This window comes from Ixodes scapularis, unplaced genomic scaffold (genome assembly GCF_016920785.2).
Source record: "Ixodes scapularis isolate PalLabHiFi unplaced genomic scaffold, ASM1692078v2 PGA_scaffold1__304_contigs__length_218370807, whole genome shotgun sequence".
Taxonomy (NCBI): domain Eukaryota; kingdom Metazoa; phylum Arthropoda; class Arachnida; order Ixodida; family Ixodidae; genus Ixodes; species Ixodes scapularis.
In genome coordinates, this window is record NW_024609846.1 from 158,327,877 (window position 1) to 158,904,592 (window position 576,716).

Genomic DNA, 576,716 nt, shown 5'->3' on the forward strand with positions numbered 1-576,716 from the left:
AAAGGTTGGACCGGCATCACGTAGCTCCCACAAACTGATACAGCTCGACAGTTAAAAATGGCATACTAATAACAAAGTGTACATACCGTGTTGCGAAGGTTATCCATACGGCGTTTATTTGAGCTCTATATCACACAAAACAAGGAGATAGAATCGAGGAGTCCCTTTTCGACGACAGCGTTCATCACCGCTGCCTCGGAAAACAAGGTGATCGAGTTGATAAGAGGAATCGGTTGACCTCTGAAATTTAGTTCAGCTATCAAACTATTCATACGGGGAGGGTCTCCACAAGGGTCGCGCGGGCATATTCCATTCAGCAAGCCAGCCGGTCGTGGGCAGACGGTCTTGGCCAAGGACCGTCTGAGCAATGCTGCGCCGGAACGGGTCGGAGTGCCTGCTATGCCTATATAATCTGCCGAGCTCGCTTGGTCGGTGGAATCGTCGCCTTTGTTGCCTTTTCCGGGTGTCTGTGGTTCATGTTCGTCGTAGTCGGTTTCAAGTACTTCATTTTTTTCTTGCTGCTTGAAGTCGGGACGCGCAAGAAGAGCAGGTAGAAAAATAAATGTCCGTTGGGTCGTCGCGACCGAGCAACTGAGCGACGTTGTCGGCCATGTTAATTTGATCGTAGAAAGTGCGTAAGACAGCTTCGGAGCAGTCGTAGGATTTTGTCGTAACCTGCGCAAAAGGTACGACAATTTCGTTTCGAGAATACGGATTTTCTCTCAAATTTGTCGTACGCATTTTTTTCGTCGTAAGTTCGCTTTGAGAATCCGGCCTGTGTCCGCTTGTCCCCCGAGGGGTCGGCGGGGTCGGCGCGGCGCGCATCCATGATTGCAGCGGCTTCCTCTTCCGAAGGGAAGGTAATTGGGTGCGGGGCGCCCGACGGGAGGGGTCCACTTGGGAAGTGCGGGAAAGGATGCATTGACCTCGTGGGCCACTGTGGGATTCCTGGAAGGCCGAGTGGCTGGTCTTCTTCCCACGTCGGCGGGCCTCTTGAAAGGTCGCTGACCAGCACTTTCTTCTCGCCGCGGACGCATGTCCTTGGGCTTCCTGGAGCCCCATGGTTTCCAGGAACGTAGAAATGCCTGGACGCTTTGTCCATGTCTGCTGGCTTCCTGGAAGGTCGCTTGGACGCCTGTGGGCCTCCAGGACGGCGTTCATTACAGCTCCTCCACGGACGGGAAGATCTCTGAAAGGGAGGAATTTCCGCTGCTCTCCTGAAGAGATCAGCTTTGAGGTCGTCGAGAGTGGTCAACACCGCAAAGAAACACAGACAGCAACACACGAATCCAGCGAGCGACGCAACCCTCTCCCCAATCACCAGGCCCGCAATCACAAAAATTAACTTGTCAAAGTACAGTACGTCCTCGCGGACAGGAAAGGTGACGTTTTTTCGCGCCACGCCATCCTTGCAATTTTCCCAAAGCTTGGTCAGACTGGGATCGGCCCTCTGCTCTTCGATGAGCACTTCCTTTGTTTCGGAGACGAGCTGTTCGAAGCTTTTTGAGCTAGGTGCTAATAGCAGCCCATCTGTCTGCGTCAGCTGCTCGTCGGGGGTTTCCCTGTCTAACGCGGAGGTTTTCTCGCTTTCTACCCTTCCCTCGTCTCTTTAGGGCTACTCTGCTCTAAAACCCTTACTGGAGAGTCTTTTAGATTTCCCGGGCTAGCATCGTCATAAGCAAGCCGCGTGGACACCTCGTGAGCTTTAGCTCTTATGACTGCCTGAACGAGACCCTCCCTGGGGCTTTTGCCCTGCTCTCTTAGAATCTTCTCTGTTCGGTTAGAAAACAGGTAACGGTACTGCGGCGGCAGTTTGTCCGAAACCGCCGCCTCAGTGCGAACCTCTCCGAACGGACCAGAAATGAGGACATCCGCCACAGGAAAACACGCTACCTTCGCCTAACACCGACTTGATCCAACTACATTTTCCATTGTAGTTGGCTTCGGTGACATAAGTAGGGTGAACAAGGTCAATGGTGGCTCCACTGTCGCGCAACACGCGGCTTGCCTTCCCGTTTACCGTCATGTCGAACAGGTACGGGCTCAGGAGCTCATCATTCTTCGCGCACTGACTAGCGTAGGCGAAAACCACTCTTGGTTTAGTGCATCTTGCGGCCACGTGCCCCGTCTCATGGCAATTGAAGCACGTTATAGGCTTCCTTGCCTCGAATGCTTTTTTCTTTTGTCTACCGTCCGCCTCAGTGCCCTGAGATGCTTTCGTTTCCTCATCCCCCTGATTTTCCTCAGTGTTCCTTTCCGTAGGCTCTCGCCTTTTCCATCCCTTGCCGCGTCGCTCGTCCCAGTTTGTCTTTTCGAAGGTTTTCCCCGTTCCTTCTTTGTTGTTTCTGCGCGAGCTATACTCGTCCGCGAGATCCGCGGCTTTGTAGACGGAATCTACATCTGTTTTGTCTTGAATCCAAGTCCGCATGGGTTCACTTAGTGTCTTATAAAACTGTTCCAGTGCGAGCACCTCCAGAATCTTTGCTTTGTCGTCGTGCGACTTGGCTACCTTCAACCATTCGATAAGATACGACCTCAGTTCGTACGCGAACTCCGCGTAGCTAGCCTAGCTGTGGCTTTTTGCTCACGCTTCGGAACTTTTGTCGGAACGCTTCCGCCGACAAGCGGTACCTTTTGAGCAAACAGCCCTTCACACATTCGTAATCGTCCGCCTCTTCCGCAGTTAGCCTGGCGATTACCCCGGCTGCCTCGCAGGGCAGTACACCCAGCAACCTTCTGGGCCACGAGTTCCGGTTAAAACGTGCCCTTTCACATGCCCTCTCGAAGTTTACAAGGTAGAGACCTATGTCCTGTCCTACCTTAAATGGTTGTATCAGCTTCGACATGTCATAGAGATTTCGGCTGCCTGCTACCTCCATCTCTGGTCCTCCGTTCGTCTTCCTCAGTTCCACCTCTAGACGAAGTTTTTCAAGTACCAATTCTTTAAATTTTGCATCGTCTTCGTTTCGGTTTTTGATTCGTTTCCACAGTACCTCAATTTCATCGTTGTCAAGACCCTCCATTTTTTTCATTGATGTGCCCGCCTCAACCCCAAGCTCTTCACACAAGTCGAGCAACTCCGATTTCAGCAAGCGCTGCAGCTCCATGTCCGTGACCTATCTGGGCGGTAAAAACTCTGCTCCACTACCAAGAAGTACCAACTTTAAAACTTCCAAACTTTAAGGTAGTCCCCACGCCCCTGCAAAATTCTCAAATCTATTTTACAGGCCTGGCGAAAGAGAAAGGATGCCGTCACTCACCAGACTCGGATCACGGTTCATGAAATCTTTCGGCGCCGCCGCTGACTGGTCGTTGAACTCGATCCCACCGGCTGCCATCCAGTTGTAACAGCTCCGGGGTCGTCCTTGTTGTCGGGCTCCGCTGGAGCCAGGCGCCGACCAGGACATCAGGCAGAAGGAGCTCGGAAGCAGGGCCGCTTTTGACAACCGGTTTACTTTACATTTGTACAGGGTCGAAAAACAGCATCAGAAGACAGGAGCTCCGAAGAAGTCCGCTTCTTTTAACGGGACGCTCTTCCCTACATTCCCCACGTAGGGATTTCGGCTAGCTATGTCAGCTCCTCCCCCACACACAGCGCGCACACCCGTCACCGCCCACCCACAACACCGACACCTTGCAGATTAGCTGTCCCAAAGACGTGTCCGCTTGTCGCCCGAGGGGTCGGCGGGGTCGGCGCGGCGCGCATCCATGATTGCAGCGGCTTCCTCTTCCGAAGGGAAGGTAATTGGGTGCGGGGCGCCCGACGGGAGGGGTCCACCTGGGAAGTGCGGGAAAGGATGCATTGACCTCGTGGGCCACTGTGGGATTCCTGGAAGGCCGAGTGGCTGGTCTTCTTCCCACGTCGGCGGGCCTCTTCAAAGGTCGCTTACCAGCACTTTCTTCTCGCCGCTGACGCATGTCCTTGGGCTTCCTGGAGCCCCATGGTTTCCAGGAACGTAGAAATGCCTGGACGCTTTGTCCATGTCTGCTGGCTTCCTGGAAGGTCGCTTGGACGCCTGTGGGCCTCCAGGACGGCGTTCATTACAATAGATGCCATTCCTAAAGAAAGCTTTAAAAACTCTGGAATATCCACCGTATGCAATAGATGGCTCATATACTCTATTTCACCTTACGATGTACCGCAGGTTAGGCTACAAGCGCGAGCTCCTTGCTCTGGAGCACAACCTAGTGTAATCCGGACCTGCCGACAGAAGAGCCCCCTATGGGACCAGCTGTCGCCGGCGGAGTGTCTGGTTTCTCCGTTGAGGGCGCGCGGTAAAGGTTTTTATGGGACTTACACACAGCTCATAGCCTGCCTTCCCTGCGGTCTGCCACCCCTGCCACTAGCTGATTACCGCTCTTCCTTCCCTTCCGCAGGGGTCCACCTAGCCGCAGAGCGGCGCCAGCGGTGGAACCAACCGTTTTCGCTCGTAGCAGGACAATAAACGTTTTTCAATGTTATCAATCGCCTCTGTCTGTAGGGGGCGAGGGGGCGGTGCAGGAAGGTAGAACGAGATTGTACTACAGCACCGAAGTGTTTTTATGTTTTCGGGCTCTAACCATGCTAACCATGAAACCGCGGTTATCTTTTGTTGCATATTCATATTGAAGCTGTCTGATAAGTACGCGCGTAGCCGCCTCGGTGGCTCCGAGGCGTGAGCGCTGGCCTACGGATCCCCATGTGGCGGGTTCGAATCCCAGCCGAGGTGCCCGCAATCTGACGGAGGCTTATTGCGGAGGAGGCGCCGTGTAACCGAGCTTTCGGTTGCACGTCAAAAGATCCCAGGTGGTCCGAATTAATCCTCAGTCCTCCGCTGGGGCGTGCCAGATGCCCGTCGTTGGTTTGGCACGTAAAACCCTCAAATTTGAGTTTTGATAAGTACACGCGTGTTCCATAGAGAAATATAGTACTACGTAAAGAGCGGACACTTACATAGGCCCCAGCGGCCCAATTTAGTGTCAGCGAGCGCACCCAGCGGCCAGTATAGTCCCTAGTTGAGTGTTGAATGGATGGATATACTTTCGCGCTCTGGAGCACGAACCCACCCTAGTAGCACCATATGTTGCCATAACGTTACTGGAATGTCACAAATGTAATGTAACGTTGGGGCACATTTGGGTATATTATAGCAACGTTTTAAAACTAACGTAACAGGAACGTTCTCCTGTAACATTGTTTGACTGTCACTGAACGTCATGTAACGTTACATCACATAGGCAAACGTTCCAGGAATGTTAGAGAAGCAACATTGGAGCAACATTTAGAAATAACCTCTTGGTAACATTTCCATCCTGACATACGGGCAATGTTTTGCAGCGATGTTGGCCTAATGTGACGAAATGTGACACATCACCACATCACACAGAGACTGGTCAAGGATACACGAAGATACCAGACTTAGAATAGTTCAATGTTGATTTTCTTGTTCAAACATTTTTATTTTTATACAAGCAGAAAGACCGCTCTAATGCTTGTGACTGGCGTGTTTGAAACAAATGTTCAAAATGTACTCTGGAAAGATTGCAGAAAACTAAAAAAAAATCTGTCCAAAAGGTTTATAATAAAATTGAATTTATTTGTGTGTGTGGCATTTCCCTGCACAATTTTATAATCAAGTTTAACATCATAATGGCCTAAGTGGTAGTGCAAGGCTGGCAAACTGATAATGATCATGGCTTACATTTCGTTGCCATAGAATTGTCCAGTGAGCCTCAACTCGATAATTAAGGTGAACAAAATGGTTTGATGTCGCCACACTAAAGCAGACGCAAACACACTAAGGCACCCTACTGTGGTTTTCGTCATACTACGAACGAAAACACAAACCAGCAGATCTTGTCGAGAAGTCTGTTAAAACTTGCCTGTTTGAGCTGGTTTCCTTCCTGGCCCTTCACCCGTCTCGGATTGGCGAGTCTGCTCAATATTCACGAGCTAGCATGCACCCTCATTGTTGCTTTTAGGTTAGGGTCATTCGGATGCCCAGCTTTTTGAACGCATGCTAAAGATATCAAGAGGGTGAAGTCATGGGGTGTTATTGTGTTATCGAAGGTGGAAAACTCACGCTGGTGACATGACGACCCAAAGACCTCCCGAACATGTATAGGATGGCATGAGTGGTAGCCTGTAAATTAATTTGGAACACGTAGCTAGCTGAAATTATCACCAAAGGTGTATTTTAGTGGTGTGCTCTATTGCATTATATTCGAAGCGTAGCTCTGTTTCTGTGAAAAATATGAACATGATTACCATACGGCCAGGTCGCGGAGAGCTCTTGGGGTCGACCGACTACTCTATCCGACCCGAGCTTGCTGCAAAATGATTTCTACTATTTAAAATAGAAGCGAGGACTAATTTCACAACGGACTCAGGTCAAATCGAGCGATTGGGTGGTTCTTACTCTCGCCCTGTCTTGGTTGTCTGCGCCAGTGCTTGCCATAGAGATTTAGAGAAATCTTGGAGCGTGCAGTATAAAATACACCCTGGTTGAAAATTTTAAATAGTTAAATGCGGAAGCTCATATATCAGTCCAATTTACAGCTCACCACCATATTTATTCGGAAAACTCAAAAAGTGGCGGCTCATTGCAACATACTGCAAGTGAGACGACTGGCGGTAGCCATTGTCTCATAGACGGAGGAGGGGAAAAGGGAGACGGTTGAAGGGGAAGGTGAGCGAGGAGATGGGAAGGAGAATAGAGGCAGGAAGAAAGAGGTCAATTATGAAGGTCGAAGGCCGAAAACACACGCTCACACAAGGAAGATAGGAGACTGAAGGGAAAGGGGACTAAGCATGAAAAGCTGAGGGAGCATGAAGAGAAAGATGAAGAAAAGTGGGGCAGGGAGGAGCAAGAGCGGACGGAGGAGAGGAAAGAGGGGAGGAAGAGCACACAGAGGGAAGATGAGACCAATGGGGGAGAAGGAGTGGAGGGGAATGAGGAGATGAAGTGGGGTGGGGCCAGGTAAGACGTAAAACATCACAGGTATTGCTGTGATGTTTTACGTCACGGCCACGGTTGCACGAACGTCAAGATCATGTACACATCCCTGACCACTCAAAATGAAGAGCCATAAGCACCTGCCACCAAAAAGAAAAGGTCAAAGGCCATGAACAAAAAGTCACTCAAACGAGAGAGGAGGGGGAAGAGGGGAGGAAAGGTGAGGTGGATGGGTAGCGGGAAGGGGAAGGTGGACGGGAGAGTAGAGGAAGAGGGGTCGGGAGGAATGAGGAGACCGAGGAGATAGTAGGGGAGATGGCGAGGAGGTGCAGTCAAGGGTCCGAAGTCGAGATCAAAGCTTAAAGGCAACGAACATAAAATCCTATGGAGGTAGGGGAGGGGGAGCGAGGGGCCGCTGGCATTAAATCATGCGAGGAAATGAGGAGGGAAAGGTTAGGAAAGGCAACATAGGAGAGATGGGACGGGAATGGGGTGAGGTGAAAGAAAAGTGATTGAGGAGAGAGAGGGGGGGGGGGGGGGCAGGTAGGAAGGAGATCCAGCATCAAGGGCCACGGATACACGGACGCACTCCGCCGACCACTCAAAATGAATGGCCGAAAGGGCCATGCACGGCCATTACCGTAAAAGAAGAGAAGTGAAGCGCGCGGACGAGTGAGTGATGATGATAGCGCATACTATTGTTGATGAACAATATTTCCAGCGCACGGGCGGCTGTGCGTCACTCGTGTGCTTCTGCTTCGCTCGCAATTAAAATGAAACGAGTATAATCGCACACACATAGTTAGTCCTCGTTCACTTCTAGACAAAGAGCTGTCGACACAAGTGGTCAGAACAAAACCAAACCATCTCGGGACATAAAGCTCCAATATTTGAGTTTGAGGCTTCGAAGCTCGCTCTGCGTGGACCACTCTTTGCCTACATTTGTTATCTGGACACATCACAATGGCACAGCACAGTCGCATAGCTACGGTACTACCGTTTCGACGTTAACAGCTCACTATCATTACCGATATTACGGTCGAGGTCATCCACTGATTCACTCCAAGGCGTTGCAAGATCACCACATCACCACCGTCCACCATGATTGCACAGGTACGGCTTTACGGTTATGGCTGTACGGCTTATACTAATTTCCAATTTCTCCAACCAATCTTATGTTTTATAATTCTTAAAGAAAACTTAATTTAGAACTGTCAGATAAATTTCCAGAGTTTATTCCTACTTGACACTTCATGTTTAGTCGTTTTTGAGTCGTTTACTCACACTGTTGACAAGCCAAGACGCCAAGATGCAGCCAAGATGTGCAAGTAGCTCAAGCCAAGCAAGGTCGAAGCGAAATTTGGGATACGAGCAGTGAGGAGTCGGTGGACACTGAGGAAGCATTCCCTCTGCCACCTGGACAACAGGCCGTGGCATCACATGCAAGTTTTTCCGGAGAGTTTGAGTACCAACGAGCTTCCGAGTGCGAATCTGAGACGAGCGATACGGGTGGTGCACGAAATAACCTAATCTCAAAACACCTGTGTCAAAATCCCCGCTGCGAATTCCCCGCGTTACCTCCCCCGTCTTCAAAATCCCCTTTCCTTTATTCCCCGGGCCAGTGCTCCTCAGAAACCATTTGGAAAAGCGCTTTTATGCACACTTCATAAAGCTCAGCAGTGCTATGACGACCCAACTTCATAGAGATGCATAGAGATAGCAATGACAAGCCAAAGGCCATTATGGGTAGCATTTTTGGACATCAAAGGGGCATATGACAATGTGAATCAGGAATATCTTTGGGAACAGCTAAAAGGGTATGGCCTAGGGAGAACCACGGTTAAGTTCCTGAACGGGTTTATACGGAGAATAGGGTGATTATGAAATGGGAAGCCGAAACTACAAAACCAGCAGCAATAAAAAGAGGACTTAGACAGGGTTGCCCATTGTCTCCCCTGCTCTTTATGATATACCTCAGTGGGATGGAAAAAGGTTAGAACAGTGCAACCTAGGTTTTGACCTGAATTACATGGAGGAAGGACATAAGGTAAATCAACTATTGCCAGGGTTAATGTATGCAGATGACATTGTACTCGTATCAGAAAGCCGTGAGACAATACAGGAACTGATTAGGATTTGCAGCAGGGAAGGGGACAGTTTAGGACTAAAATTCAGTAGAGACAAGTCGGGTATAATAGTTTTCAACGATGAGAAGGGGGAACCCCTGGAGATACAGGACACAGTGATAGAACACGTAGAAAAGTACAAATATCTAGGGGTCCGGCTCAATGAGGGAAGGAAATATCTAGAGGAACACGAGGAGAATACAATTAGAAAAGGGAAAAGAAATTCATCTATTATGAAGCTCAAGGCACTATGGAACTATAACAGATATGAAGTGGTCAGAGGTATATGGAAGGGAGTGATGGTGCCAGGACTGTCTTTTGGCAATGCAGTGCTGTGCATGGAATCTGAGGTTCAATCAGGGCTAGAAATTCGACAAAGAAGCGTAGGCAGATTGGCGCTGGGAGCACATGGAAAAACACCAAATGAGGGAGTACAGGGGGACATGGGATGGTCGTCTTTTGAGAGCAGGGAGGCAATTAGTAAGTTGAAATTTGAACAAAGGTTGACTGAAATGGAGGATACGCGGTGGGCACGTAAGGTATTCAAGTATTTATACATGAAAAGTTTAAACACAAAATGGACGAACCGAACCCGAAAGCTTACATTTAAATATCTACACACTGGTGATGGGGCTGAACAGACTACGTCAGTGAAAAAGAAGGTAAAAGAGGCGGAGAGGAAAATGTGGGAGGGGAGAATGCAGGAGAAATCAGCTTTAGCAGTGTACAGGTCACGAAAGCAGGAGATAAGAAAGGAAAAGCTTTTTGACAATTCACTGGGAAGTGCTTTGCTGTTCGAGGCAAGAACGGGAGTTTTGAGGACGAGGACGTATAGGGCTAAATTTCAGAAGACCGACACATCATGTGCCGCCTGCCATAATGATAGCGAGACACTGGAGCACTTGGTTTTGAAGTGCACGGGGCTTCGTCCTGCCCTCCCTGAAGGGGTAACGGATTTGGCTGGGGCCCTGGGTTTCACTGGCGACGATGGAGGGATGGTAGAGAAAAAGATTACAGTGACAAAGAGACGATTAGAAGATTGGTGGAAATTATCTAGGGAAAATTAAATGATGGACAACTAACTAGCACAGCTGGGAACAGTTGGGACAGAGGAAAATTGGGACTCCCTCCCGCGTGGCTCCGGCCCAAAGTCTCAACCCTGTCTCCCAGTGGGTCGTGTGCTGGGGTAACGCCAAAAAGGTTTGACCAGAGGAAAATTGGCGACTCCCTCGCCGGGGGGAAGAGGCAGGGGGGTGATGTTTTTTAGTTTTTTTTGCCCGATCCCCCGAAGGTCATCCTGGTGATATCCCACACTGCCTGGTGATAGTTAGGGGGAGAAAAATTGGTCTTAAAAGGGCGGGAGGAATCACGTTTTTGTCTTTTTAGACTTGGGCTAGGTGGCGCAAGCTACCGCCCGTTACAAAGGCAATAGCCATTAACATCCATCCATCCATCCTTCATTGAGTCGGATGGGAACCGTAGCATCTGCGGACAGTTTTTCCGGAATCTCAGCAACCTTTATACTTCAAAGTTGCCATCGTCAGAGCTAGGAATTTTTAGAGCTACAGGGCTCTCCAAGTAGTATTCAGTGTGGAGTGTGCAGGACATCAGGTGGAAGTGCGTCTGCTTGCAATATAACCAGGGCTATGCAGTTTTTCTTCTACTTCACTTGCAAGTGGGATCAATGTTTGCAACCGTTGCACATTGGTTGTGCTTCATTCGAAAACTGTATTTTTCGTGGCTTATGAGTGGCCTTTGAGGTAATACAGGCTTGATTTGTTGATTTCAGGAAATGTACTCTGTTGTCCATTTATTTGTTGCTTTATTTGTTGATTTCAGGAAATGTACTCTGTGGTCCATTTTTTGGCGGAAAATGATGTTGCAGTTGTTCCTACCTGTTGGGTGTGCAATGGCCGCACGGCATGGCCACCCTACAGATCAAATCGGTTGATGATGGTAATTGAGAGCGTGAAGAGCCCTTTACTGACTGGGCCACATTCTCCTGTCAGGTGATGGCATCATGTTGTAAGTATAGCGGGTGTCTAGCAACCGGGAATAGTCAGGAATATTTTAATTACCGGGAAAAATCAGGGATATTGTCAAAAAGCGAGCCCAGTCAAGGAAAACGAGCCAGAAATGCCATTGAGTGCCCTGAGCAAGGAGTTGAGAGCCTTGGGGCAGAGAAATAGGCTCTGCTCACCTAATGTAGAGTGTGCTAGAGCACTGCACGAGCCAGAATTTCTAGGCCCGGCCCGAGCCCGATAGAATATTTCATTTCCAGGCCCGGCCAGACTTGGCCTTGAAGAGACACGGCTCGGGCCCGGCCCGGACCCGGCAAAATTTTAGACAGAAACTTGTGCCCGGCCCAAGCCCGACAAAATATTTGTTTTGTTTAATATAAGCCTGAGCTTGGCCCGATCCTGACCGATTATATACATGAGCCCGAAAAAGTTGGCAGGCTTTAACCTAAAAACTGTCTAAGCATAATGCGAACATATTTGATTTAATGAACAAAAGGTTAGGGCGCAAACGAGCTTGTGGTGGTTAAACATTTGACTGGTGTGCTCGGCTTTCTTGTTTCAGTGACATATGAAGATGCAAAGTTCAAAGAAAAAAAATCCGGAAGCGACGTCCGACCTATCAACGAATAATGAAGAGCGGGAGAAAAGAAAAAGGAAGAGACTGCTCCTTTTCCGTCAAGCTTGCCTCTTCTGCAGGAACGACCTAGCACTCAGCCAGCCCCTCAACTTCCAGAACGTGCACCAGTGCCCAAGCAAAAACGCACACGTGTATGTTTGCTTTTTGTTGCTACAATTTCTTAACGCTTTCTAGCTTTTAGATTTTTTATTTTATGTGATTAGCCTCAGCTTGGTTAGCCGCAATTGTGATAGTGAATGGTATCCATATTGTTTATTGAGCACCTGCTGTTTTGGTGTTTCTTTTACAGCGCAGCTCTTAGGCGCCCGTTTTCGGCTTGAGCGGTGTCGCCGTCGCCGTAACCGCGGCGACGTTCCGGCACCGTGCCGAAACGTCCCCGCGGGGTCACGTGACCTCCCGATGTCACATTACCCCCCTTCAGGAGGGTCACGTGACCTCACAGTTACGCCGACGGCGACGCCGCTCGGAGGGAGGGGGGAGAGGTACACCCTTCTGGACAGGGCCCCCAATTACTGCCTAAAAATCTTTCTAGCATGTTATCATTAGGTCCACGTTAGGCTTCAGCTAGCTAGAGAGTTTGTTTTGCTAGCAGGTAGCTTTTTATGCTTCAGTGTAAAAAAGTTGAAAAAGGCCTAGAAGGAGAGTGAGAATCAGACACATGGCATGGTTTTCTGTGGGACTGCCATATCAGGTTGTTGGCCGAACGTGTTGCCAGTGCTCAGCCATCAAAACATGCTTGAGCAGGCGCATCACTCCTTGTGGGTAGGTCACACTTTGCGGAAAAGGTCTAAACTGGATGAAAAGAATGGCTTGTGCATGCAAAGAAACTGAGGCGAAACTGTGTTAGGACAGAGGTAGGCATTTTTTTTTATCTTGATGACACTCTCTGCACTGAAATAGGCACCCATTATCTGAACGCAACCAACTTTTTTGTTTTATTTTTTTGCAGGAGCAGCGTGCCTCTTCCCAGGAGTGACTGAGGGGCTGCCACAAGGGGAGAAGGCAAGCATGTTTCTGATTACAAGAATGGACAGTTGGGCTGGGCTAGTTGGTAAGAATTGATGTTGAAAAACGGTGCAAAAACCAGACAAAGAGAAAAGAACACACAGCACCTTGTCCTGTGTGTTCTCTTATCCGTGCATTTTGCACTGTTTTTCAGCATGTTTCTGCCTTGATTTTTCTGTTATAGTTTTAAATGTCTGTAGTTGGTTACTTTGATCCCTGTTGGAAGCATGGAATTGGTTAACCGTGTTAAATTCATAACTTTTTTTTTACAACCATCCCATGAGTGAGTGCCTGTTGTTTGAATTTTTTATGGCAATTTTTAATATGCGTATGTTACCTTTTATTTCTATTCATGTATACATTTTAGCCCTAGCTAGTGGTTTCTTTTATTTAATTTATGTACACATTAGTATGGTATTTTTACAAGTTTTAAAATCTATGTTCTTTTTCTAGTCCTTTCTGGTTTATTGCCTCCATTATTTATTTATATGTCCTAGCCCAAGATCGGGTGTAGTTTGAGATATATTTAGAATTTTATTTCAAGCTGCTTGCTTTATGTTTCTGGGAATTTTAATATTTTGCATTTTTATTTCCATGCAGATCAGCCTTGTAATTTAGTGTGTTCTTTACAATTTTGTAGATCTAATAGCTTGTAAGAAACAGAAGAATACACTGGTACTTGTAACGTTTGTTTCGTTTTTGAAATAAATTTATTCCAATAACCTCTTGTTTTCTTCCGGAGTCTTGCTTCTAGGACTTCAAAATGCTGATTCATTAATGGCCTGTAATGCTCATCCATTTACTCATATCAGGCACCAGCTCAAAAAATGACTTCATGACAACCATATATGCAGTTTCCTGGCAACGCTTGTCAATGTTAGTAATTTTTGGGTAACATTGTTCAATAATGTCCAAGTAACACATGCAGTAATATCTGGCCAGTGCCAGCATTTTGTTAAAATGTTTACTGAAAGTTGACAGAATAAAAGCACTGAGGACAAACACAGATGACCGCTCTTCCATTTAGTTATGACGCTTGTTTTTTGGAAGCAAAGACTCGCACACAGGTCAAGATTAACTGCAAATGGAAGGCTGGATCGAGGGAACTTCAGGAAGATAAGGGTTGAGTCAGTGACACTCCATGTGTTTTAGTCAAGGTTCCCAGATTTTTCCAGTTCTGGCCCTTATCTCCCTATCCCCCTCTTCCCTCCCGCCTTCGGTATCTAGTTGATCTCGACCTGTGTGCGACTCTTTGCTCCTGAAAAAATAAATGTTGCGAAATGAAAGAGTGCTAGTTTGTGCATGTTCTTCGAGTTTTTATTCCTTCACTTTTAAGTAAGCCGTAATGTCAGTGCAACATTTTGGTGTAACATTACTGGATGGTAGAATTCGTGGCCATTAACAACAATTGGCAACGTTAGCTGACGACGTCCGAGTAACATCACTGATCTAACGTCCAGGTAACGTAGAGAGCTACGTTACTGCAACATTTTGATGCGACGTTACTGGGAGGTAGAACTGGTGGCCATTAGCAACGTTTGGCAACGTTATCTAACAACGTTCCAGTAACATTATTTGGGTAATGTCCAGGTAACGTATGCAGTTACGTTACTGTAACATTGTGGTGTAACGTTACTGGACGGTAGAATCCGCGGTCGTTAGCAACGTTCGGCAACGTTACCTGACAACATTCCAGTAACATTGTGGCTACGTTTAGTGCTACTTGGGCAGGCGCGTTAAACTCCGTGCTCCGGAGCGCGAAAGTTTGGTGCTCCTTTCACTAAACGGACAGGAGTGCCACCGGAGACTGACACTCGAGCGCGCTCTTCGTGCACCGAGAATTTTACGGAGCCCGACTGACTTCGCGCTCCGTGACGTCAAGTAAACAAACAAGATGGCTGCGCTGCTGTCGAGACCGTCGAGACGAAAAGGCGTAGCCGGACCGCTGCCCCTTTTCAGTTGATTAGTGCTTAATCCAGCGGATAAAAACGACTTGATTTGAAAGTCAAGACAGCAATTAGCGTTCCGAAAAAGGTTTGTTCGTGCATCTCGCATGAAAAAGGAATTCAACTATCAAACGGTAGCGGGCCGATTGCACAGCGACAGAAAAGTTATCAAGATGCGGAGACATTCGAACCGCTCTGTCCCTTTTAATGCTTAGCCCAGCGAATAGAGATACTTCGATTTGAAAGCCGAAACATCAGTGAGCGTTGAGGAAAAGGTTTGTTCGCGTGCCTATAGCTCGGCAACAGAAAAGTTGTGATGAAAAGACAGCCAGACCGCTGACGTGCTTAGAATGCCAGCGTCAGCGAATAGAGATACTGAGATTGGAAAGCCGAAACACCAGTTGGCGTGGCGGGAAAGGTTTGTTCATGCATACCGCCTAAAAACGAATTGACATGCAATCGAACGACGGTGTGCCGGTATCGCTAGCTTCCGTCTCGCTGCGAGACGGAACCTACGGAACCAGGGAATCTCTGACAAATTGGAGGGTTTTCTGCGTCGACGAGCCGGTTCAAGAATGTTGTCTTTAATTTAAATCGGCACAGCATGCATGGTCAATAAATAGATTGGACAGGTAACCTTCCACATATATGCACGAAGCGAGTCTTCAAACCTTTCAGGAATATTAAAACGTTTGTAGAAACTTCATAACGTCGCCGTCTCTTTTGCTTTTGACTTTGCCGATCCACACGTGCCTAACTATCTACCTTCGAAATATTTTCGGCTTCTGCCACCCGTATTTACGGTCGGAAGTAGGGGTGTCGCGAACCGGCCGCGGTTCGAGTTCGACCAGGTTCGACTTTTTCGAACTTTTAGTGAAAAGTTCGTCGACCTTGTATTATGGTGCCTGGAACGCGTCTCCGACTGGTGTGTTTACCGGGTTCAAAAAAGTGGTCCCTCGATTTCCGCCTGATGACGTCATAGAAGTGTCATGTTGTCGCCTGTTGCGACCCTGGCGGCGCCCCAACAGTTGTGGTATAAGTGGCAGACGCCTGTTCTGCTGCAGGTCGCTTTCCACTGTGACAGTCCACGGAAGCTGGAGCAGCCGGAAGTTGGGACGCCTAAAGGGACGCCATGGCGAAAGCGACACTCGCGTTCGCTCGTGCTTTTCGCCAGCATTTCTACGGCCAACCGCCAGGATCGCGACAGGCAACAGCATGACACTCGCGTCATTTGTTGCCACATTGGGACCACTTTTGATGTATGGGCGGGATAGGACGCTAAACACACCAGTCGAAGACGCGATCCAGGCACCATACTTGTATGGAGGTTCGACTCGTGTGCGCATGCGCGACAGGTTTGCCAGTTGGCTTCGGATTGGATGGTAATGGCTAAGAGATGAATTAAGTGCAGCGCTGATCAGTTAATTCAGTCAATACAGTACTAAATTTTAAGTTATTAACTTCTTCAGTGAATAGAATTAGTTTCTTTCAATTGCAGCTGTTCACAAAATAAAATAACTCTTTGCATAAAAAAACAATTCTCCAAACCTAGACATACTTGTATCAAGGTCTGGCCACACTGTCCACAACACAAAACAAAGTCGAACCCACTGATCTCTATGTCTATTTGCTGGATCGCGTTTGACCAGCTCCTCCTATGGACCGGAACACTGATCTCAATGACAATTGTTGGATCGCGCTTGCCGCTCCCGCAAGTGAAGCCACCGGGCTTCACTCGCTTGGGATACGATTTGCCGTTTTTGCTAGCCTTTGCTGCGGTTTTCCAGCGTGCTGACGACACGTTTTCTACTCGTTCGTCGTCATTCGCCGAAGAAGTTTTTTGAAGACTCTGTGTATTGTTGAGACTTGCCGTTGTGAACACGTGGAAAATTTTACGAAAGTGCAGTGTCGCAGGAAAAAGGCACAACGCGTCGAAAGGAAGGGCTGGCGGCGTGTTCAAAGCTTCCTTGGCACGCCGAAGTGCCGTGTCTCTGTGCCTTCGCGCGCTTGGATACCGACCAAGAACCGACGCCGTGTGAATGTGTTTAGCGAGTGCAATGTGCGTGAAGCCGTATCAAAAGGTACAACTCGTCGAAAACGTGTCGCCGGTGTCGCGGCGTGATCAAAGCTTCCTTGGCACGCCGAGTGATGCATCTTTGTGCCTTCGCACGCTTGGATACCGGTCAAGAATTGACGCCGCGCCAAAGTTCTGAACATGTGTCGCGCGTAGATGCCTTTAGATCATTTATATATATCGGCCACGGAGTTCTGGATCGTCCAGCTGTTCCGGTGAGTTGCAATCAATAAAAGGGGGAGATCTGTACGTGTTCTTATGTACTATATTAACCATGGCTATGTCCCAAATCTACTCTAATAGATTCCGTGGGAGCACGAATAGGGCAACGTTGTGGAGCCAGGGGGGTTTTCGAAAGCAGAAGTACAAGACGGCGAGAATGAAAATCTTTGAAGCGCGGCCGATATGGTCGTGTGCAATCTGTTGACCAATTACAATTAGGCGAGCCGCGCTCAAACGTCAAGTGCAATTAAGTAGGTTGATAATAAGCCAGCACTGAGCAGTGATGAGGAGCTGTTGTGTACGGTATTGTGTAAATCGTCTAAGGACGAAAAAAAGACGTACCTTCTCCCCATCTTCCGTCGCTAGTGGACGCTGGATTAAGCTCGTTCCTAAACCGCGAGGGGAAAAGACGCTGATCCAGAGGCACGAACAGCTTCACGCACATTGCACTCGCTGAGCACATACACACGGCGTCGGTTCTTGGTCGGTATCCAAGCGTGCGAAGGCACAGAGACACGGCACTTCGGCGTGCCAAGGAAGCTTTGAACACGCCGCCAGCCCTTCCTTTCGACGCGTTGTGCCTTTTTCCTGCGACACTGCACTTTCGTAAAATTTTCCACGTGTTCACAACGGCAAGTCTCAACAATACACAGAGTCTTCAAAAAACTTCCTCGGCGAATGACGACGAACGAGTAGAAAACGTGTCTACAGCACGCTGGAAAACCGCAGCAAAGGCTAGCAAAAACGGCAAATCGTATCCCAAGCGAGTGAAGTCCGGTGGCTTCACTTCCGCTGCAGCGAACAAGCGGGCAAGCGCGATCCAGCAATTGTCATAGAGATCAGTGGTCGCGCTGGTCGCGCTCGTCGCGCTCCTGTACGCTATGCGGCGTTTAGGTGCTGCGCTCGGAGTATGAAACTCGGAGCGTCGGAGTAGGAGTAAAGGAGCGTCGACTTAAAGGGGCCCTGCAATGACTTTTTGACTGGTTTTTAATTTGCACTGAACCTGAGCGTACTGAACGTAGTAACTTAATCCAACTTTTCTCAAATTTCGCTTTATTTTAAAAGTTATACACGAACTCAACTCTCCTACGTCACGCCGCGGTGGTGGCGCGCCGGACGCACTTCCGGCCTGGGGCGGTGGGCAGAAGTCGCCGTGCCAGACATGCATTCCTGTGGTCCCTTGGAAAAAACGAGACAAAAAAACCTGCCTTCTCGTCAAAATGCTGCGACGGGGCTTGTACCAAGAGAGTCTGGAAAGGTTTGAAGATCAGTTTTCATGTGTTTTTGCCCCCTCCGTTCGTCCGAGAATGTGGATAGTAGCCGTGAAAAGGGCAAACCAGACGCTGATGAACTACGATTGCGTGCGCGGGCAACACTTTGTGGTCGCCAGATGTATTTGCTTTGTTCCAACATAAACGAGAGAAAACCGCCAAGTTGTCCGAACCATCCACGGGTTCAGTGCGTCTTCAAATTCACACGGGCGCCTGATCGTTCAAACTTTCGTCTGCTCTTTCAAACGTCTGCTTTTTGTCGTCTGCTCGTTTAAACCAAAGCGGCCCGTAGACCAAACTTTGACCCGGTGATTGCAATAAGAAATAAGTGCAGGCCTCAAAAGACTTAAGTAGGCTCGGTGTAAGCAGTAGATACAAGATGTTGATCATTGGTACCGGTGGCCATCACCGACTTGTTACGCTTGGTCTGTTCCCGCTTCCGATTTTCAATATCGACGTCGATCATCGCCGCTACCTTCAACACTTTTGCAACACGAGCGATGTCGCTTCCGAAAATAGCTGGAAGAATCTCATCATGGTTTTAGCGTCCATTCTGCGGCGCTCATGCGAATGAATCGCCGCACGTCAAATTATTTACGGAAAGTTTAGCGGCGTAACGAGCCTTGATAATTTCGCTTAGGCGATCAAAGTGGTAAGACATTGCGATGAGGACGTAGAATCGTAATTCCAACGCGAAAAAGAGTATGCAGATTCACACAGACGCCGACAACGTGAAATTCGAGTGGCTTGTTGACGCGGGACGCGGTGCTTCTTGTCCGTACCCCATTACGCATGCGTTCGAACTGTCGTCTGCTCTTTCAAACTTGGCTGCTTTTTGTCGTCAGCTCGTTCAAACGACAGCGGCCCATAAACCAAACGTTGACCCGGTAATTGCGATAAGAACTAAGTGCAGGCCTCAAAACACTTTAGAAGGTTGGTTGGAGTAAGTAGGTTAAGTGTAAACAGGTACAAGAAGATGTTTATCATTATTGTTACGGGTGGCCGTCACCGACTTGTAATGCCCGATTCTACTTGCGGTTTTCAGTATCGACGTCCACCATCTCAGCTACGGTCCACGCTTTTGCAGTCCGAGCAATGTCGCGTCTGAAAACAGCGAGCAGAATCTCATCGTGGGAGTCAGGCTTTAGCGCCCATTCTGCGGCGTCCACGTGAAATGAATCGCCGTACGTCACATTATTCACGCAAAGTTTTGCCTCGTTAGTTCTGCTGAAGCCGCTCAAGTAGTCAGACATTGTTAGGAGGACGTAGCATCAACAATTCCAACGCGAAAAAGAGCACGGGGACTCCCACCGACGCCGACAACAACGCAATTCAATGGTTTGTTTATGGCAGGGACTCAAACCGTAACCGTAACTGAAACCGAAAACCGTTTAGGAACGAAATTTTTTCTGTAACCGTAACCGGAACGAAACCGTTATTTGATATTTATAAAAACCGTAACCGTAACCGGAACCGTAAATTATTCACCGGTAACCGGTTTTAACCAATATTAACCGAAAAATAAACTGTTAGTTTTTCTGAAGTATGACCTGGAGGAGAGATCTTAAATTGTTGTGGCCATTTGACAGAGTTACTGTCAGCGAGTGGTGCATCTGGTTACATATTTCCATTCAATCTGACTTTAGGATTAAGAATACTCAGATTGAATTAGTGGTCGAGCTTATAATTTAAAAAATTCCATATTTCTAAATCTGCCACACTCCTACATCGCTACATGTATTCAGTACGTGTCGCTTTCAGTGTATTAACTAATAAGTTCGAATTCTCAGATGTCCATCCAACTCGGTTCTATGAAAACCAGCGATGTTCCTGACATGCAGTAGCCAGTATAAAGAAACGAGGTAAATTGGCCATCATGCAGAGCTGGCGGAAAAGAAAACCTGGGCCCGTTTGCTCGAAGCGCTAACCGCGGCTAAAGTTAGCAGCAGTACCTAGGAGAGGGAGTTTGAAATCACGTGACTGGGGGCTGGGATGCCGGGAAGCATGGCGGCGCCCCGGTGCGTGAGCGTCGCTCGCTTTGTAACTAATATGTCGTTGTGGCTGCACTATCGGGCGCGTTAGTCAGCAACGAATGGCTCAGGAGGCTTTCGCTTTGCCTTACCTCGCTTAAATCGCAAAGCACGAGCAATGACTTCGCGGCATTTGTTGCATAGTCTTTCGATTCTGGCCTTTCTAAGCCTAAATGAACGCGATAAGTGTCGGCATGGCAACGTCTTTGGAAAGCGGATTGCCTTGACTCAATCGACCGGATATTAATAGTACACAAAAGAAGATCAGCGTCCCGCCCCGACAGACCTTTTTCTAAATTACCCAAGCATCGAGAAGAACGTTGGAAGTGTAATTCTATGGTCCGCGCTCGCTGTCCTTCCTCTTATAAAAGATTCGAAGTAAATAATCATTATAAGACTTGGACGAACGCGCGTGCAAGGCAAAATTTGTTTTAGACTTTTTCCTTTAGAACGATAGGCCCGTAGCTCACAAGTAAAGTTCCTTCATACACACGCGCGCTTTTGCTTGAGTGGTGACATCTCAGCCATTTTTCCGCCCAATCGTTTCTTTATGCATTTTGAAGTGCGCGCCATCCGGTGTCACTCAGCTCGAGCGCGTAGCTCTGGCTAATGCATAGACGCCATTTTACCGCCCAAGTCACGCACCGAGTGCGCGAGAGCGCCACGCGCTGGCACATTCGAGGCAACAATGGATGTCTTCACCCTGAGACAGACAGACATGTAGGCACCCTACTCACAAGTTTTGAGCAGCGCTGCAGGCGAGCAAATTAGAATATTTGGCTCGCGTTTCGAACGTGCATCAATACGCTTCCCCACTAGAGCTTTTTCTACTCAGTTCCATTCTAAGTTCCAGCGTAGCAGAGGCTACAAGAGCGAGCTGCGAGCTTTCCGCGTCCCTGCCAAGCACGCGCGCTCGTGCAGTGCGAGCATCGTTCAGGATGACGCGCTTTTCCGAGTAGCTTCGGCTTCACTATCACGTAAAGTGAAATATACGTGCTCGCGGAAGCTCTGAAAGAAAGCAAATATGAAAGGAATGTTTAATGGAACGCTGCGGCCGCAACCAGCATAATTCTGTTCTTTTTTTTAAACTTTTTTTAGACGTTTTGTTACCGCACATCTACAGATGCTGACAGCGGCTTGTATTCGAACGTGGCACGTGCAAAATCGAACGTTACAGCGCCACACGGATGATGCAGCCAGCAATACTTGGTCGCGTCTTGCGTAAGTCTTCCGGACGCGCTCGCGCCCCCTGCCCAGAGCAACGGGTATATTACTACTGCATACGCCAGCACGCGCAATGCCTGCAACTACACTCGTAGCATGCACCTCGGTGCTTGGGAAATTTGTGTGCTATCAATACAAGGCCGATTGAGTCAAGGCAATCCACTTTCCAAAGACGTTTCCATGCATGCCGACAATTATCGTGTTCATTTAGGCTTAAGAATGGCCAGAATCGAAATACTATCTAAAAAATGCGGCGAGGTCATTGCTCATGCTTTGCGATTTAAGTGAGGTAAGGCAAAGCGAAAGCCTCCTGCACCATTAGTTACTGACTAACGCGCGCGATATTGCAGCTACAACGACATATTAGTTCCGAAGCGAGCGGCGCTCACTTTGCGGGGCACCGCCATGTTTTCCGGCATCCCTACTGATCCCTGTCACATGATCTCAGAATCCCTCTCCTAGGTACTGCGGCTAACTTTAGCCGCGGTTAGCGCTTCGAGCAAACGGGCCCTAAAGCCCCTGTGTCCTGGGAAAAGTGGCGCCTTCATTGTTGTGGAAACGCGCGAGACACGTTCAGCGCGCCACTTCTGGAAAGAACATGGCGTCTGAAATCTAGCTCAGTGCTGCGCTGTGCCGCCATGACCTTCCCAAGGGATGCACGTTGCACGTGCCTCGTGCATCGACGCACTTTGCGCTACTTTTGAAACATGAAGGGGCTTTAATGGGCCCTGCTGTTCATTAATAATGTTTATGTTGTTTATTTAGTGTGAAACGTGTCGCGAGTGACGATTTTGAAACAACACAGAAAGAAAAAAAAAAGTCAAGGGTTTGACATTGGCGTTTTGTATTATATATACAATATATATATATATATATATATATATATGCTCGGGCTGAGAGTGGTGGAAGGAGCGAGGAAACGTCAGAAGGGTGTCCGAGTTTTTTTTCTTTTCCTTCCCGCGCCGAGACCCTTCTTCAAACCGAGTGGCACCCGCCGCCTAAAGCCCCTTCATGTTTCAAAAGTAGCGCAATGTTCGTCGATGCACAAGGCACGTGCAACGTGCAGCCCTTGGGAAGATCAAGGCGGCACAGCGCAACACTTAGCTATTTCAGACGGCATGAATTTCCCAGAAGTAGCGCGTCGCACGTGCCTCGAGCATTTAACAACAATGAACGGCGCCACTTTTCCCAGGATAGAGGGGCTTTACCGTCGCCGGCACTGCCACGCCTCTCAGCTTCTCAACATTACAAAAGAAAAAGCCAAGGAGAAGGATGCCTCCTCGTCAAACGCGCCAACGCGCCACCCTCGTCCAACAGACATGGGATGCAATTTCTGCCTCCTTCGCCTGAACCTTGGGAGCTGCCCTGCTTCCAATCGTCGATGGCCTGGCCAATCTCGCCCCACACGGTCAGCAGTCTCAACAGTCTCTCTCGCAAAACTGTGAACGCGAGCTATTCGAACGTCGGCACGGTGAGCTCGAACATCCACAGACGCGCCGAGAGATCGCTTCCAGCATCGCCGGAGGCCTCCCCCTGCCACCGCCGGAGGTATGGCTTCTACGAGAATCATTTCTACCAGAGCCACCAGCGCAATCCAACTACCTCTGATAGAGCCCCCACCACCCATGCCGGAGCGAGGGTCCGTCATGCCTACGACATTCTGAGCGACCTCGCCCAGGACACCATAAGTTTCTCCACGAGAGATGTCCATGAGATCAGGCATCTCCCCCGCCATCGGTTCTACTGTGATGACATGCTCCCCGAACACCAGCACCTCATTTTCGATAGACTGGAACTCTTCCACGTCGTCGCGAGAGGGAACTGTAGGACGGCAGTCCTATCCCAGACGTCGAGGATTCGAGTCTGAGGTTTTCAGAGAGCTCCCCGACCAGCTACCCAACCAGCCTCGACGCGGACGCCACACGCCTCGTGCTCCCGCGCACACCAGCTACCGCCCAGACACCAAGTCGAAGAGGCCCCCTAATCGTGAGTCCGGCAGCTACGCTGAGTCTTCGAAACCCACCAGTGCCGTCATCGACGGCACAGTCGTCTCCTCGACGCTCCTGTGCGTTTTTCCTGTCGAGGACATTCTCGCCCATGCTCTTTGCGAGGCTGGCGTCTCGGCCGACCGTGCCCGAGCTTGATCTTGGATCGAAAAAAACGACCCAATGGATCCCGACTCGACAACCACCGCCACCGAGCGAATCCTGGAGTGGCTCAGCAGGACCGACAGTCATTGAGCCCCACGCCGATGACGGCTCATTCGACACGTAGGATGGCAAGGAGGAAAACCACACCAACACAAAGGAACACACTACAGACAAACAAAGCGTCGTCGAAGACTCTCAGTCGGACCTGGGTAGCACTGCCTACAAGTCAAAAGCGACGAGACCTACACCGCCAGTCCACTCGACCCAGCAGGCACCTGAAGTCGACTGGGCAGTGTTTAGTGAGGCAAGTAGTTTTCACGGGCCGCCCGACTACGGCGGACTTTCCATTCGCTGCACGAAGGCTTCTTGCCTCACGGCCCGCCCAGCCCAGCTCTCAATTTTATTACTTCATTCCACTTAGCAGTATTTTACTAGTGGATGGCTGTAGTTCTGTTCCTTCCTTCAGTGAAGCGAAGACTCGCCTGCATGTATGAGGTTGAAATCAACTGTAGCGACGAGAAAGTGCGAATGGTTCTTCCAGCATCAAGTGGGAACTTTCTTAGGGTAATTGTTTATAAATGGTGCCAAACAACAGAGTAGCGGTGTTTATTTTAATTTTTATTATATAGAACGCGATGATCCCCGAGTACTAGAAGTAACATGTATGCTCGGGCATCAAACTAAATAATGTAATTAGATGTAGTGAACACGAGTTGGAGCTAGGAACGTGTGCAACTTCTGACCAATTAGAAGTATTAAGACGTTTCTAGGTTCCTTGTATTTCACGTTATTGGATATCTGAGACTGCTTTAAACAGTTTTTTCTAAAATGTCTGTCTAGCATTTCAATTAGACAAATTATTGGAAAAACCGAAATAAACCGGTTTTTATGAACGTGTAACCGGTAACCGAAACCGTAAAAATTAAAACCGTAAAAAACCGAAACGAAACCGTTATCAACAGGAAGCGGTAACCGTAACCGTAACCGAAACGTTATATTTTTCGGTTTGAGTCCCTGGTTTATGGGCGACGGCGGGCTTCTTGCCCACCATCCACCGCGCATGCGCGGCGCCGGTGGCGTCCGCTAGGGGCGCTCCGGTTTGTTTGTAAACATGAGTTGGTGTATTGGCAAATTAGAATTACAAAAACAAGCAAAAAATAACCTCTTTCATGACGTCGTAGGTTCTGGCTTAAGTGGCCTTGAACTAGAGGAGGAGTGGGAGGAGTAGTGAGCTCATCGAGCGCACACGGCTGCCGCACTCCGTGTCGACGGCTCGAGAGGGCGCCACTAAAGCACGTGTTGGATACCACTGATCTCTATGACAATTGCTGGATCGCGCTTCCCCGCTTGTTCGCTGCAGCGCAAGTGAAGCCACCGGGCTTCACTCGCTTGGGATACGATTTGCTGTTTTTGCTAGCCTTTGCTGCGGTTTTCCAGCGTGCTGACGACACGTTTTCTACTCGTTCGTCGTCATTCGCCGAAGAAGTTTTTTGAAGACTCTGTGTATTGTTGAGACTTTCCGTTGTGAACACGTGGAAAATTTTACGAAAGTGCAGTGTCGCAGGAAAAAGGCACAACGCGTCGAAAGGAAGGGCTGGCGGCGTGTTCAAAGCATCCTTGGCACGCCGAAGTGCCGTGTCTCTGTGCCTTTGCACGCTTGGATACCGACCAAGAACCGACGCCGTGTGTATGTGTTCAGCGAGTGCAATGTGCGTGAAGCTGTTCGTGCCTCTGGATCAGCGTCTTTTCCCCTCGCGGTTTAGGAACGAGGTTAATCCAGCGTCCACTAGCGACGGAAGATGGGGAGAAGGTACGTCTTTTTTTCGTCCTTAGACGATTTACACAATACCGTGCACAACAGCTCCTCATCACTGATCAGTGCTGGCTTATTATCAACCTACGCGACTCGCCTAATTGTAATTGGTCAACAGATTGCACACGACCATATCGGCCGCGCTTCAAAGATTTTCATTCTCGCCGTCTTGTACTTTTGCTTTCGAAAACCCCCCTGGCTCCACGTACAACGTTGCCCTATTCGTGCTCCCACGGAATCTATTAGAGTAGATTTGGGACATAGCCATGCTTAATATAGTACATAAGAACACGTACAGATCTCCCCCTTTTATTGATAGCAACTCACCGGAACAGCTGGACGATCCAGAACTCCGTGGCCGATATATATAAATGATCTAAAGGCATCTACGCGCGACACACGTTCAGAACTTTGGCGCGGCGTCAATTCTTGACCGGTATCCAAGCGTGCGAAGGCACAAAGATGCATCACTCGGCGTGCCAAGGAAGCTTTGATCACGCCGCGACACCGGCGACACGTTTTCGACGAGTTGTACCTTTTGATACGGCTTCACGCACATTGCACTCGCTAAACACATTCACTCGGCGTCGGTTCTTGGTCGGTATCCAAGCGCGCGAAGGCACAGAGACACGGCACTTCGGCGTGCCAAGGATGCTTTGAACACGCCGCCAGCCCTTCCTTTCGACGCGTTGTGCCTTTTTCCTGCGACACTGCACTTTCGTAAAATTTTCCACGTGTTCACAACGGCAAGTCTCAACAATACACAGAATCTTCAAAAAACTTCTTCGGCGAATGACGACGAACGAGTAGAAAACGTGTCGTCAGCACGCTGGAAAACCGCAGCAAAGGCTAGCAAAAACGGCAAATCGTATCCCAAGCGAGTGACGCCCGGTGGCTTCACTTGCGGGAGCGGCAAGCGCGATCCAGCAATTGTCATTGAGATCAGTGTTGGATACGCTGTATGAAGCGGGCGGCCAGGGCAGCTCGCATTGCATTTGCTGTGCGACTAATCACTAATTCGGCATAACACTTCATTGGCCACAAAGGACAGCAAATACGGGGTAAAGATCAGTTCAGAACGGGAGCCACTTCGCGCTGACGCACCGCCAAATAGCCAAATCGCCAGCAGGGTCCGCGCCGAAGGCCTTCGGAACGCTCGGAACCGGTCGGATTCTTGAGCCGGTATACGACCACAGCGCCGCCGCGTACATCCGGTACCCTTCTCCGCTCCTCGTTCGTCGTAGCCTCATCCCACTAGCCTTTTCTAGTATGCGCCGTTTTTTTGCGCCGCTTGTTGGCGGGCATGTCGACGGGTCATTTCTCGTTTCCGTACTTTCTAAACTGCATTTGTTTCTTTTCTGATCTAAAATAGTGAACAAAAACTACTTTCATACATAATTGAAACTGTTCGCGACACTTTTATTTTGTATCTCGGCTAAAAAAAAAGGCCGGCGTTGGGTCGACCCGGTCGACGCAACGCTAAACGTTGCGTCGACCCAAAACGTCATATCCGGTTTTTTACAACGCATGGGTCGCAAAGCTTTTACATACTATATTGCTAATAAACTATTTTAATGTCAATATGTTATTAACTCATTACAAACCCATTAGTTTTTCAACAAAACGATATTGTTACTCTGATGTCATATCCGGCTTTAGATTAATTTAAAATACAAATGGGTGGCTTGTGTTATATACTTGCACTTGTTTGAAATTTGTTTTAATTATTATCTATTAAGTTAGTAAGGCAAACCCATGCCATCAATGACCAGGACCAAAAATCGCTGCCACCTCGCGCTCCGGTTCAAGACTACGCACACATGTTTACAAATGGCGGCGCTATGGCAAGTCAGCTGTCGGGACTATTCGGTTATTTAGAGAATTTCATGTAGTTCTTAACAAATTAATGTATCAGTCAGCCCATGTATGCATCTTGATAATATAGCCAAGCCTGCATAACCTTCGCGATCCTAACTATCGCTGCTCACCAGAGCAGCACTGACCCCAGCGCGTCCTCCCCGCTCGCCGAAAACCGCTGAGCCACAAGCATGCAAGATCACGCTGGACGCTCACGCGATGCCAGAAAATCACTGAAGGTGGAAGCCTCGCCGGCCTCGCGCCGAAAGCAATGTGTTCCCCATGCCTGCGAGCGAGCTGAGAAACACAAGTACGAGAATATTGTCTTGAGCAGCGTTTACACTGCACGAGAGCGCTTGCACACCAGGCCACCTGGGAGTGTAGAGCTTTTCGTTGCTTTGGCCTCTCCCTCCGTCGTCCTTGCATATCTCACGACGATAACAATGTCTTGCCTAAGCGTACCAGTGGTACGATCTCGGGAAGAACAGACCACTTTACCGAAGCCGAGCTACACGAGCATCCCAGCGGTTTCTGGGAAGAAGAGGCAGGGGGACATTCCCCTGCCTCCTCATCCCAGAAATATATATGCACTACATTAATAAGAGTGAATACAGGGTTACTTCTCTTGTGTTCCCCTTGTCCTCTTTTTTTTTTTTTTCTTCTTCTTTTGTGTGTTGTGTTTTTTAATGGGAGAATGTGAAAGTGTAAAATGCTTGGCATTGATTTTCCGAAGCAAATGTAGATGTGATGGATGCCTCGGGAAGAACTAAGGATTAATTTGAACCACTTCACTTCGGTTTTCTTTTCACATGCATGAAAGACCTCTATTACACAGTAAGTAAAGCTACTGGTAGATTAATCTGCACATTTTGCCTCTTTAGTTAGCTATCTATGATGCTGGCCTTGAAGGTGCACTTATGTAAGCATTGACAATATTTTCATCTGTGTTGTACCCTGGAACCCAGCATGCTTACACTGAGCTCACAAAAAAAAAAAAAATGGGAGGGCAGCTATTATACTGTTAGCAACAACTGTAATCAGCCTTACTGAGAGCAACATGGTTGTTTATTTCTTTATTCTGTATTACCCTGTCAAGGTATTACAGTTGGAAAAGTAAAAGTTTGAAGAAAAAAAACAAAAAAAATTCTTTTACCTGCACCAGAAAACTTAAAATGCAAATTTGCAGGAATAATTTATTCGAGGCACCAAACATGATAACCACTGGGGGACCAGTCAGGCAATACGCATGCACGACCAAATGTCTGACTGGTCCTACGACATACCAGAAAGATTGTCGAACCTCATCAGGTGCCACCCACTCGCTGCATCGTGTGTATTCACGCATAGGCGTAGACTACGGGGGGTCATCGGGGCTCGGTCCTCCCTAATGAGATCCGGGGGGCTCCATCCCCCCCGGGCCCGGGCCATGATCCTTACCGAGACGCTGTTTCTAGTAGTGGCATGTAAACATAATAATGCCCACGTTGCCTTTATTGACAAAATGCATGAAACATAGAATCCCTGCGTGCTTCCGGGGGGGGGGGGGGGGGGGGGGGGGGGTGCTTTTCCACTTGAGCGGAAAACGCCTCCCCCCCCCAAGAAGATGGAAAGTTTACGCCGCTGCATTCATGTGAGTCTGTGATTGTTGGTGTCTGATCGGGTTCAGCAGTCTTTTTGGCATGTCAAACAACCAGTCGGATGTTGAGCCGTGTATGGCCTGCCCGGGCCCCCAGTGTTTACCACATAAAATGTGGCGTTTCGCAGTCATTAATACGCGGGAAGCAGCTGTCCAAGCGTAAATGTAAAACTCAAAAAATAAAAAAAGAAGTAATTGTTTTTTTGTTGTTTTTTTTTTTTTAGTAAAGGACTCTGACAACCGATATGACTGCAATATGCAAAAGTGGACAAATGACGAGAAAAAAACTTTCAGCCTCTCCACTGTGGTGAAGAAGGAAAACCAGCGGAGCTGAACAATGAAAAGTAACGGCTGGCCGCAAGTCAGCAAGCCAAAGTGGAAAGGCTGCCGCCACCCATGAACGACGGCGGCAACCAGATAGGTGGCTTGCCGCCGTCGCTCATAGATGGTGGCAGGTGTCCAGAGTTCGGTGTCTTCATTTCTTTGTGAGGGACACGATCCTGGGGAAACTAGCCCTTTACAGCTCGGCTGTAAAAGTGGTTCCAGCAGGGCATAGAGAAGCTGCCACACAAGTGATGCAAGGGCATTCAGCTCCTGTGGGAGTCTGTCAAGGTGGACATGTGTGCCTACATCTAGGTGACCGGTATCTGCAGCAGAAAACAAAATTGTGAATCCAAATAGTATGCTTCTGGTAATTGGCTCTAGACCATGTGGCCACTTGTTCTGTCTGTGGGTTGGGGTGAACGCTGCTAGTTTTTCTGAAACATTTTCCGCGACTGCCATTACATGAAGAGAAAAAAAGTGGAACTGGGCGTCGATTAAAAATTTTAACCCGATTGACACCCTTCATTCAATTAATTAATTGGTCTCGTTCATAACTCAAAATTACATATATATATATATATTTTTTTTTTTTGCCTTTGCTTAATATGTGACAAACGGTGCAATATACAATTTTAATTACAAATCATCGTCGATATGTTGTTCTGTACAGTTCAGAGACACTCACACTCGCAGGTTATTACTTCAGCTGCTTGAGGCAAGGAAGTTTGTTGGTATTCTCCGGCAACAGCGGCCACCTTTGATTGTTCACAATAGTCTCTGCTGCACCAAAAGGACACTTGCATGGCATTGAAGTGGCCGGGACACGTGTAAACTTCTGCACTTGTCTGGATTTACAAGTCTCGTCTTCACAGTTTACTTTAGGTTAAAATGTCACTGAAAATATGCCCTTCATATAGGTGTACTCATCCACATCTGCGTGGTGAAAGCATTTAATTTTTACTTTTGGTCTGTCAAAATTTTACCAATCAACCGGTTAAAAAAATTAATCGTGATTAAAGCATTAGGTGGTAGGTTAATCGACCAATTGCCCAGCCCTAGAAAGAACCAATGTGTGTTTCATATAGGTTATGAACATTAAATAATAAGTTACAAACATACAAAGAGGAGGGAAAAGAGTGTAAAGGTATGTCACTGGGGACAGTGCCTCTTCTGACCAAGACATGTGCCCCCCCATGCAAGGCTCCATTTCCCAACAATTCCTTCACAGCAGAGTTTTAGTTTATTCGCACGTAACAGTCTAACCGACTACCTCCCGAAATAAGGGAAATCTGACAATAATTCGCAGTTGGGCTGCAACTCTGTACACTGAAGCCACCTGAGCAGGTTTCATCATAGGCCAGCATGTTATCTCAATGTCACCAGGGCAGTAAGTAAACAGGAACTGAAGACAGACTCAGATATGCAAAAAAAAGAGTAGTCGAGAAGATTTTGACGAGCGTGTTGGAACAGATGGAACAGTAAGAAAGCACAAAACGAACAGAAGGACGAAACAGACCTGTACAAGCCTTCAGTTTACAACAACATATATTTGTTGCCAGCAAACTCTGTACCAACAAACGTTGGTGGGGAAGGGGGGAAGGAGCGAGAGGGAGAAGAAAAGGAGAAGGGTGCACGAGGGGAGAGAAGGAGAAGGGAAGATAGCATTTTCGCATACGGAACATTGTAAAATCGGTATACTGGTTTTACGAGGCAGAACATGTACTAATCTCTGCAATGGAAATAAAAATATTGCACCACAATATCATGACGATTGTGCAAAGCCAAAGTGACTGTTTATTTTGTCTTCTACATCCACAGCCATTTCTTTCCACTAAAGGGTCTCGACAACTGAGGTCTTCCTGCATCTTGCACATGTTCTCAGTAGACTACAGCTTAAAATGCTGCAGTCTACCGACAAAAATTGTATTCATGCTATCAATCAATCATGGTTTTATTGCGTGTTTCCAGGCAACTCTTAGACCTAAACAGGGGTGCACTCACTCCATCCAATAAAAAGAAAACCAACATTGTCACATCCTAATTAGCATACATAAGACTTCTTTTTTTTTTTTTTTACATTGAAAAAGGAGCAGAGAAGTCAAGGTATGTATTGTCACATTTATTATATGCCTGCTGAATCCTAGACAAAGGAGTTTCACAATGCAAATTACAAGAATGAAAAGGTGCCCTAAGCCTGGTTTGACATTAAGGAACATTGAATAAAATCTTACTACCGTCAAATACCGGGCAAGCGCCCACTCAAAATTTAGAGATAAACGCGAAAAAATGGGGGATGGGCACTTGTCCGATCATCAATTTTACATATAAATGTACTGCGCATATTTTTTCTATCTTAAAAATTTGGATATGGGCGCTTAATATGGAACGGGCGGATGCACGGTATTCTATGGTAAGTAGAAATAAGAGATTTACAGCATTAATCAATTTGTAAAGAAACACCATATCACAAAGTAGTCACCTTATGGAAAGAGGTGAAAGTTGCCAAAAGATATGAATAACCATAATAAAATTGTTGTCCAATATGGCAATCATACATAGGCCTGACAAATCGTCACTGGGCATATTCCAACTTAAAGGGGCCCTGCAATCATATTCAAGCGTCTACCTTTTTTGCGGTTTCCACGTCTCTTGGGGTTCGGGCAAGCCAGCGGGCACGGAGAGAGTAACTAAATATCAGTGCATCATATTTTAACCGGACGACGCGAAAACCTCCATCTACGGAGGCGACCCGCAGTGCCGAAAGCGCTCGATATGTGACGACATCAAGACGTTTTTGGTTCTGGCCTTACTACTGGTCAGAGCTGCTAAAAGCTTTTTTACTAGTCGAAATACAAAATATAAGTGGCGCAAACCATTTCAATTATTTATGAAAGTAGTTTTTGTTCAGTATTTTAGATCAGAAAAGAAACGAATGCAGTTTATAAAGTATGGAAACAAGGAATGACCCGTCGACATACCCACCACCCAGCGGTGGAAAAGGCGGCACATACTAGAAAGGGGTAGTGGGATCAGGCACCAACGGGCGGCGAGCGTAGAAACTTCCCTGATGTATGCAGCAGCGCTGCGGTCGCATGGGCTCGAAGATCCGACCGGTTCCGAGCATTCCGAAGGCCTTCGGTGAGCAGGTGTGGCTTGCGGTTTGGCAGTTTGGTAGCGTGCGGGCGCTCAGCAGCCGTGAGCGCCCGCTGAGCTCACTACCCCTCCTCTAGTTCACGGCCACTCAAGCCAGGACCAAGGACGTCATGAGGAAGGCTATTTTTTGCTTGTTTTTGTAATTTTAATTTGCCTATAACTTTTTAAAATAAAGAAAAATCTGAGAAAAGTTTTATTAAGTAACTACATTCAGTGCGCTCAGGTTCGGTGCAAATTAAAAACCAGTTAAAAAGTTGTTGCAGGGCCCCTTTAAGCACTTGACTTACACTTATTGAATTCCAAACAATTTATGCAAATTCCATCCTTGGCCGAACTAACAAGCAAAGAAGCTGAATTGTCATGTGAAATGAGATTACGCCCAACAGAGTAGGGAATCGTAGAAGATTTTTTCAATGTGAGCAATGAAAAACGGGCAGGAATTAACGAACATTCTAAGATCATTTTTGCAGCAGGGGCCGCAAAAGCAGGGGTCACAAAAGGCCCCGCTGGGCCTTCTGCGGCCCCCGCCGCTTCCTGTTTGGGCTAACCGCATGAATGGGCAAGCCCTAGTCTACCGTGCCTCGGCACGCTTCGCCTCTTGGCTGTTAACCATGGGTGCTGTTCCACTTTCTTAGGCATTGAGCCGTCTTAGCCTCAATCAAGACGTATGTACTCGGTCATCTAAAATTGCTATACTACCTCCTTGATTTAGGAAGCTCTTTGACCAAGTCGCACCTGCCTGTCCAAGGCAGGTTTTTCTTTTTTGAATATGGTAAGTTTTTTCGCTTATATTTTCACTCCAAACTTGCACCACCTATACTCCGTTTCACCTTATGTTGTACCCCAGAGAAGGCAAGAAGCGTGAGCTCATAGCGTTGGGAGCTGCTCTTAACGCACGAGAGCTTGTGCCGCCGAGATGTGCCCTAGAGCACGGAGCTCGCGCTTGTAGCCTTTCCTGCGGTACATCATAAGGTGAAACAAAGGCCGTGTTTCAAAATTTACTCGATCTTACTCCAGGGTAAGGGTTTCGTACCCTTGGCGTTCTAAAACCTACCGGCGTCCAGCGTTTTTCAATCTGTGCTGTCACGTGATACGATCTGCCAGAGTAACTCGAATCCATTTTGGTGAGATTTGAAACAGCCCCAGTCTCGTTTTTTTTCTTCTTAAATTATGTTAAAGAAGTAAAGGGTGAGCGACAGGGTTATCACAGATGACTTTTTGCCAAAGTCAAGTGGAAGAGAAGTCCTGTTTCGCGATATTTTCTTATATTATTTATGATCAACATGCCACACCTGCTTTCGCAAGTTTATATTTTTTTTCTTGAGCAACGTGACCTAGTGGTTTCATTCAGTAGCAATAAACCTAGTCATTACAATACACTGTTGCTGCGTTGCACGTGATCATGATGAAGTGACTTAATGCCCCTCTGTAGCAAATCGCAGCACACAACGTTGGGAAACTTATTTTTTCGGACAGTCTAAAATAGGTTAGACGCATCAGGGTTTATACTGTACACTCAAAGACCATATTCTAACGGGCTGACTGCTACTATTTTAATTACCTTTTTCTCCTAAGCACTTTTCCGCTGCGGTGCTCTAAGTCGCACTTGTTAACTTAGTCAAACCTGAGACACACAAGGAGGAAGGCGGCACGTAAAAAGGACACGCACATATACACACACCGTCTCTGCCCTTCTGTGGACGTTACGAGCGGGGTGCAGCAAAGATCTGTGGGCAAAACCACGAGAAATAGGGTGTGCGAATAGTGGTTCAAAGCTCATAGTGCTGCGTAATTCCTAACCTTCACAGTACGAAGGAAACACACGAGATACCAGTTCTGTTTGCCGTGTTGAAGCTATGAATTACGCTGCGCTATTCGGTGCTAACTTCACAAGTACTCGCACCTCACGACGAAGTCTTCGAACGAGATGGTTGCTGCATGCCGGCAGCATTTTCAAATCATGATAGCGGTGATGAAACCGACCTGCCTGTCCCACAATGTCCCGCTCTCGCTGATCCCGTCGAGGCTGTGCTAGAGTGACATTGTAACACCGGTAAGCACCACTTTGAAACGTTGCATCGACTATCCCGCGATCCCGCGACTCAGTTTCGGCCATCTTGAAATCGCTTCAAGCAACAAACACAACCAACGCCTCCTAGCAACGCATAGTTGCTTCAGACTACCGCTAGAGCTCAAGTGGGCGCTGGAAGTGTCAGCGTGCCACGCCCGCCACGCTATCAAGGCGAACGTAGCGGCGTAGCCAGCGTAGCTTCCCCAGGGACAGGAAACCAAACAAATTAGTTGTTAGTTGTTTATAGTGGACGAGTTTAGCCTGCCAGAACATGGCGACATTGTAACCCACAGTAGATAAGCAATTTAGCCAGTGCAGTACGTTTGCTAGCCTGGGGTCTTTAACGTGCACCACACAGTAGTGATACACGACCGCACGCCGGTACGATGCTCATCCCGCTCGAAACGGGCAGGGGTGGGGATTGAACCAAGGATCCCTGGGTTCTGCAGCGCGAGCTTTCGCTCCACGTGCTCCGAGCTGGTGTGCGCTAGCCCACTCGGTCTCAGATCCCCCCCCACTCCCCGGGGGCACACCATGCCCTGACCGTTCCCCGACTGCGCCAGCAAGGGAAAAGAAGAGGACGGAAAAACACAAACCTTCAAACAAAGCTGTCAAAGCTACTTGCGCGAGCAAGTGGCTGAGACGTGCAACAAACGTAGCAACACTCTACTTGTGCGAGCAAATAGAGTGTTGCTACGGCGCCTCCTTTGCACAAGAGCGCGTGCAAATAAGACGCAAGACGAAGCCACGTGGCCACATATATTTCTTGCAACAGTGCTATACTCCGTTTCATACTTAGCGTGCAACACTGTCAAAGCTACTAGCGCGAGCGCGTGGCTTCATCTATGGTTTTGTTTGCGCGAGAACACGTGCAAATGATCAACGAGGTCAAGCCCCATGCTCGCGCCAGTAGCTTTGAGAGCGTTGCACACTAAGTATGAAACAGAGTATAGCAGGGCGGGACTGCAGCGTCTCCTTTGTGCTATGTTGTCAAAGCTAGCTTAGCCTCCACAGTGCTCCAACTCCATCACAGATAGTTGCGCGAACGCATGCGAATGAAAGCCACGTGCTCTCGATCGCAGCAGTGCGGGGCTGCTGCACATTGAAGCTACGCTAGTTTTGACAATATACCACAAGAACAGATAACATAGAACCAAAAAGTTTATGCCACAAGTGCATGAGGCTAGTTCAGCCTGTCCAGTGACTTCAGCTCATCCGAATTATTTTGTTTACACGAGAAATCGCGCACAAAAGACACTTTTCAAAACCACACTCGCACCCGCGCTGATTTGTCAGCACTGGAGATGTTATCTACAAATTCCCAACCCAGCAAACACGTGTTTTTTGCCTTGGTAAGCATGGACACGAACAGAGAGAATGGCACCACCTCAGCACGTGCATGTTCGCCGCGTTGGAAAGTGCAAAGCACCTGCCATGGGCGCGAACGCTAAAATGGGGATGGCGCGTCCCTTGATCGCATACCGGGGCAACGAATACGCACATGCTATAGTGTAAAGCTGCGCGTTGGGTGATACAGCGTGACAGCACAATTCCGATTTAGGCAAGGACAGGTCCCGCTGTACCGTATAAACGAAAGGATGCATCAGGAGAGGGTGCTGACGCTGAAGGTTTTAGTTTGCCTGTGACGGGTAAGCGGTACTATAAACATAGTATCTACAATAATATATACATTATAAATATAGAAATATTCTAAACAAATATATTACATGTGCATGCCAAACGGTGTGCGAACTGCAAGGAAAAGAAATGTTCACGGTCTATACAAAATAATAAAAAATGAGTGATCTGTTATCTAAATCTAAAGTTGTCAAAACTCAAAAAAAGTTGGGGCCAGAGGATTATGGTCACTACCCTACTCCGTCTCACAAATGTCTGCAGTAAAGACGGCACACGCGTGTGACCATAGCCCAGCAGAATCTCGTGCGTCAAAGACACTTCAAAACCACGCGCTGGTGATCGCAAAGATCAGCACTGCAGATCTTTTTGGGATGGAGTACAGGCTGTGTAGTCTGTAAATACATCTGACCGCCGCCGTCATGTATACCTATGTACATTACGTATTTTACTACAACACTGTAATGTACAAATTCTTTCATGATGAAGCACGTGCCAAATTACTCCAGCATCAAGTAGCATGGCAACGTATACGGTACACACGCTGAACGCACTCGCCTTATCAGTATAGGCAGTATAGGGTATTCACTGGACGCCATATTTGTGGGTGCTGTCTAGAGCGCATGCTCAGAAAGAGCTCACATTAATAGGCTGATAAGACCGGCAATCTTGATGGTGCGGAGTGCACGTATTAAAATAACTGTGGAAGCTCGCCGTCAGCACGCGCTCAGCAGTCGCGCACATAGCTATGGCCGCCAGTGATTACTCCCCATAACACGTTCCAGATAGTAAATAATCATAATAAAACGTTGATGAGTTCTTGTCCAAAGTGCCATTTGTATTAGGTTTCTGCTTTAGCTGAAGTGTGTGTGATTCGTGACGGCCTTGCATATCTTCACCTAATCTCAAATGTTTTACCAAAAAAAAAAAAATTCTTTTTACGCAAGACAGGGTAAGGGGTAGAATGGGAGGAGAGGGAGTGGAATTCGGGGCGCCTTGGCACGGCCCAAAAGTGGTGTATGGCCGTGTGAAAACCATATAAATGCATTCCATCAAAGTATAGCAAACAACAAATATTGTTTTCATTGGAGACTCCTGTTTTTCCCCGAAGAACTATTTAGACAATTTTCCTGTTTTGAAAAATGAGTCACGCAAGCGTATTTTAAATTTTTGTTACAGACGAAAGCTTATGTAATACTGCAGAATCGATTATATTTACCGGAGAGGTGCACCTTTAGCCCATGGCCCCGCGTATAAGCCGCAAAAAATTGCTGGCACTGCGTTGTGATATTGTATAATATATATATATATATATATATATATACGTATATCTATATACGTGTGCTGCATTGTATAGTAAAATTTGTGCCAACTTCCTCAGATAACAAAAGCAAATATTTCTTAATTGACTGAAATTTATGTCATCTTCACGTTTCTAGAAAGCGTGGAAGGGTTGTAAGTTCTCTTTAGACGCGTTGGTTTTCGGTGAAAATAAGTGCATGCTGTTGACATAGAGCATAGCATACGCTACGAGTGATCCCAGTCAATCCAGCTGCGGCCCATCGTAAGGTCAAACGGAGTAGACTAATTTTGGGACGACGGACATGTCGCTTTGTTCAGCTAGCCGGCGATTGGACAAGAGTCAGAAATGGGCATGTATATATATAAAGTCGATGCAGCCGTTAGCCACTCCGGTCTCAATAAGTTAAGGGCGCGCGGAGGGTAACAACATACCCTACAACTACAACAAAAAAAATTATATACAAGGAAAGATTACCTAAATAATTGGTGAATTTGGGCCTATCTTAAAAACACGGACGAGAAATATTTTCTAACTGGTTAGTTTAAAACGTTTGTTCTATATGAATGTATATTTCAGCTCGAAAAATATACGAGGGCCCTTTTTCGACACCCAAAGTATACTTAACAATTACCGCGATATCGGATGATTGATGCACTGAAAATAAAATCCGACATGCAATTTCAGTTTTTTGTGCACTTTTTTCAGCGTTTGGATTCTGCAAGAATGATAAAGTTAGAAACAAAAGCGTCTTATGCATTATCCACACCAGCGATTACGTCGAGTCTGCATTATTTAAAACGAAGAAAAACGTTCCATGGTTCCCTTGGGCGTACTTTCCCCGTCGCGCCGGAGAGAAGCCCGACTACGCGGTGCACGGCCGCTGTATGGGAGCTTTCTGATTTTCCTAAATACTAAACTCACCAACTCATGCAAGAAACATAAAAAAAAAAAAAAAGAATTGCAGTTACACGCACACATTTTTTTTTTTTTTATTTAGCAGCGGGATTGGGACAACGGAGGAGCCCCTCTCCCTGCTACTTTCCCGCAGTGCTTGCCTGCTAAGGGAGAAGCTCCTTTGTAATTATGCAGGCACGTAGGGTTGGCAATCGGGTCAGCTGAACACGAAAAAAACGGGACACAAAGGAAATGACTGGACAAATGGACCGCTGTTTGTCCAGTTCTTTCCTTCGTGTCCCGTTTTTCCGTGTTCAGATGATCCGATTGCCAACAGTATGTACCAACTAAAACCCATAGCACGAAGGGTGTTCGGTTTTATTTTCCTCCCCGACTTAGGTCAGTGTTAATTTCATTGAGGGCGACAAGTGTGTAAAATCAGCGAAATATGATTACCTAATTAAGCAACGAAGTAGGAAACGGTGCAAAACTGCATAACTAAATTTGGAAAATGTTTTGATCGCTTTAGCCTTTGCACACTATCAAAGAGGCAGCATTGTGAGAACTTGTATCTTGCCTAGTACTTGCCGATAGAGAAATAAAGGCTGAATTAACACTGGTGGAAAGCCATACTTAAAAAAAAAAAAAAGGAAAAGTGCAATATTTGTATCCAATTTTTTTTAAAACTTGATCTTGAGTTGGCCATTTCACCTTTTCTATTTTCATTCTTGTTTTCCTTTTAAGTACCTAATAGCCTAGGCATGTGCTGTGAAGCCTAAGCTATATGTATTTTTATTTTTTTAAACATACATCTGCTAATAAAAGCTGCAGGTACTCTAACCAACTGTGTTTATATAGCCCAACGTTTTGTGGCCTGCTTGTTCACGGGCAACTTATTTGGCTGGGAGTTTGTATTTCTACCCTCCTTGTCGCTGCCATTTAAATCATTCTCCTCGTTTTGTTGCACCCTAAAGCCCGTGGATATAACTGCTTGGGATGGTACCGATCGACCTGTTCTGGTTGTTCTTTGTATGCTGAATAAGCTACAACTATAAAAAGTTGTTTTTTCAGTTCATCTCGAACCTGGAAAAAATTACTCGAGTCATGGCATATTCAGCATACAAAGAACCCGAACCTTCCCAAGCAGTTATATTCACGGGCTTCTAAGTGTCACAAAAAGGAGAGATTTAAAGGCAGCGACAAGGAGAAGAGAAAGACAAACTCCCAGCCAAATAAGTCACCCGTGAACAAGTAGGCCGCGAAATGTTGGGCTATTTGAACACAGCTGGTTAGCGTACCTGCAGCTTTTTATTAATACTCACCTAGCCAGGCACAATTCTGCCAAAATGTTTACTTTTCAAACATACATCTGTTGAACATAACTATTGTTATTATACTGGAACATGAAAACCTTAGTCCTCCCAGTCCCATGCGACGAATAACTGAAGAATGTCGCCCTACAACATACTCACTTTGCGCGGGACGTAGCAGCCACTGTGCCAATTCCATGCGCAGAACAAAAGCCGCCGGGCAAAATTAGATTTTTCACAGCATATTCGTCCCATGGAGTTCAGCCTCTATGGGTCATAATGCATATGCAAGTACAAAAGTTTCCTTGTAAATAAAAATAGGCTATCCCCCTTCGACTTAAAACTGACCTCCCAAGTTCTCAGGTACACAAGGGAGTTGGAGGAGGTTCACAAAACAATACATGCAGTTTACAGGCGTGAGCCCTCACAATTTTCCAGGCCAGCGGCAGCTGCCAGACTGTCAAATTTTACTTTGGGAATAGTACATAATTTATGGCATGAAGGATCATAGATGGATGGATGGATGGGATCTTTCAAAGTAAATAATTCTCATTACCTACAAAAACAAAAATACTGTCACAACTTCAACAGTTTATTTACACAAACACACTGCACCATTCCAACCTTCATTCAAGTGGTGACTAGCAGGCAGGACCAATGCTTTGGTTCAGAGATGACGATGAACTGGGTGACAGAAACTTTGTGCTACAAGTCACAACTGAAGCAGCTTATTCAGAGTGGTGCCCAGGACGCCAATGGTGGGGTTCAAGCTGGGCTGCAAGAGAAAAGAATTGTCACAGTACAAGCACCGTAACCATCAATTTTAGACCACATAGAACAGACATACACCACTTCAGTGCACTAAGGAGTGTGTTACTACTTTTAAAAACAAGAACTCTTGGATAATGATCCCCTAAACAAAGCGAATTTACAAGTTAGTTTGAACATTCAACAAGTAATCAAAACTGTTGAGAGTAAAAACATATTCGAATATAGGTCATCCCTAATTTTGAAGTGGAAGGAAAGGAAATTCATACAAATATTTAACTCGTCGCATCATTTGTAACCCAGGTTTAAACTCATGTGTTGATCATGCTGGCAACGTCATCTTATGAACATTAAGAATAGCAACTGCATGCTTTCGTACCGAGCGAAAGCATTAAGTATTGAACAAAATAGCACATTAGTTCACATAAAAATAGTGCTCGAAGCATTTTTGATCATAATCACAAACCACTGTTGTAGATTTTTTTGTATTAGAAATGTCACTGAAAACCTGTTCATTTTTGTTATAAATATTCACTCTACTATAAAAAGGTAAACTGGCACTGCAATTGACCCTTTAGAAGTGGTATGCCAGAGTAGTTTATAACATTACTAGTCAGGAAACAGTGCTTTGCACTAATACATTTTGCTTCACATATACTATCTTGCAGATATTAGACACAAAGGCGCACAAGCTGAAGTTGACACAAAAATAACATAAAACTACCTCATGTAAAAAAACAACAACAACATGGATTATTGACGTCTTTCACGATTGCAGCCAGTGCATTGATAGTAGGGGATAGATGTATTTTTGGATTTCGCCAAGCATTTGATTGATTGTCCTGTCATCTAGCTGTTATGTAAAATTGCAGGTATCATTAAAGGGGCCCTGCAATCATATTTAAGCATCTACCTTTTTTGCGGTTTCCACATCTCTTGGTGTTCGGGCAAGCCAGCGGGCACGGAGAGAATGACCAAATATCAATGCGTTATATTTTAACCGGACGACGTGGACACCTTCTCTACCTACAAAGGCGACCCGCAGTGCTGAAAGTGTTGTGTTTGGTCCTCGCCTTAATACTGGTCAGAGCCGCTAAAAGCTTCTTTTTAAAAGCGCAAGCTCATAGCGTTGGCAGCCACTCTTAATTAAGTCACGAGAGCTTGTGCCGCCGAGATGTGCTCCAGAGCAAAGAGCTCGTGCTTGTAGCCTTTCCTGCGGTACATCATAAGGTGAAACAGAGTATAGCGGTGAGCGTAGAAAGGTCTCGAATGTACCCGGCGCCGCTGCGGTCGAGGATCCGACCGGTTCCGAAGGCCTTCGGAGCAGGTTTGGAAGTATGGCAGCGTGAAGTGGCTGCTGTACTGAACTGATCTTTATCCCGTGTTTGCTGTCGTTCGTGGCCAATGAAGTGTCATACCAAATTAGTGTTTAATCCCGCAGCAAATGCAATGCGAGCCGCCCTGGCTGCCCGCTTCATACAGCCTATCCAGAACATGCTTTAGTGGTGTCCTCTCGAGCCGTTGACGCGGAGTGCAGCAGCGGTGAGCGCTCGCTGAGCTCGCTACCCCTCCTCTAGTTCACGGCCACTCAAGCGACGAAAGACGTCATGAAGGAGGTGTTTTTTTGCTTGTTTTTGTAATTTGAATTTGCCTATAACTTTTAGAATAAAGCGAGATTCAAATAAAAGAAAAGTTTCATTAAGTTACTACGTTCAGTGCGCTCAGGTTCGGTGCGAATTTAAAACTTTCAGCCTTTCCACTCTGATGAAGAAGGAAAGTCAGCGGCCGCCCATTACAAAATGCTGTATGAGGGGGAGGGGAGACCCCAGCAAAATGGAAGATTTCGGGGAGGGGGGGGCCCAGGCCCCATGGGCCCCCTTCCCCCTGGCTACGTGCCTGGTGTATCACTACTGGGTGGTGCACGTTACCCCAAGCTAGCGGTTGTACTGCACTCGCTAAATTGCTCATCTACAGCTGGGAGGCTCGTCGCCCTTTGAGGCATACCAAGTTCTAGGCTGTATAAACATACACACAACCGAATTTCGGATCTTGATGATGCAAGTCCGTTCCCGGCTGAGCTGAGCCCTCCTCATTCAACGCTTGTTGTTATTGCTGTCGTTTCTTCCTACTAAAGGCTATGGTTAGGGTTCCGCATTTTCTGTGTTTTTTTCTTCTCGAAATCGGGGGTATTTTATTTCGGGGTTTAATGTTTTCCTGCAGATTCCGTGGTTTTTGTTTAAATTGGTTATGACTACACCAATTCACACAAAAAACAGTGAATCTGTAAAAGAAATGGAACCCCCCCCCCCCCCTCCAAAATTCCCCCAATTTCTAGAAAAAAAAAAAAAAAAACAAAAAAAAAAAACAAACAAACAACAACAACAACAACAACACCGACACCGAAAACGCAGAACCCTAGTTATGGAGCATCATTTCACATGCACGGAAATTCAGCAAAGCGATTATTATTAAGTCTGATGCTTCCATAATCTTAGTGTTGTGGTTTGTATACGACAGCTGGTCCCATATATTTTTGGCATCTCACACAAACCATAGGTTTCATAAAACATTGAATGTTGATTGGGGCTGTGGTTTGATTAAAAATTAATCCTACTGATCGCTACCGTTTAATACACAAATCAATTGATAAATTTGTTAGTCGATTTTTCACTGGTCATTATGCATGAAAGACAATAAAACTACACCTTTTTTAGTATTTTTAGTATGTCAGAAATGGCATATTGCATTCTCATCTTAAACTTCACGTTGTGACGCCTACAGAAATATAAACACGGGAAGCCTTTTAATGTGCAGTAATTTTTAAGTTATTATTTAAACAGTATAATCACCCTCTATGACAATCACATGCATGCTGAAGTGGTTTACCGTGCAAGCCTGTGTCATAAAAGAAATAAAATGTCAGAAATATAGACCATTCCATTTAGTGCTCTCTGGGCGGCACCATTTCGTTCGACAGCGGTGCCCTCTCCATACATCCGGAAAATTCAGCGGGTTTGGTGGGGTAAAACGAGAGAGGGCACGCGCCCGACTCCACTAGCAGACGACAAACCGGGAGGTTGTTATTCTCCATCTTTGGGCTGTACCGGCGGGCTGTATGGAACATCGAACTCTCGCTCGTGGCTGCCGTTGTGGAGTGGTCCGCGTTCTTAGAATAGTTATGGCTGCTCCAAAATCAGCCTATAGCTCTCTGTTGTTCTATTTTAATAAGTGATCAACTAGCATATCTTTTTTTCCGTTACTTAAATAGCAGTTGAGTCAGCCGGCAGTACTACCCTCAGCTACTGCGTTTATTGCGGCACGAGAGCATGTTTCTATTTATTATTTCGGACCTCACTCATGATCGCTAAAGGCCTACACCAGTATGAACTTTGAATAGTAAAAAAGGTACAGCCACCGGATTCACTTTTCGCCGTAGAGACCGGCAAATCTGACACAGTTTTCACTATTTCTTTTTATTTGCACACAGGTAACACAGTTGGACCCTGTTAGTCTTTTTATCTAGCATAGTATTACACGAGATCTGGCATACCAAAATCTGCGCATCTGCGCTTGAAATTCCCAAAATGACGCGATTTTAAACAGAGTTTGTACGCCAGCCGGATGCTAGGTACAGCCCACTCGGCGCAGCAGATGACAGAGGGTGAGGGCATTTTTTTCTCTCTATTACCCTCTTTGCTATGACCCTAATGGAACGGTCTATAGAGTAGGCATTTTTAACTTTTTCATGACTTCCTTTAGCACAAGATTCCAATTAAAAGGCAAAACAAAATATCACAATTAAAGCATCACTCGAATAATCTGAAGGTTAATCAATGTACTGCCCAGTCCCAATATGTGTTAGGTGAGGGCAGAGGGTGATCGCAAAGTCTCGTGGGTCCCTAGCCCTCATCAGTAAAAGACTGTCGCTGCGGCCGATGCCGGCGATGTCGTGGTGCGGGTCATTTAATGAAGTTGCAGTGTCTACTATGTTTAAATAGAAGATTATTTAGTCAGAAATTTATATTGGCTTTTTGACATCCACAACCCTCACCGAGAAAATTGAAGCGGGTGAACCCACACTACCGAGAAAAGCATCTAATAGCACGCATGCTACTGCCTTGCTTGGTTACACCCGTTTGTTCCTATCGCGGCAGATATATTAGAATAGTTTGTTTCACTTGCTTCAGTTGTCCTGCCAACGATCAGTTTCCGGATCGTTAACTAGAAGAGGCACTCTCTCCTTATTGCAACATAGTAAAATTGTTCTGACTCCGAAAAGCTTACCCACACCATGGCACAGAAAAGGACAACAGGCTGCAGCAGAACTCAATAGCACGGTAATTTCTGATACAGCACTAGCTTCTCTTCATCCTAAATATTTATATTAATGAAAAAGCTCAAAATTGCAAAAACAAAAATGCATAGAACCTGCCATTTCACAGTCCACAGTACCCATATTATGTTATCCGGGTCACAATTAATTATTTTGTTAAATTCCCACGCTCGTGAACCGATAGAACTATTTTAAAAGAAATAAATTTTTAACATAAATAGTGCAGTTTACCCAAAGACAGGCATCCGTCGTAGTGAGCCATGCTTCCCAACGTCTGCCTAGGGCGGACGACTCATCCACACACATGGTTATTTATACTTAAGCCGCACGCTGGTAAGACAATTCAATCTTTACTGACGCACCGAACGGTACCGCACCACTTTCCGCTAAAACTGTTTTCCCACCGATACTGTGCAACAAAATATATGCAAGAATTTACACCGTTTCGCACGCGAACGTGGAGAGCCTATGGAACAGCAATGCTTCCATCCTCGCTTTGATAATGATGATAGCACGACAGCAGCGCCACCTCTAGGTCGATCCCGAGGCCAATAGCTTACTACTGCATGTGAGCAGGCTCACGGGAGATCCTTGCTGCACAGGCTTCGAGCTGGATGTATGTATACTTCCAAACGCCTTCACATGTACGATCGCAAGTCAGACCCATACTGTCCATCTTGCAGTGACCCTGAAGACACAGCGCACGCTCTTCTATGCCCAAGCCACGACCAGCATCGGAAGCTTCTGATTCAGCGGTATGCGACGGCCGGCCTCTCCCACTCCAATCTTGAAGACCTTCTAAATCCAAACGGGACTCAAGGAGTAGCCGAGAAGGCCTTTCGTGCTCTCCTGGCTTATCTGCGTGAAAGTGGACTTGCAAGCCGGCTCTAGCGTATTTACGCACTAATCAATTGTGCCAGATCTGCTTTCTCCACAAAGTATGGATGCCCGTTTAAATGGGGCTATTCAGAGTCACGCTACTCGTCTGTCAGCTAACGATTCAACGCCCCGTTCAAACGCCTCAATCGTTCTTTCTTTTCTTTTTCTCTCCCTCTTTCCTCTCTATTCCTCCCATTCCCCAAAAGCTAGGCAGCGACTTGCCCCTGTACGGAGGCCCACATTTCTCCTAGCTTCCCCCCCCCCCCCCCTTCCCGACACCCCACAATAAACAAACAAACAAGCTCACGGGAGAAAGCTAGATGATTAAATGCACTTTAACGGAAAAATAAAACATTAAACATCTTTGCACGTTGCCGGTTTCCTAAAGACAATACTTTGCATGCTGCGAGGGAGCATGCTGTTCGGCGGGGGGATGGTTGGTTGCACAAGAATACTGACGTCCCTTGTTCGGCGCACTTCGAAGATGACTGCTTTGACACAAGCGGTCAAGCGAGAAAACTTCGACTGGGTAGCATTCCAACTATGTTCGTTTCCTCTCGTTTCCGTAAAGCCGACCCGCATGTAAACGATTTAGCGTGCGACGAGACGAGTGACGGAGATTTCTCACGGTTGCCCGTTGCATCGCTCGGTTTTCGGGATTTCTAGAAAACGTCGCTCACCGTCTTGGTCGCTTCGCCGTCGCTTCCATGCGGTTTGCCTCGTCGTGCGACTGACCGAGCGACAGCGAAGCGGGTCGCTGTTGCTCGCCAAAGCGCTTACATGTGGTTTATACTCAATTAATTTACAAGCACACGGTGAGCGACGTTTTCTAGAAACCCAAAAACCGAATAACACGACAAGCGACAGTAAGAAATCTCCGTCGCTCGCCGCTGACTCTTGTCGTTGTCGCCACCGCTCGTCTCGTCGCAAGCTAAATCGCTTACATGCTGGTCATCTTTACAGAAACAAGTGTGCACATGCAGCGGGAAGCACGACTGGATAGCCTTACTGCGTCAGTTTAAATTTGCATACGTCGCAATGGTGTAGACTGCCCTTTATTAGCGAGAAAAACGCCAGAACGGGATGAACTTATATGGTCTCTGAAATCATAATCTTTTATCGTCGATCCATTCGCTGTCCGATTCCATTTCATAAATACGAAAATACAAGAGCTGTGTTGAAATATAGATATCAAAAGATTAAACAAAAGCCCGAAATATCGAAAAGACACACAATTTCAATGTTGAAAAGACACACAATTTCAACACGGAACATGAAAGAACACGAAAACAAAGCTCCGGTAGTGGCCTGTGCAGCACACAACGCGGGGGAACGGTGAGAAACTGAAGGTCGGCTATGGCGGCAGGGTCACGTGTAAAGCCCCTCTATCCTGGGAAAAGCGGCACCATTCATTGTTGTGGAAATGCTCGAGACTTGTGCCGCGCACCACCTTCTGGGAAGAACATGGCGGCTGAAATTTAGCTCAGTGCTGCGCTGTGCTGCCATGATCTTCCCAAGGGCTACACGTAGCACGTACCTCGTGCATCGGCGCACCTTGCGCTACTTTTGAAACATAAAGGGGCTTTAAGGTGGTGCAGTTGGCAACGGTTGCCCCGTGGCCGCTGTTGCAAGAGCAAACTGTAGTTCGAGCACAAAATTGTGAAGGTAGGCTTGTTAGTCATTAGATTAAGGGCTTGGGGAAAGTGATCTATGTGACTTCGCCCATTACCTGGCCCACCCTTCTGTTGGGGCTTTCGTAGGGATGGCACAAAGAGTATGTTAAGCAAAATAGCTGTCAACATAAGAAAGATATATAACAACAATGTCAGCATGCAGAGCATGTTATGGTCTTAACTGGACAAGAGGCTAAACCTATGAGCATACCACTGCAAATAATTCATGTTGATCTATATAGCACACAAACTGCCTCTGCTTGCCAAACGTTTACCCCTGCATCCTTATTTTCAGAACGAGGCTGGTGTGCTGCAGTAATCAAAGGACAGATGAAGAAATAAACTTCAACATATCGACTGACCACACTGAAGTGAGCGCCGCTATCCTTCAGCATCCCACTCCACTCCCGGCCGACTGACCTCACTGAAGTGAGCGCCGCTATCCTTCAGCATCCCGCTCCACTCCCGGCTGTTCGATGAAACCATGGCCTACCTTGTGGCTCCTGCAGAAAGTGTTGGTCTCCCGGTCGGCTGTCCCTATTCGCACCCCGAGTGCGGATAGTGGTCGATTCTAATCCGCACTCCGAGTGCGGATAATTTTGGATTCTTATCCGCACTCCGAGTGCGGATTACGTTGGATTCTTATCCGCACTCCAAGTGCGTGCGGCACGGTGTAGTGATGGTGTAGTGCGGCGAAGAACTTGGCGTGTGGCTGGCGCGACTTGGACGCGGGAAACTTTGAACATAGTTACTTACGATGTTTGTGGTGTGACATTGGCATGTTGGCAGCACCAATTCCATAGACATGTTAATGGTTGTGCGGTGTTTAATTGGGACGAGACCTGTGTCTCGGAATTAATTCAATTTCAAACAAATGCATAATCGTAAACATATAATTAAAACAGCGCGAACGAACACACCACTTAACCGTTTTTTCACAAGGACAAGGAGAAAGGGGACACAGACACAGCGCTGACTCACGATTTACTCTCTTTTTCGTCTTCTTAAAACACATCAACATAAGAAGACGCGAGTCATCGCTGTGTTTGTGTCCCTTCTTCTACTTGTCCTTGTGTTCGTTTGCGCTGTTTTGATTATATGTTCACTGTGCACCACCGACTAGCTCACCTGCAAACATCACTACAAATGCATAATCGCATCTTCTTTTTTTTTTTTTTTTTCGAGATTGATTAGCGTTAGGTGGTGCATTTGGGTAGAGATTGAACTGTACTCGCGCCTCGGGGGCATGAAAAAAAGCATGAAAGCAAGACGTAAGCAATCCTATTGTTCCTTCAGTATCTTTCTTTTTTTTCTTTTTGTTAAACAAAATATTATTATTTGCAAAAAAAAAAAAAAAAAAAAACGGAAGCTGGTTTAAGATTTGTATTATAACGCGCCTTCGCCATAGTCAGCACATTAACATTGTGTGGTGCAGCTGGTGCTTAGCTGATGGGGGCAGTAATGTGAGAACGGCGGGCGGCTAGCAAACAATTTTCAATACAGAATTGCCCCCGCTCGCCCCACCACACACACACACACACACACACACACACACAGATGTTCCAAACTTCCGCTGCCGCCACGCCCAAAACCCGCAAGCTCAGTGTTTGGCACCCTCGGCATGTTTAACATCTTCGATCACACAACCATGCAAAAACATATTTTAACAGACATCACATCTATCGTCGTCTACTTACAAAGGTGCAAATCATTCTATTAAAAAAATTACAGTAACAAAGGGCCGGGGACTTATCAGGCATTCCCCCATCTAGTAGTATTGAAAGTGTTCAGAAGATTGAGCCGGAGGGGGGGGGGGGGGGGGGGGGGCGTCCTTATTTTTAATAATATTGCTTACTGGAAAGGACTGATTTTCCTACACCCCTTCCCCCCCGCGTCCTTTTTTAATTATATTGTTTACTGGAAAGGACTGATTTTCCTACACCCCCCCACCCTTTTTTTTCCTAAGCCACTGCCCCCACCACCTAAGCACAAGACAATACACGTCACAAATTGTACACTGTTCTAGTTTCTTTCTTTTTTTTTTCTTTCGTCAATAAAAATATTTAACCCTACAAAAAAAATTTATCGCCAGATTTTTTTTTTTTTTTTTTTTTTTTTTTGGGGGGGGGGGGGGAGGTGGGGAGTGCTGATGTGTTTGGGATGTGAGGTGGGTAAAGGAAGAGTCCAACCTCCCCCGCACCTCCGGCCCCACGCACGCACGCACGCACGCACGCACGCACGCACATTGATAGCCTCTATCCGATCCCAGAGGCGTGAGTACCGTCTAGTCTGAAGCGCACCACCCAATGTTAATTTTTTTTTTTTATAAAAAAAAAAAAAAAAAAAAAAAAAACATTTGCTTGAAATTATTCTAATTCTGAAACCAGAACCACCATTCCCATAGACTCGTCGAGGCTGCCAACACGCCAGTGAATCAACGAAATCACTTCTAAACCACTGTGTTCATAGCTTCCCGCGACAAAATCGCGCCACACGCGGAGTGCAGGTAAATAAGATCTAACGGCTTCGTGCCAACGTCTTCGTACCCCCGGTGCTACGCGGTGCTACGCGTGCGCTGCCCCCGGTACAGCGTCCGCACCTCCGCACGCAATCCGCACTCACGCACTCGGACTCGGAGGCTCGGAGTGTGGATAAGAATCCAACACAATCCGCACTCGGAGTGCGGATAAGAATCCAAAATTATTCGCACTCGGAGTGCGGATAAGAATCCACCACTATCCGCACTCGGAGTGCGAATAGGGACAGCCCTCCCGGTCATCCTTGCTCTTTCCAATCCTCGGGGACCATGTAAAAAACGCCGGAGTGCCCGTTCCTGGCAACATAGTACTGGAAACGAAATCGAAACCAAGTAACCCCTGCTGTAATTTTTTTGTTTATTTTACTTTCAAGCGCATGAATACATCGTTTATTTAAATTAAATTATTATGAGGTTTGAGCAGACCAAACAAAATGCGGTCAAGGCCACTCAAGTCGGACAGTTTTTCGCGTTGGTTTGTTTCCAGCAATCCAAACAACCCCAACAGAAAATAAAATCCAAATCCAGTATCGAAGTCCATCCGCTCGTGCACATGTGTGGATTGTCTCGTAGGTTCTTCACGGAATTTGTTGCCATTTAGCTGATTGAGCTTCTCTTTATAGGCGCTATCCGTCTTCACGAGACAAGACGGCCTATTCGTTCTGGACACCGGTGCATTCGTAACTAGTCTTAACAGCAACAACGGGCAAACATGGGCAAAAAGAAGTGAGTCACCGGAGCTGCCCACCCGTCGGCGCTCATTAAAATTATATACGGGCGTCTCTATTTACTCAAGAACCCGTGCCGTTTGCAGGGGAGGCCGAGTCAAAGGCAAGAAAAACGACGCGGGAACAGTCCTCGGCTCTGACGACGAGGCCCTATACTCCGATCTGGAGCAGCCGGACGAGAAATCGAACGACTTCGTCCAAGATGCCGTCGACATCTTCCATTCCAATCGAGATCGGGTCTCCGCTCTTTTGTCCTATATTCCTATATCTCGTGCATCGTCATTTTGTCGCTTTTTTACTTTTACAGAAAAAAAAGTGCGTTAAAACGCAAACATGTCTCTTTATTTTTAATACAGGTGCTTCTGGAAGACTCTGATGACGTCGCCAGCTCCGATCAGGTAGACGCTTATGTAGAACTTTCTGTTCTCAGCAGTTCCAAGGCCGAGATACGAGCCTTTGAAAAGATACATGTTTAAAGTGCATTGGTCGTCGTCTCAATTTTGGTCGTGTACTTTTAGGAAGAGGTCCTTTCCCTGAACGGCGACGATAGTGACAGCGACATTGATGTCGAGGAGTCTGACGACGAGCTCGATCCGCTCAGCGATGTGCATTCGCGAAAGCTTCAAAAAGATGAAATGGCAAGCGACATTGAAGACGAGGAGGACGGTGGGTGAACTATTATAAGTGATATTTAATAGTTGCCTGATAGTCATCCTTAAATGCGCGTGATCAACTCGTGCTTATTTGTTCATATCTGTTACCTTAATGACTGTTGAAGTGGGGTGCTGCTCCTTTTCTGGTCTTTAAGGTCTTCCCGACGTAAAGGCTTGGGGCAAGAGGAAATCCACATATTACAGCACTGACTTTGTGGATGAAGATTATGAAGGTAAGCCTAAGTATGTTGCCATGCGAGAGCACTCAACTTGGGTCAGTGCAGCAAGTATGCCACGCATGGGAAGAATTACCCTGCATGCTACCAAGGTGTTATAATTCAGCTTAGCAAGCTTCAAACTTGTTTTCAGTGTATGTTCACTGGTTCCCAATAGAAATAAATGCAAGGCATTTGAATTGTAGCACTGGGACAGGCGTTACCAGAAAGATTAATAATGTATTAGAGGCGTTAGTCGGTTGTTTTGTTTCACAAAAAGGTCTATTATATCCGTGCAAGACATTGATAGCTCTAAGTTACATTACATGAGTCGTTGTTGCTTTCTAAATGGACATGGGGCTCCCTTGGCACTGCACTGGGTGGAGGGTACCGTATTTTATGGCATGCCCTTTTATGACATGCCAATATTGCAAATGTCTAGCAGTTTGTATATCAAGCAGGTGTCTTTGACTGCAACAGACAGGTACCTCTTGCAAAAGTCTTCAAGTCTTCATAAATGAATGTTTCCAGGCATTGCGGGTGACGCCGCAGAATTGGCTGAACTTGAAGAGCAAGAAGCTCGTGCCCTCCAGAAGCGTCTAGTGGAGCAACTGGACGACGAAGACTTTGGCCTCGATCTCTTCCAGGTATGAGTATTTTTTAAAATTAGTTCCTAATTTGCTTTTTTTTTTAAGCTTGCGACTTTCAAAGTTAATTTTAGAAAGATGCAAAGTCATGCAAGATCAAACATAGAAAAATTTATTCTTTCACACATGTCTAGAATATCAGACATAGAAAAAAATTGCGCCTGCTCTGTTCGAAACTTCAAAAATAAAACCTCTGCTGCTGCTCACAATTTTTTATATGTCTGATACTCTCTTGGTGAAGAATTGGTTATTAGCATAATGGCTAGGGTAGATGGAGTCTGTAGCTACTGCATGCAGGGCATAATTATGTTATCAAGGTATATATGTCAAATTTGTTGCAAGTTTAACGGCACGTCGATAGTTTAGCCCCATATTCCAGTACAAGAAACTTTGTCTGAATTGCGAACTAAAAACATACTTTTTGTGTTCACAATCCGCCCATTGAAAGGTATACGCCTGATCTTGCCACCCCGCCATCTCTTTCCACACAATAAAGTCCGTCGGCTACGATCTGCGTCACCATGGCAACGGAGCCATTATGGAGGAAAGCGCAAACGGAAAATCTGAAGCCAGCAACGAGAGATGCCATCTTCCGATAGTCCTTTGCTAATGTGAACGTGGCAACGCTAGCCAAAGCCTGAAATTATCGTAAGGGTCTCCCAAGCAAAGGAAAGGGTTACCGCGGGGCGACGCAGTCTGTTCGCAAGCCTAGCTTGGAGCCTAAGCTCACGTTGGTAGCAAATGGCATTCGGAAGATGGCACGGCTGTAGCTAGCTTTAGACACTGCATTTTTGTGTGTGCGTCCATTGACATTTGGTGACCATAGCAGACGGACTTTATTGTGCGGAAGGAGACGGTGGTGTGGGGAGATCAGGTGCATGATTGCGCTATTTTGTCGTGCTTTTCAGTGGACGGGACGTGAACAAAAAGAGTTCAAATAAGGACTTGACGCAGATAGCTGATTTTCTTCAGCGCCTAATTTTTTGACGGGAATTACACAAAAGGCGTGCCTTTTTTGGCCATACGACGACTAGGTTTTTTCTCCTGGAACATGAGGCTAAAGTATCAAATGCGTTTATTCATATGTTTCGGGGGGATAAAAAAAATTATCTGCACAAACGTTTCAGTACCTATCTTACACAAACTTTTTGAAACCCAAGTCTCTTAGATTATTGCATAGGCAGACCCTTGACTGATTCGAAAATGATTTGTCACATCATCCACTTTCACTCGTGTATCCGACAAAGGCCATTCAGGTGCACGCTCAATGTTGCCATCAGTCGTGGGCACAGACGGGCGTCTGGCTTTTCTTCAGGACTGGCACTTGTGCATCTTTCCTCAAACTTCTGCACACTTTTTCATGACAAAGCACTTTTTTCATACTGTGCACAAAATATCGGCACCAGACGCTCTCTCGGACCACAAATAATTAATCACAGTACGCTCCTCTTCTGTGCAAATCACAAGTGGGGCAGCCATTGTTTCTTGCACCGCATTTGCAATTGTACTGGTGTAACACATTCAAACCTGCACAGCAGTGACTGGAAAGGCAGCAACCTTGTATGAAAAGCACTGTTAGACAGTGCAGCCAACAGATGTTAAGAAAACCAAAGTGCGTAAAATTTTTTAATCACCCTCGTACTTGATCAATCTGATACGACATGGTGTATGACATAGTAACTCGAGCTTTCCATAAAAGGACCTTTGCAAAGCACTAAAGATATATCTGGATATGTTAATGTATCTATCACCTTGTATCAAAAACAGCTGTGTATTTCTTGTTTTTGCTTGCAGCTTCCCAAGGAAGAGACAGCTGAGGTGTCCCAGAAAATTGCGAAGGATTTGTCCAAGCTTTCTAAACGAGAGAAGCTAAAGGTGAGTCTGCACTATTTCAGAAAGTAAGTGTATCTCTGCTAGCAAAAAATTATGATTTTATTTCTTCTGCTTGTTTCTGTCATTCCTAGATCCTTTCCAAAGAAGCTTCAGAGTTATTGGAGCTCATTGAGGACTTCAAATCAAAGGTTTGGAACTGGACAGGTAAATACTAGTTTTTGAGAATTCAACTGACATGAAATGTTTTCTTTGACAGATGATTGAGTTGCGTGACACCATCATTCCCCTTGCACAATTGGCTGAGAGTGACAAGATCACGTCTGTACCAGCCATCGAGTACATCCATCTCAAGAGACAACTTATCTTACAGTAAGTTTGCCATCTCTTCATCCCATCCGTGTTGTCACTAATTTGGGCGGCACAATTGTATGCGTTATATGTGGGAGTTCTTGCATGTGTTTTTTTGTTTGTTTCTGGGCTTGCTGTATCTCATCTGCTTTGTGTCTTGCATGTTAGTTCCCAAGCCACACAAGTGCTCTGATATTAGTTCAAAAGAAAGGTAACAACAAGGGCACGAGCATGTTGATTACTTTTAGGGATCACCAACACCAAGGAGACGAGACAGGGCATATATTACTTCTTGTTGCTTATGTTTTTTTTTAATTCTTTCCTAATCCACTAAAACTAACATTCTTGCTCTTTACAGCTTGCAGACATATATTTTATAGGTTTGATTGAATTTTGCCTCACTTAGTTGACTATAAGGGTGCTAGTCATGTGTAGGTATAAATTCTGAGCAGTCGCGCTGCTCGGCAGCCCCTTTTCAAGAAATAGCATGACATTACAGAAAAGTACCCACATTGAGATGGAGCAGTTAGTGGGATTGGTACTTTTGTGAATGTAAGATTTTAGACAAGAAATCAGTGCTCAAGTGATCCTAGCAGGATTGTGGTTGACAAGCAGTTCTCATTTTGTTCTCTGCTTTGGTGTGACGGAGTGTTGGAGATGTTTTCGGGAGCACTTAAAAAGTACTGACACAGAAGTGATTTTCCAAGTTGTCAGTACTGCAAACTTGTAATTCACAAATTTCTTCTCCCGCAAATCAACTAAACACGTAGCTACTGGTGAATTGTACTAGCTGCAGCGTGCACGTAGCAGAAAGGAACAGAAATGTGTGCAACATTTAATTCTCCCTTTGCCGCTTAGTATTTTTGCGTGCTTTCTTTTGTGTAAAAAAATGAGTCCAAAATAAAAAATAAAAAATTAGGCAATATAAAAAAAAAAATGCTTTTGGAAAGTTTATGGAATTGTCCTCAATGTCCTTTTAAATTCTGTGTTGAGCCACTTGTGCACCTCCTCCTTTTCAATGACTACGAGAAACTGACATTGTGCTTTAGTGCATGGCTCTCGTTTAGTTTCCCGAGAGAGAGTTCTCGCTCATGGGGTGCCTTCTTTTTCAGGTACTGCACCAATATTACATTCTACATGATCCTGAAAGCAAAGCGTGTGTCTGTAGCAAACCACCCAGTTATCAGAAGACTGGTTTCTTTTAGAAATGTAAGTTTACTTGTTACATATCACCCCAGAGCTGCTTTTGCTTGGCATAATGGTTTGATACTATAATATAACCTCTCATAATAGCTGTGTAACTGGCAAGGGCATTGGCAAGACTTTTCGCTAGGAAGACTTCACTTAGCATCCACATGTGTCTTATTTATACTGTAATATCCCGAGAGGTAGCCACCTAAAATTTAAAAAAAAACTCAGTAAAAAAAAAAATTGTTTTAGGTTTTTTACTTCCACCATGGTACAGCGAAGCTGTAAAATGGTGGGAATGAAGTAATGGCCGGCCGCAAGTCAACAAGCCAGAGTGGAAAGGCTTGAAAGGTTGCCACCATCTATGAGCGACGGCGCTAAACAGACCATCGGCAAGCGGGTTGTCAGGTTGCCGCCTTCGCTTATAGATGTCGGTTGCTGTCATGTGTCTCTGCCAAACTTGTTGTCGCGGCGAGGGGCAATGAAGCAAAAATATGTGTACTTTGCAGTCAGCAATGTTCGATTATATTCCGCCATAGCTAACTAGATGCATCTACACCAAGGTCATCATTTATCCTAACAATATGATTACTAGGAATAGACTATCTTTTGGTGTTTAAAATAAAATAGCAAACCAAGCCAAAAATAGGGTTGGGTTTCAGAGGTGGGGCATCGGGATTTCACGGTAATTCTTTGGTTGCTTTTGTGTTCTTTCCTTCGCCATAGGTTTATGTCAACAACTTAAGCATAAAATTATACATACTTTTTTTTCTTGCAAATTTTGGGAGAAAAGGTTATCTGCAATAGATATAGACACACTCAGCAGAACAAGTCACCACCTGTTATATGTATGTAATAACTCGGGCCTGAAGGAACGTGAATTTCACAAGTGGTGCAAGATATGACGACGATGGGAGAGTTTCAGGCTAATGATCAGCTTCTCTGAAGGAAGAAGGAAAAGCCTTCAAAAAGATTACGGAGTGGCTTATATAAAGTTCTTACACAGTATCTAATTGTCTCGTGTGCATAGATGACCATATTTCGTGGATGTTTTTTTTTAAACATGCACATTTAGACATTTGTTAGAAATTGTATACTTTGGGCAATCTTTTATTTATGCTTATTTGTTTATGAACATTTCCATTTACGTAATGAACCAAAATATTTCTGATGCAAAAGATGATGATATCTTAACATTGGCATCATTACCATTGTGATAGGCATTGATTGTTGGAAAATTAGTCAGGTTATGTGCAGCAACATATTTTATTATTGTAGGCTCTGTTTTTAGCTTCTGTCTCTTGAATGTTTTATAAATTACACTATTTTTAGCATTTCCATGAAAACTGGGGCAGATGGGATTGCTTTGATTAAGGTATAGTGAGTGCTATGCAGCATATCTGGAACCCTTGCAATGCCTGTTCTGTATGCTTAACAAACTGCGGTCACTTTAGGTACTGAAAGGAAAGTTTTGTTTATATATATTGTGGGCTGTTCCTTTTCGTTTTCTTTCTTAAGTGCTTCATCAGACCTTTCTCATGTCGAAATGCACAAAGTACTTTTAAAGTCTGGTTGAGTTGAGTGTAATAACGAGCGTGTTGGCAGAAATTGTAGATACAGGAAGAGCAATACATAGTAAAGTATGTTTCAAGTTGCGTGTTGTGTGGTTGGTCTTGTTTGTTGTCTTCCATTCTCATCAAATGTGGGAGGTGAGACTGTGAACCTACAAAGCTTGTCTCTAAATTTTTCTTGTAGCTTTTGAAGCAGCTGGAGCCGGTTGACAAGAAACTGGCAGACGAGATGAACATGTTGCTGGAGAAGCTGTCCAGGGGCGAAGACATTGTGCCTCTGACAACAACTCCTCAGAAGGCTGGAACTAAGCCAAAGCTAAGGTAGGCATGAGAATAAAAAGAAAAGGAAAAAATGCATGCTTTCTTTTTTTTTTTGGCATTTTGGCTGAGATGTTCCTTTTTCTGATGAATACAGAGTGACCCAAAATATTCAAGAACAGACTGCAGTTATCTCGAAAGACAATGCTGAAGAGGTCCAAACCAAGGCTAAAGAGGTGAGAGCATTGCAGTAGCCTTACTGCCACTGAAATTTATAATTGATAATGCAAGGCCACACAATAACTGATGTCATTGACTCATGTCTTCCTTTTACTGGATGAACCAAGTTATACGCTGTTTATAATTTGTTTTATTACGTGACAGTGCATCTCTGATGGCATGTGGTTCTAGATTGTGGATGCTTTGCTTTTTGTTACGTGTAGAAAAAACTGAAGACGAAGAGGAAGCTCACAAAGGACGAAGAAACCATTTTGGATTTGTATGCAGCATCCAGGAAGAAGGTTCGCTTTGAAAACAGTTCCGACAGGTAACTTTCTGCATAGTTCTCAAAAATTTTGATTAGTGCCAGTACATTGTGCATTCAAAATTATCAGATAGGGAGTTATCTGTGATAGTTTGATTATTGTATCTACCTGTATCATTTATGCTTTGAATGCTGGAAAGTATTCCCCAAGGAAAGATGTTAAAGAAAAAATTGACAGAAACCTTTATTTTCAGTTCTATAATGCATGAAATGCAGTATTTGAGGAGCAATCGTTTAAATTTGCTTAAAAGGCATTACATACATGGTCATTTTGGGGATTGAGGAACCTTTATTTTTATAAATTTCCTTGCCAATTTCAACGGAGAAACTGACTTGGTACAGAGGTTATGTGACATCAATTTTTCCACTACATTTAGCGGGCAATAATAAGTCAGGTTATGTGAAATCAATGTTAGCGCTAAACTTAGCGGAGAAACTGAATCTATAGGTCTCGTGATGGCAGGTCACATGACATCAATTTGTGTGCCAAATTTAAGGGGGGACATAGGCCTAAGTTTCAAAATGTTTTTAAAAAATTCATTTTTCAATTTTGAGGATTTTGGTTTTAGAAATTAATTATACACCCTTACACTAAATTTCATAACCATGTGCCAAATAGTTACATTGATATAAAATATTTTCAGCACATTGTGAGGCACTAACAAAGTAAAGGAGTTCAATGTTTGAATACATTTTTCTCAGTTCCGCTTTTTGCTGCAAATTTCATATGAAGAAATGTTTTGTTCAAAGGTAAAATTATTCTGATACCACAATCAAGATGTTTCTAAACTGACATTTACTGGGGAATCGGGCTATCTACTTTATTTTGTTTTAAGTTAAAGTCCTCATTGAGAAAAGGCAATTTTTTCAAAAATTGACATAGGACAGTTATGCATCTCATATTTCGAGGTAATCACTCTTCCTGAAATATTTACAATTGAGTTATAAGAACTAGATAGCCCAAAGGCCCACATCCCCCACTTTATATACAAGCAGTTAAAATGATGCTTAATAGCTTCATTTGCATATCATAGATTTCTTAACGAGGAGTGACACATCTTATGCAGGTATGCAGAGTTGTCCTAAAGACTTGAAAGTTTGCGTGGTACACCTTCATCTGAAGTTAAATCTCCCCTGAAAATTTCATTCTGATGACTTAAGTAGTTCAGCAGTTCAACCTCTAGCCAGTGTTCCCCCAAGGGGATACTGGCTAAGACAAAGGTTCAAAAGTTGACCCCCTAGGGGGGTCAACTTTTGAACCTTTGTCTTAAAATTAATGAAATTTACAGGGTAGGCTGGTGGTCATGCTATAGGGTGTATAACAAAATTTCAGGTCTGTCGGTTAAATGAAAAGGAAATTAGAGCAGCTTCTATCAGCAACACGCCTACATTGTTTAGTTAATATTTCGTCACAAAATTATCACCATATTCAAGATTTTTATTTGCTAGATATGTAGCAGAATGTCTAGAGGGTGCGGCTATGGAAAGTCTTTTCTAAAAAGTCATTTATTTTTATAAATTTTTTCTTCTGCAAAAGTGGTCAACTTTTTGGGCTTCTGTGTCTTCAACAAAATGTCATTATTTTTTTATAAAAGACATCCGTAAAGTGACAAAAAGGTTTCATAGCTGCATTCCTCATTAAATTTCAGTCAAGAAAATGGAAGAATGAGCCGTGCCTGTTTTGCCATTATCAAACGATAGATTGACTAAAATGGAATTTATACCAAAAAGTTGAACGGAGAAAAATGTGTTCAAAGTGCTCCAAACCCTACCTTTTCGTTAGCTCTGGTAGGCAGAAAATAGTTTATAAAAAATTAACTATGCAGTGTAAATCAATTAAACTTTTTGGGAATACTCTCTAGATGTTGGTGGATGTAATTATATCATTTTTCAAAATCTTTTTTTGCAAAAACATTTTTTTCTGGGCAGTGTCTCCCCTTAACAGAGAAACTGAATTGGTGTATACACGTTTGCAAGTCCGGTCTCAGTGCGCCGCCATCTTGCTCAGTGGGGTGCGCTTGTGCGCGGCCATAATCCGATTATGACGCCTAAGCAATGCTTTGTAACCGGATTATGACGCGTTTAAGCGCACCCTAGCCGAGCAAGATGGCAGCCCCCTGAAGCTGGACTTGCAAACGTGTATAGGTCAAGTAACGACAATTTCCCGGCTAAATTTAGCAGGAAATGCGCAGACGGACCGAAACAAATTTTGAGGTTGGGGGTTTCGTTAGAAAGCATTTCATGCTTCAATAATACCCTTACCTTGGACCTAGGAGAACGCAAAACAAGCGTAGTGATTGTTCATGCCCACACATTTCTATTGAAAATGGTGGCAGGACAGCATGTAGAATAGTATTTAAGGGGGGACACTACCCGGAGAAAAAAAGATTCTTCAACAAACATTGATTTTGAAAAATTACATATTTACATCCATTTACATCCAGAGAGTATTCCCAGAAATTTTCACTAGTTTACACTGCATAGTTCATTTTTTATAAATTATTTTCTGTCCACCAAAGCTAAAGAAAAGGTAGGGTCTGGAGCACTTTGAACACATTTTTCTCTGTTCCACTTTTTTGTATAAATTCCATTCTAGTCAATCAATCGTTTGAGAATGGAAATACAGGCAAGGCTCGTTCTTCACTTTTCCTGACCAAAATTTAATAAGGAATGCGCCTATGGAGTTTGTTTGTCACTTTACGGATGTCTTTTATAAAAAATGTTGACATTTTGTCGGAGACACAGAAGACCAAAAAGTTGACCAATTTCGCAGAAGAGAAAATTGATAGAAATCAATCACTTTTTACAAAAACCTTTCCATAGGCGCACCTCCTAGGCATTCTGCTACATATCTAGCGAATAAAAATCTTTAATATTGTGATAGTTTTCTGACGATAGATTAACTAAACAGTGTAGGGGTGTTGCTGATAGAAGCTGCCCTAATTTCCTTCTTACTAAACCGACAGACCTAAAATTTTGTTATGCACCCTCTAGCATGACCACCAGCCTACCCTGTAAATTTAATTAATTTTAAGCCAAGGGTTCAAAAGTTGACCCTCCCAGGGGGTGTCTCCCCTTAAGGCCCTGAGTCACGCCGAAGCATGCTCACTCACTTGTAGAAAGATTACCATGACGTATGCCCTGTTGCAGTGGCGAAGATGCCGAGAACAGCGAAAGGGAGGAAGGCCTGGGCAACGAGGAAGACGACAACGACGTGGATGAGAATCAGGAGGGAGTGGAGGAGGCTGCAGAGGTTGATGAGAGACGTGGCATCACCTACCAGGTGAGTTGCGGAGACCAGCACTGCACTACTCTGTGCTCTACAGTCAAATCTGTGAACCTGGACATCAGTGCGCCATGCTGGGACAGTCTTCCAACTCTTGATCATGTTCAAATGCGGCATTGGATTATAAACATACCTAGGTGCTTAAAAAAAAAAAAAAAAAAAAAAAAAAAAAAAAAAGGTTCCTGAAAAAAAAAAAAAGAGTTAGAAGTGAATTCTAGAGTATTTTTATCTCATAAATCTGAATGTCACGTTTGTCTTCCCCGAAGGTGTAACTAAACGGCGGGAAAACGTGAAAAGCTTTAGACTGGTCATTGTGTCATACTCGTATCTTCCGGTCGCCAAGTGCGTGTCGCTCTTGTGGGCAGCGCGTGCAATGGACCTCTTGGCGAATATGTGCTGCCACCTAGACACGCGACTGCGTTCGAGGCTAAGTGGCGAGAAAACAACGCGCGCGCAAGGCCTCTCCCACCCGTTCCACACCCAAGACGTCAGCTACATCCTGTTCACCCATTGAGGCGCTGTGACCTAGATACGGCTCCCCCCAACTCGCCTTTGTCCCCATCGTGCGTAATCTTCCGCCCCGAAGTCGACACAACAAAACCAAATACTTTACGTATTTGACGAAACCATCTTCCCTCTTTGCTCTGCCAGAAGGAAGAGAGTGAGGGTACTGGAACCATTTACTCTCGAACCGATGTTTCTACAAAAGGTCCATTGTAACTTGCCAGGTACATTGCCCCGCACTGACACCACTCGCAATGTCTTTTTCTGACCTTTCCAAAAAGGGCAAGAGTGTGCGTGCTAGCCTTGTTAGGCACTGAAGATGCGTGAGAGCGGAGATTCTGATAAGTCTGGATACAATGTCACACTCCAGGGGGGAGGGGCTTCGGCAGTACTTTGAAAATTATTTCCTGCAGCCTCCGTGCACCAAATAAAAAAAATCTCGATATTCGTGATCTTGGAGGCCAAATGAAGATGATTTAAGTGTTTTTCCTCAAATACAGAACCGCTTCAGTTTCCCTTTAAGAAGGACTTGGCATCACCGACCAAGTTAGATAGACCAGCACTGCACTTCTCAAACTGTGTGCACAAAAGTCAAATCCGCGAGTCTTTGAATGCTGCACATTAGTGCACCATGCTGGGACAGCCTTCCGAGTCTTAAACATGTTTTAAATGCACTATTAGAGTTTAAACACATAGGTGCTGAAGAGCTGAGAATCGATATGCTATATATTCTTTAGCAGGGCTGAAATTCTTTCCTTTTCCCTCTTTGTATTATGCCATCTGGAAAGGGGTAAAGCCTTTTTTTGCAGAAATTATGGGGGTGCAAGCTAATCGGCAATCGGCATGTATCCTATGTTTAGAGGGACTCGGTGGAAAGTCCTTAGATATTGCTTGCTTGCCTATGGCTATCAGCTAAAAGGCAGGAATCCTTAGTTTACCCCTTTCCAACTGCTGGCAAGCCATTAGCTGCCTCTGTGTCTAGGACATTTTACTGATGTACTTTGAAGTGTGCATCAGTCACATCTCTGCATTTCCTGACTATGAACTAGCGTAGGCATTCTCAATCCTTGTGATCCCAGGTAACACTAATGTGCCTTCAATGACAGCCGAGGAATGCCACTTGGTCTTGGCAGTGACGCAATGAAGCACTGCAGAAGCCTACAAACATTGTAAACAGTAATGCAAATATTATAGTGTAAGGCACAGTTGTGAATAAAGGATGGCTTAGATTTGCTAAACTAATACTTAAACCAGGAAAGCCCTTTAAATTTGGAAGCTCGAAAAACCCTGGGTACATGCCGGCAGAAAGATGCTTATGACGTCTTCTGGACTGGAGGTCAACTCACATTTGAAGTGTACATGTTCTTTGAGCTATGTCTGCAAACAGTGTCATGGATGCCAGCAATATGAGAGTAGTATATCTCTAGCCAATAGTACAGCCCATAAACCCTGCATGCGCCAACTCCAGATTGCCAAGAACAAGGGCCTGACCCCCAAGCGCAAGAAGGAGTACCGCAACCCCCGTGTGAGGCACAAGATGAAGTACAGGAAGGCCAAGATCAGCAGGAGGGGCCAGGTAAGACGCCAGCAATGCCGATGGCACCCTGCCCGTGGTGCCCGTTTACGTTTTCTAACAAATAGATTTTCGTGGAGCATAGCGCTCGTCTTCACTTTCATTTTTGGTTTGAAACCGTCGACCACCGACAGTTTGCTGTCATTGAGTTTTGAATAGCGTTGCATTGTGTGCCACCATCCATTCCACTATCCACTGTGATTATCATAAGAGTCGGTTGTGGTTGTGTATATACCGGTTTTATCTCTAGCTGGAGGGCAAGCGAGTATACACACTTTTATGTTGAGGATAGCCAGCACAGCTAGTTCGGCAACAACAGTTTCAGAAAGTTATTCACTTCTCGTCTCCATACTGATTGCTACGCAACTGTCATGCATGAATAACTGCACCATACATATAAATGGAGTTGACCCAAATCAGAGGAAACAAGAGATTTAGCAGTGCTTTTGATTTGTAACAAATACTTAGGAATATCCAAATTTCAGTATTTGGACCGAGGTGAATAGTAGCGTGCAAATGGTAGCATACTATTCAAACAAATATACATGCTTGCCTAATGTTTACCCAACAAATGCGATTTTCTTGACCCCCTGAAGCTAAAGATAACTGAATACTGCATACGTTCAGTGCCAGTTTTCTGTCACCTATCCATAGTCTCAGTCCATTTATTGGTAAACGTCCAAAACTGAAACCACAGCAGCTATCTTGCCAACAGTGGAAGTGCAAGCAAAAATGAATGAGAGGTATCCAGATTTCTTAGCTTGTGTGTCTTGTAATTGGGCTTGACATAATGAACACCAACATTTGTTTCTGCATTGACTAACATTTACCAACTCATCAAGCATTGTACAAAATTCTAAGGCATCATGTTGCTGGACTACCCAAGAGCAACAGACCAATCTCGCTGAGCATTCTATGCACGCGTGACGACGCCATAACTGCAGTCCACAGAAGGCAGACTCCAGTGCACGAGACAGCTTGTGCCATCTCATGTAGACCTGCACCGGGGTAGTCGTGTGTGCAGAGACTACAGTTCCTACAATGCGTGTCATACCAGCAGCTTATTGAAACCCTTTTTAAGGGCCCATAATGTGGTGCAAATACTTGCAGTGTTTTGAATCCCTTCCGTTATGGCGACAAGCATTGTGGAACTCTTTGTGCTAACTTACTGCTTCTTCAACGAAGGAATTACAATTAATTAAAAATGTATATTGTCTTCCTGCCTTCCTCCTTTGAACTGATACGTCTTCTAAGCAATAGTTCCATCAAATATATCTTGAAAGATTACTCGGAAACTATTGCATGTAGCAAGCGTCGGAAGATGACGAGCCTTTTCTTCTGGTTCTAGGTCCGAGAGGCAAGGACCGAGCTGCAGAAATACGGAGGAGAGGTGTCTGGTATCCGTGCCGGTGTCACTCGCAGCATCAAGATGAAATAGACTAGCACCCCCGACGACTACGTTAAGTTGCGTGCAAGAGACCGTATTAATGCTAAAAAGAAATATATATCTAGGTTATTTTGGTTTTTCTTGATGGGCACGCTGTGATAGAGCAGCCTTGTGCTTGTTTATGCAGGGTTACAGGTTGGACCCAGACATAATGTGATCCTCAACAAAGAACTTCTGCAGAACTAGCACAACAGTTTTGCTGATAAAATGAGAAGAAGAAAAAAAAAAGATTGTTGACCATCTAGTTTTGTTTTGCAGAAAGTAAGGTTCTGGTGAGACACTTGCAAGGTGCAGTCAGTAAGAAAATTGATTTCTCCTTTATTATTTTTTTTTCTCTCAATACTGGGCTTATTATATTTGGGATTTTATTGTTACACAAAAATTGCTGCCGGCTTGTTTGTTTTCTCAGCGAGAGATTGGAAAGATGTCTGTTGATGGATGTTGTAATTCTTACAATTCACATGAGCACCCTTTTTTGTTTTTGTAAAATAAAAAATGCTTGCCTTTTATTGTTTCCGTGCACCATTCCTGGATTCTTCTTCCAGAGTAATTCGGCGATAGCTTCCTAATGCTGTACTGGTACACTCTTCATCACATTAAAGAGTGATTTGGTTTTGTTTACAAACTGGACGATCAGAACACAGCAACTGATTACAATGAACCATACAGTTGAACGTCGATTTAATGAAGTCACCGAGACCCACTAATTATTTCGTTAAGTCGGGAACTTCGTAAAACGTAGGAAGGGAGACCTCGCGCATAGGCTTCGCGTGGAATCCGATTTTGCACATTAAATCAGGAAATTCGTACAATCTGGTTTCGTTAATTCGAGGTTCAACTGTATTTGAATGTGGAAATGGCCACATGAATAGTACTTCAATGAGTATGCATTATATATTGGTGACACAAGGTCACTTAGTGGCATAATGTTTCCTCCTTTCTCTGGAACCTGCCAAATAGTGTTTCCTGGCTCAAATTTGTAGCTTCAGCCAGCGCTTTGTCACCATTTGGGATTACACTGTATTTGCATTTCTACTGCGATTTCATTCTGGGAGCATGGGTACTACAGATTGGCAACACTGACACTGTGACAGAGTTTGACATATTGTTCAACTGTTAATGAGAGCATTGTCAGTTATGTCAGCCTTCACAATTTCTGTATAGACCAACACACGGCCCTGATGTCGCGCAGCTGCAGAGGCGCTGTCGACGGCACTGCGCATGCGCAGACGCTTCACATCACGCGAATTTGGTTTCTGCGCACGCGCAGTGCCCACACCTAGTGTGGGCAAACACCCAGCTTGTTTGGAAACAGCCTGTCGGTCTATAAGGATAATGGAGCAAAAATTTAATTAGCTTTGCCATATAGTATGGGAACTAGTACAAAGAAATGATGTACCATTTTAATAAAATTGCTCGTTACAGGTGGGTAAAAGCAGGCTTGTTTCTTTCTAGGCCAAGTTTGACTTCGGCAATGCTGCAAATCCAGTGCTTGCTTGGACATTACTCGTACAATTGCGACCAGGCAACAAGCTTTACCATGTATGTTGAGCACATGCAGATTCCACCATTATAGCTTTGATGTTAGCAGTTTAGGAAGAGTGGGAAAACAGTCAAGCAATCGTGACAATTGGTGCCGACGGCTGACCACTTATCACCCAAGTGCACACCATTAACGATTCCCCAACTTGATATTCTGCAAATTGTATGTTAAGCGCCCGATTTGACTGGACAAGTATCCATGTCTAGAATAATCCAGTTTTCAGTGAAAGTGGGGTGGACATTCTCCCACTATTTTATGGTACACATAGTTCATGCACTACAGTAGTTTAAACTTTTACAGCAAAGCTGTTATGGGCTAGGGTCTGGGGAAAAATTGCAGTGGCTTGGCTCGGCTATGCCAGGATATACGTAGCGTGAGCTTAGTTTTAGCTGGTTACTCTTAGCTTTCCTGGTTGCCTAGGGTTAGCTTATCATGCTTACTGCTTCTTTAATGACACACACAGTATACGCATTATGTGACACATGTATTTTTTTTGCTCAACGTCTGGTTGCTTCTCTATTGCCACAAAGACGGCTCGGTGGTCACTTTAGTAACACGCTGCCGTCTCTATGGCCCCAACGCTATAGAGGGCGTTGGGGTATACGCAATATACCCCCACTGATACCTCTGCGCATGCACACAAAATGAGAGGCGCTATCAAGCGGCTCCGGTGCAGCGTCAGACTTGGCTACTACGCAACGGAGGCGCACAGCTGGGCACGCGGCGGTGCCAGTGCGTCTGCCACGGCTATGACGTCACTCCTTTGAATTGTGCAGACCGGCAAGGCGCGTGCGGTGGCGGTGGCTCTGGCGTGCCAGCTATGCGCCGTGCGAAGTCGCTGCTCCTCGCGCATGCGCAGCACGGCTCTCTAGAAGCCACGCGAAACTGCTCAACCTCGGCCAGTGTAGCTCACGCTACAAAATACGTCCTCACATGTCAACAGAAATCTTCCCATTGGTTGTGGCAAGCATGAATAAATAAAGAGGGGGCAACCAGCTCCCCATTGATCATGGCAAATATGAATAAATAAAAATAAAAACTGTCAGCCTTTCCACTCTGGTGAAGGAAGACCAGCGAAGCTGTGCTATGGTGGGAATGAAGTATTTATAAATGTAAAGATTAAGGTGTGATTGGGTAATTGGTTATTTGAACGATTAAAGAATCGGACATGTATATAATGATCCGGGGTTGTTATTTTTTTCGTAACCACAGTGACCATGGCCCTGTGATCGCTGTGGTACCCGCCATAGGGTGTACGCTGACAACAGGCACATTCTTCGTGAAGACGAGGTCTATACAACGTCCGATACCTGGTCGTGGGCACCGTAGGTTCGTTCACACATGCAAGCCCGAAGCGCTTGAGCATAAACGAAGTGAACCACTTTCCCTCCTGGCGTGCAATGTCAACGTTAAAGTCACTTGTCACTATGGCAGACGTCCTTGCCGTAGTGACCCAGTCGAAGACGTTTACCCAGTCCAAGACGTCCATCATGAATGCATCAATGCCTCTCTTAGGAGTCGCGGAGGGGATGTATGACGGCGACCACCAGACCGTCGCACACCTTGACGGAAAGGTTGCCGTTATCTAAGAGCGACGGCAGCAACCAGATTTGTTGTCTGGTTGCCGCCGTCGCTCATAGATGGCGGCAGGTGTCCAGAATTTTGTGTCGACATTTGTTTGGTATCGGACACGAAACTGGGGAAACTAGCCCTTAACAGCAGGGGTGGAACGGCTGCGCAATTTGCGCCATTTTGCGCCAGACGCATTTGTTTGCGCCGTCCTGTGCCATGTTGCAGAAACTGCGCCACAGCCAATACCTTGCACCATTATGCACCAAATCGCAAAGCGTGTGCCAAAACAAATTGTATTTTGTCTTGGTTTCGGTTTTTATTGACTCGATCGGCAACAATGAGCGCGTCTTGCTTGGTCGTCCTTGCAATCCTTTGTTTTTTTTATTCTCCCTGTGTATCCCGAGTCCGAAGCGGGAGAAAAAACGCGGGGGTTGGATTCCATGCGCTACACCACCTGCGAGTGGATTGTGATTCTTCAACCACAAGCGGTTAAGCAAGTCCGCCGAGGTGAAGTCGAGTCGTTAAGCGTCAGATTGCCTGAGGCTCTGCGGCCCGGGATCCGGACATGAGCCGGTTGAAAACAAATGAGCAAAAGATTCCTTTTAGTACTTCATCGTTAGAAGTTGTAACTGCATTCCTGCAAGATAAATCGTGATTTGATAGAACTGAAACGCAGTTCGATCCGAAACCTTGCCGGCCAGCAGCTCTCAGGCGAGCGATATATCTGTTCGGCATACTTTTAACCTTGCTCCTGCTTATCGCATTCAATACGATAACTCCGTTAATCATAGTCTGCTACTTCGATATTGAGTTGCACAATAGGATAAACTCCAAATTTGTTGCCCTGTTCCTCCGCGCTACTGCACGTCCGTTGCTTACGCACGTCACGTGGTTCGCACATATAATTACTACGTCGAGCACATGTGGGTTGCGCGATAAGCAGTGCTGGTTTTCATTTTGACCAGCTGAAAGCCACTCAGAAAATGTCAAGGACACTATCTTCAGAAACATATGGTACCTGCTTTTTGGTTCTCATTAAGGCTCACAAAGTTTCAAGTTTTTGCATCTGTTACACTCTTATCCCATCTACCTAAGGCCCCTAACCACATCTGTGCTGTTAAGCACAATTGAAATTGCTCCCGTGCTTGTCTAAGACACAAGCTGAAGTGCAATGAAAACTGATCTGGGCTGCTCCTAGCCTGCTCCAGAATGTAGTTTTAGCTGCTCCCAATCTGTTCCAAAACAGCTGTTTTAGCCGCTCCCGTGGCTGCCCCCATGGCTGCTCCCAAGTACATTTCATGAGTTCCACCCTTGATTATTAGATAGTGAGGTCCTGATTGTTTGTTAAAATCTCTAGGCATCGTCCTTGAAGCTGTCTTAGAAGTCCTCCTTGACGTCGTCCTCGAGGTCGTCTAGACGTCGTCCTCTAGGAATCATACTCGAGGTTCACGTGAAGTGGATGGCTCTACAATTTTTTTTTCTATTGTTTTGTCAGTCGGAGATTGAAGAAACATTCAGTTCGTCTCCAACACAGCATGGTACTTTTATTACGTACATCAGACTGAAGCAGCACCTGTCACTTGTCTGGCTCGTTATAAATATTGCTTTAAATAAAAATGATCACAGCTTGGAAGTTGTCAGTTCGTAAAAAGGCATGTACAATTTAGGTGTCGTCGTCACTGTCACTCAGGTGGGCAGTGTAGCTCCTCTCCTCGTATGCACTCCTTGCATAATTTATCTGTTGCACCACCTGCACAATGCATAAAAGAAATATCAGTCCTCACATCCAGCTAACAATCCAAGAATGAATACCAGTCTAGCTAGTAACGACACAACACTAAACTTTGGGCTGATGTAGCAAGCTATCTGGTAATAAAAGCGTGCTTGGATATCCTAGGAATTCTATGAATCCATGGTTCAAGGAGAGTGGCAAAGATGACAACAGCACTAAACCATCCAAACACACAACAGACCTTGGGAGCCAAAATTAAGCACTAATGTTGAGACCAGTTATGAATAAGTCAACGGGAATCTGAAATCATTTCACCATATTCGCTTCTTCATTATATCTAAAATCCATAAAAGGTAACACAAAATAAAAAAAGAAACAATAACACGGGCCGTTACGAGCACATACATGTTCATTGTGCCTGCAGAGAGTGGTCCAGGCTTCCCTGCACACACTTTCTGCTAGATCGGAGCCACTTCTCGCGAAGTGCGAGAAGCTCCGATAAAGGGAAGATCGAGCTACCTACGTACGGATCGTGTAGACAGCTGCGACGGTGAAGGAGGACACTGACGGTGAACGGCACTCAGTGGCGTACCAACTTGTTTTTGAGTGGAGGGGCAAACCAAAACACCTCCCCCCCCCCCTCCCCCCCCCCCCCCAGGGCCAGGGGGCGGTGCCCTTGGTATCCCTCGGGTGCCGCCGGCCAGTATTTGCCCTGCCCAGCGGCGGCTGTTTCGGGGGAGGGGGGGGGGGGGGGGGGGGGGGCAAAACACATGCCTTGCCCCCCACTCTGAGAACTGGGGGGGGCAAGCGCCCCCCTTGTCCCCCCGGTTCGTACGCCCATGACTGCACTCTTTACATTTATGGAAACTTCGCCGAGGATGGCATATTTTCGTTTCAAGGAGATTGCCTTACTCCTCATCGAGGTGCCGGCGATGCCGGGAATCGCAATTGAGGCCATGTGGTTTGTGGGCTGCCTCTGCAAAACGAGCTGCAGCCTACAAGGAGTCGAAAGCATTCACCGTCAGCAAACGACTCTGCCTCTCTGCCCGGTTTTCTTGCCATGCTTGCCACGCGACAACCAACGCAGATGTACTTGTGCCAATCTGCCCACTAGGTGTCCGCCATCAAATTGCAAGTGCTCTCCATGGTTGGAGTTGCTTCCTCTTTTAAATCTAGGCTCTTTTCGTCAGCACGTTGTCGCTAGCGCTCTGCACAACCCTATTGGCATGCCACGTGTCTTCGTGTGCAAAGCAGAAAAGTCGCTTCCCAGATAAGAAGCAGGGAGCAGACGACAGTGCAGAGGTCGCTGCCAGCAGCCTTTGCAGCATCGTCTGCTGCCTGTTCTGGGTGGCTGCTCGGCCACAGCGGCAAGGTGTGGCGGTCAACGACTCGGTACAATTTCTGAATTTGATTGTTTTTAAATATTATCAGAAAATTTCTCTTTGCTATATCTGCAGGGGCTGCTCAATGTCCTTTGCTAAACACGGACACAAATATATTCAACAACAAGAAGCACAAACGGGAATGGGAAATCGTGATCGCTTTACTATAGCCACGATTTCATTATAACCGACTTTGCTACAAGCGAACGCGACAGTATGCCTTTGTTAAAAAAATACACGACATACTTCCTGTCATGGTGGTGTTCTCCAAAAAAAGTAGATAAAAATTTGTCCTCATAGACTGAGTCGACGAAAGATCCCAGATTTATCTGGTTAAAATAGACATAGCGCGAGCACATAGCACAGTCAGTTTTCCATCGCGTCTTTGTCGGTTCAAACTTGACTAGGGCAATTCTAGCCATCTTAAGACAGAAGACGCTTACGACAAAGGAACAAGCCGGCAAACCAGTGCCACCTGTCGGGCGGCACTGGAAACCCTTCCGATCCACGCGTCGCTAGACCAAAGGTTTGCGGCATTCCCGAGATCAAATCTATGCACCACGAAAAATGGTTACTAATAACGTTGTCAGAATTATTCCGAACCCATGATGAAAGAGTGGCCAGTAAAAAAAATTAGGACATGTGTCTAGATTGGAAGTGTCCCAGCGCCACCCGTTAGACGGTGCCAGCATGCCCTCCGGTCTGGTTGCAGCTAGAGCCACTAAATGAGCTACACACAGTATCGGCACTCCGTTCCCCGATCTACTAATGGGCGCTGCCATCTTGGTGCTTAGTGCAGAGCAGACGCAACTGTCGATCGTCACAGTTAAAAAATGCGACTTCCTCGGCTTTATGTATGACACGAGAAAGCTCGGGTGACGTTGTTTTGCTCTGTTGCAAACTGTTTTAATGTTTCTGGAGGATGGAAAAGAGTTTCCTGCAATGTAAGATGAAGCTTCAGATGAATGGCAACCATGAATTTAAGCACCTAGAAGACTGAAGTGTCGTTACTCTGAAACAAAGTTTATTTAGTGGCTCTAGTTGCAGCCAATCCCTCCTCGTCGCCGACTATAATGTTTACCGCGCTTCGAGTAAACCCAGCATTTCGCCAGACTGTACCTTCCGTGCGGTGGCTTCGTTGTCGCATCCAACCCGCAGAGATCCGTGCTGCGGCTCGAGCAGGGAACCCAGCCTCTCTGGCTTGAGCAGGAACTCGATGCAAAAGGGGGCCTCAGTGGACGGACTTCCCCCGCGGGTCGGAAGCCAGCGGCAGTGGCTGAGGCTCCCGTAAGGGACGGCGTGCAACACATTTTCCTCGCACGAGGCCTCCCTCTTCAGGATGAAGGCTCGCTCCGTCGAGATGAGCAGCCGCAGACCATCGGCACGCCCTTCCAGCTGCTCCATGGCAACGAACCTGTGCAACGTAAACAACCATTTATAGGCATATCGAGATGTTAAAAGAGTGCCGTAATTACCATCCGCTTTATCGTTAAAGCAGCACTTGCAAATGCATCTCGTGTTATACTGTGGAAAGGCAAGCGTGAAATTTATTTGCAATTACTAGGCAAAGGTAGAAAAACTTCCTTGCAAACATACCCTTTTTTTTCCTTTTTTTTAAATGCAACTTTGTGAACATGCAGCATGGCTTTAAGGGCATTTCAATGGTCTGTATTTTTACAGAAAAAAAAAATGTAGGTGTAAAATAGCCTTAGCTAGGTATACGGCCTTAGCTGGGCTAATGACGAGACAGCCATTCGAAGCATACAAAAACGGTCGGGTTTTTTTTTATATCCTCACGAGAGGACATAAAAAGCCGGCTGGTAGCGCTCGCAGACTTCCCTGCCGGCCGTCTGCCGGTATACATCACAGTAGGGAGTAATATAACTTCTAGAATATTCAAAACTATTTAAATAAATATTCAAATAATGAGGTATTAATCGTCGTTCTTCTGCTCCCCTAGTTCGTCTGCGGTGTACTAGCGTGGACGGCCGCGTTTCGCTTCTGCCGAGGTAGCGGGCATCGACGATATAAAAGCCTCAGGTGCCGCCATGTTCCTCGGCGCCGAGAAAAGCAGAAGCGGCCGCAGCCTGCACCCACCCACCCACCCACCCACCCATCTGAGCTACTCCGGCAGGTCATGTCACGTGATAACAGAAATAGAGCGACGCTGGACGCAGGTAGGTTTTCAAACGCAAAGGTACCAAACCCCCATCCTGGAGTAAAATCAAGTCAATTTTGGAACACATCCTATAGGTTTAATTTTATGTTTAATGCATCATTTACTTGCATCCCAGTGTAGGCATTAGGTTTAAACTTAGCTTAGAAACGGACAAGCGGAAGCTTCGGAAAAACTTTCCTTCGCACTTCAACCTTCCTCCTGCACGTGCCTACCCGTAAGCATTTTTAAAATTGTTTAAATTTGTTAAACCTCTAATTGCAACTGCCACGAATGCTGAAATTGACACATCACCCATAAAACCAAAAATTGTGTAGCAAATTGCTGGGCAATTGTGTTACACGTGAAACTTTCCGGTATTGTTCCGAAATGTTACCGAGCCCAGAGCCTACACTCACAATGCTTTTCATCAGATAACTTAACACGTGGCATATACACTTAATAGCAGTTGCTGGAATGAAGATACTGGCACAAGTCTGGCTATAAAGCCTGGCAGTTTTCCAGAACCTCCCGTATTCACTAGAATCGGCAAATCAGAGGTGATCACGTGAGCTTTCCACCAGCCAATCAGCATCTAGCATAACGGTAGATTTTTCTGGGTTTCACTAAATCTGGCAACCCCCCTGACGAGCCAAAGAATGTCTCACGTTAAAATTAAGAAGTTGAGTAGCAAATTTGAGTTAATCAGCCAATTTCCTGCCACGATTATTGCCTCACCTAATGTCCGCCGAGCCTGATAAATATATGGTGAAGACTAGTCTTGTGCGAATAGTGGATTTTGAGTTCGAAGCAAATTCGAAGCAAATAGTGGTTTTGGCCGAATATTTTCGAATCGAATATCAAATAGTTTTCCCACGCCTTTCACTACCATTGCATAATACTTAGAAGAAAACCCAGCTAAACTTGTGAAGGTTGTTCCACTTGTTCATCTATAAGGTAAGTTTAATCTATCTATACTTAAAAACTGTGACCTTAGAAGGCCTGATGTCTTGGGATGGCAATTGGTAAATGACAGATTTGACATAACATGAATCCTATAGAAATGGTCAAATATACCCAATTGAGTGAATTTCCAAATCTTGCTGCATAAAATATTTTTTCTTTAATCTTGAGTTAAAAAAGAATAAATCACGCATGATGAACGCAGGTTATAAGGGCATCCCTGCCAACATAATATACTCTTGCATAACGGTAAGTTTAATTTTGAAACTTTTACTACAACGTAGATATACACATTCAGTTTTCATTTATTTTCAAATACAGCCGGCACTTTTCTTCCAAACGCGCAATTGCAATATTCATACTTTTCCATGTGTTTATCGCGGCGGGTTATCCCGTTCAGTGTGCTTCTTACCGAGCACCAGTGTAACGCAGGAAAGCAACATCTGCAGAGCTCGCTTCCACAGGTATTGCTTCTCCGCAGTGCACCGGTGCTCGGTAAGAAGCGCACTGAACGGGGCTAACCTGCCGCAATCAATACTTCGAAAAACGCGAATAGTGCAGTTCTTCTCGAAGCGATTATTGAATACTGTGTTATTCGAAACTACTATTCGAAATTTCGAATATTTGCACAACCCCAGTGAAGACGTCACCCGTGTAACCCTCACCTCCCTTTTTTAATTTTTTTTTTTAAACATTCTGTTCGAATTAAAATCAGACATTTCGTGTGACGTGACTGCATCTCAGTGTGCCGGTCTCCTTCGGCCGTCCCGACTCACAGGTCACGATGTCCGTCGTTGAGGTTGCAGAGGAACTGCTGCCCCAGGGCCTGGGAGGTCGAGTAGCAGGGGAGAAGTCCCCCAGGACCCGTGCAGAGGCGGGGAGCCCGGCAACGCTTGGGGTGCACGTGCGAGGGCGGCTTGCTTGTGTCCCGCACCGCACTGGCTGCCTCCGACACAAAGTCCAACAAACCCACCGCAGGCATGGCCACCGTGCCGATCAGGCCCTTGCCTAGCCCTGTGATCAGGCCCTGCACACGACGAGGCTTATCACCCCTGATGCTAGGACACTTCCCAATAGCATTTCTCTCTTCAAGGAGCCAATACCACTTCTGCAGAGAGTTTCCCCATCTTTAAATCACCAGTTCCTAGGATTCACAAAAATATTTTAACTCAACGGCATTAAGGAGCTTGTGCCGCAGAAACTCCGGCATCGGTGGCGTGTCGCAAAAATCGCGATTGGTTGATAGTGTCATGACATCAGAGCCACATGACCTTGGGTGGAAATTTCAAAGAACCCACAATGCTCATCTGAAATGTGACGTCACACGTGGAATAAAAGTGATTAAAAAACATGACAAGTAATGCGAATTAAAGGTCGCCGCATGTCTCAAATGATTTCGCCCTATGAAGTAATTCATTTGCCTTTAAGAAAAATTGAAGAATTTTAGGCGGCATTTGAACCCACGGCCCTTCAGTGTCGAACCAGACATGCCATTGACTAGGCCAGGCATGGCTTGGGAACAAGCTGGAGTTTAGATGTTTCTATGCTTCGCTATCGTGTTCCACTCTTAAAAGCAAACCTTAAGCGTCCTCCAAGTTTTTTTCTTACATCTCCTATAATTTTCCTAAAGCCAACTTTAGATTTGGGACATGTGCAAGGCACGGATAACAATAATTTCTCTAAAAAGGTGTAATTTAAATAATAAAAATATATTTTCATTCCACACTCCAGGCAGAGCATCTACAGTGGACTTGCGATAATTCAAACTCGGATATTTCATGCATCCGGTTAAGTCAAATGAATTTAAAAAATTTTGGTTGTCCCACTGTTTTTAATGCTTTATAAGCTGCTTAAGTCAAATAGCATTTTCGCTTAAAGGGGCACTGACACCCCAAAGGTTGTATATTTTATTGCCTAAAACGATGCACATTGTAGTCATAGACATGCAAAAAAAAACATTATTTTACCACGCGTGCGCGCCCTTTTTATTTTTGGCATTTTCCTCTGCCGCTTTTCGCCTCCTCGCTTCTTTTGATTCGTGACGTCAAGAATCATGAAATTTAGAAGCTTTGTAGGCGACATTTCTATAACATTTAATAACGGCAAACGTGAAACATGATTTTTAACGCAACTGCGAACGCACTACGGCCCGTCTTTTTGAAATACCAGAAATCGGAGTCCATTGTGATGTCGCCTTCTGGATTTTTATCCTTCCTCGGAAAACAGGGCGGCGCTCGACGCATGTAGCAGAGGATGATCGGTGGGTTGGGAAATCTGACTAAGTGGTCTTTTTTAGCTGCCCGACGACCCCTCATACTTTGAAAAGGAAATCGTCAAACGGTCAAAACAACTGGGTTTGGTGTCTGTGTATCGTAGTTTCGGTTGCGACACCACCGGGGCACCGTCGTCTGCTCGAAGCTATAGGCAGCACGGCACTCACGCAGGAAACCGGTTTCCTGGTACGGTGGTTCCCGCGACGCTGGCACCCTTCTCCCGCTCTCACCTTCTCACTTTGGGTCGCGGAGACATGTTTCGGAGCGGAGGCGCAAAAGAAACTCGACTCTCAGGAGCCCTCAAAATTTGACGTCACACCACTGGCGCAGATCGCGCGGGAACTTCAAATTCGGCATTTGAAAATTGTTTTTTTACTTCACAAATACTAAATTCCCAAGTTTCAAATGTTGAGGGTAATGTCCAAGCATTGTTTTCAATCCTTTCAAACAATAAAAAAAAAAGATTTTGATGTGTCAGTGCCCTTTTAATTCATACTATATTTGTTCATCACGGCGGATTAGCACCGTTGAGTGCACTTCTCACTGAACACCTGTGTAACGAGGGAAAGCAATATCCACAAAGTGCGCGGACATTGCTTTTCTCCAGTATGCGTATGCCTGGTGAGAAGCTCACTCGATGGGACTAACCCACTGCGATTAAGCAAGCAGAACTGTACTCACAATCTGCTTTCATTATACGTGCTTGTTTTTTTTTAAATTTTTTTTGAGTTGGTTAAATTCAAGGTTAAAGAGAGAATATTGGCATATAGGTAGCAGATTATAAATTCCCTTGATTAGGATAGCTGGGTGTCTCTTTAGGTTTAATTTTTAGTCTTGTGCGAATAGTGGATTTTGAGTTTGAAGCTAATTCAAAGCAAACAGTGGTTCTGGCCAAATATTTTTGATTCGAACATCGAATAGTTTTTCGACGCCTTTCACTACCATTGCATCATGGTTAGACGAAAACCCAGCTAAACCTGTGAAGGTTATTTCACTTGTTCATTTATAAGCTAAGTTCAATCTATCTATATTTAGGAACTGTGACCTCAGAAGGTATGGTGTCTTGGGATGGCAAGTAAACAACGGATTTGATATCAAATGAATCCTATAGAGATGACCAACTATACCAATTGAGTGAATTTACAAATCTTGCTATATGAAATATTCTTTCTTTAATCTCGAGTTAAAAAAGAATGAATTGCGCATGATGAACACAGGTTGTAAAAGCATCTCTGCCTAACATAGTATACTCGTGCATAAAAGTTTAATTTTGAAACTTTTACTACAATGTAGATATACATATTCACAAAGTTTCCATTTATTTTCAAATACAGTCGGCATGGGTGCACCATCCCGCTTTGAATGTATGCTTTTCTTCCCAGCAAGCAATTACGATATTGTTCATCGCGGCGGGTTACCCCGTTAAGTGCGCTTCTTACCGAGCACCGAAGTAATGCAGAAAAACAACACCCGCGGAGCTCACTTTCGCGGGTTTGGCTTCTCCGCAGCGCACCGGTGCTTGGTAAGAAGCGCACTCAATGGGGCTAACCCGCTGCAATCAACACTTCGAAAAAACACAAATAGTGTAGTTCTTTTCGAAGCGAATATCGAATAGCGTATTATTCGGAACTACCATTCAAAATTTCGAATATTTGCACAACCCTATTAATTTTATGTCAAATCTGTCATTCACATGCCACCCTAATGTTGGCATTGGGCATTCCGGGGCCTCGGTTCATAGATATAGTTATATTAAAACTAACTGAAGTGAACAAGTGGAAGGCTAAGAACAAGCTTTAGCATGGTACAACAGTAGTAAAAAGCCTGGAGAAACTATTCAATATTCAATTAGAAAAAAAATGACCGCATCTCCACGTGGTGATTGATGTTGATTGGGGTGAAGCTCTCGTGGTGCTTGTCTGCGTAGACGCCGAGCCGCAGCATGCCCAGCCTTTCGTTCGTTTTCATCCATGTCAGAAAGAGAATGTGTGGTATGGAACGTGGTTATATATGCATTTGAGCATTTGACCGCAGCGCCCTCTCCTGTATAGACGTTGAGCGGCTACATGCAACGTTTCATCCATGACATCCCCAGCTCCTGAGTTACTACCACATCTCAGAGCCCCCTACTCGTTCCACAGTCGTGGCCGAGTGGTTAAGGCGACGGACTAGAAATCCACTCCGCACAGGCTCAAATCCTGTCGACTGCGCAAACATTTTTTTTTTTTTTTTCATCATTTTTGTTTTTTGCTCTACACAAACACGTGAGCATGTGAGCTCACGGGCACGATCATGAGCACGAGCACCAGCAAGATCGATGTGAGCACGGACGCCGGACGGACAAGGCTAGACCCTAAGGAGCTTTGCCCCTAATATTTGACCAAAACCACAATTTGTTTTGAACATCACCAATGTTTTATGTGTGTGCCTGCTTATAAATAGGCCTGTGTAGAGGAAAGCAAAAGTTTGCTTGGTATGTGTAGCTATTCCTATAGCAAATCGCTACTGTGCCTCACCTCATATTTAGATGAATTTTTGATAATTCCAACTTCTGATATTTCAAACTGAAGTCCTAGGCTTCCTCAAGTTAGACTTAATGAGAGTCGACCATACTGGGTTATTAAGCTGTAGCTGAATATAAAGTGTCATGTGTAACGACACCTATGATCCCAAGGCCAGTTGTTTTTACGAAAGACTGTCCCTCGGCGGCTTCCTCATCGCAAAATGCGAGACTCCTTACCTGCACCCCCTCCTTGGTGGCCCCTTCGTAGGATTGCCGTGCGATGCTGGTCATCCCCCCCAGCACTCCGCTACCCAGCCGCTTGAAACCCGTCACCACGTGGCCCACCGAGGCGTGCTGGGCGTTGTCCTGCATGTTGCGGCTGCGTGCCACCTGCTGGCGGTCCGTCATGGCCACCGTCGTCAGGCTGTCCGACAGGGAACCCACCACCTGAAAAAGCGCGGAGGAAAAACTTTCAGCCTTTCCACTCTGGTAAAGAAGGAAGACCAGCGAAGCTGTGCTATGGTGGCACGACCTCAAGGACGACTTCTTGGACGACCTCAAGGACAACACCTCGAGGACGATGTCTAGGATGACCTCAGGGACGACTTCTAACGACCTCGAAAACAACGCTTAGAGGATGACGCCTAGGACGACCTCCAGGACGGCGTCTAGGACGACCTCAAGGGCGACGTCTAGGACGACCTCGAGGACAACACCTAGGACGACCTCGAGGACGACTTCTAGGACGACTTCGAGGATGACTTCTACGACGACCTCAAGGACAATTTCTCAGACAACCTCAAGGACGACCTCAAGGACGACCTCAAGGGCGACGTCTAGGACGACCTCAAGGACGACTTCTAGGACGACCTCGAGGACGACTTCTAGGATGACGCCTAGAGAAATTCAGCCTTTCCACTCACTCTGGTGAGAACCAGAGTGGAAAAAAGGCTGGAAAGGTTGCCGCCATCCATGAGCGACGGCAGCAACCAGACAACTGGCAAGCCAGTTGTCGGGTTGCGCCGTCGCTCATAAATGGCGGTAGCTGTCCAGACTTTTGTGTCAACATTTATTTGGTGACGGACACAAAACTGGGGAAACTAGCCCTTAAAAGCTCCGCTGTAAAAAGAAAAACGAGTTCAAGACGAGGAAGAGCATCATAGAGTACTTCGGGACCTGGACAACCCTCGGACAGCAAAGAAGACACAACAGACAATGTGCTCACAATGGATGCAAGAGTTGGTCTAATCAATTAATCTATGTTTACTGTGCCCCCGAACAGCTGGCAGGGCTTACGAGGGGTGCATGTACGTGAGACAAAAGATAAAAATATGAATGGCGCCAGAGTGCCAGTGTGTTTTCTCGTCCTAAAAAATTTTAAGAGGTTTCAACAGCTCCCGTCTCTCTCAGTCATACTCGGTTGCAAGAGTGTGAACGGGCCTTAATGCATACCATGTGTATACTTGATAGCTGTTCCTAAAATGAAGCGATACTACCGCTAATCGGGCTTATAAACCTGGCGATCTTCCAGAGCCTTCCATAATCCTGAGCTCGTCTCCCTCAGTGTGCACAGGTAGTCGAGCCCCTTCTCACCCACCCCTCTGGTCACATGACCTCCCCGTTAAACAATCGGCGTCGAGCACTTCACTCCTCCTCTCCCATCCGTCAACCAATCAGTGTCGAGCCTTGTGGCCACGCTTTTATACAGGCTTCGCTTTTGGCCTTAACGAAATGCCAAACACCTAGTCAAAGAATGTTTCACGTTAAAAGATTGTGATTCTCTTTTGTCGTCGGTTAATATAAATTGAGGTTCTACTTAGTAACAGGAGGACTCTCCGTCTAATGTGACGATTGTACACAACTCTTACAAGGCGTCGTTGCACAGACTCTATCCTTTTGGAGGCATATGAATGACATGAGGATTCACATCAGATTCACCTCAAAACAATTATGTAAAGTAGCAGCATGAAAAGAAAAATCTAGGTACCTGCATTATTGCAATGCAGTCCTGCACAACACAAAATCTATTCATACCTTGACTGTCGAGTTGGAAAGGCCATGGGTAACTCCCTTGATAAGACTTATGGCATTTCCGTCGTTGATGAACTCGGACCAGCCTGTGGAGACGTCGTTGAAGAGCCCCACCGGGTCGCCGAGAAAATCTACAGCCCCCAGGATCTTAGCTGCATGGCTCTGGAATTCCTGCACGTCAAGTAGTAAAGCTGTGAAGAACCTCATGCTACAGTTTGATCCTCACCATGTGATGCCACAAATAGCCTATAACAAACAGCATGGTTTATCAAACAGGTTTCCTAGGATCACAGGGGTTCTCCAAAACACCCTCAAAAGTTCCCCAAGCTCCCAATTCCCTCCACTGTCTCTGCCACAAAGTAAGGTGTTCCTCCAGTTCCAGCACCATTTTAGCAGATCTGAGCCACTCGGTGACTCACAGCCACAAGTTAAACTGTTCCTAGTAATGTGCACAACTCTTGACTTCTGCACTGCTTTATTGCCTCAATGCCGAGAAAGGGAGCAGTTACTTGGCCACCAGTCAAAGAAGATGAGCGTTCCTTAAGATTGAAAAGTTTGAGAATCTCTGCAGTGAAAAGATTTCAGAGCTCAAAGCAGACCATTCTAGAAGCAGGTACCGTACCCGCCTTCATCTCGGTAAAAAGAAGGCAGAAAGTAGATTGGCTTTAAGTTGTGCTCCAAACATACTGCTACTGCATTTAGCAGTCACAGTTTTCTGCTGACACAGATATGTGTCTAACAGACAGATTCTGCTGGACATAACCATTTCGAAGATACTTTGAGATCTAATGCATTTCTCAGGACACATTTCTATTTACCGAAAGCTATCCATGGCAGCAGTCGCCAGACCTGAGGTGAACTGCCTCAAGACTTCAGAGCAGATTATATATACCGTAAAATTCCGTAAGAACACCCTCCCCCAAAAGATCATCCATCCCATTCCTTTGGCTAAATATTTGCAATATAAAAACGTTCAGCCTTTCCACTCTTGTGAAAAAGGAAGACCAGCGGAGCTGTACTCGATACTCTGCCGCAACGCGCACACGCCCGATTCCCGCTTCTTCTTGTCCGACACGCCGCCGATCGTGGATACGTCTCCGGTGAACCAGAGTCAATTGCACACGGCGCACGTGACGCCAAACGGGTAATTCACAAACTTCCTCCGGAACCTCGCCGTCGCACCCGGGAACTGTTCAGCCGGCGTGGAATGCAGTCGTCGCCGGGCCTTGCACTAGCGATTGGCCTCCGTGACACGATCGTCGTCCGTGGCATTGGCCCGCCGGCGCCCTTTACATCGCTGGTTCTGCTTTCGGCGGAGGCTTTTCAGGCGAGCGAGGTGCTCTTCTTTGGCAAGGGAATCTGAAGCGCTCGACGCAGTGGAAGTCGAGGCGACAGCGGCTCTGCAATGGTTGTGGACCCATTCGCGCTGCTGCGTACGTCGCCGCTCCTTCCCCCGAAAGGGTGCGCGGCCAACCCATCCTAAGTGCAAACCGAAACTGATAAGAACGTAGAAAACAGCGCGCAAAACAGATGAGGACGAAGTAACACTCGTGATGAGTGCTGCGCTCGTTACGTGTGCTTCTTCTTTGCCGTCGTCTGTTTTTCGCGCTGTTTCCTACAATGATTCTATCCATTCTTCTATGATAGCTGGAAAGGTTGGCGCCATCTACGAGCGACGGCGGCAACCAGACTGGTTGTGTGCTTGCCGCCGTCGCTTATAGATGGCGGTAGGTGTCCAGGTAGCTTTATGTCGACATACCGGACACAATCCTGGGGAACCTAGCCCTTAACAGCTCCGCTGTAAATATCCCGCCCACCTCCCGATTCCCGTTGGATGTCACGCGATGTCTGAGAGGAATTGCATCAACTGCGCGTCTGACAAGCGAGTTCAGAGGTTCCCGCATTTCTGCTTGCGATCTGCGTTATTCCAGCACGTATGTTGCGTCGTTAATGCGAATCTGCTGCGTCCGTGTTCTGTGGTATCCGTTCCTGTGACATGCAAGTTTGTAGCCGATTCCTGCGGTTTTGTCCGCTATCTGCGCGTGCAATATCGATTCCCATAACACACGAGTTGCTCCAACCAGTATATTGCATCATGAAATGCGGGTCTGTTGTCAACACAACCTGCGGTATTTGTTCCCGTGACATGGAAGTTTGTGCCAGATTCCCATGTTTTTGTCCACAATCTGCACTTGCGATATTGGTTCCCAGGACAGGAAAGTTTGTAGCGGGTTCCCGCATGTTTACTGCACCATAAAACTTAAATCTGCTGCGTCCATGATTTGCGGTATCCGTTCCCGTGAGATGCAAGTTCTTGGCAGGTTTCCGCGAGTCTTTCGCACAATGAAACGCGAATCTGCTACGTCCGCAACCCGCGGAATTCTTTTCCATGACACAGGAGTTAGTAGCGAATTCCCGCACCTTTATTGCATTGTGAAACACGAATTTGCCTTGTCTGCGGTATCAGTTCCCGCATCATGTGGTTATAGCCGGTGCACCTGAGTTTATCATTAATTTTTTATAAAGTTCTGCTGTGGTATTCCCAAAGATAGCCCACCCCATGTTTTTTACCATTTCTCTCTTCATTTTGAGTGGGCATTCTTACAGAATTTTACGGTAACAGAAGTTTAGTAGATTATGATGATGCAGACATACCCCCTTGTAGTGCTCAACAATATTGTTCACCAGGAACTCGAGAGACTCGAAAGGATGGGACTTCACAAATGAATCTGAAAAAAAAAAAAAAAAGAAAAAAGAAGTGATTCATTTAGGTACAAAGCAATCCTGAGCACTATCTGTTCACACTCCGAAGTTCACAACTTTTTTAAATGCACCCCCACCCCTTAACAGGCGTCCAAAAAATTTATCTGTTAGGAAAGCAAAACAATTGATTGGAAAAGTTATGCTTAAAAAAAGTTCACATTCGGTAGAGGATAAAAAAACTTTCAGCCTTTCCACTCTGCTGAAGAAGGAAGAGCAGCGAAGCTGTACTATGGTGGGAATAAAGTAATGGTCGGCCGCAAGTCGGCAAGCCAGAGTGGAAAGGCCTGGAAAGGTGGCTGCCATCTGTAAGCAACGGTGGCAACAAGACAACGGGCAAGCCGGTCGTCTGGTTGCCGCCGTCGTTAATAGATGGCGGTAGCTGTCCAAAGTTTTGTGTCGAGATTTGTTTGCCCACGGACACAATACTGGGGAAACTAACCCTTAAAGGAGCTGTGCAACAATTTCAGTGCTTTGCTTAAATAATTTAAAGGTCAGCGTCTTGATCTTTCTGAAGAAGAAAAAACGTTCAGCCTTTCCACTCTCGTGAAGAAGGAAGACCAGCGGAGCTGTACTCAATACACTGCCGCAACGCGCACGTGCTCGATTCCCACTTCTTCTCGTCCGACACGCTGCCGATCGTGAATACGTCTCCGGCGAACCAGAGTCGGTCGCACACGGCGCACGTGACGCCAAACGGGTTCTCCACGAACTCCCTCCGCAACCTCGCCGTCGCACCCGGGAACTATTCAGCCAGCGTGGAGTGCAGTCGTAGCCGGGCCTCGCGCTTGCGCTTGGCCTCCGTGGCTTGATCGTTGTCCGTGACTTTGGCCCGCCGGCGCCCTTTACATCGCTGATTCTGTTCTCGGCGGCGGCTTTTCAGGCGAGCCATGTGCTCTTTGGCAAGGGAATCTGAAGTGCTGGACGCAGGGGAAGTTAAGGCGACAGCGGCTTTGCGGTGGTTGCGGACCCAGTCGTGGTGCTGCGTATGTCGCCACTCCTTCAGCAGTTTGTCTCCTTTCTCCGAAAGGGCGCGCGGCCGACAGATCGTGAGTCTAAACCAAAACTGATAAGAGCGTAGGAGCGTAGGAAACAGCGCGCAAAACAGACAAGGACGAAGAAACAAACGTGACGAGCGCTGCGCTTGTTAAGTGTGCTTTTTCTTCGTCGTCGTCGGTTTTTCGCGCTGTTTCCTTCAATGAATTCCCACCAACGCGCCCAACTATCAATTCTTCTACGATAGCTGGAAAGGTTACCGCCACCTGCAAGCGACAGTGAAAACCAGACTGGTTGTGTGCTTGCCGCCGTTACTTATAGATGGTGGTAGCTGTCCAGGTAGGTTTGTGTCGACATACCGGACACGATCCTGGGGAACCTAGCCCTTAACAGCTCCGCTGTAAAAAAAAATGCTTTTGCCTGCATGTCCTACTTTTTACAGTGAAGCTGTTAAGGGCTAGGTTCCCCAGGATCGTGTCCGGTATGTCAACAGAAACCTACCTGGACAGCTACCGCCATCTATAAGCGACGGCGGCAAGCACACAACCAGTCTGGTCTCCGTCGTCGCTCGTAGATGGCGGCAACCTTTCCAGCTATCATAGAAGAATTTATAGTTGGGCGCGTCGGTGGGGATTCATCGTAGGAAACAGCGCGAAAAACGGACGACAACGAAGAAGCAGCACACGTAACGAGCGCAGCACTCGTGACGTTTGTTTCTTCGTCCTCGTCTGTTTTGCACGCTGTTTCCTACGCTCCTATCAGTTTCGATTTGGACTCACAATGGGTCGGCCGCGCGCAGTTGCGGAAGGAGCGGCAACGTACGCAGCAGCGCGAATGGGTCCACAACCACCGCAAAGCCCCTGTCGCCTCGACTTCCACTGCGTCCAGCGCTTCAGATTCCCTTGCCAAAGAGCACATCGCTCGCCTCAAAAGCCGCCGCCGAGAACAGAATCAGAGATGTAAAGGGCGCCGGCGGGCCAACGCCACGGGCGACGATCAAGCCACGGAGGCCAAGCGCAAGCACGAGGCCCAGCTATGACTGCACTCCATGCTGGCTGAACAGTTCCCGGGTGCGACGGCAAGGTTGCGGAGGGAGTTTGTGCAGAACCCGTTTGGCGTCACGTGCGCCGTGTGCGACCGACTCTGGTTCACCGGAGACATATTCACGATCGGCGGCGTGTCGGACAAGAAGTGGGAATCGAGCACGTGCGCGTTGCGGCAGTGTATCGAGTAGAGCTCCGCTGGTCTTCCTTCTTCACGAGAGTGGAAAGGCTGAACGTTTTTCATTTTAAGAATTGACAAAGAGTGAGGTTTTTGGCACCTCTAAACTCCTTCACCATCTTCCGAGTCACGTGCGCTGCGACGTGAATGGGGAACGCGCGAGGTTCCGGTGAAGCTCAACTCGCAAGAAAACGTCTACCAGTTCGATATGGCGGATAATTCAATATAAAAGTTTTAATGAATTAGACTCTCAAAAATCCACTTTCTGCAGAAATATTACACAATGAAGTAGTCTTGCATCTTCTGCTGCTTTTTCTTCATTGCATCCTCGATAATGATATTTTTCTATGCTATCGACGGACTCCAAAAATCCTGAGGCCGCAGCCTTCTATAATCGCTCATTAGTGCCGAACTATGCCGAGAGCACTGAGCACGTCCGAGCAGAAGCACCTTCTCCTGCAGAGTCCCGACTTGCTCAGCAAGTTGGCTTCCCCCTAAGACAGGTGGCTGCGTTGGGGGAAGCCAGCTAGCAAAGCAAGCTGGCTTTTTAGGGGCAAAGTTCCTTAGGGTCTAGCCTTGTCCGGCGTTCATGCTCACATCGATAGCCATCCAATCTGTCTTCTTAAAAAAAGAAAATATGTTTGCGCAGTTGACAGGATTCAAACTTGTGCGGGGAGACCCCAATGGATTTCTAGTCCATCGCCTTAACCACTCGGCCACGACTGCGGGACGAGTAGGGGGCTCTGAGATGTGGTAGTAACTCAAGAGCTGGGGATGTCATGGATGAAACGTTGCATGCAGCCGCTCAACGTCTATACAGGAGAGGGCGCTGCGGTCAAATGCGTATATAATTGCGTTAAACTTTGCATGCATTGGCTCAACATTTATAGACGAGAGGGCGCTGCGGTCAAATGCTCAAATGCGTATATAAAGTCGAAACGCAACCCGGAACTCAGCACTACCTATGAGCAATAAAAAAAGATCAGCACCATCAGCACTACTTATAAACAAAATCAGTATCATCAGCACCACCAGAGCTTCGCCCCAATCAACATCATTCACCACGTGGAGATGCGGTCATTTTTTTAAATTTCTTTTTTCTAGGCGGTTGCGTTAACCGCTTGGAAGAAAAAATAATATTATCTTTTGCGGATGGAGTGGGGAGAGGGAGCACGGAGCACCCTATCTCCGCTCCCTCCGCAAAAGATATTTTTTTATTTTCTTCTGGGCAATCACACGGCCGCCCGGAAAAAAAATAAGCCAGCGTGCTCTGCAAGCTGGCTTTCCCCCAATGCGGCCGCTCGCATTGGCGGAAAGCCAGCTTGCAGTGCAAAACGGCGCTCTTGGCAGTTTGATGTATCGGTAGCAGCTGCTATTTTTGTTTGATGTAACCATAGTTTTTGCTATATATTATCACTGTAACATTATTACTGTGCACAAAAATTGTTCGATATAAGGAATAATTAAATGTGAACGGGTTCGATATAGCCAGGTTTGACTGTGTTTGGAAAGATAGAATAATTCTATATTGTCGAATAATTCAATATTGTAGAATACTTAAATTTGATTCGAAGCGAATAGAACAGACATCGATTGGCTATTTGCAATAACCGAATATTCGCCCATCCCTAGAACTATTTACAAAACCAGCTCAACTATATGCTCTTATGACATTTAGGAAAACAAGCAGCAGGTGCAGAGCTCGAACTTGCCTAGCTCGACAACGACGTCCTCGAAGCGCATCAGGCTCCAGCCAACTTTCTTCTTGATTGCGTCCAGCTCGGGAGGCCGTTGACTCAATGTGAGCACGCTTAGCTTGACTTGATCAAGCCTCAATTTCAGCGTGTTGAAGTAAAACCGCCTTGCATTGGCCGACGCTGCTGCATGTGCTCTGGGCGAGGAAGTGAAAAAGCAACACCATTATCCTACAAAGAAAGCCAGCGAGAGCAACAAAACCTTAAACAGGATATGAAGGACCTGTTTGGAAAAAAATCCCCTAAGGCACCCGATATTCGCTCAAAATGTGCGGAAGGTTCTGCAGAACAAAGAAGCTTTTTTAGACCAAAACATTATGAGTTACTTAGCAAGACACACGCTCATTCTGAGGGTTTCCAATGATTCCTTCTCAAAGTGTTATAGTGTCTGCAAGATTCTAATGTACCCCTGATTCTAACACACCAGTTTACTTCAGTCCCAACATCCAATATAAAAGCCATGCACTTGTGCAAGTGACACATCCTCAAATTTTAATAAAAAAGTTGGAACAAAAAAATTAAATGTTGTAATGACTGCATTGGTAGCCCAGCTCAAAAATAATGCAACCACTACCTCTGCCACATAACAAAACTGACGTTCTGGCACCTCCTGAAATGTGCTCTACGGACAATACACCCCACGTATTGTTGAGCCACATGGTGTTCGTTCCACTGACACCATGTTAAATGTATCCAGATATAGAATGGTTAGAGTAGACACATTGTGCCTAGAATGTTGAAAACCAAAGCAATTAGAGGAAGGGGCCCATCTTTGTCAATAGACATGCTCAAAGTAGAGCTACTATTAGTGGAACATTCAAAGGGTGTGCTGGTTATGTCACAGGCCCACATAGCTTTGGGAAAAGGCCTCAGTCTGAAAAATAACACTGCGAGAGCACGGGCACGAATGTGGAACGAGAGCACTAAGTAGGGCAACCCATCTTTTCTGATAGCGAAATGCAGAATATGCAGACCAGAATAAGTGGGGGGAGGGGGGGGGGGGAGACAAAGACAATATTATTGTGACTGAGGCAACCAAACAAACTATTAGAGTAAATTTACCAACACGCACGACACTGAATGTGGCTCTGCTAACACATTTATTTATCCCGTGCTGTCCGAAAGCATACTATACACCTGCAAAGTGTACGCTGGTAATTAAGTTCAAATAATTTTCACTTCTATCTTTTTCATTTTAATGCGGAATATGTTATACATGTGTCCCAGTTGAAAACAAAAAAATCGACTGCAGTAGAACTCAATGCATCAAAAGAAAAGAAGAAATGGAGAATCTTTTTCGGCAATTATCGTTTCCTGTCGATGCTTACTTTTACCAACATGCTAATACACAAATTTCGAACTTTATGTTGTTGTTTATTCGATCCAATGCGAGTTGCAGGCTTTTTGCCCTTGCCTTGTGTGGCCGTCTTTACTAAAAAAAATTTTTATAGACAGCAACCCTTTCGCATTGACGCAGCATGATTTGAAAATAATTACAATAATTTGTTTTCAACTATTAGCAAGCAATTTTCACTCGCACTATTTTGCCACCGTCGGGAAAGGCACAACGGCGCATGCGTGTCGGTTCTCCCACAAGAACGACAGTCGCTTCTTGCGATGCTTGGAAAGAAAAATGCATACCATCGCGATTCGCACCGATTACCAGCGACCTCTGCGCTTCCCCGTTGTTCGGTAGCGCCAAGAATTGCATAAGAAATTTTAAGACAGTGTGAAATGCGGGACATTTTGAAGATTTCGCTATTCCTTGCGGGACGCGGGGCACCAGCGCTCAATGTCGGACAGACCCGCGAGTTACGGGACGGCTAGTCCCCCTAGCGCTAAGGTGCTAGGCAGGGCACTGTCCCATGTAGTGCCATAGCATGTCACAGCATTAGGGTCAATAAGACATTAGAGCTGAAGACAATAGAAGTCGAAAAAGATCAGAGTAGGTTACCAGCAAGGATGAGGCTGAACACACTTGCACAGTTTTTCTACGATATTTTTACTGGCTTTGTAACTGTGGATTTGACTCAAACAACTTTAACCGACACTTACAGAAAAAAAAATGTATGCATTAGAATTATGCAAATGTGGTATTAGATCACACAGTAGACTCAAAACTAGCCACCATACCTCTGCACTTGGTTGTCAATGATTACTTCCTCAATGAACTCGTCAGTCCCCTGGTGCAAGAACTGAACTATCTTCAGCATCAGTACTTCCTCCAGTGCCAGAGTGATGTTTTTGATTTGCATTATGAAGTGCTGCAGAGAGAAAAAATATTTGCACGTGACAATTATAGCAGGCAAAAAACAAAAGCAAAAAAAAAAAAAAGAAATGTTAACGAGACAGTATTTGAGAAATGTACGCCAGGGACTTGATCCTTTTTTTATTCCTCGGTCTCAGATCTCCTCGATGTTGAAAGCTTGCCAACTTGCCAATATCTTTTCTGTTTCTAACAAAGGCAGTCATATGAATGCTCGAATATTCCCATGATACCCATGCTTCAAGCTGTACAAAAGAGATTTTCTAGCCTTGCTTCGTTAATGCGTAACCTTGACATAGTTTTCTTCGAGAGTTCTAAAAAGCCACAAATTTTAGTGTGTCACATCTGTGAGAGCTTAAAACACCTGTCCCTCGCAATTGTCTCTAGGCCCAAACCAAATACTGTAAAGTTTAAACAAATTAATTTTCACAAGGACCTAATTTTTGCGAATTTCACGAATCGCCTGCAATCCACGAAAAATAGGTCCCGCAAACAATTCTGGTAAAATGTAAACAGATTGTAATCTATATTGAGAACCCACCGCGTCACGAAAATTAGAACCAGCGAATTATTCCAAGACTTGACCTAAATCACGAAATATTGAGCCCACGAAAAATAAGTCGTTTACAGTATGTTATGACGTTGCACAAATCCTTTCCTTCCACTTCTTTTCTAGCTTCACATTTTCTATCAAAATGCAAAGTTAGATTAAAACAAAATATGTTGTTCTTTATTATGTCAACAATAAGCGCACTTCAATAAAATAACTGCTACCATACCAAATTAGAAATTTGTATGAAAAGGTGCTCACAAAGGAAAGATAGTCAAAGTTCGTAATAATAAAACATGCTTTGAGTGCACTGCCAGAAGAATTGACAGGAATGTCGTGTTTTAATAATATGCACTAAACTCCACGGATATGTGGAAAATAAATCGGGCTTGGCATTAAATAAATTAGGAACAAATAATGATTTCATTCAGAAACCACTTTGTTATATGTGCATTCAGTAAATCTACCGGAAAGTCCCAAGAGGACGCCCGCCTCCGAGAGATCGCCTATCCCGTTCTTTGGGCTCAATATTATTCACAGCATAAAAATCCTGCTGTATCTGTTCCCATGACTTGCAAAATCGTAGTGGGTTCCCGCACTTGTGTCCGTGACCTGCACACGCGATATCGGTTTTCGTGACACCCCAGTTTGTACCACATTCTGCACTATCTGTTCCTATGACAGGGGAGTTTGTAGCAAATTTCCATATACTTATTGCACTGTGGGATGCAAACCCCCCAATTTGTGCTTATCACCAAGTTTTGTTAAAATTTTGCTGTTGCATCCCCAAACATCATCCACCCCATATTTTTCACCATTTATCTCTTCATTTTGGATGGATACTCTTTCGGGACTTTATGGTAGACATTAGAAAAGTTAATTGTAACTTATTACGCCCACATTACAACAGGGTAAAGCAGCATGTCCAATTCACTTACATAATAAATGCAATTTTTGCGTTCTTAAAGCAATATAGCATTAAACCTACACATAAGCAAAGATAATCTTTTTTTTTTAATAAATGATGCAATAGTCAGGACGCTCGTGGAAAGTTCTTTTCTCCCTTGTATGCTGGTGCAGCAAAAAAGTGGCGCTCATTGTGCCGCCTTTAAAGCTGCTGTTTTGCCACAGCCCAACTCAACATGTTTACAAAACGTCCCAAAAAATTTTGAAAATACTACGAACACTACCAAACATTAAGAATTAAACTAAAACACTACCGTTCATCTCAGTGGTTGAATCAAGGTGGGATCAGTGGCTGAGTGGGCTAGTCCACACCAGCTTGAAGGACATGAAGCGAAAGCTCGTGTTGCAGAACCCAGGGGTCTTGGGTTCAATCCCCGCCCCTGCCCGTTTCGATCTGGACGAGCATCGTACCGGCGTGCAGTCGTGTATCACTACTGCGTAGTGCACGTTAAAGATCCCAGGCTAGCAGCTGTACCACACTGGCTAAATTGATCATCTACCGCTCACGGACAAGTCACCCGTTGCGACATACTAAGTTCAGGCTGTATAAACATACACACACCATTTTTTTAGGTTGAATTAAGTACACTGTTATTTTAAACGATACAAGGAAGTTTCGAATATTTGTATGCACGTAAAAATGTCCAACGATAGCAGCTCCAAAACTAGAGAAATAAAAATAACAGGAAAAAAGAAGGAATAGGATAGTCAGTGCTAGTCAGACCCAGTAACCCGAAAAAGATTCAACAAGGAACCTTTCAGTTTCTTTTCCTTGCAAGAGCATTATCATCTTCGCCATGGCCATAGCCTGCTCGAGCACAAGTGCTGTGGCTTTCAAAGTTCTGCCGTGTTCGCACAGCTGACGCACGGTAAGAGCTGCCACACTCCCGTTGGGGTCACGGCAAACTAAAGAGACTGCTTGAAGCTCTTGTCCGGTCAGTAACTACATACTCCGTTCAGCCCCAAGCCGAGACTGCAGTGGTAGCTACGAGCTCGTTGGACCAGTCCTACGTTGGTCCTTTGCCACATCCTCGCGTAGTGAGCGGGGTCAGTTGATTAAGAGGAGGCGGTCGATTTGTCCGGCGAGAGCTTAGCACCCACTGCAGTGTAAGCTTAGAGGTGAGCCCAGGCACGTAGCCAGGATTTTGTTTCGGGGAGAGCCCGTCCATAACAAAATGCTGTATGAGGGGGAGGGGGAGAGGAGGTCCCAGCAAAATGGAAGATTTCGGGGAAGGGGGCCCGGACCCCATAGCCAGCCCGCCCCCCCCCCCCCCCCCCCCCCCCTGGCTACGTGCCTGGGTAAACCGAATATATAGCTCACTCCATCACTACTTTTCTTCTTTTTGCATTTTGATACTTTGCATAAAGTCGACAAACGCAGAATGCGTTGCGTGTTTGTCGACTCGTTTGTTTGTGTTGACCTACTTTGCACGTTAGGCTTTTGATATAATTTGTTAGAGAATGAGACGTGAACACTTGGCGCATCCTGAATCAGATGGCTTTATGCAAAGTATTGAGAAAAGTTATAACTTTTTCTTCTCTCCCGTATCCTTTTCTCTCGTCTCGTTCTCCGTCTTACATTTCATCATCTTTTCCCTGGTCTTCCTCTTCGTCGTCAACCTTTTCTTCCTCACTCGTGGTAAGCTTTGATATGTGTATTCGTAACCCATGTAATGTTCCTAGGCACAGAGTGCTGAACATTTCGCTGCAGTCGACCCCCTGCCAGGGCTCATGACACATAGCATGTGAAATGATTCATGCTACAATTTGTTTTGCAGCCACTCGAGTACATATATGGTACTAGCTAAAATAACACTTTTCCTAGCCGCTCAGACGGCGCAGTGATGGAGCATGAGACTACTTGCCGAAAGTTTGGTTGTTCGATCCCGCAAGAGACGAGGTGATTTTTGCAAAGGAACCAGGCCGTGTTATTGTGTTTTATCGCGGATTGTGTTTTACGAGTAGTTTTCTATGAAAAAATTGTTGTAAACAAGCGTTTTGACCGAGTGACATGCTAGGAGCGTTACAGACGTTAAGGTTATGTATAGACCTTTCCAGCGGCAGTCTCGAACGAAGCGATTTGCAGCGGGCGTCCCTGGTTTTGAGAGGGTACGTCAGTGTTGCCCGACTGCGCTGAGCTGTGGGTTTTGTAGTCAGGGGGCTGTGGCAGCCTGCGTAGGCGCACTTCCGGGCGCTGGTGGAGGCTAAATTGCCGTGTTATATTTTTTATTTTGTGTTCTATGGCGAATAGAATTTCTCGGGGTTTTTAAGAATGCATTGTACTATTTTTTGGGAACAAAAATTAAGAAATAAAAGCTGCTTTGGTGAGTCCGTGCGCGACAGAACAAATGCAACCGGAAATTTTGTTTCATTTTATGTTGATTTTTTTACGGCACCGTACACTCAGCTGTGTCAATTTACAAAGGTCTTAGCCGTCAAAAATATTTAACCACACAGGATATCGGAACTGCATGGATATTCCCCGCCCACACCATGAAATTCAACGAGTATCATCAATCGAACAAAATATAGATATATTGTATGTACCCCACGGTGCCGCCTTATCCGAACAGGACTTGAGAAAGGTCTCGAATAACACAGCATGTCCAATATACAGTGCCGACGATCGCCAATAGTTACTTCACGACAACCGGACAGAATCCGGTGTGTTTTGGGGAACATCTAGAAGAGAGCTGCTTTTTCGCACAGCTTCAAAGCAAATGAACGAACGTGTGTATTTCGTCGCCACAACTCGGACCCGACCCTATCAACTATTTTTCGCGAAGACCCGGAACATAGCCGGGAAGGCTTTTTGGAGATTATCTCAACATGAATAATCCTCCAAGAACGTCGAACTGCCTGCGTCGCGGGCAGCTTGACGTTCGCTCTCTTCGTTCGTTTCCTGCGAAGGCCGAGTCCCTGGACTATTCCCTGGTTCTCACAGTGGAAGATAACACACAAAGGGTAAATATCCGAAACAGGAAAATAAAGCAAAAACTTCCAAGAAAAGTCGGCGAACTCCGAATGCACAATGCAGGTGGGGAGTCACGCTGGCCGGGCTTCCACAGCTCAGGCGGGTGCCAGAAATTTCTGGCTGATAGGGGTCGCTCGATTCGCAAAAGGGCGGCGGCCAGAGCGCTCTTTTTGGAAAGGTCTATACCTAGTATATACATAAAGCTCGAACCCTGGTGGGCCTCGAACCTGGGTCAGTTCGATGGCAATCGAAGACTATGCACAAACTCATGTTTACAAAAAAACCGGAGCGCCCCTAGAGGACGCCGCGATGGAGTGTGGGCAAGAAGCTCGCCGTCACCCATAAAAAAACAATCGAAATGCAATGTTGTCAGCATTGGTGTGAGTCCCAGTGCTCTTTTTCGTGTTGAAATTGTTGATTTTATGTCTTCCTGGCAATGTCTGACTACCTGAGCGGCCTCAGAGAAATTACCGAGGCTCGTTACATCGCAAAACGTCGTGTGGATAATGCGACATGCGGCGATTCATACCGCGTGGACGCCGCAGAATAGGCGCTAAAGCCTGATTCGCATGACGAGATTCTCCTCGCTATTTTCAGTTACAATGTCGCTTGGGCTGCGAAAACGTAGACCACAGCTGAGGTGATCGAAGTCGAAACTGAAAATTACAGGCAGAATCGGACCAAGTGAAACAGGCATAACAAGTCCGCTTACCCCAACCAACCTTCAAACTTAGAAGTCTTTTGAGGCCTTATAAATTAAAATAAATCAATAAAAATAAATAAATAAGGAATGAAATGAAAAAAATCAAAACAAAACAATAAATAAAACACAAAGTAAAGAATACAAAAAATTAATGAAAATAAAAATTGTAGAGCCCTTCCCCTTCACGTGAAGATGGAGGACCAGCGAAGCTGTTATCTTTACAACGTCTAGGACGATGCCTAGAGGAAGATGTCCAGGAAGACCTCAAAGATGACTTGTAGAACGACCTTGAGGACAACGTCTAGGACGACCTCTCGGACGACTTCTAGCTAGGACGAACTCGAGGGCGACTTCTAGGATGACGTCTAGGATGACCTCAAGGACGACTTTTAGGACAACGCCTAAAGGACAACCTCTCGGACGACCTCAAGGATGGCTTCTAAGGCAACCTCGAGGACAACTTCTAGGACGACGCCCATTCCCAAATTTGTAAGATCTGAGAAAATACACACAGTACATTTATACGTAAAATTGATGACTAGAAAGTGCCCATACCCCATTTTTTTGCAATAGTCTCCAAAGTTAGAGCGGGCGGTTGCCTGGTATTTTACGGAATATCTAATAAAGCCAATGAAGGCTGACTCAAGCTGGTTGCCCCCTCTTTTTGTTTTTAATAATTCATACTTACCACGACCAATGGGGAGTTTTCTGTCGACATGTGAGGATGCATTACTTCCCGAACCAGCGCATAAGAGCTTCGCTCCTTGGTCTTCGTCAGCACGCTCGAATCCTAAATTTTGTGTCACAGCCTTTCACGATGCTAAAGACTCAGAAGTCAGCCCTAAAACATGTTCTGTATTATGAGTGATGACCCGTACGTCAACAACCTCCCCCTCTGAGTGGCACAAGCCACTGACCTGAAAGATGACAGCGTCCGTGTCCCTCTCGGGCAGCCGCTCGGCGGTGACCAGGATGGCCGGCAGGTGGCGCTGCTTGTTTCTCTCGTGCAGGGGCGTCACATACAGGGCCACAGGGCGCTCTGCCCCATGCAGCTGGTTGTCCACCTGCACGTTCTCCACGCTCGCGTCCAGCAGCTGAGAGGCCGGCCCCTGCTGGAAGTTCACCCGCACGTTGTGCAGGTGGCCATATAGCAGCTCCTCGCTCAGGTGGTTGATCACCGAGACGCCCAGACCACCGGCCAGGTGGACTTTCAGCTGCAATGCATTGGCAGAGAAGTTCAAGTTGTCCCGCCTCCTGCGATCACTTCCTACCTTCGATAACAATTCAGCATCTCCTAAGCTGAGCGTGCACGCACAGCCAATGCATGCCGGAAGGCAACGAACGGGTGCATTCAAATAGATACACCCTGCCGTTTTCGTCAGGTCGGTGACTGTAGTAGCCTTCGCCAAATTCCATCTTGTCGTCCGAACTATGTGCTTCAATCTACTGCTGTGACAAAGCCAGGAAAATACTGGCACCTCAGAAGCTCTAAACTGCATTATAGGCGTAATAGGGCGTTCTGAAGTCACAATGTCTTACTTGAAGGTGTATGTACGGAAACGTTGCGCACAATAACAGCCCACTGCTCTGCGACAATAAAAACAAAGGAAGACCAGCGAAGCTGTACTATGGTGGGACGACCTCAAGGATGACACCTAGAGGATGACATCTAGGACGACCTCAAGGACGACGCCTAGGACGACCTTAGGGACGATGTCTAGGACGACCTCAAGGTCGACGCCTAGGAAGACCTCAGGGACGATGTCTAGGACGACTGCAAGGTCGACGTCTAAGATGACTTCGAGGACAACATCTAGGATGACCTCAAGGACGACTTCAAGAACGACCTCAAGGATGACTTCTACAACGACCTCAAGGATGACTTCTAGGACAACCTCGAGGACAACCTCGAGGACACCTCTAGGACGACATCAAGGACGTTCTCGAGGACAATGCCTAGAGAAATTCATCCTTTCCACTCTGATGAAAACCAGAGAGGAAAGGCTGGAAAGGTGGCCGCCGTCGCTCAGAGATGGCGGTAGCTGTCCAGAGTTTTGTGTTGACATTGATTTGGTGACGGACACAAAACTGGGGAAACTAGCCCTCAACAGCTCCGCTGTAAAAACCAAAAAGCAATTGTTCTCACGTAATGTAGCCCTTGATTCAAAGCCTCGCTCGTTCGAAACGCACCTGTTCACTCCCCTCCTGCGCATGGCGCAGAGCGGTGCAGCGAGGTGCAAGCTACGTCCAAGGTTGAGAGCGTCCGGTAACAGCCGTCTCCTAGAACGTAACTTGATCTGTGAGAGCGGGCCTCGGCGGTCAGCGGTTGGACTTCGTACGAGTTCTTATACGTGTAGTCACAATATATACAGGGTGTCTAGCAAATTATTATTTTGAAATTCCCTGACTTTTCCAGGTCTCCCTGACAATTTCAGGTGAAATTCCCTGACCACTGTAGAGGTGGTTAAATATATAAGACCGTTACAACACAAGGCATCGAGCACTGTGAGGATTATTTTGCATGGGCTTAATCCAACTCGCATATTCCGAAATATTCGGGTTCGTCCAGTCCGAATTAAACGAGCACTCTCTTGCTGCCGAAATAGTCAGTGAAAAGGCCACTTCCGAAAACACAATGAAAACACAACGCTCAGCTACACACGTCAATAACCGATTGGCAGCACGGCCACCAGATGCACACTTTCGGGTACTTTCGGCTTAAGGCTTGGATTGGATTGGGGTCAGGGGCGGATTCAGAGGGGGGTCCGGATGTCCTGACCCCCTCTTGATTTCTGCATGTGTAAAATATAGGGTGTAAAACGAAGGAAAGGGGGAGGGGGTTCCTAAACATATGGTACGCTGACCAACACCTGACCCCCCCATCAGGAAATTCCTGCATCTGCCCCTGATTGGGGTCTACGGCTTTTCCATTTGTTACTAAATCTAGTAGCTCTAATTGGATCTAGCCTAGTGTCGCGCCCTCAATCCAGTCTAATCCAAGGCTTGAACTGGATTTGTCGGCTGTTCCCTCTGCATCAGGTAGGCATACTCTACATCGGGTGAGCAGAGCCTGCACTCCACTCTAAGCCGAATTTATTGCCATTTTTTTCTGTCCCCAAGTCCTCAAGTCTTTGCTCAGGGCACTCGATGGCGTTTCTGGCTCATTTTCCCTGACTGGGCTCGTTTTTTGACAATATCCATGACAATTCCCCGATTTTTCCCGGTAATTAAAATTTCTCCGTCAATTCCCGGTTTTCCCGGTTGCTAGACAGCCTGATATACCTGAGCACGCCGCCGGATACTAGCAATATATATAACCTAAGAACGGTCTCGCGTTGCTTTCCATACTGAATGAGCTTCATAGGGTGCCCTTCCTTCCGCAAAAGGCAAGCCCGAAAGTGGCCTAAAAAGGTTTGCAATTTATAAAGCATGGTTACTGTGGCGCGCCCCCAACCAGCTGTGGGTGCGCCTTTATCAATGGCGATGTGCCACAGTACCTTGCCATGTCATATTGGCACCTAATATGAATTTTGCAGGAAGTGTATAAATGCAAACATTTTACCCCGCATAATAAACACCCCCCCAAACATGCGTCAATTTCTCGAAAAAAAAAAAATTGCGTGCATTATGCGAGTAAATACGGTAATCTTGGTTTAGCACTTGTGGGATAGATGCATTTCTTCTAGGCTCTTTTTTGATGCGAAAGTATTAACTGTCCCATGGAGCGAGCCGACGTCATCAGTTTGAAGAGCGAAAACGGCACCTAGTTTCCCTGATCCCAAAGGTCCCATTGGCTGGTGCGCGGCGACAAGGCTCCCATTGGCCGCTGTGCGAGTCAGTTTCAACGACTGCCGCCAGATGGCGCTGAGTGTCCGTGCTGTCAGCGCGCCGATAAAACTAACTGCGCAACCCCATGCCACTACGGGCCCTGCGGCAATTAAAACAGACACGTTGGCACGCGCTCGGAGGATTTTGCTTGTCTCACCGCCGACCAACATGCCGTGGCCTTCATCATCCACATCATCGATGGTGCTTCTGCTCGTCTCGACTTTGACGAACATGGTTCCGCCTCTAGCATCCACATCGTTGGACATTCATGCTTTCGCATTCACAACTCATAAGAAGTGCTTAGGTGTCTTCCGACTATTTTTGTTGTTGGAACATATTTTGGGTTTATGTTTAATGTTCGGAGTCATTATTTTAGTCGTTTGCCAAAGCTCAAGAGGTTGTCACCCCCTGGGGTCCCTTTCCTTTACTCTCTTCTCTCTCCCTTCTTCTGAGTGCTAGCCAATTTCACTTGTTTGGCCTTCTGTACTCGAGTGTAGGACGACCCCTTCAATAGTGCCTTACATTTTCGGGGAAAAAGTTGCCTCTGATTTGGATATATAAAGTACCTTAGTTGGAAAACAGTTAACCTCAATTTTCTTATTAGTTTGCATCCATTTCTTTGATAACATCCAGTTTGTGTCTTGCACAGCAGCCAATATTTGCTACCAAAAAGCATGGCAGTCACACGAAAAGATGTTTTCACAAACCTCCAGTTCCAAGCCAAACGCACCCTCGGGTTGAGTTCCTTGGTCATCGTTTTTTGTGTCCTTGCTTTTCTCTCCTGTCACGTTTGTACTTGTGCAAATCAGTTGCTGTAAAAACCAACAAAAGGCACATTGCTAAAACTGTAGCCACCAAGCCAATTGATTGATTGGTTAATTAATGAATCAATAAATAAATCATGTTTAGTGGTTTCTCAAATAAAGATGGCAGAGTGAATGTACAGCAAGGTGGCAAGTAAGGTGCAATACATGGGCTATGTAGCTTCCACAACTTAGTAACCACAGACAGTCGCTGACCAACTTTTCGGAGATCGCAGGGACTGAAAAGGCGTCCGAACAATAGAGCAGTCCGAAAAATCGGCAGATAAAAAAAACTTGCTTTTATGTATTACGTCCAAGCGGGCTTAGAAAAGCCGTAAATAGTGCCTTGCTTCAGGATACGCCTCTGCTAAGGTTCGGCCACTTTCTATTAACTTGAGAATCGCTGCCTTCTTTTCTAGCGTTATGGTCGAGTACTTTCCGCACTTCTTAGCGACACTTCGCGGCGGCGGAAGAACAGATAGGGCCATGACATCCAAGCCAGCATAGTCCGAAAACATGATTCACCGAGAGTAAGTGAGAGGCGCAAGTTTACGACTGCAGAATGGTGAATGAACAAAACAAAATAATAAAAATGATGATGATAATGACGTAGCATAGTGTCACCTAGCGGTAGAACTTAGCAGTACTCTAGTAGCACTGCCAAACCAAGCCAATCCATGTGCAGTCAACATAAAATCTAAAATGGAGGCTCCTCGGTGGCATTTCCCGAAACATTGGTAGTGAATATGCACTATTTCTATCGGGCAGGTTACGGTTCATCCTTTAGGTCCAAAATATCGAACAAGTTAGAATTATGAGCTTCCGAAATATCGGTCGGCAACTGTAATATGAAATTCGAATCAAAGTGTGCGAGTATAAGACTTATTGTGAACTGGATATAAATATTAAAATTTTTGTTTGGAGTCTAATTTTAATATTTATATCCAATTCACAATAAATAGTTCATCGTTTATTAAGATTAGACTTTGAACAAAAATTTTAATATTATTCATATTGTGACATTTGGTGGAGGTGCGGGGTACCGCATGCCCCTGCCGCGTACCCCTCCGAGGGCCCACAGTGCAAGTCCGACGCCTAGCCCACGAAGAACCGACGAAAGCACTTCCGAGATCCGGTTCAGTCGTCGCACCCAAGGTCTACACCCGGAATTCGGACCTCTACCGCCCAAGACTAAGCAGCCAACGAGGCCAACGATGGACAGCCAGTCGTCCCAGAACCCGTCCACCGCCAGCGTCGTATACCTGCCCGTCGCACCCAAAACTCCGACGCCTTTCCACGGAGACACCCACGAGGACATCGAGGACTGGCTGCAACATTATGAACGTGTGGCCCGACATAACGGGTGGTCAGCTGAGCACTGCTTGCAGAACCTTTACTTCTCGCTGGAAGGTACTGCAAGGTACTGGCTGGAGAACCACGAGGCTTCTTTAACCTCGTGGGAGGTGTGCAAGCAAGAGCTAGTGAAGACGTTTACCAGCCAACACCGACGCGAGAGGGCCGAAGACATCCTTCGAACAAGGACCCAAGGTCTGAATGAAAGCATCACCAGCTTCGTTGAGGATGTTCTTCGCCTGAGCGCCCGCGCCGATCCTCAGGCTACAGAGGAGAAGAAGCTGCGACACCTGATGAGGGGTGTCAAAAGCGAGATATTCGGAGGTCTCATTCGCAATCCTCCGACAACTGTCGACGGGTTCGTCACGGAGGCGACGAATATGGAGCGAGCGCTACTAGCACGCGCCAGACACTACGAGCGGCACCCTGGCGTGACTACTCTGGCGACATCCGGATACGACCTTGGTACCGACCTCCCAGGCATCCGTGACATCATCCGTGAAGTCGTCCGGGAAGAAATCCTCAAGATGCTCCCCGCTACGGATCGCTCGTCCTCCCTGTCGCTCGCCGAGGTCGTCCGAGAGGAAGTCCACCGAGCCTTCCAACCTGAGATTCCGATCAAAACGACGACGCCAGAGGAGCCTACTCTGAGCTACGCCGCCATGGCCCGAAGATCGCCGCAAGCTAACCGCCAGACCACGGCGCCACCCCGACGAGACCCTCCGATGCCACAGTATCCTCGACGCCAGGAAGGACAAGTCCACGACGTTCGCCCGGAGCAACCCTCGTCGAGGAAGACCGACGTGTGGCGAACGGCCGACCGACGCCCGCTCTGCTACCACTGCGGGGAAGCCGACCATGTGTACCGCCGATGCCCATACCGACGACTCGGGCTGCGCGGATTCCACCCAAACGACCCGCGCCCCCGGTGTGGTGAACGCCCTCGGGAGATCGACGAGTACCTGCGACGACCCCAGTCCCCCGAGCCTGCGTCCCGCCGAGAGTTCCGGTCGCCATCGCCACGACGTCCAGCTTCGCCGATGCACCGACCCCGACGTGAAAGCCTGTCCCCCCTATCTCGTCGGGAAAACTAAGTGCGGCAACGCCTGGAGGTGCCGTTGCCGAAGACGACCCGAGTAAAGAGCCTCCAAGAACGCCGGAGCGCTCCCACTCTCCCGACGCCACGCATCGCTACGACGCGCCTGCAACGGTGTCCAACAACCTAAACGTCGTCATCGACGGCCACGACGCATCGGCACTCGTAGACACCGGAGCAGACTACTCAGTCTTGAGTGGGAGGCTCTCCCGCCGCCTTCGAAAAGTCATGACACCGTGGGAAGGACCCCAAATACGAACCGCCAGAGGACATCTCATCACACCAGTCGGGAGATGCACCGCTCGCGTCGAGATCCACAGTGAAACGTGCCCTGTCAAGTTCGTCGTTCTGCAAGACTGTTCGAGGGACGTTATCCTCGGAATGGACTTTCTCTGCGAGTATGGCGCCGCCATCGACCTCGGAACAAACCGGCTGACGCTACGAAAACCTGCTCCACCAGCGGAGGAACCCCAAGCGACGTCACCCACGGTCCGAGTCCTCGCAAATCACGTAAACCTACCACCGCGGTCAAGTGTTTTCGTACTTGTCGGGATCGATGAAGCTTCCTGTGGCGAAGTTCTTCTCGAGGGAAGCCTCCAATTGCTCCTGGGAAGAGGCATAGGCGTCGCAAGGGGAGTAGCTGAACTTCAGGATGGGCGGACTGTGGCCCTCGTGACGAACTTCCGAAACGAAACGCAACACCTCACGAAATGTGCAGCCGTGGGCCACGTCGAGAAACTCCGAAACCCCGCCGAAATCACCGCGATTACTGACGAATCCTCGCCGCCCCAGCAAGACAGTACGTCGCCAGCGCAGCTCGACATCGACCCTAAGCTTCCGGACCCGAAACGACGGCAGCTGGTTAACCTCCTCGCCGAATACCGCGACTGCTTTGCGACGTCGTCGAAGGTGCGCCAGACCGCGGTTGCCAAGCACCGCATCGTTACCGAGGACGACGCGCGCCCTACAGAGTCTCCGCTAAGGAAAGGGAGGTGATCCATCAGCAAGTTCAAGAGATGCTGAATGACGACATAATTCAACCTTCAAACAGTCCATGGGCCTCTCCAGTCGTGCTGGTTAAGAAAAAGGACGGAACTCTTCGGTTCTGCGTGGACTACCGGCAGCTCAACACGGTTACGAAGAAAGACGTCTACCCACTCCCCCGCATCGACGACACTCTAGACCGGCTGCGCCACTCTCGATACTGTTCATCGATGGACCTGAAGAGCGGCTACTGGCAAATTGAGGTCGACGAACGGGACCGAGAGAAGACAGCCTTCGTCACGCCGGATGGACTGTACGAGTTCAACGTGATGCCCTTCGGACTATGCACGGCGCCAGCAACTTTCCAGCGTGTCATGGACACCGTACTGGCAGGGCTGAAGTGGCAGAGTTGTCTCGCCTACCTTGACGACGTCGTAGTATTTTCAGCTGACTTCGACGAGCACTTGAGACGACTCCGAGCTGTTCTTCAAGCCATTCAGACCGCCGGACTCACACTCAAGCCGTCAAAGTGCCGGTTCGCCTATGACGAACTGAAGTTCCTTGGCCACGTGGTTAGTAACGAAGGCGTCCGCCCAGACCCCGAGAAGACTCGCGCCGTCGCGGCATTTCCAGCGCCGACAGATAAGAAGGCCGTGCGAAGATTCCTTGGACTTTGTGCCTATTATCGACGCTTCGTTCGGGATTTCGCAAGGATTTCCGCACCACTTACGAATCTCACGAAGGACGCCAAGAAGTTCGAATGGGCCGAGGAGCAACAGCAGGCATTCGACGAACTGAAACGACGACTCCAGACTCCTCCTGTGCTTGGACATTTCGACCAGGATGCGGAAACAGAAATTCACACGGACGCAAGTAACGCGGGACTGGGCGCAGTACTAGTCCAAGTGCAAGAAGGCATCGAGCGAGTCATCGCCTACGCAAGTCGGACATTGTCCAAGGCAGAGAAAAATTACTCCACAACTGAGAAAGAATGCCTTGCGGTCGTCTGGGCAATAACGAAGTTTCGTCCGTACTTGTACGGCAGCCCGTTCCGTGTAGTCACGGACCACCACTCGCTCTGCTGGCTTGCGAAGCTGAAGGACCCGTCAGGACGCCTCGCTCGATGGAGTCTTCGACTACAAGAGTTCAACATGACAGTGGTCTATAAGTCAGGCCGCAAGCACAGCGACGCCGACTGCCTGTCCAGAGCCCCCGTCGAAACCCCTTCCGGCTGCAGCGACGACAATGACGACGAGTGCTTTCTAGGAGCAGTGAACACCGACGATATGGCACGACGTCAACGGGACGATCCTGAGCTGCGCGCATTAATCGAGCACCTGGAAGGGGGCAGGAGTACCGTGCCACGTGTCTTCTCACGAGTACTGCCGACCTTCGCCATCCGACAAGGTGTACTCTACAAAGAGAACTTCGGCAACAACAACACACCTTGGTTGCTGGTAATCCCGAGTGACCTTCGAGAGGAGATCTTCCAAGCCTGCCACGACGACCCGACATCCGGACACCTTGGTTACAGCCGGACACTGGCCCGTATTCGTGAAAAGTATTACTGGCCGAAGCTCCCCAAGACCGTCCACCTATACACACGATCATGCCACGAGTGCCAGCGACGCAAGAAACCGCCGACGAGGCCGGCCGGACTTCTGCAGCCCATTTCTCCTCCAACTACACCCTTCCAGCAGATCGGAATGGATCTACTTGGTCCTTTTCCGCCTTCGACGTCCGGGAACCGCTGGATCATCGTCGCCACAGATTATCTCACGCGGTACGCCGAAACGAAAGCTCTTCCTTCAGGGACTGCTGTGGAAGTCGCCAAGTTTTTCATCGAGTCCATCGTCCTCCGGCACGGCGCTCCCGAGGTTCTGATTACAGATCGCGGATCTTCGTTCATGGCCCAGCTGACGCAAGAGATCCTTCGTCTCAGTGGCACCGGCCATCGTCGAACCACTGCATACCACCCGCAGACCAACGGACTGACCGAGCGACTCAACAAGACAATCGCCGATATGATCTCTATGTACGTCGACGTAGAGCACAAGACGTGGGACGAGGTGCTGCCCTACGTCACGTTCGCCTACAATACGGCGGTTCAAGAGACCACTGGATTCACCCCTTTCCAGCTGGTACATGGTCGGAAGGTAACGACCATGCTGGACGCCATGCTGCCCCATGAGCCATCTGACAACGAGAGCGACGACGCCCAGGCGGTTGCTCAACGCGCCGAAGAAGTTCGCCAGCTCGCCCGACTCCTGATTCAAGACCAGCAACGCGTCGACGCCGGCCGCTACAACCTTCGTCGCAGGGACGTCCACTTCCAGCCCGGAGACAGGGTGTGGGTGTGGACGCCCATCCGTCGCCGCGGCCTCAGTGAGAAACTGCTGAAACGGTACTTTGGACCATACAAGGTACTTCGTCGCCTCGGCGAGCTGAACTACGAGGTGATGCCCGACGGAACACGAACATCGTCACGCCGCCCACCACGACCTGAGGTCGTCCACGTCGTGCGCCTGAAGCCGTACTACGCTCGATAGGACTGTGGACCTTTTGTGCTCCAAAAGACTCTTTAGTTTATCGTTTGTTTTTTATTTTGATTTGTTTTACACTGCATCGGGGCGATGCACTTTTAAAGGGGGGAGTAATGCCGCGCGCAAGGCTGAGAAAGCAACGCTCGGTCACGGTCCTCCAGAAAGTTCCCGTTTATTCATGTACCGCACGTAACTTCTATCATTTATCCCTGCTTTTGTTTTCTAGAAAGTGCGTGTTCATTCTCGCCCCGATCACGCGACGCTCGAACCGCTTTCGCCGAATCTTCGAGATAGCGGCGCACTCTAGATAAGAGGCCGCCCGCAACCTTGTCGAGTCAGTCTCGCCCTAGCGCTCGATTCTGCTGACACGCCGACTTCGACGCCCGCGACGCTCTGCTTTCTTCTGTTTCCTTCTTTATTTTTTTTGGCACAAGTTCGCCACATTAAACGTTTATTTCTTTCTGTTTATTTCCTGTTTTTTTGTTTGGTCACCACCTGTGACAATATGAATATACGTATTACATTCAATGAGAATTGAGTATGAATAATTTAAAAATCAAGGCTGAAAATATTTTCTAGAAGGCATACCCACAAAAAGGAACAATTTTATACATGAGAAACATTTCATGTACCGTATAAACCGAAATATAGGTCAAACTTATTTTTGAAAAAGGACCTGAAAAGTCTACTTTCGTCTTATATAACGGTCATTAGCGGAAAAACAAAAATAATCTCACAACACTGGGTGGCTGAAGCTGCCATTTTGTTTTTCTTTGCAATCACCTAGCACTCGTCCACTTGTCAAGATGGTCACGATTCATTTTCACTTGTGCTCCTTGTTTTGTTACATCTACCGTTGCCACTCCCGCAGTTCACGGTAGCCTTCAAGAAGAAGCCAATCGCCTATGCAGAAATTCACGGGAATCTTGCAGCGCAGCGAGAGTTCAGTGTATTGGAGAAGAGCATATGCTACTGGCGAGGCCACAGACAAAAACTGGCAGAGAGCAGCAAGGCGAAGAAAACTTCATTTCGTGAAAGGACTGCGGTGTACCCCGAATTGGAAATAAAGGTGGCAGATTTCATTCGGGATCTGCGCGTAAGATCGCTACCTGTGACGTTGGAGCGAATCCATATGAAAGCTGTTGAGGTCGCTCGTGCCTCTGGGTTCTTGATGGCGCAATTCAAAGGGACGGCATTGTCCCTTTCAATTGCGTTAGTAAACTCGTCGTTGGACGAAGGTTCTGAAGAATCTGATTAGTAACGCTCGCGCACTTCCCGTTTTATTACTTGCGAAGCAATTAAATAAATGTGCCGTGTTTTCTCGTCCTTCCATATGCTTGGCCAAATTTGTTACCAAGGCAAGGTTGCATTTTCTCGCCATAAAAATATTTTTCTCGCTTTTTGCAACTTCAGGGGTGGAACTCATGAAATGCACTTGGGAGCAGCCACGGGAGCAGCTGAAGCAGCTGTTTTGGAGCAGGTTGGGAGCAGCTAAAACCACGTTCTGGAGCAGGCTAGGAGCAGCTCAGATCAGTTTTCATTGCACTTCAGCTTGTGTCTTCGACAAGCACGGGAGCAATTTCAATCGTGCTTAGCAGCACAGATGAACATGAGTGGTTAGGGACCTAGGTAGATGGGATAACAGTGTAACATATGCGAAAACTTGAAACTTTGTGAGCCTTAATGAGAATCAAAAAGCAAGTACCCTATGTTTCTGTAGATAGCGTCCTTGATATTTTCTCAGTGGCTTTCAGCCGCTCAAAATGCAAACCAGCACTGCTTATCGCACAATCCACACGTGCTCGACATAGCAATTATATGTGCGAACCACGTGACGAGCGTAAGCAACGAACGTGCAGTTGCACGGAGGAACAGGGCAACAAATTTCGGGTTTATCCTATTCTGCAACTCGATATCGAAGCAGCAGACTACGATTAACAAAGTTATCGTATGTGAAGTGATAAGCAGGAGCAATGTTAATGTACGCCGAGTAGATCTACCACTCGCGTAAGAGCTGCTGGCCGGCAAGGTTTCGGATCAAACCGCCTTTCAGTTCTATCTAATCACAATTTATCTTGCGAGAATGCGGTTCCAACCTCTAACGATGAAGTACTAAAATTAATATTTTGTTCATTTGTTTTCAACTGGCTGATGTCTGGATTCCGGATCCCGGGCCGCTGAGCCTCAGGCAATCTGACGCTTAACGACTCGATCTCACCTAAGCCGACTTGCTTAATCGCTTATGGTTGAAAAATAACAATCCAGTCGAAGGTGGTGTAGCGCTTAGAATCCAAGTTTTTTCGTGCGCTTCCGACTCTGGATACACAGGGAGAATAAACAGAACAAAGGATTGCAAGGCCGACCAGGCTAAACGCGCTCATTGTTGCCGATCGAGTTAATAAAACCGAAACCAAGACAAAATACTTTCAGCAACATGGCGCAGTATGGCGCAGACACATGCGTCTAGCGCAAAATCGCGCAAATGGCACCGCCGTTCCACCCCTGAACTTGTAAATTAGGGGGTCAACTTATATTCCAATTTGACCTATATTCCAGTTTATACGGTACTTATATTAAAAAAAGAAAGGCCCCGGTAGGATGAGTTGGGAAAACGGTGATATGACATGAAAAGCAAAGCTATTACTACCCTATTTATTTGAATATAGCTTGAGGTGTTCTTTTCCAGCACTTTAATTTGAATTCACGTATCTCTGCCATACCTTTTGCCTGAAGTCTGTGACACAGAGGACGATGGTGGGGCCCTTGGGAACGACTCGCACGGAGAGAATGCCCGACCCCCCCCTCATCTTTTGGTTGGTCACCGCCTGCTCCAGGGGCACCCCGTTGTCCATGCACACAAAGCTCACCGGCATGGGAGGGCCCAGCACCACGTCATTGCCTGGGGCAGTCAATGCACAAGACTCAGGTTGGCTTTGCCACGTGCTACGACACACAAAAACCAACAACAAAATCCTGCATTTAAAGCAAAATATGTTTGTTTGATTTCTATATATCACGAGTGGATTGACATCATAATATTATAAGGTGGAACGAGCGAATTACCCGCCGTAAAACGAGCTGAAAAAATTGGCACCTGCAGATGGAATGCTCGAACTTTCACTGAATGTGCACTGAGCAGGCCAGTTTCACATTGTTCAATTTCAAGGTGTAGTTCTCTTCCAGTCCATGTTGGGCGCGTTCACAGTCGACCGATTTAGCGACGCTATTAACTTGTGGCGCCATTTCCCAATAGGTGCAGCGAGCAGAGGATGCAATGTTGTCTGCTCACTGCGTCTATTGAAACATGGCGCCACAAGTTAATAGCGTCGCTAGCTCGGTCATCTGCGAATGCGCGTGACATTGACTTCGGCAAGTTTGTTGCTCTAATTTTTTACAGGAAGAGAACCACGTCTTGAAATTTCATAAGGTAAAACTGGTCAGCTCAAGGCACATTCGGTGGAAGTTTAAACTTTCTATGTGCAGGCGCTGATTTTTCCGATTCCTTTTACAGCTGAAGTTCCACTTGTGCCACCCCATACAGTGTAGACCGCATATAACGTATGTCGCGGGAGTCGCGAAAATCCGCACTATAAGCGGTACCGCGTTATAACCGAAACATCAATTTTTCAGGCCAAAATACATGCCATGTGACAACTTACCTTTGTAAAAGAATTTATTTTATGTTAGATGAAAAGTAAAGCTTAGTTTGAGGAAAATCTTTATTTCACCAGACTAGTACACTTCTCTCTCAAGTGTGTCACACATTTTGAAAGAAATGAGCGGCTTTTGCCTGGCGTAGCCTTTTAGCGGCGTCGCGGGTTGCGGACGGATGTTGCGAGCGTTCAGGATTGCTAACCCTAATCACTTTTCTCCGGAGATGAAAACGCGTGAAAATTCGCATCCTTCCTACGGTACGCGCCAGTAATACCTTGAACTTGAGCACACGCATGAATTGCGGCAAGTAAGAAATCCGGGCGATGTTCGAGGACACAAATGCTTAGAAATCACCACTGTAGTCAAAGTAAACAAACATGACGACACGGGCGTTTCTGCCGTCTTGAGAGCGCCGCCACGACATCGCCGCTCGAGTAGGTGGATCTTCCCTTCTAATACGTGCTGGGTTATCATAGCTACACACAACGAAAATTCACAGTCAAGGATAGCGCTTTTACGCGGAACGATGAGATGAACGCCGTCTACGACGACGATCACAACATTGATCACGACCGACGCCATGTTTGCGGATAGAAGCAGCCGGCCCAGCCGGCCCGCGACCGGCATGCAACGCGCGCGAACACTTCTCGACCTGCGACCTGCAATTGGTCTGTCGTTACGGTTGTTGGTTTCCAACGCAGCGGAGGGACGCACGCACGTGAACGACACGTGCGTGCGTCCCTCCCTCGCTAGGGCAACTGAAGCCTCTCTCTTCGCTCCTCCCGCTTCTTCGAGCAACCTCCTTGCCCCGCGAGTGCCGCTTGCGCAACGCTTGCGGCTCGCGCCGTCAGCGCCGTTATCTAGTGTCGCACAGGGAAGCGTGCTCGCTGCTCCGGTCGTCGGCGCGGTCGGCGGACTGTGCCAGAAACCGCACTATAACCGGTATTTCCCTTTGCGCGCCTGCGTTTTAAGCGGTATGTAATTACATGGAGTTCTATGGGAGGCGAACCGGTGGTTTAAAAAACCGCGTTATACCCGGTCCTGCACTATAAGCGGTTACGTTGTAAGTGGTCTATACTGTAGCTTATTAGTGGTATGCACTTTACAAAAGTAGACCAACCAATCACTATTACAATCATGTCACATTAATAATATGGACCAGGGTATCGAACCAGAACCGAACCATTTTTTATAGCTGAAGCGGAACTGAACCGAACCGAAATCTTTGCCGCCATCTTGGAACTGAACCGGAACCGAACCGGAAAAAAATGTAACGGTAATCAGTTCAAAACGGTTCATGGTAATTTCTTCTCAATTTTTTTTGTTAGTAACACAAAATGGATATTTGGGAATAAAAGATTTGTAGTTGTATTTCTCTAAAACTTTAGTGCGCACCAAACTCGAATATGCAAGCTCTATCTGGAACCCTGGCGTATCCCTAGCATCATCCATTGAATCCATTCAAAATCGCTCCGCACGTTTTATACTTTCTAACTATCACCGTACAGCCAGCGTCACCTCCATGAAAGCGTCTCTACATTTGCCCAATCTCTCCTTTCGTAGAAAAATAGCTCGCCTCTGCTTATTTCACAAAATTTATCACTCTAACCCATCTAACCCAGCACTTTATTTTCAGAACCATCATACATATCGCCGCGCACCGATCATCCACTAAAAGTAGGAATCCCCTACTGCATCACTTCCACCTTTTATGCCTCCTTCCTACCTCTGACCTCCGTCGACTGGAAACGCCTTCCCGCATCCGTAGTCTCACTTACTGACGCTGCTTAAAACCGCCATAACTGATGTTCTTAACAATGTTCCATAGCGATTCTGTACCTTGTGTTTTGTTTTTATTGTTCACCTTATATTGATGTATATAATTCCACTCCTCTCTGTAATGCCTTCGAACCCTGAGAGTATAATAAATGAATGAATGTATTGATCAAATCGTCATATACAGAATTGCAATGTATGAGAAATTGTGAGTTTTCATGGCACTTTTGTATTGGCACTATGATTAAACATGCGTCACATGGTCACGTGACGTCGTGGTATCAAGACATGCTGTCAAGTAATGTTACGTCACGTGACCCCGTGACGTCAAGATACTCACTGCGTCAAGTGGATTTAAACTGAAATGTCACTAGATTTATTAACGCAGCTGACACCGTGACGTAACATATGACAACACGATTTGCACTGAGTCATGTGACACCGTGAAGGTACGCAATTTTTATGACCCCGAGTCGAGTGCTCGGGATCATGACAATCAGCATCACCAAACATTCAGGCAATGGCTCGTGTTCAGTTAAGGATTATAATAGCCCGGCTCTCAGAATATCTAAAGCTCAAGCCATGCTCCATACTTCGGACGCTTCTTGCTCATTATTTGTGATCTTGGCCTTGATTCGCTATCATGAACAATTTTTCTGGGAAATGGATGTGTCCATGTTAGTGAGACATGACTGTATTGAAACAAGAGTAATTGCGCAGGCAAGGAGATGAACGAACATGGTAAGAACCTTTTAAACCTTGTCGTATTTGCCCCTGTTTTTTGGTTTCCTTGTCTCAAGGGTTTTCTCTATGACTGTATTGACGACCGCAAACTATTCACTTTGCTTCAAAATTACTCGATTTGATTCAAAATTATTCGTGCGAAGCAACTATTCACTTCGAACTAAAACATCACTATTCGCACATCTCTAACTTAACCAGTTCATCCCCCAAAAACTCTGTCCGTATGGCAGAGCATTCATATTAATGGAGTTCATATTAACAAGATATGACTGTAGTACTCTCACTCTGCTTCCAACAAATCGGCTCTTTCCCACCTCTCAAAACAAACAGGACTATGAATGCATCCTTGTTGTGCGTGTTTGTACATAAGTATGAGCGTGCTAGTGTGCAAGCAGTTTGTGCGCAACCAGATGTGTGTGTTTGGACGTGCTCTTTCTGTAACTTGTCTGGGAGCTAGCCGATCGGTGCCAGGGGCACTTGTCCCGCATGGATGCGATGCCCTTCCCCGTTCACCCGCACACCGAGCGGTGCCGAAAACTAAGCACAATAAACACTCTCGCTATCACGTCTCAAAAAGCAATAGATTGAGTAACGCGTGAGCAACATTACAGAGTCGGAGCCAGAGTCAGTCGAGTGGCAGAGAGGAGCCTTGCTCACCCCTACGCAGCCCGACAAAGCCGTCCCGCGGCTGGACGAACATGCCGGGCAGCTGGCAGCACAGCCGACCATCGTCCAGGAACTGCCAGGTCTGGGTGAGCCTGCGGCGACCGTCAGGCTTGCGCAGCATCAGCTCCGTCTGCTTCTTGGGCTCAGGCCCCAGGCCCGCAATGTCCAGCACCAGCATGCGGCCAGACTCAGACCCGTGCCTCGGGTCCAGGGGGGTGCTCGAGCCTTCGTGCTGAAGCATGCCCGTGGATGTCATGCGCCACAGCTGGGAACGCTTGCCCAGCTCCTGTAGCACGGGGCAAACGAATGACGTGGTCTTGTAGCGATGGGGGTGATGGTTGGATACCAAATTTAAGTGAACCACGGATGACCCTCTAAAGCTAGAGCTTTTGAACTGGGCTTCTAGGAACACTGCAGGCTTCTTGGGGTACCCTCAAAAGTTTGCACGAGCTCCCAATTCTTCCCGGTCATTCCTCTCCCCAATTTTAGAAAATCTATCTAATTTATTGATGCATGCTTACCCTAGTCTGTGCACTACCCTTTGAGGTCTGTACGTACGTGCACTACTCTATAGCATCTATGCCGAGATAGGGAGGGATTTCTTAACCATCAGTTAGGTGTTCCTCAAGTTTGGGAAGTTAGAGAACCGCTACTCTAAGGCTAGGGCTCTCAAACTCGGAGATACGGGATCCTACCAATGAAACCAATTACACCGACGACTTCCCAAGCCAAGAAATTTCATACAACTAGACAAGGTCCAAGGATGTGGTAAGGACCAAATACAGGTCAGACAAAAGAGGGCTGCAGTGCTAGTGGCGAAAAGCTGAGCAAGAGCTCAGCCACTGTCCAATCTTTGTCGTCACTTTGGATGAGTTGCTAATAGGAAGTACTACAAAAAAAAAAACTAACTTCACTAGGTATACATTGACATAAAATAAAAAAGCATACCAGGCCAAACTGCATTCTATAAGAAGTGCAGCCGACGCTCAGATTCGATACAATCCGTCTTCCTGCCATGGGCTGCCGCCAAGCCTTTCCAGAACATACCCACATTGTCCTTCCTTTCCTTTTCTTTGTTGCAACGCCACCGAGAATGCACCGGAGGATTCCGCCAGTGCATTCTTTGTGGCATGTGACGCATGAGAACATGAGCAGTTGGTTTACAATGCAGGTGTTTGGCACCTGCATAGTGTCGAGTAACATGCTATTGGATATTCACTTTGACAGGAACTGTGATAATAATTTTTTTGAAGTGTTGATCGCGGTGGGTTAGCGCCGTTGAGTGCGCTTCTTACCGAGCATCGGTGCACTGCAGAGAAGCAGCACCCGTGAAGCTCACTTTCGCGGATGTTGCTTTTCCGCAATGCACCGATGCTTGGCAAGAAGTGCACTCAATAGGGTTAACCCACAGAGATAATCACTTCAAAAAGGACAAATATTGCAGTTCATACTCAGGAGGAAAGCACACTCTCAAAGCGGGATGGTGCACGTGTGTGTCTGGTATATTTAAAAAGAAACAGGAACTTCGTGAATGTTGGTATCTACGCTACAGTAAAAGTTACAAAATTAAACTGGCTATTAGGCAGAGATGTCCTGACAATCTGCATTCATCATTCATGATTACCCTTTTTTCCTTTTCTCAAATTCTAGGTATAAGGAAGGATATTTAGAGATAACAAGATTTATAAATCTCGATAATAAGGTATAGCTGAGCATCTCTAGGTTTATGTCAAATGCGTAATCTACTTGCTATTCCAATGTAGGCACTGGACTTTCTTAAGCTACAGTGCATAAATATAGTTCGATTAAAGTTAATTTAGCTTTAGGGGTGTGCGAATATTTGAGTTCCGAATTCGAATTAAATAGTTAAATTTATTTAATTTTTCGATTCAAATTTGATTCAGACTGAAATTTCACTTTTCGCGCACCCCTACTTAGCTTAGAAATGGACAAGTGAGAACTTGGGAACAACCTTCGCAAGTTTGTCGGCCAAAATCACAATTTGCGAATTTGCTTTCGAACTAAAAGTCCACTATTCTCACATGACTACTTATGACGCTATGAAAAATTCAGGTGGAGCTCACCACCAGATAATGCCCCGTCCAGAAAACGATTGCCTTGACTATTACTACTGGGTTGGCTTGGCTGCTTGGCTGCTCGGCTGAACACGTTCGCAAGCTTAATGTCTCCCCGTCACGACGTCCGCTGCATTTAGTCTGTCGTCTGAAAGCATCTACTAGTCGTGCAGACAAACACGCAGCAGCATACAAGTTATTTGATATTAGGACATACTCTACTACCATTGGAATGCCCGTAAGATGCAACCATGAAAGTGGGTCGTCCGCATCTGCCACCGCTTGCGTCTGTCTGCTATTCCACCCCCCCATTTAAAACAGTCTGCAATGCTCGCAAAAAGCGGCATTCTAGCGTTCAATAGTGCACGGGCCACAGTTCAATATGCAAGCGTCTGTCAGCATGTGTCGATGTGTGGAAAAAACCAACAAAAAGGACACAAAAAAATGAACAAAATAAATACTGTAAACAACTTAATTTTTGCGGGCTCAATATTTCGCGAATTCCGCGAGGTGTGGTATTTAAGAACATTTGCGGGTTCAAAATTCCACAAATCAGGGTGGTATGCTATGTATTCGCTACATTAGGAAAACATATTTGCAAGACCTTAAGTTTCAAGATTAAGTTCTTGCAAAAATTAAGTCATTTACAGTATACTAGTCCTTTCAGCTTTTCTGTTCTTGATGTTTTCTTGTATAGCACCTCGAGCAAGATGCGTAAGCATCATAATGGCACAATTAAAACGCAACTAAAAAAATGAAAGCCGTTTACAATTCCCTGTAACACCGGTTAGAGCGCAGCTCTTGAGGAGGAAGATGGAAGCGTACTGAGGGATAGATGACTCCTTGAGGTCACGTGACCTCAAGGGGGTCACGTGACTTCAGGGGGTCACGTGACCTCAGGGGGTCACGTGACCTCAGGGGCTCACGTGACCTTTGGGGGTCACGTGACCTTAGGGGATCACGTGCTATTCCAATGTAGGCACTGGACTTTCTTAAGCTACAGTGCATAAATATAGTTCGATTAAAGTTAATTTAGCTTTAGGGGTGTGCGAATATTTGAGTTCCGAATTCGAATTAAATAGTTAAATTTATTTAATTTTTCGATTCAAATTTGATTCAGACTGAAATTTCACTTTTCGCGCACCCCTACTTAGCTTAGAAATGGACAAGTGAGAACTTGGGAACAACCCCTAAGGTCACGTGACCTTAGGGGGTCACGTGACCTCAAGGCGGTCACGTGACTTCTGGGGGTCACGTGACCTCAGGGGGTCAGGTGACCTCAGGGGGTCACGTGACCTCAAGGGGGTCACGTGACCTCAAGGGGGTTACGTGACTTCTGGGGGTCACGTGACCTAAGGGGGTCACGTGACCTAAGGGGGTCACGTGACCTAGGGGTGTCACGTGACCTGGGTGGGTCACGTGACCTCGGGGGGTCACGTGACCTCGGGGGGTCACGTGACCTCGCGGTTACGCCGACGGCGACGCCGCTCAAGCCGGAAACGGGCCCCTAAGAGCTGCGCTCTAAAAATATTTGCTCTAGCACGCCAGGCACACTGCTGAAATCTTGAGCTGCAGGCCTTCCCGAAGCTAAATGATGAAAATATGCCTGGACAAATCTGATGTGAGGCAAACACCCGACTGCTGGGGTCCTGCCAAATGTCTCTCTCAGTACTCAAACCATAGTTACCTCTCAGTACTCAAACCATAGTCGCAATCACTACAGTTGCACGATAGAGTAGCAGGGCCACTTTCATGGTAGCTGACACATCAATTCAGCATCAAAACGTGCAAATGAACAAATTAAGCCAGATCAAGCCAAATAGTGAATGTGGGACGCCAGTCTCACTACAAGAACAAGCAGCCGCACGGCGCTTCCGTGGGCGTGTATTTGCTTCAGTTGCTTGCTGCAAACTATGTTGGTTGAGCAGATCTTCCTCTGAACATCTCACTGAGTGCAAAAAGACTCAAACTCAAAAATGAACAGACTCAACGAGTTACGCCGCGTATAAACCACTTGCCGCAAACACCTGCAGCCATGCCTATTATCGTTGAAACCATAATGGAAAAGGCGATCTCGCTATGTTTTCCAAAGCAACAATGCTCAATGTCGTTTGTTTCTCAAACATAAAAATAAGTCGTATAAAAGACTACCACGGCAGGGAGGCACAATTTTACAACAAACATTCCACACATCAATCATCTCTCCAACCAATGAGAGCTGAGACGAACCTCAGCTAGCTAAGCACTTTTCGTTATCGGCTAGGCCTAGAGCAGTGCTACCTCCACCTAAATTGCATCTGGCAGCATAAATATTGCAACATAAAAAATCTTTAATGAAAATTTTAGGGGCAAAGCTCCTTAGGGCCTAGCCTTGTCTGTCCGGCGTCTGTGCTCACATCGATCTTGCTGGTGCTCGTGCTCATGCTCACGTGCTCGTGTAGGGAAAAAAAAAGATGAAAAAACAAATGTTTGGGCAGTCGACAGGATTCGAACCTGTGCGAGGAGACCCCAATGGATTTCTAGTCCATCGCCTTAACCCCTCGGCCACGACTGCGGGACGAGCAGGGGGCTCTGAGATGTGGTAGTATTTCAAGAGCTGGAGATGTCATGGATGAAACATTGCATGTAGCCGCTCAACGTCTATACAGGAGAGGGCGCTGCGGTCAAATGCGTATATAATCACGTTAAACGTTGCATGCATTGGCTCAACGTTTATAGACGAGAGGGCGCTGCGGTCAAATGCTCAAATGCGTATATAACCACATTCCATACCACACATTCTCTTTCTGGCATGAATGAAAACGAACAAACAAAAAGCTCGGCATGCTGCGGCTCAGCGTCTACGCAGACAGGCACCACCAGAGCTTCGCCCCAATCAACATCATTCACCACAAGGAGATGCGGTATATTTTTTTTTTATAAACTACAGTCGAACGCGGATATATTGAGTTCAAAGGGAATCGTAAATAGTTCAATATATTGATAATTTGATATACAAAAATATGTTAACATAAGCTCCAGTTGAAACTTCCGCGCATCTCTGCTAATACTGAAGGTCGCGACAAACGAAACCTTACCAAATAGAGCTTCTAAGAACCGCTAAAAACAATAGAGCTTAGTTGGTAAGGTCACAAACACCGACTTGTTTATGTGAAGGTGTTTGCAATCGTTTAAACCTTGCCACGACCTCCACACAGCGCCATTAGCAAATCACAAAAATAATTAAAAAAAAAAAAGAAAAAAAAGGGAAAAGCGAGTTGCATAAAAAAAAAACAACTTTTGATCCATTGAACAAAGTTAAGCAAGCAACAAGAAAGAAACCTCACTAAATTCAGGCAGCAAGAAAAGAAAGGCAAAAAAATAAAAAGAAAATGGCAAAGCAAATACGGCGGGGAAAAAAAAGGGTAAACAAAGATAATGCGTTCAAAGCGATTGCTCAACCGTTGATGTCGGTACACTGAACTTGACGAAGACTTTTTTTTTCTCTTTGTTTACTTTATTTTGGGGCTAAGGAGTCGTGCAGCGACAGTGGTGTTCGGGGAAAGAGTGCACGGTACCATTCTAACAGCGGGCACTCCCTGCCCTCCCTACGTGCGCCAGGCCCTTCCCCTTGCTTTTGCCATCCCCCACTTTTTTTTTTACAATTGTTTTTTTTTGCTGGAAATTTCTGTGTGTGTATGCTGGCTTGGCGGTTTGCCAGCCCCACAACGCGAGCCAAGTGCTCGCCGCTGGCGCAATCCAACCACAGGAGAAGCGACGGGTGGCCGTTCGTCGTTCGCTATTTCCAGTGTCCCTGCCATGGGAGTTCGATACAGAAAAAAAATGCTCCTATACTATTATATGTGATTTTCAAGGGGATGTCTGGACTGTTCAATATAAACAATAATTCGAAATACCCGGGTGTGATATAACCGGGCTCGACCGTATGTGTTCTATCTAACCCTATTAACTTTTTTTTTTTTAATTTTTTTTTTGTACATGTTTTTCATTACTTTTGATAAGTACTTGCCTTTTTGTTGATGACAACCCGAGTGCCTTGAGGGACGTCCAGAACGAGTTCCTGGCACTTTACATCCTTCGGGGTGGACTGGAGCTTCAGAACCCCGCGAGGCCTGCATCCGTCGCATTAAAAAATAATATCCGTTTCGCAAATCCTCAAAAAAAAAAAAAAAAAAAGAGCATCTGAGAATTTGTTGCGAAATACTCACTCCTGGAAAGTGCCCGAGAAGGCGATGTAGAAAAAGTTCTCGTAGTACAGCTTTTTCCCTTCCCGAAAGATGGTCATGTCGTAGGTCTCGCTCATTCCCCCGGGTGCCGTCACGGTCAAGTAGGGAGGCAGGGTGGGCTCGTCCCACGCATATGGCACTGCGTCAGAAAGACGAGTCGGTCGCCAGGAACGACGCTTGCCGTTCTGCCCCCTACCCCGTGGCTACAGTCATGGACAGCTGAAGAAACGCGGGAAGTGACTTGTTAAGTTCACACTTCTTACTTTGTTCTTCAGCATTCTTATCGGCTTATGCCTCAATCTGGTTGGCTGCGGAGCGACGATAAAATGCATGGGACGTGCCACGCCCTGCATTTCTCGAGCTGTCGGTGGCCATGAGAGCAAACAGTTGACGCAGCAAATTCTGTTCCCGGAAGGAGTGGGCATTACCGGAAGTGTGTGCCTTGACGACGGGCTTGAGCAGTTCGCTCGCCACGCCCGTCTGGTGAAAGGTGACGGGAACCTCCGACTGGTTGTCGACGCGCATGGGGGGCGGGATCTTGGAGCAGTCCATGAAGATGATGAAGAAGGTGGCCCCTTTCAGGATCACCTCCACGCGCACAAAATAGGAGCGGCCCAGTTCGTCTCTGGAAAAAGAGGAAATTGCGAGCTTAATAAAACGGCCGTCACAACCTCTCACTTTCTTTTCTGAGTGGTGCGGTTTCAAAAGAAGCTAAAAAAACTATAGTAGGAGTCTAAAAGCAATTCTTACATCGACCATATTCTTTCTTCTTCTCTTTTTCGGAACATTAATTGACGGCGACCAGCAGGAACTGTCTGCTTTAGAACAAAACTTCAGGGTGCTTGTGTGTCTTGGCAGCATAGACACACTTCAAGTGCGAGGGACCAAAAAGTTCAGCCTCGCTACTTTCTTCCATCACTGTAGTAATCTGATTTTGTGTGTTCTTCCGAGATGGTGCCACTGTATGGTCGTGCACGCAGCTCGTGCATATCACATTGTGATGTAAATAAAGAAACAGCTGAGTGCGCGCTTTGTTGTCACCTTAGCTTTCGGCTTAATCGGCAGTCTCATTACTACTTTGCTCTGCTCGGTCTTCTACGGGCCCTCACCAGTTCCTGTCTGGGCCAATGCCGTGGCTGGGTGAGCCCTAGTCTGCTGTGCCCAGGTACACTGTGCCCATGGACGGTTAGTGACGAGTGCCGTTCCCACTTTCTTAGTTTAGTCATTTGCCATTTATGTTGTAGTCTACTCCCGTTTGAACCATCTTGAATCACTGCATAACAAATAAAAAAATTGAAAAAAATGAAATAATTTTACATTTTGTTGCAGGAATGATTTCAGGCATTCGAGACCACTGCTTGAAGAGCTGATCACAAAATCACCAATGAGTTTTCTAGCATGTTTGGTTACGCAACCTTCAATGAGGGTTTTTAATTAAAGATAAGAACCACGGGTGTGCAGTCAAAGAAACAAACATGAATCTTTACGTATATGGAACCAAGGCCCAGCTTTTCTACACATTCTCCAAACGAGTGGGCAGGGAAGACCTCGGAAAGAAAGGTGCCTGCCTCATGTGCACGTGGAAGGAGTCCAGCTCGTCAATCTTGAACCCGCCCGACCAGAGGCAGCCCGAGATGTCTACCAGGCGCACGCAGAGGAGGTTGTCCAGGTCCACTCGCGGCCAGTGGAAAGGCAGACTCGACTTGGGCTTGGCCAGGGAGATGTGATGACGATGCTGGTGCTGCCATTTAAGAATGCAAATGATCTATCATAGTTAGTCCACTGTCAGTAAAAGAGAAAAATGTGAGTGAAAGAAAAAAAAACACATTCGCTCATGTCTATACCAGAAACCACGATTCGTTGCACACATCAAACGCCGCACTGAATGAACAGACCTACCTCGCCAAGCGTTCGGCACATGCGTGACGCTGTCATAACTTTAGTTCAAGGAGGCAGTGCACGAGACCGCTTGGCTTGAGGGTCACTGCACGTGCAAAAAGACTACTGGATGCATTGCCGCAGTGGCGGCATAGAGAAACTGGCTGGTGAAATTGGCCTAGTATCCGTGGACCGACGCTTGAACTGCTTGTCGGCCGCATGTAATGGCAACTTGCTTCCTATCACGGTTGAGCGGTGTGACCGCCTGCACCCACTGAGCTATTGCTACCACTTCTTCGCATGCTCTGCCGAAAAGCTGCCGATTTTGCCGACTCGAGTTCCTACAGCGGAAAGCTGGGCACCGATGCCACTACTCCGTCTGCCTGCCCGTGGGCTCACCTGCTCCTTGGTGGCAAACCTCTGGGCGATCTGGACCACCGAGCTGCTCTGGTTGTCCACCAAGAACCTCGGGGAAAGCACCACATAGTTGGTGTGTGTGTAGTTGCCACGACCCTGCCTAACATCCACTCCGATTGTGTACACCCTGCGAGGAATGATGTGAAGCACCCGTGCATCTATGAACTCGATCGTGTCATACTAGATTGGGCAAACTGAGAGGGCCCCAACAATGTTCTATCGAAACATCTATAATAACAAGAAACTTTCTTGAATTAGACTAATTCACAAAGTGTCTACCTACTGAACAGAAATGGCTCCGATTCAACTTAGAGTCACTTCTGCATGTAGTTAACATAGTAACTGACAAGGTGAAAACAGCAGTGATCCTGCCTCTCGTGCGAGCCAGGGCGCACTGTTTATTTCCGTTTCCTATCTTCAAAAACGTTTCGGTATCCCATGCAGTTCGAGCCCTGGCATGCAGCCAAAGCACGAAGAAAGGCACAGAGCGCATGTCGGAGGCCAGGCGTTCGAAAGTCGTGCCCTGCCGTTCTTACTCTGTCAGTGACTATAAAGGTATCCATAATGTTTCAACAAAGTGTCGTGAACACTGCGTAGATACTTAGATATGTAGAGCTATGTATTACTAACGTATCCAAGGTTTTACTTTTTTTTTTTTTTTTTTTCAATAAGGCTATAGGGGAGTATATTTATATTTGTCTTTTCTTAACCCCCCCCCCCCCCCCCCCCCCCGTTTTATTATTAATGGTTAGTTTATGTTTCCAGCTCACACAGAAGTAGTAGTGAAAAGTATGTCGATTTTTCAAGATAAAATAAAGTAGGGCATGCAACTCTTTCAAAGTAAAATAGAGTAAGGTATCCAAACATTTCAAGATTAAATAGAATACTGCAAAATTTGAATTAAATCAATCGAACGGGAGTTTGTACCAGTTTGCAGTTATTCTTCAATAATTTTCCCATTTTCTGCACCGACGATAGAATTCGATGTTATCGCGGTCAAGCCACATCCTTATATACAACTTTGCGGCTTCTACAGGCGACGTTAATTGACACAGTTTTCCAAACAGAAAACGTAACAACCAAGGCAAAGCTAGCCAAACGCACAAACTCGGCCACGGCTACGGCTCGAATGACTGCGTGCAGAGCCTGACTCTATCAAACCGTATAAATAAAATGCACAGGGCAAGATGTCAAACCTAGCTCGGCTTTCTTCCAGATGTGTAAGCTCGGCGACAGGACACGAATGACAGGAAAGTCCTTCGGCTCTCCCGTCTCAGGCGCAAGCTTCCCAACTTCGACAATGCTTCAACCTCTCATGGGCCTCGAGCGTGCACGCACAGACAAAGCACAATGAAAGACAATGAGCACGTGGTGAAGGTTGGACATGCGAAAGAAACGTTCTGCCATCCTCCTCCTGCCGGTCACTATGGCGCAAAGACGACGCCGCTCGAGCGGGAGGCCAGCCTAGCTCACCAGTCCGGCCGTGCATCCTTGGGAGACACCATGAGCCGACGCACCCTGGTTCCCTTCTCCAGGGAGAAGCTGGTGCACCACTGAGGAAAGCTCCTGGGGTGCAGCTCTGTGCCAAGCCTCATGCTGCACCTGACAGAAGGACACAGGCACGCGAGTCAAACAAGCTTTTTTAGGGGACAAGAGCGAATTTGTTAATGGGATCACGAGATTATTTTTACCCGAAGGTGTACGAATGGCACACGGCGATTTCTCTATAATGCGCAATCGATTTAATCAAAATGAAGGGCGACGAGACGTTCTACTTTTGAGATGACAGTCCTGCTACGTCACTAGCGTGGTTACGAGATGTAAGGTCTGCAGGCTACTGTCTCAACTGGGTCCTCCGATAAGGAAGTATTCAGGGTTATTGAGCCTATGCAGGAACTCTGTTTTGCGTGAATGGAAAAGCCCAAAAATTTTTGAGTCGAATGCAAACAAAGCAAGTCTCTGTGGCAATGCGTTGGAAGTAGATTGCAAGTTTCTGAATTCTAATAAAAGAGCTAATCAAAGTATTATAATAGTGCAATGATCACAATATGTATACAACAATATATCAATCCCCTTTTAGTAAGGTATTTGTAGGTTTCTCTGGAAGCCAAGTTCAGAACCAATGTGCGCAGAACACATGGGATGAACAAACCTCCAGTTAAGTCTTGTGCCACATACAGTATAGCATGCTTATAATGAACACACTGAGAGCTGGAGATCAGTTCGTTACACTTGTTTTTTGCTATATCTGGATAAAAAAACAAAAACAACAAAATAATGTTTTAGAGCAAAGGTTTACTGCTTACCGAAGAAGCTGTCGATACATGACTGCACACTGCGATTCACAGATGTGCTCACAATTACTGCCTCTAATGCGTTAACTTGCGCAAAAATGTTCTCTCCAAGCCCAGCAACGAAGTACGTACAACCAGAGCACATCAACTGCAGCGATCGCCGTTCCAGTAGGCACTGATGGTTTCACATGGCAGTCGTCACTGTCGCTTTTGTTAGCTCGCACATCTACAAGGTTCACAAGGTCTTCGTCCGTCATCACCTCCGCGGCAACGAAGTCGTCCTCTGTCGTGACGAACTTGACAAGGTTTAATATGAATGAACTTTACAGTACATACTAGCAGTTGCGAGGCAGAATGCAGTGCAGTTTCACCTATGTACATGAATTGTGAAAGAAATTACGTAGTCGTTTTTATCAGGAGCATGCTTACATTGCTTAGGAAAACTACCGTTAGAGAATTAACTACTGTAATACCAAACAATTTTCTTCGCCGGATACGCAGAATTCCTGGAGAGTGCAACTGTGTAAACAAAATTTCCAAAAAGGTAGTTCATTTTCTCCTAACATTGAGCTGGAAAATCAAATAAATGTTTTGACTTTTATGTCGTGCAGAATTCCTGGAGAGTGCAACTGTGTAAACAAATTTTTCAAAAAGGTAGTTCATTTTCTGCTAACATTGAGCTGGAAAATCAAATAAATGTTTTGACTTTTATGTCGTCAACAAAATCTTAACAACTTTTACAAAAGATATCCACAAAGTAAAAAAAAAGTGCCACATTTGAATTACCCATTAAATTCCAGCTAGGAAAAACAATGAGTGAGCCTTTCCTTTTATCCCGTTACCAAATGATAGTTTTCCTAAAGTGAAATTTATGCCAAAAAGTGGAACGAAGAAAAATGTGTTCAAAGAGACCTTTTCTTTAGCATTGGTAGACTGAAAGTAATTTATAAAAAAAATAATGATGCTGCGTAAACAAATGAACCTTTCTGGGAATGCTCCCAGATGTTGGTGGATGTAAATATGACATTTTTCCCAAATCAACTTTTGTTGCTGAAATATTTTTTTGTGTGTATTTCCCCCTCTTCACGCCGGACGGGAAGAGCTGGACCTGTGCCGGGCTCTCCCACATCTACTCCAGCAGTGAGCAAATCTCGTTGATGGCAGGTACTCTGTCATCCGCAATCACTTTGTCGCTTGCAACAGGAGTCTCCAAAACCCTAGTCCGGGAAAAGCTGCCGCTCTTGAAGCAGTGGGCAATGGTTTCGGGCTTTACGTCTCTTCACACTTTGCTGGCCATAAACACTGCTCTGGCCACGTAACCTAGCGTTCCTTGGGTGGCACCGCGGTGCGAATAAGCAGACGCTCAATCACTGGGCGACATTAGTGCACCTTCAGGTTCGCTACGACTCCCTGGTTTATTGGCTGAAGTTTGGCCGTGGTGTTTGGAGGCAGAAAGAGCACCTTTATGGCGCTGAACAGTGGGTTGATGAGATGGGCACTGCAGTTGTCCAGTAGCAGCAGCACCTTCCGATTTTGCGAAGCCATGCCTGCGTCAAAATCAGTGAGCCACTTGCGGAAGCGGTCCCCCGTCATCCACGCTTTGCCATTCTGGACGTACGTCACGGGAGGGATTTGATGGTCGCAAAGCCCCATGGTTTGTGGGACTTTCCAATCCACGAGATCCATGTTGGCGCAAGCTAAAAGTGTGATGCACTCCTTGCTTGTCTTGGCTCCGACGCATTTGTCATCCTTGGATGCCAGTGTCTTGGCAGGCAGAAGTTGATAAAAGAGGACAGTCTCATCCGCATTGTAGATGCATCAGCATAAGAGGCAAAAATCCGATCCGATCAAAGTGCTTGTTGAGCCAAGCCGGGAGCAACATGTCGTTAATGGATGCAGCCTTGCCAATGATGTGTTTGCAAGTGATGCTGTGATGATCCTTAAAGTGTTGAAGCTAGCAGCTTCTAGGCTTGAAGTTATCGTGCTTTAGCAAAAACCCCAAGTTCCGAGCCTTTTCCAGAAGGATCTGACCGCTTATTGGAACTGCCTTTGCGCGGGCATCGACAAACCACTTGTACAGCGCCTCTTCCACATAATTGTACAAAGGCTTGCGGAGCTTCTTCCGGTTTACCCTGCCAGCATCGTCGTTTAGGGCTGCATTGATCTTGACTACGTTCTTGATGATTGCCGACAGCGCCGATGGAGCTATCTCGTATTTGTGGGCGATATCGGACTTTATGACATTACGCCGAACTTCCTCAAGAATCGCCCGTTTCACCTTTAGGGACAGAAGCTTTCTTTTCGGGGTGGAAATGCCGGTGCTTGACATGATCAAGTAAATCCGTGGGCGGTCCGGTCAGTCGCAATTAGGTGCGTTCAGTCAAGTTCGCAGTCAGTCTTTGCCAAGGGAGAAGCGGTTGGTGTAGGGTTCGTAGTCAAAGCGAAATCAGAAAGGCAGTCTGGGTCACAAGATGGCGGGCCAACGGAGAAGCAGAAGAGGAACACTATCCAAATGGAGATCGGGAGGAGAGTGAACCAGAACCTTGCAGGAAACGAGAACATGGTGACGCGCGGCACGGCAACGCGATAAGCGAATGGGTTCTTCTAGATTTTTCCACGCTGCCTACGTCCTGTGTTTTGCAGATAAGCATCCCATTCCTGCGCAGGGTGATTAAGCGAGCAGCGCAAAGTTATCCAAGGTATGCGCCCTCAAGACGCACAGTCCGGGCGCTGCTGGTCAGCAGCTACATTTTATATTTTGTTCATTTTAGCTCAGTTTAAATTATGTGGTACCTTTTACATTAAATTTTAGGAATTTTGGAGAATTTTTGTACGTAATGTCAGCACAGGCTTTCCGAGGTTTTTCGCTAAAAGTGGACTCAATCATATTGCAGGAATACATACGGGAGCGGGAAATCAAAATTCCTTTGTTATATCACCTATTTTGTTATTTCCGGGTTCGTTATAAGCAGGCTGTACTGTATCGGGGACTTGACAAATTTATGGTAGATAAATCAGCTGCACCCCATCCTTCGTTCCTTGAGTGCTTTACATCCAGCCAACGTTACTGAAACACTCAGTTGGGGAACTCCCATAGAGACAGCTTTGAAAAAGTGACCCCAATCTGTCTCCGAGCACCGAGCTAATGACGAACACAACGCCACCATTTCTCCCGAAGCGGCCACTTGAGGAACTGCACGTGACTTCTATTTTGGCTTTAAGAACAGATACAGCGGTAGAGGTTACAGGGGTGCCACCCCCGTCTCCCCGGCGGACGCGCCGCGTTCAACATCCGAAGTTAAAATGCACCTAGGTCTGGACGCGCTACCTGAAAGGCCCGCTGAGGCATAGTTGTATAAAAACAATATTAATTGTTCCGCAAAACCCTGCGAGCTAAATATTTTAAAAACATAACGCGCCCCTCTTTTTGTACTAAACTCCAATAAATTTCATACAAAAAGAGTCTTTTCCGTTTGTTTTTACGCAAAAACAGGCTTTCAAAAAGCTCAAGGTGACCATAGTACAGACAAACGAAAAAGAGTAACGCTGTTGTCGCATTTAGCTCGGTCTGGGTGGACGCCAGCGGCCCAGGTTTCGACAGCGAGTTTCCCAACTGAGTGTTTTAGTAACGTTGCATCCAGCTAAAGAGAATCACATTGTTCAGATTACCTTCTGTTTGAATAAAACTGAAAGGAAATAAAGTACTGTACAGAATGCTTACATCATAGATGCTTCCGAGTCTGCAAATGAAAAGAGTAGGGGTGCCACGCTGCGGGCTTGTTCGTGTTCGGGGAACTGCCCAGCAGACTCTGAATTTGTTCCTTCTTGCTTGAAGATAAGGGGCAGACCAGAACGGTTGATGATCCAGTAAGGCGCCGAGATAAACACCTGCAGCAGGTGTTTACCATCTGAACATTGCCGATAAAGGGTTTGTGTCCAAGCAACAACCAAAATACTACTTCGATAACTGCCGATCACAGGAGGCAAACACTTGTAACGTGTGTTTATCCCAGTAGGTACTTTGCAGTGTCATAAAAAAACAAAGTCTGATGCCGCGTGTTTCTGCAAATACTTTTGAAAAATTTTCAACCTAGGGTGGTTGAGAAGAAAGGAACTCTTTTCGGGAACAAACTTCCAGCTACAGCAGGCGTAAGGAATTGCAAGAACCATGATAACATCACACTAATTGCCCAAAATGTACTAACTGACTATTTAATTAGTGGAAATAAACACATGGTTCAAATTAAAGACTTGCTGAGCGCCATCAGAAACCCTTAAATCAGTCAAATTTACGACAACTTGAAGCACGTGGGAAGCACGAGGATGCTCTAAAGTTAACACCTGTGAAGCAGGCACAGACCAGCGATGCAAAAATGCAGACGATAAGAATATCATCCCAATTTTCGCACCGTCAGCCTTGCCCCCGCTGCACGACTGATAACTTTGGTCATCATCCTAAAATTCACTAATTTAGAGGTTTCTGATGATGCTCGGCAAGTCTCTAATTTGAACCATATATTTATTTTCACTAATTAAGAAGTAAATTAGTAAATTTTGGGTCATCAGTTTGTCAATTAGTATGTTTTATGGCGATTCCTGCCGTCCACTGTAGCTTGCAGTTTGTTCCCAAAAAGAGTTCCTTTTTCTCCACCCCCCTAGGTTTAGAAATCCTTGAAATATTTGCAGAAACACCCGGTATGAATTATTTACACCGCTGTCATTGAAGATTTTCCTTAGTCAAATTCATTTAAATTACTTTAAAGGGAGCTTAGTGAATAAAATTTTAGCACATTTTAGCACAAAAAAGTATATGTCAACAGCCTGTCCCTGCCTCTCAGTCATAGAGTGTGTAAAACAAAGGAGACTGTGTAAAAACAACAAAACCAGATACAGCAAAGTCAGGCTCACAGGACCCATAAATGACAGAAACGTAAGGTAGAACATTAGGTAAAAGAGGAAACTTTAAAACTAGGAACATCAGCAGGGATGCATAGGCTAAGGAGAGACTGACGATCCAACCTTGAGTGACCTTCCTCGAAGCACGGCGACGCGTGCGTGAAGCAGCAGCAGTCGCCCCTCCGTATCACGGGTTTCGAGCCTTGTGGTGAAGCTGCCAGATTCAGGAGGGATCACCAGGCTGGTGCATTGCCGGAAGTACTCCAGAGAAAAGTTGATGATGACGTACTGCTCTGTGTTCACCTGCCACACAAAGCAAGACCATTCAGGCCACTTCAAAATGCTTGCAGTCTGTTCAAACTGAAGGTGTTCAAACTAATGTCCGAAAAAATCTTATCACGAGGCATGCAAAAAAAATGAGTCAAAACAAGCATTGTTTTTACCCTCATTTCAATTATAAATAACACTTGGTGAAATCAGGAGGAACCACCTAGTCAACTTATTAAGAGACACAAGCACTACAAATTGCTATACTCTTAACTGTTTAACTGCTATACTATACTATCACCTAAAGCAATGTTCAGCTCTTGTACAATAGCAGAAACATAAAACATTACTGTGAAAGTCTGTAGCAAGAAAAATTAGTTGAAGTCTTTTCAAAAGGCACTTTCGCTGAAATGCATAAAAAAGAAAATGTTTCTACAATACCAAAGCATTTAGCATTGATCTTCCATAAGAAACCCAACCTTACACAGACTTCTACTTTTACAAGATCCAGTTCTTTCTGAAAGTATCCAGAGAGCAAAGCAAGAAGTATTTAACTACCCAAGCCTTGTTGTAACAACTACAATGTTTACAAAAAAAAAGAAATGCTCTGTACTGTTGCAGGTTAAGAAAAGCAGGACAAGTTCCTCTCGTGAAGCCCTCCACTCTTTCCACTTTAGCAGGCGAACGCTGGAGAGGAGGCGAGAGAAGGCGAGTTCACTCGCCCCCTCCCAGTGTTTGCTCTGCTAAAGTGGAGGAGTAGAGGGCTTTGGGGGTGGAGCCTGCCCCGCTCTTCCCTGCAACAGGGTACAGAACATCACGCTGGACAGAGACAAAACTGAGCTGTGCTGTTCACCTCATGGAGCGAGCAGTTCTTCCGAGGCGAAATGACCCCCTTGCACTGGTTCTCGTTGATCGCATAAGCCAGGTCGTACGGCAGAAGATTGTGGACAGAGATTGGAGGCAGAAGCGTGATGGTGTGCGCAGGAACAGTGCTTGGAACATTCTCTTTGTCAGGGTAGTTTTCCCGCTTCACTGCTACGGAGAACCTGTGAATTTGCAGGTTAGAGTTAAAACCCTTAAAATGCTGAAGCAAAAAGATGTTTTCAAAGAAGTTATCAGTCCCAGAAACCTGCTGGCTGCCTTCTATCACTGTTCTGTTACTTTGTTAAAACACATACATAGTACCTAGTACACCATCATATCACCATTTTGAGAAATAGACTGCACTAGATTAAAAAAATCGGCTGCATGTTTGGTCGTATTGTAAAACGCATTTAAATGTGGTAGCTTTATTGGGTGGGTGGCGCCTAGGACAAGATGACCCTTAGTTTTTCAGTGCCTGGGCGAGTGGTGCGCAGGTCAGGTTTTCGTAAAGGAACAGGATAGTGCCACCTGGATACAAAGCCTTTGCGCTGAATTTTCTGGATCACCAAGAGAGGAGAAGAACACTTTCCAGCCCTTTCCACTCCTCATTCCACGTGCTCTTTTTACACCACCTGTTTCTGCTCCTCTTTCTGGCCCTTTCCACCCCTCTCCGCTTTGTGCAGTTTCTCCCACCACCTGCATGTGCTCCTCCCGTTCCTACATGCGAGGTTCGTAGCTCAGTCGACAGTACGCTTGGCCTCCACACGTGTGACTGGGGGTTCAGTCCCTAGCACCAGTTCCCGCTTCTACAGCGGCAGCTGTTACGGGCTCTTCCTACCACTGGCAATGATGTCTGTTGTTGCTGGAATTGATATTGTAGTTATTGTCGTTGTTGATGTTGTAGTTGGCGTAGTAGGGCAAAGCATGATCGTCAATGTAGCCAAATCCTTAAAAAAGATTGCCCCCTGCCCGCAGGAATTAAACTGGAGACTGCTGCATGCGAAACAGAGGCGTTACAACAGAGCTACGCCACAGCGTTAGCAAACAAATTTATAGTTAGGGTTTCTGTAGTACCCAATGCTCACCACACACTTTCTCTGGAAGAAAAAAAACAAAAAAACAGTCGATAACAATATGTTGTTGTAGCACGAGCTCGTGCCGGGAGACTCGCTTTCATGTGCTCTGGAACATAATGGTCAGATGTCTATTTTGTTCCAAACGCTTTTGTTCAGGTGTGTGAACACGAAGCCGATGTCCAATGACCTCGCCGTGATGTGTTCCAGCTATCGCTATAACTGTACCATGGATTACCACACGACTGCTCAATTTTGTTTTTCAATATTGTTTAGCGGTCTTGGGTCACCAAGATGGAAGTGGGCTTTCCTGCCCTTTCCACTCCTCCTCGTTCCGCATATTGTTTCTACACCACCTGTTTTTTCTGGTCCTCTCTTTTTTGCCCTTCTTACCTTTCTCCGTGCTGCATGCTTTCTCACACCACCTGTTTCTGCTCCTCTTGTACTTGCATGCTGGGTCTGTAGCTCAGTCAGCAGCGCACTCGGCATTTACGCCGGTGATCGGAGTTCAATCTCAAACACCAATTTCCGATTTTTAGCAGTTATGGATTGACCTATCTACACATTTCATGCTTACGTGGCTCCTGAGGTTGGTTGGCCCCATAAAGTTACTGCTTTAAAACATGTCCACAAGGGAGTGTTGCTTGTTCAAAATGAATTGCAGCGTTATTGTCCCATAATGAAAATACATGTTAAAACTGCTACATTGATATTATCCACTTCACCCTGCCAGTTACAATGCCAGTCAAGTATTTTAATGAAAAACCGCACGAGGGCACTGCAAACCCACAAGCTGGAAATGACCCCAAAGAGTGCTGCTTCACCACACAGCATACCACTCAATGTTATGATCATATACCGGAAAGACCATAGCATAAAAATTGGCAGTCTTCTTGACATTTTCCCAAGACATTCTAAAAGCACAACGTTAGAATGCCTTTGCTTACATCTGACCAAAACCTCTGCCTGTGGCACACATTACAAACTGCACTAAACGGTTTGTCCGTGAACTGGTGCACAAAGTGCCGGTCGGCTCCTTAAAATGGCAACTGGCTTCCCATCGCTGCTTGGCCTGGCACTCCCGTTTTGCAGCTGCATCCCTCTTTACTTCACTGCGGCCACAGTTGCTACTCCCGCGCCGCTCTGATGGCGCACAAAGCCCGCAAGCAAGAGCCTTCATAACATGTAAAGGCTGCCTCCGGGGAAAACACACCGAGGAAAATCCCGGCTCCAAGAGCAGTCGCCGATTGCACACAACTCGTGCAATCGGTGATTCCAGGCTCCACACTACACAGTCTATCAAGGCCACACCCAAGACACACAAATGCTAAGAGCTGGCCCAGTAAATGCTAGGCATTAAAATTTTGGTTTCAAACTCTGGGGACTCACCTGAAGAGGGGCAGGTCGCTTCTGATTGGGCAGCAGCTAGCAGAGTAGCTGCCGCTCCCCTGGGTCAGGGGCAGGCACTGGAGAGACGAGTAGGACATCATGCCGAGGGCGGGACGCACCCAGACCTCCGAGTAGACGAAGGGCAGGGGCAGGGCGGCCGTCGACTTTGGCAGCAGGTGCATCTGATGGGGCTTCACTGAATCCAAGTAAAGCGGTGCATAAACGTTATGCCTGGATCTCTGCATAATGACTAGAACTAAAAAGTGAATTCAAAATGAGGAGCTTCTAATCAAGAGGTGTTTCGGTCAAAAACTAATTTTTCTTCTTTTTTGCGCAATTTTATGGAGTTACAAAACTGATGTTGCAATGCAATTGCAATGCAACATCAGTTTCTGCAATGTAGCACAACTGGAGCCAAAGTCAGCCATTATTTCCTCCATAAAGCATTGCAGCAGCTACCCTAATAAGAAAAATAAAGATTGGCAGTCTCTGGCATTTTCCAAAGGCGTTCTAATACCAGCATTTATAGGGCCTCAACAAGGCATGTAGTTGGGCTAATTGGTAGTACATACTGCTTGGTGGAAACAGCGCAAAAAAGACGTAGGACCAGGATGAAGAAACACAGACAGGGCCTCTTCACACTCCTTTTGCAGGCATGATGAGGATACCACTGAAGCACATTTTGAGTGTTTTCTGTGTTTATATATTCACATTTCTATGAATATATAAAGCTGTCAGTGTCCCATGACATCATAATGTGCCTTGTAGGTCAGTGTCACATGTCATTGTGCCATGTGACATCATCATGTCACATGATGCGAGTGTTACATGTCATAATGTCGCATCATAGTGTCACCTGACATTATGTGACCATGTGACATGATGTCAGGTCACGTGACCTCAGTGTTGCGTGATGTCATGGTGTCATGCGATGTTAGAGAGGTCCTATAAATGCTACGCAGTGTCACAGTGTCACGAACACTGTGATGTCATCGAGCCTACATCTGCAGACACAAAAACCCTAATAGCTGGCCCTATAAACGCTATGCATTTAATAACAAACAACAGGTTAACCATTACCTCCAGGAATTTCAAGCTTGAGGTCAACAGGGACCTCAACCCTGTTCTTTATCACCAGGGCAGAGCGGACAGTGATCAGCTTGCGGGCATTTCCATCCAGGGTCACGCTGAACACCACTCGTGTGATCGCAGAACTGCGCAGCTATTTTTGAAAGAGAAGAAAACGGGTTATTAAAGCTATATTTCGGTCATAAATATTGCCCCTGTTAAAAAACTGTCACCAACCTGATGCTCCTTTGGCATGGCATACTTGAAGTAAACCCCAACTCTGTCTACTGAGACAGGGTCAAGCTGTTGGTAACCGTCGACTCTGAGGATAAGCTGGTGCATCCGCAGTTCGTGAGAATCCTATCATAAAAAAAACAAGAAAAGAAAAAGAAAAAAAAAACAAGCAAGATGTGGTCAACCATATCAAGATGTGATGTCAACCATACCATTTCAACTTTAATTGCATCATCAACTTTCGTTTCTAAAATGCTCGGCTCCATAACTTTTGGAACCAATTCAACAGCATGTACATGCTGTTTAACAGAGTTAACATGGCAATAGAGATTGACAAATTATAAACTCTGGAAAAAGCAAAATAACATCTAGACACAGTCACATTTCTGCTGAAACTAATCTTTCTAAATACAGAGCCCCAATTATGATGCGTTAGTGTAAGCATCCTGATGAAACATTTCTGGAACGGCAGAACCACTCGACCTCATTTTTAACTTTTTCTACGCCTAAACTCACAGGAACCAGTTTTTATGGCTCCTTCAATGCTTGCATAGAAGGAAACTCTATGGCTACAACATGTAACCTACAAGGTTCAGGCAGCCTCACCTGATGTCTGAGCTTTTCTCGTCCCTGGAAAGTGAATGGAACCACCTGGCCCGGTCCCACACCAGTCCAGTCCAGTCTTGGAGGTACGGGCTCTTCTTTGCCGCTGTGAAGTACAGTGCATAAAGGCCTAACTCACAGGAACACTAAAAACGCTAAAGTGATTGGGCCTCAGTTTACGAACTAATCCTCCAAGAGAAGATTCAGATTCAAAGAGAGAGAGGATTGAGGTCTTGGCCTTGAAGCAACAAGGCTTTTACAGGGTGTGTTCAGATAAGGTCGAACATGCAAGTCCGGTTCGCATTTCTGTCTTACAGCGAAGCCATTTATGGCCAGGGTTCCATGAATTTTTCATCCCCGTCAACAAAAACTCGCACCACCCTCTCCTTGTCATCGTTTTAAGCACTTGCGTGCCTAGTTTCCTTCCACTCTCCCAGGCAGGCAGTACGTCCCACCGTGTGTGTCTACTTTCCACCAAGTGGCGGTCCCATTGTGTGTGTCTAGTTTCCCTCCGCTTCCCAGGGCGGCGAGAGTCGTCCACGTGAATGTATACAAAAAATTGGAAAGACAAGTTGCCATTCTCCATTTTCAATTTCATTTCTCTTCTCTCGTCACAATGGGGAGGCCGCATATAGTCCGGACTCCCGAAGAGCAACGCACCTACGAAGAGCAACGGTGGGAATGGCAACGAAAATGTCAGCAGCGGCGGTGGGCAGCAAACACCACCGATGGAGATCGTGCACAAAACGCCAAGAGCATGCGGCAAACCAGACAAGACGACGAACGTCGCGGGGCGGAGAACGCATCCCAGTGACGGCTAAATTGAACAACTTTAATGGAGCATACGCTAAATTTAAAAGGGACTTTCTGGACAGACAGTTTGGGTGTAGATGTAGGGTGTGTGATCGGCTGTGGTTCGACAATAACTTGACCAACATCTGCAATGTGCGGGATCCTGCAAAGCGGACTCGTGCGCTGCAAGTGTTGTTGGTGACCACTTCCACTTGATCGATGACCACCGATCAAGGCAATAAATGTGTTCGTACCACTGTTCAAAATTCTGAGTCCCGTCTGTGTCGTGTGCTAAACAGCTTCACTTGTCATCCACCTCCACAGAGTGGAACGGCTCATGACTTTTTCTTTATAGTTTTATATGTTACTCCCCAATATGTGGAGGGAACGAAATCACAAATGTATTTAAAAAAAACAAAACAAATATCTTTAAAGAAAATAAAAACATGACTGCCCCAAGACGGCAACACAGTTTTTGGGCTTTGTCGGTTCTGTCAAGTCTGACTGCATCTGTTAGGCAAACTAAAAATACCAAAAAACGTAATATTTTTCAAAGAGCAGTGAGTTATAGTTATTATATTCTTGAATGTTTACAGAATTCTAAAAATTAAATATTGCGCGTAAAAAATGCACAAATTCGACTGCTTTAACATTTTGACCCAATTTTTGTGACTCATTATCTCGTTATGTGTTAAGGATATTAAACTGAAACTTTTTTCATATGTCTTTTATAGAAGTAGCTCTTGTCAAAAAATAAATTGTTGCTCTACATTATAATTCAAATTATTTATGGCACTTCAAACATATCTGAAATTGAAAAGTTTCACAACTTCAACATCCAATTAAAAAGAATACCCATCTTCAATCTATCCAAAATTTGGAAGAATCACTCTCCTTCACACCCTCGTAATATTCCATTAAAGACATGTAGCATCATTTTTAGAGGTGTGCGAATACCAAATCTTTCAAAGCGAATTGAATCGAATAATAAAGGTTATGAATCAAATAGAATAGAATATTTTCAAATACGAATAGTAGTTTCAAATAAGAACACTTTTCAAAAACAAATATTTTCTATCTGATGTGAATTAAACAAGAATGCTCAATCAACACCAACTCGAAATTTTTTTTTTTCAACAAACATTTATGAAAAGGTTAATTCGTTTGCAATAAGAAAAATGTCACAAATGTGACTGATAAAAAAAAAATGAATTAAAAGATCAGTCAGTAAAACACCATTCAAGAAGTGAGGCTACAGAACGTAAACGAAAGTACACAAGCGGTAGCGGGTAAGCAAGCCACAATACGAAGTCGAAGATTGCGTCGCGCAGCTGCAGCGACCTCATGCAAAATCTTTTCACGCAGGTCGACGCAACCAGGTGGATGTGAATGGAAGTACAGTATAGACCACTTACAACGTAACCCCTTATAGTGCAGGACCGGGTATAACGTGGCTTTTTTAAACCACCGGTTCGCCTCCCATAGAACTCCACGTAATTACATACCGCCTAAAATGCAGGCGCGCGAAGGGAAATACCGGTTATAGTGCAGTTTCTGGAACAGCCCGCTGACCGCACGCTTCTCTGCGCGACACTAGATAACGACGCTAGCTGCGAGCTGCACTCGGCGGGGCAAGGAGGTTGCTCGAAGAAGCGGGGAGAAGCGAAGAGGGAGGCTTCAGTTGCCATAGCGACTGAGGGAGGCATGGACGTGTCGTAAACGCGCGTGCGTCCCTCCGCTGCATTGGAAACAACCGCAACGATAGACCAATCGCAGGTCGAGGAGAAGTGTTCGCGCGCATTGCATGCCGGTCACGGGCCGGCTGCTTCTATCCGCAAACATGGCGTCGGTTGTGATCGTCGCTCATCGTTCCGCGTAAAAGCGCTATCCTTGACCGTAAATTTTAGTTGTGTGTCGCTATGATAACCTAGCACGTACTAGAAGGGAATATCCACCTACTCGTGCGGCGATGTTGTGGCGGCACTCTCAAAACGGCAGAAACGCCCGTGTCGTCGTGTTTGTTACTTCGACTACAGTGGTCCTTTCTAAGCATTTGTGTTTTCAAACATCGCCCGGATTTCTTATTTGGAGCATTTCGTGCCTGTGCTCAAGTTGAAGGTATTACTGGCGCGTACCGTATAAAGGATGCGAATTTTCACGTGTTTTCATCGCCGGAGAAAAGTGATTAGGGTTAGCAATTCTGACGTTAGCAACGTCCGTCCGCAACCCGCGACGCCGTTAAAAGGCTGTGCCAGGCGAAAGTCGCTCATTTCTTTCAAAATGTGTGACACACTTGAGAGAGAAGTATGGTGAAATAAAGACTTTCCTCAAACTAAGCTTTATTTTTCATCTAACATAAAATAAATTGTTTTACAAAGGTAAGTTGTCTGATGGCATGTATTTTGGCCTGAAAAATTGATGTTTTGGTTATAGCGCGGTACCGCTTATAGTGCAGATTTTCGCGACTCCCGCGACATACGTTATATGCGGTCTACACTGTACGTGCACGAGCGAAGGCGGGTTGGCAAGCCCCAGCAGAGTTGGAGATCGTGCGATTGCACCGAGGTAGGATCGCACCGGGCAGCTGCACCGACTGCGCATTCACTTTTTGTGTGCAATAGTTCTGCTGATAAAGCGCGTCACAAAGGAGCAATAATTTAAGAATACGTTTTTGTTTTTTTGGCAGAGGGAGCAAGTCTCACTTTTATCAGTGAAAACGGGTAGAAAAAAACAACGAAAGGAATACTGGCAAACTGATGAACCGGAAAATCAAGCGGAAAATAACACGAGCCAGATATTGCCGATAGCCGAGGTCAGCCATAAATCCATATCCGAATCCATAGCTGCTCACTTCGATGTATGTGCCATTGCAAATCCTAATCCTTCATCAAATCTATCCCAGCGTTTGCACACCGACCACTTCGCCAACTCCACAATACGGACATCATGGCAAGCAAAGGACAGAGCGCTTACCACGTGCAAATACCTTTTTAGTGCTTCATACAAAAAAAAAAAGGAACTTAGGTTAGCTTTTTAGGTTGGCCAAGCTCGAAACCATACTGCGGAGTCCAAAAAAACAAAGTGATGAACTCTAACGCGAGTTGCCACTGATCAGTGAGTTCCGCATTTTTCATAGTTTTCGAAGTATTCGAAAAACTCGAATACAGTCAAACCTCGATGCAACGAAGTCGGTCAAATTCGGAATTTACTTTGTTACATTGTAATTTCGCTACATAGAAATTCGGGGAAAAAGTTAAAGGAAGTTTCCACAAATGTTTTTCGGGTGCACAAAACTCACCGAGGACACCTTTATTTCGGTTGAAAGTAGTCCGTCATCATCTTCTGGGCCACTCTTCACATCATTATTTGCATCCCACTACGTTCGCATAGCCAGACGGCCTGCATCGCGTCTTCGTCTTACCGTGTGCTCGCAAACCGCCTCAAGACATTGATTGCGTCCACCACTTCACAGTTACTGGGCACATCAGGCTCGCTGTCATCCCCGTCTTGCGAGTTACAACAAACATCGCTAGCTATCGCTTCATCAGTCCCCTCCTCAAATGCAATGACAGCAGAGTCGGCGTATAGAAAGTCGTCAAGGTCGACGTTGTTAGGGACGGATCCATCGCCTTGAAGGCTTTATCGCACAGGACAACAAAAAGTTAGGCCTTGAAACAAACTACGCAGCGCGAACGAAGCCGACGGACAAAACGGTGGCGGCTCTCGTGTACTCTAGTGGCTGTTCTGTGCACCACACTCACCAGATCCGGCCCGTTTCACCCTTTGCGCTTCATCGGTGGCCCGTTTCAGCGTGTGCTTCCCAAAATCTCCTGCCGAATTGTCCATGAAACTTTGTTACATAGAAATTTCGGCAAACGGGACTTCGTTCCATAGAGGTAAAAAATACACGGTGTGCATACACTTGTGGTTAGAATAAGTTATGCACTTCGTTACATCGGGTGTTTCGTTACGTAGAAGTTACATAGATGTAGTAAGACTTAACAGAACCGACAAAGCCAGAAAACGGCAACGCCGTTTTCGGGTTTTGCTTCGCTGTTCGGGTTCGTTACGCTCTTTTTTGAGAAAACATTTGCGATTTCGTTCCCTCCACAAATTGGGGATTAACATATAAAAATATAAAGAAAAACTTTCGGCCTTTCCACTCTGGTGAAGAAGGAAGACCAGCAAAGCACTACTCGGGTCAGACGACCTCAAGGACGACTTCTTGGATGGCTTAAGGGACGATGCTTAAGGATAACGTGAAGGACGACGTCTAGGACCACCTCAAGAACAACCTCAAGGACGACTTCTAAGACGACCTCGAACACGCCGCCTAGAGGACGACCTCAGGGATGACATCAAGGACGACGCCTAGGACGACGTCTAGGACGACCTCAAGGACGACTTCTAGGACGATTTCGAAGACGTCTAGGACGACCTCAAGGACGACCTTGAGAACGTCTGGGACGACCTAGAAAATGTGTAGGGCAACTTCAAGAATGACTTCCAGGACGACCTCTCGGACGACATCAAGAACAACCTCAAAGACGACGTCTAGGACGACCTCAAGAACAACTTCTAGGACGACCTTGAGGGCAACCTCTCGGACATCCTCAAGGACGACTTCTAGGACGACCTCAAAGACGACATCTAGGACGACGCCTAGAGAAATTCAGCCTTTCCACTCTGGTGAAAACCAAAGTGGTTTGGCTGGAAAGGTTGTCGCCATCTATGAGCAAGGCCGGCAAGCCGATTGTCTGGTTGCCGCCGTCGCTCATTGATGGCGTTAGCTGTCCAGAGTTTTGTGTCGACATTTCTTCGCGGGGGCCACGATCCTGGGGAAACTAGCCCCTAACAGCTCGGCTGTAAAAACTGTCGACCTTTCCACTCTGGTGAAGAAGGAACATTAGCGAAGCTGTACGATGGTGGGACGACGTCAAGAACGACTTCTTGGACGACCTCGAGGACGACGGCTAGAGGACGACGTCTAGGACGACCTCAAGGACGACGCGTAGGACCACCTCAGGGACGACGTCTAGGACGACCTCAAGGACGACGTCTAGGACGACCTCGAGGACACCTTCTAGGACAACCTCTAGGACGACCTCAAGGATGACTTCTAGGACGACCTCAAGGACAACCTCTCGGACGAACTCAAGGACGACTTCTAGGACGATGCCTAGAGAAATTCAGCCTTTCCACTCTGGTGAAAGGCAGAGTGAAAAGGCTGAAAAGTTTGCCGCCATCTATGAGCGACGGCGACAACCAGACAACTGGTTTACCACCGTCGCTCATTGATGGCGGTAGCTGTCTAGGGTTTTGTGTTGACATTTATTTGGTGACGGACATGAAACTGGGGAAACTAGACCTTAAAGGGCAACTCCGCTCAATTCTGAAAAATTTAGGCTTACACGTGATTCAAATTCACAAAGCACTACTAAACAACTCTACGTCTTCGGATTTGCCAAATGTGGAATATTATTTGTGTAATCCTAATTTAAACATCAGCTGATACCGAAACCGAAACTTTGGTTGCGTCAGGCAACTTTGGTCTCGTGCCGTCTGAGTTGTGGCCACGTCACGTCGAACCACGTGGTCTTGTGACATTCGTGTGGACAAGGTACAGGACACGCGACGCGGCAAGACGCGGGCAGGTCGCTTCGCATGGCGTGGACGGTGATGGCCCGGGGGAGGGGGGAAGGGGAGAAGACTAAAGAGGAGATTGGGAGCGGAGAAACAGACCGATAAGTGCTGGGCAGCGCAAACTAGCACATCCGCGTTACGGTGATGACGTGTACGCCTTTGAGCCAGCACCGGGAGGAGAAACTCATGACGTCATTGTTCAATTTCGCTCTGAGAAGTAAAAACAAACAAAACGTGAGAATGACAGTCATGCCTCTGACGTAGTGGCTCAACGTTTGCTGCTCCAACTCTGTCGCATTGAATGCGCTGACGATTGCGCCTCACGTCGCACGCTAGAGTTGGCAGATTTCGGCGACTTGGATCACTTGAAGGTTTGCTGACCAGTTTATTAAATATATAGATGGAATTCGATCGTAATATTTGACATGGGGTGTTCCTATATGATACTGAAGAGGGCTACATAGTTTTCTAAATATCGAAAATGAAGCGGAGTTTCCCTTTAACAGATCCGCTGTAAAAAGAAATGCAAACTGGACTCGAGTGTTCCATCTTATTTGAACACATCCTGCAGAGACTTGCAGACCTTGTAAACAATAATGCACACTACTACTAGGGGGAGTTTCCGGCTCATGGTCATGCATCTATCAGTGACTCAGATCTGCAGAAATAATTAGGGGTGTGCAAATACCGAATAGTAGTTATCAAAGCGAATACCGAATTGAATTAAGAAAAAAGAGCCGAACATCAAATTGAATATCAAATAGTAATTTTATTTGTAGGAATTTTTTCAAAGTGTCCTGTGAATGAGATTATTTTATGTGCAGAGTATGCGCCTGGTGCAGAATATGCATCTCGTACAAAACAAAAAATCAAATGTATAAAAATTCCGGTAAAAAAAAAACAGCTGCTGGTGGACGTTGGGCACTAAAGATCCTATTTTATGGCGCAAACATAATCTATCTGCCCTAAGCGTCACAAAAAATCCAATAGCTGCAGCCACGCGTGGCTTTTTTACTCGTTAAAAGCACGACCTAACACAGCGACATGTTTTCTTTTTTTATTTGCATATCTCAGAAAAGGGGCATTTTGCAATATGTGGTCTCAATTTTAAGGAAGAAAAAGGGCACCTGGAATTTCATTTCAATAAATAAACAGATAGGGGTTAAATCTGAGTAAACAGGCTTAAACAATATAATCTGAAGTAAAAAAAAAACATGTGGTTAGGTGGCGCAAGTCACCGTCCAACAACAGCTATGCATCCATTCCTCCGTCCATCTATCCTGTTTTAGAGAGCCTAGATTTAAAAAAGGGAGCAAGCGAAACTGAAACCACGGAGACGGCTCCTGCGCAGATTGATCGTAAGTGTGCATGTGTTGTGCTGTCGCGTGGAAAGAAGGCCAGCAAACGGAAGAGCGACGACGCCTGCCCGATCGATGCATTCGTCTTTTCGTCCCCTTCTCGCAGTTTGTAATTCAAGCGCGGCTATCGAACGGTTGGAAACCCTCTCAAATCTAGACACATTTTGTTTCGTTGCGAACCAGAATTTGCAGCTTGCGGTTCCAAAAAAATGACTATGATATCTTAGCTGGTTTCATCGGCGTGGTTAATGTGGTTTTCTTATTGCGATCTTGCAGTTGCCAATTTCTGTGAGTGTGGCAAGTGTGTTCTACATCGGCGCTTCAATTTGAAAAGAGGGGCTTTACTCGTGAAAAGAATTAGGCATGGCGCGGAATTCCAGCCTCCCAATAATTCCTCTCTGGAAGCGGCGCAAACGGGATGTTTCGGTTGTGATTCAAGGTTAGACTGCCGTCACGATCATGAGTGAATCTGCGTGCTATGAAGTTTGCGGCGTTCGTTACTTTTCTTTTTTCTAACCTATGCGTTAAATATTTGTGGAATGGTAAGACCAAGAGCTGTTTCTCGCATGTTCTGTCCAACATCACGGCGCTAACATTGGGAAAAAAAACGGCTCTCTTGTCAGCTCTGCGCCGACCATGCGCCTTTGGCCGAATATATCGAATATTCGAGTGACCAAATACTAGGGATTTGATTCGCGAATCGAATTATTCAGGAACTTGCTATTCGATTCGAATTCATATATTCGAGTATTCGCACACCCCTAGAAATAGTAGTGCTTCAAAACTGGAAAAACAATTTTGCTAAGGGGTAGGGACATTTGAGGAAATTTGGGAGGGGGACCAAGCAAAGATGCTCAGTGGAACCCCCGAGTCCTTGGGGACCCAGTTAAAGCTCCCATATAGGCTTCAGGTAACTGACTGTGTCAGAAAAATACACACCAGTATGTTGCTGACACAAGGGTGGCAAAGGTGAAGGAGAGTCCAAGGTCGTTCTTGATGGCAAACGGCACAAACGGCGAACGGCGTCTGACAGCCACCTCCCCATGAACATTTGGGTCCCTGCCATCCGGGCTCCTATTTTGGAAAGACAAATGTGCATATGCACAGGTGCAACCATCAGAAAATGTATGCATTCAAATGCAAAGGCAAAAGACTTAATACTATAAGACACTAATGCTAAAAAGTACAATGAGCAATACAGTTAGAATGGTTCAAAGCATGTACATCATTGCAAGAAGTGAAAGAAAATGTAGGCAAACTGGCTTGGAAACATGAATACAGTTGCCAACCGATTTTTCGGACACTGATAATTCAGACTACTTCGATATTTCAGACCCAAAGAAGGAACCGTGACCTATCCAATAGAAATAGTGCATATTCACGCCTGATGTTTCAGACAGCTTGAAGTCCGAAAGTTTGATTTTTCGGACAAAATCGTCGCGACCGACCAGTAGGAAACACCACTTAGAAGTGGCCATTTTGGATTCTATGGTAGCTGCACATGGATTGGCTTGGTTTGGCAGCACTACTTGTGTACTGCTAAGTCGTACCGCTAGGTGACGCTGTACGGCTTTTTCTTCTCTAGCTGCGTGTGTTGTTACCATTTTGCTTCGTTCATTCGCCATTGCAGACGTGGACTTGCACCTCTCATCTCGATCTCGTCTCAATTAATCGTGTTTTCGGACTATGCTGGCTTGGGACATCATTGCCCCATCTGTTCTTCCGCCGCCACGATATGTTGCTAAGAAGTGCAAAAAGTACTCAAACATAACGCTAGAAAAGAAGGCAGCAATTCTCAAGCTAACAGAAACTCGCCAAACACAAACGGAGGCGTAACCTGAAACAAGGTGTGCAGGCATAACCTGAAGCAAGGCACTACTGACGGCTTTTTTAAGCCCGCTTATATGTAATAAAGGCAAGTTTTTTTATTCTGCTGATTTTTCAGACTGCTCTACTAGTCTGACGTTTTTTTCGGTCCCTGCGAAGTCCATAAAAAAGGTTGGCAACTGAAACCCTGAAACAAGGACAAAAGAAAAACAACTGCTGTCTCTGTGTTTGTGTTGTCAGTTTTCTGTTCCTCCTTGTCTAAGGTGTTCTAACTATGTACACAACAAATGTTAAAAAAATTTTGGGCCACGAGTCACGAGAAAAAACAAATGGCGTCTAGCAAATGGTGTGACCAATGCACTTTAGACTTCGTAGCAAGTAAGCTGAAAAATATTTACTCACTTTTCTTTTGAGAAAAGTTCATACAGATCAGCAGTCCAGGACTGTTTCACTCTTTGGTACAAATCCAGAAGTGCTGTCGTGATGTTCACCTTCAAGACATCTTCAGCTGCAAAGTGGCAATGAAAACAGTATAATAAAAGGCATACTTATATAATAAGTAATTAACCCAAAACTGTGAATTTCAGGGTTAATTTCATTACGGTTCAAATGAAATGAATAACCTTGAATTTACCATTCACTCTGAAGCTAAACTTCGTCAGGCCTTGCTTGTCGAACGCTGCGTCCCACTGGCTGTTGCATCTGGAAGAGGCACAGCAATGCGAGAAAGCAACTATAAGACACGAAAGAACTGAAGATTCAATTATAAGAAAACAAAAGGACAATTGAAGGCAATCACACTACTATGCTTAGTATTGTCTTACGATGGACCCCAGAGGATGCTACGAGCCACCCAAGCCAATTCCGTGCTGTGAACGTTTCACGTGACTATGAATGCTGTGCATTGCTGCACTTCTCCCTAAGACTGTGCGACACTCACATGGCAGTGAGTTGGCTTTGATGACTTATAACTGCTGCAGTGCATTGCAAGGTGAAACAGATTACAGTAGAATTGTTAGAGGTACGCCACTAAGTCTCCATGCCCCAGAAACCAGCTTGTGACTCCACACTTCCGCATGAGTCTCATAACAAATAAACAGAAAAATGGAAACAGACAAGAAAAGCTTCAACTCACCTCCATGGCTCAATGATCGGCTCCCAACCCGACAGAGCCCTGTTGTAGTAGCCTGTGCTGAAGAAAAACTTGGACTCTCCACCGAATGTTGATGCCAGTTCCTGAGAAATGTATGTTTCTGCACAACGAAGAGAAGAAAACGATAATCACAAAGATCATATGAATTCCCTGCTCGAAGTCATCTCACAAAAATAGAACAAAACAGGAGCTTTATAAAAACCCAACGTCCTAAAACATCTTTTTTTTTTTTTTTTTTTGCGAATTTGAGTTGTGTCAAGATTACCACAGAATTAACTTTTTTTACTATAGTCATGCAACTTTTAGAACAAGAACAAATTAAACCAAAATCAAAGAGACAGCATACAAGAGTTCAGGGCAGTTGGTAGTGTCCTACCAGCAACCATGCATAAGCTATTTATTGTTTATTCTCCACATCATGCACAGTAAAATATAACATTCTTGTCTCTCTTAATAAAAAAAAGACCAAACAAAAATGCTCGAGGTACACCTAAGCACTTCTTATGAATTGTGAATGCGAAAGCGTGCACCATCATTCTTCCGCTCCCTTATTTCGTCTGCAGCGTACTTGCGTCGACGGACACGCACAGCGCCATGGGGTGGCCGGTCGTTGAGACTGATGCGCAGCGTCAGTTTCAACGACCGGCCACCCCATGGCGCTGCGTGTCAGGCCAGTGGGAGCCTCATCAACGCACACCAGCCAATGGGACTGAAGCCGAAAATCCATCAGCTTTACTTCGCTTTTTTGGGATCAGGGAATTTTGGTGCCGTTGGCTAGCTTTTCGCGTGGTTTCATAGCTGGGCTTCACTTGGAAAAAGGGTTTAAGGTGCCGTTTGGTGCGATTTCAAAGCTGATGATGTCGGCTCGCTCCATGAGACAGTTAATGCTTTCGCATTAAAAACATTGCCTCTGTGTGGCAACCAGTCATTACCACCTACCATACTTCAACATCATAGATCTTACACAGCATACATTAAAACTTAAAAAGCAAAATAAAAAAAGAAAAATCACTGCCTTATTCAACAAATTAACATACTCTTTCATGATGCTCAACACAGCAGCCCAGAATCAAAAACACTGCCTGCCTCTTTGGTAGGGTTGTGTGAATATTCGAAATTTCGAATAGTGGTTTCAAATAATACACTATTCGATATTCGCTTCAAGAACTGCACTATTCGCTTTTTTCGAAGTATTGATTGCGGCGAGTCAGCCCCGTTGAGTGCGCGCTTCTTACCAAGCACAGGTGCACTCAGGAAAAGCAATACCCACGAAAGCAAGCTCCACGGGTGATGCTTTTCTGCATTACACCGGTGCTCGGTAACAAGCGCACTCAACGCGGTAACCCGCCACGATAAACACTTGGAAAAGCATGAATATCGCAATTGCGTGTTTGGAAGAAAAGCATACATTCAAAGCAAGACGGTGCATGCGTGCCAGCTGTATTTGAAAATAAATGGAAACTTTGTGAATGTGTTTATCTACGTTGTAGTAAAAGTTTCAAAATTAAACTGACTGTTATGAAAGAGTATATTATGTTGGCAGAGATGCTCTTACAACCCGAGTTCATCATGCGCGATTCATTCTTTTTTAACTCAAGATTAAAGAAAGAATATTTTATGCAGCAAGATTTGTAAATTCACTCAATTGGGCATAGTTGGCCATCTCTATAGGACTCATGTTATGTCAAATCCGCCGTTTACTTCCCAAGCAGCACAAAGTTGGCCAATCATTGGCCAATGGCTGGCAATGGTCATTTGGCCAGTGGCCAGACAGTGGCCAGAGATTGGCCAATGACTGGCCTCTCTCCAGCCATTAGCCAATGGCCACCACCATCTGCCAAGCATTGACCAATGAATGACCACTCTTTGGCCATTGGCCAAAAGACTATCGCCAGCCATTGGCCATTGCTTGGCCAAAATCCGTGCTGCTTGGGTTGCCATCCCAAGACATCAGACCTTCTAAGGTCACAGTTCATAAATATAGATAGATTAAACTTAGCTTATAAATGAACAAATGAAACAACTTTCACAAGTTTAGCTGGGTTTTCATCTCAGCATTATGCAATGGTAGTGAAAGGCGTGAAAAAACTGTTCGATATTCGAATAGAAAATATTCGGCAAAACCACTATTCACTTGGAATTCACTCAAACTCAAAATCCACTTTTTGCACAAGTCTACTTTTTCGTATATTCCAAAGGCATTCAAAACGTATGAAATTTATGTGCCCTCTTTGTCTTGTGCCTGTTGCTCTCGCTACGCCGCCGCTTCTCCAACGTGTCACATTGTGACACGGTGATGTGACATTTGACGTAACATTGTGATGTCATGATGTCACCTGATGTGACATCATGACAGGGTGTCACCCGATGCCATGGTGCCCCATGTGCACGAGGGTCACATCGAGTGACGTCCCATTCTATCTAGGTTACATGTGAGCACGAACACGAAAACCCTGTAAATGCTGCGCATTTAAAATGGGCACGCATCGAGAACGGCCTCGCTCACCCCTAAGGTTGATCTCGAGCAGGGGGACATCCGCATCCATGCAGTCGTCAATGATGCACAGACAGAAGTAGGAGACCTTCAGCTCAACGGCCGAGACGTCCACGGATCTCTTGGTCGGGTTCTGCTCGGCAGGGCCGGCAAGGAGGTCAATGGCGGCGTTCTGTGTGAGCCAGATGGCCGCCTCGTCCACGTTTCCCTTGCACTCCTCCAGCCCACGAACGCAGTCTTCGTACGTGAAGCCCATTTCCCGAAGGCTGTCCACTTGGACTGTTTCTAACAAAGCAAAGATAAAAACACCTCCATAATACTGCCTCAATATCACCACCAAGGAGAAGATCACTGTGGTTGCTCTGGGTACCCAAAAATAAAGATTAATATTATTAGTAGTAGTAGTAATATTGTACAAGCTCCATTCTTTTTCAAAATGGATTTGATACACCAATAGTTTGTGGCAAGTGGACTCGCATTTTAAAGAGTAACTCTTACTAAAACTAAAACTTTGTTTTTGCTGCTACTATTATAACAGTTGTTTCCTAGGTAAATGAAGCTGATACTGCTATTAGAGAAAATATTTTAGTGATTAACTAAATCACTAGAGACTCAACTAATGATGCAGTAATCTGATCATTGCAACGTCAAACAATCAGCATGGCTAACTCAACTAAAAATTGAACACATATGAGGGTCAATAGAAAAGAAAAGACAGACTGTAGTGGCGTCCTGTTTGGTCGGATACAACTGGATTGCCTCAAGTCCAAACCACAACATGTCTAGAGACTAGGCCCATTCCTCTGCCCCATAGGCTCTGGGAGGGTTCCAGAGAGCGTAATCATCGGCTGATCAACAGTGCCACCGTGGTCAAATGAGGCAACACTGGGACGGCTAAAATCGGCAGCGCCGCCGGCGTACCCTCGATAGATTACGTTATTACCAACTCCAAGCGTCGTATTGTCACGCTCTACACTACCGACTGCTTTAAAAATGTGTCAAACGTTAAAAATATTCATGTGCATGCGTGTGTGGTTGTGTGGTTCTAGCATTAAAGAGTTTTAGTAGGTGCCCTCCTCGATAGGTTGAGACAACCCAAAACGGGAACTAGCAGAACAAAATTGAACGTCCTGATATTATGGCCAAACATAACTGAAAGCAAGTAGAGAAGAGTTTTTTATTTTTTACGTTTGGGAACACCTCAAAATTAGAAAAGCAAGGACTTCACCGAGCTTCCCTCCTCTACAAAAGCGAAACTAAAAGCACCCCCCCCCCCCCCCCCTTTACCCTCACACACTTTTTTTTTTCAAGTAAGCTCTTCCCAAATGAATAGCTGACCTCATTTTGCTGATCACCTTATTTCCAGTCCCCTCGTCGTCGTGTTGAAGACGATTGTGGTGTCCGAGGAATGTGTTTTTTGTGCAAGCTGGCAGTAGTTTGGACAGTGTCGCAAGCTGTCACTCGTCGCAAGCTGATGCTCGTTTTCATTGATTGACTATGCTGTTCTCTTTTACACAAACACCGTATGGATAACCTTTTCTCGTAAAGTACATATATATTTTTTTTTTTTTCATTTTTTGAGTTGTTTGTGCGGCGAGGACGAAGTTAGAACTTCACAGACATGGGTCGAAATAGAGCAAGCATCTTGGGCAGCTCCACGATCACGCTAAAGGCGCAAACGACAGTCCGCTCTATAACCGGTGAAGCAGAGAAAACACTCACTTCGGTTTTTGGTAACAACAATCAAACGTCTACAAAACGTCTTTCGATCAAGATGTGTTCGCGGAGCAGAGAGCAATGAGTGTCAAAGGACTAATCTGACTCTAGAGTCATCAGATCGAATACAAAGACAACGCCGGGCTTTGAGCACATTAATTTCAAATATAAAGTCAAATAGTGCCTTTAGAAATTCATCTGGTCAGGCAATTTGAACGTAATGCTTAATTTACACGTTTTACGGCATTTATTCATCTCCGTTGGCATTCTATTTTCCATGGCCTCGACGGGAACCTGTGAAGCTTCATGCCTGCTAAGCTTCCGGGGTCGCGACAGTCCGGTACTCAACGGTGCCTACCGCTTCAATGTTTAGTTTTCTGCGACATCCGATAATAGTGTTACGAATAAAAGACCGAAAACGCACGAATCAACACCTTCAAAGTGATGCCCCACGAGCAACCAGGCTGGCGAAAGGGCCTTCCCAGTGTTGCGAATATTTTGAGCTAAGTGGCGCAACGTGTCACACAAAACTTGATTGCCCTGAGGCTATAGCCCACACAGGGTTATCTATATTCTCTTTGAAGACTGCTAAAGAAAACACTAAACACTAAAGGGACCAACAAGGGTTCAACAAAAGAGCTAAAGTGTGTTTACAGCATGCTTTCTAGTTTAATTGACTTTTGAAATGTCAGCTGCATTGCCAATCATGACATGGACTACTATGGTGTATACACTTGACTACAATAGATGGGTGAAACATGTTGCTGGTTGCTCACTGGATTGCACAGGAATGGGGTCACAATTGCTATATGAATTTTAATCAGTTAAATATATGCTTAAAAGCACCAACAGCTATGAAGTGAAAAAAAAAGTGTCACACAAAATGTGAAAGTCCAGAACCACTAAGAAAGAGCGGTATTATTGAACATCAAGCAGGTGCAGGAAGTGATCCTTAAAAAAAGTGAGTTTTCGGTTTAAACGTTAAATCCCCTTGAACAGAACATAAAAAAAAGCATTCACACAACAAACGAAAGACAAACAACAGCAGATACTTACGCTGACCCTTGATGCCACCGAAAAAAGACTGCTTCGGAATAGAATCCAAGATTTTTAGAAACAACTTCACGTCATGGTAAGAAAGCCTCAGGTTCATGTTCATTGTCCCCACCTGAAACAAGATTTTTCCAGTTCATGGCAGAGGCCCTTCGGGCAGCGAATGGATAGTGTTGAAGACAAAAATGTTTCATCACTTTTTTTATACAAAACAACCACAGTAAAAATGCAGAGCCTCCAGAGCTATGCCAAGGCATAAAAGAAAGCGCCAACGTTCCAGCGCAAACATAGAACACGTCAGAAAGTTGCCAGATGTCAATGCAATTCCATCAAAATGCAATAAACCTATTTTTCAGAAAGACCATCTCCATTCTCTCCTTGCGACGTCACGGCAGCACAAAAGTCCCGGCTCAATCACTGATACGCAGTTTTCAACAAATGCAGAGAGCGTCCCTTTTGCAGTATGTGTCTACCTCCACCCCCAGGAACGACCAATTTTTGAGTAGACACCTTTAGAATTTCCTGCTCGGGCACACTTTGGCACTACGTCGAGACTACTTTTACAACTGCATAAGGATACTAGCCTATATTATTTGAAGCAGACAGAATCTCGTCCATCTCTTTCTGACAGGCTGCAAGTTACGAATGTCCAACAAAAATTCAACAAGCTTGCCCAAAGGTAACAATGAAATTAACTGAACATATTAATGTACATGTTATTTGCAACACCAACTCGCCTGCAAGATGTGAGAGGGCCCGGGAGCATGGGAAGTGGAAGGCCTCTCTACGAGGTCAATGTACACGCTGATGGGGTCCACGATGGACAATGCCGTGTCCTCTTCGATGCCCAGGATGCACGAGAACACTTCCAGGTTCTGGAGGTTGCACGACAGGGGACGCTCCACATGCTCCCAGTGGTACGTGAGCACTGCAGTGGACTGCAAAGAGGATGAGATGCAGAGACTGGTGCGTACTGCCACAAAAGAGTATGTAGGAACACTGCACTGCTTCCCCAACTGGCGACAAAAATGTGTAAAAATAAGCACGTGCTTTGGCATAAAAAGCATACTGGAAACGTAGCGCTGCCTACATATAACTGGAGGGTATGGTTTCTTGCAGTTAGTTTGTGTCAGCATAATGGTGCACTTGGTAATACACATACTAACACAGCTCAGTGTTGCTCTCATACTAATACAAACGTAGCATGTTTTAGAAGGTTCAAAGCACTAGTTTTCTACACCGAAGCCGTGCGCTTGTTCATTATAAATTTGGGATTACTATCGATCAGAAACAGGGGAAAAATAAGACCTATGGATGGAAATTGCTTTGGGTAACATGGAGTACATGTTTATCCGACATATTTCTCAATCTTGCAAAACAAAATTTCTTCACCGAGTTAAAATTTTTAAAAATTAAAGAAGCTGTAGCCAAGCTCTAATTCCTAAAACAACATAAAAAAAATTATCACTTCAAATCACCTTTAAAGGAAACGTTAAAGGGACACTGACAGGGTATTTATGCTCGCCGAGGTTTTTAGTTGTACGTGACATATGGGAGCTCAACTACCCAGAACAGAATTTGCGGCTCGAAATTCGGTTTCTTTCCGCCCGAAAACCGCCGATCAAGAACTGGCCGGTTCGAGTCTCGCTCACTCTCTTTTCCGCGGTCACGGGCCGTTTTCTAAGGTATCGATGCGACCACCAAATTTATTCAAAGTCGTGGGTCACTGAAGGCACACACCCAATAGTAAAAATAGAAAAAAATATGAAACCCATTTTTTGTGGCTTCTAAAAAGCTGTAAATACGTTGATTGAAAAAAAAAAGTTCCACAGACAACCGGAAGCATTCTGTGCGTTCGTCGTTTCGCGTATCGTGGGACTCGCGGGGACGGCGATGGCAGCGGACGACGGGCGTGGGACCTCTATTTCAGAACTGTCGTTTGCGGTACCGGCGAATTCTGTCTACCTTTAAAAGAGAAATTTGGGACCGATCAAAAGAATTGGTATTCATCCCGTACGACACGCCCGGCCACCAAGTCGATTTGCTCGAAGACGTCGCCGAGCCGTCGCTCCCTTCTCGTGGCTGATGAAGACAACGCTCGCGCAAACGTCAAGCACGACGTGTCTACTTCGAGTTGAATATGCACGCGTACGATTTCTTTACTAGGTGCGAATGTCCCCAAAGCGTGGTGCTTCCCGACTTCGACCCGGGAGTGCTTTTGCTAGAGAAAAATCGACACCAAACTTTCCAACTTACAGTTTACGGGCTGAATTATTACTAAGGGAAGAAATCCGCCGTAATTGTAATGCCCCAGTAGCTCAATGGGAAAGACGTTCGGTTCACACGCGGTAGGACCGGGTTCGATCCCCCGCGAAACTTTTTTTTTTTTTTTTTTTCAAACATTTTTTTATGTGTACATATCTTTTTTTTTTTTTTTTACAATCATCACTGAAGAAGCAAAAAAAAAAAAAAAAATGTTGTGGACGATACTTCGCTGAATTAAATGGTATGGGATTTCCGTTTTGACACTTGCGAACTCAATGTAATCACTTTCCACAAAATGCAAGGAGCATATAAATCAGGTAGCGTCCGCTTTCCGAGGTGCCCGTATATGTTCTACAGGAATTGCAGCCAGCCATTGGTCTCGATCCCGTTGATCTTTCGGAAACTCTGTCGCACAATGCCACTTTTTTTCGGATGCAGGACATGTGCCAGCCCTTCAAGCAACATCTTGGGTGTATTCTTTTCGGAGCCGATCATGGAAATTCACCACGGGCACTCACTACTCGTCTCCAACTCCTCAATGTACAAAACAACTAATCTTGGAGTACAGAACAACGAGCGGAACAAACATAACTGCAAAATAATCGCACGGCGAGCAGTTCCCGCACGCCGCATCGCACGCCGCATGTCATGTCGTCTGCTACCGGAGAGGAGAAAAACAAAAACATAAAAACGCACGGTCGGGTGTAGCCACGTGACTTCCGCCACTCACTCTCTTCTCTCCACTTCTCCGACCTCCGTCGGGTTTCGGTTTCGGTTTCGAGCAATTGCGTCTTTTGGCTTTATTAAAAAAATACGCTACTCTGTTGCAAAATATTAATTGGGTAGTCCTCTGACACCATAATGAAGCGCCTGGCAAAAAATAAAAAAAAATTTTTGGGGGGTGTCAGTGTCCCTTCAAGATAATATATATAGCAGGTAAAGACTGCTGGGTGGTTTCATCTGAAATCAAACACACTTGTCGGGGTGGGTCCTTCGATTTTTATTTAAAAAATATATGTAATTGTCCCATGTCTGGAAAGAACAAAACCGCTTTTCAAAATATTTTAAAAAAATATTTTGTTTCACAAAAAAATATTGAGTGGAGCAGGGGGAAAATATGTTTTTTACTCCGTGATTTTTCTACCCAGTTCTGTACGCTGGTATGAATACGGAAAGCATACAAAACTCAGTAATTTTTTGTGCTGATGTATGTTAATCCGACTATTTTTTAGTTCAAAGGAAAATACTTCTGTACTTTTGTTTATTGCAGTAAAAAATGTCAAACATCGCCTCTTTGACAATCCGGTGAATTTACCCGCTGCATTTGAACACAAAGTACTGTAAAATTCCGAGAGATGCCCCACCCCCGAAAGATAGCCCACCCCTATTTTCGGCTTGATTTGCTATTTTTTTTTAAACACCGAAAGATACCCGACTCCTAGTAATAGTAGTATTGGGGTCAATGATGACCTCGGCATAAATGCGCCTAGTTAGCTATGGCGGAATATAAGCGAACGTTGCTAGCTGGGAAGTACAGTCATCTTTGCTTCGTTGCCCCTCGCCACCGTAACAATCTTGAAAGGAACATGACCTAAAAATAGTAATGTTTTAAAATTTTCTTCGTTGTACACCGAAAGTTACGTCACTCCATATTTTCACCTGATTTGCTCTTGATGTTAGGTGGGTTATCTCTCGGGATTTTACGGTAGTATAGTCTTTGCAGTGAAGCCGACCTGCGGAAACTGCGTTTGGCCGTTCCGAGAAAGTGGGAGAGATTTCAATCACTTTTAGAGAAGATACAACAAAAAAAGGGAAAATTCGCATCAAGACAATTGAAAGTTCATATGATCGGCAGCAATAATAAAAATATTGAACGAAATAAAAAATGGCCTTTTTTGATAAAGTGGGTTCAAAATATAGGTTAATCTCATTTTCAACGATATTTCAAATTTTATATAGAAAATTCCGAGAAAATAAAATAAACTAAACTTACGCCCGTCGATAGCCCATGTATAGGACTACACCTGAATAGTATTTGGTAAGCGACAAACATAATAACTCATGAGTTACAAGGCTCTGAAGATGTCACCGGATTGTCAAAGAGACGATGTTTGACATCTTTTACTGCAATAAACTAAAATACAAAAGTATTTTCCTTTAAACTACAAAATAGTCGGAATAACATACAAGAGCAGAAAAAATTGCTGAGAGTTTAGTACGCTTTCTGTATTGATACCAGCGTACAGAACAGGGTAGAAAAATTACGGAGTAAAAAACAGATTTTCACCCTGCCCCCCTCAATATTTTTTTGTGAAACGAAATATTTTTTTTAAGATTTCTGAAAAGCAGTTTTGTTCTTTCCAGAAATGGGGCAATTACATATATTTTTTAAATAAAATCGAAAGACTCACCCCGACAAGCGTGTTCGATTTCAAATGACACCACCCAGCTATAAACAGGACTCCTTCGGAGAAATGTAATTTAAATGTAGTAGACAACATGAATTACTCCGAACCAACGTGACAATAAAATGCTACCTTCAGAATGACTGCGTTTGTGTCCCACGCAGCAGTGTCTTCAACGACAACTATTTCTGTGTCAGTCATGTTCAGTTTCAGCTCCAGTGGAACCTCCACCGCTGCCGCTGCCGATGCGTGGCGTTGCCGCTAGTGAAAATGAATCTTTATTAGTTTCAAAAACTACCAATATGCATGCAACAACAGTGTCACTCCTAAATGGCAGCTTGACTGTAGCGGAAAAGTACTTGACGCAACACAAGAGGAATGAAGAAACCTGCGTATCACCTTGGGAGCTACGCTGTTTCTCGCAAGTGAGCTCTGGCGCTGAAAAACAGCAGAGCTGGTGGTGGCTGGGCCTGCTGCAACGATTAAAGCACATACAAACAAAACATTTAAAAAAATGAGACGTTTACAACTCCCTGTAATGCCGAAGCAGAGCACAGCCGTTTAGGAGGAGGAGGGGAGGGTACAGAGGAGGGTATGCCCCTCCTCCTCCTCCTCCTCCTCCTCCTCCCCCTCCTCCTCCTCCCTCCCTCCCTCGTGAAATTACTCGTGAAGGCCTCGTGAAGGTCATGACCTTTACGAGTGAAGGTCACGTGAAGGTCATGACCTTCACTGTGAAGGTGGTGACGTTCGTCGTGACATCATTATGGAAGACGTCCCATAATGCAACACGCAATTACACTGACAGCGACACCGCTCAAGCCAGAAATGGCCGCCTAAGAGCTGCGCTCTAAAAACAAGTAAAAGGGCCAATACTGTAAACCTTTTTATTATTGAGACCCCAATTTTTTTTTGCAGATAGGTCAGTTTTTTTATTTGCGACTATTAAGTTTTGCTAATTCTAAAGTCAGAAATTTGACTGTCTGGACCAAACTTTTCTTTCTCAGAAGCCCCACCGCTCTTGGTTAATGGCAGAGGAAGCCCTCGTGATCCCGACATTCATGCAATAAAGCGATGGCGAAAGCTACGGAGCTTGTAAAGAATAATGCAGATATACTTAGGGAGTGCTCAGCACCTAGTAATGCATTAGGAGGTGGCTTAGATCTGCTAAGATTGTGCTTAACTCCTTAATTGCCACATTTTTTTCCCCAAAAGTACCATAAAAGAGCCAATTTTTTTTATTTTAAATTTTTATTCCTCTAGTATTACACGTATATTTTGAAAAGTTTATTACAAAAAAATCAGCGGAGGCGAAAAAAATATTTGCCAACTAATACGAGTGCTGCCCATCTATGATCAGCGCCGTGAAACTACACGAACGAGCCTTGTTCATCCGTGGAATTGAAGAATACCGAAAAAACCACTGGACGAGCTGAGCTCGTCCATGGCATTTTTAGCCCAAAAATGGCCGACGAGCTCAGCTTGTCCAAGGCATTTAAGGGGTTAAGGGGGGACATGGGCCTAAATTTCAAACTACAGTAAAACCTCGTTATAACAAAGTTGAAGGAGCGATCATAATTATTTCGTTATAACCATTAGTTTGTTATAGCCAATGTCCATTTCTTCCCTATTAGCAAGCAAGGGGAATTAGGATTGCTTTGTTATATCCATTAGTTTGTTATATCCCATTTTGTTATAACGAGGTTTTACTGTATTGGGAAAAGATTCAATTTTCATTTTTGAGATTTTCGGTTTTAGAAACTAATTATACATCCTTACACTAAATTTGATAACCATATGCCAAATAGTTAAGTTTATATAAAATATTTTCAATACATTATGAGGCAGTAACAAAGTAAAGGAGTTCAATGTTTGCATTTTTCTCAGTTCCACTTTTTGCTGTGCAAATTTTATAACAAGGAATCTTTTGTTCAAAGGTAAAAGTATTCCGATACCACAATCAAGATGTTCCTGAACTGAAATTTACTGGGGAATTGGGCTTTTTACTTTATTTTGTTTTAAGTTGAAGTCCACATTGAGAAAACACTGTTTTCAAAAATTGACATAGGACAGATATGCATATCTCATATTTTTAGGTAATAACTCTTCCTGAAATATTTACATTTCAGTTATAAAAACTAGATAGCCCGAAGTCCCACATCCCCCACTTTATATTCAAGCAGTCAAAATGGTGCTTAATAGCTTCGTTTGCATATCATAGATTTCTTAATGAAGAGTGGCACATCTTCTTATGCGGGTGTATTAAATTGTCCTAGAGAGCTGAAAGTTTGCACCATACACATGGATCTGATGTTAAATCTCCCCTGTAAATGTTATTCCAATCAGATGAGTAGTTCAAAAGTTAAGCCAGTGTCCCCCTTAAACTAGGAAAACGTTTGACTCTGCAGAAGGGATGGTCAAAAAAACTTGGAAGCTCGGGGTACCTATGGGGGTACTTTGGGGAACCCCTGGGTTCCTAGAAACCCAACCTGAAAACCTGTGCTTTTGACAATAAAGCTATTTAGCATGCCATTAAAGTTTGCAAATTTTCCACGCTTTCATTAAAATGTGCTGCAAAAAATTACAAATAATGACAGTAAGACTAGAAAGATGACGCGACACGACGGGGTTGTCCGCATAGTCTCAGTGTCATTATTTGTGATCCTTTGCACCGGAATTGTAATCCTTTCCAGTGCAAAACTAACTAGTAGCCCAATCCCAAGCACTGTTAAATTTTATAATTAGTGAAATTTGAAAAAATTGGGGGCTCGCAAGCATTAAGGGTTTTAAAGAATGTTTCTCTTACTGGCAGCGTCCTGGGAGCTTGTGTCAACAGACAGGAAGTCGGAGAGCTCGGTGATCCAGCTGAAGACGGCCATCACCCGCATGTTGTTGAGCAGCACCGTGAAGCGGCCCAGGTTGTGCGTCACCCTGTAGTGGACCTCTGCCTGGAGCACCTTGCCCTGGGCAACATTCTTGGTGGGCTGGAGGATGTTGGTGAACACGTTGGGACGGTTGTTCACAGGGGCGTCTGGAACACAAAGGAAAAGTAGCGAAAGGTTGTCGATTCCAGCGTTGAGACACATTATAATACTACCCATGTCCAACTATGCATCTTGATAAAATTAGCACAAAGACAAGGGAGCAAGAATGTAGAGAGAGGATAGAGCGCTCTTCCTCCTTGTCTTTGCACTAATTTTACCAAGATGTATGGTCAACTAGCCCAACAGATGATTTTGATAATATCCTACTATGCCTAGAGCTCCCCTTTAATAATTAGGGGAAGACACTACCCAGAAGGGTCGACTTTTGAATGCCTGGCTAAAAATGACTGAAGTTACTCGAGTAAATGCGGTGGTCATTAAACCAGATGACCAATCCACGCCAGGAAAGTTAAAATCTCCAGATATATGTACTTTAAACTTTGAAAAATCAACTTGCTCTTGAAGTACTTTCAAATGGTTGGCAAACACAATGAGATCTGATAACCGAGGGAAATAATTCTCAATAAGGTATTTAAAACCGTCACCGGACATTAGTTTGACCCACACACATTCCACGTAGGATTCCATATCCCACCTTCTGATCGAGTTGAGCGATTCGCGCACCGCAATTAATACACCACCACCAAACTTCTGTCCCGTGGCACTGTAATCTCGATCTTTACTATACACGTTATAAAAAGATTGAAAATAACTTGCACATAAAACATCTTCTAAAAGCCAAGTTTCAGTTAAACATATAACATCTAAATTTATAGAGACAATACTGGTCATACATTCATCTGCTTTCGTCTGCAGACCGCGAGTGTTTTGATAGCGGCACTTAAGGTTCCTGGCCATTTTTATTTGTACTAGGGTTATTCTGCTTCCTGAAAAACCGGTGAAATATGCATCCCTATGGCCACACGTTTGGGTTATTAATCGCTTCAAATAGGTCTTTGGATACAGAGACGTGAAAAGATAAGTAGAAGGGGAATTTTGTTTTCAGCTTCGTGCAGCACACAGATTTTCCAGATAGAAAGGCTCAACAAGAGAAGTAACATCCACTATTGTTGTTTTGGGGTCGAATTGGGATAGAAATAGGGCTTTTTGAGCCGGCGGACGAGGTACAATGGTCACTTTTTATGATTTTGATGTCCCAACCGATGGCTTTTGTCGTCGTCGAGGGCCCATGAAAGTAAATCCATCTTCCATGATCGCACTTGAACCTTCAGCCCCTTGAAGCTTGCCGGCGCTTCGTGTGGCACGGTCTTTCGAATTGTAGTTGTATTGGTTTCCGTTGTGTGGTACTGTCGACACGGGACCAGTTCTTGCACTGACGGAAGTTTGGGCCTCCGTGCTTACACTTTCTGCCCTCTGTCGCAGATCATAATTTTGTCGCAATGATGCAGCCGCCGAGTAGCTCAGATTCTGCTGTTTTGAATCCGGCACTTGCTGGGTCAGTAGCTTGCGCAAGTCACAAACTTCGGAACGCAGATGACTGTTATCTGCTCGTAGGCACTTGATTTCAGTGGTTAGCACATCCAGCTTGATATTCAGCCGTTCCAATGAGAATTCCAGGTTACACGTAGCGCGCTTGGGCTTGGCTGTGTTGGTTAATTCACAAACCATATTGCCATCCGTGTCTGACTCAGACAAGTCCGATATACCTTCAGAGTTAGGCTTATCCCTGCAAGCCTTTCGGTGCTGCCGAGTACAAGCGCTACACTTCTACACACTTTTTCACAACGCCATCACAACGTTATAGTCTTCAAGGCCGACGACAATACGGCTACATTTAATGCGCTAGGATCTGAGAAAAAATGCGTCCAATGTTGACAGAAAACTCCCCATTGGTTGTGGCAAATATGATTGAATAAAAATAAAAAGAGGGGGCAACCAGCGTGAGTCAGCCTTCCTTGGCATTATTAGATAGTGAGGTCCTTATCCCTTGTTATCATTTCTATGCATCGTCCTCGAGGTTGTCCTAGAAGTCTTCCTTGAGGTCATCCGAGAGGTGGTCTTAGGCGCCATCCTAGAAGTTGTCCTTGAGGTCATCCTAGACTTTGTCCTCGAGGCCGTCCTTGAGGTCATCCTAGAGGTCGTCCTCCAGGCATCGTCATGGAGGTCGTCCTAGGCATTCTCCTAGACGATGTTCTCTACGCGTCATCCTCGAGGTCGTCCTAGAAGTCGTCCTTGAGGTCATCCTTGAGGTCGTCCTAGACGTCGTCCTCTAGGTGGCGTCCTCGAGGTTGTCCAGAAGTCGTTCTTGAGGTCGTCCTAGACGTCGTCTTCTAAGCATAATCCTAGACGTAAAAAAAAAAAAAAAAAAAACAGCTTCGCTGGTCTTCTATTTTTACGTGAAGTGGAAGGGCTCTTAAATTTTTTTTTGTCTTGAGACAAGTTGAGTTTGATTTATTCCCAAGTGGATTGACCAACAAGGCCAGGACTGTGTGCTTGCTCTTTTGTTACAGCAATCCCTCGTTACGACGAAGTCAACGAAACAGCAAAAAAATTAAATAAAAAAAAAATTCAACAAAATTCACTTCAATAAACGCGATTGAGCCAGAAAAACAGTGCCAGCAGCCTTGAAGGTGGACGGGAACACTGTGGAACACTCTGACCGTACATTTAATCAAACAAACCTTAGTTATGAACATCCCGCGGAAGCTTTACCGAGTAGAAAAATAATTACGTGGTGTTTGACGATAATTTCATCCAGGCATCAGTCCTCCTTGAACTGCTCCAGGCATTGCATAAACAGTGCCACCGTCGCTGCGCTCCACTTTGTTTCGAAGCAGCTGTAGGATGTTTCGTGTCTGCAGTCGTCTCCCGAGGTGCCTCTCCGACATCGCTTCATGTTTACCCTGGCGGCACGCAAGGTCTACAGTCGCAGCCTCCATGGCGGGAGCAACAATGGAAACGACCGCATCAACAAGTGCGAAAGAATCAAAGTTGTCCTCGGTGGCTTTGCCAACATTTTTTCACATTCCTGCAGAGATCGTTGTGGCTATGAAAATCATGCAGTGGCTCGGCAAGCATGCTAGCGAGAGAAAATCATCCAATGTGCACAAAGCACTTGGCAATCTTTTTCATCTTCGGGTCGTGGCCGCGCTTTCTCCTGCATGAGAAACTTTCTGAACCTGTCCGATGTGCCTTGCTTGTTCTGCAAGACGGTGAACAGTGGTGAACAGCCGATGCCGGAATGTAGAATTCTTTGGCGATTTCGGATTTTGGCCGGCCACTCTTTTGGGCCTCGCAGATCTCAGCGACTTCGGTAAATGCTCCCAATCTCCCGTACGATGCACGTGTGCATGTAGCATGCCGCAGGTGCGTGCACACTCCTTGATCCGATTCCGACAAGAGTCGGGCAGCATTGACTGCGGGCGCAGTGAGCAGCATCAGAATGGTGACGCTGCACCCGCTGCTTCCTGCCCACGTCGGCGCATCAGCATCGGAAGTGGCGCTCGGCCAGCTCTGCGCGCTCTGCCCTCCGTCACCCATTTACTTTGTTTTCCCAGACTGCCATCTGCCTCGGGAATGTAAGGGCCTCCCGTGCACCTCCACGTCGACTTGCATGCTTTCGGCACCGTGGCCTTTGTAATAAGCGTGGTCGGCCGCCGATACACTTCGAATAATCTGGTTAAAAATGTGTGCATTTCAGTTGGGACCACGTGTAACTTCGATAAAAGTGATAATTCGAAAAAAGCGATTTCATTACAACGAGGGATTACTGTACACTGAAAAGTGCCAGCATGTTGGAGGCGCAGTGCCATCTTAAATTGTCTTCTTACATCAAGTAGAGGCCCAAAGATAAAAAAAAAAGTCAATTAAAGCTGAAAATGTATTTGGCAAAGAGACGACCTTACAAAAAAAAAAGCGGAAGGCTCGAGGACCCTTCTCTAGGAAGCCTCTGGGGTGTCACAGAAAGGTTCAGCTGCTTTGCCATTGCTGGTTTCTTCTTTTCTTTTTAATGCAAAAGCATTAACTGTCCCATGGAGCGAAGCCGGCATTGTCTGTAACCGTCTGAAGCAGAAAAACGGCACCCACAAGCGGAATTCCCATTGGCTGCGACACATCATATCAGATGCTTTGTCATGGACGCCGGTGGGCCACTCAAGGTCAAAGCGGACGCGCCTCAGAAATAAAACACAAAGTAAAGCATAGCAACACAGTAGCATTGTCACGGAAGCCGTGGAAATGGCGGGTGCACCGCGCCTGCGCAGAGGGGGAGAGTGATGTCAGCGCCGGCACACCGTGTGAAAAAGAAAAACGTGGCGCGCTGCTTGTAGGAATGCGCTGCGTGTAGGAATGCTTTCACATTCCTACACGTAAGCAATATTGCATGTCTCTGCCAATTTCTTTTTTTTGCCCCAAAACTTTTTTTTTTTTCATTTCAGTCTATGATGGCCCTCGGCATTTGGGGAGTGGGCTATCTGGCCTCTTTACTGGAATGAGCTTCAGATCCCTGCTATAAGGGATACACCAACATTGTTTAGTTAATCTACCTTTAAAAAACTGATGTACTGCCCACCATTTTTCTTCACTACATAAGAAACAGAACAAATGCATGAAAACAGCAGCCAAAGAAAATATTGTGAACTAATTTGTATATCTATAATAACATAGTTGTGCGAAATCAAACTTTCTGGTATTCTATATCTTTCGTGAAACTTCAAATTTTCATTAGACATCCGTAAAGTAGTACCAAAAATATTTCACAGGTACATTACTCATTAAATCTCAGTGAGAAAAAAATGAAGATTGAGCTTTAGCCCCATCAACAAAACGTTTCCAGACCACTACCGTTTATTTAGCACTGGAGTGCTCCCCCAGAGAATCGATCACGTCTGGTGCTCACCTTTGAAGCGGGTGTCAGACACGCGTATCTCGTGCGACACCAGGTCGATGTCATGGCTTTGGTCCGAGTAGCACTCGAGGGTGAGCCGCGACCGGATCAGGTCGATCTTGGCCAGGGCAGCCTCTGAGTTGGCGCAGTTGGGCCTCGGGTGTGAGCGCACCAGCTCCAGCGTTACATTCTTCAGGTCCATGTAGATTGCCAGGTAGGTCCAGCTCTTTTCAGACTGACCTCCCTGAAGGAGCAAGTTTTAAACAATTGAAGCACGTCTCGATCGTATTCAATAAACTCTGAAATTCTTAGAATATGTTGCAAATGAGCTGGGCACATGCTGTGCGTGTGACGTCATGTGACGCCACGAGTTCACGTGACTCCACAAAGTCGCGCGACACTGATGACACACTGTCACGTAACACACTGGTGAAGGTGATATAATCAACGTAGCCCCTATGTAGCTATTATGATGGTCAAAGTGGTATATGGTTGATGGTTAAAGGGCAACTCCGCTTCATTTTTGATATTTAGAAAACTATGTAGCCCTCTTCAGTATCATATAGGAAGACCCCATGTCAAATATTACGATCGAATTCCGTCTATATATTTAATAAACTGGCCAGCAAACCTTCAAGTGATCCAAGTCGCCGGAATCTGCCAACTCTAGCGTGCTACGTGAGGCGCAATCGTCAGCTCAGTCAATGCGACGGAGTTGGAGTGGCAAACGTTGAGCCACTATGTCAGAGGCATGACTACGTCATTCTCACGTTTTGTTTGTTTTTACTTCTCAGAGCAAAATTGAACGATGACGTCATGAGTTTCTCCTCCCGGTGCTGGCTCAAAGGCGTTCACGTGATCACCGTAACGCGGATGTGCTATTTTTTGCTGCCCTGCGCGCTTATCGGTCTGTTTCTCCACTCCCAATCTCCTCTTTAGTCTTCTCCCCTCCCCCCTCCCCCAGGCCATCACCGTCCACGCCATGCGAAGCGACCTGCCCGCGTCTTGCCGCGTCGCGTGTCCTGTACCTCGCCCACACAAATGTCACAAGACCACGTGGTTCGACGTGACGTGGCCACAACTCTGACAACACGAGACCAAAGTTGCCTGACGCAACCGAAGTTTCGGTTTGGTATCAGCTGATGTTTAAATTAAGATTACACAAATAATATTCCACATTTTGCGAATCGAAAGACGTAGAGCTGTTTAGTAGTGCTTCGTGAAATGGATTCACATGAAAGCCTAAATTTTTTCGGAATTGAGCGGAGTTGCCCTTTAAGGTGCACACTGGTGAAAATGATGTAATCAATATAGTCCCGGTGGGGCCATATTGATTATATCACCTTGACTAGCGTGTCACATGACACTGACATCGCGATGCGCATCTGTGGCATCAGTGTTGCGCGACTTTGTAAAGTCACGTGACCTCGTGGCGTCACATGACGTCACGCGCACAGCATGTAACCCTGACAAACCTGTCGGTAGAACGTAGCGCCCTAGTGAAACGTGTCACATCTCTTACGAAACCCAGCCCCGTCGCGCATTTTGTGTTAACACATTCTGTCGTGACATGCCCCCTTCACGAGTGCCCGAAGAGATTGGTCCACGGTGCTCCATTCCGATGAGCAATGCGTTCCTGGAATTTCTCTCGGGGAAGGAACTGACCTGTTCGGGAAAGAGCTCGACCAGCAGGGAACCGGAAGCGGAGGTGCGCTCCACCCTCTCCCCGAGGTTGTGGTTCAAGATTCCGTGCACGAGCCTGTACTGACTGCGATCCAGCGTGAAGTGCACCGAGGAGAAGCTGCCTTGCACCGTCCAGTCGGGCACTGAGTGAAAAGAGAGAGATCCCAACTGCTTGACAGGGAAGAGTATGATCGCGAGAACAATCGCAAAGAAAGAAAGCCGACTTCGGACGGAAGCCCCCAAACAAAAAGCGTCACTTCAATCGTGAAAGCTAAATTCAATATACTACCAAAATAAGATTGAAACAAGAGACGTAACAGAGGTAAACTAAGTTGATGCATCACAGTTACAGTCGCCGACCAATTTATCGAACTCTATGGGGATTGCGCAAAAGTTTAAATAACCAGGCAGTTCAAGCAGGATGAAAGATTACATTCCATGCAACTTCAGGTAGTTTGGACTACTGTCCACTTTCAATGCAGAATGTGTTTTATGAGTTGTTTTCATGAGAAAATTGTCGTGAAAGAGCGTCGTAGCGAGCAAAACGTTGGGAGCGTCACAGGCGTTGAAGTTACATAGAAAGTGTATACATAAAGCTCAAACTCCGGTGAAGGTCGAACCTGGGCCAGTTTGGTGCAGTCGCATACTATAGTCACTGAGCTACTAGCAAAGCTGGTCTGGAAAGGTAAACAATTTTATTTGAATGCAAAAGTGCCAGCAAGAGTGGCAAGTTTTGAATGAAAGTAATAAAAAATAACAATAAATAACGAAACATCTACATGAAAAATGAAAATAAAATAAAGCAAATATAAATAATATATAATAAAATTATAATAAAATAACGAAAATAAATAAGATTAAAAGTCAAATAAAAACAAAATAATAAGTAACAAAATACAATCAACAAAATACAATCAAACAAAATACAATCAACAAAAAAGTGAAAGCCGTTTACAATTCCCTGTAATGCCAAATTACAGCACAGCTCTAGAGGAGGGGGAGGGAAGGGTACGAGAAGAGGGTATGCCCCTCCTCATCTTCCGTACCCTCCTCCTCCTCCTCTCGTTCTCCTCCCCTCCCTTCCCCCTTCCTCGCTCCATCCTCGTGACATCACTCGCAACCCTCGTGACGTCACTTGTGAAGGCCTCGTGAAGGTCGTGACCTTCATGAGGCCTTTATACGAGACCTTCATGGCCTCACTCATGACGTCACTCGTATCTCTCGTGACCGTCAGGACATCACGTGTGATGTCATTATGGGAAACGTTCCATAATGCAAAGCGTAGGTCATGAGTGACGTCACTGGTAACCCTCGTGACCCACGCGTTGCATTATGGGATGTTTCCCACAATGACGTTACTCGTCGCCGTTGTGACGTCAATCGCAATTCTCGTGACCATCGTGACATCACTCGTGACCCTTGTGACGTCACACAGGATGTCACGTTTGACGTCATTACCGGAAATGTCCCATAATGCAACACGCGGGTCACGAGTGAGACCCGTGCGTTGCTTTATGGGACGTGTCCCATTATGCAACGTGCAGTTATGTGGACACCGACAGTGACGCCGCTCAAGCCGGAATCGGGCGCTTAAGAGCTGCACTCTAATGAAATTAAAATAAGTAGAAAGAAAAAAGGTAAAATCTAGCACAAACGACACACTCAGTGGGGTTTGTGCGGGACACGTTCCGCGCTCCCCGGTCTTTGTTAGCATCCTCGAGTCTGTACAATTTATTTGATAATCAAAGCTTTCTTCTTCACAGTTAACTTGCTGTATTTGGCGCACTGTATCATGCTTTCCTGAAGAGAATGTTCTGCCGACCGAGATTGTTCACTACTACTATATGCCTATTGGAAGGGAACTGTACTCTAGCTCAACGAACACGAACGGCAATGTGGCATGCCCTGCGGAGGACGGCTGGTGGCCGTAGCACAATGTAGCCACACTGACGAGGCAGGCGGTTGGCAGTTGCAGCAATGACGACTAGCGAAGGGCAGTAGAACTGGAACTTGACTCACAGCCTCAATCTACCATCCCTACTGAGTGGGACGTGGTACCTGAAGTCTACACCGTATCGCTCACAATGCACCAGCTTATTGTTGCCTCCTGTTATCTGGACACATGAGTATATAAGTGACGGCTTCTTCCGCAGAACTGCATCTGTGAAAGTTGTTCCTTCGCCGCTCATTTTGATGCAACTTTACTGAGGCTACAAGTTAAAGTCAAATCGCAGAGACTTGGTTCCAGTCGTGGTCTGGTGGATACAAACGGTGCAAACAAAGTCCAGAAGATCAAGCAACAGGTTGAACAGTGTGCGAAATTTCAGTCACTGTGGTACGCAAACTTGTCGGGTAAGTGACAATATCGCCGAGACGTCCAAATAATCTATCATGGCCGAAATTTTGGTGTCCCAAAAATTGGTTGGTGACTGAATGCCATTTCACTCCGCAACTAACTTTGTAGGCTGCACCTTCTATTTCGTGAGGCACAAACAAATTCCTTCATTCTTTAAAAGAAAAAGAAGTTCTATTGCAAAAGCCTCCTACTCACCCGAATGGTTGAATGCAGAATCAAGATTTTTTTCCACTTGCAGGTGGAGCATGAAAGTTTGTTTCAGAAGGGAACCACCCTAGAACAAAAATAATCAAAGAGCAGATGCATAATGCAAGACAGTGGATAGGCATTTGCTGGCTCAAAGAAAAGCTGAACAATAGAGGATTGTAGGGACCAATATGCACACTCCGCGACACTCTTAGCACAAACAAGACATCGGCACTTTATCACATTTTACCTCGAAAAAGCATTGGTGGGCTTCAAGATTTTCTGCTTAGGTTATTGCCCCAATGATCACTTTCCACAATACTACAGTATAGACCACTTACAACGTAACCGCTTATAGTGCAGGACCGGGTATAAAGCAGCTTTTTTAAACCACCGGTTCGCCTCCCATAGAACTCCATGTAATTACATACCGCTTAAAATGCAGGCGCGTGAAGGGAAATACCGGTTATAGTACGGTTTTCGGAAGAGCCCGGCGACCGCGCCGACTGACCGACGCAGAGAGCAAGCTTCCCTGTGCGACACTAGATAACGGCGCGAGCCGCAAGCGGCACTTGCAGGGCAAGGAGGCTGCTCGAAGAAGCAGGGAAAAGCGAAGAGAGAGGCTTCAGTTGCCATAGCGACGGAGAGAGCACTTGTCGTTCACGTGCGTGCGTCCCTCCGCTGCGTTGGAAAACAACCGCCACGACAGACCAATCACAGGTCAAGGAAAAGTGTTCGCACGCGTTGCATGCCAGTCACAGGCCGGCCGGCCGGCTGCTTCTATCCGCAAACATGGCGTCGGTTTTGATCGTCAACGTAGACGGCGTAGAAGCTCATCGTTCCTAGTAAAAGCGCTATCCTTGACTGAGAATTTTCATTGTGTGTCACTATGATAACCCAGCACGTACTAGAAGGGAAGATCTACCTACTCGTGCAGCAATGTTGTGGCGGCACTCTCAAGACGGCAGAAACGCCCGTGTCGTCGTGTTTGTTTACTTCGACTACAGTGGTGCTTTCTAAGCATTTGTGTTTTCGAACATCGCCCGGATTTCTTATTTGGAGCATTTCATGCCTGTGCTGAAGTTGAAGGTATTACTGGCGCGTACCGTATACAGGATGCGAATTTTCACACACTTTTATCGCCGGAGAAAAGTGATTAGGGTTAGCAATCCTGAACGCTCGCAACGTCCGTCCGCAACCCGCGACGCCGTTAAAAGGCTGCGCCAGGCAAAAGTCGCTCATTTCTTTCAAAATGTGTGACACACTTGAGAGAGAAGTGTACTACCGTAAAATCCTGAATTAACGCCCCCCTTTTCGCCGTAGATAATTGGCAAAAAAAGTGGGGTGGGCGATCTTTCAGTATTGAATAACCAAAATCACAAACAAAAATCGAGTAACGCGTGCGCCAAAGCAGCGTGGGTTTTTATTTCCCTAGCTCTCATCGCTGAAACCGTCAAACGACACATCGCTTTCGCTATCGAAGATTAAATCTAACGCCTCGTCAATGAGGCTCTCGGGATCCTCGGGTCCATTGGTTACCGAAGCCAAACGGTCGTTGAGCTCGCCGTCCTCGGAACCATCGAGCCTTGTGGATATTCCGCACCGTTTGAACGAACTCCGCACGGTATCCTCGGAGACGGAGGCCCACGCCTGAGCCACGAAGTCCACAACCTCTTGACGCGACGGCTTGCGAAGGTTGCCCTTTGGAGTCACCGAACCTTTCCGGAAGAACGATGCCCAAATTCCACGCAGCGCGTCCTTGAAGGGCTTCATCCATGAGACGTCCGCGGGTTGCAAAATGGACGTGCAACCGCCCGGTATCAAGACGACGTCGGTGTCTTTTGCGTCGAGCGCTTCTCGGGCCGCCTCTGTCTTGTGTATCGGTGCTTGGTCCAGTATGAGCAGTCTCCTCACGTCGTCGGCGTTCGGGCCCCAAACTCTCCTAGTCCACTCCAGTAGGACGGGAGAGGTCATCCAACCGTTCTTGGAAGAAGTAACTCGCACATTTGCTGCAAGTACAACAAGTATAACATGAAATAACAGTTCGGGCCCCAAACGCACATTACACATGCTACGCCGATGAATGAAGATATGCGAACTGCCCGATTTTATGGCCGAGCGCCGAAGCACGCGCAAGTGAGTAAGCTTCGGAAAGCCAGCAAGTCACGCGCGAACTGCTCGTGCGCTCAAGATAGCGCCGGCCAGAACGGCTACGCCATCTTTCGGAAATGGGGCGATACAAAACAAAACGGGCTGTGGCGTTTTGTCAATGGACGACGCAACAGTCGCTCTATTTAAAAAAAAAATGCTGTCAGCCTTATTTTTACGTATTTCTAAGGCTTTGTTTCGACATTTATACCCTGAATGGTGATTAATTACAACATACCTGGAATCCTTAGAGAAAAGAGTACCCTGGGGGGAATCCGGCCGGTTGGCTCCTTCAGTACGATCAAAGCAGGTAGCTTGATGCCCGCTGCCGTCGCGCACAAGGCCACCGTCATCCCTCGCCGAGCACAGCCGGTGTTGGCGATGCGAATACTCGACTCGCCGACAGCATTGTTGGTTCTCGCAGCAGGGCAATCCATCCGGACCATAGTCTGATCCATGTTGGCTATGTTGTAGTCCGAGTAGTTGTGCTCCAGGCGCAGAGTTGACACAGCCTTTCGGAACACCGTAATTGCTTCAACGTAGTCGGCAGGCAGCTTCTGACTTTCGTTGGTCCCCACCCGCATAGACACATTAAATCGCTTCTTCCAGTTAGCTATGTACTGGCATGACGCTTGGAAGTTTCCTAGGCCCATCTGTTCTGCCAGTTTCCGCGCATGCTCTTGAAGCAGGCGATTGCTGACTGCTCGACCGGCGGATCTCTCAGTCTCCAGGAAGTCCATCAGTGCGTCGTCGATTTCTTCACTAAAAACGGGCCGTCCCCTACCTATTGCTCTCTTCAACTTGTTCGTTCCATGGCATTGTTGTAGAAGTACTTGGTAGCTCGTATTCCATTCCCGTACACGCTTCCGGTCAACTTCGAAATGGCGCGCAGTCTTGCTCACGTTAGCTCCGTTCTTGCGGTGCCATTCCACGACTTTCACTTTCTTCTGGATGGTATAGCTGGACCTCATCCCGAGTATACACAAGAAACGTCTTCACAGTTTGCTGGTCGAAAGATTTTCTGGGGTTCTCGGACGATCTGACGACAACCACTAAGCGACCTTCAACGCTTTCCTGATGTCATTCAATAAGTGACCTTGACCGCTTTCCGGGTTCCTTCCGTTATCTTATCTCCCTTATTGTGTGTGGCCTCTTCTTTTTGTGAAGGGAATCCTAGGCTTTCCAAACCTTCTCCCCTACCCTCCGGTACCTTTCTCAACCTTCGGGCATCGCTATTTTTGGAAGGTGGGCGACCTATCAGTATTCGAGGGAAACACGTGTTCGAACATAAAAGCGGAGTGGGCGATCTATCGACTGTGGGCGCTATTTCAGGATTTTACGGAAGTCTGGTGAAACAAAGACTTTCCTCAAACTAAAGCTTTATTTTTCATCTAACATAAAAAAATTTTTTTTACAAAGGTAAGTTGTCTCATGGCATGCATTTTGGCCTGTAAAATTGATGTTTTGGTTATAGTGCGGTACCGCTTATAGTGCGGATTTTAGCGACTCCCGCGACCTACGTTATATGCGGTCTACACTGTAATAGGTTTGATTACAGTCATTCTAGTCTAACAGCATTGCACTGTGTATACCTTCCCCTCTTTCTACAGTCTATACATACATTCTTTCAAGAGGAGAGACAAGGTATGCACCTTTCACTTACACTTTTCTTGATGAGAAAAGAGGGAAACTGGATGCCAAGCGACCTTGCAGAATGTCCAAGGGCTGCTGCCTCCGATGCCGAGAGGCGTACTCCGGAGTAGAGGTCCATGTCTGCTAGTTCCATGTGCATCACTTGCAGGAGGCAGGGGGAGCCTGAGTAAGTGTGAAATTATTCAGAACATAGAACAAAGAAGTACTGGAAGCATCACGCAGCTGCAGCGAAAGATGCCACGCTGTGTGGCATGTTACGACATAGGGATAGAAAAGGTCAAAACCAGCGATTCATATTCTTGAAGATGTGGAGCTTTCCTTACACTAACACTGAAACAGATCAAACGGTACTTGCCTATTGCATCATTTGAAGAACTGCTGCAGACACTACCTATGTTGTAGGTGTCAATTTGCCATCTGCCATGATGTGGTGGGCTGTGGAGTAAAAAAAATAAAGAACCATTTAGTCTGCCTTTGCTTTCCCAACAGTATGCCTACAAAACTATGTAACTACCTTTTTCAACAATGTCAAATGAAAACCGGCCTTTAATTAGGATTTAATGCCCCATAATGTAATACTGAGAGCTTAGCATATTACAAACCACAATATGGTAATAAAATCCAATATGCAAATATAAAAGTGAAGGTGGTAACTGAGCATTGGTAAGTACTGCTTGTGACTTTAAAACAGGTGTTTATTGAATCTAGAATGGCTTCAGATCCCCTAGTAACATTCGCTATCAGTAGAGAATAGTAATACTATCCTGTCCCATATTTGGGCTCATCTAAGACAATGAACAACAAGTCATGCCACATTTGCTTCCTCCAAACACAAAGTACTGATACTCTGCCCCTAACTGCAATGTCTTGAAACACTAAATTTGCTAAAATCATCACCAAAATCCTCTAATCATCTATTAAAAACAACAATGAAAAACCTTTTCTACCTTAAAAGCTAATCAACAAGGCAAAAGACAAAGCTCCAACATACACACCTGTCACTGGACGAAGCGCTCGAAGAAAGAGTGATGTCCTCGTCCCCGACAAATCGGAAGTGAGTGGACACAGTGAGATTCCCAAGGTTGGCCACCAGCACGTCAGGCCTGCTATGTGATTGGGGGATCACAATCACGGGGGAACCGGCGGTGACCTCCACTTGAACCCTCGGAGCATGGCAGGCCTCCAGGTTCGCCTAGAAAGGGTAGGACCAGCATTTGGGGCAAATACGTGTATTTGTCTGTTTTCAAGGCTATATTTACGGTGCAAAACAAATTCGTAGTTGGCGCTTGCGGGAGCTCACGGAAAGGTGGCCGCTATGGTCACGTAGTGCTTGTGCTCTTTCGGGAGCTTCATATGGGAACTAAAGTTACTTATTAATCTTCGTTTGAAGTGCAACAAAAAAATGACCGCATCTCCACGTGGTAAATGATGTCGATTGGGGCGAAGCTCTGGTGGTGCTGATGATACTGTTTTTGTTCATAGGTAGTGCTGATGGTGCCGATTTTTTTTTATTGCTCATAGATAGTGCTAAGTTCCGGGTTCCATTTCGACTTCATTATTACTGCTTTATGGACGGTGAAATGTAGAGCCAGTGGTTCTTCTAGCGGATCAGCTTGGATCCGCTAGAAGCCGTGGCAACGCATCTCCACCGCTTAAGTCAATGGTCCATGTCAGAAAGAGAATGTGTGGAATGGAACGTGGTTATAGATGCATTTGAGCATTTGACCGCAGCGCCCTCTCGTCTATAAACGTTGAGCCAATGCATGCAAAGTTTAACGTGATTATATACGCATTTGACCGCAGCGCCCTCTCCTGTATAGACGTTGAGCGGCTACATGCAACGTTTCATCCATGACATCCCCAGCTCTTGAGTTACTACCACATCTCAAAGCCCCCTACTCGTCCCGCAGTCGTGGCCGAGTGGTTAAGGCGATGGACTAAAAATTTATTGGGGTCTCCCCGCACAGGTTCAAATCCTGTCGACTGTGCAAACATTTTTTCTTTTTTTTAAGAAGACAGATGGGATGGCAATCGATGTAAGCACGGACGCCGGACGGACAAGGCTATACCCTAAGGAGCTTCACCCCTAAAAAATGAAGATTAATAAGTAACTTTTAGAGCCCAAAGGAAGCTCCTGAACAAGTGCAAGCATTAGGGGTGTGCGAATACCGAATAGCAGCTTTCGAATCGAATACCGAATCGAATCAAGAAAAAAAAGCCGAATATTGAATTGAATATCGAATAGTGATTTGATTTGTATGAATTTTTCAGTGTGCTGCGAATGAGATTATTCTATGTGCCGAGTATGCGCCTGTTGTTGTAGAATATGCATCTTGTACGGAACAAAAGCTAAAATGTAAAAACATTCTGGTGAAAAAAAAAAAAAATAAAAGCAGTCGCTGTTGGATGTTGGGCACTAAAGATCCAATTTTATGGCACAAATATAATCTATATACCCTAAACGTCACAAAAAAAACCAAAGTTACAGCCACGCATGCCTTTCTTTATTGTTAAAAACACAACCTAACACTGCAACTTTTTTTTTTTTTATAAATATTTGTATATTTCAGAAAAGGGGGATTTTGCGATATTTGTTTCCATTTTAAAGAACAAAAAGGGAACCCAATATTTTATTTCACATAAATACATAAACAGGTAGGTGTTAAATCTGAGTAAACAGGCTTAAACAATATAACCTGCAGTAAGAAAAGAAACGTGGTTAGGTGGCGCAAGACACCGTCCAACTGCCACTAGGCATCCATTTTTCCGTCTATCTATCCAGTTTAAGAGAGCCTTGGTTTAAAAGAGAGAGCAAGCGAAACTGGAACCACGGAGACGGCTCCAGCTCAGATTGGTCGTAAGTGCGCATGTGTTGTGTTGTTGCGTGGAAAGAAGGCGAGCAAACAGAAGGACGACGACGCCTGCCCTGTCCTGCCCGATCCCAATCGACGTTTTTGTCTTTTCGTCTCCTTCTCGCAGTTCGTAATTCAAACGCGGCTATCGAACTGTTGGAAACCCTCTCAAATCTAGGCACACTATTTTTCCGTTCCGTTTCGTTCCAAAAGAATGACGACGATAACTCGGCTGGTTTCATCGGCGTGGTTAACGTGGTTTTCTTTCTGTGATCGTGCATCGCCGATTTCTGAGAGTGCGGCAAGTGTGTTTTACATCGATGCTTCAATTTGAAACGAGGGGTTTTATCGTGAAAAGACTTAGGCATAGCGCGGGATTCTGGCCTCCCAACAATCCCTCCCTGGAAGCGGCGCAAACGGGATGTTTCGGTTGTAATTGAAGAGTAGGTTGTGTCACAATCGTGAGTAAATCTGCGTGCTATAAAGTTCGTGACGTTCAATACTTTTCTTTTTTCTAAGCTGTGCGTTAGATTTTTGTGGAATGGTAGGACCAAGAGCTGTTTTTCGCGAGGTCTGTCTAACAACACGGCGCTTACATCGGGAGAAAAAACGGCTTTTCTTGTCAGCTCCGCGCCGACCGAGCATCTTTGGCCGAATATATTGAATATTCAAGTGACCGAATACTAGGAATTCGATTCGCAAATCGAATTATTCGGGAACTTTCTATTCGATTCGAATTCATATATTCGAGTATTCGCACACCCCTAGCAAGCATCACATGACAGACCTGTGCGCCGGTCAAAAATTGACATTGGCAGAGCGCTGGAGTGTTCCCTTCTGGCAATGACGGCGGCAGTGTGGAGAAACGCATTCAACCGGCGGTAGCGTGTGACGGCGGCGTGACTTTATGGCGGCGACGGCACAGTGCTGTGGTGCACAGGTCTAACATATGAGTGGTGGCGGCTCCCGCGAGCACCAACTACAAATTCATTTCACACCAGCTTTAAAGACTCTTTTTTTATTTTAAGTTTGTTTTGACATTCTTTTTCCAGTTAGCGGTTTAAAAAACTTCTTTTTTTCTTTGCATTCGTCTCTTAATGTTATTAAAAATCTAGCGTGATTGTAAGGTTCATTTACACAGTAAAGAATAGACACATAGGACGGTGCAAAAAGCACAACTAAAAAAGATGTCGCATTCCGTGCTCCGTCCTGTGTGTTCATTCTTTTGTCTGTAAGTAAATCATTAATGTAGAGATAGTAATTTACTCATTTACCCATTACAACAAACTGACAGGGGAATCATCTAGGGTATACTTAACTGAATGATAAAAAGTATAATGCTAAGAACATCTTTTTTTGCTTTGAACGTTCAGAGCATGGCAATCTTGTACAAGTATTCTGCTTGAATGTACACGGCATGACACTGCTAGCACAAACTAGTTACGGCCAGTTTCTCTAGTTTTTTTTTTTGTTTTTTTTTCCTAGAATTGAATCAATGTCATCAAAGCTTAGTGTGGGGAAGGCTGCTTTTTCGAGACTCCACTAAGCAGTTAGATTTCATACTTGTCAATATCTTGTTCCAGTATAAACTGTGAAAAAGAGTCAATTTCATGTTAATGCTGCTAACAAGGTTGTGCAGTTTACCTGTGTCATGCAGGGAAAGCTAATGCAACCAGTGTAACATGCTATGTTGAAAAAAAGCATAGCAAAGCAAAAGATATGAAATGCCTCTCCACTCACTTTTTATTTTTATGTACTTTATCTAACAGCTTTAGAGGAGCTATTTCTGCCTTTCTATATGTTAAATAAAAACTTTATGCAGAGGGTGATGGGATTGAACTTGCTGACCTTGCTTCCAGCAGTGGCAGCTCTAAGCAGCATCTGCAGCTCGCTGAAGTCAGCAAAGAAGTCGGTCACTTCGATGAAAAACCGGTGCGTGTGAACCATTTGAACTGAGGACATCTCGCATTTGACCTTGATGTCAAATTCTCGAGTCAAGTCAGGGTCTGGTGCACCGTACCTGCCAATGAAAGCACCAACAACCATGCAAAGGCTTAACTGAGAGCTGATTCATATGCTAAACAGAAACAAAAATCAGTTCCATTACTAATTAGATGCAGTTCAAAACTTTGCAGAAAGCAAAATATATGTAAATAATGTAAGATCTCAATGAGAAGTTGTGACTGACACTTGGGTCACAACTCAGGACAAAGATCATGATTCTTTAGGTGCCCTCTTAGACAGAATGCCAGTCTCTAGCCATTCTGCTCTGATAGGTACCATGTGCACAGCATATGCAGATATGTACAAATACATAAGACAGCAAGTATTAAAAAAAAATTGACCGCATCTCCACGTGGTGAATGATGTTGATTAGGACGAAGCTCTGGTGGTGCTTGTCTGCGTAGACGCTGAGCCGCAGCATGCCGAGCCTTTCATTTGTTTTCATCTATGTCAGAAAGAGAATGTGTGGTATGGAACATGGTTATATATGCATTTGAGCATTCGACCGCAGTGCCCTCTCGTCTATAAACGTTGAGCCAATGCATGCAAAGTTTAACGCGATTATATACGCATTTGACCGCAGCGCCCTCTCCTGTATAGACATTGAGCGGCTACATGCAACGTTTTATCCATGACATCCCCAGCTCTTGAGTTACTACCACATTTCAGAGCCCCTACTCGGCGCGCAGGGCGGAGTGGTTAAGGCGATGGACTAGAAATCCATTGGGGGTCTCCCTACACAGGTTCAAATCCTGTCAACTGCGCAAACATTTTTTTTTAAAATTTTTTTCCTTACACAAGCACGTGAGCTCACAAGCATGAGCACGAGCACCAGCAAGTTCGATGTGAGCACGGATGCCGGATGGACAAGGCTAGACCCTAAGGAGCTTTGCCCCTAAAAAATGCGAAGCAAATTGCTGGGCCATTGTGTTGCACATGAAACGTGTAGTTTCAGTCCGATTCCTTTGGGATTGACGTCTACCCTCTTGGCACTCTTCATCAATTTGTTTAGCAACTGGCTTAACGTATGGCATGTACACTCGATAGCAATTCCTGGAATGGAGATACCAACACTAACCCGGGCACGCCTGGCACTCTTCCAGAACCCTCCATAGCCGAAGACGTTTCTCCGACGACATTCAACCACCGTCAGGTGGGCGAGCAATGGCGTGCGAGTGATTGCGCAATCACTCACCGTGACGTCATACTTGTGCATGACGTCGTACCTGAGCCAGCTAATCAGTGTAGAGCTAAGGGGTATGATCTCATCACCTGACTCAGCCAATCACATCGAGTTAATCATCGGCTTCTTTTTTTGGCTTCACAAATTTCTAAATCCCCTCTGACAAGACAAAGGATGTTTCATGTGAATAAAGTGCCAATACAGGTAAGTCCAAGGCGGTAAGACGACAGAGATACTCTACAAAGAAACAAAAACCAAGCCGATAGTTTGTGAGCTCCCCGTTTTTTCTGCATTCATACTTTTGATTTTGTCATTCATTCATTCATCAAATTATCGATTTATCAAACTATTTTATGATCCCCTTTGAATTCAATATATCCGGGTTCTCCTGTAATTCGCTCGTTCTAATTTTTGCAATGCGGTGGGATCTTAATATAGATTTTAATGTGTTTACATTTTGCCGGAATTGTTTGCGGGACCTATTTCTCGCAAATTCTAGGCAACTCGCAAAATTCGCGAAAATTAGGTCCTTGCGAAAATTAGGTAGTTTATTAGAGTATATGAAACATACTCTAATTTGAATTGAGCAAGCACCCATCTACAATTTTTCTTATAATTATCTTATGCATCTGAGGGGACACCTATTTGGTATTTGATAGTAGATACGAGGAAGAAAACATGATACAAACCCACTATTTGTTTATCATCAAACAATGTGTTGTTTAGTGTTGTGAGCATCACCTATACTTTTCTTTACACCTCTTCTATGTACTTCTCCTTCTGTCCTGTATTTATCTGACTACCGCATATACGCGTGTAATGGCTGCACTCGTGTAATAGCCGCACCCATAACTTTAAACAAAGAAGAAGCTGAAAAAATATATGAAAAAATTACTCGTATATAAGCCGCACCTACGATTTTAGAATGGCTGGAAGCGACATCTAGTTTGTAGCACAAAAACTAAAAAATTTTGGGTTTTTTTCTTAAGTAATGCCGGCAGGTGGCACCCACCCGGCTGTGGCAGCAAACAACATTGAGACACTCTATTCTGTCTGTTTGCGCCTTTCGCTTTCTCTCGAATAATCTCGAACCAGACGTAGTGCATCTCTTTGTGTTTGTGGGTACCCCCTGTTTCCCGCTGTCATCCACTTCAGGCTTCAGGATGGGCATGTACCCGAATCACACGGCCGGCCTTAAACTCAAAGCTGTTGCCTTTGCTCAAGACAACAGCAAAAAAGCGGCCGGGCGAAAGTTTGGTGTCGACCAAACTCTCACCTCTACAAGGGCGTCCCTTGTAGAGGTCTGTGACTGGATTCTCGAAGCATGGGGCACGGTTTCCTTCAATATCGTGGAAAAAAGCTTCAAAGTAACTAGAATTTCCTAAAAGCTGTATGGCACGAAAGATGACCTTATCTGGGGCAGAGACGCCGAGACGAGTTTTGAAGATGAGTGCTCTACTACGGACGAGTGAAAAGTAGTTTGCACGCCTGTCTATGCAATACCGATAAATGTTTTCTTGTTCTACCAAGACGTCCGAGTACTTCCATTTAATGAAGGCAAGTAGTGAAACTTTTGGCAAAACAAAAAAGATTTCCAACAATTTTTTTTTGTTTTTCTCCGTGTAATGGCTGCACCCCTAGTTCTCGCACGAAATCATTAAAGGGTACCTGCGGCCATTACATGCGTATATACGGTATGTATGTGTCTAAAGATGTGCTTCCTTGCTTTCGATTGTAAAGCCCATGTATATATGTCAATTAGGTCAGTCACCTTGCTGCTCTTCCTTCGAGCATTTTCTATTTGCTTCAGTACAAGAAGCAGAAAAGGATCCTAGGTATTCTCGAACGATCTAACAACAGAGGGTAGGTAAAATTATAATTCCAAGAGCAAAGTGCTTCTACTTGAGTGCAACAAACATTTGGAGCCAGTTCCGGATATTTCTGCTGAACCACATTAAGCATGGAAAATCAATGCTATACTTTGTTCAACACAATACAGTGGAAGCTACATGTTTGTTGGATCAGTCGAACGTCCATCTTGCACCATGTGAACACGCTCTCCCCCCCTCCGTGCAGGAAGCAGGGTCAGGTGATAAAAGAAAGGCGACTGATTGGTCCGGCGAGAGCGTAGCTCCCATTGCACTGTCGGCTTAGGTGTGAACAGAAAACAGAGAATTCTTTCCATACTTGAATATGTCGAAGTGGAGTGCCTCTCGTCCAGCCGTGACGAATCGTTCCGGGTAGAGCTGTCCGTGAGGGGTGAGGTCAAGGACCGAGATCTTGGCCAGGCTGGCCCGGAGCACAATGTCCTGGTCCTTGAGCGACATGTGGCTCGAGAACCCACTGATGCTGGCCCTCGCCAGCTCGTGCGTCGGCTTGTTCAGGGTCACCGTGAAGTTGTGGATGTTCACCTCCAGCTCAGTGTTGATGGCCTCGTGCTCCAGTTCTAAGAGATGAAAGAATGAGTCTGGCAATGTAGAAATCAGTGTTGCCAAAAGAGGAACTAAGCACAAAACAGCAAAATATACTCCCTTTTTGCGTCGGAAAATTTTTCATCCTATCAAAACAAAAATAATGGCCAATAAAAAACATTTTATGCCCTTCATAAAATATGCAAGCCATTTTGGGGGTTCTTATAACCCGAGTTACGTTGAAAAACCAACCACAGCACTGTAGACCACTAGCATGTGAAAAAAACCAACCATTTGACCCTGATCAAGAAGTTAAATGCACTACAATTCTAGATGTCACAAGATATAGACCATAACATTTAGGGTTCTTTGAGTAGCACCATTTTGTTTGACTGTTGTGCCACCCACGCACATTCGGGCATTTCAACAAATTTGGCGGAGTAAAAAAAAACAGGGTCTTTTATGTTATCCTTAAGACGACTTAAAGGTGAAAGCCCAAGCGCCGACATAAACGTGACAGTGAATTGCGAAAAAGCGCGCTCTCTGACGACGCACTTTTGGCACAATTTCATTGGCTCACTTGGATCGTGGTATCGGCTATGGTCCCGGTGATAGCGAACCTTAGAAGACTCTCAGACGACGCACTTTTGGCGCCCTTTCATTGGCTCGCTCGGAACAAGGCGTCGGCTGTGGTCCCGGTGATACTGAACCTCCGAAGACAGCGCGCTCCCTGACGACGCCCTTTTGGCGCCGTTTCATTGGTACCTTTCGTGTTGCCTACGTGTTTTCATACTTTCCGTGTCGCCGACGTGTTTTCACTCAAGGACTTTGAAGACATACTGAACGATAAGACATGTAAGGCTTTTGCCTTAAAAAAAGGGGCACACACCCAATCCCGGCAGCAGATGACAAACGAGCTATTCTCAAAGTTTGGACAGTTGCAATGGGCTGTACTGCCAGAACCGTCCAAATGTCGTGGCTCCATTTCCCTCTCCCTTGTCACCCTAGTGGAATTGTCTACTGTATTATCCCGAGACATCACCCACCCCTAAGACACCGCCCACCCCACTTTTTGGGCGAATATCAATTTCCAAAATAACATTGAGTGATCGCCCACAGCTACAAATACCCTAAAGCGGACTCCGCGATCCGCGAACATTCATCCGACGCGGCCGTGGACCTTACGGCTGCAGAACGTCCGTGACAAAATAAAATGAAGGAGGGAAAGACACCTTACTTTGTTCACACATTTTTTCCCTGATTTCCGTGACCCTGAGGTCGGTGTACATGCGTGCGAAAGGAATACGATAGAGATAACAAAATGAAACTTCGCCTTGCTTATAAAAATGTCATTCGGACAAAAAAAAAATCGTGAAGGTAACAAAAGCATTAACCCAATCAGGGATCGCGAAGTCAGCGAATGCCCCATATCCTGGAATGTTACGCAAAGTGTAAGGTCCATCTCCGCTGAAATCATTGCGAACCGCTCCTTCCCCCGAAACATCACGACCGTGGTTGGTGAGGTTGTGCAATGTTTGAGACAAAGCCAATGGGTAAATAAAGATTTGCTGGCAAGCTGCACAGGCGCCGGAGGTGTCCCATTTCGAGCTCTGTGTTTGTGGTGTTGTCAACGCCACGCAGCAACACCACCCCAACCTGCACTGATAGCACGTCGTGCATGGATGCACGCATGTATGCGTGGAAAAAAAAAAATTGGGGCTCCAATTTACGCTGTGAGGGTGGTTGGTCAGCAAATGTCACCTGCAACGATTGACTACTGCACTATACGAAATGTCGCTGCCAGTCGCAGCACGCCGCCGTTGGTCGTATTGCCGTTTCTTTTCCCTTTGCCGCTCCTAGTATTCACGCTGCTCCTCGGGAGTCCTATCTATGGGAGGCCTATTCATCGCGGTGCTGCAGCAACAATGAAATCAGTTGCTATACTCCGTTTTATCTTACAATTAAGCGCAGCGGATGTTAGAAGTCATCGAAGCCAATTGGAGGCCTTGTGAGTGTCATGTGACCTTAGAGGGGGGGCACAGCGACGCACGGAAAGCGTATCACAGGCCACGTCCACAGAACGGGATTGGCTAAGATAACTCGTAACATCCGCCGAGTCCGGACGTAAGGTGAAACCGAGTATAGGTGGGTTCTTCTTTTATATATGAAAGGCTAGTGACGTCTATCCCCACGTTGCAAGCTGCCGTCGCCGTGGCAGCTTCGGCAACAGTAAACTTCAACGGGAATGTATGCGGTGAGCGCTACGTGCTTCGCACCGTTTTCAGGAGCTCCTTATCATTCATTGTATGGTTAGGATGCTTGTTTTGCGCTTATTCTTTATTGGGACGAATGTTGTTCTGCATGTTGTATGCGTGGTGTTTGTACTTTTCTTAAGTCTTTTTTTCCGTAAGAACACCGACACGAAAACACACGCGGGGAGAAGGAACGTGCTTCGCACTGTTCGCAGGCGCCGTTATCATCCATTATGTGGTTGGCACTTCACACGAGGGCTTCGAATGACGTCAACCCCTTTCGAAGCAGCTGCAGACCTAATCTTTACAGGAACGCATAAAGGGGTGTTCCTATTGTTCACACGCGCCTTATCATCCATCATGTGGTTTTGATGCTTGTCTTGTTGATGCTTGTTTTGTGGTTTCCTTTATTGAAACGGATACTGGGCTGTACGCTGTATGCCTGATTTCAAAGGAGATATGCTGTTTTGCCTTCAATTGTTTGTCGGGAGTTTTTTGCTTACAATGCCAACGACACAAAAATTTCCTAGGCTGGTAGAGGTATACAGCTTCGCTGTAAAAGAAAGTTGCACTAGAGCCTGCCTGCTTCTTGTGATTGACAAGGCGCCCAACTTGGCCCGACCCCAAAGTACTTGCCAAAGCGATCGCCAACTTCCCGCTTCCCCAGCATCGCTCTTCATCGCTTCTTTCATCTGCCCGCTTTTCCGTTCCGCGTGGTTGGTTTCTCTATTTTATTGTTTTACTTTTTTTTTCTTCGATTTTTTTTTTTCTAACGGAGAGGACATAGCATAGTAAGAAACATGCTTTCACAGAACAAGCGTTCGCACTGTGTACCGATCAACGGTGTTCATTGCACATATTGAAGTAACGGACCTTGCTATAGTCAAACATTCTTTCCTGAGCATTTCTTACATTAAAAGAATGAAACCAATACAAGTTTTGAGTTTAATGTATCTCTTGTGCAGCCGTGCTAGATATGTACAAAAAAATTGGCGTTTTGTTAAGGTTGTTCTCAACTTTTTCTACTTACCCACCGAGACATGGCCCACCCTACCTTTTTTGATGAACGTCAGGCGGCAGGAGGGTGGGCGATGATTTGGGATATTACGGTATATACAAAGCAATGTTGCACGTTGCCACACAAATTCTGACATTTCTTTTGCTACAGAAGAAACGTTTGGTCTTCAATAACTTGACACTAACCAAAACTAGTTTAAACTTCCGTGAAAAATGTGTTCTTTCTATCCACAATGTGTGCTGCCTTAAGAACCAAAGTAAGACATTCCATTTACAACTATAAGTACTGTCCTACGTCTTGACTTCAGAAGTAAAGACATGCATGGTTCACCTTGCGCCAGCTCGGTGTCCTCCTTTGCCGCTACATCCCACTTGCAGGACGCGTCTGGCTCATCAGAAGGGCTGGCAGAAATTCCCAAGAAGTCCAGAACCATTACCCAGGTCTGGGAGTTGATGACAGTTTCTAGGCTGTTCAGGTCGACAGTGATCGTCTTGTTCACCTAAATCAATCAATATCAAAAATTTTAAAAAAAATATTTTTCTTTTAGAAAAGGCAGTTGAAAATATCTACATCCATATAACCTTGTCCATCTTTACTGTTGCCCGTCTTTAGTGCTGGTTTCCTCTTTTAACTACATAGAAAGCATTGCAACTAAAAAAAAAGAAAAAAAAGTAGGTCTTTTGTACATGGTGTTAAGTCCTGATAGCCTGAAAGAACCTGGAGGCTCTATCAAAAAACATTGGAATCAGCTGAGCATAGAATCAAAGACACAAATTTCGTTTGTGTCAAAATAGCTCTTTAGCCCAAACTCTCAACGATCAAACTTTTCTCTGCACAAAGCTAAAGGATATGCAGACTAATGATTCTGTCGAAGCAGATCAGGGAAATAAAGTATAAGATCTAACTGCTACTAGGTAAGTGAACACAGTTGAATAAACTATCCGTACAAAAATACAAAATACCATACTTTCCAATGTATAAGTCATAGTTTTTTTTTGTTTTTTTTTAAACATTTTTTATGGTGTTTCATACAACAATGAGACTTATATGCATTTTTTTTTTATTTGCGCCGTGATGCTATTTTTTTATGCATCGTGCGCTATCTTTCGTAGAGCATCGTAACTATGTAGCCATAGGTTTTAATTCACAGTGTGATGTCATCTTTTTATGTGCCCTATTCCATCTTTTGAAGAGCACCGTAACTACGTAGCCATAGGTTTTAATTCAAAGTGTGATGTCATTTTTTATGCGCCGTGCGCCATCTTTGGTAGAGCACCGTAACTATGTAGTCATAGGTGGTGTAGCCCCTTTCAGGAGGCACTGCTGTCACCACACTCTTCTAAACTTTTCATAACTGAAAACGAGAAATTTTATGATTTTCCCAAAGCGGCTCAATGTGGATAGGCGAGACAGTGAGAATAAAGCTTTTACAGCATGTGATCGACATTGCCTAATTCAGCCATGATTCTGTATTTTTTTGCTTCAGTCCAGTAAGAATGAAAGGTTAGTGGGCTGGTATACACATATTGCAGGATACTTTCTCACGTCTTTCTTAGTTTCCGTTTGATGAGCAGTTTTTTCTGCCATGCTCCAGCCGTGTTGCTACATGTAAAAGAAAAGATTGTGGCTTGCCGATTTTTAAGAAGTCCCGAAAGAAGTATGTCAAGATTTATCTATCTGCCTGTGCATCGATACCCATGTCGTCTTCGGCACTTGGCCTAGGCTAGGCCTACTGGGTCAAAGCTTGGTCCATGAGTGTCAGGCACGTTAAATTTTCGTTCGCTCGGCATGTGTTCGCTTGAATAAAGCCAAGTACCTTTTCATTTTGTGCATTTTACGTTCTTTTGCTGCAAAACACTCAATTGCCCCCACCAGACAGCGCCGTGCTATGGGCATTTCTTGCGAGTTGAAACGTCTAAGTTGCGCGTCCAACGGTATGTGCGATCTAGCCGATTGTGCAAAACTCAGATTTTGCGATACCAATGCGCGTAAACAAAAAGCTCATTGTGTAAACCGTGAAAAGAGGTGCGACTTATATACCAACTTTTACACAAAAACGGCTCAATATACGGATGTGCAACTTATACAACGGTGCAACTTATAGTCCGGAAAATATGGTATGCATAGTGTAATGATAGAATCACCTAAAAACAAAAAATTTAGAGCCCTTCCACTTCACGTGAAGGTGGAGGACCAGCGAAGCTGTTATCTTTAAAACGTCTAGGACAATACCCAGAAGATGCTGTCTAGGACGACCTCAAGGACCTCTTGGACAACCTCCAAAACCACGCCTAGAGGACGACCTCAGGGAAGACTTCTAGGACGACCTCTCGGATGAGATCAAGGACGACTTTTAGGATGACCTCAAAGATGACCTCAAGGATGACTTCTAGGATAACCTCAAGGATGACTTCTAGGATGACTTTAAGAGCAACACCTAGAGGACGATGCCTAGGAGGACCTCAGAGACGACATCTAGGACGACCTCAAGGACGGCGTCTAGGACGATGTCTAGAACAACCTCTAGGACGACCTCGAGGACGACTTCTAAGACGACACCTGAAGAAATTCAGCCTTTGCACTCTGGTGAAAACCAGAGTGGGAAAGCTGGAAAGGTTGCTGGCTTCATGAGCGACAGCAGCAACCAGCCAACCGGCAAGTGGGTTGTCTGGTTGCCGCTATCGCATACAGATGGCGGTAGCCGTTTGGAGTTCTGTGTCAACATTTGTTTGCCCGCAAACACCATACTAGGAAAAGTAGCCCTTAAGAGCTCCGATGTAAAAACTGTGCCACCGCAATAATTAAATATATCTTAATCCTACTGACAAAGCCGGGAGACAGAAAATGAGCAGCATGATTTGAGCTCCACCTACCACTGGGATGACAAAGATTTCACAGCAACACAGGCACATACATACACACAACTATAACCATGGTAACCATAACCTCTATGCTAGCGTGGGAGATGCAGTATCAGATTATTGAATTAGAAATTAGTGGTTCGATTCCCGCAGGGGGTACAGCCTTTTGTAAAGGCAACTGGCAGTGTTGTATTTTCGTTAGACTCTGTGACATTCTAGTCTTGGAGCCCAGTCCTAAAACACATTTTGTGTTAAAAGCGTCAAAATCGGAGAAGCAGTAAACATTTCAATTTTCTGCACAAAGGATTTGAAAGGGCAGAATGGCACCCACCCTGTTGTGCCTGGAGACAAAATGTGGCGAGCGCCTGTCGATGAGGCAGACATTGATGTGCATCAAGGAGTCCTCCTGGGCCAATTGTGGGGACGAGATGCAGCCAGAGGGAGATGGAGGGGGGGTGAAGGGATAGGCAGACACACTGCCACGATCCCCTCTCAGGTTCTTCTTTCTCTCCTCTGGAAGATGCAAGAAGTGACGCTTAATAGGATGGAAATTGGCTCCAGTGACAGGAGGTCAATCCCTGGCACCCTGGCACTGGGTGCCGTTTTTTCCAGATCGTTAAACGGTTAGAGGTTGTCCGACCTACACCTTTTGTGCTCGAGTGGCTCCCAACGTGTGTTGGCTCTATAAAGCTACTGCTTTAAAAAAAGAATGAAAGACGAAGAGCATGAACTGACAAGGCAGAGTGCTTGGTCTTGTCAGTTCTCATACTTTGTCCGTCATATTTTTCCGTGCTGTTTTCCGCATAGACGTCATGAAATGAAGTCGCCCAACTGAGCTGTTTACTTTATTTTTTTTGTGAAGAGCCACAGTTTGTCTTGTAATAACACCTGTTTTGTTTTGTTTAGGGGATTTCTGTCTTGGTTTGCTTCTTTGTTGTTCCAGAAAGGCGAATACATGTCACTCAACCTCGTGCTTTATAGTAAACAATGAGATCTAGAAATTAGTAATGAACTAATTTAGTAATAAAATAAATAAGAGAGTCTCATTCCCAAATGAAAAAATTGTAGAGTCCTTCCACTTCACGTGAAGATGGAGGACCAGCGAAGCTGTTATTTTTAAGACGTCTAGGACGATGCCTAGAGGACGACGTCTAGGAGGACCTCAAGGACGACGCTTAGAGGACGACGTCTAGGACAACCTCAAGGACGGCTTCTAGGACGACCTCGAGGAGGACGTCTAGGATAACCTCAAGGACGACTTCTAGGACGACCTCGAGGACGATGTCTAGGACGACCTCAAGGACGACGCCAAGGACGACCTCTCGGATGACCTCAAGGACGACTTTTAGGACGACCTCGAGGATGACTTCTAGGACGACCTCAAGGATGACTCCTAGGACGACCTCAAGGACGCCTAGGACGACCTCGAAGACGATTTCAAGGACGACTTCTAGGGCGAACTCGAGGACAGTGCCTAGAGATGATAACAAGGGATCAGGACCTCACTACCTAATAATGCCAAGGAAGGCTGACTCACACTGGCTGCCCTCTCCTTTTATTTTTATTTATTCATACTTGCTGTGACCAATAGAAAGTTTTCTGTCAACATCCGCAGATTCGTTTTTTCCCAGATTTTAGCGCATAACAGCTTCACCAAGGTCACTCAAGAGTGACCCCAAGGTACGAGGTCGGAGTGCCACTTTGTATAGTACCATGTCGAAAAGTATAATTCGAGAAAAATATCCTAGGTTAGAGGCATGCAGATATCAATTATCTTTGAGCCGAAAGATCACAGTGTCTTCCATAAATAGGCAAATATGCTTCATAAAGTGTGCTACAGTTTTTCTGCATGGGACCAAAATATGTGTTCGATATGCGGGAAAAAAGCCCAGAACTCAAAGGGTAAAGTGGAGACACTGGTCGTACAGTTCTCACACCCACTTCTGTAAATTATGATTATTTGTCACTTAGAATACCCCAAAAAAAAAAAAAAAGGATTTCTTCATTTAGGTTTGTTATAGCTTTCAGAATTCACAGGCACTGCAAATGATGTTTCGGTGCAAATGTATACCTCAAATTACGGCTGCTGTCCCACACAGCAAAGGACGGTCGCCGTCCTACGTGCCCTAACCGGTTGTTGTCCTATCGAAGAAAACATCACGTCTTTAATTCTCCATTTGGGGATGCACTTCCTCGACGCTCAGCATTTTCAAGCAAAATGCGACTACACTCACTGCCAGGACAAGAATGAAAGACAACCTCCTTCGGATGCATGGCCCCCAGCATGCATCTGTCGCCTTTCGCCGTGCCTTGGCTACGCGTGCAACCTTGAGGCTCACGATATGCTGAAACGTTATCAAAGGTAGAAAGCTCACGCTCAATGCGGAACGTCTGAAAGACCTCCCTGCCGTTTTCATCCTGTCAGTAACTATGGTAAAACATACTTCTGGGTGAAACGTATGAGCACCAAACCCACCGGCGCCCCTGCTCCTCTTGAGGTGTGCCTGGAAGACGTTCTCGGTGCAGAGTCGGTCCGGCAGGGACGGATGTGCCGCCAGGGTGGGCATGTGGTACGTCATGTCAGGACAGGACACCGAAATGAAGTCAGACTTGGGAGGGGCGGTCCTAGAGCTTTCCAGCTGGCTCTCGGGAACGGTGGACCGGATCAGGCACCGGTGGCTAGACTCCGGATGTTCCATGAGATCCTCCATCAAAACTCCCTTCAGAGCCATCTGAGGGGGCCAGAAATAAATTAAAGACAAAACCTCAAATTACCAATTTTTTGCAAAAAAAAAATTTCTTTTTAAAATTGCGCAGTTTCAATGTGTACAACTAATAGTAAACACCCTCACAAAGTTTTATCAATGAGCATTGACAAACAATGGGAGGAATAATCATTATTGACTCCTCACTAATGCGCACGAGGAGTGCCGTGCTTGGCTGGGCACGAGAGTTATGATAAGCATAAGTTGCAAACCCCAATCACTCCGCGGCTGCTAAACCTAGCGTGGCGCAGGTAGTCTCGTTCGAAGCGTCATTTCGTGGGCTTTTTATTTCACATTTTTATTTCTTTACCTGTCCGTGCAAGGGGAGAGCCCTGTAGAAAGCGCCCCTTCTGGGGCAAGAATGGTGGTAAAAAACCAACGGGCACTGCTATTGGCTGATGTAATGAAACCCAGGCGGCGAGTGGCTGTCCTCGATCCCATGATTCCCCACGCATGGGGTGCATTTAGAACACGTTTCTTCGCTGATCTGACCATTTTGCCCAGTTTCTCTTTGAACTTCCCTGCTCCTGTTTTCACCAAAAAATGCCCGCAGTTAACGCTAATACAGTGTAGACCGCATATAACGTATGTCTCGGGAGTCGCAAAAATCCGCACTATAAGCGGTACCGCACTATAACCAAAACATCAATTTTTCAGGCCAAAATACATGCCATGAGACAACTTACCTTTGTAAAAGAATTTATTTTATGTTAGATGAAAAAATAAGCTTAGTTTGAGGAAAGTTTTTATTTCAATAGACTAGTATAGTTATGTCTCAAGTGTGTCACACATTTTAAAAGAAATTAGAGGCTTTTGCCTGGCGCAGCCTTTTAACGGCGTCGCGGGTTGCGGACGGATGTCGCGAGCGTTCAGGATTGCTAACCCTAATCACTTTTCTCCGGAGATGAAAACGCGTGAAAATTCGCATCCTTCATACGGTACGCGCCAGTAATACCTTGAACTTGAGCACACGCATGAAATGCGCCAAATAAGAAATCCGGGCGCTGTTCGAGGACACAAATGCTTAGAAATCACCATTGTAGTCGAAGTAAACAAACACGACGACACGGGCGTTTCTGCCGTCTTGAGAGCGCCGCCACGACATCGCCGCACGAGTAGGTGGATCTCTCCTTCTAGTACGTGCTGGGTTATAGCGACACACAACGAAAATTCAGAGTCAAGGATAGCGCTTTTACGCAGAACGATGAGATGCACGCCGTCTACGACGACGGTCACAACCGACGCCCGCGACCGGCATGCAACGCGCGCAAACACTTCTCCTCGACCTGGGATTGGTCTGTCGTTGCGGTTGTTTGTTTCTTTGTTTCCAACGCAGCGGAGGGATGCACGCACGTGAACGACTCGTGCGTGCGTCCCTCCGTCGCTATGGCAACTGAAACCTCTCTCTTCGCTTCTCCCCGCGTTTTCGAGCAACCTCCTTGCCCCGCGAGTGCAGTTTGCGGCTCGCGCCGTCAGCGCCGTTATCTAGTGTCGCACAGGGAAGCAAGCTCGCTGCTCCGGTCGTCGGCGCGGTCGGCGGGCTGTGTCAAGAACCGTACTTTAACCGGTATTTCCCTTCGCGCGCCTGCATTTTAAGCGGTATGTAATTACATGGAGTTCTATGGGAGGTGAACCGGTGGTTTAAAAAAAACGCGTTATACCCGGTCCTACACTATAAGCGGTTACGTTGTAAGTGGTCTATACTGTACCTCTTTATAACAGACCTTGATTTTGACCAAGGTTTTGGTCAGTTGTAAGAGGAGTGTGTTGTATGCAGATATGAAGTTGAGTCAATGGCATGTAGAAGAAAACCAACCAAACTTCACAAATCGGTATGTTTTATCCAAATGTCTGTTGTAACTAGGTCTGTTGTAATGAGCGTAGAGTGTAGAAGCTTTGGTAGGTGCTCTCGCTTCATGAGGTGAGAGGTTTCGAATCCAATAAGGGCTCAAAAGCTCCGGTGCCGCCTGCGCTGCCAGCGCAGTCAAGTTCCGACGGAGGATTCTGCTTTCGGAACGCAGCGAGGCCGAGCGTGAACCAATGGACGACAGCGATCAACCTCTATCCCTCAACGGACATTGCTTTGTGCATGCTTCAGCCGTGTGGACAGGGGCGAGCGCCTTGTTGTGTCCCACTTGTTTGGGAAGTGGAATGAAGTTGACAGAAGATGGAACTGAAGAAAATTGGCAGTTCGTGGTCGCTTGCAGTCTTGTGAAGAGATAAAGAAGCCACCGCACTCCGCACCCAGGAGAACGACTCGGCAAAACTAACTCTCTGCGCGCCTCTGTGTAGTCGGTCAGGACTGTGGAACTAGCTTCACATAACTAAAAAAAACTTTTTAGGAGGCACAAGTGCACCAATGCTGATACATCTTAAGACCTACCAGAACATAGCAGCAAAAATGCACAACGCGAAAATAGAAGTGGCAAGCGACGCGATGAAAGAGGCCGCAAAAGCTGTAAGAAAGCTGCAAGCAGAGGAGGCTCGAGGTGAAGTTACAGGATGATGGAAAGGATCTTTTTGATGTCTGCGTCAGTTACGATGGTACATGGCAAAAGCGAGGCCACACGTCGCACTTTGGGGCCGGTGCAGTCATCGAACCAAAACTGACTTGGTCCTTAAGTTCTCAGTGCAGAGCGACTATTGCCATGGCTGCAACCTCCGTTACAAGAAAGATTCGGATGAATACCAAGCTTGGGCAGAGTCGCACGAGGAAGTCTGCCAAAAGAACTTTGAGGGCAATTGAAGTGGAAGCGACTGGTGACATCTTCAGCCGCTCAGTGGAACAGCACAACATGCAGTATGTGACTGTGCTCAGTGACGAGGACAGTAAGGCTTTCAACCATGTTGCAAGCCTAGGCCTCTACAACAAAGATGTAGAGAAAGATGATAACCATGTGGCAAAGCGTATGTAAGGCAAAACGGAAAAGTTGAAAAAAAAAAAATTAAAGACGTTTAAAATTCTCTGTAAGACCGAATTGGGGCGCAGCTCTTGAGGAGGAAGGGAGAATACAAAGGGGAGGGTGTGCCCCCCTCCTCCTCCTCCGTACCCTCCCATCCTCCTCTCCTGTTGCCCTCCCATTTAGCGGAAAAGCTTCGCTAAATTCCCCGCTAAAGTTTGCGAGGAAATTTTCCCACTAAATTGACGTGTGAGGTCACACGTCACTTATGACATCACTTTTCACTTGTGACATCACGTGACACGTAACATGAAAATTCACGTGTGACGTCACGTGGCACGTGACGTGCAACCTCACGTGCGACGATGTGACGTCATTATGGGAGACGCCTGCTAAATTTAGCAGAAAAATTTCCTGCCAAATTGTGCGAAAATTTTTCCCGTTAAATTTAGCACGAAAATTTTACCCTCGTGACGTCACGTGCGACGTCATTATGGGAAACGTCTCATAATGCAATGCGCAATTACGTCGACGCCGACACCAACGCCGCCGCTGCCGCCGCTCAAACCGGAAACGGGCACCTAAGAGCTGCGCTCTAACAGCCAAGAAGGGGCTTGGAGGAAAAGGCAAGCTCACCAACATTGTGATGAAGAGGCTTACAAGCTTCTATGCGACTGTGCTGAAGGACAATGCTCCAGATGTCGCCAAGATGCAGAAGAGAGCCTTCGCAAGCTTGCTCCACAGCTACTCTAGTTATGCCGTGCACTCGGCATTAGGCATATACTCAGGGTGAAGACTTCTGGTGTCATTTCAGTCACCACAAAGCTCTGCTAGCAGATGGCAAGCCAAATGCACCTCATGTACATCGGCCAGCCTTCTTGAAGGATATAGCAAAAGAGCTGGTGCCGCTGTACAACCGTCTATCGGACAAGACCCTGCTGGCAAGGTGCTGCAGGATGAAGACTCAAAATGCCAACGAGTTCTACAACGCGCTCATCTGGAAGAGGTGCCCCAAAACCGAGTTTGCGTCCCTGCGTACTGAAGAAACCACCGCCGCAATAGCGGTTCTGGAGTTTAACTTGGGTCCGCAGGGCTCCGAGGGGGTGCTCGAGAAGATGGGCATGGAGCCTGGAAGCCACCATGTGGAGCACACCAGGAAAGCAACTGAGCTGAAGATCACGCAGGCCAAGGCAAAGGTACTGGACACCTTCAAGATTGCCCACAAGCGAAGGAAGCTAGAGGCAGTAGCAGCGGAGCAGAAGAGGGTTGAGGAAGAAGGTGTCACCTATGCTGCTGGCGGGTTCTTATAAAAAGTTCAAAGTGCCAAAAAATAAAAAAGCGATCTCGAAACTTCAAGCACATTTATCTCAGCTTCACTTTTTGGTGTCGAATCTCGGTTCAGGGAAGCTATCATTTCATAATGAAATTATATATGTAGCTATACCCGTTTCACCTCAAGAACCGTAGTAAAAAAAGTCCGGCTGCAGGCGGAGCATTACTGATTTTTCCCTTTATGTTGATAATTAAGATATATGTACATGAATTTCAGATTACATATATGCTATCTTACCAAGACGTAAGCGTTTCAAACGCTAAAAGCATCACTTTTCCCCGACAACCAAATCTGGTAAGAACTACTTCGCGCCGCGTATGAACAATGCGCAAAATTTGCTTTTTTCTTGAGGTGAAAACGGGTATAGATTTGGGTTTTTCTATATTTAAGTTTTGTGGGGAATGCGACTGTGAACTTACTTTCAGCATTTTTATCCTCTTTTGTTATGAAAAGTCAATATATCTTTAATCAAATGCACACCAAAAAAATATTTTTTTTAATTGAAAATTTTATAATTTTTTTTATAGTCTGAAGCAAATATTCTACTGCATGTTTCACCAGAAAAACTGGCCATTTTCTTTACCGTTTCTAAAAAATAGCTTCCTCAGTGGATTCATTTCTTGCATAATGTATTTCTATGTAACTCATCCTGGGATATATTTATAAGGTTGAAAATCTGCATAACATTATTTCACAGTGCAATGAGCACACCCTGCAAATTTCATACAAATAAGACAAACGGTTCAGAAGTTAGCCTTTCGGAGTAGTGGTCCCCTTAAGGTTAAACCGCTGAATTTACAAACCTCACTCTGATTGAGGGGCACCTCCACTTCCACAAGCAAGCCGCAAGGGACGGCGCTGGCCAATCGCGATGGCAGATAGGCGGCCTAGGCTCTTTGCGATAGGCGAGCACCGGCCCTGGCGCCTTCCTCGAGGAAGGGGAGGGGCCCTTCCGTTGGTGTGAGGTTTGCGAATTCGGCAGTAAAACAAGAAAAATAGCAAGTAAAGGGCGACGTAAAAGACAAGAATGAAAATTAACTGTGTTTATATGCGGTAATCGAGAAGACGGCAGAAATAAATTTAGACGCCTCTTACTCCTATGGATAGTCTGGAGGCCCAGGATGTGTAGCGCGTTTCAAGCTTCTCCCGCCATTAGAGAACAAAGTTTTTGTGGCAACGTGAGTAAGGAAACTGTGATCGTGCTAATCAAAACCACGCAGGGGGATAGGGTATTGGATTAGTGAACAACAGGTCTGTAGTTTGATTCTCGCTGGGGGACACCGTCTTCTGTGAAGACAGTTGGCCACGTTATCAAAATTTTGTCACAACATTTTGTTACAATCTGGACTCAGAAACCCGCTCTAAAACAGATTTTGCATTAAAATGTAGCAGGATCACGGTGCACAGAACATCCTCATGGACAACCCACACCCACTTATGAAAAAGACTCGTATGTCTAGCACTTTCCTGCAGAGCACACAGGGGATCCAGTCACAGCAATCTACAAAACAAGGTCAGCGATTGGTGATGCAAAGATAACATTTTGGGTCCTTGACTTGAAAGTCAGTCCTAATCTCTCCATGCTACACAATATTCAGTCTACACAATGCATGCAAAGTGTTCCGTAGGTAGTATCCTATTTTTTTAAACTTTTCTATCCTATGCCCACCACTAGCATCATATTCTCACGAAGTTTCAGCTTTCTGCAATGCATAGTTTATTTATGCGGGCCAAAAAAATCGGGTTTCGTTTTCTCTCTCGGACCCGGTATTTAGCGAAAATTAACAGCCGCCCAGTAACTAAAATCAAAAGCCAGAAAAGAACCCACCTGAATGTTGGTTTCAAATAGGCTGTCCTTCTCATAGTTGACAACAAACTCCTGGAAGGAGAGGGCCACCAAGTCCTGCCTGTCTTCACACAAATCGGAGCAGAGGTTGATGACAAACTCTGGCAGCACAAAGCTGACATGGCAGCAGACAAACTTCGAGCTTCCTTGTGCCATCTCCTCAGCTGCATTCTTCGAGACCTGCTGGGACCGCTCGGGCAAAGACAGGATGTCCTTTGACACCAGGTCCTCCTAGGTAGTCAAAACAGGATAAGCAATTACAAAAATTCAAACTATGCTTTAAGTTATTTCATATATATTGCCGTTGCTAGAGGGAGTAAAATGTGTTAGTGGAAGAAGGGGCACTACTGTAAACCCTCTCTAACTCCGAGTCATAAAAACTAGAAAAAAATTCAAGATAAGCGAGGTACCGAAGTTTCTGCACTGATCGCACACTGTGCGAATGAAACACCGCCAACAATCATGCCAGTTGACTTTACACTCACAGGTTGTGTGGCACTGTGGGGAGAACAAAACGACCACAACAAAATTATCAACAAGCAACACTCATTAGATGAGACAACAAAACCAAGAAACAACACACACAAAAAAAAGGAAGAACTCATTAACAAAAAAAAGAATGAAAGAACAAGATGAAGACCAGAAAATAACGTTGAGCGAGCGAGAGAGAGAGAGAAACAACAGCACCAAATGCCAAGTGAGGAGAGGGGGGCGGGGGGGGGGGCAGAACATGTAAGACAACAAACGTCCTCAAAACACAAGCTGCTCCGCTCGTTGCCGCGCTCATGACTGCTCTCTAATGGCGCATTCACACTGCAAGCGGATCCGCGTTCGCGAAGCGGTTGCGGATGCGGTTCGCGAGCGACCCCGTTCAGACACACCGAGAGGCGGTTGGCGGTTTCTCGGCGATCACACGTGATCTTTTGAGACTTGCGTTTGGCAACCCTGTTTTACAATCCAAAATACACTTCAATCCACGATCCAAAGCCGAACTTTTGCTGTTTTATTTTGCCACTCTGAAGATTTTTTCCGGGATGTTCGCTCGCATCACAAGTTCAGGCGGCGAAAAAAGAAGCATGGACCCGCCAAACTCGCCTGTCATTCCCTCGACTTCACCCACAAGCAAAGCCCAGCTAGGCGCACCTTGCCGACTCGGAACAGGATGCCCCCGACCTTTTCTTCGAAGTGGACCTTTCCCGCTTGCTTCCCGCACGAATAGCTGACCTTTTTTTCAAGATAGAGGGCCAGTTTTCCCCCCTCGTTGTTTGCTCTTATCATTTTCGAAGTTGTGACTGAGCGGTGGGGTGGACCGTACTGCGGGGGAATGTGTTCGGTGCTAGCCGGTCGTGGCTTCGTTGGTGGCGGACTGCCCTCTCGCCACTCGCACGTCGATCGAGTCTACTGTTTGTTTGACAATAATAAACGCCGTATGGATTACCTCTGCATCGTCTGGTACGTACACTTTATTCCTCGATTAGGTTCCCGTTATTTATTTTGTTAGTAGTAAACGTTACAGGTCGAATAGCGCAGGTACCCTGCCCGCTCTGCGGTAGTACGCTGGCTACGCAATCAAGCTCACGACGTCTCTATCGACCATCGTGGTGGTCACGGACGGTGTCGAAAGCTTGCAATAGTTCACGCGACTATCTTAGTGGGTAGAAAAACTGACATTTCGGTCGATCAGGGGCGGGTTCCGACATTCTACGGGCAGAGACTAACGAGGCAGCGAGCTTGGGCTGTGGCACTCCAAATAATAAACAAAATCTTACCCGAACCAAATCACCAGTGCGAAGCCCGTTAAAATTACGACTGAAATCTTTTCGCGGCGGAGCCAAGTGACTGACGTAAACATCACGTTTCTCCGTTGATTTGTCGAAAGCTAGGACTACCGTGCTAGGACTACAGCGCCTTGGACGCCTCACCAGCGGCAGGTGCCATCTTGTTTCGAAAGTCACTGGCGTCACGTCAGCGTCGCGTTGTGATTGGCTGCCGCTTTGCGGTTCGTGAATGCGGCTGGGAGAAATCGGTCCCGAAGCGGTTGGCAAAAATCCGCTCCAACCGCTCGATCCTAGCCGCTTTGCGGCTGAGAACGCGCGGATCCGCTTCGCGTTTGCATATCCGCTTCGCGTTTGCATATCCGCTTCCAGTGTGAACGCGCCATTAGAATTTTTTTTGCGTGTAGTTCCACATGCAATGATGCAGAACTTTGTTTTCTTTCTTTCACGTTTTTTTGTGTTCGTTTTCGGATCATGGTTTCTTCATCCAACAATGTTTGGGCCACCAGTTCATTGTTTGCTGTGCCCTGCTGTTTTTTTTTTTTTTTTTTTTTTAATTTTTGTTAGGGAGATTTTGAGATATCCGAGGTCCGTCCTGAAAACATTTCGAGGCAGCCGAGTTTGAGTTAACGAGAGATTGCAGCATATACTGCAGATGACCTACCCACGGAGAAGAAAAATGTGTCGGTTCTCCAGAAGTGTCCTCATTGATGTGCAAGTCATCACAGTAGGCAATGTTGTTGATAGACTGGAGCATCAATTCATACTGGTGCTTGGTCAGGGCAAACTTGAGGGAATTGATCACTGTCCCCGAAACCTGAAAGAAAAAGAACGTTGCTCAAGCTCTCCAAATGATACACAATTCTGCAGTAAACTAGCTTTGACAGCTTAGCAAACATGAGAGGCTACACAAAAATTAAAAGCTATTGTAGTTTATGATAAACAAGCCAGGTCACTCGTTCAGATCCTTCTCGCAGCATTTTTTCACAGGTCACCTCCTACAAGATCAAATCTTCATAAAAGTGTGATGCCTTGGCAATCTAGAATGTAACTTTTAATAGGGGTGTGCGAATATTCTAGTTTCGAATTCAAATGGAATAATGATCCGAATGACTCAATTAGACTATAGGATTCCTGGTATTCGAGTTTTCGAATAATCCGATATATTGAATATTAGTACAGTTGAAAATAATTCGGGTTTATTGAGGAACGCTGTTCATGCGCTGCAATTGTCCTCACAGGTCAGTGTCGGATCTAAATCAAGCCTGAATTCAGCAGCCTTGACTAACAAACCTTTTCCAACAGAAGTTAGTTCGATTTTTTGTGTTCCTCAATTGAAGCACTTGTGGTCTCGGCTTCTTGCAAGCGCTCGACAAAGAAACAAAAACCACGCAGGTCGCCATTTTGAGTTTAAGGGCTTAGCTGCACTTGCAGTCAGCTGGTGCACTCTAAGCCTAACCTTGGTTATTGTGTCCAGAATATAATAAATTATTATCAAAATACAAACGACAGCTATATTGAACCTGCCATCTCTTTCTTGGTGTTGAGCAAGGAGACAGGGCTAGGTGATGCTAGACATCACCCAATTCAAATGATCATATATATCCACTCATCCAGTATGCAGCGTGTCCACTCCTGGATGAGTGGACACATTCTTCAGCTATGTCTTAAGTTCGTCATTTAACTGCAGTCATTAACAACATTTCTATTTGTGCCACCCTCTCTTCTTTCCACATGCCCTTAAGAAAAAAAAAGAACACACACGTAAGGTTGTTTTTTTTTAAATCTATTTAGTTTTTGGTTTAGTCTAGTCAATATTGTGAATACTTTTTTTTTTATGTATACAATTCGACATTTGACCTTTCAGACATAAGACGTAACGAGGTAAGATTGCCCGTTTAAAGTTTTTACACAGACTTGTCCATTCTAAGGTTTCTCAAAATTCCTGTTCTCACGTTCGTCCACTTTCAAGCAGGCAAACAAAACACAATCACTGCTACTCTTCAACGCCTTATTTCGCACATACTAATACATTTAAGTTTTCATATTTCTCAGGGAGAATAAATGAGTGGAATTCATTGCCCCTGGAGCTGTTTTCATCATCTGATTTTTGCATCATCATTGGAATCTTTTTATCTATCCCAGTGACCATCGCAGCTTTGTAGTTTCACTGTAATCTTTGTCGGTGTATACTTTGATGGGTTAATGTTATAACTTTGTGATTTACTAAATTTTGATAAATGTATATTTTGTATGTCTTGTGTTTCTGTGCAGCAGTTTTTCCCCCTTTGTTTTCTTGTTTTACGTGCAACCATTGTTTTGTGTAGCGTTATTTATTTTATCGCCCACCCTGCTTGGACCTTGAAAGGTCCGCAGTATGTACTAAATAAATAAAAGACATTATTTGACACTATTCAATTCGAATTGGGTTCTAGCTTAAATCTAACTACCTATTTGCAAACCTCTAGTTTTTAATGCAATAACCAGCCTGTACAGTTCATTTAACCCATCAAATGTATCCTCCATTTGCCCTTCTTCTTCTTCCTTAATTTTACTGTTAACCACTTTTGAGGTTGTTACAGGAGTGGAATCAAACAGTACCACACAGGCTTTACTTGCCACGATAACATAGAACAAAAGACTTGAAAATTAGCAGTATTCATAACATTGGATGGTAATTCATTCATATCAATAATTTTTAGAGGAAAAAAGGAGAACTTGAATGTGTCATTTTTATAATTACAGTCACCGACCAACTTTTCAGACTTGGCAGGGACCTAAAAAAGGTCCGAAAAATCGAGCAGTCCAAAAAATCAGCAGATTAAAAACCTTGCCTTTATTACGACCAAGCGGGCTTAAAAAAGCCGTAAAGAGTGCCTTTCTTCAGGTTACGCCTCTGTTTGCGTTCAGCCACTTTTTATTAGCTTGAGAAGCGCTGCCTTCTTTTCTAGCATTATGGTAGAGTACTTTCCGTGCTTCTTGGCGACACTTCGCAGCGGCGGAAAAACAGATGGAGTCATGACGTCCAAGCCAGCATAGTCGGAAAACATGACTCACCAAGACAAGGTGAGAGGCGCAAGTTTACGACTGCAATGGCGATTGAACAAAGCAAAATGGTAAAAATGATGATGATAATGACGTGCAGCTAGAGAAAAAAAAGCGATACAGCGTCACCTATCTGTAGGACTTAGCAGTACTCAAGTAGCACTGCCAAACCAAGCCAACCCATTAGCAGCCAACATAGAATCTAAAACGACAGATTCTCGGTAGTGTTTCCCGCACGTCGATCACGACGATTTCATCCGAAAAATCGAACTTTCGGAGTTACAGCTGTCCAAAACACTGGTTGTGAATATGCACTGTTTCTATCGGGCAGGTCACGGTTCCTCCTTTATGTCCGAACATCAAACAAGCCAGAATCATCGGCATCCCGAGAATCGGTCAGCGACGGCATATGGTCTTATTGCTCTGCTGTGAGAATGTCTAATAGACCTAGAACAAAAAAAAATGCAACTATCTTTCTCTATTCTTATTGACAATGAAATAAAAAAATTTAAAACGATTAATTCTCCTTTGCTCCTGTAAGGTGCGCACGCCCGCATCAATACAAAGTTAAGTAGTTGACACCTAAGAGTACATGTTGCACATAAAGTGCACTGCTAGTCTTCGAATCTTCGAAGTTCTGAAATGCAACACGACGTATGTGGATCCAAAATGACGCTTCCTTAAAACTCCAATTACAGGCTCGTACCCTTCCAAGGTAAACACACACACGGGACATTCTTGCAGAGTGAGTACTGCCAGATTCCATAAATTGCCGAGCAAGATACACGCAAAGCTCACTTTCGTGGCAAAAAGAAAAAGGTTAAACTTAATACAGGTACTAACAGAAAACTTCACATTAAACGAAAAGTCGACGACTCTCTACGAACGCCTCCGCAAGTTTCAAGATTAAAACGGCCGCAGAAGACGTCACCTCCAATGTCGGCTTGCCCCGGCGTTGCTTCGACGCCGCAGTCCGTTCACCCCGGTCCCCCAGCCAGGTGAAACCGTCGTTGAACCACCCGAGGTCCCGATCCTCGACGCCGCGCCTGTACTCCACCGTAAACTCGATGACCGTGTCGTGCAGGATGGGGCGCCCGTGCGCCCTGCAGCTGTACAGGTCCACGACCGGAAGCAGGTCGGGAGAGGCGCCTGGGGCCGCCTTCACCGAGGCCCCGAGGTTGTCGTCGATGTTGAGCGAGTAGAGGTTGACGTCCCTGAACTGGACGAAGAACACGTCCGCCTTGTAGGGGTCGCAGGAGTTGAAGGCAAACTGCGGGGACTGCAGCAGCGACGAGTCGGTGTTCTGCACCGAGATGCGGCCAAGGTGGGCCACCAGCACGTTGCGGCTTGAGGCGCTGCAGGGCAGCACGATCACCGGCGTCTGGAGCAAGATGTCCAGCCTGGGCGAGACAGGCAGAAAAGAATCTCGGTTAGGTAGATTCATCAACTGCCCGTGTATGTCGCCCGCATTGACGTTGCGTCAGAGGCCATTGTGGAGGTCCTGCCGCTGAGCGCATACCTTCAGCAGCACATATTCGGCACTGTCAAATTTGTTTATCTCAGTAAGAACAAGTAGGAATGACCAAGGCCACGAACAAGGGGCAATGACATCCCGTGCGAGTCATGTATCGCTAAGCGTCCCCCGAGGTAGGCAATAGGCGTGGACAGATGCCGGGGTTCACTAGATTACTGAACTAGATCTCACGGTAACTACTCTCACTTCCATAGCTGAGCGGAACAGCATCAGGTGTGCCTGCAACACCCTAATTTTTTTCTTTTTTAATGTCAAGGAATTTATTTAACAAATTGGACTTGACAAATCTATGACACTTTTTCACAATGCAATAAAACTATATGGGAGCGCACTTAAAAGGGCCTAGGAAATTTTCTTACCCTATCTTACTATCTACCCTACCTTACTCCACAAACCACTCGACTTCATTAGAAACCTCGACGGCAAATTTTTTAACAGTGCAAAATCTGTCTCTAAGATGAGATTTCTTTGAGCACTTCTACATCTTAAATGTGGAACAAGATCAGATGTCAACCATGAGTGCTTGCTCTGCTCAGTGTCTCATCACCACTAGTAGCAGTACTTCTGTCACCATTGTTAGCCAATAATATGATAGTGTTTGTAATATGTACTTGTGCCTCTATTTACTTTTTGTCTTCTTTGAACTGTAATCTTTTTGTATTTTTCACTAGTGTGGCACCATCATAATGACTCAATAAGAAGTTATAGCCTCGATTGATTAAAAGCATGATCTTCCATCACAGTGTCATGCGATGTTACATCACAATCTCGCATCATGGTATCCCCCGATGTCATTGTGTCGTACAAATTCCCGGCGTCATGCGACATCACAATGTCACATGATGCCTTTCGGGCTGATGACATAATGACATGACACACGAGGACGTCACAGTGAATCTTTTAAAGTGCCGACAACCTCACACGAACACCATGACACCAAAAGCATGATGTTACCGTAGGACAGCATCCTGTGCACACAAAAGTGCTCAGAGCTAGCCCCACGAATGCTACGTGAATTAGTAATATTTTCACGCTCCCCACGAGAGCCCGAATCACCTCACGTCTAGCGGCAGCACAGCCAGTGAATCTGCCACAGTTTCATCCACCAAGACATCCTGCACCGCCGGAGCCGGTGAGTCCTCTGCAGACTCCACGTGGAGGGACACGCCCAGTGGCTGGGACGGCATGTTGACGATGCCAAGGGCCACCTCAGTGGCCGCATCCCTGATTGACTTGGCCAGCACTGCCATGCAGTGCTTGAACTCCACCGCGCATGAGGTAAGCTCGTGCAGCAGCTGGGGCGAGTGGATGTAGCACACCGACGCCGTGCGCACCAGCACGTCCAGGCACTCCGGGGAGCCTCCCGTCCCGGGCGCTCCGGTCGGGTCCATAACAGATCTCCTCGGCTGCATAGGCACATCACGTCGACTAATTGCAAACAAAGTAAAATCAAATAAACAAACGAGTCTGCACATTGCATGCAGTGAAAGCCCGAGTGCGAGGCAAAGACAGAAAAAAGCAAATGACGAGATCATGACAGGGTCTTGTCTCGAGTTTCTGACTTGGTTGTCCTGCAACCAAGTCAGAACTGACTTGGTTGCTGTCTCAAGAGCCGACTTGGTTGTCCTGCAAGTCGCAAAGGAAGGGAGACACAAAGAGGAAGTGAAGACCTCCTCTGCCCAAGTGTGGGGATGCCGGACAATGCCTTGGTCAGACGGGCTAATTTAGTGCGCTGCAACGGGGTGCAATGTCATTTGTGTAGTGTGCCACACGGCTTCTTCCTGAAGAACAAACTCGGCTTCAAGTGGGTTTGCTTCTTCTTCTTTATCATCTTTATCTTTATCTTGGCTCGTGATGATTGATCAGAATCATCCAATTGGCATAAATATTGTCAATTAATGTAATGCTGTGTTAAATTGTGTCTAAACAAATAACAATCAGCACCCAAATGAAACAAAAAAATCATTGCAAAGTGACTTTAAAAAAAAAAATTGGAGAATGAATTTCATCGACCCTGTACTTTCTTCGCTATACCAAAACTGAAAAACAGTCAACCCAAAAAAAACCTGGACCTATGGCAGCTGTCTCTCCAAGAGACTTCCTTACCCTTACAAAACTTTGTAAAATTCTGGCCACCATTATAAGACTTCCAAGAGATTGTTTTAACGCAAAATGTGTTATAGAGCTTGGTTTTCGTGAAAAAAAAATGACCGCATCTCCACGTGGTGAATGATGTTGATGGGGGCGAAGCTCTGGTGATGCTGATGATACTGAATTTATTGTTCATAAGTCATGCTAATGGTGCTGATTTTTTTTTATTGCTCATAGGTGGTGCCGAGTTCCGGGTTGCGTTTCAACTTCATTATTACTGCTTTATGGTCGGAGAAATGCGGAGCCAGTGGTTCTTCTAGCGGATCAGCTTGGATCCGCTAGAAGCCGTGGGAACGCATCTCCACCGCTTAAGTCAACGGTCCATGTCGGAAAGAAAATGTGTGGTATGGAACGTGGTTATATACATATTTTAGCATTTGAATGCAGCGCCCTCTTGTCTATAAACGTTGAGCCAATGCATGCAAAGTTTAACGTGATTATATACGCATTTGACCGCAGCGCCCTCTAATGTATAGACGTTGAGCGGCTACATGCAATGTTTCATCCATGACGGAAACCCCAGCTCTTGAGTTACAGTAAAACCTCGTTATAACAAAATGGGATATAACAAACAAATGGATATAACAAAGCAATCATAATTCCCCTTGCTTGAATAGTTAGAAGAAATGGACATTGGCTATAACAAACTAATGGTTATAACAAAGTAATTATGACCGCTCCTTCAACTTCTTTATAACGAGGTTTTACTGTACTACCACATCTCAGAGCCCCCACTCGTCCCGCAGTCGTGGCCGAGTGGTCACGGCGATGGACTGGAAATCCATTGGGGTCCCACCGCACAGGTTCGAATCCTGTTGACTGCGCAAACATTTTTTCTTTTCATGTGAGCATGGACGCCGGCCGAACGGACGGACGGACAAGGCTAGACCCTAAGGGACTTCGCCCCTAAAAATAAACAAAAAGCACTCTCCTGACACACAACCAACACACCTCGATGTCAGGGTGTCATTTGACACTTTGGCACACACAAACGGCACACACACAGCTCATTTGCAATGCATTCTGCTTGTCTGCGAGTTTATCAAACATAATGAAGACGCGATTAAATTTTTTTAGTATCGATTCAATCATTGCATTAAATTCTCGTCCCTTTTGCGTAAAGCAAATAAACGAGCAAACGGCCAGTCCATCGAATGAAACGGGGAAAGCAAGACACACCTCTGGGCTGGCTTTGAGACCGGAGCGTTTGATGGTGAACTCGAATGCCTTCTGCGAGTCGCTACTGTCGCTGCTGGGCATGGTGGCACGGTAGAGCCGTCTGCTCAGGAGGTCGTGGGTCTCTTGGATCAGGTGAGGGTCACTGCCCATGCTAACAATCCTTCTGTGCAGAGTCTTCTCGGAGATGAGGTCGCAGACCTGCAGGCCCCCTAGAGTGCCCTGGATCTCCAAGGAAGAGCCTGACAAGAAAAAAAAAATAGTTCTTTCTTCAACTGGGACAGAAAGTATGCACAACAATTAACACTAAAGACCACAGAAATGTAGTACTAGTAACTTGCCACTTGTTTTTGTAATCTCTGAGACAACAAGAAAAACAATGACTGAACCGGGCAGGAAACCTGGAAAACCAGTTTTTATTCCATTGGGTTTCAATGCATGTGCTCTAAAACTCTTTATTTGCGAGGCCACCATTTTTTTTTCTTTTTTTGCATATCAGGCATAGAAATTTATTTATAGCTCTCAAAATAGGAGAACTGTGAAACTGGAATTAGAGACCAAAACTGAGAGACTGTGCAGAAAGCGAGGCTAGCTCCAATTATCTTCTTGTACCTATTGTCGATCCATGGTCAAATTGGTTCTTCCATTTATGTGGATCCAGTGAAGGATTCCTACGCATATGCTGGTAAGCTTTTTATCTCTGTGGTCACTATATTCCTTGTTTGCAAATCAGGCATAGTAAGCTCATCCAGTCTCCAAAATGGGAGAACTGTGAAAATGGAATTATAGACCAAAACTGAAATAGTCTGTGCAGCCAGTGAGGTTAGCTTAAAAAAGTTGGTTCCATTTCAAGCTATGCATATCAAGAATCATTGTGTTTTCTTTTAGCAATTGTCCCAATTTTTAGGGGTCGAAGCTCCTTTGCGTCTAGCCTTGTCCGTCCGGCGTTCGTGTCCACATCGATTGCCATCCCATCTGTCTTCTTAAAAAAAGAAAAAATGTTTGCGCAGTTGACAGGATTCGAACCTGTGCGGGGAGACTCCAATGAATTTCTAATCCATCGCATAAACCACTCGGCCACGACTGCGGGACGAGTAGGGGGCTTTGAGATATGGTAGTAACTCAAGAGCTGGGGATGTCATGGATGAAACGTTGCATGTAGCCGCTCAACGTCTATGCAGGAGAGGGCGCTGCGGTCAAATGCGTATATAATCACGCTACACTTTGCATGCATTGGCTCAACATTTATAGACGAGAGGGCACTGCGGTCAAATGCTCAAATGCGTATATAACCACGTTCCATACCACACATTCTCTTTCTGACATGGATTGTCGACTTAAGCGGTGGGGATGCGTTCCCACAGCTTCTAGTGGATCCAAGCTGATCCGCTAGAAGAACCACTGGCTCTGCATTTCGCTGACCATAAAGCAGTAATAATGAAGTCGAAACGCAACCCGGAACTCAGCACTACCTATGAGCAATAAAAAAAAATCTGCACCATCAGCACCTATGAACAAAGTCAGTATCATCAGCACCACCAGAGCTTCGCCCCAATCAACATCATTCACCACGTGAAGATGCGGTAATTTTTTGAAGCACAGTTATGCTTGAAACATGTCGTCACAATAACATTTATAATCACCAAAATACATTCAGGGAAAAGTGTATTAAAAACGGCCGCCGCAACGCAGCGCAGAGGTCCCAAGTGTGATAGACCCCTACGAAGCGAGTGCCAGGGAGATTCCAATGCACGGAACACTTCGACATGCCCTACTATGTCTTGTGCCCCGTAACATTACACTCTTCAGCTTACGTGCAATGGGGCAGATATAAATTATGAAGCAAATTGCAAAACAATTCGAAAAACACTTTTTTTTCTGCCGCTCTGTTTGGCTCTGTTTACCTTTCTTAGCCACTCTTTTCGGAGACTGCTTTCTTTCGGGAAGACATAATATTCTATGCCTTTTTGCCTGCTGCTGTTATTGTAGCACCCTTGCACACAACAGGTGAAGCCACACATTGAAAACTGCGAGTAAACACCCGATTAAAAGTCTCGTGCTAACCGGAGAATTTCCAAATGCCGGCCATACAACATTGTGGCCGGAAAACTGGAGAGAACTACAGTTACCAGAATGCACCGCGGCAGTGGTGGCGTAGCGCAACTCCTGGCGAGATCGGTCTATTCGTCCCCATAGTTTTACTAGCACAACCAAAAATATATTATCAGAAGTGTTGGTCTAGTGAAGTGTGCGATGCGTGGCAGCAACTTAGATTCCATTGCTAAATTGCTCAAAAAAGTCCTAAAGGCACCAAATTTGCGCTCCGGATAACTTTGTCGCACACTGCACACACATCTCGTAAATGTTCGAGGCCGACACCCGCACAAGTTAGAGGTGGCTCACGGATACTTTGAACAATTGAGAATCTCACAAGGCGGCAAGAAAACAAGATCTCACCAATGGACGCCTGGATTTTGGCGCCACTGATTGTGGCGGTGGCCACTTTCTGCCCCGAGACGCTGCCCTTTCGGCTCACCGACCGCAGGAGGAGCACGTTGAAGCGGTGGAAGTCGAAGGTCAGCTGCATGCTGCTGATCTGGCTCTGACTGGCCTGCACGGAGGTGCCAGAACATCCCGTAGAACACCGAGTCCAATCTCGAAAAAATAAAACCCAGTTTCTCGGCCTTATATAAATAAACTGTGCGTCGCAGAAAGCCAAACATCCGTGCGAATGTGACGCTAGCAGCATGGTGCCCGGGACGTGTCTCCGACAGTTGTATTTACTGTGTCCTAAAATTCGTTTGCTCGGCTTTTGCCCAATGACGTCGTAGAACTGTCACGTTGACACTGGCCTGGCGGGGTGACGGTAGTGGAGGCAGATGTGGCAGATGCCTGTTCTGCTGCACGTTGTTCTCGGCTACAGCTGGTCAAGCAGGGGAGAGCCGACAAAAATTAAAAAGCTACTGAAGCCTTGACAGTCGTTGGGCTCTCTTCCGATATATAGCACCGCAGGTCTTGTAAGCCATGCGCCCGCCGGGACTTTTTCATATTGTGCACAACTGTACATATAGTTTGTAAACAGGAAATTCCAACATGCATGTGCCACAACTGATTGTTAACAACAGCCCCATCAAACCCCGGAGTTAAAAACTTTACTCGGTTACAAATAATTACCCTAAAAAGCATATTTCCTCCCATTTAACAAATTTACCTGTGTGCTTGGTGTATCCAAATCTAGCTGAGAGGGTGACGTGGAGAGTGTGCCATCTTCCATGGCCGTGCCAGAGAGGGGCCTCGAGGTGTCGCTGGCTTTCAAGCAATGTGCAAAGCTCACCAACTCCACAATCGTCTCTTGGTTTGCTGGAAGGTAACATGAATGACAGTAACTAGGCTGGTAGTATACACTTTATACAGCTACCGACTTTCCTACGCCTACATGTAACGAAGCGAAATGTTAATGGACCGAATAAGGTTTACATGGACTATAAGGACTCGGTTTAGAGAGGTATAGGGCCCAGATTTCACAAAAGTACAGTTAGGGCATGCCTATCTAGTCGAAAAGACTGGAGATTGATCTCAACTCAATTGAATATCCTAAATAGAAACAAAAATGTTTGCTATGAATGTGGACTGCTGCAACATACTGTTTTTAGCAAAAGGCAGTAAAAGTGAAGATAGTTGGGTACCGTCTTCAAATGAGACAAAATAGCAACACCATTTGAGTCCTGATACTATTAGGGAAGCTTTCCAATTTATTATGTGTCAATGAGCACCCTAATCTGGGACAGAGAAGCTAAGTGACTTCAATGTACTTTTAACATCTTGAAACAATTTCAGTTACTATTATAAACTGTGTTTTGCAAACATAAATGAAAATGCATAAACACTTTCTGAAAAAAAAAAGTTCAAGCCCTCTGCCACCACATGAAGCACATACATGACTGAGAAAGCGAATTCCGAGATTGAAAAGAGCAGGTTACATTCTGAAAGCCGTACCAATCACATCCAGGTTGTTGAACTGCACAGCTGCAATGAAAACCTGTTCACCACTGCTGTTTCCATCGGAACTGGGGATATTGACCATGGTGACTTCGACGGTGATCAGAGCATCCAACTCGTGGCTGTCGAGAACACTGATTGGTGAAGTGCAGTGCCTGTCCAAAAGCACTGCCAAAAACAAAGAAATCACTAATTTACTGAGTGCAGTGATGATCAGTGGCTTAAAGGGAGTCAGTGCCTTCCTATGTTTACAAAATATATCTCCAAAACCACTTGCCAAATTATTTGCTGGAACTCAAATGACCAAATACACCACATTATTACAACCGCACACACTAAACAAATTTTAAACTTACCTTTTTTTCAGAAACTGTATCTCAATGTCAAGCACAAAAAAAAAAAGATACCGTAAAATACCGGGCAAGCGCCCACTCAAACTTTGGAGATAATCGCAAAAAAATGGGGGATAGGCGCTTGTCCGGTCATCAATCTTACATATAAATGTACTGTGCATATTTTCTCAGATCTCACAAATTTGGTAATGGGCGCTTAATGTGGAATGGGCGGTTGCACGGTATTCTACGGTGTATGTATGTATGTATGTATGTATGTATGTATATATATATATATATATATATATATATATATATATATATATATATATATATATATATATATATATATATATATATATTTCAACATAAAATTAAAAACGTGTTCCTCCAATCTTCAATGTGAGGGTTTCAAAACCTGATCTAAAAAAAATTAAAAAAACAACACCTATCCTAGAAGAGAGCTGGAAACCATCTCTTGGCATTATCACAAGAAATCCATGTGCAATCTTCCAAATATTGTAAACAATGCTACAAGCACCATAAAGTAAGCTAGACATTTGGCTCAGGTGTTATGCCATCCCCATGTCTCAGTCGCGAAGGCACGCTTCTTGGGGGCAGGGATGATAAAGAAAATTTGAGGTCAGGAGTACTTGGGAAATTTTAAGGTTCCAGAGACCGGAGACCACATTAAACTCTCAATTACTAGGAGCTAAAGTTTGGTCAGATGATCTCCTTGCCTTTGGGAGGCGCAGTCTGTAGGGTGGAAAGAATGGCCGAGAGAATCTTGGGGACGGCTATCGTTTGTAGGGGTGGAGAGCACAGCACTGGCACGGGAGGACTGGACGGAGACGTGGGCGAGTTGGGGTCGCTGTCTCTGATGCTCCCGCTCCGGCTGTCCATGCTGCACGGATAGACACGCTAAAGACATTACACCGTATATGGCATTCTGCAATTTTATGAGAACACCCATCTCCCTGGCCTAGTACCTGTGGGGTGGCTATTTAGCCGTCCTGCCCCAGAAGCGATCAAATGGTCGCCTCCCCACAGGGCAGTTCACGAAATCGAAGCGGACTTTCGACCTTAGTTTTCTTCCTAGCCAAGGCACTCTGCAACCCCTGGAGGGGCTTGGAGAGACCTCCTTTCCCATCAGATGCAAAGGAACAAACGAGGGGAAGGAAGCCCTCTTTCTCACTGGACTTTGGCTGTGGAACCAACTGGCAAGTGTTTGGGGCAACCGAACATTGGGCGGGCACGGGGTCTAGGCCTACGTTGTAAATAATCTCGGTGAGTATATACTTAGTGTTTAATTATAGTGTTTGTAATTTATGTACAGTGTTTTGCGGCACCTAATAAATGAGAGCAGAAGTTCGCTCCCTCAAATGAACTGGCGTCGGTGTTTGTTTCCGTCTGTGTCGGTGTTTCGACGAATGCAGGACGGACCACATGGGGCCGGTGGCGGCACACCGAGTCCCACGGGTACCATCGAGTTCCAAAAGAATGCCAGCAGCAAAGATAAACTGCTCAAGATCAGGTCCGCGATCCTTCCAAGTTGCAACGGAAAACTCGAATTAAATGTGCGGGTCAACACTACGAACTTGCGTGATGCAGAAGCCCATACCGCAGATACCAGACGTGGCAAATTCCCGTCCCACGACAATACTGTTTTTTGCTCCTAAGAATGCCATTGTGTGTAACTTTACCCATCAATGCAAAAACACCACTCCTGCTCTGTCTAAAAGCAACTGATACAGCCACTGACAAGATAAGAATGGCAGGGCGTCTCTTTTAGACGGCTCCAGCACACGGTCCTCGTCTTTCAGTGTGCTCTGGCTGCACGAGCGCGCTCGAGGATCACAGGGTGCCGAGGAATTATCGAAGGTAGCAAGCTTGTGCAGCAGGCAATACAATCAAAGGACCTTCCTGCCGTTCTAATCTTTTCAGTGACTATAGACCTTTACGGGTGACCTTTTGGGTCAGCAGGCCAGATATCTTGCTACCATCGCAGTCAGCTAGGTGGCTCAACCTGCTGCAAGAGTCAACAGCAGGTGCAATTGCATGCTTGAGATTGAAAATGTCAGTACAAAAAGATACCAACATGTGCTTCGATGATCACGTGCTCGTTTCTTTTACATGCATCCTAAAGTTCTGACTTTTCCGTCTAAAAACAATGGGCAAATGCATAAAGTGGTAGATATAAAATCTTGGGTTTGTAGGAACTGGCCATGATCGTGGCAACTACTACGACCGAGTTGCAACTATGCTTGTATAGCAGCCAAGGTACCGTATTTACTGGGATATAAGTCGACCACGAATATAGGTCCAGGTCTTTACATTAAACTCGCCGAGAATAAATAATAATTCGAATATAGGTAGGTCGACCTTTTCTTTTTTTTAAGGGGGACACTGGCGGTCAAGCCCACTCTGATGATGCCTGCTCACAAAATAGCCCAGCATCATCCACTAATCTAATCACTTAGGGATTGCGGTGTTGTCTTTACGCGAGTATAGGCAGGAAAAACAAGAAAGGCTGAAGGCCAAAAAAAGCCTTCTAAAGCACCTCTGTGTTGCCCCTTCTTGTACCCGTGTTCTTTCGAACTTGCGAGTTCAGGAAAGCCCGGTGGCAGCTCCTAACCTGACATGCTTATGGGAGGCCACCAGGAGCTCAAAGTCTGGGCCGTAGGTCTGCAATGCATCCACCAGCAGCAGGCCGTGGACGGACATGGTGAAGGAAGAGTCCACGGGCCGCTTGGAGAAGGTGGCCTGCACCCCCGTCACCTGCAGCTCTGCTATGCACCTGCCTGGATGATGCAGGCTTCCAGTTATTTCCATTGACTGGGTATGTGCCAATTTTAGCAGGCTGCACAATATCCTGGCCATTTTTGTTTCATAAAGTGCCATATGGTTATTACACTACTCAGCAGGGGTTCTCAAACTGGGTTCCAAGGAACACAGGGGTTCCACGAGCTGGTCTCATGGGTTCCGCGAACACCCAAATTGCAACCCCCCCCCCCCCCCATGCCGCAGGCTGCGCGGCAGGACCATGCAAAGCACCTTCAGCTCACTTTCTACTGATATTGCGATTGATATGGTGGGGATATATGGGAAGCAAACACAAGCAAAATTGCCCACAATTGTGCATCAGTTGCTTCTCGGTCGGCAAATGTGGAGGGAGGGGGGGTGAGGTTCCGCGGCAGTTTTCGAGGCTTCCTGGGGTCTGTGAGGCCAAAAAGTTTGAGAACCCCTGCACTACTGGACCGCGAGATTGTTTAAGAAAGTTGAACGAATTATGTTAGAATTGAGACACCTAAATGCCTAGATCCTTAACAATCACAGGCTGCATTTGATTAAAAAAAACTGCTTTTTATTCACAGTCACTTTTGAAGCCATACATATACCAATATCTGAAGCCTGCTTATCACACGACTTGTGTTCTATTCATAGCTGAAAATTATAATACTGTAAAGATCTTTATCTTTGTGCCACCAATTTTTATTAATTTTATGAACGATTAAACAAGTGAAATTGAAGGGCACATTAAAAATAATTGCTTCAAATTATAACTTATAAATCCTGGTAAAACCTGCATAATTTAAGAGCCACAAATATGTAAATGGATGCATCTGGGAAGTTCAAAAGAAAAAGGTTACTTACCTCTGCTCTGTACTTCCAGACACATCTGTTCAATAGAGCACTGTGCCAGCAGCAAAAGCGAAAGCTCATGAGGTTCCTTTTCTTTGCTCGCAAAAGTCCTAGAAACCGAAAGAGAAGCTGTCACAATTTAATATGAATATAAAGGATACCCTCTTGGGCCTACGAGGCCTTCATCACAATGATTGAAACTAAATCTCATTTGACACGATACAACAAAACGAAGTACAGTTGAAACTCGATTTTTCGAAATTCTCTATTAAACGAACAAATTACAATTCCCGCATAAATTTCCATAGGGTTCCATGATTTTATGAACTCAAAAAATCAAAATATATTTTATCATTAACCAAATCTAATAAAATATTCCACATTAAACGTCGGAAATGCGAGCTTAAAAACATACTTTTCACGTAAGGCTCGGCAAAATATTAGGAGCTGGAGAAAATCGGCCGCCTGCATTAAGTCCTCATTTCAAACTCTTGTTTTTCACATCCATCCATTGAAAAGTGTGGAAAAAGAGCCCAAGTATGCATCTGATCTCGCTGCCCCGTTCCTTTCTTCAACACAAAAAAGTCTGTCCGCTATGGTCATCAAATGTCAATAGATGCGCTCGCGAACGCAGCGTCTGAAGCCAGCTTGTGGGGATTCCTGTGGTCTCCCTTCCCCGATGGCTGTGATAACGGCCGCGGGTCAAAACGCTTGGCCGCCTTTGCCGCCCCACGCTCCGACCTGTTCGTGAAGCGGACGGTACCCTGTCTCGGAGCGCCCTCCTCTCACTCTCTCCCGGGGGGACCTCTTTTTATCCCCCCGCTCGGATGCGGATCACTGCCGACAGGCGAGGAGGTTTCGCCTCTTGTTTTCCTGCTTTCGGGAGGGGGACTCGTCCGGTGACCGCGAAAGAGATAGGACGTGTGTCGGCGACTTCTCCGACGCTTCCCCCGTCTTGGCTCTCTGGAACCCCGCGTCTGGCAGGTAAGGACCTTTTCTTACCATGCCGGCGCAGGGGGCATTTTGGATGGAGACATTATAGTTCTTTTAAAAAAGTGTTATAATAAATGCTCTTGGGCTCTGTCCTTACTCTGGTATGTGTGTCTTCTCTTCCGCTATATTCGAGAAAGTGAGACAAGGTAGCCTATCATTGGCACCGACGGAGGTAATTAATCTAACCGACCCACGGTAATGTAGCCCTAAACGTCGTCTATATTGCCGCGGAGATGTGGAGACCGCGCTACTAGGTTTGACGTCTCCTTTGAGATCACCACCACTGTTGAGACAACCCTTTGGTTACTCTATCGGTACCTGTGTTGGTAGCGAAATCCCACATAAAATGGGATGGTCACGGGTGGTGGTAACTAAATCGGGAGACGCCAAGCCTACTCCCACACCCAGGGTGGCCATATACGGCTGAGCGAATAAGCAAATAGTCGTCCCCAACCAAGCCCAAAAAAAGCGGCGTGACCTTCGTGAAGAGGCCCAAAACAAGCGGAAGTTCAATAAATGTCCACATTCTTGAAAATAGTTCATTAATAATAAAATGAGAAAGAGAACTGGCTCAAATACATAGGCGAACTCGCTCAAATACGAAGTCAGCGTGGCATGCCACTATCTACCGGATAGTGGCACGGAACGCTGAGTAACATGCCAGCTTGAGCTCCAGTTCTGGTATCGTTCTTGGAGGCGATGACTTAGTGAAGCCCATGGTAGTCAAACGTGCACTGGAAAGTGGCCGAGAGTTCCTTACGTGTTTTCCTGTTGCCATGTGCTGAACGAGGTCAGCATGATGAGCGCAGATCTCGCACTTGCATGCTGCTTTTTTATCGTTTCCGGTGATTGCTGCTTTTTTATCGTCTCTAGACTCAACTAAGTAATTCGCAGCTCCCTTCGGATTCATTAGATCGAGTTCCAACTGTAGATCAAATTTGATGTACAAATTCACCCCTTTCCCAAACCACTGTGACAAAGGCAATAGTAACACAGAATGCACCGTGCAGTGCTTCGCGGAGATATTGTGCAGACTAAGACGGTACGTATTTTGTACCTAGACGGGACAAGCGTTGTCATGTGTGGCATCTCTGAAAGAAAGCCCTTTCAGAGCTAATGCTCCAGTGGGAGTGGAACGCGAAGATTACGTCTCGTGCAGTCACACACTCATTTTCTCTGAAGCATGTGCATGTTCTCTTCCCCCTCGCCTCCTGCACGCATTCCCACCATGTGTGCCACTGCAATCGCTCAAAACCTCGTAGATAACAAGGCTCTAGTTCTTGAATTTCTATGTCGCATAGCAAAGGCCAGCACTGGCACAGACTGAACACGAGTGCCGCGTATAGGCGTTTGGCTGGGACTCACGTACAATAGGCGAGGACACGGGTTCTGGCCAAACACCGAGACAGCACTCGTGCGTCACCCTTCCGTTACAGAAAGTGTGTCATAAAAAGCTACAAGGAGCCAGCCATATAGCTTATTCTGTGTTTAAGAAAAAGGACATATATACTTTATTTTGATGGAGCTTTCATTAACACTCTCTACCCCTCTTGTAGCTAGAGCTGATAATTTTACAAAATCAAAAGCCAAGTGCAGGCTACCCAGAAAAAAAAGATGGAAAGGTAAGAGAACCTATCAGTTAAAAGCAAACCGACCAAATGTCATCCAAATCTGGTGTAATTCTCACCCGCCGCCGGTGCCCGACGGGTCATTTTTGGCCGTGTCGTCCAATGACAATAATGGAGTGCCGACTCCCTGGGAGGACCAGCTTTTGGGACGGGCCGAGGTACTCTCTTTCAGCCTGGACAGGCACATCTGGACCGCATGAACCTGGATCATGTTTAAGTAATGTCTATAGATGTGCGAAGGTCATCCTGGTCATCACAGACATCTTGAGTTAAATTCTTATTCCTGGAAGTTTAATATTCACAATGGACAGGGTTGCACCGACATGCATTCATATTACTGCTGCATCACATCCATTTCGTTCAAATCAATGAGTCAGCAGACATACTGCACTGGCTCAATTACCTTTCTGCAGGAGACAGACTTCAGAAGAAACTAACTGAAGCGGCGTCCCTCTGCAAACCAAGAAGGCGCTATTGCTTCACAAAAATTGAATGCCGGCTCTTTGCATGACGTCACAGGAGAAATAAAACAGACCCCTTTCACCTTAGCTCGAAGTCAGTCGCAACATTCATTTCCTTCGTCGCAACATGAACACCATATGAACCTACAAAATGGTGACCCGAACACAATACAAAACACCGGCATTCGACTCTTGCACTGCACTAACCTCTCCTGTATATATACATACATAAAACTAACATTTGATTTTATTAGCCAACGCTTCGTTTCAACCACAAAACCAGCTAGAACAATGCAACTAAACGAATTCCTTCCAATTTCTCCGAAATTACATTTTGCAAAGTGCATGTTCGAAGTGGAAACGCACGCTTGTGGAGATGGAGATTTGGGCAAGTTGTGTGTTCCCTGTCGTGTTCTGATCCTTATGTGCTCTTTCCTCCTACTATGAAACCCAAGCTATTCAGAGAAGGTTTAGCCCAGAGCTTTTGCTAGGAGTATGCACAACCTGAATCCAAAAGTGTCTGAACAAAGTAGTTTGCTTGCCTTTTGCTCATTCACATGAGCCGTAAGCCTCGGCAGCTTCATACTGAGAATCACACTCGGCCAGTGAGGGTCATCCGTGGCTAGCAGACGCCTGCAGGAAGCCGAAATGGGCTTTACAGTTCATTTGAATATGTTGGAGAGCCAATGAACACACTTATAAAAATAAACAAAAATGAAGAGATATAGACTACAATAAGGTAGTGATTTGGGCCAATTGGTTCATAGCTAAGGTAAACAGTGCCAAAAAAAAAAACACAAGGACCCAGGTGTGAGGGCCTTGTCGTGTCTTGTCCCTCTTGCCTTGGTACTCGTGTTTTGTTTTTTTTTGGCGCCGTTTTCCTTGGCAAAGTGTATAATATAGCAACTGCGGTCTATTGGACTGAATATTGGAAGTATTAAATCGGGAGCATAAACCTCTTAATTTAATTTGTTCAATATAATTTGAGCTCACTTTCCACAAAGAAGCTTAAAGCAGTGCCAAAGATGCAAAAAATTTTCTTTGTTAAAGAGAACACGATTAAAATTTTTGCAAAAATTATAACAGATTGGGGATCCTTGCACGACAAATAAATTGCGGCATCAAAATGGCTTTCTGTTTCATCTATTGGAGAGGAGATCAGACCGCGGCACCCCAAGCGACTAACTTTAGAGCTATACACGGATGGGGACAACTGGGACCCAGCGCTGGGCTGGCGTAACTGAATGCTGCATCAGCGTTCAGATGGAGTTTGTGTTCTCCTGCCACCCGAGGGGGAGGAGGGGCTTTTTTGTTACCCCTCCGGCTTACATGAACAATGCAGCATGCATGGTGCACATGCCCATCTCAGCACAAAAGTCGAAGTGGGTCAAGCTTGCATTCACTGACGACTGCTTTCGGGAGAGATCCGACACTAACGATAAACGTCACTTTGTTTATTGTTAGTATTTTTACGTTACACTGTGCCCCGCGCTCTATTGAAGATGGTGATGTGAACATGCCCCCCAGGCCTGTGGGCGTGTCCACAGGCCTTGTGTTGGGTAAACACCGAAACAAGGAGACAACAAACGGGTCAAAGCGCCCCCTATAATTCGATCTCCTCGCCAATAGGCACCTTAAAAATGTTATCAGATGATATGTTCCCGGATTTTACTGCGATCCCCTAAAATGAAATACAAAAATAACCAATAAATGCCTGATTTTTGTCGATTCTGTTACAAATGGGTTCAACAGTACTCCAGCTTTTAAGACAAGCTCACAAAGTCTACAAGTGTAAGTACTATGTTGCGAGTGTACCTGTCACATCTGCACAGCAGGCCCACTCGAAGCGTTGCCTGCCATGCAACCGAGTTTTATTCGAGGCGCAATGCCTGCACCTGTAGGTTTGGCTTTGCTCCTTCTTTATGATGAAACGAGGCATAGACAAAACGCCCATCTAAAATAAAGTTGATGATGAATGAAAAGTTGCGATTAAGGACTTGAGAAATGATGCTACCTCTCCACCTGGATGCAGATGGAGAACCTGTCCAGGACGTGCATCCTGCTGGTTCCCTTGGACTGGGCAAACATCCAGCTCTCCTTGCTCGTGCCCACTAGCACCTGCATGTCTTGCAGGTTCAGGGAGTACCTGAAAGCATGTTCACTAGCCATCAGCATCCCCTGTTCCCAACAGTAGAACAAAATTTAAATAATGTTAAGTAAAGATTATTATTTTACTATTATAGAACTGTAGATCCATAAATGACCTGCACGCCCTTTAAAAGGGGGTACGGAAACGAAATTCCAGCGTTCATTTTCTGGCTTAAATGTGCTGCACGTTGCAGCATAACCTCAAAAACAACAGTCTTTCGTTGAAAGACATAAGAAAACTAAATTTAAAGGTAATTAAACAATCTTTCAATGTGCGCCTGTGAACCTTAGCTGGGAGGTGATCTAGCAACGTTGGGGATCTGGCTACGTAGGTCATGATGTAGCAAGAACCGTTATGTAGCCGCACTAAACATCGGACCAGCGCCGCTCTTTGGAAATCCGCTCGACTGTTTAAAGCAGTCATGAAACGATTTTTCTACATACTTTTGTCGCTCAAAACTCAAACAGAAGTTGCTTTCCCCGCCTCATTCATCCCTAAGCTGACAGTGCTATGAAAGCTATGTGCTCCTTTGGCCAGCCACAAGCTTGTCACTTCACGGGCACTTCGAACAACTTGGTTGTAACGCGTTGGCTCTATTGACTCCACCACAACGCTGACAACACCACCAACGGCAAAGCTCATAATCACGTCAGCCTTGCTATGTCAAAATGAGGGAAATCTGTTTTCTCTGTTTTTGTTTGCGCCGAATATCCCATGACGCATCGCGCTCTCCGTTCGCTACTGTGCGAGCGCTTGCTCGAGTGCACCATTTGGAACGAAAAATATAGCCAGCCGTTCCAAATACAAACGTGCAATTATCATTTAAGGCTATTATCCATCATGCTTGACTCATTTCCAAACAAAACTTGTATACTATTTCAATTTTCATTACCGTACCCCTTTAAAAGCGAAAGCATTTAAAAATCTGTGCAGACCAACTGAAACCGATCTGCACATAATTTTTGATGTGCAGACCAGGCCCTACCAATTGAAACATGGCCAACGCCTTTCAATCACCCTCGAAAGCATTGCAATCAGAGTAAGTGCATGTCTGAGATGTTCCACAAGCTTCCCTTTCCCACTGAAAGAGCAGGAACATTTTTCAGTTATTAAAACCATGGCACATATGTGCACTTTCCTGGTGCAAGCAGCATTGCCATAAGCTGGTAATTGATACAGTAGAATCTCAATGATACGATGACGGTTCATCTAAATTTTGGGATGATACGAATTTTTCGAAATCCCCGGCCAATGTCCCTTAAGACTAATGTTTTTTGTTTCGGGACAGTTCGAATGCTTTCTCGGTCCGCGATGGATCATACGAACAATGATCCATGTTTACACATTCTTTACCGCTCATTCAAACTAGAAGCAAATCCGTGTTCGCAAAGCGGTTGCAAACGCGGTTGTACAAAGATCCAGTACAATTGCACGCACGCTCGATGACATCAATTGCGCATGACATTGTACTAAATCTTTATAAAACCGCGTTCGCAACCACTTCGCAAACGCGGATCTGCTTCCAGTGCGAATGAGCGGTTAGGGTGGTATCACTATGGGCTCCAATTGTAGCAGGAGTTTTTGTGTAATTTCTTTCGCCATTGTTTCTACATATGCGCCGTGCAATCACAATAACCATGGCAGCGTTCGAAAATTCGTAAACATACCCATGTCCAGCGTTGCTGCACTATCTGCATTGTCACGTTATTCAAATTTGACTTGCCGGAGTAACTCTAGGGTTGCCGATTTAGTATTGTTGTCACATGATAAACGAGTTTCAGTACCTATCAATCACTCAAGTGAACATGAGAAATGACATTCGGAATCAGCATTGGTCATGTGGTCGTCAACGACCAAGCATCCGCAGAACTGTTTCTGTTTGCACATGCACGTCTGTTGAACTCCGTGCACAGCAAGGAGAGTCAAGTAGCAGAGATGATGACGGCAACGTAATTAATGACGAGCAACCACTGAAGACTGCTGAAGCACTGCATGCCCTCGACGTGCTGTGGCGCATAGCGAGCTCGATCAAGATGAGCAACGACACGTGTGCATGTTTTTACACGTTCCAAAGTATCTCCTGGGAGGCATTGAAAAAAAAAAAGACTCGGAAGAACATTATTGACATTTTTTGGCTGGGAGTGTGGCCAATAAATTGCAAGTAGCTCCCCCTTCGCTTTCATGTACTTTCATGTAAAAGTACATGAAAGTACATGTGAACCACGAGATTCGTATTATCGGGATTCTGCTATAACTGCTTTTGGTTAATGTGATAAATAAATTCTTTTTTTTTTCTTAAATAATAATGAAAAAAAAGAAAAGAAAGACCTTGCTATGTTACAGTTAGGTAGTACAATGTTAACACAGAGACGAGCAGTATCCACTAGCAAATTTTATTAACGCTGTCCCAAATACTTTTGGTGCTGGAATTTATCCAGCAAAGCTCGGATAGGTTCCAGTTCTTACCTCTTGTACATGCGGTCCAGGATGTCCGACTCTGTGAAGGCAGAGCCCTGCCCAGAGCTGATGACGAAGTTGTCGTTGATAACGCTGCACTCCTTCCTTAGAAATGAGCTGTCAGGCTTTTTTGGTGAAGTTTCTTCGAGCTGAACAAGCTCGGGTGGTGATGAACACGGGGTTTTGAAGTCTCCACGGTAAAATGAAAACATGCCAAACTTATGAGGATACTAGAATACAACCTGTTTACAAGATCATGTTTAACTTTACAATAACAAATTGAGAAAGTTTACATTTTGAAGATAATACAGCCAAATCGCGTTAATTCCAACTTGAGGGGGACCGAAAATTTGTTTGAATAAAGCAAAGTTTGAATTACCGGGAGTTTCCTCCCATAGAGACACATAGGATGGGACCTGCATGTTAGTTTGAATTATCCATAAGTTTGAATTAAGAGAGTTTGAATTAACGAGATTTGACTGTATACAGCAATTCCTGGATACATGCTAAAGCATTCTAAACATTTACATTTTGTTATCCCGAAAATATAGATGCATACATGTTGTACCTGTTAAAAGAATTGTGACCTTAAAAAAAACTAAAAAGAAGGATCCAATGGTGGATTCTTTGGGAATGTGTTAGCACGACCCTTGGGAAATGCCACACATGTCCCCCTATGGGAAATGCTAATGCAGACCCCTTCACTTTTCTGTTTTGGCTTTCTCTTTTGCTGCCACTTTTTGGCCTCGTTACAGGGTCAGTGTTAGCGTTTCCCAAGGGGGGATGAGTGTGGCGTTTCCCAAGGGTCATGCTAACACATTCCCCAAGGATCCACCAATGGATCTTTCTTTACTCTTTTCTGGCGAAGCGGATTCGCGGAGCCCGCTTCGCCCCAAACTCTGTCGCACGGGACTCGCGTCGGCTCAAGGCTTCTTGCCCCACATTTCGGCCATCCGAGCTCGGCGCTGCTTCCGCTCCTCTATCTTGTTCGCTCGCCTAGCACGCTTAGTAGCAGCAGCATTCGCTGCCTGATGCTGCTTTCGCTGTTCACCGGTTTCCCGCGCACGCATTGGTTTCCACTCCGCGACGTCGCCTCCCCCTCGCCTTTGCCCTTCACTGCTCTTCTCCTCCCTACGTGGAGTGCTTCCCTTTCCACTGTTTTGTCTGCAGACGGAGGGCATCGATTCTTCCCTGTCGTGTGGCTACTAACGCATTAAAATTAAAACGCAGCACCCCAACCATTATGCAAATGCACCAGACTAGCCCAGGGCCTCCCATGTTCCACCACAGTAGGATATCAAAATTTGTTTTTTCAAACGCAGGGTATTAAAAATATTGGAACATTACGAAGTTCTACCATGATATCGCGAGAGATAACCCACCTTAAATTGAAAGCAAATCAGGAGAAACTAAGAAGTAGGCTAACTTTCGGTGTGTGATAAAAAAAAAAAAGAAAGTGGAATGTTAGTTTTAGATTTTGTGACCTGTGAATGTTGTGATTGCAGGGAGGAGCAGTGCACCCAGGACGACGGTCCTTCCCAGTCAGCAACGTCCACGTATCTCCCGCCGGGGCTGAGTAACACCATTTCTACCGGGGTCGCCATTGACTGGGGGCCTTTAATTACTAGAAGTGGGCTGCCTTTCGGTGCTTTTGAAAGAATAGCAAATCAAGTCAAAAATAGGGGTGGGTTACCCTTCGGGGGATGGGGCATCTCTCGGGATATTACGGTAGTCGTATATAAAATTTAGATGTTACCGATTTTTTCAAGTCTTGTTAATTTATTTTTAGTAATATGCAGACATAAAAATTCACTTGGCTTTAGGGGAAGTCATTTTATTAGAAACAACTTTTTTTGCTGAGGAAGAGCCTTAACTATTCCGTTTGCATATTTCATCCAGAAAAATATTTATATACCAATAGCTGATCTAATATTGAAACCTCATTTACATGCAATTATTTATGTATTAGGTGAGAAAAAAAATGAAAGCCGCTTACAACTCCCTGTAACGCCGAATTAGAGCGCAGCTCTTGAGGAGGAGGAGGGAAGGGCACTGGGGGTGGGTTAAACTAACCAGGGGGGGGTCACGTTACCTTGGGGGTCACGTGACCCCCAATGCCGATGATGTCATCACTGACGTCACTGATGACGTCATCAGTGACGATGACGATGCGGGTACCGATGACGTCATTAGTGACGTCACTGATGACTTCACCAGTGATGATGACGATGACGATGCGAATGTCGGTGACGTCATCAGTGACGTCGCTGATGACGTCATCAGTGATGATGACGATGCGGATGCCGGTGACGACATCAGTGACGTCACTGATGACGTCATCAGTGATGATGACGATGACAATGCGGATGTTGGTGACGTCATCAGTGATGATGACGATGACGATGTGGATGCCGGTGACGTCATCAGTGATGATGACGATGACGATGTGGATGCCGGTGACGTCATCAGTGATGATGACGATGACGATGTGGATGCCGGTGACGTCATCAGTGATGATGACGATGACGATGCGGATGCCGGTGACGTCATCAGTGATGATGACGATGACGATGTGGATGCCGGTGACGTCATCAGTGATGATGACGATGACGATGTGGATGCCGGTGACGTCATCAGTGATGATGACGATGACGATGCGGATGCCGGTGACGTCATCAGTGATGACGATGACGATGTGGATGCCGGTGACGTCATCAGTGATGATGACGATGACGATGTGGATGCCGGTGACGTCATCAGTGATGATGACGATGACGATGTGGATGCCGGTGACGTCATCAGTGACGATGACGTCATCACCGCGCGAGCCCCCACCAAGGTCACGTGACCTCGTGGGGGGTCACGTGACCTCGAGGAGGGGGCCACGTGACCTCAGGGGAGTCACGTGACTTCGGGGGGTCACGTGACCCCCCACGAGGTCACGTGACCTTGGTGGGGGCTCGCGCGGTGCATTATGGGACATTTCCCATGATGCACCGCGCGGTTACGCCGACGCCGACGGCGACGGCGACGCCCCTCAAGCCGGAAACGGGCCCCTAAGAGCTGCGCTCTAAAACTTGTTATGAAGCCTAATTATCAGGGTCTAGGGAAAATGCGCCCCAAACCATCCAAACTATGCATGCTCCCATGTCATTTTTTAAAGATGCTCAAAAATAGTATAAAACCTCTTTGACTGAGAAGCTTATATGTTCAATTATTGCCTGAAGTATAATAAATGGATAAAAAAAAAGGCCTCAAAATAACTGGAAATTGAAGGCTGTTGAGGAAGTGTTAGGAACCAGGTGCAGAAACAAGTTATGTTCAGAATATGGTGGCCCTACAGTCAACAAATAAAAATTAATGCCTAATACATATTTAATACATAAGAAAAAAAATTTCTTGAGGTATCTACAGGATCAGTCTCAATAACAAGTTACAATCACACAGGAGTGTTTTAATTAGCTGAGATTGTATTATCAATGACAGAGTCGAATTTCAAGCGATCAGCATTGAATCTAAAGATGAATCAAGGGAAACCTTGAACGAAAGGGTATGAAGTGATAAGCTTAAAGGGAAACTGAAGCGGTTCTCTATTTGAGAAAAAACATTTCAATGGCCTTCATTCTACCTTCAGGATCAGGAATATCAAGATTATTTTTCAATTTGGTGCACGGAGGCTTCAGAAATTAATTTTTAAAGTACCGCCGAAGCCCCTCCTTCCCGGGGCGTGACGTCACACTAGGAGCGTTTGGAATATCTGCTCTCGCGCATCTTCAGCGCCTGTCAAAGCTATGCACGCGCACTCTTGCTATTTTCAGAAAGGTCAGAAAGAGACGTCACGACTGGTGTCAGTGCGGGGAAATATATCTGGCAAGCTTGCCGTTGCACGCGCTGAACACACGAGCGACACGCGCTTGGCGGCCCGAAGATCCTAGTATGACGTCACGACTGGTCGAATGTTTTTTCGCTTTTTCTCGCTTTTAGTTGCATCTTCAGGGAAAACAAAAGTGATATTCAGATTCACGGGATAAAAATACGCCAGAATTCACCTCTAACTCGTTTTTTTCAAGAAGTGTTTCAGCTTCCCTTTAAATTACATTTTTGCGTGGGTACTAGGAAGATGAAATTAAGTTCATATTATTGATGTCCTTTACCATAATGCTTACATTTGAAGACATCCAGATTGCAAGCTTTAATCTTTTTGACGTTATATTTTGTGTGATATTAGACGTGCAGATCCCACTAAACATTTTCTGTAAAAAAATTAATTTATTAATAAATATGCATGATGTCCCAGTGATAAGTAATTATGCCCAAGTAACTATTTAATGCAATAGACATATGCTGCAAGATGAGTAAGTGTCATGGAACTCCAGTACTTTGAACAAATACAAGTTTTGCACTCTATTAATGTTGTAAGAGTGAATATACCCAAGGCACGAAGACCCCAAGCAGCTCCGAAGGGAGGACAACTCACCTTCATCATCAGAGATGTCTTCCATCTTGTCAGGAGGTGTTTTATGAAGCATTGCAGAGTTTGAGAACTGCACGTGTCCCAGGTCTATGAGAACCTGCATTTCGCCACAATTTTTAAACGAGCTCGCTAGGAGCTTCAAAGGGATCAAACTATACACAGGGTGCCAGAAACTTTTATTTTTTTTCTCAGCCGTTGTAAAAGTGGTCTTATGTGCCACATCCATGAATAATGTGACTTTACTCATGGATGGTACAACTAGGTATAACAGCATGTAACCTAACTATAGTTCACTCATAGCAATTCACTCATTATACCCTTTCACCATCATTTGAATTAAAAATAAACAAACACACCCTCCAGGATTGTAATGGTTGCAGCTAAAAGCTGTCACTTGTTTTTTCTTAATGAAAAAGGAACAAAAAACAGCAAGCTAAATATAAACACAATATAAAATCAGCAAAAATAAATTACAGTGATGATAGAAGACACACAAGCAGTATAAAAGTAAGAAAGATGCAAACTTTTATAAGGCGATCTTAGGAAAACCCTTTAATTGTAGCACCAGCTTCAAATCAATCTGTCATGCCGAAATATCAAAACCTTATTTGAGAAGACACTGCCATTCAAAAATGCCCAGAAAGGTGAGCGCAAGAGACCGGTATAAGGTGGTGGAAGTCCTTACCACAGTGGAAGAGCCTTCTGAGAAGCTCTCCGGAACAATGATTTGTGGAGCACAGATGTCCATTTGGACGTCCCACCGAGCAATCTGAAGCTGCAACCAAACCAAAAGTACAAACAATCTACAAAAAAACTCTCAATAAATCGAAATCGCCTTCTGCAAATTTCCGGCTAATTCGAAGTATGGGTGCTGTCCCAGTGACTGCAAGTATGATGCTACGAAAATTCACAACAGTGTGCGAGGAAGTGACAGCGATAGCTCTAATTACACGTGGTAACACTCACTCTTATGTATATGCACTCTTCATTTACTCAATCACACACAACGCGCCCTTGTGGTCACTGAAGTATCTAGGAAAGGTAACACAACGCACATGCGAGTCAACGCCTCTGCCCAAAACCAAATTGAAACAAGTGCCGTTACGAGTAGCGGGTTTCTCAACATTTGACAGTACACGCAAATCTAGTTCTATGGCGTGAAATGAGTAGCGGCGTCCCCTGCCAATCGCAGAAGTAGAAGACACTACCACCCGGTGCACCTTGCCTGGCGTTACGGGGCAATAAACATGCCAGTGAACGTGACACGATGTTTTCTGCATGGCACCTTGCCAACGCCAGAAATGCAGCTGGGAAGTCCCTATAACAACTATCGCCGTAAAAATTGTGCATTCATTTAAAGGCTACATTCTTGGACTTCATTAATTATGTGTTTTCCGTTTGCATGTCCCAAAATTATAGGCCTACAGAATGCCTTAAGGTACCGTCCCTGCAATGCGGTTCAAAGTGCAAGGAAGGCAAGGAAGGGAGGAGTCGCTCACACTGCTCTCCTTCCCCTCGAGCATCAGGTCCCAGCGATGGCGGAGTTCGTCTTTGGTGTGCTTCTTGAACATCTCGTAGCGGGAGCGTGCAGCCGCAGAGAGGTTCAGGGCCTCCCCTGACCGGGGACTGCCCTCGTAGTTCCACAGTGTCAGGAACCGCTTCACCGTCCGGATGGTCGAAGGGTTGTACACCACGTCCAGGGACTGGGTGTTAACCACCAGGCTGCAACCGGCAGTAGATGTTCAAATGACCCATTTACTCGGGTGCATGATGCATTTACAAAGATCAGAAAGCAACCCCGATGCTAAGGTAGCCCTAAAATAGAAGTAGACATCTCAAGCTAATAACAATCATGCATTGCAGCAAGTAACAAAAAGAAAGGACAAACAGTTACAAGCTCCTAGCCAGCAACATGGAATAATCCCTCGCTATAATGAAGTCCACAAGACGACAGAATTCAATAGAAGCGATAGAGCAAAAAAGAAAAACAGCGCCATCAGCCTTGAAGGTTATTGGGAACACTGCGGAACACTCTGACCGTGTATTTCACTGTCTCTTCTCATGAGTGTTGCTCGCTGATCATTTTGTTGCAGTCGTTTTGTTCTCCTTTTGTCACCCCCATGGCACCGTGTGAGCAAGTGTCAAGTCTATTAGCGCAATCGTTGGAAGGGTTCTATATTTGCAAAATGCGTGATTGGTGCAATGAAAATTTGGTACATTGCTTACCTCAAATCTCCGCTTATCTCAAATCTTTTCCCCAGTTTTTACGACTTCGAGTTAACGAGGGTTTACAGGAAACGTGGTCATTACCTGTGGTCTGCACTGGACCCAAGTGGATTCCTCTCGTACGTCAGCTCAAACAGAGGTGTGGAGGGGCAGTCTACTTTGTCCCCAAGGGGCAGTGGAATGCCGAAGGGGGAACTTGATGTCGAGAAGGGCAGGAACTTGAAGATGGAAGACTGTGGCTTGGTCCCATCGCCCACGCTGACCTTGGGGAAGACATGCAACGATTCCTGCATAGAAGTAGCCCACGCACACTCAAGTTTGTCCCTAAATAGTAGGGATAAGCGAAGATTCAGTTGTTACGAATAGCCCATCGAATTCTGTTCTATTCGGCATTCGCTTTCAATCGAATTCAAGTACATTCGACAATATTGAATTATTCAACCTTTCCGAATACTCTGGCTTGGATTTCCAGCCAGGTGGCGCAGGCTTCAGACCCTTTCGACCATTTCGTGCCCTGACCTCAGTACGTTCAATCATCTCGTGCCCCTGACCTCAGTACACTTGAAAATTATAATTACAGTACTTCTAATACCGAATAAGGGCAAATATAAAACTATAGTTTAAACATATCTAATGGTATTTGTTGCTTAGACTATTCAAACTATTCGATTCGAAATTATTCGGCCAAAATCACTTTTCGCTTCAAATTCGATTCGGACCCAAAATCCTCTATTCGCCCATACATATACAAGAATCTTAGAGATTTTCGCACGTCCAGTGACAAGTTGCGCCTTCGAGTTTCAATGAAAACACACACTATCAAATGATAAACAAAGAAACAGCATAATCCCTTCCGATTTCGTTGCATGTAGCCTGCCCAAGACCTCACCAAAGAGCCCAGGCTTGCAGGTAAAAGTTTCTACGTCGAATCTTCACATTTGAATCCGCAATAAACTTTCTTCGCCCGACTCGCGCAACCAATCTAGCAAACTCACTTTCTCTCATGAAAAAAGCACTTCAAACTTTGTCAGGTCAGACTGCTGACAACATAAAGTTGATATACTAACATGAAGAGAAACTAAAGGTTGGGGAGATGAGAGCGCACGGGGACATCTCAGTGCTTCGACGTCCCTCCTGCACGCTCTCCTCTCCTCCTCTTCCTCAGTTTCTATCTGTACAACCTAAAGAAAAAAGACCAGTCTTCCCATGCATTTTGGTCACCATGAACTGCGGAGCATACATGCAGACGTCGGGGGACCCAGTGGGCCCATATTGCCGGTGACGGTTTAATACTTGCAGAGAAGCAACAGAAACATCACTAGCAAGGTCTGTGCCTACCCTAACAGGGGTGGAACTTATGAAATGTACTTGGGAGCAGCCACGGGAGCAGCTGACACAGCTACTTTGGAGCAGGTTGGGAGCAGCTAAAACTACATTCTGGAGCAGGCTAGGAGCAGCTCAAATCAGTTTTCATTGCACTTCAGCTTGTGTCTTAGACAAGCACGGGAGGCATTTCAATTGTGCTTAACAGCACAGATGTGGTTAGGAACCTAGGTAGATGGGATAACAGTGCAACATATGCAAAAACTTGAAACTTTGTGAGCCTTAATGAGAACCCAAAAGCAAGTACCACATGTTTCTGAAGATAGTGTCCTTGACATTTTCTGAGTGGCTTTAAGCTGCTCAAAATGCAAACCAGCACTGCTTATAGCACAACCCACACGTGCTGGACATACTAATTACATGCGCAAACTAAGTGACGTGCATAAGCAACGGATGTGCAGTTGCGCGGAGGAACAGGGCAACAAATTTCTAGTTTTTCCTTTTGAACAACTCAATATCGAAGCACTGCAGACTACGATTAACGGAGTTATCGTACTCTAAGCGATAAGCAGGAGTAAGGCTAAAGTACGCCGAATAGATCTACCCCTCGCGTGAGAGTTGCCGGCCGGCAAGTTTCGGATCGGACAGCGTTTCAGTTCTATCAAATCACGATTTATCTTCCAGGAATGTGGTTCCAACTTCTAACGATGAAGTCCTAAAAGGAATCTTTTGCTAATTTGTTCTCAACTGGCTGACGTCAGATCCAGGGCCACAGAGCCTCAGGTAATCTTGCGCTTAACGACTCGACCTCACCTCGGCCGACTTGCTTAGCAGCTTACAGTTGAAGGATAACAATCCAGTCGCAGGTGGTCTAGCGCTTAGAATCCGACCCCCGAGTTTTTTCACACGCTTTCGACTCGAGATACACCAGGAAAATAAACAGAACAAAGGATTGCAAGGCCGACCAAGCTAAACGCGCTCATTGTTGTCAATTGAGTCGATAAAAAATGAAACCAAGACAAAATACAATTTTTTCTGGCGCACGTTGTGCGATTTGGAGCATAATGACGCGAGGTATTGGCTGTGGCGCAGTTTCCGCGAAATGGCGCAGGATGGCGCAGACAAATGCGCCTGGAGCAAAATGGCGCAAATGGCGCAGCCGTTCCACCCCTGCGTAATATACCGGGCAAGTGCCCACTCAAAACTTAGAGATAATCGCGAAAAAATGGGGGATGGGTGCTTGTCTGGTTATCAATTTTACTGTTCATATTTTCTCAGATCTCACAAATTTGGGAACGGGCGCTTAGTGTGGACTGGGCGGATGCAAGGTATTCTCTGGTAATTATTTCTTGGTTTTATCTTGCACGAAAATGCTGGCACTGAGCATTCTTTAAAAAAAAATGCAGTCTACAAGTGCTGGAACCACTTCAACTCATCACGACAAAACGAACATAGCCTAACTTTCTGTCCACTTTCTTTCTCCACTTTTCTTTCACTCTCTCATTCTATCTCTCAAGACCACCGATGCCGGCGCTTACGATTCCCTGCGTTCTGCTCCTGCCTTTGCCCTGCTGGATTTCCCTTTTTGCTTCCCCCCTCAAAGAATGACACGACGCGCTGGTTCGACAACGCAGTCTTTTGTTGGCTTTCGTCGCCACGCGCCGCAACCGAAAGACCACTCCACAACGTGACATCCCAACTCCACGCACACCTCCCGCCGTAAGAAATTTAAATTTGTCAAAAAGTTCTTGGGTTTTCTTCTTGGGTTTCCACCCCCCTCAATTTTTTTTACAATCATTCTTCAGTTTTGGGGTTTGTGGTTGATAACCTTGGAACCACGAACTGACCTCGAGATATGCAGTTGGAGCTTCCCACGCAGAGACTATCTTTTTTATTCGTAAATTAAAGCAAGGTTCGTTCTTTTATCTCAGTCCCTTTTTTATCCACGAACGTTCTCCTCTGAACTCAGGGTTTGGGGTCGCGACATTCTGGAGGAATGAGCAGTCGCTACATTGACCTTGCAATCTGCGGTTGGGGCTTGCGGGGAGAGATGAACTTGCTTGTATTTTGCGAACAAAGCAAGCTCGGCGTTTTCATATAAGATTAAACAACCATGTCCAGTGACCATTTTTAATTTTGATGGAAAAAAAAAAATTTTACTATAGTCAGTTACAGGTTAAGAAGGTAGTGGCAAATGCCCCTCAAAGGGAATCAGATACCCCTCCGCCACCTCCGCATCCAATAGCGTCCCACCGTTTCCGTGACGTCACGGCCAACACGCGAGGAGGGTCTTGCCTTTCTGTACATATTTGCTTTATCTTTCGACTTTGACTTAGCATTGTGGAAGACACGAGAGGGAGATTAGAGTTCTCCCCCACCGACGGAAACAAATACGACTTTCGGGGATTAGCTTCCCCCCCGATGGATACAAAGGCTGCTTTCAGGGGCTCGGTTCCCTCTCCGATGAATACAAAGGTCGCTTTCTTAAAAAGTGGGATCGGAGACAACTGGGAATTCATTGAAGCGGAACAAGGAGCGTTTCCAGTAGACTCTTCTTTCGACTGCGGAGAGATTTGAAACGGGCGCTTCACGCTTGTGGGAGGAGCTTCTCCTACCTTCTTGACTTGTAACCGACTATAGCTTCATACCCAAAAAAATTAAACCAATCCTTGCTAACAAAAAAAAAAAAAAAATCTCTTTGAAAAAAATTTGTAAACACCCTCTCAGTCACGTGCGCGTTTTGCGTATCGCGCAATGTTGACAATTCGGGCGGCTTTCCCTGAAAAACTGTTCTGGCTGCGGGTCTAGAAATATTCACTGACGAATTAGGCATAGGAAGGATTGACAAAAAATATTAATCACCGAGTATTAGGGTCGTTATTTTAAGAAAAAAAAATCGCAAACACGGCACATTGCGCACTAACGCCCTGGATTAAAGATTTGTTTTCTCCATAACTATAAAAGCTAAGGTCTTCAAACTTTGCCACTGTGTTGCCCTGTATATAGTTCATCTTCGCATGAAATATTGTTGTCCTGGTTAGCGGGAGAAATTTACAAGAATTGCTCAGACAGGGGCCTTTAACTAAATATGCATTATTTTGAAAATCATTTAAAAAAAAAAGGCCATCTTTAATATTCTTTAAACTCTCTGAAATTAATGTTTATAATATGTACTACCAGAGTCTGCAAAAACATAATGCAATATTTGTGTGGCTTCTAAGTTATAAAGCGAGAAATATGGCCAAATTCACGCTCACGCGGTTGCCACATATGGGGCGTGCACATTTTCATTATTATTAAAAAGCGCAAAAATGCTACGGGGTAGCCAGGAAAAGACTAATTGACAGCACAGAGGTGGACGGTAGTTTCAAAGGGGAAAATTCCTGATCCATTTTCGTACAACCGACCCAAAAATGCCCATGGGCCGGAGCGATCGAGGTGCGCCACAAAGTAACATGCTTCGCGGTGCCTGTTTCAACAGCCCGCATTACTGTCGAGACCGGTTATAACAAAGGAAGTTATAACAAAATAGCGGCTATAGCAAAGCGATCACAATTTCCCATTCCCTTTTGAACTTTGTTATAACCAAAGTCGGTTATAACGAAATAGCGGATATAGCGACGTGATTTCCGATTCCCGTTCACTTCGTTATAACCGGTCTCGACAGTACAGCGTCTCCGTCTACGCGACGTAATGAAGCAACCTTTGCAAACAAATCAGCCTACAACCGTGGCGGTAACATGATATAGGAGGTAGGGCGCGGCAGAACCTGAACGTGCGCCGCCTGTGAGCACCAATAGATCCGCCGCCGTGGAGGGCCGCACAACGCGTAAAAAATAAAGATACTTAAAAAAAAAGAATTCCGATCGACTGAAATTGTCTGTAACTTAATTTATCATACAACGGTCTGGAGAATTGTGAAATCCAATTTGGGTATGCTCATGTGACCTACGTAAGTGATGGTGCATCAAGCCACTTTAAGACTAAGTACAAACTACACGAGCTGCAGAGCCACAAGTACAAGTCAATAAGGTGTATTTTTTCCGGAAATTGACATGGCAAGAGTGCCTGTGATTGAATCGGGGGTCGTGTCAAGCACCAGGCAACGTTGTACAACCTCCGACGGCCCACCACGTTGGCGATCAAGTCGGCGTCAGAGATGGTCGCCCCACTGAACACTAAACTGCCGAACGCAAAAATAATCCACCTCCAGAGAGATGACGTCAAAGCGTTCAGGGACATGAAAGCAGATGAGGGGGACTCCGTTCCTGTCGTGAGTGGCATTCAGTTCTGTCACTTGTGGCAGTGTACGAGGTCTGACACTTCGCAAGCACAGCTGTATTAGCAAGAACGGTAGACGCAGAAAAAATATATCTTAAAAAAGTAAAGTCTCCTATGGCTGCGAAAAGCAGATCGAGGTCGCGAGCTTGCGGTGCCACTGAGAAGAAACAAACAGTAATCGCTACAGGCAAAACAGGGAAAAGATGTTCCTCCTCGGAGTGCTAGGAGAGCGCAGTGATCGACTCAGGTCAGCGTCCGGCAGAAAGAAAGCACGTGACAAGCTCCGAATGGTGCGCACAGGATTTTGATTAATTAAACTAGTTTTAATTGTACAACTTTAAACATCTCTTCTTCCTTATCACTATTTAAACCTGGTAGCCAGCAGCCCAGCCTCTCCACAAAGGGTAGGCTCTGAAATTCACTGATCCGAGAAATCTCTATTTAAATTGCTGACTTGTGCTTCAAACTCACCTGCAATCTTTTGTATGAATTCTTATTTTTCACAAACTCCTGTTACAGTGCCTTCTCTTCACAGGCTTCCTACATTTTTTTTACCCCTTGCTTGCCCTTGTTTGAAATCGGCAACGTCCTATCTTCCTCTACTCCCCCGTTATGGCAATTCTGTATATTTAACGCCCTGTAAAATAAAAAAATAAAAATAAAAATATTGCAAAGCATTTTTGAAGGGCCTGCTGGGACAGATTATGAGCCTTGATCTGCGAAAAGTACAAGAAAAATCAAAATGGCCTTCATTTTAAACTGATTTTCCAATTATTGCAAAATCGGTAACCTGTCTACATTTCAGTGTATTTTTTGTTTTTAGAAAGGTTATAATTTTTCAATATTAATGACAATTTATGAGAATATAGAACAGACGCATCCAAATCATGTTAAAAATGTTGAATTTCCAGTCTTTTAAGATCCAGATTCATAAACCTCTGAATTGCTTCGTAATCAATAATACATGATAACCTCCTTTTATTTTATGTACAGTCTCTGCACAAAATATATTAAACCTAAGACGACAACAGTTTTTCTTTTATAAATATCCAAAAGGACGGTTTACGCAAGTCGCAAAAACGTCCGCATATACCGACAGCAACCTTGTGATTTCCTGACTACCCCGTAGCATTTTTACGCTTTTTAATAATAATGAAATTGTGAAGAACGGGTATGTGCACGCCCCATATACGGCCACCGGGTTAGCGTCAATTTGGCCATATTCCTCGCCTTATAACTTAAAAGCCACTTAAATATTGCATTATGTTTTTGCACTCTGTTAGTACATATTATAAAAGTCAATTTCAGAGAGTTTAAAGAATATTAAAGATGGCCTTTTTATTAAAATGATTTTCAAAATAATGCTTTTTTAGTTAAAGGCCCCTGTGTGAGAAATTCTTGTAAATTTCTCCCGCTAACCAGGAAAACAATATTTTACGCAAAGATGAACAATATACAGGGCAACACACTGGCAAAGTTTGAAGACCTTAGCTTTTATAGATATGAAGAAAACAAATCTTTAATCCAGATCGTTATTGCGCAATGTGCCGTGTTCGTGATTTTTTTTCTCAAAATACAGACCCTAATACTCGGTTATCAATACTTTTTGTCAATCCTTCCTATGCCTAATTCGTCAGTGAATATTTCTAGACTCATAGCCAGAACAGGTTTTTGGGGAAAGCTACCCGAACATCGCGCGATACACATAACGGGCACATGACTGAGAGGGTGCTTACAAATTTTTTTTCGCAAAGATGTTTTTTTTTTTGAAAACAAGGTTGTTGTTTTTTTTCTTCTGGACATGAGGCCAGCAAAATATTTTTTTTTTTTTTCATTGAAATTAAAAATGGTCATTGGACATGGTCGTTTGATCTTATCTGAAAACGCCCAGCTTCCCTCTGTTATCTTCTTCGTTTTTTGCACTGTCATGAACGTTCTCCGACCGAAAGGCTTGCAGTCAGATACGAAGTTCGGGGAGGGAGGGTGTTCACACATTTCGCGGCCCGTGGGTTGGGTTTTCGTAGAGATGGGCGATGAAACAGTGTCTTTTAATAAACTCTTCATTTTGCCCTAAAAGTGAAATTTGGAAAACAACGGTATAGTTCTGCGCCAGCCCTTTATCAATGGCCGAGTGTCGCTCGTGTGGCCGGTTATACTTGGCCGCATCGCGGTGTATATGGCCAGTGAATATGTAATATCGTAATATCCTGAGATAGCCCACCTACAATCAAAAGCAAATTGGGAGAAAATAAGAAGTGGGCTAACTTTTGGTGTGCATTTAAGGAAAGTTTAAAAAATTCTGGTTTTAGATTTTGTGACCTGCAAAGCTTGACTGCAGGGAAGGGCTACGAACCAAAGACGACTGTCCTTTCCAGTCAGCAATATTCGCTCCTCTCCCGTCTTGGCTAAGTAACAGCATTTCCGCCGAGGTCACCATTGGCCAGTGTCTTGCAATAACTAAAAAAAAAAAAACCTTTTGGTGTTTTTTTTTTTTTTTTTTTTTTTTTTTTTTTTTGAAGTAGTAAATTGTGCTAAAAAGAGGGGTGGCTTATCTTTCAGCGGTGGGTCATCTCTCGGGATTTTACGGCATGTGGGAAACCTGGTATAACGCCTCGTGCCACTGTCATAGAGTGAATATATAAATCTAGAGGGAAAGGCCCCACTTTCACACCTGAAAAGTTCAAAGAAACCAAATAGGCTGAAGGGGATAGCAGTTCTTTAAAGAGAAATATTTACAAAGAGAAATATTTACAATAAACTCAAGCTAGCGAGACACAGCTGGTCCTTGCTTTCAATGCAGTTGTCTCTTTCGACGGCAAAAACCCCTTGTCTAAGTGTGGCAAGCAAAAGGGGGGTTAATTTGTGTTTTGCGGGAGATTTTTCTGTTAACGGTACAACCGTACGAAATGGTCAAAAAGCGGGTCTCCCGGGTAATATGGGAGACTTGGCAGGTATGCATGCAGCTTGGCCACTTCGAAATGGTGGGGCATAGCTGAAATCCTTGGTGGTCCCAACTGGACCATATTGCTGGCGACGCTTTAGTATACACAAAGAAGAGGCAAAACACCACTTGCAAGCTCTGTACCTAGTTGTTTTCTATCTTTATTTTGTGCACAAACACTGGTGTCGCACGAAGTACAAAAAAGATAAAATATGTTGACAGGCACCCAAACAACTTGACTCGTTGCAGCAAAACAAACAAGCCTAACCTTTTGACCGTTTTGTTTCTCCGCTTTTCTGTCGCCCTCTTTTTATTCTTTCTCTTGGGACCATCGATGTCGGCACTTACGATTTGCCGCATTTTGCTCTCGCCTTCATCCCCCATCCCCCCCCTTCCCCCCCCTTCACCCCCGACCACCACGGTGCCCAGAAGGTTCCCCGACTGACAAGGCACTCACCACACTGTGTGGAGCCAGCACGTAAGGGTACAGCGGGTTATCGGCCGTCCGGTCCAGGAAGTGCAGCGAGCCGAGGCGGGCGGCGAAGAGGAAAGAGCCCAGCCGGGGACGGCTTTCGACGTCCAGGGTGACGTCCGCAAAACGCAGCTCCACCAGCGGCTGCATGGCAGAAGGGTCCTTGGATTCGCCGGCCGGCCTCAGTCCAACCAGGGTGAAGCTGCACTGGCTCAGGGAGAAGCCCACGCGTGCCAGCACCGTGTCCCTCATCAGGAAGGTGTCCCGATCTACGCTGTCCAGCACGTCCAGGATCTCTTCCTCTGCGGCAAGATGTTCTCGTCAAAACTCGAAACGATAGAGGTGCCAATGCAGCTATGGGATGGCAAGATATGTAGGCCCTGTGGGGACTGTTGTCACTTCATGCTGGTGCTCTACAGACACCAGCGTAAGTATGGGCCAGGGGAACCTCGAGGAGCCCCTATCTGCCTTGACATTGGTGTAGTAAGGCAGAACAGGAGCCTACAGGTCTTGTAAACAATAATGCCCATACTAGGGTGTGGTTGGCTCGTAGTTATGCATTGTTAAGTGGCTCAAATCTATTAAAATAGTGCCCAAACTGTAAAGGTACTTTACTGAAGGGCAGGGACGGTCAAGAAAATGTAAGAGCTCAGGAAACTCATAAGGGCGCTCTGGGGAACCCCGGGGTTCCTATAAACCCAGCTTGAGAAACCGTGGTCATAGACCGTTTCAATATTCCCCTTCTGCATGCTGCCACCTTAGTTTACCGGGCTGTGTAATGCGTTTCGAGCATGCGCAGAAGCTCTCGCCTGCAGAATATGACGTGCCGCGCATGCGTCCACAGCCAAGTGACGGAGCGCATTTTTGCGCGGGTGACAATCACCGGAAAGGTGCCTATATGAGCACTAGTTCACCAGCATGATGAACTAGTATAGCACAAATTTGTTTTCTATAACTAAAAACAAGTTTTTAGTTATAAGTATTAAAATTAACTAACAGGTCGGAAGTGCACCGGTTACTAAAGAGTGCGGACGAGTTGAGACCGTTCAAAGCAAATCAAAGTAACCTCCAATTTTCGCCAACTTTCCATCAACTCTTTCTCACCCTCGAAGAAAAGAGGAAATAATGCAAAGGTGCACGAAGGGAATGAGAATAATGATGATATGATGTCATTGTGTCACGTTACATTAGTGTGTCACGTGACATCAGAATGTCATGTGCATAAAAGTGTCATTTGACATCATGGTGTCACATGCCGTCACGGTGTTACATGACGGATACTAATCTTTACTTTTGTGTGTCACTGAAACTTGTTTTGTGTCTTTCTTGCCTTACCGCTCATTCACACTGGAAGCGGATCCGCGTTCGCAAAGCGGTTGCGAACGCAGTTGTATAAAGATCCAGTACAATTGCACGCGCACTCGATGACATCAAGTGCGCGTGACATTGTACTGGATCTTTATACAACCGTGTTCGCAACCACTTTGCGAACGTGGATCCGCTTCCACTGTGAATGAGCGGTAAGGCAAGAAAGACACAAAACAAGTTTCAGTGACACACAAAAGTAAAGATTAGTATCCGTCATGTAACACCGTGACGGCATGTGACACCATGATGTCAAATGACACTCTGATGCACATGACATTCTGATGTCACGTGACACACTAATGTAACGTGACACAATGACATCACAGCTTTACATGATGGTGCCACCTGAAATGCCAAAGAAGCAGCAAAGAAACGATCAATGCAGTGGGGAGAAGGGGACATATAAATGCTATGTGCTTCGAGTGCCTCTGGGATGTACCAAAGAGATGGGCAGTTTTTAATTGCTACTACGCATACACAGCAAAGTCAAAGCGGTTGCACGGCCTACCTATCTGACTAGTTAAGGTCGTGCTGATGGATGACGCGTCGTCAAAGTCTGAGGCATCATCCTCCGCTGCGGCGTCTTTGGAAGTCTCCTCGGCCGTGCCCCCAGAGTACCAGCCGGTCCAGCCGGGAAACCAGTACTGCAGCAGGCCTTGGCCCCGAGAGCCTGGCACCCAGCTAGACTGCTCCCAGGGAGGAACCTTCGTTATTCTCTCCTGACCATACTTAGCCAAGGGTCCTAAGGAACCGAGGGGGACTAGAATGGTTCATAGTATAGCAGAATTACAACTTGAAAGAGGAATGCTTTTCTGTGCCAACTGAAAGCCAACACAAACAGCAAAGCCTACAACGAATTGAAAGTCTACGACAACAATTTGGATTAACGAAACATGTTTCTAATTCCTTTATCCCGGATTCGGGTAGTTTTACCACATGACTAACTTCCATCAGTGTGCCTGCACACTTATAGACTTTTTGTAAAATCTATTGTAAGTTTTGTGATATATACTATGAGATGCCCGCTCCTGCTCAATGTTGGGCAACTTAAACTAATATCTAGAAATAATCGAGAACATGCAGGCGAGCTTGTGAACTTTCAACAGCTTAAAAGCCCAAGACCGAGGAACAAAAATTGAGTTTAAACACCCAATTTTTTTCTAGGTGTAAAATCATTCTCAGCTCAGCTGGTGTAAAACTCAGCTGAGTTTGGGACCTGTCTATGTTTCATTCCCCGTTTTAACGCAAAAGTATCAACTGTCCTAAGGAGCGAGCTGCGCCAAACGGCACCATCCTTTCTCCAAGTGAAGCCAGCTCCCAGCTATGGATTTTGGCCTCGGTCCCATTGGCTGGCACGCTAAAACGATGCTCCCATTGGCCGCTGCGCATCAGTTTCAACAACCGCTCACCCCATGGCGTTGCGTGTCCGTCAGTGCGCCGTTAACACAGAGCGTCCAAGGTAAGTGCGCCGAGAAGAGCGCGCACGCTGACCGGCGACGAAAAGTATGCAGCAGATGAAATAAGGAAGCGGACGAGCGACTTGCATGCTTTCGCATTCACAAGTCATAAGAAGTGCTTAGGTGTACCTCAAGCCTTTTTGTTCCTCGGTCTCAGGTTTTCAAGACGTTCAAACTATATGTGCAAGACAAGCTCACGCTAAGGAAAAGCGGCAAACAACAAATAAGACAAAAGAATTCAAATAATTTAATGGGACACTTTAATAAAAATTTATTCTAACCTAGGAAACAAAAATATTTAACAATGTAGGTCGTCTTATGACCAAAGTTCCTTTTAAATTAAGTCTGCACTCCTGAACAGGAAATGAAGTATCTGCTTTGCTCTGCTGGCACTTTGAACTTCTCCTAGGGAAAGCTCGACAGCTGTTGAAAATCAAACTTTACAAGTGTATAACCTAGAAAACAATTCATTTTTTAAGTTTAGCAAAGCCACAAAAAAAAAAAAATATGGGACAGTTGTTTTACTGTTTAAGCGTAAAGGTCAATTACCTGTTCCCTGCGTACTTTCTGGATGACAAGCTCCCTTAGAGAGAGCAGAGTTTCAAACTCAAGCTGCTGCTCCAAGAAGTTCTTTTCTTTCTGGAATGAACAAAATGTGGGTTCACCAACAAGCAGCTTACAAACTGCCAAGCTCTTCATTAATATTTTAGAAACAAGCTTCAACAAACTGTGGTTTCAGCATAAGTAAGAAACCATGAGGAGCTATTGTCAGCAAGTGCAATGTTGCCTTCTTTACTGCCTTAAAATTACCATATTTTCCAGTTTATAAGTCACACCACCCTAAACGGTAATTTTCTTGAAGAAGCTAGTAAGCTTGCGATAATTCAAACTCGGATAATATAAATAAAGGGCAAACGCCAACCAATCCCTAAAAGAAGGTAGGGTTCCACTGTTTCGATGCTGGCTCGGCACCTTCCTCAGCGGGGCTATTTAAAAGAGAAGCTGCTTCTTTCTTTCCTTCTGCGGTGAATGTAGAGCAGTATCTTCATTTTTTTTATGGCGGTTGGTCTTCAAACCAGGTGCAGTACCTTCGTTTTCTTCAGAGTTGGTTATTTACAAACGAGGATCAGCATCTTTGTTTTCCTCTATATTAGGGGCCTGTTTCTTTGGTGTTTCTTCCAAGTGTCGTAGTCCACTGACGTATGCCGAGGGCAAGGTGACGGTGGATCGGATAATATTTCCTGGTGTGGTCTGTATGCGCCACGATTCAATTAAGAGTTGTTGGCGCCAGTTAGTTTCTACATCCAGGATTCGGGTATTTTTAAAGTCGATGTGGTGGTCATTGTCGTCGCAGTGTTCCACAACAGCGCTACGCTCTCGGTCAAATTTGCGTAAATCATTCGGCGGACCCTTTTCTTGAAATTTTTCGTTTCGTTGACGTATGAGGAGGAACACTCAGCACAGGTAATTTGATACACAACGCCTTGTGCTTTCTCTCTTGGTGGTGGATGGTCTTTCGGACGAGGCATTAGGCACCTAAGTGTCGAAACAGGTTTGTGAGCCACCTGAATACCTCCTTTGGCCAGCGTACGGGCCAGAGTTTCGCTAGGTCCTTTTTAATAAGGTACACAGATACGGATGCTAGGGCAGGACTGCATACTACCATATTTACTCGCGTATAGGTCGACCTGTTTTTCAAAAATCGCCTCATCAAAACTGGGGGGTCGACCAATACGCGAATCCCGGTCCGTTCTCATCGCGCGCGTCGGCACTCAGCTGACTCAGCGACAGCTCGCCTGTACTATCACTCTTTCTTCTAGCGCGTAAAGTCCCTTGATACTTCTTATACAAGTAACGACAACCCATACATATGACAAAGCAGATTCCACTGGAAGCGAATGGCGGCATTCAGTTCAAACCTCTGCTGTGCGCCGCCATTCGCTTCCTAAAACCTGCACCGTCACGCAGTCGGCGCTTCAAAGAATGTCGCTACTTGTAGGAAGGTCTTATCTAGGGACTTTACTAGCGCGGTGCTTGCAGCGCCCCCTACCGGGAACATTAAAGCGGCCCCACGGCAAACAGAAGATGAAAAGACGATGACTACCCAGTCACATGATCCCCACGCTTGGAGCCAGTCACGCAATGCCTCCCGAACGTCGGCGACCGTTCTCGGCAGCTTTCAAGAAAAAAGTGATTTTACGTGCGGAAGCGTCAAACAACTGCGTGGCTGCACGGGAGTTCGACGTTGCAGAAAAGTGCGTCAGTTTAAAGACCGTGTGCGAAAGCTGTACACGGAGTGGATGGGGAAGACCGACAACCCACTCACTCCAACGGGCCGAGTTAAGCGGGCATCCCTCGCCGAGGTTGCATCATGGGTCGCGGCCGCCTGGTACAATCTTCAAGACGCGCTTGTCGCAAGATCTTTCAAGAAGTGCGGTCTTTCAAATGCCATGGATGGCACCGAGGACGACGCCGTATACGAGGACAGTGACAAAGAGGACAGTGATTCATGCGCATCGTCGTCCGATGAGTGATTGCGAAAGTGCAAAATAAACATTTCTTTTAGCCCTGTACGATCATTGCTTCCGTGCTTGATATGTTCGCGTAACACATCGGCGATACTGCGGGCGTTCGAGTGGCCGATTAGTCACGCGGTGCCAGGCACCGCGTAACGGCGGCTCAGAGCTTGCGGGGGTCAACCTATACGCCGTTCCAACTTTTTTTTTTTTTTCGGGGGTCCCGAAGTTAGGGGGTCGACCTATACGACGTATCGACCAATATGCGAGTAAATACGGTAGTCTGTGGTTGCTCAAAACTACGACCAAGACGACGGGCAACATGGCTGATGAAGCTGTTGGTGTAGCCATTCTTTCCGAGGTCGGCAATGACAGCCTGTTCTTCACTTTCATCTTTCTCTAAGGAACAGATATTCTGAGCTTTGGACAGCAGGGTCGCAACCACTGACGCCTTGTGACTAATAGGGTGGTATGAGTCAAACCAAAGGTAACGTCTAGAGTGGGTTGGCTTCCTGTATACAATAAACTTCATGTCTTCACCTACTTGCTTGACAAGCATGTCAAGAAACAGCAAGGTGCCGTGTTTCTCACATTCTAATGTAAACTGGATGGCCGGCTCAATGAAGCTTAGGTGTGTTAGAAACTTGTCTAGCTCTGATGTTTTTAGGACACAAAAGTAATCATCGACGTAGTGTAGAAACACATTGGGGCTAGCTGAGAATGACTGCAGCGCCCTTCGTTCGATTGCTTTCATCGTCAGGTTTGCCGTAGTAACTGAAATAGAAGCACCTATTGCGGTTCCGTTGGTCTGGCTGAAGAACTCTCCTTGGAAGCTGAAGTAGGTGCTGTGAAGGCAGAATTCAAGGAGGCAGCATATTTCATCCACGCTAAGGCAGGTTCTTTCGTTCACGTCTTTCTCCTTTTCGAGAGTGTTTCTGGCAGTGGCTACTGCCAGGGGCACTGGAACGCTTGTGAACAGTGAAATTACATTGAATGACACTAAACTGTCCCCGGTGGTGACCTTGAGTTCCGAAACGAGCTCCACGAAATGATTGGCGTTTCACACGTTGGTTGTCGTTCTTCCGACAAGAGGGGAAAGGGTACCATAAAGGTAGTTGGATAGTGACCGAAGCAGTGACGTTGTAAAGTGTACGATAGGCCAGAGGGGAACATTTGGCTTATGGGCCTTAGAGAGTCCAAAGAAACCAGAAGCAGAGCCATTTCGGCATACGAGCCGTAGATAAAGGTTCTTTGATTCTGGATGTTTCATGAAAATTTATGCCAGGAGTTTGTTCAAATTTGTCTGAACTTGTGTCGTGACGTCCTTTTACAGCAGAGCTGTTAAGGGCTAGTTTCTCCAGTATCGTGTCCCCCCCAAAGAAATGTCGACACAAAACTCTGGACAGCTGCCGCCATCTATGAGCGACGGCAGCAAGCATGCCGGTTGTCTGGTTGCCGCCGTCAATCATAGATGGCGGCAACCTTTCCAGCCTTTCCACTCTGGTTTTCACCAAAGTGGGGGGAAAACTGTGAGGGCACTTATGCATAGCACTCTGGTTTTCACCAGAGTGAAAAGGCTGAATTTCACTACGTGTCGTCCTAGAAGTCATCCTTGAGGTCGTCCGAGAGGTTGTCCTAGAAGTCATCCTTAAGGTCGTCCTAGACGTCGTCCTTGAGGTCGTCCTAGATGTCGGTCCTGAGGTCGTCCTAGGCATCATCCTTGCATGCAGTATCGCTACGTTCAGGACTCTCCTCGATTTTACAAAAGCCTGTCGAGATGCGCACGTAGCCCACAGAGCCTTCTTCTCAAGCGCCTCGTCCATACATGTGAAGGTCACAAAATCCTCGACCAGGCAGAGCACCATCTGGTTAAAGCCCGTATTCAAAAGTGTTAAGCAACCCTCAAGAAGAAAGAACTAGACTTGTTCTTCATTCGTTGGCAGCTTGAACACCCTATCCCAGATATCTCTCCAACCCTTCAGTCTTTCATTGAAGACATTGCTTCCACTTCTGCACAAAACAACACGATTCTCAGAAGGAGAAGCTCTTGACGCTGAAAATTAATATGTGAATCAAGACACGGAGCCGACACTGCCAGGTTAGTTGCAAACCTCTCCTCTAGGGAACTCTCTGCAATCAAGACTGTTGTTTTGGCAACAGGCCACGGCTTCAACGTGACCACGACAAAGCCGCCCATACCAAAGGTTATTATTAATAATGGGCATTATTAATAATTTAACATTATTAATAATGGGCAAACGCCAACCAATCTCTAAAAAAAGGTAGGGTCCCAACGTTTCGGTGCCAGCTTGGCATCTTCTTCAGGGGGGGTTTATAGGGGAGAAGCAGCTTCTTTCTTCAGCAGGTACCTCTTCAACAGGTACCTTTTTAACAGGTATGAATCTAAATTAAGTTCATCAAAATCTTGCAGAGTACAAATTCTAAGCCCGTTACTGTTACCTCAGCTTCGATTCTATATGCTGCAATACAAACTTTTCCTACAATGCAAAATTTTAACTTGGTTTAGATACAAGTTTTTCTCATTAAAAATGGCCCTTCGTAATGGGGATTTGCATGTAAACAATGTTACAGTATGAAACATGAAGATAGCCAAGGGAGGGAAAACTTGTAAAATTCAGTACCCCCCCCCCCCCCCGCCCTTCCACACACAAAATGTAGTCGACCCTATATGCATATGCACAGAGGCAATCCCTCCACTTCCCACAAGTCATGGAGATCCACACTGTTCATGACTGTACCTCGTAATTACTAACTCTAAAAATAAAACTGTTCTGGATCCTCAATTTTCATATAGGTAGAGCAATCAGATGGAGTGTTCAGAATTCACCAAAATTCGAATAAATATTTTAAAGTTTTAAATATTTGCACGTGTACAATAGTCGGCAATTTTCTGTCGAATAGACGTGTTGCAAAACGTGCAGCGCCGTCTGCGGTGCCCAAAGGAGAGACAAGAACGGTAGATATGCAGTGCAATGCCGTTAGTGCAGACAAGCGACCGACAATTTTTGCCGTCTGTTTCTTAGAATCGTAGGGATGTCGAAAATCTACTTGCGCAGTAAAAAGTGCTAATTTGGAGTATTAACCTAAGCAGTAAATTTTTGGGCCCACCAATACCCCTTGAAACTAATATGTAAAAAAGCACCGATGTTGTCCCCACACTAACAGTGTTGCTCTGTGCACAGAACCGGTCGTAGCGGACGACAGAGGTGAAGGAGGACAGAGGTGAAGGAGGAAAAGCGATCAAGTGTGCTACCCTCTCCAATCTCTCACTCTTTTTTGTGTCACATGGTAGACGGTACAAGGGCAAGGTACAGGCATCCCCTGTAGAGGACATTGCGGATTTTCGCAAAAGGTTTATTTTAGAAGTGAAAGACTCCTCTATGGCTCTGATTGGTACCTGGGATGTGTGAGCATACGGGCAGCCATTGCTTTCACTGTATGAACGGGACTCAGGGTACAAGTATAAAGGGCGGTATAAAGGGTACAAGTATAAAGGGACTACTCTGCCAAAGAAAGTTGCCCCTGGCTATAGTAGGCACCCGAAGCAACACAGATTCAAAGCCCGGTCGGTGGCTCGAGATGATCCTCACCTGTTTCTCCGTGCCGAGCGTCTCGGGCTTTGTGAGATGGCTGTAGTAGATGTCGACGTACGTCTTGACCTGTTTCGCCCTGAGGCACGCAAAATCCCACGTGGCCTGGCTGTGGCACTTGGTGATGTGACTCACATGAGCTTGCATCGCAAACCTCCACCATTCCCTTGCGCTGTATATATTGAAGAAATGCAGAACGTTAAATGCTGCAAAACTATATATGGCTGTCTTGTCTGTAGAGCCAAAAGGAGAGTGAAGAGATAATTTTGCTTGATAGAAACTTTGCTGAAGAACTCTTTTCTGTACACTTCCTTGAATTGAGCCTAAAGATTGCGCAAAGCCTGTATCAAACTGTGCCAGGCTACACGGCACCTTTCCCTTGCAGGTTCATCTGCTTATGTTGCTTTAAAAAGAGGCTAGTAAAGCTTCAGAGGACTGGACATGCTGAAACATTAAAACAAGTATGTAACATATCCAGGTCACATTACATAACCTCGAATTTATGTATGAAAGTCACTACGAAAAATAGCAACAAGTAGGAAGAGTGGAGGACATTGAAAAAGCACACAAGAGCAGTTGAGTCTTATTTGGTGCCGCAAACATTGTGACAGACCCAAGAAAGGTTTCTAAAATCAACACCTATTTTTTAATTATTGTCATAGCACAAAAGGCAGAGCAAAAAAAAAATTCTGTTTTTATATTTAAATAAAGACATAGTACCAAAAAAATGAGACAGCAAAAGAAAAAAAACTACCTATGATAAGCTAGAGGTGGCACATGATCTAGAAAAGTGGCAGAACAGATTGTTCCAATTGTGCCAAACAATGGAGGCAAGCCAGTGCACTCACTTTCCTTGAACGGAAACAGTTGGTCTCCACCTCCTGTATTTCCATGACAGGTCTATCCGCTCAAGCTCCCTCAGGCTGAACACCATCTGCCGGTATTGTTCCTAAAATAAATGAAACAACGGCCAGACGCTTATTCCCAGCAATGCTTCATATGCGGACATACTATTCACTGCAGAACACAAGAGCAAGACACAAAACATTGGAGCATACTAAAAGCAGTGTACATATATCTAAACTTAAGCAATACACCGTATAAGCTTGACATACATTATATCCACAAGTACACCACAAAAACAAAATAGTACTTGTGTTTTAAATTGTCTAAATTAACTGGAAAAAATAATGACAACCCATTTGACACAAAATCTAAGGCAACAGCATTTTTAGAATTGGAAATGTAACCTAAAAGCAGCATGCATAACATTCGGCAGCATATGTTATGCTGTCAACAAATCTGGGTCCATAAATGAAAAGAAGTATTCTCAAGCTCATTAGTGCTGATGCAAAGTAGACTTGAATTCTCTTCTGTCATTAAAGTGGGACAAATGATCAGAAATATAAAGTGAACATGCCATATTTCCTATTAAGAGCAGTGTTGGGAAGTACTTTAAGTACACTGAACTTATACTATTTCAAGTAGGTTTAGAAAACTAGTACTTTATTTGAAGTACATTGTCTGAATATGTACTTGTATTTTACTCAAGATATATTTTCTGGTACTTTCCAAGAAACTACAACTCCAGACCTAACGGTACATTTTCTAGCTTTGGTCTTGATAAATTTGTATGACAAAATGATGCTCTGTCAGCAAAAAGGTGCCTTATAAGTTGGATTCCGTGTTTTCTGAGTTTATTTTTAATCAAATTCGGAGGGTGTTTGTCTAAGTTTATTTTTTTGTCGAAAATTTGGATTTTATTGGAGTTAATTTTTGTTTGATTCCCAATTCTCCAAAACTTGGACTTTAATTTCACAGTGTTTCTTATTAAAAATAAATAAATATTATTCGTGTGTAAACGTATACTAGACAAAAAAAAAAAAGTGATTGCATCAATTAATATTTTCTGCAGTTGGATTTGACATTGATGCCATTACTACTGGCAATATGTACTAATTCGTCATACGACAAAAGTTGCATGCAAATGTTACTTCAATAAATTTCGATACCTTTAAATCAATAAACTCCTGGAGGTAATCACTGGGAAGCTTGTATTCATTCAATACTACTCCATCAACCTACCGCATGAGCTAGAGTGGTGAAGGATATAATAGAGAAGTTTCAACTGTCCCTCTTTACCACTTTATGCAATCCTACGGTCCATAGCTTTCACTGTTACAAAAACACATCCTCTCCTTCCTCTAAAGCACAAATAGTATGACCCAAACCGGAAACATAAACAGTGACTTTTGTCGTAACCCGAAAGTACAATGACCTGTTGTCCTGACCGAAATTTGAAAGATAAGTGTGATGGCATTTTCCCAGGACCATTGCGCTGATCAAACCATTAATTGTAAAATACTTTTGTGTGTGTGTGAGGGGGGGGAAACTGGCACATCCAAATTCGGAGTTTATAGGATAAATCCAAATTGACCCAAATTTTTCCGGCGGGTGTTTTTTTTGGAGTTTTTCAGATTTATCCGAAAACGCGAAACCCTACTTATAAGTTGTTTGTGTTAAATAGTTTGTGAGTGAAGAAAATAACTGATGAACCCCCATTTCCCCTAAAACAATGTGTATCAATTTATCAAAAAAAAAAAGGGTTACTCTACTATAGGGAAATGAAAAGACATTATCAAAGATTGTGTTAAAAAGTAATTGTACTTTACTTTGAAAGTACATTGTATTTATAATTCAGGGAGTTTCCGAGAAACGAGAGCTGTGTTTTTCAGCCCGGGTAAATAAACTCTGCACAGCAAAAAGCTCTAACACCGTGAGAATGTGACGCTGGAGATTGGGACAGAATGAAAAAGTTTGAGAACATGATGTTACCTTGATCAAAATATAATTGAGAAAAACAAAATTTCTCTACATGCCGACATTCACCTAAGCCTCATATCGTTAAAACAAGAAATAACACTGTGTGAGCATCTGGCATCTATTTCAGTGAAGAAAAAAAAACTTCTCAGCAAGACAGGATATTGGAGACTCCAGCAAAATTGACGGCACCAAGCGGCTAGAACAGAAAGTTGTGGCGGCAGGTTCACTCTCCAACCTTCCAGAGCAAATCAGATAAGCACAGCACCTGGTGGTCAAAACACGAAACCGTGAAAGTTGGTTAAAAAAACGTGATAAAAATCGCCACTTGTTTTTTTTTCTTGCTGACAAGTTGTTGTTTTTTTCCACCGATAGGATACTACAGGCTACCACAGTGTCATTTCTTGTTTTGACGATATTAGACTTAGCTGGACGTCAGCTCTTCGAGATTTTCCTCAATAATCTTTTGATCCAGGCAACGTCATGTTTTCAAACTTTCGCGTTCTATCCCAACCGCTACTGCCACATTCTCATGAAGTTCGAGCTTTCTGCAATGCTTAGTTTATTTACCCAAGCCGAAAAACACGGTACTCGTTTCTCGGGAGCTGTGCAGCAAACATAGAATCTAAGATGGCGGCTTCTCGGCGGTGTTTCCCACTGATTGCTCGAGACGATTTAGTCTGAAAAATCGAACTTTCAAACTTCGAGCTGTCCGAAACATCGGTCATGAATAGTATGCACTATTTCTATCGGGTAGGTCACGGTTCCTCCTTTAGGTCCGAAATATCAAACAGGTCCAAATCATCGGCTTCCGAAACATCAGTCAGCGACTGCATTTGGGAAGCAATAAACACACCAGTCCGGGATGCGTTGCAAGCAACACAGCGTCACAAAGAAAGTTGCCCACCTCGTTGAGAGTGATGGAGAACTTGTCCAGCTGGAGGTCGCAGACGAGCCGGGGCTTGGAGCGCGACCTGAGGGGCTGGGCGGAGCAGTTCCTCGAGATCTGGGCCTGGGCGCTGGTGGTGGCCAGCAGGTACGAGTGCGGACGCAGCAGCTTGGTCGTTGTCATCCCGTGGGTCTGCTGCTTCTTCATGGCATCCTAGAACCAGCCAAAAACAGTGCTGAGAAATGTTGTGTCAGCATTTCTTTGCTGCTCTCTTTCGTACACCGGTAAACCGACCGTAGTTGAGCCAGGAAGGAGAAGGCATCACCAAAGCCCTACTACTAGAAGGGAGCGAAAGACTTTCAACCCCCGTCGCATTCGGCGGTCGGGTAGTTCAGGTTTGCTCGTAACTCTCCCGTCCACGAACATACCGCCAGTCATCGACAAGCCCCTCTAGTGAAAAGTGGCGAATGGACTTGAACCACAAATCGTGTACTGTGGTTTAGAGTGTGTGGTAGTCTCCCCCCCGGCTCTGCCCCTTTTGCCATCATGATGGCGCCAACGGACAAGGTGGCCGACAGGGGTGCATGTACCGAGCTTGAACAAAACGCCGAAGAATGGTCAATTGAAAATAAAAAAACAGCCCCTATGCGTTTCGTAATTACCTTCACTTGAAATGCATAAAATAAGAGCTCTCCTAAAAAGCTATGACAGAGATTGGAGGTAATGAAAATAAAAAAATTGCTGGCAGAAAACTAGGCATCCATAGCAGGAGATGCATTCATGTTGAGAAAGGGGCAGGCTGAATTCGTTGGTGCTGGAAAAAAAAGAGGAAAGTAAACAGCGAAAAGGTGTGGTTGTCCCTACCTATTCAATACAGAGGACTCAAGTGTCCCTACTTCAGATACAAACTTTATATCAAGTGGAAGTCAGTTGCCTTCAGTGGTTTTCCGACATACCCTGAACCAGGGGCGGATGCAGGAATTTCCTGAGGGGGGGGTCAGGTGTTGGTCAGCATACCATATGTTTAGGAACCCCCTCCCCCTCTCCTTCGTTTTACGCCCTAAAATTTACACAAGCAGAAATCAAGAGGGGGGTCAGGACATCCGGACCCCCCCTCTAAATTTGCCCCTGCCCTGAATACTATAGATGTTTCTGCCAGCCCAATCTATCGACCCTGAATTGAACAGACCTTTTCATCCTCCTCCGCATGGGCGCTGCCATCTTGGAATCACGTGACGCGGCAGCCATTAGGTTGCTTCAACTTGCTGCTCTGCTCTCCCCTCCATGCCTTGGCGGATGCGTTGTATTCGTGTTTTTCGTCACGTTTCACCGCGCTATCTTGTCTTACTTCGGAAACTACTCGAAGACTAAGACATCACGAGGGTTCAAAGGTCCTTATGAAACCGAGGTTTGTTTACTAATAGTGATGGAACATTTTCAGTAAGAAGCGCTTATATTAATATCGCGCATTTAGGATCGGAAGGCGTCAAGAATAGTAAGCGCAAGGAGCCTATCTGTATTTCCTGAAAGAAGAGTTCTTTGTATTAAAAATAAATCGAAAACAGATTATTTTAATTATGTGAGGAAACTCGCGGAGGCGATAGACAACGAACGTTTAATTTGTATCTCTTCTGAGGCTGAAAGTAATGGTACGTCAACATCAGGCGATTTGTTTGTTAATAATATCACACATTCTTGTGTTTGAGCATAGAAAAAATCGTAAGGGTGCAGGCGAGCTGGTGAATATTAACCATGTTGAATTAACCTGAGACTGGGGTAGAGAAGAAACATCAAAACGTAGAAAGGACAGAAAATAGACATGACGACGTCTCAACTCTTAAGACGTCGTCCTGTCTATTTTCTGTCCCTTCTACGTTTTGATGTTTCTTCTCTATCCCAGTCTCAGGTTAATTCAACATGGTTGTGTTTGAGGTTCTCAATCTTTTTTTTTTTTGTGACGTAAACATTTGGTTGGTCGGTTTATTTATGAAGCTTAAAAAAATTGTATACCGCGCTCGCTCCCATTTCGACAGTCATTTAAGTGATTGATTGATTATGTTTGGATAACCAGGGCCATTTACTTAATTAATCTTAGCACAAAGGTTGAGTCTTCCCGCGTAAGAAACTACCACAGACACTTAACAGTAGCGAGTTTTAGAATAGCGTGCACAAAGAAATAACGTCTTTTCTATTTGCAAATCCAAAACGCGGTTTGGGTTCGGCGCTTGCGCAATAATAACAATACTTGCTCTGTCTTTTTGTTTTTTTTTGCATACGTTGTTTTATTCTTTGCCTGTATCTGAAGTGCGCAATAATTGACGCCGAAAAAAAAAAAAAAAAGAGCCGTCTGCTTAGCAATGACCTGTGTCCAGGATTGTCGATGGCGAATAGAGGTTTACTTTTGGTGGCTGGCGACGCCGAAATTCACAGAGCAAATCTGTTCAAACAAATAAATATTTGTTCACACAGGTCCGTGAAGTGGTGCCCAGCGCTAGAATTCAGCCAAACTTTCCGAGGTATTCCTCCTCTTGCGCCCTTTAATTTTATGTGGCCAATTTTATGGAACGCAAATGCCAGATTTCATTTGACGGGACTGTCACTTATATCTTGAGTAAGCAAATGTTCATATAAAAATAATTTATTTCCTAAGGCCAATATCGCGAAATGCTGCTTATGATTACTTTAGAAGGGTCGATAATTAAGAAATTTCCTACACGGCCGGTCAAAACATAGTCAAGTACTGAGTTAAAAAAAAGGCCGAGATGGTACTGCTTGGTTATATTAATTATCTGCGTCCCGACACAATACGTTTTTTAGTCTGCGAAGTTCACTATATGTTAGGTGCCCCGAAAACCAAAGAGTGAGTAGTAAACTCGCGAGTTCATCTGTTCTGGCCGATTCAGCACATTGCTAATCAAACTGTCAATATGCTTCTTTACACTCACGTGTTAGTCTCTTCATTAGTTTGTTTTTCTAGAAACTGGTGTCATCGGGCACGGCCGCAGACGATAGTACTCTTCCCTGTACATCAGTTAGGCGTTTCGCAACCGACCATAATCAGATACGCCAAAGGAGTTGGTCAAAAAGCCCGCAGTTTAGGCTAAAATAAAATACACCTTGTAGTCCTCAGAGTGGTTGAATACCATTGTTTCATTGGTTGTGTGCTACAAAAAAAAAAATAATAATAATCGTATCACAAAATTAAGCAAAAACAATGTAAAACAGCAACATAGCCGAGTTCATGTTGAAACCGAAACCAACCAAATTGAAGCAACCTAATGGCGCCAAGTGCGTCAGCGCCCTCTATCCGCCGGTGAGGCAACTATTACAATGAAAAGGTCTGTACATTCAGGAACCCAGGTTGTAGACAAACCAAAATGAAGCCAAAAATTGGAACAAAAAAAACTGGAACCAAGCATTTTGCCCAAAATAAGCTTTTGTAAAAAACTAAACTTGCTGCCAAAATATTAGGTTTACCAAAAACATTCCTGACATCTCTTAAAAAAAGATAAAAAATATCCGAAATGTAAACTTACAGCCATTGCCATGATGTCCAAGCCCCCGAGCATGGTGACATCAGTGTCCCAGTAGACGGCACACCCATTGAGCTGCAGCGACTGGTGGGCAATTTCTTCTGCCGCCTCTTGGGGTGCGTCGTGCTGGTCAGGAAATTTCACGCAACCAGACATCAAACTCCATGCATCAACCTCATAATCTGTCACAATGTGATTTTATCCAGGTCAATCCTAATATTAAGGTGCACCTCCCAAGTACATTATCCAAAAAGTGATATCTTGATTGAAAAATATCAAGCCCTTACACTATGCCATCAATTACAATATCCAAAATATGCATACACATCAACTATGCGGAAGAAAAATTTCAAACTTTCAGGCTTATTATTGATTTATCTGCTTATTAATCCAAATACTGTAAACAAGTGACAAAATTATGCGCAAGCATTTACAGAAACAAAAGATAACCTCCTGTAGTATGCGAGCTTGAGCTCATTATATGGGGGAGCGGTTAAGCAGATTCGCAAATGCACCAACACTACAGTGACTTGCACCAAAAGCTCTTTCTTCAAAGCCGTAAACAGCAACTCAGATTTGAGAATGTTCAATAAAAATTTGCAACTTACTTCCTTTCCAGAAGCACCTTGGGAAGACAAGGCTTGGATTGTGATTCCACATGCGAAGGGATTCTGCGCATCCGTGAAGTCATCCTCATACCTGAGGTGCACATCTTTGATCTTGAACTGCAAGAAAAAAACAAAAGTAATATGTGAAAAATTAAAGCAGAAAAATGTTACATTTGAGGTTCATTAAATAAGGCAATCAGATGAACCTACTATGTTACATCAACAATGGCACATTATCGGGTGCCCTCCTAAAAATGGCGACAGCAGAAAGCAAGGTCGGGGAAAGGGGGGATGCATGCAGAGGCTTGCTGCAAAAAGGTCCATTACTCTTTTCTAACTTCAGGAATAGGAACATTACCAAAGAAAGAAGCTAGTTTGGTCACTTTACTGTCCATACATGCTTGTATTCCGAGTGGAGCTGACTTTAATGCGAGACTGTCCCATGGAGTGAGCTGACGTCATACTCTTTGAAGCCGCGCCAAACGGCACCTTAAATCCTTTCTCCAAGTGAAGCCAGCTCCCAGCTATGAAAACATATGAAAAACCTAGACAGCGGTAACTAGTTTCCCCGATCCCAAAGGTGCAGAGGGAAGCTGATGGATTTCGGCTTCGGTCCCATTGGCTGGCGCGCGTCGTAGTTTCAAGGAACAAGGCTCCCATTGACCGCTGCGCGTCAGTTTCAACGACCGCCACCCCATGGCGTTGAATGTCCATCAGCGCGCCAGTAACACAAAGAATCCAAGGTCAGAGCAGCGAGGAGAGGGCTCACTCTGCCGTCGACGCAAATACGCCACACATGAAACAAGGGAGCGGAAGAATGACGTGCATGCTTTTGCATACACAGCTCATAAGAAGTGCTTAGATGTACCTCGAGCCTTTTTTAATGCGAAAGCGTTAACTGTCCCATGGAGCAAACCGACATCATCAGCTTTGAAGCGGCGTTAAATGGGCCCTTCCCTTGTCTCAATGTCGTCTGTAGCAGAAATCTGATGGATAGGCTCCTATTGGCTGGCGCGTCATCAAGGAGCAAGGCTCCCATTGGCTCTCGTGCGGTGTAGTTCCAAAAAATGCCACCAGCAGTGATGGAAGTGGCATCTGACATTTTTTAGTAGCTTTTGTAGCAGGCAAAATATTGGTTTGGAGCAGCCACTGACGCTTTAGGAGCAGATGGCAACATCTGTTACCATGTCACATGAAAATTAAAATGTGATCACATAGCTAAATGAGTTCATCTTTGATAATGACTGAGGGTTCCTCCTTAATACTGAAGCATATTATTATATTTTGTAGTTAGAATAGACTGGACACAAAAGGAACAGACAGCCTTCTTTTTAGAAATATGACTGAGGTCGGAGTAAGTTCCATTTACAATAGCTGTTAAAACTAGTTGACAAATGAAGCACAGTGCAACACTTTAGCTGAGCTAAAACCTCTCTCTCTCCGTCCCCCTTTTACGCTCAGTTGTTAGTTTAGCCTGTAAACATAATTCCTGTAATATGACAGCAAAAAATCGGCATATCCGCTAAAAAATTCTTGAATCAAAAAACATCTCCCCAAGTTTTATGAACACAGAACTCAAGGTTCTAATGCCATAAACTGCAAAACCAACTACCCACAAATACTACGAGAACCTACACTTGTGCTTTAAAAGTGATACTGAGCTTTAGCAGCGTCGAACCAGAGTTGAGTCAAAGTTCGCTGCAGCCCTTTCGATTGACTGCTGCACGGGAACTACCTCGGCAACCGTATTTATTCAAATAGAGACTCCCATTTTTTCTCCTTTCTTGACACAGCTGTTATGAAAGTTTAGAGGTCAACCTACGTCCAAGACCAAGGAAGGTCGACCTATAATAGTGCCGAGTACAATTTCCGAGCAAATCGCGCTAACCCACGCACTCCCTCATGTCAGCCGCTGCTCCTAGTGCTCCGGTGTAAAGCGGCGAAGCTCGACGCGCACACGCTGGTGTAGGATAGTGAGGGTTGATGCGAGCGGCACAAGTACCGCGGCGCATTGTAGCCACGATATGGAGGCATGTGGCAGACGTAATAATCGAGTGATCTCACCAGGATTAAAAGGGCCTAGTTCAGTTTTATGACAGTAGCCGCCCTCCCACTAATTTGCAAATTTCTCGCGCGACTTTGAGCTGCCGACATCGTCTGCAAATTCAGACGATGACGAGGCCAGCGTGGTTGAAGAGCAATCTCTACACTTTGTTTCATCTTGAGTCGAAGCGCAGGCGACGCTATGAGTCAACATCACCAATCAAGCAGCATCAAAAGTGTGACATTGTGGCATTCTTCATCTATCCGTACGTGTTCTTTCATTGGTTAGACCAATCAAGTGCTGCAAACTCCCCTAGACTTGCGCTTTTACTAGGTTTGTTCATGACTAATTGTGTTTTTAAGCCTTCGACTCTGCTCTGACCTAAGCTGAAACAAAACTATAGACCAACTCAACATTCTGACGTCACGCCATTGCAGCGGCGCTGCTGTCGGCACTGCGCATGCGCAGGTGCTTCTCCTCAAGCAAGTCTCGTTTCTGCGCACATGCAATGCCCACACCAAGTGTGGGCAAATATCTGCTTGTTTGTAAACAGTGTGTTGGTCGATACGGTGGTTAGACTCAGTGAATCCATATTTGTACCATTTTTACTTCCCTCTGCTCCTCTAAATATTAAAATCGACCAATAATAAAATATTTTTATCTTCTTTGCTTCGTTCGAGCCCGCCTCGGTGCAGGCGTGGCGCAATTCTTAGCAGAAATGGCGCTTTGGCACAATATGTAGCAGACATTCATTGATGGCGCAATTTGGTGCAAATGGAGCAGCACTTCCATCACTGCATTAGAGAAGCCCTCTCCATGGCAGGGCAGTGCATGCAGCGGCCCGATCCCCGGTAAAGGTGCGGCGAAGCGGGCCTGCCCGCAGAGCCCACCCTGGCAAACTCCCGAGAGGGTGCACGGCCAAGCTCAGCACGGCGCAGCCACTTCACGAGAGCGCGCGCTCGGCTGTCGGCCGGCGAAACATGGCTCTCCACGCCACTACGCCGCAGACGAACGAAGGGAGCAGAAGAACAAGATTCATGCTTTCGCATTCACAACTCATAAAAAGTGCTTGGGTGTCCTCGGACTTTTGTTTAAAGCTGCTGTGTACTACCATATTTTTTCAGTCAAGAGCACTGAATAGTCGAGTTTGATAGAAATCTAGATGAAATGAAATGTTCCATTTGCCTGTAGGTTTTTGATGATGTTCGACATCACGGAGGTGCCACATGTCAACCAGGCGGCGTATGAGTAAGCATAGTAGGACGGTTCCTGCTTGGACTCATTGCTGGCCTGAAAATAAATTGTGCGAGACTTTAGATATGCATCCCCAAAAAGCATATTAAACATTTGATGTAAAACTGATGAAGACTCTAGCCATGAAAAGGGCTGCCTAAGTAGAAACAGTATTATGCCACTCACCTTCCACTTGGCCTCCATGGCATCCAGCTTGGAAAGCTTGGCATTTTGGAGCACCTGGTCTTCACGTTCTTCATCATACTTGGTGAAGATTAACAACAAAAAGATTATGTTAATGTCAATTCAAATGAAAAAAACTGTAACTTGTCATTATTATAGTGGCCATGCTCTCTGCCTGAAAGACAAGTGTCTCATAAAGATAAAAAGTTACCACATAACTAGGGTTCGGAGTTTTCGGTTTAAACCGATAAAAACCGATAAAAGTACGCCGAATCCATTTTTGGAAATTCGGTTTTAACCGAAAAAGGTCAGTTTTTACGTTCGTAATTTTCGGTTTAAACCGATAAAAGTACATCGAATTCATTTTCTAAAATTCAGTTTTAACCGGAAAAGGTCACTTTGACCTTCCAGTCGTACCGCAGAGCCGTGGCAAAAAAAAGTGGAACGACAGCGTCTATCGAAACGTGTCCGAATGTATAGGATACACTTATGCCATCACGACGTTTTGGTTTAATGTGCGCATCATCGATCGGAACGTGAAGCCTGAAATGCGTAATGACTTCGCCATGTACGAGCGTGTTTTCGAACTCGTTGTAAGGAAGACTGACTTCGTGGAAGCTCTGCATATTGTGTTGCGCTTCAAAACGTCGCAGCATGTCTCTTTTGGCGGTCACAATTGGTTGATTGGGCGATTTGGGCTCAGGCAGTGCTTCATCTCATCAGCCTGCCAGTGGCCAGTGTTAGCGTTGAGTGAGCATTTTCAAAGCTCAGGTTCATATTAACAGGAAACAAGAGTCCGGATCAACGAGGAGAACCTGGAAAAGCTAAGGTACACGTGTGTGCACTATAAGAAGATCACATAATCCTGATGCACAGAAGGTGAAGTTCCATGTTGTTGTTTTTTAGCATAGGCTTTGTATCTGACTTGTATGTACTTCTGAGTTTTTTGTGTTTTTTTTGTTTTTTTCTTGTTTCTTTTACAGTTGCACGCATTTGCCAAATAAAGTGTCCATTTATTCTTCAGTGTATCGGTGCCGTTATTCTTTGAGTGATCACAAATATCAGAGCTAGAAGGATAATCTGATCCAGGGTCGGTTGGTGTTTATTTTATATTCACAGAAAAAAGCCGATAAACTTTTGTGGGCATAAATATACGCCGAAAAAAACCGAAAATTCGTTTTTCAAATAAACACCGAAAAAAGTACGCCGAATTTCGGAAAAATAGAAACCGAAAACGCGGAACCCTACACATAACATAATAAAAAGCATAGTGAATATTTATTTTCATATCAAAACATGCATTAACAAAGATTGCCATTATAGAAGACGCCATGAAATTTTTTAACAATTTGAAATCCACATATGCGTGTGAACTAGGCATACAATCTGAGACATAGAGTATGGGCTTAGTGTCAAGAACAGTGTCGAAATTCTTTCTACACCCCTTTACAAGGTTAACAACAACAAACAACATGGCAGCTTCTTGTTTCCATATCCACTTTCGGCTTCCAGCTGTCGAGCGTTTTCTTATGGGCCTCGCATAACGACGAGTGCATATTATTGTAGTTGACGACCCCTGAACATTATAGCTCGTTAAGAGAAAAAATTTATTTGTCGACACACATCAACCCGTTTGGTCCGTTCAACCCAACAGATTCAGGAATGTTTATGAGGAGCGACATTTGTATCCGTAAGTGAACTGGCCCAAGACAACGTAGCATGTTGTGAGGAATTGCGTCTGGATACGACCACGAGTAAATATCATGAGCCATTCCACCCCGTGAAGTTGGATGACCAGGAAAGCTGTTTAGCGCATGACACAGACCCGCCCCAAGGAGCCGAAAGAAACTAGACAAGCGTGAAGGGACCGCCACCCCAGGAGAGCGAAAGGAAACTAGGCACGCAAGCAGCTTGGAACGACGACAAAGAGAGGGCGGTGCGAGCGTAAACATGGCCGACGCGGGTCGCACAGCGGCAAATCTTTGAGAAACCTTTATTATCTACCCGACAGTCTACTGATCTTGAAAATGGTGCCTATTAATAACTGTAATCTTCTGAATCTACTGCTAAATTACCCAAGCATCAAGGGGAATGCAGGGAATGGTGTTCCACGCGCCACACGTGCCGGCGTCTGCAGCAGTAACTGTTCTAAAGCAAGAGCCTAAAACAAAAGGCATCTTGCACATGCGTTCGTAAACGCTTTATTTTGGTTACTTACTTTGAATCTTTGATATGGGGAAGGCGTGCACGTGCAGCGGTGCGAGCATAGAGTTTTAATCTGAAAGCATTAACTGTCCCATGGAGCGAACCAATAACATCAGCTCCGAAACCCCGCCAAACGTTGGACAAACGGCACCTAAAATCCCCTTTCCCAATGGAGCAAAGTGAAGCTGATTTCTAACGGATTATGATCATCAAGGAACGAGACTCCCATTGACTCTCGTGCGGCGTAGTTCCAAAAAAAGCCACCAGAGAAGCCCTCCCTATGGTGCCGCAGCACACGCAGCGGCCGCCGGTAGGAGCGATGCGGGCCTGGTGGCAGAGCCCGCTTCGGCAAGCTCCAGGGAAGGTGCATAGCCGAGCTCAGCGCGGTGCGGCCACTTCACGAGAGCACGCGCTCAACCGTCGGCCAGGAAAACGTGGCCGTCCACGCCACTACGCCGGAGACGAACTAAGGGAGCGGAAGAATGACATTCATGCTTCCGCATTCGCAACTCATAAGAAGTGTTCAGGTGTCCTCAGACTTTTAAGTCACTGCACATGAATAATCCATGGAACCCTAGCAATAAACAGCTTCGCTGTAAAAACCCATTCACGCAGTTGCACTCAACTACGGTACGAACGCGTGTTGCGGGGACATGCATGCTTTTCATGCTGCGTCCAAGGCTGCTCCTTGAATTAAGTGCCGCACCTCATACCAAGCAGGAATGGCCTGATGACTTGCGGTCATAACTCAACATGAGCTGGACTTAAGTTATCAAGACATAGGCGAGCGCTACTGGAATGGGCCTTTATACATGCTCAGTGTGAAACACGACAACCAATTCAAGCGTTAGCTTAGCATGCAGCATACGAAGCACGGACGCCCTGGCAATATCTCAATGCAACGTCATCAAACATACTGCTGTGTGAATTTAGGCGCACCAGCCAAGAAGCGCGTCAAGCGTGCTAATGCTCATAGAACACGTAACTGCAGGACAAAAGATGGCAAGATGTAGGAAGTATGGATTCTTGTGGAACACTGACCAGTCTGACCCCATACCTTCTGGGCACTGCTGCAGTGTGTTACTTTCAGACAGTATATTTTTTTGTTACATTTTACAATTGCCTATTGTTACAAAGTGTACATTTTCCTGCATTAATAAATTCAATTAGAAATAAAAACTCTGTCCTTTATTGATAACTTCAAATGTTAGAGAAGTAAATACCTTGGACACGCTAATAAAAAAAACCTTGGCCCGCCAGACTAGGCGTCCCATTTCGTCAATGAAATGCTCATTTACACATTTTTCACACTTTACGCCCCGCTATGCCTCATTTTCACAGCTATGTTTCAACAGCAAGACAAGTTCGCGCTGCCGTCCACGTGCTACGACCACGATGGCGAGGTTCATCATACAAAAAAACAAAACAAAATGACTTTCGAGATTTTTTTAGTAGCTGCTTGCATGATGTAGCCATATGCACGGTACAGGGCATTTTAGCACAATTTACTTATGCACAGCAACACCAAAAACAATCTGACAGATGGATAAAAATCCTTTGAACAGGAGAGCATTCATTCCGAAACCGGATATTGTTTTGGCAACGAGGTCTCCAGACCAGAGAAAACCAGAAGTTGCCAAAAATGGTTGCCTAGGGAGGGGGCTACAGGGGGTACAGAACTAATTTAGACAGTGTTTCCTGCACATGTTATGATCACATTGAAATCACTATATAATGTGAAATTATTCTATTTCACACAGAAAGGACCCTTAGAAGTAGCAAAAAAAAAAAAAAAAAACAATCCCTGGATGCAAAAGTTTATCTTGCAGGCTAATATGCCCCCTTTAATTTGAGGAACAAAGCCAGGTTATAAGTCGCCCAGACCGCACAATGAGAGAGTCAACAATGACGACATCTGGGCTCTATAGTTACCTCGTTCAAAGACACCGGTCCCACCACAATATACAGCTGCTCGATGGTAATCAACCATGGCTCACTGCGCAGCCTTGTTACTGGGATCTTCAGGCTCAGCTTTCCAATGAAGCCTGCATTTTTTTTATAAGGCAGGAGTAACGTTTAAATAAAAACAAACAATGCAACAGGGAGCCAAACTGTCTCCTGAATAGCATACAAAATTAAACTTTTTATGACAACCAACGAAATTTGTAGTTGCACATTGTTCAGATCTAAATTAAATTTGGGGGTTTTGCATGCCAAACCAACGAAAAGCACCTGGAACGCACCAGTGGGGAACTATGGATTCATTTCGACCACTTGAGGATTTGTTGAGTTCGAACCGAAATCTTGGTTGCTTGTCTTCTCCGCAACAAGCCTCCATCAGACTGAGGGCACCTCAGCCAAGAGTTGAACCCGTGAACTGGGGATCCACAGGGCCATCGCTTTGCCTGAGCATTCGAGCCGGCTCCTTGTGCACATCTTAGATCTAGATTGCATGAATACTAAGATAGCGTTGTGGAAGGAACTATCTTAATGAAGGACCTTTACTAGGAAGTGTAGAGTTCCGTCCAGACGGAACAATATCATGCAGTGGAGTTCCTTCTAGACGGAACGATTGCAGGCCTAGCAGAGTTCCGTCCAGATGGGAAGGTACCAGGTGCAGTAGGGATGGCACTGTAGCTGTAGCGTAGCTCAGTGGAAAGATTTCTGCTTCACACAGAGCGGAAGTTGTTTTTTTTTTTTGCGAAATATTTGTTGATATTTAGACATTTTTGTTTTTTTTACAATTATCACTGAAAAAAGCAAATGTTGTGGACGAAACGTCACTAAACTAAATGGTATGGGACTCCCTTTCTGGGGCTTTGGCCACCGGCGGGCCATTGCGAAGCGGCATGTACAGGGGGACAAAGTGGGTTGATATTTCTGTAATGAGCAGCCGCAGACTGTCGCCGCGAAGCAGCGTTAACGCAGGCGGGGAGGTGGTTTAACAAGCTCTCCAGTGATACACACATAGTCAGAAACTGCCGGCAATTCAGCAGTGACTATCGATTTTGCCTGGACGGAACTGTAGTGGTGACTATGGTTCCATCTGAACGGAACCCCATTCACAGCCCTTTCACTAATGTCACCGGCTAATAAAGGTGATCTGTTCGTCTTACCTGCTTTGATTTCCAACGGAAGTAACAACTGCCGGAATGCATCTTTCTTCAAAGGCAAATTTTCTAGCTCGACTTCACCTAAAGAAAATTATATAAAATGCACACGTGGTCAATTGTGCTACATAAGCAACAAACGAAATGTAAGCAGAACAGCTTACCTCGCAGCAAACCTATCGACAGTTGATGTGTGTTGAGGTTTTCCACGTAGCCTCCGACGTAGGTATTGAGAACCCAGGCTGCTAAACCTTCCAACATAATCGGTCCTGTGGAGGTACCATAACGTCAAGCTTAGCTTCAAACTCCCACAAATGTTGAAAGCTCCCCTCCAACACTCCGATATCTTCTCAACGACTGATGTAACTTCCAGATATGTGTTACGACCCCAATTTCCGTGCTCATAGTGAGCGAATTTGAAAGAAAATGTAACGTTTTAAACGTTCAACTGACCGCCGCACTCGTAGAGGTGACATAACAGCGGGCGTTCGTCGGCCTTCGTAAGTGGATTTCATCATTCTAAGTCACGGATGGCCAGTGCGCACTGCACCGCCTTACATTCACTCAATCCCACTACAGCCCTAGGTTTAGACCACAGTAATTCGAGCCGAAATCTTTGAAGAATGCCATCTGCAGTCTTTACTGGCCTCATTGACCCAGTGTACTGTTTTCATGTTCCTCGATCGGCCATGTGAGCCGCGAGCATTTACGAGTGCACTTCGTCCATACAGTCATTTACACAGAAAGCGGAACTCTCGTTGGACTCTCTCACCTTAGTACGCTGCCTTGCAGCTCTCAGGACTCTCTTAAGAATTTTCCGGGTGTCATTGCTCCGGCTAAGTTAAATTTTCAAACATCATTTTGACTAAGTGAAACATTACTTCCCAGTGCCTCTCCTCAGAATGATAACAAACCGCTCGACGCGACGCCTAGTGACTCGTGAATTTCTCATTCATTCGAAACTGGAGGAGTGCTGGGTTTGAGGATGACCTCGCATAACCGAAACCGACCATAGTGAAACCGACCAACCGACGGAACATAATGCATAAAACGCCACCGAAAGAAACTGACAATTGTTTTGAATTAAAATCTTGGAAATGAGAAGTGTGCACATGACGTATGCGCCGTGTGTGCTACGTCCTTGGCTACGTCGCATTAATTCGGGTCGATGTGTAGACACTGGACAGCCATTACCCACGCGTAATAGTGAGCAATTTCGGTTTCGATTTGAGAAGCGCGCCCATCGCAGAGTAACGACGCACATACTAATATTTATTATATTGCGTGTTAAAATTAAAAATCTTTAGCAACTTAGCATCGATAGGGTGTGTTAGTAACGCTCCATTAAAAAACGGTAATGCGAAGAATTAATAAATACTAAGTACTTAAATACCAGGTGTTTGTGAGATATCCGAACCCGGCTTTTCGCACCGCAAAAATAAACCAGACATCGCAGAGAGCTCAAACTTCGTCAGAACGTAGCCCCAGCCGAGTTCGAGCAAGATGCCAAAGTTTCATCACTACCGATTACCTTATTCTAAAGTTATATATATATATATATATATATATTTTTTTTTTTTTTTTTATGGGAAAATGGGGTTTATTTTTGCCCGTTTTCGGTTTTTGTCGAGAGCTCCATCGGCCGCCATTTTTTCATTAAAATTTTCAGAAAATCGCTTATAACTTTTAAATAAGATAACAATTTGTGCTGAAACTTTGGCATTATGCTCGAACGGCTGGGCTTACGTTTAGACGGAGTTTGAGTCCCCCGCAATGTCTATTTTTGCGGTGCGAAAAGCCGGGTTCGGATTTCTCACGAACACCCGGTATTTCAGGAGTATAATAATTGTATCCTCGTGAATTAACTACTTCCATAAAGCCCTGCATGCAACACGGCGCGCGTTGCACTCTGGGAACTAGTTGGCCAGGGAGGAGAGTGGCATGGTTTCGGTTTCGGTCGACAAGAGATCACGCACAGAGCCTGGACTATAAACGGCCGTTATCTCATGTTTTCTGGTCCCGAGAGCGTCATTTGTGGTCTATAGACTAACTTAAATGGCCAGACCTCGAAGCTTTAGCACAAGCCCGAGACGTATATAGCTTGTCTTAACACATGCTTGTTCTATTTTTGTACTTGAGCCTTTCTGTTAGCGTTTCGAGGTATCTGGACGAGCCAGTGCTGGGAATCTCGACGCTGCGAAGCTCGGGTATCTTGCTTATGTACGAATCAACAAGCTGTAGCAACCAATAAGTATGCATACATCGAGCTGGCGCCTTTACATTATGTTGTTGATCAGGAAGTTTGTTTGTTTCTTGCGTCCATAGAAGAAATATTACTTTTTGCCAATTACTGTTTTCTTAATACGCCTGTGTACGCGAGGTAAAACTCGGAGGTGCCATTGAAAAGCTCAATTATAACACACTTCTTTTCTCTTATCTTTACTGACCCGCAGCGCTGCACGAAGCGAAGTCCCCACCCACTTGCATTTTACTAATATTCAACATTGCGTATGCGTGTAAAGTTATCCTGCAATCGATAGGCACATTCGCACATACAAATCGTTTTAAGAAAGCAAAAGTCGAGCACTTGTGTGAAAAATGTTGCACCATTCGCCAGAAGTACGCCGGACGGGTATCAACCGCTATGCGGTGCGCCAAACGAACGAAATTATTCAAAGTGCATTTGACGGTTGCTAATGGCCATACTATTTGTCATGTGTTTGCTTTCTTCCTGCCTGAGTATGCCGAGATAATTTCGGACACACCGTTCAGGCACAGATCCTGGGCGTCAGTAAAAGCTCGTCCAAAAAGGCTTAGCGAGGAGTAGGGGACGCTTGTTAGGGCCTCCGTCGTAGCTAGCCCATCTCAGCGTTTGCGAAAACTTAATCTTCTATCAGCATAAAATTTGAGTGGGAGATATATGATGACACGAGGAAGACATCATAGTAACTTTGGTGCAGTAGTGAGGTCGAATTTATTGCGTTTCCTTAAAAGTTTATGCGTCAACGCTGGGCTCAACTTTGATACTCCTGTGAGGATGCGGCTTGCTTTTCGCCCAATGATGTAACAAGAAGCGGACGTTTGGCAAACAAAATATGTGTAATGCTCCAGGTGACCGAATTTCACTTGTAGTTCACTGGTACTAGACGGGATTATTGAAATTAAACTCAAAGATGAGGTGACTAAGCCACGTCCTACTACGTTTGCATACGCACTCAAATATCCGGTGTTTCGGGAACCAAGGAAAGTGCCCCGGCCTTCGTTTTGTATCGCTCGAGAATGAGTATATCGTACATTCGTAAAAAAGTCAGATAATCGAAAACGCAAGCAGCGCGTTCGGTCGTGGCGTGATAGCACGAGATGAATCTGCTCAGTCGAAACCGAAACTGAGTGGCCAACTAGTTCCCAGAATGCACTGCGTGGTATTTCGCCGCAATGGGGCGCGTCGGTTTTGGAAGAAGTCCATTATCAATGCAAGCTGGTAAGAATTTATTCCCGCTACACCTGACAGACAGTTAATTTCCAGAGCTATATAATATCTTACCCAAATTGTCCACACGTCTTGCACATCAGTCGATCTGTCTTCTCATTTCGATGCATTTTATGGCATTTTACGTTGCCTTCTAAGCGTCAATATTGTTTCGCTCAGCCAAGGACATCTGCGTCTCCAGCGTCTCCAGCTCGACGCTCGCCCTCCCGCGGCAGAAACGGGAATTAAGCGCTCTAGTGAGGGTCCCCCGATTCTCCTGCTCAGTGGGCACGGCGGAACTGCTCGCGATCATGGCTCGCGAAACGTCGTTTCCGAATGCAAACAACACTCTTCATTAGACAGTTTTAGTATAGCGTTGCTGGCTCTTATGTACGCAATACGCAATAGTATAGCGTACGCTAAAAATGACCTGATCGGACCGAATTTAGTTGTGCGTTACGTTTTCGAGTGAACACCGCGCATGATCTTGGTTAGATTTGCTAGAGCTGCAGAATTCCGCGTGCTTATAGCGCAACCATGCTCCTGGAAAGAAATATTGAAAATGAAAACGTGTCCAATCATTTTATTTCAAATTAAACCAAGCCGCAGCTGCCTCGTCAAGCGCGCTTTCCTGCGGGGTATACAGAGGCTTCGAGTAAAGGCCGGTTCAGACACTTGCGTTTGAGTGCGTTTGACTGCGTTGCGTCGAGAACCGAAAGCGAGTCACCGGCACATTTGTGCTTCGTATGAAGCGTGCAATCCAATTCAAAGAATCATCTTAGCGCGCGATATAAGTAGCAGGGATGTCCTGAGAACAATCTTTTAGCTCCACCCACAAGCGCATTGCGCCCATCTGAAGTGCCTCCGCCGTCGAGAAAGTAGTTCGCTAGCAACGTTGCTTTTTCTTCCTCCAGGAAACATGTCTTAAACTACTACAATAATTATTTAATTCATTCAGGACATTTAAATAAGTTAGAATACGTTTTTGTCAACGAAATAGCTGTTTAGTAAAGAAAGAAAGTCATGTCCAATGTACCGTTCTGTCCAAGATACTGTCTAACATTAACATACCTCTCAGCAGTGCTAAGCCTCGCTCCCGCTTCGAAATTTTGCTTGGCGATAGCGCCGTTGGATTCTCACGTTGTCGCGCAAAAACTGCTGCAAACGCAAGCCGATACCATTAAGATTTCGTGGCGTAACCTCGGGCACGTAACACACGGTGCAAAAAAGCTGAATAATTGTCACGAGGAACTAGCGTCGCGTTGCTAAGGCCAGCAGCCATGTTGAGCTTTTTTTTTTTTTTTTTTTCAAAAGGATTGCGATTGGTCCACGGAATCGTGACGTCATGAAAACGATTGGCTGGCGTTTCTCGGCGTAGGATTACATTTTCCTCTGAGAGGTATTTCCGGTTTTTTCTTAATGCAGTCAAACGCAGTCAAACGCAACTGTCTGAACCAGGCTTAAAGGGCAACTCCGGCCAAAACTCAAAATGAATTAAATTACTGGTATAGCTTTAGTGACACAAAATACGACCCCAGCCAAAATTTCACGTCCGTGGGACGCCGCATTCTCAACTAATGCCGATAATAAAAACGCGACCCGCCGCGAGCCGCTGCTCCTTAGCGGGCGGCCAGCGGGTTGCCGATCGCTAAAGCAACATTGGGCCGTGATGTCAACGTCGTCCTCTTTTTTTTCCTCCGTTCCGGACGGGCGCACGGCGCAGCCGTCGCGCGCGCCTCTTTGTGCCGCTACCACCGCAACTTCGGCTTGTAATTGAGTGTTTAGCCGTTGCTTTTACCTGTAGCCCGTGTAGCTTCGGTATAGCTTATTGTTTATTTGCTTGTGAGGACTCCTAGACCCGTTTTAGCGAGCAACTCGGTGCGCCCAAGACTGCGCAGCTGTTCCTCGAAAGATGCCGAGTACAACTTAAAGCGCTGTGGGCTGCTAAACAAGCCGCTGCGCAACCCGGAGGTGCTTTTTCACAAGTCTCCAACGGATCGGAAATTGGAGAAGGTGTGAATGAACGCTGTTCGACGAGTGGACTTTGGAAAGCCTTGGACGTCGACCCCAGATCGAAGCTTTGCTCTGATCATATTTCGCCGGAGAGTTACGAACGAAACCTACAGGTGTTGGTTGCTTGTGGCTTGTCAGCGAAGGCGTCGAGGCTTAAAAAGGATGCCGTGCCGTCGCTCTTTGCCCATCGTACATGTACAGAAAAGGTAAACATCATAAAAGTATCCTGATCAATAAATAAAACAGTCATTGTCAAGTGCAGTGTTGAAGATTGAGCATTCACGCTCCATTGAATGTCTGTTGAATGGGGAATGGTGGGCATGTAGAGTACAACCACTAACTAGCTCCAAACACTGAAGTTTGTAATGAAAACGAAAACAATGCTCTGCTTTGCGTCACTGCTTGTTTACTACGCAATCTCGTGCGTAGTATTCAGGCCCGTAACGACTACTAGCGAACAGCCGGCGCGTGAAGCTCATCCGATATAAGCATTCGCCTCCCAATCGTTCGAACCCGTTACGCAGCAGTATTAATTAACATTGCGCTTGTGAATACCACAAGGGACTTTAAAGAAATCGCGAAAGTTCGGATTTGTAAGTTAGGACTCCTAATTTGCCCGAGTTCGGCTGGAGGTAAATATAATATTTAAAAATGCAAAAAAAAAAAAAAAAAAAAAAAAAAACCAAAAAAAAAAAAAACACTTGCCTTAGTTAGAAGTTACGAAGGAAAACTTAAAATCCTATGTATTCTAATAAAAAAAAATTGTGGGTGGGGGTGGGAATGCGGAAGGGAAAGAAAGTGTTCTCACCTTGCTAACGTTCTCTGTTTTCCGTTATCACCCACAAACACTTTTGCTAGCTTTGAGAAGAAAATGACTGCCCAAAAAACTTTTTTTTTTAGTGCGGCAAGTTTTTTTTTTTTTTTTTTATTATTTGTACAAAGATTCACTACTTGGACGAACTTATGTGGTGAATTAGTGTCGTAGCTTACAAATTCGGCCTTTACGCGCCTGAGGAAAAAATAACGAAAAAACAGACGTCTACAGCTTGACACACGTCTGTGCGGTTGTCGCGGAAAGCGCCGGAGAGCCTCAAAGCTTCGTATCTGGGACTGACGCGCCGCGCGAAAGCGCCAGCACTGTACGTCACTGGCAGCGCGGCGTAGAGCAACGCCGCTCCATCCACGGAGCCCCGATGACAATTTAGGCCTAGCGACGAGTGCGGGAGACCGCACGCACGCCGCCGACAGCTGCCGAGTACGGCACCGAACAAGTTCACTCGTTTTCCAGTTGCTAGCTTTTGGGTATACAAGCAACGAGTACGGCACGGCATAGCGCACGCGCGGCGGCGGCCGCCGAGTACGCCACCGAACGAGTTGACGGGTTTTCCAGTCGCTAGCTTTTGGGTATACGCACTAACTCTTGCTACATATGCTGGATAACTATCACGTATACAGAATTAAAAAAAAAAAAATCAGCTTACCTTCTATCTTTAGACGGCTAGCGCAACAGAGGTTGGTGCCGCTTGGACTGCGTACTCGCTGAACGAGAACGATCTTGGCGTCACGTCCACATAACGGCTGATTTCCAGTGTTGCCGGAACCTCGAGCGGCTAGTTTCGGTTTCGTCGGCCGCGCCCCAAATGAAACTTTGAGACGTCGATATTTTTAAAACTACGCACAATAACGAGAAAAAAATTACACCTTGCAATTCAGGGGCGCTAACTGCACTAAAAACAGCCATAATCCCAAAATCGAGAGTATGGACCGGAGTTGCCCTTTAAAGGGATACTACAACGAAATTTCAGCGCTCATTTTTTGGTCTATATGTGTTGAAAAAAGCAGCACCACATCGAACATACCAATATCTTGTTAAAAAAGTCACGAAAAGGAATTTTAAAACGAATTAAACGATTAGCAACGAGCACCTGGTGGATGTCGCTAACGCCTCGCTTGTAATGCCCGTCTAGGAACCTTGACAGCTAGTGACGGAGGTTGTCTCGCCTCCAGCCACGACGAGAGAAGAGGGGCAGGGGGAACTCCCCTCTTCCCGAGAATGCCTTTTGTGTGTCGCAGAAGTCGCTATTATCCCCCTACAAGATTATAGAAGATTAACCTGTCACTCAAAATTCGTACAAAAGCAGCCGCTTCGGTGGCTGGAACGACTAGGCCATCCTCTCGACGTCAGCCTCGCCGTAGCTTTGCTCGTCTTGAGACGACCTACGTCAAGATTGCGTTGGATGTCACGTGGTCTCCGCTGGGCCTTCTCCGAGCGCTTGCCAGAGTGGGCCGTTTATAACGAAAAATACAGCCATCAGGCTCAAAATACAAACGTGCGATTGTCATTTACGGATATTGTGGATCATATTTAACCTATTTTTGAACACAACGGGAATATTTCAAATTTCGTTGAAGTATCCCTTTAAGAGTGCGTAGCCAAACTCGATCACGGAGCCTCCGTCAATCTTCCCTTTGAAACGGCACCTTTTATCAATGCTATCGCGGAATGAAATTCACGACCTACTGATATCCAGTACATAGTGAGAACTTCGGCGATTTCTTTTAGAGTCGCTCGTCCGTCGGCGATGAACTGTGCGAATAGGCTTAGCGTTGAGCAGATCGCAGCGTTGACGCACATTCCAGGCGGCGTTCACAGTGCACTCCTTCAGCTGCACGGCGATCTGATTCGACCGCCGTAGGTCCCGGAAAGAATTGCCGAGCTGAACACCACGCAATTTCAGTTAACACAGAACTTCAAAACCACCACGTCGCCTTTGCTGCGCCAGTCGAGGTAACCGCCATCTTGAAACTGGCGCTCTCGTTGGGTCCGAGATCTCTCGAGAACGTCCCGCACAGCCCGCTAGCCCGCCACGCAAAATCCCCAGCGTTGCGTGCGTACGCAATACGCTAGCTCTTCTATTGCGTTCTGTGCACGCGCACTCCCGACCCGCAATTTTATTGCGTACGCAAGGCTTTAGCGTACGATCCACTAAAACTGTCTATTGTCCCAACATAGTGCTAGAGTTACGTGCCCCACATTGTGCCTGCGCCCCATCGCCATGCGCCATCAAAGACCGCAATTTTGGACTCCACGCACGCGCAGTGTAGAACACGCATAGCTAACGTAAACCCATAGCTGGCTACTGTTTCACCGGCTTCCAAAGGCGTTCCTTCGAACTGGAAAGGCTGAGATTGGCAAAACGACAGAGCGTAAAAATAAAAGTAACTAAATGTTATATAAAAAAACTGATAATTAAAAGAAAGTTTTTTTTTTGTTTTTTTTTTTACTTTTGGGCATTTGGTCTGGAAGAATATTGGCGGCGACTTTGGACGTTTTGCCGGTTGTTAAAAGCTGCGACTTTGATAGCAAAATATACTCTACCCGCAATTAATGTAATTTTACACGGATTTCTCACATTAGATAAAATGTTTTTATTGATTTTAGACTTTTTATTTTATTACTTGGTAATTAAAAATGCTGCAATTGGCACCAGTGATGATAATTAGCACACTTTTGATTGTCATATTTGTTTGCGCATTTGAAATTAGGTAATAAGCAACAATTTATATTAGAGCTTGAAAAATTATGTATTAAGATATCTGAAAAATAACAGCTTCAATGGTCCTCCATCTTCAAGGTGAAGTGGAAAAGCTACAATTTTTTTCTTTACTCATTACATCTCACCAAATGTTTATTCGCTCGAAAGAACTTCCTCATAATAATCTGTCTCTCCCAAAATTTGCTGTATATTTATTTAGAGCACATCATTAACTTGATTAGGATAGCCTTTGAGCCTGTCCACATGGGGACGTTCCATCTTATCCCATTACCTCTGTCTGATGGCCAAAAGAAAGGGGGGGGGGGGGGGCTATTTTTCTGGTTGTTCCTTTTTGCTTTATTAAATATATGTGTCAGCACACTTTTTCCATAATTAAATATTTCTACTCTTTCGCATACTACTGTTTCTCATACTACAATGAAGAAAAGCTGGCCACTGAGGAACATTTATTTTTTAAAGACATTGATCAATACAACATTGTTTGGAGTCATGAATGCAGGTTTAAAGAAATGGGACAAAAATAAACTCAGAGGAACATCAATAAGTCTAAACAAGTACAATGAACATATGATCACAGTAACTGTACTATAGATATACATTGCATTCAGAACCTGACCAAAACTATGTAGCTACAATTCGGATAACTGTTTTGGGGCCATGCCCAATAACCAATAAAACAGTCTGTTTTTTTTTCTTGTTTTCTTTTGTTGACAGACATTTGTAGAAAAAATTGGGAATTTATAAAGCCTCCAGAATCGTCTCGATCATGACTTAACACAACCAAAACTAAATCATAACAATCCAAGTGACAACTTCGAAAAAATTTGTTTACCCTGTAATAAGCACTGATGCCATAAATACAAGTTTTATTTGTGCTGGGGGAAGCAGAAGTGGAATGTAGGCAGCCTGGTGATGGTTGCGCTTGATACAATTTAACATGGAGCCAAAGAAAACAACAAAGGAGGAATCCATCATACCAGAGGCCCATCAAGTTTGTGCAAGGCCTGCAACAAACGGTGGCAAACCTGTCGAGTTCAAAAGCATCCCATATGATTGTTATCCGTGGCCTCTAATTGAATACAGATATAATTTATGTTACTGTTTGGATGGAGGTTCTTTTAACAGATATATATTTGTACTGGACAGTTGATAACAGCTAGGCAGATTTTTCGATCACCATAAAGGATGGGTTTTATTTCTACTGTAATTGCACATCATCTCTGCAATCAAAACATGTGTATACATTGCCAGCATTGTTAAAACACATTATGCAATAAAGTGTTGATGTTTTTTGTTTGTTTTTTAGTTATCTTTGGTGTGATTGCAGTATGTCATGAAATGGAAACACCCTCATCACTTCCTTAACATCCTACAGCATTTGATTATTTCTGCAGATGACAATGGTAGCTCAGTCGAAGGGAGCTTAGTTTTACTTACATGAAATATGAAGGCTTTGGCAACCTCAAGCTTCAACACTGGCACCCTTTGCCTGTAGCCAATATGGACCGCAAGTTTGTCGGCTTCTTTTGCAGGGGTTGTGGTGTTGTCAGAATGCCGAGCTCTGCCTGGTTCTGAATGAAAGATAGTGAGTAGACCTCGAGGCAGCTTGCCTTGAGGCCTACCCACTATCCTTCAACCAGAGCCAATCAGAGCTCGGCATCTTTCTGACATCACCGCAACTCTTGCACAAGAAGCAGACGACTTGCTCTCCCCATAGACAAGTCTCTTAAAGTCATTTAGAGAATAAAAATGGACAGTAACGCGGAACATCAGCTGACCCAATTTCTCAAAATGTGTAGGACTCGAGTCTCAAAGCAAAATCTAATGTATACCATAAAAGCGTGGTGGTTGCTAAGTGATGGTAATAAATAAGCATTTCTTTGCACTGGCACTGCCAAATACCACAAAGCTCACCATCACTGAGAAGTAGTATGTAATAGCCCTGGGTAAATTTCTATAGATAACCAACTAAAACTTGCAAAAATATAGGTCACTTTCCCTCAAAATAACTTCTGTGCTCAATAAATGTTCAATCACTACAAACACAAACTATCATGGCAAATATATTACTTTGAGAACACTCATGGTGAGTTCCACATGCACCTGTCAGTAGTGGAATGGTTGAACTGCCCCACATTGTTTTGTAAGGGTACAAAGACAAAGCACTCAATATGCTACACCAAACATACATAACGATCCCACATCCATTTGTACAATATCACAAAAGACGAAAACATTAGCAAAGGAAAAGAAGTTTATGTGAACTTATTTTGTCTTTGTGTTCATAAGCCTATAAACTTTAATTAGTTATTACTCTATGGTTCATATAATATGCTTGATTCTAATAAATACATACCTTAGTAAAGCCCACTAGAGGGCACATTATGAATAAATATATATGACTCTGTTATCAACTTTGTTATTGCTATCAAACGGTGCTACGGTGACTTGTATGTACACACATCTAGATCTGTATGCTCTGATGCAGAGCTCACATAAAAGCTCTAGCTACTTGTTGCAAGTAGCAACTAACTATAGTGGAAACTCACAATGACTCATTCATTTCAAAATGTGATTCTTTCACACATAGTAAAACACAAGCATATGACACTTTTTTTGCCCGTAGATGCATGCACACATATTTTTACCTTATTGCATGTCATTTATTCAAAGGGTAAGAGATAAATAGTGCTACTTCTCAAGAACTCAGAAATTAAAGTATAGTGTAAAATACCGGGCAAGCGCCCACTCAAAATTTAGAGATAATTGCGAAAAAATGGGGGATGGGCACTTGTCCGGTCATCAATGTTACACATGAACGTACTGTGCATATTTTTTTATATCTTAGAAATTTGGATATGGACACTTAATGTGGAATGGGCGGATATGCGGTATTCTACGGTATGTCATCTTGTGGCCATAACACAACAACAAAACATAGTAATATTTTGTAGATTTGGTATTAATATTGTTACACCCAACAAACAAAGGTGCAGAATTCTTTGGGAAAGAGCATTTTTTTAGAATGAACCTTTTTGTGAATTAGCACTATTTGGTCCCGACCGCTTTCTCACGAAATTAAATGAATTGACTACTCACAAGAAATGCCCAAGAAAGCACCGTGTGAACCGTGCATAAAACACTGAAAACTAAAAGCTAAGAAAAAAAAGCAACAGAATCAGTATTCAAAAATAAAGTGTGTCATCGAAGAGTTACCTAAACAACATTTATGACAGTAACACTACACTGGCACTCATGACAGAGGCACAAAATAGAGCCTTGAGTCACTCTAGGAGCTAACGCCCTGAGTAGAATGTGACACAATGACACAAAATGAAGGGTTGGGGATTGGCCAAAGACTCCGAGGGGACAGGACACTGAGCATAACCTTCGCAAAATGCCAACGTGTGGTATCTTAAGCTCCAAAAGTCACATTGAACGTTGCCAGTTCCATGGGAGACACCTTGATGCCATGCCAGTCTGTCACTCTCTCCAAGTTCCTGGTCCCGGTAAGGGTAGTCCTGTGGACAGACTGCACTTTCACAAACTTGAAGTCCACCGGCGAGGAACCGCCCAGGGAGAGCGGCACGAGTGGAGCAACCTTGCACGAAGCTGCCTTCTGGTGCAAGATTAGCAAGCTGCTTTGTGACGGATTGTCAAAGTTTCCGTCCACAGGCGTGGTCCTGAGATTCAACAACCAGAGGTCATCAGGGTAGCTGCTATTGAGAAAACTTAAGTTGGGCCTCAGCTCCTTGTTCTGGTTGCCCTCCGTAGCCAAGATAACTGGCGGGTAAAGCATCTTTGCGGAGAGTGTGTGAGCCAGCAGAGACAAGTTTGGGAGTTCTGCCGTCGTGGTGCTCCCTGGCTGCGACCTTCGTTCTTCCAACATGAGCCAGAACCTTGCCACAGTCTTCCGGTTGTCCATGACTCCCTCTCCAAGTCCGCGGCTGTCGTCGTAGCGCAATTTTCGGTCCAGCATCACTTCCAAGGAGCCTGGCTGAATGCTGGCTGCTCCGTGAGCGTGAGACACTACTAGAGTCATTCGGGAGGTCTTGTCTTCAAGGTAAGCAGCGGACGTAATGGGATAGTAGTTGGCCTCAATGGGGAGTTCCACATTGGTTACCCGTCGCATCATCTGGAAGCCGGAAGCATCCGTAAAAAATGTTCTGTCGCTGTTTATGTTGGTGTCAAGCTTCAGAAACAGCTCCACATTCATCTCTTCGTGACGTTGCAAATCGAACAGAGTGATCATTTCAAGACCACCACCCAGAGCACCGCTGACGTGATACACTCTGAACGTATGAACAACAATTTGAGGGTAGGCCACCATAACCTCAGATGCGACTGGACCGCGGATGACTCTGACAATGGGGAAGCGTCCTGTGACATTTATGAAAGGGTTACTAGCATCTGGCTGAAAAAGGTATGCACCACTGTGAAATTCTAACGAGCGGTAAGCAGAAAAGGTGAGGTTCAGCTGGTTTTCTATTCCACTCTCGGTCAACCTGATTGAAGTCAAGAGCCCCGTTTGATGGGAAAACGATGCTTTGAGGAAGGCAGTTTCCAACTCAATGGTTTCAGAAGCTGGGCTCTCAAAAGCAAAGATGCTCTCTGCATCAGAACCAGCCCAGGCGTCGGCCACAAACAGGGAAACCCTCGTCTTTGCTGGCCTGTTTCGTGCGCCCACGTCTGAATACAGTGTATAAGCAGTCAAAGACAGGGGTTGAAGTTCGGCAATAAAAACCACCTCAAAAACTTCGGTGGACATCATGGCAGCATCGTCCCAGACGGGATTGATTTGAAAAGGAATGTCGCTGTTGGAAGGGCTAGTAACTTTTGTCACGAGCGTCTTGACATGCACGCGAACAACTTCCTGCACATGCTGCGCATGCGAGTTGTAGAGCACGACCTTTCGGCCGATCACACCTGGCACCGTCAGCGGAACCTTCGACGGCAGAACTTCGAAAGACTGCCTGTCGATGTCAGGGAACAGGTAGGAGATCATGGAGTGTGGGGCATTGTAGCCGCCTTCGAACGTTGGCTGTGGGTTCTCAAGAAGGAGAAGGAACTGAGCAGCGTGCGCAACGACCCCCATAGCTTCCTTCATTCCATTAAACATTCTGGAGCCATAGTCAGTCATGACACCTTCCTTAGATGTGCCAGTAATGGCATCATGATGCATAAACAACCCCAGGCTGTCCCGTGACTGCACCAGAAAAACATACTCAGCGTCCATCCGCTCGGCCAGCTCTTTCATGTGGGTTTGATGCAGGTAGCTCCTGGCCAAGCTGTAGATTATCTCGGCCGCTCGTAACCAGTGCTCAAGCTCCCTGCAGAAATGCTTCAGATAGGGGCGCGTCGTGTAGTAGCCCGTCCAATAAGAGGGCGTCCCCTCCGCGTACACATCGCCGTACGGGTGAAAGTCTCCTTCCAGCGTCGGGACGAGGGAGGAGCCCCGAACAGCGGCGGACGACACCATCTTCTCCATCCTCCGGTGCACCTCTTGGAAGTAGTCCTGGAGGGTTCCGAAACGCACATTGGCATGCAACTTCTTGGAGTTTGTGTTGATGTAGTCAAAGAGCCTCCTATAGTTCTTGTGCTGCTGGATCCACTCGGCATCACGGTCAAAGCGGAAGTCATCACCAAGCGGCACAAGGGCCACGTTGTGTGGGAAGAGGGATCCGATGCGTCCATACTGACCCAGTAACTCTTTGGCCAGTTCCGCCACATTGTTGGGGTTGATGATGGATGCCCGGCTCTCTGTGTACTCCCCGGCCATGCGCCGGAAGTCAAACTTGAGGCACACCTCCGGGTCCGGCCCGCAGGTGTGCTTGATGCTATACAGCTCGAAGGGCGCCATGTGACAAAGCACGCCGGAAGAATTGTTGCGGCGAGACGACATGCGCTGCGATGAGGTCAGGAACGGGGGCTGCCAGAGAAACTCGAGTTGCCTGCGGGCAGCCAGGAACTGCTTCCAGGCGTAGTGAGTGCGCTGGACAAAGGTGCTGCGGATGCCCGACGCCTGCAGAATGTAGGGCATGGTAGCACCGTGGCCGAAGGGGTCGATGGACCAGCCATTGCGTGGCACCACACCCAGGTTGGTGCGCAGCCACTGGTGGCCCTCCACCAGCTGGTCGACCATGGCAAAGTAGTGGGCGGCTGCCTCGTCCGTCATCACCCAGCCGCCGGTCACCATCTCCAACTGGCCGCGGTGAACGAGCCGGCGTACCGCATCCCGCAGGTGGGGTCGGTTCTGCAGGCTGCAACACAGGCGGCAGGGAATAGTGTCAAGGGTGACCAAAGTAAAAGGAACTGTGCTCGAGAGAGACATTAAAACGACAATGACACCCCCAAAACAATTTGCTAATTTTTTGCCAGGCGATTTATTATGGTGTCCGAAGACTACCCAATCAATATTTTGCTACAGCGTTACATATATTTTTAATAAAGTAAAAGAATGCAACTGCTTGAAACCGAAACTGGACTAGGGAGAAAGAAGAAATATAGAGGAGTGGAAAGTTGCCAAAAGTCACGTGGCAGTGCAACTTCCTTTTTTTCTTCAATCAACATCTCTGCAGTTTTTTAGAAGCCACAAAATATGGGTATCATATTTTCTGTCTAATTTTAATATTTAGTGCGTGCCTCCGATGACCAACGACTTTGATTATCTTTGGTGGTTGTGTCTAAACCAAAGAAAACGGCACGTGACCACAAAGAAGAGTGTGCGCGCGACTCAAACTGGCTGGTTATCGACCGGCGGTTTCTGGGCGGAAAGAAAAAAAATTCTGAGCTGCAAATTGGGTTCTGGATAGTTGGGCTCTCATATGTCATGTACAAATAAAAATCTTAACGAGCTTAAATACCCTGTCAGTGTCCCTTTAAGGCATTGGCGTTTGATTCTGCTCAAGTATGTTGCATTTCCATGTAACCGCACGCTACGAGAGGACAGCATGCATCTGTTAGGTAACTCCGGAACACTTTCGACCTGCGTAAATATTTTGATCATTTTTTACGCATCACTTCTTTACTGACAGCTTGAAATAAATCTGACCATTTTTTGTAAATAGTCTGTAGATTTGACCTTGCAAATACTGCAGGACCTTCAGTCTCGTTATACGCAGTCCCAGAACTATACCTAATTTGTGGCGCCAGTGTGCCAGTGTATTCCCTCGTCGTAAGCAATTACAAGGGAACGGAGCACATCAAGATGCCATTCAGACGCAGGGCTTTGATGAGCCTTTCAAATCCCATCTCAGGGCCTTTTTGAGCCAGTCCATGTACCAACTTGCATTATAGGGTTATTCAAGCTGGCTGTCTGATTTGTTTACAAAATGGTGCTTTCTAATTTAGTACACTCCTTTCTCTTTACAGCAATGAATTGGAAATAATTTTTTCTGCTAAGGTTTATGGTCAAAATATGACATGTCATAGTAAAGAACTTGGTTTCTATGTAAGAGTATGGCATTTCTCAAGCAGAATCTTAAATCTAAAAAAATAATCATTTCTAAGATTTACCATTTTCAGTGTCGATAGCAGGGGTGGCCAGGGTGACCTGGCCTAAGGGCCACAAAGAAAACCACGAAACTTCCAAGAGCCGCGGGGGGGAGGGGGCGAACTTTTGTTCAGAGAAATAAACATAACTCTAACTACTTTCAATCTATCCGAGTGAAAAGCAGTTCAACTGTACGTAAGGTAGCAGAATAGCGCGAGACTACCAATCCGCAACCTGTCTTTCTATCTAAAACGCATTCCATTTTTCTTTTTGGGGAAGTGCTCGTATGACCGGGAGAAAGGCGGGGAAGTGTGTGTGTGTGTGTGGGGGGGGGGGTAGGGGAGGGAGCTGTGAGCCGCACTTTTAACACGCAAAGAGCCGCATGCGGCTCGGGAGCCGCAGCTTGGCCACCCCTGGTCTATAGTCTCAATGCTGCAAGGGTGTGTGTTGGTACTTGTCTTCATACCCAAATTCAACATCTTTCTTTTAATTTGTTTTTAAAAAGTTCAACTTCTTGACTTCTGGCACATAATATTTTAAAAGATGCGAAATTTTGACATATATGAGGCCAAAAAATTGTTTTATTGAAGGTCGACGGTCAGCCAGAAAGGAGTAAACTCCCTCTCAATGCCTCCTTTCCATTCGAAAAATGGGGAGACCCTCATCCTTTCTGCGGGGAGTAGCTCAGAGACACACTCATGGGGAAGAGGAGAATGAAAAGTGTGAGAGGGGATGGAGAGGAGAAAACTGGCAACTGGTTTTCTTCCCGGCAGAAGACGATTCTGTAGTCGACTTTTAAAAGGCAATGCCGCTCCATTTTTGTTTAAAAAAACAATGCAGTCCTCTTCAGTATCACCTAGGAAGACCACACGTCAAATATTACGACGTAGTTCTGTCCAAATGTTTCTTAAGCAGTACAGCAAAATTTGCAACTCGCCAAGCTGCCGAAATTGGCTGACTCAAGCGGGTAAATAGAGGCGCAACCAACAGCACAGTCAAGGCTACGGCGTGGGTGTAACCAACATTAAGCTAAACGTCATCATCATTGCTCTCTTTTGCTGAGTTATTATTTAGCGTGTCTTTTTAAAGGCAAAATTTTATTAAAAACTTTTTTAAAGAACATTTTGAGATATTTTTTTAAAAATACCAAACCCTATTAAAATCGAAAAAAAAAGAAACGCCCAAACACCGGAGAAATAAAGAGGCATTATCAGGTGGGCAATGTTTCAGAATATGAGAAAACATATTTCTGTGCAAAATCGAGTGCTAGACAGGCCTGCATCCGCTACGGACTCATGATACAGGAATCGACATCGCGGACATGGCAAACTCGCAATCCACGGAGCTATGTCTTGACTTTCAAGATGTTATCAGAATGTGTTCTGAATTCTACATCTTCAAGGAACAGATTTTGTTTTTTTCATTATTATTATTATTATTATTATTTGTAATGGGACCCTGATATGAAGAAAGAATGAAGGTCTTACCTCCTCCACCAGCGTGAAAAGAAGCACACCTCGGCCCAGAGAAAGGAGAAGTCCCTGTTCTTCGTCAGGAAGTCGACCATATTGTTCAGAATGTGTGCAGTGTTGCTCAAGAAGTAGCCCTCGAAGGTCTTCAGCCAGCCAGGGTCATTGTGCGAGTGTGGGATTACAATCACCTGCAGAACACAAGCAGAGCAATGAGATGCCGCAGATGAAAACTCGAGCCACAAGACTTTTCATTACAAAGCATGTAGCATATTAAACAAATACTCGAATTATTGTCAGTCTGTTCCCAAGTTTACGAAATTTACCTTAATATTGTGGAGTGAGAGACTGTACAGCGCTTCTTTCCCACTTAACCGTCAACTTGCGGAGAAGAGGTAACTCACCGAGTGTCATGCGGAACATATTTTTCACTTGGCGTTTGCGAATTAAAGATCTTAAGGCAAATTCTCTTGGTGAATTTGGAGCGCTTTTGGAGCGATTTTCTGTTGGCATCCTCTTGGGCGTACATTAAAGGCGAGAGCATTGAGCGCTTTCGGATCGCTCCAAATCCACCAAGGGAGCTCCACATCATACTGAAGTTCGACGAGCTTGAAGCTTCTTCAACCTTCGAATATCGTGTGTACCAGCTGAGGAGTGTGTAATTGTTTATACAACGCGAGCAATGTTTTAAAAATACCAGCGCGAAGTTCCGGCAGCGCCGACGCGGATCACTGCGCGCCGCGCGAACTGTGTTGATGTAGAAGTGCGTACACGCTTTAGGGGAAGACACACAAATGACAGTGACAGGACGTTCATAGGACTTCCCCAGAACGTTAAGACATTCTAAGGACATTCACAGTACAGAGTGCTACTAGGGATACAATACAATATAATTTATTATGTTTCTATTTTAACTAAGGTGACCACCTTCCTGCTAGCGAAATGCGGGACAGGCGGGGCAGAGGGGGGGGGGGGGGGGGGGATTATTTTAAGAAGCACACAACGAACCAAGGCGCAGTTAACACATTTAGTGTCCCGTACTGTTTATACACCTGCTAAATTTATTGCGGCAATTAGGCTCAAATAATGTTCACTACCAGTTATACATTATTTTGAATGCCAAAGATGGTATTACATCTGCCGAAGTTGAAAACATAAAAATCGACTGTACCAGAACTCAACGCATCAAATGGAAATAAGAAACAGTAAATATTTTTCTGGTTATTGTTTCTTGTCCACGCTTACTTCTATCAACATGGTCCTACACCAATTTTTAACATTATGGTCTTTTTTGACCTTCGCATCTGTGCCTTCACTGCCTTCACTAAAAAAAAAAAAAAAAAGAAGAAATTTACAGCAAATCTTTCGCATTGGCATGGTGCTACACAAATTTTTAACATTATGTTCTTTTTCGACCGTTGCATGTGTGGCTGCCTTCACTAAAAAAAAAAAAAAGAAAAAGAAATCCACAGCAAACCTTTCGCATTGTCATGGTGCTACACAAATTTTTAACATTAAAGGCTCGTTCACACTCTTGCAACCGAGCACGACCGAGAAAGACTTCTTGGGACCGGATGCGCTGAGCGGAGCTGGTCCTAAGAGATCGCAAGAGGCTTAAAAACCGGTTTGGTCTCTCTCGGTTGTACTCGGTTGCAAGAGTGTGAACGGGCCTTAAGGCCCGTTCACACTCTTGCGACCTCTTAAACCTAGGTTCCTTAAAACTTCTTAAACCAGAGAACACACTGGCGCCATCTATTGGGAAGCAGTGTAAACTCGGCGGTCCGGCATATTTTTTTTTTATTTCTCGTGCATTATTCTTTCTTTCTTGACTCGAAAAACTTTTGTCAATGTTATAAACGAGCCTTTCTATGGTTATTACGCACATTTGACCTCGGAAATCCCGCAAAACCTTCGCTCTTGTGAAATACAGTTCCAGGGTCACCGCATAGATGGCGCCACAATACCAGTGTGTTCCCTCATTCTAAAAACATTTAAGAAGTTGTAAGAGATCCTCGTCTCTCTCAGTCGTACTCGGTCGCAAGAGTGTGAACGGGCCTTTATGTTCTGTTTCGACCGTTGCATGTTGCCTTCACTAAAAAAAAAAAAAAAAAAAAAAAAAATTTACAGCACATCTTTTACATTGGCACGGCAATTTGAAAATAATTACAATATTTTATATTTAAACTTTTGGCGAGAACTTTTTCGTACAGTATTTTCCCACCAAAGGGAGAGGCACAACGGCGCATGCGCGTCGGTCCTCTCGCAAGAACAACGGTCGCTTCCCGCAATGCTTGGATAGATCATAGATCATGGCGTACCATTTCGATTCACACAATTACTAGCGACCTCCGCACTTCCCCGTGCCCCATTTTTCGGCAGCACCGTGAGTTGCGGAGTGAATCTAACGACAGTGTGAAATGCGGGACATTTTCTAGATTTGGGACCTTCTCGCGGGACGCGGGACACGAGCCCTCAATGTGGGAAAGTCCCTTTAGTCGCGGGACGGGTGGTCACCCTAATTTTAACGTGCGATGAAGAAAAAGAACCGCACTTTTGCCGCGGGCGCATTGCCTCACCCTGCCGAACCTCCTGCAAGAACGGCGGTCGTTTCCCGCAATAAAATAGCGGGAATCACTCTGGAGGCACCGCCGGAAAGCCTGCCCAAAGGCACGTATCTGAGCACGCGTGCCGATTCAGGCTTGTTCCCATGGATATCCCCTCCAGCGGCACCGTGTTTTCGTGTTCGGTTTGTAGAGTTAGTAACGTCATTAGGGGCGCTGTCAGCATCGGTATGATGGCAGGTTTGTGTCTCATGGAAATCATTGTACTTTTTTTTTTTTTTGTGAAACTAGAAATTAAGGAGAAAAAAAAAAAAAAGAGAGAGAGAGAACTTGCGTTAGGGGCTAAGTTGGGGGAGCTCCCATAATGCCTCCTAGGGTGACCACTTTAATTGAAATGCAGGACAAAGCGGGGCAAAGGGGGGGGGGGGGGGGGGAGAGAGAGAGAGATTTATTAACACGCACACCATGAATCAAGGCAATTTTCCAACTTTTTCCTGTTTAGCTTTCCTCCTCAACTCATAAATCGCGCATTCTACCAAACAGTTCAAGAAGACGGAAAGGGGGGAGTCCCCTCTTGCTCAGACTCTCGGACACAGCCATTGTCCTCCTAGAAGGTTAGCCCGTCGTTCAAAATTCAGACAAAAATCGCTTTCCCCACCCCAATCACCCCGAAGCTGACAGTGCTGTGGAAGCTACGTGCTCGTTGGGCCAGACACACTTTTGCCACGTGATCACGCTCTCTCGCGCATACCCACACGCACAGAATGAGGTCAGGTGATGAAAGGGAGGCGGCTGATTGGCCCGGCAAGCGCGTAGCTTCCGTTGCAGTGTTAGCTTAGGGATGAAGGGATCAAGTGAGGTCCGGTGTTGTGTGACGTGCGTTTGGACCCGGTGACGCGCTTCGGGGACCCGGTGACGAAGCTTCGGGGTCCGCGGATGTATCACAGTGAAAAGGCAGAGAGCTTACGAAGGGAAGGAGGTACAAAATAGTCCGAAGTGTTTTTAAATTTTCGTACCGAAAGTCAGGCTTTTGACTTTCTACCTTTCTTCTTTCTTTTGGCCCACTGAACGATGTGCTATTAGTAAAATCCCAATCTAAATTGATTTATACCAGCCCAAAATTCGTTTCATGGAGCCTTTAATATCCTGTGCTGTTTATACACCCGCAAATTGTATTGCAGCAATTTAGCTTAAATCTTTTCACTCCCAGCGATATATTTTTTTTTCTATGCCAAGTATGTTATGATATGTGTCGAAGTTGAAAACACAGAAATCGACTGCAGCAGAACTCAATGCATCAAATGGAAATAAGAAGCAGTAAACCTTTTTCCGGTGATTGTTTCCTGTCAACGCTTACTTTTGTCAACATGGTCCGACACAAATTTTTAACACTGCGTCATTTTTCGACCGTTGTGAGTTGAGGCTTTTTGCCTTGTGCCACTAAAACCAATTTCCGCAGAATTGCCCTTTCGCATTAACACAGCAATATGAAAATAACTACAATAATTTCTATTTAAACTTTTGGCGAGCAACTTCCTCTTACAATATTTTGCTATCAAGGGGAGAGGCACAATGGCGCATGCGCGTCCTATCTCCTGCAAGAACGACGGTCGCTTCCCGCAATGCTCGGATAGAAAATGGCATACCATTGCGATTCACACGTTCACCAGCGACCTCCACGCTTCCCCGTGCCCCGTTGTTCGGCACCACCATGAGTTGCGGAGTGAATTTCACGACAGTGTGAAATGCGGGACATTTGAAGATTCGGGAATTTCTCGCGGGACACGGGAAACACGGGCCCTCAATGCGGGGCAGTCCCGCGAGTCGCGGGGACGGGTGGTCCACCCTAATGCCTCCACTCTTTCCACATGAGCAGATCTTTGTGGGGGAGGTTGTCCTAGGGTAATTAGTAATTAGTTAGCTAACTAACTAAAAAGCATTGATTGATTTCTTTTCATTTTTTCTGTTTTTGGGACATAATTAGGATTCCGTGATCTTGGAGTTCATTTTTCGTCAAATTCAAAAAACGTTTTTCGAAGTTTTTTTTTTCTTTTTTTTTTTAAGAACATTGGGAGTTTATTGAACTTTATTTTCGTTTGATTCCCGATTCTCCGAAATTCGGTGTCTAATTTCACAGTGTTTCTTAATAAAAAGAAATAAATAAAATACGTATGCTAGATAAAAACAAATATTGAAAGACGTTTACAACACCCTGTAACACCGAATTAGAGCGCAGCTCTTGAGGGGGAGGAGGGAAGGGTATACCCCTCCTCCCTCCTCCCCCTCATCCCTCAAGCTGCTCACCTCCTCTCCTCCTCCTTTCCTCCCCCCTCCCCTTCGTCCTCCTCTCCCTCCTCCTCCCCGCGCAGTGCATTATGGAACATTTCTCATAATGCACCACGCGGTTACGCCGACGGCGACGCCGCTCAAGCCGGAAACGGGAGCCTAAAAGCTGCGTTCTAAAAAATAAAGCGTGCTTGTATCAATTAACATTTCTTCAGCTGGATTTGGCATTGGTGGCACTGCTATTGGCAATACTAATTTATCCAACGACAAAAGTTGCACACAAGTGTTGCTTCGATAAACGTCGATACCTTAAAATCAATAAACCGTGGAGGTATAATTATAATGCAATTAAATGCAAAGGTGCAAGCGAGGTGGACAATAATGACGAAAATCATTTTCGTCATTCGTGGAGGTAGTCGATAGAAAGCTCGTATTCATTCCATTCTATTCCACCAACTTACCCCGCGGCCGCGCGAGGTGGAGCAAGGGTGGACGTGGTAAAGGATGCAATAGACAAGTTTCAACTGCCCTTCTTCCCCGTTTTATGCTATGGTCTATGGTCCATAGCTTTCACTGTTACAAAAATACAACCTCTCCTTCCCCTAAAGCAGATATAGTATGGTCCAAACTGGAAACCAAAACAGTGACCTTTGTCGCGACCCGAAAGTACAATGACCTGTCGTCCTAGATTAACCTTGACGAGATAAGCGCCAAGATCCCCTTTGACAATGGTCTAAGATTTCAAAGATAACTGTGGTGGAATTCTCACAGGATCACTGACCCTGTGCGCTCGTCAAAAATGTTAAATAATGTATTTTTTCTTTTTTTTATTGGTGGTGGTGGTGGTGGTGGTGGTGGTGGTGGTGGTGGTGGTGGTGGGGGGGGGGGGGGGGGGGTGGGGGGAGGGCTTTGGCACATTAAAGTTTGACCAAAATTTTACGGCCAAGTGTTTTTCGAGTTTTTCGGATTTATCCGAACAGACTGGAACCCTAGGCATAATGTAGTCTGAATCGCGGAAATGGCAGAAGGGGTAGCGCAACTTTCTTCTGGAACATCAGCCATAGTTCCAGCCTCCGCCACTGCGTGAAAAGGGCATGTGCATGAGCAGAACTCTTAAAACAAAGTTCGCTCCTTGATTAATGGGTTATGTTGCAATTTCAGTTTTAAAGACGGGCATTTTGAAGCTGAATCAATTTAAAATTTCAATAACCTAGGAAAAGGCAAAGGGTATTAATTAACTCAAATATCAATCGATAAATTTCTTTTTCGTCACATAATTCCGAAATTGAGCGGAGATACAGCGCCAGAAATGTTGTCCAGAGGCGTCAGAGTGAGGTAGGTAGGTGCACCTCGTGGTTTATTTTGGAAACATGGACTTGTTGAATTAACGAACAAAAAGTTAGGGTGCAGACGAGCTGGTGGAGCTAGGGAAGCTCCACCTGTTGGATGCGCCGACGTCACGCCGCCAAGAGGGTTGGAAGATGCCCGACCCGACCCGAGTACGTCACTCTTCTGCGCATCATTGTGGGCAGTTCTTGCGAAACTTGTTGTGCAACGACTTTCGGAATCGAGCGACAAAAGCGCGAGAATTGATGGACCAACATGAATACCTCGAAGCCAGTTGTTTCTGTTTGTTTTTCTTGTGAAATGTATAAATTGGTTCATCTTCTAATAGTAATTTCAGTCAGTACTGAAACTGGGACCTGAAGCAAAGACCACTAATAAAAGACACAATTAATATAATTAAACATATATTAGATAATTGGTGTACTAATCATGACGGTTACCCCCCCCCCCCCTCCCCCACGCACACACACATTAGATATCGCGAAGTTCAATCAACACGTCCCCCCCCCCCCCCCTTTTTTTTTAGGATTGTTTGAATTTTATGAAAAAGACTCATTTCCTAAAATATTTACGCAAGCACTTACTTTGGTGTGACGAAAATAAAACTTTGTAAAGGAGGAACTATTGAATAAAAAAAAAACTAAATTCTTGAAACCGTTAGACGAGCAAATTTAATGTTTTTCAGACATCTCTAGGGAGTGCACCGACAAAATCCCCAAAAGTATCGTGACAGTGAAACTGGCCGGAAGTGACGAATCAGTAAAGCGGTCATTTGCGCTGTGACGATAGTAATTCGTAACTGCTTATAAGTAGCCTAGCGAACGAAGCAACGGGCATAAAGCCTGCGTGGGAATCACGACACGCGGTGGCGCGAACGGCCTTGGAAACTCCACCTGCCGCGCGTATTGCGCCATTTTTGTCGCTTTCGACGCTCTCCAGCCCCTCCGCCGGTTTGGCCGACTGTAGCACGGCTCGCTTTGGCTCCTCCGTGTCCGATACGGTACTTTATTTTTATATAACTTTTTTAGGCCACCCTCCCGGAAAATCTTTGGTCGTGGCATTAAAACGCATGTGTGAGTCTCGTGGGAGAGTGATGGACGGGGTGGGATGGGATGGGATTGGATGGATGGAGGGGAGGTGGACGGATGCTAACGGCCAAGCACGTAGCCAGGATTTTAATTTGGGGGAAGCCCGCCCATGACAAAGTGCTGTATGACGGGGAGGGGTAATGGAGGCCCCAGCTAAATAGAAGATTTCGGGGGCCGGGGGGGGGGGGGGGGGGGGGTTGAGGAGGCCCCAGCAAAATAGAAAATTTCGGTGGGGGGGGGGGGGGCGGGCTCCCCCCCCCCTCCGCCCTGGCTACGTGCCTGCTAATGGCTACACACTGTGTTCTGCATGTTGTGTTCCAAACCTCACAGTTCACTCCGGCGGGTCGTGTCACGTGACAAGAAAGATAGAGCCACGCTAGACGCAGGTAGGTATTCGAACGCCAATGTACAGAAGCCTTACTCTGGAGCGTGCCCCTGGAGTAAGATCGGGTAAATGTTGGAACAAGGCCCAGGGGCGGATTTAGGAGGGGAGGAATGGGGGGAGGGGGGGGGGGAGGGGAACTTTCCCCCAAGGCCAATTTTTTTTCTTTTTAAGACACACATCCACAAAGGCGGACCTAGCATTTTGCAGCCCCGGGCAGTCTTTCAAACAAAATACGAGTAGCTTTCTGATAACTGATCAGTCGATGCCGGGGAGTCGAGAGATGGCAAGTAAGGACGAAATGGAACACCCCCCATCAAAAATGGAGGCTCCCTACACACCTTTTTCGTTTTTTCTGTGCGCGTATCGCGTAGCGCCTATCGTCACCGAGGTCGAAAAGCGGCACCCATCGACAAAGGCCGATGCGCTCGCAGCCCGTCCAGGGCCGCACATTGTGATACCCCGGACTGGCCGCTACAGGGACAGCGCGCATTCGTTTCAAATGCCGCCCCGGCAGGCTCGCCATTGTGCACGACGGAACGCAACCTCAGCCCCATTAAAAAGAAAGAAACGGCGTTTTTTTTAAAAAAGGGCTCTGTGGTGCGTCTCGCTGTGATCACGCGCACGCGTTCCAGAACTGGGTCAGAGCCGCGTACGGATAGTACCACACGGTCCTCTCCTTCAGGCGCCTACCAGATGCACGCATATTCAACGACCGGTTTAGCCAAACTAGCCAGAGGCAGAGAGCCCGCTCTTGCTCTACGGCCGTTCATCGACTGTAGATCCTTGTAGCGCGAGAAAGCGTGTGCACGCTAGTATTTGAAGAAACAGAAAATATAGTCAAGGAAACATAGCTCACTGATCCCTTGGTGGTACCGCGGTACTCACAATGAATGTTAAACGTAGCGCAATTTTGAGGACTTGCGTGCCAAACCAACGAAAGGCATCTTGCACGCCCCGGTGGAGGACTGGGGACTAATTTAGACCTCCCACATATAAAAAAAAAAAAAAAAGGAAAAAAGTGACCTTTTTTTGCCGCATGGGACCACCTGAGAACGTCACCGACACTTTCGCGTTGCTTGTACGTGACGTGACGTGACCATGCTGATGGTCATTCTTGCAATTGTTTATGACGGGGACAACAAATTCGGCGGTGTGAACTGAATATTGTAGAAGGTAGGCGCTTTACAGCAAGACCACCACAACGGTAGCTGATCATGTATCATCAATGCAAGATTTTTAAATTTTTTAAGCTCTAGAGATTTGTTTTAAAAAAAGCCGTGAAAGTTATCCTTAAGCGGTTTGTGCAGCTGAGTTATACGGCCAGGGGGACATTATGTGGATGGATAATGTTTGCGATAAGTCGGCTAATGAATTAAAATTCGTTAACTTTTTATTTTGTGAAAATAGACATACGGTTTCAATGAGAAACTTAGAGAGCGTCGTCTAAAACCACTAAATCAACTCTTTTAGAACGATTGGAAGATCGTGGGAAACTCGGGGGCGCGCCAAAGCTACCAGTCGGGCACCAGGCGCAAATCTAGCTGTGGCGAAACGCCATGATGATCTAACCATCCGCGTTTTGCCACTGGCAGCTTTCCGCTTCACACGTGCACCTAAAACGACTTTCACGCCAAAGACCTTTAAGATTTTCAAATGACCTTTACGTTCTGCCGTGTCAGACAGCGCAGGTAGATGTCATTTAGACGATGTTTACAGCGATTCAAGTCTCGTAGTTAGTTCAAAGGCATAAAGCACGTTCACGCTATAAAAATAATAATAGTAATAATACTTTGCCCATATAAATAATTTTTTTTAAATTTTTCTTGAGCAAACAAAATATTTAAAAGAAAATGACGAGTTCAGTTGAGTTATTACAACAAAGTCCACTTTAAGCGCAAGCTGGCTGTTCACAGACCAATGCTCCCCCTCCTTTCCGTGCTTCTGCTTCGTTTCTGCCCTGTTCGGTTCGGCGTCGTGCTCGAGTTTCATCGCACGCGTCCACGTTTCTTCCCTCGGTGGTTCTTCCTCCCGATGTTGGTCCGGCTACGATGGACCCTGCGTCTCGTGTGGCGTTCCTGGTGTGCCTGCGCGTCCGCCATGAAGGTGCTTTGGCGTCGATCACGAATGCTTTGACGACGATCAGCACCGCTGTAACGTTCAATCTGCCCGACGAGGGGCTAACTGCCTCGAGGAAAGGCATCTCGCAAAGTCGCATCAGCGCCCAGGTAGCCTCAACGCTCCAATGGAAGCGCGGCGACTCCTTCTTATCTCGTGGACGCTCCTCCGCCGTTCGACATATTGCACGACGTGAGAGCGAGATAAAGATATTGTTAAGGCAGAAGGCAATTCGAAGCCTTTGTTTCGTCAGGTTCGCCGTCAGCCTTTAATGGCGTCCGTTCTCTCACTGGCACACTCTCATCTTCTTTTTCCTGTGGAGGGAGTAGTATATCAGATCCCCTTATCATGCGGAAACAAGTATATAGGTCAGACAGGTAGGTGTGTTAATGATAGGCTGAGGGAGCACAAACTTAAAGTAGGAAATTATCGGGACGGTCATCTGTCTGATCATTGTGAAAGGTGCAAGTGTATGCCGTTGTTTTCCGAGAGCAAGATTCTGGCACGGCACAAGGAAAAAACTGTGAGGGAGATAATCGAGGCAGATGAGATTAGGAAGGGTGGTGCAGCATGTGTCAGCGTGGCCTCAATTGATTTACTGGACAAGGAGCGTGCGTTCCTCAATGACGCGGTCTGGCACCGGGTTGGCTAGTGATGGAGCAGAATCAGAAACCCGGATGGTATAAAAGTGTCGTTTCACGTAATAAAATCAGTTGTTAGTAGCGCACTGTGCTGTCTGTTTCTCGCCTCTTTGTCCCTGTTTTTTGAGCGCTAAAATGTATTCCAAATTCTTTTTCCTTCCTGTATTTGCAAGTCTTCGTCTTGCACAACACTCTTTACGGTGTGAGTCTTCGTCTTCCACAACAATATGTAAAACAAAACAAAAATTTAAATATATACCGTACAGTTAGTAATACACTATTAAGGGATGATCAAATATAAAGTAGAGAACTGAAAGCCAGATAACCAAATACTTTACTAGGGGGAATACATTCCACTCCTCTCAAATACAATAGCCTCGGCGCGGACAGGTTTTCTGGGCTTGGCGAGAGCCATCTATCGTCGGGAAGGTCTCGGCTATCGATGATATTGATGTTCTACATACCAAATTCATTGTTGTGGAAATGCGCGAGACACGTGCCGCGCGCCACTTCTAAGAATAACATGGCGTCTCAACTCTAGCTCAGTGGTGCTAGAGTGTACTAGAAGGAACGATTGGAACCAGAGCCGTATATGTAGAGAGTTTGGCCATTCGTCGGGAAGTATAGGAGACAAATGAAGCGGCGCCATTGGCCGAAAGCGGGCTGGGCGTGTTCCAGGGCGTCTTCAGAAATTCGAATGTGACCAACCAGAAGCCGGAAATAATACCCTGGCGGTGGTCGCAAGAAACAAACCTGATAACTGCATTAAAGTAACTCTCGATGGCTGAAAGTATGGTACACGTGATGTTTCAATCACACTCATCTGAAATGATGGTGGAAGAGTGCAACTAGCGGAAAGATCGACATAATCCTTACGCCAAACGCCGAGAGCCGGGAATCTGCCGTCAGAGCGGTCACACTCTGTCCGCGCAAAACAGAGTTGAGCGGCGCATTCGTTTCTTACATCTTTCTGCATGATCATGATGAAACAACACGTGCACCCTATTTTCAACCAAAAAGAGTTACTACACTTTACTCTTACGCACTTATTAAAACCATATACGAACATAGACCTTCGATGATCGATCGGCTCAGAATTGTTTCTCGCTACCACCGCTAGGGGATTCTTTTCGGCCTCTGGTTGGTCAAGAGAGCATGCCAAGCCCTCTTTCCGAGTCTGTCGCACGCCCTGGCTCTGCCCGCGCCTCCCATTGACCAAACTCTCTACATATACGGCTCTGATTGGAACGAGCTACAGGCTCCGCGGATGCTTTCAGTTGCACCTCAAAATGTGGAAAGCGATCAGGTGGACCCAAGCCAGTTAGATCGCAGCGCCACCTTCGTAGAGTGTACTAGAAAAGACTGAGTGAGACGACCGAAGCGTTTTTTCGGCACCGCCAGTTGTGGAACGATCTTGGCGTTGGAACGCAACGCGTTTTTCATAAAAACCGGCTAATCCGAACCGCTTCGCTCGTAGTGTCCGAGAGGCCGCTACGAGCGAAGTGGCTTGGATTAGCCGGTTTATTCCACATGCGGAGGTACCTAAATAGCACTCCGGTCGCCCCACTCGGTCCTTCTAGTGCACTCTAGTGGTGCGCTAAATACTTTGCTGCACTGTGCCGCCATGATCTTCCTAAGGATCGCACGTTCCACGTGCCTCGTGCATCGACGCACCTTGCGCTAGTTTTGAAACATGAAGGGGCTTGTGGAATCGGAGACGACACCGCCGCGGCCGCCGCGAACATCCACGTGCACTTGCGCGTGGACTGACGCGGACCTCTACTCCGTCAGCGGCGCTCTAGGCGTTCTGTCTAATGCAAATGAGCAGAGTGGAATGTATTCCCCCTAGTAAAGTATTTGAGATAACTACGGTTTAAAGGAAGATTGAGAGGAGGAAAACCGAAGTGCCGAAACGGACGATGCGAGCAGGCGAGGCGAGCAGTGCGACGACAACGAGGCCTACTAAATAGCTGGGGCCGTGAGTACAGAAAACTATTAGGAGAGCGAGGCCTGTACATAATACAGTACACGTGAAACACGCTCTTTTTAATAATAAAAATACAAAAAAACATTGATTTTAGATATCAGTCCGATCTTTTATCTCAATTCGCGTCCGCTGCTGACGCGAGTATGCCTTTAGCAGCCGTAAAGCAGTTGTGGGAACTCAGGTTCACAAAAGGACCTTTCCGCTACAATGCCGTGTGGCACTTGAAATGACATTTATGCGAAAGGTCCTTTAGCGTAAAGATCATTTGAGGTGACCTCACAAAAGAAACAGTTACGTGACGTGGAATGTCCTTACGTGGCAAGTAGCCTCCGGTCGCTCTCGTTTTGTTTCTTCTTCTTTTTCCCCTTTCTCTTGTGTATCTTGGCGCTCTCAATGGAAAAAAAAAAATCGTTTCGTTCGTGGAAGATAATGGGGGCTTCGACGCTTCACCAATTATTTGGAAGCAACGCAACGTACAGCGCCTCCGGGCAGTGAGTGAACGTAGCCCGCCGGCACTCACGGCAGCCGAAGGTGCGAGGTGTGCTCTCGGCACAGACACACAGGCCCCAATCTGACTACGAAAGTGGTCTTGATTGCGTCTCTTGGCCGGCCGTCCTTGGCGCAGCCACGCGAAGCGAAAGAGCGCTTGTGACGTGCACACACTGCCTCGAGAGATAACCGGACTGTCAGGCAGAATTTACTCCGGTCTTTCTCCTACCAAGGAAGCAAGGTCGTCTGTAACATTACGCGTCCGGTGCTCCATATTTCTTTATCGTCAAATTCGGAACAACCGTTCGATCTGCACACCGAGTGTTTTTTTCATTTGTGTGTGTGTGTGTGTGTCTGTGTGCGTGTGTGTGCGCGTGCGTGCGTGCCTGCGTTCGTGTGTGTTTTACAGGGTGTTTTTGGAAACACGGGTCAAAGCGTTCCAACGAAAACTACGCATCACACACACACAAAAAAAGGGGAGATGCTGTGGTCTGTTTCAAAGAACCCACACCATGGAAACAACAACAAAAAATGTAAAACTTTTGAAGTCTTTATACATGGCTCCTTAAAGGCGTAACGGTATTCGGTGTCGGTTTTTCGTTACGACCAAACGTTACAGATCCTTGAAAATCGGCTGATAAAACATATTCTGTGTTAAAAAAACACACCGTCACGGGGCTGTTAACGTATGCGCGGTGTTTGATATTCCGCAGAATAGCCACTGCGCATGTTCAGAACGCTTTTCACGGTCCAGTTAGACAAGGATATTGGTAGCGCGCAGGAGGCCCCCAAACCCAAAGGCCCCTTTTACCGAGTTATCAACGACACAGAGGCTTCGTGGCAAACGGGACATCATTACTCGGCGCTGCTTTAATTTTCACTTTCGTCGGCGTGCGGACGAGAAGCGGTCGCGCGGGGCTGCTCCGTCATTCCGGTCACGCGTGGCTGCGGAAGCGAACAAAATAAATCTCCGGCGTGCACGCGTGCAGTGACGCAGAGCACAGCGCGTCACTAAACAGTCTCTCCCTGGGATTTTGAAGAATCGGGAAGCCGCTCTTCCAAAACAGCCACTGTTCCGCGGGCGCTGTATATAAGAGGTTTGGAAGTATGGCCCCCGGGCGCCGCCATCTTGCTCTTGACAGTCAAGCACTGCTGAGGCCATGGGTACGCCCCAGCAATGCTTGACTATCAGACGATCAACCCACACCAGCAGCAACATGGCGGCTCCCGGAGGCCGTACTTGCAAACGTCTCACAAGCATTATCACTGGAGTATACGTGGTTCTTCCAAGTTCCAAGGACTGCACGCGCCTCGTGAACCTGGCTCACCACTACTTGTAAGAGGAACGCACTCAGAAGCGTCTCTGGGTCGCCGCCCTTGTTACAATCGGCTAACATCTTTTCGTGCAATAAAAAAAAAGGGGGGGGGGGGGGCTATATTACAGTCGTTGCTGCGGATAGAAAGCGCTCCGCTTTTTGTATTGATCTTTAGATTATGTAAAACCGTAAAACTCCTCTTTTTGAAATCCAAAGCACAATTTGAGAGTGACAATTCTTTTTTTTTTTTTTTTCATCTCGTCAGAAACTAAAGCCCCTTCATCGAATTCAAGTTTCACGTTTCTTACACAAGTATACCGTCAACCACTGCTGTCGCGATACACGAGCCGAATTCTGTGCGGGCCGGGAGCGCACGGGGCGGGATGCAGCAGAAATCAGAGAAATACGAGCAGCGTTATCCACTGCCCGTCATAATAGGGAGTTTTCGTAGATCGTTTTTGAAGTCCCGCAATGGGGCCCTCCGCAACCCGCTACCATTCCCGGAACTCTACAGTCAAGGCCACGGGCGCGCAGGCGCAGTAGCGGCTTCTTCGTTACGGAGGGCTTAGCGGAGGCGGAAACGCGGTCTCCGGAAACCCTACTAAAATATATTAATTGTGATGACCGGTCTCCTCCGCTCGCCACCTGGACAAGCGGTCACGCTATCCGCTATCGGTTCGTCGTTGATGCTCTTTTCACGCTGGGTCGGGATAGACGCCTGGATGAGATCAGGGGCCCTAATCTGGACACTTGGCGAGAAAGACGGCGAGAAATCTGACGGCTATGATTGGTCGGCGCCAAGGTCAAGTGCGGCGTCGGCCAATCACAGCCGCCAGATTTCTCGCCGACTTTTTCGCTGAGTGTCCAGATTAGGGCCCCTGTCCGTCCCGTGTGTCGGGGTGGAGGCTTTACCTGTTGACTGGAGTACCACCAGGCGCCCATGCCGAAATATACGACGCATTATAACTCATATGTCGTAAAATTTCTCACACGATATAAGTAATTTTTAGGCGGTAAAATATGGACCGAGATGTCGTCACTCGACATGCGCGTAATCGGCGATGCAAAAAGCACGCGTTGTGCCTGCGACATTGCCAGTGGTTCGAGACGTATTGCGCTTACCCCAACGATGTGGCATTGCAACTCTGCAGAATTTTAATGCAATAGTCCAGGGGTGGCCAAACCGCGGCTCGCGAGCCGCATGCGGCTCTTTGCTGGTCCAAGTGCGGCTCGCGGATCCCTCGTAAGGCAGCCCCCCCCCCTTCCCCCCCCTCCCCCTCCCCCCGCCCCTTTCTGCGTTTCCCCAGGAAAAAAAGAAGGAATTTCAGGCAGAATTAAGTACGGCTCGCGGTTTGGCTACTTTATTACGTATTACTTTATTACGTATAAGTGCACAAGGCTGTACTGTCGTACAGCCTTGTGCAGTCATATGTACAGACAGACTCTGAACAAAATTTAAATTTGCCCCCCCCCCCCCCCCCCCCCCCCCCCCACGGCTCTTGGAAGTATCGTGGTTTCGTTTGCGACTCTTAGGCCGGGTCAGCCTCGCCACCCCTGCAATAGTCGTATATCGTACAACACGCGAGCTTCGGCAACACCTCCTAGATCAGAAAGCCTAATTGCTTAAATTTCCTGCGTCACTAAAGAATAGGGAGTTTACGTAGACCGCGCTGTTCCCTCCGCTAAGCCTTCCGCAACGAAGATGTTGCTACTGCGCCTGCGCGCCCATAGCCTTAACTGAGGAGTTCCCGCTATCGTAGCGGGCTGCGGAGGGCCTTGCGGGATGGCGAAAACGATCTACGAAAACTCTCTAATGCAAGCGTATAGGCCAGAGGTTGGACACGACTACGGCGTCGGCGTTCGGCTGGGAGTCGCGTTCTCACTGATTGGAGGCGACTCCAAGCCGAGCGCTAATGCCGTAGTCGTGTTTAATCTCTGGCCTACTGTGTCCTTCTTGAGTGACGCAGGAAAAATCAGAACTTAGGCTTTCTTATCTAGGAGGTGTTGACTTCGGTGAGGTTGAACACCTATACACGAACTCATCTCTGTGACGTCACGGCGCGGTGGTGGCGCGTCGGTCGCACTTCCGGTCTGGGGCTGTGGGCAGAAGTCCCCATGCGAGACATGTATTCCTGTGTTGTTTTGAAAGGAACCAGACAAAAACCTGCCTTCTCGTCAAAACGCCGCGACTGGGGCCGTACCAAAAGTGTCGAGAAAGGTTTGAAGGTCAGTTTTCACGTGCTCCGTTTGTCCGAGAATATGGATATGTGCCGTGAAAAGAAAAAAACAGACGCCACCGGACAACGATTGCTTGGGCGGGAAGCACTTTGGGCTGAATTCACGGATACTTGTGGTCATCAGATTTATTTGTTTTGTTCCAACATGAACGCCAGAAAACTCAAGTTGTGCGGACCACCTGTCTAGTTTCAGTGCGTCTTCAAGTTCAAACGGCCGCCTGATCGTTCGAATTGTCGTCTGCTCTTTCAAACGTTTCTGCTTGTCGTCTGCTCTCTTAGACGACGCCGGTCCGTAGACCAAATGTTGGCCCGGTACTTGCGATAAGAAGTTAGTGCAGGCCTCAAAAGACTTAAATTTGAAGGTTGGTTAGCAGGCTCGATGTAAACAGAAGATACAAGGAGAAGTTGGTCATTGTTACCAGTGACCAAGACCGACTTGTTATGCCTAATTCAGTTGGTCCGATTCTGCTTGCGATTTTCAGTATCGTCGTCGACCATCTCAGCTACGGTTCACACTTTTGCAGCCCGAGCGGCGTCGCGACTGAAAATTCCGAGCAAAATCTCATCGTGCGAATCAGGCTTTAGCGTACAATCTGCGGCGTCCACGCGGAATGAATCGCCACATGTCACATTATTCACGCGAAGTTTTACGGTGTAACGAGCCTCGGTAATTTCGCTGACGCCGCTCAAGATAGTTAGACATCGCCAGGAAGACGTAGAACCAACAATTCGAACACGAAAACGGGCAGGGGGACTCACACCGACGCCAACAACATGGCATTTCAATGGTTTGTTTATGGGCGACGGCGAGATTCTTGCCCACACCCCCATCGCGCATGCGCGGCGCCGGTGGCGTCCGCTAGGGGCGCTCCGGGCGCTCGGGTTTGTTTGTAAACATGAGTTGGTGTATAGACCGTTTTACTGAAAGAGGGCGAGAGAGAAAAGGGAAAAGGGCTACCGGCGCTTTCCCCCTTTCTGATTGTGTAGAAAGAGTGAAAGTCCCGGATGAGAGGCTTCGCCGGTGTTGGGTGTCTGCTGTGCCCCAACTTTGTTCGCGCTTTCTTTTCTGTTTTGAACTCGCAAACTTAATTAAAGCCAGAGGCTTCGATGGCAACAGTCCCCCGGTCATCGGGACACCATTGCTGGGTCATAGGGTGCACGAATAAAAACAGAAAGCATAGAATACTGTCCGAGGACATGAAGCTTGCAAGGAACCCGGCAAGACGGGAGCGGCTCCAATGTATTTGAGCTCCATCGCTTTCCACATGACCCCTGTCTCCGGGGGCAGTGGATTACGTCCGTGAACCGAAAAGGCGTTTCCTCAACGCCATCCTCTCGACTTCGCTCGGAACATTTCGTGGACGGAGCGCGCACCGAACGCTGTACCGCCGATGAACATGGGGTACGCTCGCAATGTGCGTGCGAGTTTTTTCATGATAACTGCTGTTTCAGCTTGTAAAATTTCGTAACTGAATTTATCTTAATAGATAATCAGTGCTGACTGACTCGATTTTATCATCTACAACACTTTGTTGAAGGCTCATTTCCGCCGCCGGGTGAGGCTGGAAATTGTTGAAAACGTAGTTCTATTGTTTTTTTTTGTTGTTTTTTTTTTTTTAATCGCGATCTCCTGCGCGATACCAGAGAGCCGGCAAAAGCGCTCCTTGAAGTGCCGCTGGTGAGTTGTTTCCGTTGACTAAGGCGCTTTGAGGCGCTTGATAGTCGCTGCAGAGAAAGTCTCGTGTGTTGCGATCTGCGTTTTCGACCCCAATGTGCACGTTTCTTTGTTTGAGTCATGGCATCCGCCAGTGTGGCGACGGGGGGAACAGCGGCAGCGAACGTGCTAGCGATAGAAATTGGAGGTGAGTACTCAAAATATTGCATCAAATAGTAAAATAATTCGTGGCTGCTTCGAGGCTTTCTGCGGTTCGATAAAAGTACATCTAGAGCGTCTTCGTTGTTCATTCACAAGGAGATATAAGAACAGGGACACGAAGATAAAAACAGCATAGCAAGGCGATATTTAGCAGCTCCGGGCGTTTACAAAGTTAATTGAGGTTCCCGTTTCGTGTATCGCTTGTTAATTACAACTAAAAGCGGCTACGTTGAAATAGGCTTATTGCAAGCAAAAATGTATAAATGGTTCATCATTTCCAGTCATGTGGAAAGCAATGGAGCTTAAAAACATTCCAGCCGTACTTGCCTTGCCGGATTCCATGCAAGCTACATAGGTCCTCGGACAGTATTCGACGCTTTCTGTCGTTATTCGTGCACCCTATCACCCAGCAATGGTGTCCCGATGACCGGGGGACTGTCGCCATCGCAAACCGTGGCTCTAATTAAGTTTGGGAGTTTGAAACGTAGAAGAAAGCGCGAACAAAATTGGGGCACTGCAGACGCCCAACACCGGCCAAAGCCTCTCATCCGGGACTTTTACTCTTTCTACACAATCAGAAAGGGGGAAAGCGCCGGTAGCCCTTTCCCCTTTTCTCTCTCGCTCTCAAAATGGCGCTACCCACGATAAAACGGTCTATATAGCGCCGTGGTCCTGTTAAGCTTCCAAGACTATACATAGGTCAAGAAGCTTTTCGAAGGGGGAAAAACATAAATTCCGCAACAAAGATGAAGTTACTGGCTCAGTTTATGCTCGAGTCACGCTCGTGATAATATCCTAATATACAGACAAAGTTGGAACGCAACATCGTACTTTCTAACGATAACTACAAAATGCGACTTCTTTTGTAACCTTTTTCCGACACGAAACGAAACGTTAGCTCGCTAGGTCATGAACGTTGTGTGGCAGTACAAGGAAGGCGATCGTTTCACAACGATTCTGGGGTCATTATATGCCCCCCGCGCCGCTAACATCGTCCGCCTGACATGCTCTATTTTCATCGCACAGAAATGCCGTTCGCCGCGTACCTCCACGGTATTTTATATACAACTTTAAATGGTGCCTCCCATTTGGAGCCCATTGTTGGAGAGAGTCACAAAGACGACTGAAAGGGAAGCTAAAATCCATTCGGCATTCCAGGCGGACATTTCAGACGTTTTCGGTCATATACGTACATATATGCATTCAGGCGGTTTGACACGAGTTCTACATGCGAAAAAGATCAGTGAGAGAAAGAGAGAGAGAGAAAGAAAGCAGCCCGCTTTCGACGGAGAGAGTGAAAATGTGTATTGTTGAAAAGATACCCTGCCCGGTTCTCAAGCTTTCGTCGGTGGTGTAATGTTAAAAAAAGAAAAAAAAAAAAAAAAACAATAATAATAATCATTGCTACGGCAGGAAAATTATGTCGGGTTTCGGAAGGTATGTGTAGGTCTCCCGGATCACAAACTAGACGGCACAACAACAGAAATAAAGATGTTCCGTTGCAAGTATACATGTCTACATGTGCGTTTTATAGCTTTTAACAATCTGCTTTCCCTGCGCTTTCTTCGACTGTACATTTTGCTCGTTAATGACCCGGAACTTACAAGTTACACCAACAATAAATTCGACTCTGATGCGACAGCTTCGTTCGTGCAACGTATACGCGCAAGTATGCATTTATTCATTTTTGTTTTGCTCGCTTGTTGTCGTGATCACGTGTATCGTGACTCAAGGGCCGGCAGCTGTACCAAGAGACGTGCCACAAGAAAGTCAAGACTCATGCGCGGTTAATTTAACTACGCAAAAAAAAAAAAAAAAATACTTTTCGCGCGAAGCGGTAACATCTGATGTACAACAACAACCCAATGTTATACAAGCCCGCGGACCTTGTCCCAAATATTATCATCCGTGTCTGCGTTTCACAGTTCCGGTCGTGAACACCTTTCGCTTCCGAGTCGCCGTACTTATGCAAAGGGTTCCGTGCGCATTTTTCTATACATTTTTGTTTTCTTCCTTTCGGAATAAAGTGGCAGCTGTGACTCGTAAACCTCCCTTGGTCCCGTGTCTCTCTGTTTGGTACCCGTGCCCCCTGTGTATCCTAAATTTGTAAAATGTATTTTTTTAAAGTAAAACAATTTTTATTGTGCGGCGCACGTTTAGCGTGAGATGGCCCTCTTCTTGTCGAGCTTTGGCTATAGGTGGCGCAAGCTACCTCCTGATTAAAAAGACTCAGCCGCATTCCTAAATCCATCCATGCGAATACAAATACAATACAAAAACAAATTTAAAAATCTCCTAAATTGTATAACTGGAAAAAGGACCTAAAAAATACGTGGACACGAGAAAGAAGCGACAGGATCAAGCGCTATACTTCCAAGTGAACGTTTATTGAAAACATACTCACTATCGGCATACCTTCACGCAATCAGGCTCACGACACAAAAAGCAAGCTTCTCATGCGCTCTCGCAGCTTGCGCTGAAAAGATTTAAATTTGCGAGAAAGAGTTTTTTTTTTTTTTTTCTGTGTGTGTGTGTGAGTGTGTCAGGAGCCTGATTGCGTGTACAAATAGTGAGTGTGTTTTCAATAAACGTTCAGTTGTAAGTAGCGCTTGGTCCTGTCCCGTCTTTCTCGTGTCCACGTATTTTTGAGGCGCTTTTGCAGTTAAACATGTACCAACTAACTCACTTAGCCCTTTTCTGTCAAAATGTTATATATTTCCGTTTTATTTTTGGTCGGGTCCTTTACGTAAAGCAATCGTAAATACGCGCGAACAAACGGTCTCCGCAGTTCTCTCCAGATTTACGGTGGAGGTAAAGCAATTACATACCGCGTAAAAAAAAAAAGAAGAAGAAAAAAAAAAGATGTTTGCACGCTTGAAAGTTTTATGTACTCAAAATGAACCCTTCAGGCATATTTGGAAGACGCAAACTACGCCATGACCATCTTTACAGACGACTGCACTCACTCTGCAGTCCCCGTCCTGCAGTCGCGCATATGCGAAACGATGCGTACGGCCCAAAACGAAGTGGGGCCAGAGAGACAGTCGGAGGAGCAGCGATGCATCCCATCGGCGCGGCCCCGTGACGACCGAGAAGACAATGGCAAGACGCGACAACAACAGACCTCGGCTGGCGGAGATGCCGCAGCGTTGCAGCGGCAGTATACAGGGCCACAGCAATAGCTATATCTATGGCGTCTTGCGCTGTCTGCATCAGCGGGGATACTGTTTGCGACGTTACCAAGCCATTTTTCGGTTGCCTGCAGCGTTTTCACTTCAGTTACTTTTGCCAAAGGTCAGAGCCGTATATCAGGCTCTGCCAAAGGTACCATGGTGCTCTGCAATCGCGGATAACTCACTGCGCGTGCACAGCTTTGACGGGCAACAAGCGCACGTACGCCCACACACAAACTTGTCCACGAGTATAGGTCATCAGACAGCAGAAGACATACGAGCATTTAAGTTTCCTTTTAGCGCGAGATCGAGGCTGCGAAATGATGGAAGGAACCAGCGATGAACCAAAGTTCGTCCGCATAAAACCAATGTCGTAACTCCAAATTCGGTAGAAATGAGGGTCCCTTTCGCTTCGCCGAAACTCGTTTCGTGGAATTACGATCATTCGTGGACAACTTTTCATGGACACACGTTTTATGGACACACGTTTCGTCGACACGTAATCGACACTCGTTATGCGAATTGCACGCTGTATGGACCGTTTCGTCACGCGTGTATCACTGGGGTGCGCGACAGTCTGCGGTGGCTCATTATACAAAAACGTTAACCCACCTAAGCGACCCGTACACGCCGCTTCGCGGCGACTGTTTAATGCAGCTTATTACAGCAGTAATAAAGCTAATCTGAGCTGTCGACGAAACGATTTGTTGATGAAACAATCTATCGATGAAACATCGCGTGTCGATGAAACGATCTGTGGATGAAACGTCGTTCGATGAACTGATTGCCACCGCTCGATGTCGCGAGTATGAAGGTGTTCACCACTATGTGAACTTCCTCGATATGTTTCAAAGAACATGGCCAACTTTCTGGGACATTCCGAGGAATAAAGAAGTTCTAAAGGAAATATAAAAATTCTAATTAATTCGCGTTTTATATCATACAATTACAGCCCTCGGGAACATTCCGATATTTTGTCCAAAGAAAGCAGAAATTGATCATTTTGTGAATGTGGCCCATAAAATTTGTATAGCCGTGGAATAGGAAACCATACGCGACCAAAAGTTTAATTACCGCTTATTGATATCTTATGAGACTCGCCTACAATATTACCGGCGACCGTTGAGATGCGCGTTGTTCAGTTTTAATTCTCGTTTTAGTGCATGTGCCGATGCGTTGACGTCCAAGAGAGTTGGGGATGGGTGAAAAACGGGAGCTTCTTTAGGGTTTCCTTTTGGAGAAGGGGATCCAACTGTCGTGCCCCTAGCGGCTAACTTGAGGACTAAACTAATGAGGACAACAACATGAATTACTTGTTTGGTTTCTGAGGCAACGCTCGGCCGACGTAGCCGAACGCTGCATAGGCGTTCGGCTGGAGCTCATGTTCAGTTCCAGAGGTGGCACCCTCCCCCCTCCCCCACGTGACTGGGACGCGTGGTAGCCGGTACCCAAGGCCTCCCAGCACCCCCCCCCGCCCCCCCCCCCCCCCCCCCCATTGCTACGCCATTGCTCGTGTTCAATCGGCTAAGCACCAACTGAAGAGGAGTCGAACACTCAGGCTTCACTCGTGTCTAGCCTGCGCCCGTGACGTAAGGAATCCAGTGCACGGGCCTTGTGTTCTGTGGAAAGCAAGCTGAACAAAGCGCCCCAAAAAGTTCGATCTCCTACTCGGCCTTGCCAGTTGAATACTTCGCGTAACAACTGAAGGACATGGTGCGCTGATGCCCGATGCATCCCATGCGCGGCCCAGGGTAACTGGACAACTATCAAAACGGTAGAGGGGCATGCATGCCCTGTGTCTCGGCAGTACTTCTGCTTGTGCCCTGGGTGTCCCAGTGAGACACACCCGTCGCCGAATCTAAGGTACATCCGGAGCTCAATAACGCTGCTTGGCGGTTCAACAATGGAGAGCGGAGAGCGTCACACGTATCCGCTTGCGGCGCGTGACACCCTAGAATGCCACGAGCGCGGTAGTCATCACAGAGGCCAAAGGGAGAGTGGCGACGTCGTGACGTCCCGAGAAAAAGCGAAAAACGAGATGGAAGCACCTAACATTCAACAAAAACAATACCGGCAGCGAGGAAAAAAAAAAAAAAAAATCGAGAGTCCGTCGATGCACCGGGAGCTCGAGTTGCTACTGCGGCCAGTCAAACACTCGGCGCAATGCGCACGGCATAGCTGCGGATGTTGGTGCACAAAGAAGTATGGATAACACTGGGGCATATTTATGCGAACCGGAACGCAGGCGAATAACTCGTCATTAGCGCAAGCTAATGTATAGTTATTCGCCTGCGTTCCGGTTCGCATATGTGTATCTTGTTTTACGATGTTCGTAAGAATTTGTGAAGTTTAAAAACGCCACAAAAGGTTTATACGCTCTAAAAATTTCCCCGTTATTTCTCTTACTTGTACCGAGGTAAGGCGGGTTCTCATTTGGAGCCTTTTTTTTTTTTTTAATTCTAAACTAGCGGTGCTTGTTTATCGATGTCTTTCGGTGACAAGAAAGTAACATCAATTGAATTTGCTACAGCGCAGCTTTCAACGTATGAGAAAAAGATAAATAAATAAGTGCTTTAATTCGAAATATCGAGAAAAATATCGAGAAAACAAAAGTTATATGCTAATAACGCGAAGGTGTTATTCCGCCGTAAGCTGGTTGGTGGCTACCTCGCTCCTGGGGAGAAATAACAACAAAAACGTCCGTATAAAATTAAAGATGATAGAACATGCAAATATATATAAAAAAGCGATTAAAAAAATAATGAAGTCAGTCAATGAATTGTACATGTTGAGCGCAAACACTTTCCATACATAAACGTTAACAGTCCTTGATAATAATACAAAAAAGAGATTGCATAAAATTTTAAGAATAAATAGGTAATGTTTGACGAAAAAAAAAATCCTGTCCAATGTTTAATGGTAAAGGTTTCATATATAATCAAAAGAACCGCGGCATTTCTGTATACATTCACGGCTTCTGGTTGCAGCGAGTGAAACACACTTTGTACGCAGGAGGTTTCACGTACGAATCTCTCAAGCGTGAAAAGCCGAGTCCCCTCGAAAAGGACTTTCTGATTGACTTCCGCAAACCTAACATGCACGATTTGCGCGTGTATACGGACTTCAAAAGATATGCAAACCGAACGACTAAACCAGCGATTAAAAAGTGTACGTCATCAGATATCTGAGCGTTTTCTTGGGCATGCCCGCACGTGACGTGAAGGGAGTGCGGGGGCCACCGACATTCGCGAGGTCATTGAGAAATGTTCGACTGACAGGTGATGCGTCCCGGCACCCAATCAGCGAGGAATCCGGATGCCGAGCTGCGCTAAAACCACCGTCCGCTATTATAAAAAAACAACAACAAAAAAAGGTTTTTGCACAGACCCGACGTGTTTATACGACTCATCAGTATGCAAATCTCGATTGGGTCCCCCGCGAGGGTATATACTGCTGCAAGCTTGAGAGTGCAATAATTCTACTGGCAGAAGAATCAGCTCTTTCTGCTTTATATCAAGGTCTTCTGCGACAAATCCAAATAAAACGGTGCCTTGTTCCTCCTGCAGCATGCATATACGAAAACCCGGCGTGAAGCATCATCGCCCCACCTCTCCGTCGCGATCACCTCCACCACTGGGAAGGAACTCCGATTCCGAAAAGAGTCGTTCTCAAGCTGCCGCAACATTCCCCATTCGGGACCGAACCCGGGGCCTCAACCTTTGCTTCAGTTTCCTCCCCATCGATCAACCATGATGGCCCTGTATAGGGGCCATGGCAGGCTGACCCGAACAGGACCAAACACTTTCAGGGGGACGAACCATTGTGCGACGGGTCGCCCCCGTGACGAATCATGATCAACGTTCAGCTGCGACAAAAGGGCCTCTTACCACTCGCCCTGTGACAAATCATTAAGTTACGAATGGACCGTTTTCCAATGAAATTAAAGAAAGATATATTGTGTGGATTCTTAGGGAATGCGTTAGCATGACCCTTAGGAAACGCCACGCACGTCCCTCTTTAGGAAACGCTAACGATGACCCCTTCACTTTTCGGTTTTGCTTTCTCTTTTGCTACCTCTATTTATTTTTCTTTTTGCTTCCTCTTTTTGGCTTCGTTACGGAATCAGTGTTACCGTTTGCCAAAGGGGGCGTGTGTGGCGTTTCCCAAGGCTCATGCTAACGCATTCCCAAAAATCCACCGATGAATCTTCCTTTAATTTTTTTTTTCCGGCTTTGGGGTTTTCTTTTTGCTAGGTGCTGCTTCCGCTCCTCTGCCTCGCTCGCCCGCCTTGCACGCGTAGCAGCAGCAGCATCCGCTGCCCGACGCTGCTTTCGCTGTTCACCGGTTTCGACAGCCCGTCTCCTTCGTTCAGAGTCCGATCTTCTTTTGCCGCCTAGTTTGACCAGCGCTAGTGCTTGGTTCACACTCCATTTGGTAGCACAAACCAAGACATACGCGCTCCGCACACCTGCAAGTTAAGGCTCGCCCCAGCATCCGCGCGCGGATTGGCTTCCGCCCCGTGACGTCGCTTCGCTCTCGCCGCGCCGCGCGCGCATTGGCTTCCGCCTTGTGACGTCGCCTCCTTTTCGCCTTCGTCGTTCACTACTCTCCTCCTCTCTATGCAGCGCGCTTCCTTTTCCACTGTTTTGTTCACAAACGGACGCCGTCGCCTTTTCCGTCATATGGGTACTAAGGAAATAAGGGGCCAAGGAAATAAGGCGCTACATTCGTTGCTACTTTGGGCAAAATATTCCATGTGAACAGAGCTTTCGGTCTCAAAGTGGCCTCGAGCTAATCCAAACAATTCGACGCCATGAACATATAACGCCGCGCAGCTCCCAAAAGTCACGTGAACGTTGAAACTAACGCAGCAATGATTTAGCTCAGATGACTCGTAGCGCCTTCCACCGTTCATCGCAAGGTAGCAGGACGGCTATCATTTCTGGATGCGCTTATTGGCAGCAATGTTTTCAATGGGAAAGATAAAAACATGAAACTTGTATACTTTTATTAGATGTTTCTCTCGCTTGTTACCATGCACCATAAACAAATTAAAAAGAGATTTGTGCGAGATTTTGTCACTTGAAGTTCACAGTAGCGGCTTTGCGCGCGCGCACGCACACACACACACACACACACACGCACACACACACGCACACGCACACGCACACACACACACGCACATGCACACACACACACACACAAACACACGCACACGCACACGCACACACACGCACACACACACACACACACGCACACACACGCACGCACACACACACACGCACACGCACACGCACACGCACGCACACACACACACACACACACACACACACAAAGGAGCAAAGCAGCGGTATGTAAGGCCGTAGCCTCATAAGGTAAAACTCGACGTTCACAATTAACTGAATGTCCAACAGGTGCAGTACGAAGTTATGCGAAGCGGGTAGCGAAGTCTGTCTCTCCTTGGTGCATTCAACTCGAAAAGGTCAACCTCCGAGAAGATACGGCCAGTCTCTTTCAGCCGCCCGTACGGTTCAATGCGCACGCTATCGTGAAAAGAAGCCTCCAAAGTTTGGCCTTCCAAAGCACCAACGTGAAACCAGAATTCAGCTTATTACAGTCTACGTACATGTGTTCAACATATATATATATAAATTAAAAAAAAGAAATCAACCAATTACTTATCATTCTAGAAAAAATAACTTGACCATAAAAATAGATTTGCTGAAAGCGAAAAACGATGTTCCGGCTGAATGAACTGCATCCGGTCAAAGAGAAAACATAATAAACGCTAAAAAGTAAGAATAACAAAAAAAGGCTACGAGTGCCGCTATCTTCTGATCTCAGTTTTCACTCAGAAAGATGTTTCAGGGGAGCACAGTTCCGTTTAGAAAAGAAAAACAAAATGTACGCTGCACTCTTCCGATTTAAAGTAAGTTTGGAGCTATGAATAAAGATTACAACTATCGCGTAGAAGGAGTGAGGGATCCTTCTGGAAGCTTTAGGAAGCTTCTGGGGTTTCCCTTCCGTGTTTTAATTCCGACCAGCTTCCCGCGCGCTTGTTTGGTATTCGTACGTATAGGACTGCACGTCCTCACGCACAAGCACGAAAGTGCTTATTTATACAAGGCAGAATTGAATGTAAGTCGAGGGGAAAAAAAAAAAAAACGCGTACAAAACATTACTATAGTAGCCTATTACTATTAATAGTATATGTTTAGGAGTATAGTACCGCACGATCCGTGGCTATACGTTTTCTAGTTTGCCGCCGTTACCAATACTTCGCAAAGAGAAAAAAATATTGGCTCATACGAGACAGTCTCATGTGAGCTAACTTTATGGAAATTACAAGGAGTTCAGCACAAACAAATAGACTGTTTCTATTTCTCACTGTAGGTAATTTTCATTTCCCCGATAAGGGGCGCATCTATTGAATTCTCAACCCGTTAACGGCTACTGAAGACGAGTTGTTTCGGTGGCTCGATCCCTCTTAGGGTTTTATGCGACGAATATGCCACCAATTATGCAACGAATAACTGACAAACTTCGCTAATTATAATGCAATTAAGTGCAAAGGTGTCGAAGGCACGCTCGCCTTGCGCGCAGCAACTGTGCTGATGCCACGCGCAGAGCAAAAGCGGGCCGGACAAAATTCGTCCATTTTTCGCAGAATGATTCGCCCCATGGAGTCTAGCCTTTATGGTTCCTATCTGGGACATCGTGACCAGGATTGTCGATTGCCAGCGACAATTTCGATGTTGTTTGTTAAAACACGGTGGACGCTGATCATCGCGTCCTTAAACCAACACCGTCGAAGCTGGGAGCTAGTCTGATATTCCTCTTATTTTTATTAACGAAAGTAGAAAATTCATCATATTCAAAAGTCACAGTGAGCGTTTGACCAATCCCGGAAGGCCGACCACAGCGAAGCGTTTGATCGCATATGTCGCCAGTATAGTATATTCAGGGTGTCTAGAACATTATTTTTGTGAAGTTCCCTGACCTTCCCAGGTTTTCCCTGACAATTTTAGGTGAAATTCCTTGACCACTGTAGAATCGATTAAATATATAAGATCAATTACCTACCACACAAGGCACTGAACATTGAGTATTGTGAGGATAATTTTGTCCGGGCTTAATCCAACTAGCATAATCCGAAATATTCGGGTTCGCGTCCAGTCCGGATTAAACGAGCACTTTCTTGCCGAGACCACTCTCGGAAACACGACGCTGAACCACATACGTCACCCAAATAGCATAGCACACTTCCTCGGCCCAGGCTTGGGCCCGACTGGAGCGAGATAGAGCCAACTTGGCTCAAGCCTGGCACAAGCTTGCGCCAAACTGACCCAAGTATGAGCCGGGGAGGTGCGATAGGGCAATAACCGAATGGCAGCATGGCCGCCAGATGCACACTTTCGGATAGGCTTAATGGACTGGATTGAGATCTGCGGCCTTTTCATTTGTTGCTAAATCTAGTAGATCTAACTAGATCTAGCCTAGTGTCGCGCCCTCAATCCAATCCAAGGCTTGGACTGGATTTGTCGGCTGTTCCCTTTACATCGGGTAGCACACTCTACATCAGGTGAGCAGAGCCCGCGCTCTGCTCTAAGCAGAATTTATCGTCTATTTTTCTGCCCCCAAGTCCTCAAGTCTTTGATCAGGGCACTCAATGGCGTTTCCGGCTCATTTTCCCTGATTGCACGCTCGCTTTCTGACAATATCCCTCACAATTCCCCGATTTTTTTTCCGGTGATTGAAATTACCCAGACAATGCCCGGTTTTCCCGGTCACTAGACACTCTGTATAATATTGATTCGAGCAAGGTCTGCTTGGATCAGGCCTTTGAACAGGAAGGATCTCTCGCAAACACACGAAGAACGATTGCGCATTAATGTGACTGCTGGTCCGGGGGCCACCTTCATCCAGCTTGGAACACCGCCAGGCGACGCGGACGCACCGCTCTTCAGCGCGCATGCGCCTACGCCCTCCTAATGACCGTTCACGCACGCAAACGACACCCTCGACCGACAACAGCAATCACGGCGAAAAAAAAAAAAAAAACGCACCGACGTGTTTTTTTTTTGTTTTTTTGCGTTATAGTTTTTGTGTTTCATGGACATATGCGTGTTTTCCTGCATGCAGCCCGCCGTGCGTGCCTATTCCGCGAGTCTGAGCGATCAAAATGGTGGCTGCGCACCCAAGCAATTGTGGTGTGTGTATGTTTAGACAGTGGGAGGCTGGTCAGCAGCCGTCTCGTGCCTCCGCTGTACATAATGAAAACAAAATTACACAGTGCAGTGCCTGTGACAACCTGCAGGGTGCCTCACGTGCGCCACACAGGTGCGATGCTCACCCAGATCGACAGGAGTACATGGGGTGTGGTCCGCGGCACATCGAAGAAGGTTCGCGCTCGGCAATGTGTTTTCGTTGCACAAAAAGCACGTGCAGCTCGTTCTGCTAGGCGTTGAACGTACGCACACATAATTCCAAGACAATGACAGATACACTTCATCTCATAAACATCTGCAGTGCAGACAAAAACGTGGGAACAAGAGCGTGGCTTTGGAAAGTGCCTCCTATGCACGAGTTCTTGTACAAACAAAAGCATATACTGCTGAGCGAAGCTCACGCGCCCGTGCCGTTGTCTTACTGTCGGCATTTGTAAAATTAGTATTATTATTATTTAACTTTAACGAGCAGAGTAGAGCAGTGATTTATTTGGAACGGAAACGCGAGACGGCGTTGAGGTATGCACAGACCGATCTCATCGGCCAGTTTGACTAGGTCACTAGGCCACCGCCGCCGAGATGCATGGAGGGAACTTTAGTCTTTCTGCACGTGCGACAACCTCGCTGGAGCTCTGCGAGTGTAGAGCACGAGACGGACCGAGCCCTCTGGTTTACTGCCGTCTGCCTCCTGTAAACTAAAGTAATGGCGGTGTTACGCATGCGCCGAACGTTTAGTGAGATTGGTCGGCACTTTTATGTATTTTTTTATTCGAGCGTGTAAAGTCGCATTTTTGGAGTTGAAAAAAAATTCAGAAAGCAATTAGTCAAACTAACGCAAGAATTCATGTTCAGATTAAGAAACAAACGTAGTACTAAAAAAAAAATAAAAAGGGAAAGAAACGGGAGTTCATTAAGGACGCTATCAAGCCGCCATCCGTTTCCTGCCTTCCAGATATACCCCCCCCCCCCCCCCCCCCCCCTACACCGCTGAGCACGAATAAACGACCTCAAGCCTGAGGGGTGATGATAATACATATGATAAGCATAATAAAAATAATAAAGTAAAGAAGAAAAAAAAAACCGATAAGGTCCTCGCGCAGCGTCGTTTCGGCAATCTCCGTTTCACGACGAGAAAATGCTCCGGAAAAAATGTGACATACATACCGCGTTGCAGATGGTGGGACGTATACGCGACTTGGCATGCATGCGGAACGCGCGCTCAGGGGGCGAAATAGCATTGGCGAAACGCCAATTCCTTCGAAATAGGGTCGTGATCTTTTTTCTCTTTGCCTCGGTTTTTCAAATATATTTTGCGATCGTTGCCGGTAGTCCTGCAAAGTATGTAGGCACTTTGTACGTTTATTTAAATCGCTAAATTCTCTGCTTTCTTTTTTTCTCGTTGCAGAGGGAGAAAGCACTGTCGGCGAACGCGCTTGCTTGTTTATTTGTTTAGAAAATATTGCAGGGTTGGGGTACAAACTATATTAGAAACGATATCTAAAAAAAAAGAGAAAGATATTATACAGTATGTTTTATACGCTTAGTTTTATATGAGCATGATACGCAATCGAAAATAGAACGAAACGGCACAGAGCCCTTTAAAAAAAGGTGGCGCCCCTCGTCGAAGCACTCAAAACCCTGCATTATACATTGGCCTCCACGTGACGCCTTGACGCCATCACGTCATGCTGGTAGTCATCCTACTTGTTTTTGCCGAGATAGCCAAATTCGGGTGGTGAGAAATGCGTGCTCCAAAAGTTGTGCGCTCAGCGGCAAGGCCTCCAGAATTCGCGGCGAGAAGTTCGCTAGGGCGCTTCTGTTTTCCTCACTACGGGTAGTGCACGTGCTACCCACGCGGTTAGGCTTTAATCCGCATAGCGCGTAAAACGCTTGGCATTGCACGTGCTTGCAGCAGCAGAAGTTGAAGTACCCCCACTCTGGGTTGCGAACAAACTCCACCAGGCGGCAATACCCGAACTTCTCGCCGCGAATAGAACCTTATGTGGGTTTCTGTAACCCTCGTATATATTCCAGTCCTGTCAGTTCGATGGTGCCATTCATACACTTCCTATAATATTCTAGAGAAAAAAATAAATTCCACTAGCTTCCCACGGATTTCGGTCGCTCCGAAACGGCGGCGCAAAATATCGGTGGTCCCACGCGCGCGTGCGCAAGGGCAATAAATTTCGCGAGAGGTGTCCGTCGCTAAATTGCAAACACTCTCCATTGTTTGAAGTGTTTTACACTCTTTGCCCATAATGGTTAAATCTGATCAAGCGACCGCAGTGTGAGAAGTTCGGACAACGGACGGACGTTCGTGCACGCACACTCGCTTAGCCCCCGAGACGTTGTCCCAAGAGGCGTCGGTCAAGGACGAGGCCGTCTTCCTCTATCAGTTTCCTCATTCCGAACAAGATACGACACCGATAGACGCGTCGGGGGGCGTACCTCGCGATCTCGGAGGCCTTGAGACCGAAAGCGTGAGCAATCGCCTCTCTTTCGCTAGAGCTGACGTCATCATGAATCAAGTTCGGCCAAGTTCAAGGCAGCGAGCGGCTGCTGCAAGCTGGCCGAGTCGAAGGACTCACTCGAGATCTTCCGTCGACTCCGCTCAAGTTCCGCTGCTGGGCGTTTTGCCCTTCGCCTCTTCCGTGAGGATCGGCAGCGCAGGGACCCTAAGCTAGACGACAGGAACGGCGACATGGCCGCCTGCTTCGATTGGTCAGCGCCATATGCCGCTGACCAACCTGCGCTACGTTTCCATTCGCGAAGGACGCATGAGGGGTTAGCGCAACTGTCCTTCCGGACGCCTATCGCACTTCAAGCGTTCGCCACTTGGTGTCGTTCTTTAGTAAGGAGTGGTAGAAACTGCACGCAGCGAGGCCGGTGGAGTGGTAGGAGAGGGAATCAAACAAAGGGGAATGGAAAGAGAGGAAGGGAAGGAAGTTAATAGTTCCACGCAACCATGTGGTCTTTTTATTTTCCTTTTTACGGTAGTTCGCCTAGAGGAATCTTTCAAAATTATTCACGTGTCAGAAGCTTTGGCACATTAAAGCGAACAATCGATACGTCCATGATAAGAAGCGATCGGAGTTGCTTGTAGCTTACGATCTAATGTAACAACTCGGAAACGAAAAAAAAAAAAAGAAAACGAGTTGTGACATTTTATTGCTCTCAGCCCTTCTGATTCCGAATGGACCAAAGTTACCAAACCGAAAGATTGCGAGTTTTTTTGTTTTTGTTTTATTTTTAGCTACTATACTTCATTTCACTTTAAAACGGAATAATAAAAACGGATCAATAAAATATCGTTAGAGTGATGGGGTAGTTATTTTTGCTGACTTTCCAAAACATTTTTGTCATCGACCATAACTCTTGCGACGCTATGCGGAGCGCAAGTTGATCTGCTTTTTGGGCAGGGGTTGCGGTGACGTCGGAAGGTCGAGCTCTTGATTGCCTCCGATTGGAAGGATGGTGGGTAGACATTAAGGCAGCTAGCATAGAAGTCTACCCACTATCTTCAATCACAGGCAATATCAGAGCTCGGCGTTATCCCTGCAGGAAGCAAACGAACCTTGCGCTTCGCATTAATATATATTAACGCGGCAAACATTCAAACATGCTTTGAGGTAGTTTGGGCGTCAATCCATGAATTCTTTTTCCAAGCCTGCCAGATGACATGGGCTCAGCAAACTGTGCACAACAATTCAGGAAAAAAAGAAAAAATCGAAATGGGGGCTACAGGATTCTCAATTTTGAGACTGGTTACTGGAACTTCCAAGAGGAACTTAAGACGAGTCAGATACCGCTACTGTGGAAGGTAAGCTTTGAACTGCCACCAGATATTGCACGAAAGCTAGGAACTATGAAGACGTACGTCGGCAGGAATGGCTAAGCAACGTACCTGGTGTCACCAGCTAACAGCTAGATCATGCAGTGGACATTGTTCTGTGCACGAAAGCACTCCGAGACAAACGATAGAGCACCCTTCTATTTTTTTTAATATATTTGTTGTGTTGTTTTAGATTAATTATAGCACCAAATAGTGTGTAAAAAAATTATTCTTACACGGCCCCTTAAATTTAACGTGTTTTTTTTTGTTTGTTTTTGTTTTCTGAGTTGGCAACACTACATGTCAGTGCCTTTGTTTACGCAGTAAACATTCGTGGGACGGAAACACGGAGTACAGAGGTACAAGGTCAACTCAGGCGTCGCGTATCACGCGAGCTCTCGCGCATAATGGGAGGACGCGAAAACAAACTCCATTCCTCTCCCACAACCGTTCTTCCTTTCGTTAGAAAGATTTAGTAGACCGTACGCTGCGGAGTGCGGGCGCGTGCTCAAACCAAGTTTCCGGAGGGACGGCACGCGCTCGCGCTATAGCAACGAGAAGCTCTAGCGTATACGGTCTACTATTGGCAGCGAGAAGCTCGCTAGGGGCGCTTCTGTACTCCTCACTACACCTCACTATAGGGTGCCTACATGTCTGTCTGTCTGAGGGCAGAGCCGTATATGTAGAGAGTTTGGCCATTCGTTGGGAAGTATAGGAGACAAATGAAGAGGCGTCATTGGCCGAAAGCGGGCTGGGCGTGTTCCGGGGCGTCTTTAGGAATTCGAATGTGGCCAACCAGAAGCCGGAAATAATACCCTGGCGGTGGTCGCGAGAAACAAACTTGATAAGTGTGTCGGAGTAACTCTCGGTGACTGAAAATATAATGCACGTGATGGTTCAATCGTGGTCATCCAAAATCATGGTGGAAGAGTGTGACTAGCGAAACGATCGACAGAATCCGTACGCCAAGCGCCGAGGGCCGGGAATCTGCCGTCCGAGCGGTCACACTCTGTCCGAGCAAAACAGAGTAGAGTGGCGCATTCGTTTCTTACATCTTTCTGCGTGATCATGATCGAAACATCACGTGCACCCTATTTTCAACCCTGAAGGGTTACTACACTTCACTCTTCCGCGATTATTAAAACCATATACCAACATATACCTTTGACCGAAAACGCTTCTCGCTACCACCGCTAGGGGATTCTTTTAGGCTTCTGGGTGGCCAAGGGAGCATGTCAAGCACACTTTCTGCGTCTGCATCTCTATGGCGTCTGGTGCACGCCCTGGCTCTGCCCGCGGTTCCCATTGACCAAACTCTTTGTATACACGGCTCTGTCTCAGGGTGAAGACATCCATTGTTGCCCTGAATGTGCCAGCGCGTGACGCTCTCGCGCACTCGGTGCGTGACTAGGACGGTAAAATGGCGTCTATGCATTAGCCAAAGCTACGCGCTCGAGCTGAGTGACACCGGAGTGCGCGCACTCTAAAATACCCCCCCCCCCCCCCCCCCAAAAAAAAAAAAAAAAAAAAAAAAAGTTTGGGCGGAAAACAGGTTGAGATGTCACCACTCAAGCAAAAGTGAGCGTGTGTACGAAGGCATTCTACCTCACTATGGGTGTATTGCCCGTGCCACCCACGCGGTTATGTTTTCATCTGCGTAGTGCACAGAAGCTTGGCATTGCACGTGCTTGCATTAACAGAGGAAGTTGAAGCATCCTCACTTTGGGTTGTGAAAAAATTCCACCAGACGGTGATACCCTAACGTATCGCCGCGATTAATGGCGAATTCGGGTGGCCAATCACCGGCGAGTCCTTGTCGGCGGCACCGAAACCCAAAATGCGCCAGCGGCGTACCACATGACCCTCTCCAGTGAAACGCAAAGCGCCGCCAGCTGGCGCGTCTGCTTGCTTGGGTGGCGTGTGAGCTTTGTTATCCTCGTCCTCGATAATTTCTAGGGTACAATGGGTACGTTGTATCCGTCCAGGATATAAATTCGGACTCTCTAATATGTGAGCAAACACAAGTGGCTTCACGTAGTTTCCCAAATACTGCCATTCATTTGCCCAGCTTACAAAATCTTAAATTAAAAAAAAAACAATTAATGGGAAGGGAGCTTAATAAATTTACCTAGTGTTGTCCGCGCGCATCTTCAAACTTCAATATATTTTGTATGGATCTCCGAAGAACTATAGTCATTTTACGAGGCTCCTAAGAAGGCATGCCGGTGTCGCTTTTCATATTCTATTTTCTTGTTATTATATATATATATATCATTTTAATCAAGCTGCATCACTATTCATTGAGTTTTTTTTTCTTTCTTTTTCTTTTTAGCAGCAGTGTTTGCTTTGGGACACGCCGTCTCCCAAAGCAAATTAACCTTGCACAAACTAAACGAATTCATACAAAAGAAAAGTGTCTCTTTTTAAAACGTTAATTTTGTATCTCGGAGCAGAAGAGCGTGTGTGTCTCGATGGCTATGTTTACGATTCGAACCTTCCATCGGCGAGCGTTACCGGAGACAGTCTGGCAGGCAAGCTGCCCGGCGCCAACTGAACGGCTCGAACTTGCCAACGCCCTTGCCGAAGATGTGGCAAAATGTTTTGTGGGCAAATGACCACCTGAATTCGCCCTCAAAGTCTTTCAAGTCGCGTGCCGTTTAAAAAAAGACTCGCGGCGCCCAAGCATGCAACCGGACCGAAGCCAAGTAAAACATCAAACGAAACATTAGATGCGAAAAAATTCCAAAATAAAAATCAATGCACACACACACACAAAAAAAAAAAAGAAAAGAAAACAAGAACAAAATAAAGCGCATTGTGAACGCGAGAAACAAGCAAAAACAGCGATTTCAAGTCGTGTTGCTTTTTCAAGGGAGGAAGAGAGCATTATGCGGCCACGCAAGACGACGCCGGTGGCAACACCACAGGGCACGCACACCGGTCGGTCGGTCGTATGCAAAAGCACGTACGAACCAACGAAGCGTAAAAAGAAACCGATGCCCGTTGCTCGAGTCGAGGGAGGAACGCCCCAATATCGAATGTCCTGCTGCGAAGGCTGGCGGCGGCATTTCTCGGCGCTTCTGCATGCAAGGCATACGGAGCGCGCGGCTTCCCCGCCCAGAGCCAGACTCAAATTATGCATTTCTATTGTAATTTATTTGCATGTAAATTGCAAGTATTGTAAAGACAAGAAAATTACTTCAAAATGGAGTAGCATTATAAAACAGAGCAGAAAAAAAAAAGAACGGACAAAAATAGACACGTTTGACAGACGAGAGCGCATGTCTGTCGCATAAAAATCCTCTTTTGTGTTTTTTATTTTTTTTTAGCTCCGGGTTTTAGTAAATTAGTACAACTGGTCCAGTTTTCAAAACTCCTATAGTGTCATTACTTCGCAATTGCTTAAATGAAAGACTGCAGATACCGACGTGTCCGTGTCTAAAATGGCGTGGAAGCCATTTTAGACACGGACAAAGATGCGAATTTGGAGTTACACGCCTTTACAGCGCTTATCACTCGGGCGAAAAATGCGCAGTCACTGGGCTCTGGACGGATGCGTGGCGTCCGCTATTTCGCGGGACAGAGATACTTACCGCGCATGCTCAGAACGCGTGCTCCAGAGTGCAGTGGACAAAGACGGCCACCGTGTACGACGCGATTCGTGGGAAATCAAGGTCAGAATATCGAAGGTTGAAGGTGTTCAAATGGATTTAGAACCTCATACTCGTATACACCTCAAGAACCATAGTAAGAAAAAAACTCCGGTATCTCGCGGAACGTTACCCCTTTCCCCCTTCATGTGTCGAATTAAGATATCAGTAGTTGTATCTTCGATCAGCTTTGTGTTATTTTATTAAGACTGCGCTATAGGCAGCTGGCAACGGCCAGGCGGCGCCAGCAGGGTGAGAGCGCACGGTTATACCCTATCTCGTTGTAACTTGGCAAACGGCGAACGATAAGCCCCACATTGCGCCCAATGCTTCCGAAATGCGCTACGTATACGAGCGCAACGCACACATATTGGAGCATGACGCAGCGAAAAGCCTGATACTTCTCCGGAGTTGAGGCGCGCTCCGGTGATAGGCAGTCACGTACCGATTGGCCCGCAAGGGCCGTAGCTTCCGCTCTACTGGCACGCTACGCGATCACGGCTTCCTGGGATACCCAGTATTTCTTGCTTCAGACACTAGGCTAAGGTAGGGTGCCTATGAAGGCTCCCTAGGCTCAGCGGCGCCACCAGAGTAATAGCTCACGTTTGAACAATGCAGCCGCCACTCCCAGGGGTACCCAATATTTCTTGCTTCAGTCGCTATAGACCTTTTCCACAAGGGCGCCGCCATTTTGAATTGTCGTCACTTCCAGTATGGGCGACGAAAAAAAAGTAAAACGTTTCAACCTGTAACTAGTAAAAAAATAGAGGCGAGCCAAAACGAGAATGTGTGACGGTTAGGCTTATATCCTAAATGTCTTCTATTGGCGTGGCAACGGCAAAGTTACGTTTTCGCCCATACTGGAAGTGACGTCAATTCAAGATGGCGGCGCCCTTGTGGAAAAGGTCTATAGATGACGCCAAACCAAACAGCATTGCAGGTTGCCTATTGGCGCAGTCGAAACGTACGCTAAAAAATAGTGTACGTTTCGAACGCCAAAGGTATCGTTTGTTCCTGCGAAAACCAAATCTTGTAAGAGCTACTTCGCGCAGCGCATGAATAACTGCGGTACGAGGCCGGGTCTGCGACGCGTTAAGTAGTTCAAGTTTTAATATACATACGAGCCGCATTAGAGCCTTCATTTTTTCGCGTCTGAAGGTGTAGGCAAGCAGCAACTTATTCTGAAGTCAATCATCCAGGAGCTGGGAGCGTGATTCTCACACCGCAGTACCACCAACGCTGAAAATTGCGAATTCCGCAGAACTTTCTTTCTTTTTTTTTTTCTTTTTTTTCACTCGCCTCCTGCGGGTTGCCATCTTTGTTTACTGGGTTGTGGAGGGCGTTCTGAGCGTGCGCAGGAGTTCGCTTCCACAAACTATGACACATCGCGCCGGCGTCCACAGCCCAGCGGCTGAGCATTTTTTTTTTTTTTTTTGTCTGTGTGTGGCGGTCTCTTCACCGCCAGTCACATCGAGAAGCAAAAAGTGGGGTCCGCGCGGCAAGACCAGCTCCTGGCGTGTGAGTTGTATAGCCGGGAGACGATGCGAAAAAAAAAAAAAGAAACTCAAAGCTGCGGAAGGGTCCATGTCACTGTCCGGACTTTGCGCTGGAGTGAAGGGCCGGGTCCGGTATGCGAGGGGGAGGAGGTGACTGAAGATGCAGCTGGGGGGACATCGAGAAAGGCGGGTTTGATACGGTCGATTGTAATAACTTCCTGCTTGCCTTTAACATCCAAAGTCATTGTCTTCGCTGCGCGTGCCGATACCTTAAAAGGGCCATCGTACGCCGGTGTTAGCGTCTTCTTGACCAAATCGCGGCGCACGAAAGCATGCGTACATGTCTCAAGGTCCTGGGGCATGAACACTTTGCGGGAGGCAGGATTTCTTAGGGGCGTTGGCTGCAGTTGGCGGAACGCTTCTCGCAAGCGGTTCAAATAGGCACACGGTGATGGCAAGGCTTGCTCGTTCAGGGGGGTGAAAAACTCTCCTGGTAGCCGTGGTGCTGTGCCGTACACGAGTTCCGCCTACGTGCATTCCAAATCGGGTTTGAAGGCACATCTGATGCCGAGAAGTACGAGTGGTAGGTGTTGGAGCCAGTGCGTGCGGTCGTCCTGTGCTGTGAGAGCGGCTTTCAGCTGCCGGTGAAGTCGTTCCACCATTCCGTTAGCCGAAGGGTGGTAGGCTGTCGTGCGGATGTGCCGTGCCCCGAGGAGCTGAGCTAATGCCGTAAACAGCGCACACTCGAACTGTCGTCCTCGATCTGGTACCGGGAAATCCAGTGCATGACGAAGTTCTCCGCGACGGTCTCAGCTGTGATGTTGGAAATCGGTATGGCCTCAGGCCACCGTGTGTACCTATCCACGCAGGTGAGGATATAGGTAAATCCCTGGCACGGTGGCAGGGGTCCAACCAGGTCCAAATGAATGTGGTCGAAGCGAGCCTCGGGGAGTGGGAAACGTACCAACGGATTGATGTTGTGTCTCGTAACCTTGGAACGCTGGCAGTGTAGACAGCCTCTGCTCCAGCGACGCACGTCAGCATTGATACTTGGCCATACGTAACGAGCTGTGACCAGTCGCTGCGTGTTGCGAATCCCGGGATGGTGGGTGTTGTGCAAGGCGTCGAAGACCGCCTTCCGAAACGAAAGAGGTACGAAGGGCCGTGCGTTGCCAGTTGACACATCGCAGGTGATCGTCGATGAGCCCAGGGGCAAGGGAATGTCATCAAGCTGCAGCGACGATTCTTTCTGACGCTCGGCTAGAAGGTCAGGGTCCTCACGCTGTGCTTCGGCCATTGCTTGAAAATCCACTGTCACGGGTAGGGGCGAAAGTGCCGCCACCCGCGAGAGGGCGTCGGAAGCGGAATTGTCGGATCCCTGCACGTGTCGGATGTCGACTGTGAATTCGGAGATGAATCCCAGATGTCGTATCTCGCGGGCAGAGTAGTTAGTATGATTCCCAATGAACGCGAAGGTGAGAGGCTTATGATCCGTCAGGACGTGAAATGTGTTGCCTTCCAAGATGTGACGGAAGTGTTTTACGCTGAGGAAAATGGCCAACAGCTCACGTCCAAAGGTGCTATACCTTGTCTCTGCCGGCTTCATCTTCTGAGAGAAGAACGCGAGAGGGTGCCAGTCACCTCCGACGTATTGTTGCAGCACAGCTCCGACAGCGACGCTCGAGGCGTCTGTCATCAAACGAAGGGGGGCATCGGCGCGTGGGTGAACGAGGACGGTGGCGTCGACCAGGGCTTTCTTCGCGAGGGAGAAAGCAGACGTCGCTGCGTCCGACCATTCGACCGGCGAGTTAGGGCCTTTCTTCGTGCGGAGCAGATCAGTAAGAGGTTGCAGGATACGGGCACAGTCGGGTATGAAGCGTCGGTGAAAGTTTAGAAGGCCAAGAAATTCACGTAACTTGCGCAATGATGTAGGTTGGGGAAAGTCACGTACCGCTTGCACCTTGTCGTCCAGTGGCGTGATGCCGTCTGGCGTGATGTGATGGCCAAGAAAATCGATGGTTGGGACACCAAATACGCACTTCCCTGTGTTGACAACGAGGCCGAAGGATCGGAGGCGATCGAAAAGGAGCCGGAGATGTTCTTCGTGTTCCTCAGTGGATGAGCTGGCGACGAGCAAGTCGTCGAGATAGGCAAACACGAAGTCCAGGCCTCGGGTCACCTCGTTGATGAACCGTTGGAATGTTTGGGCGGCGTTTCGCAGCCCAAACGGCATGCGCACGTATTCGAAGAGCCCGAAAGGTGTGGTGATGGCTGTCTTGGCGACATCCGAGGGTTCGACTGGTATCTGGTGATACGCTTTAACCAAGTCTATTCTGGTGAAGACGGACTTGCCTGCGAGGTTCGCTGTGAAGTCCTGGATATGCGGAAGTGGATACCGGTCCGGGACGGTGTGGGCGTTCAGCGCGCGGTAATCGCCACATGGTCGCCAATCACCAGCTACCGCTTTGGGGACCAGGTGCAGAGGCGATGACCAGTTGCTCGCCGATGGCCGTACGATGCCCAGTTGCAGCATGTGATCAAACTCGCGGCGGGCAACGTTGAGTCGCTCACCCGTGAGACGACGCGGTCGCGCGAACGTGGGAGGGCCAGTAGTCACGATGTGGTGGGTGACTGAGTGCCGCACAGGGTGATCCAGGCTATTGGTCCTTGTGAGTTCGGGAAACTGGAGGGGGCCTCTGTGGCGGTCTCCTCACCGCCAGTCACATCGAGAAGCAAAAAGTGGGGTCCGCGCGGCAAGACCAGCGCGGCCCCTTCCCTCGCGGGGTGAAAATAATGAGAACGCGGCAGCCCCAGCGGAGGGTCATAAAACAGGGCCCCCGCGGGGCTCGCCGCTCGGTCCCTTCCGCACTGCCGCCTGAGAGGACAATAAACAGAACCGTTTTGTACAAACACGGAGTCAGACGTTTTTCCTTCGAATCCGCAAAAATCTCGCAACACTGCCCCACATGTGTGATAAGCGCTGTCAGCGATCTGCACCTCTCTTGCTCCTTGGTAATTTCTCCGATAGCCAGTCCAAGCTCGGTAATCAGTCAGCCGCCTGAACGATTCCACTATCTGCCCCCGACCCCGTTACGGAGTGAGATGAAATCCCGTCACACGACCGATAATCGAAACGACAGCCACTGATAAGAAGACCTCGCGCCAAACGGTTCGGCGGTTTTTGAGCGGCTCTTAAAATTTTTTTTTTTTTTTTTATTATATATCTTTTTTTTTTTTTTGGTGAAGTCATTGCCAGTTTGAATTGTGAAAGTTCCGGTATGGAGGAAAACATGGTTTTGCCCACCCCACGCAACTAGAAGGTTTTCACGCCTTTATCGCGATGATCAATCCTTCTTTTAGTTCGAATTGGAATGTCTTCCTTTTTTTAGAGCGCAGCTCTTAGGGGCCCGTTTCCGGCTTGAGCGGCGTCGGCGTCGGCGTAACCGCGAGGTCACGTGACCCCCCCGAGATCACGTGACCCACCCAGGTTACGTGACACCCCCAGGTCACGTGCCCCCCCCCCCCCCCGAGGTCACGTGACCCACCCAGGTCACGTGACACCCCTAGGTCACGTGACCCCCCGAGGTCACGTGACCCACTGAAATCACGTGACCCCCCTAGGTCACGTGACCCCCTGAAATCACGTGACCCCCTAAGGTCACGTCAGCCCCTGAGGTCACGTGAGCCCCTGAGGTCACGTGACCCCCTGAAGTCAGGTGACCTCAAGGAGTCACCTATCCCTCAGTACGCTTCCATCCTCCTCCTCAAGAGCTGCGCTCTAACCGGCGTTACAGGGAATTGTAAACGGCTTTCATTTTTTAACCTACGTGACTGGGCACGAGGGTAGACAGGAAATGACTATAGCGATTAACGCATTTTTTTCTGAGTTGCAATTATATATGCCAAACACAGTACAAACAATTCCCGCGCTCAAGGCGGAACCAGAGCCGTTTATACTGAGAGAGTTTGGCCGATGGGCGGAGCTTGTTGGCCGCTAGAACCAGCGGATTTCGCGATAACACAATATGGCGTTACTTCTTTGTCTTGTTCATTCCTGTGAAATCGCGTAGAGTTCCTATGAGTCAGATCCACAATATGGCGGACGGAAGTAGTCATCCCCCGGTTGTCAGACTACGCTGCTGTGGTTGTCAGACTGCCAAAATCTCCTTAAGAAGGCCAAACTCTCTCAGTATAAACGGCTCTGGGCGGAACATTTTGTCAAAAAAGAAACGAGAGTACGAGCAGATCTCGTGGGGTATTATCAACGAGGTAGAGGATCTTCCATCGATAAACTGGCAGCTGAAAGTGACCCCCAATCGGCCGCCGCCATGTTGCTCATTCTTGACCACTACACACGTGACCTTACAGGTTTACGCCTAGATTTTAACGAAGTACCGCGGATAAATAATTGTTTGTTGATCTTTAGTAACAGAACAGTACCGAGGAGGAAAGCTAACTGCCGAATTCAGAAACCTCACTCCAACTACACTCAAACTGAAGGGCCCCTCCAGTTCCTCGAGGAAGGCGCGAGGGCCGGCGCTGGCCAATCGCGACGGCGGATCCGTCCTCGCGATTGGCCACCGCCGGCCCTCGCGCCTTCCTCGAGGAAGTGGAGGGGCCCTTCAGTTTGAGTGTAGTTGGAGTGAGGTTTCTGAATTCGGCGGTAAGTCTCGTTGTTTGAAGTTAGTGATGTGCTTTAACGACAAAAACTCGGGCAGCTTCGCAATGCTTCCCCTAGATGCCGTCAACCCAATGCCGTTATTATCACTTTTTTTTTTTTTTTTTTTTTTTTTTTTTTTTTTTTTTTTTACAGCGATCGCATTAGATTGTTTTCAGGACCGCGCCAAAAGCAGAGGTCCTGGGAGCCGCCATTTCTCACTGCGCTGTCTTGTAGCCACCTTCACGCACATCACGATTTCTCGTTGGAGGAGCGCAGATACTCTTTGCGTACGCACGCAATTTCCGAAAAAATAGCTTATGCTAAAATAGCGCACGCCAAACGCAAAACGCAGTAGCGTTCGGCGCATGCGCGGTGGCGACGACGCTATTCTAAAACTCCCTGATAGCAGCTCGTGTCTAGCATTTCTTTATGCGGGTAGTGAAATAACGCACCAGCAGAACCAATTCCTCGATAAGAAAAACAAAACATCAGGAAAAAAAGAAATTATTCAAATGATACTTTTCTAATGTTCACATTGCATTCTTTCGAAGAACGGGCATTTTTTTGCCAACCAGTGCGTCAAAACAGTTCACAGATGACCGGGAAAGAACGTAGCTTTCGAATCAGCATTCACGTCGACTCTTTCAGGTTTTTATTTCCAGCTTTTTTTCCCCCTCCAGCTACCATCTTTCTCTAGGAAAGAAAAATAAGATTGATTGATTGACCGAATTATTAAAGTCACCAAGAGAATGAAAACGGCGGCCGCCATTTTTTCAACGTTCGGCTTCCAACACGTGCTTGGTGCCTTTCGTAGTGCTGCACGTGCACGCGCAAGGCTGACGAGCGCACACGTATTATGGAAGAGGAAGCTCGCACTGGGGGCGGCACAACTGAAAGACCTCCCTGTCGTTCTCACCCTGACTGTGCGCCGGGAAACGGAGGGAGAGGAGGAGGCGAGAAGGGACGTCAGAACGCCGAGCTCTGATTAAAAGGCTTAGTGGGTAGGCCTAAAGCTGTATCTGCCTTTGACTCCACTGCACTCGTTGAATGTGTTCCAATACGAGAGCCGGACGCAGGTGTTCCGCGTTCCAACGCGTTCGACGAGTGTTGCTACAGGCGCGAGTCAGGGGGCGCGGCAGGCAAGCTCTATGCGCGAAACTCGCCCTTGTGGTTTTGACTTCGCTGAGCCAAAGCCTGCGTCGGTGACACCAAGTTTGCGTCTGACCGCGGTGATGAAGTAAAGCCAGTGATTTCACTACCCACCCCCTAGTTTGTCTAATGGCACCCCCTGAAAAAAAAATCTTCCGCTGAAAACAATAAAAAAAAAAAACACACACACCAAAAATTAATATTTTGCGCGAAACCATTGTTTGCTCGAGCACGCTGGCTCCAAAAATGGTTCCTATGTGAAGCTAACGTCACGGTGGCATCAGAGCACGAGCCCTTTCGTCGCGTCTCCTCCACGTTGGTTACCTCCTTGGCTCCTCCTTCCACTGACGTGAAGGAGAACAGAAGAGAGATATGCCCGTTGGATATATATATTCGTTATTGACATTCATTGCTGTACCCAACCATTGATACCGCGACTGATATTTTCTGACGTTGCTTTTTGCTCTACTTCGTGCTTGTATGAAAATTATGCATTCCTCAATGAACGCGTCGGCTCCCCGCAACTTGGAGATGTCATATTTATTTATTTATTTATTTATTTTATTAGCAATTCACAATAGAAAACGAAAACGAGCCGAGTCCGTATGCTTGGACCGATCGCTTTACGAGCCTACATTTATATCACGGCCAACGTAACAAAACAATTTTTGTTTGTTTGTTTTTTGTTTGCCATTTGGGGCGTCATTGTCATCAGTCCCGGTGTGATTTTTGCTGGATCCGTTAAATTCATTTGTTCGGTGCACGCGAGCGCAACTTCGAGCTAGATCTTCGTCAACATTACCTGAAAGACGCACACAACATCTATTTTAATCGTTATACTCAACTTCCAAATCGTCCTCGTGGTCAATTTAAGCGTAAGGGCGAGTAAAAAGGCGACATTCTCCCGCTTGCTCCAGCTTTGCTAGCACTTACGAGGAAACAAAGTAATTGCATAGTGTGTACTGATACGTTTAGACCGCGGGGGCCAGTGGAGTACAACTGCCAGCCTGATACGTCTTTAAAGGGGCACGAAAACGAAATTCCAGGGCTCATTGTTTAGCTTTGATGTGTTGCATGTTGCAGCATAACCTGAAACATACCAGTCTTTCGTTGAAAGGTACAAGCAAACTAATTTTAAAGATAAGTAAACGACCTTTAAATGCATGTGGAGCCTATTGAAAAGGTGATCTAACAACGTTGGGGAACTTGCTACGTAGTCATGACGTAGCAAGTTCCTTCGGAGCAGTCCCGCTCTTTTGAATTCAACATTTTCCTTCATAGCTTTCCTCCTCACAGTTCAAGAAGACGGAAAGGAGGGACTCCCCTCTTGCTCGGACCCTCGTTTCTGTACCCGGACTTAGCCATCCTCCCCCCTCGAAGTTTAGCCTGTCGCTCAATATTTGGACAAAAGTTGCTTTCCCCACCCCCTTCACCCCTAAGCTGACAGTGTTGTGAAAGCTACGTGCTCCTTGGGCCAGCCACACAGTCGTCACTACGGGTACTTCGAACGGCTCGGTTGTGACCACAACGCTGACGACGCCACCAACGGCAAAGCTCATAACCACGCCAGCCTTGCTACGTCACGAATGCGGGGAATCTTTTTTTTTTCTTCTGTGTTTGTTTGCGCCGGATATCCCATGACGCATCGCGGTCTCCGTTCGCTTCTCTTCGAGTGCTTGCTCGAGTGCACCGTTTGGAACGAAAAATATAGCCAATCGTTCAAACTTTACAAACGTGCGATTATCATTTCCGGTTATTATCCGCCATGCTTGACTCATTTCCGAAAGATATTTGAATATTTCAATTTTTGTTTCCGTACCCCTTTAATGTGCATCGCGTAGAGTGACACACGACCGCGCATTGGTACGACGCTCATCCATGGATCGAAACGGGCAGGCTGTGGGGTCCAGGATCCCTGGACCGGCTTGCTAGATCAGCGCCTCAGCTGAGACATGGGTCCAAGAAAGCACCGCAAATTAGGCCGGGGCGCGCGAGCGTCTTGAGACACGGGTTGAGTCCCGCTCAGGTCGTGCGCTGGTTTTGCGAGTGCTTACTTTCCCCCAGTCTCAGCTGAGACGCTGTTTCTAGCAAGCCGGCTCAGGGTTCTGCAGCGCGAGCTCTCGTTCCGCGTGCTCCGAGCTGCTGCGCGCTAACACACTCGGACACCGATCCCCATGAAACAGAGTACGAAGCGTTTTACTGCTCACACCATGCGAGATAAAGAGTATAGCGGCAGCGGTGTCATTCATCCCGCTCGTCTGCCGGCAAACTGGCTGACAGATTATCTGGACATCTCGGCAATGCTGTAAACTTAACGTCTTCTTGTAGCCATACCACGCAATGATTTGCTCAGACGCCTTTCCGGCACGAAGGTATTGAAGTTTTGCTGCGTCGCAAATTGTTTATCATGCGATGGCGCGCTGTTGGATCACGCGTGGCCACAGAAGCGTAATACGGCCTGTTAGCTTCACTTCAATTGAGAGCCCTTCCAACCCGTGAAGAGACGAGTTGTCCAGCGAAGGCTGGCGCTATGGTAGAGACATAAGAGTTATTACAATAAACGCTAGAGGCTCAGCTGGCGCTAGCGTCTACGGGACTCCCGGTTGCAAATTGAAGCAGACAGCAAGCAATCTACTTTTGCAGCCTTCCTGTGTATTCCTATGGGAAAACGGACGTGATATTTTTCTTTTCGCCAGGGAATAATAGAAATCAGCGTAGTTTCTTTAATCGTAACGCGGGTATCATGTAGCTTTATTCACATTATAAAAGTGTAATTTATTTACTTAATGTTTTTTCTTTTATTACTGAGCTATGTTTAAGTTAGCGAAAATGGAGGCCCAGTTCTATGTTGTACAGCCTATGTCAAGACAAGCTATCAATTCAAGCAAAAAAACATGAGACGTTTACAATTCTCTGTAACGACGAATTGGATTGCAGCTCTTGAGGAGGAGGAGGGAGGGTACGGAAGGAAAGATATGTACCTCCTCCTTCCCCGCTAAATTTAGTGGAAATATTGGCAATGTTAGATCCGCTGACGTCATGCGTCACGTGACGTCCCGTGTTTCCCATACTGACGACACATGTGGCGTCACGAGGGTAACGTTTTGACGTTACCCTCGTGACCCTCACGGGGTTAACTCTCACAAAGGTTACCCTCATGGGGGTTACGCTCACGTGGGTAACCCTCACGGATAATACTTTCGTGGGGGTTACCCTCGTAAGGATAATCCTCGTGAGGGTTACCCCCGTGAGGGTAATCCCCTTGAGTGTTACCCCGTGAGGGTAACCCCCGTGAGGGCTACAGGGGTTACCCTCGTGAGGGTTACCATCGTAAGGGTTATCTTCGTGAGGGTTACCTCCTAAGGGTTACCCTCGTGAGGGTTACCCTAGTAAGGGTGACCATAGTGGAGGTTACCTCCGTGATGGTTACCCTCACCCCCATGAGGTTAACGTAACCCCCGTGAGGGTAACCCTTATGAGGGTAACCTTTACGGGGGTTACCCTCACGGGGTTTGCCCTCGCAGGAGTAACCCTCAGGGGGGTTACCCTCGCGGGAGTAACGCTCACGAGGGTTACCCTACCCTCACTCCCGTGAGGGTAATGTGACCCCCGCGAGGGTAACCCTCACGAGGGTCATCCTCACGATGGTAACCCCGTGAGATTTACTCTCGCGAGGATAACCCTCTTGAGGGTTTCCCTCGTAAGGGCGCCCTCATGCGGATAACCCTCGTGTTTCCCTCGTAAGGGTAACCCTCGTGACGTAACGTGTGTGACGTCACACGCCCCAAGATGCAACGCTCGGTTATGCCGGCACCGAAGGCGACGCCGCTCAACCCGCAAACGGGCGCCTAAGCGTTGCGCTCTAAAAGAACAATTAAAAGTGCGTTGGGTTTATTCAAGCTATAATTGCATTCAGATGACGGAAACGCAGATCCTTACTAATGCACAATTAGTTACTAATCCAGTACGTGTTCTTCGTTCCATAACTCCATGCTTCGTTCTTGTTGTCTGTATTGATTGTTTGATTTGGCATATATTAGCACCCTTTTGGTGTTTTGCCAAGCTGGTTCACCCTGCCTGTTTCATCGACACACGGGCTTGACGTCACGGAGCTGCGGCGGCGCTGCGATCGCGCCGGAGCCGGGTGGTGTGGGCAAAAGCGCGCATGTTTCGCATGGGCGTCATAGCATTTCAGCATGCCGCGAAGCTGCGTTGCCGTTAATTGCACCCACAATGTACAAGAAAAGCAGCGGAGTGAGTTTCCACAAGTTCCCGGCAGACTCTGAAAGGCATAGAAGGTGGATAATATCCGTGGATCGAAAAGTATGGTCGCCTCGCGCGAACGACCGCTTGTGCGGCAAACACTTTCTTGAAGGCAAGTGCGGATTCCATTTCAATATCCGTCCCGAGGCTTGCTTATGTGCAGGGAAACCATTGTCTGGTCGAGGCCACCCGGATTTTGTCCCCATGGTGTTCGCGCACAAAGCATCGGCCAAGGGTTCGTCGGAGGCTCGCTACGCCCATGCTACCAAGCGGAAGGGGATCGGCGACAGAACGGCAGTGTTGTAGGCGTTACCGAAAAAAAGTAACGAAATACGTTACTCGTTACTTGCAAATAAAAGGTACGCGTTACCGCTACCGATAAAAAGTAGCGCACGTTACTTCTGCGTTATTTTTTTAAATTATGATTTAACACATTTTACGGTTTTGACGATACAGTCATATATCAAGAAACATTATGTTCATGCAGAAACTGAACATAAGTTACTTTATCTCTTTACGGTTTCACCTAAGTACTCACGAGAGAAAACGCAAAGAAAAACATGGCTTGACGCCTAAAACACGGAGAAAAATGAAGTGTAATTTCTTTAAGACTTGGGAAATAGTAACGTAAGGACGTTACTTCTTAGTGTGTCAAAAACGTAAAGAGTAGGTAACTACGTTACTGAAAAAGTAACGCGTTACCGGCAACGCCGTTACTTGTAACGTGTTACCGCCAAGACTGCAGAACGGACAAAGCGTTACTGCTTGTCATGCCTTCTGGTCATGAGGGTAGGAAAAATATTATACCTTGCCTCGAAGACGCTGTGTGTATTTAATCAATTAATGAATACACTTCCGCAGACCCACAGACTGCGGATCCCGCCGGCAGTGCGGAAACCGACTCGAAGTAATGGTAGGCCTCGAGAGACTTGTACGCCTGCACCGTGTCGGCCGTGAACTGGCTCGGCGAAAAAACTAAATAAACGTCGACGTGAGCCGTCGACTTCGGTGGCAGCAACTTTACGTCGGAAGTCCAGCAGGCCTTGTTTACGGCGTACGGATCCTCGTAGGCAACGCCGTCCACGCACAGTTTGTTTCGATACCGCTGCCGTTCAGGCTCGGGCAGCGAGCTCAAATAGTCGGGCATAGCATACGACATACGTTGTCAGAAAATACGACGCACAAATAGGGATACAAGCGTCCCTACAACGTCAACAACGAGCGCACGCCATAGAACGCAATGGCGAAAACACGGTGAGCCGGGCTGCTTTTGCCCACATAGCTACAGCGCATGCGCGGCCTCCCGGCCGTGTTGGTAAACATAATAGCAGTATGTAACGTAAACGCGTATTATACATGTGCAGTGGACTATTTTAACAGTTTTCAACGCCACGAATTTCAAAGAAAAACGCTTTAACGGACACATATTTTTGTACATCCGACTGTAAAACGCCCCAAACTTCTTATTCTGTCACAACACTAAGCAGAATTTGCTCTTACAATCGTGCGCGAACAGAAAACACATTTGTGTTTTCCCGTAGGAATGCATTACCGGAAGTCAAATTTAGACTGCATGCTGTCTGCTTCAAAATGCAGCTAGGGAGCAGCTACATACTCGCCGACGGCGAGTATGAAGGCTCTCTAAATGCACACTAGCGCCACCTGAACCCTGTAGTGTTTATCGTAACAACTCTATGGGTAGACACAATGACGGTTCATTATAGCACGGCTACACCAATCACGGCGCAGGCTCTAGTGCGCTGCAAGGATGGCCACCGAAGAGCGCACGGCATTGCGCAATGTAAGGGGGGAGAGAGACGCCTCGGGAAAGAGGCGGCAGCGGTGGAGAGGAGTATCAATGGGGTATACATCGTTGTGTTTGAAAATTGTTGGTCGACGCTCGGTCTGTTGCCGGTCACGATCCGCCAGAACATAGCCATAGACAGCTTCACTGTAATATATATATATATATATATATATATATATATATATATATATATATATATATATATATATATATATATATATATATATATATAAACGAACATATGCAGATGAATGAACCGTACTTAATCCAATGAATCAAAGAATTAAAGTTTTCAGGAACCCACCGAAAGCCAAAATAACGGCGAAGCCAGGATCCTGGCTCCGCCGTTATTTTGGCTTTCGGTGGGTTCCTGAATCAAAGAATTAAAGTTTTCAGGAACCCACCGAAAACCAAAATAACGGCGAAGCCATGGGATCCTGGCTTCGCCGTTATTTTGGCTTTCGGTGGGTTCCTGAAAACTTTAATTCTTTGATTCATTGGATTAAGTACGGTTCATTCATCTGCATATGTTCGTTTATATCCTCCTCGGAGACCACGTACGATGGTGTGAAGTGCACGTGTGATATATATATATATAAAGACGACGAGCACGGTGAAGATGCACTTGTGTCTCTGTTTTGATTGATTCCATATAGATCGATGCGTTGGCTGCGGTTGTACCACTGATCTCTATGTCTATTTGCTGGATCGCGTTTGACCAGCTCCCACGGTCGGCCATCTTTTTGGTACAGTTTTATTATCTCTAGCCATCATAGTAGTATGGCGGACAGCGCTATGGCGGCAGGCTGCCATAAAAATAGCCGTGGTTCTAGTACAGTGTACCGTGGGTGATATTTCGTGCTTGATTGAAGTTGTTCGACGAAGCAGATACTTGAACCCCGGCGTAAACGGTAAAAAGTAACCGATTACAATTACAATTGCAGCCTCAAAAAGTATTCGAAAAATTACTCTAAAGTAATCGATTACTTCCCAAGTTACTTTTCATTCAAGTTTTTTATTACGGTAGCATAATTCTTAAGGTCTCGCGCCGAGTTGTTCCGAAAAAACGAAAGTTTTATTGTTGTTTAGATCTGAGTGAGTGACGGCAACACACCCAATCCCTCTCGCGAAAAAATAAATAAATAAATAAAAAGAGTATTGTTTAAATACATTACTCACAAGAGGCTGGATAAGATAATTTTTCATACCCGGACATAATCTCTCCCCGGTGTACAAAAAAAAAAAAAAAAAAAAAAAGTACTCAGGAAACGAAGCATGGTGAAGTGGTTTACTAATCCTCCAGGTCCCGTGCTTAGTAATTTCAAACAAGAAAAAAAAAAAAAAAAAAATTATAATGGGTAATTTTGCAATCGATTACAACAAAAAGTAATTCAATTACAAGGAACGTTGCTCCTTAAAATAAGTAATTAAAGCGTTATAAAATTAAAGTAAAATGTAACCGATTACAAGTACTCCATCACTTGTAACGCGTTACGTACAGGTCTGGATGATAGTGCCTGCACCAGCTGTACGTTAGCTAGAGGTAATATAACTATACCAAAATGATGGCCGCCAGTAGTCACATTCGCGGAGCAGGCAAACGCGATCCAGCAAATACACATAGAGATCAGTGGGTTGTGCTTATATGAAAGGGAGCATAGACGCTTCGAACACACGTCCCGTTACAGTCGCCCATTGCTGATCTTCTCTTCCCTTATACCCATGATGCCGAGCCAGTGAAGCGAGCGTTGATGAGCTTCCACAAAGGCCAATGCTGGGGTGAAGGACGCAGTAGAACCTAAAGTGACAATAACCTGCCCCGCTATATGTGGTAATGATGAAGTGATGAAAATAAGAGGGAACAAAAATCGAAGGTCGGTTATATACAGCGCCCGTGCACAGCTGCTGCAAAGCGTTTCAGCGTAACCTGGCAAAGAGCGAACGTTACGGCCTTCTTGAGCCAATCAGAGCAACGGAGGCGAAGCACGTGACAACCAAAGGAACAGGGGTAACTGGGATAACTCAAGCAGTTGGAGAAGGGAGAAAGGGGGAACTCTTAGCTCCACCCTCTTTTGTGTGTCCCAGACAGACGCGGCCGACGCTACGGGCTGGGGACCGATCGGACAGTGTCAAAAGCGCACCATCATGGTGCTCGTTCTTGTTCCATCATCGCTGAACCAATCGTAAACAGAAAAGGACCACTGACTTGCGCTCTTGACGCTGCTCGATTGGTCTTATTGTAGCTCGTAGCGTCGGCTGCGTCTGGTAGATTAGCCCGTCACCCAAAATTCGTAAGAAAGCGGCTCTCCTCTTTCTCCCGCCCATGCTGCTTCCGATTTAGCAGAGCGAACGCTGGAGAGCAGGTCGCCTCCTCTCCAGAGTTCGCTCTGCTAAATTGGAAAGAGGTGGAAGGAGCGTCTGGATGGTTCACTGGGACCGTAACCTTCGAAACTTTTTCCGAGGTACGGCCTCGATCTTGCCAGTAAATAACTAACAAGGTGCCTGCCAGGTCCAATCAGCACGGAGACTTAACGAGCGGCCATCGTGCGCGAGTGACGTCACCGTCTGCTTCGGTGGCGCGGAACCGAGTCCGCGGTTCGGAAGCCCCACGCGCCGCCCGCATCGATTCGTCCTCCCGACGTGGGTCACCAGAAGGGGTGGGACTCGCGCATTGACCCGCCGGCCGCAAACTCACAAGCAGCGTCGCTCACAAGCGCGTCGAGGAGTGCTGTCTCCTGCGGTGTGCGCCTGCGCGTGTCTGGGCACATGAAGGAGAGGTTCTTCCGGTTATATATTAGAAAGTCGCGCAGGCAGCTTATAAACTGACCGCGCGATCGAAAGCACGGGCAGTTTATACGCTGCCTGCGCGACTTTCGAATTTCCTTATTTTCATCGCTTCCTTCACGAACGCACTCGACGAGTGCAGATGAGACAAAGGACGCTAGCCTTAGGTCTCCACTAATCATTCCAACCAGAGTTCTGCGTTCTGACGTCCCAGCAGGCTCTCTGGTCTCCTCCTCCTCCGTCAGTTTCTCGACGCATTTGAAGCAGTTTTGAGGCAAATCAGCTGTCATCAAAATGCCGCCGGATATCGCCTTCGAACAGAGCCAAAGCCGTGTTCTCACAGCGACGTTTTCTTGCTTGGTCAGAACAGAGCGACACGTGCTTCTCGATTACAGCGCGGCCACCCGATCGAACGGCAGCTGGACGCAGCTTTCGTTCAAACGAGCCAGTGGCGTGCGCCCACCGCAGCGTGTCTCTGCCTCCCAGGCGCACGCGAGGGGGCGGGAGGAAGGCTTGCCGCTGGGCAACGTTACTAGAACCACTCAGTTGGGAACCTCCCATAGAGACTGCTCTGAAAAAGTGGCCCCGATCTGTCCTCCAGAACCGAGCTAATGGCGAACACAACGCCGCCATTTCTCCCGCAGCGGCCACTCGAGGAACTGCACGTTACTTCTATTTTGGCTTTAATCGGCCATTTTGGCGCCGAAACAGATACAGCGGAAGAGGTTACAGGGGTGCCACCCCCGTCTCCCCAGCGGACGCGCCGCGAATTACTACCGAAGTTAAAATGCACCTAGATCGGGACGCGCTACCTGAAAGCAGCGCTGTGAGGCATGGTTGCATAAAAACAATATTAATTGTGCCGCAAAACTTTGCAAACTCAAAATTATAAAAACATCACGCGCCCTTCCTTTTGTACTAAACTCCAAAAAATTTCATACAAAAAGAGTCTTTTCCGTTTCTTTTTACGCTAAAACATGCTTTCTAAAAGCTCAAGGTGACCACAGTACAGACAAATGATAAAGAGTGGCGCTGTTGTCGTATTTAGCTCGGTTTCGGTGGACGCCAGCGGCCCAGGTTTCGACGGCGAGTTTCCCAACTGAGTGTTCTAGTAACGCTGCCGCTGGGTAACGTTGGCCGGTACAGTATACATGCGACGCTAAGCCGGGATCAGCAGTCATGCACGAGCGCTCGCGGTAGGACAACTCATGATGTCAGCGCTCATGGTACGACAACCCGTATTATGATGACTCATGATGTCGCCGCGCAACCACCCACTAGTACAGCGTACTAGAACTACTAGCGCCGAGATGTTTCCCAGGTTTCTTCCTATGACACCCGCCCGTGACGTCACGACCCGAATTTGCCTCGCCGTGACGTCATGAGTTTTAGGCCTAGATACGTATCATCAGTGGCGAACGGCGAGTTTGATGGTGTGAGTAAAAAGCACGATGGAGGCTTGGAGTCATCGCATCCTTAAACTTACACCATCAAAGTTGACCGCCTGTTATTACTGTTATTTCGGTGAACGAAGGCAGAATTAATTCCACTAAACGCGCCACGGTAAGTGGTCGGCCAATCGTGGAAAGCCGACCAGAACGACGCTTTCGGTCGCGCACATCGCCATTACATGGGTTCTACCTGAGGTTACCGCATCATCTGGTGGCAACGTTGTCTGGTGGTCATCCCTACTTATTCTTGCCGAGAAAAAAACATTCGGTGGTGCGAAATCTAATCACGAGGATGACCTTCGGGGAATTGAGCAAAAAAACTAAAAACATGACCCCCTTTCTTTTCCCCCCCGGCGAGAGAGTCGTCAATTTTCCTCTGCACCGGGCCCACTGGGAGACAGGGTGGAGACTTTGGGCCGGAGCCACGCAGGAGAGAGTCCCAATTTTCCTCTATCCAGCCTGTCCCCAGCTGTGCCAGCTAGTTGTACGTCCTTCAATTCTCCCTAGATAATTTCCACCAGTCTTCCAACCTATAAGGTGCCGTTTCAACCTATAAGGTGCCGTTAATAAGATGCACTTATCACCCATTCTTCCATTCTCGTCTGCAAACCCCAGTGTTCTGGCTAAATCCGTTACCCCCTCCGGAAGAGCGGGAGCAAGCCCGGTGCACCTTAAACCACAGGCTCTATACTAGTCTCATCTTCCACTTGGCATACGGCACAGCGTGTATGACCCAGTCCTCAATACTCCTGGGCTCGCCTCGAATAACAACGAGCTCCCCCGTGAATCGTCATACCAATATTCCTTCCTTATTTCCTGTTTTCGTCCCTTATACATGGTTAAAGCTGATTTTCCCTGCATCCTTTTCTCACACATCTTTCTCTCCGCTTGTTTTACTTCCCTTTTAATATAAATAGTCTGCTCTGCACCAGCACTTGACTGTTGGTATTTGAATTTCAGCTTTCGAGTTCGGTTTGTCCATTTGATGTTAAGACTTCATTTAAGTTATATATCTTTCTCGCCCGTCGTACATTTTCATTTGTTTCTCGACTTTGTTCAAATTTCAACTTACTGATCGCCTTTCTAGTTTCGAAAGATGCCCAGCCCCTGTCTCCCTGCACTCTTTCGTTTGCTGTATTCCTATGTGCCCCCAATGCCAGTCTGCCCACGCTGCTCTCTAAGCTACACTGGACCTCAGAATTCATGCATAATACCGCTTTACCAAAGAACAATCCCAGCACCATGACTCCTGCCCATATTTATTCCCCTAACAACTTCATATCTATTGCAATTCCATAGTGTCCTATGCTTCATAATTGATGCAATCCTTTTTCCTTTTTTTCATATTTTCTTCCCGTTCTTGTAAGTACTGTTTTCCCTCATTCAGTATACTCCTAGGTATTCATACTTCTTTACGTCTTCTATCAAAACGTCTTGAATCTCCAGTGGGTCTTCCTTCTCATCGTTTTAAGATATTATCCCCGACTTGTCGCTACCGAGTTTCAGGCCCCGAGAGTGTCCTTCCTCTCCACAGATCTTAATCAGCTCCTGTAACATATCCCGGCTATATGCTAACCGTACAATGTCGTCTGCGTAGAACATTCGTGGTATAACTTGGTTTACTTTTGCCCCTCTCTACATATATGAGACATCAAAACATAAATTGCACTCTTCTTACTTATTTTCCATTCCATAAAAAATAGAGGTGACAGGGGATAACCGTGGTCCTCCCTGAATTCTCTTTTTATTCCTGCCGGTTCTGTTATTTCTGTTTCCCATGTTATAACAACCTTATTACTTGTGTATACCTGCTGTAAAAGACTAATACGCATCTAAATCATGCTCTCTAAGTTGTAGCCACAGTTTTTTCTGACTCACATTGTCGTACACCACTTTAATGTCTAGAAATGCTATCCACAACGGTGTTTTACTCATCCGTGCGACCTCTTACATTGAGTGATGGCAAATAAGTTATCACCTAATCTTCTATCTCGTCGGAACCCGTTCTGTAACTCACTTAAAATGTTTTCTGTCCGTTCTTCTAATCTTCTTTTTACTACCTGCATCTCTAAGCTGTACATGACTGAAGTTCCTGTTATTGGAGACTATGATGTTACGCTATTCTTATTTACCTTGCCTTTATATAGTAATTTTATTCTGCTTAGTGTCCAATCATTGGGTGTCTCTCCCAATTATTATTTCACCAGTTGCCTGTCTTAACTTTAGTTTGCTTTCTGTTCCTAGTGGCTTGACTAGTCTCATCCCTATGCCATCTGGGCATGTCGCCGTTCCAGCAGGGACTTTACTTTCTGATTTGTTCCCTTTCCCCGTGGTCGTCTCAGATGTCTCGTTAGTGTTCTCGTCTAGTGCCGTGTTGCTGTTCCGTGTTCTGTCCAATCTCGTTCGGTTCAAGTTCTGCGAATGTTGCCTCGAACAAAGCATTTCTATACACGCTGGCCAGAGTACCTTTTCAAACATGGCTGCTTTCGCAAACGTTATTGACTGGGCGCTAAGATGCAGCCAACAAAGACCAGGGCACGAAAAATAAAGATAAAAAGAAGAGACGCGCCGGCGATTTATTAGTCTTTCAAAATAACAATGAACAAAGCTGTCAATGAAAACAAACAGAAGGACACTGGAAGCAGCGATGCATATAGTATACACTAGGCGGAAACAATCAAGCACGATAATAACCGGTCTTGCAGGCGGAGAGAATGCACACGTTGCACAACCTTTCTGAGCCCGACGAGCCACGTATTCAGGACAGCCAGAAGATAGTCCGTGTGTGGCGCGATATGAAGACAGCTGAGGAGTGCCTGCGCGAGCCACTCTCAATCAACTTTTGTGCAGGCGCCCAGCACTGATCGAACTATAGGCCCGTAGCTCTCGAGTTTTATGCAGCGCTCCAGGCCAGCAAAACAATATTTGGCTCGCGTTTCGAACGTGCATCAATACGTTTCCCCTCTAGAGTTTTTCATACTCCGTTGATTCTAAGTGCCAGCGTAGCAGAGGCTACGAGAGCGAGCTGCGAGCTTTCAGCGTTCCTGCCAAGCACGCGCGCCCGTGCAGTGCGAGCATCGTTCAGGAGGACGCGCTTTTGCGCGTAGCTTCGGCTTCGCTATCACTTAAAGTGAAATATACGTGCACGAGGAAGCTATGAAAGAAAGCAAAGATGAAATGAATGTTTCATTCATTTAATTTCGCTGCGGCCGCGAGCTGCATAATTTATTTTTTAACTTTTATTAGACGATTTGTTACCGCGCATCTACAGATGCTGACAGCTGCTTGCCTTCGAACGTAGCACGTGCAAAATCGAACGCTACAGCGCCACACGGATGATGCAGCCAGCATAACCTGGTCGCGTCTTGCATACGTCTTCCGGACGCACTCCCGCCCCCTGCCCCAGGGTCACTGGACGCCATATTTGAGGGCGATGTTTAGAGTAGGGCGCATGCTCAGAACGAGCTCACATTAGTAGCCTGCTAAGACCGGCAACCTTGATAGTGCTAAATGCACGCTCCAAAAGGACTGCGGAAGCTCGCCGTCAGCACGCGCTCAGCAGCAGCGCACACGGATACCCTTACAAAAATGGCATATCTGAACTGATATTAAAAATAACAGATATGAGTATATAAAAAATTGGGCAGATCTGGCCATATCAAGCATATCAGTTTAAATAAGGCATATCTGCCCAGATATGCCCAATTTTTTATATATTCATATCTGGGTCTGCCAAATAGGGGTATATCTGCCTCCATATCTGCAGCCTGATATGCCTCCATATCAGGCTGCAGATATGTCCAAATCAGGTAAGGCAACCTTTATACAGGTTTTTTTTTCATTCTTTCAGATTTGTTTAAAAAAAGCAGTGTACACTTATGCAGTTTGTGCAGCTGAGTTGTACGGCCAGGGGGACATAGTATAGGGAGATAGTTGCGACTATCAGTCGACTAATTAATTAAAATTTGTTAATTAAATTTTTAATTATTACAAATAGTTCCAATTAGAAACTTGCTGAGCATCATTGAAAAGCACTAAATCAACTCCTTTTAAAAGGATATAACGCCGGGGCAGCATTTTACGGCATTCTGTAAAAACGCTCCATTTGGATGCGTTTCTAGATTTCAGTCTCTTATCAGAGCGCATGTTTGTGCCCGCGGTCCTGCTCCCCAGTGACTTAGGCGCACCACACACGTGCTCCCTACTTCCCTCCATTCTACGATTCTATTCTATGGCCGTGCGCCGCGATTACTCGGGGGCAGGACCGCGGGCGCAAAGATGCGCTCCGATAAGAAAGCGAAACCTAGAAACACGTCCAAGTGAAGCGCTTTTTTAAAACACCATAAAATGCTTCCTTGGCGTTATATTTTTCTAAAAATAGTTGATTTCGTGGTTTTCAACGATGCTCAGCATGTTTCTAATTGGAACTATATGGCTATTTGCACTAATTAAAAAGTTAATTAACACATTTTACTTAATTAGCCGACTAATAGTTGTGCCTATCTCCCTATACAATGTCCTGCTGTCCATATAACTGAGCTGCACAAACCACGCAACTGTAGCTTTTGCGTTTTTTTTTAACAAATCTGAAATAATAATAAAAAAAACATGCTGTATATATGTTTTCTAGAAATCTATATAAAAAAATATAAATGGGATAATGAACATGTACAAACTTTTATTAATTTTTAGACAAGCTGCTTGACACCGCTCCTCATTTCGCTGAGCTTCGTTCCTAGGGACAGGAGAATCAACTTCTCATTGAAGTCCCAGCCTCTACTTTTGCACATGGCCTTCGTGTGCGCTGCAATTGAGATAAAAAAAAAGAAGAAATGTACACACTTCAGCTTTGAAAAACTAAGTGACTGCAAAAAACATTTCCTGATGGAGTTATACCCTTTATATCACACTTCTGCAAAAAGAAATTCGAATAGAAGTAATAGTACACCTGCATGCCTTTTTTACAGGGCCGTGCAACGATTTTAACATTGCAAGAATCTGCACTATGTTAATCTTCTTTAGTTTACCTTAGCACCGTGTATTGCAAAGTAAAAAGATTTGAATTTCCAGATGTACAGTAGCAAATGGCTGTCAAGGATTGATGCGACTGTTGAGAGACACTGCAGAGAATTAGCAAGTCGTCAATTATTTGTTCAGTCTACAGCTAAGTTTTGAAATTGTGCCAGTTCAACATGAGTTAACATGCCAAGAGCCTTTTATTGTCGTCAAGATTCATTAGACAAAGTGTCAATAGTTCAACCTGCCCGACATCAACAAAACCATTCCATAACTGCTTGTTCCCTAATGAACGGGCAAACGCCTTTTAACACTTGTGCTTTCCTGCTCGACCAGGAACGGATACAAGCTGCGAACATCAGCAATGCTGACTAGTTGTGGTTTTCCGACACGATAGAACCAGAGCTTGAAGGATGTTCCGATTTAAGCCAAAAACCTTCAGAAGCAAAGCAGACTAAAATAATGCAAAAACTTACACAAAATAGCCGTGATGGCTGAGACGTCCAGTGGGGGCCGCTGCTCGGATGGCCTATGGGAGCCTTTGGCCCGTTGACCTTTGACTGAGCAGATCACAAGGGCCTGCTGTGTGAAAACTGCGGTGAGCAATCCACGCGCCGTGGCCGTCGCGGTCTTCGAGTATGTCTCAATACTCCGGAGCTGGCTGCTTTCGATGAAAATTGCAGAGCCAGGCCCTAGCTCCACAACCTGCAAAATCAGATCACAGAGAAGAATGTTTGAGAGAAAACTCAAGAGCAGAAAAAGATGTGATGAACTACCTTAAGATTGACTGAGCAGGGATTAAATAAAAACACAGTCACTCTAGCCCTTTGGTTTTTATTTTCCGTAATATTACTTCTGCTGTAGCCAGAAAACAAGCCACTATCATAATTGTGCTAGTCACACAAGACTGATAATTTCTGAAAACGATGGGTAATTGCGCTAGTCACACAAGACTGATAATTTCTGAAAACGATGGGTTGATAACATGCTAATGGTGGGTGTCAAAATGCTTTTCAACTGTCAGCAAAAAAAAAAAAGCAGTAATATTAAGTGGAGCCAACTTACACTATAATAAAACTGCCACATAGATATTTGACCCCTTAACTACTGATGATGAGGTATCTTGTTACGTGGTGGCCGCCACTGCGGATGACCGAGATAACCCGTCACTACACTTTTTAACTGATGAACAGAAACTCTGCAAAGTTTTTTTTTCAAGGAAAACATGAGCCGCCGAATGTGGATTCATGTCCTCGAATTCAACACAGGCAGTATTCCATTACGGAAATTTCAAAAGTAAAGGACATGATGTAACTGTAGAGAAGTAGAGGACATGTTCTAAATTTAGCAGGGTCACATGGTCATGTTACCTTGGTTCACCAACAAAAATTTGGGACTGGGGTTTTATAAAATGCACTCCATGCATAAGACAAGACTATCATAGAATACCGCGTATCCGCCCATTCCACACTAAGTGCCCATTCCCCAATTTGCGAGATCTGAGAAAATACATACAGTACATTTATGTTATGTAAAATTGACGACCGGACGAGCGCCCATCGCCCATTTTTTTGTGATTATCTCAAAAGTTTGAATGGGCGCTTGCCCGGTATTTTACAGTACTCACACCAGCATCGTTCCAAGAGTGCAGTAGCTGTGAGGCAGGGGTGCCGCTCAAAATGTGTGGCCTAGCTGTGTGGCCATCTAATTTCCCAATGGCTCCCAGATGCTCCCGGGGGAGATGTTGGGCCTCCCTGGGGGCTTCCAAGAATTGTGTAGCCTCTCTGAGGACTGCTGGGGCCTCCCTGTGGACTGGTGGGGCCTCCCTGTGGGCTGGTGGGGCCTCCCTGTGGGCTGGTGGGGCCTCCCTGTGGGCTGGTGGGGCCTCCCTGTGGGCTGGTGGGGCGTCCCAGTAGACTGGTGGGGTCTCCCTCGGGTCTTCCAAGAATCGTGCAGCCTCGCAGAAGACTGGTGGGGCCTCCCTGAAGGTTTCGAAGGGTTGTCGAGCCCCTCTGAAGACCGGTGGGGCCTCCCCGAAGACCGGTGGGGCCTCCATGAAGATCGGTGGGGCCTCCATGAAGATCGGTGGGGCCTCCCTGAAGACCGGTGGGGCCTCTTCGAAGACTGGTGGGGCCTCCTCAAAGATCGGTGGGGCCTCTCTGGCAACCAGTGAGGCCTCCTTGAGGACTGGCGGGTCCTCCTTGAGGACTGGTGGGGCCTTCTTGAGGATCGGTGGGGCTTCCCTAAAGGCTTTTGAGGCTTGCAGGGGCTGCATGGGAGTCAAAATTAATACTTTGATAACTATGTGAAGGCAAACAACAGTTAGCCACCCGCTAACCATGGTTCGGCTCAACTGAACTGACCAAATGTTGCACAGAACTTTTGCTCTAAGTTAAAATTGTCTGGTATCACATGATTAACCTAAATTTAAAGTACATTCATGTTAACAGGCTACTTAATAACATTTAGTGATCATAAAAAAAGCCCATCAAAACGTATCAAATGCATGAAGTTGAGAAAAAACCAGACATTAGGTAATTGCATTGCCATCAACAGAATGTACAGTGTACCGCAGCACCACAGTATCGTCATGTCGCAACCGCATCTGATGGTAGCAGATAGTTTCGGTTTTGCCGTAGACACCCGAAAGCAAACTTTGAGCCCTTGATGTCTATAAAACTAAATGCAATATCAAAAAGCTTTTCTACTTTTGTGAAGAAGGAAGACGAAGCTGTACTACGGTGGAAATTAAGCATTTATAAATGTAAGGATTAAGGTGTGATTAGGTAATTGGATTTCGAGGCGAGCGATGTGCTCTTCTTTCGCAAGGAAATCTGAAGTGGAAGTCGAGGCGACAGCGGCTTTGCGGACCCATTCGCACTGCTGCGTATGTCGCCGCCTCTTCCGCACCCGGTCTTCTTTCCCCGAAGAAAAAGCACGCCGCCAACCCATCGTGAGTACAAACAGAAACTGATAAGGGCGTAGGAAACAGCACACAAAACAGACGAGGACGAAGAAGAAACACGGGTGACGAGCGCTGCACTCATCATGTGTGTTCTTCGTCCTCGTCTGTTTTGCGCGTTGTTTCCTACGATGAACTCCCACCAACTCGCCCAACTATCCCTTCTTCAATGAAAGCTGGAAAGGTTGCCGCAATCTATGAGCGATGGCGGCAACCAGACTGGTTGTCTGTTGCTGCCGTCGCTTGTAGATGGCGGCAGCTGTCCAGAGGTTTGTGTCGACATTTCTTTGGTACCGGGCACGATCCTGGGGAACGTAGCCCTTAACAGCACCGCTCTCAAAACCTTGTTATTCAGGGACACTGCCTGAGCTGAAAACAGTCGTAATCCAAAATTCGAAAGTACTGACCGGAGTTGCCCTTTAAACACCAAGATGGCTGAAGTGTTACTCTGAAGCATAGCCTGTTTAGTGACACGCCCAAACTAAGCTCGCCAAGCTCAATTATTCCAACTATGGCTAGGGGATAATCTGCACTTTTATCTGCCGTGGAACTGTGCAACAAGCCTTTCCCCAATCCCACGCCATCTAGCTGAGCCAATTCTAAACTATGCGCACCCGCTGAAGGTGGCCATGTGCGCTGCTGCCAGCGGGACCGCGCCTGCCATTACATGATATACGGTCGCAAAGGCCAGTACTCCGTAGTGCCCATGCAGCACCTTTCCAGATGCGTTTTTATTGCTCTGCGGCACTGCGTAGGCAGAAAGGAGTGATGGATAACCTCTCAAATAGGACGAGATTCACTGTTGTGCAGCAAAAATACAGCTGTCAACAAAAAAACATAATATAGACCAACACGCGGCCCTGACGTCACGCAGCTGCGGTGGCGCTGTCGATGGCACTGCGCATGTGCAGACGCTTCACTTCAAGTGAATTCGGTTTCTGCGCACGCGCAGTGCCCACACCTGCTGTGGGCAAACGCGGGCTTGTTTGTAAACAGCGTGTCGGTCTATAAACCAGTCCGTTATCTGCGTGCTCCCTACACTCAAAATGAATTAAGTCAGGACACGTTAGCGAGCATGAGGATTCATTGTGACAGCTCGTGCAATAAAAAGAATTATCATAGCTACAAGCACACACACACACACAGCTCTCCCTGAGGATACCTCATTTGAGCATGGCATTTGAGCTATTCTGAAATTTGGCTACTGTCGCCTTCAGGTGTCCCATTTCTTTTCTGTCCGAGCGATCCGTTGTTCATAGTAACCGAGAAATTGCTATAAAAGGTCAGGGGGGAAACATAATAACACAAAATATGCAAGGCTATAGGCTGAAGCAGTTCAGTAAGGTGGCTACCTCACAAACGTTGCTGGTAGCCGACGCCTTTTGATGCAACAAGTCGTTCCTAGTGCATTGTAAACGACTTAATTTTTGCAAGGACCTATTTTTCAAGAAATATTGTGAAAAACAGATCACACAAATTAATTAGCCTATGGTAAAGAATACAAACTACCACTCTTCATTGCGAAATATTGTGCTTGCCAAATATTCCCAAAACCCCTAATTTTTAAAATTTGCCAAATATTAAGGCTTCAAAAATAAAGTTCACAGTATTTGCCTTCAACATTGCCTAAAGGGAGAGAATGTGTCAAAGACAGCCAGAGCTGCCGAAGCAAACATTCTCTGCTGCTGCTGCCAAAGACGCGATAAGGGACGCTATCGTGGACAAACTCGGCAGTGATGGTGTGAGAAGTAAAGGCTGACCCACATAGGACATATAGACCCTTTCAGGCAACATTTCATGGGCGCCGCCATCTTGACGTCACGTGACCCTGCCGCCATAGCCGACCTTCAGTCTCTCACCGTTCCTCCACATTGCATGCTGCACAGGCCACTACCGGAGCTTTGTTTTTGTGTTCTTTTACGTTCCGCGTTGAAATTATGTGTTTTCTTTAGGTCTTTACGATATTTCGGGCTTTAATTTCATCATTTGATATCTATATTTCAACACAGCTCTAGTATTTTCGTATTTATGAAATGGAATTGTACAGCGAATGGATCGACGATACAAGATTATGCCTTCAGAGACCATGTAAGTTCATCCCGTTCTAACGTTTTCCTCGCTAATAAAGGGCAGTCTACACCATTTGACATATGCAAATTTCAACTGACGCAATAAGGCTCTCACAGTCGTGCTTCTCGCTGCATGTGCGCGCTCGTTTCCGTAAAGCCGACCCGCATGTAAGCGATTTAGCATGTTACGAGACGAGCGGTGGCAACGATGACGAGCGTCAACGACGAGCGACGGAGATTTTTTACTGTTGCCTGTAGCATCGCTCGGTTTTTGGGATTTCTAAAAAACGTTGCTCACCGTCTCGGTCGCTTGCTCCCGTCGCTTCCATGCGGTTTGCCTCGTCACGCGACTGACCGAGCGACAGCGAAACGGGTCACCGTTGCTGGTCTCGTTGCTCGCCAAATCGCTTACATGCAGTTTATACTTAATGGGGGGGCCCCGTCGGGGTCCACTTCGTTGTTTTTTATTTCCTCTTTTAGCTCGCAGCACTATCGCCATTCGCCATACACAAACACCGATGTGGTCGCGAGCGCGCGTGATTAAAAGACATTCCATCCGAGACATCGGAGTCGCTTGACGCTTTCTCCACACCTAATATCGAGGCTCCAATGGTTCAATGTTGTGTGCTTGTAAATTAATTGAGTATAAAGCGCACGTAAGCGATTTGGCGAACGACGAGATAAGCGACGGCGACCCGCTTCGCTGTCGCTCGGTCAGTCGCGCGACGAGGCAAACTGCATGGAAGCGACGGAGCAAGCGACCAAGACAGTGAGCGACATTTTCTAGAAATCCCAAAACCGAGCAATGTGATGGGCAATAGTGAGAAATCTCCATCGCTCGTGACTCGTCTCGTCGCACGCTAAATCGCTTACATGCAGGTCGGCTTTACGGAAGCGAGCGCGCCCATGCAGTGAGAAGCACGACTGCGATAGCCTTACTGCGTCAGTTGAAATTTACATATGTCGCAATAGTGTTGACTGCCCTTTATTAATGACAAAAACGTAAGAATGGGATGAACTTGCATGGTCACTGAAGCCTCATAATCTTGTATTGTCGATCCATTCGCTGTCCGATTCCATTCCATAAATAATAAAATACAAGAGCTATGTCGAAATATAGATATCAAATGATTAAATGAAAGTGCTAAATATCGAAAAGACCTAAAAAAAATGCAAGATTTCAACACGGAACGTAAAAGAAGACGAAAACGAAGCTCTGGTAGTGGCCTGTGCAGCACACAAGGCGGAGCAACGGCGAGAAACTGAAGGTCGGCTATGGCGGCCTGGAAAGTGCGCGGAGGGCACGCCGACTGGTGGCAGCACGAGTAACTGACTCCCTGAAAGCGTCTATTCTCAATGAATTTACGCACATTTCAGCAGGCGTAATCATGGCATTTAGCAGGTGCTTTTTTCACAGAAGAGAAAAGGGGAAGGTCGCCAAACCACACACAGCGCTTTTCGTCGGCATCTCCTCGTCGTTTGGTGCAGAAAAGTGTGAGTCGGCCCAACTCGCTCTTCTCATAAAACCTTGCCGCCATAGCCGACCTTCAGTTTCTTGCCATTGCTCCGCGTTGTGTGCAGCACCGGCCACCACCGGAGCTTTGTTTTCGTGTTCTTTTACGTTCCGCGTTGAAATCGTGTGTTTTCTTTAACACTTTGTGATATTTCGGGCTTTTATTTATTCATTTGACATCTATATTTCAACATAGCTCCTGTATTTTCTTATTTATGGAATGGAATCGGACAGCGAATGGATCAACGATACAAGATTATAGCCTATGCTTCAGAGACCATGCATGTAAGTTCATAACATTATTTGGTTTTGGTTGCTAATAAAGGGCAGTCAACACCATTGCGACATATGGTAATTTCAACTGACGCAGTAAGGCTATCGCAGTCGTGCTTGTGGCTGCATGTGCACGTTTTAGCGAGCGACGGCGACAACGGCGACAGTCAGTGACAAAGATTTCTCACTGTCGCCCGTTGCGTCGCTCGGTTTTTAGATTTCTAGAAAACATCGCTCACCGTCTTGGTCGCTTGCTCCCGTCGCTTTCATGCGGTTTGCCTCGTCGTGCGACTGACCGAGCGACAGAGAAGTGGGTCACTGTCGCTTGTCTCGTTGCTCGCCAAATCGCTTGCATGCGGTTTATACTTAATATCGAGGCGCCAATGGTTAAGTGCTGTGTGCATCGAAATTAATTAGGTATGAACATAAGCAATTTGGCGAGCGACCAGCTTCGCTGTCGCTCGGTCAGTCTCGCGACGACGCGAACTGCATGAAAGCGACGGAAGCAAGCGACCAAGACGGTGAGTGACGTTTTTTAGAAATCCAAAAACCGAGCGACGGTGAGAAATCTTCGTCGCTGACTCTCGTCGTTGTCGCTCGTCTTGTTGCTCGCTAAAGCGTTTACATGCGGTTCGACTTTTACTAACGGAAACAATGTCAAAGCGCGCACATGCAGCGAGAAGCGCGACTGCGATAGCCTTACTGCGTCAGTTGAAATTTCTATATGTCGCAATGGTGCTGACCTCCCTTTATTAGCAAAAAAAAAAGAAAAAAAAACAAAATAATGTGAACTTACATGCATGGTTTCTGAAGCATAATCTTGTATTGTCAATCCATTCGCTGTCCGATTCCATTTCATAAATAAGGAAATACAAAAGCTATGTTGAAATTTAGATATGAAATGATTAAATGAAAGCCCAAAATAATGAAAAGACCTAGAGAAAACACACAATTTCAACGCGGAACGTAAAAGAACACTAAAACAAAACTCCGGTGGCGGCCGGTGCAGCACACAACATGGAACAACGGCCTCCTTGCAGCTCTTATTACAAGCTGCAAGGAGGAGCCGAAAGTGTCTGTCGTCCGCAAGCGTCTCTGCCTTTCCCCCTACCCACGCACTGATGCAACGCTTGCGCACTTGCAACCAATCTGCACAAAAGGCGTCCTTACATTGCAAATACTCTCCAAGCTTTCAGCTGCATCTCCTTACAGATCTAGGCTCTGTATTCTCTGATACAGGAAGAGCTGCCATCTCTGTCTGTTGCACCGATCAGACGCACTTCCTTAACAGACGGATGCCGTGAGTAGGTACTTCCAGGTTATTGATTTCTAACTTTTCACTCAGCTAAGTTTGCTCAATGAGAATTTGATACACAAGATCAGGCACTTCAGTGTTTAACAATAGCATGATATGCGGTGCCTTCAGCCGCCAATCTCCGACTCTTATTGTACAGTTAACGCTTCCTGTGTAACCAGGGTATAACTCTTGTCTATTCAAAGTAGGCAGAAATCAACTTGCAGTTACCTCATCACCAGAGGGGTTCTTTTCTTCATTCAGGACAGGAACCTTGCTGCCACAGTTCCGGCATTTGAGGTGTCTCACCAGCTTTTCCGCTGTCTTCAGGTAGGCTCCAAGCTCTAATATAAAAATCAAAAACCAAAAAAACATATGTAAACATTTAAACAAAATAAATCAGAGTATAAGGCACAGTAGGGAGAAAAGAGGTGTCAGGCAATTATTCTTGAGCATTTTTTAAGTGATACTATTCTGTTACTAGAACAGATGGTGCCATAGTAAGTATGGCTTCGGTACTAATGGCTGCATCAGCATGGCCCTTGTTTCTCAAGCTAAATTTTCTTCTTTCAACGCTCATACTTAAAGAGAAACTGAAGCAGTCCTGTATTTGAGGATAAACACTTAAATATTCTTCCTTTGGCCTCCAGGATCACAAATGTTGTTCAGGGTTGGCTTGTTTAGCAGGTCAAGATTCTACCAAAATAAGGGTTGGCTTGTTTAACAGGTCAAGATTCTACCAAAATAAGGGGGTTGAAACATTTGTTTCAACTATGTGAAGAAAAAGCATGCCTAATAGACCAATCTCACTAAGCATTGGGCACATGTGTGAAGCCGCCATAACTTTAGTTCACAGGCGGCAGGTGCCAGAGCCCGAGACAGCACGAGCCGTCTCAGGCTCTGCACACGCAGAGCTCCAACAAGGTTGTCGCACGTGCAAAAAGACTGAAGTTTCCTCGATGCATTGTGACAGCAATGGAATAACCAAACTAGCCGGTGAGATCGGTCTATCCTTTGAAGGATGGTTTTAACAAGGTTGAATTGAACGAACTTGTGAAAACTATAAAAGCTTACTTCGATGGTTCTTCAACTCAGCACGCAGCTCTGCCACCTCTTTTTTTAGTTCCGTGTTCTCTTTCCTCAGGTTCGTTTGTTGTGCTTCTATGGTGGACAGCAGCTGCTGACCCTGCCTTTTTTGTTGCACCCTTTCTTTCTAAAAGAGAGAAGTATTATGCAAGAGAATCATCAGGTACATGCACTAGGTCCACTCTGTCTAGCAATCCAGCAAACTGCAAGCTGCAAGCTCTTAATTTCGGCAGCTGAGCAATAGATAGTCTCACTGAATGTAAAATATATCATACACTTTTCTTTGATGCTGCCATGGCCATCTGGTTTTGGCGAGCAATGATATCTTCCATCTCATCGATGAGCTGGTGCTCGTCCTCTGAAATAAACAATGTTCATATAGTTTACGAGACAAAAATTATGCTACTTTCAATCCCAATGTCAGACAAAGTTAGGTCTATGCAGGGTTAAAGAGCAACAGTAAATGTGAAATGTATGCTTGGTAGAAGAGTGTGTTGGTTTAAGTCATGAATGAAGAAAGAATAAAACAATTAAAGCAGGGAACAGTATGAAAGATGTGGTTTTGTTGTCCCTGTTTTAATTGTTTTACTCTTTCTTCATCCGTGAAATGTAAAGATCATTTATCACATCACCTCTCTCACAGCTGAAGAAACAAAACAGTATGATATTGCATTCAAATTTTATAAACTGCATTATGATCGCGATCACGCTCCCTCGTGCATACCCACGAGCAGAGAATGAGGTCAGGTGATAAAAAGGAGGCAGCTGATTGGTCCGGCAAGCGCATAGCTTCCACCGCACTGTTGGCTTAGGGGTGAAGGGAATAAGTGAGGTCCGGTATCGTGTGACGTGCATTTGGGCCCGGTGACGCACTTTGGGTACCGCGGATGTATCACAGTGAAAAAGCTTACGAAGGGAAGGAGGTACGAAATAATCCGCTGTGTTTTCAAATTTTCGTACCAAAAATCAGGCTTTTGACATTCTGCCTTCTTTCTTTTGGCCCCACTAAACGATACGCTAATAGTAAAATCTAAATTCATTTATCCCAGACGAAAATTCATTTCATGGGCCCTTTAAGATGAGTAGACCATAGAAAAATCGACCTGTCAGCAGCCAAAATGCCTCCGATAGATGCTGGCGATGTGACTCCGAAACAGAAAGAACCGGCACGGGTGTGTGCCCAAAATATGTCCCTGGTTGTACATACAGAGTTCTGTCATCAACAGAGCCACTCGCCATGCCTGTGCGTTTCACCAACACCAATAACAATGTCAATAACTAAGCCTCTGCACGCAAACTAATGGAGAAAATGGGGGACACTATTCATCAATGTGACAGAACTCGGCTTACCGGAAGTGCGAATGCATTTTGTGGAATAGCCCTACACATGCCTCGCACTTACATCACACAATGACGTCAAACACTGCCAACCACCATGCTGGTGATTGAGTCAATGGCCATTTGCAGTGCGAGCTAGGGTAAACTCCGTCACGTTCAGCTGCAGCAATTGCTATGTATCACGGCAATCGGTTCATCGCCAGGCCCTGTGTCAACGTAGCTGACAGGTTTGAGAAAGTATGAGTGGCAGAGAAGGGATGCGGCCACACATTACTGATTTCGCGGAACAGATTTCGCGGCAGTGATTGATCGATGGCACTTTTCTCGCATTGTTTATGTTTGTGAATGCCTCTGCATCAGCTTTACCTGTTTGTGATGTGGATGCCCTTTGCCTTTCACTCCATCATACCGTATGCATGCTTTAAGTGCATCAGTAAGTATGGGGCCAAATATAGGCGAGCGTGTCGCGTCGCGAGCCCGGCAGTTTGCGAGTGCTCGCTCACCGAGACAGTCACTGGGACATCCCCAGCAACAGCAACCCTTGCACTGTTTACGAGTACTTCACAAAATCGGAAGAAGTTCAGTACTTTATTTTGAAGAGCTTTTAGTGGTGACTCTTCAAGGGGCACTGACACATCAAAATCATATTTTTTTTTATTATCCGAAACGGTCGAAAACGATGCCGGGACATTACCCTCAAAATTTGAAATTTGGGAATTCAGTATTTGTGAAGTAAAAAAACAATTTCCCAATGCCGAATTCGAAGTTCCCGCGCGATCGGCGCCGGTGCCTTGACGTCAAAAATTGCAGAGACCTGAGAGTCCACTTTCCTGTCACCACTCCCTGCTGTTGCCATGGCGACCCAAAGCGAGGAGGAAAGGAGCCAGCGCAGGCGTTGCGGCGGACCGGTTTTGAGCGGTGTCGCCTGTTTTCCGTTGGAGGATACAAATCCAGGAGACGGCACCACAACGAACTCCCGATTTTTGGTATTTCAAAAAGAAGGGCCGTAGTGCGTTCGCAATTGCGTTAAAAAACATGTTTCAGGATTGCCGTCATTAAATGTTATAAAGATGCCGCCTACAAAGCTTCTAAATTTCTTGATTTTTGACGTCACCGATCAAAAGAAGCGAGGAGGCGAGAGGCGGGAAAATCAAACGCCAAAAATAAAAAGGCACCGCGTGCGCGCGAGAAAATTTTTTTTCGCGATGCGGTTTTTTTTGCGTGTCTATGGCTGCAACTTGCATCGTTTTAGACAATAAAAATAAATACGACCTTTGGGGTGTCAGTGCCCCTTTCAGGTCACTTGTCAAATAATTATGGGATTTCAGTGATTTATTTGTCTTGAACTACATAATGAAGCTTTTCTTTGCCAAAATGACAACCCTTTGTGTTAAAACATTGTCGGTGGCACATCGAAACTCTGCACATAGCGCAATCGCACCAATGATGAAAAATTCCCTATGTACTAGCTGAACATTCTCATCATAAACTAAGCACGTTTTTCCAGGTTCACACGTCAAAAACTAGATACCTTTGTTGAAAATATGGTGCCTGTCAGCAAATGTCCGGGCAGTCAGCAGCATTCGACACCTTGATAAGTGCATACATGCAATGTGAAGTCGACCACCAGCATGGTGAGGTGTCCTATCATTCCCTAGCATGATGTCAAGTGCAAGGCATGCTAGGTGGTGTTCAGTGGTCGCCATACATGCCTTGCACATGTCGTAGCACTAGGGAAGGATGGGGCCCTGCATCATACCGGTGGCTGACTTCACACCACTTGTCTGCATACTTACCAAGATGTAGGATGCCGCTAATTGACCAGATGTGCACTAACATACACCATATTTTCAACAAAAGTATCTTGTCTTTCACATGTGAATTTGGAAAAACATGCTGAGCTCACAATGACGACCTTTAGCCAGTAAGTGTGGAATTTTTCGGCGTTGGTGCGATTGTGCTACGAGCATAGTTTCGATATGCCACCGACGAAGTTTTGACACAGAGTGTCGTCGTGTTTTGGCAAAAGAATTCTCCTTGCGTGCCCCAAAATTTGGTGAGCGGCTATAGGAGCCGCTTCTAGTAAAACTGCTACGATATTGCGAAGTACTGGTAAACAACTCAAGGTTACCGTCGTAATCTAAACCCTGAGACAAGAAAAAATAAAATCACGGACAAGACGACTCTAGTTGTCTCAGGGTTTATATTATGATGTTTCCTAACCAGCTTGCCTGCATACTTTCACTCCTTGCAAAGGTTACCCTGCCGCGGACGGCACAAGCCGATGTCCTGGTCGCGGCGAGCGTACACACATCTGCGCTGACCGATCCTCGTCTGGCCGGGCTCCCTGCACAACACTCTTGCCCTTACTTGGCAGGGAGCACCAAAAGCGCATTCAAAGCATGGAAAGAGAGTGATGATACGAAAGGCAAAGGGCATCTACATCACGAACAGGCAAAGGTGATGCAAAGTCATGCACAAATGTAAACAATGGTAGAAAAGTGCCGTCATTCGCTGCTATAAAATGCGTCCGGCAAACTCAGTAATGCAAGGCCGCATCCCTTCCCTTCCACTCATACTTTCTCTAACTTGACGGCTACTCTGTCACAGGGCATGCCGATGAAATTATTGTTTGTATACATAGAAATTGCTACAGCCGAGCGTGGCACAGTTTACCATGGCACTCGTTGCAAATGGCTATCGACTCAACCGATGTTTCCAACATGTGCATTACACACCACCTAAATTATCGTCCTTTGGGGAAAATAAGGATATTTTTTCTGAGCACTCGGTGTGAACATAAAGCACCAATATGGCACCCAGTGAATACAGCGATAGTATTTATTGCTCCTAATTTACGGTGCCGCTCAACGTGCCAGTGAGCAGGGAAAGGCTTTGCACCCCTACACGACTAGTGTGCCTGGCACCAACAGGGTGGCGCTATATTACAGAAGAAAAAAAGAAGACAAACACACACATCTATACTAACACTTGGGTGATAGTTCTGCAGAGCCCTGGGATGTCGTCTCTGTCACGAGGTATTGTATCCGTAAATTGAAGGAAAAGCGTGCTCAAAAGGGCGGCTACGAGCATGACTCCCTGTGGCGTAGGGTTCGTGCTAAAGGCGACTGTAGCCTAGCAGTACGCTTGTATGTACAGTCGGCGACAAAAGTCTCCAGGACACGCGAGCTGCGACTGAAACGCATTGCTCTGCCATCTGCCGGTGGGTCGCCTGGTTTCGAGATCACAGAAAAGCGCATGCGCATCCTACTGTGCCTGCCAACATGTGCGCTTTCCCGCTCTTCTGCGGCGCGGCGCCTAACTCGGAATCGGGCGCGTGGTACCGCCTCGGAGATAGCGCTTACTGACATGGCACCTATCAAGCAAGAAGTCACGGCATCTCAACTGAGCGATAAGCTCAACTGGTTATAAAGCAAGGTGCGCTGACGCGGCGAAATGCGGCGAAATGCCCCAGGCGGCATCTCGAGTTTCGGAATGTGTAGCAGACGCTCGTCAGCCGCCAGCGCTATCACCGAGGCGGTACCACGCGCCCGATTTCGAGTTAGGCGCTGTGCCGCAGAACAGCGGGAAAACAGACATGTTTGCAGGCAGAGGAGGACGCGCATGCGCTTTTGTGTGATCTCGAAACCAGGCCACCCGCCGGCAGATGTCAGAGCGATGCGTTTTAGCCGCAGCTCGCACGTCCTGGAGACTTTTGTCCCCGACTGTACCTACGCTGAGCTTGACGAACGACGATGTTGCGCTTTGCACTTTGGACCGCAATAAACGCTACCTGCAACTGCTAGTACTAGCCACCAACGGACTCTCAGCGATGAGAAGAGGCATTTCAACACTCACTATGACTCTCAGAGCTTACCTGATGTGGCGATTAAAGTGGCTTCGAAGGTGCCTTTGTCCCGCCAGCGAACTTGTACTTTTTCCCCTTCAGTGGGGTATTCGCCGGACGGGCTACTGATGAAGTCCATTTTGAGCACATCATAAGAGTGTTCTTTTTCGAAAGACACAAGCCCGTAGCCCACCATGACAAAATGCCGGAGACTACAGGCGGCTTTGCTATCACGCACGCGGAAAACACGAAAGCAAATGGCGGCTGGCCGGCCGGATTGGATTGACGTTGGATCGACGAACGACTATAAAACACTTCTGTGTTTAAAAAAAAAAAAAAAAAAAATGCGGAGGCGTTTTGAGCATTTTTTTTTTTGTTTCTTTTTGCAGCTAACGTGATCAAATAAATAAATATAAATTATATGGATGTTTTAACCAACAATAGTTTCTATCTGAAACCTCGGCCCAAACTACGTATCAGTTTCGTGCAAGGTTGGTTTCGATATGCGGTGTGTGTGTGTGTGTGTGCGTGTGTGAGGGGAGAGGGGGGGGGGGGGGTGTTTTCAGTTTTAGATGGTACAACCGGTACAAACGCAGAAGTGGTACACGACCTTACGCCGGTATGATCGATGCTCATCCGGATCAATATTTGGGGAAGGGGGGGGGGGGGGGGGGGGGGGGTTCTGCAGCTTTGCTGTTTGACCTTGTTTGCTCCACGTGTACCCAGCTGGTGTGCGCCAGCCCGCTCGGCCCGCGCAAACGAACTACGTAACGTAGAAAGCCGGAACTCCGTGAAAATGTACCGCTAGCGACGAAAACTTACACGTTTGAGAACATGGCGTTATCATGACTAAAAGAACAAAGACAAGCACAATTTCTCCGAGCCTACATATATCCACTAAGCAGTGGCATACCAACTTTTTTTTAGTGGGGGGGGCAAACCAGACCCAGATTCCCCCCCCCCCCCCCTTCCCCCCAGGGCCGGGGGGCAGTGCCCTTGGTATCCCTTGGGCGCCGCCGGCAAGTGTTTCCCCTGCCCAGTGGCGGCTGTTTCAGGGGGGGGGTGCCCAGTGGCGGCTGTTTCAGGGGGGGGGGGGGGGGGGGGGGGGGGCAAGCGGCCCCTCCGGTTGTTACGCCCATGCCACTCAGCCTATGTTTCCAAGCTCAGCAAACCACCAGCGCCTACGAATTGCCGACCTGCCCCTGAGTGTTCCAAGCCAATATCCGGATCAATATCGTAATTCGTAGGAGCAACTTTCGTGGACAACTTTTTACGAACTCATATATCGCGGGTATCATGTTTTGAGACGTGCTCGAGGGACGCTTCATTGACAATGTTTTTCTTTCTTTTTTCTTAGTGCGTGATCAAATCGTGAATCGCGGAATTCACCAAGATATATTTACCTATGGATCCCACCCCTTTTTTTTTTTCTCTCTACTCCCTCAAACCGGCCCAGACGCGAAAAATTCGTTGCAAAAAGAGCAGGGTTGTGTTCGACGGTGACGATGAGTTCATCCAATGAGAAAGATCGTTTTGTCCACATGCGACGCTTATTCATCATCAATTCGTTTTATCGAAAGGCTCCCCGCGTTCGTTCCATTGACACCCCTTGCGACGTTTCGCCGAACACAGCCCTTCTGTTTTCGCAGCAAACGTTTTGCGTCTTGCCTGGTTTACGGGGTTAGAAAAGGGGGGCGGGGGGGGGGGGCACGCAGAGACAAGCACGATTTTGCGGCTTCCGGATTTTATTAGATAAAAACAAAATATGTTGACGTAACATCGCAAGAGCATGTGTCCACGAAAGGAGTTCCCACGAAACGACCAGTGTCGACAAAACGTGTGTCTATTAAAAGTTGTCCACGAAACGTAATTATAAACAAAACGAGTTTCGATAGGGACCTGGATGCGACAATACGTCGCAAATTTGGTGTCGGGGGAATTCCATTTGATGAAACGTCGTATGGCAACGAAGCGCCCTGTTGATAACGTTGCTCGACGAACTGATTGCCAACGGTTAAGGTGAATCCACACGACGGACCAAATTGCTGTTTTGGTCCGCGGGCCGCGCATCACGTGATCTTACGTCACCGGTTTTCGAGGTCTGCCGACGGTCCGCGGTCCGCGCTTGTGAGAAATGCCAAGTGACTTTTCTTGCCCGGACCTTGGCGGCGGACCGCGGCGTTTTTAGTATAATTGAACTGCTAAGTCTGGCAACAAGCTGACTTTTGTTGTTTGAATTGGAATCCAAATCCAAAGTCGTGTTCTTTTAGCGCCAACTGTTGAAGACGAAGAAGGCTAACCTTTTGTTGTGCGACGATGGCGGCATGGTGCGACGATGCAACTTTTTACTTCATCGCGCTCGTGGAGCAATTCCCAGCTCTGTAGGACAATAGATGCATGCCCTTTCCGGTTCACTTAAGTCCTCCTCGTCTTCAATAGTCAACGCCAAAGCCACCGCGGCCAAAAGTCTCTTTCGTTCAACCTCCATCTTGGCTCCTTACAAATAGCCTCAAAGCAGCTCGCTGCATGTTTTTGGCGGAGCTGTGGGGTCGAGGGTTAGACCGGCCCGTTCACTCTGTCGTCTGCTCTTTTGGTCCGCCGTGTGGATGCTCATTGCAGCCGGGCGGCCCGCGGGCCGCGCATCACGTGATCAATCGGTCCGCGGCCCGGTCCGTCGTGTGGATACACCTTTAGGAACCCAGTAGACGCTCCATTTAACTGCACCTGCTTGTTTTGGCCGGGCTTCGATTGCGCGAGTGACGAAGTATCATCAAGGCAGAATACTCACGCCCGAGGCGGAGGTATACAGCCAAAGGTATACAGGCGCGAGCTAGCCCGCGCCCCTGGCTTTCAGACGTGCATTTCTAGCGCGAATGCTCGTTCTACGGAAGAACGCTTCGAAGCAGCGACCCCAAGCTCTCGAAGTGGCCCTTTATAATGTCGTCACAACAGGGAATGACAGTCGGCGCCTGTAGTATTTATTTCAGGGACACAAACTTGTCAGCGAGAAAGAAAATAACATTTATCTTTCTTGCTAGCTGCCACGTGGTGCTCGACAACCCAATGTCAGAAATGACATTGTGGCGTGCTTTGATGATCTTAGGCTTAGGTGGACGACGGAGAGAAACAGAGGGAGAAAAAGTATTTGGGGGGAAAATTGTGTTTTTTTTTTTTCTTTTTATTGTTTGATCAAGGTAACGTCATGTTTTTAAACTTTCGCGTTATATTATCACAGCTAGCGTCACGGGGTTTCACGTTCCTACGATGCGAGTCGAAAAACACTGTTCTCTCTAGCACAGCCGCACAGCTTCACTAAACGAAGACAAAAAATAAAAAGAGGGGGGGGGGGGGGGGGGGTAATTGTTCAAAAGCACAGCTTTCGCTTTTTTAATTCTTTTATTTACTTATTTATTTGTAAAATACAGAAGAAACCGAAACAAAACGATCCACTTCAGAATCCGTTTAAGAATCCAGTCATATTTATCCAAGGCAGATCCAAATCCAGCTGCGAGGACCATGTGCAAAAATCCACGTTGTTTTGTTTTGTAAGTTCTCGAGTTGGGGGTGGAACTGAACGGGCGCTCACACTACAAGCATCGACACGAGCTCCTCGGAACGGTGAATCGAATTACCTAGGAATTAAGTAATTTCCGATCTGATCAGCGTCCGCATCACATTGCAACTACTGTCAACGTGTCTGGATGCAACAACCACATTTTTCCAACGTGAGTACATTGTGTTTGTACCAACCATGAGGCTGCATTTTGATTAGTGATTCTACCGGGCGTTAACTTTTTTGTGCGACGTTATTAATACTGCCACTGTCACACAAGATCAGTTAACTATGTGTTATAATGCCGGGTGAGACTATTTTGCGGGCAGCCGGCACAATAGCCCGGGGGAAAAACTGCCGGCAGTTTCGGACGGCGTTTCGGCGGCAGTCTGCGGCTGCTCATTAGAAAATATTAAACCAGTTGGCCCAACCGTACACGCCGCTTCGCGGCGGCCCGCCGGCGGCCCGAGCCCCGCTGTCCTCCATTCACCCCGGAAAAGGAGTCCATACCATTTAGTGCAGCGCAATTTCGTCGACAACATTCGGATTTTTTTTTTTTTTTTGTTAATTGTGAAAAATAAATGTCGTAAACGCTTGACAAAAAAGAAAAAAAAAAATCGAGAGAGAAAAGAAAAAAGCAAGTTTTCACTGTGGATCGAATTAGGGTCCTGCTGCATATGAGACAGACACCTTACCACTGAGTTACTCTACAGCTTTGAAAAACGGTGTTCACAATTCTTTTTATACGAGACACAACAGGGGAGAACTGCCGGCAATTTTCCTCCGGGTTATTGGGTCAACTGCCGGCAGATTATCCACTTCCTATAATGCTTTTGTTTACGTTCTGGACCATAATCTGCAAGGCTGATATCGCTATGTAGTTGACTTACACCCTAATTATTCAACTAGGCACTAGGAAAATTCTTCTGACATTGCTGCCAAGCTGAGATGGATCCAAGCAGAAGGCGAGGACCTTACAAGAAGTACCTTGCGAATCCCGAAGAACTGGTAAGTCAGCTTTTTGTGATCTTGGCACAAAGGCGTGTTGCAATGTCTGTCATGGGCGCAGATAATATAATACATGAAAGTGGCATACCTATCGCAATTTCCATTTTTCTCCTTGAGAAAGACTACTGTGAATGTTATGAGCAAGTCCAGCTAATCTAGAGCTGAAAATGTGCCGCATGACTTCCGTGTTGCTCAGAGCACAAAGTGATGTCTCTCAGGGCTGGTTTGGCTGAAAAAGTGGACCACTGTTGAATCGGCAGCGGTCCACCTTAAGGGAAAACAGTATATAAGCCTTGTAGCCTAGTTGAAGTGTGTGGATGAATGAGCTGTACTGATCAAATAGAATAAATGTTACGAAACTACCGAAAGGGGAAATCTTTAGGCTACAGATTTTTGAAAACCGGAGACGACGGACGAAAAAGGGGACAACACACAAAACGTCTCAAAACATCTATTTGAGACGTTTTGTGTGTTGTCCCCTTTTTCGTCCGTCGTCTCCGGTTTTCAAAAATCTGTAACATCAACCAGCTCGCCTGCCTACTTACTTTATCTTCAATTGCTCTTTACGCTAGTTGGTGCATGATCCTGAGGAAACTTATTTGCTCAAATATAGACCAAAACAAAAAGGGGCACAGACAAGTGCAACACTAAACAAATTTAATCACGGTCAGATGCTAGGGAAAATGTAGGGGGAAAAAGTGAAAAAACCAAGAAAAATCCCCTGAGAGTCAATTTCACCAGAACAAACCAGGTAAAAATCCCATTTATTACTGAACAAAAAAAAAAAGAAAAAGCCGCTTATGCAGGCATCAAACTTCTTTATAATGTAATAAGCTTTCATGAACTCTCTTGCTGTAGTATCTTCACTTCTGCACATGTTCTTAAGCCCGTGAATCTGTAGGTCACACATGCAAGCACCACAGTGTGTTTTCAAGTGTGCATTTCCTTTATTGGTTTTACTCACAACTCGTGTTCCTGTGCTTGGTCATTGACACGACGTCCTGTCTGACCAATGTACAGAGGACATCAAACCTGTCTAGAGCATGGGAGTGGTGCCCTCTGGTCTGCGCGTGCGACATCTGCCAGCAGACTCTGGGTTGGAGATAGCGTACCTCTGAGCATGCACTGCCTTTATGCAGCACTGGGCAGGTGCCAACATTTACGCTGACCCTTCTACAGGTTCTGCCGGCTGCCAGAGGAGCGCTTGGCACCTCCAGGCTGCCAAATCAAGGTGCTCGGTGTGGCAGCCCACGTGCAGCCGGCTCTGCATTATCACGCATTCTTCCGAGAGGAATTTGGCTGCTGAACTCGCACGCTTGCTTCCGTACTTGCGTGAAACCGCTGATGGTGTGCGCGGGAAGCTACACATTTTCTTGTTTGCATGTAATGCTTCCTCACCTTTACCAATTTAAGTGCTTGTTATCTCTGTTGCATTTCTTTTTAAAACCTGCAATTGGATAATCTCACTCCTATCTCTTTCTACGAACGACTCCAAGGCTAATAAATGACCAGCTTACAGGATCTTAAGCAATAAAAGCAAGCAAAAAACATACCCACCCCATAGGCGATTGGACTCTGAAGAATGGCTGTACCGTGCTTTTGTTTTTTTGAAGCCATAAAGTGTAAACTCTATCGCTGCTTGAGTGTAATATGGGAATAACTTTAACACCTGGTTCGGAAGCCCAATGCATTAATAAAATCACCAGCATTCTGTTGGAGTGCCTAAAATTAATCGCTTGAAAGAGCTGTAAAGCATGAGTGGCTTTTATTTTCCGCATAGCTTTAAGTAAATGTTGCACAAGTGACAGTGGGAATTGCTGTAAATCTTCGAAGAATTTGCACAACACTATACTGGGGGTCAACTTTCTGCGTCAATGCAGCCTACGGTAGGGGGGAGCGAGCGCCCTACGCTATGAACACACTTTTTTTCTTTGTTTTGCCACAAGTTGTTCCTGAGTATAATGACATTATAATTTAAATTTTCCTTTTCAGTGATAAGCGTTTCAAGCAATCCCTGCCTGCTTCCTTTTGGTTTATGTGCTTGAATTTTGTAGCGCTTGAAATGTGCTTTATAGACCCTATACTCCATCTCACCCTACGATAGACTTAGAGCCAAAGTTATGTGGTTGTGTTCTCATTGTGGAAGCAATTTATCGAAAGAGCAGAGGTATCAAGCAGTTGAATAGGTAGTGGTGAGGAAGCTTTACATGCAAACAAGAAAATACGTAGCTTCCTGCACACACCATGAAAGGTTTCGTGCAAGTACGGAAGCAAGCGCAGAATTTTAGCGGCTAAATTTTTCTCGGAAGAATGCATGATAATGTGGAGCTGGCAGCGCATGGGCCGCCATGCCGAGCGCCTTGATTTGGTGACCTGGAGGTGTTGAGCGCATCTCTGGCGTCCAGTGGAGACTGCAGGGGGGTCAACACAAATGTTGGGATCCGCCCAGCACTGCACACTGGCAGCGCATGTTCAGAGCCGCGCTATCTCGGGCCCAGCTTCCGCCGGCACACGTAACACGCACAGTCTGGAGCGCACTGCGTCTGTGGTCTAAGACAGGTTTTTCCTGTCTATACGTCCTTCTACACAAAAGTTGAATCTCATAATGCACACCTGTAGAGATTTCCACAAATTACCTGGCATGCTTTTAGTTGCACATTCAGTACAGTTTATTCATCTGTACATATAGACTGTTTTCTCTTTAGACACCATGTAAGGTAAGATGAAGCAAATGCTTGGCAGCTTGATTTTTATCTTCCGATTACCAATATATGCATCAACGGACTTCTTCTGTCTATCTGTGACATTGCATTTGCTGGGTTCTGTCCTTCGAGCCTCTACTGGCTTCGACCGACCCGTCGCCTTATAGTGTTATGAAGGTATCTAAATAAATGAAATAAAATGAAATGAAAAATTGTCAAATTTTTTTTAACTGGTTAGATGCTTGGGTTCTGAGTTGGGAAGGGTGGTCTTGAGCTGCTTACCATTTCTGCTATTGCCCCTTTTTGTTTGGCAAGTTTGTTGTTAGGTGTACCATACATAATAATGAATTTTATTTTGAATCTCTAATTAAAGCTGCCTCGGGAAACCTGTCGACGATGGCAAGCCTCGGCAATGGCAGCCTCCAGTGCAACAACCAGCCCAGCAGTTCTAGACGATGCACCAGATACTGTCCTCTCCTCAATGCTGGATGGTGCCCAAGCTCAACCATCAAGTCCTGCTTCATGCTGTGAGAGTGAGACTGAAGAACCGATTCACTGTTCCGACTCTGAAACTGACGATGATGTACTAGAGATGAACACTGAATCTGACGATGATGTACTAGAGATGAACACTGAATCTGACGATGATGTGCTAGAGATGAACTCTGATTCTGACAATGGTGCTGCAGAAAGTGATAGTTCAGCTGCTCCTGACAGTCCTAACATTGACGAGTCTGCACTTTTTGAAGGCAGCCCTTTCACTAACATTGAGGCTTGCCTCTTTTTGATGACAGTGTTTTTTAAGTGTGGACTAACAAGAGAATGCCTAGGTCAAATCCTGTTTGCTTTTGCAACACTTCTGCCATCATCTAACACCCTCCCGAGCACCACATTTATGTTCTTCAAGGTTCTGTCGCGCTTTCAAAGAGGCAGAGGAATGTGCAGCCACTTTTTCTGTAGTAAATGCAATGAATACCTAGAACAAAATGCCACACATTGTCCATGTTGTAATGAGCCGTGCCATAGCAAGGGCAGTTTCCTGCAGATGAAGTTGGCAGACACTTTGCGATCATTTCTAGAGGATGATAAAATATATAAATATTTCATTAAACCAACAAGTTCAGCCAGTGACAAGCCCATTGAAGATATTGTAGATGGTGCGATGTACCAGTCACAACCTGCTTGTTCTTCTAAATTTAATTTCTCTCTTTTTTGGAATACGGACGGTGTTCAGGTCTTCAAGAGTTCGGGAAAGTCTCTTTGGCCCTTACACTGCACTATTCCTGAGCTTCCACCTCTCATGCGTAAGAAGTTCCAAATTTTGACTTGTCTGTGGTTTGGTGTAAAGCCGGTAATGAATACATTCATGAAGCCTTTTTGCATGGAGCTTATGGAACTTGCCACTAGTGGACTTGCTTGGCGTCACCCAGAGACAGGCAAGACAATAATCTCTTACATTACAGCTCCTGTATCTTCGGTAGATGCAGTTGCGAGAGCAATGCTTCAGGGTATAAGACAGTTCAATGGTCTGTATGGTTGCTCCTTCTGTGAGCATCCTGGGAAATCCCTCTCGTTGCCAGGCAAAGGGCATGTCCATGTCTATCTGCCTGGTAGCACATACTCCCTCAGGAATGGCCATCGGATGCAACGGCAAGCTGCAGAGGCACTTGAGAATGGTCACCCGGTGAAGGGCGTCAAAGGTCCCACTGTTTTGAGCCTCATACCCGAATTCGACTGCGGTAGCGGATTTGTTGTCGACTACATGCATTGCGTTCTGCTCGGGGTGGTGAGAACATTCTTGCATTTATGGTTTGACTCTAAGTACCATGGAGAGTCATGGTACATGGGCCGTCAGGTAGAGGTGGTGGATAAGAAACTACTGGCCATTAAGCCACCGGACTATATCACCAGGACCCCACGTTCCTTGAAACACAGATGCTATTGGAAAGCAAGCGAACTGCGTGCGTGGCTTCTGTTCTACTCATTTCCTGCTCTGCACCAAAGCCTTCCGGATGTTTATTTTGATCATTTTGCCCTTCTGGTTGGCGCAGTTTACCTGTTGCTTTCTGAATCTGTCTCTGTAGAGGACATTGATATTTCGGAGAGGCTGTTGCTCAGATTCGTTTATGGTGTTAAAAATCTGTATGGAGAGCGGTTTTGCTCATTTAATGTTCACCAGCTCACACACATTGCTGACTCAGTAAGGAACTGGGGGCCACTTTGGTCCACTTCAGCATTTTTATTTGAGAATAGAAATGGGGAACTGATGCGCCTTGTGAAAGGGACACAAGCTGTGGAGAAACAGCTTGCGAGCTTGGTTGCAATAAGCAATGCCCTCAGTGTCATCCAAAATCGTGTTGGAGACCGCTTGCATGTTGACTTTGTGCTTAGCAAGCTAGAAAATTTACATTTCACGAGAGTATCATCTAATGGTATTGCCTTTCATGGCAGACCATGTCAGACAAGTGGAGCTGTGAGGACAGCTCTTGGTTCTTTCTTCTCCAACAGAGAGCACGTGTACGTTTACAAGAAAGTCACAATGGGCACAGAAACATTTTCTTCTGTGTTGTGCATTAATCAGAAGAGAAGAAACAATTTCACAGTCATGTATGTTGTTGAGAGAGAGAGAACTTTTGCATTAATTCAGTGCTTCGCAAAGTATGCTGGGCAAGTGTACATGGTTATTAACAAACTTCTGGAGTGTGGTGTGCAGTACAGGCCTGAGGGAACGGGATTTTCGATTCCACACATCATTGCTGTGAAGCAGAAAGACCATTTGGACGTAATTCCTGTTCCTCCTAAGATGACGAAATGTGTCAAGGTGTTGGATTTTGTGTGCATTTCTCCTAACTCTTATGAACTGAATTTGTAGTTAAAATCATGTCTCCTCAGTTCGAGACCTTTCTTGTCTCATCATTCATATCTCAACAGAGGCTGTTAATGCTATTTGTCAGAGCTAGTAAAATGTTTTTAGGTGTGATCAAATGGAAAACGTTTGTGTCACGTAGCCCGGTGCACGTGACACAAACGGTTTTTGGCAAATTGGGGGTTTTACGTCCCAAACCAACGAGGGGCATCTGGCATGCCCCAGCGGAGGACTGAGGATTAATTTAGACCACCTGGGGATCTTTTGACGTGCAACCAAAAGCTCGGTTACACTGTGCTTTCTCTGCAATAAGTCCTCGCTTGTCTGGTTTGTGTTGGACACCATAGACAACATGGCTGATGTGATATGATTAGGAATTTGTTTGAAGTGGGTGAGCGAGCTGTGATTTAGTTTCTAACAATTTGAGGGTGTAGATCAGTCGACATTCATCGCAGAATGCAGGCGATTTTTTGTTGACAAATCTGTATCGAAGGCAACAGTGACTGACTGGGTGTGTATGTTTCGGGTAGGATGTCAGGAAATGAAATATCTCTCTTGGCAGGCTTTTGTTAGGATTGTGCAGGATGCGTTAGCACAGAAAGGGTGGGAGGTTCTGCTTCATCCAGCTTACAGTCCTGACATATCACCACGTGACATTAATTTGTTCGATCCCTTATATAGACAGCTCAAAAGGGACGACAATTCCAATCTGATGCAGACATCATGGCTGTGGTGGCAAATTGTTTATGGAACAACCACAGTCCTTTTTTGCAGACTGTGTCCACTGCCTCCCCAGCTGCGGGATGTGTGTCTGCATGCATATAGAGACTTGATTTATGGGACGCCTGCTGCACTGTTACTACCTTATATATTGCTTTGTTTATTTCTACCCCACCTGCTAATGTACCTTTTCGTTTGTCTGAAATCATTCTAACAGATTTCATTGGGTCACACCTCTTACAACATATCATTTGTGCTGCGATGCACTTTGACTGCTTTGAAGACAAGCCGATTTGAGTCTTCTTATACTGAACTGTAATTGATTGCTGCATGTTTGCAAAACCACTTTTTTTTCATAGAAGTATGAATTGTTTGAAAAGTCAGTTGTGCCAGTGCTTGATATTGGACTTGAGATTGTCATGTATACACTTTAGTCCATTTTAGTATATCAATTTGTGTGTATGTCTTTCTATGTATTTTTTCCAATGTTTGAAAAAGTAAATGCATATCTTGGTATTTTCATATATTGCAGCCTTTCAGTACATTTATCTCGATATATACTTGTATTCTCAAGCGCTTTTTTGAGTGTCTATGTCCATCCCTACTTGTTGTGATTTTGTGTGTTTCTTGAAAGGGATATTAATTTTTTGAATGAATAAAATTGATAAGCTGTGAAACACCAGTATCTAGTTGTTTGAATGCCTTCAAAAATCATCCAGTTGTGCAGTTAAGACACGGTTTTTCTTTAAAATTTATTTAGCAGGAATGTTGCATGCAAATGTAATTCCAACTGTTAATGTTGGAAGAGTACCAAATTAACTTTTGATCGTTTTATTGGTGTGTTATGACATAAATAAGTTTCTTCCATCGCATTATTAGCTTTGTGGAGACACATTTCATGCGAGATTACTCACCAAAATTCTTGCAAAAAGTTGTATGTAATTAGGAGAAAATGCGGGTTAATTTGGGCGATAACCTTCATTTCTGATAAAACGAGGAGAAAATATTTGCAAAAATAAATCCGTAAGTAAGGCATTGAATCGTACCGTGTGTTAAGTACATATGCAAATGAGCACAAGCAAAAAGGAGTCTCCCGGGACTAATTTTTATTTGTCAAGAGCTTTTTTTTTTTTTTTTTCCTCGATCGATCAGCTCGTTTCAGTGAGTGCACATTAGCGATCCATTCTGCTGAAGTGGTTATAACTTTCGTGGTAATTAACATGCGGCGCTAGCGGCAGCGAAATGGATGTTAAGACCGTGTTGATCGGGTTATGAAAGAAACCGCGGGGAGATATATGCCGCACGTATGTGCCCCAACTGAAAGTCTGCTAATAAGTCGCTGAAGATCCATCTGATGAGTTTGTCTTCACATGTCCCATTCGCGGACACAATTAAAATGCATTGTTTAATTAACTCGCTTTCAGATCTTACTTCGTCATATCGTCACACGTCAAGCATATACAACCACATTTACTTTGACTTTCATTCTTCAAAATATGCAATTAATTGGTGCAAATTTTACCTGGAATAATTACTTCACTTTAAGGATGTTAACAATAGTTAACCAATTGCAGAACATGTCACTCTCATGCAATATAGATAAATCAACTGTCTTCACGAGTACGACTTTATACTACGCGGTCGATATCTGATATACAAACTAAACGGGGCCCATATATCATTATCAGGGATATTCTATTTTCTATGTCGTGAAAGGATCAGTATTTGACTTTTACACGGCGATATGTGGACGCGTATTTACGCACTTATATGGCCCGATACGCCACTATCTGCGCACTGATATGGCACTATCTGGACGTATTTACGCACTTATATGGCCCTATACGGCAGTATCTGCGCACTGATATGACACTATCTGGCCGTATTTACGCACTTATATGGCCCTATACGGTGCTTATATCATCATATCTGGGCGTATATAAAATATATCGGGGCCATATCTGACATTTTCGTAAGGGTATATATGGCCGCCAGTGAATCTTTATCGAGCTTGTTGTCCACACAGCTCGGTGTTTACCAACACAGCACAACAAAGAAATTGAACCTCGCCTAGTACGGTCTGGGCGCGAGCGGTTCGCTTTGGCCAGTGCTTTGGACGCACGAAGAGCGGTCTTCGAATCGTCATCTTCGATTTCTCTGATCAACAACAAACAAGAAACTTTGGTTTGTCGCCCACACAGCTGAAGCATGTCGCTAAAGGCGTGACTGTTCGATCTCCTCCCCAACACCATGAAAGAACTCTATGTTCTTTCGGTACCTGCAAGAGTGGTCTCAGATTCTCACCTGTACATATATAGGAGGTTTACCAGAACACCGAAAAGCTATCCTGGAGGACTGTCTCTTAGACTTTATCGGGCCTGGAGGGTATTCATAACTGTATTTAAACTAGCCGCATGCACACATCACTGCACCAAGCCTGCATATAATATACCGTAGTTTCATATAATTTCTCCATGTTCTTTTTATCCGAGGTACCTATTAATCTGGCGCCATACAAAAAAACCATCGTCGTATTCTCCTTAAAATTTTTTTTCTTTCTCTTTTTACATAACATATAAACGTGTTCTTTTTACTTTTTTCCCCCGTCTGAGCAGCTATTATCCAGAGACGTTCCACGCGCGTCTATACATTCCCACAGGACACGTGGGCATGTTACCTGCGTCTAAGCAGGTGATGTGTCTTTCTGTGCAGCATACCCCGAGTATAACTACAGTAATAAATGAACGCGAAACTAAAAATCGGCCTCCCTCTCAAGAACACACCCATTTGACGACGATTATGGACCGGTTACGACAACCTACTACAGGCTACGCGATGTGCTCCGCTTAATCAGAGGTGCTTCTTTTTAGCGGCGGGCATTTGGTGGTAGGCACAGCTCGTGTGCCGCCTGTCGGTCATCGTTTGCGTTGCAGTTAATTCATTGAGCCGCAAACCTACCGCTCATACGTCATACAAAATACACGGTTTTCGCTGCACACATCACGACAGAAGTACCTGAGGACAGGCCTCAAAAGTATCTTCGAATCATGCACGCTTCATACATAGTATGTAGGCTTCGAAGACGCACGCAGGCGGTTTTTGTACGACCGATGTGACAGGACCGCTGTAGTATTTCATTTTTTTTTAGTCAAGTCTACACTACTTAGATGGCGCCACCGAACGTCACGTCTACCCCTGCTTCCAGGGTGCGAGGCCCCGTGCTTCGGTCCTTCGAATGAACAGTGTGGCTCGAACTCTCAAAATATTGAAATACTACAACCGCCATACAAGGAAGAAACACGCCCCAGACAGACAGCGTCTGAAGATTGTCTTTTGTACGATGAATTAGCAGCGGCGCCGCGGACCTCGTGATGAACACGAAACACTGTTAACCACAATGTCAACTAAAACTATTAGCAACCTTGGTCACGCTTGAATGTAACCTTTATCACGAGAGACGGAATGAAAGGCAAACTTAAAATAGGAGCGGGCGCGTCAATGTTTCTAGGCTAGGTGGCGCAACCTACCGCCGTTACGAGGTCGACAGCTACACTCCCATTCATTCATTCATTCATTCATTCATTCATTCCTTCATCTGTCGTCGAATGGCTACAAAACAACAAAATACCAAGTTTCTGGGGGAAACAAAATTGGTCGGGGAACCGCTGTGGTCAAGTAGCCTAAAAGCATGATTTATTTTGTAAGCGGAAAGAAGCAAAAAAAAAAAAAAAAAAAAGAAAAAAAAAACAGCCGGTTTTACTAAGCGACACAAATTATTCCCGCTTATACGAGGAAGCTAGGGTGTTATGACCCTAGGCCGCCTCTTTATTCTGAAAACGAAAACGGTGTTTAGCGTATACTATTTACGCCGGGAGGCACGTTTTAATTCAGGAACGAAACTGGAACTAACTTCTATTTTGGATTTAATTTCTCGATATAGGTGCTCATTTCGATTTCTCTCCCACCTCAAGATGTGCCTCACAGCGTAGTTATTATATTAAAGAAATTGTTCGCGGAAACTTTATTTTGTGACATGCATGTCCGATCCAGACACTTAAAAATATACTGGAGAGTTCAGTGTCCCTTTAAAAACAGGGTCTTCCTTACAGCTTAGAGGTAACAGAGAACTGCATGTGTTGAAAAAATCAGCGCTGGTATTTATGTTGTCTTGGAGCCTTTTTTTTTACTCGAATAAAGGTAATGTGAAATAATGACCTGCAGGCCTTTTAATGGGTTTCTGAGCATTTAGATGATTAATTGCTTTAGCATTATTACCAGCACAAGAATAATAAAATCGTTCCGCCGTGTTCGCTGCGCAGGAGAACCGGGGGACCCTCACTAGAGCGCTTGCTTTTTCCGCCGCGGGAGGGCGAGCAACGAGCTGGAGAGGCGAATAGTCGGACTGGCCTGAATATCGGAATATGTCAAAGGCCCACACTGGCGACAGTGCCATTCGACTACACAAGCGAAAGTTCGAATTTATTATTTAGCTCATTTTGTAAGAAGCAAACAAACAGACAGTGACGCCAGTCCCATGCCAGATACTTTGTTGGCAACCGTTCTTACGCTTATGGTCATCAACAGCTTCCAAGACAATGGGCGCGTTAAGTCGTCGCTCCTTTACTCCTACTCCGACGCTCCGAGTTTCATACTCCGAGCGCAGCAACTAAACGGCGCATAGCGTACAAGAGCGCGACGCACCGAGGCTAGGTTCCAAACCTACTCGAATAGATACAAGTTACCCTGGCGGATCATGTCACGTGACAACAAAAACAGAGAAACGCTGGACGCGGGTATGTTTTCGATAACCACCTTTACCCTAGAGTTAGATCGGGTCAGTTTTGGAACACGGCCAGAAACTGTCGACGGGCCCCACGAGCTCCTTCCGACCGTGGGTGCGGGTGGCAGAAGCCGAACCCGTGTGGAGCGGCAATCTAAAGCAAAAGAGATGGCAACGTTATGAAGTTTCTACGAACGTTTTAATATTCCTGAAATGTTTAAAGACTCGTTTCGTGCACGTATGTGGAAGGTTATCTTGACCGATCTATTTATTGACCATGCATGCTGTTCCGGTTTAAATTAAAGACATCATTCTTGAACTCGCTCGTCCGACGCAGGAAACCCTCAAATTTCTCATTCCCTGGTTCCGTTGGTTCCGTCTCGCAGCGAGACGGAAGCTACGCCGATACCGGCACACCGTCGTTCGACGGTATGCATGAACAAGCCTTTCCCGCAACGCTAACTGGAGTTTCGGCTTTCCATTCTAAGTATCTTTATTCACTGCGGTTGGGCTAAGCATTCTAAGCAGGGCAGAGGTCTGACTGTCTTTTCACCGCAACTTTTCTGTCGCCGAGCTATCGCCACGCTCGTTCGATAGATCAATTCGTTTTCAGGCAAGACGCACGAACAAACCTTTTCCTCAACGCTCACTGATGTTTGGGCTTTCAAATCGAAGTATCTTCATTCGCTGGGCTAAGCATTATAAAAGGGACAGAGCGGTGCGAATGTCTCCTCATCTCGACAGCTTTTCTGTCGCTGTGCTATCGGCACGCTACCGTTTGATAGATAAATTTCTTTTTCAGGCGAGATGCACGCTGTTTTAACCTTTTAAGAGATGCACGAAACAATCCTTTTTCAGAACGCGAATTGCTGTCTTGGCTTTCAAATCAAATCGTTTTTACCTGCAGGATTAAGCACTAATCAACTGAAAAGGGGCAGCGTTCCGGCTACGCCTTTCGTCTCGACGGTCTCAACAGCAGCGCAGCCATCTTGTTTGTTTACGTGACGACACGCAGCGCGAAGAAGGCACTCGCGCTCCGAGAAATTCTCGGTGCACGAAGAGCGCGCTCGAGTGTCAATCTCCAGCGGCACTCCTGTCCGTTTAGTGAAAGGAGCACCAAACTTTTGCGCTCCGGAGCACGGACTTAACGCGCCCAATATGTTCGCCAACGTGTTGGTGAAGATACCTCCGGTCGCCAACGGGCTGTTCTTGTAATGTCGCTGCCAGACAAGATTTCCTGTTTGTTATGTTGGTAGCATAATAAACAGTGACTCCTTCACAGTTCAGTTATGTTGTATATCCTAGGGATGGAGGAGACGGCTTACTCCAAAACAAATAAAAGCGCCAAGAAGACAACGTCGCACTTGTAGGTTTTTGTATACTGCCATTGTCTACGTGCAGCTGTTACACGTTTCTGTTCGCGCCTCAGAAACCAGGCCCTGGTTCGATACCTGGTCCTGGTATCCAACCAGGGACCCCTCCCCCCCGCCGCGTTCACACCGCTTTGCGGCGGCAGTCTGCGGCGGCTCATTATAAACATTTAACCCACTTGGCCCACCCGTAGATGCCACTTCACGGCGGCCGAGCCTACCCGTTAGCGGAGCGATCAGCTTGACGTTCGACAAACCCAAATAACGCCAACCGACAAAACGCGAAGAAAGGGAAGGTTGCATGGCCCTCACCGGCAGAGATGCGTTTTTTTTGTTTTCAAACAGATGTTTTTGTTGTTCTTAAAAAAGAGAGATGTTTTTTGTTTGTTTTTAAACAGATCGAGCCGCCAGGCCCACCTAAAATCCCCCGAGCTGTGATAAACCCCATAAGGAAAATGGATGCGATGAAACGATGGAGTTAATTAGCTCGCTCCTCGATCGAAAACTCAGGTCCAGTGCGTTCACAAATTGCGTCGTTATCGAACCGCGGCACCTGGGGGCTGGGGGCCACATTTACATCGAGTAGCCACGCTACAAAATCTAGCCTGGCCAACGTGGATGGCAAATTCTCAGTGTGGGTGCTAGTCTGGCAACGGTGCGCCCGCCTTAGCAAGGCTCGGTTATCAGACGATCTAACGCAGAAAAGCAGCAGCAAGATGGCGGCTCCAATGGGCCGTACTTGCAAACGTGTCGCACATCTACCCCGGACACCCGTGGCAAACTTCTGGGTTATCATCAGGTTTCGGGAACTGTGAGCGTGTGGCATGTATGCACAGGCCTGGCCGCCCCAGCGCTGGTTTGAAATCAGGCCCTTCGATTGTATAGAGCGTTCCAATAATCATCCCCTACGAGCTGCCATCCTTTGTTCACGGGTGCGTGGAACGCGTTCTGTAGCATGCGCAGTAGCTCTCTCCTTCGGGCTATCAGACGCCGCGCCCCCGTCCAAAGCCCAGTGACTCGGCATTTTTCGCCTCGGTGATAAGCAATGGTGCAAACGGCCTGCAAGTTCACCTACAGGGGCCTTATCTGGACTACTTCTACTACTACTACTAAGCGTTGTTACATTGGCGGAAGAGTCGGCGAGAAATCTGGCGGCTCTGATTGGCCGGCGCCAAGGTCAAGTGTGGAGTTGGCCAATCGCGGCTGCCAGATTTCTCGCCGACGTTTTCGCCAAGTGTCCAGCTTAGGGCCCCAGGCTTGCGCACTTCGAGCGTTTGTTTACCCCTTAAACCCGCACACGTGATCTTGTCCCGCCCCGCCGAACCCCGGCCCTCCCCGAGCCAAAGAACGTCTCACGTTAAAACACTAGCGCGCCACATAAGGCAACGCGTGCGTCTTTTTGTGCCTTGGTAACCAAATTAGCCTGGTTGCATTAAAAAATAATAATGATAATAGACGTGTCTGGGAATCTTGGTCGGTGGGTGTAGATGTTGAAATAGTCTCCTCGGTCTGCTTGCTTCGTGACGTGGCCTCAGCAAACGTTTCGCAGTGGAAATTTTGAAAAGGTTAAAACAGCGCAAAGCAGAAGGAAACAGTAAAGCTTCTCGTCCCTCGTCATCTGCGCTGTTTCCAAAGCTTCAACCTTAGCGCAGTGGAAACTGACAAGGGAAACCGATGCTGTTGTTGCTGGCATTCTTTTTGTTTTCCCTTTCGGTTTGCGGTGAAAACAATCAAGTAGCGAGAACAGCACAATGGCTTGAATTCGGTGAACAGTATTGTTCTAAAGGCGCGTTCGAAAGAAGAAATAGGAGGAGCTTCTCCCGGCGTTGTCTGTTTGCTCAAACACTCAGACAAAAGAAAGCTGTTTATCGCACCCACTTCTTTCCAACTTTGGCATCACGTCAATCCGCTTTGTTGTTAAAGGGCAACTCTGCTCAATTCCTAAAATTTTTAGACAATGAGTGATTTCACATTAAAAAGCATAAATAAAATACGTCATTTGCTTCACGAAAAATGTTATATATATATTGTTAAACCTTACTTTAAACATGAGCAGAAATCGAAACCGAAACTTCGGCACCGTCTGGCAACAGTGGTCTCGGGCCGCCAGAAACGTGGCTGCCACGTGGTACGAAATGTCACGTAACCCTCTACGCAACGACGAGTGTGATTGGGGCTGGCCGGCGGTGTGCCAGGCGCGAACGTCGCCTGCACCGCACTCTTCACTACGTTTCGGTGTCCACGACTTTCGACGACGCCTGCACAACTGCGGCATCAGTCTGCGCACCTACACTCTAAAAAAAGCCCGTGCATCGACTTTCCCGCGCAACACTCGGAGAGCCAATCAGCGTGACTTACGAAAGCAGCTTAGCGAATGACGATGCCGAAACATATGTTTAGACCAAAAAGCGCAGTCTGAGTTGTGACATTAAGCAATGCAAAACGTCACTCTTGCATTGCTTAATGTCACAACTCAGACTGGGTTTTAGAAAACGTACCCTGTGTGGACAGACCTTGACCAAGTCGAAAAATGACGAGCCACTCCGTGAACGTATTCGCGGCTTCGTCTGGTATCCAGTAGAAGAGAGCGATACACATACTCAAGTCGCGTTCCACGGACCAGTAGACAAAGATGGTAGCAGTTTTTGAACAGAGGAAGCGGAGAACTGCTTCGAAGGGTCAAATAGCGGCACAGACACGCGTGGCGGCCATGAACGTAGTGAAAGAGTAGCTCAATCAATGGTCACTCACATCACAGCTTTGCTTGAACGAACGGTCTAACACGCGTAGTCCATTTTGTGTGATTTGCTATCTAATGACCCATCCACACGATCATAAAGGTCCCCTTAGCTAAGGGACCTTTAAGGTCGGCGGCGAATCAGTTCGCAATTCTTCGCACGTGGCGCATGTGCTGGCGGCCCAAGACGCCGACTGATTCGCCAATTGCAGAGACCTACATTAAAGGCGCCATCAGGAGGTTTCTGAGATCGCCAAAAGATAACTCACTCTGCTGGTCCTAAGCATTCTAGAAATTTCTAGATCATGAAGATAAGCGGCCGATTTCCCTATGAAAAAGATTGTAGAGCCCATCCACTTCACGTGAAGATGGAAGACCAGCGAAGCTGTTATCTTTACGACATCGGCGGCCCGATCTTCGTCGGTCCTTTTCGCACGGCGACGACGTTCACACCACCGCTTCTGTTGCCGCTGACGCTCTAGACGGGCACGTTCTTCGTCGGTGAGTGGAGGATCAATCGAGGCCGATGGACTCACACAATCGGCCGCATCACGTTCGGCCGCTGCGCGTTCGGCTTCTCGACGCTTTCGCACACATTCGCGCTGTTGAGCGCGTCGACGATCCTTGTAGGCACGGTCTTCCTCTTCAGAGCGAACAACACGCGGCCTAACCATGGCGAGTACAAATTGCAACTGACAACGTCGCTAGGAAATGGCTACGTCAAGAGACAGAACAACACAGCCATTGGTTGGAAGCTATTTCAGGTTTTACAGCGACGTTATAGCGAATTGCTATATTGATTGAATAAAGACACATGCTTATTGTACATAAAGGTGATGAGCTCTTTCAATACACGACGTTGTAAGTTCTAAACCCAATTTTGCGAGCCACACCTCGGGGACAGTTTTTTTTTTCCGATTGAGCCCAAGTCTCTTTATAGCATCGCGGAAGCGAAAGAAATGAAGGTTAGATCGGCGCGTTCTGCACTCAGCCTCGTCACAGCGCACGCTTAGCTGAGATAAGTCGGTCACCGTAGATGATAACAAGAGATCAGGACCTCAGTACCTAATAATGCCAAGGAAGGCTGACTCACGCGGGTTTCCCTCTCTTTTTATTTATACTTGACACGACCAATCAAAGCAAAGGAGCACCGTTTAAACGGGAGTTTTTTTGTTCACATCCACGGACGCATATTTTTTTGTTTTTTTTCCTCTCCATATCCTCACACATAACAGATTCGCTGTAAAACGCAATCAAAGATCGCAACCCACCGAGGTGACCTCCGGCGATGGGAGAATGGTCCTCGCGTGTCCGACCGGTGAAACCGCAGAGGGGGTATCTCGAATGCGGGCGGCTCGTTGCCCATGCGTGATTCCAGAGCTGACAACCAAAAATACCACTCCTACACACACACAAAAAAAAAAAAAAAAAAAAAAAAAAAAAAAAAACCATAGTGCGTTATTTTTAAAACGATTATTGCAGTATTATGTTCCCTCTCCGCGAAAAATACTCTTATTTACTTTTATCATCTACCAAAAAATACACATTTTGTGATAACAGCGTTTGCAATCTCAACGAAATGTCCCGTTTTCATTGATCACGTGTCGTCTTTTCTGCCGGAAACGACCTCAGTGTGTTGTATCTTCGATTGATAATTTACTAGCGAAATCGGCCGCGCATCGTTATGATTTATGGATTTCTAGGATGCTTAGAGCCCGCAGCAGCGTGAGTTATCGCTAGATTTAGGCGATCGCAGAGACATCCTCAGGGCACCTTTAAAGGTATCTTTATGCTGGCCGTGTTAATAAGGTATAAGGAACGCACACGGCAATTGTTCGGGTCATATACATTATAATACGTCGCTGCTGGGATCCATCCGATGGTCTGGAGAAAGGTGAAAAAAGAAATGTTTACGCTTCTGCCTCACAACTCAAGGTCTCGTTCATGAAGAAACAGTCGTCCAAGTTCTTCGAATGAAAGCTGAATTCACAAATTTTCGCGCTTTTTTTCTTCTTCTTACATTTACGTAGTTTCCTTTTCAGTCGTTATAATTCCGATCTTAGGATCACCCCCATCCATCTTCCTTTTTTTTTTATTACTTATATCGTTAATGAACTCTGATCACTTTGATGTACAGAACGTCAAAAAGTTAGCGCGCACAAGCGACCGCCTGTTTTTCCTCTCTTTCTCTCTCCATCACAAGTGAGGGGCCATCTTCTAAATTGCCGTAGTCACCGCCAAGATGAGAACGGCGGGCTGTTTCTTTTCGGAGGCCCGGCCTTCGGTCTCTGCCTTCCGCCGTGCTTCGGCGGAGCGTGCACGCTCGAAGCCCACGAGACGCCGAAGTGCTGTCGAAGCTGTACTCGTTTTCACCTCAAGAACCGCAGTAGGAAAGAAAAGGTCCGGCTCCTCGCAGAGCTTCGCAATTTCCCCCCTTTATGTGGAGAATTAAGATACATGCAGGCGCATTTTAGGTTAGATATGCGTTATCTTATCAAGACGTACACGTTTCAAACGCCAAAAGCGTCGCTTCTTCCTCGGACAACCGAATCTTGTAAAAACTATTTCGCGTGGCGTCTGAACAATGCGCAGAACTTGCATTGGAGTTAAATCAGCAGCCATTGTGGCTGATGAGCACGTGTACCTGCTGCAACATTCCTTTCGCACAAGCGAATCTGTTTTTTTATCGGCAAGAACAAGTAGGAATGGCCACCGGCATCGTACGATAACGTCACGTTCAAGCCAACTTCCTCTTGTTACTATTAGTAGATTCCATATGCATTGTGGCATTGCCCTCGCAGCTGCCTACGTAGCAATTTTTCATGTCTGTGCGTGCGTCATTACTCCAGCCCGCCCACAGTGACGCATGTATACCCACGAAGGGCGCTCCACAAACAATGGACAACAAAGTTTGTTCGTTTTTTTTTACTCCGGCAGTTACTTGTTTGGAACGAATGAATATAACTTACTGTCTCCCCTCAGCGAACAATGCAAGCAACCGGCATGAAAAATAAAATTTTTAAAAGTGAGAAATTTTGTAGCGACATAAGAAAACGACGAGGTAGTGCTATTTTGTAACGTATAAAATGAAGTGGCATATGGGACAGATCCGCTCAAATTACGACACATCATCTGAAGGCCATTTATTATATTAGCATACGACACTATAGATACAAACAGCGGTCGTCCTCGATAGGACGACGTTAACAGACTCTCTGCAGGTAACTAGTTCTGTACAGACAGTGTCAACACCTCAAGAATCGAATTTATTCGAGAACTTAGTTTTTACCTATTTCGCAGTTGGGAGAATAACGCTACCTTTCTAATTTGATGCCCCTTGTTTATCGTGTGCCCGAGTATATCAATTCGCCATGCAAAATGCAGTTTGCTTTGAAAGTACACCTATATATGCCGTTCGGGGTATATGTTTCGAGTCGGGGACCCGACAGAATTAACAAACAAAGAAACGCTGAAATAACAAATCTTCATACGTTTGGTACGACTTTTTGTAGGCGTACAAACGCCAAAATGAATGAAGACACGGCAGAAGGTTGCTCGCAAATGAAAACAAAATGGTTTTCAGCACCGATTCTAAGATTGTTGGTGCTGCGCACCTTGTAACCTTTTTCATTTGTTTTTATTTCATTGCCATGTATAGATTTAGATGTTCTAAAACTGAGTAAACAAAAAATCGGTTTTTACAATAATATTTTGCGACCAATTAATCATAATGACCGCTGCTTCCGATGCTGTCCAGGGGTCATCCCCCACTCGAATGTGATTTCGAATGCGACGAATATGTGCGCCGTTCCCATCAACTGCCCGCCGTTAACCATCAAGACGAAACACGTGTTTACATTGCTTTTATATTCATTCGAAATTAATACAAGGGATTCGCGGCTCTACTCTTTCAAGTTGAGGAATACCAAAGTTTAGACAAGCAACACTTGCCCTAATGATCGTTTGAATGTTTCACTGGGGTCAAGAAGCTTTGCACATGCAGAATTTCTTTTCAAAAAGCTGAAGGTGTTAAAATAACATGAAAAATTATGCAAAAAAGCGACAAAAAATAAACGTTAGCTAATTAAAAACGACATAGGGTGACGCAAACGTCAGCCTCTAACATCATTATCTCAGTAGCTGGTCGCTGGGCTGTGCGCCCGGATGAGGCGACGAGCGATTCGAAAAAGGTAGACACGTTTGTGCTCCATGTTTGTTGACCTGATCTCCGCTGGTAATTTTTGATCGTTTGCTTCCTCGCACGTCACAAGTTTCGTACTTTGGGTACTACATGTATATCTGCGCTCAAGTTCAAGTTATCATTGGCGCTTTGTCTCTGACTGTATCCGAAGAATGCGAATTTTCAGTGAGTTGGTTACTTCTAGGGTTGGACAATTGATCAATTAACCAATCGATTAATCGAATGATGTTTTAATCGCGATTAGTATTTTTATTGGGCTAAAGTTTGACAACCCCCTCCCTCTCAAGAAAAAAAAAAAAAAGAAAACGCAATAATTTAACGTTTTCACTGTGCAGGCGTGAAAGAGTACTCCTGTATGAAGGTAAAACTTTAGGGGAAATTTTTGGCCTAAAATAAGCTCTAGGGACGAGGTTTGTAACTTGAACAAGTTCAGAAGGTTATGTCTCGGCCACCTCAACGCCGTGCGAGTTTCCGTTTAGCGTAGCAGAGACTACCGTGAACAATGAAAAAATTGCCACGGAATATCAGCGATCCTTTTTGCCTCTACAGCTGAAGTAATAATTTACGAGTGTAAGTAAGTGTCTTTGGACTGTTCTGAACTACACATCGATGCTGATTTATAGTCAAAATTGTACAATACGTGCGCCGCTTATTACATATTCAGCAAAAGGCAAAAAAAAAAAAAAAGTAGTGTATCCTGACCTTTTTCATTTATATATATATTAATGCACGAAAGTGAACGACACCGATTAATTGAATAATAAATCCATTCAAGGGTGGCGATTAACTGGGTTAAAATTTTTAATCGACGCCCAGCCACAGTTACTACTAGCGTTCCCGGCCATGATTCACTCGGTATTTGTGATCTTGAAATTATATATTTACTGTCGCGTGGTGACAAAAACACCCGCTTCATCACTTCAGCAGAGGAATAAGCTGAGCTTCCTACTCCAGATAAAGTCGTGTATAATCGGCGAGAGGGTCACGGGAAGCTCCTGCCATCTCTTTCCACTTTAGCAGAACGAACGCTGGAGAACAGGTTTGCCTCCCCTCCAGCGTTCATTTCGGGAAAGAGGGGAAGGAGTTTTACCTTCACGGCGTCAACATCTTCCCAGAACGGCGCATTGCTTCTTTTTATTATGATTATTATGCAATCCCGAAAGCCACATCCAAAAAGAAAAAAAAAAAAAAAAACTACGTTCTACGAATGTCTTCTTGGCCGCTTTCTGCTACGCCTAAAAGCGACAGGCACGACAGAAACAGCGGACGGCGGCGGCGGAGAAACTGGTGCCGCGCTACCGACTTGCCCTTTTTGTCGGAGTGGCTGCACTTGTCGCCGGAGCGTATGTGCGCGCAGCACAGAGTGGTCTTTGTAGTCGCATTTGACTCCAGTCACAGCTAACGCACTCGACACGCAAATGTCGACTCAATCAGCGGCCACAAGTGTCCGACACGGCGTTGGTTTAATGCGAGTGTGAGCTATACCTGTCACTCAACGTTGCCATTCGGACATCTAGCGAAAGCGGCATATGCTATGCCCGTTCGTTCGACCTTGATTAGAGTCGCCTGCTCTGTTCAGTTCAACTTCCTTGTGGGCACCGCCATTTTAATGCTTAGTGCACCAAAATGGCTGAAACGTCTAAAAAAAAGAGGCAAGGCCTCGCAGACGTCATTGACGGAAGCAGACGGCATTACAGAGCGACTAACGGTTCAAAAGCGAGTTTTCGCAAATATATACAAAAGTGTTTGTTCTCTGAGCCCCAAAACAACGTGCAAAACGGTGAAATCAAACTTGGAAAGCAGCAACGACCGTTGAAATGCGATTAAAAGAGTCGAGCAGCATCTAATGAAGCAGGTAACAAAGACCATTTTTAAAGAGTCCATCGAGCAACATTGGTGGTCGCCATTTTTTTAGGGCATTGAAGCGTGTGATTGGATCCGGGTCTTCGCCGAAAGCTGACGCAGCACTTATTTTCGATCACGTGCTGAGCCGAGTTAACGGACAACGGTGACGCCACCCTAGTGTGCAGTACATTGTAACACGAGGGAAACGCGCCGCGTCCAAAATGGCAGCGCCCAGGGCCATTTGGTTTTTTTGGTGTCAGTATGGTGAGACTTATTAGCTTATGTATGTGTAGGATGTCACGTGAATCCTTAGAATGGTAGCCGTCGGCACGCGCCACACAGCTCAAAACAACAAAATGGCGGACGAAATTACGTGAGTGAATACTCCGTACAATGTTCTCTCGGTCGTAACGCTCTTGCGCCTCCCTTTGTGCGTCTGAGGTTTTTCGCCAAGTTATAGACCTTTGCGAAAATCGCCTTCTGCGCGCTGCCATCTTTGTCTGCTGGGCTGTGGAACGCCTTCTGAGCATGCGCTGTTGCTCTGCTGTGCGGTAGACCAGACGCTGCGCATGCGTCCACAGCTCAGTGACTCGGCATTTTTCGCCCGGGTGATAAGCGATGCAAAGGTCTATACCCCGTTCAAAACTTATATCCCACGCTAAAGTCAAAGCAAAATCAGAAACCAATTAATCGCGCGACGCCGGTTGACGTTCGAGATAAGACATACCCTATCGTTCTTGAAATTGTCACGACGCGATTATTTTTGCGCAGATGACCATTACAGGGGCCGTGCAATAATATGGGTCATGAACGTTTCTCTTTTAATAATTTTTCCTGGCACCAAGTATACGGTAAACCCAAACGCAACAGAACTGACCAGAAAGTTCCACTGTCACGGTGTAATTAAAAAAAAAAAAAAAAGGTGACTTTTTTTTTTTTTTTTTAATGAGAGGTTTAGTAGATTGCGTTTTGAGGACTCCGATAGCGATAGCCGATCCTTCGTCACCGCCTTGGGGCATGCACCGTATAATTATCGGTTATCGTTATTGGGGCGTATAGGAGGTATCGGGACGATCTAGTAAGACTCTCTACTCCTTCGCAAAAACCTGCTGACTTATAGTCATACGTATCGCAGTGTTGACGTATTCACAGGGCGCACCTGCAGGGTGACGACATTCCAATGCTATAGAGAAGACCGCGTGAGCGTTACAATTGGGCTCGTGACAATAAATGCCACGACAAGCATTCGGGTACAGACCGACGCGCTGTCTACAAACAAGACAGCGTTAGCACAGCGCACAAACCAGAACCGCGTGAAGCTTTTGCGCACGAGCCGTGGAAACAACAGCGCCACCGCTGCGGCATGACGTCAAAGTCGCGTGTTGGTGTTTCGTGACTCGTGTCCAATGGCTACAGGGACGGAACGAGGCATCGACGTGCCCGACAACGAGACAGCCTCGTCAGGCATGCCGATGCCTTTTGGGGCGGCCCAATAGACAACTGTATTCCTCGACGGAACCTCCAAAAAAGAACAAAAAAAAAAAAATTCTTTTTTTAACAGTTTGGGGGGGACATGTGTGTAAAAAAATTAATTTTAAGCGAAAAAAAAAGTTTTTTTTTTTTTTTTTAGAGGAATATTGACGGCGCGAGATGCGATTTAGTCGGCAGTCCCCTCCTTTCCACTTGTTTTCTCTCTGGGCATTTCGGGCGCGTGGAGGAGAGGTGGGTCGGCTTCGCCTTCACGACCGAGATGGTCCTTCCGGAATGAACCGTGACGTCATGGACTTCGCGCGCAGAATTTCAAATAAACCTCTCGCCGTCAATATTGCTCTAAAACTATTTGGGGGCGTAAAATTAATTTTTTTTTTTTACACGCGCGTACCAACCAATCTGCTTAAAAAAAAAAAAAAAAAAAAAATTTTTTTTTTTTTTTTTTTTTTTTTCTATGAGTTACTTAAATTCGGCACGTTCCCTCTCTTTGCCAACTCCAACGCGCAACCACGATGATTCGTGGCCGCTTGTTCTGGCTGCGAGTAAAGCTTGTGGAAACGAACGCTGCCAATTCTTGACAACTTCTCTGGGTTATTTTTTTTTTTTTTCTGCAACTGCTATTGTGTGGAGCAAAATATGAAGCGCAAAATAATTCTTCGAAGCACGGTGTCACGCTCGAACGAAAAGGGAAAAGTCGAGGGCTTCTCTCAAATCTTTGGTTCCCTTCCCGATAATGAGCGCGCGCTCACAGTCGCCAAAGGAAGAACAAACGGGAAACAACGGCGCACGGTGAGCGCGGATGTCGTTAGCTGACGGCCGCTCGGATCAGCAGCGGTGCTGGGCTTAATAGTTGCTAATGGCTGTCTCCAGGGAAGCAACCTCCTTTCCTTCCTCGCGGTCTTCTTTATTTATTTTTTTTTCCCTAAAGATGCTGCGAACTTAATTGCAGAGGTCCCAGCAGGGTAACAAACTTACTTATTTCAAAGATTATATATGTTAGCTTTTATATTCCGTAAATATCTAAAAGTAAACATCTAAAAGTGGAAAAGTCGACAACACTGTTCAAAAGTCGAACTTCGTCGAATTTTCCCCAAAAGTGTGAATGTTCGGCGATCAGCGCACCTCTAGGTTCGATAAAAGTTCGCAAAAACCCGTACTGTTTTCTTGTTTTGTCCGGCGACAGAAAATTTTTGAATTTTGGATTACGCCTGTTTTTAGTCAGAGTGGCTAAATTACAAGATATCTTTCTTTTTTATTTTTCGCACGACGCACGACGCAAATGCGCTGCGTTGCGTCGTGCAGCACAGCGCCTCCCCATTGGCTCGTCGTAAGGCCCGCTTCAGACGGGGAGGGTTGTTCCCTAGCTTTCCCTAGATTGACACCAATTGCTGAGATCGGGTCCGGTTCGAAAGGAGCGAGCAACTGAAGCGGCAGTTGCCAATCAGGGACGCAATATTTTTTTGACGTGATACCCCGTCCTGGTAATGATGACAACTAAAGGCTTGGTGTTTGTTTAAAATTAACCGTTTTTTTTTTTTTTTTTTTTTTAGGGAGGGGGAGGGGATAGACTGTTTTACAAAGATCAGTTAGTCACATATATAAACGCATAAAAGCACGTTCATTGCGCGTAAAGGCCTGTCTGTCTATGCTAGATCGCAAACTCAACGATGGAGTTAACTCAATCGGTCGCTGATTGGCTGCCCTTTTGGTCACGTGATGTGACGTTGCGATTGAGTTTTTCCCTACGGATTCCGATGGAGTTCGAGGTATGCTGGTGAAATAATAAAGTTAGCGGTGACGTCAAAATGTCGTCACGATTGAGTTTGGCGATTGAGATAACTTTGTAGTCGGGGGGCAGCCGGAGTTGAACTCCATCAGTAAAGATGGCGACCCTCACGTACGGGGCGCTGTTGTTACGTTCGGAGTCGGAGCGCGTTTTCCGGGACCACCGCGACGCCTTCGATATGTCGGAGGCTAGGTTTGTGCGTGAATACCGCCTCACGAAGGACGTAGCCCGTTGGCTTTGCAACGAGCTCCGCCGAAAGCTCCAACGACGTCGCGTGGGGCCTCATGTGCTGACCGTGGAGCTGCAAGTGCTCGTCGCCCTCCGTTTTTATGCCGCTGGCGGCTTCCAGGGAACAGTGGCAAGCGATGAAAACATTGCAATTCATCAGTGCAGTGTAAGTCGCGTGCTGGTGGACGTGACGGAGGCAATCATCGATTGCCCCGGTCCAGCGTGGGTGAAGTTCCCGCAGACGGACCAAGAGAAGGCGGCAGCCAAGAGGAAGTTTTACCTTCTGTGCGGCTTCAGTGGCGTGATCGGTAAATACCTTCTATGTAGTAACACTGCTGTGTCTGACAGTCAATCAATGCGCTTAGTCGAGAGTTTTCGGTGGAAAATAGAATTTGGAGGTGATAGCTTAATCAATCTAACGACTTATTAGAGCACACGGACATGATATATATAGGGGCGAGAACTATCGTAAGTTGGCGACCCCCAGGATCAGAAAATTGTTCCGATTAACTATGTTGCAGCAAGCTGTATTCATTCTCGTGTTTTCATTTGCCCTAGCATGGCACCAGCCCTTCTCCTTGAAGTTTTGTGTTCATAGAGATGAAGTGAACTGTTGCTTGATTAATAAAGGTGCTAAAACCATTTTGTGTTACAGGGTGCGTTGATGGGACTCAGATTGCCATCCGGGCTCCATCTGAGAACGATGAACGGTTCTCTAAGGCGGCATACTGGTGCCGCAAAAACTACTATGCCCTCAATGCTATGGTGGTAAGTGTATTTTCACAGTTCCAAGTTATACATATGTGATAGGTGGCCAGAGGATGCTTCTGGTGTGCCCACCATGTATAAAGCACAGGTTGTCAAAAAGAAATCGGAGTAACAATGTGCGTGCCTGGCATGTGCTCGTCAATTCCCGGTCTGTTCCTCGAAGCTCAATGGATATCACAATGCAGGGAAACTTAACAGTCTGGAAATACTAATAGACGGATCTCACTAGCCATTTTAACTATGCCACTGCTGCCGCAATGCCTCGAGGGAACTTTAGTTCTTCTGCACGTGCAACAACCCCACTGGAACTCTGCACGTGTAGAGCAGGAGATGGCATGAGTCCTCATGCACTGCAGTGTGCCTCCTGCAAACTAAAGTTGTGGCGGCACCACGCATGCGCCAAACGCTTGGTGAGATGTATATTCAGTGAAAGATAACTAGTAGACTTGGAACGGTTTTTAAAAGTGACGGATGGCGAAATCATTTAACACATTAAAGGCACGTTCACCCTGGCGAGTAGCGACACGCGACCACTGCACATTCACACTGCCGGTGTTCGGCGAGTCACTTCTCAGTAGCCGCAGTCGATTCAGTGCACCCCGCCACAGCTTGGGTTCGCATTTCGCTACTTTTGCATTTTTGTTGTCTGACAGCTGCACGTGTGTCATCATTACCATATGAAAAAGACTTGTTATGTTGACTTGAGTCCTTCGGAACCATACAGAGATAGAAGAACAATTGCTACTTGGGCGTGCACTCACTCGAGCTGCCGCGTCTCAGCACATACCTAGCAAGAAGCGGCACAGACTTGCTGCCAGGCCGAGTTCTTTTTCCGGCGCTAGTTGAAATCGGGCTGCTGCGTTTATAAAGCAATGGGCATTATTTAATAGCGGGGACCAGAGCCGCGCCGCAGAGACCTCCGTGGTTTTGTATCCCCATCCACTACCGCGAACCGAGGCATTGAACAGACATGTCGGTTGCTTCTGGCACAAATATTCGGCGTACCGGATGTAAACAAATGCGAGGCGCACTCATGTCAGATCCGAGGGGCCACTAATTGGTTCTGCTGCCGGGGAACCGCGACAAGTTGCAAAATGTCCTCGAAGCGACTGCTCCCGACCTGTCGCTTTTGATAATTGCGACTGTCACTTCTGTGACAAAAGTTGTTGTGCAACAGCTGCGACTTGCTGGTGTGAACGTGCCTTAAGGGTCTTTAACGAGTACATCATACATGAAACTTATTTGTTCATAAGATTGGCAATTCGTGACAACAGGCATTGTGTTACTCAAAGACGCATCTCTCTCTTCCACTTGGGACAGCATGGAGCAACATGTGTTCGGCCAGCTCATTGAGAGCCAAATCGTTGAAGATCAACTTGTCGAAGACTAACTTATCATAGGCTAATTCGCAGAAAGGGGAAACCTGTTGCATGGCAGTTTGTCGAATTATCTGAGATAGATTTCTAGGTGAAGGTCTCTGGTCAAACAATCGCACAATGGAAAGCAGAAAAGATTGAAGATACACTTCTTGGAACACTCATATCACACATTTGTCCCCTGTGTCCTGAATCTCCTAGAATATTAGTGTTGTGATTTCTAGTTTTACGTTTTTCTCATCGTTGGGTTGCTAGCATGTAGTGATGGGAGCTCATAATGTATCTTTTAAGGTTCGAATCGAACATGTGAACATAGTGCTTCCTGTCCAGAGTGTATGAACTGATAATGTGCAAAAGAACAGAACACTAACTGGTCGGTTGTGATTCAAGCTAAATGCAATGTTAAAAAAAGTGGCAACCAGATTACCTCTTTAGCTAACTGACTTTCGACGAGCTGCCCTATTACGAGCTTGCCTATTCGACAAGTTGGCCTTCGACGAGATGTCCTTGACCCGTACACCCCGCACAAGTTATGCTCATATCATTTTATTTATTTTCCTCTCTTCTTTTACCGCCTCTCCAGCAAGATGCGGTTAAGGCTGAGGTTATCAAAACCTCTCAGCTGTTGTGATGTTGCATGCTTTAGGGTCACAGTACAGTGCACATTACCTCTACACGCATTAGACTCTAATTACACTCTAAGAAACGTGACCAGTAATTTTAATATTAATTTATTACTTTTAGCTTTAAAACTTATTGCAATCTGTATTGAAAATGGCTTTTTTTTTCTTTTTAACCTTAGTAGTTGCAAAATATGAATTGCGCTACCAACTATATTATGGTTTTGTCGCTCTTGAAGTCACAGGCAAGGGAAAACACCCCGAGCGTTTGCCTCACTGCCCTTCTGCCAACTCGTGGAACTTTGAAAGCGCCAAGACTGGGCGCCGACTGTGGAGCTGAATGACCGTCGCGCCGCAGGCCTCCGCGACGCCAATGTGGTCGTGCCTTAAATGTGTGTCTACATAGTGCAAGAAAATTCAGATTTAATGATGATGATGACAGCAAATTGCGGCAATCGGTTGCTGCGTGTGAACGCGAGCGGCCCGTGTTGCTGGTACTGCGACGTCAAGTTGCTGGGAGAAATTTCCCCGTCTGAAATGTTATTTTTCTAGCACTATTTAGACACAGAGTTAGGCGCTATAGACGTGTTTTTGTAGATTTAAATTTCATAGAGAATACTTATCCATCTTTCGGAACGGTTTATTTCCAAAAGCGATCAATTTCAAACCAGAACCAAGTCTTTAGTTTTCATTGACTCATTACCACCGGCACGGGGTGTCACGTGAAAATATCGCGTCCCTGATTGGCTGCTGCCGCTTCAAACGTCTTCGAATTGCTCCGAGTTGCTCGCTTGTTTCGAGCCGGACCCGATCTCAGCAATTTGTGTCGATCTGCAGGGAAAGCTAGAGAACAAGCCGCCAGCAAACAAAAACTTGCCAAGAAAGTTGTCCCGTCTGAAGCGGGCCTACGCCCTCCGCTACTAAGAAGCCGCTACTGCGCCTGCGCGCCCAAGGGCCTGACTGTAGGTTTCCGGGTATCGTATAGCGGGTTGCAGAGAGCGTTGCTGGACGGCGAAAACGATCTACGAAAACTCCCTATTGTAAAGTGATTCCCTTACTTATACACGTAAACACTTCGCTGTAAATCGCTACATTTTTATTCACAAAAAAAGGCGGGAATCTGGAATCGAATAGGCTACCCACCAGCCCCCCCCCCCCCCCCCCCCCGCCCCCCCTTCTCCCCCCCCCCCCCCCCCCCCCCCCCCAAAGAAAATAGGGAGTTTTCGTAGATCGTTTTTCCTGTCGCGCAACGCTCTGCGCAACCCGCTACGATACCCGGAACTCTACAGTCAAGGTCATTAGCGCGCAGGCGCAGTAGCGGCTTCCTCGTTGAGGAGGGCTTAGCGGAGGGGGAAACGCGGTCTACGGAACCCCCCTAATTAGTGTTCATTTCGGTAAACTTGACCGCAATCACGCTATTTACAAACGCAAAACGAGGCCTGGCTTTCTTCGATTGCTCGAAGCCTTTCTGTACAATGCCTAACATGTGTTTGTTTTCTTTTCTGCAGGTTCTAACGACAAAGCCAGAGGGTCCAGGTGGTTATTTCTATACAAAAACATGTTCAAAAGTGCGGGCGAGCTGGCGTAGTGTATCTATATATCTCATCTTTTTTTTTATTGCGATAGCAGTTAGTGGGATACTTCGCGGGTTTCGCGCCGTCGACCGCGCTTCATAGCGACGCGGACCATTTACGGCACTCCGCCAAAAGATTCACATTGACGTCACGCTGCTGACGTCACGCCGCGCATCACGTCATATCTGGTATCTGGAGTCAGCTGACACCATGACGTGACACGTTATAAGTCACGTTGCACAGCCACGCGACTTAATGACGTCAGGTGACACGGTCAATCACGTGATGTCATGACGTCACGTGACACTGTCATGCCACGGGACATTGAAACGCCACGTGACAATACGTCGTCACGTAAAACCGTGACGGCATGCAGAAACGTAAACATGAGTCTGCTGATAATAGAAACGATAAAAACAAAGCGTTTTCGCTAATTATGCCAAAGGCACTCGGGCCATAAAACCAAAAAAGTAGGTGGGTGTTCAGCCGGCTAAACCACGGGCGTCAAATCAGGTGTAGCTACACCCTTGAAACTTGAGTGCGCGATTTTGGAAGCGTTGTTGAGTGATTCCAAGGCGGTGTGTGGGAAGGGTTCATGCATACGCATGCAGTTCCGTCGTTCCCTGGATTTCCAACTTGGGCGCGCTATTTTCGAAGTGTTTCTCAAATACCACGAGACGGTCCTAGTTAATTTAACAGGTTGACGGAATGCTCTCTACTTAATACGAGCTAATTGGTTCCAAAACCCTATGGAGCTTTCGTCGGGGTGTTACTCGGTTTACTAAGAAATCGCCTGTGCGGACCCTATGATGCGCGCTTGCACCTTTATAGTTCATTCGGTCCATCTGCTCGGAAATAAATGTTTTTTTTCGATTGAAGATGGGAAAAGGTCACTAAGCAATTGTTTGCCTCCTCGACAAGCTCAAGGCAGTCACTGCTTTCAGAAATATTAAAAATGCCCCTCTCGGTTTTTGTGAATACGACCATTTTCATAATGTCACTGAGATGGGACGCACTGAAAGCGACGTGATAATAACTGAACGTGTTCTAGTTACAAGCGTCCTCGTGTGTTGCTAGCAGCTCAAAGAATATTAGAATACTTTTCTTGAAACACAGGATGAATTTTTCATTTTCTTTTTTGTGCTGCTTTTTTTGCTGTATTTGATGAAGACAAATTTGATTTTAAAAACTGCTAGCATCCTTGTTGTCACACCTCTAGAACAGGCCTAACGTTATCTGCGTCCCTGTTTATTGTAAGCCTTTTAATGCAACAGCTTTTAGTAAGCTCGTCAAGAATAGTAAAGATTTTTTTAACCACAACAAAACTTTTTTATATATATATAGCACGTATAGTTATTTTTATTTTTGGTAAAAAAATAAAATAAAATGGTTGAGATGGCGGACTTGAGGAGGAAGTAAAACCCGTGAGCGGGGCTTGGGTCTCTGCCGTTCGCGTAGCGCGTGGCCTCAGGGGACGTCGATCTGAAGAACACTGAGGTCTGCCGGCCCGTGCTCCGTGCGTTTTCAAAATGCGTAAAGAAACGGTATGTAGGGAAAACATGCGCTTAACTTTTATTGCTTAAACCAACGTTCTAATTATATTTTTTTTATAAATGTCCTGGTGTTTTTTTTTTTTTTTTTCAATTTATATTTATATTTAAAAAAAGAACTGGTTTATTCTATTGTTATTTAAAGTCTCAACTAAGGCTCGACCTGGTTAGAGCCAAGGGAACATGAATATATATAAACCGCATTTATTATTTAGTGACCACGTATAACTACCGCCTTACTACCTTTGTGTTTGCATGAATGACGGCATCTACAGCTTCGCGATTCCGACGGCACGAAGCATCGGCTGCAAAGACGCTTTTCTCTTCCTCGAAAGTAAGTGGAGCACTTCCATCGCTTCGCTGGAAAAGCCCGATGCGGTGCTCCAAGCATACGTGAGGCACAATACGGCACTCCCATGCAGTGCCCCAGTTAAAAGACATCTGCACGAAGAAACCAAGCAAGACGTCTGGCCACACATTTGAGAGCCAGCTACAGCAATCTGGCAAGTAATGCCACAAACGTGACGGATTACTTTTTGGTGTAACGGTCACTTAATTTTATGGAAGGGTTATCGTAGCGGTAATTAAATACAATTCAGCCGCGAGTAACTGTAAATGTAATTCCTTAGTTCCTTTTTGTTTTAGGTCGTTGTAGTTTATGCAGATCCATCGTATCATTATAGGGTATCCTAATCAGAGGTATCCGAACGATTTACTAAAGCCCCCTTAACGTTTCAGAGGGTTTGTAGGCCAGTGCTGATTATATACTCGTGAATACGTATCGTGTCACAGAAACGTAGAAAAGAAAAATGACAAGAAAGAAAAGCTCAAGGCCACCGCTGTTCCCCCGCCGCCGCAGCGGCATGGATGGATGGACTCACCTGCAAAGGAAGCTTATCCCATCGCTGCCGCGTCTCGTGGTACCTCTTCTCGAACGACTGATTCCAGTAACTCTTGGAGAATCTCTTGAAGTCGAGCTCCGCGAAGACATCGGGCGTCCTGATGTCCACGTCCGACCTTGCGGGCACGGCGATGCACTGTTCGCGCCCGCTCTTCCTCGTCGCCTTGGTCCACGGCCAAGAGAACGGGGTCCGGTGATGCTGCAGCCGCGAACGAGTCGAGCTGCTGTGCTGCGACGACGAAACGCCGGTCCTCTTCGCGTCTCCTTTGTCGTGGGGCGACGCCGCCGCTCCGTGCCCGACGACGTCGTCCAGCGGCGGAGGCTGATCGCTCACCTTAGACTGGTGGTAGAAGAGCACGAGTCCGACGGCCACGAGAAAGCAGGCGACGAGGGCTCCGCGGACCTTCGCCTTGCGGCTGACACACTTCATCTCGTCGCGCAGGTAGCACCACTGAACGACGACGTCTACTTCGAGCCCGATGGCACACCGTCTCTGCTCCCGTCGTCGCCCATCGGAGGAGCTGCAAATGAAGCGCGCGGAGACGACGACTGCTGTCCGATGTTAGCCGACGCTACACTGCGTGACGCACGTCAGGGAGGCTTCCTCACAACGCCGCCGGACTCTCCTCCGCGAGCGCGACTCCTCGGTTCGGGAAAATCGAACTGCGAGAGGACGGCGGGGACGCCGAGTTGGCCGAGCCAGCCGAGCCGCCGAGCCGTCGATGAAGGAGCGTCCTCTGACGGAACTTCGGGCGAGCCGCTGCGGCCGCTCTGCTGCTGCTGCCGAGGTGATTTCTCCGGTGCGCTGTGTGGCGCCGAGGTGGGCCCCAGTAGGCCCGATACCGCACGCTGACGGGCGCAAGTAAACAGACACAAAGACGGATTGAGAGCAGCGTGCCAGCATGTCGCTCACTGGGTCAAAAGACGCCGTGCGGTAGCGTCTCGACGAGCGCGCTGCTGCTCAAACCTGCGCTCTTTTTCTTTCTCTTTTACGGTGAGCTTTCCCCCACTCTCTTTCTGGGACGTTTCTTTTTTTTTTTTTTTTTGCACTTTTCGTGAGTGCGGGACGGTGCTTGAAGGGCCGCGCCGCCGCCGCCGCTGCGCGTTGGTGCCGCCATCTATCGAGTTCTAGGTCACAGTGTCAAGCGCACCAGCAGGCGCTCAATCTTGGCGGCTGTCGAGAGGTCAGGGCGATTTCAGCGTTGGGGGGGTCGCTTTCGGGGGCAGGGCACAGCTGGGGGGGGGGGGGGGGGGGGGGGGGGGGGGGGAAAGAGTTAAATTTAAATTTGCGGAATCGGCAGTGCCAGTAAAAAGAGTGGGAAAAAACCAGGAAGTCTAAAATGGAACGGAAAACGCGCCAGTCTGCCGTTCCGGTTTAATACACCCGGGCCGGCTTGCTACCAGTGGGCGCGTTAACCGCGCTCCTTAGAGAAACCGTTTATGTTCAATACGCCTCGCAAGTGGGCTCATTTTCGTCTTCTGCGCATGAGAAAGGAAGTAGCGGTGACGTCAGAACGCCGAGCCCTGATTGGCTGATCGCGACCCCCTATCTGAGCGTCGTCTGCTCCTTTGCAACGCCGTCTGCTCGCAACGTCGTCTGCGTCTGTCTCACCTTTCCTGTGACTTTCGGAAGTGCAGGTCTTCACGAGCGAGCTCGACTTCGCCTTTCAGAGAGGGCAGACGAAATAACTCGAGCGGTACGTTGTTTTCGTTTAACAACTAGCAGACGCGCATCAAGGAGGGAAGTCAAAGGACTCACTGGCGAGGTGTCCCGAGGCGCCGAGGTTTGTTCGCTAAGGACCGAGAGTGAGGGTGGTTAGTGTCCGCAAGTTCCCTCCCAAATACTTTTTCCCTCCTTTCGTGTGCGGCGAGACCCCTCACTCTTTAACGGCGTCTGCGGGTTGGCGCAGTTAACGTCGTCTGCTTTACGTCTGCTAGTCGAAGCGATGGCTGCTTTGCCTTTTCTGCGTCTGTCGGAGATTCACCGCTTTTTCACCGGCGAGAGTCACCGTTGCCTCGGGAAACAAGGAGATAACAAGAGGAAGAAATTGACCTCTTAATCTAAAATTGAGGACAGCGAGCAAAGTTTAATACGGGAACGGTTCACAAGGGTCGCGCGGGCATATTCCATTCAGCAGGCCAGCCGGTCGTGGGCAGACGGTCGCCGAGTCGCGGAGTGCCTGCTAGGCCTAACTGCCGATCTCGCTTGGTCGCGTTCGGTGGAATCGTGGCCGTTGGAGCTTTTCCCGGGTGTTTGTGGACCGAGCGTTCTTGTTCGTCGTGGTCTGTTTCAAGTACTTTTTACTTTTTTCTTGCTGCTTGAAGTCGGGACGCGTGAGAAGCGCACGTAGAAAAATAAACGTCCGTGGGTCGTCGCGACCGCGACGCTGCCGGCCATGCTGATTTGATAGTAAGAAGTGCGTAAGACAGCTTCAGAGCTGTCGTAGGATTTTGTCGTTACCTGCGCAAAACTTACGAAAATTTCGTTTCGTGAATACTTACGCACATTTCTAGCGTAAGATTGTTTCGTGAATCTGGCCTCTGCACTTCCGAAAGTCGCAGGAAAGGTAAGACAGACGCAGACGACGTTGCGAGCAGACGACGTTGCAAAGGAGCAGACGACGCCCAGATAGGGGGTCGCGATCAGCCAATCAGGGCTCGGCGTTCTGACGTCACCGCTACCCCCTGCGCAAGAAGCAGACGAACTTGCCCTCCGCATAGGCCTTCCCGTAAAAACCCAGGAGACCTTGCAACGGGGAGAATTGCGGGGCTTTTCGGATGTACGCTCGGTGCAGTCTCGAATGCTTCGTACATCATGGTAGTAGCGCGATTCGCTTCTTATTATATCGGGCATCCCCAAATAGCGGCCAGGTTCTTTAAATCGACCGCAAAATGCGGTTTCTTAACCTACCGCGCTACAATTTTCTACAGAGTTGTCCACAGGTGGTGCGTTTTTACAGCGGAGCTGTTAAAGGGGCCCTGCAACAACTTTTTGACTCGTTTTTAATTTGCACCGGGCCTGAGCGCACTGGTAGCAAGCCGGCCCGGGTGTATTAAACCGGAACGGCAGACTGGCGCGTTTTCCGTTCCATTCTAGACTTCCTGGTTTTTTCCCACTCTTTTTACTGGCACTGCCGATTCCGCAAATTTAAATTTAACTCTTTCCCCCCTTTCTATGTATCTTCCTCATGTCTAATTACCGTTACCAACACGCTCGTTTTGTTCTTAACTTAAAGAAACTTTTCTTTTCTCAAATTTCGCTTTATTTTAAAAGTTATAGGCAAATTAGAATTACAAAAACAAGCAAAAAATAACCTCCTTCATGACGTCGTAGGTCCTGGCTTGAGTGGCCGTGAACTAGCGGAGGAGTAGTGAGCTCATCAAGCGCTCACGGCCAGGGTGTCGAACCGAAATTTTTATCGGTTCGGTTCCGGTTCGGGTTCACGGCTTTCGGTTCGGTTCCGGTTCAGTTCCGGGGAGCAAAAAATAACGGTTCAAACCGGTTCGAACCGGTTTGAACCGGTTTGAACCGCTAAATTGAGAATATATTTTTTGCGTTGTTCTGGCAATATACACTATTTACGCCGTAAAACGAATAACTATATAGTTTCTTCGATCGTCCGTGCACTTTACTTTTGTTTTTAGGCGCCAAAAATGTGAAATTCAGTTATTTAATTTCGACGCAACAGTAGAAGAAAATCTACATTAACATACATCACGACGTGTTCATACGACTCAACATCCTTTTGTTTACCAGTAACATATATTTTACCTGAATCAAAATGTTTAAGTACAAGAGTAAAGAGTTGAGCTTATTGGTACATGCCTGTAAATAGATCAGCTTCAAATTTAGAACTATACTGTGTTTTCTTGTCTTTTCTTCATGTTTAAGTAAAATTCTAAAGTTCAAGCTGATCTATTTACACGGTATAAAATGTCGCGAAGTGTGGTAGGTCGTCTAAAATACCCGTGATTGGTACAACTTTGTGTCGCAGTATTAAAAGTGAAATCGTCTTCTTGAACTAAGGAATTAATTACATCACATAAAATTATGAAATGAGCTCTTCGTGGCGATATATATCATGAAATAAGGTTCACGAAATACACTTTACAACATATATGTATATGATGACGACCCAACAGAGCTAAAAGCAATAAAATTCTCAAAATGTAACAAATGTTTTAGGATAATTCCTTTCAGTCTATTTTTATAGAAACTACGAGCGGCAATCTAAATGCCTGTTGTATGCGACTAATCATGGCGCAAGGAGTAATTGCACTTGTTCACTCTAATATATACGCACCTTCGCACTCAGATCGAATCTGGCCCAAAATAGCACTTGCCCAAGTGAACATTTTTTTATACAGAATAAGCTGGCATAGCCTGGCTGTTGAGGTTTGTTCTGGACAAGATGCTGGACAATTTAATTTGCAAATGAGCATCACCCTTGCTAATTGATGATTTTAACACGATAGCGTTAAGGAGCTCATGTCGCAGAAAAGCCAATGCTTGTGGCGTGACTGGAAAATCCTGGTTGGTCGATAGCTTCATGACATCAGAGCTACATACCCTCGCGCAAGAATTTCAAACAACCCAAAATGCTTACGTGAAACGTGACATCACGCGTGGAATGAGAGTGATTAAAACATGACATGTAATGCGAGTTAAAGCTTGCCGTATGTCTCAAATGATTTCACTTTTGAAGGTAATTCCTTTGCCTTAAATAAAAAAAAAAATTAAGAATTTTAGACGGGATTCGAACCCACGACCCTTTAGTTGCGAGTCAGACGCTTTTCACTAGGCCAGGCGAGGCACGCTTGCGCGGCAAATGAGAATGCGATGCAAACGAGGCCCGTTGACGCTATTGCGTTCCACTTTTAAAGGCGAATCTTTAAGCTTCCTTCAGGATTTTTTTTTTGTTAAATAAAATGAAGTAGTATTTCAGGTTCTACTCGACATGGCAGCTACTTGATTAGACACTTTCTGGCGGTTTGCCAGAAAGTGTCATCGTCATAGTGCCGCCGTGCGCCCCTGTTTACTTTGTTTTTGTCCATCCCACAGACACATAAAAGTAACGTTCACCACATAAAAAAGGCAATAACAGACTTCTATATGTTTGAGAAGTTATATGTGTGAGAAACACAAAACACATAGTTATTTAAATTAGCTTCAAAATCCGAAACGTATGTAAGGCCGCCCCATATCACTTACAACGTGCCTGTCGAGGATAAAAACGCCGGAAAATATTGGCAGAAAACCTTTCAAATAATTTGGGGGGCATTGCTTTAGGGTGGTCGGCCCTCTATTTATGTTGTCAAATATTCAGTTAGTAAGTAAATATATATTTATATTGATCAATAAATTTTACTTTATAAAGTTCGCATAACCGCTTTAGACCGACGCAGAAGGACGATACTCGAAACTACGCGAGCTGTGGAGTATGCGTAAAAGTGTTTTACTGTTTTCTTATTGGCAGTGTGAAACATCGGGTTGCAGGCCACGCTAAAAAGGACTCTGTGCTCACATGATGAATTGGAAGTCAAATACACGAAATGTTCAAAAAGGGAAAGATAATTAATTTTATTTTTCCAAATAATCACTTGCAGAACGCCTTACTGCAAAAGAGATACGTAAAGATGCACGCAATAGAATTCATGATTTTACATAAATAGCGCGAAGGACAGACGAAGATTCTTAAAATCTTAGTATAAATTACATTTCATCAGCTTGCATGAGCTCGAAACTTCGCGAAATAGTGCCTCGGGAGGCTAATGTTATATTCGGTTTTACCTGTACTTGTTTTAGGCCCTCACTTTACAACACTATGCTAGAAGAGTCATGCGCTCTAACATTTCTCTAGGCTGCCATATCTCATCGCGAGACTGCTATAAATACTACACAACTTTACAATTAGGACATCTATTGCTAGCGTTGCGAATTTCACATTTCACCAGAAAGCTGAACTTTTTAGCATGGTATGCACGGGATGTCATCGCACTGTAGGCTGGTAATCATTCTGATTTCTTCTTGCTGCGAAATTTGAATTCGACGGTGCAAAAGGCACGCTGCAGGAGGTTCAAGCTCAGTGAAAGCCAAGTATTTGAAAGGCACGTATTATTATTCTTAGTGCATCGTTGTGAGGAACGGCGCGAGCGTCTGGCATGACAGAAACGTGCTTTTTGGCAAGAGCGTTTTTACAAACAAAGTAGTTTCCGGGGTCACGCTTTTTGGTCTGCGCCAAAGATGCAGGGAAGAGGAACCTTTACAACACAGTATGTTTTTAAAACTCCCCCGCTCCCCCCCCCCCCCCCCCCCCCCCAAACACACAGACGCACTTGCTGTTAAGCGCTAGTTTCCCCAGTGTCGTATCCGTCAGCAAACAAATGATGATACTAAACTCTGGAGAGCTACCGCGATCTATAAATGACGACGGCAACCAGACTTGCCGGTTGTCTCGTGGCCGCCGTTGCGCATAGATGGCGGCAACCCCTCCAGCCTTTCCAGTCTGGCTTGCCCACTTGCGGCCGGCGATTACTTTATTCCCCCCCATAGTACAGCTTGGTCCTACTTCTTCACCAGAGTGGAAAGGCTGAAAGTATTTCTGAGGAATTGCCTCCTCCGTTTGTCTGTTAATTCGACAATTTTATTTGACACTCATTAACCGCAACTCTTCATTGCTTTTATTTTGCACCCTGTGAAGTTTAAAGGGGTCAAAAAACGATATGGGGTTGGAATGTTCACGACTTTTCCGAGGCGTACTGGTCCTCTGGCCCAAGTGTACTCGCACAGGCCACCCCTGATTCAGAAGCTTCTTTGTCGCGGTGCAATGGCGAGGATTAAACGAGGCTATTTGTTTTAGTCTTGCCTTCGCAAAGATTGATGTCGTAATTGTGGGATCAAAACCACCCGCCTATCGACAGTCGAGCGCGGCTCATGGATTGGACAGGAGTACTGCGTGAGCACACGACTTCGGCTCGTAACAATCAATGCCTCGGTGGACACTCGGGTAGTGGCTCGTGTCCATCCACTGCGGTCATGAGAAGAGCCCAACTCTAACAATGCCTGGAGCTCCAGCACGGGTTTTCCTCCTTTAAAACCCCAGCGCGGGGCGTATGAATAACGTTGGCGGCATAAAACAGGCACTAGGCGACGTGGCCGCTTCTGGCTCCGAGTTCAGGGGACGAACGATGCTCATATTTCTCTAATCTTTGGGCGACTGTCATTGCCTAGAAAAAAGAGCAAAGCCAAGTTCAATCAGTTATTAACGTTTGGGAGTGATCCTGAGTAGTATTAAGTAATGTATAGAAACATTTTTATAGCTCATTTAAGCAAAATACAGAGGGGGTCGAAACTTGGGCAATAACTTGAGAACGACGCTCGTGCGAGACTTACAGCGACCGCCAACGTTCGGCTGTTCCTCTGAGGTCACTAAAATATCCCCTTTTTTTAGGCATTCCTTCCGTACACACGTGTAGTTCTATGTAACGTCACATTAATAAGTCGCGTTTAGTCATTTCAGTACTTCTATTCTCAGGAACTTCTTTCGGATGCAGTTCAGCAACAACGAAAACAAATTTCGGTGCCTCAATAATATAAAACTGGTCTTGCAACAGTTTTTTTTTTGTATTTCAATAAATAGTGTTAAAAAATAACCCCTGACGTTGATAGCTTGCGGAAACATCCATTAGTTTTCCCCTAATAACAGATGCAGAAAAAATAAAGGGTATACAGACACTGTCGATATTTCCTCAACTCGCAAATTGAACAAGCGGCCACGTGATCTGACGCTAATTATATACCGGCTAGGGTTTGGAAAGCAAAAGCTTGGCCTGAGCTTCAGATATTGTTAGAGTTGGGCTATTAATTCTCATATTTAATTGACATTAGCCATTACCCGAATATTTGGCGATGCTGATTGTCATGAACCCGAGCACTTAACTAGGGGTTATGAAAATCGCTTACGTCACGGTGTCAGGTGACTCTCGGAGCGAAATTGTACGTCATGCTGTGAATGATGTTAATACATCTAATGACTTCCTCAAATTAAATCGAGTTGACGCAGTGAGTCACGTGACGTCACGAGGCCACATTACATTACTTGACAACATGTACTGACACCATAACGTCACGTGACAACATGACATATGGTTAAACCTAGTGCCAATACAAAGGTGCCACGAAAACCCACAATTTATCATACATTGCAATTCTCTATATGACGATTTGATCAATAGATAGAAATACAGCCGCCAATTTTTTTCTCATATGTTCATTTTGTGATACTAACAAAAAAGAAAAAAGAAACATTACCTTGAACCGTTTTGAACCGGTTACCGTTATATTTCTTTTCGGTTCGGTTCCGGTTCAGTTCCAAGATGGCGGCGAAGGTTTCGGTTCGGTTCAGTTCCGGTTCGGCTAAAAATAACGGTTCTGTTCCGGTTTTCGGTTCGGTTCGGTTTCGGTTCGACACCCTGACTCACGGCTGCCGCACTCCGTGTCAACGGCTCGAGAGGGCGCCACTAAAGCACGTGTTGGATAGGCTGTATGAAGCAGGGGGGTAAAGGTGGGTGAGGAGGAGAGGCAAATCCCGCGCGCCGACATCCTGGGTCCCGAGTGAAAGATCGCGAAAAAGAGCGACAGAACACGAGAGAAAGAAACCAATGTTGCCAGCTGAAGGACGGCTGTCGCAATGGTAATCGCGAAGACTGAAAACTCTCAGCAATATAAACAGTGATAATTTAACGTTGCAAACTAAATCTGAGCTATTCTAAGGTTTATAAAAAGCAGCATACTCATTACGCTGCGTTAACTTCCCTTCTGTCGAAATCTCGAAAATCTGGTTGTTGCGAGGTTTCGTATTTCCGGGCGCGGGTGGACGCGCCCGGAAATACGAAACCCCGCAACTACCAGATTTTCGAAGCCGGTTATCTGGTTTAGTTTAGATGTTGACGGGAGGCCGTACATCCGCGTGCTATGCAAAAAGAAAGCTTCGAAAGGAACGCGAATATCTTTCCACCGGTGAGTTCGTGGGTTGTTGAAGTTCATGACACTGCTCTGATGATATATTTGTGAAATCGAAGGCAGTTGGTAACCATGTGGGACCCCGATGGTCTGCCTGCATACTCCGCCGCTTGCGGCAGCCAGAATGCATGGGAAAATGGCGGACCTTTTCCTCTAGAGTTAGTATGATCTCTATGGTATGAAGCGGGCGGCCAGGGCGGCTCGCATCGCATTTGCTGCACGCGATTAAAGACTAATTCCGCATAACACTTCATTGGCCACAAATGACAGCAAACACGGAGTAAAGATCAGTTCAGAACGGGAGCCACTTCGCGCTGCCATATCGCCAAATGGCCAAATCGTCAGCCAAGCCCGCGCCGAAAGCCTTCGGAACGCTCGGATCCTCGAGCCGGTATACGACCGCACGCCGCCGCGTACACCCGGGGTCTTTCTACGCTTGCCGTTCGTCGGAGCCTCATCCCACTAGCCCTTTCTAGTATGCGCCGTTTTTTTCCGCTGCTTGGTGGCGGGTTTGTCGATGGGTCTTTTCTTGTTTCCGTACTTTATAAACTGCATTTGTTTCTTTTCTGATCTAAAATACTGAACAAAAACTACTTTCATACATAATTGAAACGGTTCGCGACACTTATATTTTGTATTTCGACTAAAAAAAAGCTTTTAGCGGCTCTGACCAGTGGTAAGCCCAGGACCAAAGACGTCACATTTTGCGCGCTTTCGGCAACGTGGGTCGCCCTCGTAGGTGGAGGAGGTTTCCGCGTCGTCCAGTTAAAATATGACTCACTGATATTTAGTTACTCTCTCTGTGCCCGCTGGCTTGCCCGAACCCCAAGAGACGTGGAAACCGCAAAAAAGGCAGACGCTTAAATATGATTGCAGGGCCCCTTTAAGGGCTAGTTTCCAAAGGGTCGTGTCCCCTGCAAAGAAACGAAGACACCAAACTCTTGACACCTACCACCATCTATGAGCGACGGCGGCAAGCCACGTATCTGGTTGCCGCCGTCGCTCATAGATGGCGGCAACTTTTCCACTCTGGCTTGCCGACTTGCGGCCGGCCATTACTTTCCATTGTACAGCTCCGCTGGTCTTCCTTCTTTACAAGAGTGGAAAGGCTGGAAGTTTTTTTTTTCTATAAAATTTGCAAAGAGCAAACTTACCTGAGGAAAAAGTAAAGAAAGAAAAAGTCCTAACTCCTATGGGAACCCAGCGAAGCCACCGGCCTTCAGTCAATAGGGCGGCCTATTGATTTAAGACCGGTGATGTCGCTGCGTTTCCATAGGAGTTAAGCCTTTTTGTTTCTTTCCTTTTTCCTCAAGTAAGTTCGCTCTTTGTAATTAAAAAAAGAAGCGCCACCTGTGGGCAACGCTGTAGAAATTCGTAGCGCAATTATCCTAGAATGTTCGCAGTGATGCCAACTTTACGGAGCTCTCACGCAACCTGTGGTTCGAAACACCATCCACTATATGCCACTTGGCGCCAAAAATATGCAAATTCAGTGGAGTTTCTTCAAACTTAGCATAAGCAATCAGTTTGATCTAGTATGAGTCTACCGAAGAATGTGATATAAAGTGTAGGAGAAAAGCAATGGTTTTCAAAACTTGATAATGAGCTTGGCACTTACTGCGTATGTAGAGGTGCAGTTTTAAATGGACTAGATTTTTAGTATCTGGGGTTTAAAGCTGTGAAAAAGGTATTTCCCATGTAAATGTAGGATGGGTGTATTCGTTATTAAGCTCGGGGTGAGTAATCGGTTATGTATACAGCACACTTTGAATTAAAGAAGTTGACAAGTGACAGGTAGGAGTAAATTGTCATTAGTACGTGCTCAGGCTGGTGCGCTGGGAAAGCGGTTAACTTGTGCTTGCGCCTTCTAAAAATCATTTTCGATTATAAATATCGAACTCTGGGGAGCTTTATCACATCCATATACACGAACTCAACTCTCCTACGTCACGCCGTGGTGGTGGCGCGTCGGACGCACTTCCGGTCTGGGGCGGTGGGCAGAAGTCGCCGTGCGAGTCAAGCATTCCTGTGTTCTTTCGGAAGAAACCAGACAAAAAACCTGCCTTCTCGTCAAAATGCTGCGACGGGGGCTGTACCAAGAGAGTCTGGAAAGGTTTGAAGATCAGTTTACGTGTGTTTCTGCCCCCTCCGTTCGTCCGAGAACGTGGATAGTACCCGTGAAAAGTGCAAACCAGACGCTGTCGAACTAGGATTGCTTGTGCGGACAACACTTTTGTGGTCGCCAGATGTATTTGTTTTGCTCCAACATGAACGAGAGAAAAACGCCAAGTTGTCCGGACCACCCACGGAATTTATTTATTTATTTAGGAATACTGCAGGCCAATTGCGGCCCAAGCAGGATTAGGGGTTACAAAAGTGAAGTAAAAAAGTGAAGTGCGTCTTCAAATTTACACGGCCGGCTGATCGTTCGAACTTTCGTCTGCTCTTTCAAACTTGTCTGCTTTTTGTCGTCTGCTCGTTCAAACAAAAGCGGCCCGTAGACCAAACTTTGACCCGGTGGTTGCAATAAGAAGTAATTGCAGGCCTCAAATGACTTTAGTAGGCTTGGTGTAAACAGTAGATACAAGATGTTTATCATTGGTACCAATGGCCATCACCGACTTGTTACGCTTCGTCTGTTCCCGCTTCCGATTTTCAGTATCGACGTCGATCATCGCCGCTACCTTCTACAGTTTTGCAGCACGAGCGACGTCGCGACCGAAAATAGTTTGAAGTATGTCATCATGGTGTTGGCGTCCATTCTGCGGCGTTCATGCGAATGAGTCGCCGCACGTCAAATTATTTACGCAAAGCCTTTAGCGGCGTAACGAGCTTTGATAATTCCGCTCAGGCGATTAAAGTGGTAAAACATTGCTATGAGGACGTAGAATCGACAATTCCAACGCGAAAAAGAGTATGCAGACTCACACAGACGCCGACAACGTGACATTCCAATGGTTTGTTGACGCGGGACGCGGTGCTTCTTGCCCGCACTCCATTGCACATGCGTTCGAACTGTCGTCTGCTCTTTCGAACTGGTCTGCTTTTTGTCGTTCACTCGTTCAAACGACAGCGGCCCGTAAACCAAACGTTGACCCGGAAACTGCGATAAGAACTAAGTGCCGGCCTCAAAACACTTTTGAAGGTTTGTTGGGGTAAGTAGGCTAAGTGTAAGCTGTAAATACAAAAAGATGTTGATCATTGTTACCAATGGCCATCACCGACTTGTAATGCCTGATTCTACTTGCGGTTTTCAGTATCGACGTCCACTATCTCAGCTACGGTTTTCGCTTTTGCAGCCCGAGCGACGTCGCGACTGAAGATAGCGAGCAGAATCTCATTGTGGGAGTCAGGCTTTAGCGCCCATTCTGCGGCGTCCACGTGAAATGAATCGCCGCATCAGGCACGTAGCCAGGTAGGAGGCCCATGGGGCCCGGCCCCCCCTCCCCCTCCCCCCCGAAATCTTCCATTTTGCTGGGACCTCCTCTCCCCCCTTCCCCTCATACAGAATTTTGTTATGGACGCCCCCCCCCCCCCCCCCCCCCCCCCCCCGAAAAAAAATTCTGGCTACGTGCCTGCGCCGCATGTCATATTATTCACGCGAAGTTTTGCCTCTTTAATTTTGCTGAGGCCGCCCAGGTAGTCAGACATTGTTGGGAGGACGTAGAATCAACAATTCCCACGCTAAAAAGAGCACGGGGACTCCCACCGACGCCGACAACACCGCAAATCAATGGTTTGTTTATGGACGACGGCGGGCTTCTTGCCCACCGTCCACCGCGCATGCGCGGCGCCGGTGGTGTCCGCTAGGGGCGCTGCGGTTTGTTTGTAAACATGAGTTGGTATATATGTAGTGCGGCTCATTGGGGCTGTAGCCTAAGCAGGCCGTAATTGTGGAATCTTTGTAAATAGTCCTCAGAGAATGTTCCCTGAATGTAGCGATGTACCCGCGCCACGTTCCGAGGAGATTGAAAGGATGTCCCTGCATAAACTTGCAACATTTCAAGAAAGTTGCAGAAGCTCTCTGGGTGTTCTGAGAACGTTCTTAGAACCTTGTTAGGATATTGGAATGTTGATTGATTGTCCTGGTAATGTGCTATGTCTCTCTCAGAACGTTCTAAGGATGTCCCTTAGAAAACATTCCCCGAATGTAGCGATAAGTGCCTGCGCCACATTCGGACAACTTTGATAGAATGTTCTTACGTAAATTTGCAACATTCCAAGACTATTGTCCATGTTCTTTTGAACATTCCCAGAATGTTCTTAGAACGTTGTTGTGCTACGTGGGCTGCTGTAGATGAGAAATTTAGCCAGTGCAGTACAAGCGCTAGCCTGGGGTCTTTAACGTGCACCCCGCAGTAGTGATACATGCACGACTGCAGGCCGGTACGATGCCCATCCAGATCGAGATGGGCAGGGGTGGGGAATGAAAAAATCCCCACCCCTGCCCAGTGTTATATGTGTGGCAGTGCTCGTGCCTTGACGTGCAGCGTACGCGCGAGACTATCGCGTGAACTGACTGACTGCCTACCCGAGCGACAGCATGCAGCCGTGTTCTAACCGGGCTGATTTCTGTAACCCGTTTTTCTTGTAAATACACCACATTTATTGGCGACGAGGATGTTCGGGTCCACGGGTTGGATCATCGTCTGACTGCTGGGAGCTTGACTGGAGCCAAGGATTGTCCAGCCTCGGAATCCTGGAGCGGCCATCAAGCGGCAACCCCTCAGCGAAGACCATGAGTCGCATCGGGCACATCGAGTCTTTCGACGATACGACGAGCGACTGGCGCTCCTATGAAGAAAGACTGGCGTCATACCTCCTGGTAAACGAGGTTCCCGAAGGTAAGAAGGTCCATGCCTTCTTGAGTCTCATCGGTCCGAAGACGTACGCTTTTTTGAAGTCGCTTACGGCCCCGCAGTCACCGTCCGAAAAGTCGTTTACCGCGTTACTAAGCTTCTGGGCGATCATCTTGCGCCGCAGCCATCCGTCATAGCGGAAAGGGCGAAGTTCTACAAGCGTTCGCAAGAAGAAAGTGAGTCCATCGCCGAATTTGTAGCGGTACTTCGACATCTAGCACAGCGCTGCGATTTTGGAGGCTTTCTTGATGAGGCGCTACGCGACCGTTTTGTGTGCGGCCTTCGCCGAGAAGATGTACAGCGCGTCCTCTTTACAGAAGAAAAAAAGCTGACTTTCCAGAAAGCCGTAGAGAGGGCTCTTGCGATGGAAATAGCAACTAAAAGTGCAGCGTTAACGCACACCAGTGGTGCATCGGTCCCTGACGTCCACAAGGTTCGGGTCGACCACAAAGCGCGGATCGACAAGCAAGTACCAGAGCAGTCAAGTTGTTTCCGTTGTGGCTCGACCAACCACCGCAGTGACGCGTGCCCCCACGTCGGTGACACATGTTTCAAGTGCAACCGGAAAGGGCACATTCAGCGCGCCTGCCGTTCGGGTAACAAGAAGCCGACAAAATCGAAACGACAAAGGCAGGTGAAAACACTGACGTCCGTTCACGACGCGGTATCTCTGCAAGCGGTCAAGGCTGCGGGCTGGGAACCGATCACCGTACCCATAAACGTTGACGGTGTGAAGCTTACAGTGGAACTTGACACAGGCGCAGCTGTGTCCGTTGTCTCCTTGACTGAATTTCGGAAGCTGTTCCCAAGAAAGCAGCTACAACCTACAACGCTGACACTTCGCACGTATACAGGAGACTTTGTGAAACCGAAGGGTCTGGCCTTGGTCTTTGTGCAGCACAACGACCAAAGTAAGGAGCTTCCACTGTACGTCGTGGAAACCAAGGGACCGGCATTGCTTGGCAGAGAATGGCTGCGAGAAATTTGGCTAGACTGGAAGAACCTGGTCCCTGTCAACAGGCTCGACACGTCGGAGAGTCTCAAACAAAAGTTGGACGCCTTGTTGGAGAACCACAGCGACCTGTTCAAAGATGAGCTTGGCACCATTTCTGGAGAACAAGCCGAACTTTTTCTTCGTGAAGGTTCACAGCCGAAGTTTCTGAAGGCTAGAAGCATTCCATTCGCACAGCAAGCAGCAGTCGAGACAGAATTGGCAAAAATGGAAAAGTTGGAAGTCATCACGCCCGTGGCTACCAGCGAGTATGCGACACCCCTTGTATCTGTAGTAAAAAAGGATGGCAGTATACGCCTCTGCGGAGATCTCAAGGCTACGCTCAATCCCTGCCTGGAGGTGGACAGGTACCCCATACCACGTATTGATGAGCTGTTGGCGGCCTTAGCTGGCGGACAAGAATTCTCAAAGATCGACCTCAGCAGGGCTTACCAATTAACAGGTGGTTATGGCGGACAACTCAAAAAAGTTGCTAACGCTGAACACGCACAAAGGGCTGTACGCCATAAACCGTCTTGCTTTTGGCATCTCATCAGCACCAGGCATCTTCCAGAGGATAATGGATAATATGCTGAAGGGCCTGAAGGGTGTCAGCTGCTATCTCGATGACATCCTGATCACCGGAAAGTCGAAGCAAGAACACCTCAGCAATCTCGAAGCCGTCTTGTCGAGATTACAAGAACGTGGTGTGCGAGTGCGGCGTGACAAGTGCTCGTTTTTTCAGCACGAACTACGTTATCTAGGCCACGTCATCAACGCTGAAGGTGTTTGCGCATCCCCTGAGAAAGTGTCTGCACAACTGAATGCTTCTGCTCCGAAAAACAAGCAGCAACTGCAGTCGTCCCTTGGGATGGTGAACTACTACGGAAAGTTCGTTCCGCAACTTTCTACGCTGGCACACCCCTTGTACAAGATGCTAAGACAAGGAGAAGAATGGACGTGGGACGAAGTTTGTCAGTCCGCTTTTCAGAAAATCAAAGCTGCGATGACTTCCCCACCGATCTTAGTTCATTATGATCCCAAAAGACCCCTGCAGCTCGCCTGTGACGCATCGCAATACGGCATAGGCGCCGTTCTTTCTCAAGTTTCTCCGGACGGAAAAGTTCAACCTGTGGCTTACGCGTCTCGTACCTTATCGGAGGCTGACAAGAACTACAGCCAGATTGAGAAAGAAGCACTGGCCCTGATCTTCGGAGTTAAAAAATTCCACGTGTATATTTACGGCCGTTTCTTCACCTTGATTACAGACCATAAGCCTTTGCAAACCATTTTCGGCCCGAAAACAGGTATTCCAGCAATGGCTGCTGCACGGATGCAGCGCTGGGCAGTGACGCTGTCTACGTACAGCTACTCGCTCCAGTTCAAGAAATCAAGTGACAACGCTGAAGCAGACTGCTTGTCAAGATTGCCACTTGACATTGTGGCAGATGAATCTACCGAAGGAAACGAAACTTTCTATTCTCTGCGTCTAGATACGCTACCTGTCACCAGCCGTGACATTGCTCGTGCCACACGCCACGACCCTTTGTTAAGCAAAGTACTCGACTTGACACACGTGGGCTGGCCATCGTCCATGACTGACAAGGAAATGAAGCCTTTCTTTGACAGACGTCTGGAGCTCACTGTGCATCAAGGGTGTCTGATGTATGGCATGCGGGTAGTCGTACCACCAAAACTGCGCAATCTCCTGCTTGAAGAAATACATCTGGGTCATCAAGGTATTGTCAGAAGTAAGGAATTAGCCAGGAGCTACATCTGGTGGCCTTCAATTGACAATGACCTGGAAGAGCAAGTGAAAGCATGTCAAGAATGCTATCAACAGCGGAACGAGCCAGTCCCTGCGCCCCTCCACCCTTGGGCATGGCCGACATTGCCCTGGCAAAGGGTGCATTTGGATTTCGCGGGTCCAGTCAAGGGGAAGATGTTTTTGGTCGCCGTAGATGCACACTCAAAGTGGCCCGAGGTCTATGTGATGGAGAAGACGACATCAAAGCACACGATCCAACGTCTTCAGGACTTGTTTGTCGTTTTGGTGTACCTGAGGCCATTGTTACGGACAACGGTCCTCAGTTCGTCTCAACAGAATTCAAGGCTTTTATTAAGAATCTAGGAGGTCGTCACATCTTGAGCGCGGCCTATCACCCGAGTACTAATGGCCTCGCGGAGAGGTTTGTCCAGACATTGAAGTCTGCTCTCCGAAAAGGACGACCGCAAGACTCCCTGGAGTTGACGGTACAAACGTTTCTTCTGACGTACCGCAATACCCCTCACACGACGACAAAAGAAACACCTGCCAGTTTGTTCTTAGGCAGAAGACTTCGCACAAGACTCGATGCCATTAAGCCTTCCGTTGGGGGAAGAGTAGGACATCAACAGTTCGTCCAGACCTCGCAGCGAAAGGCACGAACAAGGATTTTTAGTGTGAACGACAATGTTCTCGTGAGGAAGTATAGAGGCTCCCAGGAGTGGGTTCCCGGCACAATTCTCAAGCAATCTGGCCCAGTGTCGTTCCAGGTTCGAGTCACGACTGCTCGGGACATATATATCTGGCGCCGTCACCCAGACCAGATGCTTCATCATCGTGAAAACTTGATGCAAGCCACATCAGACGGATTCCTGCCCGACCTGAGGGATCCAGAGAACTGCGTCGACGAGCCTGTGGTCAGTGAGTTTGCAACCACCCCACAGAGGGCAACCGACAATCCCGCTGTGCAACAGCGCTACCCCACAAGACATCGTCGTCCTCCAGACAGATACGACGCATAACGTTTTCAACATTGTGTGCAGTGTGTGTTTTCCTTTGGTTTCTTCAATTACGCCGGGGGAAATGTTATATGTGTGGCAGTGCTCGTGCCTTGACGTGCAGCGTACGCGCGAGACTATCGCGTGAACTGACTGACTGCCTACCCGAGCGACAGCATGCAGCCGTGTTCTAACCGGGCTGATTTCTGTAACCCGTTTTTCTTGTAAATACACCACACCCAGGTTCTGAAATCACATGTTAAACCATAGCCTCCTCTATACTCACAAAGCCTGGCAGTTTGATGATGGTGCCATAGAGCGCCCGGTCGCAGATTTGATGAGCGAGGATCTGGTAGCACAGAGCATTTCTCGAGGAGTGTGATATTCAGCTCACAGCTTTTGCAGCGGCGAGGACCCGAAACATGGTTTTCAAACCATGTTTCTCTCTTTCTCTTGAGAAATTTGGGTTGGGAACGTGTTTGACTGGGACTTAGGACAAGATATCCTGGGTGGATATTAGTATTTAGTGCATTCGCATGCCGCGGCACGCCGCCGAGCTTAAGGTATGTCCACATTAGAGATCAGCAGCACCATTAGAGCTGGACAGCGTTTAGCGTGCAGTTCAGTATAGGAGCCATCCCTGGACAACAAAGATTCTGCATGTTCGCAGTTTTCATCGAATAGTCACCAGAAAAAGGACAAAAAGGACGTGTTCGTGGTCAAGCACGGAAACAGTACTTCCATCAAAGCGACAAACCAATGATTTTACTATTATCTTCGAGCCAGTTAATCAAGAAACAAGATTAACATCTCTCGGTAGCCTGAAGCCTACGGAAGCACTGAAAGGCACATGTCAGGAATCTGCCTGTCAGGTCCGGTACAACGACCGTCTCAACCTGATCGCCGTCGAAGTTCTGAACGAACAAGCTGCACAGGCGCTACTGAAAACTACGTACTTATGTCGTATACCGGTTCGACCTTACTTAGCTTTGTCTGGGCCCACGACAGTCGGCGTCATCCGGGACGTTGACATGGACGCTACAGAAAAACAGCTGGAACAGAATCTCCGCTCAAAGAGCAAGATCGCCGATATCAGACGTCTTGGAAAGTCACGCGTAGTGAAACTCACATTTCAAGGCCGCCAGCTGCGAAACTATGTTCTGCTGGGGTATGTTTGTCACCCTAGCTGTGTTGCCTTATAAGGAAAAACCGCTTCAATGCCAGAACTACGGCGCATTTGGTCTCAAGAAGGTCTCCTGCATGCGCGTTATGGCTTGCGAACTATGCGGAAAACATCACGAAGCAACCGATGTCACGTGTCAGTCACCGACACTCAGATGTGTCAACTGCTAGGGAGATCACGAAACTACGTCATATGCCTGCCCGAAGTGGATCGAAGGGCGGAAGACACTCACTTAGTCCAAGACCAATTCGATTGGACTTCGTGCGGCCAGGTCAGCCTTGGAGGGCCAGAAGGCATCTCGGTCTGGCGAAGGGGGTGCCCAGCCAGAGATACTGAGTCAACAGGCAAAACACCTTTCGAAGTCAAGAGCTGCTACCTACGCGTCTGAAACTGGAGGCACCCATTCTTCGTCTCCTGACACAGAAGCAACCCACGGAAGTGCTGGGAACGGTGCGTTGGCAGCGGCTAGATCGGAACCTCCGAACCAAACATCCAAGCAACTGCCACAAACACGACGGCGCTCTTCCACACAAGAGGGCGACGCTGATGACAAAAGTGCATCTTCTGCCGAAGCCCCTGGATGGACCTCCATAATCAGAGCAGCTGCGAACATTGCCTTTGCTATATTGAGAAACACTGAGGCATCATGGGCTCGCACAGTCATGACGATGATTCCTCTTCTTGAGGTATGTTAACAGGACTCTCGAATGACCAACGCTGAAAACAAATAAGTAACCCCGGAAACAGTGCACAAAGAATACAGAAAAAAAAAAAAAAAACTCCCCATTTTTTCCTTCTATCCTTCAGTGGAATGTGAATGGTTTACGCACACGTTTACCCGTTCTCCGCCAAACTCTTGCAACCGAACGAATCGATGTACAAGGAACGTACGTGATCCCAGTAGAAGTCCGCCTGTCTCCCTATGTCTTTCATCACAGTGAAACTCTAAGCACCAATGGAAGATCGCGAGTTGCAGTACTGGTCCGTGCCGATGTACACCCTGCCCCCCTTCATCTTTCGGACTTGTCTTCAGAGATTGCAGAATACGCCGGGGTGATAATCGCAATTGGCCGGCACGTCACAACGGTTATTTCTGCATATATTGTCCCGCATGGTGTATGGGACGCGAAGGTGCTAGAAGAAATTCACAAACGTAGCCTTGGACAGCTTAATATATGTAGAGATTTCTTTTTCTTCCGGATGCAGCAGGCGAAATGCGTTCGGGATTCGTTTGCCTTGCGATTCCTTTGCAGTTATGTTTGTTCCGCTCGCTGTTCTGTTCTTCAAGATGATTTGTTTTGTACATTTAAGTGTTGGCAATTAGTAGTGAATGTCCTTGGGGAATTGCCGTGATCGGCTCCAAAAAGAATACTCCCAAGATGTTGCGTGAGAGCTGCCTCACATCTGAAAGTGGCATTGTGCGGCGGAGGTGCCAAAAATGGAATCCCATACCATTTAGCTCCCAGCGACGTATCGTCCACAACAATTTTTTTCAGTGATAATTGTAAAAAAAAGAAGTAAATATCGCAAAATGTTCGAAAAAAAAAAATGGTACGCCCACACTAAGGATTGAACCGTGCCCGCTGCGCGTGAAGCAGACGTCTTTCCCCTGAGCTACTAAAAAAACTTTTTTTGTGTGTGTGTGTGTGTGTTTGTGTGTGTGTGTATTTATTGCGTGAAAAGGTGACAGGACAAACGGCAAGCACACAGTTCGACAAAGTTATCACTTATAAGAATAACAATACAAACAATTAAACGGTTCTTGATTACATCAAAGCATTGTTATCGGTTTACGCTCGGGAAATGAAGAAAGGATTCAAAATAAATGACATAGCTAAAAATCAGGAAGGTGAAGACATCGATCACTGAGAGCATACCAGTCTGGGCGTTCCTTAAGATGATCCAACACATTTCTCACGTAAGATACAGTTTCTATAAAATTTGATTTTGTAGTCCGGGGTGGATCGGCGTTTCTGTCGATCATTCTCGTCTTCCAGAGACTATCTTATTCGGTCGACTCTATGTGGGAAAGTTTGCTGCCGATTTTCCTACAGTACAGTCGCCGGCCATATGAGCTCCCCCGACCGAACCCCGACCGGGTCAGCGAAAATCCCGCACGCGGCGCGTCGAGCGTTGCCGCGTTTTGGGAACCGGGCTATTGGGACCCAACCATTCAGTTATCATAGGGGTGGATGCATAGCTTTTATTGGGTTTTCAGCCTTTACAAGTGTGAATCACGAAAACATGGCCGATTAGAATTGCCGTCTTCGGGTGCTGGCCCCAGGTGTTTGGAGATGATGGTATAACTGCTGATAAACTGGAGCTTGCTTTAGGCGTAGATAAAGCAGCAGTGTTCGATCGATGTTTACAAATGTAAAGACCCTATGTTTGATATGATATTAGGCATGACAACAATGATCCCTCGGCAAGCGAGAAGTGGCTGACCAGGAAGCCATCTGCAAAAGTCATCGTGTAGATGACTGAGATGACTGAGCGCAGAACAATAGAGTCTCTTCGATAAAACGCGTTCATGAAAAGTGCCTGAATCTTTATTCTGCTTCGACACAGATCTTTTTCTTTTTCTTATTTATAGCATATCCCTATAAATTAAATAAATTATTTCAAGATCGCTTGTCATTGTCTAGTCTAGGTTTGAGAAAGATTGTAAGAAAGTTTGTGCGAAGGATTACTCTGCGGGTAGGGAATATTTAAAATGACAAAGCGGTTTTGCAACTAAAAAAAAAGTAGCATATAACATGTCAGAGATATTATGCAGCGAAGAATTTCGATAAGCCGTCTGCGTTTACCTACGACCGGAATGGGGATTGTAATCTGCCGTGCTTCATTCAGATTCACGTTCCAAAACGCGGAATGCTATTAAACTTCCTGCGTCCACCCCTTTGATAACTGAATGGTTGGGTCCCAATAGCCCGGCTCCCAGAACGCGACAACGCTCGACGCGCCGCATGCGGGATTTTCGCTGCTCCGGTCGGCGTTCGGCCGGGGGAGCTCATATGGCCGGCGACTGTACATGCACTCCCGGCTTGAAGTCAGGCAGCACCACGCATTGGCCACATTCACACCAAGTAAAGGCCTGTTCACACATGCAGCGGAGCGCTACAAGCATAGCGCTTACCTCGCGCTAAGCGAGTGCTGACGGGAGCGTTCACCAGCTTTATATCGCACCGTCAAAACTGTTGCTCATGGCAGACGATAAGTAGCTGACGGCACGTGAGAAGCGTTACATCAGCGCTCCGCTGCATGTGAGAACCGGCCTTAAAGAAACCGTACGCGTGCGTATTCAACTCGATGTACGCACTTCGTGCTTGACGTGTTTGAGCAAGCGATGTCTTCAGCCGCGAGAAGGGACGACGGCTCGGCGACGTCTTCGTGCGATCGACTTGCTGGTCGTGCGTGTCGTACGGGATGAATATCAATTCTTTTGATCGGTCCAAAATTACTCTTTCGAAGGAAGACAGAATTCGCTAGTACCGTGAACAACAGTTCTGAAGTAGAGGTCCCACGCCCGTCGTCCGCTACCACCCGTGAGTCCCGCGAAACGACGCCATGTTGAGAATTATGTAGTGAACGCACAGAATGCTTCCGGTTGTCTGTGCAGCCTTTTTTTTCAATCAAGGTATTTGCAGCTTTTTGGAAGCCACAAAAATGGGTTTAATATTTTTTTCTTTTTTTAGTATTGACTGTGTACCTTCAATGACCCACGACTTTGATTAAATTTGGTGGTCGCGTCCAAACCTTAGAAAACGGCCCGTGACCCAGGAAAAAAGAGTGAGCGCGACTTAAACCGGCCAGTTCTCGATTGGCGGTTTCCGGGCGGAAAAAAACCGAATTTCGAGCCGCAAATTCTGTTCTGGGTAGTTGCGCTCTCATATGTCACGTACAACCAAAAACCTCTGCGAGCATAAAGACCCTGTCAGTGTACCTTTAATGACGGGTCGAAGACATTTTGTGGACGTGGAACTAACGCCAGCACAATAGACCTAACGTGGGTGTCGTCGCAGGTTTTCGCCTTGTGGACAGACCAATGGGACACTGGAGGGAGTGATCATGTTCCCATCAGCCTTAAGGGCTGCAAAGTTACTAACTGGAACCTATTCGGCCAGCACCTCTCTTCTGCCATTGTAGACAGCAATTATGACGACCTTACCGCATGCATTTCAGAGTGCCTGCGGCTTTCAACGCGATCCGTCACAGTTCCAGTTACAAGCCCCTCTCATGAACTTGAGTGGCTTAACCTACGAGCAGCCCGACGACAGTCACAATAAAGGGCGCTTTACACCAACGCCTCGTGGGACTGGACTCAGTACAACCGAATTGACACTAAATTCAGGCGACACATCAAGGCACTTCAGCGGTGGCAATGGAGCCAGGACTGCGCATCGCTTGGTGGTCCAGGAGGAGGCAAGCGCGCTTGGAAGATCACTTGAGCCCTCTCCGGCGCGAAGGTTCCACGACACCCTATTGCAGGGCTTGCAATCAAATATGGTATGTCCATGACGGAAGTGGCGGAGTTATTAGCGGAGGAATTTTCCCGCTCCTCTATATCACCATGTCAATGCCAAGGAAGACTGACAGATCCGCCGTAAAGCCAGGTTAGTCTACCTCAAGACAAAGAGACATCGTTGGTAACTTGCTCTGACTTTACCATAAAGGAGCTCATCAAGCACTTCATCAGTGTCGAAAGAAAAGCGCTCCGGGCCCCGATGGCATAACCTGCCAGTCGCTTAGGTAAGTGGCTCCTATACACCACCCAGGCACGCTTGAAAAGCTCAACGACATATGGAAGGCAGGAGCATTTTCGTATGCATGGAAAGAATCGATGGTTAATTCCCATACTCAAACAAGGGAAGCCGATAGAAAAAACCTCATCCTACAGGCCGGTTTCCTTGACAAGATGTTGGGGAAAAGTTCTTAAGCGAATGGCTCTCCAACGTCTAACCTGGCTTTTGGATAGAGTGGGTACCTTCTCGCACGAACTCCCTGGCTTTAGAGCCAAGAGGTGCACTGGTGATGCAATAGGAGACCTTGCCTCGACACTAGAGGCCACGGCTACTTGGCATATGGCACACTGCGTGTTCCTCGACATCAGTCGTGCATTCGGTACATAGCCACATCCAACCATCATCCGCCGACTACAGCTTTTTGGAATTTGTGGCAGACTCTTATCTTTAATTGAGGCTTTTCTTTCTGGACGGTTCATGAGCGTGAAATTGCCAGGTGCTACTAGCACATCTAGACATATTGCTCGAGGAATACCCGAAGGAAGTGTATTGAGCCCTCTTCTTTTCAATCTCGCCATGAGCGTCCTCCCTCGATGTCTTCCAGCAAAGATCCGAGCTCTTCGGATAGGCATGGCAATCTACGCGGATGATGTTGCGTTGGGGTGTGTCGGGCCCTCAAGGAACGCTATAGGAATCCGTAATCGACTCCAGGTGGCACCATTGACTCTACTGCACTAGCCATAGCGCAACTAGGCCTTACTCTACCAGCGGAAAAGACTGCCTCCCTCCTCTACCGACTCACAGGCCGAGCACCACAGATTGCGCCACGGCTAAAACTTGCTGGAACTCCAGTTAAAAGGGTGAAAATGCACACGTATCTCGACGTTATTATCGATGATCGGGCGACATGGAGACCTGAAGTGCGCAAGAGACTTGGACGTTGCCGTCAACTGCTACGTGTCGTTAGACAGCTTGGAGTCTCCTTCTGGGGTGCATCCCAACGTGCACTACCTCAAATGTACAAAGGGCTCATCATGTCCAGGCTGCTTTATTCACTACCACTACTGGCTGTTGCAAGGGCACAAATCCGAGACATCGATACTTTTCACCGGTGCGCGCTACAAAGCTGCTTGGGACTCCCTCTTTCAGCAGAGAACGTGGCGACAATTGTTACAGCGGAAGAGTGGGTGCTGTCTTTGAGACTTGAAGAGAGCGCTGCGCAACATCGCTCATACGAGCGATGTTGCTTGGGGACAAAATCCGTATACATCTCTTTGCCCGGCCGAACACTCACCTAGGGCGCCAAGCAAGACGATTCGACTTCGAGATAGGAGCTCCTAGCGAATTTATCCTTCCTTAACCATCACAATCCACGCATTCTCCCCTGGAGATACACGAGACACTCCCAATCCCACAGCGCAGGGCGAATGTCTCAGCGTTTGTCGCTCGCTCAATCGCTCTTGAGCGCATAGACGAAGTGTACAAGGGTTAGATTCATGTTTATTCGTACGCCTCGATTTACCTTTCCAAGCGGACTGCCACGGTAAGGGTAACAATCCAGAAATGGGCTATGATATATCGGTCAGGCTAAATTTTGTATCGTCGTCAACCACGGCAGAACTCGTTGCCATGTGGGCTGCTCTTGAGTCTATTAAGAATACCTCGTCACCAACAAAAGCTGTCGTACTCATAGACTCAAGAGGTGGTCTTCAGCAGCTTCAGAGACTCCATAATGTAACCCCACTGCTGGCGAGAGTCGCGCCTGAGGCAGCGGCAGTAAGGGGCGGATCCAGAACTCCGTTTTTTTTTTTTTTTTGGGGGGGGGGGGGGCGGGAAGTTTGTAAGGATACTATTCTTTCATTCTGTCTTGTGCACCGGGAGGTACACCCATGTCAAATTGCCCTCCTAGAAGGGGAAAGCAAGGGGGATTGACTGTTTGGGGGGGGGGGGCGTCCCCGTCGGCCCCCCCCCCCCCCCCCTGGATCCGCCCCTAACGGTTGAAGACATTGGATGGTGCCTTGCTTTGCAATAGATCCTGTCTCATGTCGGGATTCCTGGCAACGAACAGGCTGACCTGCTGGCTGCCAAGGCACATGACGATCCAGTCCCAACCTTCTTACTGGATCGCTTCAACGGGGCTCATCGATTCATCCGTGAGATCCTCACAGGAGAGCATCCACATCCTGGTGTCGCAACCGGGAGGCCAACCCCGTGGTTCCCCTCAAGCTCCCTAATGCTGAGACGAGCCTTCTGCGCAGGCTTGGGGCTGGTTGCCCATACACTGTCATGCGGCTCCACATGATTTGTCGGAAAGCGGATCCTAACTGCCCCACCTGCGGCGACCCAGAGGACACAGAACATGCCTTCTGGTTTGTTCCACACATAAAGAGGCCTAGGGTGCTATTCTGGTCACAAACGGTCACGTTCGTGTTTCTTGAAAACTCTTCCCCCCTACGAACTGCGCGCTCCTATTGGCCACAGCCCGCGTGCGAAACACGAAAGCAACCGTTTGCCGTAACTGTCGCTCTTCGAATTTGGACCGTGACAACAAAGCGACGTATGTCCACGTCCGACCTACGTAGCACATAGCGGAAGTAGCGTAACTAGATTAGCTAAGGTATTACTCGACACACCCTACTTTCCGTTTCACTATGAGTGCGAGCTAGTGCGGGTGTAGGAGCTACAAGAACGTGCTCCGGGCTTTCCAACGTCCCCGTCGAGCAACGTTCGCGCAAGCATCGTTCGGGGTGATGTGCTCGTGCTTTTAACTTCTGTTTCTATTGCACGAAGGGGAACAAGCGTAGAAAATGGCGGCGATGCTTGTTGCGCAACGATGGCTCGACCAACACGTACATACAATCACGGGTTTTCCGCGAGCACCCGGTTGCCTTCGCGATGCACGACGACTGTTTCTGACGACAATACCGCATGTCGAAAAGCACCGTGCAATCGCAGTGTGACCAGCTGCGCGACCAGAGTCGGCGACGATGAGAGATGATGACCGTCGAGCAGCAGCTACTAATTGAATCGCACTGAGATTTTTCGCAGCGGGGAACTACAAGAGCGCGGTAGCCACCGATGATCACATAGCTAATGCTCAGTGGATGGGGATCACAGCCGTGACGGCCGTCGCGAGTGTCGCTGTCAACCGGCTAGGAAGAGACGTCTGGGTCGACAAAATCCAGGACATAGGCAGCTGAAGCATGTTCGAAACAAGGCTTTCGTCGCAACCACGACAAGCACACCGACGTCGTGGGGTGCGTTGACGGAACCTAGAATCTAACTGAACCTTCGTCACCATCATCATCGGTCTGAAGGAGATCGTCACCGTTTTGAAGGACTCCACCACTTTCTTTGCCATTAACAACTTGGTGGTAAGTTTACGTTAAAACTTTAGGGTTTCTACCGCTTCGAAGTTAGTGCACGCTTAGTACCTATGTCTTGAGTTGACCATTTGTTGCGGTTTGTAGCTACTGTCAATCACGCAATGAAATCTGGGTGGGTTGCTGATGGCCTTTTATTGTATCAATTAAATAGTTTACCCTTTCACGCCAAGCTTCTGGAATTGCATGTCAGTCATCGGACAGTCATAAGAAACACTTTTCGATGCTCTGCAATGAACTACGAACAGGTGTGCCCTAAAATGAATCGTTAGCTGTTTAGACAGCAGGAGTTTAGTCTGACAGAGTATGTTAACATAGTTACCCACTGTAGACGAGAAATTTAACCGGTTAAATCTTGTGGACGATTGTCGTCTCCGTAACCAGGAAAAATAATGCACATACAATTGTCCTACATTCGACACACGTGTGTTTAATTTAAAGGTTATGATACCAATTAAATAGATTGTCGTTTCAAAAGTGACAGTAACTCATTGAAATTAAAGAGTAGTGTGAGCTGGATTTTTGAAATTTGCCTGTAATGCAGAGCAAATACGCACTGTTCACTTATCACCATCAAGCATAAACGACAAGCGGAAACAGAGTAGAGGTGTGAAGGAAAAGCGAGCATATGTACTAAAGAAAGAACCGCTACGTAACCTGAAGAATCTCAGCAACTATCTTGCCATTGTGGTACGAGCTCAGGGGCTATGCACATGCTTATGGCAGCCTGTGATTGTGGGATGCTCCCCTTATGGTATCATCCAGTGGTAAAGCCAGGGGGGGGGGGGGGCGAGGGGGAGGACTTATGGGGCTTCGCCCCCCCCCCCTCCCCAAACCCGGCGGGCCCTAGAATATACACACAAATTTCGATACCATACCCCCCCGCACCCCAAGTCATGAACATCCCAGCTACCTCGACCCCCCTCCACCCTCACCCCCTCAAGAGTTCCTGGCTACGCCAATGCTATCAACATCACTCAATAGATAGTCAACATTATCAAGATAAGCGAAATTTTCTTTATTTTGTGCACCATGTAGGCAGTGTTTCTGTCTTTATATGCATGCAGGCATACACTGTTGAAAACACTTGTGTGAAGCCTGCGTTCACAATGCAGTCCCCGTCAAACTTTCAAGGCGTTAACGAATTCTACAACTTAAATTTTCAACGAAACGCATTAGTTTTGCAAAACGCTGGCAAACTTACGTTGCGTTTTACACCATTCATCCTTGTTGTCCGATGAATCAGCAGTCAGCACTACACAAACTTTAATGAGCTTGTCGTTTGTTTTCTTGCCGTTGGGGCGATCGCTGGCGGCCGTTGCGGCGGCACAATTCTTTCTGAGACCGTTGGCTGCTGCCTCCGTGCTCGCGGAAACGTTGTTCCCTTTAGCGTGTTTCACATGCAGCGTTTTTGGCCCTAGAGCGGCGCGATTTCTGCCGTCGCGGCGCTTTGGCCAGCACCAGCGGTTGAGGGGCACGAGCGCCGCGACGGCAGAAATCGCGCCTCTCTAGGGCCAAAATCGCTGCATGTGAATACGCTTTTGTGTTAAAGGGGCCCTGCAATCATATTTAAGCGTCTACCTTTTTTGCGGTTTCCACGTCTCTTGAGGTTGGGGCAAGCCAGCGGGCACGGAGAGAGTAACTAAATATCAGTGCGTCAAATTTTAACCGGACGACGCGGAAACCTCCTCCACCGACGAGGGCGACCCGCGGTACCGAAAGCGCGCAAAATGTGACGTCTTTGGTCCTGGGCTTGTCACTGGTCAAAGCCGCTAAGAGCTTTTTTTTAGTCGAGGTACAAAATATAAGTGTCGCGAACCGTTTCAATTATGTATGAAAGTAGTTTTTGTTCACTATTTTAGATCAGAAAAGAAACAAATGCAGTTTAGAAAGTACGGAAACGAGAAATGACCCGTCGACATACCCGCCACCAAGCGGCGGAAAAAAACGGAGCATTCTAGAGAAGGCTAGTGGGATGAGGCTACGACAAACGAGCAGCGTAGAAAGGTCCCGGATGTACGCGGCGGCGCTGTGGTCGTATACCGGCTCAAGAGTCCGACCGGTTCCGAGCGTTCCGAAGGCCTTCGGCGCGGGCCCTGCTGGCGATTTGGCCATTTGGCGGTGCGTCAGCGCGAAGTGGCTCCCGTTCTGAACTGATCTTTACCCCGTGTTTGCTGTCGTTTGTGGCCAATGAAATGTTATGCCGAATTAGTGTTTAGTCGCGCTGCAAATGCAATACGAGCTGCCCTGGCCGCCCGCTTCATACAGCCTATCCAGCAATTGCTTTAGTGGCGCCCTCTCGAGCCGTCGACACGGAGTGCGGCAGCCGTGTGCGCTCGATGAGCTCACTACTCCTCCTCTAGTTCAAGGCCACTCAAGGCAGGACCTACGACGTCATGAAGGAGGTTATTTTTTGCTTGTTTTTGTAATTCTAATTTGCCTATAACTTTTAAAATAAAGCGAAATTTGAGAAAAGAAAAGTTGGATTAAGTTACTACGTTCAGTACGCTCAGGTTCAGTGCAAATTAAAAACCAGTCAAAAAGTCATTGCAGGGCCCCTGTAAGGTGAGGTTCTGAATCTCGACGCATGGCAACGCAGAATGAAGGTCTATTACCGTCTTCATAATTTCAGCGCGGCTACCGTACGAGCCACAACAACAACACCACTTTCAAGCTTCATAACACCGGCACAAATAGAAGCCAAGTCTTGCATCTCGCCAAGTGTTATATCGGAGACGTTGAACGCCAGCCCACTGTGCTCTCCGACCCGGTCCTGCCGCCGAATAGGCTCATTCAACAGCACAAAAGCATTCGTGTGCGCGTTGATCAAGTGACCGAACGCATGTCAAACCCCAGCCGTGGTCGATCCGACGAGCATCGCGGCCATGTTCTTTTGAGTTTATCTCGCCAAGGACACGGTTGTCCAGTTAAAACAATGTAAATGGTCCCGTGCATTTTTGTTCTTACGTCATTTTGTCGTCACAACACGAACTCGAAAAATGACTGTTAGCGACAAACAGAGGCTTTCTAGTTTCACGAACGTTCCCATGGGAAATAGCGTTGAATCGTCACGCGCAATGAATCCAATCGGATAGCGAGTTACCTATGTAGCGGCGTGTAAAAACGTGCAAGCCGTTTTCTTTTTTTTTTTTACGAGTTTTTTTTTGCAAATATGAAAGTAAGTAAAAAGAATAATAAAAAAATAAGTAGAAGAGCATGGCTTATGGGGACTACCGTCGTATTCACTGCAGTGAGCAAAGGGAGCAAAGCAATAGAGAGTTTTAGTAGATCGTTCCCATGGCTCCGATAACGATACCCGATACTCCGCCACCGCCTTCCTTGCGCATTCAAGTATCGTTATCGGGGCTATCGGAGGTATCGGAACGATCTACTAAAACTCTCTATTATTAAAACTGCGCGAAGAAAGTTTCCTGCATCATCCACAGCATGTTTACAACCGGTGCACTCTGCGTCGATCTCATGACTAGTCATATATTACCACAGAGTCGTCGTCAGCTCTGTATCCATTTTTAGTCTCCTTCACAGGCAAACAGGAAATTTAATTTGCAGCTTATGTTCACGGCGGCTTCACAAAGCATGATCGGTGTCGCAGGGTACCTTCACATAATATTTTCCTCTCGTAATGCCATCCGTATCGTGCAGAAACAGGCAAAGCAACGACGCAAGCGAGACACAAACACCACAAGGTCGTTACCGCGGTTTTCGCCATGTTTGTTTTCAAAGACCGTAGCGAAAGACTTCGAGAAAACAAGCTGAGATATCTTAGCTAAATTTACTTTACGTCATAATTATTGAAATAATCTTTCGTATTTCATAAAGGGATAATAATACTTTTTCCTGTTTCCTTCCATTTTCCGGAAGGAAGCCTTTTCTCCGTTATTCGCTCGTTCTAACTCCCGGAGGAAAGGAAGAAGATAACAAAAAGAACAGGGGGAAATGCAGGGATTTCTTTGCCCCAACTGGGTGGACACGTCACCGCGACGTAGGGCATCGTCAGATTCTAGCTGACCGCGTGCGTGAACCCGAACGTTGGGGCGGAGCCTCAAACAAGAATCATTCTAGTTTTAGGCTCCGCCCCTTCTTTCTCGATACGTCACAGCTCGAAAGGTACCCGTTTGCGACCAGAATAGTACCCGAGGAGAGCACTTTTCCATCACACACTATCTCGCTTGCCATAAGGAACTATTACAGAACTTTTGAACCCCAGAGGAACCAGAGGAACAGCGGAGGAAGCCTTCCGCGGTCTTCTGCGCTTTCTTCGGGACACTGGGTTGGAGGATAAACTGTGATTTGCTTCCACTTCGCTCCCTAACCAAGGGCTCTGATCTATGTTGATAACTAACTGGGCGGAAATACATAAATAGATTTGTTGTTAAAAATTGACATTTGAACTTCTCTTTTTTGTATATAATTTTCGTCTTCCCTCTTTCTATCCCTTTTCCCCAACAACCAGGTAGCGACTTGCCCATTAATTGAGGCCCGCACATATTCTGGTTTTCCCCTTTCCCGACATCTCATAATAAAACAACAACAACAACAACAATAACAACAACAAACACACGCGGTAGCCCAAGGAACGCGAGAAGCACGAGCGGACATTCCATCGCTCGGGAGTCGGGACAAGTGTGTTTCGGCGTCTCGCCGCAGCGGGGCGCCAGTTACATGACTTTTGTCTACCGCTCTACCTTTTCACTTTCGGCAGCCGCGTCACGTAACGATCTGGTATGGTTAAACCAACGTCAAACTTCGTATCCGCTTTTTGGATAATTTCACGAGCCGTACGTCTGAACGTCACAATGCGTAAAGCAGACGCTGGGTGTACCACATATTTCCGGGAAGGTCTATTCCACCTAGAAGACGAGGCCTGCGTATGACGTTTCGTTAGTAGCAGTTAGTAGATCCCCGACCCGCCTCAAGCGGCAAAGACCCCGAAGCTTGACGAGAGTAGGGGCCCCGCGGAGTGCGGACTAGAAGTGATCGCAGCGCCCCTGGTGAGCTCGGAGTCTCCGCTACGGACGAATTCTTCATAACGCATTGATTTTGCCTTTTTCCATGCGAGGTGATCAAAGAAAAAATTATATTGGCACCGGTATTCGCTGCTTTGAATGTTAGAAAAAAATAGGCGCCATTTTATTAGTGAAGTACATTTTGTTCCCGCGGGAAAGATGTTAAAGCTCTCAGGTTGCAATTTCGGGGGCTCTCCCGAAGAAAACACTCTGTCACAACTTATGTAAGCCAGAAAAAACACCCATGTACCTTCGCGCTGTGTTTTTGAAAAAAAAGGGCAATGTACAAAAATGTGAGAACATAGCTACGTTTCATTCAACTTTACTGTTCTTATCAATCGATTCGTTTTGTTGTTGCAATTTCCATTTCTCGTGAATGTCTTGCTTATAATCGTTTTGTCGAATAGGCGAGCTGGCTAATCCCGTTAAGATTGTCCCCGGATGAAGAAGCAGAAGGTAATTTCGAACTACGTGCGTTACTGCGATGTCAGTATGCTCTGGAAGAAGTCGATTGGGAACATGCAAATCTGACGCTGCTACTGAAATTAGTAAAACGGGGTTACAAAAAAAAAAAAAGAAAAAAAAAACTTTTCGCGCGTGAAAAGAGAAGAGGAGAGCGTCGTATATATGCAAATAAATGCGATTTCGGTCACGTTATATAGACCATTCCATTTAGCGCTCTCTGGGCGGCACCATTTTGTTCGATAGCAGCGCCCTCTCCAAACATCTGGGAAATTCAGCGGGTTCGGCGGGGTAAAACGAGAGAGAGCGCACACGCCCGACTCCGCTAGCAGACGACAAAACGGGAAGTTGCCATTCTCCATCTTTGGGCTGTATCGGCGGGCTGTACGGAACATCGAACTCTCGCTTGTGGCTGCCGTTGTGAAGTGGTTCGCGTTCTTAGAATAGTTATGGCTACTCCAAAATCAGCCTAGAGCTCTCTGTTGTTCTACTTCGGTAAATGATCAACTGACATATCTTTTTCCGTTAGTTAAATAGCAGTTGAGTCAGCCAGCAGTACTACCCTCAACTACTGCGTGTATTGCGGTAGGAGAGCACGTTTTTATTTATTATTTTAGACATCCACTCATGGTCGCTAAAGGCCTACACCAGTACGAACTTTGTATAGTAAAAAAGGTACAGCCAAGGGATTCACTTTTCGCCGGAGAGACCGGCCAGTCTGACACAGTTTTCCCTATTTTTTTTTATTTGCACGCAGATAACAGCGCAATTGGACTCTGTTAGTCTTTTTTATCAAGCATAGTATAATACACGATAACTGGCCTACCAAAATCTGCGCATCTGCTCTTGAAATTCCCAAAATGACGCGAATTTAAACAGAGCTTGTACGCCAGCCGGATGCTAGGTACTGCCCACTCTGCGGCAGACATGTACAAATTACTCAAAAAAGGTAGTTAAGTTAAGTTACTGAGTATCGACGCCAAAAGTAATTGGAGTAGAGTAGAAATACGCATTTGTAATAGTAATTGAGTAAACTACCAACTACTCTAAAAAGTAGCGAGTTACTTTGAAGTTACTTTCGAAGTTACTTTTTTATATTTTTGTGGCAGCAAAATGAACAGCAGTTTTGATCAATGAAAAACCCTGCGAGCCTAAAATAAATGCAGTCTATTTATAGCTTTATAGCTTGCGTTTGCGCCAAAATAATTTATTCGCTCGCAGAAGGAATTGACTTTCAAAGTTCTTGAGAGGAGAGTTTTTCCCTTTTCCTTTTAAACACGTCCCCAGCCGAGGTAAATAGACGTTCCACCGTAGCACTGAATAGAACGGCAGCGTTGAATTTGAGAAAAAGGCTGTGCAGGGTCGAGTAAGCGAATGTCGGCATCTTAGGCGTCCATGACGAAACATGTGAGGTTTGCCTCGCGTAGAGGGTCTTTTATAACAAACTTTCCTACTTTTTCTTTTTTCTTCGTCAAGTTGAGATTGTTATGACTGGCCCCTCTTTATTCCGACGTCGTTCTGAGAGTACGCTGAGCGATTGCACCAGACCGTCAAGGGTTCAAGTCTCGCGCCACGACGATGAGATCATCCGGACGACTGCGCGTCCCGTTGTAGTGCTAGTGCTACGCTACTGAAAAAAGAAATGTTTTGGTTTAACAGAAGATGAACCGAAGTATACTTCGCCGCTGACGCCGGGCCCAACAAAAGGATCTCCCAAGGGTAACTCGCAGTCCTCGCCGGCGACTACAATATTCTCACGCGTCTGACACGCCTGACAAGTAAATTGTTTTTAACAAAGAGGAGGTCTCCCAGGCATGGATGGTCGGAAGGACACGAAGGATTACGTGAACAAGCATCGTCGCTCGTATACAGTTACAGCTGGAAGCGGGAACGTGCTCCCATGAACGGATTATCCGTGCCAGGGTTTGTGCGCAGGGGAGTCCGGCTTTGCAAAGGCGTATGCGCTGACGGCAAGGCGACCATGGGAACAGGCGCCCAGCTGCGAGGTCATTCCAGTGGCGCCTCCCGTGGAATCTACCGCTTGAGTCAGAACTCTCTAAAGACAGACAACAACTCTCGGAGTGTCCCCGTCTTTCACGGTTGCAGCTGGAAACGCGGCGCCTGCGTGCATTACTGGATTAGGTCAATACCCGACCAAGGCTTGTTAAGCATCTCTTCCTGCGTTCGTGCGTGCCGGTGTTATGTTTTGGCTGCTCGTCGCCACCTTGACCCAAGGACGCCTTCCCGAACAAGGGGGCCCCTTGTTAGGGAATGCCACTTCATCTGTCGGCGTCTTATTCATTTCTGCGCTTAAACTTTCGTGATGGGCAAAATTAGCACTATATAATTTCGAAAGTAGTTAGTAATTTGAGTAGAAGTTACCTGAAAAAAGTAGTTAAATTAAACTACTAATTACCCAAATCAAGTTGTAATTGAAAGTTACCAAGTTACTCGAAAAAGTAGTTAAACTACAGTAGTTTGAGTAGAGTAGTTAAACTACGTCCAAGTCTGCTCTGCGGAGCAGACGACATCGGGCGAGAGGGGGAGGGCATTTTTTTTTCTCTTTTTACCCTCTCTGCTATGACCCTATTTAGCGCTCTCTGGGCGGCACCATTTTCTTCGACCGCAGCGCCCTCTCCACACATCCGGGAAGTTCAGCGGGTTCGGCGGGGTAAAACGAGAGAGAGAGGGCACGCGCCCGACTCCGCTAGCAGACGACAAACCAGGAGGTTGCCGTTCTCCATCTTTGGGCTGTATCGGCGGGCAGTACGGAACATTGAACTCTCACTCGTGGCCGCCGTTTTTAAGTGGTTCGCGTTCTTAGAATAGTTGTGGCTACTCCAAAATCAGCCTATAGCTTTCTGTTGTTCTATTTAGCTAAATGATCAACTAGCATATCCTTTTTCCGTTACTTAAATAGCAGTTGAGTCAGCCGGCAGTACTACCCTCAACTACTGCGTGTATTGCGGCAGGAGAGGACGTATTATTTATTATTTCAGACTTCCACTCATGGTCGCTAAAGGCCTACACCAATACGAACTTTGTATAGTAAAAAAGGTACAGCAACCGGATTTACTTTTCGCCAAAGAGACCAACCAATCTGACACAGTTTTCCCTATTTTTTTTTTTATTTGCACGCAGGTAACAGCGCAATTGGACCCTGTGAGTCTTTTTATCTAGCATAATATTACACGACAACTGGCATACCAAAATCTGCGCATCTGCGCTTGAAAGTTCCAAAAATGACGCGATTTTAAACAGATTTTGCACGCGAGCCGGACGCTAGCTACAGCCCACTCGGCGGAGCGGACGACCTGCGGGGTGAGAGGGGGAGTGCATTTTTTTCTCTGTTACCCTCTCTGCTATGACCCTAATGGAACGGTCTATATGGTGTACAAATTCGGATTGTTAGCGCAAGGACGACTCTATGGCCGGCACCCGTTAAACCGTCTAGCAACTCCTTCCTTTTTTCAAAGACTACTTTTTATGTTTGAGGCGACGCTATGCAACCGCGTTCTTTCTTCCTCTTGCTGTTATACTTTTTTTTTTGCTTTTTTTCTTTTTTTGTTTACATGACGTTCGAGCCATTGCGTATTTAGGTTTGTCTCGTTTGGCTTAGTTTTTACTCTATTTCCTTCGCTTCGGCGCTTACTACCGCCAGTTCGTCAGCTACACTGTGCCGGATATTTTGAGGGCCGTCTGCAACTCTGTTGTTGTTTTCTTCAAATGTCGTCTGCGATAACCTCCTATTTTCGCCTTCGATTGAGTTTCTAATCCGAAATCTTCATATGTGCTTTTTGATATTCATTAACTATATTAAAAAGTGCAAGCTCATTATATGTTTCGATTCGAATTTTATTGCACGCCGACACGTCTGCAATATATGAGTCATCGTTTGTTGACCAACCGGCCGTTATCGGGCATACACCAGTGCATACTTGGAAATGACAGGCATGCTGTGCTGCCTACCACTGCAAAAACAAGTTTTTGCGGTGTGGTGGAAAATCGTTGTTCCGCTTCCCGAACACCGAACAAACGTGAGTAATTACGTTACTGCAGCATTTAAATTAAACTGGAAGAGCTATCCAAGTATGGCTTCAAAACGCCACTGATGCCTAAACAGACGATTATGACAACTCCACGGAGATCGCGAAGAACTTCACGGACGACAAACCAGAGGCCAGAATCACGAAACGATCTTACGCCAAAAATGTGCGTAAGACAAAACGTAAGAACAAATTCGTATTACGAAACGAAATGATCGTACTTTTTGCGCAGGTTACGATGGAATCCCACGACAGCTCCGAAGCTGTCTTACGCACTTTTTACGTTTAAATCAGCATAGCCGACAGCGTCGCTGACTTACGTGGTCGCGACGACCAACGGACGTTTATTTTTCTACGTGCTCTTTTCCCACGTCCCGACTTCAAGCAGCAAGAAAAAAAGTAAAAAGTACTTGAAACAGACCACAACGAACAGGAACGCTGGATCCAGAAACACCCGGGAAGAGCTACAACGGCCCCGACCAAGCAAGCTCGGCAAAATATAGGCCTAGCAGGGACTCCGACTCTGCGCAGCGTTGCCCCGACGGTCCTTGGCCAAGACCGTCTGCCCCAGATCGGCTGGCGTGCTGAATGAAATATGCCCGCGCGACCCTTGTGGACCCTTCCCGTATTATAGTTTGGTGGCTGCCCTCAATTTTAGATTAAGAGGTTAACCTCTTCCCCTTGTCATCTCCTTGTTTTCCGACGCACCGGCGACGAACGCTGTCGTCAAAAAGGGACTCTCATCGATTCTATTTCCTTGTTTTGTGTGATATAGAGCTCAAATAAACGCCGTATAGATTACTTTCGCGACACGGTATGCACGCTTTGTTATTAGTATGCCATTTTTTTTTCTGACACGACTGCACGTCACTGTCGAGCTATAACAGTTCGTGGGAGCAACGCAATGCCGGTCCAACCTTTCTTTGCCGAGTGTCACGTCAGTATCGAGTTGCAATCGTAAAAGATCGGTCCAGAAGCGCTTACCAATTCGCGGTCCAACAGTGCGAATCCAGCACTTCGATCAAATGCGCGCGTCCGCTTCGAGTGTGAACAGGTATTTACGTGGCTCTTGCTGACATTCTCGTAGTTCAAACGTATATTTTTTAACGTCCGCTCGCTCCTGCATCTCCGAAGGCGCCAAAAAACGCCGCGGCAGTTTGTTTCCGTCTACGTCGTTTTGCAAACGACTGACACGGGCCGTCTTTTACCAACGATGACAGTTGTGTTGACTTCGCAGCGATCGAGTTCGTAGCAGTCCACGGAGGCAGTTATGCATCCCTGCCTCGGCATTCGGGCGCGTTTAAATCGTGTTAGCGTCGACATATCACTGCACGGACAAGAACTCCAGACGAGCGCTTGCGGAGAAGCCGCCTGTGTTTGTTATTGAAAAAACACGAGAGAGAGAGAGAGAGAGAGAGAGAGAGAGAGGTCGGGGTGAAAGGGAGGGCCAATAGTGTATGCGCACTGGGCGCTTTTGTCACTGGCTCTAAGAATCCACGTGCTCCGAACTGCTCTGAAGCACGCCGAGCTCTCCGATTGGTTGTTCTTGCTGCCGAAGACGCCGTCGCCATAGCAACAGCACCGGTAAGTTTTAGTTTTTCCGTACGAGAACGTCGCTCTTCTCCTCTCACTTAAAGGGACAATGAAGACGAATTTATTCAACTTTTTTTATATGGTGTTTTTATGCTTCTTGGGAGCATAGCATGCCGCCCAATTTTTTGTAGACATTTGTGACGCGTATTTCTGTGCCTACAAAAGAAGTAAAGAAACCGAAACTGAAAAATCTCCATTCTCGTTTCTGGGCCTCCGAAAACGGAGGTGACGTAGGGAGTGACGTCAAGCGTGAATAGTCGAGACTCTGGTTACCGCGATGGGTTATAGCGGCGCGGTGGCGCGGTCTTTTCGTCAAATCTGTCAGCATGGACGCCAATGCACTCCTCGCGCAGTGCAGATAAAGTTCGCTTTTCACTCTCTCTCTTTCTCTCCCTCACTATGGCTTCAAACGGCGCCGGCAGATGACTCGTCGACCCGTGGGCACGGCAAAGACGGATCGTGCCGCCTCATGCTCCACACGCGTAGAGCTCCAGCGAGGTTGTCGCTCGTGCAGAAAGACCACGGTGTACCGGGGTGTCATGGCAACAAGATACTTTTTTTTCGCTCTCACACAGTTTCGCCGTTTGGCCGCCGGCGACACTGTCAGCCGCGGGCACGGTGGCCGCGGAATAATGCAGCCTTTCGGATGCCCGTCGAACGACCACTATCTCATTCCTCGCAACGCGCGTTCAGCCCCGCCGTGTCCTCGCCTAAAGAGTGTATCTTACACCGTGCCCAACACAAACAGAACGGGAGTACGTGTGTGGCGACCTCCGCCATCACCTGATGGAGACCGCCCAGCCGGTAGAGTCCCTGGAATACTGGCTAGTCTGCCGTCCGCGCTCCTCTCCCTATGGGGCGAGGTGTCGCGCCGATGATGACAGCGTAGAGGGCGCTGCGGAGAATCGGCGTGCTGTCAAACCGGTCGCGCCAGCCACGCCGGCCACGCTCCACGCGTAGTTTTGCAGGTAGAATGGCTGATATGGCTGGCGTTTTTGGTCACTTCGTAGATCTCAACGCATGATGTCGGGGAGAAAGCGACAGTCCCGCGACAGCACTTGCTTCGTGCCTGGCTGCAGGAGTGGATACCGCTCGTGCAAAGAAAAGTTTTCGCTGTTTAGAACTCCACAAGACTCCGCGAGGCTGCAAGAGTGGGCGTGCAAAATCAAGCGTGATGACAGAACCCTCGGCGAAGCCAGCGTCGTGTGTGAGAGACACTTTGAGCCCCAGTTCATCGAACGAACCTTCAAGAACGTCGTCCAAGGGCAAGTCATTGAGCTACCACGTAGTGTGCCGCAGCTGACGAAGGACGCTGTGCCGAGCGTGTTTCCGGACGCGCCCAAGTACTTCTCGAAGCCAGTGCCTAAAAAAAGAAAGGAACGTAACCTGTGTGATCAGGTGCCACTGCCACTTGTCAAGAGGCACTGCGTGGATGTAGAAACGCAACCTGATGCTGACCTGCCCATTAGTGATGCTTCTCGGGACACTGCTCTCATTCGCGAGTGCCTTGATCTGCTGCCTGCACCTCCGTGGACTAAGATCAACCTCGACGGCAACACAGATCAAATAACCTTTGCTCATTGCCATTTGAGTGAGGAAGGTGCTCTAGGTGTTTTGCACGTGAGCCGTCGCATTGTGCTTGATTTTTCTGCGCCACAGGGCTCAACTCCAAAAGCAACAGTCTATCTTCGTGGAAAGGAAATCAAAAATCAAAGTATAAGCAGCGCAAATGACGTCAAAGTCTTGTTGCACGAGATCGGAAGCATGAAGCTGTGCCCTGGCTATGGTCTGAAACCTATGACAAAAACTTTTGTTTGTTTCAATGGGTGCTACTTTTCAGCAAAATGCTCTCTGATTTCTGAATCGCCCTGCTTGGCGTGCAAGTATATGCGTAAACTGAGCCAAAATGCAGCCTCCAGGAAGAAAAGAATCATCAAAGCAAAAAAATCAGCTTCGAAGAGCCGTGCTTTACGGGTACTGAAGAGGAAATTGGCAAAAGCACAGAGTGCTGTTGAGAGCATGAAAAACGAGAACGAGCAGCTGTCGAAAACAGACTTTCAACAAAGGATGAGTGCTCTGCCTTCGAAACAGCAGCTTGCTGTTACAGCTTGCTTTGAAGCTGCCAGACGTAAGTCGGCAAAGGGCATGCAGTACACGAACGAGTGGCTTCTTGAATGCATATTAATGCGCATGAAGAGTCCGAGACTCTATGAACACAATAGACGACACAAGATACTTGCCCTGCCTGGACGGACGTGCCTGCAAAAGCGGATTCTTGGTTTCAAAGGCGGCTTCGGTTTTAACCAAAAAATATTTGAAGCCCTTTCTGAGAAGACGAAATGTATGGACAAGTTTGCATGCCATGGAGGCATTGTGTTTGATGAGATGAAGATTTCAGAGCACTTGGATGTCAAGTCAACTGGTGAGAACCTGTTCTTAAGTTGTGGCTCTTCACTGCTATAGTGTTTGTCTCTGCTGTGTACTTTATATGCACATTTGTTTTGCATTTCTAGGCGACTTAGAGGGATTCGTTGACCTCGCACAGTTTACTCCAGAATCACAGAAGGGGCAAGTTTGCGATCATGGGATGGTTGTTCTGTTCCAACCTTTCCAAGGTAAGCGATTCCATTCTGCTATTGCATTTATTGTGCTGCATTGCAGGCGTGAAACAAAACTTTTATTTATTGTTTTTTGGCTTCTTTCCTTAGGTCAGTGGACACAGGTCCTTGGTGTGTTTGCTTCACGTGGAAATGTTAAAGCTGACACCTTGGCCAAAATCATTGTCGAGGCAACAATCCTATGTGAAAAAGCCGGTCTTTTTGTAGACTTTGTCACCTGCGATGGAGCGAGCTGGAACAGGTCAATGTGGAGGATCTTTGGCATACGAGGTAATTCTAGGGATCAAATGCACTATTTTCTGCCTTCACCAGTCACTACAGTGCAGCTAAAGTTGGTTTCTATTAATTTAGGTACAGCGAAAGGAACAAGGTGCAAGACCCCACACCCTGTGAGACAAGCGCACCATCTGCACTTCCTGTCCGATTTTCCCCACTTGCTAAAAAATGTGAGGAACGCCTTCATAGCAAAGGGCTTCAACACTCCAGAGGGTCGCGCACATATTCGCCCTATCCAAGAAGCTTGGAAAATTGACAGCAAGACTGTTTCTTTGAAAGTAATGCCTTCCATTACTCGGGTTCATGTGAGCCCCAACTCTTTCGAAAAAATGAGGGTTGCGCCAGCTTTTCAGTTATTTGGTGACGAAGTCGTCAAAGGACTTTTTCTTTACCGCGCGAAGCTGGAAGCTGCATGTGGCTCAATAGAACCAACAGAAAGTTTTGTCAAGAGGATAAACAAAGTTATCAGGGTAATGTCCTCGCGATTCCCAAAGGCAGCCTTGTACGCTGGCTCGCCAAACTACCAGTTTCTTAAAAAGTTCCTGGAGTACCTGAGAAAGTGGGAAAGCCACGCAAAATCTACTGTGGGTGGCTTTCTGAGTTCTAGCACAGCAGAAGGGCTACATGTGACAATTGAAAGCACGCTACATCTGCTTGACTACATCAACACAATCGGGTTTAAATATATAATGACAGCGAATTTGAGCCAGGACAGGCTTGAGAACCTGTTCGGCGTCGTTCGACAGTCATCTGGTGCAAACGATCACCCTACTGCTGCCCAGTTCTTAATCACAGTCAATGCACTCGCATTTTACAATCTAGCCAGGCCACCCAAGTCAGGCAACTGCTCTCCAGAACTGATCAACTCTCTCATTTCAAACGTTGGATCAGAGCTGCACAAGGAGCGAGCGATAGACATTTTGGACGGGCTGATCGACAAAGGAAAGCTTAATGACGCAGAAGAAGCACTCAGCTCTTGCACGCCGTCAGACCACAGTGCTTACGTAACAGAAAAAAGCAATGACTTGCTTATTTACTACATTGCTGGATATGTAGTCAGAAAGACAGTGAACAAGACTTCATGTGAGGTTTGTGTATCCTTCCTGCAAACTGACCAGTACACCGCCATGGAAGAGGATCAGGCTTCGTCATTTACAGCCCACTTCGACAATGGAGGTTTGATGTACCCATCTGGCCCCCTTAGGAACCTTATAACTCTCCTTGAAGATAGTTTCACAACTTATTTCAGCTTACACAAGCTCCACTCCAGGAGCATTAAGGACTTCTTTTCCTTCTTGGTGAAAGTAGAGTTTCCCACATTAGGTTGTCTAGCACATGAACACACCATAACAACAGGTGTAATAAAGTATTATGTACTTCTGCGTTTTCGATTTTACACGAAGGCGCTCAACAATGACAGGATGGCGAAACAGGAGCGTATGAAGCTACTGAAAGAAAGGAGGCTGAAGTAAGATGAAAGCGTGTATTATAAGTAGGGTTCTGCGTTTTCGGAGTTTATTCATTTTTTTTTTCCTCGAAAGTGGGAGTGTTTTTGTTTTATTTTTCGGGGCTTAATTTTCTTTTACCGATTTGGTGTTTTTTGTGTAAATTGGTTAAGTCATAACCAATTTACACAAAAAACACCGAATCTACAAAAAAAAATAAAAAAATAACCCCCCCTCCCAAAAAAAAAAAAAGATATTTTGAGATAAAAAAAAAAAAATTAACTCCGAAAAGGCAAAACCCTAATTATAAGCAAGAGTTTTGTTTGTTGTTGTTGTTTTTTTTCCTGAAGCTACAAATCAGCTGCTTTAATGGTGACTCTGTGTTCGTTGTGGTATGTAGTCTGGAAAAAAGAACAGCCACTGTGTGTCTGTAATAAACCGTTAGAAACTATGGTGTGTTTTTACTGGGATATTTTTACGAGAACCTGTTATGTTGCACAGATAACAGTAATGCCAGTGCTGTTAAGTGCACTGTACAACTATAATTGATCTCATCATAATGGCAAAAAGTTTTCCACTAGAGCGGCGGCAACGCATGCCACTTTTACTCAGTCAAATGCAAACGCGCGCAAAACTTAAAACTCGCTGCTCCTCAGCTGCGCCCGTCGAACCCGTCGGTAGCACGCCGACTGCTTGCAGCGCCACCGCATCTTTCATCCCGGAAAAGACGCGCCGCGGCCGGCGGACGGCAGACTAGCCAGCCGGTAACTAGCGGCCCGCATGCCGAAGTGCCCATAGTTGCTCATTGGCCGTTTCGCGTCCAGCGTAGCAAAGAAAGAAACTACAAAACAATTATGCTGCTTTATCTACGGTTTCCTTATCATTTCCGGTCCGATTTATACTTTTCACGGTTATTCAAGCGGAAATTAGAACAGTATTTCTAAAAATCGCGAACCAAAACGTGACCGAGGGCACGTCTCTCGTTTCGGCCAGTCGCTGACGCGTCTCTTGTGACGTCGCGCTTCTTGGCCCCGCATCGGTCACGTGAGCTCCGCTTCTCCTGGCTTCTCCCGCAACTCTCGGGGCGCCCACCGTCGATCTCGGTACGATTATTACCGCGACTGTTTAATTGATTTGCGCGGCACAGAAGCGCCGGTTTCGGCTGAAATTTGGGCAACGTGGCCTGAGACGTGCCTGTAACCTAGTTCAATCGCCAAAAAGATGTCCGAAATTGCCTTCTAAGATCGCGTTCGTGAATACCAATTTCTCCTCTTCTTACGATGTTCTTAACTTACGAACTTTTTAGCTAAGTTGTCGCAAACTGAGAAGCTCTTCGTGAATCTGGCCTCAGATGCACAACTGAACACCCAGTCCTATGTAGCCGTATGGGCAGCCAGTCAGATCTGTCATCATGCTTGCTAAGTCCAACTGCAATAAGATACATGAAACACTTAAAACACATTTTGTTGAACAAAAAAAATATTCGCATGCAAAAATGATACTACCTTGCGACTTAGCTCGTCACCTCCTCGGTAACATCAGCCGTGCCTTCGGAAAACACATTTCACCGATATATTGCACTAGACAAATGTTCAGCTGGAGGCGGACTTGAGACCGCTGATCGACACTCAAAACAAAGGCACGGTGTGCAAAGCTTGCCTGGACACGTCCGAGTCAAAAGCTTCCTTTTGACTCGGATGTTTCGCCTGTTATTCACAAGAAAAGAAAAATTTGGTTCGAACGTTACATTGTAAAGCCCAATGCAGGATGCAGGTGTCCCAGTTTACCTTGATGTCTTTCCACAGCGTAGAGTTTGATGTTCTTGATAATGACAGTTTGTGTTTTTTTGGCAAGCAAAGTATATATGCACTGAAACTCTAGGTTTCCGCTTTTTTTTTAATGCCCTGAATTTTCAACACCTCATTAAGAGATGGCCAGGGACAAGCGGACACTCCATGACCGAAAACTCGACCAGTCAGAGAAAAAGTGGCGGTTACGGGTTATCGATCGTTCATCGGTTCTCACTTTCATACCAATAGTCGTGGAGGCCCGCAGAGGGGAGGGCATAGAGAGCGAGAGAAGCGGTGGCCGTCGGTCTCACAAAACACACCACTTTTATGCGTACTCTCTCTCTCTCTGTCAACATTCCTAGATGGTCTAACACCCCCCCCCCCCCCCCCCCTTTTATGTTGACAGTTGACTGTAAAGTGAGGAGTGTACTCGACCTCCATGCCCAGACAAACTTGCACCACGTATACTCCGTTTCACCTTATGTTGTACCCCACAGAAGGCAAGAAGCGTGAGCTCATAGCGTTGGGAGCTGCTCTTAACGCACGAGAGCTTGTGCCGCCGAGATGTGCCCTAGAGCATGATGGAGCTCGCGCTTGTAGCCTTACCTGCGGTACATCATAAGGTGAAACAAAGGCCGTGTTCCAAAATTTACTCGATCTTACTCCAGGGTAAGGGTTTCGTACCCTTGGCGTTCTAAAACCTACCGGCGTCCAGCGTTTTTCAATCTGTGCTGTCACGTGATACGATCTGCCAGAGTAACTCGAATCCATTTTGGTAAGATTTGAAACAGCCCCAGTCTCGTTTTTTTTTCTTCTTAAATTATGTTAAAGTAAAGGGTGAGCGACAGGGTTATCACAGATGACTTTTTGCCAAAGTCAAGTGGAAGAGAAGTACTGTTTCGCGATATTTTCTTACATTATTTATGATCAACATGCCACACCTGCTTTCGCAAGTTTATATTTTTTTTCTTGAGCAACGTGACCTAGTGGTTTCATTCAGTAGCAATAATCCTAGTCATTACAATACACTGTTGCTGCGTTACACGTGATCATGATGAAGTGACCTAGTGCCCCTCTGTAGCAAATCGCAGCACACAACGTTGGGAAACTTATTTTTTCGGACAGTCTAAAATAGGTTAGACGCATCAGGGTTTATACTGTACACTCAAAGACCATATTCTAACGGGCTGACTGCTACTATTTTAATTACCTTTTTCTCCTAAGCACTTTTCCGCTGCGGTGCTCTAAGTCGCACTTGTTAACATAGTCAAACCTGAGACACACAAGGAGGAAGGCGGCACGTAAAAAGGACACGCACATATACACACACCGTCTCTGCCCTTCTGTGGACGTTACGAGCGGGGTGCAGCAAAGATCTGTGGGCAAAACCACGAGAAATAGGTTGTGCGAATAGTGGTTCAAAGCTCATAGTGCTGCGTAATTCCTAACCTTCACAGTACGAAGGAAACACACGAGATACCAGTTCTGTTTGCCGTGTTGAAGCTATGAATTACGCTGCGCTATTCGGTGCTAACTTCACAAGTACTCGCACCTCACGACGAAGTCTTCGAACGAGATGGTTGCTGCATGCCGGCAGCATTTTCAAATCATGATAGCGGTGATGAAACCGACCTGCCTGTCCCACAATGTCCCGCTCTCGCTGATCCCGCCGAGGCTGTGCTAGAGTGACATTGTAACACCGGTAAGCACCACTTTGAAACGTTGCATCGACTATCCCGCGACTCAGTTCCGGCCATCTTGAAATCGCTTCAAGCAACAAACACAACCAACGCCTCCTAGCAACGCATAGTTGCTTCAGACTACCGCTAGAGCTCAAGTGGGCGCTGGAAGTGTCAGCGTGCCACGCCCGCCACGCTATCAAGGCGAACGTAGCGGCGTAGCCAGCGTAGCTTCCCCAGGGACAGGAAACCAAACAAATTAGTTGTTAGTTGTTTATAGTGGACGAGTTTAGCCTGCCAGAACATGGCGACATTGTAACCCACTGTAGATAAGCAATTTAGCCAGTGCAGTACGTTTGCTAGCCTGGGGTCTTTAACGTATACGTGCACCACACAGTAGTGATACACGACCGCACGCCGGTACGATGCTCATCCCGCTCGAAACGGGCAGGGGTGGGGATTGAACCAAGGATCCCTGGGTTCTGCAGCGCGAGCTTTCGCTCCACGTGCTCCGAGCTGGTGTGCGCTAGCCCACTCGGTCTCAGATCCCCCCCACTCCCCGGGGGCACACCATGCCCTGACCTGGGAGGCACTCACTTGATCGAATGACGTATTAGCGAACGCCCACGTTTCATCGAATGAGACTTTAGCGAATAGTCGGACGCCGCGAAGCGGCGTTTTCGGGTGGGCCAAGTAAGTTCATATTTTTGTAATGAGTTGCCGCAGACTGTCGCCGCGAAGCGGCGTAAAGCGCAGCGCGACGGATGGGTTAACGCGCGCCCCCGTTATTCGCTAAAACGATCATTCGCTCAAATGTCGCCGTTCGCTAAAATGTCATTCGCTCTTGTGATATGGACCCCCCTGACCTAGTGCCACTAAATAAGCTACGCTTCAGAGTAACGACACTTGGCCATATTGTGGCTTAAAATCACGGTTGCCAGTTATCTGAAGCTTTATCTGAAATCACAGGAAATGCTTTTCCGCCCTCCACAAATGTTTAAACCGTTCGCGACAGAGCAAAGCAATATTACATTACCTTCCTAACACCGAATCTAATGCTGAGGAAGTCGCACTTTTGAATCATGACGATCGGCCGTTGCGTTTGTTCTGCATACGAGCCAAAATGGCGGCGCCCACAACAATGTCGGGGAACGGAGTGCCGATACTCTAAGCGCAGCTTATTTAGTGGCTCTACCCTGACCGTTCCCCGACTGCGCCAGCAAGGGAAAAGAAGAGGACGGAAACACAAACCTTCAAACAAAGCTGTCAAAGCTACTTGCTCGAGCAAGTGGCTGAGACGTGCAACAAACGTAGCAACACTCTACTTGCGCGAGCAAATAGAGTGTTGCTACGGCGCCTCCTTTGCACAAGAGCGCGTGCAAATAAGACGCAAGACGAAGCCACGTGGCCACATATATTTCTTGCAACAGTGCTATACTCCGTTTCATACTTAGCGTGCAACACTGTCAAAGCTACTGGCGCGAGCGCGTGGCTTCATCTATGTTAAGCAAAATAGCTGTCAACATAAGAAAGATATAACAACAATGTCAGCATGCAGAGCATGTTATGGTCTTAACTGGACAAGAGGCTAAACCTATGAGCATGCCACTGCAAATATTTCATGTTGATCTATATAGCACACAAACTGCCTCTGCTTGCCAAACGTTTACCCCTGCATCCTTATTTTCAGAACGAGGCTGGTGTGCTGCAGTAATCAAATGACAGATGAAGAAATAAACTTCAACATATCGACTGACCTCACTGAAGTGAGCGCCGCTATCCTTCAGCATCCCGCTCCACTCCCGGCTGTTCGATGAAACCATGGCCTGCCTCGTGGCTCCTGCAGAAAGTGTTCGTCTCCCGGCCATCCTTGTCCTTTCCCGCAGAACCTCGGCACGTCCACCGCGGGCTGCTTTGCCTCGGGAGGGTGACCGTCAATCCAGCAGTCATGACGAACAGACGCTTAATCGCCGCAAAAAGAACGAATCGACTGAATCTCGACAGCCACGTCTGGTTTCAACAGGAAAATGCCGAAGGTCTTTCCACAAGAAACCCCAGTTGCCCCAGTCACGGAACCCCCAGATATCAAAGCACGTGGTACACCCAGGTTTGGGCTAAGTACACAGGCAATCGGAATCTCGCGAAAGAAATACATACGTAAAAAAATCAACAAGACACCAAGAAGGGAAGATCAGAATTCTGGGTCTACCTAACGCTGGGCGTTGCGTAGACCGGGTCGACGCAGACACTGCCCTGCGACAAACGAGCAGCGTAGAAAGGTCCCGGATGTACGCGGCGGCGCTGTGGTCGTATACCGGCTCAAGAATCCGACCGGTTCCGAGCGGTTCCGAAGGCCTTCGGCGCGGGCCCTGTTGGCGATTTGGCCTTTTGGCGGTGCGTCAGCGCGAAGTGGCTCCCGTTCTGAACTGATCTTTACCCCGTGTTTGCTGTCGTTTGTGGCCAATGAAATGTTATGCCGAATTAGTGTTTAGTCGCGCTGCAAATGCAATACGAGCTGCCCTGGCCGCCCGCTTCATACAGCCTATCCAGCAATTGCTTTAGTGGCGCCCTCTCGAGCCGTCGACACGGAGTGCGGCAGCCGTGTGCGCTCGATGAGCTCACTACTCCTCCTCTAGTTCAAGGCCACTCAAGGCAGGACCTACGACGTCATGAAGGAGGTTATTTTTTGCTTGTTTTTGTAATTCTAATTTGCCTATAACTTTTAAAATAAAGCGAAATTTGAGAAAAGAAAAGTTGGATTAAGTTACTACGTTCAGTACGCTCAGGTTCAGTGCAAATTAAAAACCAGTCAAAAAGTCATTGCAGGGCCCCTTTAAGGTGAGGTTCTGAATCTCGACGCATGGCAACGCTGAATGAAGGTCTATTACCGTCTTCATAATTTCAGCGCGGCTACCGTACGAGCCACAACAACAACACCACTTTCAAGCTTCATAACACCGGCACAAATAGAAGCCAAGTCTTGCATCTCGCCAAGTGTTATATCGGAGACGTTGAACGCCAGCCCACTGTGCTCTCCGACCCGGTCCTGCCGCCGAATAGGCTCATTCAACAGCACAAAAGCATTCGTGTGCGCGTTGATCAAGTGACCGAACGCATGTCAAACCCCAGCCGTGGTCGATCCGACGAGCATCGCGGCCATGTTCTTTTGAGTTTATCTCGCCAAGGGCACGGTTGTCCAGTTAAAACAATGTAAATGGTCCCGTGCATTTTTGTTCTTACGTCATTTTGTCGTCACAACACGAACTCGAAAAATGACTGTTAGCGACAAACAGAGGCTTTCTAGTTTCACGAACGTTCCCATGGCAAATAGCGTTGAATCGTCACGCGCAATGAAGCCAATCGGATAGCGAGTTACCTATGTAGGGGCGTGTAAAAACGTGCAAGCCGTTTTCTTTTTTTTTTTTTTTTTTTCGAGTTTTTTTTGCAAATATGAAAATAAGTAAAAAGAATAATAAAAAAATAAGTAGAAGAGCATGGCTTATGGGGACTACCGTCGTATTCACTGCAGTGAGCAAAGGGAGCAAAGCAATAGAGAGTTTTAGTAGATCGTTCCCATGGCTCCGATAACGATACCCGATACTCCGCCACCGCCTTCCTTGCGCATTCAAGTATCGTTATCGGGGCTATCGGAGGTATCGGAACGATCTACTAAAACTCTCTATTATTAAAACTGCGCGAAGAAAGTTTCCTGCATCATCCACAGCATGTTTACAACCGGTGCACTCTGCGTCGATCTCATGACTAGTCATATATTACCACAGAGTCGTCGTCAGCTCTGTATCCATTTTTAGTCTCCTTCACAGGCAAACAGGAAATTTCATTTGCAGCTTATGTTCACGGCGGCTTCACAAAGCATGATCGGTATCGCAGGGTACCTTCACATAATATTTTCCTCTCGTAATGCCATCCGTATCGTGCAGAAACAGGCAAAGCAACGACGCAAGCGAGACACAAACACCACAAGGTCGTTACCGCGGTTTTCGCCATGTTTGTTTTCAAAGACCGTAGCGAAAGACTTCGAGAAAACAAGCTGAGATATCTTAGCTAAATTTACTTTACGTCATAATTATTGAAATAATCTTTCGTATTTCATAAAGGGATAATAATACTTTTTCCTGTTTCCTTCCATTTTCCGGAAGGAAGCCTTTTCTCCGTTATTCGCTCGTTCTAACTCCCGGAGGAAAGGAAGAAGATAACAAAAAGAACAGGGGGAAATGCAGGGATTTCTTTGCCCCAACTGGGTGGACACGTCACCGCGACGTAGGGCATCGTCAGATTCTAGCTGACCGCGTGCGTGAACCCGAACGTTGGGGCGGAGCCTCAAACAAGAATCATTCTAGTTTTAGGCTCCGCCCCTTCTTTCTCGATACGTCACAGCTCGAAAGGTACCCGTTTGCGACCAGAATAGCACCCGAGGAGAGCACTTTTCCATCACACACTATCTCGCTTGCCATAAGGAACTATTACAGAACTTTTGAACCCCAGAGGAACCAGAGGAACAGCGGAGGAAGCCTTCCGCGGTCTTCTGCGCTTTCTTCGGGACACTGGGTTGGCGGATAAACTGTGATTTGGTTCCACTTCGCTCCCTAACCAAGGGCTCTGAACTATGTTGATAACTAACTGGGCGGAAATATATAAATAGATTTGTTGTTAAAAATTGACATCTGAACTTCTCTTTTTTGTATATAATTTTCATCTTCCCTCTTTCTATCCCTTTTCCCCAACAACCAGGTAGCGACTTGCCCATTAATTGAGGCCCACACATATTCTGGTTTTCCCCTTTCCCGACACCTCATAATAAAACAACAACAACAACAATAACAACAACAAACGCACGCGGTAGCCCAAGGAACGCGAGAAGCACGAGCGGACATTCCATCGCTCGGGAGTCGGGACAAGTGTGTTTCGGCGTCTCGCCGCAGCGGGGCGCCAGTTACATGACTTTTGTCTACCGCTCTACCTTTTCACTTTCGGCAGCCGCGTCACGTAACGATCTGGTATGGTTAAACCAACGTCAAACTTCGTATCCGCTTTTTGGATAATTTCACGAGCCGTACGTCTGAACGTCACAATGCGTAAAGCAGACGCTGGGTGTACCACATATTTCCGGGAAGGTCTATTCCACCTAGAAGACGAGGCCTGCGTATGACGTTTCGTTAGTAGCAGTTAGTAGATCCCCGACCCGCCTCAAGCGGCAAAGACCCCGAAGCTTGACGAGAGTAGGGGCCCCGCGGAGTGCGGACTAGAAGTGATCGCAGCGCCCCTGGTGAGCTCGGAGTCTCCGCTACGGACGAATTCTTCATAACGCATTGATTTTGCCTTTTTCCATGCGAGGTGATCAAAGAAAAAATTATATTGGCACCGGTATTCGCTGCTTTGAATGTTAGAAAAAAATAGGCGCCATTTTATTAGTGAAGTACATTTTGTTCCCGCGGGAAAGATGTTAAAGCTTTCAGGTTGCAATTTCGGGGGCTCTCCCGAAGAAAACACTCTGTCACAACTTATGTAAGCCAGAAAAAACACCCATGTACCTTCGCGCTGTGTTTCTTAAAAAGAAGGGCAATGTACAAAAGTGTGAGAACATAGCTACGTTTCATTCAACTTTACTGTTCTTATCAATCGATTCGTTTTGTTGTTGCAATTTCCATTTCTCGTGAATGTCTTGCTTATAATCGTTTTGTCGAATAGGCGAGCTGGCTAATCCCGTTAAGATTGTCCCCGGATGAAGAAGCAGAAGGTAATTTCGAACTACGGGCGTTACTGCGATGTCAGTATGCTCTGGAAGAAGTCGATTGGGAACATGCAAATCTGACGCTGCTACTGAAATTAAAGGAGCAATGCAACAATTTTTGTACTTTGCGCAAATACCGCTTAAAACGAATCCCTAACGTTAATGACCTATGAAACACGCGTTCGTTCTTCACCCCACGCAATAGAAGTCCCAGAAAAAAATTTAAGAGAAACGAGCAGCGTTCACCCCCTCAACTCGCAGCCAGAACAAGCGGCCACGTGATCTGGAGCCGATTATATGCCGCCAGTGTTGATCATAGCCACGCGCTGGGGTTGGCAAAGCGCAGGACACGCGCTGAGTTCCAGGCATTGTTATGGCTCGGCTGTTGTCGTCGTTGCAGCGATTGGACACGGGTCACAACCCGAATGCTTCTCGAGGTAGCAATTGTCACGAGCCCAAGTCGAGTGCCCAAGCAATGCTCGGGTCCAATCTATGAACCGCATTCAAATATCGTCACTTGGGTGTACTGCGATCCCCGAGTTACGTCATCAAATTTTGCAAAGGAGAGATTGAATGAAAATGATCGCTTTTGTCCTTGAAATTACACCGCAACAAAGGAGTTTCTTGGCCAGTGGCGTTGCGTGTGAGTATCTTTGAGTCCCAGGTGTGCCAGTAAGCTCGTGTAGAGAGGAAAACATTCCAATTGAATATTGTTGCACCGCTCCTTTAATAAAACGGAATTACAAAAAAAAACAAAAAAAAAACAAGAAAAAAAAAAACAGATTTCTCGCGCGTGGAAGGAAAAGAGGAGAGCGTCGTATATATGCAAATAAATGTGATTTCGGTCACGTTATATACGGTGTACAAATTCGGATTGTTAGCGCCAGGACGACTAACGACTTCGTCGTCTTGTATGGCCGGCACCCGTTAAACCGTCTAGCAACTCCTTCCTTTTTTCAAAGACTACTTTTTATATTTGAGGCGACGCTACGCAACCGCGTTCTTTCTTCCTCTTGCTGTTATACTTTTTAGAGCGCAGCTCTTAGGGGCCCGTTTCCGGCTTGAGCGGCGTCGGCGTCGCCGTTGGCGTCGGCGTCGCCGTCGGCGTAACCGCGAGGTCACGTGACCCCCCGAGGTCACGTGACCCACCCAGGTCACGTGACACCCCTAGGTCACGTGACCCCCGAGGTCACGTGACCCCCTTAGGTCACGTGACCCCCAGAAGTCACGCGACCCCCTTGAGGTCACGTGACCCCCTTAGGTCACGTGACTCCCTTAGGTTACGTGACCCCCTGAGGTCACGTGACCCCAGAAGTCACGTGACCGCCTTGAGGTCACGTGACCCCCTGTCATGTGACCCTTCAGGTCACGTGACCCCCGAGGTCACGTGACCCCCAAAGGTCACGTGAGCCCCTGAGGTCACGTGAACCCATGAGGTCACGTGACCTTTGGGGGTCACGTGACCTCGGGGGTCACGTGACCTCGGGGGTCACGTGACCTCGGGGGTCACGTGACCTGAAGGGTCACATGACCTTAGGGGGTCACGTGATCCCCAGAAGTCACGTGACTTCAGGGGATCACGTGACTTCTGGGGGTCACGTGACCCCCAGAAGTCACGTGACCGCCTTGAGGTCACGTGACCTCATGGGGTCGCGTGACCCCATGAGGTCACGTGACTCCTTTGTCATGGGGTCACGTCACGTGACCCCCGGAGGTCACGTGACCCCCTGAAGTCACGTGACCCCCTTGAGGTCACGTGACCTCAAGGAGTCACCTATCCCTCAGTACGCTTCCATCTTCCTCCTCAAGAGCTGCGCTCTAACCGGCGTTACAGGGAATTGTAAACGGCTTTCATTTTTTTTTGCTTTTTTCTTTTTTTGTTTACATGACGTTCGAACCATTGCGTATTTAGCTTTGCCTCGTTTGGCTTAGTTTTTACTCTCTTTCATTCGCTTCGGCGCTTACTACCGCCAGTTCGTCTGCTACACTGTGCCGGATATTTTGAGGGCCGTCTGCAACTCTGTTGTTGGTTTCTTCAAATGTCGTCTGCGATGACCTCCTATTTTCGCCTTCGATTGAGTTTTTAATCCGAAATCTTCATATGTGCTTTTTGATATTCATTAACTATATATATTAAAAAGTGCAAGCTCATTATACGTTTCGATTCGAATTTTATTGCACGCCGACACGTCTGCAATATATGGGTCATCGTTTGTTGACCAACCGGCCGTTATCGGGCATACACCAGTGCATACTTGGAAATGACAGGCATGCCATGTGCTGCCTACCACTGCAAAAACAAGTTTTTGCGATGTGGTGGAAAATCATTCTCAGTCCGCTTCCCGAACACCGAACAAACGTGAGAAATTACGTTACTGCAGCATTCAAATTAAACTGGAAGAGCTATCCAAGTCTGGCTTCAAAACGCCACTGACGCCTCAACAGACGATTATGACAACTCCACGGAGATCGCGAAGAACTTCACGGACGACAAACCAGAGGCCAGATTCACGAAACGATCTTACGCCAAAAGTGTGCGTAAGACAAAACGTAAGAACAGATTCGTAGTACGAAACGAAATGATCGTACGTTTTGCGCAGGTTACGACGGAATCCTACGACAGCTCCGAAGCTGTCTTGCGCACTTTTTACGTTTAAATCAGCATAGCCGACAGCGTCGCTGACTTACGTGGTCGCGACGACCAACGGACGTTTATTTTTCTACGTGCTCTTTTCCCACGTCCCGATTTCAAGCAGCAAGAAAAAAAGTAAAAAGTACTTGAAACAGACCACAACGAACAGGAACGCTGGATCCAGAAACACCCGGGAAGAGCTACAACGGCCTCGACCAAGCAAGCTCGGCAAAATATAGGCCTAGCAGGGACTCCGACTCGGCGCAGCGTTGCCCCGACGGTCCTTGGCCAAGACCGTCTGCCCCAGATCGGCTGGCGTGCTGAATGAAATATGCCCGCGCGACCCTTGTGGACCCTTCCCGTATTATAGTTTGGTCGCTGCCCTCAATTTTAGATTAAAATGTCAATCTCTTCCCCTTGTCATCTCCTTGTTTTCCGACGCAGCGGCGACGAACGCTGTCGTCAAAAAGGGACTCTCATCGATTCTATTTCCTTGTTTTGTGTGATATACGACTCGCAAGTGAACTCATTTTCGTCTTCTGAGCATGAGAAAGGAAGTAGCGGTGACGTCAGAACGCCGAGCCGTGATTGGCTGATCGCGACCCCGTATCTGAGCGTCGTCTGCTTCTTTGCAACGTCGTCTGCTCGCAAAGTCGTCTGCGTCTCTCTGACCTTTTCTGCGACTTTCGGAAGTCGAGCGAGCTCGACTTCGCCTTTCAGAGAGGGCAGACGAAATAACTCGAGCGGTACGTTGTTTTTGTCTAACAACTAGCAGACGCTCATCAAGGAGGGAAGTCAAAGGACTCACTGGCGAGATGTCCCGAGGCGCCGAGGTTTGTTTGCTATACTTCGTTTCAGCTTCGGTCCGAGCGCGGCCGATGTTATGAGCCGAAGGGTCAATCAAACAGCGAAAGAGGCACGACGTCATGGCGTGCTCTCTGCAGTTGATAGGACCAGCCGGTATTGGCCGTCTCTCTGTGCGTGCTCCTCCGCCGGCAAGTCTTATCAAGTGCAGAGAGCACGCCATGACGTTGCGCTTTTTGCGGTGTTTGATTGGCCCTTCGGTTCATAACATCGGCCGCGCTCGGACCGATGCTGAAACGAAGTATAAGAACCGAGAGGTGGGGGTGGTTATACTTCGTTTCAGCTTCGGTCCGAGCGCGGCCGATGTTGTGAGCCGAAGGGCCAATCGAAGAGCGCAAAAAGCGCAGCGTCATGGCGTGCCCTTTGCGCTGGATAGGACTAGCTGGCAGAGGAGCGCGCACAGAGAGACGGCGAATACCGGCTATCCCTATCAACTGCAGAGAGCACGCCCTGACTTTGTGCCTCTTTCGCTGTTTGATTGGCCCTTCGGCTCATAACATTCTTCGCATAACATCTTTGCACCTCACTCTTTAACGGCGTCGGCGGGTTGGCGCAGTTAACATCGTCTGCTTTACGTCTGCTAGACAAAACGATGGCTGCTTTACCTTTCCTGAGTCTGTCGGAGATTCACCGCTTTTTTACCGGCGAGAGTCACCGTTGCCTCGGAAAACAAGGAGATGACAAGAGGAAGAGATTGACCTCTTAATCTTAAATTGAGGTCAGCGATCAAAATATAAGACGGGAAGGGTTCACAAGGGTCGCGCGGGCATATTCCTTTCAGCACGCCAGCCGGTCGTGGGCAGACTTTCGCCGAGTCGGAGTGCCTGCTAGGCCTATCTGCCGGGCTTGCTTGGTCGTTGTCGGTGGAATAGTGGCCGTTGGAGCTTTTCCCAGGTGTTTGTGGATCCAGCGTTCTTGTTCGTCATGGTCTGTTTCGAGTACTTTTTACTTTTTCTTGCTGCATGAAGTCGGGACGCGTGAGAAGCGCACGTAGAAAAATAAGCATCCGTTGGTCGTCGCAACCGCGACGCTGTCGGCCATGCTGATTTGATCGCAAAAAGTGCGTAAGACAGCTTCGGAGCTGTCGTAGGATTTCGTCGTAACCTGCGCAATACTTATGATAATTTCGTTTCGTGAATACAAATTTGTTCTCAAGTTTTGTCTTACGCATATTTTTGGCGTAAGATCGTTTTGTGAACCTGGCCTCTGGCCTCTGCATTTTCGAAAGTCGCAGGAAAGGTAAGACAGACGCAGACGACGTTGCGAGCAGACGACGTCGCAAAGGAGCAGACGACGCTCAGATAGGGGGTCGCGATCAGCCAATCAGGGCTCGGCGTTCTGACGTCACCGCTACCCCCTGCGCAAGAAGCAGACGAACTTGCCCTCCGCATAGAGCTCAAATAAACGTCGTATAGATTACTTTCGCGACACGGTATGCACGCTTTGTTATTAGTATGCCCTTTTTATTCTGACACGACTGCACGTCACTGTCGAGCTATAACAGTTCGAGGGAGCAACGCAATGCCGGTCCAACCTTTTTTTGCCGAGTGTCACGTCAGTATCGAGTTGCAATCGTAAAAGATCGGTCCAGAAGCGCTTACCAATTCGCGGTCCAACAGTGCGAATCCAGCACTTCGAGCAAACGCGCGCGTCCGCTTCGAGTGTGAACAGGTATTTACGTGGCTCTTGCTGACATTCTCGTAGTTCAAACGTATATTTTTTTAACGTCCGCTCGCTCCTGCATCTCCGAGGGCGCCGAAAAACACCGCGGCAGTTTGTTTCCGTCTACGTCACTTTGCAAACGACTGACACGGGCCGTCTTTTACCAACGATGACAGTGGTGTTGACTTCGCAGCGACCGAGTTCGTAGCAGTCAACGGAGGCGGTTATGCATCCCTGCCTCGGCATTCGGGCGCGTTTAAATCGTGTTAGCGTCGACATATCACTGCACGGACACGAACTCCAGACGAGCGGTTGCGGAAAAGCCGCCTGTGTTTGTTATTAAAAAACCACGAGAGATAGAGAGAGAGAGAGAGAGGCGTTGTGAGAGAGGTTGGGGGAACGGGAGGGCCAATAGTGTATGCGCACTGGGCGCTTTTGTCACTGGCTCTAAAAATCCACGTGCTCCGAACTGCTCTGAAGCATGCCGAGCTCTCCGATTGGTTGTTCTTGCTGCCGAAGACGCCGTCGCCATAGCAACAGCACCGGTAAGTTCTAGTTTTTCCGTACGAGAACGTCGCTGTTCTCTCACTTACAGGGACAATGAAGACGATTTTAATAAATTTTTTGTTAATGGTGTTTTTATGCTTCTTGGGAGCCTAGCATGCTGCCCAATTTTTTGTAGACATTTGTGACGCGTATTTTTGTGCCTACAAAAGAAGTAAAGAAACCGAAACTGAACAATCTCCATTCTCGTTTCTTATACCCCTGTTACACGGGCACACTTAACCGCGGTTAACTCAGCTTAACTGCTGTTGCGTGGCACCACAGATACCGCACTATACTCTCGGACAGCTATTCCATAAGAAGTGAAGAGCGCGCGTGCACTGCTTTGATGGGTGCTCAAGATGCTGCAGCGCACGTTCGACCATAGCTTTGACTGCATAGCCGCATAATGTTGTCGGGAAGTATTGTGCGCTAACTGTGGCTTAGCGTAACCGCAGTTAAGTGTGCACGTGTAACAAGGGTATTAGCCTCCGAAAACGGAGGTGACGTAGGGAGTGACGTCAAGCGTGATTAGTCGAGACTGGTTACCGCGGTGGGTTATTGCAGCGCGGTGGCGCGGTGGCGCGGTCTTTTCATCAAATCTGTCAACATGGACGCCAATGCACTCCTCGCGCAGTGCAGATAAAGTTCGCTTTTTACTCTCTCTCTTTCTCTCCCTCACTATGGTTTCAAGCGGCGCCGGCAGATGACTCGTCGACCAGTGGGCACTAGGGTGCCTAGATGTCTGTCTGTCTCAGGGTGAGGACATCCATTGTTGCCCTGAAAGTGCCAGCTCGTGCCGCTCTCGCGCACTCGGTGCGTGACTCGGGCGGTAAAATGGCGTCTATGCATCAGCCAAAGCTACGCGCTCGAGCTGAACGACACCGGATTGCGCGCACTTCAAAATGCATAAAAAACGATTGAGCGAAAAAATGGCTGAGATGTCACCACTCAAGCAAAAGCGCGTGTGTATGAAGGCACTCTAGTGGGCACGGCAAAGACGGCTCGTGCCGCCTCATGCTCCACACGCGTAGAGCTCCAGCGAGGTTGTCGCTCGTGCAGAAAGACCACGGTGTACCGGGGTGTCATGGCAACAAGATACTTTTTTTTCGCTCTCACACAGTTTCGCCGTTTGGCCGCCGGCGACACTGTCAGCCGCGGGCACGGTGGCCGCGGAATAATGCAGTCTTTCGGATGCCCGTCGAACGACCACTATCTCATTCCTCGCAACGCGCGTTCAGCCCCGCCGTGTCCTCGCCTAAAGAGTGTATCTTACACCGTGCCCAACACAAACAGAACGGGAGTACGTGTGTGGCGACCTCCGCCATCACCTGATGGAGACCGCCCAGCCGGTAACTAGCGGCCCGCATGCCGAAGTGCCCATAGTTGCTCATTGGCCGTTTCGCGTCCAGCGTAGCAAAGAAAAAAAAAAAACAAAGCAATTATGCTGCTTTATTTACGGTTTCGTTATCATTTCCAGTCCGATTTATACTTTTCATGGTTATTCAAGCGGAAATTATAACAGTATTTCTAAAAATTGCGAACCAAAACGTGACCGAAGGCACGTCTCTCGATTCGACCAATCGCTGCCGCGTCTCTTGTGACGTCGCGCTTCTTGGCCCCGCATCTGTCATGTGAGCTCCGCTTCTCCTGGCTTCTCCCGCAACTCTCGGGGCGTCCCCCCGTCGATCTCGGTACGATTATTACCGCGACTGTTTGATTGATTTGCGCGGCACAGAAGCGCCGGTTTCGGCTGAAATTTGGGCAACGTGGCCTGAGACGTGCCTGTAACCTAGTTCAATCGCCAAAAAGATGTCCGAAATTGCCTTCTAAGATCGCGTTCGTGAATACCAATTTCTCCTCTTCTTACGATGTTCTTAACTTACGAACTTTTTAGCTAAGTTGTCGCAAACTGAGAAGCTCTTCGTGAATCTGGCCTCAGATGCACAATTGAACACCCAGTCCTATGTAGCCGTATGGGCAGCCAGTCAGATCTGTCATCATGCTTGGTAAGTCCAACTGCAATCAGATACATGAAACACCTCGAAACACATTCTGTTGAAGAAAAAAAAATATTCGCATGCGAAAATGATACTACCTTCCGACTTAGCTCGTCACCTTCTCGGTAACATCAGCCGTGCCTTCGGAAAACACATTTCTCTGATATATTGCACCAGACAAGTGTTCAGCTGGAGGCGGACTTGAGGCCGCTGATCGACACTCAAAACAAAAGCACGGTGTGCAAAGCTTGCCTGGACGCGTACGTCAACACGTACTTGAACGCACTTTTGAACTGCTTCGTCAAGCGAGCAAACGAAAAACCTGCCAAAGTCGCTGGGAAAAGAAATGCGAAAGCAAAAAAGGTCACACACTACTGCCACGTAGCAGATTGCGGCGTCCGAATCCTACTTACCGGGCAGTGTGAGCTGGACTACGTTATTCCTGGGTGATTTCAGATGAGATCGACCAAAGGTCGACATTTTTAAATCAACTGATGTTTTTATATGCTATTTGCACGGGGTGCGACGATGTCAGAACGCCGAACTCTTACTAGCGGATTGAAAAAAAAAGAAAAGAAAAATAGTGGTTAAACCTCAAGGAGTCTAGCATCGAGGTCTACCAACTATCCTTTCAATCGAAGCCAATCAGAGCTCGGCGTCGTTCTGACGTCACCGCAACGCTTGCGCAAGAGGCAGCTAGAGGACTTGCTCTCTGCTTCCACTCCGAAACTTGGCGCTCTGGAAGGCCGCTTTCCCTCACGAATTTAATCCAATTCCGCCCACGTGACCACTTCTCCGCCAATGCGGAGATGGTGGCGAAAGGAAAAGGAAAATATTTCCCATACTCCATTTCACCTTACAATGTATCGTGATGGACGCCACAAGCTACTCGAGCCAATCCATAGTTCGTAGCTTGTCTCAAGACTTCACGCTCCCCTCGCCGCTCCGCTCAACCGGAGGGACACGTGACACCCAAAGCCTTCCTCCGAGCGTCGAATTTGCTTGCTACTTGAAAAATGTAATGGATTACAATTACGAACTACCGAGCCTCAAATGTAAAGGATTACCGTTACAAATTACTTTCGCTGAAAAGTAACGGATTACTTTACTCGTCACGTTACAAATTACTTTTACGTTACTTTTTCCGTACACTTAACCAGAAAACAATTGATAGAGTTTTGATATTTTTCAAATATGTTCTGCATCACTACTTTTCATTTCGCATGCTCTCGTAATATGGTGGTCCTTGTAAAAATAAAATATTGTATTTAAGAGATAGAGTGCAGGTGCACACCGTTCACCTGAAAGCTGACAGGGCACCGAAAGCTGCATCCACACCCGCCGTCCCTGTGGCTTTCGGCCTCCGGAAATGATCCCTGGAATTGTGCAGACAAAGCTAGCGGTGCGCATGCTCAGGACCACCACCTAACTCTCCTACGAGATTTGGAGCTAAAGAAGCGATCTACGAAAGCTTCCTTTTGACTCGGATGTTTCGCCTGTTATTCACAAGAAAAGAAAAATTTGGTTCGAACGTTACAATGTAAAGCACGATGCAGGATGCAGGTGTCCCAGTTTACCTCGATGTCTTTCCACAGCGTAGAGTCTGATGTTCTTGATAATGACAGTTTGTGTTTTTTTGGCAAGCAAAGTATATATATGCACTGAAACTCTAGGTTTCCGTTTTTTTTAGTGCCCTGAATTTTCAACATCTCATTAAGAGATGGCCAGGGCAAGCGGACACTCCATGACCGAAAACTCGACCAGTCAGAGAAAAAGTGGCGGTTACGGGTTATCGATCGTTCATCGGTTCTCACTTTCATACCAATATTCGTGGAGGCCCGGAGAGGGGAGGGCATAGAGAGCGAGAGAAGCGGTGGCCGTCGGTCTCACAAAACACACCACTTTTGTGCGTACTCTCTCTCTCTTTGTCAACATTCCTAGATGGTCTAACAGCCCCCCCCCCCCCCCCCCCTTTATGTTGACAGTTGACTGTAAAGTGAGGAGTGTACTCGACCTCCATGCCCAGACAAGTAAAACAAAAGAAGTATCGCAAGTACTCTCGAAGACGATGCTCTTGGTCTCCCGCCGGGTGCTTTTCAGCCGTGCCTCACGAATTTTCTAGAATAAATTAGGCCACATCAAAGACAAAGAGAATTCGACCCCCTCGAGCGAGGCTACATCGTCTGTTACGCGAGTCGTGAACCCGCGAATTGAGAGGGTACAGACCCGCGTTTGATGTCTGTGCATGGGGCGGGAGACGTCGAAGAAGTTGGAAAGGGTGAAACGGTGTAAAAGACAAAAACAAATAAACACGAAGAGCTTTTTTCTGCCCGGGAGAAGATGAAAAACACGATGGAAGGCGACGGAGAGCCTACTGGGCGTTGTCTTGCTTGATCTTTTTCTTTCGTACATGCCTTGCCCGTTTTTCTAGTGATTCTAGTGACCGGTCATACAAAAAATCGTGTTTTCTTTTCGGCTATTCTCCCCTTCCTGATGTTTTCTATTTTGTTGAACCTGCTCTCTTTACGCTGCTCAATGTTCTGCTCGTATTGCTCCAGTTACTGCATTATGCTCATATTTTTAAAAAGTAACGAATAATTAAAGTAATCCATTACCAATATTTTGTAACGAAATTACATTACAAAGTACTTCCGGAAAAAGTAACGTAGCACTTACAAAATTACACTAAAAAGTAACGGACTACAAGCAATCCGTTACTTGTAACGGATTACTTCTCAAGTCTGCTCCTAGCGTCCTTTGCAGCGTCAACGCGGCCGATGGCGGCACTATTTTGCGATGACGCGAGCAGGTGGCACTGCTGCCTGCAGGCGCGCTGTAGCTTGGCGATAAGCGCGCGATCTTCAACGGGAGACGCGTTTCCGAATATGAATGTTAGGCTTCTGTAGCGCTCGCTATCGTTTAATACACACATACAACACACACACACAAATATATATATATATATATATATATAGATGTGCGTGTGTGTGTGTGTGTGTATATATATATAACACCAATTCTCTACGAGTCTTGCAAAATCTCTCTGCTTCGGCGGGTGGTCTTCAGAGTGCACTGGAGACAGATTGCGCGGAGCAGTACGGGTAAAAGAGAACACGCTCAAGTGTAGTTGCATCTGCTGCAGTCGCTTGCCTTGTATGTACTTGTATGTAGGAAAGGTTGGAAGTGAATCAGTAAAATGAGACGATGGCGAGAGCGCGTGCCACATGCCACTTATTTTTATTTTTGTTTTTCTAATCGACTGTTGCAGACACCAGCACGCGCAGCGCTTGGAACTATCCCTGCATCTCCTTGGTGCTTTGAAAATTAAGTGCCTTTGCAAAGAGATGCATCTTGGTCAGAGCATAGAACTTGATGACATTTGCTGTGAACAACCGCCCATGCTCACTGCAGCCAACCTCCCGCAGCGCATACGCCTGAGAGAAACGCAGAAAACAGATTATGCTCTTAGCATGGAGCTTGTTTCTGGTAAAGAAAACAGTGAAGGAGTTTTTCAGTGTGGTCACCAGCGCCTCATGTGGTTTTGAAGGGTACAGCGCGGCCCCATAATCGAATTCTCTCGTCAATAAGGCGTTGCCATTGCACTCAACCTGCAGGGGGAGGACACTCAAACAAGATGCACATTCTGGGCACGGGAATGTTTTGGAGGGACTTGCGGACAATATATCAGCCGACTGTCACTTCTTTTCTCGACACAGACGTGGTGTTCAATCAGGATAGTGTGCTCTGTTAGCACAACTGCAGCATGAGCCAGACTTCCCTCGTCCAATAGTTCATCAAAGAGTGCTGTTACAGGAGCAGCCTTTTCTTTTCCAGCATCAGATGGCTACAAAACTGTAGTTAGAAGTTCAGCTGGCAAGTTTCCGTTCTTCAGTAATCTTCCAAGGCTGTATAAAGTTAGGTTGTTAATAATGACCAAAAATTGCTCAGGGCGGGGGTGGCCATTGCATCCAAAGGATTGTCGCACAATCCCAAAGATGTTTTCTAGTTCGTCTTGACTAAGGTTTGCAGTCAACAAGTAGTTGTCGTGCACGGAGGTAATTAGGTAGTCCAGAAGTGACAGTGTGCTCTGTAGAGTCACACGAAGCCCAAAGGATTGCGGTTTCGTTTCCTCCACCATGGCCTGACGAGCAGCTGAAATCTCATTTTATCTTGAAGTCGCAATTGCTGCAATGGACTTTTTACACATACCGACGGCACCAGGCGGTGGCTGGAAGAACTAAAAATTGAGGAAGTGACCTGCGCTACCAGTCGATAATGGGAGCTATGCTACCAGTTTCTTCGCTCTCTGAGCTGCGGCGCGTGCGCGACAGCACGCAAGCCACACGAGCAGTACGAAAGTACGCACCTAGGGACTTTCATAACTCGTGATCAGCTTCGTAGGGAGAACCAAGGGGAACCCACGAAAAACAAGGTAACCTAGCGAGCAACGATGGCGACGGCGGCGGACGGACGTGGCAGGAGGAAAACGGAAAGCCGTCTTTTACCCCGTCCTGGCGATGAAGCTGAGCGGCGTTCCCGTCGGGAGAGAGGGTTTTCGGACTGGTTTCGAACGGAAACCGGGCCGCCGGAGCCGAAATGAGCCGAAAGACGGTGTTCTATGTCCCCGGCGCCGACGGGAGACGAAGGCTCCGCTCCATTGAGGGACGCCGGCGCTAGAGCACTATATAGCTCCTACGGAGCAGAGTATTTGAACGGTATTAGCGCACACGTATGAAGAAGAGAAAAGAGACAGAAAAGAGCGCTCTTTTCTCTTCTTCATACGTGTGCGCTAATACCGTTCAAATGTCTAACTATACCAACTAGCCCAGTTATCAACCCTTTTACGGAGCAGAGTAGCGCAATCCTTTGATCCGCGTGTTTCGCCGACAACATGGCCGACAGAGCAGCTCGGCGCGAGTCACGTGGTACTCAGGGTTCCAGGAGGCGGCCCACCCTATGGGAGTCTACATGGAGATCGACTCAACACGGCTGATTAAAAAATAAACGCCGAGTTGACATTTTTGAAACTAGTCTGTTGTGAAGTTGGTAAAGCACTAACCACTTTATCAAAGTTTTCACAATATTGCATGCGAGTGAAAATTTTGAGAATGCAATTTCCAAGGCAATGGCGTTTAAAGCAGACGATTTTTGTGCGCAGCGGAGATGGACTTTCTGGGTTGGCCGGAGCGGGTCACGTAAACGCTGTGACGTCGCCATGACATTGACGCGTCGTCTGCTGCATGATGCCGCTCATGCAATTTTTTTACAAAAATTACGTTCTCACCTGGCACACAACTCGGCGCAAATTATTCTCAAATGTTCCTTTATTATGTCAAAAACTATTGTCGTTCCGTACATCTCCACAACATTGAAGAAACAACGATTTTCTCACGTTCCCCATGCATTTGTGACCGGAGATGGAACCTCCAAGTGTTCGCCGCTAGTCGCCGAGAGACGGCGTTGTAGATTGCGGTACTCTGCTCCAAAGGAGCTATAGACGCTTTGCAGCAGCTGTGCATGGACGCCGCCATAACTGACCTTCAGTTTTTGTTTCCTCTTATTTCGTTTATTTCACTTCAACATTACAATAGCAGGCCAGGTTATTGCCACATTAGATTCAACTGTGTCCTTTTCTAAAGCATCGGCCTTTGTAGAGGATCGTCAACTACCGTTTCAGTTGCTCGGTATCTCGGCAAGTCAAGAGAAGGTCAGCAATGGCGGCTGTAATTTGGTGCGTGTGTAAAGCGTCTATATAGTACTCTAGCCGGCTCCCCGCTCCATTGATGGCGGCCAATCACAAAATAGGAAACTTTCGCTCAATCTGGCGGATTTTAAAAAGTTGGGTGACCATGGGCACGGCCACGGGAGGGGGGATTGACCGTACTTTATAAGAGGCGGTGAAAGCGTGAAGAACTGGTTATTCCGGTGAAGCACAGAGTCAGCTGATGACTACGGCGATTAGAGGTGCAGCCGCATTCTAGGTACTTTTTTCCTACAGAGTTGTTGACTGGTCGCGCGACTAACGCGACTTTAAAGAGGGGCATCGATGGCGTCCACCCAAACGTCGTGTTTTCTTTCCGTCCACTTTCTTTACTTGTGTAACACAATTATATGCATGCTGCAATTATGTGTTCTACTCGCTGATCCACAGCCTCCTTCCGAATTTCCTCGATTTCTCTTGCCGACTTCCGCAGCTTGGCATCGGGCGCTCGCGCGTGTGCAGAACGCTTCTCGGAAAAGGTACATTCCACTCTCTCAAGTTCACGAGCAGCAACGCTGAAATAGTGACATGCTATTTTTGCTATGATCACCATCGAAAATACAATTAGTTCATGCTGTATAAACTTTTGAAGGGATAACATGCAACCAGTGTTGGACAAGATACTCGATAAAAGTATTTAAGTTAAGTTACTAAATACCTGCCTCATAAAGTATTTAAAATACTTTAAAACACTGTAAAGTATCTTGAGTAGAGTACAAATACTTAAAAATGTAATTCAATGACTTTTGAAGATACTTCCGCATTGCGTAATTTGTATCGACGTCAGTGAGAACGACAATTATACAGCTGCGCAAATCTGGTTTACCAGAATGGTTTAATAGCACGCAACAACACAAAAGGGGGAAAAAAGCACCGTAAGGCTATTTTACGCAGTCCAACTATAAGAAGAAGGATATTGTCACGAATGACAAATGATAAGACGGCGAATAACTGAAGAAACTAAACGTTTAATGGGGCGAACTTGTGCCCAAAACAAACTAAAGAAAGGCTAGCGTCGCAGGCGTCGATGTCGGCGAAACAGCAGGATCGAGCGCTGGGGCGAGACTGACTATGGACCGCCACTTGGAGCATCTTTTGTTCCCGCGTGGGTTTTTGGAAGATTCGGCGTAGAACGTTCGGCGCGCAGAACATTCGTAACTGAATCAGACGAGAAGGTTCTTGAACTTACGAGAATGTCAAGTTCAAAGAATAAATATAAGAGGAGTTCGCTCCAAAATCAAACCCAGAGCCTCCTCGCGAGAGCCAAGCACGGTAACCATTCGGCCACGCGCTCGCTCGGCAACGTGCGTGTCAATGTCACTGATACATGCTACAAAACATTCCTGGGACAACAAGCCGTGGCGCACCAAGTGGTCAACTTTAGGACCACACGGACGGGGACAACTAATACAATGACTTAGCGCTCGGTTGACAAAACCGAACGCGGAGTTAGCGTTCGGCTTGAGCTCGTGCACTCCGGTGAAGACACGGACTCTGCGGAGAACACAAACTCCGGAGTTCGTGGTCTCCGGATGGGGAGGAGGGTCTCTTTTGTTACCACTCCTGCTTGCATGAACAATGCAGCATGCACGGTGCCCAGCTCAGTGCAAGAGCCCTCAAGCTAACATCCTCTGACGACTGCTTTCAGGAGAGATCCGGCACTTAACGTCACTTCGTTTATTATTAGTATTTTTACATTACACTGTGCCCCGCGCTCTATTAAAGAAAATGACATGAACATTCCCACAAGGCCTGTGGGCATGTGCACAGGCCTTGTGTTGGGTAAACACCGAGGTGTGGGGGCATCAAACAGTGCGAGTCACAGCAACTCGCCAATAGTGACCTTTCACGTCCCGCGGCGCACCTTAGGCGCATCGTTTAACTACAATCCATATTCCCTATAATGGGACTTCACTATTAACGAACTTGGGATACGGATATGAGTGAATGGATAACAAAGAAAACCCACATAATGTGGCAGTGGTCGCACCTTCTTCAAGTAGGTTGCGTTCAGAAAGGCACTCAACGTTGGTGGACGCTTTGTTGGCATTTTAAAGGTCATCCAGCTCGTAGTCCGTTTCCTGTCCTATTCTCTGTTTCTCAATGTTAGCGTAGAGACGATGTTCGCGAGAGCAACAATAAGTGACGGACTGACGACAAAAAGAAAAGAAATAAAAGAAAAACTGGACGTTTTGCCGTAGCGGGGTCAAATATACAAAAAGCAAAACAAAAATGTATTTTTCTGTGTGTTCACTTCTCATTTTCTTCTTTTTGTGAATTTCTTGACACTTAAGTCTGCATTGTTGTCGTAGGTCGTTTCCCGATCTGCGTCGCGCCTCAGCGAGGCAATCTTTACTTCCGCAAAACCACCCCTTCCTTTTGTTTTGAGGATTTTTTTTGGGGAAACTCTGGGAAACAAAAGGCGCCTTTGGGAAGGCGAGGGGAAAACCTTCACTGTACCAACTTTGGGCTGAAATATGAGTCACAATCGGCAAAAAAGCGATGTTTTCACGAGATCAATCAAAGTCACCGCAGCTAATCGAAGCTAGTAATAGGATTTGGTTGCTCGAAAGAATGCTCACGTTTGCTCGTGCCACGCCCACGCCACTTCATATCGAAAAACTCGGAAAAATGGCGGAATATCAAAAATGTATTTGAGATAATCAGTACAAGATACTCAGAAATGTAATTAATATAGAGTATCAAATACCCTCGATCAAAAGTATTTGCAAGATACCAAGATACGTCAAAAAGTATTTAAAATAGAGTATCTCGAGTAGAGTATTTGAGATGGGCACAAGACTGCATGCAACTATGCCTATGTCTTTTGTTGATGCACCTGGAACCATAAATTACAAAACCGGAAAAAATAAAACAATCAAATTTTGTTATTAATTAACCTTCTGTGACAATGAAATTAAACTACAAGCATTTACAGATTCATTAAAAAGATATGTTTAATATCTATCTTGAATGGATTGCTATGTTTTTATTGTAAATGTCCCATTCTTGCAAGCACATCAATTGCAGTGATCGAAATAAAACAGAGGCATCTGGACATTTGGGATGCGAGTCACCTCTCCATGGCCATTGCTAACCTGGCTGCTAGCACGCTATTTCACAATGTCACCAAATACTTTACCAGAAAAAATACATTCGTCTCCATTCATTTACGCCAGCGCACCAGCAGTTTTGCTCTGTGGGTGCGCTGCTACTCTCCTAGCGGTGTAGACACCAGGCATCTGAGAGAATGCATGATGATCACACTGTCCACACCGTAGAGCAGTCATGCCGCACCAAGGGAGAGGGCTGCCGTGGGCACACCAAAAAAGCCGAGACAGTAGAGGCAGCTGCCTCGACCAGTGCTCCAGGGGTCCGCCACCATAGATGGCAACAGTCATCTATTCTTGCCATCAATCGTCCCAATAGAACGATCGCACTAAAGGCCCTGTCACACTGAGGCAGCAGTTGGACAACTCTATCCGCCAACACGAGGAAATTATGTTGCCAGCGACCCTGTCACATCGTGGCAACAACAACGGTCGGGCAACATGGTGCTGCCGGCCGGCAACCGTGTTCGCCGATTTGTTGTCCGACCACCCTGTCACACCATGCTGACGGCGGAGACAACACGGGGAACGCTCCGTTATCTTGATTGTTTACCTTCGTTCCTGTGCGGCACGGCGGCGGTGCTGGAAATGTGACTATACAAAGTGCTAGTTCGTTCGAAAGGCCAGAAATTACCACGGGACGACATCAACCAAAGACTGTGATTAGAAAACTTGACACGGGGAGTATTATTTACCTTTTATTTGATCAAAATGTTCTTCATTCGCTGACAAAGCAGATAGCCTAAACCGAGGAAAGTGATATCGCTGATGTATGTTAGGAATTTGCGCCACCGTATGAAGTGTTTCTGTCCGGTTCTTTCTTTCATGCAATTTCTATTTCTACTGTAAAATTGAGCTAGCACCGGCAGCACCCCAAGAGCGTCTTTTGTAGCGTGGTGTTGAGCTGAGCTAACAGTGCTTAAAAACTCCGACACCGACACGATCAGCCTTCATAACAATAGATGGAATAAATATTTTTCGACGCTGTCTATTTGCATACTTCCTGCTATGTGATCACTTCATTCCCCAAGATGTCCTTAGTATTTTTGAAAAAAAAAATCAGGTGTCCGGTAGCGGCTGTTTCCAAGTTCCAAGCATCAACCATCATCATCAGAGTGGTCACTTTAATGCTTTGATTTTTCAATCTTTGCTTTTCTGAATTATTTTTATTCTACTTCATCAGCGGATGAGTAGGCATGCCATTTCATTTCTCTAGCAGTAATGTGAGCTGGTCACTAGGCAGTTCTAATATCAACACCAGTCTGAACGTTCATGACCATGGATGTGACTTCCGCAATTATTGCACAGTAACAACATTCATAAAATTATTTTAGCTGCACGCCAGCCTTAATTATTGTTAAATAATGTTTTCCAAGCCGTTATTTCAGTTAGATGTTATTGATAGGGAACTGGCTCTGGCATCGAAGCTATGCGTGTTGTCGTGCTGCCGGCCCGAAATTCGCTCAGCCAGCGATCAGGGCAACACACAATGTCCAACGCAAGTTGCTGCTGTTTTTGTTGCCGAAAGCTATCCTACCGAGGCAACATTTTCGTTGTCGCCCATGTTGTGCAGGTGTTGCTGCGATGTGACAAGTTTATTGGACACCACGGGGATCAAGCAACAAGTTGCCCGACTGTTCGACAACGTGCTGTGTTGTTCGACAACGTCACGCGCAAAGCTCCAGCTGGGTTCTCCCACATGCAGAATTGTGAAGTTCCTTCAATGCGTTGTGGCAGTGGCAGCTGAACGAAACTGGCTGGTGAGATCAGTCTATTCAAAGGGAAAAACCCTGAGGCTGCTGCGCATCCAGTTGTTGCAACCACGCAAAGTCTTTTCGTGCCAAGGCCATTGGATTTTTATGGAGTGAGATATTTTCGTAGCAGAGTATTCGGCGCCATGTCACAACCTGGTGGTTTTCAACACCCATGGGCTATAGACGCTTTCAGGCAGATGTGCATGGGCGCCGCCATAACCGACCTTCAGTTTTTATTTCATCTTAGTCCGTTCGCTTCACTTCATCATTGCCACAGCACGACAGGTAATTGCCACAACGAGTGCTACTGTGTCCTTTTCCCCAGCATAGGCATTTGGGGAGGCTGGTCAACGCCCACTTCAGTGGCTTGGCATCTCGGTAAGATTAGAGAAGGTCGGCTATGGCGACTCAATCTGGCGCGTGTTTAAAGCATCTATATAATTTCTCTCCACTTTCAAAGACTTCTGTTACATCTGAAAAATGAGAGGTTGAAAAGAGGGATGGAGAAGAAAGTCAGAAGAAAGGAGAGGTGAAGCAAAGCGACTGACCGAATCGTCCTGGGCGAGCTAACACAGGACACCTGTTTGTGCGAAGATTGGGCTGGGGTGGTGTGTTGCCTAACCCGGGGGGCCCTTGAAGGAAACCTAGCCCGGGCTTAGCTCAACTGCCAAGATCCCAGTTGACGCCTGGCACTGCCAGGCATGCAGGGGGTCTGAACCTATGCTGGGCTCGGGGATCATGATGATTGGTGACGCCACTCACCAAACACTTACAAGCGCACAGGGCCCCTGTGGCAACGCAACCCTGTAAAAAAGCATTCAATACAAGTAGATACTAATCGAGCCAAGCGAGATAGATACACTTCAACTGAAAAAAAAAATAATTAAAGCACAGCTCAGACATATGATGGACGCCCAACTGTGGTTGTCTGTCACGTCCAATGCATTTTACATGCTCCAAGTGAACTAGAGAAAGTAGGAGTGTCACAATGACAGCATTTTAAAATCATAGATTATGTTGTCATCATAGATGAACTCACAGCTACAAAGTAAAATGTGCGCAAAATACTGAACGCTGAGCTGAAGTATGCACGGATTTCTTAACCCAAATACCTAACAATGCTTTTGTTTAACTTGTCTTTCTAATGAAGTGTGACACCTCTTTTTCAGTAGGAAATGGAATATACTCATGTGAAACCTATTAATTTATGCTAAATCTGGGTCATTCTTCCTCTGTAGTGTGCCAGGTTGCTCAAAATGAAATCATGTGGTTTCTCGGTCTCAAGAAAAATAATTTCCAAGGCTAGTGCAGCCTTAGCAAAGCATTTTCTTGAGGCTTCTTTAAAGAGACCGACTGAGTTACTTTGGAACAAACCAGTCAATGAATAGATTATGGACAAACAGAATCAAGATTAGACATTCCACTGAAACGGGTAACCAAGTGAAATCACCAATTAGCTGAATGCGCAGACGGTCGTAACCTGCCAACTTGATAGCCTCCACCAAAAGCCCTTTTGATTGCATCAGTTGCCAAAGTAAACGAGAAACACATGCACAATAAAGAGAGGAATTGTACGATGGTTCCCACATCAATCGTAGCTGGCGTCCTATGACACTGTGACATGACATGTCCTGATGTAACATTCTGGTGAGCTGGCCTTCATTATTGTCTATCACCAAAAGGTGCCTACCGGACACTACTGTGTAGTAGGAGGTACAATTTGGGACGCAGTCTTTCCTCGAAATGAGCTTCGGTCACTTTCCATGGTCCCAGGTGTTGCTTGGGGTCTCGTGAAATGACAGCCCCGGCACGTCCTTGCCCATACGTACCACGACATATGCCAAAAACAGCACCAAGAATACAAGGACGCTCGAGAGGCTTATTCACGTCGTTCACATTTTCTGTCTTGTATGAGGAGGCGGCGCACCATGTGGTGATAGTTGGCAACCGGCAATTGAGCAGGCATTATCAGCATACAGGAGGCTGCGCTCAATGACACCTATTCAGGCATGTCAGTCATGAAGAGCTTGGCAAACACCATCTTTGGGTTTCCCGGTGTTGACCAAGGCAGTTAAGACCATGTAAGAAGTTGCAAGGCATATGCAAAATTCTATTAAATGCCTGTGGTGCAAGTTCGGGTCAGCAAGTTGGATACCGAGCAACACTGAACACGACTTGAGATGTAGTATGCTGTACCGCTGGAGTGTTATACGTAATACTGATCGTGGTCCACTTGGACACAAAACAGATAGAAGTATCGGCCGAGACCACAGTGGAAGCTTGGTGCAACATCTTTGGTTTATTTGGACAGCCAAGGACACTGGTGTTGGACAAAGGACCCTATAGTTTATTAGTACTGTTTTCAAACAGTTTTTACAGCGGTCATGTACAGCATCCCACCCCTACTTTGTGTCACCCGCAGTTCGACAGGTTAGCCGAGCATGCAAAATGTAAAGTCAAGGGGGACATTCACGAGGTTCGGCCTTCGCAGCCTTGAAACCAGGCTTGTAAGCACTTCCCCACTATTGTTGCAGTTCCACTGCTGCAGGACCTCAGCAAAAGATAGGAAGCACTCCTCTGAGCAGTTATTCGGCTACTGCATCTGATCCCAGACTGATTTTTGTCTATATGCATTTGGACTCGTCCTCGCTCGGGAGGGGCAAGCACCCTTTTGGTGCGGGAGAAGCTGTGTGGGCACGCAGTTTCGGCCTATGGTAAATTCCTGAAGTTGTCTGCTCGCTTGGTGGTATACGAATGACAACAGTAGGCATCCCAAGAGGATAGCACCAACAGCACGCGGATCAGCTCTGGACACGGCATCCCCACAAGTGGACCAGCCTGCCAGTATAGTCATTTTTTGACAGAGAGGCGACACTGTTGGAGATTCGGTGGTTCAATGATCTAGCTACTTCTGTGCAGCAGGAGACATCCAAAACGGGCCGGTAGAGTGGCCAAGTGATGGGATACCCTGACGGGAGACGAGTAGTAGCCGGAATTCACGGTCAGCGTCGACCCTGCCGGCGACAGAGCAGACGGGATTGACTTTTAGGTTTAGGTTTGATTACTGAGCAGAACATCAGAACTGAAGAACAAGAACGGCAAAAGAGGTACGAGCTCGGGCTTGAGCTTGCGCTCATAATATCACAAATAATGTCCGCAATGATGCAACAAACTAGTAAACGCCAATTATTATATTCTCCCTTCCCTATTTATTTCTTTAACAAAACCTCAACAAGGACATTAAGGAGTACAGAATCGAAACTTGAAATATCCCCAGAACAGTTCAAAATGGGTGAAATATGATCCATGATATCCGTCAACAATAATCACATGCTTGTATTTTCAGCAGATGGCTATATTTTTTGTTCCAACCGACGGATTTTTGCGAGCGCTTCAAAATCAGCCATCGAGCTGGCGCGATGCGTCTCGGGATATTTGCTCGTGACGTGACGCTCACAACATCACAGGCCCACACCGCCCACACACGGCCAGGGGTACCGTAATTACGATCGTCGTCACTATGTGGTGCCAGCTTTATCGTCAATGCATTACAATCCCGCCGAGTGGGAATACCCGAGGTATGACGTATATATACTAAAACTGAGAAGTGCGCCAAGTGCCGCTCGCTCCTGCGCGCCTCCATCGGACACGCTGCGCCTCCATCGGACACGCTGCGCCGTGGCGTTGCTCCTGATGGCCCCGTGACATGGGACATTCCAATGAAGCTCGGCCCCCCAAACTCGCAGGTGGTATTGGGAAATCGTTTTATTCATTTTAAAATTGCTTTTCTTGCATTTACGGACGAAAGACTGCTGTTTGTGAGCTGCTGTCATAAAGGAGACCACGTCTACACAAAGAAATAGGCGTTAAAATTTCGCTTCCGCACCAAAGAAAAAACTACTGCTCTCCCTTTATTATTATTTTTTTAACAATAGCTACAGGGAGACTATCATGATAAAACATAAGAACGCGACACTTATCGTTGGAAACACACAAGCACTCAACAAGAAATTATATTGAAAAAAACTGCATATTCGTGGAAAGATTGTCATATTTGAGATATTTGGAGTCGTAGAAAAATTTCGGCTCAACGGCTGCTGTTAAGGTCAGAGGTGTTTATTATGAAAGCGTTTTTTTAGAAGCAAACACCAAAAGAGAAACAATTATTTTCACAACAATGCGATTCACTGAAAGCACCCTTCATGAATGGAGAAGATGCCAGCTCCTTCGCGGACGGGCAGCCGTTGATGAAGCTTCGTGGCACGTCCTGGTGCGCACTGGTTCTTCGCCATAGAGTATCGAGCGAGGAGGCCAGTGAAGACAGCGGCCGTCTTGTAAACGCCAAGTTCACGGGAGGCCGGAGCTGGGCGGTCATCTTGCGCGCCAACTATATTTCATTCTCCCTTAAATTAAGCTGAGACTGCGGTGGAACCTACGTTCTCGTTGGACCAATCATACATCTCTCTTTCGTCCCAAGATCACGCTCCCGCTCATACCCACGCGCAGAGAACTGGGTTAGGTGATGAAAGGGAGGTGGCTGATTGGTACGGTGGGGACGTAGTTTCCACTGCAGTCTTAGCTTTGGGGTGAACAGAGTATAGGGCACCATGTCTCAATGCAATGAAATTTCGTGAAGTCCAAAAACGGGTACAACAGAGCGACTGGCCGAAGGGAAAAGATCAGACGGTTTGAAAGGCCACGTCTTGCGGGGCAGACGAGTAAACTGAACGATCACGAGCGTTGGAACACCGTGAAGAAACCCAGGGGCTTATTTGCTGCCCTGAAAGAACTGAAGGAACACAAGCGTTGGAACACCGCAAAGAACCTTAGAACCTTATATACTGCCTTAAAGAAAACTGAAAGAGCACGAGCGCAAGAACGTCGTGAAAAAACCCTGGGGGCTCTTTTTCTGCCCTGGAAAGAGTTAAACAGTCGAAAGAACGGGATGGGCCGACAGGCTCGGCCAACGCTCCAAAACGTACTAGCGGCCGACGCACCGAAATGTAGTGATTCTCTAATGGAGAGGCGACGATATTGATGGTTCGGCAGAACATCAAAACTGAAGAACACGAACGGCGAAAGAGGCGAGAGTTCGGGCTCCAGCTGGCGCGGGCTCCAGCTGGCGCTTATAACAACACTAATAGCGTCCGTGACGACGCAACAATCCAGTAAAAACCAATTACTACACTGCCACCGAACTGAAACCCGCTACTAAATTGGAAAGTTAACGGGCTACGTACGCAGGACCGGGAGATCAGAAAAACGACGGGTGCAGCTCATAAATTCAACCAGTTCGGGATGAGGAAAACCGTACGGGCGACACGGACACATACCTCTGAGCATGTTTACCATGCCGATCGTCGGTCTCAGTGTTCAATGGTTTAATATAATCAGATATACGACTAGTGATAAAAAAAACAAAAAACAAAAAAACAAAAAAAAAACAAGCTGTACAATAAAATACGGCAAAAATAATATTTTTACCCCATTTCTGCAGATACTCACGTCAAGCCCGTCAAGTCAAGAGTCGATCGCTGTTGACCAGTGTTGCTGCTCGCGATGACAAACTTTTTATTCCACCAATTCACGCGAATTGCACAACAGATGTGATCTTGGCAGATCTTGAAGGATGACGAAAGCTAAAGAATAACATATTTTATGGTCTTTTTGTAGTTTTCTCAGTTACTCATTTACGACTGCCTGCAGGTAAATATCGGATTCGAAAGTGACCACCCTCGTCGTAACCTGCAGAAAAGTGGTCGTTCCACAGCGGCTCGGGGTCGACACTTTGCCCAAAAGCTTGTCACTCGCTTTTTGGGGTCGTCAAAGCCCCAAAACGGTATTTTGATTATTCAGGGTAGTTGTTTTTTCTTAGAGTGTAATCACCCTAGATGTCTTCACCTGAGACAGACAGACATGTAGGCACACTACGCTAACCTTACAATAGACCGGTCTCACCAACCAGTTTCACTGCGCCACTGCTGCCGCAATGCATCGAGGGAACCTTAGTCTTTCTGCACGTTCGACAACCTCGCTGGAGCTTTGCACGTGTGGAGCATAAGACAGCACGAGCCCTCTCATACACTACCGTTTGCGTTCTGTGAACTAAAGTTATGGCCGCGTCACGCACGCACCGAACGGTTGGTGAGATCCGCTGATCTCAATGACAATTGTTGGATCGCGCATCCGCGCTCCGCGAGTACGGCCACCGGACGGCCATCTTGCATGCATTTCTTTTTCTTTCGTTTTGCTAGCGTTGCAGAGGCCGGTGGCAGCGTGCTAATGACACGTTTCCTACTCGTTCGTCGTTATTCCCCGAAGACGTTCTAAAGATCCTGTGAGAGCCGTAATACATTGCCATTGAGAACACGTGGGAATTTCTACGAAAGCGCAGTGCCGCAGGAAAAAGGCACAACTCGTCGAAAGCAAGTTTTGCCGGTCTCGCGTTGTGTTCAAAACTTCCTTGGCACGCAGAAGTGCTGTGTCTCTGTGCCTTCGCACGCTTGGATATCGATCAAGAATCGACGCCGTGTGGATGTGTTTTGCGAGTGCAATGTGCGTGGAGCCGTATGTGCCTCTAGATCAGCGTCTTATTTTACTCTGGCGACTGCATATTTGCGGCACTTGCGGTCCAGAAACGAGCTTGGTGCAGCGTCCAGTAGCGACGGAAGGTACGTCATTTTTTCGGCGTTAGACGATTTACAGAATACCGCGCACAACAGCTCCTCATCATTGATCAGTGCTGGCTCATTATCAACCTACCTAATTGCACTTGACGCTTAAGCGCGGCTCGCCTAATTGTGATTGGTCAACAGATTGTACAGGACCATATGGGCCGCGCTTCAAAGATTTTCATTCCCGCCGTCTTGCACTTTTGCCTTCTGAAACACTCCTTGCTCCACAGCGTTGCTCTATTCCTGCTCCCATGTGATTCCCATGTAATCCATTAGAGTAGATTTGGAACATAGTCATGATGAATAGTGCATAAAAGCACCTAAATATCCCCCCTTTTATTTATGGCAACTCACCGGAACAGCAGGCCGATCCAGGACTCCGTGCCCGTGCATGTATATATATATATATATATATATATATATATATATATATATATAGATATATATATATATATATATATATATACCGGGTGTTTTTGCGAAGACTTTCGAAAATCCTAAAAATTAGGGCGATTGAAAAAAGAAGAATCTTACTTCGGGAACAAACTACCAGCCACGGCGGACGTCAGGAATTGCCAAAAACCTACTAATTAGCCAGATAATTAATTAAAACTTGTTAATTAACTTTTTAATTAGTGGAAATAGACATATGATTCCAATTAGAAAGTTGCTGAGCGTTATCGAAAACCACTAAATCAGTCATTTTCAGAAAGACTTTAAGCGCTTGAGAAGAGTAATAGCGCACTAAAATTACCACTCGTGGAGCAGGTACAAGGCTGGGGCTAGATAAGAGGCGGAAAAATCGCGCGGGCGCCTTATCGCAACCCCTAGCCTTGTACCTGCTCCACGAGTGGTAATTTTAGTGCGCTACTACTCTTCTCAAGCGCTTAAAGTCTTTCTGAAAATGACTGATTTAGTGGTTTTCGATAACGCTCAGCAACTTTCTAATTGGAACCATATGTCTATTTCCCCTAATCAAAAAGTTAATTAACAAGTTTTAATTAATTATCTGGCTAATTAGTAGGTTTTTGGCAATTCCTGACGTCCGCCGTGGCTGGTAGTTTGTTCCCGAAGAGAGTTTCTTCTTTTTTCAATCGCCCTAATTTTTAGGATTTTTGAAAGTCTTCGCAAAAACACCCGGTATATATATATATATATATATATATACAGGGTGTTTCAGAGAACGCAGGCCAAATCACTCCTGCGAATACTGCTCATCGCAACGAGAAAAGGCTTGTGGCGTTGTGATCCTGGGCCAGGGGCCCATTTAAGAAAATGATTAAAGTCCGGGATAATTAACTTCTTAATTATTTTTGTCTAATTAACTTTTTTAAGATTGTGTTTAAGGGCATGGTTTAAATTAGAAAATTTCTCAGCATCACCGAAAACCACTAAACCAACAAATTGCAGAACGATAGAAGGCACGCGAAGCATTTTACGGCTTTCTGAAAAACCGCACAAATTCGACGGGTTTTTAAGTTTCGGTTTGTTATCGGAGCGCATCTCGGCCCCGGCAGCACAGCGCCCCGTGGAGAGATAGTGCAACCAGACTCTGCTGCGTCGCGCGATGACAGCGCAGCAGAGGTTGGTTGTACTATCTCTTCGGCGGGGCGCGGTGCCGTCGGGGCCGAGATGCGCTCCGATAACAAACCGAAACTTAAAAACCCGTCGAATTTGTGCGGTTTTTCAGAAAGCCGTAAAATGCTTCGCGTGCCTTCTATCGTTCTGCAATTTGTTGGTTTAGTGGTTTTCGACGATGCTGAGCAATTTTCTAATTTAAACCATGCCCTTAAACGCAATATTAAAAAAGTTAATTATGGCAAAATAATTAACAAGTTAATTATCCGGGACTTTAATCATTTTCATAAATGGGCCCCTGGCCCAGGACCAAAACGCCACAAGCATTTTTTCGTTGTGATAAGTAGTTTTTGCAGGAGCGATTTGGCCTGAGTTTTCTGAAACACCCTGTATATATATATATATATATATATATATATATATATATATATATATATATATATTTAGTTTTGTGTTTGGGCCGATACACGTTGGGAATGGGTTTGCGTTTTAAGGCCGTAGGAACATGGCCATTTATGTCAAGCACTTTTAAAATATTGAATACGCGTACTTGCTTTCAGGTAATTACAAGATAAATAAAGAAATGCCCGAAGCATTTTAAGCACGTCTGTGATAGCCAGCCGTTCGTAACGAAAGCTTAGAACGGGCAGTTTTGGCGAGGGTGGCCACAACGTTGCAAGTAACACGGTACAAAAAAAAAAAAAGAAAAGAGGTATTTTAAATTATGCATTTTTGGTAGAGAAATAAATAAAACCCCTAAACACGCCGATTATGGTAATAGGCAGTTTTCGCATAGCGTTACCGCAGGCTACCTTTAACTACAGTCTGCAAGGCAACGCTCGTGGCGCGCGCTGAAAATTCTGCTTCAAAGGCGCAGCGCGAGCCTCCGGTTGTAATACAACACCGCACGGTAGCCTGCGGTAACAAACTTCCTATCAAAGCTATAGAGCAGGTTGATCACGTGTTGCGATACATTAAAACCGCGACAGTGAACAGCGAGTTGCGAGCCTGTTATACGAAGGCATCAATACTGTGAACGCTGCTCTTCCGAAGCTTGACGGTCACCGAGCGCGGCTCACTTTTTAGAGCACTAATGGCCAGGCAAGGCGCAAACACAATATCTTCATGACCTTTAAAAATATTCTGCCACAAACAGTAACGAGGCCGGCGCGCAAAACGCGCACCACAAAGCTTCGCCAGTCGAGGTTTCTGCAACTTTTAAATATCAGCATGCTCATTTTGCTAACGAGCATCAACATCTCCGTCACCTGTAATATCACCCTGCCTTAACTACTTCGCGTTTGCAGACAAATAAATCATTTTTAGCGCACTGACCAGCGTCAGCGAGCAGGCGCACGGGAAACCCTGGAGAATCTATCCCCGTCTCTTCCGCCATCTTTGAACTACCGCCCCGCGTTGGAGTTGCGAATAGTGCGGAGGACGAGGATTCTGACGGCCCCGGTGACTTCGAGTGATCCGCTGCGCAGAGCCCGTCGCCCGCCTGCGTGCATAAAGACGATTTATGCGTCAACCGCTTTTCGAGTGCTCGTTGCGTCAATTATAGGTCCTGGTAGCGGTCTAAACGGCCCTTTTCAGGGCCCCCATATTTTGCAAACGGAACTGTTTTCTGAATGCGGAACCCCGTGTCTCTGTAATAAGTTCACAGGAAAGACCCAGCAATGGTATGTGGTCGGTCCCCAGCTTGGATATCGCGTGTTATGATTCGAATAAAAATTGTTCTGGCTTATTTCGCGCCTTTGATTCAAATAAATGCCGCCGTTGCAGTCGTCCCGCGGTGTTGTTGCTTGCTCAATCGCCGTCGGCGTGTCTCAGCTTCGTCGTCTTTGCCAGCGGTGCACCGGCGAAGGCGGTTGATCTGACACCGCGTTCGGCTTTGGCTAGCAGACGGGGGGGATTGGTGGCCGAGCGACGTGAGCGATCGAAAGCGTCGCTGTGATCGGTCTTTCACGATAGACCGAATCTAGAACGTCAGCAAAGAATTTGCCATGGACGGAAATAAGATTAATGTAAGAACTTTAATTTTGACGGTGTTGGCAGTGTTCGTTCGAGAGTGCTATGATTTCAAGCTTCCACCATGCCCATTACAAACACCATCGAACTTGTTCACAAGGTAATGACGTCACGAAAGGTAACCGAACGAGGGCGCCACCGAAACATCTCGCCGCTAATAGCGCACACCAACTCAGAGCACGTGGAGCGAAAGCTCGCGCTGCAGAACCCAGGATCCTGGGTCGCTAAACTCGTCAAGCACAACTTTGTGCCCGCAGTTTGCGGAACGTGCTAATTGGACTGTCGCGACACTGACGTCGCGCCAAGCGAGGTGTCAATCATTCGAACGCTCATTTTTTTGAGAGAGGCAGCATGTAGCAAAGTTCGTCGAGGCGCGCGTGCGGCGCGTGAGGGACGCGGGGAGCCCGCTGATTGAACGGCTTCGCCGATGACTTAGCGCCCCTTTATCCCTACATCCCTACGCCAAGCTAAAATTAATGCTTCGCAGATTGTCCCTAGGCGACCTGCTGACGCTCAATATCCCTCCGAAGTTTGTGTAAAAAAGAAACCTCGTTTGTCGAAGTTGTCGCTGACGTCAAAGTGACGTTTCCGAACTTCGCGAGAGCCGTTGCTTGAGCTCCAGATCTTCGCTGGGGATCGAGGCGAAGTTAAGCTTTGTCAACATGGCGGTGCCGTACGCTGCGGCCGAGCTTATCTTCCGCCACCATCGGCGTCGCTACTCAGACCACCGGGGACGCCTTTCAACTCCCCGACGACGACTTTCGGCGACAGTACCGGCTATCGAAAGCCGTTGTGCGTTGACTCTGCGACGAGCTTCGTTCGCCGCCTCGGACCGTGGAACAACAAGTTCTCTGCGTGCTCCGGTTTTTCGGAACCGGTAGCTTTCAAGGCATGGTGGCGACTGACGAGCACCTGTCAGTCTCCCACATGACTGTGAGCCGGGCGTCAGAGTTTTTGCGGCTGCCATCGTTTTTTTTTTTTTCTGTAATATTCGAAGGGGTACTAATAACCTGGTATACAATTCAGAATGTTGGGAAATAAACAAGAACCGGGTCAATTCTTGGGTAGGGTCGAGTCTCCCGGCAGCTGTCAGAATTGGCGGTCAAATCAGTTAACCGAACGACGTGTCATCGACAGATCGTTTTATCGGCACGCGATGTAATCATGTGAAAGAGATTTTCTTCCGTTAGAGGTATATACACGTTAAACATTTTCACACCTTTATACATGTAAGTGGGGTGTCCCATAACTAGCACCCTAATAAGTGTAGCAATAGACCTTATAAAAAATGTAAACCTCACACCTCTAAAAATGTGTGATTTTAAAACAAGTTTCTTAAGGCTGCGGTCCCACGGCAGCCATCTTGAACAAGGCGTTAGTTCAACCAATAGATGGCGACACGCACCCGTGGGGTGGCCGAAACATTGGTTCACAGTGGGATGGCTCGAGCACCATCACGTTCCCCTCGTGGCCTTGCTCGCGCCGCTGCCAGCTGTGCTCAGATAGCTCAAGTAGCGTGGCCCAGCAAACGGATGTATGCGAGAATGTCAGGCTGGGTATAAATTGTTCTCTGATATAGGGAGATGCGGTTCGGCGGTTGTAACGGGCTTTCGCAATAAATCTTACCAAGAAGGAATCAAATGTTGATTGACGTGTCAATATCCTATCAATAAAAATTTCCTCTGCAGGAATGCACGCTCAGTAGACTCAACCAGGGGAAACGGACGTCAAGTAAACTGCTTCGCGATTTACGGTACTTACCTCATAATTTTAATGACGACTAAAATAATGTCACGAAATATTGTGTTTCACGGGATCCGGAAGATGTTGTAAAGGTTGTTACATTGTAGTTCCCTGAAAACAAACGCCGTTGCAATATTTTCGGAAGTACCGACACACATAATGTTGTAAGCACAGCTTAGGAAAACCGTCAGAAGAAATAGGAAGACGTTTATTTGCAATGAAGACGCTATGAATGAACGGCGTTTAGCGACGCCAAGTTATGAGCGTTCGGGAATTTATAAGTTGACGTGATTGCTAACTATGGACATGCGGACAATGAAGACCAGTTTTGTCGGGAGATGGTGTTGCGGTGATGACCTGATATCGGACGACTCATGGCAGACGAACAAGCAAGTTTCTTCTCAGCGAATGGTAAGTGTCCAGTGTCAAGCACAACACGTGGCTACCAACGTTGTCGACATTTCGAACACTTGCCGCTATCGACAAAAGTCCTAGTACCTGGGCTAACTTTGTGGAAAGACTCGAAGTCTTCCTTGAATCCAACGCCATCATGAACAGTAACTAAAAACGATCCACTATTCAGTCGGTGGGTGGTGAAACGTATCCATCTACGGAGTCATGGGCGATGCGTGCTCTAAGTGGCTGTAAGTCTACACGATGCCTGCCACGACGTCCAAACACGTCATTGACGTTCTACGGTCTCTTTTACCTACTTTTGCGCTACCGAAAATACTTTTCTCTAATAACGCGCAAAATTTTGCTTCAAATAAAATAAACAAGGTTTTGAAGAAAAAAACCGGCATGAGGCATCACATTAGTGCACCATACCATCCTGCAACTAACGGGCAAGCAGAGCAGATGATGTGCGAAACGAAAAAAAGCCCTTTTGAAGCTTACGGAAGAAGCAGTTCAGTGAAGAATCGCCAGGTTCTTGTTCCGGCAGCACGCGACGGTCTCATCTTACACGAAAAAAAAAAACCCGCCGAAGCAATATTCGGCGGACGAAGAGCCACACCCCTCGATCTCATATTACTGTAGCCTACGAACAAAGATCGAGAGATTCCCAGATAGAGAGTAATGGCAGTTTAATCGGTCGGACAACTCGTCTACGTGAGGAATTTCAGCGGAAGTGGGGCCTTCCATGTAAAACTTGAGTAGAAAAGGCTCTATGTTGGTTGACCAGAAGGTGTCATCTCTCTGAATACGTTGGATATTAATGACCTTCAGTGTAAATATAACTAAATCACAAAACTCTCTTTGTGTATTGTTTAACTGCCCTTGTATTTGACAGTAGAAGCTATAGTGGTGATATGGACCTTTCACACCAAGCTCCTTTTTCTTATTTTTCGCCTCAGACTCCTTTGCGGTTTAAGTATGCTTCAAGAATCTTTTGGAACGGGGACACTTTACGTCAACGAGGCCATTTGTTCCAAGTAGTCAATCAGGGAATGCTGCTAGAAATCCGTCCCTCATATTAACGAATAAGCCGCACTTTTGCACAGTGCAGTTGTCCTGTTCAACGCACAGTTGTAAAGCAGCATCCTCGTTGATTCTACCTTATACTGTTGCGGGTGAAGAAAGTCTTTGGGTACACGATACTTGAAAAAAGTCTGGCACTGTACGTTGTGGTTCGACACCCACTAATGTCGCTGTCCTTATGGTGCCTCATCAATCTATAATTACCTCGTCACCTCATATTGCTCCTCATCTACAGTAAGTACAATAGGCTACCGCCGTATTACAATCCAAGAATTGAAAAATTTAGTCGTTCAGTCCTTCAACAAGTTTATTATTTATACATTGTTATTACGTTTCATTACCTCGAGACGATCGACGTCCATCGTCGATCTTCAAATACTTATACCTGTATATAAATTAGACGCACAAGAAGGGGGAGGGGGGGGGGGGGGGGTCGGTGGCCGAGTGCATGGTCTAGCGCACACCAGCTCGGAGCACTTGGAGCGAAAGCTCGCGCTGCAGAACCCACCCCGCCTCTGCCCGTTTCGATCTGGAAGAGCATCGTACCGGCGTGCGGTCGTGTATCACTACTGCGTGGTGCACGTTAAAGACCCCAGGTTTGCGGCTGTACCGCACTGGCTAAATTGTTCATCTAAAGCTGAGACACCAGACGCCCACTAAGGCAGACTAACTTCCGGCTGTATAAACATACACACAACAATTTGCAATTAGACGCATAATAACAAAGAACACAGCGTGCTGCATCTTTTCTTTTGGTGCCTTTTTTTTTTTTTTAACCAGCGCAAGCTCGTGCGTTCTTTCTTTGAGACGGTTACCGCTCATTCACACTGGAAGCGGATCCGCGTTCGCAAAGCGGTTGCGAACGCGGTTGTATAAAGATCCAGTACAATTGCACGCGCACTCGATGACGTTGAGTGCGCGTGCAGTTGTACTGGACCTTTATACACGCTTTCAGGCAGCTGTGCATGGGCGCCGCCATAACCGACCTTCAGTTTTTGTTCCCTCTTAGTCCGTTCGCTCCACCTCATGATTACCACAGAAGGACAGGTTAGTGCCATTTTAAGTGTTACTGCGTCCTTCTCCCTAGCAAAGGCCTTTGTAGAGCCTCGTCAACGCCCGCTTCGGTGGCTCGGCATCTCGGTAATACAAGAGAAGGTCGGCTATGGCGGCTCAATTTTGCGCGCGCTGAAAGCGTCTATACAACCGCGTTCGCAACCGCTTTGCGAACGCGGATCCGCTTCCAGTGTGAATGAGCGGTTAGAACGGTCGCACATAAAACCCGCGTTTCTCCTACCCGCCCGCTTCCTCCTCTCATTATGTGTATTTTGTTATAACTAAATAAGCTATATTGATGGTGTATTATTCATATTTACTTTCAGTTTCAGTCACGGAAAAGGAGTTTCGCGGGAACTAGAGCCAATAAATGAGCTGCGCTTAGAGTATCGGCACTCTCTTCCCCGACAGTGCTGTGAACGCCGCCATTTTGTTGCTTGTGCAGAGCAGGCGCAACTGGCGATCGTCATGATTCAAAAGTGCGAGGTCCTCAGCATTAGATTCGGTGTTAGGAAGCTCATGTAACGTTGCTTTGCTTTGTCGAAAACTGTTGAAAGTGGAGGACGGAAAAGCGTTTCTTGTGATTTTAGATAAAGCTTCAAATAACTGGCAACCATGAATGTAAGCCACAATAAGGCCAAGTGTCGCTACTCTGAAGCGTAGCTTATTTAATGACACTATTCATGCTCTTGTTCAAGAGGCTTGTAATACCTGGAGGGGCCATGACGTAAGCACCGTGGATTCCACAAGCCACTACCTTTTGACACCTGCCTCTTCTTCATTGTTCCCGCTTGTGCCAGTAAATAAGCTGCGGTTCCGAGTAACGACACTTGGCTTAAAATTGTGGCTTAAAATCATGGTTGCCAGTTATATGGAGCTTTATCTAAAATCACAGGAAACGCTTTTCCGTCCCTCACAAATGTTTAAACAACCCGCGACAGAGCATTTCAATATTGCATCAGCTTCCTAGCACCGCATCTAATGCTGAGGAAATCGTACTTTTGGATCATGATGATCGGCAGGTGCGTTTGCTCTGAGCAAGACCCAAAATGGCGGCGCCCAAACCAATTTTGGGGAACTGAGTGCCGATACTTTAAAGCTCATGTAGTGACTCTAGGCATAAAGTGAACTCGGGTGTATTATTTTCCTCTTCGTCTTTATTGTTTATTGATTTCAATCATATCGAATAATGAACGCATTATATCACGCTACGCTTGTGTAATTATTTGTCTTAGATTTATTAGCCTGACCCAAGACTTAAACCATTCATTTATCGATAGTAAATCTTCCAATATATTTTTTAAATGTGAAGGTAAAAAGACACGGAGATTGATGATGATACAGATGCCAACGCCGCCCTCGGAAATTTTTTGAACACTAGAAATCAGCAGTTTGTCTGCAATCCGCCAGGTAGCGCAACAAAACACCCAAACAGTTTTTAATTGGTTTTAAAATTAGCTAAGCTCTACACCTATTAAGAAACCGAAGCAAGATCATTGGGAAAATTTAATACATCGCAATGTATATCTATTCCAAATAATAAATGTTATTAAATGCCAATAAATCTGTTTGATGTCCAAAACAGATATGCGTCAAAAACAGGTAAGTTTGAAGGGCTCCTGGAGCGTTATGACTTTGAAAATGAAAAAAAAAGCCATCGTCCACCTCTTGGGCAACCATTGTAGCTCTAAATGTTATAAAAGATTTTATCATAGTTTAATTATTTCTTCAGCGGCATTTGAACTACCATGTCTCGAAGCACAAAAAAGTGCTACGTTTGATATAAAATATCTAAACAAAAAATTTTACCCAACATTAATTTTTTTTTCTGCATATTACCGATTATAAGCACTACATCTGTAGCTAATTTCATTGCCCTAGCGCTTGTCATTAAAAACATATTTGTGCTGAAAAATGTCAATTTTAGGGCAATATTTGGAGGGATGAAAAAACAAAGTAGTGCAAATATCAAAAAAGTGGATCGTTACATTCTGCTCCGACATCATCTTAACAAAACTGCTATATTGGAACCCTGCTATCTTTAATGGATCGTTCATAAAACATGAACTAGCGGAGCAAGTGAGGGTCCGCGCCATCATATTCGCAACGCTACAAATGCGCATGAACAGTAAAAACCAACACATACATAATATCAAATGAAAGAGGATTGCATTGCCTTTCGAATGACATCAATCCCACAAAGCAGTATTTAAAGGGAGATGAGTAATGACCTGCCAAAAAGTACCTAAACTGCCACATTCAGTGGGACCGTGGCCTTAAAACGTGTGATAATGCACTAGATTATTTTATAAAGATGTAAAACTATAATACCCCCTCCGGGAAGGGGGGGGGGGGGCCGGGCATAATGCCCGGCCCCCCCCCCCCTTTTTTGATATCTTCCATTTTGCTGGGGCCTCCTCTCCCCCCTCCCCCTTATAGAGCACTTTGTCATGGGCGCCCCCCCCCCCCCCCCCCCCCCTTGAAAAAAATTCTGGCTACGTGCCTGCTTCTCGTCAAGGTGTAATTACCACAGTAAATTTCTTTTTCGGGGCGTACACAGTGGCCCGGTACCCAATAATATGACTGAACAAATAATTTACACAAACGAGTCGCTGAAACAGCACGTTGCTTCTTGGTGAGTGTCGAGGCAATTTCGGCCGAAAACCGGCTTCAATATTGGCCGGATGTAGGGTTTTGCGCCTCGTCCCGACATCCGGCAGGTATGGGTGTACCGATGCAAATAAACGATTTATGTCTAATAGCACTGGCACCACTAATTTCTTAAGAGGCTAGATCGCGGATAGATGCCTGTATTGCTGGGGTCGAGCGGCATCACGGGCAGTCATCGCTTGACACGATCTTATACATGCTATAGGAGAAACGGGAAAACTCAATTTTATTACGTTAGTAGGTTGTTCTCGACCATGAAACTTCTATCGTGTTTCCGCAAAAACAGTTAATATTGTGGGCAAGAATATTAAAGGCGTTAGAATACCAATCTTTTTTAACTAAATGTTGTGTGGTTGAGGGTGGAGGGCGACTTTGTTGGGCGTTAACTGTGATGTGTTTAATGAGACAAGGGTTACCGAGAGTTATTGGGGTGTCATACGTGATCTTGGAGTCATCAGAGCTCAGCAAACGATAAGTTAGAAGGTCTTTACTGGAGACATTCGCATCGTTTTAACCGCTTGTCATACTACTTCATGGTGAAAGCTTTTTCTTTGAACTGCTGTAAGGGCTTCCGTGACAAACTGAAACTCGGAGCGTGCCGTTCAGTCGCTGAACGTGCCATTTATTTAGCAACCGAAGCAAGCAACGTCGGTAAAGTCAATGGTGCTCCGGCCGATTTTTTTTAATCGATGTTCAAACGCTTGACGAATGTGTATTTGATCTCCAAGAACCCGACATAATCATCGCAGCACGTCATAAAATGCTCGCCCTCGAGCACCGCGTACAAGCTTCCAATTTCGGCGTGTTTCTCCCTTAGACTTTCGTGTATTGCCTCATGGTTTAATAGGCCAAAACAACGACGACGAAAACGAAGGGAGAACTAGACAGGATGCGGCGTATTGCCTGTCGTCAAGCAATGGCCGCCGGTGAGGCCAGTGGCGGGCTCCCGATTCGCGATCCAGACTTGCACTGTGAGAGTTCTAATGCATCACACCCGCGGAGTGCTGCACGGAGAACAGGCTCCGAACGAACTTGCCGAATGCACCGAGTGCAAACTGATGCTGTCGCCATAGATGTTGTAGAAAAGTACCGACCTCAAACCGAAACTAGCGTTTTTTTGTTCGACGTGATGGGTGGGAATGCGAGAGTGCAGTCGCTGCCATCGTTTATCTAGACGTTGGTTGCTGCAACGTGGAACTTACATTTGCGATGACTTCCAATTAAGCAACTCGGCTGTCAGAGATATCTACAGACGGCGTAAGTTTCCGAAACCAGCTGACTACGAAACAGCATATACTTAAGAAACTTGATGGCACTGTACGCGCAAGAGCTTGCTTCGTTTTAAGCATAGTATTATGAGTGAACCACTGAAAGGATACGGCTTAAATCTAGTTCTTTGAAACATCTAGTAATACGTTCGTAAGACTTTTTATTTTCCTGGTAAGTGCACTGAGAACGAGAGCTTCTCAAAACAAAATATAACGGGGCAAGATAGCTGCCGTTCAACTATGACTTTACTTGAGTCTCGGGCAGCGTCTCCATGTTTAGCCTTCCCGGACGCTGAGTGAATGCGCCAAAGGTTTCTGCTGTGGGAGCTTTGTCGAAAAATGTTCCACTTTTCACCCATACACACATGATGCTAGATCTCGCGGCCTCTGTGGTTGTCCTGGGCCTTTCATTACACACTGGTAGGTTTCAGCGTCTGTACGGCTACAAAACGATTCAAATTTTGCAAATAAAACACGGGCCGCCGATTCCTCCCTTCGTGAAATATCAGGCGCTTACAATTCAAGCTCGCGTTTGGGTTTGTGAGCCGCGGGACGCGATTTCGAGCAGAAAACCAACTTTTTCTTTCGGTTCCGCTGTGCGAATGCCGCCTCGTAGCTGACGAACTCTCGTCGTCTGCCCTCGCTTCTTGCCTGGGCGAGGCATGACGGGATTGTCGGCACTAGAGAGCTCAAAGACAACGTACAGCGAGCGGCGTGACCGCTCGACTCCCCGCGCTGTCTCGTGCACCGCCAAGGGATCACGGGGGATTTTTCGTCAAAAGTTGCGAAGTTGAGCGCCCGCAGGGAGGAGGAAACTTTGCGGCGTTCTTTTGGTCACTCCCCCGCTACGTCAAAAAGCGAAGAATGTTTTGCTCCACGAGTTTAGCTATCCTGGATAGAGTGTACTATACTCCGTTTCACCTTATGTTGTACCGCAGCGAAGGCTAGAAGCGCGAGCTCGTAGGCTTGGCTGCTGCTCTTAATGCACGAGAGCTTGAGCCGCCGAGATGTGCCCCAAAGCGAGGAGCTCGCGCTTGTAGCCTTTCCTGCGGTACATCATAAGGTGAAACACAGTATAGAAGGAACGAGTGGGACGAGCTACAGGCTCCGCTCATGCTTTCAGTTGCACCTGAAAATGTTGAAAGCGATCAGGTGGACCCAAGCCACTTCGATCGCAGCGCCACCTTCGTAGAGTGTACTAGAAAGGATTGAGTGAGACGACCGAAGCGTTTTTTCGGCGCCGCCGCTTGTGGAACGATCTTGGCGTTGGAACGCAACGCGTTTTTCATAAAAACCGGCTAATCCGAACCACTTCGCTAGTAGTGCCCGAAAGGGCGCTACAAGCGAAGTGGCTTGTATTAGCCGGTTTTTTCCACATGCGGAGGTACCTAAATAGCACTCCGGTCGCGCCACTCGGTCCTTCTAGTGCACTCTATCCTGGGTTCAATTCCCACCCCTGCCCGTTTCGATCTGGATGAGCATCGTACCGGCGTGCGGTCGTGTATCACTACTGCGTGGTGCATGTTAAAGACCCCAGGTTAGCGGATGTACTGCACTGGCTAAATTGCTCATCTACAGCCATGGGAGACTCGTTGCCCGTTGAGGCAGACCACGTTCTAGGCTGTATAAACATACACACAACCCAATTTGTTTTGGCTAGCAGACGGCGTTCGTAAAATGGCGTCAGCTGTTACTGCCTTCACGCGGTGGTACCGTGCGTGCTTCCATTCATTCGGCGTTCGTTGCCATGATAACGGCGAGGAAAGCAGACGAACTTTATTTTGCGGAAGAACGATGCGGCGCAGCGGTACCAGGCGCGTTCTAAGTAAGGCCCTTCCCGCATGCTTTTTAATGGGCGGAAGGCGAACAAAGAAAGTTCGAAATAAGGACTTAACGCAGAAGGTTGCATTTCTCCAGCGCCTCATAATTTGACGAACCTTACACGAAAACGCGTTTCTTTGGCCATCCCGCGTCGTGCTTTTTTATTATCCGTAACATGGGTCTAAAGTATCACACTGCCGACAGCTCTTATCTTTTTTTTTTTAATTCCGGATATCGTTTTATTTATATTGTCGCAGGTGTTCAAACCATTCCGATCGTTCCAAAACAGGTACAATGAATCGCGCACACTGACGGCAGAAGAGTGGAAACAGAACGCACATGTACATTTCAGCATAAAATCCGGTTTCCGTAAAAATAATATGGTGGAATATGGCTGTCGTAAAAAAAGGCTTATTTATGTTCAGTGGCGAATTCACAGGGCCGGGGGGGGGGGGGGGGATATTCTGACCTCCCCCTTTCTTTCCCCTTTAAATTCCGCACCTGTAAACTTTTAGAGTTTGGAAAAACGGGGAAGGGGGGAGGGGGGGGGGGGGGGCGGTGTTCCAAACATTTGACATGTTGACCTCACGGAAACACCTGCATCCGCCCCTGGTTAAACTCTATACCTATAAAAAAAGTAAAACCCTTTTGTTGAAAACGTTGGTCGGAAACATTATGAAAACTGCGCAGCCTATGCGGTAGGGGTGTTGTTGTATTCATACCGCGACGAACTTTCAGACAAGATGGCTGGGCTAAAAAACAAAACTGGGCGAATGGAAGCGGAAAGCGTACTCTATTGGAGAAAGGCAAATCTAGGGTGCCTTCATGTGCGCTTTGCTTAGGGTGGAGACATCTGGCCATTTTGTCCCACACGTTTATTCTCTTTGGTTCAAAAGCGCGTGAAAGAGCGTGTCCCTGCGTGCCTGTGTGGCGCTCACTGTGCTATGGTGACATTTCGTTTTAGTCGATTTCTTTGTATTTTACCCGTGAGCGCGTGCTGTCGGCACCGGGTACTACAAAGGGTGGCATCACTCTAAACAGAAGGACATTGAGGCACCCTAGGTAAATCTAGAAAGTTGCGCCGTTCTCTGCGTTTCCAAGCCTTACCATGAAACCCTGCAAGTCTATTTGGAATTGAAGCTACGGGCGCTGCTATTCACTGTTTCCCGCGCGAGTTAAAAAGTGTGCTGGCGCCAAAGTGCGAAAAGCCCGCGAACGCTTCCGGTCCGGAACTAGACGACGGGGTTTGCAGTTTTTGCGAGATCAAATCTACGCGCTATTCACGAAAAATGGCCGCGTTTAGTGCGGCCAGACGTAAGTCAGTCTTATAGTACAAGCATTATGAGCAAAAAAAAAGGTTGAGGAATAATACGTGCACCGGAAGAGTGCCAGGTCTACACAGCAGATAACGTCACTTGGTTTGTTGTCAAACGAAAAAGGGGCGAATAGTTTAACGAACCGGCAATGGTCTTTAGTCTAATAGCTTGGTCCCATCAGAAAAACACGGATGTTAGACCTCTACGAACGGGAGGCTTCGACGTCTAGCTGCTGCCGTTGCGCTGCTGACGCTATGGCGCGTGAGCACAAGCTTCATCCCAAACGAATTGTTTGTAAACGCACTGTTGGCGCATGTAGACATAACGGTAGAGATTACCTGAGTTTCTGGTTTTATTTTTTTAACTTTAACCAGAAATTGAGGTATGTTTCTTACCCTTCCGAATTCCTACAAGATAATGAGGGTCAACATAATCTCGGGCAGTCCGTAGATAACTCACTGAGCATTTTTTTAGCGCTGTTTGTTACGCTAAGTTTATGTTTCGATGAATATTAGCACGTTCATTTTAGTCCCGACTTTAAGTCATACTTTCATGTATTACACTTTTAATGACGTCAAGTGACCCTGCAAAAGCGCATTGCTATAAATAACAGTAGCACACTGCGATGTTTTAGGACAATTTAGTGCTAAGAATGGATAGTGCATTTTTATTTGAACTATCACACTACCCTACAATTGAAACACGTGGAGCAAAAGCGCGTGCTGCAAAACCTAGGGATTGGGGGCTCCAGCCCTTCTCCTGCTCACTTTGGTATGAACGACCACCGTGCTGTCATGGTTTTGCACAATAACTTGAGTGTGACGCAAGTTCTAAGAAGCCAGACTATACTTCGTCTCACTTTAGCACGGACCAACTCCGAACGCAGTGCAAGCGCGAGCGGGTAGCCTTGACTGTATTTTGACAGGACCACTCGCTGCACGAGAGCTCGTGCTGCCGCCAAAGTTTCATCGAAAGCAAGTAGCTCGCGCTTTTAGCATGAGCGGCTAAAAAAAGTCTATGCTAAGGAGAGACGAAATATAGCAGCGCCGAACAGGCTAAGTTTCTTATACAGTGAAAATGAGTTTCGCAATATTCCAAAAACAGATCGAAACCTTACACTGTCTAGATAACGAAAGCTTCAATAATTTGCTTTTCTTTTTTTGTCACTTGTAAACATCGATGTGTTCTCTGCAACTGCTCTTTTGCCAATCAATGGAAGCGTTTGACACTTCTTGAAGCTGCAGTAACTTGTTTACAACTAAAGTTCTTGTCTCTTGACGCATACACAATCTTCAAAGCCACACCCTGACAAGCCCAACAAGATGATTGCCCATTGCTTCATTCTTGCTGGAATGGTTCTCAAACCGCTGTCGCACTGCTCATACATTATACAAGGGACACAGAGTTTTTCTGCCGACATGGTGACAGAAATATCTGCGGATATGCCTCAAGCAAGTTTGGAACATGTTGGCGCCATATATGCGTATGCATTGAACATCTCTGCCGACAGTTTTCTGTATGACCGTGTGAGAGAACCAAACATGTACGCGTTACCCCCAAAAAGGTAACCGAATATCTTTACTCGTTACTCGCTCAAAAAGTAACTAAATAGGGGACTCGTTGCGGATTATCAAAAGGAACGCGTACTTTACCTCAAATAAAGCGAGTGACTTATCTCGTTACTTGGACGGCACAACTGCTTTTGTTTTATGGTTTATTCTTTTATTAGTCGCTGCATTTAAGCAGTAGCTGCCTCTACAAGTTTTCATCAGTTATGTTCCCCCACTTCTTTGAGAGAATACATATCAGGCGACGCTGAAGGGTCGTTCTACTGACGCGCTCGAAGGAACGGCAGTGTTGTGCTTCAGGAAAAGCTGGAGAATCTAAGATTCCCCCCTCTCTTTTGTTGTCTATGCTTCTAAAATTCCAAGTTGACAAGGGGTTCTGAGCCTTCCTGCGTTGGCAACCTCTGGGTTTACATGTTGTCTGTACACGATTCCAGAAGGTTCAACCAACGAACCTTATTGCGTTCGCTGGGTAAAGGACATGCCCAGCTGTAAAGTTTCGCTGCTGTATTTAGCGATAAACATTGCTAAACTGTCATATTGTTTGGTTGTTTATAGGGTTGCCCAGCTGTCTTTGTAATAGTAGACACATACTCATACTCCCCCCTCTCTTATGTTGTCTATGCTTCTAAAATTCGAAGTTGACAAAAGGTTCTGAGCCTTCCCGCGTTGGCAACCTCTGGGTTTACATGTAGCTGTCTTTGTCACAGTAGACACATACTCATACTCCCCCCTCTCTTATGTTGTCTATGCTTCTAAGATTCGAAGTTGACAAAGGGTTCTGAGCCTTCCCGCGTTGGCAAGCTCTGGGTTTACATGCTGTCTGTACACGATTCCAGAAGGTTCAACCAACGAAGCTTATTGTGTTCGCTGGGTAAATGACATGCCCAGCTGTAGAGTTTCACTGCTGTATTTAGCGATAAACATTGCTAAACTGTCATATTGTTTGGTTGTTTATAGGGTTGCCCAGCTGTCTTTGTCACAGTAGACACATACTCATACTCCCCCCTCTCTTATGTTGTCTATGCTTCTAAGATTCGAAGTTGACAAAGGGTTCTGAGCCTTCCCGCGTTGGCAACCTCTGGGTTTACATTCTGTCTGTACACGATTCCAGAAGGTTCAACCAATGAACCTTATTGTGTTCGCTGGGTAAAGGACATGCCCAGCTGCAGAGTTTCACTGCTGTGTTCGGAGATAAACATTGCTAAACTGTCATATTGTTTGGTTGTTTATAGGGTTGCCCAGCTGTCTTTGTCACAGTAGACACGTACTCATACTACCCCCTATCTTTTGTTGTCTATGCTTCTAAAATTTGATGTTGACAAGGGATTCTGAGCCTTCCCGCGATGGCAACCTCTGGGTTTACATGTTGTCTGTTCACGATTCCAGAAGGTTCAACCAACGAACCTTATTGTGTTCGCTGGGTAAAGGACATGCCCAACTGTAGAGTTTCACTGCTGTGTTCAGCGATAAACATTGCTAAACTGTCATATTGTTTGGTTGTTTATAGGGTTGCCCAGCTGTCTTTGTCACAGTAGACACATTCTCATACTCCCCCCTCTCTTTTGTTTTCTATGCTTCTAAAATTTGAAGTTGACAAGGGGTTCTGAGCCTTCCCGCGTTGGCATCCTCTGGGGTTACATGTTGTCTGTACACGATTCCAGAAGGTTCAACCAACGAACCTTATTGTGTTCGCTGGGTAAAGGACATGCCCAGCTGTAGAGTTTCACTGTTGTGTTCAGCGATAAAAATTGCTAAACTGTCATATTGTTTGGTTGTTTATAGGGTTGCCCAGCTGTCTTTGTCACAGTAGACACATACTCATACTCCCCCCTCTCTTTTGTTGTCTATGCTTCTAAAATTCGAAGTTGACAAGGGGTTTTGAGCCTTCCCGCGTTGGCAACCTCTGGGTTTATATGTTGTCTGTACACGATTCCGGAAGGTTCAACCAACGAACCTTATTGTGTTCGCTGGGTAAAGGACATACCCAGCTGTCGAGTTTCACTGCTGTGTTCAGCGATAAACATTGCTAAACTGTCATATTGTTTGGTTGTTTATAGGGTTGCCCAGCTGTCTTTGTCACAGTAGACACATACTCATACTCCCCCCTCTCTTTTGTTGTCTATGCTTCTAAAATTCGAAGTTGACAAGGGGTTCTGAGCCTTCCCGTGTTGGCAACCTCTGGGTTTACATGTTGTCTGTACACGATTCCAGAAGGTTCAACCAACGAACCTTATTGTGTTCGCTGGGTAAAGGACATGCCCAGCTGGAGAGTTTCACTGCTGTGTTCAGCGATAAACATTGCTAAACTGTCATATTGTTTGGTTGTTTATACGGTTGCCCAGCTGTCTTTGTCACAGTAGACACATTCTCATACTCCCCCCTCTCTTTTGTTTTCTATGCTTCTAAAATTTGAAGTTGACAAGGGGTTCTGAGCCTTCCCGCGTTGGCATCCTCTGGGCTTACATGTTGTCTGTACACGATTCCAGAAGGTTCAACCAACGAACCTTATTGTGTTCGCTGGGTAAAGGACATGCCCAGCTGTAGAGTTTCACTGCTGTGTTCGGTGATAAATATTGCTAAACTGTCATATTGTTTGGTTGTTTGTAGGGTTGCCCAGCCGTCATTGTCACTGTAGACACATACTCATACTTCCTCCTCTTTTTTGTTTTCTATGCTCCTAAATTCGAAGTTCGACATGGGGTTCTGAACCTTCCCGCGTTGAAAACCTCTGGGTTTACATGCGGTCTGTACACGATCCCAGACGGTTCAACCAACGAACCTTATTGTGTTCGCTGGGTAAAGGACATGCCCAGCAGTAGAGTTTCACTGCTGTGTTCGGCGATAAAAATTGCTAAACTGTCATATTGTTTGGTTGTTTATAGGGTTGCCCAGCTGTCTTTGTCACAGTAGACACATACTCATACTCCCCCCTCTCTTTTGTTGTCTATGCTTCTAAAATTCGAAGTTGACAAGGGGTTCTGAGCCTTCCCGCGTTGGCAACCTCTGGGTTTACATGTTGTCTGTACACGATTCCAGAAGGTTCAACCAACGAACCTTATTGTGTTCGCTGGGTAAAGGAGATGCCCAGCTGTAGAGTTTCACTGTTGTGTTCAGCGATAAACATTGCTAAACTGTCATATTGTTTGGTTGTTTATAGGGTTGCCCAGCTCTCTTTGTCACAGTAGACACATACTCATACTCCCCCCTCTCTTTTGTTGTCTATGCTTCTAAAATTCGAAGTTGACAAGGGGCTTTGAGCCTTCCCGTGTTGGCAACCTCTGGGTTTATATGTTGTCTGTACACGATTCCGGAAGGTTCAACCAACGAACCTTATTGTGTTCGCTGGGTAAAGGACATACCCAGCTGTCGAGTTTCACTGCTGTGTTCAGCGATAAACATTGCTAAACTGTCATATTGTTTGGTTGTTTATAGGGTTGCCCAGCTGTCTTTGTCACAGTAGACACATACTCATACTCCCCCCCTCTCTTTTGTTGTCTATGCTTCTAAAATTCGAAGTTGACAAGGGGTTCTGAGCCTTCCTGCGTTGGCAACCTCTGGGTTCACGTGTTGTCTGTACACGATTCCAGAAGGTTCAACCAACGAACCTTATTGTGTTCGCTGGGTAAAGGACATGCCCAGCTGTAGAGTTTCGCTGCTGTGTTCAGCGATAAACATTGCTAAACTGTCATATTGTTTGGTTGTTTATAGGGTTGCCCAGCTGTCTTTGTCACAGTAGACACATGCTCATACTCCCCCCTCTCTTTTGTTGTGTATGCTTCTAAAATTCGAAGTTGACAAGGGGTTCTGAGCCTTCCCGCGTTGGCAACCTCTGGGTTTACATGTTGTCTGTACACGATTCCAGAAGGTTCAACGAACGAACCTTATTGTGTTCGCTGGGTAAAGGACATGCCTAGCTGTAGAGTTTCACTGCTGTGTTCAGCGATAAACATTGCTAAACTGTCAGATTGTTTGGTTGTTTATAGGGTTGCCCAGCTGTCTTTGTCACAGTAGACACATGCTCATACTCCCCCCTCTCTTTTGTTGTGTATGCTTCTAAAATTCGAAGTTGACAAGGGGTTCTGAGCCTTCCCGCGTTGGCAACATCTGGGTTTACATGCGGTCTGTACACGATTCCAGAAGGTTCAACCAACGAACCTTATTGTGTTCGCTGGGTAAAGGACATGCCCAGCTGTAGAGTTTCACTGCTGTGTTCAGCGATAAACATTGCTAAACTGCCATATTGTTTGGTTGTTTATAGGGTTGCCCAGCTGTCTTTGTCACAGTAGACACATACTCATACTCCCCCCTCTCTTTTGTTGTGTATGCTTCTAAAATTCGAAGTTGACAAGGGGTTCTGAGCCTTCCCGCGTTGGCAACCTCTGGGTTTACATGTTGTCTGTACACGATTCCAGAAGGTTCAACCAACGAACCTTATTGTGTTCGCTGGGTAAAGGACATGCCTAGCTGTAGAGTTTCACTGCTGTGTTCAGCGATAGACATTGCTAAACTGCCATATTGTTTGGTTGTTTATAGGGTTGCCCAGCTGTCTTTGTCACAGTAGACACTTAGTCATACTCCCTCCTCTCTTTTGTTGTCTATGCTTCTAAAATTCGAAGTTGACAAGGGGTTCTGAGCCTTCCCGCGTTGGCAACCTCTTGGTTTACATGTTGTCTGTACACGATTCCAGAAGGTTCAACCAACGAACCTTATTGTGTTCGCTAGGTAAAGGACATGCCTAGCTGTAGAGTTTCACTGCTGTGTTCAGCGATAGACATTGCTAAACTGCCATATTGTTTGGTTGTTTATAGGGTTGCCCAGCTGTCTTTCTCACAATAGTCACATACTCATACTCTCCCCTCTCTTTTGTTGTCTATGCTTCTAAAATTCGAAGTTGACAAGGGGTTCTGAGCCTTCCCGCGTTGGCAACCTCTTGGTTTACATGTTGTCTGTACACGATTCCAGAAGGTTCAACCAACGAAACTTATTGTTTTCGCTGGGTAAAGGACATGCCCAGCTGTAGAGTTTAGCTGCTGTATTCAGCGATAGACATTGCTAAACTGCCATATTGTTTGGTCGTTTATAGGGTTGCCCAGCTGTCTTTGTCACAGTAGACACATAGTCATACTCCCTCCTCTCTTTTGTTGTCTATGCTTCTAAAATTCGAAGTTGACAAGGGGTTCTGAGCCTTCCTGCGTTGGCAACCTCTGGGTTCACGTGTTGTCTGTACACGATTCCAGAAGGTTCAACCAACGAACCTTATTGTGTTCGCTGGGTAAAGGACATGCCCAGCTGAAGAGTTTCGCTGCTGTGTTCAGCGATAAACATTGCTAAACTGTCATATTGTTTGGTTGTTTATAGGGTTGCCAAGCTGTCTTCGTCACAATAGACACATAGTCATACTCCCCTCTCTCTTTTGTTTTCTATGCTTCTAAAATTCGAAGTTTGACAAGGGGTTCTGAACCTTCCCGCGTTGGCAACCTCTGGGTTTACATGCGGTCTGTACACGATTCCAGAAGGTTCAACCAACGAACCTTATTGTGTTCGCTGGGTAAAGGACATGCCCAGCTGTAGAGTTTCACTGCTGTGTTCAGCGATAAACAATGCTAAACTGTCATATTGTTTGGTTGTTTATAGGGTTGCCCAGCTGTCTTTGTCACAGTAGACACATGCTCATACTCCCCCCTCTCTTTTGTTGTGTATGCTTCTAAAATTCGAAGTTGACAAGGGGTTCTGAGCCTTCCCGCGTTGGCAACCTCTGGGTTTACATGTTGTCTGTACACGATTCCAGAAGGCTCAATCAACGAACCTTATTGTGTTCGCTGGGTAAAGGACATGCCTAGCTGTAGAGTTTCACTGCTGTGTTCAGCGATAAACATTGCTAAACTGTCAGATTGTTTGGTTGTTTATAGGGTTGCCCAGCTGTCTTTGTCACAGTAGACACATGCTCATACTCCCCCCTCTCTTTTGTTGTGTATGCTTCTAAAATTCGAAGTTGACAAGGGGTTCTGAGCCTTCCCGCGTTGGCAACCTCTGGGTTTACATGTTGTCTGTACACGATTCCAGAAGGTTCAACCAACGAACCTTATTGTGTTCGCTGGGTAAAGGACATGCCTAGCTGTAGAGTTTCACTGCTGTGTTCAGCGATAAACATTGCTAAACTGTCAGATTGTTTGGTTGTTTATAGGGTTGCCCAGCTGTCTTTGTCACAGTAGACACATGCTCATACTCCCCCCTCTCTTTTGTTGTCTATGCTTCTAAAATTCGAAGTTGACAAGGGGTTCTGAGCCTTCTCGCGTTGGCAACCTCTGGGTTTACATGTTGTCTGTACACGATTCCAGAAGGTTCAACCAACGAACCTTATTGTGTTCGCTGGGTAAAGGACATGCCCAGCTGTAGAGTTTCACTGCTGTGTTCAGCAATAAACATTGCTAAACTGTCAGATTGTTTGGTTGTTTATAGGGTTGCCCAGCTGTCTTTGTCACAGTAGACACATACTCATACTCCCCCCTCTCTTTTGTTGTCTATGCTTCTAAAATTCGAAGTTGACAAGGGGTTCTGAGCCTTCCCGTGTTGGCAACCTCTGGGTTTACATGTTGTCTGTACACGATTCCAGAAGGTTCAACCAACGAACCTTATTGTGTTCGCTGGGTAAAGGACATGCCCAGCTGGAGAGTTTCACTGCTGTGTTCAGCGATAAACATTGCTAAACTGTCATATTGTTTGGTTGTTTATAGGGTTGCCCAGCTGTCTTTGTCACAGTAGACACATTCTCATACTCCCCCCTCTCTTTTGTTTTCTATGCTTCTAAAATTTGAAGTTGACAAGGGGTTCTGAGCCTTCCCGCGTTGGCATCCTCTGGGCTTACATGTTGTCTGTACACGATTCCAGAAGGTTCAACCAACGAACCTTATTGTGTTCGCTGGGTAAAGGACATGCCCAGCTGTAGAGTTTCACTGCTGTGTTCGGTGATAAATATTGCTAAACTGTCATATTGTTTGGTTGTTTGTAGGGTTGCCCAGCCGTCATTGTCACTGTAGACACATACTCATACTTCCTCCTCTTTTTTGTTTTCTATGCTCCTAAATTCGAAGTTCGACATGGGGTTCTGAACCTTCCCGCGTTGGCAACCTCTGGGTTTACATGCGGTCTGTACACGATCCCAGACGGTTCAACCAACGAACCTTATTGTGTTCGCTGGGTAAAGGACATGCCCAGCAGTAGAGTTTCACTGCTGTGTTCGGCGATAAAAATTGCTAAACTGTCATATTGTTTGGTTGTTTATAGGGTTGCCCAGCTGTCTTTGTCACAGTAGACACATACTCATACTCCCCCCTCTCTTTTGTTGTCTATGCTTCTAAAATTCGAAGTTGACAAGGGGCTTTGAGCCTTCCCGTGTTGGCAACCTCTGGGTTTATATGTTGTCTGTACACGATTCCGGAAGGTTCAACCAACGAACCTTATTGTGTTCGCTGGGTAAAGGACATACCCAGCTGTCGAGTTTCACTGCTGTGTTCAGCGATAAACATTGCTAAACTGTCATATTGTTTGGTTGTTTATAGGGTTGCCCAGCTGTCTTTGTCACAGTAGACACATACTCATACTACCCCCTCTCTTTTGTTGTCTATGCTTCTAAAATTCGAAGTTGACAAGGGGTTCTGAGCCTTCCCGTGTTGGCAACCTCTGGGTTTACATGTTGTCTGTACACGATTCCAGAAGGTTCAACCAACGAACCTTATTGTGTTCGCTGAGCAAAGGACATGCCCAGCTGTAGAGTTTCACTGCTGTATTCAGCGATAGACATTGCTAAACTGCCATATTGTTTGGTTGTTTATAGGGTTGCCCAGCTGTCTTTGTCACAGTAGACACATAGTCATACTCCCTCCTCTCTTTTGTTGTCTATGCTTCTAAAATTCGAAGTTGACAAGGGGTTCTGAGCCTTCCTGCGTTGGCAACCTCTGGGTTCACGTGTTGTCTGTACACGATTCCAGAAGGTTCAACCAACGAACCTTATTGTGTTCGCTGGGTAAAGGACATGCCCAGCTGTAGAGTTTCGCTGCTGTGTTCAGCGATAAACATTGCTAAACTGTCATATTGTTTGGTTGTTTATAGGGTTGCCCAGCTGTCTTTGTCACAGTAGACACATGCTCATACTCCCCCCTCTCTTTTGTTGTGTATGCTTCTAAAATTCGAAGTTGACAAGGGGTTCTGAGCCTTCCCGCGTTGGCAACCTCTGGGTTTACATGCGGTCTGTACACGATTCCAGAAGGTTCAACCAACGAACCTTATTGTGTTCGCTGGGTAAAGGACATGCCCAGCTGTAGAGTTTCACTGCTGTGTTCAGCGATAAACATTGCTAAACTGCCATATTGTTTGGTTGTTTATAGGGTTGCCCAGCTGTCTTTGTCACAGTAGACACATACTCATACTCCCCCCTCTCTTTTGTTGTGTATGCTTCTAAAATTCGAAGTTGACAAGGGGTTCTGAGCCTTCCCGCGTTGGCAACCACTGGGTTTACATGTTGTCTGTACACGATTCCAGAAGGTTCAACCAACGAACCTTATTGTGTTCGCTGGGTAAAGGACATGCCTAGCTGTAGAGTTTCACTGCTGTGTTCAGCGATAGACATTGCTAAACTGCCATATTGTTTGGTTGTTTATAGGGTTGCCCAGCTGTCTTTGTCACAGTAGACACTTAGTCATACTCCCTCCTCTCTTTTGTTGTCTATGCTTGTAAAATTCGAAGTTGACAAGGGGTTCTGAGCCTTCCCGCGTTGGCAACCTCTTGGTTTACATGTTGTCTGTACACGATTCCAGAAGGTTCAACCAACGAACCTTATTGTGTTCGCTAGGTAAAGGACATGCCTAGCTGTAGAGTTTCACTGCTGTGTTCAGCGATAGACATTGCTAAACTGCCATATTGTTTGGTTGTTTATAGGGTTGCCCAGCTGTCTTTGTCACAGTAGTCACATACTCATACTCTCCCCTCTCTTTTGTTGTCTATGCTTCTAAAATTCGAAGTTGACAAGGGGTTCTGAGCCTTCCCGCGTTGGCAACCTCTTGGTTTACATGTTGTCTGTACACGATTCCAGAAGGTTCAACCAACGAAACTTATTGTTTTCGCTGGGTAAAGGACATGCCCAGCTGTAGAGTTTAGCTGCTGTATTCAGCGATAGACATTGCTAAACTGCCATATTGTTTGGTTGTTTATAGGGTTGCCCAGCTGTCTTTGTCACAGTAGACACATAGTCATACTCCCTCCTCTCTTTTGTTGTCTATGCTTCTAAAATTCGAAGTTGACAAGGGGTTCTGAGCCTTCCTGCGTTGGCAACTTCTGGGTTCACGTGTTGTCTGTACACGATTCCAGAAGGTTCAACCAACGAACCTTATTGTGTTCGCTGGGTAAAGGACATGCCCAGCTGTAGAGTTTCGCTGCTGTGTTCAGCGATAAACATTGCTAAACTGTCATATTGTTTGGTTGTTTATAGGGTTGCCCAGCTGTCTTCGTCACAATAGACACATAGTCATACTCCCCTCTCTCTTTTGTTTTCTATGCTTCTAAAATTCGAAGTTTGACAAGGGGTTCTGAACCTTCCCGCGTTGGCAACCTCTGGGTTTACATGCGGTCTGTACACGATTCCAGAAGGTTCAACCAACGAACCTTATTGTGTTCGCTGGGTAAAGGACATGCCCAGCTGTAGAGTTTCACTGCTGTGTTCAGCGATAAACAATGCTAAACTGTCATATTGTTTGGTTGTTTATAGGGTTGCCCAGCTGTCTTTGTCACAGTAGACACATGCTCATACTCCCCCCTCTCTTTTGTTGTGTATGCTTCTAAAATTCGAAGTTGACAAGGGGTTCTGAGCCTTCCCGCGTTGGCAACCTCTGGGTTTACATGTTGTCTGTACACGATTCCAGAAGGCTCAATCAACGAACCTTATTGTGTTCGCTGGGTAAAGGACATGCCTAGCTGTAGAGTTTCACTGCTGTGTTCAGCGATAAACATTGCTAAACTGTCAGATTGTTTGGTTGTTTATAGGGTTGCCCAGCTGTCTTTGTCACAGTAGACACATGCTCATACTCCCCCCTCTCTTTTGTTGTGTATGCTTCTAAAATTCGAAGTTGACAAGGGGTTCTGAGCCTTCCCGCGTTGGCAACCTCTGGGTTTACATGTTGTCTGTACACGATTCCAGAAGGTTCAACCAACGAACCTTATTGTGTTCGCTGGGTAAAGGACATGCCTAGCTGTAGAGTTTCACTGCTGTGTTCAGCGATAAACATTGCTAAACTGTCAGATTGTTTGGTTGTTTATAGGGTTGCCCAGCTGTCTTTGTCACAGTAGACACATGCTCATACTCCCCCCTCTCTTTTGTTGTGTATGCTTCTAAAATTCGAAGTTGACAAGGGGTTCTGAGCCTTCTCGCGTTGGCAACCTCTGGGTTTACATGTTGTCTGTACACGATTCCAGAAGGTTCAACCAACGAACCTTATTGTGTTCGCTGGGTAAAGGACATGCCCAGCTGTAGAGTTTCACTGCTGTGTTCAGCAATAAACATTGCTAAACTGTCAGATTGTTTGGTTGTTTATAGGGTTGCCCAGCTGTCTTTGTCACAGTAGACACATACTCATACTCCCCCCCCCCCCCTCTTTTGTTGTCTATGCTTCTAAAATTCGAAGTTGACAAGGGGTTCTGAGCCTTCCCGCGTTAGCAGCCTCTGGGTTTACATGTTGTCTGTACACGATTCCAGAAGGTTCAACCAACGAACCTTATTGTGTTCGCTGGTTAAAGGACATGCCCAGCTGTAGAGTTTCACTGCTGTGTTCAGCGATAAACATTGCTAAACTGTCATATTGTTTGGTTGTTTATAGGGTTGCCCAGCTGTCTTTGTCACAGTAGACACATACTCATACTCCCCCTCTCTTTTGTTGTCTATGCTTCTAAAATTCGAAGTTGACAAGGGGTTCTGAGCCTTCCCGCGTTGGCAACCTCTGGGTTTACATGTTGTCTGTACACGATTCCAGAAGGTTCAACCAACGAACCTTATTGTGTTCGCTGGTTAAAGGACATGCCCAGCTGTAGAGTTTCACTGCTGTGTTCAGCGATAAACATTGCTAAACTGTCATATTGTTTGGTTGTTTATAGGGTTGCCCAGCTGTCTTTGTCACAGTAGTCACATACTCATACTCCCCCCTCTCTTTTGTTGTCTATGCTTCTAAAATTCGAAGTTGACAAGGGGTTCTGAGCCTTCCCGCGTCGGCAACCTCTTGGTTTACATGTTGTCTGTACACGATTCCAGAAGGTTCAACCAACGAAACTTATTGTTTTCGCTGGGTAAAGGACATGCCCAGCTGTAGAGTTTCACTGCTGTATTCAGCGATAGACATTGCTAAACTGCCATATTGTTTGGTTGTTTATAGGGTTGCCCAGCTGTTTTTGTCACAGTAGACACATGCTCATACTCCCCCCTCTCTTTTGTTGTCTATGCTTCTAAAATTCGAAGTTGACAAAGGGTTCTGAGCCTTCCCGCATTGGCAACCTCTGGGTTTACATGTTGTCTGTACACGATTCCAGAAGGTTCAACCAACGAACCTTATTGTGTTCGCTGGGTAAAGGACATGCCAAGCTGTAGAGTTTCACTGCTGTGTTCAGCGATAAACATTGCTAAACTGTCATATTGTTTGGTTGTTTATAGGGTTGCCCAGCTGTCTTTGTCACAGTAGTCACATACTCATACTCCCCCCTCTCTTTTGTTGTCTATGCTTCTAAAATTCGAAGTTGACAAGGGGTTCTGAGCCTTCCCGCGTTGGCAACCTCTTGGTTTACATGTTGTCTGTACACGATTCCAGAAGGTTCAACCAACGAACCTTATTGTGTTCGCTGGGTAAAGGACATGCCCAGCTGTAGAGTTTCGCTGCTGTGTTCAGCGATAAACATTGCTAAACTGTCATAATGTTTGGTTGTTTATAGGGTTGCCCAGCTGTCTTCGTCACAATAGACACATAGTCATACTCCCCTCTCTCTTTTGTTTTCTATGCTTCTAAAATTTGAAGTTTGACAAGGGGTTCTGAACCTTCCCGCGTTGGCAACCTCTGGGTTTACATGCGGTCTGTACACGATTCCAGAAGGTTCAACCAACGAACCTTATTGTGTTCGCTGGGTAAAGGACATGCCCAGCTGTAGAGTTTCACTGCTGTGTTCAGCAATGAACATTGCTAAACTGTCATATTGTTTGGTTGTTTATAGGGTTGCCCAGCTGTCTTTGTCACAGTAGACACATGCTCATACTCCCCCCTCTCTTTTGTTGTCTATGCTTCTAAAATTCGAAGTTGACAAGGGGTTCTGAGCCTTCTTGCGTTGGCAACCTCTGGGTTTACATGTTGTCTGTACACGATTCCAGAAGGTTCAACCAACGAACCTTATTGTGTTCGCTGGGTAAAGGACATGCCCAGCTGTAGAGTTTCACTGCTGCGTTCAGCGATAAACATTGCTAAACTGTCATATTGTTTGGTTGTTTATAGGGTTGCCCAGCTGTCTTTGTCACAGTAGACACATGCTCATACTCCCCCCTCTCTTTTGTTGTCTATGCTTCTAAAATTCGAAGTTGACAAGGGGTTCTGAGCCTTCTCGCGTTGGCAACCTCTGGGTTTACATGTTGTCTGTACACGATTCCAGAAGGTTCAACCAACGAACCTTATTGTGTTCGCTGGGTAAAGGACATGCCCAGCTCTAGAGTTTCACTGCTGTGTTCAGCGATAAACATTGCTAAACTGTCATATTGTTTGGTTGTTTATAGGGTTGCCCAGCTGTCTTTGTAACAGTAGTCACATACTCATACTCCCCCCTCTCTTTTGTTGTGTATGCTTATAAAATTCGAAGTTCGACATGGGGTTCTGAACCTTCCCGCGTTGGCAAACTCTGGGTTTACATGCGGTCTGTACACGATCCCAGACGGTTCAACCAACGAACCTTATTGTGTTCGCTGGGTAAAGGACATGCCCAGCAGTAGAGTTTCACTGCTGTGTTCGGCGATAAAAATTGGTAAACTGTCATATTGTTTGGTTGTTTATAGGGCTGCCCAGCTGTCTTTGTCACAGTAGACACATACTCATACTCCCCCCTCTCTTTTGTTGTCTATGCTTCTAAAATTCGAAGTTGACAAGGGGTTCTGAGCCTTCCCGCGTTGGCAACCTCTGGGTTTACATGTTGTCTGTACACGATTCCAGAAGGTTCAACCAACGAACCTTATTGTGTTCGCTGGGTAAAGGAGATGCCCAGCTGTAGAGTTTCACTGTTGTGTTCAGCGATAAACATTGCTAAACTGTCATATTGTTTGGTTGTTTATACGGTTGCCCAGCTGTCTTTGTCACAGTAGACACATACTCATACTCCCCCCTCTCTTTTGTTGTCTATGCTTCTAAAATTCGAAGTTGACAAGGGGTTTTGAGCCTTCCCGTGTTGGCAACCTCTGGGTTTATATGTTGTCTGTACACGATTCCGGAAGGTTCAACCAACGAACCTTATTGTGTTCGCTGGGTAAAGGACATACCCAGCTGTCGAGTTTCACTGCTGTGTTCAGCGATAAACATTGCTAAACTGTCATATTGTTTGGTTGTTTATAGGGTTGCCCAGCTGTCTTTGTCACAGTAGACACATACTCATACTCCCCCCTCTCTTATGTTGTCTATGCTTCTAAAATTCGAAGTTGACAAGGGGTTCTGAGCCTTCCCGTGTTGGCAACCTCTGGGTTTACATGTTGTCTGTACACGATTCCAGAAGGTTCAACCAACGAACCTTATTGTGTTCGCTGGGTAAAGGACATGCCCAGCTGGAGAGTTTCACTGCTGTGTTCAGCGATAAACATTGCTAAACTGTCATATTGTTTGGTTGTTTATAGGGTTGCCCAGCTGTCTTTGTCACAGTAGACACATACTCATACTCCCCCCTCTCTTTTGTTGTCTATGCTTCTAAAATTCGAAGTTGACAAGGGGTTCTGAGCCTTCCCGCGTTGGCAACCTCTGGGTTTACATGTTGTCTGTACACGATTCCAGAAGGTTCAACCAACGAACCTTATTGTGTTCGCTGGTTAAAGGACATGCCCAGCTGTAGAGTTTCACTGCTGTGTTCAGGGATAAACATTGCTAAACTGTCATATTGTTTGGTTGTTTATAGGGTTGCCCAGCTGTCTTTGTCACAGTAGTCACATACTCATACTCTCCCCTCTCTTTTGTTGTCTATGCTTCTAAAATTCGAAGTTGACAAGGGGTTCTGAGCCTTCCCGCGTTGGCAACCTCTTGGTTTACATGTTGTCTGTACACGATTCCAGAAGGTTCAACCAACGAAACTTATTGTTTTCGCTAGGTAAAGGACATGCTCAGCTGTAGAGTTTCACTGCTGTATTCAGCGATAGACATTGCTAAACTGCCATATTGTTTGGTTGTTTATAGGGTTGCCCAGCTGTCTTTGTCACAGTAGACACATAGTCATACTCCCTCCTCTCTTTTGTTGTCTATGCTCCTAAAATTCGAAGTTGACAAGGGGTTCTGAGCCTTCCTGCGTTGGCAACCTCTGGGTTCACGTGTTGTCTGTACACGATTCCAGGAGGTTCAACCAACGAACCTTATTGTGTTCGCTGGGTAAAGGACATGCCCAGCTGTAGAGTTTCGCTGCTGTGTTCAGCGATTAACATTGCTAAACTGTCATAATGTTTGGTTGTTTATAGGGTTGCCCAGCTGTCTTCGTCACAATAGACACATAGTCATACTCCCCTCTCTCTTTTGTTTTCTATGCTTCTAAAATTCGAAGTTTGACAAGGGGTTCTGAACCTTCCCGCGTTGGCAACCTCTGGGTTTACATGCGGTCTGTACACGATTCCAGAAGGTTCAACCAACGAACCTTATTGTGTTCGCTGGGTAAAGGACATGCCCAGCTGTAGAGTTTCACTGCTGTGTTCAGCGATAAACATTGCTAAACTGTCATATTGTTTGGTTGTTTATAGGGTTGCCCAGCTGTCTTTGTCACAGTAGACACATGCTCATACTCCCCCCTCTCTTTTGTTGTGTATGCTTCTAAAACTCGAAGTTGACAAGGGGTTCTGAGCCTTCCCGCGTTGGCAACCTCTGGGTTTACATGTTGTCTGTACACGATTCCAGAAGGTTCAACCAACGAACCTTATTGTGTTCGCTGGGTAAAGGACATGCCTAGCTGTAGAGTTTCACTGCTGTGTTCAGCGATAAACATTGCTAAACTGTCAGATTGTTTGGTTGTTTATAGGGTTGCCCAGCTGTCTTTATCATAGTAGACACATGCTCATACTCCCCCCTCTCTTTTGTTGTGTATGCTTCTAAAATTTGAAGTTGACAAGGGGTTCTGAGCCTTCCCGCGTTGGCAACCTCTGGGTTTACATGCGGTCTGTACACGATTCCAGAAGGTTCAACCAACGAACCTTATTGTGTTCGCTGGGTAAAGGACATGCCCAGCTGTAGAATTTCACTGCTGTGTTCAGCGATAAACATTGCTAAACTGCCATATTGTTTGGTTGTTTATAGGGTTGCCCAGCTGTCTTTGTCACAGTAGACACATACTCATACTTCCCCCTCTCTTTTGTTGTCTATGCTTCTAAAATTCGAAGTTGACAAGGGGTTCTGAGCCTTCCCGCGTTGGCAACCTCTTTGTTTACATGTTGTCTGTACACGATTCCAGAAGGTTCAACCAACGAACCTTATTGTGTTCGCTGGGTAAAGGACATGCCTAGCTGTAGAGTTTCACTGCTGTGTTCAGCGATAGACATTGCTAAACTGCCATATTGTTTGGTTGTTTATAGGGTTGCCCAGCTGTCTTTGTCACAGTAGTCACATACTCATACTCTCCCCTCTCTTTTGTTGTCTATGCTTCTAAAACTCGAAGTTGACAAGGGGTTCTGAGCCTTCCCGCGTTGGCAACCTCTTGGTTTACATGTTGTCTGTACACGATTCCAGAAGGTTCAACCAACGAAACTTATTGTTTTCGCTGGGTAAAGGACATGCCCAGCTGTAGAGGTTCACTGCTGTATTCAGCGATAGACATTGCTAAACTGCCATATTGTTTGGTTGTTTATAGGGTTGCCCAGCTGTCTTTGTCACAGTAGACACATAGTCATACTCCCTCCTCTCTTTTGTTGTCTATGCTTCTAAAATTCAAAGTTGACAAGGGGTTCTGAGCCTTCCTGCGTTGGCAACCTCTGGGTTCACGTGTTGTCTGTACACGATTCCAGAAGGTTCAACCAACGAACCTTATTGTGTTCGCTGGGTAAAGGACATGCCCAGCTGTAGAGTTTCGCTGCTGTGTTCAGCGATAAACATTGCTAAACTGTCATATTGTTTGGTTATTTATAGGGTTGCCCAGCTGTCTTCGTCACAATAGACACATAGTCATACTCCCCTCTCTCTTTTGTTTTCTATGCTTCTAAAATTCGAAGTTTGACAAGGGGTTCTGAACCTTCCCGCGTTGGCAACCTCTGGGTTTACATGCGGTCTGTACACGATTCCAGAAGGTTCAACATACGAACCTTATTGTGTTCGCTGGGTAAAGGACATGCCCAGCTGTAGAGTTTCACTGCTGTGTTCAGCGATAAACATTGCTAAACTGTCATATTGTTTGGTTGTTTATAGGGTTGCCCAGCTGTCTTTGTCACAGTAGACACATGCTCATACTCCCCCCTCTCTTTTGTTGTGTATGCTTCTAAAATTCGAAGTTGACAAGGGGTTCTGAGCCTTCCCGCGTTGGCAACCTCTGGGTTTACATGCGGTCTGTACACGATTCCAGAAGGTTCAACCAACGAACCTTATTGTGTTCGCTGGGTAAAGGACATGCCCAGCTGTAGAGTTTCACAGCTGTGTTCAGCGATAAACATTGCTAAACTGCCATATTGTTTGGTTGTTTATAGGGTTGCCCAGCTGTCTTTGTCACAGAAGACACATACTCATACTCCCCCCTCTCTTTTGTTGTGTATGCTTCTAAAATTCGAAGTTGACAAGGGGTTCTGAGCCTTCCCGCGTTGGCAACCTCTGGGTTTACATGTTGTCTGTACACGATTCCAGAAGGTTCAACCAACGAACCTTATTGTGTTCGCTGGGTAAAGGACATGCCTAGCTGTAGAGTTTCACTGCTGTGTTCAGCGATAAACATTGCTAAACTGTCAGATTGTTTGGTTGAGTATAGGGTTGCCCAGCTGTCTTTGTCACAGTAGACACATGCTCATACTCCCCCCTCTCTTTTGTTGTCTATGCTTCTAAAATTCGAAGTTGACAAGGGGTTCTGAGCCTTCTCGCGTTGGCAACCTCTGGGTTTACATGTTGTCTGTACACGATTCCAGAAGGTTCAACCAACGAACCTTATTGTGTTCGCTGGGTAAAGGACATGCCCAGCTGTAGAGTTTCACTGCTGTGTTCAGCGATAAACATTGCTAAACTGTCATATTGTTTGGTTGTTTATAGGGTTGCCCAGCTGTCTTTGTCACAGTAGACACATGCTCATACTCCCCCCTCTCTTTTGTTGTCTATGCTTCTAAAATTCGAAGTTGACAAGGGGTTCTGAGCCTTCCCGCATTGGCAACCTCTGGGTTTACATGTTGTCTGTACACGATTCCAGAAGGTTCAACCAACGAAACTTATTGTTTTCGCTGGGTAAAGGACATGCCCAGCTGCAGAGTTTCACTGCTGTATTCAGCGATAGACATTGCTAAACTGCCATATTGTTTGGTTGTTTATAGGGTTGCCCAGCTGTCTTTGTCACAGTAGACACATAGTCATACTCCCCCCTCTCTTTTGTTGTCTATGCCTCTAAAATTCGAAGTTGACAAGGGGTTCTGAGCCTTCCTGCGTTGGCAACCTCTGGGTTCACGTGTTGTCTGTACACGATTCCAGAAGGTTCAACCAACGAACCTTATTGTGTTCGCTGGGTAAAGGACATGCCCAGCTGTAGAGTTTCGCTGCTGTGTTCAGCGATAAAGATTGCTAAACTGTCATATTGTTTGGTTGTTTATAGGGTTGCCCAGCTGTCTTCGTCACAATAGACACATAGTCATACTCCCCTCTCTCTTTTGTTTTCTATGCTTCTAAAATTCGAAGTTTGACAAGGGGTTCTGAACCTTCCCGCGTTGGCAACCTCTGGGTTTACATACGGTCTGTACACGATTCCAGAAGGTTCAACCAACGAACCTTATTGTGTTCGCTGGGTAAAGGACATGCCCAGCTGTAGAGTTTCACTGCTGTGTTCAGCAATGAACATTGCTAAACTGTCATATTGTTTGGTTGTTTATAGGGTTGCCCAGCTGTCTTTGTCACAGTAGACACATGCTCATACTCCCCCCTCTTTTTTGTTGTCTATGCTTCTAAAATTCGAAGTTGACAAGGGGTTCTGAGCCTTCTCGCGTTGGCAACCTCTGGGTTTACATGTTGTCTGTACACGATTCCAGAAGGTTCAACCAAGGAACCTTATTGTGTTCGCTGGGTAAAGGACATGCACAGCTGTAGAGTTTCACTGCTGTGTTCAGCGATAAACATTGCAAAACTGTCATATTGTTTGGTTGTTTATAGGGTTGCCCAGCTGTCTTTGTGACAGTAGACACATGCTCATACTCCCCCCTCTCTTTTGTTGTCTATGCTTCTAAAATTCGAAGTTGACAAGGGGTTCTGAGCCTTCTCGCGTTGGCAACCTCTGGGTTTACATGTTGTCTGTACACGATTCCAGAAGGTTCAACCAATGAACCTTATTGTGTTCGCTGGGTAAAGGACATGCCTAGCTGTAGAGTTTCACTGCTGTGTTCAGCGATAAACATTGCTAAACTGTCATATTGTTTGGTTGTTTATAGGGTTGCCCAGCTGTCTTTGTCACAGTAGACACATGCTCATACTCCCCGCTCTCTTTTGTTTTCTATGCTTCTAAAATTCGAAGTTTGACAAGGGGTTCTGAACCTTCCCGCGTTGGCAACCTCTGGGTTTACATGTTGTCTGTACACGATTCCAGAAGGTTCAACCAACGAACCTTATTGTGTTCGCTGGGTAAAGGACATGCCCAGCTGTAGAGTTTCACTGCTGTGTTCAGCAATGAACATTGCTAAACTGTCATATTGTTTGGTTGTTTATAGGGTTGCCCAGCTGTCTTTGTCACAGTAGACACATGCTCATACTCCCCCCTCTTTTTTGTTGTCTATGCTTCGAAAATTCGAAGTTGACAAGGGGTTCTGAGCCTTCTCGCGTTGGCAACCTCTGGGTTTACATGTTGTCTGTACACGATTCCAGAAGGTTCAACCAACGAACCTTGTTGTGTTCGCTGGGTAAAGGACATGCCCAGCTGTAGAGTTTCACTGCTGTGTTCAGCGATAAACATTGCTAAACTGTCATATTGTTTGGTTGTTTATAGGGTTGCCCAGCTGTCTTTGTCACAGTAGACACATGCTCATACTCCCCCCTCTCTTTTGTTGTCTATGCTTCTAAAATTCGAAGTTGACAAGGGGTTCTGAGCCTTCTCGCGTTGGCAACCTCTGGGTTTACATGTTGTCTGTGCACGATTCCAGAAGGTTCAACCAACGAACCTTATTGTGTTCGCTGGGTAAAGGACATGCCTAGCTGTAGAGTTTCACTGCTGTGTTCAGCGATAAACATTGCTAAACTGTCATATTGTTTGGTTGTTTATAGGGTTGCCCAGCTGTCTTCGTCACAATAGACACATAGTCATACTCCCCTCTCTCTTTTGTTTTCTATGCTTCTAAAATTCGAAGTTTGACAAAAGGTTCTGAACCTTCCTGCGTTGGCAACCTCTGGGTTTACATGTTGCCTGTACACGATTACAGAAGGTTCAACCAACGAACCTTATTGTGTTCGCTGGGTAAAGGACATGCCCAGCTGTAGAGTTTCACTGCTGTGTTCAGCAATGAACATTGCTAAACTGTCATATTGTTTGGTTGTTTATAGGGTTGCCCAGCTGTCTTTGTCACAGTAGACACATGCTCATACTCCCCCCTCTTTTTTGTTGTCTATGCTTCTAAAATTCGAAGTTGACAAGGGGTTCTGAGCCTTCTCGCGTTGGCAACCTCTGGGTTTACATGTTGTCTGTACACGATTCCAGAAGGTTCAACCAACGAACCTTATTGTGTTCGCTGGGTAAAGGACATGCCCAGCTGTAGAGTTTCACTGTTGTGTTCAGCGATAAACATTGCTAAACTGTCATATTGTTTGGTTGTTTATAGGGTTGCCCAGCTGTCTTTGTCACAGTAGACACATACTCATACTCCCCCTCTCTTTTGTTGTCTATGCTTCTAAAATTCGAAGTTGACAAGGGGTTTTGAGCCTTCCCGTGTTGGCAACCTCTGGGTTTATATGTTGTCTGTACACGATTCCGGAAGGTTCAACCAACGAACCTTATTGTGTTCGCTGGGTAAAGGACATACCCAGCTGTCGAGTTTCACTGCTGTGTTCAGCGATAAACATTGCTAAACTGTCATATTGTTTGGTTGTTTACAGGGTTGCCCAGCTGTCTTTGTCACAGAACACATACTCATACTCCCCCCTCTCTTATGTTGTCTATGCTTCTAAAATTCGAAGTTGACAAGGGGTTCTGAGCCTTCCCGTGTTGGCAACCTCTGGGTTTACATGTTGTCTGTACACGATTCCAGAAGGTTCAACCAACGAACCTTATTGTGTTCGCTGGGTAAAGGACATGCCCAGCTGGAGAGTTTCACTGCTGGGTTCAGCGATAAACATTGCTAAACTGTCATATTGTTTGGTTGTTTATAGGGTTGCCCAGCTGTCTTTGTCACAGTAGACACATACTCATACTCCCCCCTCTCTTTTGTTGTCTATGCTTCTAAAATTCGAAGTTGACAAGGGGTTCTGAGCCTTCCCGCGTTGGCAACCTCTGGGTTTACATGTTGTCTGTACACGATTCCAGAAGGTTCAACCAACGAAACTTATTGTTTTCGCTGGGTAAAGGACATGCCCAGCTGTAGAGTTTCACTGCTGTATTCAGCGATAGACATTGCTAAACTGCCATATTGTTTGGTTGTTTATAGGGTTGCCCAGCTGTCTTTGTCACAGTAGACACATAGTCATACTCCCTCCTCTCTTTTGTTGTCTATGCTTCTAAAATTCGAAGTTGACAAGGGGTTCTGAGACTTCTCGCGTTGGCAACCTCTGGGTTTACATGTTGTCTGTACACGATTCCAGAAGGTTCAACCAACGAACCTTGTTGTGTTCGCTGGGTAAAGGACATGCCCAGCTGTAGAGTTTCACTGCTGTGTTCAGCGATAAACATTGCTAAACTGTCATATTGTTTGGTTGTTTATAGGGTTGCCCAGCTGTCTTTGTCACAGTAGACACATGCTCATACTCCCCCCTCTCTTTTGTTGTCTATGCTTCTAAAATTCGAAGTTGACAAGGGGTTCTGAGCCTTCTCGCGTTGGCAACCTCTGGGTTTACACGTTGTCTGTGCACGATTCCAGAAGGTTCAACCAACGAACCTTATTGTGTTCGCTGGGTAAAGGACATGCCTAGCTGTAGAGTTTCACTGCTGTGTTCAGCGATAAACATTGCTAAACTGTCATATTGTTTGGTTGTTTATAGGGTTGCCCAGCTGTCTTCGTCACAATAGACACATAGTCCTACTCCCCTCTCTCTTTTGTTTTCTATGCTTCTAAAATTCGAAGTTTGACAAAAGGTTCTGAACCTTCCTGCGTTGGCAACCTCTGGGTTTACATGTTGCCTGTACACGATTACAGAAGGTTCAACCAACGAACCTTATTGTGTTCGCTGGGTAAAGGACATGCCCAGCTGTAGAGTTTCACTGCTGTGTTCAGCAATGAACATTGCTAAACTGTCATATTGTTTGGTTGTTTATAGGGTTGCCCAGCTGTCTTTGTCACAGTAGACACATGCTCATACTCCCCCCTCTTTTTTGTTGTCTATGCTTCTAAAATTCGAAGTTGACAAGGGGTTCTGAGCCTTCTCGCGTTGGCAACCTCTGGGTTTACATGTTGTCTGTACACGATTCCAGAAGGTTCAACCAACGAACCTTATTGTGTTCGCTGGGTAAAGGACATGCCCAGCTGTAGAGTTTCACTGTTGTGTTCAGCGATAAACATTGCTAAACTGTCATATTGTTTGGTTGTTTATAGGGTTGCTTAGCTGTCTTTGTCACAGTAGACACATACTCATACTCCCCCCTCTCTTTTGTTGTCTATGCTTCTAAAATTCGAAGTTGACAAGGGGTTTTGAGCCTTCCCGTGTTGGCAACCTCTGGGTTTATATGTTGTCTGTACACGATTCCGGAAGGTTCAACCAACGAACCTTATTGTGTTCGCTGGGTAAAGGACATACCCAGCTGTCGAGTTTCACTGCTGTGTTCAGCGATAAACATTGCTAAACTGTCATATTGTTTGGTTGTTTATAGGGTTGCCCAGCTGTCTTTGTCACAGTAGACACATACTCATACTCCCCCCTCTCTTATGTTGTCTATGCTTCTAAAATTCGAAGTTGACAAGGAGTTCTGAGCCTTCCCGTGTTGGCAACCTCTGGGTTTACATGTTGTCTGTACACGATTCCAGAAGGTTCAACCAACGAACCTTATTGTGTTCGCTGGGTAAAGGACATGCCCAGCTGGAGAGTTTCACTGTTGTGTTCAGCGATAAACATTGCTAAACTGTCATATTGTTTGGTTGTTTATAGGGTTGCCCAGCTGTCTTTGTCACAGTAGACACATACTCATACTCCCCCCTCTCTTTTGTTGTCTATGCTTCTAAAATTCGAAGTTGACAAGGGGTTCTGAGCCTTCCCGCGTTGGCAACCTCTGGGTTTACATGTTGCCTGTACACGATTCCAGAAGGTTCAACCAACGAAACTTATTGTTTTCGCTGGGTAAAGGACATGCCCAGCTGTAGAGTTTCACTGCTGTATTCAGCGATAGACATTGCTAAACTGCCATATTGTTTGGTTGTTTATAGGGTTGCCCAGCTGTCTTTGTCACAGTAGACACATAGTCATACTCCCTCCTCTCTTTTGTTGTCTATGCTTCTAAAATTCGAAGTTGACAAGGGGTTCTGAGCCTTCCTGCGTTGGCAACCTCTGGGTTCACGTGTTGTCTGTACACGACTCCAGAAGGTTCAACCAACGAACCTTATTGTGTTCGCTGGGTAAAGGACATGCCCAGCTGTAGAGTTTCGCTGCTGTGTTCAGCGATAAACATTGCTAAACTGTCATATTGTTTGGTTGTTTATAGGGTTGCCCAGCTGTCTTCGTCACAATAGACACATAGTCATACTCCCCTCTCTCTTTTGTTTTCTATGCTTCTAAAATTCGAAGTTTGACAAGGGGTTCTGAACCTTCCCGCGTTGGCAACCTCTGGGTTTACATGCGGTCTGTACACGATTCCAGAAGGTTCAACCAACGAACCTTATTGTGTTCGCTGGGTAAAGGACATGCCCAGCTGTAGAGTTTCACTGCTGTGTTCAGCGATAAACATTGCTAAACTGTCATATTGTTTGGTTGTTTATAGGGTTGCCCAGCTGTCTTTGTCACAGTAGACACATGCTCATACTCCCCCCTCTCTTTTGTTGTGTATGCTTCTAAAATTCGAAGTTGACAAGGGGTTCTGAGCCTTCCCGCGTTGGCAACCTCTGGGTTTACATGTTGTCTGTACACGATTCCAGAAGGTTCAACCAACGAACCTTATTGTGTTCGCTGGGTAAAGGACATGCCTAGCTGTAGAGTTTCACTGCTGTGTTCAGCGATAAACATTGCTAAACTGTCAGATTGTTTGGTTGTTTATAGGGTTGCCCAGCTGTCTTTATCACAGTAGACACATGCTCATACTCCCCCCTCTCTTTTGTAGTGTATGCTTCTAAAATTCGAAGTTGACAAGGGGTTCTGAGCCTTCCCGCGTTGGCAACCTCTGGGTTTACATGCGGTCTGTACACGATTCCAGAAGGTTCAACCAACGAACCTTATTGTGTTCGCTGGGTAAAGGACATGCCCAGCTGTAGAGTTTCACTGCTGTGTTCAGCGATAAACATTGCTAAACTGCCATATTGTTTGGTTGTTTATAGGGTTGCCCAGCTGTCTTTGTCACAGTAGACACATACTCATACTCCCCCCTCTCTTTTGTTGTGTATGCTTCTAAAATTCGAAGTTGACAAGGGGTTCTGAGCCTTCCCGCGTTGGCAACCTCTGGGTTTACATGTTGTCTGTACACGATTCCAGAAGGTTCAACCAACGAACCTTATTGTGTTCGCTGGGTAAAGGACATACCTAGCTGTAGAGTTTCACTGCTGTGTTCAGCGATAGACATTGCTAAACTGCCATATTGTTTGGTTGTTTATAGGGTTGCCCAGCTGTCTTTGTCACAGTAGACACATAGTCATACTCCCTCCTCTCTTTTGTTGTCTATGCTTCTAAAATTCGAAGTTGACAAGGGGTTCTGAGCCTTCCCGCGTTGGCAACCTCTTGGTTTACATGTTGTCTGTACACGATTCCAGAAGGTTCAACCAACGAACCTTATTGTGTTCGCTGGGTAAAGGACATGCCTAGCTGTAGAGTTTCACTGCTGTGTTCAGCGATAGACATTGCTAAACTGCCATATTGTTTGGTTGTTTATAGGGTTGCCCAGCTGTCTTTGTCACAGTAGTCACATACTCATACTCTCCCCTCTCTTTTGTTGTCTGTGCTTCTAAAACTCGAAGTTGACAAGGGGTTCTGAGCCTTCCCGCGTTGGCAACCTCTTGGTTTACATGTTGTCTGTACACGATTCCAGAAGGTTCAACCAACGAAACTTATTGTTTTCGCTGGGTAAAGGACATGCCCAGCTGTAGAGTTTCACTGCTGTATTCAGCGATAGACATTGCTAAACTGCCATATTGTTTGGTTGTTTATAGGGTTGCCCAGCTGTCTTTGTCACAGTAGACACATAGTCATACTCCCTCCTCTCTTTTGTTGTCTATGCTTCTAAAATTCGAAGTTGACAAGGGGTTCTGAGCCTTCCTGCGTTGGCAACCTCTGGGTTCACGTGTTGTCTGTACACGATTCCAGAAGGTTCAACCAACGAACCTTATTGTGTTCGCTGGGTAAAGGACATGCCCAGCTGTAAGTGTTTCGCTGCTGTGTTCAGCGATAAACATTGCTAAACTGTCATATTGTTTGGTTGTTTTTCGGGTTGCCCAGCTGTCTTCGTCACAATAGACACATAGTCATACTCCCCTCTCTCTTTTGTTTTCTGTGCTTCTAAAATTCGAAGTTTGACAAGGGGTTCTGAACCTTCCCGCGTTGGCAACCTCTGGGTTTACATGCGGTCTGTACACGATTCCAGAAGGTTCAACCAACGAACCTTATTGTGTTCGCTGGGTAAAGGACATGCCCAGCTGTAGAGTTTCACTGCTGTGTTCAGCGATAAACATTGCTAAACTGTCATATTGTTTGGTTGTTTATAGGGTTGCCCAGCTGTCTTTGTCACAGTAGACACATGCTCATACTCCCCCCTCTTTTTTGTTGTCTATGCTTCTAAAATTCGAAGTTGACAAGGGGTTCTGAGCCTTCTCGCGTTGGCAACCTCTGGGTTTACATGTTGTCTGTACACGATTCCAGAAGGTTCAACCAACGAACCTTATTGTGTTCGCTGGGTAAAGGACATGCCCAGCTGTAGAGTTTCACTGTTGTGTTCAGCGATAAACATTGCTAAACTGTCATATGGTTTGGTTGTTTATAGGGTTGCCCAGCTGTCTTTGTCACAGTAGACACATACTCATACTCCCCCCTCTCTTTTGTTGTCTGTGCTTCTAAAATTCGAAGTTGACAAGGGGTTTTGAGCCTTCCCGTGTTGGCAACCTCTGGGTTTATATGTTGTCTGTACACGATTCCGGAAGGTTCAACCAACGAACCTTATTGTGTTCGCTGGGTAAAGGACATACCCAGCTGTCGAGTTTCACTGCTGTGTTCAGCGATAAACATTGCTAAACTGTCATATTGTTTGGTTGTTTATAGGGTTGCCCAGCTGTCTTTGTCACAGTAGACACATACTCATACTCCCCCCTCTCTTATGTTGTCTATGCTTCTAAAATTCGAAGTTGACAAGGGGTTCTGAGCCTTCCCGTGTTGGCAAACTCTGGGTTTACATGTTGTCTGTACACGATTCCAGAAGGTTCAACCAACGAACCTTATTGTGTTCGCTGGGTAAAGGACATGCCCAGCTGGAGAGTTTCACTGCTGTGTTCAGCGATAAACATTGCTAAACTGTCATATTGTTTGATTGTTTATAGGGTTGCCCAGCTGTCTTTGTCACAGTAGACACATACTCATACTCCCCCCTCTCTTTTGTTGTCTATGCTTCTAAAATTCGAAGTTGACAAGGGGTTCTGAGCCTTCCCGCGTTGGCAACCTCTGGGTTTACATGTTGTCTGTACACGATTCCAGAAGGTTCAACCAACGAAACTTATTGTTTTCGCTGGGTAAAGGACATGCCCAGCTGTAGAGTTTCACTGCTGTATTCAGCGATAGACATTGCTAAACTGCCATATTGTTTGGTTGTTTATAGGGTTGCCCAGCTGTCTTTGTCACAGTAGACACATAGTCATACTCCCTCCTCTCTTTTGTTGTCTATGCTTCTAAAATTCGAAGTTGACAAGGGGTTCTGAGCCTTCCTGCGTTGGCAACCTCTGGGTTCACGTGTTGTCTGTACACGATTCCAGAAGGTTCAACCAACGAACCTTATTGTGTTCGCTGGGTAAAGGACATGCCCAGCTGTAGAGTTTCGCTGCTGTGTTCAGCGATAAACATTGCTAAACTGTCATATTGTTTGGTTGTTTATAGGGTTGCCCAGCTGTCTTCGTCACAATAGACACATAGTCATACTCCCCTCTCTCTTTTGTTTTCTATGCTTCTAAAATTCGAAGTTTGACAAGGGGTTCTAAACCTTCCCGCGTTGGCAACCTCTGGGTTTACATGCGGTCTGTACACGATTCCAGAAGGTTCAACCAACGAACCTTATTGTGTTCGCTGGGTAAAGGACATGCCCAGCTGTAGAGTTTCACTGCTGTGTTCAGCGATAAACATTGCTAAACTGCCATATTGTTTGGTTGTTTATAGGGTTGCCCAGCTGTCTTTGTCACAGTAGACACATACTCATTCTCCCCCCTCTCTTTTGTTGTGTATGCTTCTAAAATTCGAAGTTGACAAGGGGTTCTGAGCCTTCCCGCGTTAGCAGCCTCTGGGTTTACATGTTGTCTGTACACGATTCCAGAAGGTTCAACCAACGAACCTTATTGTGTTCGCTGGGTAAAGGACATGCCTAGCTGTAGAGTTTCACTGCTGTGTTCAGCGATAGACATTGATAAACTGCCATATTGTTTGGTTGTTTATAGGGTTGCCCAGCTGTCTTTGTCACAGTAGACACATAGTCATACTCCCTCCTCTCTTTTGTTGTCTATGCTTCTAAAATTCGAAGTTGACAAGGGGTTCTGAGCCTTCCCGCGTTGGCAACCTCTTGGTTTACATGTTGTCTGTACACGATTCCAGAAGGTTCAACCAACGAACCTTATTGTGTTCGCTGGGTAAAGGACATGCCTAGCTGTAGAGTTTCACTGCTGTGTTCAGCGATAGACATTGCTAAACTGCCATATTGTTTGGTTGTTTATAGGGTTGCCCAGCTGTCTTTGTCACAGTAGTCACATACTCATACTCTCCCCTCTCTTTTGTTGTCTGTGCTTCTAAAACTCGAAGTTGACAAGGGGTTCTGAGCCTTCCCGCGTTGGCAACCTCTTGGTTTACATGTTGTCTGTACACGATTCCAGAAGGTTCAACCAACGAAACTTATTGTTTTCGCTGGGTAAAGGACATGCCCAGCTGTAGAGTTTCACTGCTGTATTCAGCGATAGACATTGCTAAACTGCCATATTGTTTGGTTGTTTATAGGGTTGCCCAGCTGTCTTTGTCACCGTAGACACATAGTCATACTCCCTCCTCTCTTTTGTTGTCTATGCTTCTAAAATTCGAAGTTGACAAGGGGTTCTGAGCCTTCCTGCGTTGGCAACCTCTGGGTTCACGTGTTGTCTGTACACGATTCCAGAAGGTTCAACCAACGAACCTTATTGTGTTCGCTGGGTAAAGGACATGCCCAGCTGTAGAGTTTCACTGCTGTGTTCAGCGATAAACATTGCTAAACTGTCATATTGTTTGGTTGTTTATAGGGTTGCCCAGCTGTCTTTGTCACAGTAGACAAATGCTCATACTCCCCCCTCTCTTTTGTTGTGTATGCTTCTAAAATTCGAAGTTGATAAGGGGTTCTGAGCTTTCCCGCGTTGGCAACCTCTGGGTTTACATGCGGTCTGTACACGATTCCAGAAGGTTCAACCAACGAACCTTATTGTGTTCGCTGGGTAAAGGACATGCCCAGCTGTAGAGTTTCACAGCTGTGTTCAGCGATAAACATTGCTAAACTGCCATATTGTTTGGTTGTTTATAGGGTTGCCCAGCTGTCTTTGTCACAGTAGACACATACTCATACTCCCCCCTCTCTTTTGTTGTGTATGCTTCTAAAATTCGAAGTTGACAAGGGGTTCTGAGCCTTCCCGCGTTGGCAACCTCTGGGTTTACATGTTGTCATTACACGATTCCAGAAGGTTCAACCAACGAACCTTATTGTGTTTGCTGGGTAAAGGACATGCCTAGCTGTAGAGTTTCACTGCTGAGTTTAGCGATAAACATTGCTAAACTGTCAGATTGTTTGGTTGTGTATAGGGTTGCCCAGCTGTCTTTGTCACAGTAGACACATGCTCATACTCCCCCCTCTCTTTTGTTGTCTATGCTTCTAAAATTCGAAGTTGACAAGGGGTTCTGAGCCTTCTCGCGTTGGCAACCTCTGGGTTTACGTGTTGTCTGTACACGATTCCAGAAGGTTCAACCAACGAACCTTATTGTGTTCGCTGGGTAAAGGACATGCCCAGCTGTAGAGTTTCACTGCTGTGTTCAGCGATAAACATTGCTAAACTGTCATATTGTTTGGTTGTTTATAGGGTTGCCCAGCTGTCTTTGTCACAGTAGACACATGCTCATACTCCCCCCTCTCTTTTGTTGTCTATGCTTCTAAAATTCGAAGTTGACAAGGGGTTCTGAGCCTTCCCGCATTGGCAACCTCTGGGTTTACATGTTGTCTGTACACGATTCCAGAAGGTTCAACCAACGAACCTTATTGTGTTCGCTGGGTAAAGGACATGCCCAGCTGTAGAGTTTCACTGCTGTGTTCAGCGATAAACATTGCTAAACTGTCAGATTGTTTGGTTGTTTATAGCGTTGCCCAGCTGTCTTTGTCACAGTAGACACATACTCATACTCCCCCTCTCTTTTGTTGCCTATGCTTCTAAAATTCGAAGTTGACAAGGGGTTCTGAGCCTTCCCGCGTTGGCAACCTCTGGGTTTACATGTTGTCTGTACACGATTCCAGAAGGTTCAACCAACGAACCTTATTGTGTTCGCTGGTTAAAGGACATGCCCAGCTGTAGAGTTTCACTGCTGTGTTCAGCGATAAACATTGCTAAACTGTCATATTGTTTGGTTGTTTATAGGGTTGCCCAGCTGTCTTTGTCACAGTAGTCACATACTCATACTCCCCTGTCTCTTTTGTTGTCTATGCTTCTAAAATTCGAAGTTGACAAGGGGTTCTGAGCCTTCCCGCGTTGGCAACCTCTTGGTTTACATGTTGTCTGTACATGATTCCAGAAGGTTCAACCAACGAAACTTATTGCTTTCGCTGGGTAAAGGACATGCCCAGCTGCAGAGTTTCACTGCTGTATTCAGCGATAGACATTGCTAAACTGCCATATTGTTTGGTTGTTTATAGGGTTGCCCAGCTGTCTTCGTCACAATAGACACATAGTCATACTCCCCTCTCTCTTTTGTTTTCTATGCTTCTAAAATTCGAAGTTGACAAGGGGTTCTGAGGCTTTTCGCGTTGGCAACCTCTGGGTTTACATGTTGTCTGTACACGATTCAAGAAGGTTCAACCAACGAACCTTATTGTATTCGCTGGGTAAAGGACATGCCCAGCTGTAGAGTTTCACTGCTGTGTTCAGCGATAAACATTGCTAAACTGTCATATTGTTTGGTTGTTTATAGGGTTGCCCAGCTGTCTTTGTCACAGTAGACACATGCTCATACTCCCCCCTCTCTTTTGTTGTCTATGCTTCTAAAATTCGAAGTTGACAAGGGGTTCTGAGCCTTCTCGCGTTGGGAACCTCTGGGTTTACATGTTGTCTGTACACGATTCCAGAAGGTTCAACCAACGAACCTTATTGTGTTCGCTGGGTAAAGGACATGCCCAGCTGTAGAGTTTCACTGCTGTGTTCAGCGATAAACATTGCTAAACTGTCATATTGTTTTGTTGTTTATAGGGTTGCCCAGCTGTCTTTGTCACAGTAGACACATGCTCATACTCCCCCCTCTCTTTTGTTGTCTATGCTTCTAAAATTCAAAGTTGACAAGGGGTTCTGAGCCTTCTCGCGTTGGCAACCTCTGGGTTTACATGTTGTCTGTACACGATTCCAGAAGGTTCAACCAACGAACCTTATTGTGTTCGCTGGGTAAAGGACATGCCCAGCTGTAGAGTTTCACTGCTGTGTTCAGCGATAAACATTGCTAAACTGTCATATTGTTTGGTTGTTTATAGGGTTGCCCAGCTGTCTTTGTCACAGTAGTCACATACTCATACTCCCCCCTCTCTTTTGTTGTGTATGCTTCTAAAATTCGAAGTTGACAAGGGGTTCTGAGCCTTCCCGCGTTGGCAACCTCTGGGTTTACATGTTGTCTGTACACGATTCCAGAAGGTTCAACCAACGAACCTTATTGTGTTCGCTGGGTAAAGGACATGCCCAGCTGTAGAGTTTCACTGCTGTGTTCAGCGATAAACATTGCTAAACTGTCATATTGTTTTGTTGTTTATAGGGTTGCCCAGCTGTCTTTGTCACAGTAGTCACATACTCATACTCCCCCCTCTCTTTTGTTGTGTATGCTTCTAAAATTCGGAGTTGACAAGGGGTTCTGAGCCTTCCCGCGTTAGCAACCTCTGGGTTTACATGTTGTCTGTACACGATTCCAGAAGGTTCAACCAACGAACCTTATTGTGTTCGCTGGTTAAAGGACATGCCCAGCTGTAGAGTTTCACTGCTGTGTTCAGCGATAAACATTGCTAAACTGTCATATTGTTTTGTTGTTTTTAGGGTTGCCCAGCTGTCTTTGTCACAGTAGTCACATACTCATACTCCCCCCTCTCTTTTTGTTGTGTATGCTTCTAAAATTCGGAGTTGACAAGGGGTTCTGAGCCTTCTCGCTTTGGCAACCTCTGGGTTTACATGTTGTCTGTACACGATTCCAGAAGGTTCAACCAACGAACCTTATTGTGTTCGCTGGGTAAAGGACATGCCCAGCTGTAAGTGTTTCGCTGCTGTGTTCAGCGATAAACATTGCTAAACTGTCATATTGTTTGGTTGTTTATAGGGTTGCCCAGCTGTCTTCGTCACAATAGACACATAGTCATACTCCCCTCTCTCTTTTGTTTTCTATGCTTCTAAAATTCGAAGTTTGACAAGGGGTTCTGAACCTTCCCGCGTTGGCAACCTCTGGGTTTACATGCGGTCTGTACACGATTCCAGAAGGTTCAACCAACGAACCTTATTGTGTTCGCTGGGTAAAGGACATGCCCAGCTGTAGAGTTTCACTGCTGTGTTCAGCGATAAACATTGCTAAACTGTCATATTGTTTGGTTGTTTATAGGGTTGCCCAGCTGTCTTTGTCACAGTAGACACATGCTCATACTCCCCCCTCTCTTTTGTTGTGTATGCTTCTAAAATTCGAAGTTGACAAGGGGTTCTGAGCCTTCCCGCGTTGGCAACCTCTGGGTTTACTTGCGGTCTGTACACGATTCCAGAAGGTTCAACCAACGAACCTTATTGTGTTCGCTGGGTAAAGGACATGCCCAGCTGTAGAGTTTCACAGCTGTGTTCAGCGATAAACATTGCTAAACTGCCATATTGTTTGGTTGTTTATAGGGTTGCCCAGCTGTCTTTGTCACAATAGACACATACTCATACTCCCCCCTCTCTTTTGTTGTGTATGCTTCTAAAATTCGAAGTTGACAAGGGGTTCTGAGCCTTCCCGCGTTGGCAACCTCTGGGTTTACATGTTGTCTGTACACGATTCCAGAAGGTTCAACCAACGAACCTCATTGTGTTCGCTGGGTAAAGGACATGCCTAGCTGTAGAGTTTCACTGCTGTGTTTTGCGATAAACATTGCTAAACTGTCAGATTGTTTGGTTGTGTATAGGGTTGCCCAGCTGTCTTTGTCACAGTAGACACATGCTCATACTCCCCCCTCTCTTTTGTTGTCTATGCTTCTAAAATTCGAAGTTGACAAGGGGTTCTGAGCCTTCTGGCGTTGGCAACCTCTGGGTTTACATGTTGTCTGTACACGATTCCAGAAGGTTCAACCAACGAACCTTATTGTGTTCGCTGGGTAAAGGACATGCCCAGCTGTAGAGTTTCACTGCTGTGTTCAGCGATAAACATTGCTAAACTGTCATATTGTTTGGTTGTTTATAGGGTTGCCCAGCTGTCTTTGTCACAGTAGACACATGCTCATACTCCCCCCTCTCTTTTGTTGTCTATGCTTCTAAAATTCGAAGTTGACAAGGGGTTCTGAGCCTTCCCGCATTGGCAACCTCTGGGTTTACATGTTGTCTGTACACGATTCCAGAAGGTTCAACCAACGAACCTTATTGTGTTCGCTGGGTAAAGGACATGCCCAGCTGTAGAGTTTCACTGCTGTGTTCAGCGATAAACATTGCTAAACTGTCAGATTGTTTGGTTGTTTATAGCGTTGCCCAGCTGTCTTTGTCACAGTAGACACATACTCATACTCCCCCTCTCTTTTGTTGTCTATGCTTCTAAAATTCGAAGTTGACAAGGGGTTCTGAGCCTTCCCGCGTTGGCAACCTCTGGGTTTACATGTTGTCTGTACACGATTCCAGAAGGTTCAACCAACGAACCTTATTGTGTTCGCTGGTTAAAGGACATGCCCAGCTGTAGAGTTTCACTGCTGTGTTCAGCGATAAACATTGCTAAACTGTCATATTGTTTGGTTGTTTATAGGGTTGCCCAGCTGTCTTTGTCACAGTAGTCACATACTCATACTCCCCCCTCTCTTTTGTTGTCTATGCTTCTAAAATTCGAAGTTGACAAGGGGTTCTGAGCCTTCCCGCGTTGGCAACCTCTTGGTTTACATGTTGTCTGTACATGATTCCAGAAGGTTCAACCAACGAAACTTATTGCTTTCGCTGGGTAAAGGACATGCCCAGCTGCAGAGTTTCACAGCTGTGTTCAGCGATAAACATTGCTAAACTGCCATATTGTTTGGTTGTTTATAGGGTTGCCCAGCTGTCTTTGTCACAGAAGACACATACTCATACTCCCCCCTCTCTTTTGTTGTCTATGCTTCTAAAATTCGAAGTTGACAAGGGGTTCTGAGCCTTCTCGCGTTTGCAACCTCTGGGTTTACGTGTTGTCTGTACACGATTCCAGAAGGTTCAACCAACGAACCTTATTGTGTTCGCTGGGTAAAGGACATGCCCAGCTGTAGAGTTTCACTGCTGTGTTCAGCGATAAACATTGCTAAACTGTCATATTGTTTGGTTGTTTATAGGGTTGCCCAGCTGTCTTTGTCACAGTAGACACATGCTCATACTCCCCCCTCTCTTTTGTTGTCTATGCTTCTAAAATTCGAAGTTGACAAGGGGTTCTGAGCCTTCTCGCGTTGGGAACCTCTGGGTTTACATGTTGTCTGTACACGATTCCAGAAGGTTCAACCAACGAACCTTATTGTGTTCGCTGGGTAAAGGACATGCCCAGCTGTAGAGTTTCACTGCTGTGTTCAGCGATAAACATTGCTAAACTGTCATATTGTTTGGTTGTTTATAGGGTTGCCCAGCTGTCTTTGTCACAGTAGACACATGCTCATACTCCCCCCTCTCTTTTGTTGTCTATGCTTCTAAAATTCAAAGTTGACAAGGGGTTCTGAGCCTTCTCGCGTTGGCAACCTCTGGGTTTACATGTTGTCTGTACACGATTCCAGAAGGTTCAACCAACGAACCTTATTGTGTTCGCTGGGTAAAGGACATGCCCAGCTGTAGAGTTTCACTGCTGTGTTCAGCGATAAACATTGCTAAACTGTCATATTGTTTGGTTGTTTATAGGGTTGCCCAGCTGTCTTTGTCACAGTAGTCACATACTCATACTCCCCCCTCTCTTTTGTTGTGTATGCTTCTAAAATTCGAAGTTGACAAGGGGTTCTGAGCCTTCCCGCGTTGGCAACCTCTGGGTTTACATGTTGTCTGTACACGATTCCAGAAGGTTCAACCAACGAACCTTATTGTGTTCGCTGGGTAAAGGACATGCCCAGCTGTAGAGTTTCACTGCTGTGTTCAGCGATAAACATTGCTAAACTGTCATATTGTTTGGTTGTTTATAGGGTTGCCCAGCTGTCTTTGTCACAGTAGTCACATACTCATACTCCCCCCTCTCTTTTGTTGTGTATGCTTCTAAAATTCGGAGTTGACAAGGGGTTCTGAGCCTTCCCGCGTTGGCAACCTCTGGGTTTACATGTTGTCTGTACACGATTCCAGAAGGTTCAACCAACGAACCTTATTGTGTTCGCTGGGTAAAGGACATGCCTAGCTGTAGAGTTTCACTGCTGTGTTTAGCGATAAACATTGCTAAACTGTCAGATTGTTTGGTTGTGTATAGGGTTGCCCAGCTGTCTTTGTCACAGTAGACACATGCTCATACTCCCCCCTCTCTTTTGTTGTCTATGCTTCTAAAATTCGAAGTTGACAAGGGGTTCTGAGCCTTCTCGCGTTGGCAACCTCTGGGTTTACGTGTTGTCTGTACACGATTCCAGAAGGTTCAACCAACGAACCTTATTGTGTTCGCTGGGTAAAGGACATGCCCAGCTGTAGAGTTTCACTGCTGTGTTCAGCGATAAACATTGCTAAACTGTCATATTGTTTGGTTGTTTATAGGTTTGCCCAGCTGTCTTTGTCACAGTAGACACATGCTCATACTCCCCCCTCTCTTTTGTTGTCTATGCTTCTAAAATTCGAAGTTGACAAGGGGTTCTGAGCCTTCCCGCATTTGCAACCTCTGGGTTTACATGTTGTCTGTACACGATTCCAGAAGGTTCAACCAACGAACCTTATTGTGTTCGCTGGGTAAAGGACATGCCTAGCTGTAGAGTTTCACTGCTGTGTTCAGCGATAGACATTGATAAACTGCCATATTGTTTGGTTGTTTATAGGGTTGCCCAGCTGTCTTTGTCACAGTAGACACATAGTCATACTCCCTCCTCTCTTTTGTTGTCTATGCTTCTAAAATTCGAAGTTGACAAGGGGTTCTGAGCCTTCCCGCGTTGGCAACCTCTTGGTTTACATGTTGTCTGTACACGATTCCAGAAGGTTCAACCAACGAACCTTATTGTGTTCGCTGGGTAAAGGACATGCCTAGCTGTAGAGTTTCACTGCTGTGTTCAGCGATAGACATTGCTAAACTGCCATATTGTTTGGTTGTTTATAGGGTTGCCCAGCTGTCTTTGTCACAGTAGTCACATACTCATACTCCCCCCTCTCTTTTGTTGTGTATGCTTCTAAAATTCGAAGTTGACAAGGGGTTCTGAGCCTTCCCGCGTTGGCAACCTCTGGGTTTACATGTTGTCTGTACACGATTCCAGAAGGTTCAACCAACGAACCTTATTGTGTTCGCTGGGTAAAGGACATGCCCAGCTGTAGAGTTTCACTGCTGTGTTCAGCGATAAACATTGCTAAACTGTCATATTGTTTGGTTGTTTATAGGGTTGCCCAGCTGTCTTTGTCACAGTAGTCACATACTCATACTCCCCCCTCTCTTTTGTTGTGTATGCTTCTAAAATTCGGAGTTGACAAGGGGTTCTGAGCCTTCCCGCGTTGGCAACCTCTGGGTTTACATGTTGTCTGTACACGATTCCAGAAGGTTCAACCAACGAACCTTATTGTGTTCGCTGGGTAAAGGACATGCCTAGCTGTAGAGTTTCACTGCTGTGTTTAGCGATAAACATTGCTAAACTGTCAGATTGTTTGGTTGTGTATAGGGTTGCCCAGCTGTCTTTGTCACAGTAGACACATGCTCATACTCCCCCCTCTCTTTTGTTGTCTATGCTTCTAAAATTCGAAGTTGACAAGGGGTTCTGAGCCTTCTCGCGTTGGCAACCTCTGGGTTTACGTGTTGTCTGTACACGATTCCAGAAGGTTCAACCAACGAACCTTATTGTGTTCGCTGGGTAAAGGACATGCCCAGCTGTAGAGTTTCACTGCTGTGTTCAGCGATAAACATTGCTAAACTGTCATATTGTTTGGTTGTTTATAGGTTTGCCCAGCTGTCTTTGTCACAGTAGACACATGCTCATACTCCCCCCTCTCTTTTGTTGTCTATGCTTCTAAAATTCGAAGTTGACAAGGGGTTCTGAGCCTTCCCGCATTTGCAACCTCTGGGTTTACATGTTGTCTGTACACGATTCCAGAAGGTTCAACCAACGAACCTTATTGTGTTCGCTGGGTAAAGGACATGCCTAGCTGTAGAGTTTCACTGCTGTGTTCAGCGATAGACATTGATAAACTGCCATATTGTTTGGTTGTTTATAGGGTTGCCCAGCTGTCTTTGTCACAGTAGACACATAGTCATACTCCCTCCTCTCTTTTGTTGTCTATGCTTCTAAAATTCGAAGTTGACAAGGGGTTCTGAGCCTTCCCGCGTTGGCAACCTCTTGGTTTACATGTTGTCTGTACACGATTCCAGAAGGTTCAACCAACGAACCTTATTGTGTTCGCTGGGTAAAGGACATGCCTAGCTGTAGAGTTTCACTGCTGTGTTCAGCGATAGACATTGCTAAACTGCCATATTGTTTGGTTGTTTATAGGGTTGCCCAGCTGTCTTTGTCACAGTAGTCACATACTCATACTCTCCCCTCTCTTTTGTTGTCTGTGCTTCTAAAACTCGAAGTTGACAAGGGGTTCTGAGCCTTCCCGCGTTGGCAACCTCTTGGTTTACATGTTGTCTGTACACGATTCCAGAAGGTTCAACCAACGAAACTTATTGTTTTCGATGGGTAAAGGACATGCCCAGCTGTAGAGTTTCACTGCTGTATTCAGCGATAGACATTGCTAAACTGCCATATTGTTTGGTTGTTTATAGGGTTGCCCAGCTGTCTTTGTCACAGTAGACACATAGTCATACTCCCTCCTCTCTTTTGTTGTCTATGCTTCTAAAATTCGAAGTTTACAAGGGGTTCTGAGCCTTCCTGCGTTGGCAACCTCTGGGTTCACGTGTTGTCTGTACACGATTCCAGAAGGTTCAACCAACGAACCTTATTGTGTTCGCTGGGTAAAGGACATGCCCAGCTGTAAGTGTTTCGCTGCTGTGTTCAGCGATAAACATTGCTAAACTGTCATATTGTTTGGTTGTTTATAGGGTTGCCCAGCTGTCTTCGTCACAATAGACACATAGTCATACTCCCCTCTCTCTTTTGTTTTCTATGCTTCTAAAATTCGAAGTTTGACAAGGGGTTCTGAACCTTCCCGCGTTGGCAACCTCTGGGTTTACATGCGGTCTGTACACGATTCCAGAAGGTTCAACCAACGAACCTTATTGTGTTCGCTGGGTAAAGGACATGCCCAGCTGTAGAGTTCCACTGCTGTGTTCAGCGATAAACATTGCTAAACTGCCATATTGTTTGGTTGTTTATAGGGTTGCCCAGCTGTCTTTGTCACAGTAGACACATGCTCATACTCCCCCCTCTCTTTTGTTGTGTATGCTTCTAAAATTCGAAGTTGACAAGGGGTTCTGAGCCTTCCCGCGTTGGCAACCTCTGGGTTTACATGCGGTCTGTACACGATTCCAGAAGGTTCAACCAACGAACCTTATTGTGTTCGCTGGGTAAAGGACATGCCCAGCTGTAGAGTTTCACAGCTGTGTTCAGCGATAAACATTGCTAAACTGCCATATTGTTTGGTTGTTTATAGGGTTGCCCAGCTGTCTTTGTCACAGTAGACACATACTCATACTCCCCCCTCTCTTTTGTTGTGTATGCTTCTAAAATTCGAAGTTGACAAGGGGTTCTGAGCCTTCCCGCGTTGGCAACCTCTGGGTTTACATGTTGTCTGTACACGATTCCAGAAGGTTCAACCAACGAACCTTATTGTGTTCGCTGGGTAAAGGACATGCCTAGCTGTAGAGTTTCACTGCTGTGTTTAGCGATAAACATTGCTAAACTGTCAGATTGTTTGGTTGTGTATAGGGTTGCCCAGCTGTCTTTGTCACAGTAGACACATGCTCATACTCCCCCCTCTCTTTTGTTGTCTATGCTTCTAAAATTCGAAGTTGACAAGGGGTTCTGAGCCTTCTCGCGTTTGCAACCTCTGGGTTTACGTGTTGTCTGTACACGATTCCAGAAGGTTCAACCAACGAACCTTATTGTGTTCGCTGGGTAAAGGACATGCCCAGCTGTAGAGTTTCACTGCTGTGTTCAGCGATAAACATTGCTAAACTGTCATATTGTTTGGTTGTTTATAGGGTTGCCCAGCTGTCTTTGTCACAGTAGACACATGCTCATACTCCCCCCTCTCTTTTGTTGTCTATGCTTCTAAAATTCGAAGTTGACAAGGGGTTCTGAGCCTTCCCGCATTGGCAACCTCTGGGTTTACATGTTGTCTGTACACGATTCCAGAAGGTTCAACCAACGAACCTTATTGTGTTCGCTGGGTAAAGGACATGCCCAGCTGTAGAGTTTCACTGCTGTGTTCAGCGATAAACATTGCTAAACTGTCAGATTGTTTGGTTGTTTATAGCGTTGCCCAGCTGTCTTTGTCACAGTAGACACATACTCATACTCCCCCTCTCTTTTGTTGCCTATGCTTCTAAAATTCGAAGTTGACAAGGGGTTCTGAGCCTTCCCGCGTTGGCAACCTCTTGGTTTACATGTTGTCTGTACATGATTCCAGAAGGTTCAACCAACGAAACTTATTGCTTTCGCTGGGTAAAGGGCATGCCCAGCTGCAGAGTTTCACTGCTGTATTCAGCGATAGACATTGCTAAACTGCCATATTGTTTGGTTGTTTATAGGGTTGCCCAGCTGTCTTCGTCACAATAGACACATAGTCATACTCCCCTCTCTCTTTTGTTTTCTATGCTTCTAAAATTCGAAGTTGACAAGGGGTTCTGAGCCTTCTCGCGTTGGCAACCTCTGGGTTTACATGTTGTCTGTACACGATTCAAGAAGGTTCAACCAACGAACCTTATTGTGTTCGCTGGGTAAAGGACATGCCCAGCTGTAGAGTTTCACTGCTGTGTTCAGCGATAAACATTGCTAAACTGTCATATTGTTTGGTTGTTTATAGGGTTGCCCAGCTGTCTTTGTCACAGTAGACACATGCTCATACTCCCCCCTCTCTTTTGTTGTCTATGCTTCTAAAATTCGAAGTTGACAAGGGGTTCTGAGCCTTCTCGCGTTGGGAACCTCTGGGTTTACATGTTGTCTGTACACGATTCCAGAAGGTTCAACCAACGAACCTTATTGTGTTCGCTGGGTAAAGGACATGCCCAGCTGTAGAGTTTCACTGCTGTGTTCAGCGATAAACATTGCTAAACTGTCATATTGTTTTGTTGTTTTTAGGGTTGCCCAGCTGTCTTTGTCACAGTAGTCACATACTCATACTCCCCCCTCTCTTTTGTTGTGTATGCTTCTAAAATTCGGAGTTGACAAGGGGTTCTGAGCCTTCTCGCTTTGGCAACCTCTGGGTTTACATGTTGTCTGTACACGATTCCAGAAGGTTCAACCAACGAACCTTATTGTGTTCGCTGGGTAAAGGACATGCCCAGCTGTAAGTGTTTCGCTGCTGTGTTCAGCGATAAACATTGCTAAACTGTCATATTGTTTGGTTGTTTATAGGGTTGCCCAGCTGTCTTTGTCACAGTAGTCACATACTCATACTCCCCCCTCTCTTTTGTTGTGTATGCTTCTAAAATTCGAAGTTGACAAGGGGTTCTGAGCCTTCTCGCGTTGGCAACCTCTGAGTTTACCAGCGGTCTGTACACGATTTCAGAAGGTTCAACCAACGAACCTTATTGTTAATGTAGTGATTGCGCAGGCGAGCTGGTGGATTTTAACCATTTTGTTCTTAGCCCGAGACTGAGGCAGGAAAAGAGGAAAGTTTCGAAGTAGAAGAAAAATGAACAGTCGAGGACACGTCTCTAACACAGCTAAAGACAAGTTTATTTGGTCACCTTATATACACTCCACAAACTTCACCACAGCAGCTTCCCGATCTCGAAAGCCAAAAGATAACAAAGGTCTCACATCTTTCCACCACAATTGTCAAACGATCTTGACGTTTTCCACAAAGCAATGAACAATAGCTCCCCTCATCCGGAAGACACTTGTGAATCCTTCGCGTACACAGTACACTCTCTCCCTCTACTCTCCGACCCATAATCACAAAGCATCCCGGTAACAGAAGATATCAATCCACGTGATACACAAAGGAAGAAACCACTTACACCTTCACATTCAACAAGCACTTCACAAAACTTTCAAATCCGCAAGAATGATTTTGCGCTGCTGCTAAGCTGTAACGACACCTGACTAATGCAGTTGCCGGATCAAGTCACCGGATCAAAGAAATACGCAGCCTCAAGTCACCGGATCAAAGAAATACGCAGCGCTTCCGAAAGACTTTGGGAGCTCCTGGTGGGAGGTGATTTCAAGCGGCACAGAGAGTACATCCTTTGGAACAGCATCAGGAGGACAATTTTCGACCGAATGTGGTATGTCAAACGAAAGCATGTTCTGGATAGTATTAAGATGAGATCTCAGGAGGGAAGGGCTAGAGAGTGACGGTTTTATAGTTTTTTCGATCGGATGTGTGGATCTTCTGTTATCAACGCGGGTGGCGTAATGTTGTCAGCGAAGACGCAAGAAGTCTTGGAAAAAGGGCCGAAGTTTTGTATTGATGTAAAACCGTCAAGGGTGGATGTATTTTCATCCATACAGTCGGTTGCGAGAGGAGTCAGGCATGAAGAAAAAGCGGCGTTTATTGAACAGGCTGTTGGCAGAATGGAAAACGTAATGGGGAATGAATACCCAAATGAGAAAAGGAATTTTCGTGTCGTCAACTCGGTTAGAAAGGAGTTAGAGGATCGTTCATTACAATTGCTACAAACGGATAAATCCGGTAGGTTCGCGGTTATTTCAAAATCGTAATTTCAAACGAAAACAGGCGACGCGATGGAATCCTTGTTTCATGAATGGAGTGGAAACGTCGGAAAGTTAAAGAAAAATATAGTTTCCATTTTAGAGGAAGACGAATTTGAAGATATAGCAAAGACTATGTTAAATTTGTCGAACTCAGCGTTGAGCGTAAAATTCTTCTTTAAGGATCATAAACCGGAGATGCCACTTAGAGTAGTGATCAATGAGAATGGGACTTGGCAGAAGGTAGTCTCCGTGTTTCTTCAAAAAGGTTTAAAACATGCAATTCTAGATAAGTCTTTGTCACTGAGAAATTCGAGTGAGTTGATCACAATACTCGATGATCATCATGGAAAGGAAGGAGATGTGTTTTCAATGGACATCAAGGATCTTTATTACTCATTAGAGAAGAGCCGGCTGATGGAAAGGGTAAAAGGGGTGCTTGAAATGAATTTTGTAAGGTTCCAATCGCGGTCAGGCATTTCGGTGGACAGTTTTCTTGCCATTCTTGATTATTACTTGCAGTCAACGATAGTAGAGTATGAAGGGAAAAAATATTTACAGAAAGAGGGAGTATGCATTGGGTCGAGTGTCGCACCGGCGTTAGCGGAAATTTACCTTAATTCTTTGGATTGTATTGTATCTGATAGATTGCAGGAGATGACGTCGGAGTCCTGTTTTGTGAAAAGATATGTCGATGACATTTTAATCTGTTCTTTTCGGGAGGGATTATCTGACACTCTGGAAGCATTGATCAGATCGGCAGCCCCGGAACTGAAGTTTACGGTCGAACGACCTACGAATGGTAGACTGCAGTTCTTAGAACTTATGATTCACAATGAAAAAGGGCTATGTTGGGAATATGGAAAAGAAAACGCGAAACCGCTGCTGTCAAAAAATAGTTGCCATTCAAAAACAGTGAAAGCGGGTATTGTAAAGTCTTTAATCACAAATGCAATGGAAAGATCATGTACACATTTCTTGGCCGAATCGGTAGAAAGACAGTGGAGAAGGCTAAACGGTGCTGGTTATGAGGATGAATTCGTAAGGAAGCAGTTATCCGTAAAATTCGCAAACAAATGTACAGGAGAACCGAAGCAAAGGCCAAAAAATAGAACTATTGTAATTCCATTTTATCACAAAATTTCTCACAACTTAAAGGCTTGTGCCAAGAAGTTCAATGTAGATCTGGTTTTTAGTTCGGATTATAAGTTGAGCAAGCTCACACCTTTCCACAAAAGTGTAAGGGAATGCGCAAAAACACATCGAGAAAAGTCTATTCCGTGTGGTAATGGAGTGGTATATGAAATCCCCCTGGAATGTGGCTTTAAATATGTGGGGCAGACGTCAAGGTGTATAAATGACAGATTGACTGAACACAAAAGGAATGTCAAAAACAACGTTGCCAATTCGGAAATAGCGAAACATGTTCAAGAATGTAATAATTGTATACCCCACTGGTCTGAAACAGAGATAATACACAGGGAGTTAAACGACATCAAAAGGGTTGTAAAAGAAACAATAAGAATGAAATCAATGGGCAACTGCATTAGTCAGGTGTCGTTACAGCTTAGCAGCAGCGCAAAATCATTCTTGCGGATTTGAAAGTTTTGTGAAGTGCTTGTTGAATGTGAAGGTGTAAGTGGTTTCTTCCTTTGTGTATCACGTGGATTGATATCTTCTGTTACCGGGATGCTTTGTGATTATGGGTCGGAGAGTAGAGGGAGAGAGTGTACTGTGTACGCGAAGGATTCACAAGTGTCTTCCGGATGAGGGGAGCTATTGTTCATTGCTTTGTGGAAAACGTCAAGGTCGTTTGACAATTGTGGTGGAAAGATGTGAGACCTTTGTTATCTTTTGGCTTTCGAGATCCGGAAGGTGCTGTGGTGAAGTTTGTGGAGTGTATATAAGAAGGCGACCAATTAAACTTGTCTTTAGCTGTGTTAGAGACGTGTCCTCGACTGTTCATTTTTCTTCTACTTCGAAACTTTCCTCTTTTCCTGCCTCAGTCTCGGGCTAAGAACAAAATGGTTAACCTTATTGTGTTCGCTGGGTAAAGGACATGCCCAGCTGTAGAGTTTCACTGCTGTGTTCAGCGATAAACATTGCTAAACTGTCATATTGTTTGGTTGTTTATAGGGTTGCCCAGCTGTCTTTGTCACAGTAGTCACATACTCATACTCCCCCCCTCTTTTGTTGTCTATGCTTCTAAAATTCGAAGTTGACAAGGGGTTCTGAGCCTTCCCGCGTTGGCAACCTCTGGGTTTACATGTTGTCTGTACACGATTCCAGAAGGTTCAACCAACGAACCTTATTGTGTTCGCTGGGTAAAGGACATGCCCAGCTGTAGAGTTTCACTGCTGTGTTCAGTGATAAACATTGCTAAACTGTCATATTGTTTGGTTGTTTATAGGGTTGCCCAGCTGTCTTTGTCACAGTAGACACATACTCATACTCCCCCCTCTCTTTTGTTGTCTATGCTTCTAAAATTCGAAGTTGACAAGGGGTTCTGAGCCTTCCCGCGTTGGCAACCTCTGGGTTTACATGTTGTCTGTGCACGATTCCAGAAGGTTCAACAAACGAACCTTATTGTGTTCGCTGGGTAAAGGACATGCCCAGCTGTAGAGTTTCACTGCTGTATTCAGCGATAAACATTGCTAAACTGTCATATTCTTTGGTTGTTTTTGGGTTGCCCAGCTGTCTTTGTCACAGTAGACACATAGTGAGACTCCCCCCTCTCTTTTGTTGTCTATGCTTCTAAAATTCGAAGTTGACAAGGGGTTCTGAGCCTTCCCGCGTTGGCAACCTCTGAGTTTACATGTTGTCTGTACACGATTCCAGAAGGTTCAAACAACGAACCTTATTGTGTTCGCTGGGTAAAGGACATGCCCACCTGTAGAGTTTCACTGCTGTATTCAGCGATAAACATTGCTAAACTGCCATATTGTTTGGTTGTTTATAGGGTTGCCCAGCTGTCTTTGTCACAGTAGACACATAGTCATACTCCCCCCTCTCTTTTGTTGTCTATGCTTCTAAAATTCGAAGTTGACAAGGGGTTCTGAGCCTCCCCGCGTTGGCAACCTCTGGGTTTACGTGTTGTCTGTTCACGATTCCAGAAGGTTCAACCAACGAACCTTATTGTGTTCGCTGGGTAAAGGACATGCCCAGCTGTAGGGTTTCGCTGCTGTGTTCAGCGATAAACATTGCTAAACTGTCATATTGTTTGGTTGTTTTTAGGGTTGCCCAGCTGTCTTCGTCACAATAGACACATAGTCATACTCCCATCTCTCTTTTGTTTTCTATGCTTCTAAAATTCGAAGTTTGACAAAGGGTTCTGAACCTTCCCGCGTTGGCAACCTCTGGGTTTACATGCGGTCTGTACACGATTCCAGAAGGTTCAACCAACGAACCTTATTGTGTTCGCTGGGTAAAGGACATGCCCAGCTGTAGAGTTTCACTGCTGTGTTCAGCAATGAACATTGCTAAACTGTCATATTGTTCGGTTTTTTTTATAGGGTTGCCCAGCTGTTTTCGTCACAATAGACACATAGTCATACTCCCCTCTCTCTTTTGTTTTCTATGCTTCTAAAATTCGAAGTTTGACAAGGGGTTCTGAACCTTCCCGCGTTGGCAACCACTGGGTTTACATGCGGTCTGTACACGATTCCAGAAGGTTCAACCAACGAACCTTATTGTGTTCGCTGGGTAAAGGACATGCCCAGCTGTAGAGTTTCACTGCTGTGTTCAGCAATGAACATTGCTAAACTGTCATATTGTTTGGTTGTTTATAGGGTTGCCCAGCTGTCTTTGTCACAGTAGACACATACTCATACTCCCTCCTCTCTTTTGTTTTCTATGCTTCTAAAATTCGAAGTTTGACAAGGAATTCTGTGCCTTCCCGCGTTGGCAACCTCTGGGTTTACATGCGGTCTGTAAACGATTCCAGAAGGTTCAACCAACGAACCTTATTGTGTTCGCTGGGTAAAGAACATGCCCAGCTGTGGAGTTTCACTGCTGTATTCAGTGATAAACATTGCTAAACTGTCATATTGTTTGGTTGTTTATAGAGTTACCCAGCTGTCTTTGTCACAGTAGACACACACTCATACCCCCCGCCCCCCTCCCTCCTCCCCCTGGCCGAGTAACGTTGCCGACTAACGTTGCATCTGACGACCCTTTTTTTTGGTTAAGTAACACTTTGAATACGCTGAAGATTGTTTTTCATTGAAATGGACCACAGGCGGCTCTACAAACTATACTGCCGATGCAGCGCGGTACTTGTCCCACCTTCCATCAGCGTGTCGCTGCACTCAAGCGGAAGGTCACGTGGTGCGCTCTCGGTGCTCGATTGGCTAAATGGCTCATCGGCTGCAACTGCGGTACATCTTGAGTTGAAACATTCGCGGACGCGTAGGCCTCCATGCCTAGACTGGCGCAATCCACTCCGATACTTCAACATTTCGTAACCAAACGGCCAAGTCCAATCGGTGCTTTGAAATCGCCGCCTCGCTGCCGCGCAGTCAGGGTTAAAGCTCCTTGATAAAAGCGTTTTTTTTACAAGCACCGCCAACCATTGTTGTGGAAGCGCGCGAGACACGTGCCATGAGCGGGTGCTCCGCCGCCATTCGCTTCCAAGGCCCGCTCATTTCAGTGCTGCGCCGCCATTTGCTTCCAAGGGCCGCACGAGACATGGGCCTCGTGCACTCGCGCATTTGACGCTACTTGCAAGACAAACGCAAACACATCGAGGTGCTTTAGTCAGGGTCAATCCGAGAAACAAAGTAAATTTGAAGCGCTCCAATTGCCTAGGCACGGCCGGACTGGAAGCGCGCGCTCTCTTTCTCTTCTTACGGCCTTTGCAATCGCCCGGGATTCAATGAAATTTTTTCTCTGTGTGTAGTTCACTTGCTTGCCGCCAGGGGCGCAACCACCTCACCCCACTTCACCCCACTCGGAGAGTCCATTCGAGCTGCTTTGCGCTGGTGTTCGAGCTTCATAGGCTGTTGTTTTGGCAACGGTTCCTCAGAATACTTCTGATTAACCATGCAAAGACGGTCACGGACAGAAACGAAAAATCAGCTGGATATGTGCACAAGCCCTCGAGGAAGCATTTTAGGCTGTAATATGCACTGTAAGAAAATTGTACAGACTACTGCACCCTCGTCTAGAGCAGCTGACCGACTTCATGTGGGGCTTATGAAATGATGATGGAGACCACGGCAATAGATAGATTGGGCCTGCTTACATTTCACGAGAATGCACGAATTAATTATCATTCAAAGTTCCTCCACGTAGAAGGGGTCTGTCTCCTCCTGTTCTTGAGTTGCAACAGAAGTCCTGGAGGTATGGACGAGTATAGTTTTTCCGCGATTGCATTCGCTGTCTCTACTTACTACTTTTTACTCCCGAATCTCTGAGAGATGTGCGTCAAATATTCACCATTTTGGGCTCATCAGAAGTGCATTAGGTAGTGGCTGAGGGTCTAAACGTAAGTATCAGGTGTCAATGGCTATAAAAACTCGGCCGCAAGTTGCGACAGCGTTGAGATACACTCTCAGACGCGCTTTGTGCAAACGACAAAGGGTAGCCCAGGGGTGAGGTGACAGCGCCTCCCGCGAATTGTGGCGGGAGGTGGCGATCGCCCCAATTGCAAAGGCCGTATGAAGAGAAAGAGCACGCGCTTCCGGTCCGGCCGTGCACCTCTACTTAGGCCGTGGCCTAGGTAGAGGTGGAAACTAAGCGAGCTCACTGACCACAGGGACTCTTTCTGTCTCTGCTTTTGATGTTGATATATTTTTATTACAGATGCAATAATACGAAATGTAAAAATATCTGACAGTTTGTAGGATCAGTCTTGGCAATAGTATAAGAAAGAAATACGTCCGCAACCGATTATTGACGAATTGGCCCTGAACCGCTTCCACTGAACCGGTAACCGCCACATCAGATTATGTTTCGTTCCGGTTCAGGTTCAATATGAAGCGTTCGATTTCGGTTTCGGTTTTGTACCGGTTCGGTCAAAAATAACGGTTTTGATCCGATTTTCGGTTCGGGTTGGGGTTCGGTTCAACACCCTGGTGTAAACATACACACAACCCAATTTTTTTTTTTCGCTAGGAGACGACGTTCGTAAAATCGCGTCAGCTGTTAAGCCTAGTTCACATGCAGCGGTTTTGGCCCTAGAGCGGCGCGATTTCTGCCGTCGCGGCGCTCTGGCCAGCACCAGCAATTCTGCGGCACGAGCGCCGCGACGGCAGAAATCGCGCCGCTCTAGGGCCAAAATCGCTGCATGTGAAACCCGCTTTAGTGGCTTCACGCGGCGGTACCGTGTATGCTTTCATTCATTCGGCGTTCGTTACCATGGTGACGGCGAGGAAAGCAGACGAACTTTGTGTTGCGGAAGAACGATGCGGCGCAGCGGTACCAGGTGCGTTCTAAGGCCCTTCCCGCATGCTTTTTAATGGGCGGAAGGCGAACAAAGAAAGTTCGAAATAAGGACTTAACGCAGAAGGTTGCATTTCTCCAGCGCCTCAACATTTGACGAGCCTTACACGAAAACGCGTTTTATTGGCCATCCCGCGTCGTGTTTTTTTTATCCGTAACATGGGTCTAAAGTATCACACTGCCGACAGCTCTTATCTTTTTTTTTTTTAATTCCGGATATCGTTTTATTTATATTGTCGCAGGTATTCAAACCATTCCGATCGTTCCAAAATAAGTATAATGAATCGCACACACTGACGGCAAAAGAGTGGAAACAGAACGCACATGTACTTTTCACTATAAAATCCAATTTCCGTAAAAATAATATGGTGAAATATGGCTGTCGTAAACAAGGCTTTTTTATGTTCCGTGGCAAATTCAAAGGGGGGGGGGGGGGAGGATATTCTGACCTCCTTCTTCCCTTTTCCCCTTTAAGTTCCGCATCTGTAAAATTTCAGTTTCAAAAAACGGGGTAGGGGAGGGGGGGGGGGGGGTCGTCAGTGTTCCAAACATTTGATATGCTGACCTCACGGAAACACCTGCATCCGCCCCTGGGTAAACTCTATTCCTAAAAAAAAAAAAAAAAAAGTAAAACCCTCTTGTTGAAAAGATTGGTCGGAAACATTATGAAAACTGCGCAGACCAGTGCGGTAGGGCGTTGTTGTATTCATACCGCGACGATCCTTCAGAAAAGATGGCTGGGCTAAAAAACAAAACTGGACGAATGGGAACGGAAAGCGTACTGCATTGGAGTAAGGTAATGTAAAAAGTTGCGCCGTTCTCTGCACTTCCAAGCCTTACCATGAAACCCTGCAAGTCTATTTTGAATTGAAGCTACGGGCGTTCCAATTCACTCCTTTTCGCGCGAGTTAAAAAGTGTGCTGGCGCCAGAGTGCGAACAGCCCGCGAACGCTTCCGGTCCGGAATTAGACGACGGGGTTTGCAGTGTTTGCGAGATCAAATCTACGCGCTATCTACGAGAAATGGCCGCATTTAGTACGGCCAGACGTAAGTCAGTCTTATAGTACAAGCCTTATGAGCAAAAAAAAAAGAAAAGAATGAGAAATAATACGTGCACCGGAAGAGCGCCAGGTCTACATGGCAGATGACGTCACTTGGTTTGTTGCCAAACGAAAAAGGGGCGCATAGTTTAACGGACCGGATATGGTCTTTAGTCTAACAACTCGGTCCCATCAGCAAAACTCGGTTGTTAGATCTCTACCACGGCCACTCGATTAATCGAGTGGCCGTGTCTCTACGAACGGGAGGCTTCGACGTCTCGCTGCTGCCGTTGCGCTGCTGTCGCTATGGCGCGTGAGCACAAGCTTCATCCCAAATGAATTGTTTGTAAACGCACTGTTGGCGCATGTGGACATAACGGTAGTGGTTACCTACTTTTCTGGTTTTATTTTTTTTAACTTTAACCAGAAATTGAGGCATGTTTCTTACCCTTCCGAATTCCCACAAGATAATGAGGGTCAACATAATCTCGGGCAGTCCGTAGACAACTCACTCAGCATTCTTTTTAGTGCTGTTTATTACGCTAAGCTTTTGTTTCGATGAATATTAGCACGTTCATATCATTCCTGACTTTAAGTCATGCTTTCATGTATTACAATTTTAATGACATCAAGTGATCCTGCGAAAGCGCATTGCTCTAAATAACGGTAGCACACTGCGATGTTTTAGGCCAATTTAGTAGTAAGAATGAAGAGTGCATTTTTATTTGAACTATCACACTACCCTACAGATGAAGCACGTGGAGCAAAAGCGCGTGCTGCAAAACCTAGGAATTCGGGGCTCGAGTCCTTCCCTCCTCACTTTGGTATGAACGACCACCGTGCTGTCGTGGTTTTGCTCAATAACTTGAGTGTGACGCAAGCTCTAGCAAGGAACAACAGCGAACGCAGTGCAAGCGCGAGCGGGTAGCCTTGACTGTCTTGACAGGATCACTCGCTGAACGAGAGCTCGTGCTGCCGCCGAGGCTTCATCCAAAGCAACTACAGTGTTGTGCTTTAGGAAGAGCTGGTAAATCTGGGGTTCCCCCTTCTCTATGGTTCTCTATGCTTCTAAAATTCGAAGTTGACAAGAGGTTCTGAGTCTTCCCGCGTTGGCAACCTTCGTGTTTACATTCGGTCCGTACACGATCCCGGAGGGTTCAACCAACGAACCTTATTGTGCTCGCTGGGTGCAGGACATGCCCAGCTGTGGAGTTCGGCTGCTGTGTTAGCGATAAACATAATAATAATAATAATAATAATAATAATAATAGTAATAATAATAATAATAATAATAATAATAATATTTTATTTTCCTTTTTTCATCACAAAACAAAAAAAGGTGGAAAAGAGGGCAAACATCTGCTACTGCAGGTTCATGAGGCCCTAGTTCCCATACACACCTTGGCGGAAAAACAGCGTAAAATAAAAATACACTAGAGCCAAAAAATCAAATATACACCAGCACACTACTCCAATCATTATACTCGTTTATGTAGAAAGACAACTAAAAAACATATGCCACTCAGAAACAATTTCAAAACACATGCATGACACTACTCGGTGTCATATAAAAAATGGGATTGTAGTAGTATGTCCGCTAACATTCGATTTGACTTTCCAAATATACAAACATCGTTTGCTTCAAGTTCATTTAGTACAGATTGCAATCATGTAAAACAATATTTAGTACGGGGTGTTGAAACATTCCAGGTCTCGCCAAGGCGGGTAGCGTATTTATGATCTAACTCAGTTAAACATGACAGTGCAGAAATGAAAAAAAAGTATTGCTGTGTTTCAAGGCTACTTTATAAGTCACCAGCAACCGAAACTTGTGCAGCTGTTCAATGGGAATCACACGATGCTTGAAACAAAGTTCCTTAGAAGGATGCAAAAAAGGAACATTTGAAACAATTCGAATAGCCGTCTTTTGGGTTAGTAGTAGTCTTGTTAAGTTATGTTTTGTTGTTTGGCCCCAAACTAAATGACAATATACATAGTGAGTTTAAACCAAAGCGTATCATAAAATCACTTTTACGCTTGTTGGAAAGACATAACGGTTCCCACAAAGGAGACCAAGAGATTTACTAGCTTTTTGTATGGACGTATTCAACGTGCTCATTCCATGATAATGATTCAGTGAAAAGTACACCCAGTGTTTTTACCGACTTTACCACGTCTAACTAGTGTTGATGAGCCTAAGGTTATTTGAAACGAATACGATATTTGTCTATTGCGAGGTCAAAATTGAACGCATAAAGTCTTTTCAAAATTTATTTTTAGTCCATTTACTTTGGTCCACAAGTAAATGTTTGAAAAAACTCCTATTGCTTACCTTTCTATATCATCTGCTGAGCCGCCTTTAATAAAAATAGTCGTATCATCGGCATAAGACACAAGGCTTTCATGCGGTACGCAATCTTCAATGTCATTTATGAAGATTATAAACAAGAGTGGCCCGAGCACACTACTCTGAGGTACACCAGTTCTAATTTTTTGAATGGTTGAAATATAGTTATTAATATTAACGAACTGCGTACGGTACTGTAGGTATGACTTAAATAGGTCTAAAGCCGTTCCGCGTATACCCTAATTTTCTGCTTTATGAACAAATTTTGTGATTAATTAGGTCGAACGCTTTGGAGAAGTCAATATACACACCCATGATGAGTTCTCTATTCTCAAACCATTTTATAATTTGTTGCTTTTGTAATAACAGTGCTGATTCAGTTCAACGATGTTTTCGGAAACCATGCTGACTATTAGAAATAATTCAAAATGTTTCTAGGTAAATATAAAGTCTTTTATGAATGATTTTCTCAAGACCTTTAGAAAAAATTAATAAAGGAGAAATACGTCTGTAGTTTTTAAACGTAGTCTTGTCGCCACCTTTAAACAAAGCGACAACCTTAGCACACTGCATTGCTTAACAAAAAACACCTAAAGAAAATGATTTATTAAATACATACGTTAATATTGGTACCACTATGTCGAGTGTATGCTTCATCACTTTGTTGTAAAGATCGTCTACATCTTGACTCCTGGAGTTTTCAAGTTTCTAAAAACTGCAAACACTTCATCCGCATCAGTAGGGCTGATAAAGAAATAGTTTTAGAAAATACGTTTCATATAGGTGCTAGCCTCAGGCCCATCTGGATGTATATCCCTTGATTGGCTAAGAAAATAATTGTTAAATGCATTCGCCAATGCACAGCCGGACAAATGGTCGTCTCCTCAGTTTATAACATCTAATATTTGACGCTCGTGGTGAGGACGCAAGACCTTATTTACCCTTTCCAGAGTATACGCAAATTTTTATTATCATCTCTTGTAAAGAGGGTTGTGTAGTATGCGGACTTCGCGCTTCTTAATGAGCCAGTTAGTTGGTTACGATACCTTTTGAAGGCTCTTAGGTCTTCGGAGTCTCTTTGTATTTAAAAAGCGCTGGTACATGCCGGTTTTCTTATGCACTTTGTGCGATAACTCTTTCGTCATCCACGACTTGCTCAATTGTTCACAGAGTTTTACGGTTCTGTAAGAAAAACTCTCATTGTACTGCTTTTTAAATGTTCGTAACAAGGATTTATATGCACAATTGGCATCTAATTTTAAGTAAACTATTTCCCAATTTACAGCGATTAAAGCAACTCTAAATACTCCCATTGTGACATCAGTAACATTTCGCACTTCGAGAGTTTTTTGTAACGGGACTTTTTCTACTGCACGGGGTTTGCTAATCAACAGAAATATTGGCAGATGGTCGCTGATATCAACGCTAATAACATCAGCTATTATAGAGAAGGTATCACAATTAGTGACAAAAAAAGCAATTAAAGTGGACGTGGGGCCAGTGATTCTCGTTGATTGCGTTTCAGTTTAGTCAAAACTATTTATATCAATCGCCTGCAAGAAGGCCTGTCGTGCTGTTGTGTTTGCAAGCATGTTAATATTGTAACCACCACCGAGAAAAAGGACATAGCGGTTCACTGTCGTAAACTTGTAAAAGATACAAAAACTTAAAAAAAAAAAAAAAACTTGGATGCATTTCCGGATGGTGGGGGATACACGACGGCGAAAAGATTCCCTGTAACGTACACACAATAGCCCACATTCTTCAGTGACTTGGGTGAATTCAGATATCAGTTGACACTCTAAATCATTTTGTATAATCAAAGATACCCCACCCCCTTCCTTCTGTTCACGGCAAAGCGAGTAATTGCTGTACTGTGGCAGACTAATAAGACTCGAGTCATTTTTATACAAAGTTTCTGAGAGCATAATGACATCAAAAGAAAAACCAAGACAGTCAAAAAGCATAGCGAGGTCATCAACTTTAGATTTCACAGACCGAGCGCTTATGTTGAAAAACGATAAACCAAGAGGTTGCTTTGAAGCAGCAAAGTTTGCAAAGTCAATGACTGCAATGCCCATTCTAAAAAACGAAATACTAAGAACTATTCACCCGATAAGGTCACCTAACGTCCCAGTACACGCAAGTCATCTTCGCATGAGAATGCGTGGGCCTGCGCTCCCTCCCCCTGTCGAACAAATACTTTTCCGTTCCTGTACCAGACGAACTGATAATGTTTTGCTCTGGCCCACTCCTTTACCTGCCACAGCAGATTGCTTCCTTGCCTCGTCATGTTCTCGGAAATGTACAGGTGACCAGTGCCAGAAGCCCTGTTCAAAGCCCGCTTTTTGCTCAACCAGAGCTCTCTGGTTTCTTGCCTAGTGAAGCGCACTATAATACCTCTCGTATTTCCTGGCTTAGCAGGTAATCTGTGCACCGCCAAGACTTCTTCTGACTTTAGCTCATCGACACCAAGTTTTGCAGCCACATCGTTTACGACGCTCAAAAAGTCCTCCCTTTCCGTCTCGCGCACACCGTGAATCTCGAGGTTCTGCCTTCGACTGCGCCACTCGAGATCGTTTAGCTGTGATTTCAGTTCGTGCTATTCATGCTCCGTCTCCGCCCTTTCAATTTGGTCAACTCGCTTTTTTAGGCCATTAATACTGTTCCCTTGGACATTTAGGCGCTTCAAGACTTCGCCGTACTGGTCAGAGAGCATCTGAGCTGAATGCTCAATGCTTTCCCCTGCTGTTTTCAGTGACATGAAACTGTCAAGTTTTCGGTTCATTTCAGCGAGCAAGATTGACATGTTCTGCTCTGGCCTTTGTTTTACGCTCTTGCTGTCTGACCTTGTCCTTGCTGCTGTACAGTCTGAGCATTTCCAGCTCGTTTTTAACTTTTTCTCTTTTTTTAGAGCGCAGCTCTTAGGGGCCCGTTTCCGGCTTGAGCGGCGTCGGCGTCGCCGTCGGCGTAACCGCGAGGTCACGTGACCCCCCGAGGTCACGTGACCCACCCAGGTCACGTGACACCCCAAGGTCACGTGACCCACCTAAGTCACGTGACACCCCTAGGTCACGTGACCCCCCGAGGTCACGTGACACCCTTAGGCAGAGCTGGCAGTAATGTAATTACTGTAATGAAATTACAGTAATTTAATTACTTGTTCCAGTAATTAGTCATGTAATTCATTACTTTCTGTAGCAGGTAATTTAGTAATGTAATGAATTACTCCAGCGACGGTAATTGTAATTAAATTACCTAATTACTTTTTCGCACCAGACATATTTTTTTGTGTCCACAATACACAAGAGCGCTTTTCTTTTTATTTTACTTTTTCTTTTTCCTCTACACCTTTCCAAAAAACGCTCTTTGGCCGCCGCTATGTTGCTGATGCTAATGCGGCTGGTGCGACTCTCGCGCCCGCTATCAGCTAGACATTTTCTGCCACTCTCTTGAACTGTGAAAACCCCCTCAGCGCGATTCTCTACCTATGTTTTGCGGTTTTGCATTCGACGTTTTCTGGCCCCTCTTGAAAGTTTCCGCTTATTTTTTCTGATGCATACTGCGTACGCTCTCTGTGTTATCGTCCATTGTGAGAAATAGGGCTGGTAAGTGCCTTCCATTCGAGCTTTTCTGCTCGACATTCTCAGGAAACGAAGGAGGGGAAGTAGGTCGAACCAAGGCCCCTGGTGGAACGGCCCTCAACGCGATTTTGCGAACAATGACAAGTGTTCTCCCCCTCCCAGAGATAATCCGCGTAGGGTCCTCAGTCATTTCCGAAAATAGTTGTCCGGGTTGGAGTGGGAAACGGATCAGTCGCGTGCGTTGCTCTGTCCATCGGTAAACATGCAACAGAGAGTTCTAGCTGTGTGCCATGAACTGTGTAAATAATGTAAATAAAGTTATCTGTAAAAGGAAGTTATCAATAGCTCCTTTATATTTAAAAGTATTCAAAAATAATGCAAAAGTAATGCCATTACTTTTCAAAGTAATTTCTAATGGTAATTAATTACTTTCTGGCTGTGGTAATTTGTAATGTAATTTAATTACATTTCAGCAATTTTCAGCAAAGTAATTAGTAATGTAATTTAATTACAAAATATGAGTAATTTGGCCAGCTCTGCCCTTAGGTCACGTGACCTTCTGAGGTCACGTGACCCCCAGTAGTCCCGTGACCCCCAGAAGTCACGAGACCTCCTGAGGTCACGTGACCTCCTAAAATCACGTGACCCCCTTGAGGTCACGTGACCCCCCTAAGGTCACGTGACCCCCAAGTCACCTCTGGGGGTCACGTGACCTAGGGGTGTCACGTGACCTCGGGGGGTCACGCTTTCAGAAGGTTCAACCAACGAACCTTATTGTGTTGGCTGGCTGAAGAACATGCCCAGCTGTAGAGATCGACTGACGTGTTCAGCGGTAAACATTGCTATACTGTCATTGTGTTCGGTTGGTTTTAGGGTTGACCGGCTGTCTTTGTCAAAGCCGACGCATACTCACACTCCCTTTCTCTTTTGTTCTCAGTGCTTCTAATATTCAAATTCGACAATGGGTTCTGAGCCTTCCCGCCTTAGCAACCTCCGGGTTTATATTCGGTCTCTACACGATTCCAGGTGGATCAACCAAACAACCTTATTGTGTTCGCTGGGTGAAGAACATGCCCAGCTGTAGAGATCGACCGACGTGTTCAGCGACAAACTTTGCTATACTGTCATAGTATTTACTTAATTTAAGGGTTGCCCAGCTGCCTTAGTCAAAGCAGACGTATACTCATACTCCCCTCTCTTTTTTGTTCTCTGTGATTCTAATTTTTGAATTCGACAATGGGTTCTGAGCCCTCCTGAGGTCACGCCTTGGCAAACTCCGGGTTTACATTCAGTCTATACACGATTTCAGAAGGAACTTCCAAAGAATCTTATTGTGTTCGCTGGGAGAAGGACATGCCCATCTGTGGAGTTCGACTGACATATTCAGCGAGAAACGTTGCTATACTGTCATAGTGTTTGGTTGTCTTTCGGGTAGCCTATCTGCCTTTGTCAAATCAGACGCATACTCACACTGCCCACTCTCTTTCGTTCTCCGTGCTTCTAATATTAGAAATTGACAAGGGGTTCTGAGCCTTCCGGCGTTGGAGACATCCGGGTTTACATTGGGTTTGTACCTGATTCCAGAACGATCAACCAAACCACCTGTTTTGTTTTCGCTAGGAGGAGATGCCCAGCTGTGGAGTTCGACTGACGTGTTCAGCGACGAACTTTGCTATACTGTCATAGTGTTTGGTTGGTTTTAGGGTTGCCCAGCTGTCTTTGTGAAAGCAGACGCATACTCACACTGCCCTCTCTCTTTTGTTCTCTGTGCATCTAATATTAGAAATTGACAAGGGGTTCTGAGCCTTCCCGCGTTGAAGACATCCGGGTTTAGATTCGGTTTGTACAGGATTCCAGAAGGATCAACCAAACCACCTTTGTTGTTTTCGCTAGCAGGAGATGGCCAGCTGTGGAGTTCGACTGATGTGTTCAGCGATAAACATTGCTATACTGTCATAGTGTTCGGTTGGTTTTAGGGTTGCCCAGCTGTCGTTCTGAAAGCAGACGCATACTCACACTGCCCTCTCTTTTTTGTTCTCTGTGCTTCTAATATTAGAAATTGACAAGGGGTTCTGAGCTTTCCCGCGTTGAAAACATCCGGGTTTACATTCGGTTTGTACCTGATTCCAGAACGATCAATCAAACCACCTGTTTTGTTTTCGCTAGGAGGAGATGCCCAGCTGTGGAGTTCGACTGACGTGTTCAGCCACGAACTTTGCTATACTGCCATAGTGTTTGGTTGGTTTTAGGGTTGCCCAGCTGTCTTTGTGAAAGCAGACGCATACTCACACTGCCCTCTCTCTTTTGCTCTCTGTGCTTCTAATATTAGAAATTCACAAGGGGTTCTGAGCCTTCCCGCGTTGAAGACATCCGGGTTTACATTTGGTTTGTACAGGATTCCAGAAGGATCAACCAAACCACCTTTGTTGTTTTTCGCTAGCAGGAGATGGCCAGCTATGGAGTTCGACTGATGTGTTCAGCGATAAACATTGCTATACTGTCATAGTGTTCGGTTGGTTTTAGGGTTCCCCAGCTGTCTGTCACAGTAGACGCATACTAATACTCCCCTCTCTCTTTCGGTTTCAATGCTTCTAAAATTCGAAGTTGACAAGGGGTTCTGAGCCTTCCTGCGTTGGAAAGTTCCGAGTTTACATTCGGTCTGTACACGATTTCCGAAGGTTTAACCAAACAACCTTATTTTATTCGCTTGGAGAAGGAGATGCTCAGGCGTAGAGTTTGACTAACGTGCTCAGCTATAAGCGTATATATACGGTCATAGTCTTTGGTTGTTTTTTCGGCTTGACGATCTTCATTTGTCACAGTAGACGCGTACTCATACTCCCCTCTTTCTTTTGTTTTCTGTGCTTCTAATATTGGAAGATGACAATGGGTTGTGAGCCTTCCCGCCTTGGCAACCTCCGGGTTTAGATTCGGTCTGTACACGATTCCAGGTGGATCAAGCAAACAACCTTATTGTGTTCGCTGGGAGAAGGAGATGCTGAGCTGTAGGGTTCGACCGACGTGTTCAGCGTTAAACGTTGCAGTGCTGTCGTAGTGTTTTCTTGTTTTTCGGTTTGCCCATTTGTATTTTTCACAGTACACCCGAACTAAAGTTAGAATTAAAACGAGACTGGTTAAACGGTGTTGTACATGTTACTCCTCAAAAGTAACAAAATACCGTTACATGTTGCTTGTATTTAAAAGTAGCTAGGTGCGTTACTCGTTCGTTTTCTGTTAAGTTAACTAAATACGCTACTCGTTACCGAAAAAAAGTAACAATGTAGAAGTAAGTCGTTACTAGTAATGCGTTACGTGCATGTTTGGAGAAGGACCTTGATTCAATGAAGAAACACGCTTTAGATAATGTCCCCAGACTGTTGTTTCTTCCAGGCAGGGTTAGAAGTGTGACTCTGGCTTTCACCATTTAAACATTTTTTAGATGTGTCGAGGGTCTGCATCATCGCTGCTGTTCCGTGATGCACCCCCGTGTACGGAAAGCTTTACGAAGAATGTAAAAATAATATAACTGGAGTTCGCGGAACACGTTCCCAGATGATGAGTCAGAACCAGGGTCTTCAGAACGCACCATATTTCGACAACAAAAACGAAGACAATGTTTCAGATTTGCCGATACCAGAGACCGCGTGAATGCGCATGCTTGAATGGCCTCTTGGGGAGGAGGAGAGTGGGCGGATAGGCTGATCGGCTGATGCGAGGCAACGCCTCCTCTAGAAAGATGCCTGCGCGGCCGGCTTGCCTTTGAGCTGTAGCCAAATCGCCACGCGGTGTCCCTGGGCTCTCACACTGCTCTGAGCTCTGTGCGCCCCGTCTCTAGTTGCTCCTTGCGGCTTTTCGTCTCTACCCGAGCGTGGTGCGTGTTTTTTTTTTAAATATATCATGCACAAAATTTTGTTTTGTGCTGACTAGATAATGCTGGTGTAGCTTGTCTTCTCTTAATGATACCGTAAACGATATAAAGTTTGCGACGAAGTAATTTTCGTGATTTTAATTAAAGATTATACATCTCTCACGAGCGAAATATCGTGCCCGCAAAATATTTAAAGAACCCATCCTTCGCAAAATATTGTGTAATGATCAGCGAGTTCCCTGGACAGCGGAGCATTGACGAGTGCACGCAAGCTTGCCCAGTGTTAATGTGTTTTAATCTCGTGCGACATGCTATTTATATACCCGGTGCGCAGGGGGCGCAATCTGGCTGTCTATCATACTCCCCTCCCCCCCCCCCCCCCCCTCTCCTAACAAAAATTAGCCGAAATCCCACCGATCTTCACTGTGAAAAGCGCACAGGAGGCTTCCGTGGTCGATTACTTCTCCTCGGAAGTGAAGTGCCAGGAATCCTCGGCAGCGGAATGCCATGAGCAGGATGAGTATCTTCATGCTGATATCCAACTGTTACGGTATGAGGCACCGCTTGGGCAGAAGCATTTAGTTGTACAGCCTCAGTGAGAGCGGGCTCAGTTTCATTAGGTGAAGCGGCCTGATCCACCGCTCTGGTCCCGGCTCCGATGATGCCCTAGCTTAGGCTAGGTCAGGACCCAGATGCCCTTCATGACGTCTCCAACACCGGCCATCTGGGAGAGCGACATCTGTGATGTGGTCACTTGGAGTGTCGGTCACAGTTGCCGGTACACATGGTTGACCTTGTCGAAAATTTCTCGCATAAACGACATCACCCAGCTCGACAGTCGGTATCAGTCGAGCACCCTTGTCGTGCGCCATCTTCTGGATGAGCTGTGTTGGCAATGTGCTTGATGTCAGGTCCGGGTGAAGTAGAGGAGTCAAAGCGGTGTAAAACTTGTGACCCATCAGTAACTCCGCCGGAGTGCATCCTGGGGTTTCATGAGGTGTAGTTCTGTAGTTGAGCAGGATTCGGGCCAGCTGACACTAGAAACGTCCATCAGCTGCCTTCTTCAGCTTCAACTTTGTGGTTTGAACCGCTCGCTCAGCGGCTCCATTTGATGCTTGGTGATATGGTGGCGTTAGAATTTGCCTTATTCCATTCTGTCGGAGGAAGTTCTTAAAGCTACCGCTTACAAATGCCGGACCGTTATCTGATATTGTCACGAGTGACGAGATGAAACAGAGAATAACTGAGGAAACTGAAATGTTTAATGGGGCGAACTTGTGCTCCCCCCAAAAAGAAAAAGGAAACAAGAGAAAGCAGAGCGTTGTGAGCGTCGAAGTCGGCGTAACAGCAGAGTCGAACGCTGGGGCGAGACTGACTGCAGATCGCCACGCGGAAATCCTAATGTACGCGCGTTGGCTTCTGGAACAATCGGCCTAGAACGTTCGACGACTAGAACATTCGGAACTCGATCAGACGAGAATGATCTCGAACTCAAGATAACGAAATGTTGAAAGAATAAATAAAAGAACGTTCTACTGACTGGAATCGAACCTAGACTTTCCGCGCGACAGTCAAGCGCGGTAACCACTCGGCCACGCGGTCGCTCGCCGACGCGTGTGGCATTACTCTCCCCTTTAAAAAGGCATCATCCCGATGCCACGTGAAAGGCAACAAAACAGAGAGAGACAAACAAAATAATGGGAAAACACGGAGGCTGGCAAAACACAATCCTATCAAGCGTTGCACAAGATCAAAGTTCGCAGTCTTATCGGGCGTAGTACGGCTTGAGGTGCACGACGTGGACGACTTCCGGTCGTGGAGGGCGGCTAATGAAGTCTGTGTTCCGTCGGGCATCACCTCGTAGTTGAGATCCCCGAGTCAACGAAGTACTTTGTAGGGTCCGAAGTAGAGCTTTAGAAGTTTCTCGCTGAGATTATGGTGGTGAATCGGTGTCCACACCCACACCCTGCCTCTGGGCTGGAAGTGGACGTCCCGACGACGAAGGTTGAAACGGCCCGCGTCGACGCGTTGCTGGTTTTGAATAAGGAGTCGGGCGAGCTGGCGGACTTCTTCGGCCCGTTGAGCAACCACCTGGGCGTCGTCGCTCTCATTGTCAGATGGCTCATGGGGCAGCATGGTGTCCAACATGGTCGTTACCTTCCGACCATGTACCAGCTGGAAAGGTGTGAATCCAGTGGTCTCTTGAACCGGCCTATTGTAGGCGAACGTGACGTAGGGACACCTCGTTCCACGTCTTGTGCTCTACGTCGTTACATTCCTTATTCACCACTGTTGGTGAAACAACTTCCTCTGGGAGACTTGGTTCGAAGATACGTACGTTACAAACTTGCAGAAACAAATTGCACATTAAAAGGGTGGGAGGAGAGAATAAATAATAATGGTTACAAGAATGATGTTAGTACTTTCAAAAGTAATCAAATGACTACATGGAGGACTCAAAAAAAAAAAAAAGAAAACACACACAGAAGAGGAAGAGACAGATACTACACGGGCTGGCGCTATGTGTTTCTTCCTTGTCCGCGTTTTTTTAACCATCTAGACCAATTTGAATGAATCAACTAGTTCAATCCCAATTTTTAATCAAATTACTATTGTGACTCTTCCCTAATAAAGGTGTCTAAACAATTAAAAACCTTTCTCCGAAAAAAAAATCTATTACAAGCAATTTGACTACTTGCTACGAGTACAGTGCAAGTCTGCTATCGCAGAAAGGTGACGAGCGCCTTGACGAACCACTTGATTGGCCCCATCGGATCGTAAAGAGTACGATACTGTCGATCTTAGCGTGAAACAAAATGTTGAAGAAATGATTGAGTCATTATTTATAATTATGAATTTCAGAATTTTCACTGGAAGAAAATTACGAGTCAGGTTGCTTCGAGCTCCTCCCGAAACATGGCAGATCCTTCGATCGCAAAAGCACGGGAAGAACCTCAACCAGCCGTGACATTCCTCCCGGAGGTCTACGTCAAGACCAACGACCTACAGCGAACGACGAACATCAGGACGCCCGAACGTTTGGGAATCATTTTCAAAAGTAGACCAAGCGCGGACCAGGAGTTCATGGGCATAGCATGTGGTACCGGCAACTTCACTCGCCAAGAACTCCTGCCACGCTGCCAGCCCTGCAGGAGGATCGTGGCAACGGACATTGGCGAAAGCATGGTGCGCTACGCGAGAAAGAATTTTGCCCATCCGCAGATCGAGTACCAGGTGCATGACATCTCGACAGACGTGTCTGGACTAGTCGGGAAGTGCGGCCAGCTCAACCGCGTCTACTCTTTCTACACTTTACATTGGGCGAAGGACTACGTGACCGCTTTCAGAAACATATCCGACTTGATGATTTCTGGAGGAGAATGCCTGCTTCTGTTTGTGGCACGTTGGATGGGCTACGAGGTGTGGAGGAGAATCGCCCAGATGGACCGATGGAAAGCGCATGGAGAGGTAACGATACTGTTTATATTATTTTGTTTTGTTTTGTCTGAATGAGTGAAATTTAGAAACCGAAACTAATCTAATTTTGGCTGAAATTCGGAGTATATCTGAGGGTCCATCGTTCCCAAAAGTTATTGTTCTGAAATCGGTCGTATTACACGAGAACGACAAATGTGAAGGTGGTCGCGGAACAGGTCTCAAGGCTAGTCCGATAAGCACACATTGTTGTTTATCTCAGTTTCTTTTCACAAGTATTTCGCTCATTCCGAAAAAAAGAAAGAAGACTTCTTATATATCGTTCTAAAGCAATGACCTTACACGGAAACCCTACATGGACCTCGCTCTATCGCTTTGATGTTGTCCGCACCGTAGCAAGAGCACGGGAGAATGTGAGCAGCTGTTGATTTGATGCTTCAGCGCACGCGATCAATCGCGGTGTGCCACCGGGAGTGAGTCAGTGATAGGGGGAAGGGAGGGAGGGGGAAGGGGAGCAGTTCAGAAGACCCCCAATTATCTACACAACCACAAACACACACACACAAACGCGCGCGCGCGCGCACACACATAAACACACAAACACACACACACACACACACACATATATATATAGGGTGTTTCAGAGAACGCAGGCCAAATCGCTCCTGCGAAAACTACTCATCGCAACGAAAAAAAGCTTGTGGCGTTTTGGTCCTGGGCCAGGGGCCCATTTAGGAAAAGTATCAATGTCCGGGATAATTAAGTTGTTAATTATTTTTGCGTAATTAACTTTTTAATATTGTGTTCAAGGGCATGGTTTAAATTAGAAAATTGCTCAGCATTATCGAAAAACACTAAATCAACAAATTGCAGAATGCTAGAAGGCACGCGAAGCATTTTAGGCTTTTTGAAAAACCGCACAAAATCGACGGGTTTCTAAGTTTCGGTTTGCCATAGGAGCGCATCTCAGCCCCGGAGGCACCGCGCCCCGTGGAGAGATAGCGCAACCAGCATCTACTGCGTCGCGCGATGACAACTCAGCAGAGGTTGGTTGCACTCTCTCTACACGGGGCGCGGTGCCTCCGAGTCCGGGGCCGAGATGCGCTCCCATGGCAAACCGAAACTTAGAAACCCGTCGATTTTGTGCGGTTTTTCAGAAAGCCGTTAAATGCTTCGCGTGCCTTCTCTTGTTCTGAAATTTGTTGATTTAGTGTTTTTCGATGATGATGACTAATTTTTAATTTAAACAGTGCCCTTAAACACAATATTAAGAAAGTTAACTACGCAAAAATAATTAACAACTTAATTATCCTGGACTTTAATAATTTTCCTAAATGGGCCCCTGGCCCAGGAACAAAACGCCACAAGCTTTTTTCGTTGCGGTGAGTAGTTCTTGCAGGAGCGATTTGGCCTGCGTTCTCTGAAACACCATATATATATATATATACGAATATGTGCAGATGAATGAACCGTACTTAATCTAATGAATTAAAGAATCAAAGTTTTCTGGAACCCGCCGAAAGCCAAAAAACGGCGGAGCCAGGATTTGAACTCTGGGCCTCCCAATGTCCGGTCGGGTGTGCTAACCTCTACACCACTCCACCTTTGCTTTCTGGCGTTTCCTACCTGTCTTATTAATGCACAAGAAACGAAATGTATCCAATCGGAGGTGTTCTGGAAACACACGCCGCCGCGTGGAACGTGGTACGACGCTTAGTGTCACGTGGTATGTGCTCGTTTGTGCTCCAGAAATCCTCCGACTGTTTGTCTCGTCCCGTGTACATGTAGCATTCTTTGTTTATGAGCTTTAGAGACACGGTATCATCATTACCTGCGAGAATCAAGAGCCACGTTATTGAATGTACAACACGGGCACTTCACACCATGGTAAGTGGTCTCCGAGGAGGATATAACCGAATATGTGCAGATGAATGAACCGTACTTAAGGCCACGGTCCCACTGAATGTGGCAGTTTAGGTACTTTTTGGCAGGTCATTACTCATCTCCTTTTAAATACTGTTTTGTGGGATTGGTGTTTTTCGAAAGGCAATGCAATCCTCTTTTATTTGATATTATGTATCTGTTGGTTTTTACTGTTCATGCGCGTTTGTAGCGTTGCGAATACGATGGCGCGGACCCTCACTTGCTCCGCTAGTTCATGTTTTATGAACGATCCATTAAAAAGAGCACGGTTCCAATATAGCAGTTTTGTTAAGTGATGTCGGAGCAGAATTTAACGATACACTTTTTTGGTATTTTCACTACTTTGTTTTTTTCATCCCTTCAAATATTGCCCTAAAATTGACATTTTTCAGCCCAAGTATGTCTTTAATGACAAGTGCTAGGGCAATGAAATTAGCTACAGATGCAGTGCTTATAATTGGTAATATGCAGAAAAAAATTTAATATTGTGTAAAATTTTTTTGTTCATATATTTTATATCAAACGAAGCACTTTTTGTGCTTCGAGTCATGGTACTTCAAATGCCGCTGAGAAAATAATTAAACTATGATAAAATCTTTTATAACATTTAGAGCTACAATGGTTGCCCAAGAGGTGGACGATGGCTTTTTGTTTCAATTTCAAAGTAATAACGCTCCAGGAGTTCTTCAAACTTACCTGTTTTTGACGCATATCGTTTTTGGACATAAAACAGATTTATTGGCATCTAATAACATTTATTGTTTGGAATAGACATACATTGCGATGTATTAAATTTTCACAATGATCTTGCTTTGGTTTCTTAATAGGTGTAGAGCTTAGCTAATTTAAGAAGAATTAAAAACTGTTTGGGTGTTTTGTTGCGCTACCTGGCGGATGGCAGACTAACTGCTGATTTCTAGTGTTCAGAAAATTTCCGTGGGCGGCGTTGGCGTCTGTATCATCATCAATCTCCGTGTCTTTTTACCTTCACATTAAAAAAAATATATTGGAAGATTTACTATCGATGAATGAATGGTTTAAGTACTGGGTCAGGTTAATAAATCTAAGACAAATAATTAAATAATTACACACGCGTAGCGTGATATAATGTGTTAATTATTCGATATGATTGAAATCAATAAACAATAAAGACGAAGAAGAAAATAATACACCCGAGTTCACTTCATACCTAGAGTCACTAAATGAGCTTGAAAGTATCGGCACTCCGTTTCCCGAAGTTGTTTTGGGCGCCGCCATTTTGGGTCTTGTTCAGAGCAAACGCAACTGCCGATCGTCATGATCCAAAAGTGCGACATCCTCAGGATTAGATGCGGTGCTAGGAAGCTGATGCAATATTGCAATGCTCTGTCGCGGGCTGTTTAAACATTTGTGCGGGACGGAAAAGCGTTTCCTCTGATTTTTGATAAAGCTTTAGGTAACTGGCAACCATGATTTTAAGCCACAATATGGCCAAGTGTCGTTACTCTGAACCGTAGCTAATTTACTGGCACAAGCGGGAACAATGAGAAAGAGGCAGGTGCAAAAGGTAGTGGCTTGTAGAATCCACGGGGCTTACGTCATGGCCCCTCCAGGTATTACAAGCCTCTTGAACAAGAGCATGAATAGTGTCATTAAATAAACTACGCGTGAGAGTAGCGACACTTGGCCATATTTTTGCTTAAAATCACGGTTGCCAGTTATTTGAAGCTTTATCTGAAATCACAAGAAACGCTTTTCCGTCCTCCACTTTAAACAGTGTGCGACAATGCAAAGCAACATTACATGAGCTTCCTAACACCGAATCTAATGCTGAGGATGTCGCACTTTTGAATCATGACGATCGGCAGTTGCACCTGCTCTGCACAAGCACCAGAATGGCGGCGTTTACAACACTATCCGGAAAGAGAGTGCGGATACTCTAAGCGCAGCTAATTTATTTGCTCTAGTTCCCGCGCAACTCCTTTCCCCTGACTGAAACTGAAAGTAAATATGAATAATGCACCATTATTATAGCTTATTTAGTTATAACTAGGGTGTGTACTTCCCGGTGTTTATTTCTGAGAAAAATCGGCGGATGTTTTTCGGTGTTTATTTTTTTTCGAAACACCGTTGTATTTCGGTGGAACGTCTCACGACGAGGCTAAAATCGGTGATTATCGGTGGAAAAAATGCGATTGATCACAGACAGAGAGTTCCAATTTTATTAACATATTTCATACACTTCCTCTCGAGGAAGCATCTATTCCTCACACTTGGTTATTATAGTAGATGCAAGCATACTTCGAGAGATTGCATCCGTCATGGCAGCACGTTCCTTGCGGTTCACAACCCGCAATTTTGAAAACGCACGCTCCACATTTGCGCTGGACACAGGAAATCCCAAAATGTCCAGCGAGGCTTGGGGCAGTAGTGACCAGTCAGGTAAATGAAGTTTCCAAAATAACACTGGATCAACGGTGCTAGTCACAGCATACTGGCGGTCACAAAGAAACTCTGATTCTAGGTCACTCAGCTAGCTCTCGTCTCGGAGGACCAGCCGATAGATACTTTCATAAAGCACAAATCCCTCTGGTAGCTCCACGTTTATGCACGGATTAACAATTGGCACGCGCAACCAGAACGACGATTCATCCATGAAATCTGTAGCGTAGTCATCTTAAGCTTTCCGCTTACTTCCCATTCTGGTGGCCTTCTACTCCGCGTGACGACGAAGGGAAGCAAGTCTCACGTTGAGAAAACCCGCAGACGCGGGACGGACGCGCCTTCTCAAACACGTCTGCAAATTTTTTTACAGAACGGTCCTTTTATATACAGCGAAAAGACCCCACGCCAGGGTTGGGCAGTATCGCGATACATATGTATCGCGATAGTATTTCAGAAATACATTTTGTATCTGTATTTCTGTATCGCGATACATTTTTTGCACCAGTATCTGTATTCCTGTATCGAAATACATTTGGAATGTTTTTTTGTATAATAATAATAATAATAAATTGTTTATTTTTCATCACATACAATGACGGATGGAGACCGAGGAAAAAAGCTGCATCAAGCAGCTTGACTAGCCCTCGGCCCCCACACAATTTGGCACACAGCGGCGATGTGGTAAATTAATTAGTTACAAAAAACATACACACATAAACACACACAAAAGTAACATTTGAATAGTTGAAGAATCTAAAAACAATACATATGGCACGACTGTGCTCAAAGTGACTACGAAAAGCAAAAATAGATTCACGTGATCCACAGGAACAACTTGTAAACTAAACTATCAACACAACATAATCAAAACAATTAATTACAAATCTTTATAATTTACACATCGGAATTCGAAAAAAACAATCGAAGACCTTTATTTGAAGTCGTCGATAGCTGCACATTTGCTACGGAAAGATAGTTAAGTAGGCTAGGAAGGGTATAAGATATCATTTGTTGGCCATACGTTGTCCTATAAGTTGGAACTCTCCAATTTTCTACGCTGCGAGTTAGGTACGTCGTCACTTTAGGTGTTAGAGAAGCTAATTGAATAAGATTTGCAACATTTGTCTGCTCATGAGACTTATAAGTTCTACATAGACGGTACTTATAAAAACTACTTACTTGCATCAGATTCAAATTTTCAAAAAGAGGTTTGCTAGGGTGATCATATGGAACGTTACAGATGTTTCGAATAATTTTTTTCTGGAGCATAAAAATTTTGTGTATGTTTGTTTGCGTAGTATTTCCCCATACTAAGTGACAGTAATTTATGTGAGCAAGAAATAACGAATGGTAAAGCATTAATTTAACGTTCGTCGGAAAAATAGAGCGATGACGGTAGAGTAAGCCAACAACCCGTGCCAGTTTTGATAAAATGTAATGAACATGTTCATCCCATGACATACTTTCTGAGAAGATAACACCCAGTGTTTTAAAGCTACTTAAAATATCGACCTTAGTTGAATTTAAAATAATATCACAAGTAATATTAATGCTCTTATTTCTGGAGTGAAATAGAATGGCCTTGGTTTTGCTAACATTAATTTTTAGAGCATTATCTTGGCTCCAGCTGACTAGATCTTTTAAAGTTTTATTAGCACTGATTACAAGGTCGTGAAAGCAATATCCTGTAAAAAAAGGCTGGTATCATCAGCGTAAATGACATATTTAATGTTTTTATTTATGTTAACAATATCATTAACGTACAAGTTGAACAGAAAGGGACCTAGAATGCTGCCCTGTGGAACGCCAGATGCGATTGGTTTAATGTCAGAGGAGTACCCGTTAATATATACGTATTGTTGACGATGCGCAAGATAAGACTCAATGAGCGCTGCGACTTTTCCGCGGAATCCGTATTTCATTAGTTTTTTTATTAACAAATCATGATTTAAATGATCAAAAGCTTTTGTAAAGTCCACAAAAACACCAAGAGCAATTTTTTTATCCTCAAATGTTTGAAAAATGTAATCTTTTTGTTCTAGCAACGCGAGCTCTGTAGACAGCTGTTTACGGAATCCAAACTGCGATGGTGTGATCAAACTATATTTATCAGAAAAATGCACCATTCGATTTAGCAAAAGTTTTTCGAAACCCTTTGAAAATACAGATAAAATTGAAATGGGCCTATAATTTCCCAAGTCATTCCTGTCACCTTTTTTATAAAGAACAGTGACCTTTGCGATCTGCATTTTTTTAGGAAACTTACCACACAGAAAACATAAATTGAAAATGTGCGTCAAACAAGGAGAGATTATATCAACTACATATTTAATCGGACTTATTTGAAAATCGTCGGCATCACAGCTGCTACTATTTTTTAGCGACAAAAAGGTCTGCGTCACCTCCGTATCTACGACAGGGTGAAGAAAAAGAGAGCTACTGTTATCGTGTTCAATATACACACAAGCATTTTCGTCGGGATTATCTCGTGCCAAGCTCACAAAAAAAATCGTTAAAAGCATCTGCCAGCCGTCTTTTTGTTAGTTCTACGTTACCTAAGCAGATTCTTTCAATTGGTTTTGATTCAGGTGACAAGTTTAGAACGTTATTCAGTTTTTTCCAAGTGATATCTGCTCGGTGTGATGTTGATAAAAAGTAATTTTGAAAGTATCTTGATCTAGCATTTCTGAGTTCCTTTGTAAGCCTGTTGCGAAAGGATTTGAACGCTCTAAGGCTTTCTGAATCTTTTGTTTTTACAAATTTTTTGAACAAGTAATTTTTTTTATTAATCTTGTTTATAAGTTCTGAAGTGACCCTAGGCTTACGATTTTTCTTAGAGAATCGAACAGATTTATAAGGAAAACAGAGTTTATACAACTGCTGAAAATGTTCTAAAAACAAATTATAAGCGCCATCTACATCCTCTTTTTGAGTGACTTCACTCCAGTCAAAGGCTGCAAGTTTGTGTCTAAACTCGGAAAGGCTGCTTGTGGTAATATTCTGAAAAGAAACACTTTCTTGAATTTTCTTATTCTTGATTACTTTTGTCACGCACATGAACACACCCAGATGGTCACTAATATCAGTACATATCACTCCTGATTGTGTACGTGCCGAGTCATAGTTTGTTATAAGTAAATCAAGCAAAGTTTATGATTCTGATGTTATTCTCGTCGGTGACGTGATGAGATTTGTGCAACCATTGCTGCTAATTACCAAGTTCATTTGTCTGCTGATTGGGGTATCCGCGAGCATGTTAATATTAAAATCACCCCCCGCAATAATGCTATACCTATTGTCATTAGCAAAACTAAAGTAGGAATCAAGGAAAGCAAAAAAGGCCGCAAGATTTCCACCTGGTGGTCTGTAAAAGACTGACACAATGTTACTGTCCACAAGCAAGGATAACACTTCATAATCATCATTGGTGCACGAGTATTCCCCTAACATTTCGCTGCGAAAACTTTCATTAATCAATAAGGACACCCCTCCTCCGCGACCGGATGTCCTATTCGAAAAATACCCATGATGCGTAGGTAATTCAAAAGCACAACTTTGATCAGCATACCACGTCTCCGATAACATAATAATATCGAACTCAAAACAAAATTCATCGAAAAGCAAACCAAGTTCAACAGTTTTATTCCGAGCGGATCGGGTGTTTAAATGAAAACATTTAAGTGACTCATCGTTTTCTGTTACAATAAAGGTTTTAAGTTCGGAGGCCGAAAAATAATTTTGTTCCGGCATTAACGTTAATGAAACACACAAACATCATCAAAGAATTAGTTCAAGCGCTCGAAATCTGCTTCAGATTTGATAAGAATGACTCCATCACCATCTTTTCGCCTCAAAACAATTTTGCCATTTCTATGCCAGCAATAGCGATAGTTACTTTGCCTTGCCCATTCCCTTGCTGACCACAGCAGAGCACGGTTTTGTTTTGTCATGTTCTCAAGGATATACCCATCCTCATCCGTGCGATTAAGTGTTTTTCTTTTGTCAAACCACTGTTCTCGGGTGGCCTGCTTCACAAAACGAACAATAATACCAGGGATTTTTTCTGGCCGAGCTGGCAACCTATGTACAGCCACGACATCACTTTCGGATAGCTCGGGTACGCCCAGTTTATCTGCCATCTGGTTTATCTTGCTCAGCAAGTTTTCGCGTTCAGATACCGCAATGCCGTGGATTTCCAAATTCATCTTCCTGGTTTGCCATTCAAGGGCATTCATGTCCTGTTGCATTTGAATTAAGTTCACGTCCTTCTCGCGTTTTTCGATGTTAGCTACACGTTTTTTCAAATCCTTTATTTCGCCATCCTGTTGCCGCATGTGTAGAAGAACCTCGTCGTATTTAGCGGACATCAAATTCACGGATTGTTCGATAGCCGAAACCGTATCCTGCAATGTCACAAGGGAGTCTAGTTTTCTGTTTATAGTAGCAAGTACAGCTGCTATGTTGCAATCATCTTGTTTTTGTTTTCCGCTTTGACTGCCCCTCGATTTCGCCGTCTGGCACGTCTGGCAACGCCAGGAGTTACGCCAGAATTCCCGTTTTGACTTAAACGTTTCGTCCGTAACACCGGAACAGGCTCCTAGGTGGTAGAAGTAGCCACATTCTACACATTTCAACGAGTTACTTTCAACTTGCAGTTCATCATCACAACACGGACAAGTATCAGGCATGGCACCAGCACAGGAAAAAAGACCGGGCAACTAACAGCAACAGGGTAGCGTAACAGAAAGCTATGGCAGCAGCAGCAAAACGTGAATAATATGAAAATTTCACAGAGTAGTAAAATAAAATTCCAACCTGAAATGGTTTAAGCAGATCAGAGATATGCACAGTCGCCGCTGCTGCTGCCAAATGATGGTGTTCCGGCCGCGTCGTATCTTGAAGGCTTTGACCCTGGCGGCGTCTTGTAACCGTCTGTCGAAAACAGCAGGTGATTGGAAATCGAAGTGAAGATAGCCGGGGCTTGAAGCACGAGTACCAGGGTGATGATACAGCGACTGAAATGGTTTAAGGAGATCAGAGATATGCACAGTCGCCGCTGCTGCTGCCAAATGATGGTGTTCCGGCCGCGTCGTATCTTGAAGGCTTTGACCCTGGCGGCGTCTTGTAACCGTCAGGGTGATGATACAGCGACTGAAATGGTTTAAGCAGATCAGAGATATGCACAGTCGCCGCTGCTGCTGCCAAAAAAAAATCAATCAAATATCGCGATACAATCAGGATGAAATGTATTTCGTTACATTTCTTCAGAAATACACCCCCCCCCCCTCCCCCCCGAAAAAAAAAAAAAGAAGTGCGAACGCATATTTTTTTTTTTTTTTTACTTCTGAGGGCACCAAAGTTAAGGAAATGCTGGGGCATTTTTACTATGCTGATCAAGATTCCTTTTGATTCTGCAAACTATTTTTCTATGTGTCCTCTTCTCTCTTTTGAGAAGTGTTGCGTAGTCGGAAACTCGAACCAGTGGCGTGCCAGGAGTGGAGTCAGAGCATCTTCTGCCGCAGGTCGTTAGGTAGGGATTTCTTGAGTCATTGTTTGCTGGCATCCAATGCCCGCTGCTAACCGTCTCTCTTGCCTTAGCCCACAGTGTACATCATGCCGGCAAAGCTGAGTCACATTCCGTTGCAGCACGAGTCTGGCGGTGGTTGACTTGAAATAGCAGGAAGACTCACGCTGTGAAGTTCAACACATATTCGAATGCATCTGGGGCTGCTCCCGTAACATTGCACGGCTCAAGGGTACGCCATCAGCCGACGTGAACGTGACCCGCTGCTCTGGTGATCCGAAACCCAGAAGGAGGTCAGAAGTGACCTCGCTGTGCCATCCCAGACTACGTTCCCGCGACTCGACTCCAGAACACCGTTTCTCGGACAGCTCGCACCTGTGCCGGTAATATCAGCTCGCTATCCACGAAGTCTCTGTTTGGATAATGCTAGGAAAAACTTGAGGACTGCAATCCGTGCGTCGGTGACAGAGGGTCGGTAGTAAGGAGCTTCAGAACAGGGATGCGTGCCATATCGTTTTTTCAACCATAATAGAAGATAAGACATGCATATTCCAAGATGCTTCAGGTGGTCCACTATTCTCAAAAAATCCAAATGACACTGCATGCACGATCTTCAACTAGGTAACCTAAAACAAAAGTACGCATTGTCCTTTCATACAGCAGCGTGGTAGTTTCATGTTCAAGGCCACACGTACAGATAAAGAATACTAGTTCATTCCACAGTGACATCATGTCATCAAGGTTGACAGGATTCCCTCGTCAGACAGACAGACGCTAAACCATGCACTCGGCCACCGACCCCCCCCCCCCCCCCCCCCTTTGTGCTTCTAATTTATATGCAGGTATAAGTATTTGAAGATCGACGATGGGCGTCGGTCGTCTCGAGGTAATGTAACGTAATAACATTATATAAATAATAAATTTGTTGAAGAACTGAACGACTCAATTTTTCAATTCTTGGGTTGTAATACGGCGGTAGCCTATTGTACTTACTGTTGATGAAGAGCAATACGAGGTGACGAGGTAATGATTAAATGTTGAGGCTCTATAAGGACGACGACATTAGTGGGTGTCGAACCACAACGTACAGTGCCAGTCTTGTGTCAAGTATCGTGTACCCAAAGACTTTCTTCACACGCAACAGAATATGGTAGAATCAATGGGGATGCTGCTTTACAACTGTACGTGGAACAGGAAGACTGCACTGTGCAGAAGTGCGGCTTATTCGTTAATAGGATGGGACGGATTTCTAGCCGCTTTCCCTGATTGACTACTTGGAACAAATGGCCTCGTTGACGTAAAGTGTCCCCGTTCCAAAAGATTCTTGAAGCATACTTAAACCGCAAAGGAGTATGAGGCGAAACATAAGAAAAAGGAGCCTGGTGTGAAAGGCCCAAATCACCACCATAGCTTCTACTATCAAATATAAGGGCAGTTACACAATACACAGAGAGTTTTGTGATTCACTTATATTTACACTCAAGGGCATTGATATCCAACGTACTCAGATAGATGACACCTTCTGGTCAACCAACATAGAGCCTTCTCTACTCAAGTTTTACATGGAAGGCCCGACTTCCGCTAAAATTCCTTACGTAGACGAGTTGTCCGACCGAATGAACTGCAATTACTCCCGATCTGGGAATCTCTCGATCTTCGTTCGTAAGCCATAGTATCATGAGATCGAGGGGTGTGGCTCTTCGTCCGCCGAATATTGCTTCGGCGGGTGTTTTTACCGTGTAAGATGAGACCGTCGCGTGCTGCTGGAACAACAACCTGGCGATTCTTCACTAAACTGCTTCTTCCGTAAGTTTCAAAAGGGCTTTTTTTTGTTTCGCACACCATCTGTTCTGCATGCCCGTTAGTTGCAGGATGGTATGGTGCACTAATGTGATGCCTGATGCTGGTTTTTTTTTCTTCAAAAACTTGTTTATTTTGTTTGAAGCAAGATTTGCGCGTTATCAGAGAAAAGTATTTTTGGTAGGGCAAAAGTAGGTAAAAGAGACCGTAGAACGTCAATGACGTGTTTGGACGTCGTGGTAGGCATCGTATAACTTTCAGCCACTTAGAGTACGCATCGCCCATAACTCCGCAGATGCGGATACGTTTCGCCACCCACCGATTGAATAGTGGATCGTTTTCAGTTACTGTTCATGATGGCATTGGACTCAAGGAAGACTTCGAGTTTTTCCAGAAAGTTAGCCCAGGTGCCAGGACTTTTGTCGAAAGCGGTAAGTGTTCGAAACGTCGACAATGTCGATAGCCACGTGCTGTGCTTGACACTGGACACTTACCATTCGCTGAGAAGAAACTTGCTTGTTCGCCTGCCACGAATCGTCCGATATCAGGTCATCAGCGCAACACCATCTCCCGACAAAAACGCATGTCCACAGTTAGCAATCACGTGAACTTATAAATTCCCGAACGCTCATAACTTGCCGTTGCTAAACGCCGTTCATTCATAGCGTCATCATTGCAAATAAACGTCTTCCTATTCCTTCTGATGGTTTTCATCATATTCCTCCTAAGCTGTACTTACATTATGTGTGTCGGTACTTCCGAAAATATTACAACGGCGTTTATTTTCTGGGAACCCCCCCTATAATGTAACAACCTTTACAACATCTTCCGGAACCCGTGAAACACAATATTTCGTGACGTTATTTTAGTCGTCATTAAAATGTTGAGGTAAGTACGGCAAATCGCGTAGCAGTTTACTTGACGTCCGCTTCCAATGATGTCTTGGAAGATTGAGTCTGCTGAGCGTGCATTCCTGCAGAAGAAATTTTTATTGATAGAATATTAACACGTCAATCAACATTTGATTCCTTCTTGGTAAGATTTATTGCGAAAGCCCGTTACAACCGCCGAACCGCATCTCCCTATATCAGAGAACGATTTATACCCAGCCTGACATTTTCGCATACATCCGTTTGCTGGACCACGCTACGTGAGCTAGCTGAGCACAGCTGGCAGCGACGCGAGCAAGGCCACGAGGGGAACGTGATGATGCACGAGCCATCCCACTGTGAACCAATGTTTCGGCCACTCCACTAGGGTGCCTACATGTCTGTCAAAAGCGCGCGTGTGTATGAAGGCACTCTACACTCCACGGGTGCGTGTCGCCATCTATTGGTTTAACTAACGCCTTGTTCAAGATGGCTGCCGTGGGACCGCAGCCTTAAAGTACAGTCCTACTTGGATCGCATTCAATTACAGCTCGCTCTAGGGGAAGTTGGTGGCGCACTACAGCTTGGAAAATGGATAGCGAAAACTCGTAATGCAGAGCCCAGGGATCCTGGGCTCAAAGCTTGTAGCTCTATCCCCACCCCTGCCCATTGCACAGGAGAAAGGCGCCATGTTTGTTTTTGCAGGAAACTATACTTCACCGTAACTTGGCAAAAAGCGAACGCTACGGCCTGCTCCAGCAAATCAAAGTGACGGAGGCGAAGCGTAACCCAGGCAGTTTAAGAAGAGGGGAAGGAGGTACTCAGACGCCGGTCTATCTCCTCAGAAACTTAACCTGTCACTCAAAATTTGTACAAAATTGGCATTCTTTTCTTTACCGCTCATGTCTTTGACAGCAATGCGCACACCTACTGAGTCGGGCGTCCTTTTCCGACGTGCTGATTGGCTCGCTTAGACCGTAGCTTTCGCCGCTTGCCAAGTTATGATGCAACAAGCACAGAAAAACTGCGGAAACAAGAAATGAAGAAGACATAGAGGAGTTAAAAGAAAAGTTATGTTTGACACATCCTGACTAATATCATAGCAATCTTGCGGAAACAAGGCTGAAAAGAACAATCTATTTTTTTTATAAATGGTGAAGTTATACCCAGCAAATTTTTTTGGTTGAACTCTATTTTGCTGCGCAGTGAAACGGCGTGCTTCGGCTTTGTATCTGCATTAAAGAGCCTCATTATCGTCTCTGACAGTGTCAGAAACGCGGGATCTATATTTTTATGTTCACGTATTTAAGTTCTCGATTATATCTTACTGCCAAAAGTCCAAACCTCATTGGCGGAGGCGCAAAATCAAGATACTCAGGACGTACCACACCCAGCAAAAATTGTGAGTGAACAGCATGAAATACCCATGAGCTATAAATTGGAATGAATTTCCACGTGTCTCCTTTTAAACTGCATTCCTATGCAATACATTTTGTAGTTACTCTCATAACCTCACGCCACTACAAAGAGAGGCGAGAGCCCTGGCTTAGATACATCCATAGCGGACATGAGCTGAAACAGTACTTTGTGCTTCGTACCTGCCAGCTTTTGAGTAAGCTGTGGTTTCCATTAGGAATGGCATGCGAGTTTGTGGTACCGTACTTCGGCCTATCTAACGAACTGGGAGATAATAGGGCCTGTGAGGATCATAGGCACAGAAAAAAGCCGGATCGGGTGTTTTAACTCGTTGTCTGTAGGGCTACAACAACAGAGTCATTGTAACAGCTGAAGCAAACCAAGTACCCTCGACACCACTTATTGTCATGCTCGATGCAATTGCACTTCGCAGCTCTTCTGCCAGGCCCCTGGATACTGCTGGAGTTTGCCACTGAATGAAGTCTGGCTACAAATAAATCTTATTTACAATCTGGTATGGTCACCATCATAGGGTGCACTGTGCACACAAACAGGTTTGTTCGCAGCCTGCCTATTTAATGCGCAGTGTGCCTTTTGCGCTTTAGAAAAGGGTAGCTCCGAGACATGTCATAGGCAAACCTTCTCTATGATTAGCTCTCTATAACGCCTACCTTTCTATTACTGACCGTGTTGTTGCGTGGGTCTCGTTGTAAGGCACACTTGGCCGGCGTGGTCGGCGACGGGAAAGGCGCTATCAGTCCCGTTCTGCACGTGCGGAAGCTGTTGCCGGTGAGGAGGTCGCCGTACGCGCCCGTCGCAAAGTTCTCTCGGTCACCGCTCTGCGACAGCACGTAGGGATCGCGGACGCTTCCAGGTCACATGGCACCACAATCAGGAATCTCGAGCGCCTGTCGAACGTCAGCTGCATGTTGATGGAATGGTAGAAGTGCCTGTTCATTAACAGTTCCTCGTGCACGGCGGCCCTTGGATCCGAACGTGGGTATACCGTTGATGGCTCGCACGACGCCCGGAAAGTCGTCCACGGTGTAAAACTGCCGCTGCGGTTTGGGAAGTTCCGCTGCTGTTGACCACCTGAAGTAGGAAACGTGGTTTACACCGTCAGTCGAATACTATCACAGTTTTTATTGTTCCGACATAGTTGTATACCGTGCGCATGAAGCATGTCGCGAAATATGATCAATCACGGCCGGACTGGAAGCACGCGCTCTCTTTTTCTTCTTACGGCCTTAGCAATTGGGGCAATCGCCACCTCCCGCCGCAATTCGCGGAGGCGCTGTCACCTCACCCCTGGGCTACCCTTTGCCGTTTGCACAGAGCGCGTCTGACAGTGCATCTCAGCGCTGTCGCAACTTGCGGCCGAGATTTTTATAGCCTTTGACACCTGATCCTTACGTTTAGACCCTCAGCCACTATCTAGTGCGCTTCTGATGAGCCTATAACGGTGAATATTTGACGCACATCTCCGAGAGATTCGGGAGTAACAAGTAGTAAGTAGAGACAGCGAATGCAATTGCGGAAAATCTATACTCGTCTTTACCTCCAGGACTTCCGTCACAACTCAAGAACAGGAGGAGATGGACCCCTTCTACGTGGGGGAACTTTAAATGATAAATAATTCGTACACTGTCGTGAAATTTAAGCAGGCCCAATCTATCTATTTCCGTGGTCTGCACCATCGTTTCATAGGCCAAACATAAAGTCGGTCTGCTGCTCTAGACGAGGGTGTAGTAGTCTATACAAGTTTCGCACAGTGCATATTACAGCCTAAAATGCTTCCTCGAGGGCTTGTGCACATATCCAGCTGATTATTTGTCACAGGGGAACGCAGTTTGCTGACGACACTGCCTGTCGGTAGAGTGACTTAAGTCGAAGCGAAGTTCAATAAACCGTTGCCAAAACAGCAACATATGAAGCTCGAATACCAGCGCAAAGCAGCTCGAAGGGACTCTCCGAGTGGGGTGAAGTGGGGTGAGGTGGTTGCGCCCCTGGCGGCAAGCAAGTGAACTACACACGGAGAAAAAATGCCATTGACTCCCGGGCGATCGCAAAGGCCGTAAGAAGAGAAAGAGAGCGCGCGCTTCCAGTCCGACCGTGGATCAATACATATTATTCACTAGCATTTTGAAGATACTGCTTCTTTCACAAATATCATCAAGTATCCACCTGCCATTTCCACTAACATGTTGTGAAACTTGTTATTTTAAAACTGTTTTTCTGATGAGAAACACATCACGGTACGAATAAGCGTGCCACCCAGGAGACAAAATAGAGAGCTTGGAATGAGGAACACTAGATAACGTTTTGAGGACGCAATGATGGCGCTGCGTGTTGATTACAAAAAGCTTCTATCTGACAAGAACAAAAGTCCTGATTGCCCCAAAATTCTCCGCAACTGACCCCTTAATACATATAACATATTGAAGCGAGTTCCGCTTGCCAGCTGTGTATCAGCCGGACAAGACGTCCGGTTTCTTTGCTGGCTTGCTTCGAACTGCTTGCCCGAGCGCTCGCATCGCGCGACCTCCGGCCTCGTTCTTTTTTTCATCGCTACATTATCCCCCTTCCCATTTGTTTTCCTCTCCTTGTAGCGAGAATTAACGAAGTCCTTCGTGCGATGATAGCCGGTCACGGTGAACCACGAGCAGACGTGATCGATCATTGCGACGTATGCGATATACCATGTCGTTGAGCCGTTTGACGATCGTAAAGGGTCCTTGCCAATGGCGCTGAAGCTTCGGAGACAGTCCTCTTTTACGGATGGGGTTGTACAGCCATACCTTATCACCTGCTGAGAACGGGCGTGTTGCGACATGTGCGTCGTACTGAGTTTTCATACAAACGAGCCCACTTGCCAAACGTTGTCGGGCAAATGCATGCATCCATTCTAGGTTCGCTCTCAGGTCGCTTACGTGAGACACATGGTGTTTGGCCGGTTCTGATGCTCGTGAAATGGTAATTTCACAGGGCATACGAAGATCACGGCCAAATAGCACCGTGGCGGGCGTGGAGCTGGTGACCTCATGAGCAGCTGCACGGTAAGCATACAGAAACAGAGGCACGATGTTATCCCAGTCGTCTTGGCGATTATTTACAAACATCGATAGATGTTGTAAAATGGTGCGGTTCATCCTTTCCACCATGCCGTTCGACTGCGGGTGGAGGGGCGTCGTTCTCGTCTTTGTGATAATGAAGATCTCGCAAACCTCTTGGAAGACTCTCGATTCAAAGCTCCTTCCTTGGTGTGAGTGGATGCTCAGTGGGGCTCCGTACCTGGTAATCCATTCTTTACGAGAGCGTCGGCAATCTCGGAGGCGGTCTGACTTTGAAGGGGAATAACTTCGGGCCACTTGGTGAAATAGTCTACAATTACGAGCAGGAACCTATTTCCGGACTTAGACCGAGGAAACGGCCCCAGTACGTCGATGCCGATACGCTCAAAGGGTGCCCCCGTCACATTTTCTTGTAACGGTGACCGTTGTTTTATGTGGGGTCCTTTACGCGATGCACACATGTCGCACTGACGGCACCACTGCTTTATGTCATTGTTGCATTGCAGCCAGTAGAACGTAGTGTGGAAAGAAAGAGACCATGATAGCTAGGTTCGACATTGTTCATGTACCTTTTTTTTTAGTACACGGAAGTGACGTCATCATGTCTGATTGGTTGGAAACAAAAGTGACGTAATTTCCCTAGAAAAATGCGGGCGGAGTCGGCAAAACTGGGCGGAGTCGGCTACCGGACGTGACAACAAAATGACGTTTCGTTTTGTACCGAGTACGTTTCAAAAGTTACTTGCTCGGAACTAGGTGTCATTGGCAGCATGTTTTCGGCGGCGAGGCGTCGCCGTCTCGTCAATTCGACTTTTTCTTTAATAGAGCTTTTTTTTTCGCCCGAAAGGCTGTATCGGGAACACCGCGATGCATTCGAGCTCCCGGAGGAGATCTTTCGGAAGCAATACACTCTTAGAAAAAAAGGGTATGGATAGTCCTCCCTTTGGGGAGGAACGGTCTTGTAACCTATGTTCCTTTAGAAAGGGAGAAACTGACGTCCCTGAAGCAGGGGAGCAAAGTTCGTCCGTCGCTAGCATCTCAATATGGCGGCCACGAATCGAGCAAATCGAGCCCATTAAGGCTTGACTAGGACACTGCGTCTCTTGTGCGGGACGAGAGCAGCAGCAAATGAAAGCGTAACACGAGCTTTCCGCAAACTGTGTTTATTTCCGAAGCCAGATTCGCCCCCTCAGGTACAGAAACTTGCGTTTCGAAAGCAGTTACACAGTTTTCTCGTCGACAGCACTGCGATGTTAAACGGAGACAACCGATACCAAGTTACTCCGCACACTTACCTTTGGTGTTCCTCGAGTCACAATTCCTTCGCAAACCGCACATCACGGAAAAAGGCAAACTCAATCCGCGAAACCAAAAGCCGCTCTCGAAAGAACAAACTCGAAGCCGCTGTTTATCGCGTAGCGTGAAAGACGTTTAAATCGCTAGCCACCAGATGGCGGGGTCAACAGAGTAATTGCAAGTAGCTATGCTAGGTGGCGCTAGGTACCGCCCAATTCATGTTCTACAAAAAGTAATTGTCTTTTTTCAGGCCACTACTGCGCTTGGGAAACAACTACTATACACCCATTACACTTATTACAAGCATCAGGTGAACATACATTGAGCAGATACACGAAACAGACATTTATCAATACAACGAAACACCACACTAACCCGAACACTACACTCGTGCTCTGCGTTTCCGTCTTTTATACTGGTCGTTTTGAACGTACGGAACTTTTCGGTGACTCCCTAAGCAATAAAAAATATTCCCACAATGTTGATTTTTTCCCAGCAATGTCATACCTCTGAGAGTATTTTGAATGGCTCGGGGGATGAATCTCTTATTAAAAAGTAAACGCTCGATCATGCCGTAATTATTTGAAAACTAATAAATCAAGCCGCTCCAATGGGGTTCGAAGCCATGAGTTTGTTTCCCCACACGGCACGTCGTAGCCCGTATTTCTATTGGTTTTTCTATTTGTGCTTTTCATGCAAAGCTGCAATTGCCGTCTTGAATTAATCTCTGTAGAGCGGATATTCACTCAGCTGGAAGTGATGCTTTACGGGCTGAGAAATCGCTTTTCGATCAACTTGAATGCAGTCAAAGCCGCGACTTGCGGCAGGTGTTAAGTGTACGGAGCTACGCCGTGGCGAGCCCGAAAACTGCTCATCCCAGCGCGACACGGAGGGCAGTTTCTCCAGGAACCGTGGTATATTTAAACAGCAAAATAAAGGGTAGCTTTTTTTTTTCGATTTTACCTACTATTGTTTTTTAATGCCGAAATTCCATACTGTAAATATACGTACTTTCCGTCACGATTTCGTGCTGTTCAGTCCTTGCCCCAGAGCGCAATCGCTCTGGGGGACGAGACAATTCCGACAGTCACATTGGCCACTGTTCGATACGAGCTTCTACTGTTCAGACCAGCGTTCCAACATGACTATCCGCACGTTGATCGATTGCACGTAATCCCTCAAGTGGTATTAAACTTTTTAATGTAAAGCGGAATGCCAACCTGCGACACCCCGCCCCCTCCGATCACGGCCCGACCAGCGGCATCAATGCCCAACAGCTTACGATCTCATCTTGTTACACCACTGACACGCGAACACACGGTCACATCGGCGATAATTCTAGTCTTCTGTTCACAACCCACAACACTGCCATCACGGCCATCACGATATTGCAGCTATGTCGCTGACACGCACAAACACAGAACCACGTTGAACGCCGGTTGCACTCGGCATCGGAAAACAGAACCGAACTCAGGGGGGAAGGCACCCAGGCAGCCGGCAGCAAAACCTGCCTGTCTTGGACGCAGTTCCTGCGGTTTCCATAACGTCGAAAACGTCGACACAGTTCCGCGTGGTTTCGCTACTGTAGTGACTGTAGGACTGTAGTGCTGTACTTCCGTGCCGCGCGAGTCCCGCAATCTGGAGACGGCCATCCTGGCCGTCCTGGCCATTTCCCAGTGTACGTGGCGCTGCTGGCACTGCTCCGGAACTTCGCTGTTTCTAGCGGCTTCATTTGCTCGTTTGATAAACTTAGTGATAAAAACGTCAATGCAACCGAAATGTTCTGCACGTTTAGACTAGAAGACGGAATTACAGGCGGCCTTCGCTGCCGCTGAAGCTCAATCAACTCAACAGCTATTTATTAAACAACGTGCGCGACGTGCTCGAAAAACGAAACCGAAAGAAGATGAGTCGGGAGGGCGAAAGCTTTCTCCCGTCTGCCTGGAGAAGGAGAAAAACGTTTCGTTCCTCCCGTTTTCTCGTGTCCGCTTGGGGGCGCGTCGGTAGAAGGGAGGAAGACGCGCCGTTGCTACTTTTTCCCTCCATTTTTTCTTAGAGTGTACCGCCTGCCCAAGATCGTGGTGCGGTGGTTGTGCGACGAACTTCGCGAGGAACCGGAGGTGAGGAGAGTGCGTACCTCGTGGACGGTCATGACTGTGGAGCTTCAAGTGTTGTGCGCACTGCGCTTCTACGGCACGGGGAGCTTCCAAGGCATGGTGGCGAGCGACGAACACGTAGCGCGGGACCAAAAGACAGTCAGCGTTGCGGTCCGCGCCGTGTCCGTCGCTATCGTGCGTCGTCTCGGGGTCCAGCGTGGCTGGATCCACTTCCCCGAGACGCCGAGCGAGAGGTTCGACGCGGAGAAGGGCTTCAGGCTGCTCGGCAGGATACCCGGCGTCATCGGTTGCGTGGACGGGACCATGGTCTCCATCGTCGGCCCGTCCAAGAACGACCCCACCGTCACGAAGGCGGCGTAATGGTGCCGCAAGTACTTCTACGCCCTCAACGTGATGGTGGTAAGTACACTCATGTTACGTTGTCAAAACGCGCCCCAAATCTGTAGAAAAAAAAAAAACGTATTGCCGATACGGTTTAAGTATGCCGTTTTATGACTGCGGGCTGTGGGGTCTCACGACTGCGCGACCGTGTGCTCTACGTAGCATGTGAGCCGTGAGACTCTTCTCCTAAAAATAATACTTGTCTGTTAAAACGCGCAAGCTTCCGTAAAAAAAAAAAAAACACATTATTTTTGTTTTAAGGTAGTTAGTTGTACCTTGCATACAGGAAGGTGTGTTGACATGCATGTGTCAGACAAAATAACTTAAAAGGTTCTGAAATTGCGACTGCTTTGTGAACCATAAGTACAATCTACTACTTGTGGATTCAGGTAATTACATGTCAATATCTCTCTCACTTTCCGGTGTGTGACGCCGACTGCCGGATAATGTGCATCGACCCACGGTATCCCGGGTCGGTGCACGACTCCTTCGTGTGGCAATTTTCCTGGCTCCGAAACCAACTCGAGCAAGGGCAGGTGCCACGCGACGGCCGGTTCCTGCTTGGTGAGCATACTAAATTCATTCCTTACGCACACGGTGGCTCCCACTGCTTGAAAGCCACAGTACCACACGTACTGTGCTTGTTGTGAGGCACACAGACAAAGTGGCTGGAACTCCTTGAAGTGAGACAACACCCAAAGTTTGGCCATTAATCTCTGTTTATGTCCACATAACTCTCACACTCTGTAGGCTACAAAAGCCACACTACACCAATCTCACGACAGTGATAGACTGTGCAAGGCATGCGACCGCAGTGCGAGTCGCTGTCCGGTTCGGCCCACTCACTGTTACTGTCTGCCTGTACCCTCTTGCTGGCTGGTTTTTGCATGAAGTTGGAGCTCTTTCACTGATACCTGGGGGCTCGCCTGGTCTCTTTGACGGTCGTCAGTTTGTACGGAATGGGATCAATTCCTCCTTGGCCACTTGGGGCTCGCCAAATCTGTCCTCGGGTCGTCTCTGTCCCACACACTGGATTCTTTTCCCTGACCCTTCTTCTTCGGTCTGCCTATATAGCTCCTCCTATTAGACCCTCCGTGTTCCAACAGGACCTGACTCCTTTCCAATCTAACCACCCCCTCTCTTTTCCCCATCTCCAACTCCACCGAGGATTAGGAAAGAGGTTCGTCGAACTGGCGCCTTATCCCCTTGCTTGCCAAAGACAAGGCCAGCGTGTTCTGCTCTGCCCGTGCCTAAGGTCACGGCCACACTCCCAAAAGCAACAGAGCTTTTATCTGTCGGATGCAAGGGCCTAATAATGCACTTGCATGCAACACAGCACCCCTAAGGAATCGTGCACACATCCCATACAACCCACCAGGAAAACACATAGTTACATGAAATAACAGGGAGTTTGCAGGCAAGCTGGTGCTAATTAATCATAATGTAAACTGATACTGTAGTGCAGAAATATTAACACACTTTTAAGTCACACTTAAGTTACATTATAATTGACATAGTTGCACACAGCTGTTTTCTTGCCTTTTATTTTAAAAAGTAAAGAATGTAATATGTTCCATCCTCTACATGTGCAGGTGACAGCAGCTACCCCTTGGAGCCTTGGCTCATCACCCCTGTCCCCGGGAACCACGCGACCTCCACCGCTTGCGGCCGGTTTAATAAGGCGCATTCCTCGATCAGGTCTGTTGTGGAGCGCTGCATGGGGCTGTTGAAAAACAGATTCCGGTGTCTGCAAAGGCACCGGGCTCTGTATTACCACCCTTCAACAGCCACCGCCATTATTTCGGCATGTGCAGTGCTCCACAACATCTGCCTTGCATCGAGCGAGCCAGAACCGGAGTCAGACTCCGACCCTGAAGAGTCAGAGTTGGAGTCTGAGCCGAGCTCGGACGGTTCTGAGCCGAGCTCGGAGAGGTCAGCGTCGGCTCACGAGAGGCTGGCTCCTGCCGGCCCTCCGGTCGGCCTTCCGGTCGGCCCCTCGGACAGGGGGAAGGCTCTGAGGCAGCGCCTTGTCGCCCGGTTCGGAACCCGCCGCAGACGTGCCCGTGCGGAGCGCCACACGCAAGGGGTCCGCCGCCACGACGGTAGTCCCGACCACCAGGGACACCGTCGGGAAGCCCCTCAGCGCCCTCGCTGCGGTGGTGCCCAGCACGGACGCCGCCAGCGACAGGGAACCTCTCCCCACCACGACTGAGGTCCTGACCACCAAGGACCCCGTCACATCCTTGCCCTCAGTGAAGCCCTCCCCGTGGAAGCCGTAAAGTGCACACTTCGCTTCCTGCTCCACAGTCATGGCCGTCTACAAGCTACATACTCTCTTCAGCTCCTACACCTTGTGAAGTTCGTCGCACAGCCAGCGTGCTGCCTCCAGATACGTGTCGAGTGCATCGCGGTGAAATCGATACAGCCTTTTTTTTTAATTTTTATGAGCAGAAGGCACGAGACGCAGTCGACAGTGACAGAAACGGTTCGGAGGTTTAGTTGCCAGACCAACAGGTCATCTGGATTGCCCCTGCAAAGAACTCAGAAATAATTTAGACTACCTCTAGAAAGAAATGCTTGCTTTTGCAGAGATTGCTTTCTTAGTTGCTGATTGAACCAGGGATATTGTTGTCATGGACATTGTTTCATTTTACAAATGCTTCAAAGCGTCTTGCCTTCTGCTCCATTTATTTATCTCTTTTATGGTACTTCATCAAAGTTAGGTGATTGTGTTATCTCAAGACAGTGCACATGTAGTTTGTTTTGAAAATTGCTTTACTTCTTAAAGAAAAACCTGTGACTTCATGAATAAAAGTGTGATGACATGGAATGTAATATTTCATTCTTGGAAGTAAAACTGAGCATCGACTGGAACCATGTAAGCAATTGGGCAATCTTAAGTATATATCACGGATATCTTGTTGAACACTCTGGTCTTATTTGAGCACAATAGTTAAATTTTGAAAGGAAAAAAATATATATATATATTCTCTGACTAGCATACCACCATATAAACACTGGACCACTTTGAAAGAATTATCACAGATGTTGCGCCAAACATTCTTATTTGAGCACAGCAATAGCAAGTTCTCGAAAGATAAAAAAATTGTCTCTGACTAAAGCAGCCGTCACTCGCGCGCTCCCCGTTGGTTCCGCCGACCCCTCCGCTGCCCCCGGCACACCCGTATCCTCGTGGTTCGACATTTTGGTTTGAAGAAGGCGCGTAGCGCACATCCCGCATAATATTGGAACAACTTTCTCTCCAATTAATTCTTAAATGTATTGCAAAAGGGTACAAAAAAGCGGTTTGTTTTAACAACGCCCAAAAGGTTTTGGTTGTTTTTCAATACTTTTACCTGTACTAGAACATCTAGATGCGACGGCCAGCGACGCACAGGATTGGTTGCCGTTCCTTCGCTAAACGCAGGAACTGCTCCCCGCGTCGTAGTAAATCCTACCCCGTATCCCGCGCGTAGGGACGCCTCAGGGAATGCGTAGCTACTTCCGCTCGTCGGTGGTTGGCTCCGGACGTCGCTGAAACGGGTGACGGGTGTCAAGTTTGCGATGACGTAGCGGCGTCAAAGTGGGCAGAGCCGCCACGTGAGTGTTGCTAGGATACGCTCCTCCTTTGCATTACGTCACTTCCATGTACCTTTTCTCTAATGTCCAACCTAGCGATCCTGTTGTCATCCCGTATGTGCACAAGATTTCCCATAACCTAAAAAATGTTGGAAACCGCTATGGAGTTCCTGTGGTCTTTTCAGCTCCCCAAAAGATGAGTCAGATTTGTCTAAGAGTCAACGCCAAGGCAGAGGGAAGTCTAATAAACAGATGTTCAAAAAAGCACGCCAAGTCGTTTGTGCCTTTTGCCACTGGTGTTGTTTACAACACACCACTATCCTGCGGCCGCTCCTAGATTGGACAAACAGGACGCTGCCTAAACGACAGGCTCCGTGAGCACGAGTACTCCCTCAGAGCCACGGTAGGTGGGAATTTTTCACTTCACAGTAAAGAATGTCTATGTGAACCGTCTTTTGATGCCACCACAGTTATGGGAAGACACCGGGACAAAACAACCCGAGAGGTTCTGGAGGCTTTTTACATCCAAAGTGGAGGAGCAAGTTGCATCAGCACACCATCTGTCTCGTTGTCCAACAAAGAGTTGGAGTTCATGAAACTGACTATGAAGGCCCAGCGCGTGCCATAGCGGCCACATATCATGGCACAGGTTACACGTGCGAATTATGGTGACCAAAATATTATTCTTTCTCTCTTTCTTCTATTAAAATATCTAGTTGCGAGTCAGCGCTCGGTTCTCTCCGGTGTGTCTCTTCCCTTTTTGTCCTTTTGCGCTGTGTATTTGTCATTATGTGTAACCAAAACCAACTAGCCCAACTTTCTACTTTATTCCAGTAGAACCGTTGACGAATCTTTTTAATCGTGAGGTTCACTCCAAAGTGTCCTCCTTCTGGGCTACTGCGCAGTTGTTGAAATACTTGGGAGCAGAGCTTGCGTGGCAACAGCAGCTGCCAGACGACAGAACCGCCAGCAGCTGACTCTCAGCGTCGGTAGAGAAGGTTGTCGTGCAGAAACAGAGAGTCCCATTGAATCAAGTAACTCTTCATGGCAGGAGACAAACCGGACACCTTATAAAATCGAGGTCTGTAGTTCTTCTTCCATTGTACCAGGGGGCCGATATCTGGATCGTCAAGTTAAGCGACACGAAGGTTTTCCAATGTCCACGCTTCGTTAGTGCAAGGCAGCTCCTGCAGTGAGTTGATTGACATGAGGCTGCGTTTTGCAATGTTTAAACACTGTTTGCACTTGTCATTGCACGGTCGTCGTGAAAGACTGTCGGCATTTGTGTGAAGCGCGCCAGCACAATGTTGAATCTCGAAGTCGTATTGGTGAAGACACTCCAGCCATCGGGCGACCTGTCCGTCAGGGGTCTTGAAGCTTTTAAGGATGAGTGGTCGGTACGAATAATGAATTTCCGGTCCAACAAATATTGATGAAAATTAGTTACAGTCTTGATGATAGCCAACAGTTCGCGTCGGGTGGTACAGTAACTCCTCTCAAGCTTGGTGAACACTTTGCTATAATAAGCGATGACTCGTTCATGCCCATCCTGTTCTTGCGATAAGACTGCGCCAACTGCCAATGCACTAGCATCGATGTCGAGTATAAACGCTGTGGTGTCTTTTGTGTAGGCAAGCGTTGGTGGAGATGTGAGTGCTGTTTTTAACGTCTCAAATGCGTGCTGACATTCTGAAGACCAGAGAAAGTTGACTTATTTTTGTCAAGGCATACAACGGTTTGGCAAGGTGAGCGAAATTGGGTACGAATCTTCGGTAGTAAGATGCCAGACCGATGAAGCTCTGTACGTCAGTGGTGGATGTCGGTGTCGGCCACTCAGCAAGAGCAGATAATTTGCGAGGGTTCGTGGAAACCCCATCCGCTGAAATGATGTGGCCGAGGTATTCGACTTGTCTGGTGAACAACAAACATTTCTTCGGTGTCAGCTTCAGATTAGCATGTTGTAGCCGTGAAAACACTCTCTTGAGGTTCGCCAGATGGTCAGAGAATGTTTTGCCAAAGACAACAATGTCATCAAGATATACGAGACAGATTGTGCCTATGAGACCGTTCAATGTAGCCGGAGCATTGCAGAATCCAAATGGCATAACTCTGAATTGGTATGAGCCACTACCTGTGGTGAATTCAGTCTTCTCGCGATCGCCCGGATGTACTGGAACCTGCCAATATCCACTCTTGAGCTCAAGCGTAGAAAACCACGTGCTTCCTGCAAGAGCGTCCAAGATGTCATCGATTCGAGGCAAAGGGAAAGAGTCCTTCTTAGTGATTTCATTAAGTCGACTGTAGTCTACGCAGTATCGTGTTGACCCGTCCTTTTTTTTCACTAGTGTAACTGGTCAAGACCAAGGGGAACATGCCGGCTCAGTCACGCCCTGCTGTAGCATCGTCTTCACCATGTCGTTGACACGTGACCTCTGAGCGAGAGGAACACGTCGAGGAGGCTGCCGTACAGGAGCAGCATGTCCTGTCACAATTTGGTGTGTTGCTGCTGACGTCAGCCCCAAATCTGTATTGCCTGTGCTGAAAAGGTTTGGAAATCGTTCAATTAGCTGCCGAAGCTGATCAGCGCCTGTCTTGTCCAGCCCAAAAGTTGCCCTCTGGTAGAAAGGGCAACAAGTGCGCAGCTAAGTTGGTAGACAATACGTGGAAACAGAGACACGGGACGTGGGATTTATTGGCATCCCGCTGTCACAGAGCAATGTTACCGTTGCAGCACCCAAGGGAAAGGAATCAGTTCCCAAATGCAGTAGCCCAGCGTTGAAGTCGAGTACACACTTGTGTGCTTTAAGAAAATCGACGCCGAGGATGCATTGCTCATCGACAGCCGCGACGACAACAGGCAGCGTAACTTGAAGGCTTCCCACGCTAAAAGGCACGTTTGTGCAGCCCGGTTTGCAGAGCGTATTTTTCGGGGTTGGGCGGGACGAGTCGGTTCGCCTTCAGGAGAACTTCAGGGCGGATGACAGATGTTGTTGCCCCCGTATCGACAAGTGCGCGCATGGGCACACCGTCGACGATACCCTGGAGGTGGATAGATGCCATGGATGAGGCCAAGGCACGAGTTGATGTTATTCGCCTTTGCGTTGGCATTGTCTGGGTCCGGCTAGCAATACCAGGGTCGTTCTTAGGACATTGTGCCCGCGTGTGACCTGGCTCGTAGCAGTTCCAGCACACGAGAGCTGGAATCGCCTGCATTTTCATAGCTGGTGTCTGCGGTTGCATAAAGGGTCGCAGTGACGTGGATCGAGAGGTTTGTCGAGCAGCTTCTACCTTCAGGGCACAAGTGTGTGCGGCCTGCAGAGTCTGGGGGCGTGCTAAGCGAACGACGTCTTGCACGTCGACAGACGAGATAGCATCGATGAATGACATGATGGCGACTGCTTGAATTGTCCTCTGGGCAGCCGGGGAAGGCAAGACGCGCTAGACGTTCGATGTCATCGGCGAGTTGAGAGATCGTTTCAACCGTTGACTGCCGGCGGTTGCGGAGCTGCGCATGGTGGAGATAGCGGAGCGGCCCGCCTCGAAACGTTCGTCCAATGCTGCGACCAAAGCCTGGTAGGATTGGCGAGCTTCAGATGGCAGGTGATGTAGTATACTCAACGCTGGTCCGGCAAGATGAGCGGCCAAGGCTTGAGCCTTTTGAGCCTCAGCCCAATTGTTCGCATCAGCGATGAGGATGAATTGTGTTTTGTAAGGTCCCCAAGGAGTGGTACCGTCGAATGTTGACGGTTTAAGCCTCATGCTTGGGAGTCCGACGAGGGCCTGGGCTGGAACGATACCGGTATGAGGTTCCTCGAGTGCGGGGAGCCGGGCTTCTAAGCGCTCCAGACGGTCGGTGAGGGAGGCGGTCATTTCCTGAAGCACTGACGTTGAGCTCTGCAGAAGGTTGCTCTCCCGCGAGGTGTAAAAGGCCCCGAGTCGCTCCAAGTGGTTCGTGATTAAACCCGTGAGTTGAGAAGCTTGCGGGTCCGACAGGGCCGTATTTCCGGCGGTAGTATTGGTGGTGTGGTCCCGCTGAAGGTCGGAAGCAGGTTCCATGATCCGAGGAAGGCGTTGACCAGAGCGGAGCTCCACCTCTGACACCAAATGAAGCGAGTTCTGCTTGCCAGCTGTTTATTAGCCGGACAACACGTCCGGTTTCTTTGCTGGCTTGCTTCAAACTGCTTGCCCGAGCGCTCGCATCGCGCGACCTCCGGCCTCGTTCTTGTTCGGCCTCGTTCTACAATATAGTGGAAGAGGAACGTTGGAGATAGGACTGTTTTCTTACCTCCAAGACTGCGGCGATGTGCATGTTGCCGTCGCGGCGAAACCGAAGCCGCCGTCGGAGACATTCCCGACCTTCCGCTTCAAAAACGTCGAAGGGTTAAAATCGGTCCTGGAAAACACAGTCCGACGGTCCTGCGACTGCATCCATGCAGCAAAGATTTTTTGCAGCCGGTGTGTCCTGGGGGGCTATGTTGCGCTTTTTGCACTCCCAGGAGACTAGGGAGAGGGAAGTGACGTCAACAACACAGCAAATGCAGATTGGATGTTGATTTTGTTTTCTTCTGTCAACATCCAATCTGCATTTGCTCTAGTCGTTGACGTCACTTCCCTCTTCCAAGTCTCCTGGGAGTGCAAAAAGCGCAACATAGCCCCCCAGGCCTCGTCCTACATTTTGTTTACTCTGAGACGGCCAGTGAGCCTTCTACATGACTGTCTCACGGCCTGAAACTCGATCTGAGTCAGATTCTCAGTTTTGGTCTCAAGAGTTGTCTCGATTTTGTTTCAAGCAAGTAGCTAACCGCTGAGACCGCCGCTCGGCTGAACCTGTCTCAGTTTGTGTCTTAGTTTGGGGTCTCAGACCACTGACCGCCAGCTAATTTGTTATGGGGCTGTCTCACGGTTTGAGATACAAGCTGAGACAAAACTTGGTTTCAGTCTCAAATCCAGAGCCAGTTTTGTTTCGAACAATTGGCTCACCCTCGCAGAGACCGCCGCTCGACTGAGACTGTCTCAGTTTGGGTCTCAACTCATTCAAGCAAACGGCCCCAGGTTTCAGCATATGTGCTCCCGCCTGGTGCAGGCAAACGAGGAGTTGCTCGTAAACAACGAGTTGGTTTCAGGAATGCTTCTGCACTGCTAAAAGAAAAAGCTGTCTTGGCTTTCCCTTGCATTGTAAAGGCTACGGATGACGCAGCGCTGTTCGATTCGAAGCACTTTTCGCACAACCCTAGTTGGTTTATATTAACGGGACAGACTTGTACAGTGAGATGTCGTCCCTGGAAAGTTTCTTCGACATACCTTGGGAACACGTGAGGGAACGGCGGGGCTTCCGCGATGTTAGTGGTTTACATTGCACCGATCGTGCGCTTACCAAAGTGTAGCATGTGCTGTCAGCCACACGAACATGCGCAGCCTTTTCAAGAAAAGTACAGACTGACATGTGAACTTCATGTAACTTGTCGAATTTGCGATTCTGGCGCTCGGCGAGTACATGTAGAATTTTCCGGCGCTGGTGCTGTCGCGGTACGGGCAGCATGTATCGATATGTGAAGGCAAGGATCCATGGATGCAAGCGCATAACCTCAGGTGGAAGCATTTTTAGAGCACAGCTCAAGGCTAAACTCCCGCGAATAAGGCGACAATAACTGACGAACGACGCCCAACGGCACGCTCGCTTTGCGTGCGACATAGCAGCCACTGTGCTGATGCTAAGAACAGCGGAAAAGTTGACGGGAGATATTCGTAGATTTTTCGCAGCATATTGGTCTAATGGAGCTCAAAGGCGCTTTTTTCCGTGTTTCGTGGCGTCGCCGTCGCCGTTGGCGTGATCTTGCGTGTTGCATTATGAGGCGGCAGAAACGTATATTTCCATGGTCTCTGCCGTCAAACGACAATATTCATAATTATTAAAAACTGCCGGACCTCCCGCTGAAAACTCTGAGGCAGGGTGGAGTAGTCGCAGCAATCAAAAATACAAAGAAACAAAATAAATAGGCTAACCGTCGTCGGCGGCGTCATGAGGCGTCGCCGATTGCGGAGTAAAACGGTCTTGGCAGTACTGTTGTTTATTCTCACTTTTCCTTATGACTGACACGAAAGCACCCCCTTCCTTCGTTCCAACGCGTTGTTTGTTATTGAATTAACAAATCGGCTTCAAATAAGGGTCTTGGCATCCTCTAGGGTAAAGAAACAAAAAAAAAATAAATAAAGAAACAAGCAACATTGGGAGCGACACTTTCATCAAAGAACACGCCGCCCGAGAATCTAGCGATGCCTATTTTTCTTATTTTCTTATTTTTTTTTCAATTTTTATTCACTTTGTTACTTCATTTTGTTGTTGGGTTCGACTGCTCGCTTCTTTCTAACGATGCCGACCGTGGCAACCGTTCTTGTCATACGATTGGCATTTGTTTTGTCACGCGATGGTGTGGTCCGACCGATTAACCAATGAGTTTGTTAGAACGGTGTCACGAAGTATATAATGGCGGATCAAATAAAAATAATAAATGCAAAGAAGCGCACAGTTCTGCTCGTTTAGCCTTCTCGGCGCTTTATTCTTCCAGAGGCGAGCATTGCAGTGTCATGGCGTTTAACTTGTGCCGTCTTCATGACGCCATGAAAGATCCTCTTGAAGCAATTAATTTGCTTCAAGGCATAGGCCAGCTTTTGGGTTCTCGTGCGTGCCCAGAAAGCGAAGCTGCGATGACGCTGCAAGTCCGTGCTAGATCTGCGGATGGCTACTCCTGGAGGTGCGGTGTGTGGATGACTCGTGAGGTGCCCAAGCGGAAGCCGGTTAAGTTTCTGTGCCGGGGCGAGGTCTCGGTACTGAGCGGTTCCTTTTTCGAGGAATCGCACCTGACGCTTCCCCAACTCATGAAAATCATCTACCTCTGGTGCCAGAATCTACCGTGCGCCGTCATTCAGCGAGAGACTGATGTCGCAAGTAAGACAGTAACTGATTGGACGAGCCTTTGTCGGGAGGTTGTGGCTAAATGCCGTCTTTACGCGTTCAGAGATGATTGGCGGCGGAGGCGTGACTGTAGAACTAGACGAAAGTATGTGCGGGCGGCGAAAGGACCATCGCGAATATTCTGGCCAGTGGGTTTTCGGTGGTGTGGAGCGCGGCAGCGGGTGCTGCTTTTTTGTTCCCGTGAAGACCCGTGACGCTAAAACAATGGAAGGGCTAATAGCTGAGTGGCTGCGCCCTGGAACAAGAATAATCACTGCCTACTGGGCTGGCTATTTTAAGCTTGCATGCAGATGACGCTCACTTCACGCACCTCACCGTCAACCGCAAGCTGCACTTGGTCGACGCGAACGCTGGTGCACACACCAATGTGGTGAAGGGCACAACATGGGCCAACGTCAAGAGCTTTCTTCTATCTGGACGGCACGAGAGCCACCATTTCACTGATCACCTTGGAAAGTTCAAGTTCTGGAGGAGAGAGAAGGCGCGCGGAAACACTGATAGATTCCAGACGTTCTCTAATCTACAGCCCCGACGCAGACAGGAACCTTCCCTATAGTGCGGAGGACGAGGATTCTGACGGCCCCGGTGACTTCGAGTGATCCGCTGCGCTGAGCCCGTCGCCCACCTGCGTGCATAAAGACGACTAATGCGCCAACAGCTTGTCAAGTGCTAGTTACGTCCGTTATAGGTTCTGGTAGCGGTCTAAACGGCCCTTTTCAGGGCCCCCATATTTTGCAAACGGAGCTGTTTCCTGAACGCGGCACCCCGTGTCTCTGTAAAAAAGTTCACAGGAAAGACCCAGCAAAGGTATGAGGTCCACAACTTGGACATCGCGTGTTATGATTCAAATAAAAAGTGAAAGCCGTTTATAACTCCCTGTAACACCGAATTAGAGCGCAGCTCTTGAGGAGGAGGAGGGAAGGGTACTGGGGGGGTGGTCAAGTGACCTGGGGGGGTCACGTGACCTTAAGGGGTCACGTGACGATGCCGATGATGCCATCAGTGACGTCACTGATGACGTCATCAGTGACGATGACGATGCGGATTCCGATGACGTCATCAGTGACGTCACTGATTACGTGATCAGCAATGATGGCGATGACGATGCGGATGTCAGTGACGTCATCAGCAACGTCACTGATGACGTCATCCGCGATGATGACGATGACGATGCGGATGCCGGTGACGTCATCAGTGATGTCACTAATGATGTCATCAGTGATGATGACGATGACGATGCGGATGCCGGTGACGTCATCAGTGACGTCACTGGTGACGTCATCAGTGATGATCATAATGACGATGCGGATGCCGGTGACGTCATCAGTGAGGATGACGTCATTGGGGAGGTCACGTGACCTCGAAGGAGGGGTTCACGTGACCTTGGGATGACCTTGGGGTTTCACGTGACCTTGGGGTGACCTTGGTTATGCCGACGCCGCTCAAGCCGGGAACGGGCCCCTAAGAGCTGCGCTCTAAAAGTGAAAGCCGTTTACAACTCCCTGTAACGCCGAATTGGAGCGGAGCTCTT

General features: G+C 46.2%; 6 protein-coding genes, 2 long non-coding RNA genes and 2 other non-coding genes across 17 annotated transcripts; 6 read left to right on the forward strand and 4 right to left on the reverse strand.

Annotated features, from left to right (window-relative positions):
* Positions 1-10,787: 10,787 nt before the first annotated feature.
* On the forward strand, positions 10,788-12,969 carry LOC115314106. The gene is made up of 3 exons (XR_005717736.3): positions 10,788-11,086; positions 11,645-11,850; positions 12,669-12,969. It is a non-coding gene; the product is annotated as an uncharacterized LOC115314106 (long non-coding RNA).
* A 27,239-nt stretch (positions 12,970-40,208) lies between these two features.
* On the reverse strand, positions 40,209-436,322 carry LOC120848601. Its single transcript, XR_005717737.3, has 3 exons — positions 436,248-436,322; positions 47,711-47,793; positions 40,209-40,412 (listed from the first exon to the last, which is right to left on the reverse strand). It is a non-coding gene; the product is annotated as an uncharacterized LOC120848601 (long non-coding RNA).
* LOC8035864 (something about silencing protein 10) lies at positions 50,338-65,130 on the forward strand. 3 transcript variants are annotated; one of them, XM_029994917.2, is made up of 17 exons: positions 50,338-50,395; positions 50,450-50,552; positions 50,641-50,791; positions 50,911-50,952; positions 51,073-51,220; positions 51,363-51,440; positions 51,954-52,069; positions 53,864-53,944; positions 54,034-54,090; positions 54,159-54,271; positions 55,363-55,459; positions 57,194-57,330; positions 57,425-57,503; positions 57,711-57,814; positions 60,962-61,094; positions 63,070-63,177; positions 64,523-65,130. In XM_029994917.2, the coding sequence occupies exons 2-17, from the start codon at positions 50,539-50,541 to the stop codon at positions 64,610-64,612; spliced, it is 1,548 nt and encodes a 515-aa protein (XP_029850777.2). In that variant the 5' UTR covers positions 50,338-50,395; positions 50,450-50,538; the 3' UTR covers positions 64,613-65,130. The 3 variants fall into 3 exon arrangements, with proteins under 3 accessions (XP_029850777.2, XP_040360525.1, XP_029850772.2); XM_040504591.1 differs by having other exon boundaries at positions 50,347-50,390; XM_029994912.3 differs by having other exon boundaries at positions 50,349-50,552.
* Positions 69,255-261,255, reverse strand: LOC115332524 (vacuolar protein sorting-associated protein 13D). 3 transcript variants are annotated; one of them, XM_029994924.4, is made up of 79 exons: positions 261,089-261,255; positions 260,481-260,585; positions 260,323-260,400; positions 259,139-259,251; positions 255,005-255,082; positions 254,771-254,875; positions 251,542-251,658; positions 250,937-251,059; positions 247,419-247,613; positions 244,540-244,640; positions 243,692-243,863; positions 238,114-238,203; positions 236,616-236,793; positions 234,725-235,041; positions 225,807-226,009; positions 224,996-225,218; positions 224,182-224,271; positions 223,500-223,593; positions 219,032-219,212; positions 216,431-216,562; positions 214,959-215,049; positions 214,015-214,157; positions 211,347-211,444; positions 210,328-210,493; positions 208,433-208,596; positions 207,358-207,528; positions 206,573-206,721; positions 205,819-205,972; positions 203,365-203,603; positions 201,091-201,440; positions 199,432-199,900; positions 196,120-196,272; positions 193,663-193,911; positions 187,313-187,568; positions 185,168-185,349; positions 182,306-182,474; positions 178,482-178,740; positions 174,956-175,127; positions 171,251-171,447; positions 170,611-170,690; positions 170,266-170,417; positions 166,464-166,542; positions 163,895-164,055; positions 162,242-162,473; positions 157,206-157,430; positions 154,802-154,875; positions 154,535-154,663; positions 150,470-150,670; positions 149,736-149,847; positions 146,976-147,248; positions 144,452-144,569; positions 143,951-144,018; positions 143,719-143,824; positions 142,429-142,563; positions 133,700-133,802; positions 133,097-133,219; positions 132,872-133,013; positions 131,792-131,987; positions 129,319-129,511; positions 128,322-128,501; positions 127,024-127,190; positions 122,482-122,610; positions 120,991-121,135; positions 120,282-120,454; positions 119,142-119,338; positions 118,696-118,852; positions 118,497-118,599; positions 112,404-112,698; positions 108,293-108,471; positions 99,501-99,605; positions 95,883-96,179; positions 89,640-89,770; positions 87,465-87,643; positions 83,431-83,504; positions 80,779-80,946; positions 78,982-79,191; positions 74,745-74,995; positions 71,970-72,264; positions 69,255-69,486 (listed from the first exon to the last, which is right to left on the reverse strand). In XM_029994924.4, exons 2-79 carry the CDS (start codon positions 260,575-260,577, stop codon positions 69,400-69,402), a joined length of 12,942 nt encoding a protein of 4,313 aa, XP_029850784.2. In that variant the 5' UTR covers positions 260,578-260,585; positions 261,089-261,255; the 3' UTR covers positions 69,255-69,399. The 3 variants fall into 3 exon arrangements, with proteins under 3 accessions (XP_029850784.2, XP_029850796.2, XP_029850790.2); XM_029994936.4 differs by having other exon boundaries at positions 154,802-154,872; positions 261,089-261,221; XM_029994930.4 differs by having other exon boundaries at positions 174,956-175,120; positions 178,475-178,740; positions 261,089-261,221.
* On the forward strand, positions 172,162-172,243 carry Trnaf-aaa. The gene has a single exon. It is a non-coding gene; the product is annotated as a tRNA-Phe (tRNA).
* On the forward strand, positions 202,928-203,009 carry Trnas-gga. The gene has a single exon. It is a non-coding gene; the product is annotated as a tRNA-Ser (tRNA).
* On the reverse strand, positions 269,789-389,574 carry LOC8035870 (alpha-mannosidase 2). The gene is made up of 3 exons (XM_029994946.4): positions 388,592-389,574; positions 278,335-278,507; positions 269,789-275,615 (listed from the first exon to the last, which is right to left on the reverse strand). The coding sequence occupies exons 1-3, from the start codon at positions 389,039-389,041 to the stop codon at positions 272,771-272,773; spliced, it is 3,468 nt and encodes a 1,155-aa protein (XP_029850806.2). The 5' UTR covers positions 389,042-389,574; the 3' UTR covers positions 269,789-272,770.
* On the reverse strand, positions 337,796-352,810 carry LOC120848602 (tropomyosin-1, isoforms 33/34-like). Its single transcript, XM_040504592.1, has 7 exons — positions 352,566-352,810; positions 347,626-347,708; positions 347,339-347,477; positions 346,496-346,608; positions 339,781-340,422; positions 338,630-338,858; positions 337,796-337,941 (listed from the first exon to the last, which is right to left on the reverse strand). The coding sequence occupies exons 1-7, from the start codon at positions 352,729-352,731 to the stop codon at positions 337,826-337,828; spliced, it is 1,488 nt and encodes a 495-aa protein (XP_040360526.1). The 5' UTR covers positions 352,732-352,810; the 3' UTR covers positions 337,796-337,825.
* Positions 381,723-382,732, forward strand: LOC120848600 (putative nuclease HARBI1). Its single transcript, XM_040220590.3, has 2 exons — positions 381,723-382,130; positions 382,478-382,732. Exons 1-2 carry the CDS (start codon positions 381,773-381,775, stop codon positions 382,627-382,629), a joined length of 510 nt encoding a protein of 169 aa, XP_040076524.3. The 5' UTR covers positions 381,723-381,772; the 3' UTR covers positions 382,630-382,732.
* Positions 427,498-431,610, forward strand: LOC115310148 (DNA transposase THAP9). 4 transcript variants are annotated; one of them, XM_040220589.3, is made up of 4 exons: positions 427,498-429,104; positions 429,196-429,297; positions 429,391-429,570; positions 429,652-431,610. In XM_040220589.3, exons 1-4 carry the CDS (start codon positions 427,703-427,705, stop codon positions 431,046-431,048), a joined length of 3,081 nt encoding a protein of 1,026 aa, XP_040076523.1. In that variant the 5' UTR covers positions 427,498-427,702; the 3' UTR covers positions 431,049-431,610. The 4 variants fall into 4 exon arrangements, with proteins under 4 accessions (XP_040076523.1, XP_040360524.1, XP_040076522.1 ...); XM_040504590.2 differs by having other exon boundaries at positions 429,196-429,570; XM_040220588.3 differs by having other exon boundaries at positions 429,391-431,610.
* Positions 436,323-576,716: the final 140,394 nt, after the last annotated feature.

Bases quoted from the DNA above. Each gene is read 5' to 3' on its own strand.
- LOC8035864 (XM_029994917.2), top strand. The intron at 51,221-51,362 runs GTGGGTGAACTA...CTGGTCTTTAAG, and splicing joins CATTGAAGACGAGGAGGACG to GTCTTCCCGACGTAAAGGCT. The intron at 61,095-63,069 runs GTGAGTTGCGGA...CGCCAACTCCAG, and splicing joins GACGTGGCATCACCTACCAG to ATTGCCAAGAACAAGGGCCT.
- LOC115332524 (XM_029994924.4), bottom strand. From the start codon at position 260,577: ATGTTGGAAGGTTTAGCAGCCTGGGTTCTCAATACCTACGTCGGAGGC. The intron at 215,050-216,430 runs GTAGCATCATTT...GGCTTCCTGCAG, and splicing joins ATCTGCATCCAGGTGGAGAG to GCGTCTGCTAGCCACGGATG. The intron at 143,825-143,950 runs GTAAATTCAAGG...GCCACTTTGCAG, and splicing joins GTTTAGCTTCAGAGTGAATG to CTGAAGATGTCTTGAAGGTG.
- LOC120848602 (XM_040504592.1), bottom strand. From the start codon at position 352,731: ATGGTGGGCTACGGGCTTGTGTCTTTCGAAAAAGAACACTCTTATGAT. The intron at 347,478-347,625 runs GTATGATATATT...TCTCTCTTTTAG, and splicing joins TGGCAGCATCAAAGAAAAGT to AAAGAAAGGGTGCAACAAAA. The intron at 337,942-338,629 runs GTAAGTTTTTGC...TCTCAATTGCAG, and splicing joins AGCCATCACGGCTATTTTGT to CGCACACGAAGGCCATGTGC.
- LOC120848600 (XM_040220590.3), top strand. From the start codon at position 381,773: ATGTCGGAGGCTAGGTTTGTGCGTGAATACCGCCTCACGAAGGACGTA. The intron at 382,131-382,477 runs GTAAATACCTTC...TTTGTGTTACAG, and splicing joins CGGCTTCAGTGGCGTGATCG to GGTGCGTTGATGGGACTCAG.
- LOC8035870 (XM_029994946.4), bottom strand. From the start codon at position 389,041: ATGAAGTGTGTCAGCCGCAAGGCGAAGGTCCGCGGAGCCCTCGTCGCC. The intron at 278,508-388,591 runs GTGAGTCCATCC...TGTGTTCTGCAG, and splicing joins GGGATAAGCTTCCTTTGCAG to GTGATTGTAATCCCACACTC. The intron at 275,616-278,334 runs GTAAGACCTTCA...CCTGTGTTGCAG, and splicing joins TTTTCACGCTGGTGGAGGAG to CCTGCAGAACCGACCCCACC.
- LOC115310148 (XM_040504589.2), top strand. From the start codon at position 427,703: ATGATGTCGGGGAGAAAGCGACAGTCCCGCGACAGCACTTGCTTCGTG. The intron at 429,105-429,195 runs GTGAGAACCTGT...TTGCATTTCTAG, and splicing joins CTTGGATGTCAAGTCAACTG to GCGACTTAGAGGGATTCGTT.